Consider the following 427,208-nt stretch of genomic DNA (forward strand, 5'->3'; position numbering starts at 1 on the left):
GGTGCATGGGTGGCTCAGTTGGTTAAGCATCTGCCTTCAGCTCAGGTCATGATCCTGAGGTCCTGGGGTGGAGCCCCACATGGGACTCCCTGCTCAATGGGGAGTCGGCTTCTTTCTCTTCCTTTGCCCCCTACTCGTGTGCTCTCTCAAATAAATAAATAAAATCTTTACAAAAAAATCTTGTATTTCTAAATGAAGAAAAAAAAAACACTTGAAGATTCAAGGATATAAGCAGCTTCACTGAATACAAAGTATGTATTTTAAGCTAGTGACTTCAAAGTTACTCTCAAGACCAATTGTAAGAACTGCCTATTTAATCCATCCTCATCCTAAAAACTGACTCATCACTGATCCATATACTTGACCCATACTCACAACCATTCTCCATTTTTTGAGTTAATATTCATCTTTGTTATACAACGGATGGCATAAATATCAGCCCTATGAAAAGACTTTTACTAAAAAAGTTGTTTTCCATTAAATGATAAAAAAAAAAAAAACAAAATTAAAAACTTCTGAAAATAGTGAAGAAAAAAATCCTCTGTCAAGGAGTCACTATAAAATCTCAACCATCTGCCACCTTGATCCATCATGCTTTACGGCTGACATTGTGCCAAAGAAGGAAGCACCATATACATTGATTTGCTTCCACCTCCCAAATTTAAATCAGAGCAAAACACCAAAAGATGTATCTTATTGAGAATTACCTATAAAATCTCAAATTAAATCAATATGGCTATACCTTGAAAAGATACTAGTCTTGAAACAATCATATATGTTCAATTAGTTTCTACCTATCACTGTCCTTGAGGAAAAAAATACAGTAATCAACAATAGGTTATTTAGAAATAATTTTAAAATTAGAACTGGAGTCATATCAGGTGAGGAAAAAAATCTATGATGATTTTAAAACAATTTGAGTCTTTGATAGATCATGAAACATAAGAAAATACAAAAGCACTGAATTGTATAAAAATACTATGTGGAATCCACAAAATAAAACAGAAAGGAACATTTGTATGTGTTAAAATAATTTAATTCTCCCTGTACATTTCTGTCCACGTGAGCCAACAGAAATCAAGAATGCGTACTTTTACAGCATTTACCTGTTTTGAGACATTCAAGTCAATTCAGATGGCAAAGTAGAATTCAATCACTAATGAAATGTTTAAAAAATATATATTAAACAAAAAAAATGTTTTTACAAGATAAAAAATAATCTTCCACAATGCAATAAATTGCAGATCACCGAAATTTTAACTCTTTAGATGATTTCAGTTCAGTTTTTGGTTTCAAAATCTAGAGACAATCAAAAAGAAAAAGTGTTGGCAGAATTTCTATCTGTTTTTACGTTTCTCTTTCTTGCTTCGACTACTTGTTACGCCGCCTAAAGAACATGATGAAGGTGCTCTTGCATGACCTGTGGCTTTCAGATGGTCGAAAAGTTTATTCCGGGATGGAAATTCACTATGGCAGGTTGTACAGCTGATAAGAACATCACTCTGAAGAGGGGAAAAAAAATCATAAATAAAAGTAAATGTTATTACCTGAGGGCAGTCATTTATGTTTTGATGTTGAGATTACTTATCAAATAATTCAAAATAAAGACCTTTTAACAAAATGACAGCCACTAAAACAGGCTCCAAAGAGGTAGCTGTTCTTAAAAGTTAGGTCCCAGCAGCAACCAATACCATCAGCTTTAAGAGTCCAGAGACATTCAACAGTGTGTACCGTATGCACTAGACCAAGGTTTTAGATCCCAAAGTAATGGAAAACAGAACATAACTGTCCTGTCACAGTCTGGTGGTCCCAATGTGCCTTTTACTTTAAAGACAAACAATGACAGTAACACAGATATAGTAAATCCTACACTCGTCAAGAATAACTCTGGAAGGATCCACACCTACACAGCAGGTGCAGAAGGGCTCCTCACATACTTACATCTTTAGAATTAAGAGTTAGATTATATTGCTTAAGCAATGTCCACTGAAAACATGTCAATATGATTTTGACCTACCACTGTCTGTGGTTCAGCAGGTACTTTGACAGATTTTTTCGTATCTTTGGCTTTCTTTCCTTTGGGTTTAGGAGCACTGGAAAATAAATTAAAGAAGTCTTACAATCCAATAACATGGAAAATAAATTATAGAAGTCTTACAATCCAATAACATGGATGTAATCCAATAACATGACATGTCCCTTTTAATTATTATTTTACTCCTAAGAAGACTTGAAGCAGTGACATGCACTTTAAAGGCTAATTCATTAATTTTAATGGCCAATCTTATAAATTCTCCATCTCAAATGAACAGCTTTAAAGAGCAACTTTAAAGACCACAGTGGATGTCAAATTTGACACCAAAACCAAGGAATTTACTTAAAACAGTTGAAACACAAGCTATAAGACTTCAGGGGATTGTGTGGTTCCTTGTCTTCCTTCTCCTAGAGCTGCAGGCCTACCTCCCTTGAGGTCTGTTCCCCTCACTGCCGCCACCACCTCAATGGCTACATCCCCAGGTGCACTGTCCCACCCCTTCGCTGGTCCCCAATGGTAAGCACTGAAGACTCAGGTTCCTACTTTACTCTGTCATTTGAACTCTTTCTCATGGTCCTAGGCAGGGACCTGAGGCTACTTACTGTTCAGGTCTCTGCTCAAGGAGTAAGAAATTCTTCTCTGCTCCAGAGGAACAGAGGAGGCTTGAGACAAGAAAGTACAATAAGGCAGGAAGAGGAGGATCAGGAATGCTCTCTCCCAAGAAAGACCTTCCTCTGGCCAGCCACCGTGACCTGGTGCGGCACCAACACTGCGGGGCTCCTGCCAGCAGGAAGGCCTCAGACTGTGCAGACAGATCCTGATGACCTGCACTGCGGGGCCCCACACAGGAGGAACACCATGAGCATGGACACATGCTTCATGATGCTCCAACGAGTGGGGTGCAGCCTCATCGGGAGACTCGTTCTCATGTGTGTATCAAGGATTACTGATCTAGCATAAAACAAGGACCTCAATATGATAAAAGACTAGATCAAAGTGACTTTCTTATTTGGGCCACATTGCTGAAATGTCCATGAGCACATTCCATTAGTGTCCTCTTTCTAACATCCTTCATCTGTGTGCAGGTGGGATGTCTGTCTGGATAAATGTATGTCACTGATATACCTACCTGATTGGCTTCATCAATCATGGGAAAGGTGTTATTTGATATATGAGAAGATATCCTTTTTTTTTTAAGATGTTACCTATTTGAAAGTGAGAGAGATAGAGAGCGCACAAACAGGGGGAGTGGCAGAAGGAAAGGCAGGCTCCCCACTGAGCAGGGAGCTTGATGCAGGGCTTGATCCCAGAATCCTGGGATCATGACCTGAGCCAAAGGCAGACACTTAACCTACAGAGCCACCCAGGCACCCCAATATATGAAAAGATAGTCTTACTACCAACATTAATTAGAAAACACCATCAAATTGACTTACTTCTTAGCTTCACTTTTTGGATCATCACAGAGTTGGACAGTCTCTGTGACACTGCTATTTGCTTGGGGACTACCTTCCAGTTCTTTGGCACAGTCTTGATTTAAATTGGTATCTTCTGATTCAACCTTTACTCCTTCTTCAGTTCCATTTTCATTAAAATTATCATCATAATTCTAGGTAACAAAACACATATGCATTACAAAATAAATACAGTAATTCCAGGTTTATATGATACCAAATAATCATCCTAAACAATTATAATGTTCCATACACTCTGGAGGAGTATATCTTTAAGAAGTAAAAAGAAAAAGTGATAAAAATTTAAAAACATGAATGTTCATTGCAGAAAGATTATATTAGGGAAAAATTGGAAACAATCCATATGTTCATTAAGTGAATGGTTGACTGTATGAAAGGAATTATGAAACTCTTAAAAATCATATTTGCAAAGGTACTGATTCAATTTTGTGGAACAGTATTTACAACATATTAGCTAAAATATAAAAAGAAAATTATACGTATAATGTCTGATTACAATTCAATAGTAAGTAGTATCTGTAGGCCAAATTAGGGGTGATATCTCTAGTTCTCTGTATTTTCCAAATGATCTGCAATGAGCACCTATTTCTTTTATAGTTAGAGAAAAAAAACAGCAAATAAGCATTATAAAAAAGACAAAGCTTCGCAAACATACCTTCACTAAATGAACAGTGTTGTTGGTTTGCCACATTTGCTTTCCCTCCCCTTCCTCCCTCCTCTCTGTACACGCGCGCACACACACCCTGCCCCACACCCTGAAGGATGAAAGTAAGCTATAGGCGGATATCATGACACTTCCCATGTGTCTCCTAAGAACAAAAACATGCTCCTATATACCTACAATACCCTCTTCATACTCAAGAATTTAACACTGATATGATCGGTTTCATAATCCATATTCATAATCCAGTAATGTCCTCTCCTTGCGAGCCCTAACAGGGGCGACAACCAAGGACCATATATTGTTATGTAGTGGTCATGTCCCTTGAATTTCCTTTATTCTAGAACCACAGCCCTACTTTCCCTTTCATCATATTGATAATCTGCTGGCTGTTCTGTCCCACAGTTTGGCTTTGTCTAATTGTTTCTTTATGACTAGACTGTTACACATTTCTAGCAAAAATATTAGCACCAAAATATCTACTAAGTTCAAGATTTATTTTTTTGCAGGTAATTTTGTCTTTAGAATGTGTCCCATGGAGGATATTCAGAGTGCTATGCTCAAAAGTTACTTGGATTCCTCCTTTCTGTCAGCCAGGGTCATTTGTTTACATTCAATTTCAGTTTTCTGGAAACTGAATATAATTCAATTACATTCATCCTGGTGGCTTATTCAGATTTCTTTTTCTGACCATACAGAACCTCTCCCAGTCTGAAGTTCCCTGATTCTCTGTATTTGCTGCCTCCTGCTCTTCAATCTACCAGTTCATGTCTCCACACTACCTTCCCTTCAAAAAGAACCGAGAAAACATCAGGAAAAGTGCTACATAAAACGAGGTCTGAACTGGGGCTTTCTTCCTGATAGAAGCAGAAATTATCAACAAGAGTTATTAATATAAAGGAATAAAGCTTTGGAGCGGGAAAAATGATGTAGCAAACAAAGCATTTTCATTAGTAAGAAAACACAAATACATGTGTTCATTACTGTAATCTACAGGACCTACCCTTTCCGACTCAAGACAAGACAGGTTTGGGTGAGGTATAAATCTGTCTTATCTTGTCTTTATTCTAGCGGTCCTGGCACACACAAAAGAGAGGAAATGTTCTAAGCTAATGACTATAGCGTCTTCGAGTGGAAGACAGGATGAGTCATTTTATAAAGGAACATATAACTTGCTATGTGGTTTTATAATTGAAGCAAAAGTTCCAAGTCACAGATTTTAACAGTGACAAATTCCTGTGTCATTTATCATTTTTGGAATATGAAACAGATAAAAAATTTTCAAATATATAACCACTTGGATAAGCCAAATCTAAAGTTTTATGAAAATTATTCATGTGTTACCTAAATTTTAAAAAAATTTTCTTAAAAATTATTGTTAACTAAATTTTCTCAAAAAGAACTATAACATTTAATACTAATATAAGCTAATGTAAGTAGATTATGTTAAAATAGCACAGAAATCAACTCCATTCCTTTTAGAACCACCAAATACCCTTAGTAAAAATGAACAAACTCATTGTGTTTTTATACAACTACAGGACTGTTATGCATATATAACAACATAATAATTTTTTATTTAAAAATATTCTTAAGAGAGATGGGATTTAGAGACCAGGTTTGAAATATACTACTTACTTACATTTCTGAGTAATATTAAGAAACATTGTTTTTAAGTTTCACAATCACTACACATTTCTAATTAACTTTTCCTTTTGCAAATTTCATTTATGTTGTTGCCAAAAGAAACTCAGATATACAATAATCAACCCTCAAATTTTCACATATTTCTGATTTTAACTGTTGTCCTGATTTAAATACCCAGTCATCCTATGTGTCCAGATATTTTAATATTATCACTCAGCTACATAGTATCAGGGAACTAATTACACTTGTAAAATTTTAAGACATACCAACAACAGTAATTAAGTAAATCAGCAACATACATATTAATAGGGGAAAAGTGTTGAAAAAAGAAAATGTTTTTAACTCCCTTCAATCTGTTTTATAATCAATATAAAATTATAGAGTGAAAACCCCTCTCCTTAATACAAGCTATACTGAAAAGACAAAAGCAGTCCCACTTTATATTTGATATTTAGTGTTAATGAAACTTTTTTAACACACCTGTGCTGGTTTCTGTTTCTTTTTCTTCTGCTTTTTAGAAAGCCTAAGAATAAATAGAAATCAAAATGTCAAATATTTAACTGTGACCAAGTGAAAAAAAAATTAAAACACTATTGATAGAGAAGTAAAAATTTAAAAGTATTTAATAACATAGGTATTAAAAAGAAAATATTCACATCATTAAAAAATTAGAACAGTGGTTCCATTGATGGCAATTAGCATATCAATTACCTAGGTATAAAAGTTCTTTTAATACAGTCATAATGTATTCTGTAAAAATTGTATTTGACATCATACTTTTACCCCTTTCAAAACTGTAAGTTCCCTTAAGTAGAAAAAAAATATGTGGAAAGTATTAGCATAACAGAGCAACTTCTTTCAGCTAAAATAGCATTTAAATGAAATCTCATCTCTAACGTGGTAAGTACATCTAGGAGCATCTTTAGAAGTACTTTTGTTTTGGTGCATCTTCTATTTCTTCCTCAGAATTGGCATTCAATGGATTTTCGTCAGTTTGAGGTCCTGAAAAATTTTCTTCCTCCTCCTCCAACTGTTGTTTTAACAAAGCAACCATTTCCCGATGCTTCTTTGATTTTTCATGATTCCTCATACTGAAAGAACAATCTGATGTTAGTAACTGCAACAGGAGTCATATATGCCCAAATATGTGGCCTGTATTAAGTGCAACCACATAAAAATTCATTTTTCCCAGTAAGGAAGCAAAATGTTGGCGATCTTATAAAGAGCAACAGAGAAACCCTGTCAGGGCCAGCCCGAGACTGTGCTCTTCCCTCCCTGTCTCTCAGCATTCTCCCTACCTTCTGTCCTTTTATCTACATATCCTCTTCCAATTTTTTGGGTCAAATTTTCTATTATTTTTGTTTTCCAATTCTTAAAATTCAGATCTTCCCCACTGTTTCCTCTTAACCACTGAGTATTAGCCAAGTGTGTACACGTTCCAGGTTATACTGGGGCTTTGAAAGATCCGGAGAAATTACAAGACAACATTCCAGCTTGGAGAGAAGACCACTTGGGTTATGATGTGAAGGCCTCAAGTATCAGAGTAGTTTACCTCCTTTTGCTTCTTTCAGTAACTGCCTTTCACCTTTAATAACTGTCTTTCCCTTCTCATTCCCACTATCCTCAAAGTGAGTTCAGATACATCTCCACCTTCTGCCTAAATATCAATGAGCCATGTCTCTTCCAGTGCATCTATGGGCCACGAAGTAACATTCCACAAAACAGGGTTGACAACACTTAAGTATCAGAGTTATTAGATGAATAAGAAAGTAGGAAACTTATGTCAATACATTAACTTTATCTCAACTGTTCAGATTCTGGTTTTCTAGTTTCAGTTGGTACTCTTCCTTTCCACTAAAATTCTTTGTACCATGGTTTCTTAGAGAAAATGGAACGTCTTGTGCCAGAAAGTAAGTGCTCAAAAAATGACTGGGATATGTCAAAAGGATGTAGGAGTCACCTTGCAGGAACCCACACTAATCATATCTGGAAAAGTCTGAGCATGAGAAGCACAGTAATAAATTATAAAATGCTGAAAAACTTCACAAATTCATACTGATAACAGACAGATAGATGGAGGAAAGGCAGACTCTTTTATTACAGTAGAAGGCCTGATGAGGATTAATAATGTACAAGGAGCACTGGGACCAGAAAAGCTCCCTTTTGGAACCATTATGATGACAAGTGGTACCAACTGAAATCATAAATGAATGCCAAATCTAGGATATTTGATGAGGAGCAAGATATCTGCCTAACTTTAAAGTGTCTCTCCACAGATTAAACACACTAAAATCAGTTGCAAGGGAAAAAGTATCAACTCTACAGTAGAAGAGTTAGACAGTGCCCTGGCTGGAAGGGCAGACAGACATTGTAGGATTCCAGAAATAAAGCTCTGAGAGCAGCACTATATGTTGATGCACTGTTCCAGCTGGATACAGAACTTGAATCTAATCATGAGGAGATGGACAAACTGAAGATGATAAATACTCTAGTAAAAAAAAAAATATGTTAAAAGGGCCCGTATTCTGAAGTGACAACAGCACAGACAAGGGAACTGGTCCAGATTAAACAAGACTAAATAAATGAATGCAATGTAAGATCCTAGACTGGACCCTGATCAGAGTGGAAGAGACACCATACAGGACATCAACACAAGTGGAATATGGGCAGTAAGGAGATGAAAGGACCACATCAATGTTATAAAGTTCCTGAAGCTCCCAGCTGTACTGTGATCAGCTAACAGAGTATTCTTATTCTTACTCTTAAGGAATATATATTGAAGTACTTAGAGGTAGAGGAGTATTATGTATGTAACCTACTCTCAAAATATTCAGAGAAAAACTGTGTATGTGGAGCAGACAGGTGGGGGAGAGAGAAATGGGGTGCGCACAACTGGGGCAAAACATTAGCAACAGGTGAATCGGGCGCTTGCAACTTCTACCCTTGCAACTTCTCTGCAGGTCTGACGTTATTTCCAATAAAAAATAAAATTTCACATCTCCTTCACAGTTGCTTTTGTTTTCTTGTTTGTTTCTAACTCTTCCGCTCTTGTCACTTCTCTCACCACTCCACAATTTTTCCCTTTGGGGGTTTACGTCAATACCATTTACGACTCTCACACCCCCACTGTCATCCTTCCATCTCCTTTCTCCTTCACTGTGTTTCATCTCTTTGTCCCTGGCTGACTCTACTTCCATTTTCTGCCCTAATCTTTTCCCTCTCTTTATAATAGTATCCTTTTAAATACTTCTCTATTCCTCATTGTTTCCAAAAGGTGAAGTCCTTCTGCTTCAGCGAGTATAATTTAGGCAGGACACGTTTAAATCTCGTAGGGTGGCAGCACTGGCCTGCACGGGCGTGTGATGGCTGGAAGTGAGTTTGCCACCAACAACAGAGACCAGCTTTGGTCTAGCCCCTTGTCTGTGTGACCGTGCCTTCTTTGTTGCAACAAGCAACATTTCTTTCTAGAGACGCACCTATGTTTTAAAAAGCAGCTATCACATAGGAATACTGGCATGAATGAGAATCAGAACAACATGCTTAACCACCAGTACAAATCCTTCTTCCTCCTCTGCTGGACAGAAATTCCCCAAAAGGACAGGTAGGAGGGTTGGTGACCAATTGCTAAGAGAACTTTCCTTTTAGGACTTTTAGTGTTCTATTTCACCTCGGAAGAAAAGAAAAGATCTTCAAAGATCTTAAACTTACGCCTTTTCAGTCTTGAAAGATTTGTCACATGCTGGGCAGTAAAGGTCATTGTATAGCTCAGCATCCTCAGCTTCATCACTGTCTTTACCTATGAGAGAGAGGCCAACACTAACTATCTTGTTTGAGTAGAATCCAAATTTTAATCATGTTAACAAATTACTGTCTTTAGTAATGATCTAACATTACACACAAATTAGAAATTGTATTTCCTTACATAAAAACAATAACATTACTAGGATTTGAGCTGACCTTTTAAAAGCAGCCCTGGATTATAAGGAGAGGCTTTCAAATCAACCACTTTTCTTTCCAATTCTTCTCTTAAGTTTACTGAGAAGACTCAAAGTCTCTCAAAGTTCTCAGTGTGAGCTAAATTCAGAAAATCAAACGCCACTCTCATAGCTCTACTACAAAGCAGTTTCTTCAACAAAGGTTTTTCAGTTTACCTCTTAAGCAAGATTTGATGTGAACATATTTGTAACTGTAATCCACTCTTAAATGCTTAAATAAACTTAGCTTATAACACTCATCCTTATTTGACAGGCTGGTCATAAAACAACATTTTATATGTAAACTTTAACATGTCTTTACACCGTTGTTTTGGGCTTTATTACAACGAAATAGTTACTATCAATATAGTCTGCAAAATCTAAGCAACTAAAATGTTGAACTGAAAGTCTCTGCAAAATCCCATAATCTACTTAAGAAATAAACAAGTAAATTGATTGCCATTGAGATCAATATATGGGATCATGCAAGGAGATCAATAAAGATCCCAGGGTCTCTCTCCTATGGTCTACGTTTTTGTTCTTTATAAATAAGGGATATTTATACGATTCTGAAGGACATTCTCATCGAATCCATAGGTGATTAAAAGTTATCCTACCTCGTATTGTTTAATAATTGGTATTATTGTGCAATTACCTGTACCCTTTCAATATACTATATAAATGATTCATCAAAGAGTTAATAAAGAATGTTGGATTTGAAGTCAAAATCTGGATCTAAAAATGGTCATATTTAGGCCTACATGCCAGCTTCTCAGAATCTTATTTTTCTTTTCAGTAAAACAGACATCATTCTATGAGCAAAACTTTCATTTAAGGGGTATTGTGTGAGGATCAAGCAAACTCTTGCATGTGAAAGCACTTCATAAATTTTACATAAAACTTTAATTATGCCACCTCACATTTATAGAATGCATTGTAATTTTCAAAAGATTTTCACACATACTACGTCTAAGTCATTAACAAAAAGTTTCATTTCATCATCATTTGGAGTAAATAAAAGTCCATCATTTTATCACTTAGCTGCTAGTCTAAAACAACACATTTGTAGATACGGTCAAACTGACCCAGATCTGTGCTTAGATCTTTCCACGTTATTCCTCACGGAATAACTAGGGACACCGCGAAAAGTCAGGTATTCTCAACAACGCCTAATCCTCGCCTTTTCAGGTGGTCTCATGCCTGTGCTCTAACAAGAGGTGCAGAAAGGACACTTTTCAGCACACCAAGAGGAGCCCCTAAACAAAGTGAGAAATGAGAGGAAGATTTGTACACACCATGTAGACTCCTGTACAGTTATCAGTTTTTCTGGAAAGAGTTGCTATTAAAACTTGACCTACCGAGCTTCATTGCGGTTTCCTAAGTAATCAGCAGTCACACCTGTCAATATGCTCATCTGCGAAATTATTCATGCAGCCAGAAGCACACAGACTATTTGTATGGCCAGAAGAGTTTATTAATCAAATAAACTCTGGTAGTCTAGGAAATTAGACAGCTTCAATGGACTACCTTTGCGTGGCCTATACAATACAGTTTTCCATTTTAATTGCCACATTTAAAAATCAGAAGAGGTCATATAAAAATCCAGATTTCTGGGTCTGCTTAAAAAGCACACGAGGGGCAGCCCAGGTGGCTCAAGCGGTTTAGCACCACCTTCAGCCCAGGGTGTGATCCTGGAAACCCAGGACCGAGTCCCAGATCGGGCTCCCTGTATGGAGCCTGCTTCTCCCTCTGCCTGTGTCTCTGTCTCTCTCTCTCACTCTCTGTCTCTCATGAATAAATAAAATCTTAAAAAAAAAAAAAAAAAGCACACGAACACGAATACGAAAACCTTAGCAACACTGGTTCTGGCAGCAGCTGAGTCTGCAGCCACTCCCCCACCCCCCTTCCTACACCTGGGCCCCTTGATCAGCCCCTGCACACACATCTGCACACAGAAACATTTATTTTTCCCACGTTTCCTAATGAATGAAGTTACCTTCGTGCCCATCTTTGAGTTCAGATTCCTCCATTTCATCTTCATCTGATCCATCTCCAAACTCCTTCTCATAGCGCGCCTCCATCTCCTTGAGCTCCTTCTCCAGGTCGGCCATGGTCATCCAGCTCTGCTCTCTGTACTGCTCTGCCAGCCTAGACGCACAGCACAGCCTCGCTTACTCAGAGAAGCAGGTCTCCACATTGGTCCCACTTACCATGCAGGCTTAAAACCCACCCTCCTGGAGAGAGAAGGCTCCTTCCCCCTACACTGTCAGTGTCTACAAAGTTTTAAAATCTGCGCTTCATTCAAATGAGAGCAAAGTCACTCATCTGTTGTGTGGTTGGTTTTAACTACTATACTAGACGATGGGTTTGGGAAACTCTAACTCTTCGCAAGTTATTAAAAGCCTTGAGGTGGTTTTAAATCCGAAGTGTCAAGTAAAGTGCTAATTTTCCAAAAATGAGGGATGGGGCAGGAAGAATTTATATAAGAAGTGAATAATCTTTAAAAGAATGCTACAATGCTCTGGACACAATGCTTTTACGCTATCTCCAAGTAACAAAGCTTTAAAGGCACAGAAACGAATTAAGAATCTGGAGCGTACAAAGACACAGGGCTACAAGGTGGGGCCAAGCGAGGGCACTGCACTGACGTCTCACGTCCAGTGCCTGCCACTGTGATTGCCTTGCTATGTGATCTTGGACCCATCTGCCTCGCCTCCTCAAAAAGATGAGGAGAAAAGCCAGGCCTTGCTTTGCAGAAGTGCTGTGTAAAAAGCGCTTAGAACAGGGCCTTGTGCAGAGGAAGAGATCAACTGACAGTCATTACTATTACATCTCACGAGAGTCTGGTAACGGATCTCAAGTATAAAGGGCCTCTGAAGGAAAACATGCAGTGCAAAAGAAAAACATTTTCCTGGAGGCTAATGAAGCCAGGATGATGATGTGGCCCCCCACAGAAGTGCCCCATCAGGCCTGGCCCCATACCTCTACTGAGCAAGGGGCCCGGCCACACATCCCATACTTTGCCTGCTTCAGCTTCTGCTGCCGCCTCATCTCCTCTGCCTTCCTCGCCTTCTCAGCGTTCTGTTCCTCCACAAGCTTACGATGCGCCTGCACTCTCCTGTCTCTTTTCCGGATGAACGCGACCAGCTGACGGACAAGCTCATTCTTCTCCTTCCTTGCTTTGTCACGAATCTTTTTGTTTTCTTTTTCCATGGCTCGTTTCTCCCAGCGGTTTGAAGCTTGTCGTGTATCATATTCTTCCTTCCAAGCAAAGCTCTTCTGAGTGCAGAAACTCTGCCAATAGGCATAGAAAGGATGGACTACCTAGAGACAAAGAAAACAAGTAAAATGCTGAGGTTTAAGAATTTTTTTCTTCAGTGAGGCAGCAAGTTATCATTGATGCAACACATCTTTTTTCATATACATAACATCACTACTAATCAATGGAGAAAACAGTCCTTTCAGGGCTTCATAGAATAAAGCACTCTCTAAAACAAATGAATAAGGCGATTAATGGGATGGGACCACATTCAATAAACAGCAAAAAGTAAAGGAGGACACTGTGAGGGAGCTGAAAGCCCCTCCAGGAAGGGAGACAGAGGAAGAGGCTTACGGCATAGCACCAGTATCCATTCTTCTTAAATAAAGAAATGGGGATAAAGAAAAAACAGAAAGACCGTGCAAACAGTAAATATAATTTAGCCCTAATAATAAGTCCTTCCATAACTGATTTGACGTGTATATATATATATATATATATACACTATATATATATATACACACTATATATATACATAATTTATGTACATAAACTATTTATATATATTAAAAAAACTGTATATATAGCTTTTTCTAAAAATAAAATGTATGTTCCGTCAGGGTTTCCCCTTTGTGGATATCCAGATTGAGTGCTCAGGTGATGCACCAAGGCTCAGTGGAAAGCCTGCAGTTTCTACTCCAGTAGATAGTTCTCACATACCCTGATTATCAGCTCTCACCCAGATCTCTCTGCTTTTCCCTCATTGTTTTTCTTTGTTTTGTACACTCCTCACCTACTTATGGCATTTGTGATGGGAGAGGTCCCTTTAAAAGATTCTGTCCTGGGGATCCCTGGGTAGCTCAGCAGTTTAGCGCCTGCCTTTGGCCCAGGGCGTGATCCTGGAGTCCCGGGATGGAGTCCTGCATCGGGCTCTCTGCATGGAGCCTGCTTCTCCCTCTGCCTGTGTCTCTGCATCTTTCTCTCTCTGTGTGTGTCTATCATGAATAAATAAATAAAAATCTTAAAAAAAAATAAAAGATTCTGTCCTTGTTTGCTGACTGAATATCTGTGACTTTATTTTTAACAGATAAAAATCTGGATAATGCTGCAGATAAACGCTAGTTATAAACTAGCAATTTGGGCAGCCCAGGTGGTTCAGCGGTTTAGCGCCGCCTTCAGCCCAGGGCCTGATCCTGGCGACCAGGATCAAGTCCCGTGTCAGGCTCCTTGCATGGAGCCTGCTTCTCCCTCTGCTTGTGTCTCTGCCTCTGTGTGTGTGTGTGTGTGTGTGCCTCTCATGAATAAATAAATAAAATCTTTAAATAAATAAAATAAGATAAAATAAAATAAACTGGCAATGCAATTTTCTTTTACCGTATCATAGTCACTCTGGGAGTCTCCAAAAGTGGGGAAATCTTCCATCTCCTCTTCTAACACAGATTCTAGTTCTTCCTTCGCAATCATTTCAAAAACATTACGATAGACTGTATAAAAGCCCTAAAAAACAGTGGCAGGAACACAAATTTTTAATAGTTTTGTAGTCTAATCACAGAATACGATTTTAAAATGTAACATGAAAAATTTTAATGTTAAAGAATTACAGGCTCAAGCTCTGTCACTGCAAGAACATTTAGGTTTCAACTGGAGGTTTCCATATGCTGATAATTTAAGTATGAAGGCAAATGTTTTTTCAGTTTTCAAAATGAACACCATTTCACTTTTCTATTATAAAACAGTTTTAAGAACTCTTTTTGTGTTGAAAGTCTTGTGCTTAATAGGAAATTAAGAGTGAGTTCATTTATCTTACCTTTTCATCATCTCCATAACCAGAGTAACAGGTCACAGTGAAATAGTGAAGCAAATCTAAGCTGTCGTCTTGATATTCCCCATCAAGCCCACCTTTAAGCAGAGCTTCTCTATGATTATCATACCTAAACAAAGCAAATTAGTATTATCAGTGAACACTGAATAAATAAGAATTCACTGGCTGCTTTACTCTGAAACAGCCAAAATATTATTATTTACATTTTAATGTGTCCAATCCATACTCAAATTTTTTTAAAATATCAACATGAAAAGATTTAATAATCTTTCACAGAACTGATTAAAATTCTGACTGCAACTTCTAATATGCTGTAGGCAAGTACTGTATAATACAATAACAAGTACATTGTTCATACAGTAATATAAACAATGGAATTTAATTAGCCAGAGAATTTCCATGACTCCCCCCAAAAAAGTAGCTGCATTTCTACAGAAGAAATATTACTAAATAGGTCAGGCACTGGACATAATCTGCTCCACAGACTGATTATGTATTTGTGATCAGATTTACCAACACAGACCAGAACAAGACTCTTCTTAGATTTATGTAAACAGTCCAGGAGTTTCACACATACACAATTACTCCGTATAATAACTCTGTCCCCAAAGATGTAACAGGAAATCGAAGCTCAGCAATACTAAATACCTTGTCCATAATCACAAACCCAATAAGCAGCAAAGCTAGAATTCCAGACCAGGTCTCCTACATTAGAAGGACCATGTTCCTGGTAATTGTGCAGTCTGGCCTGCAGGTAACAGGAGAGTTAATTAATAGCAGGGGCTTCAGATAAATGATAAGAGAGTCCTTAGCATAGGATGGCCACCTGAGATCTGGAGAAGAGGACAGAACCAAGGAAGTCAGCAAAGAAGCAAGAAAGCAAAGAAAGAAGTTCCTAAAGAAAGGCAAAATCAAAAAAATAAAAAATAAAAAAAAAATAAAAAAAAAGAAAGGCAAAAGCATTTCTAAGGCCAGATCTCTGAAGTTTTCAGGAGGAAAAAAAAAATGTAGAATTCTCTCTCTGATTATCATATAAGACAAATTTTAAAGTCAGCTGTGTTATTTAACACACAAGACTCACAGAGCAGCACTGAACACCCCCCTGCTCTTTGTAACAGCAGGCTCCGGCACATAAGTTACGTAAGGGCTTAAAACTTATTCTTTCATAGCAAAAAGTTCATCAAAAAATCTGAAAACGCAAACTTTAAACAGAGAAATTTTTGTCTGGAATGGTATTAACTTTTCAGGTCATCCTAAGTAAAAGTATCTGTCACAGATGTAGAAGCTTAACTCTGTTTCTTCATATAAAGTAGTTCTTGGGGGAAATACTGCAATTGTTGCTCTGAAACACTCTTATGACTCTTATGTGTTTTAAGGACAAGTCAACATTTCTTGTGTAACACCAGTAAACTGGTTATACACCAGAGACATCCCATTTAAGGAGAAGTTACTTCACAAGTATCAAAGTTAAATCTATTTAATGTTGTCAAGCTTTGTTCCACCACCTATAAAGTAATTGGAGTAATCACCTCTAAGGTTCCTTCTGACCCTAATACTGCATTTTATATAATGAAGATGAGAGATGACTCAGAACACACCAAAACATTTGACAAATATACATTTTTCGAATCTCCTATTGATAATTCCTCCCAAGAGAACATGTTAAGATAGGAGGGACAGCGTGATGCTCACCATGCTCTCTCCTGAGGGTCACTCAACACGTCATACGCTGCTTGGATTAATTTAAATTGTTCAGCGGCTTCTGCAGCATTATCCAGATTTTTATCTGTTAAAAATAAAGTCACAGATATTCAGTCAGCAAACAAGGACAGAATCTTTTATTTTTTTTTAAGATTTTTATTTATTTATTCATGATAGACACACACAGAGAGAGAAAGATGCAGAGACACAGGCAGAGGGAGAAGCAGGCTCCATGCAGAGAGCCCGATGCAGGACTCCATCCCGGGACTCCAGGATCACGCCCTGGGCCAAAGGCAGGCGCTAAACTGCTGAGCTACCCAGGGATCCCCAGGACAGAATCTTTTAAAGGGACCTCTCCCATCACAAATGCCATAAGTAGGTGAGGAGTGTACAAAACAAAGAAAAACAATGAGGGAAAAGCAGAGAGATCTGGGTGAGAGCTGATAATCAGGGTATGTGAGAACTATCTACTGGAGTAGAAACTGCAGGCTTTCCACTGAGCCTTGGTGCATCACCTGAGCACTCAATCTGGATATCCACAAAGGGGAAACCCTGACGGAACATACATTTTATTTTTAGAAAAAGCTATATATACAGTTTTTTTAATATATATAAATAGTTTATGTACATAAATTATGTATATATATAGTGTGTATATATATATATAGTGTATATATATATATATATATATACACGTCAAATCAGTTATGGAAGGACTTATTATTAGGGCTAAATTATATTTACTGTTTGCACGGTCTTTCTGTTTTTTCTTTATCACCATAGAGCAAAATAAATCTCATAAAGCTTTAAAAATATATACCAATTATTCTTCCCTTGGCTGTGCTTCCTTAACTCTGAATTCAGAGTCTCTCTGTCTCAGGCAGGTAGGCAGCTCCCAAGGTGGCCCCCAAGGACCCGCATCCATCTCCTAAGAGCCACACCCTGTGCAGCCCCCTCACAGGTCACCAGGGTTGCTCTGGGGGACCAACAGCAGGCAGCAGAAATGAGGATGCCACAGTAAGTTACTTCTGAGACTAGTCTGTAAAAGACGGCAGCTTCCACCTGGGTCCTCGCTGTCTCGGATCGCCCTGGGAGGAGCCAGCTGCCACGGCATGAAGACGCGGGGAGAACAGGCCTCTGGCCCAAGGCAAGCAAGCAGATAAGGCCTGCCAAGACCACGCGGTGAGACCGAGACGTGGACTTTCCCAATGAGGATACCACTCATGAGAAACCTGAGCCAAACCACCCAGCTAAGCCGCTCCCAGATCTGATCCTCAGACACTCGGTCCCTATGTTTTGCGGTGTTTAAAACCCAAAGCTTTTGGTAATTTGTTATGGAGCAATAGATAATAATACAGTCAGAAACTAAAATATTTTGAATCTACTCGGGACCATACCAAAATTGTAGAAGCTGCAACTTAATACTTGCCCCGAAGAGGCCGGAGGTAACACGGGACAGAAACATATTCCCCGTGCATAATCTTGCAGCCTCAGAACGAGACCCAAGGGCATCCTGCCTCCCCGTCCGAAGTACCCGGCGTCCAGCCCTTCAGGTGGTTTCCTGCTCTACCACTGGCACTGACAGTACCTTCTCAGGGCCAGCTCGCTTTGCTAAGATGCTTTAACATAAAAAGCTCTCAATGTTATTTTAGAATCACGGTAATTCTAACTTGAATGGAAAACAATCTCCCTCCCCGCAGCCCGGGTGTAAGTGGCAAGTACTACGGCGCAAGTCTGAACCCCCTCCCTCGGCGCAGCGCATGTGAAGCAGCGACGGCCACCTGCGGTCCCCCTTCTCCTGGACTACACACTCCCATCTCCCACCGCACACCACAGTCCTCTACTTCAAACGCAGTAAAGACAGGCGCCAATGATCAAAGAGCCATTCATCACTCCCTTCTCTTCACATTCTACTTTTAATCACTACAGCTCATAATGTTAGCTTCTAGCAACAGCATCACATGACCTCATTGTGAATTTACGGCCTGCTGCAATCAGGTTTTAGGTAACGCAGGACAGTCAGTGGTCTATTGCCATTATTTTAAGTTTTGATTACCACTCTATGAAAGATACTACTACTAGAGCTGCCTACCTAGTACCTAGTCTCACAGTACCCGTGAACACGGTTTTGTTCACAGTGGTAATGTACCTAGTTAAAAAATTCACCTCCCCAGATGTTCTGGAGGTTGGGGAGATTAGGTGACCCAGTTTTAGCCAATGAAATATAAACACATGGCAACCAACTAAAACTTTCCAGGAAAGATTTTATTTTCCATATGAAAGGGATGGGCTTTGGTAGCACTCACCTTACACCCTTAACCCAGTCCAAAGTCAGTCTAAGGCCTACAGGTGATTATGAGGATTGAGGCAGAGACTGCTCCTTTATTCCCTTCTTCCAGTAACAGTGAACCCTGATTTTGTGGCGGGTACAGGGTCCCATGATAAAAACTCCATTTCTCAGTCTCCTTTGAAGCGTGGCATGACTGTGACTACATTCCAATCACTACCACCATAAAAGTGTTATACGACAGCTTTTAGGGACTTCCTTAAAAGGCAACCAGCACACACGCTGTCCCTGCTCTACCCTTTCCTCCTCCCTTCTGCTCCCTGGGACCGCCAATGACCACCCTGGACAGTAAGTGAGGGCCCATCTGAAAGGAGCTAAGCAGAGTCCACAGACCTCGAGGAGGAGAACTGCTCCACCGCAGCTCACCTGCTGGTCTCTGTCTGCACCTGGACACGAGAGAGCAAGAAACTTCTAGCTTTGAGGCTTAACTGTTGATACTCGGTGCAAGCACTCAAGCCTTAGAGTCAGGACAATGGAGCAGGTCTCTGACCGTTTCATCATCAAGAGCTGGAGCTACCAAGATGGGCCCTCTCTGGATTTCTTGCTAAGGTTGAGAAAAACAAAACTATTTAGTTTAGTTACTGTAGCCATCTTCCTGTCACATGCAGCTCAACAGTCCAGACATGCTTTAAGGTGAAAGTCATGATTTCTACATCTTTCATGATTCAAAAATACTCATGATTTCTACATCTTCACCAAATCATTCATAAACTTTTTGTCATAAATAAAAAAGCACAGTCCCAATTAAAGCAGAATGGCAGAAAATGCCAGCAAATAAATCTTCCCACATAAAACAAAAAAGGTGACTGGGGGAGGTATGTGGGTGGTTCTTCTTCACCTTTTAATCAGTACTGTACTCTGTTGTCCTGCTTCTTCCCACTCCCTTCCTTCCTCCCCCAAAGAAGTTTGGAGAAAGCTCAAGCTTTCAAACACAGAAAGTCCATCAATGTATCAGCTGAAAATAAGACCTAACTTCTTACTGAAGCATCTTTCTTAAACAATTTTTTCCCAGCCTGTCATATGGCTCTTTATTTCACTCAAACAAACCTGAACTGGTTGACTATAATGTTAAAGTGAGATCTAAAAGCATAAATGCAGTAAGTTAAAAAGCAACAATAAAGAAACAAAAAGCCCACATTTATTATTAGCCACATGCAAAGGCCACAGGTATTGCAAATCCAGTCATCCAAATTTAAAAAGCATTTTCACACTATTCTTTGTACTTTTCTCTGGATCCACTATGCACACTCTTCTATTCCCTCCCAAACTTTTTTAAGGTGCCTTTTGGAAAATTCCATGGATTGAGCCTTTTAAGTTCTGTCTTGAGGGAAGCCAGGCTTCCTGAGAATACCACTTCCCTGCAGGGCTTCCTCCTGGGGCTCCTTAAGCCACAGCCCTCATACGGCAGGTCTGGTGCTGGAGCTGGCTTCCTCCTGGCTGCTGGCCCTTCACTCACCTCCGAGGGCAAACTACATTCCTTCCAGATTCAAACCACTGGCCACCTTCTTCCCCTTCTCACTGTCCACACATCACTCAACCAATCCCCCTTAACTCACTGAGAATTCTAGCACTTGGCTCAGTTTCCATCTGCAGATACTATGATCACCATGGGTGACCTCAATGTACTCTGACCTCCTGGTCTCCCTACTCCCAGTCTTGCTCGCTCCAATCCACTCTCCACAATAGCCAGAGGTACCTGAAAAATAAATATCTTTTTCTCCTGCTTCCAACTTCTCAGTGGCTTCCCAATGCCCTTAGGTTAAAATCCAATGTACCTAATCCAGTTTACCCCAACCTCCATGACCTGGCTGCTGCTTCCCGGGCCATGCTCACCACTTGCCCTTCCTGCATTCTGCTATGCTTTGTCTTGCCTCCCTCCACCTGTATTAACTGCTTTCTGCCTTTAGTCTTGCCTTAGAGGTCACTTCTCTGGGGATGCACATCTCTCCCACCTACACACAAACCCAGTCCAGGTCATATGTGCTCATAAGCATCTTCTATTTGCCTTCATACCACCCTGATGTCACCAGACTGCAACTGCCTGTTTTCCTGTGACTCTCTAATGACTTTATGTGCCAGCAGGGAAGGGACTGTCCCTGTCTCATTCACACAGCAAAGTGCTCGTGGCATCAAATAAAAGCCTTCCCTTCACAAGGAGTGATCTCACTGGAAGTAATGTTGACCCTACTGAAGATTATGTTCGGTTGCTCAACAAAAAACAAATACCTTTAACAATAAAAAATGAGCAGCCTTTGTTTTGAAGTACAAATTCTTTTTGGAGCAAACCCCATATGTTAACCTCAGAAACATCTAACACAGAACTCTGCACACAGGATGAATTAAACATTTGCTGACTGACGGACGTAACAAATTAACAAGCCAGCGCAGCAAAATATACCATAATACTGTGTTGCCTGGAGAGGATGTATCCTTTAAGTGTACAGGCATCTTCACACCAAAAGATATTTAGGATGTTATGTTTTATGATGACATTCAGAGAAGACATGCACATTTCATTTCTAACCAGTGAGGTTTCAAAACAGTTAGTGATGTTTTAATAATGTTTGCATACTTCTTCCTTCCTTCCTTGCACTGATTTCCAATCAATCACCAAATCTGGTAATTTTTCCTTTACAGCATCTTTTCAACCTGGCCTGGCCCTTCCTTCCCACTGACCCCCAGCCTGGTGTGGGCCCTTCCATAGTGGAACCTACCTGACTTCTGTCTCTGTCCCTCTGCAGTCCACTCACGGGCCCTCACAGTTACCACCTCAAGACAGCTTAATAAAACCAGCCATTATTAGAAAAACAAATTCGACAGTCCTTAGCCTAACATTCAAGACCCTTTACAATCTGATCTTAAAACTACACTTAAAAAAATCTTAATATTATCATCAAAATTATATATGCATTTGGTCACAAGCATCAATCACATTTTTCCAGCCAGAAGAGGCAAGGAATTTCTAACTTCCTTCTAATTCCTACTCAATTTCTGATGAACACCCTTATTACTCTAAGAATATGGTTCAATACTCTTTTTAGAATTATTCATTTTGGATTTAATTAATTTTGACTTCCTGCTCTGATGAATGTTTAGCTTGCTTACTTTCTTCCTTTCCAATATATATTTAAGTTCCTCCGTTGGTAATCATTACTCTAAGTAACAAATCCATACCTTTATTTCTTGCTCAACCCCAGACATTACCCTTTGACCATTTGGGTCCCAAGCCCCTCCTTCAGCTCTTCTCTCAACACATATTTTCAGATTTCCAATAAATACTGTCCTCAAACTGCCCCTGGACCATCTCTGGTCCAGCATGATGCTGTTGCCTCTACTTTTAAGCTTACTTTTCCCAGTTGCATTCCTCTAGGATCCAGCATAAATCCAGGCTCCTCTGCCAAGGGGAAGCCTCACTGCCTCTCAGGGCACAGGGAAAAAACTTCGTCCCCAGAATGCCTGGGGCATTTATTAGTTGTTCTACGAATCCAACTACCAATTGTGTGTGTTGTGCTGTTTTGTTTGCGCTTGTATTTAAGATTCCACGGCTTAGGTACAGCATGTTTTCCCAGCAGGACTCTTGGGATCTCTAAGCACTTCAGAATCTTCCTTTGGTGCCTTGTATATACTGGAGGTTCTAGCGCTAATACGGAAACCTCTCAGAAGCCTCAGAAAGCTGAGATTCAACTACAGCCCTTAGTTTCCCGGCCCGAAAGATCAGATAAACTTCACCGAACTCCCAGCAGCCCGACCTACCACCAAATACAACCCCCAAAGGAAGCATACTTCTAAGCCCCCGGGCCAGCTTCACGAGGGAAGCCACCCCTAGAAGTCTCGGTCTGCAGGACACCCGCAGGGGAGTGCCGGGTCTGAGTTTCAACAGCTTACGGGGGGGGCGGGGGGGGGCACAGCTACTTAAAGACCGCCTGGATGTCAGCACCGGGCCAGGCTTCACGCCCGGGCAGCCGGGATTCGGCGATGAAGCTAAGGGCAGCTAAGGGCAGCCAGGCGGCAGGGGCCCCGGGCCCCGGGAGGAGCGGGGACGGCGCTAGAAGGCGTCCCTCCCGCCGAGTGGCACTGCGGGCAGCGGGCGCGGGGCGGCCGGGGCGGCCGGGAGGGGCCGGGAGGGGCCGCGGGCGCGGGGGCGGGCGCGGGGGCGGGCGCGGGGGCTCGGGGCAGCCGGGCGGAGGCTGCGCCCGCCGGCGGGCGGCGGCAAGGGCTCTGCGCAGCGGCACCGGCCCGAGCCCGCGGGAGGTCGCGGCCGCCCAGGGCCCCGCAGTTATCCGGGGGTGCGAGGGCGGCGAGGGCGGGGGGCGGGGGCCCGGCTCGTAGTTACCCGGGTGCCATTTCAGGGCCAGCTTCCGATAGGCCTTCTTGAGCTCCTCCTCGCTGGCGTCGCGCCGCACCCCCAGCGCTTCGTAGTGACACTTCATCGCCCGGCCGGGCAGGGCGCCGGGGCCGGGGCCGGGGCCCGGGGCGGGGCGGGCGCCCGGGCCCGGGCCGAAGGGGCGGCGGCGGCGGCGGCGGCGGCGCTGCTGGGCCTCCTCGGCAGCGGGAGCCCAGCGCCCGCACCGGGCCAGCCAGCGAGCGCGGCGGCGGCGGCGGCAGCGGCGCGGGGCGGCGGAGGCGCGCGACGGCCACAGGCGGCGCGGGCTGCGGCAGGCGGGCGCGCGGAGGGGGCGGCGCCGGCGGCCGCGGCTCCGCATGGGCTGGGGGCGGGCGCGGCTCCCGGAAGGCTGCGCGAGGCGGAGGCGGGGCCCGGACAGGTGGGAGGCGGGGCCTGGACAGGCGGGAGGCGGGGCCTGGATATGTGGGGGCGGGGCCTGGACGGGCGGGGGCGGGGCCGCGGCGGGCGTCATTGTGAGGGGCACAGTGGGCCGTCTGTGTAGGGAGCGCCGAGTGGGCAGCCCGCCCGAGGCTGATGGGGAGTCTGATGGGAGATTCTGGAAAACACCTTGTTTTCTGAAGACAATTTCTCAGTGGAGCCCCGTTTTTTTTTTTTTTTTAATTTTTTTTGAATTTATTTATGATAGTCACAGAGAGAGAGAGGAAGAGACACAGGCAGAGGGAGAAGCAGGCTCCACGCACCGGGAGCCCGACGTGGGATTCGAACCCGGGTCTCCAGGATCGCGCCCTGGGCCAAAGGCAGGCGCCAAACCGCTGCGCCACCCAGGGATCCCTGGAGCCCCGTTTTTAGAGGAGGCAACTCGGACTCCAAGTAGTCGAGTGGTTCGTTCAGGCCTCCCCAGCTGCTCAATGGCAGGATTCAGGTGGACCCGATACCCGGTTTAACTCTTCAGTTCTCTCCAGCCGCCACTCATCGAGATCTCTAATACTGCTCAATCTGACCAATATGCAGAGAAATAACGGTAAATATGATGCCCTAAATTGGAAGTGTGAGACAGCATCAACACATTTTTTAAAACATACCAAATGTTTTACCTCTGATATGGGTAAAATTGTGCTAACCCATCCATCCATTCCTCTCTGATCCTAACTTTCTGGTTTCTAATCCTACATTTCCTAGTATTTAACCATTTTTTCCTTGATCTAACTGATAGAGTATTACAGGATGGGATATCCCTACAACTGTTCCAAACAATTTGATAAGGTATCAAAATAGTATTCTAATTATCATTTAAATATGGTGAAATATGTACACCAGTGTATTTCATTATAATGTGGAATGTTTACATACATCAGTTGTTAGGTGTAGGTTTTGTCAACCACGCATAAAGAGGTTTGGCTCTATTGCTAACATCTATTGTACAAGGTGGTCCCTAGTTTCTCTAATACTCTGCCCTATCAATCAAAACCAACCAGGGATCCCTGGGTGGCACAGCGGTTTGGCGCCTGCCTTTGGCCCAGGGCACGATCCTGGAGGCCCGGGATCGAATCCCACGTCGGGCTCCCAGTGCATGGAGCCTGCTTCTCCCTCTGCCTGTGTCTCTGCCCCTCTCTCTCTCTCTGTGTGACTATCATAAATAAATAAAAATTAAAAAAAAAAAAAACCAACCAACCCTAAACCTCATCAAGTTTTTCCACACCACTGTTCAACCAACTCATACTCAAAATTCATACACCTGCCTCCTTTTCAAAGAAGGAAGATACCACACCACCTTAGTTTGCAAATCAGCAATGGATAATTGAGTTTGAATACAGGGCAAAATAGAAACTCTCCCCATTTGAGAATGGCTTTGCAGTAGGAATAAAACGTGACTAAGAAAATAACTTTTTTCCTCCAACTACATCTGGTTTTGCTTAGGACTTGTGAGTCAACTGCCTTTTTCCTCCTGAGAGAAGAGGGAACTCTTTTTGCCTGTAACATTGTACAGCAATGTAAAGACAATTACACTGGATATAAATCTGTTTAAAGAATTACCTTTGTTAAACAAGTTGGCTTCTAAATGAACATGGACTATAAAGATGATGAATTCTCATTCAAATGAGGTACTCCTATAAATGACTGTAAAAGGGAAGTAATTTGGGACAGGAAAATATGTAGAAACTGATAATCAAAATTGTAAAAAAAAAAAAAAAATCCATGAAAACTCTACAACACACACCTCAGAATATGTTAAAAGTTTGGGTCTTCACTCAAACTCACAACTTGTTGAGCCAGTTTATTTTATAACCTATAATTAACTTCTTGAGATGTGAGTATTTAAATTCAAATCCTGAATTACAGCTTTTCATCCCGGGCTATATTCAATTGCTGAAATAAATCAGCTTTTTCTCCCCCCTGCACTTAACCAGATTTGGTCTTCATTACCAGACACTAGTATTTAAAGTGAACCTCTTAAAAAAAAAAAAAAAAAAAAAGTGAACCTCTGAACTGACCTACCTGCTTAATATGGATTGCAAGATAAGTAGCCTAACTTAGACTATTTCAAAATAAAGTGGCCTCATTGTACAATCAAGGCCTTTCTTTGAAAAAAATTAAGAAAAAATGAAATATAATAGAAAATCAATTGTTCTGTCTACAGATTTAGAGAAAATTAAAATACAAGTGAGGAACTGGGAAAGATGTATAGAATAACTCAGCCATAGAAGAGCTCTTACAAATTAGTAAAAGAGAACTACAAAAACAAGATTAGTCACAAAAGAAAAACTATTATCTTCCCCAGAAAGGTATTTTTTTAACTTACCAAACTGACAATGATTATTTCACTGTTGTCAAGTGTCATTATTTCACTGTTGTAAATATATGAACTCTGAACTCTGGTGAAATACAAAATGTCTTAACATTTGTATCTTTTGACTTGAGTTCCACTTATACGAAACCACAAGGGTGATATAAAATAATTTACGTCAAGAAATGTTTGCTATAAGCACCCATAAGTTAATAACTGAAATATCCCACAACAGGGGATAGATTGTATAGTTACGGCATAGAGTGGAATGCTATGCAATTATTAGTCATGTTCTATAATAAAGACATGGGGAAATGATTAATATGAAATAAGTGGGTCACAGAATACACACATGATCCAATCCTGTTATGGATATGTGTATATAAATCAGCCTGCCTCTTCAGCAGCTACCTACCTGTCCATGGCCACTAACACCCAGAATCTTGTCTTTCCCTCTTACTAACTGACCTCCAGGATATAAGCTTCCTGCTTTCTGCCTCAAACAGTTCTTTCATCAGGAGAGAAACTCAAATGTTCCAGTACCCTCTAACTACTGTTCCATTTTCCTTCCTCTTAATTATTAACTCAAGCAATTTATACCCACTGCTTCTAAATTAAATTTGTAATCTACAAAATACTTTCAACACATATATTAAATCCTTTGATTCTCTAAACCTAAGAATTTTTATTGTACTCTTTCTTGAGGTGAGAAAAAAAGATCAGGGATTGGCTTTTCCAAGGCCTCTTGCATTGGTGACTCAGGGACTCCAATCTCAGTAAGATGTTTTTTCTTTCTACCAGTCTATCTGCATGTTACCGTCGAAAACTATGCTCTCAAAGTGCCTAAAATTCGTTGTTTTACAAGTAGCAATGACCCAGTAAATCTGTTTCAATTTCAGCTTTGCTAAACCCAAAATTTAAATCCAAGAAATCAAGGCTAAACCTGAAGTATGCTGAATTTTAAGTAATATCAAACTAGCTTTGAAAAGAAAAACAAATTAATTGATGAGTTCTGGTAATATTTAGAAAAACATACACAACACTGAAGCCACGGAGTTTAATTTGGTTTTTCTGTCTTAAATGCCACACTAATGAGATGTAAGGTAGTCCTGGATAATAAAACTGTATTTACACACTGAATACAAAATAAATATAAAATTACTGAAAAGTTAGTTATCCACTGATTCATTTTGCATTGCCACTGTTCATCTTCTGTTTCATTTTTCTTTGCCTTTTGTAAATCCTTTTCTTTCTTGCCTTCAAATCCACTTTTGGCTCTGGTTTTACCCACTGTATTTCTATCGGCTTTTCATCAGCTGGTATAACAAAAACATCAGCAGTGGGATCATGTGGAAGAATAGTCTTTGGTTCTTTCTTTTTCATTTTCTGTGCATCTTTCACTTGTTGTTTCTCTTTGTATTTTGCAGCTGTGATGGATCTTATGATACGCCGATGCTAAAAATCAAAAAAATATCAGATGCATTCCAAATATATGGTGAGGACATTCACTTACACATCTTTTCCCCCTTCACTCTTGTCATTAAAAAAAGTAGTAATTTGCAAAAATGTGTGCAGAAAACAACAACAACAACAAATTTAGTTTCATACTTAACAGAAATCGCTTGACAGAATCATTCTGGCCAGAGAGTTCTGGGCATTGAGGGACCACCAAACAGCAAAGATAGCTTACCATGTTTGGTGACTGGTAGTGAGGATTTTCATATAAAGTTGGTCCTCCAAAACTTCCCTGGAAAATCTTTATGAGATTTAAGACAAAACGAGGTCCTATTTCTACAAGAGCAGCATCTTCTTCAATGATCTTTAATAAAAAGGAAACATTTCATTTTGGTTTGGATATATTGTTCCTCAAAGATACACTGGCTATAACCTCATCACAACTATGCCCCAAAGAAGTGAGAACCAATTAAATTAAGGTGGAAGTGAAACCTGACAAGTGCCAAATTCTCACTATTTTCTGAAATAAATTACTAGTTAACAGATAATTGTCACGGGAAAATTACTGTTTTTCTCAGTGTTTCTTTTCAAATTGAGTAATTCCAATTTGGCCCTTATCTTGCTTCTTACAGTGCACATATTCTTGAAAAACTGTGGTTAAATGAATTTTTAAAACTGCGACCACTGTAACAAAATGTATTAAAGTACCCTGTGGAGAACCTTTTTAAAATTTAAGTCAACCCCTAAATTGTGTTTATACATCTAATTCAAATTATGTTAAAAGGTATATAAAAGGATATCTGGCCCAATTTATTTGTGAATTTAAAGGCAATTTCTGAATTCAAAATACTAGCAATGTTGGTTCATGTATGCCTGCCCTCAGAGGCTAAGAGGATATGTTCAACTCACACTGCAGGGTGTCCAATATACCACCATGTGCAGGAATGAGCCCAGATTACTTCATATGCTGTCTGAAACTGTCTTGCTGTTCTTTCCACTTCTCTACCTTTCTGATTTATTATCCTGCCAAACTCCTGCTTCAAGATTTCCAGAATCACCTCTCCTCCTAAATGAGTCACCGTATGACTCATCTTAGAATTCTCAGTAAATGCATTCTATAGGGATCATGTTTTTCTAAGTCCTAACAATGTCCACTCCCAGATTCCCACCTCTTTGGAGAAACTTTTATTTAGCTAAACATATATAGTTGCTTTTTCTTTTTAAGACTTTTTTTTTAAATTCATGACAGACATGAGAGAGAGAGAGGCAGAGACACAGGCAGAGGGAGAAGCAGGCTCCACGCACCGGGAGCCCGACGTGGGATTCGATCCCGGGACTCCAGGATCGTGCCCTAGGCCAAAGGCAGGCGCTAAACCACTGAGCCACCCAGGGATCCCAATATAGTTGCTTTTTAGAAAACCCTTACTCCATACCAATGGATAGCCTAGAAATAAGTAGAGAAATAGGTAAAGTATGAGACAGTTGTTAATTGCTGTAAGTCTATGGGGGCAAAAAGCTATTTAAAACAAAAGAAATAAATAGGGGGATCCCTGGGTTGCTCAGCCGTTTAGTGCCTGCCTTTGGCCCAGAGCACGATCCTGGAGTACCGGGATTGAGTCCCACATCAGGCTCCTCGTAGGGAGCCTGCTTCTCCCTCTGCCCGTGTCTCTGCCTCTCTCTCTGGGTCTCTCATGAATAAATAAATAAAATCTTTAACAATCAATCAATCAATAAATAAATAAATACAAATTCTATATAATACTTCATTTCAAAGTGTAATTAAAAATTAATTAAAGCTAACCTGAAAGTTCCGAAACCATATCCTATTATCCAAAATGGTGAAAGTAAACACATGGTCCACAAATGGTTGGCTTTTGGGATGATACCGTGGTGTACTAAAGATCTAGTTAAAAAAAAAAAAAAAGATATGTTAATTTCTTATTCTACCACATATCATGTATGTTTCAGATAGCTAACGAAAAGTCCAGAGATACTCCTGTTATTAAAAATACTTTCTATAAAAGATATTTACCTGAATTAAGAGTTCTTTTAACAAAGCATAATGTGGTAATTCATCAAAAGCCTACAAAAATAAAGTGAACATATTATTTGACAAGTGTTTTAAAATCGTATTTTTAAATTTTAACTAATTGAACTACACAAGCATGTCCACTAAACAACTATGCAGAGTAAGAAAATTAGACCTCACACACTAAATGAGAAACTTACTGGGTCAAATGACAAAAGGGGCCGAGAACCTTTCAAACAGTTTCCAGTCATCTTTAGCTCAGCTAGGGTATGAACTAGAAAAAAATATAACAAAAGTAGCTATACCTTTGGCACAATTATCCCAAAAGCATGATTTTCAATTTTGTCATAAAAAATTTTTAAACTAAAAAAAAAAAAAATTAAATTGAGTCAACTTACTGTTTTGAACAAGGAATTTAGCAGATGGTCCATGAGGTGAATTTGAAAGCCTGAGAAAAATGAAATTGTTCAACTAAATAGAATTTATAATATAGTAAACTACTTCACAGTTTAAAAGACATTATGCCGTGCTTATAACATCCATATATTAAATTTTCTTTAAAGGTTTCAACTTTTGCAAATCAAATGACTTTGCTTCATCCCCTGGCCCAATCTTTTTACATAGAAGACTGAAAGCAGTCTACAACCTAAGAGATACAAATAAGTCCATTTACAAGAACAGTTCCACCTAAGTCTCAATACATTCTCTTACCACATATAGAGATCCTGTTTTTTCTTAGCTTCAAAATAGATACATTTATTGCAGTTTTTCATTTCACAAACCTAAACAAAGTATAGAAACAAGAAATAGATAATAAAAATGAGAACCAAAGCATTAATATCTAGATTCCCCCAAAAATACTTAAGTAAGTTAATAGGCTACAAAGGTCTAAATTTAGGTAAATTCACAAAAAGAAACATTTAAAATCCCTCTTCGGTATTCTAAGGCAAACTAGACACTCTGGCCTTTCTTCTGTTCACTGGGAACCCTATCTCCCACCATACTCCCATGTACAACCTACAAAGAGTAAAAAAGGATGCCTTAGGAATAAAGCACACTACAATTAGCCAATCTTAGGACACACAGTCCTTCAAGAATCAACTACATCCATTATAATGGTTATTTTTATTTCTAACTCTTTAGTGTTCTGATTTTTAAGCTTAAGAAATTTAAGATTTTTCTTCCTAATCTATACTATCATTTCTTGATTTCAGTTCTGTGAAATCACTAAGGGACTGGTGAAAGGCAAAAGTTAGAAAACCTATTTTAAGTTGAATTAAACTTCTACATCTTGACAGTTTATATTACTGTAATATTCCTAAAGTAATATAGCATTCATCAACTCTCAACTACTTGAGACTTTAAACCTAACAACTTAAAAAAACTCTTAGGTCCACTGCTTTTGTTTCTTATTGGATTTAGAACAACCAACACTTATTGGTTGTTTTCTAGTTTAGCCTCAGTTGCTGGAAACTCAGACCCTGTGTTTTTCACTTATCTTCACTTGAAATCATACTTGTTTGCGGACTAAATCCCCCATTAGAATATAAGCCCGACCGGACGACAGGGGCATTGTTCTGTTAAAACAGTTTTCACAGCCTTGAAGTAAGGCCATATATAGCACGGGCTCAAAAATTCAAGCTAAATGAATAAAAGAAGCCTTTCTAATAGTGAAAGAAAATGATCTAAAAATACAATTCCTCTACATTTTTAAAATTTTACTTTAAAATACAAGTTTAGGGGCACCTGGATGGCACAGTTGGTTGAGTGTCTGCCTTTGGGTCAGGTCATGATCAGGTCCTGGGGTGGAGCCCCACATATTGGGTTCCCTGCTCAGCAGGAGCCTGCTTTTCCCTCTCCCTCTTCTCCTCCCCTGCTGTGCTCTATCTCAAATAAATAAAATCTTAAAAAATAGTAAGAAATAAAAGTTTAGTATCCTCAACAATACTTTAAAAATTAAGAGCAAATACTATGTATATCACTTTTAATACTGGCAAAAACATTTCTAAAATGTGTAGTTTTAAAAATATTTAATGGAGGGATCCCTGGGTGGCGCAGCGGTTTGGCGCCTGCCTTTGGCCCAGGGCGCGATCCTGGAGACCCGGGATCAAATCCCACGTCGGGCTCCCGGTGCATGGAGCCTGCTTTTCCCTCTGCCTGTGTCTCTGCCTCTCTCTCTCTCTCTCTCTGTGACTATCATAAATAAAAAAAAATAAAAATAAAAATAAAAATATTTAATGGACTTTTAATTTATTTTGTACATGTTGGTAGTTTTTAAAATAAGTACCCACTATAAATTTAGCACTGTATTGTACCTGATGAGAAAAAAATAAATAAAAGAGAAACTTTGTCCTTTAGAAACGTCAATGTTTGGTGAGGTAAGACAAATATAAGAATGACCAAGAAATAATTTATACTGAATCACTAAACTGTGAGAGATAGTGAGTATATAAAAATTTATAAGCAAATCATTGAAGAGTTAATAAAATATGTCTGAGCTATCTTTTACAAAACAATTTAAAAGTCATTGAATAACTTATTGTATAATGAACATCTTTAGCGTCCCCAAATATTTTTATTCCTAAATAGTGTTCCTATATTTTACTTGAACTACTATCTAAAATTACCTCATTAATGACAAACAATTTGTCTTTACGATCCATTTTTGTATCTAAAAAGAAAAAAAAGAAAGAGATTTCAAAGCTACTTCAAACAAATCACACATGCTTTCTAAAAAAGTACTGTTTTTACAATCAATTTAAGAGATTTTATTAATTTTCAAAATTATTAGGCCTAAAAACACATGACCTCTTTAAAAATCTTGTTACCTTTTTTTAATAAAAATGACTGAATAGAAAACAGTCCCACAACGGGCTCCCTGCATGGAGCCTGCTTCTCCCTCTGCCTGTGTCTCTGCCTCTCTCTCTGTCTCTCTCTCATGAATAAATAAAATCTTAATTAAAAAAGTCCTCAATTGAAAAGTCCTTAATTGAAAACAGTCCTCAAGAATCATAAACTATATTCTAAGCAGTGGTCTCCTGTCAACTTTACATGTTCTATAAGTCCCTTTCAAATATGGAAACACTCTTACAAACAGAACACTATGTTCTAGGATGGCAGTTTAAGGAACACTCACTGAAGAAAACTAAAATTTGAACTGAAGAAAATTTATTTCAATTTTGAATCACAGTTGTCAGGAAAATGGATTAAAAAATGGTTTTAGATCACAGAAAAAAAAACAATATAAATTAAATCTCTTAGTTTTAGAGATACGAAGATGTAACAACAGACTCCAGTTTGAGAAACAGTGGTCTAAGAAACAAAATTATTATCTAGAATTAAAGCCAAAAGCTCGGGATCCCTGGGTGGCGCAGCGGTTTAGCGCCTGCCTTTAGCCCAGGGCGCAATCCTGGAGACCCAGGATCGAGTCCCACGTCGGGCTCCTGGTGCATGGAGCCTGCTTCTCCCTCTGCCTGTGTCTCTGCCTCTCTCTCTCTGTGTGTGTGTGTGTGTGTGTGTGTGTGTGTGTGTGTGTGACTATCATAAATAAATAAAATAAAATAAAATAAAAATAAAAAGTTAAAAAAAAAAAAGCCAAAAGCTCCCCTCAACAAAGGCACAAAAACAGCCGTATGATGGTACTGCCACAGTTCTAACTTAAAACTTCATTTGCCTGAAAGATACACCATCACTAAAAAGAATATTTTGGTATTTAGAAGTAGGCTGAGCCCCAACTTAAAGGTGCTTCAAATCCCACTATGGTCCATTAACTTTTAAATAAGAACAAGTTTTTGTTTTTTTTAATGCAGATAGTGGGGGACCTGGATGGTTCAGTGATTAATAAGAGTATGACTGTCCATCTCCGCATTGTGTGTGAGTTCAAGCCCTGCATTGGGCTTGGGCTCCACCGAGTATGGAGCCAACCTTAAAAAAAATAAATAAATAAGCAGATAGCAATTCATGGCAGTCACCAATTACTTGGAAGGACAAACCAGCTTATCACCTCTGAGAGCACTACAATGAAGGCATTCCTGGACCTTCAAGAAATGTTTTGATAATAGTAGGATACCTGAGAAAGTGAAGGGAATGTTAATGAATTTTGCAAAGAATTTCTAACAAAATGTGAATTGGAAAAACCTTATCACTGTTCTGAGGCAATAGAGTTCTTTACCTGATAAGGCTGAATAAATGACAAGGTTAAACAACAATTCAAAATGAGAATATATAGTCAAGTTTATAAATAAGAACTTTTAAAGTGTATGATATAAAGGCACCTGCTTTAGAATGAGGCATCAACATTCTCAAATCTTGCATTAAATGTCTTGTTCTGAAATTTATTCCTCTGGAAGAAAAGATGAGAATCCGTTCCTTATTTTTCCACTTGCCCTAAAGAAAAAGAAAATGTTGAAATTTTTAAAGCTCATACTGAACCTACCTTGGTTTTTTAAAGATAGTTTAAAAGTATCTAGTTTTTAAATACTCCATCATCCTCTAATGTATCAAGACTATATCCTTAATTCTGCCTCTCTCTCATGTGTATAATTCAGGAAACTGAGATGTTTAACTATATATACAATCTTTCCATTTTTTTTAATAAAGATTTTATTTATTCATGAGAGAAACAGAGAGAGAGACAAAGGCAGAGACACAGGCAGAGGGAGAAGCAGACTCCACGCAGGGAGCCCGACGTGGGACTGGAGCCCAGGTCTCCAGGATCAGGCCCTGGGCTGAAGGCGACGCTAAAGCTCTGAGCCACCCGGACTACCCTCCACTCCTGATTTCAAACAAACTCCTTAGTAAAAATTCCTTTCACAAGAAAACTTTAATATTAATTTAATATTTACTAGATTTCTATCAGGAGTCAGGCACTGTTCTCATATGGGAAAACAGAAAACAAGCAAGCAATAAAAAAGACATGGAGGTGGGATGCCTGGGTGGCTCAGTGTTGAGCACCTGCCTTCAGCTCAGGTCATGATCCTGGGGTTCCGGGATACAGTGAGTCCGCATCAGGCTCCCCTCAAAAAGCCTGCTTCTCCCTCTGTGTCTTTCATGGATAAATAAATTAAAACAAAACACAATAAAACAAAACAACAAGGAGGCAAGAATAGTGTGAAACCCTTATTTCAATGCTTTGCCATTTTCATTTTGTCTATTGTATATGACAGATAACCACAACATGGCAAACCATCATGTGATGATGCAAAAAAGCAAACTCTATTGAAATAAAGTCTTATAGATGAAATTATATCTATAATTTTATCTTATAGATGAAATTTAGATCCCCTACCTAAAAAAGCAAGCTAAAATAGCCCTTGGTTCCAATAAAATAACACAGCCAATGGAAAAGTTAACTCCTTGTATATAAGGTAAGTAGAGACAAATTAATAATCATAAAAAGCTTCCAGGTAGCAGGACAAACAATCCTGACAATCGCTCAGTGGTATTCACTGACCATGACTGCCTCCCAGAAATGCTTTCCTTGTCTTTCTTCACTTTTGGTTTTCCTTCTTCCATCTCTCCAAAACCTCCCCTGATGCTATAAAGATATTTCCTGGGCAGCTCCGGTGGTGCAGCGGATTAGCGCTGTCTGCAGCCTGGGGTGTGATCCTGGAGACCCGGGATCGAGTCCCATGTCAGGCTTCCTGCATGGAGCCTACTTCTCCCTCTGCCTGTGTCTCTGCCTCTCTCTCTCTCTCTGAATAAATAAAAAATCTTTAAAAAAATAAAAATAAAGATATTTCCTAGCCTTCTCTTGGTTTCTTCTTCTCTCCAGAAGTGAGTTCTCATAATCATTCCATAGCTTCAACTGTCAAATGTATAGAAATGTAAAGAACTCTCACCACTTCTAATAATCCAAGTATTTGACTTAATACTACCTCAAATTCAACTCTAGAATACTAAACCTTAAACATAGTAAATTTCCTGTTTATTTTTCTAACGATGCAACCATCATTTCCATCCCCCAGGTTTTGAATCATCTATTTGCCCTATTCTCCTGTATCATAAGCACTACCAAATGCTGTCAATTTCTTTCTCAAAAGAACTCTTACTTCATTCCCCTTTCACAGTGCCTGAATTCAGATCCTTATCATCTCAAATCTCCTAAATGGCTAGCCTTCCCAGACAGGAGTTTCTCCAATTAAGTTTGGCCAACTAGCACCAGCTTAATTTTTTTTAAAGCACTGTTTCAATCATATCCTTAGCCTCCCAGGATTTTCTAAACAAACTCCAAAGAACATAGCTTTAACAGTAGATCCTAAAATACATCTCTATTCTTCCCTCACTATTGCCCTAAATCAACCCTACCTTTGAGCTAACCTGGCTCGTTTTTTTCAGATTTTCAGCATTTTTCCTCCGCTTCAATGCTTTTGATCATTTTTTCTTCTTTGCCACTGTATTGTTCCATCTCATTTTTGAAAACTGAATTCTGAAATTGTGCGCTTACTTTGAGATCCAGCGCCAGGGCTAAATCCTTCAGGATCCCTTACCTGACTTGTCTTAGGGTAAGAGTAACCTCTATCTTCTGTACTTCCACAGAATTTCTCATTTTATGACTCAGGTCACATATACTATCATATTTCCTTCCAGGTTAAGGGAAGAGTAGCAGCACTAACAATTTACTGAAAATCTTCTAGAAGTCCAGCTTATTCTTCACAAAAATTAAATCACATTTTCTTCCTCTCAGTTTGCAGATGACAGAGGAGCTCAAAATATGGACGTTAATTAATGGCAGGGCTAGAATTTAAACTCGCCTTTCATTCCTCAAAGCTAACTCCTTTCCTAGTGCTTTCCACCATACACTGTCACTTATCACCTACTACCTGCCAGAGTACTAACTAGGCTAAGGGCCAGGAAAGTTGAAAGAGAACCAAAACAGAAATAAACCAAAGACCATTTTTTGCCTCCACAGTATCCAATCAAGGGTAAGGAATGGAAGGACGGCCCAACAACTTGGGTTCGCCTTCTTCTGAATACAAACCATAAACTTAACATGAATTCTTAGTTTCCTTCTAAACTCCCAACACTATCGGAAATCACATTCTGGTTTAGCAATCCCAAAGCCAGAGGAGGCCTGACTGCGTACAGCGCTTGACATATTGCAGAAGTGTGAATACAAGGAAAGTTCATTCCATCTAGTCTAGCTTTCAACATCCCTTAAGAGTTAAAAACCTGATCAGGCCAGTCAAAATCATTGTCCCTAGGACAGCAAGACTTTAAAGGACCGCTTAACCAGCTTAACAGTAGCTGACGATAGCGGAAGAGCAAGATAGATAGATTAGATAGACGGGTGGGTGGGTGGATGGATAGATGGTGAGCAACTCTTTAAAGGACGCTTCACAAGCTTCAGGATCCCCGACTGACAGTAGCTGACTAGATACTGGAAGATTTATACCCGATAGCGAGAAATAACTTTAAAAGGAAAAGTAAGTAACACCCCCAAGAAGAAGAAAAAAATGAAGTAGACGACACACCACGGGACGGAACACCCCAAACCCCCAAGGCCGCCTCCCTGCGAACCCCGCAAGAGCTCCGAGGCCCGCGCGCTTCCTCGGCCGCGGCCTCCGCGAGGGCGGCCACGTGCACGAGAACCAGCTGTAAGCACCGTGGTCCGTCTGACCGGGAAGGAGAGCCGAGGCCGAGCTCTGGCAACAGACAGGCAACTCCGAAATCAGCAAAGCTCTCACGAGGTTGGCGGCCCCAGGGAAGGCGCCAGAGCCGCGGGCGCTGGTGCAACGCGGAGGTTACCCCTCTCTACCTTGCACACGGGGCCTGGGATACGGCCTCTCTCCTCTTCCTCCGCCTCTTCTGCCACGTCGCCCAGCTTGGCTGGCTGCTTGGAATCTTCTTGGTTCTTTCTCGGTCTCTTGGCCTGAACCGCCAGGCCTCCACGCCGCTTCCTCTTGGCCGCCGCCATCTTGCCCGGTCGCCTTCGGTCTCGGCTTTCCTTCCGGCGCGGCCGCTCGCTCCCCTTTCCGATCTCTATGGTCCTTTGCGCCGGGCCCCGCAGTCCCCCGGCTCGGTGGTACGCTCTTCCGGTCTCTGGTAGGGCAGGCGCGGCGCTCTAGGCCGCCTCCAGCTCTGTGGTGACGGTGGCCGAGGTGGCCGTCGGGTCTGAAAAGAGCGGCGGGAGCCGAGCGTTTCCTCCCCGGCTGCCCGGGAGGCGCGGCGGGCGGGCCTGCCGGGTGGCCCGGCTGCGGAGGGCTCCCTGGCGCCCGGATCCCGCCCCAAAGGTGAGGTTTCCGCGTCCCGGGATCCCGGGACTAGTAAAGATGCCGCGTGTGTGCAGGCTGGGGAACGGGGTTGCCGGGGCCCGCGCGCCATCCCTGTTCCGTTAGGGGCCGAGTCGGCGGGGCGGGGCGGGGAGTCCCGGTTTGGCGCGGAAACTGGTCCCGCGGGGAACTACGGTGCTCACAGCCTGCCCTGTGGTGCTGGCCCCTTACTAGAGGCGGGGAAATCGTAGCGTGGAGGAGTCCTTCTCCCCCCAAAGTCACGAAGAGCCGAAGTGGCAGATGTGGGGCTCAGCCCTTGCCCGGCGGAGTTGGGGGCCCGGGCCGCCTCCGCCCGCCTCGGCGCAGGTGGGCGTCGCGGGCCTCGCCGGCCCTGACCCAGAGTCTTGCGGTCCTCAGGGGTTCGCCGACCCGCAGCAGCGCGTGTGGCCGCCGGGAGCATCCCCCGGGGCCGCAGGAGCCGAGGGCGATGCCCCTCCTGACCCCACAGACCCAAGGGGACAGCGACTACAGCCTGGTGGCCAGCCTTGACAACGTCAGGAATCTCTCCACGGTCCTGAAGGCTATTCATTTCCGAGAACATGCGACGTGTTTCGCCACTAAAAACGGAATCAAGGTTACGGTGGAAAATGCAAAGTGTGTGCAAGCAAATGCTTTTATTCAGGTATGGAAATAGGCGTCTCTTTTTTTTTTTTTTTTTTTTTTTATTCGTAAGAGACACAGAGAGAGAGAGAGGCAGGCTCCATGCCGGACGTGGGACTCGATCCCGGGTCTCCAGGGTTACGCCCTGGGCTGAAAGCAGCGCTGAACTGCTGGGCCACCCGGGCTGCCCGAAATAGGCGTCTTTTTTTTTTTTTTTTTTTTTTTTAAGATTTATTTATTTACTTATTCATGATAGACATAGAGAGAGAGAGAGAGGCAGAGACAGAGGTAGAGGGAGAAGCAGGCTCCATGCCGGGAGCCCGATGCGGGGCTCGATCCCGGCTCTCCAGGATCGTGCCCTGGGCTGAAGGCAGGCGCCAAACCGCTGAGCCACCCAGGGATCCCCGAAATAGGCGTATTTTTTTTAAATTAATTTTTGCCTGTTTCTTATAACTTTTTTTTTTTAAGATTTTATTTATTTATGAGACACACAGGGTGAGAGAGAGAGAGGCAGAGATACAGGCAGAGGGAGAAGCAGGCTCCATGCAGGGAGCCCCACGTGGGACTTGACCCGGGACCCCAGGATCATGCCCTGGGGTGAAGGCGGCTAAACCGCTGAGCCACCCAGGCTGCCCCAAATAGGCGTCTTTTAAGTGATTTGCCAACAGTCCTACAGATGGCAGGTAGCCACGTTGGGATGAGAACCCAAACATTTGTTTCCAGAGTATATGGTTTTGGCGACTACTTCCCTTTTCCCTTTTATTGGTTATAATCCCTCCTTACAAAGTGATATATGTATGGTTCACATAGGATTTCAAATTTAATCCAACATTTTTTTTTTTAACACTTAAGTGCATAGTGTAACCTCAGATATAGAGGGATAGATAAGACGTGGTTCTTGTCCTCAAAAGAAATTGAAAATCGGTATCACTGATGCTTTATCAGATTGTTTGGCTGTTTTCCAAAGGACTTGAGCCCTACTGATGTCCGCAGAAATGAGACAAGGGGAAGTCGCGTGGGACAATAGTTTAGATCCAAGAACCTAGATGAAGGACCTTTCCTGAAGTTTTGCATGGTACTGAAATCAGTTACGCCTTAACTACCGAGTAGTAGTATTCTAACTAATAATAGTTGAAAAAAGTCTTTAAGATGTTTTGATCGGTAATCAGAAATTATTTTCATAGGGTTAGTGTAACATTGTTATTTTTGAAACATATAAAGTGAAATCTAGAAACTTTTATGTGAGTTTTCATTAATATGTATACATTTTTATGTTTACTTTTTTTCACAGGCTGGAATATTTCAAGAGTTTATAGTTCAAGAAGAGTCTGTTACTTTTCGAATAAATTTAACTATCCTTTTAGACTGTTTATCTATTTTTGGATCAAGTCCTATGCCAGGTGAACCATTCTATTATCATTATAATGACACAAAAGCATTATACAAATGGTCAGAAAAATACAGGAGAAGTTATTAGAAGTAATAAACAATATCTTAGAAATTGCAAATTTATCATTGGTCGTGATCATGGATTTCAATTTCTCACATTAATAGGAAGAATGCTATGTTCTTTTCATATTTACAAAAGTGTTTATAATTTTTTTAATTTACAAAGTTTTAGGGACTTCTTTTTTTAGATTTTTTAAATTTATTCATGAGAGGCAGAGGGAAATGCGGGCTCCCTGTAGGGAGCCGGATGTGGGACTCTATCCCAGGATCCCGGGATCACGCCCTGAGTCAAAGGCAGACACTCAACCGCTGAGCCAGCCAGGACCTCCAGTTTTAGGGGTTTTAAATTTGAACTGACCAAGAGAAGACTTTGAATGTGTATTATCTTTAACATTGTAAAATATGTATTAAATGGTGTTTTCCCCTAACTTGTTCAGAATTATACAGTTTAGTGGCAGAGAAAAACAGAAACTAATTCTCACACCTAGTTTACTGTGTTAAAAAAGTGTTTGCTTTTATTTCTTTAAGTCCTATTTGTAAATTGTCTATTTCCTGAAATGTTTAATTTTAAAATATTTACATATTTTATTTTTTTTAGGAATAGTGAATTCGGTTGCTATGGATATAAAACTACAAGGAATCCCCAGAAGAACGATTTTATTTCACAGGAAAGGAATATGGAGATTAGCTAGGGAAAATTCAGTTGTGGTTCTTTAGAAAATATATTTTAATTTTGTACTGACAATTCCGTTATTGTTAAGTATACATTTTTCTAATGCAGCATTCCCTAGCTGGTTTTTCATAAAAGCACCTGCCTTCCCCTATTCCTCTTCACTGTAGCTCTCCATCTAGTAAGAGGAAGGAGCTAGAATGTCCCATCATATTCCTCCTCCTCCGCTAGTGATTTGTAGTGTTAAAACCCACATTACCATTAACCACCTTCTCTTTTTCTCTCAATTTGATCTTAAAGTTTGAGGAAATGTAAATAGTATCTCCCAATAGAAAAGCTTGGAAGGGTCCTTACACAGTAGATACACTGACATTATCAAAGCAGTCTACTGTTGTGCACATTGTACCATTGAGAAAGAGCATAGTTTATTCTGCAGTAATTCTGTTACTTGCAATATTGGTCCATGTAAATTCTTCATTCTGAAAATTGTAGATATATAAAATCAATAAGCTATTTCTGAGGTGTTTTTGGCAAACTGGAAAATGATTTCAAAGAGTTAAATTTTGTTCTGGTTCTTAGTTTTGTTATTATTTGAATTGTCTACATATGTCATCAGGGAAAATATGATCCCTTCTTATAAGGAGATAAAGATATGTATATATAGATATATGCTAGAAATTGGGCAGAATAGAATAATCTTCAAGAGTTGTAATAATCTTAAGAAGCTGAGCATACATCATAAAGCTAAGCCCAACATATGATTTATTTCCTTGCAGGGACTTTAACTGCACTTCGGATGTGTTACCAAGGTTATGGCTACCCTTTGATGCTATTTCTAGAAGAAGGAGGAGTGGTGACAGTCTGCAAAATCAATACTCAGGAGCCGGAGGAGACTCTGGATTTTGATTTCTGCAGCACCAATGTTATTAATAAAATTATTCTGCAGTCAGAGGGGCTCCGTGAAGCATTTTCTGAATTGGATATGACGAGTGAGGTCCTACAGATCACCATGTCTCCCGACAAGCCTTATTTCAGGTACTTGAACACAGAGGGCAATTATAGTTAATATTGTAGTCTGCTCTTTCTCTGCTTACACATTTGCTCAGGATGCAGAATTTTTATCATCCCAGCTCGTAGAATTTTCAGATCTTTAGAGAGCTTTTACTCTACATAGTTTTATAAATCAGGAAACCTAAGGTCCAGGAAGATGAACTCAGTATTTAAAGCTTCATACTTTTGGTTTGTAGGTAAGTAGCCCAGCCTCCTACTTTATAAACTAGAGGTCTTTTCATTGTACTACTTACTGGTATAGATCAAGTTACATCACAAGGAAAATTTGGTCTTAAACGTTTAGAAAAGATGTTTGTATCATATGGTATCTCTTTCAAGTTAGTACAGGATACAGAAGGAAGCAGATGTTTTCTGTACATGGTTCATTCACTGAGTATCTATTAGTCACCTCCTGTGTGCATATCTACCTTTTAAAGCCCCTAGGAAAGGAACAGCTTAAAATCATGATGAGGAGAAGATATATATGACACAGCATAAAAGGAGCAGAATTGCATGCCACTAAGTACCAAAATAATTAACAGAGACGCCTAGGGAACAGTACTTGAGTACTTAGGGGGTATTGATCAAGGTAAGCTCCTAAGGGAGGGCAATTTTCAGCAGAAATACAATGTCAAAAACTATCAAGCTGTTCCTGGTATTTTGAGCCAAGAAATTATGAAATTTTCAGGATTAGAATCCATTTGGAGAGAAGATATAAATAGTTCTTCTGTTTTGAAATACATCAGAATATTAAAGTGTAAAGGAGGAAAAAATATGAAAGAAATGTTCTTTTTACATCTACTCTAGAAGCTGTGGGCCCTTATGACATTCGGCAGTTACAAATTTGGATCAAGGTTGGTTACATTGTTAACCAAAATGGTAATCAATGAAACCCTACTTAAACAGTGATATGAATTAAAATTCTGAGCACTTAAACAGCATATTTTAGAGGATCCTCACCTAAGTGATGCCTGTGCTGACACAGGTAACTAGATGGATCATGGTATCTTTCATCTCCAGTATGAGAAGTGATTGGGTCATGTGGAACTGGGAGTTGAAATTTTTCTCTGGATTTGTTAAATTTGAGCTGTCTGTAACACTAGGGAGTAGTTTAACATACAGAGTTCAGGGGATAGGTCTAGACTGGAAATTTATTTTTTTAAAGATTTTATTTATTCACAAGAGACACAGAGAGAGGCAGACATAGGCAGAGGGAGAAGCAGGATCCCAGGGATCACGCCCTGAGCCAAAAGCAGACGCTCAACCGCTGAGCCACCCAGGCGTCCCTAGACTGGAAATTTAGATTTGGGAGTCATCATCATGGCTGGGCATGGATGAGATGGCTCAGAGAAAGGCTACATTAGAGGAGAGAAAAGGTGGCACCTGAGGAAGACCAGCAGCCACTGTGCTCACAGTACTTACCAGTGTGTTAACCCCACAGCAAATAATCAATACATTCTTGCAGATTAAACCTTTACATTTACAAATTGTCTACACACAACCTGCTAATACTGCCAAGCAAGGAAAACCATGAAACAGCCTGAAGAGAGGTCTAAGATACAGAAAAGCCAGGATTCCTGGGTGTGGCGGTAAGGATGGGGAATAGGACTCCAGGCTTGCCAATGAGTTAGCTCAGGGTCTTCCATCACTCCTCAGCTCTCTCCTTTTGTATTATTTCTGATTTAAGGATGGGGAAAGGTATCAGAATAGAATTAAGGTAATGAAATTGAGGCAGACAACCCTGGTGGATTCCTTAGGTGATTCATTTTTCCAAAGCTGTTTATTAGTTGCTAGATCTTCTGACCTCCCACTGCACCCTGCAGGAATCTTTATTACTGTAATTGGTATAGTGTATTGTCAGTATTTGTTTACGTATCTTGTTTCATTCACCAGAATGAGCTTCTTAAGGAAGTGTCTTCTTTACTGAGATCCTAATGGGACTTACTGTTGGACCAATGGATAAATGAATCGCTCATTTTTTTTTTTTTACTGTAGGTTATCTACTTTTGGAAATGCAGGAAGCTCCCATCTTGATTATCCCAAAGATTCTGATTTGATGGAATCATTTCAGTGTAACCAAACCCAGGTCAACAGGTCAGTTCTTAATATATTGGTGATGATGGTGAATATCGCATATGTATTAAATAAATGTAAAACTTTGAATCTTGCTAAAGGTATAATATCTAAATAAGTAGTAGAGTGCTGGGTTTACCTGGGGATTTGGAGTTGTGATAGTGGATGAAATTGTAAAAATGAAAAATATTAGCAAATTGGACAAATATTTTATATTTGTTACTTGGTAGTTCTTGGCTAATTTTTGTCCTTTACTTGGAGTTATGAGCACTGCTTCAAGCATGTCCAAATAACAACTGCTTTTTATTTACTCCTCTACAGATACAAGATTTCTTTACTGAAACCCTCTACAAAGGCCTTAGTCCTGTCGTGTAAGGTATCTATCCGAACAGATAACCGAGGGTTTCTCTCATTACAGTATATGATTAGGAATGAGGATGGACAGATATGTTTTGTGGAATATTACTGCTGCCCTGATGAAGAAGTTTCTGAATCAGAATCTTAAGTATGGCATTCACTGTGATCTCTACCTGAAATAGGTCACATTCTCATTCTGGGTTTAGTATCTCCATGATATTGGATTTTTCTAAAGGGAAGAAGCTGGAGGAGATGGGAACAAGGTCCACGTATCCTAATAGTTGCTGTGTATTTTGTAAGTAAATGTTTTCATGGAGTCACACATTACCCACTACTGGACTATGCTGTGGTTCCGTCTTTTGAACTCATGGGAATCATTATGAGCCAAGATGAATAATCTATTTAAGTCAGACATTTCAAGAGTCTAAAAACTTTACATTTGATGAATCCATACCTGAAATGTTCTTTTATTTATTTACTATTAGAAAAGGCAGCGGTGTGTAAGTATTGCTTATTAGTTTGAATTGCGAAGAATATATCTTAACGCAGTGGGTCTTCAAAGTGTGGCACCTAAACCAACAGCATTGGCATTACCTGGAATCTTGTTAGAGACTCTGGAAGTGAGCCAACAGTCTGTAGCATAGAAAAATTTCCCCTAGGAAATTCTGATGCCTGCTAAAGTTTGAGAACCACTGTTTTGAAGGATACTTTTTTTTGTTTTAATGCATTTAATTGCACGGAAATTATTGCTTTTACATGTGATTTCTTTCCAAATGTTCTGAAGTTTAGGCTTTGCGAACAAGTCTGAGTAATTAAATGATTTATATTTTTTTATTTTTTAAAATGATTTATTTTTAAAGTATGTATTTTAAAGAAAGCTATGAACAAGATACAAAGCAGACCAGAGTTACAGAATTTCTTCTTGTTCTCTGCCACTGTTCAGTGCAGTAAGTACTTTAGTAAGTACATATTATATACCTGCTATTCACCCATAAGAGTTTCTCATCCAAACAAGATGTAGAAAACCAGCAATTAAGTGGTTTTGCACTTTCTTGGGTAATTTTCAGTCAATTCTTATGGTGTGTAGATATCTAATAAAATGCAATACTAAGATTATCTGGCTTGTTTTCTAGTAGAAAAAAATATATAACTAAAATAAATTCCAATGAGCTGTGTGGTAACAGCTCGTTGGGTGGGCAATGTTGGCCTTTGTGGGGGAGACAGTTTTTCATGGGGGAAAAAACTCATCCCATTGCAGGATTCATTGGGCCTCCCTGGCCTCTACCTACTAATGCTAGTCTTTGTCTTTGTGACCTGTGACCCGCCCCCCCCAAAACCCTGGTATTTGTGGTAAAGAACAGTTGAGTAATATTAATATCAGAAACATTCATCAGAAGGGTGTATTTGGAATCCTGCCTTAAAACAGGCCACATGGCATTAGAGGAGTTTGGAGAGTAGTTCAAACAAAGCACTTCAGGAAAACGCTCCCCCAGAACAGCTGTGGGCACTGCTCCCGAGTCCATGGGCAGGCTGGGTGTCTAGCCCAGAGTCACTACCTGATAACTACTAAGTCCCCCAGGCAATCTCAGGATGCCAGCTGGCACAAAAAGAGTTGGAGTTTGGTCAAGTGTAGTACACATTTAAGAAGGAAATGAATGAATCTACTAAATGTTGTACAAATACTTTTTTAGATAAACATCAAGAACAGAAGAAACCTAAAACATAATTATGAGAATATTTAATCAGTCAGAATTTCAAGGACTATAATTCTCCTTTAAAATAGGGCAGTTCTTTTTGGCTTTTGTTCACTGGTATGTCCTATACCTAGAACAGTGCCTAATATATAACATGTTCAATAAATATTTGTTAGATGAGAGAACCTCCATTCAGGTTATCTTTTAGCATCTTATTAGTCACTATTTAATTTCAATTATTGAGCTCTGAATTGATTTCAATCTAAGGTATTTTTTAAAAGTTGGACCTGTGAAGAATTTAAAATATATATTGGTTTAATAGGGAGAGACTGACTTTTGCACACTTAAGACAATCATTTTAGCTGCACATATCGTTAGCTATTTATGCTTCATAAGCTAACGAGTGTAATTGTTTCTACATCACACTAACTTCACGGTACTGATTTAACAGAATTTCCTATTTAGTGTGTTCTCTTTGACCTAGGAATTTACTAGTTTAACTTTGCTTAAATTCCTATGAAAGTCCGCTAGGGGGAGTGCTTTCTCAGGCCGACCCGGAGGCATGGAGACTACAGATTCACGTGTCACACACAGAAAAATAGAATCTTATTTTTTTAGACCTTTAGTTTTGCTGTTTTTGAAGTTTATCTCATTTTCTTATTAAATTTTGCTCACTACAGGAATAGGTAGTTAATTTCTCTGTTTTTAATGTTTTTCCGTGTTTGATGATGGTATGCCTCCACCTGGAATTGATGAAATGATTCAAAATAAAAAATAAGAGGATTTTTAAAATTCTGCTTTTGTAATAAAAAGTCTTGTAACACAATCACTTTTTTGTCAGATTTTATTTATTTATGAGAGACGCACAGAGAGAGAGAGAGAGAGGGGCAGAGACACAGGTAGAGAGAGAAGCAGGCTCCATGCAGGGAGCCCGACATGGGACTTGATCCCAGGTCTCCAGGGTCACGCCCTGGGCTGAAGGCGGCCCTAAACCGCTGAGCCACCAGGGCTGCCCCATAATCACTTTTATAAGAAACCACAGAATTTCTGTGGTGTATCAAGTAGTCCTGGTACGAATTTGTTACAATTGCTAAAAGGGCATCATGTGGCGTTCTTAACAGTTTAGACTGGGGGATTTTTCAGAACAACATACTCCCTTCTTACTTTCCCTGTCTTCACACTGACTTCCCCTTGTCCCCACCTGAAGCAAAATCTACTGAGTCCTGAGAAATTGAGGAAATTCTATAGTAGTTTTTCTTTTCCTAATTCTATCATAGGTACTGTTTTCACACACAAGTCGGGTTACATGCACCCAGAGCAGCTGGCAGCTCTAACATAGATTTCCCGCTCCAGGAGTGGACAGCTGGTGCCCTAATCAGAGGTGACTTGGGCAGCTGCTCCAGGCATTTGTGTTATCCCTCTCAGTTACCACCAGAGATTCTTTTTTTTTTTTTTTTTTTTAAGATTTTATTTATTCATTCATGAGAGACACAGAGAGAGAGAGAGAGAGAGAGAGGCAGAGACACAGGCAGAGGGAGAAGCAGGCTCCATGCAGGGAGCCCGACATGGGACTTGATCCTGGGACTCCAGGATCACACCCTGGGCTAAAGGCAGTGCTAAACTGCTGAGCCACCGGGCTGCCCACCACCAGAGATTCTGATAATTAGTAGATTAAATGTTTAAAGTAGGTTTTACTTTTGAAATTAATAGCTTGTTGATCAATATGATAGATAATAATAGTGGCTCTCATGGGCAAAACTAGAGGTATTCAGGATGTGTGAGATGATTAAATTACGTCAGAGTAGTTCCCTATGCCTGCATGGGAAGGACATGAGAATCTAGTGAGGCTTGTAACCTGTACAGTTAGGCGTGGTGCCTAGGCTTGACCCCTAAATGGTCTTGCTTCCTGCCATTTTGTCCAAGGACTTCTGGTTGCTTGTTGCTGACTGGATTAGGACAATCTCACTTCTGGAATATTGTGAAGTTTGCCTTAAGTAGACCTTTCGTGGTTACTGGTGTGTGAGCTACCAAAACAGAGAAATAGGACTTCACTGACCTAAAGGAACAGGTTACATAAACTATGCTTGCTGAAAAATGTTTATTAAAATCTGTGGGGGATCCCTGGGTGGCTCAGCGGGTTAGCCCCTGCCTTCAGCCCAGGGCCCAGGTGATCCTGGAGTCCCAGGATCGAGTCCTGCGTCGGGCTCCCTGCATGGAGCCTGCTTCTGCCTCTTCCTGTGTCTCTGCCTCTCTCTCTCTCTCTGTATCTCATGAACAAATGAATAGAATCTTTGAAAAATAAAGTAAAATAAAATAAAATCTGTGGGACAGTTTGATCTGGGCTTGATTGTTTTTTTTTTCTTTTCTAATTTGGTACAGAGATTGTAGGAAAATAGCTAACCCTTATCCACCTCAAAACTTTCAGTGCCTGTTAGTTACTTTAAAAAGAATCTGAAAGTTGTGAATGACCTTATTGACTCCGATCTGTTAGATTGGGGTGGATTATCCAGATTGCTGGTTTCCATTGAATGAATTTAGTTCTCATCCACAGTTTTCCAAGAGAGAATGCAACTTTATGTTCGGTTTTATACTGAGTTGGCTATTTCCAAGGTGGTTTCTTAAAACTTGAGAATTTCACAAGATACCAAACTTTTAAAACTTTTAGAACCAACAAAAGTAACAACTTGTTATTTTGTCAGCTATGAAGATATTAAAACTAGCCACCATTCATTATCACAACCATTTCATTAAACATTTTAACATCAAAATCTCACAAAATGGACTATTAGCAACTTTGCATTGATGGTAAACACAGGAAATATTTAAATATTTAAAACCTATTTCAAATGCAAAAATGGAATTACACCATAACATTTTATTTTAATGTTACACTCATGCTTTTTCTTCATTGATACACGTTTGTCAGTCTAGAGATTTTAAGACTTTTGGAATTTTGGGGTCTCCCAAAATAGGAAATTTAAAAAATTTTAGTGTCCTGTCCAGTACTTTTGTTTTTTTATTTATCACAGTCGTTGTTGAAAATCCATTTTCATCTGGATATGTGAAAATGGAAGCAATGCTTCTGAGGCTCGTTTAGTCAGTTCAGAATATTCTGGATAAGAAGAGCAGCCCCATCTCCAGAGAGGGCTAAATTAGCAATGACAGACTGGGCAACCAGTTCACAAGCCTGCAGAAAAGGTCAGTGGGATATAGCTGCTTTCAGCCAGGGCTGCAACCTGGGACCCTGGCCCTGAGTCCCAGACTGAACATACTCTGGGAATTAGCTAAGGGGGAACACACCTGCAGGAGGAAGACTACTGGTCTACAGACAAGCCAGGGGTTAATTGGTATATATGTACTTAGGCCACAGCAGCACACTACTCCCCACTACACCTTGCTTGGGTACTGGTTGCTCATTAGGTTGTACAGACTGAACAAAGGACTGAAATTATTTTTTTGAATGAAGAACCAAAATGTGGTTCTTACAAGCACAAAGTAGAGTTGTTGTTAGAAGGCACTTGGATGCCCAAAGAGACAGTCTTGGAGCTCCATTAATTCTGCTGATGTAATTGAGAATCGATGAAGAGAGAAAAGAAAAGTTTATATTGTAAACTCACAGGAATCTAATTTCTCTTTTCTCCCTGGGTACATGAAGACAGTAAGGGACATGATTGGAGATTGCCAACATTTTTTCCTAGATACACATTTGTTTGGGGTTGCAGGAGGGGGAAGGTCAGGATTTCTTTTTAAAACAACCTTGGTGAACATTCCTGCCATAACAAGTATCTCTAATCCACTTTGAGGCTGGGGGCAGCATAGTGAGATGGGAACTAATCATCTGTGATTCAGAAAATCAGCTTCATAATCACCAGGCTGACCTTGAACAAATCAATCTATCTTGTCCCTAGCTCCTTCATTTATAGTAAGAATCAAAAAGTCCTTTCTGACTCTTAACATGGCATGAGACCAGGGCAAATGTTTTCAGAAGATCAAGTGTTTCTTCACAAGGCAGTTTTAGTGACCTGAAACAGGTTATGACTAAAAGTACTTCCAAATATTATATTAAAATATTCACCAGTAAACTACTTAGATATTGCAGAGTCTTTTAAAAGCCAGAACTGGAAAAAAAATGAAATTTGAGTTATAAAAGGGAATTAAGCAAGGTATTGGAGTCCCAGCCACTAAGAAACTAAAAGCGTTTGTCTAAAGATTTCTAACCTCCCTCCTCACCCTAAGTTATAGATCAGGATTCCTACTTTCTAAGGAGCCTTGAGTATTTTACCTGTAATGCTGATAAGTAGACTTTTTTCCCCCCTCCTATAGTCCTTAGTTCTGCTTTTGATCTCCCATGGCTATCAAAGTTGATAAATATGTCTTGTGATCCAAAATTTTTGTTATCAACAGGTCGACTTTATTGTTGGCTATCTTGTGTGGAGGTTTTCAATTTACTGGTAATGGAAGACCTAAAGGAAAGCAGAAAACCATTTGTGCATTTGTCTTCGTTCTTGCCTTCTCGGCCAGCTCCAAATCACTGCTTTGTTAAGCTAGCTGGCTGAACTCAGTCTGAGGGCAACTGTTTGACCATGTGCCCACACCCCAAAAATGCTGACTCTTCTAATAGGCCTCTAAAATGATTCTAGAGTCGTAGTTTTTCTCCCTGAAGAGCAGGGAGCAATTCCTTTGATTCAGATGGCAGCCAAGGATGTCTTAGATACCTGGATTGCCTGTAATCACAGCTGAAAAAACTGCTTTTAATCACAGCTGAAAAATTTAGGGTCTCTTACGTTGTTCATAGTTTTCAGGTGATCTCATGAACGCACAGATTTTAGAGCCCGGAGGCCCTGTTAAGTGCTACAAAGAGGATATATCTTCCCCATTTCCAGCCATTAAGATTCCCATACTCTGATTTTCTAATACTGGAGAAGTTGAGCTGGAGTTAGAAGTAATCTGGTCCAAAAGAAATCTGGTCCAGAAACCTGGTTTCTATTAAGTGTTCTTCAGTCATCTCCTATTTAGACCTCAAGCCTGCAAAGTGTGGTTTTCATAGCCCCTATTTGCCTGAAAAAAAGTATTTGTTCCACAGAAACATGAGACCCAAAATTTTACAAGACTTTTTTTTTATATGCAAGTTCCATCTAAAGACTAATTCATTCTCTGTCTACTACTGACTGCATAAAATACAGAAAGCTATCTGGCACTTTAACCTCCTTCTCAGTAAACCAAGAGATAATGTGGTTTCAAATCTGAAGAAGAAATAGGCACAAATTAAGTCAATCGCCCAGGGTCTCATAAAATCAGATGTGGGCAAAAATCTGAAGGACCTCTGCTAGGGAGTAGAAATCTGCCCGGGGCCTACTATCCTCCCGCCACAAGGTGGCAGGATTCCCCTTGCCTGAAATCTCCAGGTCACTGAAAGGACACTGATTTCCAGCCACAGCGTGTACATCATCATCTTTGGGCTTAAGGCATTGTGTCACACTGTCTGTTTCCAAGCGCTGATAAGCTCCAGCTCACTTTTGAGATGTTAACCAGCAAAATGTTTTCCACACCAGCCTGGTGGTAGCTTTTCAGCAACAATAGTTACCAACCTCCTTTTGCTTTGTGCACCCATGTTGTAACTAGAAAGTAAGAAACTCAAAGCCCCAGCTTCAGGAAAAATAAAAATAGCTGCTATTTGTCAAATGATTGCTACGGGGCCGGGCACCCTGCTGACGACTTTCCAGACATTTTATTTTCACAGCAACACTAAGGGACAGGTACTATTCTCCTCTCCATTCTGTCGATGAGGACACAGGGTAACATGCAGCTAGAAAGTGGCGGTAATGGAGTCTGAACCCAGATTTGTCTGTCTCCAGAGCTAGCTCTCAGCCGCCATGAATCATAAAGAAAAATTAGTTCACAGGGATGTATTGAAGTCATGTTTCTGTGATCAGATAAAATAGTTCATTGGTGAGATAGTCGTGTTCACAGACTTTATTATGTCCTGAAGTGGGGCCCAGATTCTTTACCAAACTATAAAAGCATTCTCGTACCCTCAGTTCAAGCAGGCGCTGCAGTACCCCTTGCTTTAAAATAAAACCAAATCTTTCTTAGTTTTTCTACTGTGGTTTTAAAGACTCTTTAATTTGCCAAAATTTAAATCACTGGCCATTTCAAAAAGAATTCAGGTGTATAGGAATACAGTCTTTTTTAAAAAAAATTAATTTGTTTTCAACATGCCAATGGGGGAGTTTAGTATATTGAAAGTTCTGAGAAGCCCAGGAAATGAACGTGTGTCACTTTATTTATCCTACTTTATTTTTCCCTAAACCAATCTGCCCAGAGCCTTTCTCCCTCCTCCATGTAGGCAGTGCAACATCCCTTGCAATCAGCAACCCTTGCAATACCCTCCAGAAAATGCTACTGTGTACGGCAGCCATAAAGAACTTACCATTGCTTCAATACGCTGTCCTCTGTCATACCTCAGGGCCTTTGCATATACAGTTCCTTCTTCCTGGAATGGTTTCTCTTCTCCACCTGGATGAACTGTTACTTGCCCTTCAAAAAACAACTCAGATGTAACCCTCTCAGTGAAGTCTTTTTCCAGCTTTCTTAGACTGTCTCTCCTTCCCACCTGCACTGCACTGAGATTTCTACTACAGGACTCATTCATCTTTTCATCATTTCTTCTTAGTTGCCTCTCCTACTTGATTGTCGTCTTAAGAGTCATGACCAAGTTTAACTTTATTAGCGCCCACATCTTGAACCGCACCCAGCATTTAGTAGGTGCTCACAAAGATAATTGTTGAAGAAATGAGTGAAGATGAGGAAACAATGTGTAGGCGACCAAGGGTCATGTAGCTATTTCATGGCGGAGTCGGGCCTCACACATGAGGTGCCTCCACTCAAAGTACACTGCTCGTGTCGCTATGCCCAAATAGCAGATCTATGGCAGTGGCTCAGCCTTCCCCCCCACCCAGACTCCATGACAATACGAATAAATCAGCTCCACGAAGCCCTTGATGCCCTGGAACGTCAAGCAAGCATCTCTCTAGGAAACCACTAATAGAGTGGGCCCACGAGATGAAAACTGTCTGCTCTCCTTGCCTGTTCCACACTGTATCCTCCTATCAATCCATTTTTGTGGACATGACAGAGGCTGTAGATTGTAGAACCCCTGACCTGGCACCAGGACACAAGAGCAGAGTTGCCTCTCACAACTCATACACCGAGGTTTGCCCGAATATTCTCCCCTCTGGTTCTGTAGAGGCAGCGTTGGAATATTCACTGATAAGTGATAGGAAAAGAACAGGAGGGCCGCATCCGGAAAACCAGCCGGCAGAGCATAATTTCATCACTGAGGTCCTGCCCAAGGCTGGCCTGGCTGACCGCGCACCTCATCTACCCTCTCCCTTGATGCACTCCTCTCGGGCCAGAATTGCTCCCAATCCTACGTCCCTTGGCTTTCGCCCCCCACCCCCCAGCACCCCCTCGGCCCAGAAGAGGCTGTTCTGTCTTCACATGACTGAGGGGACAGCGGATCACTAATCAATGGGCATTCCTTCTCCCCGCTCTTGGGAAGAGAAAAGGATGGTTTTCCTTGCTGCTCCTGCTGGCTTCTATATCTGAAGACCCATCAAAAGAAATAACCGAAATAGCTCTTTGGCAAGTGGCTGTCCTAGAAATGTTTAAAAATAACAAAAATGAAGTTGATGCACCATACTCTCATACTTCCAATATGTCTGGATGACTAGCTCGAGTTGTAAAACTAGCTAGTATTTATTGAATATTTATTTATTGAGCTAGTGTTTATTGACCATAAGCCAGACACTGTGCTAAGGGCATTATGTAAAAGGCTCATTTGTTCTTCATTATGTTTCCATATTATAAATACTATTCTGGTCCTCACTGGAGGAAATTGAGGCTTAGGATAACTTGCCTCGTGACACACAGAAAATGGCAGAGCCTGGATTCCAACACAAGTCAGTCTGACTCTAACATCCATGACCTTGACTCTTATACACCTTCTAACAATTAGAACTGTCCAGTATAGGAAAGGGCCACTTCGACAGGTGATGAGTGAGTTCCTGATTTGGGGAGGTGTTTAATTAGGTGCCGGATTATTGGGGTAATCTCAAAAATCTGCTCTACCAATACAGCTTGCTTGAATGTCAGTGGCGATTCTCTATTTGCCAGCACATTGGCTTCTTAGTAGTCCTCGTCCTCCTATCATCATCAGCGTCATCATCAGCACCACCTCTAAGTAGCACATAGGCCTCTATCAGGCCTCTTTCTGAGCAGTTTTACTTCCATTAATTTAGTCACATTTTATAGATTTTTTTACAGATAAGGAAACTGAGGAGTAAAGTGACTTGTTCGAGGTCAGATAGCTAATAAATAAGAGCTGGTATCTGACTATAGTCCATTCTCTTAACACTACATTACACTGTCTCTTAATATTTGACACACATGCCATACTCTTTAAAAATTTATCTTTTTTATTATTACAGATATAATACATATTTATTATGTAAAAAAGTCAACAGCACAAATATATAACATAGAAGTTGAAAGCCCTCCACAATCTTATGTCCCAGAGATAGTTACTGTTACCTTTACAAACTACATATCTATATATATTTATGGGTTATACTATATATGATACTAATATGTACTTTTCATGTTTTTACCGCTAATAATATATCTGCAATATATCTAACTCTTCAAAGCTCTACTTCATGCTTTCGAATGACCGTATATACGATTATAAACACGAACTCGTTATATTGACCATAAACGTGTACTGGTGCTCCTACTGGTGGACATTTGAGTTTTTTCTACTGTTTTGTTATTATTTAAAAAATTCTAAGGGTTGCCTGAGTGGCTCAGTCAGTTAAGCCTCTGACTCTTGATTTCAGCTCAGGTCATGATCTCAGGTTCATAAGATGGAGCCCTGCATTGGGCTCCCAGCTCAGCACGGAGTCTGCTGGTCCCTCTCTCTGCTTGTCCCCCCTCTTTCCCATACTCTATAAATAAATAAATAAATTTTTAAAAATAAAATCTACAAGGAAGACAGAAATGTCTGCATGACTCCCAAATAACACAATAATAGGAATTAACAGCAATTAACAGCTACAGAAGCTTACGAGTGCCATATATTAAGTAAAGCAATGAAAATACAATTCTTATTATTCACATTTTTAAGATTATTTTAAAAAATTTTTAAGTATCCACATCCAACATGGGACTCAAACTCACAACCCCTAAATCAAGAGTCATATACTCTACTAACTGAGCCAGTCAGGTGCCCCTTCACACTTTTTTAGATGAAGGAAGGAAGACATAAGAAGTCTCACAGCAAATGAGAAAGCTTAAATTTGAGCCCTGTTTTTATTCCAAATAATATTGCATATATTATCTCTAAAATAAGTATAAATGTTTTCTCCTAAGCCTTTCATTTCATATATACATATTCCATGGGTTTTTTATCCATTCCCCTCACTTCAGAATCTATGTCCTTGAGCTCCTGAACCATTGAGCCTACTAGACATTGTCTAGTGTATGCATTGTGGGTACCTCAAACTTAACACATCCAAGATAGAAATCATCATCTTCCTCATACCCTCTAGACATCCTCCAGGATGATCTCCACTTGTCAACACTATTTCATTTAGTAGCACTACCATTCACCCAAATGTCCAAGCTAGAAACTTCAAAATCTCCTATGACTCCTGCCTCTATTACATCTCACATCTAATTGGCTCTAAGGTCTTATTAGAATAGATCACAAATTGTTTCTCAATCCATCCTCTCCACTTTCCTCCTATTATGGCTTTAGATAATTAGGGCTCCCAACACTTCCACCTTGGACTGTTGTATCTGCCTCCTAACTGATCTCCCTGCTTCTAATCTAAAATCACCCTACGTCCCATCTATCCTTTCACTGCTGTCAGTTAATGTCGTAAAGCCAATAATCTATCATGTTGTATCTTGTTAAAATCCTTCTGTCTACTAAGTTCTAAACTCCTTAGCATGGCACATAAAATAGCCCATAATCTCACCCTAATTTATCTTTCCAAACTCATGTCCAGCATGTTCTTACTCATGTACCTTGTGTTTCCTCAGAAATATCAACTCTCTCCATGCCACTGTGCTTTTTGTTCATGCTACTTGAAATGCCCTCCTCTGGCTTTTCTGCTTCCTGCTGATATCTTACTTTTCTCTGAAGACTCAGCGACCTGCCCCCAGTGTATACACAGTTTCCACCCATATTTCTAGTCTCCCAATTTATTACTTGTCCTCTTTGTTCACATTTCTATTAATGCTTTACTACACTAGTCATCTGGTCATGTGTGTTTGCTTTTCTGAAAGGACTCTATCTTAAAAATATTAGTATTTAGTACTTAGAAGGAGCCTGATATGTAAGTAATTAAAACTGAAGTACATTTGTGATTTAGGTACAAGTTTACTCCAAAATCTGAGATTTTCTGTGCCTTTTCAATACACTAAAATCTGACTTGAGGGTTGCAACTATCATCTAACCTTACAATCAACTCCTATTTCAAGGGGCCATTTCTGCTTTCACTTCTTTGCAGAGGCTTTAAAAGCCAAGAATTGGGGCTCCTGGCAATGAATGTCCAGTGATGTTGTCACTGGGTTTCCATAGGAGGTGGGGTAAAAAGCACAAGAGCTCATTGGAAAACTCGCCGAGTTCCAGGACATCTGGGATTGATCATTCCAGTGAGATGCTCAAGCAAAGAGAACAATTCTTGTACTGGTTTTTAAATATTTTTTTTTTTTTTTACATCTGGGCTTTGGCAGCTACTCCTATGGCTTTGCTCAGCACTTCTTGAGGAATGAGATATGGGCTTGTTTTGGTGGAAGAAAAACCTCTACTGACTCAACTTCTCCTGCAGCAGAGTCCTCCAAAAGACTGTTCCTCTTTATCTCGATTTTCTTGGCAGGTCCTGGGCTCATTGTCATTTACAGAGAGAATTAGTCTCCACGTGCCTAAAGAAATTCATACTACCTGGGGTCTGAATTAGGTTATACCAGCCCCTCCTAATTTCTGCTCTTCCTCTGATTCTTTTCAAACCACGGACAAGAAACAAGGAACGGTGAAAGACGGGGAAGGAAAACCTCAGGCTACCAAGGAAGTACATTCACTCCAGCTGCTCCCTAATTTCTCTTTTTAAATACAAGCTGAGTAGAACTTTAGCTCCAGGTTTGAGGGAGAAGGGGGAGTGAAGGCTCTGTTGCAAACACTGAGCGAGCACACAGTCTTCCAGGCTTGGTCCTGTGCATGTCCTAGACATTATTTTATTTAAAACCCACAACAACTTTATGTGGTATACTATTATCTATTTTAATGATGGAGAAACCAAAGTTCAGGATGGTTAAATGATTTTCCCAAGGCCACATACTTAGTAAGTGACAGAGGCAGGTGAAGCCAACAGGGATGAATCCAGTTATGTATGCTCTTTACTCATTACTTGTAAAATAAAATAATAATAGTTGCATGCTACACAAAAGCTTCTCATTTAAACATTCAGACCTATTACCTCCAGCATCTCAGAAAGATTAACATTATCATCATTATGATTATTCCAACATTCACCGAGCATTCAAGACCTGCTAGGACTTGATCTAGGCATGCTGTATTATATATAATCTTATTCTCAGAAAACCTACCTTTTGAGCAAGGTACTGTTATTTTCTTAAACAAATAAAGGCCAAGAAAGGTTCGCCTACATCAGGGAACTGAGATTGGAACCTGAGTTTTAAATTCAGATAGTCTGCCTTCAGAGTGTGGGCTACACTGCCTACAAAGACCACATCTGGAGTTAGAAAGACCTAGTTTCAAATCCCAGCTCCGCCTCTTTCTGTGTAAATATCAGCCCTCAGTGCCTCCATATGTAAAATGCACCTCCAGAGGCTCCCCTGCTAAGCGGGTGTCTCCATATGTATTCTCAAATTCATCAAAGTGAGAATCCCCATTCCATAGTAAAAAAGAAGTGCATTTTTGAAATATGATAGATGTGGGTTCAAGTCTCACTATACTTACCAGCTAGGTGATTTAAAACAAGATATTCGAACTTTCTGATTCTCAGTTTTATCACTTGCACATGGGAGATAAAAACACCTCCCTAATAGGATTATTTGTGGGTTAGAAATAGTATATGTATTTTATAGTGCAATATTATTATACAATTACACAATATTATTAATATTGTTATGGGGGCACCTGGGTGGCTCAATAGGTTAAGCACCTGACCCGTGATTTCAGCTTAGGTCATGATCTCAGGGGAGTGAGATCAAGCCCCAACTCAGGCTCTGTGCTGGGTGTGGATCCCACTTGGGATTCTCTCTCTCCCTCTCCCTTTGTCCCTTCCCCCTCTTTTTTTTTTTTTAATTTTATTTATTAATCATGAGAGACAGAGAGAGAGAGAGAGAGGCAGAGACACAGAGGGAGAAGCAGGCTCTATGCAGGAAGTCTGATGTGGGATTTGATCCTAGGACTCCAGGATCACACCTTGGATTTAAGGCAGGCGCTAAACTGCTAAGCCACCCAGGGGTCCCTATATATAGTTCTTGACCAGGAAAATATACTTTCATACACATTAGCAGGTAGGGGGAAAAGTTCCCTGTACACCATCCTCACATGGGCTTTACTAGAGAGGCTAGAGAACCTCCTTCTGGATACTGATGAAGCAGGAGAATTAGAGGCTTATTAGAGGCTTTAAGGAGAAAAGCACATGGCCTTGAGAGTCATACTTGCTTGGGCCACCACTTACTCCAAGATGAAGTATATTTAGGCAAGTTCCTTTGCAAAACATTGGACTCCCTTCCATCAAATGAGAGCTATCGTACTGGAGATTTTTGAGGATTAAATACTTCACAGCTAGGACCTAGCTCAGTCATAGGTGCTTAGTATAACCCAACAAATTTTAATTCTCTTCTTTCTTAGAAGAGAATATTTCAAGGTCAACATGATTCTGAGATGAACAAAAAGCAACAATATGCCAAAGATAAATAAGGGGCAAGTCTGTGCAAAACACTCTTTTATTACTAACTTTGGAGATTAAATCCTGTCCCCCACCCCAAAATCTTGCCTTATATTGAAGGACCAAGATTGTGTATATGCAGCAAGAAAAAACAAGTTTAACATATTAATTTACTTTATAGAAATCCATATTGGATCTGTCACAGGCTGTCAGCTGAGAAACTCTCTTGTAGGATTTGGTTCCAATGTTCAGCATTGAAAGAGATATGATAAATAGTAAATATTATTGCAGAAGCCCCTCAGAACATTGGTTTCTGAGACACTACTAGAAATCAATTAGTTACCACCACAGGATTTGGCCAAAACCATAGCAGAGGTTGGCATTCTGCCTTAATAGCAAGAATAACAGAGGTAATCACCCCTAGCTGAAAGAATCTGGGCAAGGCCATGCTATCCACATACCCACACAGATGACCTGGTTGATGACCAGAGCCAGAACTCACCTCTGCAACAAGGTAAGGAGGTCTTTTGTGTCTCTGCTTTTACTGTGCTCACTTCCATATAAAAATATTTGAATCATCAGACACTGTAGGTAAGTTGAAAAACATAAGTTAAAGAGAATCAGATAGCAAGCCCCATCATTATAAACCAAACTCAGGAGAACACTAGTGGAATTGAGATATCATGAGTTTACATTTCAAATTTCTTAATCTCCTCCTGGTTCCCAACCAAGAAGGAAAAGGAGCCTGAATTTTTTTTAAGGATTTTATTTATTTATTCATGAGAGACACAGAGAGAGGCAGACACATAGGCAGAGGGAGAAGCAGACTTCCTGTGGGGAGCCCAATGTGGGACCTGATCCCAGTACCCCAGGATCATGACCTGAGCCAAAAGCAGATGCTCAACCATTGAGCCACCCAGGTGCCCAAAGGAGCCTGAATTGAAGGCTTTGGACACCCCCCATGGGTCTATGTGTATCATTCCATTTCATTGCACCTACCACTGCTGTATATGGCTATGGATCACCCAAGTAGCAGGGCCAAAACATAGCTGCAGGAGTGACTGCCATGAGGATTTTCCAAATAGCTATGACAGAAGAAGAAGAAAGAAGAAAGAAGAAGAAGAAAGAAGAAGAAGAAAGAAGAAAGAAGAAGAAGAAGAAGAAGAAGAAGAAGAAGAAGAAGAAGGGGAGGGGGAGGGGAGAAGGAAGGAAGGAAGGAAGGAAGGAAGGAAGGAAGGAAGGAAGGAAGGAAAGAAAACCCATAATATATGTAACAATCTTTAAGACGCTGAACATCAGCCAACAAAGAGCAGTGTCCCTGAGAGAGGGCAACAAGTGATATAAATCCTATGACTGCCCCCAGATTATTGCTTTAGGAGCATTTCCAGGCCATGATGTAGGGAAAGGAACAACTTGAAGCTCAGCAGACTCACTGAATTGAGGAAAAAGAGCTGAGAGTCCCAGGAGATTCTCAGAGCAGAGTAAAAGAGAGGAGACAGCTGCACAGAAAAAGATCCAGAAATATCTGCAGTGGGTCTCCTTTAATTATTCAGCAGAGTACTAATTAGCACATCTGTGTGAGAAAACTGCCCAAAGCTGGGGAAAGCATCAACTGAAGGGGCTGGCAGGAACAGGACTGGGCACTTACACAGGGCTAGGTACAGTGCCTGTTCCAACCAGCTAATCTAGAAAGCCTCATTGTGGGTGGTGTACTCAGAAGGCTTTTTGCCTCAGTAATCAAGGATCATTAGCCCTTGACTAAATGCTGCTCTAGTCTCATCTACTGAGTCTTAAAAGGCAAGACCTAAAAGGACCAAACTGTAACTGACATCCAGAACAAAGTTCAAAAATACTTATAGGAATACAAAAATATCCAACACCCAATAACATAAAATATACAATGTCTAGCATCCAAAGATTGCCAGGCATGTAAAGAAGAAAAGTATGATCCATATGAGAAAAGTATGATCCATATGAGATAAATCAATAAAAACCAACCCCAAACTGGTTTGATGTTAGAATTAGCAGAAAAACATATTAAGACCATTACTGTAACTTTATTTCATGTGCTTAAAAAATTAAGTGAGGATGTGAAAAACATTTTTTTTAAAGATCCAAATCACATTTCTGGAGATGAAAATATCTGAAGGAAGAATACACTAGATGGGGTTAAGAGATTGACATTGGAGAAAAAAAAAATCAATGAACTTGAAAGCACAGGGATAGGAATTATAGACCCCAAAAAATCATGGATTGAAGTGTCTGGGTGGCTCAGTGGTTGAGCATCTGCCTTTGACTCAGGTCATGATCCCAGGGTCCCAGGATCAAGTCCCACATCGGGCTCCCTGCAGGGAGCCTACTTCTTCCTCTGCCTATGTCTCTGCCTCTCTCTGTGTCTCTCATGAATAAATAAATAAAATCTTAAAAATCATGGATTATAGCAGTAGGTACAGAAAAATAATTTTTATAATATCCAAAACCCAATTTTATAAAATCTAACAACTATTCCTGATTTAAAAGCAACAATAACTCCTTAGCAAACCAGGAGTAAAAGGGAATCTCCTCAACCTAAGAAAGCATCTATTAAAAAATCTATAGCTGGGCAGCCCTGGTGGCGCAGCGGTTTAGCACTGCCTGCAGCCTGGGGTGTGATCCTGGAGACCCGGGATCGAGTCCCATGTCGGGCTCCCTGCATGGAGCCTGCTTCTCCCTCTGCCTGTGTCTCTATGAATAAATAAAAAAAATCTTTTTAAAAAAATCTACAGCTAACATCAAACTTAATTGATGAAAGACTAAATTATTTCCCCCTGAAAACAGGAATTAGACAAGGTTGCCTGTTCTCACTAATTCTATTCAACATTGTACTAGATGTTCTAGCCAATGTGACAAGAAATAAAAGGCATCCAAATCAGAATGAAAGAAGTAAAACTTTATTTGCAGATGACAAGATCATCTATGTAGAAAATCTGATGAATCTATGAACAGCTACTAGAACAAGTGAGTTTAGTAAAGTTATGGACACAAAATTATTATATTAATAAATCCCTTGTATTTCTATACTAGCATCAATAATCAGAAATTGAAATCCATATATGATACATTTAAAATAGCATAAAAAATATGAAATCAGTATGAATAAAACTAAGAAAAGATGCAGAAGATCTGTACATTGAAAACTATAAAATATATTGGGAGAAATTAGATGATCTATAAATGGAAGAACACCATGTGTTTATGAGTAAAAAGCTCAAGACTGTTAAAATGTTAATTCTTCCCAAGCTGATCTATACATTCAGTGGAATTCAATCCAAATCCCAACCTGTGTTTTTGGAGAAATTGACATGGCGATTCTAAAATTCCTATGGAAATGCAAAGAACCTAGAATACTCAGAATAACACTAAAAAAGAAGAAACAAGTTGGAAAACTAACACTACCTAATTTCAGGACCTGTTTTAAAGCTACAATAATCAAGACAGCAAGGTATTGGCATCAAGATAGAAAAACAGGGGGTGCCTGGCTGCCTCAGTTGGTAGAGCATGCATCTCTTGAACTCAGGGTCATGAGTTCAAGCCCTATGTTGGATGTGGAGCCTACTTTAAAAAAAAAAATAATCAGTGGGATAGAAAACAGTCCATAAATAAATCCACATATACATACACACACACAGATTTTTTTAAGACTTTATATTATTTTATTTTATTTTATATTCATGAGAGACATAGAGAATCAGAGACATAGGCAGAGGGGAAAAGCAGGCTCCCTCCTGGGAGCCTGATGTGGGACTCTATCCCACAACTCCCAGATCATGATTTGAGCCAAAGGCAGACGCTCAACCACTGAGCCACCCATGTGCCCCACAAACTGATTTTTGACAAAGGTAAAAAGATAATAAAGTAGAGAAAAGAATGTCTTTTCAATAAAAATAATGCTAGAACCAGATATCTATATGCAAAATTAATTAATTAATTTCACTGAGATCCAGTCCTAGTACCATAGAGGAAAACTGACTCAAGTGGATCATAGTCCTAAATATTAAACCTAAAACTATAAAAAAATCTAAAAGAAAACAAAGAAGAAAAATCTTTGTGACTTTTTTAGGCAAAGATTTCCTACATAAAACATCAAAAGCATAACCCATAAAAGAACAAAATGATAAACTGAACTTCATTAAATTTTAAAATTTATGCTCTTCAAAAGACATTTGTTAAGCAAATGAAAAGACAAACTGTAGACTGAGAGAAAATATTTCCAAATCATATCTGATAAAGAACTTGTACCTAGAATATATGAAGAACTCTAATTTTTTTCGCTTTATATTATCATTTAGGACTTGAACTAGGAACATGTGTTCATATAAACACACAAAAATTGTACATCAGCATCTTTACAATATTAAAAGAGTCATATATAAGTCCACAGGCATTGGACACAGCATGGTTAGGGTATATGAAGAACTTTTAAAAGTCAATCATAAGAAAGCAAAGAACTAATGAAAAATGAGAAGATTTAGATCAACACTTCACCCAAGAAGATAAAATTAGAAATAAATACAAGGAAAGATACACAAGATAAACACAAAACCACAATGAGGGGCGCCTGAGTGGCACAGTAGGTTAAATATCCAACTTGTGATTTTGGCTCAGGTCTTGATCTCATGGATCATGAGACTGAGTTCCGTGTGGGCTCTGCACTCAGCACAGAGTCTGCTTGGGATTCTCTCTCTTCCTCTGTCTCTCTCCCGACTTGTGCTCTTGCTCACTCTCTCTCAAATAAATAAATAAATACCTTAAAAAATACCTTAAAAAACACAATCAGACACCACTCCATATTTATTAGGGTGACTACAATTAAAAGCACTGGCCACGTCAATTCTTGGCAAAGATGTGAAGAAACTGAATTCTCAGGCCCTGCTGGGGGGAATACATGATGCAACTATTTTCCAAAATTTTGGCAGTTTTGTGTAAAGGTAAACATACACCCATCATATTACTTAGCCATTGTACTCCTAAGGACTGAGCCAAGAGAAGAAAGTGTATCTCCATACAAACATTTGTACATGAATATTCACAGTTTTATCCATAATAAATTCAAACTGGAAACAGTCAAATGTTCATCATCAGATGAATGGATAAAAAAAAAAAAATCATGTTGTCCACATAATGTAGTACTCAGCAGTAAGAGTAAACCATGGATACACACAATAATATGGATAAGTCTCAAAATAATTATGGTGAAAGAATGATTTAACTATAGGATTCTACTTATATAAAATCGTAGAAAATGCTAATGTGTCTACAGTGACAAAGCAAACCAGCTATTGTCTGGGGGTGGCTTTGGGGGAGGGGTGGAGCTGAATAATTAGAAAGGGACATGGAGAAATTTTGGGGGGTGACTGATATATTCATGATCTTGATTGTGGTAATAGTTTCACAGGTCAAGATGTCAAAACTGATCAAACTGTACACTTCAAAATATGTATAGTTTATGGTATGCAAATAAAAATTATTCCATCACAAGATTATAATTTTTAAGGTTTGTCTTTTCTCTTCTCACCTCCACCCTACTACATTTAACTTCGATTCCTTTTAACATAAAACATGAACTGCCCAAGAAAAAAGTTAGCCAAAAGTGTCACCCTCTTTATGCTCTATTCTATCTGCCAAAGGAGTTTCCTCACAGCATCAATTTTTGGTGAGATTTCTTGCCTTCTTTTTAGCTCCGGGAGTAGTTTCCAATCCCCAGAACAGCATCTATTAACTTAGGCTAATTCAGAAACTTCCAGCATCCCACTGATGGATACCCAGCATGAGGAAGGTGTTCCAACCTCAAAACAACAGCCTGACTGTCAGCATGCCCTTCTAGTTCCCACCTCCTTTCTGGGCTGGGACATTGATGTGTCTAAAGCCCTAAGGATAAAAGCTGATAGCAAAGCTGCAGCCCCTACCTACCTTACAGAATCCTAAATCCCCAAGTTGAATCACTATTCCAAATGGAGGATGTAGCTGTGCCATCAGACATCCATGGCCAGGTAAAATCTAGATTGGGCTTGCTTTTCATCTTGTGTACAATACGTATGCTGGGTTGGTTTTGTTGTGGTTGTTGTTGTTTTTCATTTCAGAAAAGTTGCTCTCAATGACTTCTTTGATTACTGTTTCTATTCCAAGTATTCTAGTTCTTTTTCAGGAATATACACAATTCTTCAGGTAAATCTCTATTTTGCCTCCCTCTTTCCCTTCTCTCTGCATTGCAGGACAGCTTTTCAAGTCTGCATTATCAATCTCTGATTCTTTAAACTGACAGGATATTGTATCTCTAGAAGTATTAAAAACACAGATTCTAAACACACCTCTTAGAACTTGTGATATAATGGTCTGAGGTGAGGCTCAGGAATCTGATTTTGTTAGTCTGTTTCATTTCTGTTTTGATTTTTATTGACTCTGTTGCAATTTTAGATTTGGGAGATGTGCTCACCATCACTGTGACACATTAAGACAGTCTTCCCTATTTTCCACGTAGCTTTGAATTCTATTGGATTTGTTGTTTCTCTGAAATCCCTTATTTCACTCTTGAATCTCATCTCATCTTTTGGACTCAGATGGTCATTCTTTCACTGTAAAGTTTTCTGTCCTTATAGGTTTTTCTGCTCCCATCCCTATGTTCATGCTTCCCTTGAAGACATTCTTCTGATCCCTGTAACTAATTTCATAAGGTTTTCTTTTTCTCAGAATCTTCAAAATAAGGCCCCCTTTCTCCCATTATTTACTATCTTCATACTTATTTCCTGATTACATTTAGTTAACCTGAAATGAGATAAAATCTCTCCAGACCTGTCGTTTGCCAATGTACACATGTGGATTGCTTTCGACTCCTCCCTCTGCTCACATGAGTATTGGTTGAGCTTCACCAACTTTTTCTCTGACATTGAATAAACTTAGATTTTATGTAGAGACATCCCTACCTATCTGACCTTGTCTTTAGCCTTGGTCTGTCAGAATACTGACTAGCTGAACCGTGGTTTGGTCTCACCTCTTGCCAGATCCTACCACAGGATGTGAACGTCCAGGGTTGTCTGAGCCCCCTGGGAAGGTATCAGTATTTGGGCAAGAATGGTTTACACAAGGTGTTCTTGACCGCCCAACGTTGGGTGCTTTCATACTCCGCCACTGCCATACCTAGATTCCAACACTGCGATGTTATTACTCTTTTAAGAGGCTGGCCCAGCATGGACACAACAAAAGTCTCTGTATCATGTTCTCCCTCAGCACATCTAAGAAATGGAATTTTTGCTTTACTTAAAAAATCAAAAGGAATAGTAAAGTAAGGAAAAAGCGAAGGAAGGAAAGAAGGAGAGGGAAGCAAAAGGGAGGGGAGGGGAGGAGAGAGGATGGGAGGAAAGGGACGGGAAGAGAGGGGAGAGGGAGGGGAGAGGAGGGAAAGAAAGGGAAAATAATCCCCCCACACCACACGTATTACTCTTCACATTGTGCTTACAGGCCCAGGAGAACATGTAAAAGGCTGCCAGCATTCACCTTCTGTAACAGCTGAATGGCCTTTCTGAGCTCTCCTTTGGCAAAGCAGATCCTGCCCATGTTGTAAAAAGTTTCGGCCACTTTTTCACTGCAGTCACCATAGCTGATGACCTGAGACTTCAGTGCAGCCTTTAGCAGTCTGTAAGCCTCCTAGGGAATGAATTAAAGAAAAGTGTTTTAAAATCATTCTGGCAATTCTGAAGGAGCATGTCAGTTTTATTCCATTATTCTATGGAGGAGATGTTCTACATCACACTGACGCAACCCACCAGGGTCAGGCAGTTGTGATGTGTCACCTAAGTAATGTGTTTCTGTGAAGAGTAAAATTCTAAGCTTAAGTTCAATAATGAGAGTTATTCATATATATATATATATATGATAATTAATGATAGTTAATGTATAATAATGAATATATATATATTCATTGAATATATATATATATATATATATATATATATATATATATATATATTCATTGCCTGTTCTCATTGCAGGTCTCATAAGGAATCTCAAAAAGTCTGAGATATAATTTGATGGTATCAGTTTCATCAGTTGATGAAAGGTATGGATTTTTCTGTAGGAAAATAAAGCCATGTCTGAACAGTCATAATATAAATTATATATATATATATATACATATATTACATATATATATATTTACATATATAAATGAACACTATGAAGGCTAAGGATCTTGCCAAATATCACACTGCCTCTTGTTGATTTACCTGTTCACATTTACCTGTTTTTCGCCATTTTGGACAAGCCATTTGCAAAATTCTTCAATGGTTGTCAGTGTTGCATAATCTGCTGGGCCCAATGTTGCTTGATATGCACTGATACTCTTTATAAAATATATCTCAACAGCATCTGCAAAAAAAAGGGAACATTTAAGGCAGGCTGCTAGTCTCTACAAGTAGCTAATATCAGCTTCGGCTCAATTAAGACATTTCATACTTAAATTCATTGCCTGTTCTATTGCAGGTCTCATAAGGACCCTCAAAAAGTCTGAGATATAATTTGGTGGCATGGCATCAGCTGATGTAATGTTATTCTGTTGATGGATTTTTCTGTAGGAAAAGAAAGTCACATCTGAACAGCCTTATCCTAAGACCCAAAATAGCTACCATATTAAATTCCCAAGTGCAATAAAAGAGTATATATTTAGCTAAATTACACTCTGATAGAGTATTGTTTACTGGGATTCCTGCTAGGTGTGTGTGTGTGGGGGGGTGTCTATGTGTGTCAAGGGAGAGTTTTTGCTTCAAAAGTATTTTAAATATAGTTGTTATTGTTTAAAAATTTACTTTTAATGTTGTCTTTTATTCCAACCATAATAGATGTTTAGGTAATCAGTCTAGAAAATGCAATAGAAGCAAAAAGAAAATGAAAATTGTCTCCATTCACACTACTCAGAAACAGGCACTGTTAACATTTTTTACCACTGTATTAAGGTATAATTGGCATACCACACATTCAACCATGCAATTACACAGTCTGATGAAGTTTTAGTAAATTTACAGTTATGTAATCACGATCAAAATCCAGTTTTAGAAGATATCCATCAACCCCAAAATGTTTCTCCATGGCTGGTGGCAATCAATGCCTGCTCTCACCCTGTCTCAGGTAATGACTGACCTTCGTTTGATCTCTATGTCTTTGCCTCTTCTAGAAATTTCATATAATTGGATTCATACAACATAGGAGTCTTTTGTGATTCTTTCATGCATCATGCTGTTTTTGAGGCTCATCTATGTGCATGAAATTAGTACTTCATTCTTCCTTCTGAGTAGATACATATTGTTGATCCATTTACAAGTTGATGCATATTTGTGTATATAGTCCATTATACCTATCCTCAGTTCCAATTTTCTTCAATCTTTTCTGTGGATGAGTGTCTGTGTTCTCCCATTTTCTTTCAGCCTAAGGGCTTTCTTTAGTATTTATTTTAGGTCAGGACTACTACCAACAAATCTTGTCTGTCAGGGAATGTCTATCTCACCTTCATTTTCTTTTCTTTTTTAAAAAGTATTCCTCATTTAGGCAATCTCTACACCTTACATAGGGCTCAAACTCACAACTCTGAGATCAAGAGTAACATGCTCTTCTGCCTGAGCCAGTTAGGTGCCCCTCACCCTCATTTTCAAAGGACAGTTCTCCTGAATATAAATTCTTAGTAAAAAATAAATTTAAATTCTTATTAAAAAATAAATTTAAAAAAAATTCTTAGTTGAATTTTATTCCATTTTGAATATGTTTTTCCACTACCTTCTAGCCTCCATTGTTCTGATAAAAAACCAGCCATTAATCATATTGTTCCCCTCTACAGAGTTGTTTTTCCATTGCTGCTTTCAAGATTCTCTTTTTGTCATTCAGCAATTTGACTGTGCCTAGTTGTGGTTCTCCTTGTGCTTATCTTATTTGGCACTGAGAATTTTGGATTTGTAGATAATAAACGTGGGAAGTTTGGGGCCATTATTTCTTTAGATAATTTGCTGCTTCATTCTGCCTTCTGCCCTTCTGGAGCTCCTGTTGCAGGTATGTTGGTACACCAGCTGTTGTCCCACAGATCTCTTACGCTTTGTTCATTTTCCTTCAATACCTTTCTCTTTTGTTCTTTGGTCTGGATCATTTCTAGTGCCCTGTGAGCTACCTCATTCCCTCCTCTGTCATCTCAAATCTGATGTTGAGACCACTTGATGAATTTTCATTCAGTTACTGTATATTACAACTCTACAATTTCCATTTGGTTGTTTTTTTTCTTAAATAGTTTATATTTCTCTATGGAGACTTCCTATTTGCTAGGCAATTTTAATTGTATTTTCTTTTAACTCTTTGGTCGGTTTCCTTTAATTCTTTGAACATATTTATGATAGCTGCTTTGAAGTCTTTGCTGAATCCAACATCTATCCCGCTTAGAGGCAATATCTATTAACTACTCTGAGTATTTTATTTGTATGTTTCTCTTTTGTTGAAAACTACATTTAAAAAAAGGAAACTGTACATTTTAGATATTATATAGTAGCAACTATAGATTCTGATATATTTTTGTGGGTTTTTGTTTTGTTTTAGTGTATTGCCTAGACTTAAACTACAGAATCTGTCTCCTCTATGGTGTTTGAATGTTAATGTCTTTGCTCAGGTGTTTGGTTTCTTTAAAATAGATTTTATTTTTTAAAGCAATCACTCAGAAAAATTCAGTGGAAGGTACAGACATTTCCCACATAACCTGGCCTACAGAAAGCATGTGTGATGGTTAATTTTAAGGGTCAACTAGACTGAGCTAAGGGATGCCCAGATAGGTGATAAAACAATTCTGGGTGTGTCTGCAAAGGTGTTTCTGGAAGAAATGAACAATTGAATCAATATACTGAGTAAAGAAGATATGTCTTCACCAAGTTCACCAAAAACAAAAACAAAAACAAAAACAAAAACAAAAACAAAAACAAAAAAAAAGGAAAGGAAGGATGGAATTTCTCTCTCTCTTCTTGAGCTGGAAATCCATCTTCTGCCCTCAAATATTGAAGTTCTTGGTTCTTGGGTCTTTGAACTCTGAGACTTATACCAGTGCCCCCTCACTTCTATTGGTTATTAACTCTCTGGAAAACCCTGACTGATACGGATTTTGATGCCAGGAGTGAGCACAACAGGACTTTTACTTGCCAAAGCCATGGCTGAGTACCCAGTCAGCCAGCAGCCGATAGCAATACTGAGCCCCTGACATGGTACCATTACCTGGGGTGATTAGCCAGCTACCTGGTAGCAAGCTGATTACATTGAACTATTTACTTTATGGAAAGAGCAGCATTTTGTTTTTATTTTTATTTATTTTTTCAAGGATTTTATTTATTTATTCATGAGAGACAGAGAGAGAGAGACAGAGAGAGAGAGAGGCAGAAACACAGGCAGAGGGAGAAGCAGGCTCCATTTAGGGAGCCCGATGTGGGACTTGATCCAGTACTCCAGGATCAGGCCTTGGGCTGAAGGCGGCGCTAAACCGCTGAGCCACCGGGGCTGCCCAAGAGCAGCATTTTGTCCTTAAGTGGAATAGATTTCTACTCTGGATAAATCTGCCTTCCCTTCATGCAATGCTTCTGACAAAACTACCATCCATAAACTTACAGAATGCCTCATCCACCATTATGGTATTCCACACACCATTGCTTTGGATCAAGGAACTCACTTCATAGCAAAAGAAGTGCAGGAATAGGCCCACACTGGTGGAATTCACTGGTCTTACCATGTTCCCTACCATACTGAAGCAGCTGGCTTGACAGAATGGTGGAATGGTCTTTTGAAGATAGATAGTTACAGTGCCAGCTGGCGGGCAATACTTTGCAAGGCTTGAGTTCTCCAGAAGGCTGTATGTACTCTAGATCAGCATCCAACATATGGTGCTATTTCTCCAATAGCCAGGATTCCCAGGTCTAGAAATCAAGGGGTGGAAATATAAGTAGTATCTGAAAGTGAAGACTGTCACCTGGCCCCTTTGGGCTCCTCATGCCCCAAATCAAGGAAAGGAGTTCCTATGCTACCTAGGGTGACTCAGCCTGAATACTAAGGGAAACTGAACCACTACTCCTCAGTGGAGGTAAGAAAGCACCTTTCTGGAATAGGAGATTCCATCCAGTAGTTCTTAGACAGCATCTCATAGTATTACTGTGTTCTGTGATTAAGGTCACTGGAACACTACAACATCCCAATCTAGGCAGGGTTAGTAATGGCCCAGAACCCTCAGGAATGAAGGTTTCAGTCAACCCAGTAGGTAAAGAACCAGTATCAGGTGACGTGCTTGTTGAAGGCAAAGGGAATACAGAATGGTACTAGGAAAAGATAGTTATACCAGTTACAACCACGAGATGAGTTACACAAATGAGAACTGTAACTGTCATGCGTATTTCCTCATTGTGCTATGAATATGCTTGTGTGCACATATGCATATATTAAGCAAATATCTTATTTTTCTTCTTTTATTCCCTTTTCATGGAACAGAAGATGTACTGATGTTATATCAGTATTTAAGTATTGTTAATTTTACATCGTAGTTTTCAAGTTATGGAATATCAGAAGAGTAAACATCATTGAAGGACTTTATCTCTTCTGGGAAAGGGATTAGTACATTTTCAGTTGTATTCAGGGTAGTTATACCATATTAGGCATAATTATGTCTTTATTTGGAGATTAAGTAGGTTTGAGGAGATGCATGTAAGATCAAGTTGACGAGGAGTGGACTTGTCATGCTTAATTTTGTGTCAACTTGACCATGCAAAAGGGATGCCCAAACAGCTGATAAAACATTATTTCTGGAGTGCATCTGTGAGGGTGTCTCCAAGAGAAGTTAGCATCTAAATAAGTAGATGAAGTAAAGATGATCTGCCCTCACCAGTGTGAGTGGGCCTCATTCAATCTATTGAAGACTCAAATAGAATTTAAAAAAAAAGGTAGTGGAAGAGTGAAGTCGCTATTGCTCATCTTGAGCTGGGATGTCTATCTCTTGCCCTTGGACATCACATAGTTGTTTTAAATTCCCAGTCTGATGATTCATATATCTGAGTCTGGTTCTGATGCTTGTTGTGTCTCTTTAAACTGTGTAGTTTTTAGTTTTTTTTTGTTTTGTTTTGTTTTGGGGTTTTTGTTTTATCTTTGCCTTTTACTATGCCTTTTAATTGTTCTTGATAGGTGGACATGATGTACTGGGTAAAACTAACTGTTCTAAATAGGCCTCTAGTAATTGGTGGTAAGATGTGGAGAAAGCATCCTATAGTTCCATGATTAGCAGCCTTTCAGTGAGCCTGTGCCACTGAACCATGAACTTCACGAGTGCTTCTCTTTCTCTGTCCCCTTCTCCCTTAGGTGGCATAGGATGGCTAGAGTGGGCTGAAGTTGGATATTTCCTTCCCCCAGGCTGGTTAGGCTCTGAAAACAAAACAAAACAAAACAAAACAAAACAAAACAAAACAAAACAAAACAAAACAAAAATAGTTTGGGCTCTGGTAAAATTGTTTCTCTTGAGGATAGGCCTTGTTTAGCAAAAAGCTCTGACATACTTTAATTGGTTACTTCTCTCCTCTCCCTTCAGGAAGCAAGGGGGCATTTTTCTCCAATATTTACTTTGAGAACCTGGCCAAGCTCCTGGAGGTAAATCTGACAAAAGTGTAGAACCCCCTGCCCCCCCAACCATGGTACTTGGAATTTAATTTTTAATTCCCAGTTTTGTCCACACTGAGCTTCTAGAAATTTATCAGCTGCAGGTCAGGCATTCCTACCCCGGTATGGGTTCCTGTAGAGATAGGTATCTGCTCAAATTGTGGTTCCCTGTCTCCCTAATTTCAGAGGCATCGGTTTGCCCTGTGATCTCACTTCTCTGACAGATCTAAGAGCTATTGATTTTCCAGTTTGTTCAGATTTTTTACTTGTTGTTAGGATAGAGCAGTTATTCCTGAGCTCCTACATGCTAGAGACCTAAAGTCTTTGCTTGTGTTTTAAGGCTTATTTTTTTTTTAATTTTGGTCTGGATTCATGGGGTTTCCCCTGTGCCTGCAGAACCTAGCGTTGACCCAACTAACTGACTTGGAAAGAGACTGTGCTCAAAACCTTTACAGTGTATGTCTTCCATCTTCTCTTGATTGATCTGTATGTAGACTGAGGCATGCATTCAAAGTTCTGCTGCATTTCAAGCCTCCTTTGCTTATGATTTTCTGTATCTTCCCTGTACATGTATGTGGTTTTTCAGTGGGCTAGGGGTGTTGGGAGAGCTTACCTGGCCTTCTCTTGGCTCTCTCATTTCCAGGTTCTTCCTGTACAGTTCTCAGTGGCCCCAAACTCATACAAACCAGGACAGCAACTTCAGGCTACCACATATGCAGGTTTTCTTTCCTTTCATGTCTTCTGACTTGGTCACCTTTACCTGATGAATCCGGGGGTGGGGGGGGGTTTGCCCCTTGCTCTCTGAATTGAGTCCCATGCCTCTGTCACAAAGTTGCTGGTTCTTTCGGCCACCCCCCTTCTGATAAAACTGCTATTCTCAGATGGACTGAGGTGGGTAGGAGCTGCCTCAGGCAAAAAGGCCAAGAAGACTCTCTCTTTTACCCAAAGCTCTAGCAGTTCTCTGAGGATGCTTTCAATTTGTTGTCTGCTTATTTCCAGTGCCTTCAAATGGTTGTTTTTGGCCATTTTATTCAATTTATGCATGTGTGTGTGCTGAGAGGATGCACAGACCTCTTCACAAAGGCAGGGCTGGAAGTCTCTACCTTTGTTTACATCGTGATGTACATTTTAATGCAATTTTACTTACTCTGCAGTTCATTTTTCATGTTTTTATATATATAAATGTGTGTAATTATAAACAATAGTATTATGTCCTAAAAATGCAAGGTATTTTCTCCTTAATACTGTTATTTTTTATTTTTTTAATACTGTTATTTTTTAATACTGTTGTTAACTACTTTATTTATAAAGTCTTACCCTTTCAAAGACTACAAATTCCAGCTAATACTAAATATTCCTTTCACTAATTGATAAACATGTAGGTTAAAAAATAAAATAAAATAAAAATAAACATGTAGGTTGTTTTATAATTTTTTTATAATTACAAATAGTGCCACAGTGAACCTCCTTATGCCTGTTTCCTTTTGATTTTACTAGGTAGTATCAAGTTATTTTCAAAATTTCATATCAATTTATACTATCACTCCCACCATCTATGAATGAGCAGACCTGTTTTCTCACAATCTGGCAAGTGCTAGAGATTTTCATATTTAAAAAATTTGGACACGGGATGGGTGAAAACTTGACTTTAAAGGTATGTATAGTTTAAGATGTGTAATATTCTTCCAAATTATACTTCAGAGAGTTTGTGTCGATCCTAAATATCATTTTTTGAAATGATGACAATTTGATAGAAACTTGATCTTTGCTGTTTTATATTTCTGCATTATTACTATGATTGAAACTTTTCCATGTGATTATTGGCTATTTGCTTTAGGTAATGCTCAGTCTTATTTTTCTATTGTAAAGTAGATGTAAATTTTAGCTCTTACATTTAGGACAATTATCCATTTTGAATTAATGTTTGTGTATGTTTATGAAAGTGAGTTTTTTTTCTTTTTCCTTTTGACATGTGAATACATGGTTCCAACTGTTCCAATTCCATTGTTGAAAAGACTGTTCTTTCCACCTTGAACTATCTTAGGATCTTTATCAAAAATTAATTGGCCTTACTCATACAGGTCTATTGTGTTCCAGACTCTGATCTCTGTTCCTGCATCAGTAGCAAACTCTCTTGATTACTGCTGCTTTATAATGAATCTTAAATCAGGTAGTATGATTGCTCTAATTGTATTATTTTTCAAAATAGTTTCAGCTGTTCCAATTTCTTTGCCTTTACATATAAGTTTTAGAGTCAGCTTGTCTACATTAACAACAATTGCTGAGACTTTGTTAATTTGTGTTAAATCAAGATATCAATTTCTGTAGAAGTGACTTTACTGTATGTCTTCCAATCTATGAATATATTATGTCTCCATTTATTTGAGTCATCTCTCATTTCTGTTATTGGGGTTTTGTAGTTTTCAGCACACAGATACTGTACACATTTTGTTAGATTCATACCTAAGTGTTTCATCTGGGAGGAGGTGGAGGAAAGCAGTATTTCTATAAATTTCAGTTTCCAGTTGTGCATTGCTAATATACAGAAATATGATGGAGTTTGCATGTTGACCTTATATTCTGTGATTTTGCAAAGCTTAAACTCAGTGACTAGTTCTAGGAGTTTTTTAGATTCCTTAAAATTTTCAACAGAGACAGCTGTATTGTTGCAAATACAGTATTTTATTTCTTTTAAGCTAAAATGTCCTGTAGGAGCCTGTGTGGCTCAGTCAGTAGAGCATGTGACTCTTGATCTTGGGGTCATGAATTCAAGCTCCATGTGGGACATCAAGATAACCTGAAAAGAAAATCAATCAGGCTCTGTGTCTTTTTCTTGCCTATTGCACTGGCTAGGACTTCCAGTATTGTTGAATAAAAGAAGTGAGAATTAACATCCTTACCTTGTTCCTGATCTTAAGGGCAAAAACTCACACTCTTTTCACCATTAAGTATGATGTTAGCTATACTGTTTTTGCACATGCCTTTTATTAGATTGAGGAAGTTCCCCTTCCATTATTAAAGGATGTTGGATTTTGTCACATGCTTCTTCTGCATCAGTTAAGGTTATGTGCTTTTCATCCTTGGATTGTTAATATAGTAGAGTACATTCATTCAGGCTTAAATACTGAACCAGCCTGACATTCTCAAGAAAAAAGCTCCCCTTGATCTTGGTACACTATTCTTTTGTATACATTACTATATATTTTCTTGAGGATTTTTTGCCTTTATGTGCATGAAAGGTCTTATTTTAGAGTTGTATTTTGTTTTGTTTTTTTCTTGTAATGTCTTTGTCCAGTTTTGGTATCAGGGTAATGCTAGGCTCATAAAATGATTTGGGAAATGTTCCCTCCTCTTCAATTTTCTGGAAAAGATTATGTAGGGTGGGTGTTAATTCTTTAAGTGTGAAGTAGAATTACCCATTGAAATTGTATGGATGTCAATATTTTTCTCAATAGGTTAACTACAAATTCTTTTTTTTTTTTTTTAATAAATAAGGGCCTATTCGAGTTATCTGGTCATCCTGGATTATGTTTCATTTTATTTGTGGTAGTTTGTGACAGACACAAGTTTTAGATATTCTTATAATTAACTCTATCAACCTCTTTTTCTGTTTATCTTAATGCTCAGAAAGTTCTTCCTCCAATTTTTAGCGTTAGAAGTTTTGTTTCCAGTGCTATGTTTCCTTCTGAATATTTATATATTCAGTTTTGATGTTGAAATGTGATCCATTTGGAATTTAGTGAATGATAGAAGGTAAAGATCTAAATCTTCTTTAAAGTTAAAAATTAGAATATAAGAAAAGAATAAGATGGCCTTAGAATCTCCCAAATCTAGAAGCATAAAACTTTCTCACTTGAACAAAACTTTTACATATTCACAAATAGACTAAATGTGTTTTAACCATGATGACTATTTTTAAAAACTCAAATACGAATCCTGTTAGTACACACAAGAAATTTTTTTTTAAAGAAGATGATTAGCTAGAAAACACAGAATCAGGAAATCTTTGATGAATATGCTCAATAAAACAATAATCAAAATACTAAAATAACTTCTGAAAACTGAACAAAATTGTTTAATGACATGGGGAAATGCAACAGTAGAAAACAGTAGGATGTAATACTTTCCCTACAATTCTTTCTCTCTTCCTCTTCCTCTCTTTCATATATGACTGGAAAATAATGGGCACCTAAATGGATTCCTTTTATAAGCAGAGAAAATCAACATTTTAAAATGTTTAAATCATATTCTTTACAAATCCCCACTTCCTCTTGATGGGCCACTGAATCCATTAGCATCCTTTAATCTGATCCAGCCAGCTGAAGAGGGCACGCTGTCCTTCCTCACCAGTTCTTTTGTGTCTCTCTCAAAGCTACTCACTTTCCAAAGGGTGACCTTGCCTGAGAAAGGACTACTGCTGATGGGTGAATTCATTTCTTGGCTTTCCTCCAAAACCCCCAGTACCTCACATTTGAATATAGGTCATGAAAATTCTAGCTGCTATAAACATTCTCTCTTGTCAGCCAGAGGAAAATAGTCAAAGAGATTGAGAATGGAAGAGGAAGTGAGGAGGAGCCAATGGTTTTGTCTTTTATCACTGGATATCCTCAACCGATACAATCACAGGTCACACTCATAGTGTGTATGATCTCTCTACTTTTTATGCAGGTGAATTCTGCTGAGATTCTACGGGAATAAAGGAAATAGAAATCAGATGACTTTATTGGTCATCTTTGAAGTATTGGTCATACTTTGCAGAGATATTATTGTGCCTAAATTAATATTTAAATGATTTTGTACAAAATGGTGTCCAGTCCAATTTTTCCACCACAGTCATGAATAGCTGATTATAATCTGTCCATATTGATAGATAGACCATTGCCAGTGTGCTTCCCTCCCATGGGAAATGATGATAACTGCAAGCTACCCCCTCCACCTACCCCTGTGTTGCGCCTCTCCAGACATGGCATGAGCCTTGGCTAGTAACGCGCTTGCCTCTGCAGTTTGGGGGCTGACTTCAGTGAACAAAGAAACACAGATAGAATAGGCCTGGAATAGAGAAAATCATGATCAAATAAGTACCCAAATGATAGTGTTTCACTGAGGATTTTCTAAGAGCTCTCATGAAATTGCTAGCTGAGAGCTGTATATATCTAATCATGGAGTTAAAAGAGAGATGAGTTTGAGTCCCATCTACTCCTAGCCATGAGTCTTGAGCAAGTAACTTCACCTTCACATGTAGAATATATATAGCTTCCATCAATCAGGGTTTGGAAAAGATTTAACGAGATGGTACATGCAAAGCACTGGGCATAGTACCATCACATGGTAAGTCCTCAATAAATATTAGCTATTATTATTTTTTCTTTGGTTTCATAGCAAAATTACAGTTACAACTTTAGCTCAGCCTCTCAAAGATCTGCCATCAAAGGAAGTCCAGGGGAGCTGAGCATGGATCATAAAGCCATATCACCTGGGTTCCTATCTAGCTCAGCCACTTATGACACAAGGCAATCACTAACTTCTTCAAATATAAAATGGAAATTTCAGAAATTATTGTTGCAAACAGTTACTGTAAAGATTAAATGAATTAACATATGTGTTTAGAATACCACCTGGAATGTCGTAAGCATGAGAGAAGTGGAGATTTTATTATTATTATCACTTGCACTAAAATGGAAGGAGAAAGAAGAGACAAAACATCTGGTCCACACCCACCAACAAGAAAAAAAACCACCCATGCTTCACAGTTCACAGGTCAAACATCATGAGGTATTTCAAGGAGCTCCGAAGATTATTAAGATAACTCTATGGAGCTAAGACATAGTTCAGAGCTAAGACAGGCTCTGGGAGCTCAAATTTTCTAAGTTCAAACCTCTGCTCTCCTACGTGTTAGCTACACAACTTCAGCTGAATTAGCTTTTATGTTCTTTATACTTCAGTTTCCTCACTCTCAAATTAAATAAAATAATAATAATGCCTCCACGGCATAGGGTTATTTCATGGATTAAATGAACACATCCTCAAGCGCACATAGTAAAAACATTCCATAAATGTTAACTATTATTTCTGTTGTTGGGAAACAGTGATTATACATTGTTATATCTATTCTGATCGGACCACTGCTTACAGAAAGTCTTGTACACAAAAACCAGACCCCTTTCTCTGTAAGCAGTGGACTCCCTGCTTACAGAGCAGCATTCCCTAACATTTCTCCATTGTATGAATACCAATAACTTTGGATTGTGAGATTACCTGCAATGCCTTTACTACAGTAGCAGACTATCTTCACATATACCATTGAATTGCATTGTGCATTTTCTATGATATAGAAAATCAGATATTTTGATCTACTTTTGGCTTTGGGAGATACCTGAAGCCACAAGCAAGGTTCTCATTCAAGGAGAGAAAAGGTGAATTTAACAAGCAGTTTCAAGGGAAATTTCAGGTATATGATAGGTAAAAATATCCTACACTGGTTTTCATTATAATAGACTCAACAGTCCTTCCAGTTTTGTTTTGTTTTCCCCTGGGCATTTGTCAAATTAGTTACCTCCAAGTGAAACACTCTCTTGTCAGTTTAAGTTTTGACTTGTTATTACGACCAGCTACACTAGCCTAGAGGACAAATGCCAGTGTTATACCAAAATGTCACCATTTTTTTCACTTAAGAAAGCCCTTTGTGTTCGCTAAAGACTTAAGTTTGGTTGTCCCTATGGTTTTTTTCCCCTGGAGTAGACTCACTTGGTGACCTCTTCCTAACACCCACAGAGATGAGGGAGGCCCAGGAGGGGGAATTTGGTTTCAGATCAGGTCAAAGAGCAGATACATATACCATGAGTCAGTGTTCTCTGCCCATGTTGTTTACGGTTGAAGAAGGGCTTTTGTCTGGATCTGGCAGGAAATCCATCCCACCCCACCTCGTTCTTCTGAAAAGCTCAAACTGCCCTGGCCCTGGGAATAGGACCTGGGGCCAAACAAGGCCTCTAGGCTGGGGCTTCCTCCAACTCACCAACCTGCTCCAAATACTGGATGGCCTGATCATGGTTCCTCCTCAGCTGCTCGATCTGAGCGATTTCCTCATATAGACTAACCAGATCCAATGTCCTATCACCCTTAGCAGCAATAACATTGTCAATTGCCTTTTCAAAGTATGCCAGAGCGAGGTTCAATCTGTGGATGGCCAAGGAAGCTCTATAAGAACAGGGATAAAGATGCAGTCAGACCCCTTACTTGTGCAGACATAAAAGGAACTGATCCTAAGAACAAAACACTTTGGCCTTCATAGGCTCATCATGAGTGGCTAGCTAACAATCCATTCTTGGTATGAACAAGCTCCTATCAACTTGCATTTTACCTACCAGATTCCACTGACTACCATTCACTTACATTAATATTGCATGCTATAGTGTATTTTATAAAAAAAAGCAAAAGGAAAAAAATGGCTTCCAGCAATTCACAAGGTGGGATGATTTACCCATAAACACAGACTTTCTAGAATCAAAATAAAATTTTATTACTTCTGGCCCCCTCTCTTTCAGACCAATGCAAATTTATTGCTTTGTCTTGTTTGATTTAGTTTAATTTATTCTTCCTCAGTTAAAAATGAGAGAGGACAGAGAAAACAATGTAAATATCCCCTCCAAAAGGCAGTGGTTAAATAAATTGTAACACATCATATAATATTTCAGACTTTAAAAATCATGCTTCCTTTTTAGGCTTAATAATACGGGGAAAAATTAAAAGTGTGCTAAGTTAAAAAAAAAAAAGTGGTATGACTATACTTAAAATTGACCCTGACCTACCTTTCTTTTCTTTTTTCTATCTATCTTCTATCTATCTATCTATCTATCACTAATATCTAACTATAATGCCCATATAGCAGTTATGTTTGGGTGGTGAAATAGAACTTTTATTTTCTTCTTCATATCTGTATTTTCAAATCTTCCAAAACAAAATACAGTTTTTAAAAATGAGAATAAAATAACATTTCATTCAGTTTATCCTTCCAGGGACAGAAAGACACCTGGAGAACATGATAGTTAAAGCTGGTTTTCACAGATACTGGCTTTATAGTCAAAATCCAGTGGCTGGTATTTCCTTCCAAATAAAACAAGGCTAAGAATACTTAAATTGGTTGTTGTGAAGATTAGATTAAAATTTATACATGAAATCACTTAATATATGGTAGATACACAATCAATATTACTTCCCCTCACCCCTTGCTTCCATCTTTGTATTCCCAAATTGAAAAAAAAAGTGTGTGTATAAAATCATTTTATATAAGGCATTCTGCAAATTATAATTTATTTTAAGCTGAAAGGCTTATCCTTCCCTGAAGGTTAGGATTAATAATCAAAAGAGTACTGGCCTGTTATCTGATAATTCTTTACCAAAAAAATTTGATCATCAGACCATTATTTCCGTTGATCATAAGTTACAGAATGAAAATGCCTCTCATCATGGGGCACCTGGGTGGCTCAGTTGATTAAGTGTCTGCTTTCAACTCAGGTCATGATATCAAGGTCCTGGGATTGAGCCCCTCATCAAGCCCCGCATCGAGCTCTACATTCTGCCCTGCATCAGGCTCCCTGCTCAGTGGGGAGCCTGCTTCTCCCTCTCCTGCCCTCCTGCTTTGCACTCTCTCTCTGTCAAAGGAATAAAATCTTTAAAAAGAAAATGCCTCTCATCAAGAGCTTGTCAGGAGATATTAGCCAAGTTGTCTGGCCTAAATAATCATACTTTATTGCTCCCACCTTTAAAACAAAAGAAGGGATTTGCGCTTACTAGATATTTATTCAATATAAAATATAACTTGATATGGTACAGAAGGTGAGCTATGGATTCAGATGACTTGTCTACAGTGCTGGCTCCTCTACTTATTAATTCTGTCACCTTGAGTTACTCTTCTGTGTCTTAATTTTCTTATCTGTGAAATGAAAATAAAAATATCTTCCTACCTCAGAGGCTTATAGTAGAGGATTGAATTAAATAAGTTATGTAAAGCACTTAGACTAGTGTCTTGGATATAGCTATACTTAGTAAATGTTCTAACACTTAGAACAGTGCACATACAATATAGATACTAAGTAAATATTGCACAACGAATGAATGAATGAATGAAATATGCACTAGAATTTATTCTGAAAAAGGAGGAAGGCTATCTTTCACATAAGGCACAAAAACCTTAGCCACTGACCCATGTGACAGCAGCAGACGTTCACTAGATTCTAATTTATGGCCCTCTGAACTTATATCCATAGTTTAATTTAGCTCTGGGCATTCCAACACCATCCCACCATTTCCCATTTGATTTCTAGACTCATGGTTAGAGCAGACATGACTCATGTACTTCACTTACCATTCAGTCACCATCCCTACCATGCCAAGTGCTTACAGTTTTGGAAACAGATTGCCTTCAAGGATGCAAAGATATTTTTAAAAATCTAGGTAATAGTAAACCTTTTATTTATTTTTTCTTCTAAAAATCTGATGGGCCCACTTTTGTATGTAACTATCATGATTCTCTTGGAGGATATCTAACTCAACTGTGAAACAGCTGAGTCTTGTTCTGGCTTGAACAAATCCCATGTACTTGGTTTCCATATGGAACAGAACTTTCCTTAAAAATGCATGTGCTACACATAGCTTTAATGGGTCTCCAATAAACGGTCTTCATGAAGTGTTCTTTCCTCGTCTTTTAAGATATCCTACTTAATGACAAAGTGGGTTGGCAATTCAGAAAAAGACATAATTTGAGATTAAGTCTGAGAGGTAGTCTAAGGGTGAGGAGTGCGTGAGTTCAGACCACGGATCCAACACTAAAAGCTTGTCACCACGGACAGTTTGTTTAATCTCATTTTGTTTTCCCTGCCCTCTGTCTAATGAGATCATGACTGCACCGGCCACCTCAATGGTGGTTAAGGATTAAATGGGTACCACACACAAAGCTCAGACCATGAGGTGTGCATTTGGGAAACACAAGCCTCTTTTACTGTCATTTGAGGCTCTGGGGTTTTTTTGCCCTCTGTATTTTTCTTCCCTTATGCGGAGAGCACACGGAACAATCAATTCCAGGCCTTATTCACAAAAGCCTAACCTTCCCACAGCCCAGATCTTACCTGCCCAAAGCAACTGTCAGGTCTTTCTCTGAGACTTGTAATTTGCGAACACCTCCCTTATATAATTCTTTCAGCTCCTTCATGTTTCTCTCTGCCTTCTGCAGGTTGAAATAAGCCTCTCTGCCAGTGAAACAGTCAAGGACAAGGCCAGGCACACAAACTCCCCCATTGCCCAGGGACAGTATTTGATAAGCAAATAAAAGGGCCCTTTGGGAAAACGAAGCAGAATTTGAAAATAGGCACTTTACTACATTATTTTCCATATGTGTATGTTGTCAAGAATTCTTTCGGAAACAAACAGAGCCCTGGGTTTCCCATGTCCATAGCCTGAATCCAGGGCTGGGGTGGGTGGTGAGATGTGGAGGCGTGAATAGAAACTGTACCCTAGGCTACATTTCCTGTGGAGGCGTCCACTGCATGACAACAGCCATGCAGTTTTCCCAAGTTGGTTCCTATGAATGGTAAAAGAGAGGAACTAAGTCTGCTGAAAGGGACTTTCTGGATCATTTAGAAAGTTCAAGCAAAGCAGGTTTTTGGCAAGAAGCAAACAGCAGGAAAGAAAATCCCCTTAAGTCCCAAACATCCTTCTATTTCCCACATTTTCAATAGCTCCTTCTAAGGGTGTGACAGTGGAGGGCCACAGATCAGTTTTTGCAAGCTGAGTATGAAGACCAAAAAAGTAGAGGGGGATATGTAAAGAGGAGAGACTGGGGGCACATGGTCTCAAAAATGACTCATGATTAATTTTTTTAATACGCAATGCTTTACAAATGTGCGTGTCATCCTTGTGCGGGGGCCGTGCTAATCTCTGTAGTGTTCCAACTGTAGTGTATGATCATTCATGAATGTGAAACGCCCTTAACAGTTTTCAAGCAGAGATGGTACCAAAAGGCTGTCAAAATAACAAGCTTCCTGCAGAGTAAGTTTCCTCCTGGTGAGAGAGAGAACGAATTCTTTTGTCTATTTTGCTTGGCCTCTAGCTTCATGGGTAGTATTCTCAATAGTATTTCAGAAAAACAAAAATGATTAAGAGTCCATTAAATCAGAGGTTTCTGGCTGCATATTACAATCACCTGGGGGGACTTTAAAAAAATCTCAATAAACAGATGACCCTGCCCCCCCCCCCCCCCCCCCCGGACCTACTAAATCAAAATCTCTAGGGTGGGACCCAAATAGCAGTAATTCTTAAAAGATCCCCAGGAGATGATGCAGCCTCATTCAACAAACATTGCTTCAAATTCCCACCCATTCGTCCTCTTCTTAACATCACTCCCACTGCTGTCACCTAGGTCCTCACTGCTAACATGGATCTTCTTTGGTGCTCGATGAAGGGCAGGACAGATGCTGAGGTTTTCAACTGGTTAAGAGATGTGTCACCAGTGAGATCCCTCCCGTGGCTCAGCTCAGATATCATATGAATAGACACAGGAAGAACATGCCTATCTTTCTAGATGGAGATGAGAGGCCTGTAGGGGGAAGCCTGGGCCAATCTCCCTGGCTCCTGAGTGAGACAACCCCTCTGGCACCTGTGGCCCCTGGCCCCAATCTTCAGACCCAGCTAGGAAAGGAAGGATATTGGTTCTGCAGGAGCCAGGCCACCCCCAGGGTGTAGTACAGCATGACCAGAGCTTCCAGGATTTCCTTTTTCTCCTTGTTTGAGGCTGTGCTTCCCTTCCAGGTCAGCAGCGTGTTCTTGGCGGACTCAGCATGTTTCTTGGCCTGAGCTGGAAGGCCTGGGGGAAATTTGAGGGTGGGTGGCAGGATGAAAAACATTAGAAAAAAAGGCATGTTTCAGTCAAAGACATCTCTGGGAGGAAAGAGGTGGGTAGTGTGGTTGTCAAATGGTCTATAGTATTTGTTTCCCAAGCTGGCTGTACATCAGAATGATCTGGAATGCCTGTAGAGAATAGAGATGCCTGGTCCCACCCCGGATCTACTGAGTTGGAATCTCTAGAGAAATGGAGTCCAAGAATCTACATTTTTAATTAATTCCACAAGCGCTTCTTATGCAGCCGTAACTGCATTAATCCGTGGGCCTCTGTTTGGAAATCACTGATAGAGACAGGAGGGGAAGCTGAGTATCCTGCTCCCAATTCTGGCACTAATGCCACGTGATCTTTTCAACCCACACAGCTTCTTCATTCTCCAAATGTAAAATGACAATAATCATAGAAGCTGCCCTTTTACCAAATACCTGGAGACTGTCCAAGAACAAGCAAGGCTATGCCACAGAGTGCTATGCTTTGAGCTCTCTGGAAAAGCATTCTAAAAATACAAGGGCTTATGCATACAATTACTTCCATCTGGGGATTTTTTTCAATCCAAGATGAGGCTAGTTAAATTAATTGGTCTCTCTCTCTCTCTCTCTCTCTCTCTCTCACACACACACACACACACACACACACACACACATACACACAAAATCTGATTCCTAAGTACCATGAGGCCCCTGCACTAAAATGACAAAGGGAATGCCAAACAAACTCCAGCCAGACAGAACTCATGTTTCCCCTTGTTTTCTAACAAAAGTCTGGAGTTGCTGGGTACCCACTTGAACTGCTATCTGTCCAGTTAATTAACAGAGGTAGACTTGGCAACATTCAATTTCTAGAGCTCATTCTTCATCTTTCAACCTAGTTCATGTCTAGTGATCCCTGATGGACAAGAGAAGCCCCAGAGAAAACAGAAAGGTCGTCAGAGAGCTCGTTACCCTAGGAGTCCTCCACTCTCCTAGAGACAGTCATGGCTGGTGTTCTGGTCAGCTCTTCCCTCTGCAGGTGGGTAAACATATTTACCCCTCAGGTAGGCCAGCTGTGCCCCTAATTCTCACGTCACACCTCCAGTCCTCAGTCTGTTCCACCTTTGGTCCTTGGAGCCTAGTTTCACAGTACAGGTATAGTCAGTGACCATAAAGATGACTTGAAGACTTGAGGACTGCAGCCCTCATACATTCCAGATGTGCAGGACCTCCTTAATGAGCTGCCACAAGGGCAGGGAGCAGGGAGCAGGGAGAGAGGAGAACAGAGCTTCTCTGGGAGAGGCCTACAAGTGACCTAGGAGCCAGGAATTCTTTGTCGAACACTCAGAGATGCCTGTCCTACAGGTCTCAACTCAAGAGAAAAATAGGAGTCTGTGGCAAAAGAGGGATGTGTCTCAAGTTAGCAGGTAACAGAGCCCTGAGACTGCACTGTGCATCATAAACAACCTATTAAAATGCAGATTCCTGGGCCCTGCTCCCAGGAGTTGTGGTTCACAGGTTCTGAGGTGAGAACAGAGGATTCACATCCATAACCACCAACCTAGGTGATGACTTGATGCAGGCTGAGGACGACACTTGGTGAAGCATTTAGCAAAATCTTTATACAAGTGATAGGACTCATTTTTGAAGAGTAGGTAGTTTGATAGAGAAGAATGAGGAAGGGTTTCCACTTGGGGTAAACAACCTGAGGCCATAAAGACAAAATAAGCAATAAACATGTGTGTGCGTGTATATGCATGTGAATGTGTGTGTGCACACACTGGTGGTGGGATGCGGTGGCAGTATATAGGAGTGTCGAGGCAGTAAGGAGGCCAGCCCGACTGCAGGGGAGGTTTAAATGTAGACACATAAGGTGCGAATTGGATAAGTAAAATGAAGTCTTGGGGGGGCACGTGGGTGGCTCAGTGGGTTAACCGTCTGCCTTCAGCTCAGGTCGTGATCTTGGGATCCTGGGATGGAGCCCCACGTGAGGCTCCTTGCTCAGCAGAGTCTGCTTCTCCCTCTGCCCCTCCCCCCAATGCTCGCTCTCTCTATGAATAAAATATTTTAAAACAACATGAAATAAAATAAATGGAGTCTTGGATGCAAAGGTGAGGAGGGAGGATTTGATCTGTTAGGTACTGGGGAGTCTTTATAGATTTTGAGGAAGGGAATAGAAACAGAAAGTCTGCCAAGGACACTAGACCAAGAAAATAAAACAAGAACTGAGAAAGTCTTTTTATCAAATAGGCTGTTTCCTACAACCAGGTGGGCCCTTGGGAGTGTGTCAATAAGTGTGGGAACTCAATCTAGATGCTTCCTTTGGTCTGTTGGAAGGAGAACAGTGAAACTGGCTGAGCCACCTAAAACCAACCCAGAATCAGCTCAACGCTGCTTCTGGGCTTCCTGAATGGAGGACAGACGAGAAAGTTGTTCTGAGACTTTGCCTGTCTGCCCTGCCACTCACCCCCAAATGCCCAGTGCTGACTGTGAAACCCCCAGAGGAATATTCTTCCTCTAAGCTCAACAGATAATTAATTATGTGGTTTTTCATCTCCACTTTATCATGCCCTGCATTGCGGTCCTTCTGGTGAAAAAGCTGAGCTGGTGGCCATTGGGCCTGAGCAAACGGAACTAGGATCTCAACTGAAAATGGTTCATTAAACTTTAAAATCAGCCCTAAAGGAAAAAAGTCATTTCCTTATGGTTCCCAGAATCCACTCTGGTCTCCAAAGTGGGGTGCATATAGCCCTACAGTATGCAAGATGCCATAATGGCATAGGGCAAAAAAAGACAATTGCGCTATTTTTAAAATTTTTGTTTCTATTTTATGAGTATTTATATTACATAATATGTTAATACCATTATACGTAATTTATAATAAATACACATATATGGAGTTTGCTCACATTTTTTGAAGTGATAAGGGTGCTAATTCTCAAGTGTTTAGAGATCACTGCTCTAGATAATGTTTTCCAACCTTTTCAAGTATGAGTTCTTTTTTTTTTTTAAGATTTTATTTATTTATTCATGAAAGACAGAGAGAGGGGTAGTGACATAGACAGAGGGAGAAGCAGGCTCCTCCCAGGGAGCCCTCCCAGGACCTCGGAATCATACCCTGAACCGAAGGCAGATATTCAACAGCTGAGCCACCCAGGTGTTGCCGGGAGAGCTCTTTTTATGTTTTAAAAAACCCTTCACTTTGTGATATTTTTTATGGCATTTCTTGACAAAAATTCATGATGTCAGAAAGTACGATTATGAATCAGGATCAGTAATCATTTGAAATAGATGTGCATTTTGTGAATCTCAAGCACACTCTTTCGTGTCAAAATAATACCTCGGATGTGTACAGATAGGAGTCTCAAGTCAACTCCTCCTAGAGGCAGCTCACAGACCCGTGATCTGGTTCCCTAACTCCAAGTCCCACTTCCCCAGTTCCAGTGGCCATTCTGAGAAACCCAGTCATTTTCCTTTACTTGCTCTTCTCCCAAGCCACAGACACCATGCTTCCCCTTGCATCGACAGGGCAGCAATCATAGACGTAAAAATCAGGCCCTCTCCTGGAGCCTGAGATTGAGAAATTACAGGGAGCTACTGATGAGCTGGAATATGGGCCTGGCATTGTCCACCAAACATATCAAATCATTTTGCTTTTGTCAGGGATGTGATTCCATCACTGACATCTGTTACTCTGACTCAGGCCATTGAGGATCAGCTCAGAGACACCCGGGCTCTGGAGTTGCTGCTGTCACCTTGATCATTAACTATACTTAAGTTCCTGTGGACAGTGATTAAGAGCAGGGCCTGGAGCCAGGCTTCCCAGACACCGATCTTGCCTCGGCCACTCCCTACTATCCCTGTGGTCTTGAACAAGTTACTTCCTCTATCTGTGCCACCGTTTACTCACCTGTAAAATGGTAATGAAAATACGTTCCACCCTGTGGGAATCTGTTGTAAGGATTAAGTTAGTTAATTCATGAAAAAGAGCACCTGGCACACAGGGTAGATGTGAGTTTGAATAAATGTTAGCCATCATCATTATCACTACTGCTCCTACTACCACCAGAGTCTGTTCTCTTAAGCAGTTTATTGTATTTGCCCTTTCTTTGGACATTTGTCATAGAGCTGCTTACAGAACCTCTGTAAAAGGCTGCGTTCTCAAATGCAACCTCATTGCAGGCAGGCATTAGGTTTCCTGCAGGTCAGATCACCTGGTTTTTCTCTTCTGTTATCCCTGTACCAGTTTTTTTTTTTTTCTTCTTTTAACCAACTAGACAGAGAAGGTAGGGTTCATGACTTATGCTTCTTTTTTCTGTATTTTGCAATACTTAGAGATGAGGATACGTAGAAAGTTCCCAATAATAACAGGCTGATTAATTTATGCTTCACTGGGATGCCTGGGTGGCTCAGCGGTTGAGCATCTGCCTTCGGCTCAGGGTGTGATCCCAGGGTCCCAGGGCGGAGTCCCACATTGGGATCCTTGCATGGAGTCTGCTTCTCCCTCTGCCTATGTCTCTGCCTCTTTCTGTGTCTCTTGGGAATAAATAAAATCCTTTAAAAATTTACTGTTTCATTAACAGCAAGCAAAATATCAGGAAGCTGCTTGTCCATGTCACTATATTCTCCTTCTTGAACTCTGGGACACCAGTTAACCACTAGGTGACAAAGCACCCTGTAGTTCTGGGCCTGCCCTTGCTTAGCCGTGGAATCGCTGGGTTCGTTGGGCCCACCACCAGGTCCACTGGCTCTAGTCCCATTTGCAGTCCCTTCCTCTAGTTTTGTCAAACCAGCAGCCCTTTCACCTGCTTTGCAAAGGCTTCCTGTTCTCTCCTGTTATTGACTCCTGAACCCCATTCCATCAATTGCTCTATTTCTTAAAACCTCCAAACGTTCTAAGGGGCTCCTTCCTCACTGCCAAAACCGTCTTCTTCTCTTCTAAAATCATCCTCACAGGACTTTTCTGCCTTCTCTAGCTACCCTGCTTTCCCTCATTCCTTTCAATATGTAGTAGGTACCACATGGTAGTTTGGCCTGCGGGCGCCTTCCCCTCCTTCGTGCCTGGGATCTGGCTTCTGCTCAAACCACTCTGCAGAAACCCTTCTCCCAAAGACCTCCTCCTAAATAAATCCAGTCACGGTTTCTCAGTCAGACGCTCTTAGCTGCTTGGCTTCTCCTCTTGGCCCCTACGACACTGCACCAACTCAGTTCTCCTTTATAAACCTTCTCTCGTTGCTTCTTTGCTTACTCTTTCCAAAGACCCTTTGTTTCCTTCTCCAAGGGTCTTTAGGTTTCTTCCTTTTCTTCTTTCTTTCTTTCTGCCTTAGAAGTTTTAACAATCCCTAGCACTTCCTTCCACCTTGGCCTCCATGCTTATAATTTTCCATTCCCCTCTCGAGTTCTGCTCTTAAATTTTCCTCCAAGCTTACAATTCTCCACCTGCCCTCCCAAGTTCTAGTCCCAAATTTCCCGCACCAAGTCAAAATGTGCTAGTGGATTTCTCTACTGCAATTCAAAATCACCGGGACCTGGATCTGCCATTCCTCTCCCCTTTCCTGACTGATGTCTTTCTGTAAGTGGAGTCTGCAGGGGCCTGACCTTCATGATCGTTAGACCTCATTTCTCCTCAATCCCAAATTAGACATCAGGTCCTGCCAATTCTTCCTTCACAGTATTTCTTCCTTTTTCTAAAGGTTATTGGTGAATAGGTAATATAGTTCCATGGTTCGAAAGTTAAAATTAGGGGCACCTGGGTGGCTCAGTGGTTGAGCATCTGCCTTTGGCTCAGGGTGTGATCCCAGGGTTCGGAGATCGAGTCCTACATCAGGCTCCACAGGGGTAGCCTGTTTCTCCCTCTGCCTGTGTCTCTGCCTCTCTGTGTCTTTCATGAATAAATAAATAAAATCGTTTAAAAAAAAAAGTTTAAATTATATGACAGTTGAGTGGTCTCACTCCCACTCTTGTCCTCTTTCAATGCAAGCCCCCACTAGGTAACCTATTTCTGCCTCTGTCTTGTGTATCCTTCAGTGTTTCTTTATGTAAATAGAAGCACAGATTCTCTCTCCCCTCATTTTGTTCTCACACAAAATGAGGCATCTTAAACACCATACTGTATTGTACATTCTCTTTTGGGTGAAGATGCATCCAGGAGCTTTTTCCCTGGTAGTAGAAGGCGCTTCCTCATGCCCTTTTAAAAGCTGCATATAATCTGCTGTGGGTATGCATCCTCTGAGGGCCTGATGGGGACACTGGGTGTAAATAATCCTGCAAAGAATGATCTTATCCATGTTATCTTATAAATGTGTACTTTAGAAAAAATCCCAGAAAGGTAAAAGATGAATGTATCTGTCCTTCAGAGACTCCTAAATCCTTACCTTCTCACTCATTCCACTTGTCACCAGCACAGTGTTACATCTAGATTACTGGATAGCTTCCCTTCCGGTTATCATTGCTAGCTTAGCCTTTCCAAAAGCACACTTTGATGTATTCATCTACCTGCTGGAAAATCTCCATTCTCCTCACCTACCACATAAATCACAAACTCCTTAGCCTGTATATAAAACACACCATGGCTTGCCAACGTACCCTCCTTTCCGGATTCATCCTAAAAGTCCTCCCCATGTCTAGACAGCCTGCCCCCTGCTTTCCAGATACATGTTATGATCTTATTCCTTCCAGGTCTTGTTCTTCACCAGAAACGCCCGCCCCTTCTGTCTACCCAAACCCTGCTCATTCTTTAAGGGCCTTCTCGAATGGCATACCCCCCTGAGTCTATTACTCACCATCTCAGCCAGAAATGATTCCACCCAACTTCCCCTGAAGCCCTGTATTTTTTTTAAGCCCTGTATTTAAATCAATTACATGGCATTCGCCTTATGGTGCCTTCTGTCACAACTACATCTGCATGCAGCTCACCTTTCACACGAGGTTGTGACTTCTTTGAAGGCAAAGACTCTGCCTCCTGGACCTTGTATTTCCCAAAGTTCTCTTTATGGTACTTCAAATATATAAGTCCTGCAGTAAATACTCACTGGAAGACAGTTTATTGAGAGAAATCAGCCTTTTGGCTTGACCTCCACCCCCTGGTGCTGGAAAAGGCTCACAGGGAAATGAGGCAAGGAGGTTTGATGGCTATAAAACACATACACATGCAGCGAGGCATGAACACGCACAGATGCATACATTCCGCCTACACAGAAGGCTGGCTCATGAATTCTGCCCATTTTGAAGCAATTGAGGATTAATAACATCAGAACTAAGTGGAGCTTGGCAAGCACTTCATCCCTCTTGATGGTCTGTGATTTTTCAAAGCTTTGGTTGTTTTATTCCATGGACCACAGACTTTAAAAGAAGTTACAGTGAAGGGACTGGGCAAGTCCTATAACTGAAATAAGAGGTTATTCTCAAGAAAAGGTCATCAGCATAGTCTATTCTGGAAAAACTCTAGGTTAGGTTTCAGAAAGTCTGGTTTCCGGACTGGACACTGTTCTATTGTGTAGCACCTTACCTAATCAGAATGTTGTTTTTCCCATCTAGAAAAAACAAACACATCTTCCTATAAAAGGAAAACTTGTTTTCCCCTCCACCATGCCACCCCAAATGTGGTTCTCCATTCACATGACAGGAAGAACTGAGAATCAGAGAAAAAAGGATGGTATTCTCACCATCTTCTGTGTTATGACCTGTTCACCTATCTTGACTCAACTTGGAATCTAATTGGAAAAGTAAAACCCAGAGTCCATGTGTGACTGTTCAGGGAACAAGCTGATTTCAGAAGATGAGGACCAACTTCTTCCCACAGACCCACCTGATAATCTCTCCCAACACCAGGAGGCAGCCTCGGACCCGGCCCAGGTTCAGGCAGATGTCCCCCTAAATACTGGTGGTGCCCTCTGCTCCAGTTCAAGCTGCCATCACTGCAAGGCTCAAGTTCAGCAAAAATCTCGTAGATAGCCTCGCTGAATGTGGGTGTACTAATCACAGGCCCTTGCCAAACCCAGGGCCTTGTGATTAGCCAACTGCCATATCCATGGGTCTTTTTGGCCTTCACATCCTCCTACCTCTGTGGGTCCTGAAACTGCTGGAATCACACTGCACTTCTTTCTGAAACCCTTTCTCTCCCCTTGGCTTCCCTGACCTGGCCCCTCCTGATCCTTCTACTTCCTTTGCTGGCTCTGCTTCCACAGCCTTCCTGATGCTCTCCTCCCATTTTCTCTCCTCTGCCCTCTTTCCCTCTCTTTATGCTTTTTCTGATTAAGCTCATCCACTCTTAGGGCCTTATCCTGCCCCTGTGTGTTAATCCCAACCAAACTGACATCCTTCCCGAGCGCTGGCTCTACTCTTCAGTTGTCTACTCAACATTTCACCATGACGTTCCATGGCTACCTGACACTGGGGACGATCCAGCCTGTCTGAAACCAAACTCAGGAGCTTCTCCTCCCTTCCCCCATCAGCCGGGTCTTCCTCTTTAGCTCCCTATTTCAGCGACCCTGAAAACCAGGTCATGCACTATTCAACTCAGCTCTTCCCTCAGCTCCCCATCTCATATGTAAGTAACTGCCCACTAAATGTCACCACTTCTGCATGTTGTTTCTTCTACATTCCAACTGCCATGGCCACTACCTACAGCGACTCTTGTCTGGGCTGCATTATGGCCTAACTGCTCTGCACCCTACTTTTTCTATTGGTCCAACTTACCCCCCAGAGCCTTTCATTTCACAACATAAACTTGATTATGTCACCACCTCACTCAAAATCTTTTAATAAATCCCTAAATTCCCTGATACCTGGGCCCAAATTAACCTTCCAGTCCCATTACCAGGCAAGACCTGTCTGTCCCCAGGTGTCTTCTGTTCTACCCTAACCTCTTGGGTCCAGAGAAACCACAGTGTTCTGTGTAAGGAGTTTCAAAGAGAATAAAACCCCCTCTCACCTCCCACTCCTCAGATCAACACATATGGAGGGCCAACTCAGTTCTCTACTGCTCCCCTTGAAATCTACATGGTAAACCTGTTCTCCTTCGAAGACAAGACAAATGTCACCTTCTCTCTGCAGCCTTCCCCAACCAGTGGCAGAACTCCTGATCTGCCTCATGTGTGTCCCCAGAGCTATGTTCCTGTCTCACGAGGGCAGGGACCAGCAGTATACATTCATATGTCGCTAGGGCCTAGCACACTGCCACCAGACTTCTCACAGGAGCTCTCAAGCCTTAAAATGGCACAAAGCTAAATTTGATTCTTATCGTGAGGGCAGCAAGTTTAGGAGGAGATGAGCCTGAATGAAAGAGAGAAATTGCAAATGAAGAATCATGTGGGTCCACCAGAAGATTTCCTTTTGCTGAAGGCTTTCCTGATGTCCCTTAAATCTCACAGACAAGTGGTTGCTTGTTCTGCCAGAAGTGAGGACCCCCTCCTCTCCTTAGCCCTCGCAGCCTTCTCTCAGAACACAACAGATGTGTTCTTAAGGCCGGCAAGAGCCTCACTGTGACCTCACTGTGGCCTCACTGTGACCCACTGCTTATCCCCGAAGTCAACCACTCACAGGCTTGCCGCATCCACAGCCAAATGGATCTGAAGTTTCATTGAAAACATGAGCTTAAGGGGGCCCAAAAAGCCCTAAGAAGGAACACGTGTTCTGAGCTTAACAGAATTAATTATGGAGGCTAATAATAAATTGAATTCTATTTTAACCTTTTCAAAAGCTCTGATTTCTGATAGCTAGGCTCCTTATGGTCCAGGTATTTTGGTTCCCTTCCCCTGTAGCCCTCAAACTAACTTCTCAAGCCCTTAAACCATTTACTTGTTACCTAAGCGAGTCCCCACCTGAAGACTCAGGTCCACAGGGAACTTGGCTCAGTTCTACAAAGCGATAACATCTGCTGATCCAGACTGTATACCGGAGACTGTATTAGGTTCTAGGAAGACCTAGTCTCTACTCTCAGGGAGCTTCTGTTTCAGAGACAGAGGTATTTGAACAAAGCACATGTGAGTTTGTACAGAGACCCCTGGTAGAAGTGCAGGCAGTCCGTGCAGGACACGGCTGGTGGGCTGACCATGTCCTTGGTTCCAGGGACATGTGTCTCAATCAGTCTGAACAAATATTTACTGAGCCTCTACTGCACAGTTCCTGCCCTTATGGATCTTACATTTTGAGTTTCTTACTTTTTTTCTTTTTTTTCTTACATTTGAGTTTTTTTTTTTTTTTCTGATTTTATTTCAGAGAGAGAGAGAGAGAGAGAGAGCAGGATCGGGGTTGGGGGCAGGGATGGAGGGGCAGAAGGGGAAGCAGACTCCCCACTAAGTAGGGAGCCCGATACGAGACTCGACCCCAGGACCCTGGGATCAGACCTGAGCCAAAGGCAGACACTTCACCAGTGAGCCACTGAAGTGCCCCAGGATTTCAGTTTTAGCAAATGCAGCTCTATCTTGTTCTTCTGTACAGAGTACCTTCCAGAAGCAGCGTTTCTCTAGAATGAGGGCTCTGTCGTTTCCTCAGCTAGACCTTCTAGGAACTTGAATTCCGCCCACAGAATTCAGGTCCTATTACTGGGACACTCACCCTGATGCTGAATGTACATCCCTGCCTGTCCTTTCCCTGTGGACCTGTAGCTGGAACTTGTGATATTGTCCTTTGCCCACTGTGCCTTAGTGCCCTCATCTGTAAACTATGGATAACAATAGTATCTCTCTCCAGGGGATATTATGGGGACTAAATGAGACAAGCTTAGCACATGCTAAGTACTCAATGAATCAACTATCATCATTATCTTGATTTCTAAGATGCCTGCCACACTGCCTGTCTCATCCATGGAGTTTCCCACCTCTTGGTGAGGTGGGTGAGGTGTGAGTTGGGGGCAGGAAGGGCCCGCCCTCAGGCATCCCCACCCCCACCACTGCCATGCTTGTGGGTTGGCTTAGATTGGCTCGCATGGGCTGGCCCACCCAGACCCAGTCGGGGACCAGGTACCTCTCAGTGTCAGGTAGCCATAGGCTAGGCTGGCCAAAGCCTGTGCACACTTCCAGTGTTCTTCCCCAAAAATAATCCGAGAAAGCATGACACAGCGAATCAGCTCCTTATTTGCTTGGGTATTCTGCAGAGAGCAAAGAAGCATTACGCTTTTTGGAAAGGAAGAAAGCTCCATCCAGCCCATACTCTTCTCACGGGAATGTAGGACTGAATTCTCCCGCTGTCTTTTTCTCTTTTCTTCCCTTCTCTTCCCATCCCACTACCAACCCAGTAAGATCTGATGGCTGTCCTTTCTTCGTAAGTCCTTGAACTACGCTCTTGTCACTTCTGCCCTGAGTACCTGGTTCAAACCACCCTCATCTTTCACCTGGCTGACCACGACAGCCACTCCTAACTGCTTCCACTCTTGCCTCCCTTCCCCCAGTCTACTCTCAACATCATAACCAGAGTGACTTCTTTTAACCTTTTATCATGAAAAACTTTAGCAATATACAAAGATAGCACTGAGAAGGGCTCACTTCATTTCATGAGGTATCTGCTCATGGTCAATCTTGTTTCCTATCTATCCTCCTCATCCACCCAACCTATTATTTTGAGGAAAATCAGGTATTAAATCATTTCATAAGTATCTCCTAAAGATCCGGAATTAGATATATAATCAGAAAAACACTCTCACCAAAACATTAACAATAATTCTGTAATGTTAAATATCTAGTCTCATAAATCTAATAATTACCTCATAAATCTAATATTTTTAAAGATTTTATTTATTTATTTGACAGAGAGAGAACAAGCAAGGAGGAGCAGGAGAGGCAGACTCCCCATTGAGCAGGGAGACTGATTCAGGGAGACTGCTTAAGGGCTTGGGGATCATGACCTGAGCTAAAGGAAGCTGCTTAACTGACTGGGCCACCCAGGTGCCCCATAAATCTAATTTTTTCTTTACAGTCTTCCTGTCCATACACTGAGATCAGTCTCCTGAGTCTCTTTTCACTTATAGGTTCTGTTCCCATGTCTATCTAGTTCCTTTTATTGCAAATTATTTGTTGAAGAAATTGGGTCTTTTGGATTCCAGTGTTTCCCAAACATGTACATTTTGTTTATTGCATTCTTATGGTGTCACTCAACATGTCCCTCCATTCTCTGTTCTGCTTTTACATTGGGAGCTGGATTTAGAAATTGGGCTAACTTTAGTCCTGTTCTTTTTTTTTTTTTTTTAAGCCAAACTGCTTCATGGGTTTGCATATGTTCTTCCACCAGAAGACACCTAATGTCTGACTGACTGTCTCCTTTTCTGATTATTGACACAACTACATGGATTCATTCATAAAAGTTTATAAAATGCTGATAGCCTCTTTCTATCATTGTTCCTTCGTGTGTTAGCTGGCATAATTCTATAAAGAAAACTCTCCCCTCATCTACTTTTTGGTTACCCAGTAGTACAGTTTGTAACAGGAGGACAAGATACACGACTTATTTTCTTCCTATTTGCTAGCTTTCAAAATAATGAGTGCAGTCACTTGCATCCTCCAGTGGTGACCAAATAGCTTGTTTTTATTATTATTATAAACATGGGTTTTAAAACAGACCAGATATTCCTGAACAGTGCAAACTAATTTGACTCGGCCTTTGCACCTACTATTTCCCATCTTGGGACACTCGAACATGTCATTCACTCTCTTGTTTCATCATTTTGTTCACTTCAGAGAGGTCTTTCTTGGCATCTTATCGAAAATAGTCTTGCACCCCATCACTTACTATCCCATTCCCTATTTTATTTTTTTCTTCCTGGCACTTACCTCTCTCTGATACTGCACTGTTATATTTTGTTTGTCTATTATGTCTCCCCACATAGAAGTTCCTTGAGAACAGAAGTTCATTCCTCATGTTCACTACTGTTTTCCCAGTGCACAGAGGATGTACTCATTCCATACCTGCTGAATGAATCATCTCTCTATTGGCTAGGATAAGGACGGGGTGGGGAAGAGCTCCCTGCTGCTCTAGGGCTCATAGGCAGAGTTCTCTAAGAGATCACAGAATTGTGTCTTCAAGTTATAGATTTCATTGACTTGACAAGACATATCAATTGGCTGCACAAATTGATAAAAATCAAGCACTGACTTTCTAGTAAGGTGAAACTAGCACTTCAAAGCCTCAAAAGCTTAGAGTTTGGGCTCTGGTTCTAATGTTTATGGACTGCAGTGCTTTGGGTAAGATCACCCTGAGATCTGGCTTCCTTTTCTCTTTGGAAACCCATACCATCCACCTCAGGGAGTGATTGGTAGGAAAATGAGTCATCATCAAAGGGGTCCAAATGTGTTAAGTGCTATCTCAGTGTGACCCTACGGGGTCGTAAACAGATACAGCATTGGAAGACTGCTCCCCTGTCTCCTTCCTAACCTGCTAGCTCATAGGCACACATGCAGAGTGTTACAGGGCATTCCCTCAATGCTTTGCAAATGCCCATTCTGTCAGAAGTGCTGAGTGTTCTCCATGGGCTAACCACCGAATTTACTAAGTTTCACTTGAAGAAGAAACATACTACCATGAAAAATCCCTGGAATGGAAGTACAAGGGCTTAAGTTCTGTCCTGGCTCTAGACATTCTGTATTTACCCATCCTCAAGCTTCCTGCTCTGGTGAAACTGAGGAAACAATATGGACTCTAGAAGTCTCCTGCTACTTCCAATCCTCCTGCCCTTCAGGTCTGTGAGCACTAGGCTAGGCTAGATTTAACTCCTAAGTCTAAATCTTTGTCATTATCCAAACTGGCCAAGGAGTTGTCACGCCTTAAAAACTCACACTTGTACTCTATGACAGATGGTACTTGTCTGTTTCTAAGAGCGAAGGTTCTAGCCTGGGTCTGTAAAATGCTAATGGGTACAGGCCGAGATTACTGTCCTGTTTTGCAAGTCCTCTGGATGATTTACAGAGGTAAATTTGTAGATATATTCAACTAGGCGTATCAGCTTCTATCACCTGCCTGTGAGGTATCTCTTGGCCTTTCCTAAAGCCATCTACAGACCTTTTCTCCACACATGATTTTAAGCCCATGTTTCCTGTGGCCAGGGGAGGCCAGGAAGTCAGTGGATGAATTCCTTAGTTGATAAATCATGCTCTGGGAGCATGCCAGTGCCTGCATTCCAATAACGGAGGTCACTATCATCTTGGCTTGGCTTCCTGGATTTTGCACATTCTATTAATAACACTTGCTCTGACTAGTTATCAAGTCTGCCTCACTCTGAAAAATGCACACCTAGACCCTGACCTCTGCTGCTACCTCCCGTTTCTGGTGCTTTAGTCTGCTCATGAGTCCACTGAACTGGCATCTGAGCCAGGACCTCAGCCTGGCTACCTTTGTTCTCAGTCTCCTGCCTCTTATCCTGGCCTCTTGTTACCCAAGAGATATCATTCTGAAACCTTTCAGGAGAAATAAAAAAACAGGTTTTTAATTAAAGGTAATCAAACATCAACACAAAGAATGAAATGTTCACTTTCCATTTAAAGCTAAGAGTACAAATACTCCATGGAAGAATGCACAGTGACCCAGGTCTGGAACCTCAAGGCAAGATTGCTACCCGACCATGCTCTGCTTTGTTTTCTTCCACTTGTAAAAAAAATAGAACTTCCTCTGCCTCGAGTGCTTCAGTATCCCATGAAGGCAGAGCTTCTGTAATCACGGACATATTTTTACAGGGAAACTAAAACCTAGTGAGCTTTTTGTTTTACCATTTTTTTCTTAATAAGCTGAGTTATCTTCTTCTGGGAATGGGCCAACTTCTCTTTAGGAAGAGCCATGTAGCCTACGGCCTTTTCCTCCTTGGCTTTGATGTCTTCTTCACTCTCTCCAGACCCACTAGAGTAATACAACTCATCCCTTTTCTGGTATGCTGGGACCTTGGCTTGCTGTGACCTGTAAATACCAGAGAGGGGCATGGATTCAGATGTGACCTATGCATATCTCAAACCAGCTAAAATTGAAGGACAGAGTGCTTCCAATGGGGGATAGGAATATGCACTTTAATATAAACTTGAAGGAATAAAGTCTGGGGGATAAGCTCATGTCACCCTTGAAGCCCAGAATCAAGACAGCAATGTGGTGATTCAAATGAAAGAGATTTGGTAAACTACCCACCTGTATCAGAGTCCTAGCTCTGCTACTTACTAACCATATGATCCTAAGCGAGTTATTAATTTGCTTCTTTGTAAAATGAGGTCAATCAGATGAGTTGACTAAATTAAATCATATAATACTTATCAATCTTAGCATGGTGATTACCTGCTATTTAGTAAGTACTATTTTAACATAAGCTATTATTATTTTATTAGCTCCATGACTTGGTTTCTTCAACAACAAAATGAAGGTGTTGAATTGGAAGATTTCAAAGATCTTTTATATTCTAAAATTCTGATTCAAACCAGGAAAGATTAAAAAAAAAAAAAAAAAAAACGGGAAAGATATAATGAAATAATGGGAAGAGAATAACAGTTTGAATCTAGACTTCACTGTTCTCTTTCATGTTTCTTTTTTAAAATGTTTTTAAAGATTATTTAGTTATTTATTTATTCATGAGAGCAACAGAGAGAGAGAGAGGCAGAGAAGCAGGCAGAGGGAGAAGCAGGCTTCCTGCAGGGAGCCCTATGTGGGATTCGAGCCCAGAACCCCAGGATCATGCCCTGAGCCAAAGGCAGATGCTCAACCACTGAGCCACCCAGGCATCCCCTTCATTCATATTTCTTAAAGGTAGTGGCCAACTAACTAAAGAGGATGCGGCCCCACCAAGGAGAAGGGAGGGAACCCTACACAGTCAAGAGCAGATGCAGAAGCAAAATGACCTTCTCAGTTGTATTACAAATAAATGTGTTGAAAAGAGCTGAATGGGTTGAAAATCTGCCCTCTCTCTCCTCACTTCTCTCCTTCCCACCCTCCCTTTCTCCCTCCTGCCTGCCTCCTCTCTCACATGCAAAATGTAATCTGTCATCAATGCTGAACATAATTATGAATGAGTAATTGGAAATGGTAAAGATAAAAGTCAAAGGAGTTAATCTTACACAAAAAAGAATAACCACATCTTAACATCACTAGAAAAATCAAAGTGATCCAGAAAAAAACAGAATTCTGAAATCTTAATAGCAACAACAGAATGTTTAATTATAAACAAGTCCCCCAAAGGAGTTACCTTTGTATATACAATAGCTTTTAAAAGTTCAATGACTACATAGTTTTAAGAATAAATTTATCTTCTTTTTCCACTGATTAGATAAGTAATGTTTACTGTAAAGAGAGAGAGAGAGAGAGAGAGAGAGAGAAAGAAAAGAAAAAAGAAAAGAAAAGAATAGAAAAGAAAAGAAAGAAAGAAAGATAGATAGATAGATAGATAGATAGATAGATAGATAGATAGATGTCAAGTATAATCTTTTACACTAGATTTGAAAAACACCGTGTTAATATCCATCCAGATTTCCTGTTCTAAATAATCCACCCAGGGGCACACGAATGAACCAGGCCACATGGACAGGAGAGCAACATTTCTTCTGGCCCAGGCCCTGGCAAAATCACTTTCTGCCCACAAACAAAAGTGAGCTTTTGTTTCCACATTGCCAACCCAGTAGAAAAGCCAGAGAACATGGCTGATGAAAGTTGATCAGAAGGTAGGTGCTAAGCTTGCCTCCTCTCTGCCTGGGTGAATTCCATGCTCCTCCTTCAAACCCAATTCAGATGTCACCTCTGCTGGAGTCTTGCACTAGAGTAGCAAGTAGAGACAGCCTTTAAACGGCTTGCAAAAATTTCCTCCAAACTTCTACTGTAGTGTGAAACACACTATAGTCTCATTTTCAAAATCTGTCTGTTTTGTTTCCGAGTTGTCTTTGCCTTCTAGCAAATATACACCAGGCACAGGGCTGAATCTCATTTGTTTCTGAAACCCTGATACTTGGCTTACAGTAAAGACAAATAATGGCTTGTTAAATGATGCACAAATGAATGAAACAAGAAAACATGGCCTTTAGTATACCTGAAAAATAGTGAAGATGGAGGGAATCTGTGGCAAAAGTTCATAAGTCAAGAAACGAACAGAAAATTTAGTCCCTCAATAGAAGATTTTGCTTAGGCTGCACATTGCACAGACCTGGAGCTTAAGTTCAATCTATCGAGATTGCCAAAGAGATTGCCAATTATGGATCTTAAAAATTAGAAGTCCTAAATATTTTAAGTTCAGCCTTCGATAAAATTGAGCTGACACCAAAGGTAGCAAGCTTCAACAGAAAGCACCTTAAAGGAAGGAGAAATGTTGAGGTTTTGACAAATGACTTGAGAATGCAAAGCCCTAACCTAGCTTTGCATCTAAACATCTTCAATAAGAAAGAGGACTGGAGAATACTGACCAGATATCTTGAAAGATAAAATAACAGAATAAAAAGAATATGCAGGTTGAATGAAAGGTCTGTCTTGCCAGGTTTATGGCTTATTCTATACGTTGCCATCATAGATATGAATTCAGACTAGTAATAATAAATATGAATTATCTGATTACTTCCAGGATACTTTACTGTAAACTCTACATCTTAACTTCAACTTTTATATTTATATAGTCCTTAACCTCAGGATATTTTATGAAGTGGTACAAAATTACTAAGATGTTAATAAACACTAGTCACATAGTGGCTATTAAGCACATGAAACGTGGCTAATCTGAATTGAGATGTGCTGTAAGTATAAAATACACACTGAATTTCAAAGACAGTATGAAGAAAAAATATAAAATATTTCATGAGTTATTTTATAAAATACTCCTACATGAAGATACAGTATTAAAATTCAGTTTACCTATTTCCTTTTTATTTTTTAACATGACTACTGAAAAACTTTATTTTTTTATTTTTTATTTTTTTAAATTTTTATTTATTTATGATAGTCACACACAGAGAGAGAGAGAGAGGCAGAGACATAGGCAGATGGAGAAGCAGGCTCCATGCACCGGGAGCCCGACGTGGGATTCGATCCCGGGTCTCCAGGATCGCGCCCCCAGCCAAAGGCCGGCGCTAAACCGCCGCGCCACCCAGGGATCCCCTGAAAAACTTTAAATTACACATGTGGCTGGCATTTGTGACTTGTGTTATATTTCTATTTGGCAGCACTGGTATAAAGCAACAGTTCTCAACCAAGGGTGACATTGCCCCAAGGGGATATTTGGCGATGTCTGGAGACACTGTGGTTTGTCATTACTGGGACAGTGCTACTGGCATCTACTGGGTAGAGACCAGGAATGCTTCTAAACAACCCATAATGCATAGGCCAGGCTTCCACAACAAAGAGTTATCCAACCTAAAATGTCAATAGTGCCAAAGTTGGGAACCCCTGGTATAGAAAAATGGTTAGAGAACTGACTCTGCAATCCAGCTGCCAAATCTGAATCACAGCTGTATAATTTGGGGCCAATTACCTAACCTTTTTTGGACTCACACTCCTTAGCTATAAAATTATAATAGTTTAATAGTATACCTGGTACAGAGATCTTGGGGCAATGAGATGACTTAATACATGTAAATAAGTACTTAGAACAGTGCCTAGCACATAATATTTGCTCAGTAAGTATGAGCTATTATGATGTAAAAGTTTTAATTTACTTATCGTCTATTTCATAAGACAATTTTAATTTGCTCACTGTTATATTTAATTCTCTTTGACTTTATCAATCTTGTGATAACTAGCTATAAAAAAAATTTCCCTTCAGTTAGGAAAAACCAATTATTTTCCTTCTTACATAGGTTGCACAAGTACAAATGGATCATATAGCAGAACTGTTATTAAAACACCACAGGGATGCCTGTGTGTCTCAAAGGTTGAGTGTCTGCCTTCAGCTCAGGGCGTGATCCTGGAGTCCCAGGATCGAGTCCCACGTCGGGCTCCCTGCACGGAGCCTGCTTCTCCCTCTGCCTGTGTCTCTACCTCTCTTTCTGTGTGTCTTTCATGAATAAATAAATAAAATCTTAAAAAAAAAGCATCACAGAAGCTCAATCTTCTCTTCTATATAATATGCACGCAAAGCTCAGCACCCCAGGTTTGCCTTAAGTGGGAGGTCCCAGTGTTCCAGGCCAGTGAGTGTGATGTCAAGGTTCTGTGGTACTTACAGGTGGAAGCAGAAGTCCCAGTCCGTGTCATTGCTGACAGTTGGAATATGGATGGGGCTAGCCTGCATCTTCTTCCTACCAAGAATCACAAGTCAGGTTGGCTTTGGGGGTAAAAAAAAAAAAAAAAAAAAAAAAAGACTTTGAAGTCTACTCTATTTTCCCTGTTGGATGCTATACTGAAACTGCCCAGATACATAACCCATCTGAAATCCACAAATCCAATATACACACTAATGTATAGAGATACCTGTAAAGCAGAAATGGCATTTGCCAAATTAAACCTCTGAATTAAATCTTTCCCCTAATTCCCACTCCATAGTGCCTCCAAAATCCCTGATTTTTTTTTTTAACCTCCCTAAAGCCAGTATATTTACAGCTCCTGAATCATCAAAACTAGGTTCTCCTACTCAAGTCAGATACTGTTTTTGCCAGATGGAGCCAAGCAAAGCAACCAGTTGTAAGCATTAAATGAGTATGGCCAATGCACTGGTGAACTCTCCTTGCCTCTAGGGCTACCCCGCTAATTTAATAGGAAGGCCCCAGTCAAGGAACACACACGCGTCCGTTTGGGTATTGTCCTTAGTTGATGGGGGAAACGGCTGAAACCTCATAACAAAAATCTTATTTACAATTATCTGTGAAATTCAATTCTCATGGCTCTCCCTGTTGCCTAGATCAAATGGGAATCGAGGGCAGCCCCGGTGGCCCAGCGGTTAGCGCCGCCTGCAGCCCAGGGCGTGACCCTGGAGACCCGGGATCGGGATCGAGTCCCACGTCGGGCTCCCTGCATGGAGCCTGCTTCTCCCTCCGCCTGTGTCTCTGCTTCTCTGTCTGTGTCTCTCATTAATAAATAAATAAAATCTTAAAAAAAAGAAAAGAAAATCAAATCGGAATCGAAAGCCGCCCCTCATCTCACCCTGCAGAATGTCACTCATTCCCACCTGAGGAGCCTGAACATCCACAGTCTAAACACCAGAAAGAGCTTAATTTCGCTTTCTAATCTCTGCTTCCAACACCATAGCCCCGAGGGCGGGGGGGAGGAGCTTTGAGTTCTCAGACTCCGAAACTGCGCTCCAGGAGGTTCCACAAGGCCCCACCGGAGCCTCGGAGGCCGCTTCCCCGCGGGTGCTGGAGGCGGCGGCGGGGGCGGGGCCGCGCACCTGGGGGGGGCGGGGAAGCCACGCCCCGGAACGAGCCTGGCCGCTCCCTCAGCCCGCGAGCTCCGCTCCCTCCGACGGCGTCGGCGTCGGCGCACCCGCCTCAGGGCGCTTCAGGGATGCCCGGCGGAAGCGAGGCCCTCGGCTCGGTCGGCGCGGCGCGCGCGAAGCCCGGGTTCCGGCGCGCGGACGACGGGGTTGCCACGGGAACGGAACGCCGCCGACCGCGCCGCGAGCGGCGTCGGCGTCGGTCGCCATGGCGACGCGGGGCACTTCCGGCGCCGGAAAGCCGGTGGCCGCTGCGCGGGAGCCCCTCCCGGACCCTGGGCTTTCCCGTCTCCACCGGTGCTGCGGCCGCTTCGTCACCTGCTTCTTTTTTGTTTGTTTAAAGATTTTATTTATTTATTCATGAGAGATACAGAGAGAGAGAAAGAGGCAGAGACACAGGCAGAGGGAGAAGCAGGCTCCACGCAAGGAGCCCGACGCGGGACTCGATCCGGGGTCTCCAGGGTCACATCCTGGGCTGAAGGCGACGCTAAACAGCTGAGCCAGCCGGGCTGCCCTTCGTCACCTGTAGTTTCTCCGAAAGGGACTCTAGCTCCCGGGCGTGACGGGAAGCCCCGTCGCGGGCTGGGAGGGAGCAGCCGCCGTTCCGGCTGTCGGGGCGCTCTCCCGGCCCCCGAGGAAGGGCTCAGGTGTGGCCGTGCGGCCCGTCCCGGTAAGGTTTGAGCTGCGCTTGATCACGAAAGCCGAGCGCAGGGAGGGAGTAGTTTAAGGAATAGGCCGGTACTTCTGCTCCTGACTCTGTCTTGGAGAGGTGGGGCGCGTTTGGCAAACCCCGCGTCGCCCCCACTTAGGCAGCAGGTATTCTGATGCCACTCCTCTTCAGGGGCCCGAACACACGGGGGTAAGGGTAATTCAGACCCGACAGGTGCAGGGGCAGCTGGGGCCAGCTGGGGGTAAGGGTGTCATCACGAGCCCGACAATGAGCCAGGGGCCTAGGACAAGTCAAGTTGATGCTATGTCCTTGTTTTCTTTTCTTTTTTTAAAGATTTTATTTATTCATGATAGAGAGAGAGAGAGAGGCAGACACAGGCAAGAGGGAGAAGCAGGCTCCACGCAGAGAGCCCGACGCGGGACTGGATTCCCGGTCTCCAGGGTCAGGCCCTGGGGTGAAGGCAGGCGCTAAACCCCTGGGCCACCCAGGGATCCCCCACGTCCTTGTCTTCAACACACAGAGGCACACGCACCACCACCACCACCAAAACAGACTTGGTAGAGAGAGAAGGAAAATATTTACCAAGAACTTGAAAGGTGGTATTTGCATTTGGTGTTTGTTCTTTCCAGTTCCAGGTTGAAGTTTAATTGCTGTTGACCCAAGACTGCCAAGATAGCCTTTCTGCAGTTAGGCTGGAGGAGCTATATAAATGAATTTGCTTAAATATCTCTGAGGTAAAACCTAGACACCCTTTTAGGGTTTAAATCCATACCCGTAAAGTCATGAGCCAAAATTTTAGAAAGATCCCACCCCCTTTATACGCTTTCCTAGCAGAACAAGGATGAGAGCAATGAACTCCGCTTCAAGGTTTCAGGGCTCGAGTTTGGACTCTCGTGTGGCCTGGGGCAAATCACAGCCCCTGAGTCTCAGTTTTCTTACCCTTACAATGAGCATATTTGTGACCACTGGCTTTCTAAAACCCCTCCCAGTCCCCAGGATTCTTTGATGGCAAGCTGCAGAGTTTTGTGACTCTCTGAACAATATTTAACACAAAGGGGGGATAAGAAAGAACTAGTTTTCTGTTCTCTAACACTGATTTCCCTTACCCTTGGTAAGTTGGTCTTCATCCAGTTGAAAAGTTTTATAATGTTTCGTTCTAGGAGTTGACTCTAAGTAGATGAAATGTAACTTCTCTTTCTTGAACTCCGTTTCCTGCCCATTATTGTGAAGTGAGGTACCAGAACAGGCACTGAATTCCCATTCTAAAAATGATAGTCTGGTTCCACTTCCATTTAATTAGCTTTGACCAAAAGCCATGCACCTGTAAAATCAGAAATCAAATTAAAAACAAAAAATGGGGCAGCCCAGGTGGCTCAGCAGTTTAGCGCCTGCCTTCAGTCCAGGGCGTGATCCTGGAGACTGGGAATCGAGTCCCACGTCGGGCTCCCTGCATGGAGCCTGCTTCTCCCTCGGCCTGTGTCTCTGCCTCTCTCTTTCTCTCTCTCAATCCCTCTCTCTCTCTGTCTCTCATGAATAAAATCTTTAAAAAAAAAATTTTTTTTTAAATGTTAAACTCTCAGAGTTCCAAAACTGTGTGCTGTTTTTTTTCTTTCTTTGCCATCTTCACCCTGACCCCAAATATAAACCTTAGTTACATCTTGACACTCACAATCACATTGGTACTCTCTGTGAGTTTCTTGCACTCCCCATGCATTTGTCCATCCAACCAGAAGAAAAATACATATTGAGGAATATCTGCTATGTGCCCAATACTGTTTTAAGCATTAAGGAAGCAGTAGTGAAAAAATAGACAATGATTTTGCTCTTCTGGAGCTTCTACTAGAATAAGAAAAACAGGGCTATTAGTAAATAATCTGATGTCTCTGCAAGTTAGAAAAAGTGACAGGGCCAGGGAAATAGGCAACAACTTTGTGTGAATTAGAAAAGGGAAAAAAAAGAAGCTTCTTCCTCCAGCCAGACTCAGGCCCCTCCTAAGCAGTAAAGCTTTGGGAACAGAGGTTGGACTGGATTTTAGGACTCCTTTCCTCCCTCAGCTGGGTGAACCACCTTACATGGAAGTGACAAATTATATGGGGGAAAAGTACAGCCAGATAAAGGATCTAGAAAGTGATGTGGACATGTAGGGTATGTTAGTTTATAGAGTGTGGTTGAGGAGGGCCTCTCTGACAAGGTCGTTGAGCAGAAGAAATAAAGGAGCCATCAAACAAACGACAAGTTGAAGAGCATTCTAAGATAACAGCAAGTACAAAGGCCCTGAGACAGGAGCAAGTTTGGTGGGTTCAAGGAAGAGCAAAAGGGCAAGAATGAGAAGGAGGGGGCACCTGGGTGGCTCAGTGGTTGAGCATCTGGCTTCTGCTCAGGGCATGATCCTGGGGGCCTGGGATCAAGTCCCACATCAGGGGAGCCTGTTTCTCCCTCTGCTTATGGCTCTGCCTCTCTTTCTGGGTCACTCATGAATAAATCTTTTTTAAAAAATGAGAAGGAGGGGTGTCTGGGTGGCTCAGTGGGTTAAGCGTCTGCCTTGGCTCAGGTTGTGATTCCAGGGTCCTGGGATGGAGCCCTGTGCTGAAACTCCCTGCTCAGAGGGGTGTCTGCTTCTCCTCCCTCTGCCCTTCCGCCATTTCATGCTCGCTCTCTTGCTCTCTCTCTCTCTCAAATAAAATCTTTAAAACAAAAGAATGAGAAGGAGACAGAAGAATGGGCCAGCAAAAGAGTAAAGCCTGCAGGGCCCTATAGGCAATCCATTCATCTAAATATCCACCCACCCACCCACCCATGAGTACTCTACCCACTGGGTGGTAGGCCCTGCGCTATCCCTGGTGAGCTCCTTGTGGGCGGGAGCTGTTAGGTTCACCATCCAGCCTTTAGTGTTCAACACAGTGTCTAGTTTATTATTAGTGTTCAGTGACATTTAGGAAACTCCGAACCATCTCCGGGAACTCTCCGGTAGCAAAGATTCTGGCTCCTTAGTATGTGTATCAGTTCCCTGTTGCTGCAGTAACAAATCACAAACAACACAAGTTTATTATGACATCATTCTGGAGGTCGGAAGTCTGCGATGGCTGTCACTGGGCTAGAGACAAGGTGTGGGAAAGGCTGATTTTTCTAGGGGCTCTCCAGGAGAATTTTGTTTTCTTGTCTTTTCCAGCTTCAAGAGCCCACCTGCGTTCCTTGGTTTGTGGCCTGTTCTTCCATCTTCAGAGCCAGTTGTGCAGCATCTTTGTCTTTGACATTTTTCAAGATTTATTTGAATGAGAGGGAGAGAGAAAGAGAGCATGTGCAGGGGGAGGGGCAGAGGAAGAGGAAGACTCTCCGCTGAGCAGGGAGATTGACTGATGTGGGGCTCAATCCCAGGACCCCGGGATCATGACCTGAGCTGAAGGCAGACACTTAACCCACTGAGCCACCCAGGTGCCCCTAAATCTTTTCCTTCCATTTTAATAGAACCTTCTGATTAAATGAGATGCACTAGATAACCCAGGATAAGCTTATTTAAGGTCAGCTGATTAGCAATCTTAATTCTATCTGCCAACTTAACTTTCCTTTGCCACTTAAGATATTCAGAGTCCAGGGATCAGGACATGGACCTCTTCCTGGGGGTGGGGGGGGGGGCTTGGAGGAGGGAGCATTATTCTGCCTCTCAGTGTGTTTTAACTTGACTTAATTTGCATAGGTTTAAAAACATCCAGAAGTGACATTGGGAACACGTACTACTGATCTTTCTCCTGTTAAAAGCTTACATTATTTGGCGGTGTCTTGCTCCCTTCTCTTCCCTGTGCATCTCCCATTTATAATCTGGTACATCCAGTACCAGTACACAGTATTTGAATATACTGTTTCTTCCCATTTTAGGGCTTGGTTTATAATGAATGTGCAGTAGTGTCTTCCCTTACACTGACTTTTTTTTTTTTTTTTTTTTTTTAAGATTTTACTTATTTGACAAAGAGCAGGGTGAGTGGTAGGGAGAGGGAAAAGGAAGCCTGATGTGGAGCTTGATTCCAGGACCCTGAGAGCATGAATTGAGCTGAAGGCAGATGCTTAACCAACTGAGCCACCCAGGTGCCCCCCTCCCCTCACCTCTTTCTCTTAGAGATTTACTCTTCAGAGGAGGCTTTCCATCTGCTGGAACCCATACTAATTGCCATACTAATTGCCTCAACCTTTGGGCTCCTATGGCCTACTTATGGCAACCACCATAGTTGAGCACTTGTCCTCTGATTGTTTCACAAATATACAACTCTCATGCTTGAGTTCTTTGCCCTGAGCTGAACAGAAATTACCACTCTGTGAATGCTTTGGTCTGTTGCTTTGCTCAGCCCCCTCTTTGCCTTGCAGCCTGCCTTTTAACTTTGCTCACAAAGCATCACCCCCGTCTTTGCTGGATGGTGTTTCTGCTGCTGTCAGCATCCAGCGTTCCAGTTAAGCCACGTTGCACAGGGTTGTGCTTTGACACATTCTGGGAGCATTTCCCCCACACAACATGTCATGTGTTTATCTGAAGTTGGGTGAGTTTAATTATTAAAGGCTTTGCAGTCTGTCTTCAAGTTTATGTGAGGAAAACAAATTGATGAGTCTTATTCAACCAGTGTGAAGAAAAAGGCCATTCTTTCTCACACACTGTGATGACGCATATACTAGTCTACTTTTTTTGCATTCTTGTATCACATGATGGATCCTATTGCATAAATGGACAATTTGAAAATTATTCAAGTAGCGCTCATGTGAGCATAAAGACATTTATACATAGGACAGTCATCCCATCATTTTAGGGCTGTGAAATACTGGAAGCATCGATAAGGAACTAATAAAACAGCACAATCATACTATGAAATATTATGCAACAGTTAAAAGGAATTAGGTGTGCCGACAGAGAACAATCTCTCTCCAAGATACTTTAATTTTTAAAGTAAGCTCTCCCTGCAACATGGGGCTTGAACTCACAAGAGTCGCATGCTCTACCATCCGAGCCAGCCCAGTACCTCTTAAGTATAAAGTATGGTCCAGAAGAGTGTATAAAGTACACTTCTATATTTAAAGGGGAAAACAAAATACATGCCTACAGGTATATACAGACATAGAATGTCTCAGCTCATCCAAGGAACTTAATAGCTGTTGCCTCTGGAGAGGTGAACTAAGGATTGGGAGGAGAGAGATTTATTTTCAGTTTAATTTCAGTTGACATCTAGTCCTCAAAGCTTGGAAGTTTCTTTTCATACCCCAGCTCTGGCATGAAGCATTTCTTTCCATCTAAGAAGCCTGGTTTGGATGTAGCTTGGTTAACTGCCCAGCCGAGTGTGGTGTTTCTCCAAGAAATCAACTTCTGAGTTGAACTGTTGGCCTCCATTGAAGTAAGTTCTGCTCACAGGGTGGATGCACTTGATAATTTAAAATAGTTAATAAATTCATATACCATTTGCATTATTTTCATTAACTTGTCTTTTGTCTTCAGGGTAGGGGAGGAAATTAAAGGTCCAATTAAGCATGTATGGTGTGTAGTGATGAAAGCTGAGTAGAGGCAGGAGAACCAAGTTGAGTAAAGGAAGACGGCCCATTGTATTATGATAAAGAATGTTACTTACTTAAATAACTGCAACCATTTTATTGTCATTTGGTGTTTTTTTTTTTTTTTTTAAGATTTACTCATTCATTTTTAGAGGAGGAGGGAAGTGCAGAGGGAGAGAATCTCTCCAGCAGACTTCCCACCAAGCAAGGAACCAGATGTGGGGTTCCATCCCACAACCCATGAGATTATGAGCTGAGCCCAAACCAAGAATCAGATGCTTAACTGATTGAGCCACCCATGGACCCTGACATTTGGTGTTTTAATTATGATTCAGCCTGTGAAAATTCACCCTAATGAGTTTTTTTTTTAAAGGAATGAATTATCCTTATAATGTGATAAGAAAAGGTATTTGATTTTTTTTTTTTTAAAGCATGGGCATGTATTACCTTTTTAAAAAAGGAAAAGGAAAGAGAAAAAAAAATCTAATGGAAGATTTTAAGTACTTAAGAAGACTGCAGACAACCGAGAGGCAGTTTTGAATTGAAGAGCCATGATGCAGCTGCCCACTAGGTGACAATGCTTGGGGTTCAGTTGCTAATCAGCTGACTTTAAACAAAGATTCTTCTGGGTTATCTGGGTGGGTATGATGTAATCAGAGGGGTCTTCTAAAGTGGAAGCAAGAGTCAGAGTCTGAGATTAAAGATGCTAGGAGGTGGCAAGGAGGTACAGGTAGCAAGAGACTGTGGACCATTGCCTGCCACTGAGTTTGACTGGGACGAAAAACACCCTCACACCCAAGTGCTCCTGACCTGATCCTCAGAAGCCATAGACATATGCTCTGAACGCACCAAAAACCAACCACAGAGATGCAAAATGAAACAGAAGTTTATTTTCTGCAATACCTTCTGTAAATTACAAAGGCAAAATGCTATAAACTACAGCATATAACTTTTCAATATTTAACCAGAGTACTTATAATAATAAATATGCATCCTGAAACAAGATAAAAGGCTACACTTTGCCAGGCATCCTACAAAAATGTCTCAAGTTTTATACTCTGCAGCATTTCTGCGCGGGGGCAGGAGGGGGGGGGCGGCTGCTTGTATTAAGTGCTGTGACAAAAAGTCCTTTCACATTTCTTTGGAGCATTTTCGAAATTGCTGAACTATAAACAACTTAAGAAAAGTAACACCAAGCTTGAAAGCCATTTTTGCTTTGCTGTCCTTGGTCCTCAGCCAAGGCAGATGAACACATCCTCCGATACAGCCAAGCACCCTGTGCACCCAGGCAGCCCTGCGGTACGTGGGTGCGGTCAGAGCAGGCCTGCACTTTTAGTTATATACTCCGGAGATGTCTGCATTCGGCTGGCATCCCTCAGTAAGGACAATGCCGTAAGGAAGCTGCAAGCAAGTTCAAATATTTTTTAACCTGAAAGTAAAGTGAACAGAAATATCTTCCCCCACGACTTTTGCTATGCACCATCACATGTACCATATTAGGATTTCAGCGTCAACGGTGGAAAAGCGGTACCAACAGTCCTTCCAGAGAGAATTGTTGGGCGCCGGTAGAGCTGGGGTATTCCCAAATACTTCGTGGGTAAAAGGACGATTTAGTATCTTCAGTTCTAAGGACACAATGGCAGAGGGTCTAGGAGTACTGGTGGCAGCTCATGTTGAGTTTGGAATAGGAATACCTAACTACCCTTGGCTATAGCTGAAAACTCTGAAGAAAAAGTTAATGCTTTAAAAAAGTCGCAAGCACGGTTACCTAAAAATACTCTGTTAATAGAGTCTAATGTAAATTTCACTTATTTAGGGGTTTAGCTATGAAAACATCTTTAAGAGCCAATAAAAAATATTGTAGAGAGAAAAAAAAAACATTTCTAAAAAAATTGAGGTTAAGAACTATGAGGCATTTCTTTTGGCTGTAAACGCACAGTCTACCGTCCCTTGTTGAAACACAAACGTCCAGATTCCTGAGCTTCGCCCATAACAGCAGGAGGCCAGTTTGCATAGAAAATTTGCACTCTGTCAACAATTTGCTTCAAAAGAACTCCTAAGGACAATTTGCTTTTGTTTTCCCACTTTGTAGTTTAGTGAAGAGCCCTCCCCAGACTGTGGGACTGGCAAGCAGGGGCGATGAGCTATCTAAGGCAGATGGGGGGCAGGATGGAATCAAGAGTTTGAAAATCCACAGGATATCACGATCAAGGCTCTTAAGCGGGCACCACCTAACGAGCGCCATCCTAATTTGGTCATGTTTTGGGACTGGAAGCCGAAGGCAAATACAGCCCCCCGGTGCTGAATGGCACAGCCTGAGTGGAGGGACAAAAGCAACATGGAGCCGGGGAACCCCCTCAGCTACCAAGGAGGGTACCCAGCCGCCAGCACCAGGACCAGCCCCTGGGTGTGGCTGACCCACGCTCCGGGATCTGAAGGGATAATAGGGAGTGTCACCTCTGCTGATCTGAAGTCCCTAAGCGGTTGTGAGGAGGACAGCCTTCTCCAGGGCCCAGTCCTCAGAAAGCTGCCTTTGGAAAGGAAAAAGCTCTGCTAGGCCACGGTGTGTACCACGGGGGAGCACAATGGCAGTGGTTGCTGACAACTCCAGATCTACCACGAAGATGGACAACAAGGGGGGCAGTGTCCTGCTGAGGGAGCCATTTTACTTTTTCTGGGACTGGTTTTTACACATGGTAAGGATTTGCTTCAGTACTTTCTGGACGTCTTCATCCATCTGGCCCTAGGGAATTCAAACAAAAGACAATCAGTAGAACCTAAGTTGAGTGCTGGCCGTCTCCCCAAGGGAATGACCTGGCTGGGATGAAGCCCTTGGCTTTCCCCCCCAGATCTTCCAATGGAATGTTAGTCCTACGGATTCCCACATTTCTACGAGGGGCTGAGAGAGATGGCCCTGCTCTTTTCCCTCTGGAGGATGATGAGGCTGGGTCTACTAGGGTCGCCAGCAAAGGGTTTCTGGGTCTCAGCTGCCAGTGTGAGCCCAGCTGGCCAAGCCACCAACAGTCATGGGGTGAGAATGTGCTGATGCCTCCGAGAATATGGGCATGCCTGAAAATAAAGTCTGGGCTGCTCCTCCTAGTGGGGGTAGCAGCCACATCCTCCTCCATTTCTCAACAAGTGATGAGGCTGCTCTCCATAAATGATGTAAAAAGGCATTTTAAAGCTTCTCAAAGAGATTCTCCTTGAATTCTCATTTGTTCTGCTAGTTTAAGGATGGGAGTTTGGGTGACATCTGATGTAGTATTTCTTCAGGACACCCAGGTACTCCACAGGCTGTTAGCATACCTGCACAGCATACAGAAGATGCATTCTGTAAACAGATATGACCTCCTGGTGTTGTTTCTTGCATTCCTGGAAAGAGACGATTTGACACTGTTAAGAGCTTAGGAGACCTTCAAGGAACAAAACCTCAAAACTGTAAGAAAGCTGTCACCAAATGCTACCCAAGTGATTCCCTCCACCAAATCCTAGCATATGAGGCTTTCACAATCGTTGTGGGCTCACTGAGTTGTATATTTCTGAACACTTGTCACTATTCCTAGGGAAACATCTGCCAGTATTCTTAGGGGAAAAGCATCTACCTAGTTCCTATTTTGGTATGTCAACTCTAGAAGAAAATTCATGTAAAAAAAGTAGTTATTATATAATCCTACCTTCGTTTAAAAGTGTATGTATACATAATTATGCAAATATACAGATACATTCACACAAAGTAAATAGTGTAAAGAAACATATCGAATGCAAAAAGACCATCTCAGAGTGGTTGGCATATGGACAATTCTTATTTATAGAAGCTTTTCCAGAGTCTTCTGTATTTTCCAACTTCCATACAATAACCAAATATTTATTAATTTTTAAAATCTATTCTTTTAAAAGGAGTTACTGGTGTCTCATTCTATAGCTAGTCATATAGTCCCCAGGGAGTTCAATTATTCAACTCTCAGTGTACCCAGGAGATACACAGAAGGTGGTGGCACCAATCTCAACTGGTTCCTCAGGACCACGGTTTGTGCTTTTATTTCTCCTTGTTGAGCTATTATTCCAATTCCTCTTGGTAACTATTTCAAGAACCTTCACTCAGCTCCAAACCCTTCTAAGAAGATGGTTTTCCTCCTACTTCATGATGAAAATTGAGACTATCATATATAGACCACTTCAAAAGTCTACAAAAGTCCATCAATACCCCTCTCACCTGCTTCCTATGAATGTCAGAACATGAGGTATCCTTCCTATTCAAGGACAACCTTTGAACTTCAGTCCTTTGAAGGTCACGCTATCTGAAAGTGTGCTTAGGACCTCCCTCCGTGTTGTTTCCTCCCACCTTTGGGACATCTCCACTCAGTCATTTAAAATTTCATCTCTGATCAATGTCCTCCTTTCCATCCCTGTTTCTGTCATCACTTAGATGACTGCAATATACACATGCATGAGCCACTAACGCCTCAGTCTCACAGTTCCCCAGTGTTCACCTCCCTGACTTGCTGGCCTCCTTTTGGCCATGCACTCTCACGGTCACAGCCCTGCCTCTGTCATTACCTCTGAAATCTCATAAGAAAGCACCTCACTGGGGTAAGCCCAGGTGGCTCAGCAGTTTAGCGCTTGCCTTCAGCCCAGGGCATGATCCTGGAGACCTGGGATCGAGTCCCACATCGTGCTCCCTGCATGGAGCCTGCTTCTCCCTCTGCCTGTGTCTCTGCCTTTCTTTCTCTCTGTGTCTCTTATGAATAAATAAATAAAAATCTTTATTAAAAAAAAAGAAAGCACCTCACCCTCTGGTCACCAGCTCCTACCTGTCCAGCAAATCTGCTTTAGGCTTCCCCCACCTTCTGCTGTGGTCCTTCAGCCTCCGCGGATACCTGGCTACTCGGTCACTTCTCTAGGGCAGCCTACTGCAATCCAGGTTCCACCCCACCACTCCATTGGGACTGTCTTTGCGAAGACTGCCAAGGGGCACCTAAATGCCCCATCTCAGGCCTTGCTGCCTCCTGTCTATCCCTTCGAGATTTGGCACAAGCATAAGCATCACCTCCACCAGTGGATGCTTACCACATCGAGAATATGGAAAGGCACGGAGTATAAATTTACTGTAGGCAGGGACTGTGTCTTATTCCTGATATAATATTCATTAAACGTGTTGAAAATGGTAAAAGTGATTATATAAACCATTAGCACTTCGTATCCTTCCTATTCAAGTCCGTGATAACTGCTTCATCAGAAAAATGACCTGCAGAACACACCAGAGACCATCTTCTCATCCCTGATCATTCCTTCACTGCTAGAACTGATAACACAAAATAGCTGGTTGTGTACTCTGTGGTCAGCCAGAGTAAACCTGAGTTCACTAGGATCATGTGTGTACTGAAGAATTCATACAATCCACCTGTTGGTAAATGGAAACTAGAGTGTCTAGGACAGGCTAACCCTTGGCTTCACATGGAAAATGCAACATACCTGTGTCAACTAAAACCTTAACAAACATTGTGGTAGGTGAAATAATGGCCCTGCAAAGATGTCTACACTCCAGTCCCAAGAGCCTGTGGAATGTTACCTATTTGGTGAAAGGGACCTTGTAGTTGGATTCAGTAATCCCTTAAATGTAATCACAAGGGTCCTTCTAAGAGAGAAGCAAGGTCAATGGTAGAAGGAGGAGATGGGAGGACAGAACCAGAGGCGGAGTGGTATGAAGGTGGAGGTAGGGTCCATAAGCCAAGGGATTCAGGTGGCCTCTGAAGGCTAGAGAAGGCAAGGAAACGGATTCTCCTCTAGAGCTTCTAGAAGGAACCAGCCTGGCTGACATCTTGACTTTAGTGAAACTGATTTCATATTCATTATCTCCAGAAATTTTTTAAAAAAGATTTTTATTCATTTATTTGAGAGAGCATGTGCATGTAAGTGAGCACAACAGGGATGGTGGGGGTAGAGGGGGAGGAGGAGCAGAGGGGGAGGGGAGAAGGGCAAGTAGACTCTGCGCGCTGAGTGCGAGCCCCACGTAGCTCTATCCGAGGATCCTGAGATCACTACCTGAGCCGAAAACCAAGAGCCGGATCCTTCACTGACTGAGCCACCCAGGCGCCCCAATCTCCAGAATTTTAAAAGCACAGATTCTTGTTTCAAACCAAGTTTATGTCGATCTGTCACAATAGCCATAGGAAATGAAAGGACTTTCCCAGGTAAAATAAGGAGAGGGGCCAAGGAGCAACTCAGATGCACAGATGCACACCTAATCAGAGATCCCTGCCCCTAATAAGAAAAAAATTCTTGCCACTGCCAGAGACGGTAAAGACTGTGATATAAAAACGGAGAGGAGGTGAAAAGTTAGTGGATGAGTAAGCACGAAGCCTGCACCACTGTCCTGCCAACTCCTCCCTTCTCAGAGATGCAGGTGACCCCCCTCGTTGTCGGTGATGCCCGGGAACGCCACCACTTCTTCCTCCTGCCCTCCCCCAAGGTGGCTTCAGTCAACTGCCCTGCAGAGCGCCACTCCGACAGGCTGGGACTCTTCTCACCCCTACCCGCACCCCCTCCCAGCTGAGCTGGTGTGGAATCGGCCTCGCCCACCCCATCCCCACCCACAGCCGGCAGCGGAAAGAAGCCCACTCACAGCCAGCTGGTTCTGGAGCTGCTTGACCTGCTGCTGCAGCACTTCCAGCTGCTGACTCTGCCTCTTGGATGAGCTCGCGGAGTATGAGAGCTGTGACAGGCTGTTCAGAGCCTCCTTCAACTTGGTGACTTCCTTCGACATCTCACTGATCTGGCAAGAGAGAAAAACTATCAGCGGGAGAAACAGTGAAGCAAAATTCCAGAGTTCGAAGCCTCCAACACAGCCTCTGGGACTCGAGACTTTGGAACAATTTCTTTTTTTTAAAAAACCCCATAATATGAAATAGGTAACAAACCCACATGGCCCTCTAAGGCCATTACACTCAAATGAGGGCCCCGGATTCAATCTTGTGCTTTGATGCATGAAGGTAACAAAAGCTATGACACGGATTTTCTTTTTTACTCTGAAAGGGGGTATTGCTGAAAAATATAAAGCTGAACCAGGCTATCAGGCATTCTTTATCTGGAGACAGCTATGTCTCATTCAGTAGTGCTGACATGGGCAATCGGGAGTAAGTTCTAGGAGCCCTGATTCCTAGACATCAGGACATCTTGCTTTAAAGTAAACACAACCCTCCCTGCAACCTGGCCTCTGCCTTCCCACGTCCTGCCCCCCTCTTGGCTTTGGAAGCTCTTTTTGTAATTTTCATTATATTAAAGGAATAAATGATAAACAGTGGTCTGATCTGTGCCATTCAGAACACCTGCCCTAGGGGACCAGGGATGCGGAGTGGATTCAGGCCAGGACCTATTCTCTGAGCCTCCCTTAGTTTTCCTCCTCCCTCCAAGCCACACCCAGCCCATCTCTCATCACCTGCTCCCACCGCCCTCCCCCATACCGCCAGGGAGGGCGGTTCTCACAGTGACTCAGGGCAAAACTCATGGAGCTCAGGGAAGCAGGATTAAGTCTAGGAGTATCTGAGTTTCCATATAATGGAAGAATCTGCCTGGATCCCATGAGTTCAAGTTCAAGATGGGTCACAGAGGCCTCTCAGTTTTTGGGTTCACTTCTGATCCCTGCCACTTGGCAGAGCTTCTGTAAAAGCATTTTAAAAGGGAAAACAGGGGCAGCCCCTGTGGCTCAGTGGTATAGCGCCTGCCTTTAGTCCAAGGTATGATCCTGGAGACCCAGGATCAAGTCCTGCGTAGGGCTTCCCACATAGAGCCTGCTTCTCCCTCTGCCTGTGCCTCTCTCTCTCTCTCATGAATGAATGAATGAATGAATGAATGAATAAATAAATAAATGGGAAAACATGTGCCACATATGTGAAAATGCTTTAATATAAGGGGACTGATAGAAGATCAATTTTTTTAATTTTTAATATTTTTTAAATATTTTATTTATTTATTCATGAGAGACACAAAGAGAGGCAGAGACACAGGCAGAGGGAGAAGCAGGCTCCACGCAGGAAGCCTGACGTGAGACTCGATCCCCGGACTCCAGGATCACGCCCTGGGCCAAAGGCAGCCCTAAACCACTGAGCCACCCAGGCTGCCCCTCGATTTTTTTTTTAGAACATGAATGTCCAACCTACTAATCTTAACGTGGCCGTGGGGACAGATGGAGTCACGTGCAGAGCTTCTGCGCCTTCACAACAGGCCAGTGCTAACCAGCACTGGACACGTTAACGGTGGTAAGGGTGCTAGCTGGAAACACGACGGCAATGGAATCTCACCAACCTTCTTGTCTTTATCCTCCTCCAGTCTGGACGAGCTCTCCGACTGTCTCTTCAGCTCGGCCAGCTCTTCCTGAGCGTGCTGGAATTGCTGCCGGAATTCATGGGCTTCCTGCTCTTTGGCTTTGAAGAGAGCCTGAATATTCTCCTTTTCCCTTTTCATCTGGGAGACCTCACTTCTCATCTGGGCAACCTCCGAATGGGCCTTCTCTTTCTCTTTCACCGAATCCTTCAATTTGGAGGCCAACACGCTCACTTCGCTTTCTAACGACGACTGGAGCTTTGCGTAGGCAGACCTGGGCACCATGGCGTCGGTCATCGCGGCCTTCTCTTCCTGGAGCTGCTTCTCCAGCTTTGCCACTTCTCCTTCCTTGCTTGCGAGGTGTTCTTTGAGACCGCTTATCGTTTCCTCCATCTCTTTGGCAGTAGCCCGCAGCGTGGTTATCACTTGCAAATGTTCTGTGATGGAGACAGAGTTCTCTTTCTGTGCGTCCACCAGCTGTTTGAGCTGGGTCAACTCATTCAACACCTTTGAGTACTGAGACTTCATTTCGGACAGGGCCTCTTCTGCCTTAGCTCTGGATACGTTCGTCACTTGCATCAGTTTCTCATGCTCTGCTTTATGGATATAGTCGGCCGTTATGTCTTCTAGAGATTTCCTCTTCCTATAATCCTCCAGCTCGGCCTGTGCTTCCTTGTACAGCTGGGACAGCTCGCTCACCTGTTTGTTGAGTTCATCTATCATCCTGTTCATGGCCTCTTTCATGTCCTCGGCTTCGTCGCCGGCCTCCTGTGTCATCTGACTCTTGAGGGCATCTTTTAATTTCATGATTTCTTCTTGGGCCTCTTGGTACTTCTCAAACAAAAATGCTTTCTCCTTATTCATGTTCTCAATAACAGAGCAATATGAACTTTTCATTTCCTCGTACTCTTCCACGGGAGGCTTAATCACTATACCTTTCTCCCTCTCTAGAAGTTTTTCTTCTAGCTCTCTCACTTTTTCTTTATTTCTCTCACTTTCTTCTACTGCGTTCTGGAGGTCCTGCTTTAGCACATCTATTTCCTCCTCGGTGATCCTTAGCTCCTGGAGACGCGAATAACTGTCCACACTTTCAGGCGAGACGAGGCCCAGTTTCATCTGCTTCTGCACGTTGAGGACTTCTTTCATTGCCTCCTCATACTTGCTCTGGGTTTCTTTCAGTTTCTGGCTGAGGTCAGAGCCGTTCTCGGAAATCTCTGCACTGTTTACATACACTGGTTCCTCCCTTCTGGACTGGAGCTCAGCCTGGAGCTGCTGCTTCTCTGCTTCGGAGCTCTCCAGTCTTTTCTGCAGGTCTTGCAAAATCTCGTGTAGTTGCTGAATTCGGCCCTCACTGTCGAGAGTGGATTTACTCACGGAATGTGTTAAGACAGATGGAGATGATTTGGAGTCTGGAGAAGTTTCATTAGGTTTGCCCAGGGGTGGAGCCAAGTCAGTTTGAGTGGAATGGTAGGAATCAAAGCTCAGGTCTGCTTCAGCCTCCTTGGGTGATTTGGCCTGGGGAAAAGGCAAGAATGAAATGGCACCAAAGATGTGGTCAGGTGAGCAAGCACTGGAAGGAGAGAACAAATCCAGAGCTTACGTGTGGGAGAGCTGCAGGGTCACTTTATGTGTACTCTTGCCCCACAACAAAATATGGCCTGATACATGAGGGTTAGATTAATGACACTAAGCTTATTCTGTGCTCTATCAGGACAGCTGATTTGTGCCACTTTAAAAACACAAGATTTGTTTGGACTCCAAAGCCTCTGACTTAAAATTTTTCCTTTGCTTCTCCTATCATTCCAGTTGCCAAAAGGGGCAATGGGCTTTATACAGCTAGCTACTTATTTAAATTCTTAAATCTGCTGAATGATCAGCTTTACTAAATGAATGGCTGATTATACGCATACACACACACGTCATATATAATATACACTAAGTATATAATTATATATAATTTATCAATTTACAGAAATCAAATTAATAAATACCTCTCTCAACAAACAGATAATCTGAAACTATGAAATGCTTATGGCTAACTATATTTAAAAAAGAAGAAATTAATGGAGATGTTTGTAACAAAATATCATCTGACTAACCTGAAAAAAATCCAATAGTCTGACCCTACAGAAGAGTCTGTGGTCACAATCTCTATACCCACCTGTAATTTATCTTGTAATTCCTTATTGTGTAAGGTAAGAGAAGCGACTTTTGCTTGCAACAAGACAAGAAGATCTTGTTGGTCAGCTTCAGAACTTACATCCAACAAGCTATCAGCACCTTGGAAAAGAGAAAAGCAATTTAAAATAATGTTTAAAAAACCAGTATTTCTCTGACCTTTAACTAAGTCACTTTCTAACCAGTCCAATGCTTCTTCCTGGTCCTGACTATGAATGAAAGCCCCTAGCAGCTGGGAGATGAACAGTAATTCTCAGGTCCTGGAGTTTCCTTACTACGGTCCACAGGACTAGATGCCTGGATGTATATAAGCTCATCTGAAAACTGATGGATCTGGGGCGCATGGGTGCCTGGCTCAGTTGGTTAAGGATCTGCCTTTGGCTCAAGTCATGATCCTGGGGTCCTGGGATCGAGCCTCACATCGGGCTCCCTGCTCATCAGGGAGTCTGCTTGGGATTCTCCCTCTCTCTCCATCCCTCCCCCAACTCATGCTCCCTCTCTCTTCTAATAAATTAAAAAAAAATCGTTAAAAAAAACTGATGGATTTGCTCATATGTCTTCCATTCACCTGATTAAGTGTCATATCTTAGTTGCTTTTTGTTCCTCCCATGCCTAATAAGTCCCATTTCTGTGAGTGCTTTTAGAAATATGCTGGTTCACTTCTTATCCCTATCACCATGACTCTAGTTCAAACTTTATCACCTAGCTTGGAAACCCTACAAATAGCCCTGTAACAAAGCTCTCTCTCTCTCTTCTCTGTAGTAAAAATATAGCCTTGCCCCATACTGTTAGGCTAATCTTCCTAAAACATGCTTTGATAGGGTCATTCCTGTGGTTCAAGTGCTTTAATCACTCTCTCTCCAAAATTAATCTCCAGATTCTTTACTTTGGGTTAAGGCCACCATAATCTGGTGCCAATGTACTTTTTAGGTGTATGATCCATGATCTCTAGTTGATCACATCTTCCTCTATATTCTCAACACAGGGCTGCTGCTTTAATTCTTCATGTATACGACTGCCTTCATAGCATCTCTTTGGTTAAGTCACTTGTGCATCTTTCAGGACCCACATCAAACTTTGCTTCCTCCTTACAGCATTTGATGACCCGATGACCACCCCACCATGAAACAGTCTCCTCTGAATCCCACAATCCTGCTGCTGGCAAGCCATAACTTTTTGACATCCTACTGATTATCATGCTAAAATAACATCTAAAGCAATGATACTCAAAGTGCTTACTGAGACAAGAACCTTGCTCCAGAATGTTATTCAGCACACTGCTGCCTTCATGCAGTGTTCCTATGGGAGCAGTGGGGGTGGGGGGAGGGCGGGAGGGGTCTGCTGGACAAAACAGTGTGCCCAGCAATATAGCTGGATGACTTTCTGGTGCAAACTCCTTATTTCATATAGACTGGCAACAGTTTGCAGACCACAATCTGAATAGCACTGATCTACATATTTTAATGTTATTTTATTACTATAGAGCTATAGTGGCTGAGTTGGTTAAGCGACCAACTCTTGGTTTTGGCTCAGGTTGATCTCAGGGTTGTGGGATCGAGCCCCAAGATTCTCTCCCTCTGCCTCTCCCTCTACTTGTGCATGCATGCACTCTCTAAAATAAATAAATAAATCTTTAGAATAAAATAAAATGAATAAAAGAGAATACGTAGGCTACAGTAATTTAAAAGCTGATTTTGTAGTACAATACATCAAAAAACAAGAATTTGGCAGCAGGTCTAATAATTGCTGTATTTCTGGAAGAGAGACTGTAAATGGTATTTCAAGATACCTGCAATAATAGGAGACATAGGTGACATGACATTATCTGTGAATTCTCTTGTTGGCAAAGTCACTGGTCTGCTGATATCACTGGGGGGTTATTTGTCTATATTTAAAATTGAGGGAAGTGCTAACATTTAGTTAGGGACAAATGAAAACAGAGATATATTTTTTCACGCCCATGCTTAGAGACTCCTTAAAATCCAGGTGAAAGCCTCTGGGAGTACAGGAAGTGTCAGCCTGTGTAGTACTGGCAGCTCTGGGGTGGCAGGCATCCCAGGGTTCTCCAACCCCCCTACACTCCCTCCCAGCTTGGCCTTTGCTCTCTTTAAATGGGCATGAACTACAGACCTGTCAAAGGAACACAAAAAGGTGCCCCTTCATCTTACCTGTGGTGCTGTCACTTAGTCTGTCTTTGTTTTCTTGTATAGAACTGATCTCAGCCTGTAGAAACACAAAAATGACTTCAAAGAATATTCTTGACTATAACAGTCCATAAAAGCAGCAAGCAAATTTTCCTCCCTGAGTTGACACAGAACAGTTATCCTTCTAGAAAAAGTTAGAAAATCCCCAGGAAAGAAAGTATTTTAAAATATAAGTGTATAAAAGTGAAAATTATCTACTAACATATAACCTCTAAAACATCAGGTTCCAGAGCATATAATCTCAAGTGTTTTTCAGAAATTTCATTTAATCAGTATAATACAAATATCTTTAAGTATTAAAATAATTTTATATCTATGTCCTAAAACTTGAGATGGCAAATAATACTTTCATAATGAAGTCAAATACAAGTTTCACCTGTCTGGATAATACATTGATTAAAATAAATAGAAGTACTCTTTAGCTTTACTATTTTATAAATTAACTGTTATTAATACATTATTATTATTTTTAAGAGAAGTTGTAGTAAATAGACGTGTCAGGGATGTTATAGGTAATTTTACAAGGGAATAAAAAGTTTTATGGTCATGGATTGACAATCCCCTGAAGATTTCCTCTGAACCTTTGTCCCTGAATATCTGTCTGCAAATACATTGTAAACATTCTTGCAACTTCAAAGCCAGATTTTCATTTCAAAACAAAATACAACAAGTTGCCAGAAATTGCTGTGTTTCATCCAGATGAGCCATAGACCTGATAAAAAAGATAAGTTTTCAGTAAAGGGACTTTTGTGAAAGCCCAAAATGCTAAAAATAAAGTGGCTCATTTTTGGCAAGTGCTTATCTTCACAAAAAGCTGTCTTTTCACTTTATAAAAATAGATGTTTATTTTTATTTTTCAACTGTTTTTTTTTTCAACTGAATTTTTCAATGATACCACTGCAATTTTAAGGTACAATAAACAGCATCCATTTAAAGTTGACGGTGTAAGGAGTTCTGGTAGATACATACCCATGGAACCACCACTATAATCAAGACACAGCATGTTTCCATTAACTCTACAAGGTTTCTCATGCTTCAACACAGCCAATCCCTGCCCACCTTATCCCCAGGCAACTGCCACTCTCCTTTCTGCATTATCTAGAATTCCTATAAATTGAGTGTCACGGGTATGAATTTGTCAGGCTTCTTTCACTCAGCATGATCTTTAGATTGATCTACGATGCTGCTTGGACAGCTCTGCATCCTTTTTTATGGGTACCTAATAAAAACTGTATGGACATATGTCAATATCCTTATCCATTCACTTGCCGACAGACATTTGGATTGTCTCTAGTTTTGGGATACTCAAATAAAGCTGCTACAAACATTTGTATATACAATTTTTGGAGACATACATTTTAATTTCTCTTGGATAAACATCAGTGAGTGGACGGCTAGATATGTCAAATGTATAATGAACTTTTAAAGAAACTCAGTTTTTCAAGTAGTCATGCTTCTTTACATTCCTACCAACAGAGTACAGCAATTCTAGTTTTTCCACGTTATCACCCTAGCCATTCTAAATAGCGTCCCTTTTAATCTTTGTATGGGTGTGTGTGTGTGTGTGTGTGTGTGTGTGTGTGGTGGGGGAGTGGTTAAAGAAATGAAAGTCTTTTCACACTATTTCTGAAAATTGTAATTTGTGATATCATTCTTTGGAATGCATTGTGTCCTTTGAGTCATAATCGTATTAGAAGATATTAGGGTACTCACTGTAAGAGCATAACTTTCTTTCCTTTCAAAGGTATTCATCTTAAGAATTTATTAATAAAATCAAGTTAAAGTGGTAGAAATGTTAGGTTGGCAGAATCTTTCAGATCCCTGGGCATACAAGTTAAAAGAGAATTTATCTTCAGTAATTCTTAAATGGAGGAAACAAAAAATATACAATGATACCACTGCAATTTTTATTTTAACAATTAAAAATTTTATGTTCTCTCCAAGCATAATTTCCTAGTGATGGTTAGGTAAACAGATAGTAAATTGAAATATACTCCCATTTCTTAAAATACTTTCCAACAACAAATCTAAAGAATCAGAATGGATTTTCTAAAATCAATGCATACTAGTTGAAAAAAAAGTTAAATTAAAATCTACAATTGTTTGTCAGTAAGACATCAGAGAATAATCAACATTTCTTTCTTTCTTGAGTGGCATTATATCAACTCCATTTAGTAAGAAGACTGGCTGTCAGGAAAGTTTTTGTCCCTTTTTGTAAAAGGAAGAGAATTAGTTATTACTTAATTATGTTATTTATTCATTCTACTCTTTTTGTGTGGAGTCCTTGCTGGGAGAAATGGCTGAAGAGTGCTTCATGATGAAAAGGTTGTGAACCAATCACTGGAAAATCTGTTCTGTTTCGTCCTATGTTCACATCTATTATGTATCTTAAGATTCAAAATAAACACAGAAAGGAAATACCTTGAAGGGTGGTTCGGCAAAAAACACAGATTCCTTTCCCGAAAGTGGTGTTGAAGTTATTGATCTTGGGGAAGACACGTCACTCAACTTAAAAGACAAAATGAAAATCACAGATAAAGAGTGCTTCTTCAAAGTCTTTTCTTCTCCAGGGCCAAAGAATTCACCTACTTATTGCTACAAATAAATCTAATGGCAACCTTCCTTAGTCTCAATTCAAGGGTATTTTCAACATAGTGTGGACCCTCAAATACTGACAGTTCACAGAGTGTAATTAAGTAACTCTGCTCCTATATTCACTAGAAGCAACTCTCAAAACCTATAAAGCTTCTGTGGCATGGTGAGAATATTATCAGTGAATATGCTCATGTAGTTGAGATATTCCTCTCAACTATCTGAGACATTTCACAGACATCCAAGCTTCCTCGTTTAGGCAGTCGTCACTATACACTCAGAAATGAAAGCTACTTTTACTATTAGCCAACCTTCAATGTAATTACAGAGGCAAATCTATTTTAGCAGTGTTTTAAGAAACCAACTAAAATTCATTTTCAATTAACTGCTTCACCAGCCACCCATTCTCCCTGCCTCTACTTGAGGTGTTGATGTGAGGTACTAAAAATTGACTTGAGTTTCACTTAAGGAAGAAGTTTCTGTCATAAGACTTTGAGAAATTTTCCTGAGGCTTTTATTTATTTTTCCTTGAGCCTTTTAAAAAGATATTGTTCAATTCCTCAGCCTTGCAATAAATAAGAATCAACATGATTTCCGTACTAATCAGTAAAACCCTTCACACCACTATCTGTAAATTTAAAACCAGTAAAGAGAATTTGAAAGGTGCATTTAAGGGTCAATTCAAAAACATTTCTATTTGGCCAGACACACAAAATGACAAAATCATGGCTTGTCGTCTTTGTCGTCGTATGATTGTTCACTGCTGGTTGGCTTTTTTCTTTACCTGAGTAGGACTGACAGGAGGTGGTGGAGCTTTGCGTTTTTTTGGAGTTCCACTTCTTTCTGAGCTTAGTTTAGAGACTTGATCATGCTGGAAGTTAGCACAGTCCAAAGAATGGAGGTGGGTTAGTTCGGTTAGTAAAGTCTGAACAGCTTCATCAAACAAATGAGAAACACTGCAACAGTTCGTGCATTTCTTACTTTATCAAGATCTGACATCTGCTACTGACATAAAAATAAGTAATATGCATGCTCCAAGTTTTCTTCCAGCAGCCCATGCTTTAATAGCAAGAAAATATAAAACACAAGACAAAACCAGATTAAGTTGGTGTAAGGAACTGGGTAAGTGGAGGATGGGGAGCTGCCTGCCCCAATTTAGAACCCAGGATACATTTCTAGTCTAGCTTCCATCTTAATGCAAAATAGTGGTATATCCACCACCTGTGCTTTACTTCCACTCCTTAAAGAATGTCAGTATGGGGGCAGGAAACATCATCTCGGAAGGTTATAAAAAAGTAACATAGTTTGTACTTAATAAATTCAGTATTGACCATTTCCAATTTATGATAATTTTTCAAGATCCTTGATGTATAACTAAATAAATGCAGGAGCTAACTATACACCTCACCAAAAAAGTAAAGAACATTGATGATGTCTTTAGGAAAAAATTCCAAAATAACATGGCAGTCTTCTCAGTTTCTGGAATTTTAATGACAGCTTAGAAAAGTTCCAATTAAAATGAAAGGACAAGCTGAACCTCTTATGTTCATTAAATATCTAACACTGCCATGGATACAGGTGTATAATCCGTGGGACACACAAGCATTTAAAATGTTGTTTGTTCACAGAGTTAACCATTTTCACACCAACAGAAAATATTAGTACATTTCAGGAAAAGATGAATATATAAGTAGCAGGTTTTAAAGTTACATGCTTTGGAAACAGGGTAAACCACTAAGAAAATATTTACCACCTTCTAACAATGAATATTTATTCTAAAGATTTTTCATTCCTTAGTGTTTTCAACATAGTTTTTATTACTTTTCTAGTGGACCACAGAGTAGTTGAATCAGGATATTTTCAAAGTCCCACAAGCTACAATGATAAAAAAATTCTCAAATAAATACCTGCTTTGGTTTTGTTGGTGTCTTTAAATCTATAGAGGAAAAAAAGAGTGAAAAAAAAAAAAAGAACTGTAAGAACCATGACTCACATCCACTTTGGGTGGGGGATACACACACACACACACACACACACACACACACACTCTCTCACACCCATACACACAACAAACACAATATTTAACACTTCATTTTTCTTCAAGAATATGTTTAAAAGAATAATAAAATAGATCATATTGCGCACATTCCTTTACCCTTTGGGGAAAATGGAGTGGATAAATTTAAAACAACACTGGCTATTTTCTTTCACATACCAGAATCCTGAGAGATTTTTGATAATAGAAGGCTTTGAATTCCTGCATTTTCTGAGAGTTTGGAATAATGTAAGGCATTGTGTCCGAGAGAATCTACAAGGTTTAGGTCTGCACCCTTTTTAATTAAGGCTTCCACGATATTAGAGCTGCTGATCTCACAAGCCAGCATGAGAGCAGTTCTAAAGAAAAAAGGAGACACCAGATTAGTACTAACAAAACGGGAAAACGCTTTCTTGGAAAATTATTTACTTTAGAATACAAGGGAAAGAAGATTAAGTGTACTTAAACATACACACTTAATCTTCTGGGGAATTTGAAATGTCATGCTAGCGAGATGAAATTAGGTATTTTTTTTTTTAACTTCAGATTATATCAAAACATTAAACCATATTAGGTCAAATAACTTAGACATAATCTTCTAAATATAATCTAAATATGATGGGATTTAATGTGATTGGCACAAATCATGTCCTCCTTTCACCTCAAGCATTTTAAAGTACCTATACATTATAATGACTATTTTTAAGAGCAGCCAATATGTTTACTTTTATTTAATTTTGCCTAAAAAGCCATTGGAAATGGCCTCGACACTTTAGTATTCAATAATCTCATCACGGACTCAGTATGTTCCCAAAGGTCTGAGGGAAAATTTTTTAAGTCACAACAGACTCTGGATTATCAAAAGAGGCAGAAGGAGTGCCTAGCTGGCTCAGTCAGTAGAGCACACGACTTTTGATCTCAGGGTCATGAGTTTGAGCCCCATGTTGGGTACAGAGTTTACTTAAAAAAAAAAAAAAAAAGGCAAAAAATGAAAAATTAAGACCACTTTATAACAAATGATCCAAAAGACTGCTGTGTTATTTTGAGCCTCCCAGAATGTAGTTATCACTAAAATCCCATGATTTCTATTTCTGTGGTACCTTCCACTTTTGTCCCTGGAATTTACATCTGCTCCATGGTCCAGCAAAAAGCGACAGACCTCACTGTGGCCATTTTGTACTGCCAGCAGCAGTGGTATATTCCCATCCTAGGAGACAAATTCAGATTGATTTTAACTCAGACACCAAATGCCAGAATTGCGAAGGCCCTTGTTCTTTGTATATTCATTCCTGAGCTGTCCTGCCGCCATGACAGTTTGGGTCCCAATAGGGCTGCCATTACATCTCAGCACAGCTCTTCTTACGGAGTTGTACCAACTGTTAGCTTTTACTCAGGAACCTCAGTCTCCTGGGCTACTTGTTCCCTCGGACCATCACTCAGTCTGGTGATGGTGTGTGAGAGAGTATAGAACATCAAGTATGAAAAGGCTCAAGGCAAGCGTATCATGTTTATTGAGGGATGACTCTGGAGAAATGAAGGACTTGTTTCCATAGGGCAGCTTCTTCCAAGTGAACTACATGCGTCCTACCATTCATTCCACTCTTCCCTTCTCAGAGAGTGCATGCTTTCGTAACCTTAAAGGTACCAAAACAAAACATAAATTCAGAGTGTTTGTACCTGATACCTGACAAGATAAAAGATCAATGGAAAGAATGATTTTGTATGACAACTGGCATTCCTTTAAAAAAAGAAAATGCTGATGAAGCACTATATTATATATCTGAAACTAATGTAACACTGTATGTTAACTACACTGGAATTAAATTTTTTAAAAATAAAAATTTAAAAGGCAAAAAGAAAAAAGAAAGAAAATGAGATCCCAACTCACAAATCACATGAGGAAACTAAGAATTTAAACACTGTTTGTAGCAGAAAAACAAAAAATACTAGAAGAATATATAGGTGACTATTTCTACAATCTTAGAGTGAAGGGGTCTTAACTCAAATAATGCAAACCAAAAGAGAAGCTTCTGTTCTGCTTTTTTCTTGAACATACCTCACAAATGAGGTTGATAGTAATTTTTAAGGTAGATGGATTCAAACAGACAAAGGAAAACATAAATTGCAGTATAGCCAGTGATTTTTACATGAGGATTTAAAAATATATAATTGGGGCTTAAAGATTGAGTCTCCATTTAAAATAGAATTTCAGGGCAGTCCCGGTGGCTCAGCGGTTTAGGGCCACCTTCAGCCCAGGGTGTGATCCTGGGAACCCGGGATCGAGTCCCACATCGGGCTCCCTGCATGGAGCCTGCTTCTCCCTCTGCCTGTGTCTCTGCCTCTCTCTCTCCCTCTCTGTGTCTCTCATGAATAAATAAAATAAAATCTTAAAAAAATAAAATAAAATAAAATAAAATAGAATTTCAGACACAGTTCTACAAAGTTATCTCTGGGAAATTATAATACTTCCTGGTTATAAAGTACTGAGATTCAGGGAATGGGAATTTATCTACAGATTCTATATAACCACTTAGCAATATCCCCATCAGGCATAATGCATGCATGTCAATTCCCATGCTATGGCAGGAAATTTAACCTTGTAACCAGGAGTGACTGGCATGTAAACTTCCTCTCATCCTTGCACAGGGGCCACAGTAACTTTCTCTGTATCGTTCCAATTTTAGTATATGTGCTGCTGCAGAGAGCACATAAATTTACTCTAGAAATAGCCCAGCAAGGTCAAAATAGGCTAGAAGCAATCTTCAAAGGTGGGAAACCCTACCCAAGAGGACCCAAGATGCTATATGTGAAATAACAGCAGTACTAAAACTTCTAGTTAGACTTCCTTCTTATTTCTAAAAATCAAGAAATTAAGCCTTATTAATATTTAGGTTGATGGCAGATGACCTTAGAAACAGATACACCAGGAAGTGCATGTGACAAAATGTTTTACTGATGGTTCAAGGGACCAATGTGGATAATACTGAATCCAATTTGCAGAAGAGGATCCAGGTTGAAAAACACCAGCCTTGCTAAATGCTTAGGTCTCTAAATGTCCTAGTGGCTCTTGGAAGTAGCTCACTGCGCTCTAGAAACCAGTGTCCATCTCCACCTCTAGTAGCCGCCAGATACTCACCAAATCCTTGAGGTTTATAGGGCTTTTGTGCTCACAAAGAACCTGCACAGCTTGAAGGCAGCCCTGAGCCGCTGGGGAGAGGAAACACATCACAGCATGTCACAAAGCTGCTCACACAAGCAGGGGCATCAAACACGTCTAAGACAGAAAAGCTCGTGTCCCACCCACTTTGCCTAGGTTATTCTACTTGCACCGAAGAGAAATGGTATCAGGAAAGTTAAGTAAGCTGTGGCCTAAAGCCAGTGGCTACCAGTTGCCCCACGCAAATACTTGGTTTAGCATTTTATAGGACTTAGCTTGTCTGCAACCAGCACTCAGAAATGTATAAATCTCATCGTTCCTGAATTTGGTTTTGTTACTTGGAGCCGTGTGACAGATAACGACAGACAGTAAAACAAAACACTGATACATAAAATTGGGGTTTCTTTTGATCCCACATCAAAAAAAAATCTGTATCACACATTACATGAAATCTACAAATGCTTATAATTATCTCTCAGTTTAAACAAGAACCTTATGTTAATTAAAATATAGTAACCATGACAGTGTTTACTGATTGTTTGGCAGGGAACTGATGAATCCTAGATGCGTTCTTTGATAAAACTCTACATGTTTTGCAAACGGAGGGAAATGGAAATTCTAGGAATGATGACAAGACGACAGCAACAGAAATAAAATGGTAAAGATAATGGCTTGAATGAGGAAAAGGAAAATTTAGTATTTCTTGTGGCAGAAGATAAATAAGAGACTGAAAGTCACCTGCATAATGTAAAGCTGTTTTCCCAGAGCTGTCAACACTTTCGGCTGGGCATTTAGACTAGAAGACAAAAATAAATACACATAATGAAATTCAGTTCTGTTTAGTTCATCCTTTTCCTGCAAGGTTATGATGCGTCTTATTAGGACGTGTATAAATATGAATAAGCCCTGATGGCTACGCTCCAGGGCCCACAGGCTCTTGTGGGGAGGGGACTTGCTTCCAAATAATTGTGACCCAGGCAAAAGGTCACCTCTTTGTTGCTTTGGCCACCCTGTCCTCTCTCTCACACTAGCATTCCATCACCAGCAGATCATCCCCACCAGCTAACAAATTCTAGGAGGTCTCATCTTGCTCCCATCTTTCCCCTCATTTCCTGCTCTATTTCTCTAGTCCTCTTCACAAAAGCAACCTTCTGTCAAGAACTGCCCACATGCAATCAATGCTTCCTCGCTTCCCATTCACTTCCAAAGCCAGTGCAGTTGCGTGTTGTCCTCCAGACTCCACAGAGATGGCTCTGGTCAAAGTCGCCAACAACCTTCATGTTTCCTGTGACAACAAACATCTGTGTGTTCCTCTTACCACAGTCTATCCCCTACTCCAAACGTTGCTTCCGCTCAGCTCCCAGAGCCCACACTAGCCTGGTTTCCCCACCCCTGCTCCGGCCACTCCCCCTCCATTAGCCAAACATGACCTTGGGGTTCCCTAGTGCTCTCTTCCTTGGTAATCTCATCCACACTCAGAGCTTGAGATATACCACCTACGGCTAATGACTCAAAAAATGTGTAGCTTATCAATAACCACCACAATACTGCATAGTAGCTATCGCGTGCCAGGCACCCTTCAAAGAATTGTTTTAAGACTCCTAACAACCCTAGGTAGATACTATTATCACTCCCATCTTCATTTGAGGAAACTGAGACACGGCGAAGTTAATAATTTGCTCATGTCACAGGAAGTGGCAGAGCCAGGATTCAAACCCAGACGTGCTGGGCTAGAGCCTTGGTTCTTATCTGTACACAGCAGACATCATCTCGGATTGCCAGGCTTGATAACCCACTGCCTATTTCACATGCCCACTCGGATGAAAGCACCTCAAACGCAGCCCAGCCTAAACTTCTGGTTTCCTCTCCCTGACACTTCCCTATCTTTGTCAACAGCACCACCACCTAACTAGCCAACGAGCCAGAGACCACTGGGTCATCTCTGATTTCTTCTCCTCCTCCTCTTCCCCCATCTACCACCAGCTCGTCCTGTCAATTCTGTGTCCTAAATACACCCGCTCTACTCTCTTTCCCATGGGCACCACCTTGGCTGAGCCAGCACCTTCTCGCTCGGACAAGCTGTGGCCGCCTCCTGGGAGTCTCCACAGCTCTGCTGTTGCCCTGATTCTCTATATGACTAAAGTGATCTTTTAAAACTGTGAGCATCAGTCCTTCCTCAAAAGGCCTCCACAGTTCCACACCGTGTGTAGATGAGTTACAATCCACCTGTCCTAACACACGGGCTGGCACCCCGTGTCCTTCTTTCTCCTCACTCATTTAACTCCAGGCTTTCTTTCCTCCCTGACTAGAGCTTTTCCTCCCCGAGGCCCTCTGAACTTGCTCTTTGTCTCCTTGAGATGCTCTCCCTTGGCTCTTTCCATCGTTTTCAGTTTAAATATCACCTCCTCCATGAGGCCTTCCCTAAACCTCTACCCCACATTCCTCTCTCTCAGCACTCTGTCAGTTTTCTTCATGATGTTGTGCAATCTGTAATGTGCATTGGGGATTTGTTTACAAGATGGCCAGCTCCATCAGGATAGGGGATGGAGATCACTAGAGTCCCATCACAGAGGGCAGGGGATGCCGAGACAGAAGTGGAGAATTGGCCAGAGAGGCCCAGGATCCAAGGAAAACAACCCATTAGTAGGACACCAAAGCTTCTGATTTGAAAAACTATTCAGAAAGAAGAACAGCAAGTCTACAAGTCAGAGGCAAGAACAGGCAACATTAGAGTGAAATGTCTGTCCGCCCTTCAGTGGTAAGAAGAATGGAGATCAAGTTACGACTTACCATGCTTTGGCCTAATTTTAGAATAGCACAAGGAAGTGTTTAAAGGCTTCAAAGATTCCAGAGAAAAACCAATCCATTTGCATAACCAGATATAAAATTACATTAGAGGCTAGAATATCTGGTCCCTGCCCATGAGGATTTCCAGCTTGTCAAGTTCATTCTTCCTGAAAATCAGAGCCAGATGCAAAGTCTGGATAGCCAAGCCAGAATGGGAATGGAGATTTAAAATGTAAATAAGTTAAAAAAAAATTAAGGGACAACCAAAGGTATGGAGGCAGGGCACTTAGGCAAGTCAGTGATTCGTCATTCATCCAGAGTGCCGGGTCACAGAGAAGGCAGGTAAGTTCTATTTTCACTGTTTTCAGAGAGATGCCTCATAATTTAAAAAAATAATAACAACAATAATCACAGACGTTGATCTAGTTTTCTTGAATTTCACTTCAAAGACCTGTTAAGGTTATGCATTCCTGGCATTGGTGGTGGCTTGCATCATGTAATGCAAGACAAGAAGCTGTGTGATCAACAGAGCACGACAAGTGGAAGAATGTGACCACATTTCTGCATTAGACTTGCAAAGCCAAATGAAAGCAAGCTGCCAGGTCCCACACGGTGCTCGTGAAGGCCGAGACGACAGCGCAACAGAACAGACAGTGCTCCGAGCCCAGATCGTACTGCCCTGTGCTTTCCTGAAAACCACCAGCTTGCATTTTGACTGACAAGAGCTGGATGTTACGGTATGGACTGCTATTGGGAGTTCATTAAATATTCATCTTCAAAGATTTACCGATGTCGTGCCCCCTAAGCGATCATTATAAACGGGCAAGGTTAGCAAAGCGGGGAGCTGGCTTAGAATGATGAAGAAGAATAAAACCGAGAACTTAGCCAAAACTAAGAACGAAAAGCTCATTAAAAGTTACACACGGGGATCCCTGGGTGGCTCAGCGGTTTAGTGCCTGCCTTTGACCCAGGGCGCGGTCCTGGAGTCCCAGGATCGAGTCCCACATCGCTCCCAGCATGGAGCCTGCTTCTCCCTCTGCCTGTGTCTCGGCCTCTCTCTCTCTCTCTCTATCATGAATAAATAAATAAAATCTTAAAAATAAATAAATAAATAAAAAATAAAAGTTACACAGGAGGAGATAACAGTTGAAATTTTGTTTCTCACAAAGAGCTACTTTCTACCAAGGACCGAAACAGAGAACACTAGGAAATCGCAGATGCTGCATTGCAAGGACCTCCAATAGCACGGAGAAAGGGTTTTAAGTTGATGATGTGAAGGACACCGGTCTTTCAGAAAAGAAAATAAGGAGCTGAATGAAGGAGAGAGAAAGGCTGGATCCCAGGAGGACCCTCCAAACTCCCATCAGGAGCCTCTTCTTTACCAGGGTAATTGCTAGGAAAATCATCTTTTCCTTGTCATTTAAATAATGACGCCTCTTAGGAAACACGGATTCTTGGGATGGTATTTAAAGGAGTGTAGTGTGTGTGTTGGTTCTTTCACAGATAAAGTTACTTTTAAATTTAAAAAATGACATAATTTTAAGAAGTTAGAACTGTAAGTGGTTCCATTTTACCTGAAGGAGCTTCCTGATGCATTCGTGGTGGCTGTTCTTGGCTGCCAGGTGCAAAGCACTGTGTCCTAAATGGATTAAAAAAAATTTTTTTTTGAAAGAAAGGCCACACATTTTAAATCCCTTTCTTATCTCTGCAACGAGGGCAACTATGAGGAAATAAACTTCTCCAACAAAGATGGAATTGTTACTCTCGAGGGTACGGCCTCAGCTTCTTATCTGTAAAGTTCACTGACACAGAGCATCCTGCCCACGGGATAATATTCAGGGTCTACTTCAGGTGTCGTTCTCTTGGGGTGCCATTAACCTCTGGGCTAGAAGCTTGCGGGCGACTCACCATATGCAGCTCAGCTCTGCTTTCAGCTGTCAGCATGTATGCCAAATGTCCCGCGTCCACATCAGCCACACCGGGCTACAACTACCACAGGCCTAGGAACCCAAGAGAGGCCGCCTGTACGCCAGCCGAGAACATTCTAAACACCCACACACTTAAATCCCTATTTTTGACCTTTTATTTCCCTCTCCTCCAAATGTCTTCCAGTCCCTGCACGGAAATTACCTGGAGTTTTCAGATACTCAAAATCCTTACGTGGAAGAAGGAAAAGAGTTGTAAAAACAGTGATACGCTATCAAAGGAGTATTTCTTCACGTTCCCTTCAAAGAACAGGACTCCAATATGAAGTACTCTGCTGTCTCAAGGGTCAGCTTTAGGAAATCCTCATGCCATACTCAACTCTCTCCACTGTCCACTGGGCTTCGGGAATTTCTGTGGAAGAGGGGCTTGGGGCCAGCCTCCGGGCAGAGGGTAGGCTCCTTCCCAAGCCCCTTCACAGCTGCTCTGCCCGGAGCCTGGACTCTTCCTCCAGGATCACCACCTGCCTTACTCTCACCTCAGATGCTGCTGACAGGGCGCTTTTGAATGAGGTCTTCCCTGACCTCTCCTTTTAAAATTCCCGTTCCTCCGCCAACCTTTTAATCATGACTCCCTGCTTCATTCCTGCTCTTCCTAGCACTGAGCACTTCTCGAACCCCCTTCCCTCCCCTCTACACACACACACACATTTATGGTGTGCACTATTTTTCTCTCCCCACTAGAATACGAGCTCATGGAGGACAGAAGTTCTGCTTCGTGCCCTGCTGTGTCTCTAGTTCAGCACTGATGACACATAGTAGGTTCTTAATACACATCCGTTAATTTGAATTGAAAGAGTATGCTCATCCCAAATGTCTGAGGAGAACGTTCTGGGGGGAAGAAACCAAAGTTACCACTGCTAGCCAACCCAGCACACATAGTAAACTCTCAAATCCTCCATTTCCCAAACTTTTTGGCCAAGATATATCCAATGTAACATCTGTAAACAACCCATACTTTGGGACATGCTTCAAGCATGGTTTCTCTGCCTCAGCGCTATTGATATTTTAAGCTGTGTTGAGGGGAGGGGGGGTTGTCCTATGCATTTTAGGGTGTTAAGCAGTACCTCTGACCACCACCCATTATATGTCCATTTGTGACGATCAGATGTCTCCAGACATTGCCAGATATCCGCTGGGGGCAAAATCACCCCCAGTGAGAACGACTGGCTTACAGAAAACAATTTCCTTTACATGGTGGTCCAGTCTCCAAATATCATTTCTCCTTTTTGAAATAGTCTTCACTCTGTAACACTGACTGGAAATCTTTTTTTTTTTAAAGATTTTATTTATTTGAGAGAGTGTGTGCGTACTAGTAGTGAGGAGGGGTGGAGGGAGAGGGAGAAGCAGACTCCCCGCTGAGCAGGGAGCCTGAGCATGGTTCCATACCAGCCCCTGGAGATCATGACCTGAGCCAAAGGCAGTTGCTTAACCAACTGAGCCACCCAGGCAATCCCTGACTGGAAATCTTTAATTATTAGAGAATCACACTGCTAGGAAAATACATATTTAAAAATTAGAGGGTTTTAGGATGCCAGTGAGCTGCACAAAAGCACATGTGAGGTCAGAAGATAAGATTCTTTCTTTTCTGAGACCAGCTGTACTGCAAGATTTTAAGGGCATGCCTGAGGAGGGGTTGTTTAGGTGGAGCAGAATGCTGAGAGGCAGGAATCCCTCCAACCCCTCCCAAACAGATGAGGATGAGGAAGGAACTGACACCCTTGGAAGTAGGAAGACAAACATCTTCTCCTCCTCTTCCTCCTTTTACTGCATGAGGCCCCCACCTGCCAGGATGTATACTGCCGTCGTAGTAGGAGTTCCGTTACAGCACGCATTAAATACTGTGGCTAGCCTGGCCCCCAACCATCTGTACCCGCGTTTCTAAGGACAAACACATTCTGAATCTTAAACAAATGCCTTACAGATGAACTTTTGGAAGCCATCCTGATTGTAAGTAGAAGACTGTTTATGTCATGCATGCAGTGCATTAACTTTTGTCTATGTCATGGACCATCTAAGCTGTTCTACATAAAGAGCACCCATTGGAAAAAGACACAATTCTCCAGAGACAAGATGGTAGGGAGGTTTAAACAACTCAGCGTAAAATAAACAACAAAGCTTCATTTCACTTCAAGTGTTCTAGTCATACCTGGAAGTAAGTGCTGTGCTTCTAAAGAAACACAATTCTTTTATTCCTTGGCCCTGTGCTACGTTTTCCTAAACTGGGAGCACAACGGTATTTTCAATTAAAATAGTCTCAAAGTCCAAATAATACATCATTCCCTGGACATTACACTGAAGCGAGATGTCTCTCACTGCTAAGGTTAAAACAAAATTCTCTTCCCAAATGTAAAATATGCTGGAGAAAATACATTATATTAATGTCAGAATCCCAGTGTAATGAGACAGTGTATAAGTCTGGCCCCCATTCACTGCAGATCTGTCTGGAATATCAGGAAACAATTTCCCAAAAGTGAATAACATGGCAACCTTAATTCAAGTGCATTCCAGCAGAACTTTGTAAGTAAAAAGACCAGTGTTATTTATAGAGTTGTGGGATATTACAGTTAGTATAATAATCCTATTAATGAAAGGTAGTCTAAAAACGGATGGCCCAGGGGCACCTGGCTAGCTCAGTCGGTAGAGCGGGCAACTCTTGATCTTGGGGTCATGAGTTTCAAGTCCCACGCTGGATGGAGAGATGACTTTAAAAAAAAAAAAAAAAGTAAAAAGGATGGCCCAGCCATTCTAGCCTTGGAACACTTTCTCCCCAACTACCTCAGACAATAACCATTTATTCAATTCTTTAAGATCACTGGAGAAAATGGAGAAGAATTAATTAATAGCAAAATTGTTGATGTACTCTTCAAGTATATGTGAAAAATGTTGAAACTAATGAAGTCAGAAGATACAGATAGGGCTAAGAAATACCAAAGGCCAAAGTCTGAAAACTCACAGTTTTAGATAATACAGAAACATTTAGAAAAATAAAGAGAATATTCAGCTAGGTAAGATTTAAAATATTCTTAGAGGGATCCCTGGGTGGCTCAGCAGTTTAGAGCTTGCCTTGGCCCAGTGCGTGATCCTGGAATCCTGGGATTGAGTCCCACATCAGGCTCCCTGCATGGAGCCTGCTTCTCCCTCTGCCTGTGTCTCTGCCTCTCTCTCTCTGTGTCTCTCATGAATAAATAAATAAATAAATCTTTAAAAATAAATAAATAAAATATTTTCTTAGAAATCAGTTTCAGAATGCTGACTATATTTAAACAATAAAAGTATAATTTGGTTCTTATTTACAATTTTAAATATATTCAAACATCATTATTCTTAGTAATCCTCATCTTGTCATCAAATTTTCATCACTAAAGCACAAGGCTGTTGACTTTGTTATATCCCCAGTATCTGAGGATCTGAGTATGAAAAACGTATTTATAACCACTATTTTTACTATTAGTTATGGAATTACCCCTTAATCTCCCCAGTGTAGATGTGTATTGTGCTCTATACAGAATTAAAAGAGTTTGCGTGTGAAGTATTTCATGGCCAGGTTATGCCAATGGTTGTATATGGTCGACCCTCTGACTGCTCATACACAAGGCAATAGCAGGTAAAGTTTCACAAATCATACAATTGTTGTTTTTCTTTATCCCAAATGAAAATATGAAATACACTTTATTGGCTATACTTTGCAGTTACAGTTTAAATGACCTATTCTCTAACATGCCTGAGTTTTAAGGTGAATATTACCTTTTGTGTCTTTACATGGTATCAAATTTGAGTGGGATTAGGGGGCATAATGGCATGAAGTCCACCTGGAAATTAAAACAAAAACTAAAAAAAAAATTTTTTTTAATTAATTTAAAAAAATAAAACAAAAACGAAACCAGCCTTTGGAAACCCTACAGAAAAGTAAGGGTTCTCAAGCATCCTGCCTTCTGAGAACTATGCATTCTGATGTCTCCATACCTCACTCAATTCTCACTCTCTTAAGTTTCCCTTCTTCTAGGAGAACAGATGTTTTATTTTGAAGGTTAAGTATGCAAAGGGATCAGAGAAAATTTAAGATATGGGTATAAGATACAGAGTACACATTATCATCCAATCTCTGTCTCTACCTCATTGTGTAACAAAACCTTCGATATTTTTCAGTGGACAAATTGCTGCCCAGAACTCCCAGCTTCCCATAAAGCCAAGTGTGGCCACAGATAACACCCTGTCCAGTGAGATCTGTGTGTCATTCATGGGCTGTGCTTGCCCTGTCCCTTGCTGCTGGGGGGATGCAGTGTCAGGGAAAGACATCTTGGGCTACCAGGACCACAGCAACACCCCGGATGACAGAGCAACAGGGGTCTGAATCCCTCATGGGGTGGAGCCGAGCTGCCATACCAACTGAGACTTTCAACTGAAAGAGAGAAAATTCTATTTGTTTAAGCCACTCTTACTTCTATATCCTGTCACAGTGCATCAGATGTATATGCTCACTAAGAAAGGATGTCTGAAAGCTAATGCTTCAGAGAAGCACTGATAACAAACAAGATTCTTTGGTCTTCAATCTCCTGTTCATGCTTCTGTTCAATCCCATCTCATAATCCAGGGTGCTAAATGCAGGCACCACCTCTCCCCACCCTCAAAAAAACTCTAGGAGTCAACATTATTATTTATCTGGGAAAAGTTTTTTCTAAAGAAACAGAGCGACGCCTGGGTGGCTCAGTGGTTGAGTGTTTGCCTTCGGCTAAGGGCGTCATCCCAGAGTCCTGGAATCGAGTCCCACAACAGGATCCCTGCATGGAGCCTGCTTCTCCCTCTGCCTGTGTCTCTGCCTCTTTGTGTGTCTCTCATGAATAAATAAATAAAATCTTGAAAAAAAAAAAAAAAGAAACAGAAATGCCGATCCTGACATCAGTGAAGAACAAGAGCAAACAAAATAAAAGATGATAGAAAAATAATGGAGGTCTAGTTCCAAGCTGGTGCAGTGAGCTTAGGAGTTGACTTGCTCACGTGACCACTACATACCTGTGTGGCGGTAACTAGCAAACAAGCAAGTAAAGAATAGGGGGCAACCCCCAAAACCAAAACTGTAAGTCATAAGCTTCTACCAGTCTTTGGGTTTTCTTTTTCTGAATTGTACAATGAGAGCTGGCTTGGCTATTATAAATCAATCAATCAATCAATCAATCAATCCTTTTCAAAAGCCTCATGTGTAAAAGATAATAAAGGTGATAAGGGTGAAGTAGCAATAATCATGATCATCTAGGAGCCAAACACAGGGATCCCTCATGGTACCCTGGGCACTGAGGTGCCCATACTGACCATCTCAGTGAAACCTCAAAGGCCAATCACCTAAAATGATGTGACTGCTGTTATATTGGAACCATATTCGAGGCCTTATGCTTCTTTTTTTTGAGGCCTTATGCTTCTGACAGTGCTTTGCTCACAAGATCGCTTGCAGAGCATCCATAAAAATTCTCTGGTCAGACTTCCAAACATTTAATGTGGAAAGACAATTGTTAAAAAAAAAAAATAGACGCTAAAAACCCTTTGCTTCTTAAAACTCCTTTTTATATCTAGTCACCAGTTTAAAAAGTAGGAAATTATACCAGTTTGACCATCCCATAGTCTTGATGGGTAAAACTAATAAAAAGGGCCAGTGTAGTCTATTTTGAAAGCAAGTTTTTTCCTAGACATTCTACAGGGCAGTATGATTTATGGTAACAGATTTCTGTACCAGTTCTCAGTGGGTGTTTCGATTGAAGATGGCCATTTCTAGGTAATAACGTGGCAATATTTAAGTAGGTTCACTGAAAAGACAATACCTCTAAAAGCTGAGCCATTTAATTCATCCCTGAATCACCATAAAAGGGACTAATGATAGTCACCCAGGCACTGTGACTAATGGGTTGTGCTGTGTCTTCTTGAGAGAGAAAGATGGGGGTTGGTGATACAGCAACAGGAAGGACACAGACCTGGGCAGTAAAAGCCATCATGTTTACCTTATTTGCTGTGAACAAAGTTTGAGAAGTGTTGTTCTAGATAACAGAACCAACATTTCATTTCCATGCACGTTTTCCTTGAGACTTTTTCCTTCTTTTGTTCCTACATTCTGTCTGTATGTTTTCAAGAAATCACAAGAAGTCAGTGCCTCATTCAGACAAAAGTAAAACAACAGGCCCAAAGACTGATTCGCCACCCTCACTCCTAACAATGTTAGGGGAGGGGGAAGTGACTGGCAGCTCTGAGACATTTTTACCTTATCGAATGTTTGGACAATGTTCTGGGCCCAAGTGCTGTGGAGTCCACCAATTTCAATCAGGGTTTAAAAAAAAAACAACAACAAAAAACAGACTGAGCAGTTCCCACTGACTGGCACAGAGAAGCAGCCAGGATGAGTCTGCAGTGGTTCCTCTGGTGCTGCTTCTTGGAGCACAGTGTCATCTCAGTCGGCCAGGCAGTGGGTGCTACACTGGGGTGTCCAGGTCTCAAGGTCCCACACTTCATCAGGCTCTTAAAAACTGAATTAGGCTCTGATAGGAAATACAGACTACCCAATGTGCTATATGGCACAAAAATCTTAAGAGTTATAAGTGTTGGAAACAATACTGGTGGAATGTTTTTTTAAAAAAAGCAGCATGTAGAGTTTATTATATAATGTGAACTTGATTATGTAAAAATGTGCCAGGAAAAGTTTGGCAGGAACTAGAGCAAAATAGTAAAACTTTCCTCTTCTTTTTTTTTTTTTTTTTTTAATAATTTTTTTAATGATTTTATTTATTTATTCATGATAGACATAGGGGGAGAGAGAGGCAGAGACACAGGCAGAGGGAGAAGCAGGCTCCATGCAGGGAGCCCGATGTGGGACTCGATCCCGGGACTCCAGGATCGCGCCCTGGGCCAAAGGCAGGCGCTAAACCGCTGAGCCACCCAGGGATCCCCAAACTTTCCTCTTCTTGTTAAGAGTAGAGGCACTGGTAGGGGCACCTGGGTGGCTCAGTTGGTTAAGCACCTGACTCTTGGTTTCAACTCAGGTCCTGATTTCAGGGTCCTAGGACTGAGCCCCATAGTGGGCTCCACACTCAGTAAGGAAATCTGTTTGAGGATTTTCTCCCTCTCCCTCTGCCCCTCCCTGTGCTTGCAGTCTAAAATAAATAAATAAAATCTTAAAAAAAAAAGAGCAGAAGCACTGGTTAACTTCTTTATAGTTTTCTGTATTTCACTCATTTTCTACAATGAGCATGAGGGAAATAGTTTTCCCTACAATAAAAAGAGGGGAAGAAATGTTTGATTATGATAGATAACTGGACTCCTGACTAATCTACTTATTATTTTAAAGATTTGTTTATTTATTTGAGAGTGAGCGAGTGCAGGTGCGACAGTGGGAGGGGGAGGAGGGAGTGTACAGAGGGAGGAGGAGAATCTTAAGCAGACTCTGTACTGAGTGTAGAGCCCAATATGGGGCTTGATCTCACAATCCCGAGGTCACAACCTGAGCTGAAACCAAGATCTGTACGCTTAGCTGACTCTACCACCAGCGCGCCCCAGACTAATCTATTTCTTAACATTAAAGGCAATGAAATAGAGATGCCTGGGTGGCTCAGCAGCTGAGCATCTTCCTTTGGCTCAGGGTACAATCCCAATCCAAGGATGGAGTCCCGCATTGGGCTCCCTACAGGGAGCCTGCTTCTCCCTCTATGTCTCTGACTCTCTTTGACTCTCTCATGAATAAGTAAAATCTTACAAAAAAAAGCAAAGGCAATGAAATAAATCTGTATTATAGCTCTAATTTATTCACTCTAAACTAATTCCTTTAGCTTAGGATTTCTTAGAAAACTCCATCTACTTAGACGACACACTTCTCATCAAGGGTACTTTAGCCAATCGTCCTGCCCTTGCATATAGGTGGCATGACTTGTAAGGTAATAACAGTAAACTTTAAAAACAAACAAAACAACTAGGTCTTGGATGAGCTTAACCAGTGCAACATAAATTATTTCCCTTAAGGTGGTCACTTCAGGAAACCATTCATTCTTCCACTGGTATTGACATTTCTCAAAGTATTTTTTTTTGGAGCTTTCTATGGTGCCGCTCAGGAAAAGCATTCTGTTACTTCAATCATTCCCTATTTTTGACCAAAAATGGTTTTTACCAGTTTGATACCTCACTTACCTGACTTGACTTCAAGTGGCTTTTAGCCTGTCCTAAAAAACAAATCTATTCTCAAAAGATAAAGATCCCCCTAATACTGAGATTAAAAAAAATGCCCACAGACTTTTTGAAAATAACTCTGAAACAAAGTCTTCCTATCATTTTTTGAGTAATAAGAGCATTCTCATAATACCTAACTGACCTGCCCCCCTGCCCCCACGATGACTACCCTGAGGTGGCCAGAAAGCCTAGATAGTCTATGGAAATAGACTGATTTCATATTCCAGTAAAAACGAACAAAAGCCATTAGAAGGCATAGGTTTTTCAGTACAACAGAGAAATGAAAAGCCATCAGTAGTTGCTTTGGTCTGGCCAGCAGGAGCAGAGCCCGAGGCTGGAGACCCCAGGGGCTCTTTCCTGTAGAACAATGTTCCTAAGAGATATAACTACACTTTCTTCAATCTCCATTTGCCTTGTTCATCATTTAGCAACACTGGCTTCACATTAGAATCACCCGGGGAGCTTTATAAAAAAATACCAGGTGGCTGGCAACCTGCAGACAATGGAATCTGAATCTCAGAAGATAGATTGTGGGTATATATGTGTGGGTTGTATGTGTGTATAACGTTCATTCTTTTCCTTCCATTGCCCTCTCTCCTGGTTCCCTCTCCCTCCCTGCCCTCCCCCAGGTTCCCAAGTGACTCAGATGCACTGATGCACAATAAAGGGTAGGAACCATGGGCAGCTGGTCCAGATGAAGATCAAGGCTTCTGTCTATGGAGCACGTCTCAGCTAGCTGACAAAGCAACTCACTGCATTTCATCACTTCATACTATGATTCGTAAAAACAAAAATTAAGCACCATTGCTTGGTCCACACATACAGTCCTAGACAATAACATTTTAAAATGGGCAATAAGAAACATACAGTTTCTAATTGACCACATACAAGGTGAAAACACTGGTAAAGGCACAAGTGATAAAACCATGTCTGAACCTAGTCATTAGAGGTGATTCTAGGTTCTTCTTTTGGCGTATCTGTAGATGGGAAATTTTCCACAGTGAGTATGTCTCACCTTTGTGATACCTACTCTTGTGTTGGCCTCTTGACTTGAGATAAAGACCACATACCGGCAGTATCTTGGGCAGTCACATCCACGCCATGTGTCACCATGACCCTGAGGCATTCCACGTGCCCTTTTGTAGCAGCAAGATGAAAGCTGAAAAAGAGGTAAACACAATCGCCTTAAGCTTTATACTCTTTGGAGTTCATCTTTGTACACTTTCTCTCTCCTGAGCTCCACAACCACCCAGTGAGGAGGTAGTAATAGTAGTAACCTCATTTTAAAAATGAGGAAACTGAGGCTCCAAGTGGATCTGATAATTTGCTCATTGACACTTTTTATTAAGTAATGGAGCAGGAGATAGATCTTAGGTTTTCTTTTAAGATTTTATTTATTCCTGAGAGACACAGAGAGAGGCAGAGACATAGACAGAAGGAGAAGCAGGCTTCCTAGGAGAGCCCGATGTGGGACTCAATCCCGGCACCCTGGGATCATGACCTGAGCTAAAGGCAGACACTCAACCACTGAGCCACCCAGGTGCCCCAGATCTTGGGTTTTCCAACCTACTGATCAGGCTTGGAAAAGATTCAACTACATTATTCATCTCTTTAAGAAACAAAGAGAATCCAGGCAGCCTGGGTGGCTCAGTGGTTTTGCGAACCCTTCAGTCCAGGTGGTGATCCTGGAGACCCGGGATCGGGTCCGGCGGGCTCCCTGCGTGGAGCCTGCTTCTCCCTCTCCCTGTGTCTCTGCCTCTCTCTTTTTGTCTCTCATGAGTAAATAAATAAAATCTTAAAAACAAAAACAAGAGAATCCAAATTAGATTCAATTCCTAAATAATAAGTAATTTATCAACTTTTTTCTGTTGTCTAGTGCTTTCACCAAAACCATTATTTTTAAGTAACATACTCTATAAAGAGAAATCTTTATAGATATAAATCAATATTGATTTTTAAAAATATTTTATTTATTCATGAGAGACACAGACAGAGACAGAGACACAGGCAGAGGGAGAAGCAGGCTCCATGCAGGGAGCCCAACATGGGACTTGATCCTTGGTCTCCAGGATCACGCCCTGGGCTGAAGGCGGCGCTAAACCGCTGAGCCACCCAGGCTGCCCTCAATATTGATTTTTGATATAAATCAAAAATGGCCATGGTTCTTGGACAACATCAGTGTCAAATCCGCTGTTGTGTTGTAGCTAAATAATGGTAGTTGTACACAACTTTTGTTAGTGGCTAGTGTGTGCCAAACGTCCTATTACTTTTACACATTGTCTCTTTTCATTCTCATAGCAGCTCTTTGAGGTGAGTGCAACACTGTGTCCATTAGATGGCAGGTGTCTACTGCACACAGTTAGGTGTAAATAGCATTAAGGAAAGCCCACAATTAGACTCCAGTATTCACTGACACTTAGGAGTTCAAACTATGCTCAGCATGTATATAGACTTGCCATTAAGTGAAGGGATAACATCCAAATGCCATACCAATCATCCCTGCAGAACCCAAGGGTGAAGGGCACTTCTATAGGAAGAAGCAAAGCACAATTCCACCGGGCATTCAGGCCCAGAGGCTGAGAAGGCCAAAACCTTGGGAAGGTCTCCTTCCTATAGAGATAGGTTAATGAGCCTTGCACTTCTTCTCCTGCCTCTCTTCTATTTTGGGGAGTTACTTTCTCAGGCTATTTGCCATGTGCCATCTTAACCGTGAGCTAACACCCAGCTTGTACTTTTTCACAGGACAGGACCTATAACTGGGGGTCAGGGTCACACCCAAATAGCAAATCCAAGACCTATACCAATTCAAACCCAAGTCCTCTTGACCCCACACCTCCGCTCTGAACAACGAGGCTGAGTGAAGGCAGCCAGATCAGCAAATGAGGACACGTCAGGTCCAGCTGCAAATCAGCCATACCACAGCTATGCATCTTTGGGAAGTAAATTTAATTCTCTGAGCCTGAATTTCCTTCATTGCAAAGTGTGGGGATTGCGTCAGATGATATCTGATGTTTCCTCCAGCTCTAACAACCTTCTATTATTTTGGCTTAATTGGCTCTAATCACACCAACTATTTCTGCACTTGTGCAGCAATTTATATGTCATGTTTCCTTACAGCCAAATCTACTTTGTGGGTGATTTTGCATTACAGCCAAACTTTGATCATATGGAGTGACTTGGGAACATGGTAACTTGTTAGCTCATAACCAGGAATTCCTGGTTAAATATAACCCAACTAAAAGAACTTCCCTAAAAGACGGTATGGTAATACCTCTGCTTTCAGCTTTGTTGGGCTAACCTAATTTCAAGTAAGTCAAGTTCACCTTTTAGCAGCAAATAGTTTAACTGATCTGGCTGGAAGGTTTCTAAAATTTTTTCAGCATTAGTAACAGTGTAAGTTACATAATTTAATTGCCCTTGAGGACATGAAGTCACCAGTTAGAGCCTCAAATATTGATATCTGCCTTCAAGACTATTAATCTAAATGCTCCAGTTTATTTTTTTTAAATGCTCCAGTTTATTAAGCCCTAATATTCATTAATATTTATCTTCTTTTCTTAATGTCTGTGTGTTTCCTCCTAGGATGTTCACTCTGCCATTTCCTATGACCAGGAGAGAGCTAAATCAAAACTATCTGGACAGCCATGTCCTATGCTAAAGATAAAAGTACCAGGATTAGTAAGTAGTGCATGCATGTGCACATGTGCACACACACACAAACATATACATGCGTATAGATATGTGACTTGTGATTAAAGTACAATACATGTAAAGAAAACTTCAGATACCACAATTATATAGCCTGCTAAATTTTCACAAATGGAACATATCCATTTTATTTTCACATAAGAACATGGCCAGAGACCCAAAAGACCTCCTTCTATCACCTGCACACACTCCAGAAAGCTCTCCATGGGTCCCTTCTAGTTACTAACCACCCCAGTGTATGTGTTATCTGTATTTTTCCTACTCTGAGGCTTCTTTGAGTGTATCTGGATTGCACACTCTATTTATAGGGGGTTGAAATTGTAGACATAGATAAGGAAGCATTATTATAAGTTACAACTGTGCATTGATAGGTGGAGTCTGATGAATGCAGCATCCTAATCTATGGATATAGGGTTTCAGGATCATTCTTTAGAAGGTTAATAAGAATTGTAGCAATAATTATAACAAGGAGGTATTAGGAAATTGGGCTCAAAATCCAATCATATGATAGAAACTTTCTTAGACATTTCTTTTTAAAATAAAAGCCTTTATGTCAACCCAAATCAACCCATCTTTGATGGCTGTAACACATTTTATTGAGGGATCTGTTAATTATGGTTTCACCGCATGCTTTTTTAAAATTTTTATTTATTTATGATAGTCACAGAGAGAGAGAGAGAGAGAGAGACAGAGACAGAGACACAGGCAGAGGGAGAAGCAGGCTCCATGCACCGGGAGCCCGACGTGGGATTTGATCCCGGGTCTCCAGGATCGCGCCCTGGGCCAAAGGCAGGCGCCAAACCGTTGCACCACCCAGGGATCCCTTTTTTTTTTTTAATTTTTTTTTATGCATATGCTTTAATAAATCGTGTGTTTGTGGCTTCATTTTACCCTCTCATTACAGTTTAGATCAGGGAGTAACTTTTCCCCTCTATTCTGGGAACTTTCCATCTATTCTCCTGCAGAATATTGTGTCCTACTGAGAAAATGGAACAATGAGAGTCCTTTCACAATTTTATCCTATATATTTGACCTAACATTTTAGCACTCACCACTCTTACAGGTAAAATGAACAAAGTGCAAATAATTAGAAGTAGATTATATGACGACAAATACTCATGCTTGTAATTTTATACTGCATAATGTTTTTAGCTAGTAAAATCATTCTTAATTGATGCAATTCAGATAAATATATCATGATTTCAAGGTGTTTTATCAAAGAAAAGGGAGGAGCATGAAAAGCAGACAAGGGAAGAGTTGATCATTTTAACCAGAAATTTCTAATTCATTTTTCCAGACAGATGAGGAATTCCACTATGTATCATCATTCCAAGTATGTATTTCCAGGAAATGCAAGTGAAGCCAAGAAACACGACATGTAAGTTTGCTTTCAGGGAATATTTACTAATGCTGTGCATTATCTGTTTGCCCCTCCAGATTTTCCCTCCACCTTTATCCCCTGGGTCAGTGCCCCTGGAAGCAAACCTTTTATGGACTACATCCAATGGGCTGCTTTATCCTCTGGCTTCTGGCTGAGTTCCACCAATGGGAGAGAATTACAAGACACAGGAGGATGAGAAGAAAGAGATCAGGGCATCATCCCCTCTACTCCTTCCCTGCTAGGCCACACACTGGCTGTCTCAGCCTTCCTCTACTTCCTCTATGAAGTTCACAGCTCTGGGGGCCAGTACCGCCAAAGCTATAGCTGCAGCTCTCTCTAGGTTTTGGTAACTGCACTCTCTGTATGTCCCTTCAGGTTGTGGGGGTGCAGGAAGAAGGGGACAGAATGTTGAAACAGATTCCCACTGTTGCTAGCCCAGGCCTGCTTGCCTAATCCTGCTGGTTTAGTTCTGACCACAGATTTGTAAATAGTTCCTCTCTTAAAGGGTCACCGATGATCCTATCTGAGGGTGCTGGTTCCTGCTGGGACCTTGTATGACACCAGTGACAAACAGGGTATTATTCTGTGTGTGATCATCCACAGGATGAACTGCTAGGGTCCTGTGGGTATTATTTAAGTATTTATTTATAAGGGCAAATTTGGGCTTTTAAAAAAAAATTCTCCCCACATGTAATTGAGTTAACCACTTAAGATATTTGGGCGCTTTGGCTAAAATGTTTTGATGAGAGAATATGCCAAATCACTTTAATTATACAGAATATGGTATGAGACTTCAAATTAGTTTTATGATATACTGTTAGGCCAAAGTAGGAGTCGGTGTAAAAAGGTTCAAGGTTACACCCCTCAAAGCATCAGAAAAACAATGGTCCTACATGAAAGCTGCATGTAGTCTAGAATACCCCACAGTGCAATGAAGGAATGCTAAAATTCAGATTTTAAATGGGATTTGGTCTTGGAATAGGTTCTTCGGTAGAGAACTGGAAGTAAAAGAACGTTTAGTAAAATCTTCAATACCATATGCTATATTCTATATTCTATATAGGTGTATAGCATACATACTATACATTACTCTATACAACATATACTAACGATATACACTATTAAAAAATAATCTGTAGGTTATTAGATCTTAGAAAGAGGAAATATAACCATCAAGACATGTAAGGGACGTCTGGGTGGCTCAGTGGTTGAGCATCTGCCTTTGGCTCAGGTCATGATCCTGGGGTCGTGGGATCGGGTCCCACATCGGGATCCCTGCATGGAGCCTGCTTCTCCCTCTGCCTACAGTAAATAAATTAAATCTTAAAAAAAAAAAAAAAAAAGACATGTAGTTATTTTGGTATCTACTGACCACTCTGATTAGTTCCTTAAAATAACCTATCTTTTATCTAATAACATATCATTGCCATAGAATTTGTCAGAAAATCATTTTGCTAACCAACTTGGGACATAGGATCTATAGCCTGAGTTTGCTAAACCAATTACTACATAAAGAAAACCCAAATGGTCAGTGTACTATTTATTTTTTTGAAGATTTTATTTATTTATTCATGAGAGAGAGAGAGGCAGAGACACGGGCAGAAGGAGAAGCAGGCTCCATGCAGGGAGCCCGATGTGGGACTCGATCCTGGAACCCCAGGATCATGCCCTGGGCTGAAGGCAGGGGCCAAACCGCTGAGCTACCCCAAGGATCCCCAGTCAGTGTACTATTTAGCTTTTTTTTTTTAATTTTTAATTTTTATTAGTATTCCCTATGCCCTACACAGGGCTCAAACTCCTGGCCTTCACCAAGATCAAGAGTCACTTGCTCTACCAACTATGCTAGCCACGTGCCCTAGCTTTGTTTTGTTTTTATGCAAGCTGTACAAATGTGAAAGAAATAAGGCACAGATCAGACAATGACATGATTCTGGCAGCAACTCCCCAACAACCCATCTCTTTTATATACACAGTACCACTAAGAACTAGTTGCCGTACACTTGAACGGCCACCAACTACCAACAGAAAGAGCTGCGTCATTGTGTTAATCCTCCTCAAAGAGAAAGAGGCTGGAAGATAGAGCCTGTCTTCTTTCTCTCATTCCCCCATCCCTAGAAAGAACTTCTTAATCAGGAGTGGAGTAAACGTCATTGTACAGCAGGGCAAGATGGGAAAATGACTTTGTTGTTATTGGTGTGTGTGTGTGTGTGTGTGTATTTAATTTGGACAACCAGTCATTTTAAGGTTTTAACTTCAGAAATTCCTAGTAGCTATAATTTTGAAAATTAAAACATCTGACATTATAGCTTTACTAAAGCTTAGAGGAACAATAAATATATGGAGTCAGATGAGAAAGTCTAACAAGAAATGTGATATTGGGGAGGGAAGACCTGTAATATTTAAGGGCTCAGACTGGATTTCAATCTGTGCTTTGCCATTTATTAGTGTGTGATCTTGCGCAAGAGATCTCCGTATCTCCATTTTCACATCTGTAAAATGGGCTCTGAGGAATAAGTCACTTATATTTAAGAGCACTTAGCAAAATGTGAAGCACATGGTAAATAGACCCCCCATCTCCCCCCAAAGCCACCAATTGTTACAGATTTACCATCAGAAGGCAGGGCTGAGTCCAGGATGTGTTGCTCAATAAAAGGATTTGTTTCAATGTTCAGAAAAGATAGGCTAGAAGAAGTTAAATCAGAACCATCGCTGCTTAGGAAATGAAGAAGGAAAGGGAAAGAATATTACTACATGCATCTCCACTGAATGGAAACTAAGAACAAAGTTGGGGATGACAAAAAAGCCATCCAAGACCAGCTTTGTCTGAAGCTCACATTTGAGCTGCTAACATTCTGGCACCTTTCACGGAAGTGATAATCCTCAAAGCAGGATTTGGCAGCAGCGAGTCATTAGCATTTAGCCTCTGAATGTGAACAAAAAGCAGGGCCAACTTTTAATAAGATACTCAAGTGGGAAGTTGGGTTCAGTTGGGTGGAAAAACAAGATTAGTCACTGGCAGATCCTGGATTTGTAAATGACAGTGAATAGGTTTTTTTTCTTATCCAGTGGGGTGTCCTCAGTAGTGGCCATCCAAGTGACTGGCGGGTTGGGGGTCATCCCATCTGGATTGCAGGTGGGCATCTAGGGGTTACTACCACAGGCTTAGGGAGCAGATGGTGCCCCTGGTCAACACACCACTAACAAAGAACATGACTGGTGGCTCTAATGTCCTGTGTCCCGGATGGCTGGCAAAGGAAAACACCTCTAAAAAGAGTTGGCAGATCTGGGTGAGAATAGGTGAAGTCATATAGGTTGATTAACACCATCTTCTCACCTCAAAACAGTCTTGACAATGTTTACTCTAGGGCACTAAAGCTAACCCAAGTATGGGATAGTTTTCCTATTTCTATAGTTGTATATTTTTGTAAGTATTGCTATAGCTAAATATATCAATTTGCTCATATATTTATACTACGATACCAGAGTATTTACGTGCCAGACACTGTTCTAAGCCCTGAGAAACAATGAAACAAAGCCCTCCTAGATATTGGCTTTAGTAGGAAGTCTAAAGCTAAACCAGTGGTTCTTAACTAGGGGTGCTTTTGCCCCACCGAAGGGGCATTGGGCAATAGCTGGAGATATTTTCGATTGTTCATGGGGCAGGGGGTAGATATGGGCAGATTCTACTAGCATCTAATGTGTAAAGAGGCCAGAGATGCTACTAAACATCCTACAGGGCACAGGACAGTTCCCCAAGATGATCATCTAGTCCAAAATGTCTATACTGTCATGTCAAAATGTCCATAGTGCTCAGGTTGAGAAACTCCGATTAACCATTAAAAATGAATGTATAATGCTAAAATATAAAACTCTATTAAAACAAATTAAAAGACTGAGAAAACATGAGATTTTAATCTTTTTATTGAATTATCATTCATATGCCATGAAATTCACCATTTTAGAATGTACAATTCAGTTCTTTTCAGTATATTCACAAAGTTGTGCAACCAACAGCACTATCTAATTCCAGAACATTTCCACTGCCCTAAAAAAATCCATTCGGAGTCAGTTACTTCCTATTCCCATGTCCCCCCCCACCTAGCCATCACTAACCTACTCTCTGGCTTTATGGATTTGCCTATTCTGGACATTTCACAAAGACAGCGTCATATACGATATGTGGTCTTTTGTGTCTAGCTTCTTTCATTTGACATGTTTTCAAGGTTCATCCATTGTAGCATTAATTTGTCCTTCATTCCTTCCTTAAAAATATTCCATTATATGGATAGATCACATTTTCTTTATTCGTTAATTATGGACATTTGGGTTTTTTATATTTTTTGTTTACCATGAATCATGCTGCTAGAACATTCATGTGCAAGTGTTTGTGTGGACATCAGCTTTTAATTCTAGTGGGTATATACCTAGGAGTGGAACTGCTGGGTCAGTGGCACCCACGCCGAACTCTCCGAGGAGCCCCTGAGCTAGCTTCTACAGCAGCAGCCCCATTTCACCATGCCAGCATTAATACATGAGGGCTCCAATCTTCCCACGTTCTAGCCAAGACTTGCTATTGCCTGGCAAATTTTAATTTAAGAGATGAGAATTTAATTACAACCTAAATTTTCCAGGGAAGCGACATTTAAATCTTTCTCAATGAACCCTTTGAAGTAGTTTTTTCCGTTAATTATCAGCTGAAATTTCCCCTTAGAGGAATATAAAAGAGTGAATGCAAAACAAATTTGGGTTATCCTTTGGCTTTGTCTCCACGTGACCTTTCCTTTTAAAGACAAGAGATGTCATTCAAGAGTCTATACAGCAGTGAGTCTTTGTTGGCCTGTTTCTTTTCAGACCAGTCAGGAATTCAGGGGAGGAGGGCAGGACATAAAGGTCCTTCACCCACTCCTCTGACCCCCAGCCCGGTGACAGGCACACTCATCTCCGGCCGGGGATGCAGCAGGGGAGGCTCACCAGATTCCGGTGCAGCTGAAGTGACAGCTCTTCAAGAGCCCAAGCCTGGGGACACAAGCCTTCGGTCCCCGCCCCACACCTACTGAATCCGAAGCTGTGTTGTACAAGGTCCCTGATGCAGGTGCACATGCAGCCCTGCTGTCAGCGGAGGACAAGGTCAGAACCTCACGCCATCGCTTTTGCCAACGCGCCCACTGTTTCAAAGTTCTTGCAAAGACCTTGGCTTCGAGAACGATCTCGTGGACACGTTCCACAAAATAAGGCATCTACGCCTTTTCTAAGTTTCAGTATCATAGGGAATGTTTAGCTTTGCTTATAAAAACTCAGCTGGGCCCTTCCACAGGCAAGTAACTAAACAGGAGCACAAACAGAGCAGCCTGAAGGCTGACATCATGCGACTTTGATCCCTTTGCTGCTTATTGATATTAGGGGTTTCTCTGCTTTTGTCACTTGGAAAGCACCCAAGGTTTCTGTGCAGAAGAGCTTGGTGACTCCCGCATCTCCTGCCCTATCCCTCGGGCGCCTGCCCCTCCCCACGAGCTGGGCTTTAAAGCTACAGCCCCGCCCGCCTGCAGCAGGAGTAACTGTCACCATCCCCACTTTCCCGAGAAGAAGGAAACTGAGGCAGGGCGGAGTGTGGGGACTTGCCCAAAGTCCCAGGACCAACGCCTCAAGGCACTCGGCCAGCACAGCCGGCCCTGTCACCGCGCTGAGAAGTTGCACTATTTGTTTAGTCACCTGCAAACCGGGAAACGCGATGGAGCCTACTGGCTGTGCTTTTTGACAAAGCCATTTTTTTTTTAATGGAAGTATTTGGCCCCAAACGCAAATATAGGCTTCTCAGTGGGGCAGATCTGGGCTGCCAGGGCTCCCCGAGGGCTAGGAATGTGAGCTCAGGCTGAAGCAGACACAGCCCGCAACAAAGGTCCCTGGCCTGCGAACCTTCCCGAAATAAACGCCTCGGGAGGAGGCTGGAATAGTTCTCAAGGCTCTTAACCCAAAGGGGATTGGAGCTGTTGCTATTCCGAAGCCCGTGAGTGATGGCCTGGAAAGTTCCTTCTATCTTTCAGAGTAATAAACAATTCTGGTTTCTGCCAGCTGAAACATATATTTTGGAGGAAATACAAACTCACAAGGCTCCTTTGAGAAAGATTTTTTTTTTTTCCAGCATATTCATTCACAGAAAATTTCTCCCAAACCAAACTGCTGCCCTTCCCTAAATCCCAGCGCTCAATCCCAAAGGGGCTGGCAGGGGGAGGTCAAGAATGCAACAGGCTGGCCACCTCAATCGGACCTCCCATTCCTCCCACAGCTTCTGCAACCAATTTTCACTCCTCAAATCAAGCAAACCACCATGCCCACACAAAGAAATGACCACACATCAAACCTTACCAGCACTAGCCACACCCAAAGTCCCAGAGTGTTGGAAGGTTCCAGAAGAATAGGCCGATCCAATGTCCTCATTTCACAGATGAAGACACTGAAGCTCAGACAGGTTAGTAAATATGTAAAAGAGCAGGACTCGAATTCACTGCCTTGGCTCTAAGAGCAGTTTCTCCCAAACAAATCCATATCCCTTCTTTTCTTTTAAAACCCTTTATTTCCCAGAGAGGATGGGTCACTATGGTCAGTGAGATTCCAAAATATTTCACGATAATAATAACCAACTTTCCGTAATCCCTGGAGAGCGTCAGCATCTCCCTAACACCTCAAATCACCTATCCTTTAATTGCATTCTTTTGGTAAGACCTATTTCTGGAAGGGGAAAAAATGGATACTAAATCATATTAAATGAAGGAAGCTAGGTATTCAGAATTAGGATTTCAACCCAAGTCCTTCCCATGACCCACCAGGCTTTGCATGAAGAGGCCTGGTTTCCATTTTGAGATCACCTTGTAGCTCTCTCCCTATTCCCTGGGTATATCAAACACCTTCCCAACTCAGGGCTTCACCTTGCTGTTCCCTCCCCCAGGATGATAGTTCCAGAAAAGTACATGGCTTAACCTCTCATTCCATTCAGCAACCTCCTCCAATGAAGGGGTCTGCTCGGAGAGACCCTCCTTTCCCAAGTTTACTCAAAAGTGGCCTCTGGCCTCTTCATTCTCTTCAACGCACTTGACATTATATTAAAGAAGCATGTGTTGTCTGCCTCAGTTGACCACACTTTCTACAAAAGCAGAGATTTTGTCTTGCCTGTTGCAATTTTCCTGGCACGTAGACATGATTTTTTTTTTTTTGTTAATGTAAATCTTTAGTTTTGAATTTGCCTTTCAGTCTGAAGTTTCTGAGTTTCCTTAAACCAAGACACACACATAAACTGGCATGACCACATTTTCTTAAAACTTACATTAATAGAAGCTTGGTTTTACTCCCTAACATCGTATCGTACCATAATTCTCAAAGCATGGTCCCCAGAACAATGGCAGCCACATCACCCAGATATATTTGTTAGAAATACAAATTCTTAGGATCCTGTTCAGACTCTGGGGTGGAGTCAGCAATGTGTTGTACCAACCTCCTTCCAGGTGATTCTGATACATATTCCATTTTTAGGATATTTGCATGGTGGGAAGAAGTATGGACTAAAAAGTCCATATTCTGGGTCTCCACTCTGCGATCCCCCGGGTATGGTGCAACAGACTGTCTCAAATTGATTGGGCTCAGTTTACTCATCTGGTTCATAGGATCAAACGAGGCTTAGCTCACACTAGATACTATGGTGGGATAATCCTTAATCCTCCAAGATCTGGATTTCCATTTCAGATTATAATCTGAGGGTCAGGAAAGCAGTACTGTCTCATAGCTTCTAGTTATAAAAGCCTTGAAAACCGGAATTCTACTCTAACCCAGAGACCAACTCTATGGGCTCAGAGACAAATCCCCACAAGCAGAGGAGTGCGGTGGTTGCGTGGCTCCCAGCCATTTCAGAAGCAGCTCTCACGGGGACTCTGCTCACTGCTTCTGTTAGGAGCTGATGTAGCAGAAAGTCTGAGGAATGCAAACACTGGTTGCCTTCTCCTGCTCGATGTTTCACATAGACGTAATGAAAGGTGATTTGGCATAAAGAAAACAGAGGGTGTAAAAATAGGATTACTGTCCTTTGAGAGCCTACGATGTGCTAACGGAATCAGCAATGCGGCTTTGGGGACAGAGCTCTCCTGGGGCCTGGGGAGGAGGAAACACTGAAATGAAAGACCACATACTCCGAGCTAAGAAACCCCATGACACTGAAGCTGAGTATTGGCTCTTTTTCTTCAAGATTGTTTGGTTTCATAAATGCAGTCTAGAAATAGCCCTTGGGCCTGATGAAATCTCCATTGGGGCAAGGATTTGTTTCTTGTATTCATGAAAGACCCCCAGGACTCTAGAACCTAGGGCCTAGAATGGGGGGTTATTTGCACTAAATTCCTGAAGCTTCCTGACCCACACTTTCTGCTCATAAATTATTCCAGGGTGACTGAGAGCATCATAGGAGAAAAACCTATGGGAAACTGACATGGTCTTTAAAATGGGTGAAAGAATGAGCTGTACGCTGAATGAATGACACGTATAACAGCCCCTAGTCCAGTGGTGGGTCACTCAATATTTACATGATTAATAGCAACTCCTTTCTTATTAATTGGGTAAGACTGGGCTCTAACCTTGATAGTCGAATAACAGGGATAAGAGAAGTACCTACATAACCAAGACCCAACAAATCCTGGTGGTTTAAGAGAAGCAACATCAAGAGCAAGCTCAGCCACTTTGGAAATTAGGAAAGGCTTCATAAGCCTGGGCCTTGAGTGGTACCAAGACTTGGTGGATGAGTGGTGGTGGTGGAAGGTGTGAATTTTAGCCCCCCCGCCCCGCCCCGAGAAAGCACGGGTGTTTCTGAAGAATGGGCACATGAGAAGTGATCTTATAGGCCTCATGCTTAAGCTGCCTGGCTGCTGTCCATCTGAGAACCTCCTGCTTCAGGTGCTCGCTCTCGTGGGTTCAGGATGGGTGGAGGTCACTGCATGTGCTGACATCCATGCCCATTGGCCCTTGCTCACAGAGAACTGCATTTCCCAGGCCTCTCCTGACCTCTGTGCGTGGGGAGTCCAGTCGGCGGAGGACATGGACAGCCTGCTTCAAACCTGAGCCACAGTGACCCATTTGCATGTCTGAGGTCCTTTCAATCTCAATATACTTAATGTAGCTTTGAAAAGTTCTAAACTGAAAAATCCTGTGATCCCATCAATACTTCATCAATGTTGGTTTTTTTTTAAAAGGTTTTATTTATTTATTCATGAGAGACACCCAGAGAGAGGCAGAGGAGAAGCAGGCTCCCTGTGGGGCACCTGATGCAGGACTCAATCCTAGGACCCTGGGATCATGACCTGAGCCAAAGGCAGACTCAACCACCATCCCTGGCTTTGTTTGTTGGTTTTTTTGTTTTAAGATTTTTAAGTAACGTCTACACCCAACGTGGGACTTGACCTCAAAACTCTGTCATCAAGAGTCACATGCTCTACCAATTGAGCCAGCCAGGTGCCCCTACTGATGTAGTTTTTAATTTCCAAATCTGTTCTCATCAATTTGCACTACTGTGGTTTCAAGTCTTCCTTCTAAAGCACAATTTTGCCATAAGATCTGTTCAGCTTTAACATACAACACTATTTCTCTTTAAAGACCCTGGTCTTATGTTACTTTAACATAATTTACCATAAGTCCAAATTTGCCATTTTATTTTGTGCACAAGTATTATGTATACGTGCATGTACATGTGTGCATGCTGGGGGGAGAAATCAATCACCATTGGTTCCCCAGGCCTTCCTCAGCCCACCTGGAACCTATCACTGGGTAAAGCCTGTTGGGAAGCTGGGAGCTAAGGAAACTGGGGTCTCACAGCGGAGTGTCAAACACAGGAGTTCTCAGTTTGGTTGACCATTCAAATCATGTGGGTGCTTTAAAAAAAAACAACATACCTACCCTGCACCCCACGCCAATCACCAACCACCCCACACCCCACATGCTCACATCTCTGAGCGTGACAACACCAGTATTTTCAAAGCTGTCCGGGTGATTCTAATGGGACTGCAGTTGAGAAGCACCGACCTAGCATCAGGTGGGGACCTGACCTGGACCTCCAGTGATAAGCATTTGGAGAAGGGAAGGAAACCATAATCGTGGCGTCATCACCTTTCTTTTCAATTTGGGGTAGGCTCTATCCATGCTGTGATCAACACCTGCGCTGCCCCTCCTTGCCCCCATACCCACCCCAATATCCGCCCAATTCATTTTTCAAGACCACCTTCCGGTAGGAATCTTTTCTTGGCTCCTCCAGTGATCCATCATCTCTCCCCAGCTGGAACTTCTTACGGTTAGTATTGTATAGTTCCACACTTAATTACCCTCCAGTGCTTTCACTGGTCTTGTCTGTTTGGCTAGATGCTATGCATTTTGTGGGCTAAGGCCGCATTCCTCTTTCTTTTATATGTGCTTACCGGAGTTTGGAACATTATAAATGCAGGGAAGGGAGTACCTCCAAACTGGAAGATTAATTAAGCAATCATTTGGGCACTTTCGCAAAATAGGAACAGAAGTTTTATCACCTTCAAAAATCTACATGACCCAGAGCAAGCGCATATGTAACAGAGCAATTATATCCTTCAGTTTATCCCTCTGTCAAATACCAACAGGTTTTGCCAGACGTAGGGTGATTTTGCCTGGAAGGTAATTTCCCAGGGAAGGAGGCTGCGATTACACATCAAGTATGTAGTACTTTTAGGTAAATGAGTTTGGCAGCCCTCTGTGCGATCCGGAGAAAGCGGCCCAGACGGCATGACTTGATTTCGAAGACTGAACTGCTATATCCCTCCTCTGAGAAAACAAGAAAAGAGTGGAGCCAGCCACCAGACAGAGAAACCCTTTATTGTACTGATTGTGCAGAATTCAAGGACTACTTCCCCTATTTTTTTAAAAAAAGATTTTAATTTATTCATTCATGAGAGACACAGAGGCAGAGACACAGGCAGAGGGAGAAGCAGGCTCCATGCAGGGAGCTCGACGTGAGACTCGATCCTGGGTCCCCTGGGTCACGCCCTGGGCCAAAGGCAGATGCTCCACTGCTGAGCCACCCAGGCGTCCCTACTTCCCCTATTTTATATTTAAGCTCCATGGAGTCATCTAAAAATACTAGCACAAGTTTTTGCTTTCAAAACAGAAAGATCAGGTTTCTGAAATGTGGACTATGTATGCACACCATACATATATATATGTCTGTAGTCTGTACGCACATGCCTGGGTGGTATTTCTTCAAATACTACAGTCCCAGCAGTGATTTTATTTAGTCTGGTTGTTCCTAAGGCAAACATACATAACTTTAATTAAATGCACATCTAAATGTAGGGGAAAGCATCTTGAAACAATTAGACTATTCTATGGTAAGAAGTTTGAGGGCAATGATAGCCTCCCACATCCTCACCTCCACCGCGCAAAGAGAACAGAGGGGTCGAGGGAAGCCAAGCCTGACCCCATAAACACAGGCTGCGGCTACAGCTCTCTGCTCTGCTCTATTTTGTTCTCTTCTGACCCAAGACAGCACCCTTCTTTTACTTGTTCCTAAATGAATTCCAGTCATTCAATTGCCTTTTACTTTTTTAAGCCCTCTTTGATCAGTTTTAGAGGGACAACATTTTCAGACAAAGTTTCTCATCTTTCCCTGGAGGGAATATGCCAGAAAGAAACTGAAATTCTGAAGAATTACCAAACCACACTTCCAGTTATTGACCTTGGGTTATGGAGGCTTCTGCACAATGTCCACCAAGATGGCTGCCCTTGCCACCTCGTTTTGGGATTTTTCTGGGCCATCTGGTTCTTTAGGTAGTCAAGGCTGAGTATTTCTCTCTTTAAGTTGCACTGGAAGAAGTGGCAGGTTGTGATGTTCATCAGGGCTGTTCTTTTTCTCTTGAACCCAAAGTCAATCCACACCTAATTAATTTATCCATGAGCTATCACTAACAAAGAGTATTTTCCCCATAAGGATCATGATGAAAAGGCACATCTACAAACACTGACTGAATGCCTCTTCTCTGCCTGGAACTACGGGAGACACCAACACAACAATAAAAATCACGCGATCCTCGTCTTCAGGGAGATAACTGCATTGTAAGGGTCTCAAGCCTTTCAAAAAACAAAGGTATTTTTAAGCTGCCAAGACTTTTCTGTCCTTGTTCTTTCAATACAATATGTCAAGTTGTAGATCAAGATTCCAGTATTTCAAAGAGAAGATAAAAAATTTAAAAGGACTGAGAACACCAGAGAGGAGGCACCCTGGACTGGACACAGAACCTGGGCAAACATAAGGGGAGGGGAGGGGGCCAACAGCCCCCCCTCCAGGAGAGGGCAGGGGCAAGAGAACATTTGGGGAAGTAATGGCAGGGCTGGTGGGAGGGCCCCAAGAGCCCAAATCGGCACCAGAGGTTGCACAATAGGGAAACGTTGTACATTATCGAACAAAATTATAAAATGGGATATTATTAAAGTTCTTAAATGACAGGGATGTGTGTAAGTCAAAGAGGAAACCCAAACAAGTAGGCAGAGACTGAGGCAAGGACCTAACTTTCAAGTGTGTGATCTGGCCTTACCCTTTAGAGACAACTGCAAACCACTCTGTACACGTCCACAGATCCTGGCCCTGCAAGCTCCATGGGGCTGGAGTTGCCAAGAGCTTCAGCAGAGGGGACGCACTACCTTGGTCTGTCATGGACTAAGAACTGCTCCTAGGAAGTTACTCATTGGCACGCTACCAAACCAATGCATGTGGAGAGAATGGGACAGGACAAAGGAAAAGTCTCCGCAGCCTGAGAAAAATCTTCAAGCGTGAAGGAGATGCACATACACTTGGGCAGGAAGGCACAGATTAGACTATCCCATATATGGAAGTGTAGACCTCCATAGGGGAGAGGACAGAAGCCAAAGGGACAACACTGCTTGGGGCTCCTGTTACAAAAGAGTCTGGGCCTTGTATGATTCCATGATACCAAAGGGGCAGGAGGCATGGTTCCCAACCCCACAGCACCCCCTCCTTCCGAATACCAAAACCACTAGCTTTGAATGACAGTATGAAGCCAGATAGGTTTGACTCTGGTACCTCTAATTAAACTCTTATAGTTAGCACTTAATAACTTTATTTTTTAAGATTATTTATTTATTAGAGACAGAAAGAGAGAGAGAGAGAGAGAGAGAGAGAGAGAGAGGGTCAGAGGGAGAAGCAGGCTCCATGCAGGGAGCCCAACGTGGGACTCGATCCCGGGTCTCCAGGATCACACCCCGAGCTGAAGGCGGCACCAAACCGCTAAGCCACCAGGGCTGCCCAGGACTTAATAACTTTAATCATCATAAGGAATATTCCAAGCAGAAGTTATTGTTAACAGGTGATTATTTATGAAAAATCTTACACTGAAAAAATGACCTTCCCTCTCTTTTTGTTTTTAAACAGTTCTTCTAACTTTCTACATAGGTGTCATGAAAGCAAAATAATGGTGGACTTGTAAGTACAGTGGCAAAGGTAGACTGCTTCTGGAGTTAACTCAGGGAGAGCTCTATCACATGAGCCTTGGTTTTACCATCTGCAAAATGGAGGGGGTGATTTTTGTAGACTGTCGAATGCATTTCTCCCATTAACAGATAACAGAATGAAGAACTGATGTGTGTGCTACAGTCAAGGATGAACTTTGAAAACATTACACTCAGTGAAAAAAATAAAAAATAAAAAAACACAGACAAGGGGCCCAGTGGTATGATTCCATTTATATTAAATATCCAGAATAAGCAAATTCAGACACAGCAGATTAGTGGTTGTGGGGGGCAGGGGCGGTTAGGTAGGCTGAGGGGTGTCACTGCTTAAGGAGTACAAGGTTTCCTCTTGGGATGATGAGAAATTTCTGGAACTAACTGATGATGCTTGCATAACACTGTGAATGTACTTAGAGTCAATGAAATGTGTACTTCAGAATGGGTAAAATGGTAAAGTTTATGTTACGTATATTTTCCCAAAAGAAAGAGAGAAATTAACTGGTTGGCCATCTACTCTACACATAATAAATGTCTTATTTTAAGAAGGTACATATGGGGACGCCTGGGTGGCTCAGTGGTTGAGCATCTGCCTTTAGCTCAGGGCATGATCCCAGGTCTGGGGATCAAGTTCTGCCATCAGGCTCCCCACATGGAGCCTGCTTCTCCCTCTGCCTGTGTCTCTACCTTTCTCTGAGTCTCTCATGAATAAATAAATAGAATCTTAAAAAAAAAAAGGTGCAAATATATTAAAGTGATCACAATTGTGACTAAGCCGCTAACCTAAATTGTCTATCTTCTTTTTCGTGAGTATTGTCTTGAAAAAAACTATCAGAAACATCTATCTCCCATCTCTCTGGGATGGCTATCAAAGGTGGTTTGTGTAGGTACCTGCAAAGCTAAACTGGAAGCAGCAGGAGCCCAGGAAGCTATGGAGTGGGACAAGAAGTTGTCTACCACCAAAAATCTCATGACTAGATTTTAGAAGTGTGGCCTCTGCCACTTGGCTCAGAAAGCACGGACTCCAAATGTGGCATCCTGGGAAAAGGGTAATTAATGCATTTGACAAATATTTGTTGAGTATTTACAAGCTGAGCAGTGGGCTAAATGATATAATCATAGGGATCAACGGCAAAGTAACAGCCCCCTTTTGTCGAGGAAATTACAATCTATTTTTTTTATGATTTTATTTATTTATTCATGAAAGACACAGAGAGAGGGGCAGAGACACAGGCAGAGGGAGAAGCAGGCTCCATGCAGGGAGCCTGACATGGGACTCGATCCCGGGATTCCAGGATCACGCCCTGGGCCAAAGGCAGGTGCTAAACCGCTGAGCCACCCAGGGATTCCCGGAAATTACAATCTAGACTGCAAGAGGGTTAAGAACTAAAAATTATATAAGGTTAAGCAGCCAACTCGTCCAATACAGTGTTAGCCAACAACTAAAGCCCACCTGCTATTAGAAGTCCTGCCTACCAAGTCAGAACCTACCAGAATACGGCCCTGGGCCCCACATCTGAGAGACAGGCCTCTGCAAAGTTGGGAAGTCAAATTGAGGCTGATGGTAGGGAGCACAACCTAGGGCTTTGGCAGAGGGGCAGGCCCAGCTCCTAGAGGACCAGACTCTAACCTGAGAACACCTCCCTCTTCCCCTTGCACATCGACTAGCCTGCTACCTAGAGTCCAACTCCATAAGCTATCTTGTGGCTCCCCAAACAATCGAACTGGGGTCTATGCTATGAGATTTGATGAGTTCCAGGAAGAGGGTCTCATCAGCAAAATTTGCTAAAATGTGATACTCAAACTCCTGCAAATTTGCCTTTTATTCTCACACTCTATCAATCAATCTAGTATCAATCTAGTTTTTAAATGATGATTCTCTCTGGTTGAACCTACATGGATACTTTTTAAAATATTCATTCTGAAAAAAAAAAATCATTCCTGGGCCCCTTCATGGACAAAATGTTTCTGAACATCTGGAGTGTGCATGGCATCGATACTTTTTTTTAAAGCACCCCAGGTAATTCTAAAGCACCCCAGGTGATTGCCAGGATTGAGAACCACTCATCTAGGATAAGAAGGAAAGGGAACTGGCTTTATCAAGCACCTACTGTGGGTCACTGCTAGTTCTTTACATATGGTATCTATAGCTATAGGTGCTACTCATAACCCTTTTCATAACCTCCTCGACTTGTTCTGCCCATGAGCACCCTGGGCCTTAAGGGCAGCACTTAATCTTGGAAGGACAAGTGGTTAGGAATACATACCCCAGTTTCCTTACCCCTTGGGCAGGATAACTCTGAGATGTACCTTAAGCCTGGGGTAAGGAAACTAGCTCTGCAAAGGGCCAGAGAGTTACTATATTAGGATTTGTAAGCCATAGTCTTTGCCTTCACTATTCAAATCTGCCTTTGCAGTAAGGAAGCAGCCATGGTCAATGCTAAATCAATGGATTTGGCTACATCCCACTAAAACTTTACAAAGATAGTTGGCCAACCCCTACTCTGAGTCTAAAGAGACTCCCAGAGGTCTTAGCAGGACTGGGTTCCAGTTGCCAATAGCAGTAACCTGTCAGTGACAAACCATGTCAGTTTCGGGCCTTTCCTGTGTGCTCTTGGGAGAACTGGCTACAGAAACAGCTTATACTCAAATCTTTGTCTCAGAACCTGCTTCTGGAGGCCCCTAACCAAAGTCAGTATCTTGTTTTATATTTGTAACTATCCTAGTGGTTATTTTTTTTTTAAGATTTTATTTATTTACTCATGAGAGACACAGAGAGACGCAGAGACACAGGCAGAGGGAGAAGCAGGCTCCATGCAGGAAGCCTGATGTGGGACACAATCCCAGGACTCCAGGATCACACCCAGGGCCAAAGGCAGGCACTAAACTGCTGAGCCACCCAGAGATCCCACCACCCTAGTGGTTAAATACTGTCATCTCCAATTTAAATTAAATAATATTCAATGACTACACAATTCATAAGTGATGAAGTCCAGATTAGAAGTCTATTTAGCCACAAAGTCAATGATCTCTCTCTACAATATGACCAGAGTAAGGATGCTTACAAATAAACACACACACACACACACACACACACAAATACTTAATCAAATATATAATTTTAATTATGGTGGGCTAGAGTACCACCAATGACAAATTACAATGCAAAATTCATACTACTCATGTAATTACTGATCTACATTAAGGAAAGGGTTTTAAAAGAAATAATGATATAAATAGTAAAGCCTGAGGGTTATGAAAAAAAAATACCCTCTTTTATGTTGTTTCTAATGTACGATTCCTTTACTACCTATTGATTGGTTGCAATCTCGGTGCTATTTCTTTTCTAGTGTAATTTTTGGTTATACCTAAAAACAAATATAGCCACCCAAGGTAAAGCCCAACGTGCAGTTTGGAACTTGAAGAGACAGGAACCAAATCAGAATATCCTCTTACATATTTTAACATGAGGGGTAGGAGTGGGGGAGGACAGTACTTTGACAAAGTCTCCTTAAAGGCATTTGTGAAGTTCCCCCATGGATTCCAAGGATTCCAGAGAACACTCTGAGAACCCAGAACCACTACAGTTAGAAACCAATTTTTTTTAGCTTACGCAGTCTTGCCCTCGCTGTCCTGCTTGGTGGCACTGGCTCCCTTCTTGCCCAGCAGGGAGGCCACCTTCTCCGCATCTCCATTCTCCACAGCCTGTAGCAGCCGGTCATCATTCTTGTTCCACTCGTTGGTCTGGGGAGCAAAGGAGAGACACAGAGCTAGTGAACAAGAGTGGCCACGGTCATGCTGACCAGCAGGACTCCGGTCCCTCCGGTCCCCACCCTCTCATCACTAAAATCAAAACCTGCCCCCAAATCAGATAGATACCTTCCCCTTCACTGTGGAGACACTCAAGAAGACCGGTTTCCCAAAGGAAAACATCAACAGTTCAATAAAACAGCAGCTGGGCAGCAAACTCTGAAATAAAGTCACTTCTTTCCCCTGACGCTGGGAAAATGAAGCCACTTGAAAAGACCTCAGGGCCAGTTTACACATTAGCTCATTTCTAGCTAAACTCTGACAGCTGGCTCCTCAGGATACGGGCCTTTGACCTAGGCCACAGCTCACTGGGCCCACAGTGTTACAGAACCAAACTGGCCAACGGCTCAAGGTTACTCGAGGGTTTATTTACACAAAACTCTTCGTCCGCTTTCATTGCCACTCTTTCTGGCCTGATCACTGGGCCCTCTGATTTTTGAGCTGTATAATGATTTTTAAGGAGTTTTCCAGGCTACCAACTCAACAAAGTATCACCAGAAACAAAACTTCTCCCTGAGCAAGCTATTAAACATCAAACAGCTTTGAGCAAAGCCTCCACCACTGCCAACGGAATCGTTCTATGAACCGCAGTAACAGTAAAGCTTTCGTGGGCATAAAAACTGGTTTTTTACTCCTACAAAGGAAAAGTGATGATCTCCATACAAGAACATACAAGAACAAAACCAAGAAGTTTCATGTGTGAAAAGGCAGCAATGAGCCACTGAAGGTTTGGGAGCAGAGGAGAGAATAAAATTAATGACTGAAGAAGAGTCATGGAGAGGTATATGAGGTGTACAGGATTAATGTAGGGAGAAGAGATCCAAGCCCCTGAGTCACTCTGTAGGCTCCCCTGCCTTCCAGACCTCTCCTAGCTAAGCCAACTTTCTGGTTGTGGATACCAACAACCTTAGAAAGATTTCTTCTCCTTCCCTAAAACTTTCTGCAGGGCTACTTTCTTGTGACCTCTGAAGATTAAAAACTGCCAGGCATTTCATTTTAAAGGCTTTGCCATGGACCACTGTACAGAAGCCAATAGAGGAGACCCTGGAAATTTAACAGCTAAAGAGAGGGAATTTTACAGGACTACAAGCATCCATGGCCCTAGGCCCTAGAAGTGTGTTCCCAATGTCTCTGCACCGATGGAACTGGGAAACCCAAATGGGCTCCATCTTCTGAGATAGCAAAGGTGGATCTACAAGATGTCCCAGGCAGCCCTCTGACCCCAGCCTAGAGGCGGGGCCTTAGAGAAAGCCACAGGCCACGAGGAGTAAAACAGTTATGTGCAGGGTTTAGGTAAGGAATTTGCTTGGAGTCTCAGGACTGTCCCAGTCCCATTTCTCAGGACTTCTTCCTCCCACTGAGTGCAAGAATAGAGGAATGAGGAAATCGGTTTAAATGAAAATCAGAAGTCTGTTCTCTAGGCTGCATGAAATCTAACACTCTAGATTGATACTTGCATGCTATAGACCTTAAGTCACCCAAAAACCTCTCAGTGCTTCAGTTTACCATGGTTTTGAACCAGATGACTATTCTGATTCCCCTAAAGCTCAAAATGCTTAAATTATAAAATGCCCCCCAACCAAACTTTGCTGGAGATTATTTTAGAACAGTACTGTCTTTGTTAATAGAAATGTTTTATATCTACAATGGACAAACTAGGCAAAGTATCCACACCCAGGGATGATTTTGTTTCTCAGGGGGCATTTGGCAATATCTGCAGATATTTTTGATTGTTCTGACATCTAGTCAATGGGGCCAGTCCCCTACCTCCACCAGGAATTATCTGGCCCAAAAGGTCAGTATCACATTAGCCACACATGGCTACTGAGCACTGGAAATGTGGCTCGTGTGACTAAGGAATTGAATTTTTAATTTTAGACTTCAAGCACCCATAGCTAGAGGCTATCCTATAGAACAGTGCAGCTCTCCATGGCAGCTCTCCATGACAGCTCTCTAAACATTTTTATAACTTAAGAATGCGTCTAGGCCAATGTCATCCACACTTCTACAACTATCAATACACTCACACTGCCAACATTAGATTTTATCTTCAATGACAAGTCAGGCTTCCTATTGCAAAAGAAAGAACACAATAAATACACTGCTTCAAGCATAAGCATTTGTTGGTAGAATAGGATAGCTTTACTTAAGAATGAAATGTAGCAAACACTAAGAAACAGATTGAAGTTTATTTCCCCCAGGCAGCATTTTGCAAGCCAAAACAAAACAAAACAATTCATCAAAGAACATTCAGGACCAGTGGTTCCTATCTACATTATCCCAGAGCCACATTATTAGTGATGTCATTAAATCCTTCCCTAATTTAAACAGACCAAATTAAAACTGGATTGGGAAGATCAAAAGGATATTAAAGCTCAGAGGCTATGATTGAAAGTCCTTAAGCAAAGAAAGGCCACATGAAAGGATTTTCCTTTTCAGTGCTGCTAAGGCACTCAACTCGGGTAGAGGAAAATCTGGTTGTAGGGATTCCCTAAAATTAGTTACATGTGGGTATTTAGGGAGTTCAGTTTCTAGAGGACACAGCAAAAAAGATGCCCCCCCTCCCTCCCCCACCCCGCCATCCCACCCTCTGGAGGACAAGGTTAATGGCTCATCCCTTGGGATCTAAAATTCTCTCTTATCTAGTTTCTCCTCATTGCAGGCCAGAAGTTACTTTTCTGTTAGAACAGATGAGGCGGAGAGAACAAGCTACCCACACACAAAGATTTAATAAATAATCCACACCACCATTCAACCTGTATGCACCGCAGATAGGATTCAGAGTAAGCAGCAGGAAGGAAACGGATGGGTGCTATAGGTTTTGGCCCTAGTGTCTGAGCCAAGAGAACAGTTCAGAACAAATTGGGAAGGCAGGAGCAAACCTGAGGGTGATTAGACCATTGGCAGGGAAATGAGAGAGATAGTTTACCCTTAATATTCTCCCAAGTATGCTAAAAGTGGAGGCAAGAAGGATCCCAGTTTGTCCTCTCTCTAACCTGGGAAAGCCAGATCCTGAGATGACATTCCCCAGACCAGCACTCACAAGGAGGTAACGTTAATGTGACAAAGCTCTCTAGTCCTGGGCAGGGCAGCTGGTTATCCTTGTGAATAGTTCTGATGTGCACGAAGGGCCGTACTAGGTTTCTTCCAGAAAGCATGGCTTTCAAGGTGCTATCACCTTCCTCTCCTAAACCTGTCCACGGAGACACTCCCTGTATCTTCTATAAAACCCTTCTATGCAGTGCTACATTCCACAGTCACCCATGAGATGAGATAAAATAGATATCATTGCTCTGTGAGAATCTAGAAGCAAATTCTTCTCATCCACCTCTATCCCTCTGCTGAGTGGTACTAAATTGAAACCAAGCATTAAAAGGGATCTTAAAAAGTTATCTTGGCCAATCTACTGACAGTAGGGCTGGTCAGATAAATATGTTGTGATATTGTGATATGAGAATGATAGATTCAGTTCTGTTGTCCCTGGTTCTCAGCACTAGAGCTTCTAAGATCCATGAATTTTCTCAGTGATAGGGATGAAGTATATCTTTTGTTATTCATAATAAGCCCCTTTACATGAGTTAATGTTATAGGACATAACTGGTGATGGGAAACACCTAGATAGCTTCAGGATGGGGGCTGGTTATTAGAGGGTAAGAACTTTGAGCCCTAACTCCACCTCTGGGGAGGAGAGAGGGTTAGAGATTGAGTCAATTAGCAATGGCCAATGGTTTAATCCATGATGTCAATATAATGGAACCTCCACAAAAAGCCCTAACCCTCTCTGAGACCACAGGGTCCAGAGAGCTTTCAGGCTGGTGAACACATTGAGGTGCTGGGTGGATTATGTTGGAGAGGGAGTAGAAGCTTTGCAGGTCCGCACACACAAACCCTATCTTGCCCTATGCATTTCCTCTATTTGGTTGTTCTTGATTTGTATTCTTTAGTGGTAATAGTAAAGTACCTTCCTGAGTTCTGTGAGCCATTCTCACAAATGATCAAATCTGAGGTTTGGGCTGTGGGAACTCTGTGACGTTAGAGCTAGCTGGCCAGATGTACAGTTGGCCCAGGACTGGCAGATGGCATCTGAGGTGGGAGCAGTCTTGTGGGATTGAGCCCTTAACTGTGGGATTTGACGATACCTCAAGATCACTAGTGTCAGAACTGAAATGCATCCGCCTTGTTGGCACCGGAAGAGTTGGAGGATTGGTTGTGGATATAAAGAAAACCATTTTGTGTCAGACATGTTTTGTGTAAGAAGTGGATCACATGATAGGTGAAGTCTGAAATTTTGCCATAACAACTCAAAGTAACTCATTTACACTCTAGAATCAGGGAAGGCTTCTAGAGACCATCACCACACAAAAAATATCCCGTCCCCCCTCCCCACTTTCCACGGAAATTGCCTCCTCTAAATGGCACTCCTTCCATAGGGTGGCTTAGCTCCACCCCCACACCGGGTTCCTGGGCCCCTCAGAGTGGTGCTGTCACTCGCCAGCAGGTTCATCCAACATTTACAGAAACGAATTAGGAAAAAAAATAGCAAACATCAGACTCGTCCTATTTGATAAAGTTAAATGTTTTATGAAACTTGATTATGTATGTGTCCTGGATGGTGATATAAAATATATATTTTTACTGGGCAATCAAAAGAAAAAAATATTGGATGCCACTGCTATAGAATGGTCCATCATCCAATCCGCCTATGAAAAGGCTTCCTTCTAAAGCCTACCCCAAGCCCTGCAGCATCTTCAGGGTGACCTTTTTCGTGGTGACCTCTCTGCTTCTCTCCTCCATGGTGTCCCAGAGGGCCTCCTACTCATCTGACTAAAGCCCACAGTCTAGACTTGGTGAAATACTGTGTCCTGGCTCTTGCTCCAGAGCCTCGGTGTCTGCTTGTTTTGTTGCCGTCTTTCAGCTTCCTGAAAGCACTGACAACAGCCTTTCTTTCTTACCTCTGTGGTGCCTAACATGCTCAGTTATCTGTTGTTGATTTTAGCAGGAGTCTCCTCCTCTTGATTAACTTAAATCTCTCTTGACTTAGAAAAAAATTTTTTTCCAGTTATAAAACTTTCATTCTTTTGCAAACTATTTAATCATGTTTCCAGATTCTTTTTTAAATAGGCTAAATACATCCAACTCCCTTTTTAACTCCCTTAAATATTCTAAGGCAAATTTTCCAATATTTTAATCATGGGGACACTGTCTCCAAATCTCTTCATCAACTAAGGAGCCCTGTCTTATCAATTCATTGGGGGAGAACCCAGTGTCTCCCAGTCATGAGAATCCTTTGTTAAATATGCAGACTCCCATGCCTCATCTTGGAGACTCTGACCCCCTCCCTCCCCCGATATCTCAGGCAGACCCTGAACTCGGGTTCAAGTGCTCTCTTTCATTCTTATTTCAAGTTTGCGGACCATGGAAGCTACACAAAGGCTACCCACAGAAGCATTAAGGAAGGAGGTGGGAGAAGAAAAGAATTCCTTAGGGCGCCTGAGTGGTTCAGTGGGTTAAATGTCTGCCTTCAGCTCACCTCCTGATCTCAGAGTCCTGGGATCGAATCCAGAACTGGGCTCCCTGCTCAGCCAAGAGCCTGCTTCTCCCTCTCCCGCTTCCCCTGCTTGTGCTGTCAAACAAGTAAATAAAATCTTTTAAAAATAGATTGTTAAAGCTTTAAAAAAAAAATAGAAGAATTATTCACTTTTTCCTTGTGGTACTAAGTATTGTGTCTCCCACAAAAGCTTAATATATATTGTGCTTTCCCTAAGAGTTGCATGTGCAACTTGTTTAAAAGATGTGTAGGAGAATGTTAACAAAGGCATTGCCTGTAATAGGCAAAAAAAAAAAAAAAAAAAAAAAAATCATGTCCAATAACAAAAGATAAATTACAATATATCAAGCAATGGCATGAACAAACTACAACCACACGCCACAATATGGATAGATACTAAAGACAACATTGCTGAAAGAACAAGACAACAAAAAACACAGATATATGAAGACAAAAACAGGGAAGATGGATCCGTATCGTCTAGGGATGCACGCCTTGTTGGTTGGACAAGTTTACCCTAAAAGTCAAAATAGTGGTTGGAAGGGAGGGCATGCCATTTGTCGCGGGAGGGACACCTGAGAGTATCCTAGGGGCACGTGCTCTAGTTCGTGACCTGTTTAGTGGCTCCACAGAGGTTCACTTGTTAACTATTACATTCTTGTTTTGTGCACTTTTCTCGATATGTGATTTATTACACACGCACAGACAGTGTTCAAAAAGAAGGCTTGCGGTTCACTTTCTGGTCAAATCAACAGTGCGCCAAGTGCCTTTGGACAGTTTTGTGTTCTCACTTGCTATTTCCTCATGTCTAAAATGAAGGCAGCCTGGTGCCAAGATCTGCTTCTGTAAGAGGTCTCACAAATCCCTTTGAGAATCTGCTAAAGTTATGGACTCTCCTCAGAATGATGCACAAACACACAAGAGCTTGCATACAACTCATAGCAGTCTGTGGCTTAAGCCCCTACCCCTAGTTCATCCATAAGCCAAAGCCAAGATCTCCTGGTGTCGAAAGAGAGCTGGCTTCAGAGGTTAGTGCTCTTGAGTTGGAATTCTGGGTTACCACCTCCCACCAAAGTGGTCTTGAGCAGATTATGGGCATTTCCTTCTCTGTAAAACGGGAGGGGGGGTGGTCTCACCGCCTTGCAAATTACCCTGAGGATTCAAAGTAACATACGTGAAGGGCCTGGCACACATTAGGCACTCAAAAAAATTAGACCTTCTGTACTGTTCCTTCATGGCTCGTGCTCTATGAATCTCTGAACATTCAGTTTAGGACTGATGGTCCATTACCTTTTCAGAGGCAGGTAAGGCCTTCATGCATATTTAAATTTATAAATTTTCTACTATAGTCCCTAAGAATAACATTCTAAAGGGCTCCAGAGAAAACATTCACAGACATGAAATTAACTATTTTATTGAACATGGCTCAGTTTTCCAGGAGACTGTTTAAACAGATGCTATTTCAACAGAGCATATTTAGGCCACATTTGCAAGTTCAGGAAGCCATATGTTATGCTCCGGAGACATGTGTAATGTGTCAGCTATGAAGGGCAGCACGTGGGAAAGGCAGGCCTTACCTTTCGATGAAGCTCCAAACACTCCTGTTAATTTATCACAAATGAGATTTTTCAATGGCTGGCCTATAAGTTTCTTATTCATTAAATCATTCCCAAATGACACTGCTTGCTTATGATTTTTCCCTTGAAGCTTGGCCTTTGGAAAGACTTGCATGCCTCCTGCATGGTAGCAGACGCCATGTCAACCGCGTGATGAACGCACTGGGGCTTTGGCAACTGGCAGTGTCTGCTGTCGACCAGACATGGCATCACCTTCTTTTATTTTGGTTTAATCATTGGGAACTGAAAAACCAGTGGAAACTCAGTGGTCACAGACATCTGGCTAGTAGGCAGGTCTGAGTTTTGGAATATATCAGCCCAACCAAAATAATCCAGTGGCATAGAGCAATCTAGGAAGAGTTTCTTTGACTTTATTTAGGAAAGACACTAAAACCCTAATCATCACCAATTAGCATAGTTCCTGTTGTACGGATCTGCTTCAGCGGCCATCTGGAGAAGGCTATTTGAGAGATTATCTTTGGAAATGCTGCATTTCTCCCTTTAGTTTATGAAGTGCAGACTGTTTTGCCAATATAATCAGTCTATGATGAAAGTTACACAAAGTAGACAGTGTTTTCACTGGAAAGTTTTCAAATTAGTACCATCCAGAAAAAAAGAGCACATATATCATATTTTAAGACAGAGGACAAGAAGCCAGCAAGCTTCAGGCCCAAATGATATTTCCCCATTGACTATACAGAAAACTCCATAGCTGTTACAATCATTCTTTCACCGGACAACTATTTATTTTGTGCTTTTTACATAGTTGGCATAGTCTTTCCTGAATTTTCCATATTGTTTGCATAGAGATAAACTAAAGCAGTATGCGAAATATGCCAATGATACAAAACAGGATATGAAGATGATAAAGTGAGCCACATGGTGAACCAGCACAACAGAAGGGAGGGTCAATTTTCTCTTAGGCAGATAGGAAAGGTTTCTGGACTGGATAATGAACAAGGCTTGCAATGAGTAACATTTAGGTAAATGGAGAGAAGATAAGACACAATGATTGAAAAACATGCAATATATTTACTAAACAGTGAGTTCATCTAAAAGAATTTGCTCTCTTCCGCCATCTTTATTTCAGATTATTCACACATGCAGGTTACATGGTCTCTACTATCCACCCCAAAATCCATTCCTTAATGGACTGTGTCAGTGATTCCTGAGGCCTTTCCATATAAACATGAAATTCTGTGTCATGGACATAATATATAATCATACCAGAAACAGACTGGTCTCTGCCCTTCTCCCTTCACCAAGGTACCCTATGCATTTTCCCCTAGCTCTCCCCAGCCACCTGGACCAGGTCAGTCCCCTTGTTAATTTCTCTCATGCTTCTCTTCCATAGCACTTGGCACAACTGTAATTAAATAGTATTTCTGAACTACCTCTAAAGGTCTGTGGACCTCCCACCAGACAAGGAGTTCCAGGGCATGGCCAACAGCCAGCATCTGTCTTGTTCACCACTAAACCCCTGGCCTCCTGCCCACTGCCTGCCAGATGGTAGGGGCTCAATTCAAAGCTGGTCGTTGAACAGCTTTGTTTTCTTCCTACTTCTTGGGAGCCACTATTGATTAAACCCTTCTCCACTGATGCCTTTGTCTCAGTCTATAGAATGTACTTAAAGTCTCCATAATCGTACCAAATTCATGTCTTCGACTATGCTGACCAATATTAAAACCTTATGTTTAAAAATTATGTCATAAGGAGTAAAAGCAGTCTCATTGGGGGTGGAGGTAAGTCTGGGAATAGGTCAAACCACCTCTACCCTTCAGGGAAAAAAAATGATCCCAATCAAGTCAATGGAATTGAAGCATTCATTTATGTAGTGTTTGGGGAGGGTGAGGGGCCAGATACTCTGTGAAGTCCTAAGCTTAAAAAGATGGATACAGCCCTTAAGGAATTCACAACTGTTTTTTGTTAAGACTTTATTAGTTTGAGAGAGACAGTATGAGCAGGGGCTGGGAGAGGGAAGGAGCAGGGAGGAAGAAGCAGACTTCTCACTGAACAGGGAGCCAAATGTGGGGCTTAATCCCAGGACCCTCAGATCCTGACCTGAGCTGAAGGCAGATGCTTAACCAACAGAGCCACCCATGTGCCTCAGGAGCTCACAACTTCTGAGAGCATAAACATATCCAATAAGTTCTTATATAAATACTTGTCAGTGCTAAACCAGTGGGGTGAACTAGGTCCTATGAAAGCCCAGTGAGGATACTTATACTACTAAAAAATAGCTAAAAATGTACAGTCCTAGAAACTGTAGGTACTACATAATAGTTTAATCATAAACAATAATCCTATGAGGTAGGTACTATTAGCCCATCTTACAGATGAGGAAAGTGAAGCACAGAGAGGTTAGGAAACATATATAATACACAGTATAGCTGATTCTCTCAGGAAGAGATAGCTAAAGCAGTTCAATTTAAAGAAAAATGAAGGAACTTTTTAGGATGAGCAAGATTTCAGTGTTTATGGTCTGAGGCATGTAAAGGAGACAGCAGAGACTGGATGAGGAAAATCAGGGGTGACAAGTGGAACTAAGGATTCAACTAGACAGAAGACTAATGTTGGTAAATGAGTCATGTTCTGTCTCTGAGATAGTAAAAGAGGAAGAGGAGGATGAGCAGCCAATACTATGGGAGAGAGGAAGTCAGTGTGTCTTCCGACTTCTGTTTCCTTGGGGAAGCAAGAGGAGAAGCAGCTTGAACAATGTTTCCAACAGCTCCATGGGGAAATGAGAAAGGAAACCCACTTGAAATGAATAAAGGGGTTTCCAAGCAGTCCTGGAAGTGTAGCCAAGAGTAGGAATCATTAACTCCATACATAAACCAATTGATCGCGTTGTGTAATTTTTCATTGGAGGCACCAGGAAGGGCCGGAATAAGGGGTAGTTAGCTTGATCACCGAAGACTGGAAGACAGGTGAAGTAGACATTCTAGAATCAAGAGCATGGGAAGTGCTAATGAGCAGGTATTCGAAATAAATGTGGGGATCAGGGATAAGAATGAGGTCTAGGACACAATCCTATATATCAGAGGCAAGTTGTCAGGGGAGCCATTTATTTGTATGAATGTCAGAGTTTCCAGAAGGATGGAAGAAAGCAAAAATTAGAGCTGTGAACCAAAATCCTGGAGAAATATCGAGACGCAATCCAGAGGTTCCAAAAAATTGGCAAAGGAAGTGAGATGAAGGCAACCCAGGATAACCAAAAACCAGTGACTGTCAACTGAGAAAGGAATCATGAGGTGGGAGAGCAAATGGGTCATGCCTTATAAATGACTTCTTGCGATGTGTGGAGTTTCTACTATGTGCTCATCCCTTCCAGGCTCCATAAAGAACTGATTTAAGTCACTATAATCACCTAACTGGGTTGATCGTGTCCTATACTTGTGTCCTCCCTAAACTTCAGAACATAACCTTATTTTGAAATAGAGTCTTTGCACATGTAATCAAGTTAAGATGAGGTCATAGTGAGTTAGGGTGGGCCCCAAGTCTGGTGAAAGGTGTCCTGATAAGGAAAGAGAGGGATGAAAACAGGGAGGAAGTCCAAGTGATGACAGAGGCACAAATCAGAGTTTGCTGCCATGAAGCAAGGACTGCTGGCAACTACCAGGGGCTAGAAGAGACAAGGAAGGAGTCTTCTCTGTACCTTTAGAGGGAGTATGGCCCTGTCACCATCATGATTTTAGACTTCCAGCCTCCAGATCTTTCTCGGAATTATTTTAAGCAGCTCAGTTTGTGGCAATTTGTTACAGCAGCCCTAAGACATTAATAAACTGCCCCAGGAGATAGGTTATTATCCTCACTTAACCGACAAGGAAACCGAGGCTCAGAAAATATAAGAATGTCACCCAAAATTATAAGGGCAGAAAGTAGAAGAATCAAAATTCAAACCCCAGACCTTCTGTGTCTTTCTACTTTAGGTCTCCACCATCAACCCCTCCTTACCCCGCCACAGATGCCCATCATACGGAGGAAGACCAAGCAGACCACAGACCTCAGTGTAGTGGGCCACATGGGCCAGAGGGCAAACTGCAGTCTGGTGACAATGAGACCAGAACTATGGGCTCCAAGTCCCTTTTAATGCAGGAACCACACCTCAAGTAGACTCATTATTTTACATGAAATTTGTAGTCCAACAAAAGCATTTAAAGCATGATTATTTACTTTGCAAGCACGTTCACAGGAAGGCTTCTTGAACAGTAAGCTCTTTTATAATTTTAATGTAGTATATTATACAATTTTATATAGATGTACATATATATGGGTAAATGTATACGTATTATACACACAACACACACACACACACATAAATGGGATTTGATTTACTGAAAGAAGTGTTCACTGCTTAAAGGGAGGTACGTGTGTAACAGTGACCAACTCAGGGCCTGAGCAAGGCTTTCCTTGCACATGGGCTGCTTGGAGACATGCGTGGCTAGAATTCAAGCAAACATTGTTAAGTACTTTTGGCATTCGAGCTTGATAAACAGGCACAACCCCTGAGTTTTGCTCTTCATCCAAGTGAAACATGACAGATTTCACAGATAAAATGATTTCATCCACAAAGTCTTAAGTCAGATGTTCAAGTGCACTTTAGGGGTCTGAACAGTGATATTAGAAGACCAGTGTGGTCTCTGGCCCTGATCGTGCCCAGGCGTCATGTTTACATGGCTGCCCATTGGACTCATCCAAGTCTCTTCGAAAAAACATGAATGTGAACCTTAAAAACACTCTATGAGGGGCACCTGGGTGGCTCAGTTGGTTAAGTGCCTTCAGCTTGGGTCATGATCCCAGGGTCCTGGGATGGAGCCCCACGTAGGGCTCCCTGCTCAGTGGGGAGCCGGCTTCCTCCTGTCCCCTCCTGCCATTCCCCCTGCTTGTGCTTGCTTGCTTGCTCTCTCTCTCTCCATCAAATAAATAAATAAAATTTTAAAAATTAATTAATTAAAAAATAAAAACACTCTATGTGATTCCATTCAGCCGGGATTATTCTTCCCTTGACGACAATAAAGATGACAAACCAGCCTGATGTTAACCAAGCTGGTAACTGTTACAACGCTGAACCAGGTAAGAGAGTGAATCAACATTCATACCTTTCTGCACAGCAAGACTTAATAAACATCAACAGGCAATCAAGATGCCCCCCTAGAGCCAAACAGGCCTGAGCCAACCTCCCTGCACCCTCCTTCAGATGAGCCCTTCATATGATGCCCCTGCCTTGGTTGGTGGTGCAGTCACCCAAGCCATAGGCCCCAGCTCTTCTCCTTTCCCTCCACCTCTCCAGTCAACCAGCTGTTGGGGCTGCCTCACTGGTTGCCTTGCACTGACCTGCTTTCCATTCATATGGCCAATGCCTTTATTCAGTCTAGTTCAGGTGAATACCCTTTGGGTTCCTACTTTTGCTAGACATCATGGTAGATACTTTGGATGGCGCTCTCCTCTTTACCACGCTCCTGGGGCACACTGACAGGTACAGATACTCTATACAGGTACAGAGCACCAGGAGAGAGGCTCTGACATTAATCATTGTTTAGCAGAGACACTTCAATAGCCTTTTCTTTTTCCTTTCCTTTACGGCTATTCATAAGCCAGTTCTGAAGAGTATCCTACTGCTGAGGTGGTCTCCCACACTGAGTTAATAGAAAATACTGGATCAAAGTTTGAGATCAAGAGTAAAGCCCGGTCACTACTGAAAATGTTCCCAGCAGAATACTATAAAAAGAAAATGAACACTTTTGAGTAGTCACAAATTCTTTAGATTTCAGTTTAGAAACATTAGCTATTGGTGTTTTTAATAAATCATTTGTCTAACTGGAGTTATTAAAATAAATGTTTACATTTGAATTTAAGATAATCACTGATGCCAATCCTTTAAGGTGATACCTATGTCCCATCTCCTTGTCTCTGGGCTGACTTTCTTGTAATAGAATATAGCTAAGATGATGCTCTTTGACTCTCAGTGATAGGTCAGAAAAGGCCATACAACCTCCATGTAGCTTTCTGGGAACTGACATTCTCTATGCCGAGGCAAAGCCAAGTGCAAAGCCACATGCAGGTGTCCCAGGTTGAGTGCACCATCTGACCATCTCAGCCATATATGTGAGTAGAGAAGTGTCCATTCAGATGACCTCAGTCCCCAAGCTGCAAGTCACCCTCAGGCTTCAGGTCTTCCATCTGAGTCCCTGACATTTTAAGTGCAGACAACCCCGCTGCCGTTCCTACGGCATCCTGTCCAAATGCCTGACCCATCAGCTATGAGCATAACACAAAGAATATTTTAAGCCACCAATTTTCAGGTCATTTATGACACAGCAATAGTAACTGACCATCTTTGTCTAATATCCCTTCAATTCAAGTAGAAGGTGGCCATCCAAACTATGTTGTACGAAAACTGTGGTTTCATGCATAAGACACCTTCTGGACTCTTGTCCTGGTTCTTTCATTCTTTTTTAGGCTCTAAGCTTCACTACACTTCTGTGCCTGAAAGCTGGATGATGTATAATAGGTCTTTTTCTTCCATCTGAGATATTTGGCTAAGAATCTGGTCTCCCACACTCTTTTCTATGTAGAAAGCAGGCCGACAAACATGACTTTCGAAGTTGCTGATTATTAGAACCCTGTGCCAGTGCAAAAGCCGCCTCAGAGTTTTTATAAACAGGACAAAGTTCTCCAAAATCAGGAAGCTGGCTCACGGGAGCCAGGTCCACATGTGATTTGCACTGCTCTTTTTTTTCAGATCAAAGCCTATTTCTGTAGATGACGGCAGATTCACATTACACATTCATTTTGACATGTTTAAATGAAGAAACTATTTGGTGCCCAGAGCAACTGCAAAGTTAATAAGCATCAAGAAGAGAGAAGTGATGCATTAGAAGGAACAGAGGTGGTGTGGCTCAGTATTTCCAGCTCTTCCTCCTTCCTGTAGTAATTTACTACCAAAAAAAATGCTGTGTGTGGTGGAAGCTTTCACTATGTGATTGCATGCAAGCCAGCTCACCATGCTGGACTCAATATTAACTGTTGCTGTGTTTAACCTGATGGAATATGAGAGTAAACTATATTTTGTTTTGGTTTTATTTTTGACTTAAAAAAATGTATACCCTCCACTATGCTGAGTAAAATAAGTCAATCGGAGAAAGACAATTATATGGTTTCACTCATATGTGGAATACAAAAAGTAGTGAAAGGGACTGTAAGGGAAAGGGGGAGGAAACAGTGGGGGAAAATTAAGAGAGGAAGACAAACCATGAGAGACTCCTAATTCAGGGAAACAAACAAAGGATTGCAGGAAAGGAGGTAGCTGGGGGGACAGTGTGACTGGGTGATGGACATCAAAAAGGGCACATTCAGCCCAGGTGGCTCAGCGGTTTAGCGCTGCCTTCAGCCCAGAGCCTGATCCTGGAGACCCAGGATCGAGTCCCACATTGGGCTCCCTGCATGAAGCCTACTTCTCCCTCTGCCTGTGTCTCTCATGAATAAATAAAATCTTTAAAAAATAAAAAAAATAATAATAAAAAGGGCACACTATGAGATGAGCACTGGGTGTAATACTATACACTGGCAAATTGAATTTAAGTAAAAATAAAACAAAACAAAACAAAACAATGCATACTCTACTCACTGGGGCTGGGAGAAATGCGTGAAGGGGGATCCATTTTTTTAAATAGAAAATCAATAACCTCTTAACTGGCCTTTCTGCTTCCAGTTACCCCCGCTTCCTTTCTCCTGTCCCAACTTCCCTGCTGCATCAAGACTCTTGCCTAGCACTCAAGCTCACTTTCCAACACAAAATCATCTATGGCTGTCCATGGCCAACAAGAGAACCCATGTTTTTTAGCACCCCTCTTCGCTCCCCGCCAATCAAAGTCTTAATTCAGTTTCAAATCTTAAATTCTACTCTGCCCAGCTCTCCCTCTGGCCCCTGCCACACCCCACACTAAAGCTTGGAGCTCTAGCCAACCTCCTGGCTCCAGAATCCAAGATATTCTTTCTTCCTCCAACATTGTAACCACTCAAGTAATTTTTCCCCTCTCATTTTTATCTTGCCATCTCTCTGCTAACAAGGCCGAACCTTCGTCCCTGCCCAATCATTTTAGCCAAGTTTTAACACTAGCTTCCACATAAATGGTTTTCCCATTTTTTTGTCTTGCTACAGAGAGGCAATATGGCACAGGGGGAAGAGCTTGCGTTCTGAGTTTCTGGATCCAAATCCTGGCCCTCCAATTTACTAGCTGTGCGACCCTAAAGAAGTTATTTAACTTTGTACAACTCATTTGTAAAACAGGAGGGAACAGTACATTTAAAATTGTTGGACTCCTCCAGACAGATTGTACTTCATGGTAGAAATCTTCATCTTCTCCCAAAATGACCCCCCTAATAAATCTCTGGATGTTTTTAAATGACTCAATACATTAAAATAGAACTTTCTTCCAATTGGAGGAAACCATCCAGTATTCCAATTTATCATTACTATTCCAAATTTCTAAAGCAACTTAAATAATCAAAATACTATACACATCTAAGCAGACTGTCTAATGTTATCAGAGGTTAATTTTAAGTAGTCTGGATATTTTAATATATTTGAGGCAAGAGACACCACTGATTTATTTATGCCAAAACTCATAGTTCTCAAGAAAGGGCATATCTGTTATAGCCTTTCTACACTCCAATAATAGCAAACCCAAAATAAACTCTAATATCCACCCACAGGGGAAAAAATCTGGTTCCAAGAAATTATTTCTTCCTGACATCTAAAGGCAGAGGGCAGCGTTTTTTAAGAGCATAAGAGGAGAGGCTCTGATGTTTATCATCAGTCTGATTTTGCTGAGGCATCACACGAGTGTGTGTATAGATGGCCATCTTGCACTGTTGTCTCCCCAATCCCCAGCAGACATAGGGCTCCCAATGAAAGCCCAAGAACGCTTAACTCTGGAACTGCAGATTTCTTAGTTAAGAGCAAGAGAAAAGCCAAGACTAAGGACACTAGCAAATATAGAAAACTTTGGAAAACTCAATATTTCTATTTGTGAAACCTCATTCATTACCCTTTGGATCCTATAAGGGATTCTTCCAAAATGTCTTGCCTTAAAATTTTATGGGTGAGCTAGATGCCAAATGAACACACAGAAAAATCACCGAAAGGAAGAAATTTTAATCAAGCAATATTGGAACTCTAATGTGTCTTCTTGGGCTATGGATTTTGACTTTAACATGTAGTCAGGAATCTGCCATTTGAACACTTGCTGAAAGTAAATTAGTCCATTTATTATTAAGACAATGAAATAATAATAAAAACATGGATGCTTTTGAAATTTTGAAGCTTTATTTTCCAGGATATGTTACATACAACTTGAAATAATTTCTACTAAAAGGCACTCGGTGAACATCTACTGGTGCCCCCCTGACTATGAGTTCAAGGGCAGGGACCATGGCCTTTAGATCTGTATCCCAGGCACCTAGCACAAGGGCTGGTGTGCTAGTGATGAATAAGTATTTGTAAAGTGAATGAATGTTTGCCTGAGTAAGAGATACCAGCAAAGCACGGAGCTTTTTCAAAGATGATGTTGATGATACTAAAGAAGTAGCCAGCCCTCGTGGTTCCCTCAAGATGGTCCTTCCTCTTCTCCACTGCAACAATTTGAATGTTATCTTGATATTTTCATCTTGACACCTCCCTACACTGCAAGGCATCAGTTGGCTCCCTTCTATCTATTCTAACAAATCCAAACCCCTTACCCTATGAGCTCTCCAGTCTCAGTCCCACTTGTTGAAATGCAGGATAATACAGTGCTTTAATGCACGGATCCAGAAGCCAGGCTGCCTGCATTCACAGCCCACTTTCACCACTGAGAGCTTGGGCAAGTGACTTAGCCCCTCTGCGCCTCAATTGTAAGATAAGAAATCATAAGAGTAACCTCTATCATAGAGTTGTTGTATGAGTTGAATGAATCGAATATTTGCTAAATATTTAGAACGGTGTCTGGCACATGGCAAGCATTCGGGAAGTGTTAGCTAATGTGCTTATCATTCACACTCCTAAGGGAATGCTCATTCTGTTATTTTCAATAGTGGTTCTTTTCCTCTACGATTGGCTGATGCTCACGTTCACAACATACACCCGTGGCCAAACCCAGATTTACTGACTGGCTACAGCACAGATGAGAGCCACTGCAGACTGTATGCAAGTCCAGGAGTTCCAGCTGCAGTTATACTCTAAGCCAAGCTACTAAAGTGGTCTGGACGCTGAGAAAATTCATCAATGCCTCAAGTATCTTGAATGATTTAGTGTCCCACTAAAATGAACTGCAGCCTATAAAATTAAAGGAAAGCTTGTATTTCTGCACAGGAAACCATGGAAAGATGACATCCACAAGCCAGAAACTTCAGGGAATTAGTTTTAGGCAAACAAGACAAGTCTGGACCAATGATAATGATGAACTGCCGACTTGCTCTCCAGGAAAATGCCCAGAACACATTCCAGAAAAACTATTCGTGGTGCCTAACTCAGAGGGATCAAGGGTGAGGGTGAGTGGCCATGAGTGTACCACATGCCACAGGACACTGAAAAAACACAAGAGACCAGCAGTGCAGCATGTGCGGCCAGCACCCAAGGAAGGCAACGGCACCTAGCCAAGGAGACACTGCCCAGGTGAATTCCAAGCTGCTGCCACTGCTGGTAAACTCTGGCACAGACAGCTTCCTGCTGCAATCACCTGATTCGTACCCTCCTCAGGCTGCCAGACTTCTGAAATGGCAAAAGGTAGACTGACAACTTCAGGTTTCTTTTTTTTTTTTTTTACAGAAATATTTGAATAACAATCTTAAAATATCTGATAGAGCCCATCTCTTCCCTCAGTTCCAGATGATCACAGCCCTCACTCTATAAATATTAGCTGAGAGAAACAGCACAGACCCTAAGAAAAGCTCCTGCAGCCCAGAGAGAAGAGAATGTCTTTGAGAATCAGAGCACATTTATTCCTGTAACAGAGTTAGTCTTCAAGAAACCAGAGAGGTTTCCTAATGTGTGCGTGCAACTTGATTCTGGAGAAAAACAGACCTAAGAAACTTCCCTATAGAACAATCTGGAATCAAAAAACACTACACAGAGATGCCAAATTTAAAATGTGTTGGAAACAGTGAAGAGAAGACAGAGGAATCTAGGAAATTTGAAATTAAAGACAAACTTAATTTGAAGGAAAAAAAATTTTTTTTTTTTTACAAAAAAGGATCCAGGCAATATAATGCAGAAATCTGAACAAAGTTAAGAAATAAGAGAATAAAAGCATACTACCCTGAGCTAGAGAAAAGTTTATCTATAAAATTAAATGAGTCTCCAAGTAGTAGCTAGAATTACTGAGAGGGGAGGGTAAGAGGGGAAGGTGGGAGGGAAGAGACTAGGATCTCAAGACACATTTTATGGACATTTTTTTTTTTAATTTGGAGGATAGAGAAAAAACTCTATTGGTATCCAGATAGAAAACAGCTTATTTTCCAAAGTCTCCCCAAATCAGGCTGGCTCAGATTTCTCCAGAACTCTGAACACCAGAAGACAATGGACCACCACCACCAGAGCTCTGAGAGTAATCGAGTATCATGGAGCAACCTTGCCTAACCGTCAGTCCTTCAGCTGTGTGGAAAACAGAAACACATTCTCAAACATGCAGAGACCAAGTATACCCTTACTTAAATGCTCCTGTAAAACTTTTCTAGGACATGGTCCAATTAACCAAGACATGAACAAAGTAAGAACACAAAACTCTAGAAATTTTGGTTGTGATAAATGTCATATAACAAAGAAAAAGGTTGTTAATATGGCTATCAAACAAAGAAGATGTAAATATACTCGAAACTTGAAAGCAAGAATGCAAATTTGATTGCCATCATCTTTACTAGACTTTTAGAGCTGAAGTTTAAAAATGTAAAACCACCAGATGTTCCTCCAATACTCTCTCCTTACATAAAAAGCATTCCGCTGGAAGGTGGTGATCTTCTTGGAATGACTGACAGGTATTAATTCAGATAACCCCATGATTTCCCCCATAGTATTTATAAAAGCCAAACTATTCTCAGGACTTGCCTCTATAATTTTGGGCTAGTACTACTTTCCTTAAGTTGTCAAAACCCCTTCCAGCGCAGCTAGAATACCACTACATCTACCCCCAGCACATCCTGCACTATATTAGAATGATTTGCAGGCTTATCCTACTTCTGAATTGTTCTATTTGTATCCCAACTGCATCAATTACAATACTTAGAATATATATGATATTCTATAGATTTTATATGGTAAAGTAAAATGTGACAAACATGAAAAAAATTCTTAGAGAGGGGGAAAGATAAAGAAAAGAGAGGGAAATAAGCCATAAGAGACCCTTAACTATAGAGAGCAAACAGAGGGTTGAAGGAGGGCCTGGGTGGGGATGGGCTAGATGGGGCTCTAAGGAGGGCACTTGTGATGAGCACTGGGTATTATACGTAAGTGATAAATCACTGAATTCTACTCCAGAAACCAATACTGCACCATGTGTTAACTAAAATTTAAATTAAAAAAATATAAAATCTTTAACATACCAACTAAAAAAAATTCTTTGAAAATGTTTCACTAAGGAACTTCTGTGCCTCTTATCGCTGCTATCTCAATTTCTTCAAACCCACACTATACACAGGCTTTTATGAAAATACTCTAACCTGAATTTCAACCTACTTGATCAAAGAGCTTTCCAAGGTGAGTCCAGAACTATGGAATTTTAGGCCAGCTTGGCAACAAAAATATTTAAATCTCTCACCCGTTACTGTGCCTATTCCAGCTCTGTCCCTGTTCCTTCAGGAGAGGTTAAAAACCACCCATTCCAAAGAGCCATTGTGTGGGTAAACAAAATAATGCACGAAACACACATATAATATGCCTTGCAGATATTAAGTGCTAAGTAAATGTTTGCTGCCATCAATGATAGCCTGTAGCATGCACCCTGTTTTGCACTAGGCCTGGAGGTATCACAGGAAATTAGACCCCAAGGTAGGTTCCTAATCTACAGAGCTCTTAAGTTGATATTCAACTGTCTAGACCAAGAGATACAGATCTGTGATGCGACTATTTCTCTGCCTGCTAGAACTCCAATCTGATTTATGAAGCCGTAGGCACTTCAACCCTGTGGAAATATTTTCCCTGAAACACTTTAGTGATTCCATTAAATTACAAAATAGTCAGGATATAAGACAGATAGCATTTGGAGGCTCCTGCTACACATTAAGAGTATTCACATTTTCTAGTCTTCAAACTGAAGGTTGTAACAGCATTTTTAAAGTTACTTGGAAGATTTATATTGTAATAAAGGCATTTTTCCAAATTACCACATGCATTTATAAATGCCAAATAATATTTAGGACGTTCAGTTGTTGAAATATAAGCCAGATTGTGGAATGAAGTATTACTTACCAGGCCAAGGGAAAAAAAAAACTCAAAGCTTTATGTTTGGAAACTGAAATGTTGAAAAATGATCAGTAATTAAGGACGTAGGACACCTAAAAGATGGAAGAGCTGACACTATATACTCAAGTATATATTCTAACTTTCCATTAATTGTACAATTCCTTTAAAAAATATTTTTACAGGGGAGCCTGGGTGGCGCAGTCCATTGAGTCCAACTCTTGGTTTCAGCTAAAGGTCATGGGATTTAGCTCCATGTTGGGCTCCTTGCTCAGCATGGAGTCTGCTTGAATTTTCTCTCTCCCTCTCCCTTGCCTCCCTGCCCCCGGTAGGCTCAAGGTCCATTGCTCTCTCAAATGAATAAATAAGTCTTTAAAAAAATATTTTTTACATGTGTTAAAAAGATTCCTTATTTAAAAAGTTCAAAAAACAGAGAAAATGAAAAATTAAATAGAATTGCTTTCTGTTAATTTTTTTGTTTGCCCCCCCCCCTTTTTTTTCTATGCATAGAGCAAATGTTGTGCTCTATAAACTACTTTTCTCATCAGGTAATAGATGCTGAACTTTTCAGTAAAGAGCTCCATCAAAAGTTTTTACAGCTAAAATAGTTATGAGCATCTAGGCTGTTACCAGGTTTACATGGTTATAAACAGCTCTGTCTTGAACATCTTTGGACATTCATGTCCCTATAGTGTAGTGATTTCAAGCATAAATGAGATAATACACAAACACCACTGGAATATTCCTAGCCTGACAGTTAATCTCCCCAATTCATAAGACTATATTTTTTTTAACCCTTCAGACCTCTTTATGATATAACTCAATAGATACACTTTTCCATCTGCTAAAATGCCTTTGATAAAATCTTAGTATAATTTCTCCCACTGCCTCGGCATTGGAAACCAAAGCCCACCGCTGAGACACAGAACCACTAAGTGACCCAATTTCTACTAAAATTGGGGTCCTATACTTCCTCCAAGGTAATAAAGCCAGCCCTGTTAATATCACCTTCCTGGTCTCTATTAGAGGGGAGGGGAGAGGAAGAGTCCCTTTAAGGAAAGGGCAGTGCTTTTTCTTTCAGGCTCCACAGCTTTTCCAGCTCACTCCTCTGCCCACCAATGGGCGGGGGTATCAAGTGAATCACACAGAGACACTGGGGGTGTCTGGAAGAACCAACATTCTTTCACTGGTTGCCATTTACTAAGGCAATGGATTGCCTGATTTCCCCTGTGTCCTTCAGAGCAGAAGAGAAGGGAACTGAAGAGAAAGGAGAGAAAGTAGGAGGAGAGGGAGGTGACACTGCAGAAAAGCCAATACATCCAGTTCAGAAAGGCAAGGTCAAGTGACTTTCCTGGAACTCAAATGAATATCATGTTATGAAGCCTGACTTGAGGTATCTTGCTGATACCTAACCAAGATGACTGCCATGGGGTAAGAAGTCCCCATTAGTGAGTGAGAGAGAGGGGTTAGGAAAGGTCCAGCCAGAGGCAGAGGCTGAGTCAGGGACCAGAGACCTGGGATGTGCTGAGCCAGTGGCTAGCCAGAGACACAGCTTCAACCAGCATGAAGAGGACAGCATCTGCACACAGCGAAGTGTAGAGATGGTTCGCCTTCCCTGCCTTACCCCCGATGCTTCTTTTGTCTCCCCAGTGTGGGGAGGGGGTACGAGACCCCAGATAAGCAAAGGGAAGAAAAAGTGAAAGGGCAAGATATCCCAACTCTCCCTTCACTTTGAGGGCTGTGAGTCAGGCTCAGGTTGCACTGGGGAAAAGAGAGAAGATTCAAATCAATTTTAAATTGATTTTTCAGACTGGATTCATCTCTGAAAGTTGATGGAAGTTGCACATTGTGAAGGGACAGATATGGGAGATTCAGCCTGGCATGGTTGAAGGGGGAAAGACTGAAGAAAAATCCCTCTCAGTTCTACCCAATGGACCTGAGATAGTTCAAAAGCTCAGTTACATCCTGAATGCGGTTAAATGCATGTGTTCAATAGGAGCATTATGGTGCTGAGTTGGGCCTGGGCTCAGAATCTGGCTTGGCCCAGTCATTCGTTCACTCAGTAGGTATTTACTGAGCGCCTTCTGTGCCCCGGACAGAGCTATGAATGAGAGTGACAAATGCCCTGTGCTCTGGAAAGTTAAATTCTGGGCACCTATGTGATTCCGGAAAACTTCCTTCACCTTCTTAGGCCTCAGATCCCTCATGGTATCTTGTTCTAATATTCTCTCCCCACCCCCCACCCACTCCACCAACTGATTTCTAAGAAGCCTGGAAATTTTTTTTTTTAAAGATTTTATTTATTTATTCATGAAAGAGAGAGAGGCAGAGGGAGAAGTGGGCTCCCTGCAGGGAGCCCGACTCAGGACTCGATTCCCGGGTCCCCAAGATCATGCCCTGGGCTGAAGGCGGCGCTAAACCGCTGAGCCACTGGGGCTGCCCAGAAGCCTGGAAATTAAGTATAACAGAACAATCAGTGTTGGTGCTATTGTGGTGTTTTGTGTTTTCTTTTTTTTTTTTTTTTTTTTTGAGCAACATACACTTCAGACAACTAAACAGAGATGAACAGCTTGTGTTTCAGAAATGCAAGCACAAACCACATGGAAGCTTCCTAACACAGAGGAGCCAGTCCAGGTTCTAAAATAGTGACTGCGGTGTTAGTCAGTAGTGGCTTGGCCTGGGTGTCAAGTACAGCCTTGTTATCACTGTTTTTGGGTATCAGGGAGAAAAATCTTCTAAGTACCAAAAAAGGCTAAATTAGTGACTTTCAAATATCAAACTGGGCAAATATTTTTGCAAGATTAATGGTGCTCGTACTTTGTAAGGGGAGAGAGACCCAGAAGAACTGTCTCAGTAAAGTCAGCGATAGTAATTCAACACACCCAGTACTACTGCTGTATCTACGCATATTATCAAATCCATGGGCCAAATTTTTCTGGTTACTTGTAGAGAGCAAGACATCAGTCTATGGGCAATAGCTTAGCATCACTGCAGAGCAGAGAGCAGACCCACCCCATGCCCAAGTGCCACCTTCCTTGACGGCAGGCCTCTGGGACAATCCCTGGAAGGCTGCCGGTCCCTAAGCACAGTGCTGGAGCTGCACTTTTTTTTTTTAACCAAGGCATCCCCAGGAGCCACCTCCACTTTGGGGCCAGTGATTGTCAGCCTGCCACAAATTTAAGAGACAGAAATGGGGAACTGTGAGGTACTTGCTCCATTACTCACCCAGCCCCACCTCCACCTTTAGGCCTTTAGAGCAACATGCCACCCTGGCCACATCTGGACTTCTGGAAGGTCAGGTCATTTGTCACTTGGGTTAATCTTCAACTTTCCTACTTTGAATCCCTGCAAACTTCACCCAGCCCATGGGATCCCAGTGCTTTCCACTGCCTTCGGTCCACACAGGAGATGACAAAGATCACAGAGAATGGTTACCAGAGAATCTGCAAGTTAACTAATTGCTTCCTTAACTTTGTTTTCCCAAACTATTTGTTAAGATGTTGCTTGCTCCTTTTTTTTCTTTCTTCCTTTTTCTTTTTGGTACTGTAAAAGGGAAGCACTTAGGTAGTTCAGTGCCAAGAAAGTGGAAAACGGAAAGGCAGTATGTTAAGACAACTCTGTCAGTGGTCTGCACGTAGCCAGGTCAGAAAATGCACAACCTCCCACAGGTCAAAAGCACCAAGGCTACTTTCTCTAGCTTATTCCAAAAGAATTAAGTAAATGTATAAATATGCAAATAAAGAAATCTCATACAAAAGTTCATCTAGAGCATCTAACTGCAAAAATAATTGCAAAAATATAAAAATATAAAAAAATATAAAATAACCCTCACCCAAATATTACTTTGTTAAATAAAGTATCTTTGTTTTAGGTGAAGATAAATAAGGTAGTGGCTGTATTTTCTCAATTTGCAACATTATATATTTTTCTGTTTAAGATTTTAAAAACAAAATATAACCACAAAACAGACAACTATAAAGAGAGAGACAAGAGGAATATCCACCTCCAAAATTTGATATTCTCTAAAAACAAAGTTGAACATTTTGCTTTATTTCCTTTTGGTCTTTTCCTAAGTATTTCTTTTCTAGCATAACTGGCTTTTGTCCTGCTTTCTTCCACTCTGACAATATTAAAAGCAACCAGGGCACCGGGCTGACTCAGTTGGAGAAGCATGCGACTCTTGATCTGAGGGTCGGGAGTTCAAGCCCCATGTTGGGGGTAGAGATTATTTAAATTAAAAAAAAAAAAAAGCTTAAAAAATGAAAAAAGCAAACTTGTAGGGCAATAAATTGTTATTTTATAGGATATGTAAAATTACATAAATAAACATTTTGAAAAAGTTAACACTCTTTTGTTGTCTAGCATTTAGGTTATTTTCAGGAAAGGAACATAAAGCTCACAGCCAGAAACATATCTGTGCATCTGGTTTTCAAAGATATCTTCGATAAAACTGTGTCCCATAAAGGACACTAGAAAAGTGCAAGAGCACTAAATACGGTCACTGCAATGTTCACAATGATAGAACAATGGGCAAAACCTACCAGGTTTATTTTTTTTAATGTTAATATTTAAACATATCTAAGAGGAAAGAAACTTACCATCCTCTTCAGTGACTACTAATTGGTGGCTGTCTCCCTTCACTTATACTCTTTTTAAATAACTCCCTCCCCGGATCATCTGTGGTAAATCCCAGACCACATAGCATGGCTTCAAGAAATACTTCAGCATGTCTCTACACAGTAACTTTTTTTTTAAGAACATATGCACAATACCGTATCTTAAAAAATTACAACAATGCCTAAATATATCAACTATTCAATGTTCAAATTCTCCCTACTGTCTCAAAATTTTTTTGGTTTTTTGGAATCAGAATACCAAGTTTCTTGTATTGTAAATGGCAGTTCTGTATCTCCAGTCTCTTAATCTGTAGGTTCCCCTCCCTTCCCACCCTGGGTACCCCCACAACCTGTTTCTCTTTACTTATTGAAGAAACAAGGTCACTGGCCTACAGAGTTATGCTGACTGAATCTCATAAGAATATTTAAAATATTCCTTCCTCTATGTCCTGAGTTCCTATACATTCAATTTTGGGGCAAAAATAAATACTTCATGGGAGGTGAACTATACTTCCATCAGAAAGCACAAAATATCTAGTTGCCTCTTTTTTTGAAGTTAGTGGGGTCTTTGGGTTTTGTGGGGGGGTTGTATTTTTAACTTTTTATTATAAAAAACTACAAACATGTTTTAAAAATTCAAACCAAAAAAGAGAAAAGAATGTAATGAATCCCCATGTAAACATCAGCCAGCTTTACCAAATATCAACTCGCTTCCCTCCCCCTAGTTTTATTTTATCCATGCCTTTACTCATTTCCCTTCCTTCCCAACCTAAACCATTTTGAAGCAAATTCCAGACACTGTATAATTCCATCTCTCAATGTTTCAGCATGTATCTCTAAAAGGTGGCAATTTCTTGGGGGCACCTGGGTGGCCCAGTAGGTTGGTTTTGGCTCAGGTCGTGATCTCAGGGTCTTGGGATCAAGCCCTGTGGTGGGCTCAGCGTGGAGTCTGCTTAGGACTCTCTCCCCCTCTGCCCCTCCCCCTCCCACCAAGTTCTCTTTCTCTCTTAAATAAAGTCTTTAAACAAAAAAAGATTTTTTTTTGGAATACCATCATTACACCTAAGACTTTTTTTTTTTTAAGATTTTATTTATTTGAGAGAGAGGGGAGCATACACAGGAGGAGGGGAGGGTGGTGGATGGGGGTGAGGTAGAGAGAGAAGCAGGCTCCCTGATGCACAGAAAGCCCAACATGGAGATCCTGGGGATCTAGACCCTGGGATCATGACCTGAGCTGAAGGCAGACGCTTATCCAACTGAGCCACCCAGGTGCCCCTACACCTAAGACTTTTGAGAATAATTTAACATCATCATATATCTGATCAGTTCTCACATTTCTCTGACCACTGATTAAAATATATTTGGCATCTGATTTTAATTTGCAGGGTCTGATTATCGGCAAGTGAGAACACTATTCCATGTGGTCAGCTACTGGCTGCAAATTGTCTTGTGGCGTCCTCGGCTTGTTTTGAATTGAGTTGATGGGTTGACAATAATAAAGACTGATATTTTCTGGGTCTGTTATTTGCCTGCTGATAGGAGGTGAGGAGGGGCTGTGTGCCCTCCTATCCATCTAATAACAGGAGAATTAAAGCTAATTTAAGTATACTTTGTGATTCTTTCTATTGCTTCTGCGCTCAGAATGCCTTCCTTCTTTCAAGGATATGTTGAATATTCAATTCCAATTTTTTCTAGTTTCTCTAAATAATCTGCGTCAAGTACATTCAAAGTCTTATATCCTTAGAAAGCTATTTGGTTTTTATAAACCCAGAATTTACTTCCATGATCCTTAAATCACAGACACTGGGATAAAAACAAAGGGTTTCGGAAAAGTGGTGTATTTCTAAATGATTTGAATCCTTTTGCAAACTATCCATAAATATATTTTCACTTGCTCCTAAAGAAAAATGTCAACCCCTTCTTGAGAAAGGGGAGCCCCGTAACCTGGTTTTAAAGCACTCTAAATAATTAGGGTGTTAATTAGCTTTATGCAAGAATGAAAAGTAGGGATTGATTTAAATCACAATGAAGATGGTGGGGGAGGGGTGGGTTAATGGTTTCTTCTTTAACAGTTACCAACACATTTTAAACAGACCCAGGCCCTTTTAAGGAGGGCATTCTTGCCGCCCAAGTTTGGTTCCCTAGGAGACCCCACCCTTCCATTCTACTGGAGCCTGCAGCCTCAGAAAGGCAGCTTAAATTTAATAGACGGCTACTTTTTCTAAGCTTCAATCGAATGGACAGTCGAAGTAACAGAACTAAAATTCAAACATTACCTCAATTACAGGCCTAGATTTTTAAGCAGGAATTCCCACGAGAGCAAAGTAGAATGATGATGCAAAATCCGGCCTTCTTCCCTCCAAAAAATACTAAGCTATAGGTTTCATCGGTTTTCTATATTCTGCTTAAGATACCAAGACCAAGTGACTTATAAAACAAGCATAGCCAAGTGTTGACATTTTGAAGCACCGTGTAAATGCAACGTAGTCCACACACAACACCACATTTAATGCTTTGCATGATCAATAGAAATGCAGCCGTAATGAGTATACTACAGCTGAATGTATGGTCAGGTCACTCCTATGTTAAAACAAAGGGTTGGTTGAAAAAAGATCGAGTGAGGCTATACGTGCAAAAGCATATCACTATTAATAGCACCATTTGAAAGCGAGCTTTTATTAAATCACCTTCTGAAATCCCACTTTTCTTACAAAGTAAGCCAGGCTACCACATTTGCATTAATGCCACGTGAAGGTTAACTTTATGTGTCAACTTAGCTAGGCAGGTATCTGTTCAAACACCACTCAAGATGTTGAAGGTATTTTTTGGATGTGATCAAAGTTTAAATCAGTAGACTATGAATGAAGCAGATTATTCTCTATATATGGGTGGGCCTTATCCAATCAGTTGAAGACCATAAAAGACAAGACTGGGATACCCCTCCCCCCAAAAGGAATTCTAACATCAGAGTTGAAAATGTAATATCAACTCCTCCTTGGATCTCCAGCCTGCTGGTGTGCCCCACAGATTTTGGACTCCCCAGCCCTATAATGACCTTAGAATCCAGATAGGCAGACAGAGAGGAAGAGGTATTATCCATTCTGGTTCTCTAGAGTCCTGACTACTATAGACCATCACTACCACTGGACAGCTATACTATAAAATTAAGTTTGTATTTATCTGGCTGCTTCCACAGTACATTAACATGGCTTTACAAATTTTCATTAAACTTTGAGGGTATGTTCACTAAAGCTGCCGCAAATACCATTGACTGGGTGGCTTAAACAACAGAAACGTTCTCACAGTTCTGGAAGCTGGAAAGTCCAAGATCAAGGAGGAGCCAGCAGCTTTGGTTGCTCCTGAGGCCTCCCTCCTTGGCTGGCAGATGGCCACCTTTTCCCAGTGTTCTCCATGGTCTCTTCTATATGCCTGTGTACCCCTAGTTTCTTTTGGTGTGTCCATATTTCTGAAACCAGTCAGGCTAGGTTAGGACCCACACTAAAGGTTTCATTTAAGTCACCTTTTCAAAGGCCCGATCTAATAGTCACATTCAGAACCACTAGGAGTTAGGCTCCCATATATGAATTGGCAGGACAAGTGGAAAACTTAACCCGTAACAGAGCATCTATTTGGAAAAATCTGATTTAATACATCCGCTACATGGCATACATGAAATTCACTGTGGGGAGGAGGTACCTAAGGGACAGCTTTCCTCTAGAGCAGCCAAAAGTAGCCAGTCAAGAAAAACTCACAAATAAACACTGATGGGCAGAGAAAATATGAGATGACTTAAATAGTAGCCCTAAAACCAAGGTAGAAAGACAGACATTTTAAACTGGTGGCACTGATGTGTCACATGGACAGTATTTTGCGTCCTGCTCAGGTGTGGCAAGCAGCAGGGACTTACTCCAGCCTGCCTAATGAAGCTCCCCACAGGCTGGCTAGTAATCGTGAACTCAGCTGCCAAACCCCTCTCGAAGCCCAGACCTGGGCATGATGTAAAATCCTTGTAAACAGAGATTAAAGATGTAATGTCGACCACAAGCTGTTCAGTTTCCAGATCTGACAGGCAATTACCTGCAGGCACCCAAGGGACGCTGCTGTGAGCCTCAGAAAAGACAGAGAAAGAAGAAAAGGCAAGGCAGTGGGAAGACAAAGAAGAAAATAGAAAAGTAGTGAGAGAGGGGATGGAAAGAGGAAAAAAGCCCAAGAAGTAGAAAAGGAAAGGCTGGGAAGGCGGGTCTCTGTCCCCTTTCTCAGGCACCACATCAGAGTCCCACCGCCTGTAACAAAACTTAGGCCTGCGTGACACGTGTACACTTCCAAAGCCTCTTCATCTCTGTTATCCCTCATCCACCCCAAACAGCTTGGTGAGACCTCATGGAAGTAATATTATTTTTATTTGACAGATTAAAAATCTGAGACAGCCATTAAAAGGGGATTTGCAGAGTCTGGAAGCAACTGACCATTTTATGGGCTAACCCTAGTCCACAGAAATGATAAACGAGGACAGCTTCTTTTCATCTCACCACCCTCCCGTCAACATTCTGGTTCATACATAGTCAAACTATGGGACATATATGTATTTTTAAAATTCTGTGTTCCCGCTTCCTCTACAAAATTTCTTTTTTGGCTTATACTCCTAATAAGTTTGTTTAGCCATAAGAATATTTCACTTCAGGGACGCCTGGGTGGATCAGTCTGCCTTTGGCTCAGGCCCTGATCCTGGGACCCTGGGATCGAGTCCTGCATCAGGCTCCCCGGAGGGAGCCTGCTTCTCCCTCAGCCTGTGTCTCTGCCTCTGTGTCTCTCATGAATAAATAAATAAAACCATAAAAAAAAAAAATCTCACTTCAAACAACTCAGGCAGACGTTGTGGAGAAATGATTATTTACTGGGAAAAATGAGCATGATAATATCAGAAGAACTCAGATCCCAGAGAAGTCCGTTGTTCTCCAGAGGTGACCTTCCAAACACTACAACTTTTTGAGAACAATCAGAATTAAAAATAAACTTTGGGGAAAAAATGTAATTGAATTTTTATTAATGGGTAATAGGGCAAAGGTATGTGTGGTATAGGTAACACAGCTCTTGTCATAAAATATGGTTATGGCACTAGAAGGAAAGAGTCTGTCCTTGGCTTCCTGTGTGTATCCTGCATCTCTGAGTCCATTGACAACCAGACATTTCAGTGAAACGAAATGAGTGATACTCAGGCTCAAATTCAAAGCTGGGAAGTGAAACCTGTCCTGGAACACAGTTCAAAGTCCTATATTCCAGGCCTTTAGGTTAAGGTCTTGGCTTTTGCTAAGTGTACCGGCTGGCATGCTACTATAGTAACCAAAAGAACACTAGTACTAGAACCTTCTAGAAGCTCCTCTGCCTATAAAATTAGACTGCTCATATGCTGCAACATATTATATTTTCAAAAAATGGCACTTAGGAAGATTTCTGGTCCCATCTGCTCTTCCAGAACTTTGCCTTCTGCATCAAGAGGCAGAGTCTAGGACACCTGGGTGGCTCAGCGGTTGAGCGTCTGCCTTTGGCTCAGGGCATGATCCCAGGGTCAGGGGATCGAGTCTCTCTCTCTCTCTCTCTCTCTCTGTCTCTCATGAATAAATAAATAAAGTCTTATTAAAAAAAAAAAACAACGAGGCAGAGCCTATTTCTCCTCCCCTTGAATCTGGGCAGGACTTTGTGATAGTTTCAACCAATAGAATGTGGGAGAAGTAACACCATGTAACTCCCAGGGTTAGGTCACAAAGGATGACAGGGTTTCTGTCTGGTTCTCTCTCAGGATGCTTCTCTTGGAACCCAGCTACCACATGTGAGGAAGCCCAGGCCACGTGAAGGGATACTAATGTTCTGGCCAAAAGCCTCAGCTTAAGGTCTCAGATGAGAAGGAGCATCAACTGCTAGGCAAAGAGTGATTGAGCCGCTGGTGATGCCCACCCATGTACCCTGTCCAGAGAAACTGTGAGTGTAATAAATATTTGTGTCATGCCACTAAAATCGGTTGCCACTCATTACAACAGACCAAATAACTGGAATGCACAACACAGCTCAAAGTTAATACCCAGAGGCAGAAAAAAATTATGTGATTTTAGCCACTTCTGGCCTTGGATCTGTCCTGGGAATAGGGAAGCATAGGCAGGAGGGGAAACAAATACTCAAGGGCCATCCTCCCTGTATTCCGGCAGCCTGTGAGGCACCAGAAAACTTCAAAACTTCAATTCTTCCAAAAACCTGTGAGGTTTAAGTGTGATGTCCATTTAAAGATGGGGAAGCAGGGACATAGGAAGTTTTAGTAACTTATCCAGGAATCATACGGAAAGTGGTAGAGCTGGAAGTCTAAACCTGTCGTCATCTGTCTGACTCAAACCTTTCTACTCTCCTGGTAGAGCTCCACCTGGGGGCTTTGGCCCCAGTATGGGAGGGAGAGAGGGGTTTGTTCAATTGGGTGAGGAGAGAGACAAATCCCATTAATCCATGAGCTCTAGTCAGTGTGTGTAATATGCCCCCTGCCACACACAATTTTCAAGTACAGTAAATTCCATGATTACAATTCAAATGCATCTCACATATTACTGATCTTGGTTTTGATTATGATCTTGATTATACATCTTCTCAACCAACAGATAATAAAATAGTTGCTAGAAGTTAAAGGTTCATGAACTGTCTATATATATTAGAAGAGGGTTTTCACGCCTAAAAGTGTTGGGAACCACCAACTACATACCTAGTGTGTGATCACCATTCATGCCTGGTAAAGTGGATAACTGTGTTACCACAGGAAAACAGTTGTGAATGACCAACATTCCATCTGTGTTTATTTAATAAAGGTGGTTACCAAGGGATCACTCCTAAATAGTAGGCTTTGAGAGGAGAGGTCCCCTCAGCCATAACTCATTAATTTGCTAATTGCTCTTCCCGGTGAGCATGGGCCAGCATTCATCTTTAGCTAATGGTGATGTGTGCGCCTTTCCACTTTGCACCCATGGCAGCAAGTGACAGGAATGGCGGGCAGAGAAGAATGAGCCTTTCTGTCTGCTCCCTGCCCTGCTTCTGTCCTTCAGGATATCCTACTAGGCCAGCATTCACTTCCTGCAGTGTTGGAAGGAGGTGGTGATGGGAACAACGTCATTAGCCATCAGGAATGTAGAGCCAGTTCACTGCCCTCCCTGAGAAACGGGAGCCAGCTCTGTTCAGATCTGTGCTGAAGAGACAAGAACGCTGGTACTTAAGGTTCCTTAGAAAAACCTCCTTCAACAAAAGATGCACAACTCTCCCAGAGTCCTCTGCTCTCACATTCGCAGGCAGCCTAGTAAAATGCACCAGGCCACTCATGGCCTGACTCGAGGGGCATGCCTGGGTTCAGGGGGGCTGGGGTGGAGGGGGAATAAGCTCCCTTCCCAGGGCTGCTCCTCAGTGGCACTTACCAGAGTTCACACCCTTAAGAAAACCTGGCTGGGGATGCAAGTCCTACCCCTAGGATCCTCTCCTGACACCACTGAGCTCTGAAATCACTGCATTCCACAAGGACTTTTTTTTTTTTTTCCCTCCAAATAGGGGAGTAAAAGGAGGGGAATTAAAATATCTACTGAAGTTGGTTTGTGGCAAAACAATGAAGAAATCCCAACTCATAAAACAACATTAAAATTGCACCTAGATTTTTTAAGTCTCTGTGCCAATATTCTAAAACCCATGATTTCTACTTGCAAGGTTGTTTGGCTCTGGGTAAATGGGAAAAGAAAAAAATAAGAAATGTGCTTTTAAAGCTCTTAAATCTTCTAAATTTTAGGCACATACACAATAAAGATACTCTTTTGGGTAACTCTAAAATATATAGTCTAAAACATGACCCACCAAGTAACCCCTGTTTAATTCATAAGTGAAGGAAATGTCTTTCATCTTATTAAGTGCACGAGTGGAATCCATTACACAGCCACACAATAAATGTACAACTTTAAAGAGTCACACATTGGCCACAGCCAGTCAGAGAACAATTTTCCCGACCCTGGAGAGGAAGCATTGCACCAATTACAAGAAATATGTGGTTGGGCACAGGAGAAGGAGGAAGCTCCCCCTCTTGTTCCCTAGAACTTTACCAACCTCTCAGCCATGGAGAAAGGCTGAAGAGAGCAACTCTCATGGATGACATCTGGTCCAACTGGGCTTTCTCTCTTTCCTTTTAAAGAAAAGGGGCCCAGAAAGCAGGAGGAGGAAGTAGAAGGGTAGAAAAAGTGGGCGAGTAGATATTATAAGAAATTAACCCCAAATTTATAATTAGCTGTCCACAGGAGAAAGACTGCTGACCTTCCTCAGTCTTCCCTGAATGGCAGCAGAAATGCTAACCCAAGGAGGTACAAGGGGGTGGCCCCAGTGGAACCAGTAATGGCCAAGGAGTCTCTGCCTCACCTGAGTTATCGTCCAAATTCCCACTTCTCTCAAAAGATGGGGGCAAGTGAATCCACCCATGCTTATCCTTTAATACCTATGCCTTTCTAGGGTGCCTGGGTGGCTCACTGGGTTATGCATCTGACTCTTGATTCTAGCTCAGGTCATGATCTCAGGGTCAGGAGTCTGGGTTGCACTGAGCAGAGCCCACAGGCAATTCTCCATGTCCCTCCCCTTCTCCCCTACCCGTGGGGCACTGATGCAGTCGCTCAAAAGCAAAACAAAACACAAAACAAACACACTATGCCTTTCCTGTAATACAGAATAGCTGCCTATTTGTCTCATCCTTTGCCACAAACAACTCCAGATGTATGTTATCAGGCCTTTCCAAGGTCAGAGTTCTTTATGGATTTCAAATTCCTAGAGGACAGGAAATACGGTTGTTTTTCTTGTACTGAACTGCAACTATCTAAATGCTGCATATAAATACATAAATTTCTACCAGGAAGTCCCTTTAAATTAAAAAAAAAAAAAGTCTTCATTTTCTTTACAGTGTTTGGCCTCATAAGAATTCTGGGGAGATTGATAAAAAAGATCCTAATTTATTAACTGAGGTAATAAACTCACCCATTTAGTCACTGATTCAACAAAGATTTATTGAGCACCTCTTATGTGCCAGGCTGGGGATTCGGGCAGTGAACTAGCCAAAGTCTAGGTCCTCAAAGGGCTGCTGCTCTGGGGGAAGAAACAGGTCATAAACACATAGATGTATCACAAATAAACAAATATTATGTCAACGGTAATACACGTTTAATAAGTTAAAGTGAGGATAAGAAGTGACAATTTTATACGGGGAAGTGGGAGCATCAAGGAAGACATCACTAAGGTCTGAGGCAAGGGAGCCCTGAAGATGTCCGGAAACAGCATTCCGGGCTAGAAACAGCAAGGAAATGCAAATGAGTGTGTTCACCTGGCAAACACACCACAGGGGGTGCTGAGCAGGTGGGGGCTGAGCAGGGGTGGGGGTGCTTGTGGACCTGGGAGGGGAAGCCACTGAAGGACTCTGGACACCATAGTGACCAAAAGGATCACTTAAGCCACTGGGAGCAAGAGGAGAAGCAGGGAGGCTCAATCCTGGTAAGACAGGGGCATTGCCTGGCCCAGGTGCTAAGAGGACAACCAGGGACAGTTTGTGGACCTATTCCGAAGATAAAACTCCTAGGCTTTGATGATGGGACAGACCTTAGGCAGTGGACACAGACAGGCCTGGTGTTGAATCCCAACTCCGCCACCTTGGGGGAAAGCGTCAACTTCTTTGGGTCTTAGTCTTCTGTAAAATGGGGACAATACCACTGTCACCCCACAGGTTTAGACGTGCTATAGAGAAGCACCTCTTGCAATATCTAGATACTACTTTTTTGGGGATAAAAAAAATCCTCTTTTATGTCTGGCTAACTCAAATAACCCCTGACCCCTATGACACAACCTTCTTGCAGGGACATGTCAAGAGAGTCTTCGGGGTCCTAAGGTCCCCTGATTTACTGATTTACTCTTTCTTTGATGGCCAGAGCTGACTTTCATTACATGTTTATCCTTCCAGCCCAGCAGTTGTTTTCAGGGTTGGGTTATTGCACTTCTAATCTTAATAGAATCAGCAACCGCCGTCCATGCCCCTTATCAGAGAGTTGGACAGAAGCGGTAAGGGAAAACCAGAATCCTGGGGCTAAGAATTTCTGACAATGCCAGGAAGGTATTTGGAATAGTATTTCTCACTGCATATTCAAGACTTCTGCTCTTGTACTCAACACGAGGGCTAATTATCATTATATATGACTAGGTCTTAAAGCTGGGAGTTCTTGCCTCCTTTCCTGTCCAATAATTATAGTTAGGCTGATATTTCTAACTTATGTCTACATATGAGCAAGATCATATGACCTTGAGTCTAGCAAGAAGTGAAACCACTCAGCCCTGAAAACTCAAAGAGTAAATCACTCTCTCTTCTTGGCTCGAATGCCCAGTAGACAGTACATACACTTAATGGTATTCTCTCCACTTCCCCATCCCAATGAACCCAACGCCACATTTACATTGTTTCCTCCCTAAAAATCTGAAATTATTTTGCCAATCTCATCTGTGTGTAATGTGACTTAACAGCAGCTCTAAAGTACAATGGGTGGAGGAATAGAAACCATTAAGTAGAGGCTTAAAATGACATTAATGGATGCTTTAAAATGATAGAGAAATCTGATAATAGAGCCTTTAGAGTTGAAACTTAGAAATCTAGTTGAAGAATTCAAACACAGTTTTAATAGAACTATAACTCATTACTCAAAAAGAAAACTCAAATAGAGCAAAATAGATCAGAATAGTAGGATCATCTCAGGATATTACACCAAGAGAAAACATCTAAACTTTCCCATTAAACAGACCCTTGATGAAAAAAGAAGTCAAGCCTGAGGGTCTTCCTTTTTTAAAGTTTTATGTTTGGGAAGTGCCTTGGTGGCTCAGTTGGTTAAAGTACCTGACTCTTGGTTTCAGCTCAGTTCATGATCTCAGGGTCGTGGGATCGAGCCCTGCATCAGGCTTCAAACTAAACATGGGAGTCTGCTTGTACCTCTTCCTCTGCTGCACACCCCCCCTTTCACATTTGTGCTCTTTCATATAAATAAAGTCTTTTAAAAAAAAGTTTTATTTAAACACTGGTATTAGAAAATACTTCTTTGCAGTGTCTTTGTGTATGATATTTTCAGAAAACAATGCATTCACATAAGCCCTCTGCTCTTATGAATAGAAATAGAACAGCCAGAGTTCACAACGCACCAAAATACACCCATCACGTCCTTTATCCTCATGATGACCCAAAAGGCAGGCACAGAGATGTGAAGTCACAAAGTCAACTTTACTACAGTACTTGTGGCCAAAACCCATTAGCTCCAATTGCTACTCTCACTGCCCCTTCCTTAAGGCATGAACCATAGGTCAAACCCGATCCTGCCACCCCTTACTTACCAAAAGAATCAACTTTTCCTCCTCTTGCCTCTTATTACCATTTGCCTCTATTTGATAGAATGGAACTATCCATTATCTTTTCACTCTTTCCCACATGGATGTCCAAAGGGTTTCCAAGTCTACTTCGAACACGCCTCTTTAATCTACCTGGGCCTTTCTGTCCACATGTGGCCTTCTTTTCCCTTAGTCGTTTATCCCTTCTCACCTAAATAACCACCTGCTAACCCATTCTCCCAGGGGCCAGACCTACTAGCCATCCCTCCTCACCTACACTACACACATTAAATTTTCTAAAGGCAAGAGCCCAGACACATTACTTAAAAGCCTTTTATGACTTCCTAAAAAACTAAATACAATCCCTTCATTCCAGGACTCACAGAGCTAGATGCCCCCAAGTCATTTTCTCCCCCAGTTGTCCCACAAGACCACCTCCCTACAGACAGACTGGACCACAGGGGACACATCTTGTGCGTTCCACCTCCACACCCCTTTGGGAAGGCTAGAGTTGATTCTGTCAAGAATGATCTCAGTCCTGCCTCTCTGGGAATTCTCCCCATCTGGCAAGATCCTTCCATTAGTGAGTCTGTCCTTCACCTTCCCAACCCCTCCATGTCACCCTTCTCGTGTATGGATCCAGGACCTTGCATCCAAGGTACTAAATATGTATTCTTACAAGATTTATGTGATCTCCCCCAATAAAGCTGCATTTCTCCAGGTTCTGTTCCTCAAGGTACATACCTCATGGTTTTACAGTAAAAATACTATCCCACCCACCCACCCACCCACACCTTTCCCTCCACATACAACCTTCCCTTCTTAATCACAATATACACTAACACCTCAAAGGGGACTGAATCATGCTATAATAAACCTAAACCTTTTTTAAACTTGAAACAAGGAAACTTTTCTTGCTTATAAATCTGTTAACATCCAGCAGGCCCGCTTGGAGAAATCAACCTAAAGCAGCTGAAGCAACATCCTATGCATAACTAAGTGCCCAGTAAATAACATATGTAAGATATTTTATAGTTTATATCTTACAGTATACTTTTGACACATTATTACAACTGAGCTCCCTTAATACACAGACTCCTAAGTAGGAAAATATAAAGAATGGAAAATTTCACTATCTTGCTTTCCTCCAATTCCCTCTACTTCTCACTCAACATTCCTTCATTCATGCATGAAATCAGGTGAAAACTCCTCTTTTTCAGTTAGTGTGAGACACGAGGCATACAAAGTGACTCAATGTATTCTTCCCACAAAGGGACTTGTTCCACCCTCTTGGAACTGAAAGGGTCATTGGGGGAAGGAAGGTGGGTTTTAGGGTCAGGAAATCTATCTTGAAGACACAGAGAAATTAGGTCACTTGAATAATAAGAGTTTAGCTTTAAGGAAACTCAAAGTTCCAAACTTAGAGCTATATCAATAAGGATTAGGTCTGACCTCATATGAAAGAAAACCTCAAATGACAGTGGCTTAAACAAGACAAGTATAAACTGAGTATAAATGTACAAACAGAGTCTGAGAAGAGCCCAGGGCTGACATGATAGGCCCAAGGACTCCTGAGATTAAGGCTCCTTCTATCTGTTCCATCAACCTAATACAAGGTTTCCATCTTTAAGATCACCTCAGGGCCCAAGATGGCAGCTGGAATGCTAACCATCAAGTACTCATCCCAAAGAGAAGAAGAAAAAGACGATGGAATAGGCCAAAAAAAAAAAAAAAAAAAAAAATGTGTAGCTTTCAGCAGTGTGGTAAGATCCCTTTCTAGAGCCATTCTCCAGTCCTCCATGTCATTCTCATTGACCAGGACCCAGTGACACAGCCAAAACCAGTTCAAAGAAGTTTGAGAAATACGGTCTTTTAGCTGAGCATGGCTGCATCTCCTTTTTTTTAAAATGGAATTCTATTACTAAGAAGGAACAGGAGACAAGATATCGGATAGTCTACTAGAAATCTCTGCCATAAGGGAAAAGATGTTCAATCCTACTACCTTCAAATGCTAATCAGAAGTCATTTAGCCCCGTGTTTCTCAAGCCCACTCACTGATAAGAATCACTCACAGGGGATGGGTGGTGAAGGGGTGGGAGAGGAGATCCTCATTGAAATATGGATTCCCAGGCTCCACCCAGACCTACTGAACCAGAATCTCCAGGGAGAGGATTTGGGGATCTCTGTTTTTAGCAAGCACTCTAGGTGATTTTTATCATCAAGCAGGTATGGGAAACAATGAAATCTAATCTTCCAGCCAATTTGGCAGTCTCAGCAAATTCCTGAGCCTTGGGGCCTTGGAGACAGTCCGTCCATCCTTGAGCAGCAAGAGACAGGGAAGTTCTTTCTCATACTGAGGCAACTTCTATCAGAGGGCCTACCCCATGGGAAGAGACCAAGGGTGCCTCACCATAAAGGAATTACAAAAGCAATCAAGAATCAAGCAACCAAGTGCTTTAATGAGCCAGTGCTGTCTGTCACATGAATAAATCTGCTCATGTAAAATCAGCCCATTTCCTTACAAAAGCTTTAGGATGACTGTTTTCTAATTTTTTCACCTTATTTTACCAACTAGGACAAGAGTTTGAGAAATAATAGGGTCTCTCAGGCTCCTTAGACATACCGTACCCCATGGTACATCAGGGAGCATTCCAACAGGGCTGCCTGAGGTTGGCTGAAGGCCTTTAGCCTGTGGGTAGAAGGGTTTCTCTCTGAGGATTAAAGTTTAAAGCTATAGATGAAAGGTACAGTGCCCTTGGTAACATTTAGAAGCCAACTGTGTTGTACTATTTTGCTGTCCATTGCGATGTCTTTCCTCCAAACAAAGGTGCTGAGGACATGTTAGTTATTGTATTCCAACCATCCTACCAGCTCTGAAACCCAGGGGGATCTAAGGACAAATGTGATGGATCAACTCTAGGACTGTAAGGGATTTTGATTTCATTTTTTTTCTCACCCAGGCTAATGCTGAGAAAATCGGTGGTTGGGGGAGGGCTTAATTATATCAGAAACTTGCTTATATCTGGCATGACCTTTCCATGGGAGATTCCAAACTTATTTTTTGATGTTTATGAGTGAAGAATTAAACCCTCAGGAGGTCATGAATTAAAGATGAAACATATTAAAGGGAGATTCTTTTTCACCAACTGGTGTTATATTTTGAATTATGTTCTCCAAAAAAGATGAGAAGTCCTAAACTCCAAGACCTCAGAAAGTGATCTTATATGGAAGTAGGGTCTTTGCAGGGGAAGTTAAAACAAGGTGAGTAGGGTAGGTGTTATTCTAATGACTGGTGTCCTTAAAAGGAAAATCTGGACAAAGACAGGCACAGGTAGATGGAGGACTGGAGTGAGGCGTCTACACAACAGACTGCTGAGATCGCTGCTCACTACCAGAAGCCAGGAGAACTTGAGGAAAACAGGTTTCAGAGGGAACACAGCCCTGCCCACATCTTGATTTCAGACTTCTAGCCTCCAGAAGTTGGTTAGTGGGGATGCCTTTCCTTGCCAAGGTCAAATTTGATATCCCTGGTTTAAGACTGAAGTTATTTGCCTACACAACTCTGCATGCAGAACAAAAGAACTGCAAATGCAAGACCACTTGAAAATAATTTTAGCACAGGCTTTAAATGTGCATTTACTTTCTCAAAGATGGTCTGAAACCCAGGGTCCTCCACTTATTATCAATGGGGCGGTTGGTATTCTGATGTCTCCCAGATCAGGAGTATCAATACTGCTTCCTTACTACATGACTGCTTGTTATCCAAGATTGGTGGTTCTAAACACCTTCTGCTCAGGACAGTCTTCAAAGGAGCCTTAAAAATACTCAGACCTTGGATTCAGTTGGTTTGGGGCTGGGTGCGATGAAGAGCAGTAACGGGGTTTCATTTTGTTTTTGTTTTTTTAACTCCCCAGGTAATTTTAACACGCAAAGGGACTTAAGAACAACCGCCCAAGACTATATTGGTAAAAGTCTTTTTTTTGTTCTGTTTTTTGTTTTTTAAGCAAACAATAGAGGGGAGGGCTAACCCTCTAACTCAGAAATACTAGGGAAACCCATCGTCTGTGAAACTGACATTAAGTAGCCATTGACTTTGAAAGCTGACTTTAGAAATCAAATTTCTATATGACTAATTGTTCCATCACTATTTGATGGGGAATGTTTTAACTTTATAAATGACTCCACACAGGCTCTCAGGCATCTAGTTTTATCTGTGGCATAACAGTCATTTATATTCAATCTTACCCCTCCATAGTTTTAACAGAATGTAAAATCTTGTTTAAAAAAAAAAAACAAACACAAAAACAGCTACTGATATTTTCACTATCGTAACTTGGTGAAAAATCCAAACAGCTGCACCCAAAGATACCCACTACCAATGAATACGTTCTAAATAAATTTCAGACAAGTTTTTCTGTTTTGGTAAAAAGGGCAAGATAATTACTTGATGTTCAACAGCTGACATGATTATATGGTCAGAACTCTGCAGACTTCTTAAAAACACTGGCATTTCTTTCTTAGCCATTTCATCACTTTAAATATGGTTCTAAAGAATATATTAAATTACATCTTTGGGACACCTGGGTGGTTCAGCGGTTGAGGTTGAGCGTCTGCCTTCTGCTCAGGGTGTGATCCCAGGTCTTGGGATCAAGTCCCACATCAGGTTCCCTGCAGGGAGCCTGTTTCTCCCCCTACCTATGCCTCTCTTCTGTGTCTCTCATGAATAAATAAATCAAGTTTTTAAAAAATAAAAATAATAAATTATATCTTCAATTATATGTAGGTAAAACTCAAAAGGCAGCTTTTTTTATACCACCTAATTTCGTGACAAGCTAACTTTTCCTTTCTCCACTTCAGAAACCAAACAAATTCGTCAATACAGTAGACAAAAAAGACATCAAGGGCCTTTTGCTTCCTTCCTTTCTCTTTCTCTCTTCCTGCCTCTACCTCAATCTCTCTTCTCTTGACATTTGTTCAAAGCTCTGATTTTTCCCCTTGGACAGAAGGTCAGAGACAGAGATTTCCTGTCTACTACAGCTCTGCTTTGGGCTTAAGGAAACTTAAAAAAAGACCTGCATATTTCAGAGAAGGTCATTAGAACCACTATATACAATAGGATCACGTTCTTTCCTCCCTGTTTGTCCTTCATCAGTAGAGATTACAAGAAATGTCATGGGCAAGAGGAAGGCTACACTTTGACTAGGTACCAAGGGAGCCTTGAACAGACTCCAATTAAGAAGTGTATTCTTTTTTCCAGATGCCCGTGGGACTTTGCACAACTCCAGTAAAAATAAATATACTGCTTTCGGACTCCATTACAGAAGCAATTACCAGTGGACACAGAGACAGATGGGAGCAGAGGGGGTTAGAAAGAGACCTGGACAGGAAATACAGAACTTTAAAGCTTAATGAGACTTTGGAGAGCATCTTATTTTACCCATGTGGAAACCCAGGGAAGGACACTGATTTGCAGGAGCCTCACACATGTCTTGGCAGAGCAAAGATCAGTAAACGTGGCCACAGAACCGCCTGCCAAGTCTTGACGCCATCCGGAAGAAATCATAAGACGTTGAGCCAGCCTCTTTGCCTCTCTGGCCTCATGTTTTACATATTTATCATGTCTTAATACGCTGTAATGGATGGGGGGTGGTGAAAGCTGGAGGTCCTGATTGAGTTACTGCCTCTTGTTAAAAAGATGAGAAGTTTTCCTGGAGTGAAAACAGGATAGTTCTCACGAAATGCAATCCACAGCACAGAGTTCAAGGTCAAAGAACCACATGTGGCAGATCCAGAGGGACACAAGCATTAACCTCTGCGCCTGTAAGATGGCACAGATAACCTGGCCTTTCAAGCTGAGAAAAACACTCCTGATATAAAAGGAGCCAGCAAGAGTACACGACACGGATCAGGAATAAAGAGCTTAACAGTACTCTGTGATACAGCATCATGGACAATAGGCCCAACACCAACGCAACGATATTCTGAAATGAAAAATTCCTTCCATGAATCTAGAACTCCATGCCTCAAGTATCATCTTTAAAATGTCAACATAGTGTCTAAATACCAGCCTCAAACCCATTACTCAGCCAGAGATATTTTGAGTAACGGCCCATCAAATATGGGCAAAGTCCTATAAAGGCAGAAAAAAAATCCTTAAGTGACATTGTATTTATGTTTACTTTATCAGAAATCTCATTGTGTCCAGTTTAATGAGTAACTTTTAATATGGGAAGATATATACATTCCATGGGTCCCATAAAACCAAGGCTGCTGAAGTGGGCAATTTAACATTTCAAGGAAAAGTATGAATTATGTGAAGGTCAAGTCCCGTTTTTAAGTATATTAGGAGGCATAACAAAAATAAGGAAGTGGTTATAAATCTGAGTTCCAAGAATGGTAACTCCCTTGTATGGACAGAGAAAAACAGTGGAACAGAACAATGACATTCCTCTGCTACAAGAACACTTAAGCAGAAAAAAAACACACAAAGGCCAGAATCACAACATTAAAAAAATGCATGTCATTGAGATGCTCCATATTGAAATGAGTGTTGTTCAACCAGCAGCTACAGTTCAAACTCCCCTTAAGTTCAGATGGCAAATGGTAGGATATCACTTATTTAAATACAGAGGTTGTTTGCACACATCGCAAGAAACAAAGGAAAGTGGCTATATGGACTGGTGCACAGGGCAGGCTCTACACGGGCTGGTCAGCATGAAGACAAGGACCCAGTAGTGCTGAGGCAAAGCAATAACTTAGATGACCAGTCTCAGTTCACTTCCAGCCTTACAGGTGTGAGTCAATTTTCTGTTTTCTTGTCAGGGTCTAATACAGTGCTCTCCAACAGAAACAGAATGTTAGCCACATTTTATATTTTTTGATAGCCACATTTTTAAAAAGTAAAACAGATGAAATTAGCCACATTCGATAGAACCCAGTAAAACCAAAGTACTATCATTTCAGCATGAAATCAACGTGAAAGCTATTAACAGAATAGTTTACATTCTTTTTTTCATGCCACGCCATCAAAATCTTGCACATTCATAGGAAGTACATCTCAATTCCATTGCTACATTTTTATCAGAAATACTTGACATGCATTTACAGTTCATGAAATTTACACTCAAACCAAATTCACATACTCCAGTTGTGCCAATCATAATTAAGTTTTCCAATATCAAAGAAAACCCACAAGTTTTCCAATATCTGAATTGAGTACTCTAAAACTTAAATTTATTAAAATAAATAAAATTGGGGGCTCCTGGGTGGCTCAGTACATTAAGTGTCTGCCTTCCACTCAGGTCATGATCCCAGGGTCCTGGGATCCAGCCCCGCATGGGGCTCCCTTGCTCAGTGAGGAGCCTGGTTCTCTCTCTGCCTGCCGCTCCCCTTGCTTATGCTCTCTGTCAAATAAATAAATACAATCTTTAAAATAAATAAAATTAAAAATTTGCTTTGTTAGTCAGGCAAGCTACATTTCAAGTGGTTAACAGGCACATGTGTAGGTAGCACAAGTGTGTGTGTAGCACAAGTGGGTAGCACAAGTGTGTGTGTCCCACTGTCAGAGGAGTCATTTGTTTCCAACTTCCCACGAAAGAGAAGTCAGGCAGTCAAACAAACTCAGTCAGTCCATAGGAAGATAAACATAATTTCCTCATGATCTCTAGCTTATGGAATATAGAAAAGGAAGAAATGTTATCTCTTTAAAAATTAGATAGAGGAAATCTGTAACTGAGGACAGAAAGTATTTGGGAATTGGAAGGGAGTATCTTGTGTATCTTTGTCCTATTTATTCTTCACAGTGCCCTAGGAGGGAGGTATTTTTCTAAAATTCCCATTTTTACTAAATAGAAAACAGTGGGGCACACAGAATTTGAGCTTAACTAATGAATGAAACGAACTCTTAGGATAAGACACTTTCTGGATTTTGTTCACAAAACCCAGCCCAGCCGTCAAGTAATTCTGAATGCTGTCTCCCTACAGGAAGTCAGAAAACAGACAAAGCACATCACTGTGAGTATGCACCTACACACCTCTCTGTTTTTATTGAAAGTGTCATAATCTATAAATCCTTCACTTGAAGTGGTCATACAATGTTCTCTCATAGGACAAAGAACCTAGAGATGGATCCTAGTGATAAGCAGTTACAAAAGCTTTCCAGGCGACTGTCCTGTATAGTGAAGTTAATAAGTACAGAGCCAGATTAGACCTAATCTCCAGTTGGCAGCAGAATCTCCCCACAAGGGCTAGGGAGGGCTTGGCTGGGCCCTACTCCTATTTTTTTTTTTTTTAAGATTTTATTTATTTATTCATGAGAGACAGAGAGAGAGAGAGAGAGAGAGAGGTAGAGGGAGAAGCAGGTTCCATGCAGGGAGCCCGATGTGGGACTCAATCCCCGGTCTCCAGGATCACACCTGGGCTGAAGGTAGTGCCAAACCACTGAGCCACCTGGGCTGCCCCTGGGCCCTACTCCTAGAATAACTAGGTTGGTAGATCCAGGGTGAACCTAAGAATGTGCATTTCTAACAAGGTCCACAGGATCGCTGATGGTCTCAGCATCACACTTGGAGAACGACAGAACTATAGGAAAGATCCAGGTACTTAAATGAAAAGAACTACCACAAAGTCTCTTAAGAACCTTCTTGGGTTAGGGCAATTTACTAGGCTTGTGACTAGATGCTAGGGGCCTACAGAGTCACTGCTGGGATGTGAGATGTGCTGGATGCCACAGGCAGTAGCCTCCTCTTACTTTCAGCTCAGAAGATGCAAAAACGTAGAGCTAGAGCCTTTTTACCCAAGCTACTGATACTGAAACCCCTTCACGTGTATGGGTTCTTCCAAGGCCTTGAAATATGCTCACACACTTACACACAATCTCTTGGCACTTTTTTTAAAACAAGGACTGTCATAGATTTTATATAAACTGCAGGCTCCCCAAAACTTGCATCTGCCCTTGGAGATCTCTTATCCCTGTTCATATCCTCCAGATTTCTTTTTCTAGGGAGAGAAAAACATTAAAATTTTTAAACATCACAAATAGGTTTAGCACTTGCTTTTATCCTTTAATAAGAACATATGAAACCGCTTTAGTAGATTTCTGCAACTTTTTAATGGCTTTGTATTATGTACTCTAAAAATACACTCACCCAGTTGTTTTATTATAATACATAAGTGATTTCCAGTTTTTATAGATGTAAAAGCATTGCCCTGGTGAATATCCTCAAAGCTAAATATTTTTGCCCTTCTCTATTTCCTCAATATCCCTCTAAGTAGAAGTGTTGATACGTACCATATGCATTTGTTTTTCCTTTGTTGTAATTATAATGTCATATAATTTTGTAACTCAAATCTCTCTCCACTTAATTTATCATATGCACTTTCCCAGTTGCTACATAATTTAAGCTTAACACTTTTAAAGACTCTAGGACATTCCTCTTCATTGATGTAAAGTAATGTATTTGCCTACTCCTGCAAAATACGGGTTACTCTCCATTTTTTCCTTAATATAAATAACACTACCAAAATACTTCCAACTCAACATTTTAGAAGACTTCCTTCACATAGTTTCCCTTCAGCAGGCCAAAAATTGTAACAAGGACTAACGCAATGGTATCGTTTACAAAACACAGGTTTGTGGTAGAAAAGTGAAATGTGTAAGCAGAGTTCACAATGGGCCTGAAAGTACCAGAAACTCAAAGATAAGGAACAGTCACTACATTCTACTTGGGGTCAAAATAGGAGACCTGTGTCTGTCTCGAGGGCTTACTTGACCCTTTCTGAAGAATTCTTTCAAAGCTAGGAGTAAGCCTGCCCAGAATCTTTTTTGACAAATGTTAGCAAAGTGACTCCAAAATTGAGTCACTGGCCCATAAAATTGAATAATAATCCCAGCATCTTTTAAATGAAGTCGAAATAGCTGCCCCATCATAACCAGGGCCCAAGCACTGTTTTATTTCTGGTAACAAGTAGCCCTGTTCTCAAGAATACTCGAGCTCTCTAGTGACCAAAGAGACACAGATGCCAGTCAGGAAATTGGGTTTAAATTGGGGTAATTTCTGCCTGTGCAACACAGGCTAGCTAATTAGCCTGTGCCCAAGCTCATGACTGGTCTCGTTAGTGTGGCTCTCAAAGCACTGGAGCTAATGAGCTCCGGCTACAAAATCATTTCATAGTTTAGGTACCAAACAGGTACACGAATGTGTCGTATAGAGCAAGCCAGGTCCTCCGATGATCCTTGTTAACATCAAATAATACAGCCAAAGTAGTGGAGAGGACATTCAGACCATACTAGAGGGAACCCATCCAGAAAAATCCTCCTGCCCTTTTGTTTCTGGTCCATGACGTGCAGAGAGTAGCAAATACTGAGCGAAGTGGGGCCAGAGGCATGAGCAGTGACGATGAACTGTATCTTATTTTCATGTTGCTCTTAATCATTCATTCGACACAGTGCCTGGTTACCTAGAACCGGGTCACATGCTGCAGACCAAGCAGGGACCATGATCTCATCCTAGCATGACCCTGACTGCCACCTGCCACTCAGATCCACAGGTTCACCGTGGGCGAAGGGCAGAGGTGGCTTTACACTTGAGAAGGCAGGAATCTACAGCACCAGGCTCCCACTCCGGTGGGACTTAACTCCCTGAGTGCTCGCTCACCAGAGCTTACAAAACCACCCCCTTCCCACTATCAGCAGAGCACCATCCGGGCCCCAACACCCGTCCCAGTGCCCAAGCCACCACTCGGGACAACTATGCCCCAGACCTTCCCAAGCACTACCAACCTGGTCTGAGTCATGTCCTTTGCTATTTTCCCACCAGAAAACAGTACAAACATCCCTTAAGTCTCAGAGTCCAATTTGCATTTGAGGTCCTCCCCTCCCCGCCTCCCCCCCCCCCCCACCAGAACAGGTCTAACCACTTCGCTTTCCACGTTCTCCACCCAGCTCTTATCTCTGGCACCGAAGGCTTTCAAACTAATCCCGTGCATCTGGCTAGCTGGCTTCACTGGGACGTGTTTTGGTCAAAGTTTACCCATGATTATCGCCTGTCAGTTGCCACTGGAAAATTGTAAAGGAGAATCTGAAATGCAACCACAGGCCTTCACTTGGCTGCCTGGAATCGTGGTTTGGTTTTCATCTCTGGCGGCCACACCTGCACACAGCAGGGGCAGCAACCTGAGACACAGGTGCAGGTGTGGCTCCTGTGGGCCGGCGTCCCCCCTCCTCCCCAGCAAAGCACGTCCGGGCTCCTACTTTCCCCTCTGTGATGTGGACAGAGGTGTTAGGAACTGAATCACTGGCACCCCTCACAACTGTTTGGAAGCAGGGTCCTGGCAGACATCAGTAGTTAGGGGGAAGTCATTCTGGAGGAAGGTGGGCCCCTAACCCAACAGGACTGCTGTCCTTACAAAGGGCGGACAGGCGGACAGAGAGAACCACACAGGGAGCACTCCACGGGATGCTGAAGGCACAGGCAAGCCAAGGAACACCAGCAAGACATCAGGGGCGTGCACAGGGGCCCGGAATGGATTCTCCTGCGTGCCTCCCACCTTGAGCTCAGCTGTCCATCCCCCAGAACTGTGCAAACAATGCATCTGGATTGCTTAAAACACTCCAGCTGTACAACTTTGGTAACACAGGGCTAGCAAGCTCGAGCAGCACTTTACGATGTCACGGTTGTCTTTTCTCTAAAATGAGGCTAAGCATGGTTGTTCTCTAATAAAGAGGAATAAATCACAATCGGTTAAGTTGCTTAGATAATGCCTGACATGGAAGTGGATTTTAATGTTAAGTAAACAGTCCCCATTTTTTCTAAATCAAGTAGGGTTTTTTTTTTTTGTGAAGTTTCCTTCACCATCTCTTTTCACCAAACAGAATCGTGAAATGCAAGTACAGCACTAAGCCCACACCAGATCTCTCAGGAGATGCGGGGCACTTGTATCTGGCTGGCAGGCCCAGAACAGGGTGTGGCGCTGGCGCGAGAGCAGGAACCCAGATTTCCTCCCTGCTCCTCGCGGACACCCACACAAAGCACCACATCCCGCCCCGCCCCCGCAGCACCCCCACCCCAGCCTTGGCCCCAGCCCTGACCCTCTTCTCCAGTTGGTCTCTCAAAACCTCCACCATCCTTCTACCCAAAAATGCAATCTTCCCCCAAAATGCAACCTTCGTTTAGTCTCAGCCTTCAGTTTCACACCTGCCCATCCCGCCCCACCCCAACTCCCAGCTTTCACGGCCATCGATCCCTCCTGTCATCTGAGTATCAGATGACTTTATTTCCCATTCTTTCTTTTTAAGATTTTATTTATTTATTCATGAAAGACACACAGAGAGAGGCAGAGACACAGGCAGAGGCAGATGCAGGCTTCCTGTGGGGAACCCGATGCAGGTCTTGATCCCAGGACGGGTCCTGGGATCATGACCTGAGCCAAAGGCAGATGCTCAACCACTGAGCCATCCAGGGGCCCCTATTTCCCATTCTTCATCCACATTCATCTCCTTCTTCAGTTAGCACCCCATCCCCACCAGACTGCTTTCCTCTGGTAATCCTACATAGTCAAGAATCCCAACCCCAAATTCACCTCCTCTATGAGACTCCTGTGGCATTTACCACTTGCACTCCTGATACCGCATTGAACAACACAAGCCTCACACAGCTCTATCTGTTTCACACACGAGTCCTAGCAGCTTCTGGAGAGTCAACTTCTGAGACTATTTATTCATCACATACTACGGAACACCTACTGATACCAGGCACTGGGTATATTGTTATCAGCAATCATTTATTGGGAATTTACTATGTGCCAGATTTTATCTTAACCCTCATGATGATGCTAAGGGAGGTGCTGGCATCACCCTGGTTTACAGATAAGAAAGCCAAAGATCAGAGAAATTACTTAACTTGCCCAATACCACAGAGGCAGTAAGAAACACAACTGGGACAAAACAGAAAATAGGATTGAGAAACAACATGACAGGTCAGCTATAACCAGACACACAAAACATGGATTAGGGCATTATCCATTTGGAAGGATGTCAATAGTTATTACACAGATATATAGCACTGTGTATATCTGTGTACACACATACACACACACATCCAAATGGACAAGGACAATGCCTTAATCCATATTATTTGGGATCTGGTTCTATAGATATATAAAAAATATATATCCATATAGATCTGGATCTTTGAAGGCAGAGCTATCCAATACTTTAATGAATTAGAGGCATGTCTACCAAGTTTGCAGATTATGTGATTATAAGAATGTGTGATTTATGTGAAGAATGTGTGAACTCAGTGTGGTTATAAGGATCAGAATTTAAAATGATGCAAAAACTAGAGCAACAGATTTACCAAACAATATAAAATTTAACTGGGATAAATATAGTGCCCTGAACTTGGGTTCATATCCAAGAGAACAAGCACACAAAGAGAAAGAAATGGCTTTGCAAGCAAAAGTAGAAAAGAATAAAAAAAAAAAGAAAAAAGAAAAAAAGATAGGAATCAAGAGGGGAATGTGGCTGCAGAAAAAAATATGATCTTAGGTCATATCAAGAAAGTTCTATGTCTGCAAAATAGAAATGCCACTATTTTGAGTTCTTGTGGAACAAATCTCAAGTTCTGCTCAGAATTCTAAGCCCCACAGTTTGAGATTCAAAGTGGCATATATGGTGAGAGGAAATTAATCAGTACAAGAATCCTCAGATTTTCAGTTTCATAAACTGCATGTTCACTGAATACAGACATTCAGTGTAACCTAAATTTAGGTTTATAATGTGTAATTATAGGCTGACATCATTCCAAACTTTCCTATGAAGGTGTGGATCAGGTCTTGACAGTTCCCATCCATGTAAGTAATCCCAAAATGATGGTTATAAAATAGTATACTTGATCAGGCCTCTGTTAATCCCCTATCTTATCAAGGTTGGTCACCCAACATATTAATAGACCCAAAAGAAAAAAATCTGATTGATAAACTAATGTCATTAGCTGGTAACACTCATGGCAGTTTTCTTTTCTACATGGAAAAGGCATTTGATTTCCCTGAAACGGCATGTTGCAATAGTCTTGCACCAACAGGACAATGGGGGAATTGGTCAGTAGCAACCACTAGTCCCTTCCGGGGTGAGAATAATCAAAACTCAGAACGTTTGGCACACTTCTATCATTCAACTCCCAAACAAGGTTCACCATGGAAATCACCTGCAGCTAAGTATCTTAGTTTTCTGGGGCTGCCACCAAAAGGTACCCCAAACAGGATGGCTTCAATGACGAGTTTATTGTCTTCTGTTCTGGAGGCTGGAGGGCAAGGTGTCAGCAGGGTTGGCTCCTTCTGAGGGCTGTAAAGGTCAATCTGTTCATGCCTCACTCCTCACTTCGGGTGGTTTGCTGGCAATCTTTGGCATTCCTTGCCTTTTCAGTGCATCTTCCACATCTCTGCCTTCACAGTCACATGCACCCTCCCTAGGTCCTTCAGTTTTCCCTCTGTACATGTCTGTGTTCAAATTTCTGCTTTTGATAAGGACGCCAGTCATACTATACTGGATTATAGCCTACCTCAATGACCTCATTTTTAAAATAATTTGATTACCTCTCTGAAGATCCTATTTCCAAATAAGGTCACACTCTGAGATATTGGAGGTTAGGACTTCAGTGTTTTTTGTTGTTGTTTTTGTTTTGTTTTGTTTTTGTTTGTTTGTTTTGTTTCTTTGGTGAGAGGGGAGGTGGAAGGCAGGCAACTCAACCATAGCACTGAGTTCATTTTCTCCAGTGTCCGTTCCCCTCACCTCTCTGGATTTAGCTGGTTTTGTAGCTGCCAACTAGACTTCATGTCCCTTGCCTCCCTTGCAGCTAGGTAGGGGCATGTGACTATGCCCTAGTGAGTTCCACATGAAGGCAATGATTTGTGCACCTTTAGGGTTACAGCCTTTAAAAAGGAAAATGCTTATGCTCCATCCTCACTCTATTCAAGTCTTACAGAGCCAGAAAAATATGCAACATGAGCAACACCCTAGACCAGCACTATCCAAAAAAAATTATAATACAAGACTTTAAAGTTTCCAGGAGCCATATTTAGAAAATAAAAAAGAACAGATGAAATGGATTTTAATATATTTAATCCAATATGCCCAGAATATTGGCACATTAGTTGTATAATTATGGAAAAATAATTATTAAGGAGCTATTTTACATTCTTTCTCTGGTACTAAGCCTTTTAAGTCTGGTGTGTATTTTACATGCGCAGAATAGCTCAATTTGGACTAGCCACATCTCAAATGGTTAAGAGCCACATGTGGCAAATGGCTACTGTAATGCACAGCGTAGCTCTGGAGGGTAGCAAAAGGACGTCGTCAAAAGACCTGGGTCCTTAGATGAGTCTATGGAGCAGAGCTATCCTGCTGGCCCTGGAGTACTTGTAACTTTAACTTAAGAAAACAGCCTCTAAAAAAAAGAAAGAAAGAAAGAAAACAACCTCTAGCTCATTTGATTTCAGAGTATTTTGCTGTAACAGCTTATCCCACATCATAATAAATGTCCACTGGACCTCACAGAAGGACCCTGGAGCTTCTCAGTTATGAAACAACCCGCCAAAGAATGGACAGCTCCATGAATTCACATGGACTCCTATGAAAAACCCACCAAAAAAGTAGCCCCAGTTCCAAAAGTCACCATAGCAACATCCTCAGCATTTGGGAAATACATCTCAGAATAAACCCATCCAAGGAGAACATGTGGTTTCTTCAGACATTTTCTTGTTCAAGTCCCACATTATAAATCCTTTCATCTCCCAGCTTATAAGACAGCCCAGGGGAAAAAGCTGGAGGGAGAGATCATCAGATCATTTGGCCTCCCAAGAAAATAAAAATGAAACCCTTTCAGACAGTACTTTCCAAAAAGTTAAAATAGTTTTCATTAATGGAATAAAAACTACCCTAATAATTGGACAATCAAGTTGATCACAACATGCTGACTTTCCTTGTTTAAGAGGAGGTAGGGACTCAAGCAAAAGCAAAAGCAAAGTCAAGTCTAATGGCCTCATCTTTATAGATATGCTGGGCCTTTAGCTAATGCGGACCCCAAGTGTCACATAAATGAAAATAACCCCCTCTATACAGCAAAGATCTTTGGATGGAAACTCAACTGAAAAGCACCACAGGGTGAATCCAGAAGCAATTCCTATTTCACTCCCCAGGAGAAGTTACATACAAGAATTTGTCACACACAAAAAAATCAAGGTCATCAAGAGTTCCAAATGATTAGGTAATTAATTCAGAATACAGTGATAAGGAGTAATAACCTAGATGATTCACTGCTTATGTAGACACTCAGATTTCCCCAAGTTTAGGGGCCAGGTTCTGAGTTTCATGTTCATCTCCAGCCGCATCTGGAATGGATCAGGTTTAACCAAGAGTTCCTGGAGCTCTAGTCTGGGGTAGCTAGAATGAAGCTGTGATCCAGGTAGGCAGCAATGAGGCTCTATTTAGAAACAGATGGGTTTTGTTTTTAGAGATAGACATTTTTATCGGCTCCAGTAGAAGAGCAGAACTAGCATCAGTTTGCTCTTGCTTTAGAAGTTAAGGCCGAAGTGTATTTGCCTCTCAGGAAACAACCCAAGATTTTCCCAGATCCTCCTCTGCCACGGGAAGGACACCAATGTTGGTGAGCTCTGTCACTATAGAGCACGTTCGTATCACGCAGGACCATTGCCTGGGCCTTTGTGCTGAGGGCAACAGAGCAGAAAGTATCTTGTGCGGTTTAAAGCTTTGGAATTTAGGAACGAGAATGCCCTGTGTCAGCAAGTATGTGCAGGGGTCGACAGTGCAAGCTTTGGTGGCAAAAAAAAAAAAAAAACAACCACCCAGGATTCAGATCTCTCTGCCCTTCATCAAATGTGGGACTTTGGGCAAGCTACTTAACTTCCCTTGCCCTTAACTTCTTCCTCTGTAAAATGTTTTTAGAACAACTGGAGTTTGGGAAGCATTACATGATACAGAGCAAGTGGGAGGCTTGGTACAGTGCCTGGCACAGAGCATCATTCAATAAATGAGAACTTATTTCTGCTGCAGTAGGTCAGTGGCCAATGTTTAGTGTCTTGCTCTTCATATTATATGTTAGGTTTAAAAATTGTGATACTCTGGCCTTCCTCTATCAGACAGTGAAAATCGTCCACAAGAAATAATGGTACTAAGATCATGAGTGTGCATGCTTTGGGAGCTGGGGTGGGGGGGGGGGGCAGCAAAGCTTCAGAGAAACTTCTCTCAGATGGAAAAGCAAGGAGGTATGCTTTGGGTTGATTCGTGTTCCACTGCCCCCACTTCCCCAATCCCCCACCTGATCCTGGTTAGTTAAAGTCTGAAGCATCTCAGAATATGACCCAATCCGGAGATGGGGTCTTTACAGAGGTGGGTAATCAAGTCAAAATGAGATCATTAGGGTGGGCCCTAATCCAAAAGAATCCTGTCCTTATAAAAAAAGAGGAAATTTGGACACAGACATACATACAGGGAGACTGCCAGGTGAAGGAGAAGGCGGAGATCAGGCGATGCATCTATCAGCCAGTGAGTGCCAGAAAACCAGGAGAAGCCAGGAGAAGCTTGGAGGGCTTTGCCCCTTCACAGCCCTCTCAGGAACCAGCCCTGCAGACACCTTGAGCTCAAACTTGTAACCTCCAGAAGTGAGAGGCTATACATTTCACTTGTTCAAGCCACTGGGTCTGTGTTCATGGCCACCCCAGGAAACTAATACAAGGAGAAATCAGACAGTGGGCAGATTCCCCATTCAGGAGGGCTGACAAGACCTGCAAAATATGGAGGAGGACACAAACCTGACCGAATTTCTCTCCAGAAGTTTACAAGAGTCTCATACCTCCACCCAAAAAGGTCATCTCTGATGTACTTTGACATTATGTGTACTAAAAAAAAGAGGCTTAGCTTTACAATAGATTTGGCCAAGATTCTTCTGTCAACAGAGAGACTTGGATTTTAAATATTCCCTGTATGTGTGTGTGTGTGTGTTGGGGGGCAGGGGGGAAGGAGACTTGGGCATCTGTAAAAAACTTATTATAAATGACCAAAAACTCCTTGGAAAAAAAAATACCTTGGCAGAGATGTGGATTATCGACTTTCCCAAGAGTAGTTCTCTCAATGGGCAACAAATTCAAACTCCTGTCTGAGCAGGATGTGTCTGGTTCCTCAAGATTCACAGGGTGTGTACATTTCTTTGGCTGAAAGCTACAATCCTTAGTAGCCGCTACCTAAAAAAATACCACCAATTGAATATTTCATGGAACCAGCCATTTTGAACTGGCTGCCTTGATTTTTTTTTTTTTTTAATGGAACGTCCGCTGCTTCCCTAGTACAATGAAAAACATAATTGGGAACAAATCTTTCATAAAATTAAACACACACCCACAATGTAAACTCTGAAGGCCTCAATCATGTTTGAGAGGCATTTCTCAAGATTTGTTACAAAGATCTTTCAACCCCATTTCCCATCCCTCAGCCTCCACCCATTCCACTCAAGGCACTAAAAATTGGCATTTACAAAGAAATTCCAGAAGTCTGAGCGTTTTATTAACAAAGGGAAATCCCAACCTTCTTGGCCTCATTTCTCATGATGACAGCTCATTTTTCCATTTGGAACCATGTACTGGTTGCCGCAAATATTTAAAGAGGTAGAGAAGCCACTTTCAAACTATGGTCATAAAAGATATAAATACTGAGGATTTAAAACTCTGTCCTCATTTTATAAGCATAAAAGTCAAGTATATCCATTTTTAAAACCAGGATGAAAATTTATAGTGTTTTTTATTAAAAGACTCAGCCATGCCATCCATGGGCTCTCTCCTGGGCTCTTAAGTATTACCATTTTGCATGTCAAGGGCAAGTTTCTGAAACTGAGACTCCCCGCTGTGCTACATGGCTGGCTCCAGAGCATCATCCTCTCCTGCTTTCCCAACCAGGGATCCAAATCCTCAAGGCCTGGGAAGAAGCACCACCTATGGAAAGCTCCCCCAATGTCTCCCATTTCCAGCGACTCAACCCCTCTGAAAATCAGCATCATTTATCATCTAAACCCTGCAATTTAACAACTGTTTGTACCATCATTGTGGAAGGCCCCCTTTACCCTCTGTATTATACATGATTTGTGTTTTACCTTGGTTATTTCCTGTGCCCAGTTTTTCTCCTCCCGTCTTGGTTTGTGAGCTTGTTAGACAAGAACTACACCTCACATTTCTCCTATATGCTCTCTGGTAGCTAACCCAAGTTTAAGGATGCCCCAAATAAAGTTATACATGTGAACTGAAAAATGTCATCCACTGAAGGGCAAGTGTTTAGCCCCATAATTCTCCCCAGCCTTTGTGGGTTATTGCAGGCTCCCAAGTATGGATGGGGATTCAAGGAACTGGACAATGGATGGGGATTCAAGCAACTACACAAGGATAGTATCTAACCACAGCCCACAGAACTGGGCTCGTCCCCCTGTTATACTCACATAAATCTGCCCTTGACTTGGTAGTCATCTGGGTCAAGTGGTCCAGGAAGGACACTCGGATTAGATCTCTATCCGCATCATGGTCCTGGAGTAGCACAGTGACCTTAAGGCCACCCACGGGGGCCTCCTTGGGGCCACTCTTGTCCTTTTTCACTGCTGGGTTTGCACTCAATGGCCTCAAACTGATCTGGCTGCAGACCTCCCAGGAACAGGCTGGCTGAAATGTGATCATACCAGCAGGTCACCTGCCTCCTCTTTATGAAAGCACGAACATGATCTGCTGTCCCTCTTCTTTCCTACCTCCCAGAAATACAAAGAACCTTTTCTTCCCTCTTCTCCCTTCAGCCTCACACAAAAAGAAGCAGGAAAATTTGATGGCGGGTGGTTTAGGATCATTATTTGAGACCACTCACTTCAGGTAAAGAAGATTCCAGTTTGGCTCACGTAACTAAATATAAACAGTTTAAAATTTGTTTCTCATGTACTAAGTGACATGTACGTACATGTACATACACCAAAAAATTCAAACCAAAAGACACACATTGAAAAGCAAGCCTATCTCCTCCATCCACCCCAGTTTCCTTCCTCAGAGGCAGCAACTGGTACCAGCTTATTCTGCTCTCCTGACCACAGACACTTTTCAAATCCTAGCTTTTATCATGGGTTTCTGATTAAGAGAAAGGAAGAAATATTTACCAAGCATCTCCTGAATGCCAGGCCCTAAGATGTGTATTTTACACCCATCAGCACACTTAGCCTCTACAACAACTTTGTAAGGCTAACATTATTTCCTCCGCTTTTCAGGTGAGGAGCCAGACAGTCAGGAAGGTAAGAGAATTGCACAAGGTCACCAACCCAGATCCAAAGTCACTTTTTCAAGCTACCGCCTGGATTATACGGTTTCCAAAGTCAAATCTACATCCAAAATCTCGTTTTTGGAAACCTATGCTCTGGAATTGGGCTGCCACAACAGGAAAACAGATTATACAAAGTAGAGCTCTGAGGATCCAGACAAGTTACCATACCTCCCTCGGTCTCAGTTTCTCCATCTGTAAAATGAGTCTAATGGTAATACCTACAACACAAGGTTTATGGCAAGAGTCCATGAATGTCACACAGTGGGCTTTGCACAGAACCTGATGTAGAATAACTACTGCCCCATGGTTAGTTATCAGCACATGGCTGATGACAAACTGACAAACAGACCCAAAATCAGGTATTTTGATCAAATATCACAAGTTATTTGATACAGTCTGGCCCCATTATAACAATTCCCTTTGCTCCATGCACCCAAGCTATCCCTCTAACAACATTTCTTCTCTTAGCACTAACTTCCAAATGCACAGTCTTCCTGCTGCCAAATCCCAGAAGCTTTTAATAGTATTATCAAGGTTTTTTAATCATGGAAATAGTCCCCCCCCTTTTTTTTTTAATTTAAAACCTAGATTCCAGCAACTCTCCCTACTGCGGCCAGTTTTTAATTTTTAAGCCAAAAGTTTGTGTCTCTCTCATTTCCCCCTGCCCCTGTTCAGATATCAAGGAACTCTACACTGATTCAATTTTGCTAAAATAATCTCAGCTTGTATAAATGGAAGCTACCCAAATTCCCTCAGAATGGAAAAGGCATTTGTTACCCTGGTCACACGACATACAAACCCACATCCGTTCCCCATCTACTCGACTTTTCGTTCTTCGCTCATAGCCACATGAGATCTGCTGGCTGTGGTACCACAGGGCCAGCAGAGGAGGCAGCAGAAGGGGGCTCCTCAGGGGAGGAACAGGGGCAAGGGGCTAAGGAAGTCAGACAACCAAGGCTCTCAGTGGCCAAAGGCAAACTGGGTGCCTCTGGCCAAGTCACTTCACATTCTCTGAGTTCCACTTAACTTACCTCAAGAATGAAAAGGTGAAACTCAACTTTTTCCTAAAATCCTTCTGTAGCTCTCATGTCTAAGCGAGACAAAAACTTGCAACCATCGCACAAGCATCACGACTAGTCTGGGCCTTATCAGGGCAGTAAGTTACACGTCATGATGCAGCCTCAAGAGATAAGCTCCAGCCAAAAGGAGGTGTGTGCATACCACACATGAGCCATAAAAGACGCAGCCTCCATTTATTTTAAAAATGTGGTTGTGCCAACCTGTCATATAATTCATGGCAAAACAATAAAACCCGGGTTCACCTTTCCATGAATTTCTCCCATTCAACAATTCTGCCCAAAGCATCTGGAGTGCAGCTAGTACAAGACTGGAATCCTAGCAGGGTTTAGGAGGTGACCTTGTATTTAGATACCATGTGTATAATCCTGTTATGCTATTTTTCTCCAGTTTCTCCTCTGAGAGACTTTGTTTCAGGACCCTGACATCATAACTGGTTCCTCCAATCCAAAATCTTGTACGATGGATAACAAGTGAGTAAGAACCCCAGGAATTCAGGGGGAGTCAAGGTGCAGGCAGCAATGGATACTGTTTTCACCACAAAAGCTTTAACAGAGAGTTAAAAACAGTTTCCAAAAGCCAAAGATGAACCAAGCTAATACGTAACTCCCTAACTACTCTCATGAGACAAGCTTCCTCCAAAAATGACATTCTGAATCAGATTTGGGGGACTTCAGAAAGGCTGACGTTTTTACTGAATCTCTTCTGGAAGCTGTGCAATTTGACTGTTTCTCTGCGAGGCACCGACCCCGGGAATAAGGAGGTCATTTTCAAGAGCTATTCACACAAACAGCAAGGAACCTAGAACATGCCATTCACAAAAGCCCGAGCAGAGGCCCTGAGTGTTTCTGGTCCTGGTGATAAACCCAGGGCCTTATCAAGGTGGGAGCGAGGGCTGTCCTGCAGCCCCGGGAGAGGGAGAGTGGAGTAGACAGACGGTGAGTCACCGAGGACTTACGTCGCTCTTCCTGAACTTGGCTTTCAAGCTCTTCATGTTTAGTCCATTCAGCTTTCCAAAGCTCTAGAAATTTTTTCAACACCTAAGCACAGAATGAAAAAAAAAAGAGAGAGAGAGAGAGAGAGAAATTTAATATTTAAGTTTCCAAATAAACCCAACAGATAATCCCTCCCGGTGAGATTACAACTTTGGGGCCATGGGCCATTAGGGCTGAGTTAGGAAGGTGTTCAGAACTGAACAAGCTGAGAAGTAGTAAAGAACGTGTTATTTCCACTCATGATACAGTCCCTGGGAACCTTCTGATATTTTCAAGTTAACCTAAACTTTAAACTTTTCCAACTTTCCAAACATTAAAAGTAGAACAAGGCTAACGGTCACTGTACAAACCAGAGTATCTGTGTGCTACACCGATTCCTGTATGTGCCATTCGTGTCATACCATCCGCCTCCTTTCGAAGGGCCACGATAGTAAAGAATGATGAGGAAAACAGTTCATATTCCAGATGCCATTCATTCCCTATTTATTTTTCTCAGTGAGGTTTCTTTTTTTTCCTCCCTAAATGCGCACACAGGGCAGTTAGTAAAAAATGCCAGGAACAACAAAACCTCCCTCTTCAAATACCTCATTCTGCAGGAAGCCACTCTAAACAATAAAAAAGGCTCTATTCCCCCACCCTGCAGGTCCTTGTGGGAGCCAGCAATTCCAAGTCAGAGCTGGCAAAAATCTTAAGAGATCACCTCATTTAGGAGGTCTGTGGTCCCCTGGAATGCAAATGTAATTTAAATATATATATATATGCGTGTGTGTGTGTGTGTGTGTGTGTGTGTGTACTTTTCTTTCAGGAAAGATAGTTCCTAGTTTTCATCGGATTCAGCAAGGGGTTGTCACCCTTCAGAAGTTAGGGCTATCTGGTCCAGGCTAAGTCCCTCATGTTCCAGGGGTAGCAATGGAACCTCAGAGATGTGAGGAAACCTGCCCTCCGTTGAAGGCCTGCTTATGATGGAATTCAGAACCAGGTGGGTAGTTGAAGGACTTTCCCGCCGCCCCCCTACAGCAGACTCCCGGGCTAACACATGGTACAAGTCATCCTCTTCCACCGTTACCCCTGGAAAATGACAGAGTGCGGAACCTTTGCATCTAGATCAAGGGGCAAGAACACCCAGATGCAACGTCCCAGCACACAGTAAGCGCTCCATAAATGTGACTTCAAGCCTCACCTGACCAAGTGGGAGCGATGACCTTTAACAGCACGATCCATTTGCGCACTAAGCAACAGCACACGCCAATGTTTACCGAAGCTGGCCTTTCAAGGTCATCTCCTGTCCTTCCACCACCCTCGTTCTGGACTAAACTGATTTAAGGGGCAGCCCCGGTGGCTCAGCAGTTTAGTGCCACCTTCAGCCAAGGGCGTGATCCTGGAGACCCGGGATCAAGTCCCACATCCGCTCCCTACATGGAGCCTGCTTCTCCCTCTGCCTGTGTCTCTGCCTCTCTCTATCTCTCATGAATAAATAAATAAAATCTTCAAGAAATAAATAAACTGATTTAAGGCAATAAAGGAGGGAAAATACAAGTAACTGAATGGCTATACTCATCCCTCCTCATGTCCTCATCACTGCCTCCAGAAGTCGTCCAGCGACTTTCTGGCTTCTAACGCTGTTTGCTTTCATTCTTGCTGCTGTCATTACACAGGGCAGGTGCAAAAACCCAGTCAATCATAAAGCACTTCGATGACCTTAAGTGGGAGGCCACACCACCACTACAGCCTCACGGTGGTCCCTTTCAATCCTCCAGGCCCGGGCGGGAGTGACCGCGTTACCTTGGAAACCATCCGCTTTAATTACACCTTGTAAATGGCCAAGTATTTAACCACAGGCTGGGCTGGTACCCGAACAGGGACGTGCAAACTCCAGGACAGTGTTTCCCACCACTGGCCGCCAGGTTAATCTGAATCAGAAGGACCTGGGGGGCAGTTTGCTAAATGCAAAATCTTAGTCCACATCCTATAGAAATGGAGCCTCAGGGACCAGGGCCCAGGCATCTCCTTGGTTGAATCTTTCGCACGCTGAAGTTCGAGAATCTTGAAGTGAGGTAGATGAGGCAGGGAATAATACAATGGTCAAAGTTGTGCTGGCTTATAGAACAGCCCTTCTTTCATGTCAAAGCAAACCACCTTTTGATGAATCCAAGTAGAACTAATGGTAACCAGATACTCCCAAACTGCCACTGGCTCCTGAGGGTTCTCCCCGAGAAAAGCAATCATCCTTGGAGTGGAGTTCTTTCCACCTTTGGGTGAAGTGCCAATAACCAAGGAAAAAAGCCCAATCCATGTAACAGGAAAGGGAGAAAAGAGAAGCCAAGGCTTTCATAGTCCACAAATTGTGTATCCCACTAAGGAGGAACCACCCAACGCATTCCTTCAGTTGTAGAACACAATGTCTTGGGCGATGGTGGGTATGAATTTTATTGGAGGTCAGGGGAGGTTTTGTGGGTGTTGCACTTTTTCTTGGGTGCTTGTCTGTGGCTTTTTTTTTTAAAGTATGGTAGTGAGAACATACAAACTCTTATTTGAAGAAGATTAAGTAAATAAAGCACTTAATTCCAAAAATTCCCAGGAGCAGATATTAGCTGTAAAATGAAGTCCTGGAGTCATGAGTCTGGGTGTGTGATAGCTGGGTGGTCCATGGGTACAACTCCCAGATGATAAAGAGGTCCTGGAAACCCACAGAATAGTTATTTTAGAAACAAGAACTGTAGCTAGGGGGTAATTAAAGTTAGCGATGGGTCACTGTTTTCCTGGTATTGACAAAAGGACCTAATACCTGGAAGTCATGACAAATGGGAAATAAGCTGCCGCTGACATGAAGCTGGGTTGTTCTGTGGGCCCTAGCATCTTCTCTCCCTGAATAAATCAGGGACTTGCCTTCCTTGGGACAGCTGTAATCTTACAGCTCCAATTCCCAATCCAAACTTCCAAAGCCCAGATTGGGCTACAGCTTGAGTATAAGCGACATCTATCTAGGCTACACTGATAGCAGTCCTTGGACAAGTCACCTAAGACGACTTAGTTCAAAAGAGCTGCAGTAAAGGTGTATTAGTAGTGCACCAGCCTAAACTGGATAGCACAAAAGAGTGTGAAGTGTTACTCTTATACATATAAGTTGTAAGAATAAAGCACATCTACCCAGTGAGCAGAAATATTAGTTTAGTAATATTTGCCTGCTGAATCCAAAATATGTTACTGGGGGCGGCTGCGTGGCTAAGTTAGTTGGGCGCATCCAACTCTGGATTTCAGGTCAGCTCACGATCCCTTGGTTGTGAGATCGAGCCCGACACTGGGCTCCATACTCAGTCGGGAGACTGAAGATTCTCTCCCTCCGCCCCTCCCTCTCCTGTGTTCTCTCAAAGACTCAGTGATACCAGACCTGTAATTGAGACTTTCTCTAGAAACATCATACAAGTGGGTTCAATAGATCATCACCTTCAAACATCAGATGTGTTTGAATCTTTCACAACACTGGGATATGCAGCAATGGGGGTGGGGTGGGGGTGGGAAGGGAGCCCACTACACTCAAAATTCTAGGAGAGCAACTAGCTGGTTCCCCATGGTCATTCAGGAGCAATATTAACTCACAAAGGCAAATGGCAGCTGTACACACATGTACATTTTCCTAAATCATAAGAGTACATTAGTGTCTAAGACACTATACCACAGGATTCAAGGGCAGTGGTTTAAAATCATTCCCTCTGAATCACTGCAGCAATTAGAGGAGCAGAATAAGAAACAACGTCCTCTAATTAATCTTTCCATCATGGAATGTGGAAATACTTCTATAGCAACACTGCCACACTAATGCACACTCCAGATAGGCTTCCGGGTTTGGGGTTTTTTGTTTGTTTGTTTGTTTTTTAAAATCAGACTTAAAATCCAGAGCACTGAATGAGACCTTGAACAAATGTAAGGAACTAAAATTAAAATACTTCTCTCCTTGCCCGCACCTACCTCTTCTCCCTTAAGTACTTGTTTCCTCAGACGATAATCTCTCTGCAACAAAGATGGAATTTTAACCAAAAGCTGTATAAACACTCAATTCTCTTAATCTGGCAAAACAAATACATTCTGTCAAAGGTCTCCCCGGGTCAACTTTCCCCATAAGCTGTCCCTGACAACACAGCACCTCATGCCATCCACTGCTCCCAGGGTCAGAAGCTGCTTGAAGTCTTTGCCTGTGCCTACGACCATGTTGTGGCTTTTGGGGGGGAAAAAAAAAGACATCAAATGGGAACCAGAAACCAAAAAATACTGGTTCTCCTCACCTGATTTTGTCCACGGCAGTTATGTGCTTATCTCAGGGACACGGAATTTTAAACACACACGTAGATTATGAGAACTGCTGAGAGCAGACCAGAAGATTCAAAACCAACCAGGGGGAGGACATCTAATAATCAGGTGCCAAATACTGCAGGAACTCAAAGAGTGGAGATCTCTAAGGGCTGGGAAAAATTAAAGAAGTCTTCATAACAGGGTTTAGGGGGTAATGGCCTTAAAGGAAACTCAAGATTTGGACAAGCTGATGAGGAAAGGGCGTCTGGTCCAAGCTGTCCCATAAGATGGGGCATGTCCATCTTAGATTTGCAAGTCAGACACTGGTCCAATCTCTTTAAGCAGTCCTATATGCTTCTCTCAGGGGGTTGAGCAGACGTGGTGGGAATCATTCTGTGGTTCCTTCCAAAGAAAGATCATCCTCCAATCTCCACACACTCTGACTCTTTTACAACCGGGACATGACTGTGGGGTCCCGGAGTCCCATTGCCAGTTTTCAGCAAATTTAAAAATGTGCATCTCAGGCTGCACATTACTTTGGGATGGAGGATTTTCAGGGTAGGATTTTCATTTTGCTTATACTCAGTCACTGGCCATCAACATACAATCAATGAATGTTTCTAGAATGTGTAGAACAAAGATATGGGTTAGGAGCCTGAATAACCATTACTTCACCTTTGACCTCAGCAAAGCCCTCTCTGGTCCTAAATGCACTGGGTTAGCTGCACTGGGATGTGAGTAAAGGCACGATGATTAGATTTCACCACGTACACACCAAAGCACTTAACAAGGAGGGGAGGAGGAAGGGGGGAAGCTGGGGAGGGGGGAAGGAGGACGGAAGGACAAAAAACAACCCCATTTGGGCGATGGAGTCTTACCAGCTTGTCCCTTTTTTAAAGCGTCCGGCCTGCCCTCTTCTCCGGGCTCTACTCTCAGGCAGCAGCTCCCCAACCACAGGCTGAGCTAGGCCAAGAGAACCACCCATTCTGAATAACGGAATCTCAGAGTCTAAAGAGAACGAGGACCGTCAGATAGAACCCCGGGGCAAGTTCTCAGGATAGCCAGCCTGACAGGGGAGCTCCAGGTGCGGGCCAAGGATTCCCCCCAAATCAACGTTATGAACTTCTACCACTTGTAGTCAAGGAACCATTCAATAAGGAAAAAAATCCATCCTCAACCCATCCAACCCTTCAACTCCAAGGTCGGCCAAGACTTGCCATAGTCAACACTCAAAAGTCCCCTCTGGCTGAGCAAATGAATGGAGAGTGGAGAGTGGGTGTATGTGTACTCAGCCCTAAATTGAAGACACAAAGATACAAAGATACTTCACTCCAAAGTAAGTGCCAGTGGGAGATGTAGATTTTCAAAGGATTTAGCTCAAAACTGGTAACAGTGAACCTCTTGCTCACATTGAGAGTCTAACAGTGTCAGAGTGTGTGGAGACTGGGGAGGACCCCCTCCCTCCTGACAACCCCACCCCCAGCTTTATCACTGCAGCCCTGGCAGGAGCACCAGCCCCAACAACTAGATGAGGCAGCAGGATGCCAGGACAAAGTGAGGAAAGAGGGAGCGTCTTACTCACTCACTCATTTATTTAAAGATTTTATTTACTCATGAGAGAACAGAGAGAGAGGCAGAGACACAGGAGGGAGAAGCAGACTCCTTGCGGGGAGCCCAATGGGGGACTTGATCCCGCAACCCTGGGATCATGTCCTGAGTCAAAGGCAGACGCTCCACCCCTCAGCCACCCAGGCCTCCTGAGATCTTTTCTTTAAAAAACATACTAGGACTTTGTATTTTTACTTAAATTGGGCATCTTAAGTTCTAAATTAAGAGTATTAGCAGGGGTGAAGGTGATCAAAAGGTCAAACTTTCCAGTTCCAAAAGAAGTGGTGAGGATGTAAGGTACAGCAAGTGACTCTAGTTAATGACGCTGTACTGCGTATCCCAAAGTCGCTAAGAAAGTAGATCTTGAAAGTTCTCATCACAAGAAAAAAACATCCTGTAACTATGCATGGTGATGGATGCTAACTAGACTTAGAGTTGTGACCATTTTGCAAGGTATACAAATATCAATCAGCTGTTATTACGATGTACATCAATTACACCTCAACAACAACAAAAAGGGGGATTTAGCGATTGAAACTGCAGAATTTTTTTTAACTTTAGTCTTAGATTTCATCTAGAGGCAGGGGACATACTAACCTCAATGAATAAAATTTAGCGTGGGGCATTAAAGAAAGCTGCTCTGATTACATTTTAGGAGGCTTTTTCAGCAAGCCAAATATATAGGAATAAATAAATGAGTGCATAAACAAGCAAATTGTACTAGGCATTAATTATGGCTGGGTGCTTCCACATATGCCCTTTTTTATGAAGTAAGGTGTAGGCTTGTTAAAAGATCACTGAGATGAAAGAAAGGGAAAAGTTTAGGGGGGAAAAAGGCATAAGCAAGAGTTTCATTTTGGCAGTGAATCCTTTCTAAAATATTCTAATATCTCACTTTTTTCCCCCAAGAAAATAAATGACCACATTCTTTTTCAACTGTAAATGTCATTCACATACTATATCATAATAGTCTTGTGGCAAAACTCTCCTGAGAGCATTAATCTCCCTCAATATATTCACAACTTGCCTTTATCCAGAGGATGACATTTCTCTTGAGAAACAAATAAATCATTCTTTAAAAATAAAACCTACCATCCACCAGAACTGATCTAGGTGCATGAATCAGCCAGGGCCAGCAGCACTGATACAAAATTGGCCAAGGCTCTGCTAACATTACTGTCTGGTTTGTCAAATCGGCTACTCACATGCTCCAATAAGCCTACCCAAGAAAAGCCCCAAGGTTACCTCATGCCCTAAATCCATCCAATTTAAAAAGCATGGGCTTAATCAAGACAAACTACTTCTGGAATACAAAAATCATTCTAGGACTAAGAAACTCCATGTGATTATCCCTCATGGTAAGATTATTTTTAGATCTTTAGGGTGCCTGGGTGGCTCAATCGGTTAAACATCTGCCTTCAGCTCAGGTCATGATCCCAGGGTCCTAGGGTCGAGCTCCCCCCCCCCCCCCATCAGGCTCCTTGCTCAGTGGGGCCTCCCCTCTTCCGCACTCATGCTCTCTCAAATAAATAAGTAAAATCTTCTTAAAAAGTTTTAAAAAGATTTTTAGCTCTCTAAAATGCCCTTCCTATTCTACATTCCTAAATCTTTGATGTTGATGTCCACAGTACCATCTAGACATACCACTGTGCTCATCTTTCTAGAGAAAAAGCTGCCCTGCACATAGCTAATAATCAGCTTCAAGTGTCAAGGCATGTGTGCTATGTCCCTTGGCTTCTTCCCGGTCCATTCCTTAGGCTTCACCCATCCTGAAACCCAAAAGAACCAATCAAGTTTAAAACTACGGGTCCAGTCCTCAAACATTACTGGTGAAAACATAAAACGTGGAAAGCAAAAAGTCACTGTGGAAAGCAGTTTGGCAGTTTCTTACAAAGTTAAATATAAATTTATCATACAACCTAGCAATTCCACTCTGACTGATCCCGCCAAGAGAAATGAAAACATATGTCCACACAAAGATTTGTACACAAATGTTGATAGCAGCAGTATTTCATACTTGCAAAAAAGTGGGAACTAGCGAAATAGCCACCAGTTAGGTAAACAAAATGTGACATTCCAACAGTATGGAACAGTATCCAGTACTAAAAAGGAATGAAGTATCAGTACACAGTACACGTTGCAACATGGATGAAACTCAAAACCTTTGTGTTAAGGGAAGGTCAGACATAAAAGATCACATGTTAAGATTCCATTTGTAGGACATGTCTAAAAAAGGCAACTTTATAGAGACAAAGTAGATTAGTGGTTGTCTAGGACTGGAAGTGGTAACCGAGATTGCAAATGGGCATGAGGGATCTCTTTGGGAGGAGGGAAATGGTTTAAAACTGGATTGTGGTGATGACTACACAACCATAAATTTCTAAAACTTACTAACTGTGGACTAAAGCTGGTAAATTTTATGAAATATACTCATGCCCCAATGAAGAGGTCTTTTAAGATACCAAATACAAACAGTTGAAAGGATGACTATCTGCAAACTTAGTGGAAACTGTCCTCAGAGGAAGTAGGTTCCAGTTACGGTTGTATTTAATTCATGTTTTTACCCTAAAAAAACTTACTTGTCAAATATTGGGTTACCGCCTACTTCACTGGTTCTTTGACTCAGTTTCAAAATGAGAACGACTCGGACACTCCACATTCTGGAACGTTGAAAATGTCATTACAATAATCACAATGGCTCTGTCTGGCCTGCTGAATTTCTTTACCCATATATCCACTGCCTCAGATACTTTTCAAAATAAGAGGAGAATATATTAATAACTAATTCCATGAATTCTGATGGTCTCGCAGCAGGAGTAGATGGTAGCTGGAGAGTGCAAAATTATTTCTGCTGCCCCAACTGCCATGTTTGGACATTGCCTGAACATCACGCATTCAAAGAATCATGTTTCGGCAGCTCTTTCTGCCCATGTGTCCCATCCCCGTGCTTTCATAAAACCACCTTTTGCACCAAAACGCATGTTTTCATCTCTGGTCCAATAGAGAGGGGGCATCTGCTCACATGAAGGCAGGCTCTTCATTTCCTCTGACATAACAGTGTTACCTTCCACGTTGCAGTGCCCAGCCTTCTTCTGATAACTGCACCCCACTTCCTTTAGAAAAACTGGCCCTCCAACCAGGCTATATTCTGATCCCAGCTGTTCCCTGAGAGATGTCAATAGTACCATCTAGACACACCACTGTGCTCATCTTTCTAGAGAAAAAGCTGCCCTGCACATAGCTAATAATCAGCCTCAGGCTTCAGCAAGACTAATGGGAGACTCCCCCTGGGATTTTCAGTAGGATGGAGGACAAAGGGGAGGTAGAAAAGAGGGAAGAAAAGCAAGGGGTAGGGAAGGGAATAGAAGGGGGATGGGGTGAGGGAGAGAAGGAAGGAAAGACCTTCCTCTCTGGTGGATAAATGGGGAAATGTGAGCCTGGCAGCTGCCCTAACCCTATGCAGGGAGCTGGCTGGAGAGAAGGAACCAAGGAGGCCCTGCAGGGGCCACACCCTTTTGGCACAGGATTCGGGGGTCACCTGAGCCGAGACACACTCCTTCTAGCCTGAGTTGGGTGTCTGCCACTTGTTGTCTAAGAGAACCAACAAATCCTTCTTACCTACTGGATCTTGCTCAGGCTGTCATCTCAGATGCCACAGTAAGAGAGAGCCTAGAACTTCAACAGCATGGAGGGTGGTGACCTGCACTTTCGTCTGACTAGCTCATTCTGAAGTCAGGAGCTAAATTCACTTCAGGGACCTACAGAAGTGAAATACACTCTTCTGGAGTCTAATTGGGCCAAACACAACAGATGACCTACAATGTCCCTCCCCACACACACCCCTTGAACCCCTTGGTAAGGAAGAGCATTTCTGTCTCTCATTTGGCTATCTGCTGCTCCTGGTCTCTTCTGCCCCAGGCAGCAGGCCCTGGCCCACTCCCTCACCCCCACCCCACTAGTCACCTTGAACGCAGCAGCCACCCCCTTGAAGACCTCTGCAGCAAGCCCAGTGTGGGTTTTCTGGGCTATTTCCATTCTGAAAGCATGTGCTGCTCGTTGACTCCCCTAAAGGAACCAGCCAACAGTGAAAAGCAGCAGAATTAACTCGAAATGAATAGCATTAAACTATTTTAAAATCCTCTTGAAGTAAAAAGCGACTATAACAGCCGCGTCCATGAGGGGCACCGTGCTGCCAAAGAGGTGGGCCTTACCTCCTCTGCTCCCCAGGGGACTTGGCTCCACAAGGAAGCTGCTCACAGAGCTGAGGCTAAGGATGAATAAGAACCTTCAGGATAGGAGGAAACAAGGGGAGAGGAGCAGACAGTGGGGAAGCTGCCCTGGGGAAGGGGCGCGGGGCTAGGGCTCAGCTGGACCAGGAGGCCTCAAGGCCCAAGATAATCCCTGGTGCAGTTAATCCTCGAATACTGCTGAAGATATGAGCTGCAAACATGCTGTCCCTCACCCTAATTTATTCCAGACAAGACACCCCACCCCAGGGGCTGTGCAGCCTGGATTTGCCACAGTACTGCGCTGGCAGTGCACACGGAAAAGCTTTTCCAATCTCCTTCCATTAGAAACCCCAGCCTGCTCCATGCCTGTGCCATATGGGAGCCCCAGAACCACCTGCCTGGTTACGACAAACTCCTATTAACTGAATGTGATACCCTGGACCTTTTATCTTTCAATTTCCAACCAGTTTCTGTGTTTAAGCATAAGAAGCAAATAGCATTAACATGAGATCCGGGAATGCTTCCATTAAGAGTAACAAAGATTAAACGCGTTCCTCCCATGCCCCACACATCCACAAACCCACATACCTTGTACATAATGCTGGGAGGGTTTACAGAGTAAAAATATCATGGTTATGCAAGAACTTGCAATTTAAGGAGAAAAGTAAGAAACCTATACTGTCTTATTTACTAAAATGCCCTGAATAGCAACTATGGGCCAAGTACACAGGAGATGTAGAAATGTGGCTCATACACAATCCTGCCTACAAGAGGAAAAAAAAGGTCTATGTCGTCGATCAATGCACTTGCATAAAAGCAAAGAGATAGATTTGTAAACCCAAAACACACACTTCCATATATCATGTGCAGTTTTTGATAAAGCTATTATATTTCTCTAAAGAAATGCTCAAAACTAAGGATAAAATCCCAAGTAACCAGGTAAAGACACAGGGAAGCATAAATGTGTTTACTGAGGGTATTCCAGGTGTCAAATGGCCTTAGGGTCACTAGGATCCACAAAATGACCTATCGTTTAGACCAGTGCCATCCAATATATGTGGCTACTGAGCATCTGTAACGTGTCTAATACAAACCGTTGTGCACCCTAAGTGCAAAACGCACAACAGATTTCAAAGACTTAGTGTGAAAAAAAGAATGTCAACTAGATCATTAAGAATTTTATATTGAATACATGTTGATAATATTCTGGGTATACTAGGTAAAACAGAATAGATCATTACAATTCATTTCATTTGCTTCTTTTGCTATGAGAAAACTTAGGATTTGTATTTGTGGCTTACTCATATTTCTATTAGGCAGTGAGGATTCCGATTTGCCCTTTAAAGACTGGGATGACAGCATACATTTTAACTGCACCTTAGCCCTACTACACATAGGCAGGCAGGTAAATGTATGTTACCATGTCATCATGTTTAATGTTTGCTTAATATCATAAAATCATACAACTCAGATCCAGGTTAATGATAAAGTTGTGATTTAGGGACGCCTGGGTGGCTCAGTGGTTGAGCATCTGCCATCGGCTCAGGGCGTGATCCCAGAGTCCCAGGATCGAGTCCCCAACTGGGCTCCCTGCATGGAGCCTGCTTCTCCCTCTGCCTGTGTCTCTGTCTCTATGTGTCTCTCATGAATAAATAAATAAAATCTTAAAAAAAAAAAAAAGTTGTGATTTAAAAGATTCACTCTGCCACATGCAGAAGGAAGAAAGATGAATCATTGACAATTCCATGTCACCCAAGACTGACGGACTTTTAGGCATACTCAACTCCTCCTCTGCTCCCTACGGTTCAGCAAAGAGATCCAGACTTCTCTAGCAATAGCTGGACAATTTTCCAGAGCATTCACCAGGGGATGTAACTTGCTCATCAATTCATTCGAGTGCCACCAACTCTGTTTAAACCACAATTCTCCAGCTCTGTGCCTGGGTTAGAACTGACACCACACAAGCTCTCTGGAGAGACCAAGGCACTTGTGAATACAATTTGGAATAGGACTGGTCACTACCAAAGGAAAAATATTTTCCCACTGCCCACATTACCTGGTAATAGAATAATAGAAGGACTAAGTGAAGGAGTGAGGATACAGGGAAAAAATCGTAAATGAAACAGAAGATGCCAGGCAGGGAGCACTTGGGTGGCTCAGCAGTTGATCGTCTGCCTTCAGCTCAGGGCGTGATCCCGGGGTCCTAGGATCGAGTCTCGTATCAGGCCCCCTGCAGGGAGCCTGCTTCTCCCTCTGTCTTGTTCATGAATAAATAAAATCTTAAAAAAAAAAAAAAAAGATGCTAGGCAGATGTGTCGCTATGACAGACAAGGCAACCCGTCTTTATAGCCATGGATTACAAGGGCAGTTAGAACCATACTGGTCAATCTGTCAGCACTTCTTTAAAGGTAGGCTGATAGGTCACATGGTAACACTAGCGAGTAGAGGAACAGCCCCAATAACTTTCATTTACCTCAATGATTATTTGGCAAGATTTTCTTTTCTCTTGCAATTTTATTTTATTTTATTTTATTTATTTATTTTTTTACTATTTCATTATAAATGAGTATCGTCTGATTTAACACTTACACCACTTCAGAATTCGATGCTATTGTCATTATTGCCAGTTCCCAGATTAGGAAACTGCAGCCCGGAAAGTTTATTTGACTAACGTGGCACGGTTTATAAATGGAGGAGGCTGGATTTAAACTCAGCTTTGAGCCCAAAACATGACAGTGGGCTGCCTATTAAATGGAACACTAGTAATAACAATTAAAAAAAAAAAAAAAAGTCTGGCCAACAGACAACCTTTTTAATACTTAAAAATTTAGTTGCTTTTATAAAGATGGAACAGTTCTCAGATCTGCTGCTGGCACACACAAAGCTCCTTCTAAGAAGTCTGAATGGACCAACTTGAAAAAGGCATTCTTCTGGCTTTTCGCCCTCACTCACATGCCCCTGCCTCATTCCAGGGGAGGGTAGCATTTTTTTACTTCTTTGTCCTTTTCATGTGTGGAGCATATGCGTGACAAATAAATTTAAGGAACTCACCAGTCAAAAAAATCCTTTTCCATATAGCTTTGCTAAAGATACCAAGTCAGTCACAGAGAAAACGTAAAAATGATTACAGACCAGCAAAGTGGCTATTTTTATACTCAGCTGAGCTAGTAAACTACAGATTTGGGTGGAGGTTTCCATGTTTTGGCAACATTTTGGAAAAGCAGAACTTCTAAATACTTAGATGCTTCCCTATGATTAGCTCTGTTTCTGCTCCTTAAGAAATTATTCTAACATCCTGTATAACAGCTCTTGCCAAGCTATAAAAAGTGAAATATTGCAATTCTTCAGAATTAAAAGCACCAATATTATAATAAAAGTGGAATCCTAAAACACATCACCCAACCAGACAGGAACCAGACAGGGAGTACAGGTGATATTTGTTCTGAAAGCCACAACTAGAAACATCCCGGCTGCCGGCAGGCTGTCACCTACGCCAGAGGCAGATATCACCAGGATAGGGTCAGCCTCTCTTTCTGTTTTCCTTTGCCACCTTGGATATAAACACCCACTTGCCATGTAATGAGAATCAAACGCGCTTTGTTCCACGGGGTATGCACGTAAAATAATCAGGGGTTGTTTAAAAAAGAGGACGAAAGCAAGTTTGTTGCCAAACCAGACACAAACAGTCACACAGTTGTCAACAGATTGGCCAGGGACAGGCGGGGATAGGAGTCACTTTGAGGAAATCTCTCTTGCTGGCTTTTGGAGGCTCTGGAGGAAAAGAAGAGAAAAAGTAAACAAACGACACACCAAATGTGGTATAACACAGAAAGAACCTAATTATGGAGGATGTGGTCAAGATAGCTGAATGGATGTATATATAATGTTAATAGCAGAAATGAGTTTTTCTTTTACAAGAACTCCTAGGAAGTCCTGAATGGTATTCAGATATTGGTCATAATGTCTCTGCCTATATTTTAAAGATTTTTTTTTCCAATTTAAAAAAAGCCCATAGGAAAGAAACATGAAACTTTCTTTTTTTTTAAATCAGAAGAGGGAAAAAGATAGAGTTTCTTGCCCCCACCCAAAATCTGAGTTTACAAACACAAAGATCCAAGAAGGTTCTGAGAGCATTCGAAGCAACTTGCTCCCATGATGAAAGTGGACTGGGTGGGCCAGAAATAAGATTCAACTGGAGAGATGGTAGGCTACTCACCACACCCAGCCCTGTGTGAGGATCTTTTAACAAGGCTCACGCAGGACCTCGGATCCCTAGGAGGGCCCTCGCTGGTATTTTAATTTTGGTTGCCTTCTTAAGGAGAGAAAGGGAAAAAAAAAAAAAAAAAAGAAGCAACCCACTGTCCATGAGCCTCTGGCTCACAAATTCCCACATCCTTTGGGTGGCTGGGAAGAGGGCACTCCAGGCAGTGAAATGACTGTAGGTCATAATCATACATGGCAAGTTAGTGCTCTTTCCTTTTTGAAAAACAGCCACCAACGTGTCAACTTTCATAGGAGATGGTCAAATTACATGAACAGTCGTGTCCAATTATGAGAGTCAGCACAGAAATGAACTCACTGACAAACCTTGACAAATATTTGTCCATGTGATTCTTGCTCAGCAGTATGCTAAGGGACTGGGTTCTGGTACCTTCTGACCTTCATGTCCCTGCTCAATGCCATCTGCCTGGCCTGGGATTCCCCACTGGTCTCCATCCCAGCTTGTTCAAGTCTATACTGGTCTTCTTTGTGGACATCAACTGGAATTAGCTACATATAGGACTCCCAAGGTCACTGTCTACAAGGGGGGAAAAGACTGAAAAGGACAACATTTAGAAGCCCTGTGCTGTAAGCAGTGAGACTTGAAGTCTATCTAGCTCTGCCTCTTACTAGGTCACTTTCTAAGGGGTCATTTCACTTCCTTAGGCCTCAATCCAGCTGTAAAACGAGTTCCCGCAGCACTTTATCCCAACCATTAACAGTCAGCTTTATGCTATAATAGACTGCAAATGTGTCAACCTGGTTAAAACTGTAAGCTCCACGAAGGCAGCTATCATCATTCACCTATGGATCTCCTAACCTCTTTCCATCAACATGGGTTGCTTACAAGAAATATGACAATGACTAAGACCAGCCTGGACCTCCAGAAGCGGACAAAGGAGCTCAATTCAATTAAACGGACTTGTAGAGCTTGCATCAGGAGCCCTGCTATAGGCAGGTACATATCCCTTTTGGCCCAATTTTTGACTGAAGAGATTAAGGATGTCACCTAAGGTGAACAGTGACAGAATGAGCTCCATGTATGTGGCTAACAATGGCAGTACCTCCTCCCAGTGTCTACTACCTCCCACAGAAGGATGATTTTCTTTGGAAGAGGGAAATCAGATGAGGGTCAGCTCCCCAAGCAGGAAAAGTGGCCCGGTCTCCTTCAGGTTTCCTAGAGGCAGCCCCAATAGGCTAGGAGGCCAAGATGAGTAGAACAAAGAGTGTGTTGGGACGCCTGGGTGGCTCAGTGGTTGAGCATCTGCCTTCAGCTCAGGGCATGATCCCGGAGTCCCAGGATCGAGTCCCGCATCAGGCTCCCTGCATGGAGTCTGCTTCTCCTCCCTCTGCCTATGTCTCTCTCATGAATAAATAAATAATCTTAAAAAAAAAAAGAACAGAGTGTGTTGGGAATATTTCCTCCACTGGACTGAGCAAAGAGCTTAGGAGGATTGTTAGGTAGGGCCCAGGGACAGTTCAGTTCCCTACCACATCAGCAGGTAAGGAGACTGCTGCCACCTGAAAAGCAGATTGTGGAGGCCCAAGAAATAGGTTGTCCTTGGGGTGAGAAACTCAAGACCTGTCCTTGGAATTCATCAGGTCTCTGTGGAAAAAAAAAAAAAAATCATGCTATCCATCCACTCATTATTTCTGAACAGGATTCTATTGCATCCAGTAGAAACAGTTCCTAAGAATGGTCAGTGGTATGTCAACTGGTTGGCATAGCAACAAATGACCGCTTTTCCAATTGAGGGCATAATTCTTTTCACCCATGTATGACAGGTTATCAGGTCGGGGATAGTGGCACCGGATAAAAAATAGGCTCCTTGTAATTGTACTGTTGATCCTTAAGAGGTAGCTATTAAAGGTAAACAGCATAAATTTGATAAGGTTTTCAGGTCCCTTCAATAGATCTTAGGCTTTTAATCTGGGGAGTCCTAAGAGATTCATAAATGGGCTTAACACATAAACTGACAAAGATTATGAATGTATATAGCATCACTGCATATGAGAATTTCTCCCTAGTAAAAACGGTCCAAAACCTGTTTCAGGTTTGCAAGTATCCACCTTTGATTCAAAAACATTCAGAAATCCCTGCTAAATGGCCTTCCCTGGTTTGCGAAATGGACTCCTCTTGGAGGACACTTTACTCCGTGCTGCCCTAGAGCAAAAGGAAGCTGCTCAGCCTTCTATTCCTCACCAATGAGCTCTGCCAGAGTTTCTTTTTCTGGCTGAGTTTCTATCACTGCAGCCAGCAAAAAGAACTGGACAGATGTAGTGAACAGAGTCTAGCAGATTGCTGCTGTGGCTGGGTTTTTTGTCAGCACTTTAAAAAAGAAAAACAAAACATTCTCGATTAAACTGAATTCATCTAGAAATCATAAACCAAAAAGCAAAGAGAAGACGGATTTTGCTCCTTGCCAACCGCAATACCTCACAGGGATAAGAAAAGCTGAGCTGCAGTATAAAAAAGTAATATAAATGATTGTGAGGGAAATTGATAGAGGATGAACTGCTTAGGTTAGGTTACTGGATAATAAACTTTGGCATTCACTAACCTGTCAACTTAAGGAAAAAAGGAAAAGTCTACGTTTTTCTCCCACAGTACAAGTAAACTTCTTGGACTACAAGCAATTTTTCTCACAATCAGATTCATTCATTAGAAGGAGAGATGAACAAATCATGAGGAACTCTGAAGGTTTCCCCTTGCCCAGGAGTGACCGATGGTCATGGTATGGATACAGCAAGACACTGTATGCCCATGAACACTACAGAAGCAGGTCCAGGTAGATGAAATGACCCGCCACACACATAACCACTGAGTAGCAGTCAAAACACAATGCACAGGCTTCTCTGAAGGGTGGTCATGTTTCTCAAATACAGCAGACGGATCTAAGGCTTAGAAAAGTGAAGTGGCTTTGTCTGGGGAGAGAAGAGACCTACAACGTCTTCTAAACTTCAACCTACCTTGGCTCCTCTCCTCTGCCTTTTGATCATTAAATTCTAGACTAGCACAGCTAAATATCTGATAACCTCCACGGGAGGCTTTGTGACCCATGTGCATGTAATTCAAGCAACAGTAAGCACTTCATATGTGACAGATACTCTACTGGACACGTGGAATACAAAGCTGAAGGAGGCAGACTGCCTTCATCCAAATAGAAGAATTTGTTCTGAAACACACAGTGAAGGGTGTTAAATAGAGACTGGAGAGGTGCCTGGGTGACAGTCAGCTGGGCGTGGGACTTAGTTTCTGCTCAGATCCTGAGATCCAGCCCAGACTGAGCCCTGCATTCGGTATGGAGTCTGCTTGGGTTTCTCTCACCCTCAGCCCCTCCATGCACTTGCTTGCTCACTCTCTCTCTGAAATAAATCTCAAAAATAAAATAAAATAAAACCACAACTAAATTTACTGATACTCAACAGTGAATCTAATGTCCAAGACTCGTTTTTTGCTCACTCTAGACGGCTGGGGTTGGGAAATTGATGGTTACTAACAATCCTTCTCTTTCATTAAACCACCTGCACTTTTCAGGGGTACGGATAAACCAAAAAGAAGTCTCTAGATCATGTAAGCATACAATTTTTTATTAAGATGCTACAGTTTTCAGCTTGAAGTTTAACCCTTTCTGGGCTCATAATAAACTGATTTCTTTCAATATAATTTTATTACAGAGGATACAAAGGTTGTACTTTGATACATTAGTGATTTTTTTAAAGGATGCCATCAGTATCATAAGGAGTCTACGGTTTTTTTCCTATCACCCACTTAAAACATACCCCAGAGGCCTTTGATATATTTAGCTTTGTCAACTCCTATACTCATCATGCAAGTAGAGAAAATTCCATTGGCTTCTAGCAAAATAACGCAAGACACTGTAACAGTGAATGTTTTTAGGAACATTAGCCATGGATTTCATGATGTGACAATTTTTAAATTATTTCTAGGTACCCTACTATATACTGGTTGCTTTTGTATCTTCAGATTAAAGGTCCTCTTCCCTCCTCCAACCCCCCAAAAACACCTCACCACAAATAGACAGTCAGCAAAAATGAGTATACCCTCTGCAAATGATTCAGAAAAATACACTTTCTAGTCTCAGAAATTCGGTGTGGTTGGCGTTACTTGAGACTACAGCTAGGCTGTCTGTGCAGATGCTGTGTGGAAAGGCAGTCTTCCACATTTAAAATGCTGGAAAGCTAAGTTATCGAGAAAAGGAAAGATGGGTGTGCTTCCAAGCATCGTGTTACTTATGCTTTCTTCTGAATTCAGCTTTAAGCAAATGTTGGCAGAAAAAAATAGGAAGACAAGTACTTTGTAGGATAAATTATATTTAAAGAGAGGGCTTTCTTTAGATGTTATGTTTCTTACTTATATCCTGATGGAACCTGTAAATAGGACCTCTTGGGAGACTCGGTTACAGCTGTGGAGGCACCAGCACCATTGAGGATATCCAAAATGTACTAAACGAGATATTCTAGGTAGAAAAAACACACAAAGAGCATTATACTCATTCATTTATACATTTGAGTACTACTGTTTGTCAACATTGTTCCAGGCACTAGCAGTACAGCAGTGAACAAGAGACAAAATTCCTGTCTTCGCTGAGTTTCTATTCTAATAATTAGAATAATATAGCTCAAAATACATGGTGAGCTAGACGGTGTTAAGTGCTGTGAAGAAAAAAAAAAAACAGAGGGGCAGGGTGTACTGAAAGGGGTAGCTGATGTGATGGACACCCGAGTAGAGGCCTGGTGTCCCGAGAAGCACAGCCACAGAGATGATCTAGGGGAAGAGTGGTCCAGATAGTGGCACAGCAAATGCAAGGGCCAAGGCAGGAATGTGCCTGGCAATTTGAAGGAATAATGAGGAAGCCAAGTGTTTAAATGCCTTAAATTGCTTCCAGATTAAGGGGTTACAATTTGGGGCAAAATGTCAACACGTTTTCATAAACTCTTTGGGTATGCATTTACAAAAGCATTTTCCTACTCTAACTACTTAATCCTACCAAGCTTGAAGAAATGAGGAAGAGAAGGTAGAGTGGGTGATCCGAGGTTACAGTGAGGCCTGAGGAAAAAGACTCTGGAAGAAGTATCCCAAACTCAGCACCACAGTTTGCTTCATGCTTCAACTTTGGACTTCATATGTGACAGATACTCTACTGGACACATGGAATACAAAGCTTTGTATACAAAGAGGCACTTTTCTTACTCCAAACAATAGGAATTGTAAAAACAAAATAATGCAACTAACAATCTTAGAGCTTAAAAAAAAAAAAGGATCAAATTCACTTTTTTCATTCAATAGGTAAGCAAGAGAGACCCTAAGTACACCCTAAATTTCTGTTGAGGAATGAAACAATAAATGCAGCATGACCTAGACCCCCATTTCCCAGCAATGGATGGGTATATAACAAAAACAGGTCTCTGATGCTTGCAATTACACTGTTATTAAAAAAAAAAAAAAAACTCTGCTAAAGTGTGTAACAGTGAAAAATTGGAAATATTCTAATTTTCTCTCGGCAAGAGAATTAGGATACTATGATTTATTCATATACTGGAATTTTCTGCAGCAGCTGAAGAGCTACATGTGCCTTAAAACTATAGTGACAAATTTTAAAATGCAAGCAGTCTATACAAAAAAATGCTTTTTATGTACAATATTAAATACACAAGCTCACAGATACTGCTTCTGGATATATATTGAAGTACCAAAACGTTTCTGGAAACTATGTACACTAACTTCATCTAAGTGATCACCTGAAGATGGAGGAGGAGGAGGGATGGATAAAACCCAACAGTTGCGGTTTATTTTTATTGGGGGAGACACAAAGCCAATATGGAGATATTAGCAACTTTTTTTTTTTAGCAACTCTTAAACACAAGTAGTGTCTATTAAGTATGTGTGAAATATTTCATACTTTTTATTCTGAAATGAAAAGTTTCCTCCGTCATATTCCACTAACTGCAAGCCAAGTTTCCTTAACCTCCAAACCTCAGTTTCTTCATCTTTGAAAGATGGGTGATGCAAGGCGTACCTGCTTCAAAAATGCTTTGGTGAGTGGCAGCCTGAAGACAGAGCTTCAATCCCAGAGACACCATCACACCCCCACACCCCCATGAGTCTTCATGCCCCAGCATCCACTCATTCTATTCAATTTCACAGTAAGACTTTTCACAACAGGGTCACAACCACCACCACCCAAAAGGAAAAAAAAAAAAGCCATAAAACAAGTCTAGTCTAAGGCGTGTAAATGCTACAATAAATTAAAGAAACAGATTTCAACGAATGGAGATGAAAACCTCAGGATACTCCAGCACAGGACCACCTCTCCCAATCCAGGTTATGCAAGCATTGGTTAAAAACCATAAGAACTGGATAAATTAAGGTCTACTCTCTTAACAAAAAGCTCAAGGGGGTGAAAAAAAAAAGTGACACTGGTTAGGCATCTTTTAAGAAAAGAGGATCAGATCTCCCTCTGTCATGTCTCTGCCCCTCTCTCTCTCTCTCTCTCTGTGACTATCATAAATAAATAAAAAAGAAATAAAAAAAAAAAAAAGAAAAGAAAAGAAAAGACGATCAGATTACATCCACCGGTAATGAAACTCCCAGGCTACACCTGTGCCCAGGTGCGGGCCAGAGCAATCAAAACCCAGCCTCCCCGGGCTGCACTAGCTCTTCCCCAACTTTGCTCAGACCACAAGGTGAGGCTCTCCTCTCCCGGACGAGCTTCTGCTGAGTCCCACTGATGGGCAAGCCGGTTCCTCCTCCCGCCAGCCCCCTACAGCCCGGAGAGCACGTTCTCCTCTCCGGGATGGAAAAGGGAGACCCATCCCGCTCACCTGGGAGCCTGCGGGCGGCGCGGGTCGCGGAGGGCGGCCCTGACCCCAGATGTGCCCCCACCGCTGGAAACCAAGTGGCGCAGGGCAGGGCTCCTCGGAGCGGCGGAAGCGGACGGCCGGCCCCGGCCCCGGCCCCGGCCCCGACCCCAGCCCCGGAGAGGCCCCATAACCCCTCCGCTTCTGCGGTCCCCATCTGCCCAGTGCGCCGCCTCCCTGGGCTCCGAGGGCCCCCGACACAAAGGGGAGCGCGTGTCCCGGGGGGCGGCGGGCGCACCCTGGGCGCTGCAGGAGTAAAGCCCGGGCGCGGGGTCCACAGGGCGCCCACCCCCTGGGCGGACGGGCGCGGGGTCCACAGGGCGCCCCTCCCAGCTCCAGCACCCGCCCCCCGCCCCTCCTCGGGGCTGCGGCGCGGCGAAGGGCGCGAAGGGCGGGGGCGAGCCTGCACCCCTGCGCCGGCGAGGGGCTCCCGACCGCCGAGCAGAACAATAGCAGCCCCCGCGCCGCCCGGCCCCCGCTTGCGCCCCGCTCCCCGGCTCCTCCAAGTTTGCGCGCGGCGAGCAGCCGGGGCGGGCGCGGGGCGGGCCAGGCAGGTGGGACCGGCGGCCGCCCCCGGGTCGCCCCCAGGTGGCCCCGGTCGCCCCGCCCCGCGGGCCATTCATTCCCGCCCGCGCCCCCTCCGCGCCCCGAGCGCCCCGAGCGCCCCCGCAGGAGGGGAGCGCGCGCCCGACTCGGCCCGGCCGCCCCATCCGCATCCTCGGCGCCCGCGGCGGACAGGGGCGCGGTGGCGGGACCCCCCGGCCCAAGGCGGCGGCGCGCGCGGGGCCCCCGCTCCGGAGCCTCCCGGGCCGCGGCGCGCCGCACTCACCCCATCGGGCGGCGGCTCCCGGGCCCGCGGGCTCCGCTCCACCCGCCGCTTCCCCAGGAAAACGCGGCGGCCGGGCTCGCTTCCTGCTCGGCTTCCTGCGCCGCGGTCCCTCCTCCTCCCCCGCCGCGGGGGGCAGTGGGCGCCGCGGCTCCCGGGCTGCGCCGGCGGGCGGGGGCGGGGCGGGCGGGCGGGCGGGGAGGGGGCGGGGGCGGCGGCACCACCACGTGGCCGCGCGGCGCCGGCCCCCGCCGACCGGGTCCCGCGGGCCGGGGGGGAGGTGCTCGCCCGCCCCGCCCCGCCCCGCCCCGCCCCGCCCCGCCCCCGCGGGCCCGAACTCCGCGGGTCGGGACCGGGCCCCGCCGCCCTGGCCCCGCCGCCCTGGCCCCGCCGCCCTGGCCCGCCCGGGCCCACCCTCGTCCGGCGGCGCTGCCCGGCGCTCTGCGGGTCAGGGCGGGCGAGGCCCCGGGCGCTCTGCACTTCTGGGCAACTTCCAAGCTCGCCCGTGGTCGAGGGGGGCTCGAAGTCCCCGGCCGAGCCAGTCAGGTCGGCTCAGTCCTCCAGGGTCCTGGGACAGAAAGTGAAGGCGGATCCGCTCCTCGTGTGCACCCCGGAGCCGGGCGCTTGCAGCGGCTGCCGACGCTCATCAGGTGGCAAGAGGAGCCGCTGCGCGGAGCGTGGCTCGGCTCAGGACTTACAAAGGACAAACCTGCCCCTGCTCCCAGGGGCCCGGCCGCGGACGCCCCCAAACCGCGTCTGGGACGCGCGGAGGGCGCCCCCCACCCCCCGCCCGGGCCCCCCGCGGCGTCTCCGCCTGCTCCAGCCCGCGGAAACCCGCCTTTCAATCATCACAGGCTCCTCCCTGATTCCCAGGGTTTCCAAGCCCCCCACCTACTCCTTGAGTCTGGGGCTGCTTTCCTATTCATTCTGGTCCCGCCAACCAGCTCTGGCTTAGAAAAAGTCTAGGTTCACCAAGGCCCCCTTCCTCCTCTGGGTTAGCTCTGCAGCCTTACGCAGGGCAGGAGGCTTTCTAGAATAAACGACACGAGTCCTTTGTGGTGGGATCCACTGGAAGTCATTTGAACTTTAAAACAAAAAAAAGAAATCAGTTCCAACGAAAGTGAAATTCACCCAAACAGTTCAATTTAAAAGGGTGCATCTTGGCTGCGACTGGATGGTCTCCCCGTTAGAGTGTATCTGCCTCTTCCGCTCCCCCAAGGCAACAGGCTGTGTTCGCTGTAACGGGTAACTTGTCAAACAGGGAGCAAAAGCTGTGGAACTGGGAACTGGCAAGTGACTGTGCTGCATGGTCTTCCGAAATCACACATCAGAGATTCTTTTGGAAAGTGATGAATAGCCCGTTTAAAGCGAGCCATGCGCTCCTCTTCCCGTCCTGTATCCCTTGGGAATAAAACGATGCTCCGAGATGTGAACCGGCAAGCTGCTTGTTCGTTTGATGCTGGCCATTTCCATGATACAGTTTTTCATTATGGTTCGTATCAATGGGCAAATACGTGTGTGCTTTCTGTTCTGCCTTTAGCAGGTCAGTCTGCAAGCAAGGGCAGCTGGCAAGGTGGGATTCGGAGCATGGTATGTGGGTATATGGGACCACCTTCGAAAGCGAACATGTGCATATTCTGTAGGAACAGTTGGCAAGCTGAAGTTTTCTATCAGACAGCATTAAACATTCTTGGGACGCCTGGGTGGCTCAGCAGTTGAGCATCTGCCTTCGGCTCAGGGCATGATCCTGGGGTCCTGGAATCGAGTCCCGCATCGGGCTCCCTGTGAGGCGCCTGCTTCTCCCTCTGCCTATGTCTCTGCCTCTCTCTGTGTGTCCCTCATGAATAAATAAAATAAAATCTTAAAAAAAAAATCATTCTTACAGTGCCCTGTCCCAGGCACTTACCTCTGAGCCCCACTGCCTATGGCAGCTCGATGGCTCCTGTTGGTAGTTTGTGTGCTTATTCTCCTTAATTTATAATCCTCCCTCCCCCAAACATCAGCAAGCCCAGCTTTGGGTGTGGAGTTGCTGTGGAGGGAAGGACTCTTGTAGTTAGGCTGATATGCCAAGATTCTTTTCCAGATGCCTCCTCCCCTGAAACTCAAACAACTGTTCAGACCACAGCTGAAGTTGTGCCACCTGCAGAAGAATTGATGGTCAAGTACACAGTCTTCGGACACAGTCTTCTCATTGGTTTGGTTTGGTTTTTTTTTTTTTCCCCAGGCCTTTGAGAACTGCTAACTCATTCAGGATACATTGAACACGCCCTTTAATGGAAACCGGGCCCATGTGCCAAGGTTTCAGAGAAGGGAGCAAGGATAAAGTGATCATCTAAACTGCCTAGAAAGTTGTTAAAACACTTTTTGGGTGGAACAGCATATTGTGTTTTAATAGATGAATTACCGTCAAAAAAGGTAACAGATGTAATATATAGTCCTAGCAGTAGTAAGAACAAAGCTACCATGTTTCCTGCTCCCTCTTTTACTAACCTGCCTTTTGAAGTTCACCGAGTGTTTAAACTTCTCCTGGTCCCACTTTCCTAATCAGTAAAAAAGAACATTGAACTACATGGCCTCTGAGAATTTTTTCAGCTTTAAAGTCCTAACTAAACCCATTGTCTTAATTTGAGGAGCCATCACAAACGGTATTGTCTTTACATTCTATGGCGAAGCATCATTCTCTAATTGTTCTAGCAGGTCAATCTTCTCATACCTACAAGATTATAAATTCCTAAGAGTGTTGCCATCCAGGATTTAGCAGGGTCCATGAAAGGAGCTGATTGGTAAAGCCAAATTTTCATTTTTGAAATTAAAAAATATCACATCCCTTCTTTCTTGCTCCATCTTTTATCAATTTTCTCTTTCCTCCACATTAGGAACTTTTTAAGTCCGGGCAACCAAGGCTAAGACTAGTTGGAATAACAAGAAACTGTCCCTAATAGAGGAAATAGAGGTAGGTATCACACCAGGGCCAAAAAGTAACCCTTTGCTTTATTTGGCTTTGGGTCAGGATCTGGCTGCACTTCTGGGTCTCGTTAGAAGCAACGTGATTTACAGGAATGTGACGATATTGGCCCCACTCCAGTGAATGGAACAAAAACACAATCAGAACGTTGGAGATGATCTACGGGGAAAAAAAAAACCCCAAATATTCATAGGAAAACCACTTTTTTTGGTATTTTCTTTGGGATATTTCCAAATAGGAAATTGTGACATAGGAGAAATTAATAAAACAACTTTAGCATAGCAGCTTAATCATTTAATCAGACCATAGTAATAGACTAGAAACCATGAGCACTTGAAATGTCATCAGTCCAAACTGAGATGTGCTGTACATGCAAAATATACACCAGATTTCAAAGATGTAGGATGGAGGAAAAAAAAGTATCTCATTAACAATTTTTATGTTAATTCCATATTGAAATGATGTATTAGGCTAAATATATTAAGACTAAGTTCACTCATTTCTTTCCTTTTTTTTTAAGGTTTTATTTTTAAGCAATCTCCACACCCAAAGCAGGGCTCGAACTCACAACCCTGAGATCAAGAGTAACACGCTCTACCAACTGAGCCAGCCAGATGCCCCTTCTTTTACTTTTTAAAATGTGGTTAACTAGAAAATTAAAAATTACCATGTGGCTTGCGTTATATTTCTATCGGATAGAACTGCTGAAGAGTTTAATGTTAGCAGCTAAGACACATTCAGCATCTACTCTATACAATGCATTTTTCTAAGTGGTATTTACATAACTACAATGGCCATGTACTTAATTATTCAACCTGGGACATTTTTGACACTTTTGAGAATGAAGGGGACCAGGCAAATTCAAAACCAGGATACTAGGACAAAAAGCATTAACTGGAACTGTCCTGAACAAACTGAGTCAGTAGGCTGCCCTAATGTTAGATCATCTAATCTTTATGTTGGGGAGAAAGAATCTCCTCTGCCCTTCAAGATCTTTCTAGCTAGACTAAAAATCAAATTGAAATGAGACGGATTAACAGGTGAAAATCACACTTAATTTTGCATGTATAAAGATTCCAAACAGACATAAAATTCCAAGATGGCCAGGCAGCACAAGGCTTTTGTGAGCTAAGGAGAGGGGTAGGGGTCCGAGGACACAAAAGAAAGGAAGACTGCTGGCAGGAAGGTGAGAGGAGACATTTTGAAAACAAGGTGCCCTCTTATGCAGGTAAGTCTCTTAGGTAAAGAAGAATCTCTGTTAATATCCTCTAATTGGTACAAACAGGCAATTGACAGGGAGGTAAAGAGTTTTCCTGAATCTGCTGGGTTTTTATTATTTTTAACTCAAAATAATCTTCACGCCAAAGTGACCCATCTTAGGACTGTCCTTGGCCCCTATGGTGATACCAACCCCATTAGTACCACTATTTTCCCTACTTAAGGGAACTGGGGCACAGAGGGATTAAGTAACTTGCCTAAAGTCACACAGCTAGTGGCAATGTTGAGATAAATTAGGGCAGTCTGGCTCTAGAGCCTTCAATTTTGACTCCTGTGCAATACTGCCTGTTGAAGATCTAATATAGATGAAGAATTTAGTATCTATTAAAGTTTTTCTTAATACAGCAACTTGGATGGAGTATTATCCTATTTTTACAGGTGAGGAAACTGAGTTTCAAGCAGATCCAGTAACTTGCCAATATCATCGAGCCAGAAAAAAGTGGCACCAAGAATTGTAGTTCAGGATGCCCGACTCCAGACCCATCCTCCTAACCACCACTCCATATTGTCTTCAGGCCACATGGATTTATAACCACTTAGGTATTGATCTCATGCCTTCTCCCAGTTCTGGCAGAGGCCTGGTTAAGAGGACTGGAACCCAGGTGAGACCAACTTTAGAACAGGCAACAGACACCAAAAGCTCAGTCTTGGTCCTCTCCTTTCTGAGAAGAAACATTTTATGGTAATCCAAATAGCCATCCATGCCATCAGGTTGGTTGCTCTGCCATGTGCATGTCAGAAATTCCAGAAAGTTCTCTCCCATTAAGGCAGTGGAGGAGGGCATCGTGAGGAATTCAAGAACATTGAAAAGGCAGTTACTTGGTTAGCAGAAGACTAAGAGAAAAAATATTCACAAAGCTCCACAGGCACAAGCAACGATACGGGATGTAAATCCATGGGTGTGCCAGTCACATCTTTTCTTCTGTCCTCTGCAGTGGGTCATCATCTTGGCAGCCCCTTTAGAATCACCTGCCTGTAAAAATCACCAATTGCCTCAGCCCCATACCCTAGGATACTGATTAAAGTGGTCTGGTGTGGGCATTAGTATATTTTTAAAGATTTGTTTGTTTGTTTGTTTGTTTGTTTTGAGAGAGGGAGCACAACAGGAGGGGCAGAGGGAGGAGAGAGAATTTCAAGCTGACTCTATGCTGAGCTCACAGAACCCAGAGCCCGACACGGGGCTCCATCTTACAACCCTGAGATAAGGACCTGAGCCAAAACCAAGAGTCAGATGCTTAACCGACTGTACCACCCAGGCACCCCCAGGCATTGGTATTTTATACTCTTTCCCTAGATCACCATAAAGTGGGGCCAGGCTTTATTGACTGTCGCAGCCGTGTCTGGAGCACCCACTTCTTGCTTTAGCATTGCCAACAAAAATGAGATTAGGTGGAGAGGATGGGGTGGCTCTTGCAATGGGCCTTGTAAAAAAGTCAATGCTCCAGAAGGATTTCTTGACAGAGTGATTCTAAACCAAACCACTATTTTTCTTGGCTTGGGACACTTGTTTTCTGTTACGGCATTAAACCTGAGCTCCACGATTTTTGTCTTGTTCATTGAGATCAACGTCTGCCTACCAGACATTTTAATTCATGTTTCTTCCTTATCCGAATAGCGCACCCATAATAAGTCTGGGGACTACATTTGCTGATGAGTTATTTTGCATCTGTTAGGGCTTCTTGCTTCTGTTTTTCCAAGGCGTTGTGGCCATTTAGCTTCTGTTATTCATTTTCACTTTTCCATTTGTGTTTGTTCTCTTTAAAATCCTTAGTAGACGACATAAAGTAGATTGCTTGTTGTTCTCAAAATTGGTCTTTCAACTATGCAAGTGAACACATTTTTAAAATTCATTTTCCACAGCAGACTGTTAGTGCTTAAGATATACGACTACAGTTCTGTGAAGATATTTAACAGAATTCCACAAGTCCTTTGTTTGTTTTGCCTGGATACAAATTCCTCCACTCTCCAAATAATGCGCCTTGAGCAGGTTTCTCACATTCAGGATGGAGGTTCTTTTAAGGTAAACTTATCATTCTTCCTTTGCCTTCTTTTTTCAAAGACAGCCCTACAATTTATTGTTCTTGACTTCCTGTTTGAGTTTCAGAAGATTCAGACCATGGAAATGTTTTGCACGGTCCTGTGATATGCCAGAGGAGAGGAGGGGGACAGAATTGGGGGAGCCAGAAAGATCACTGTGTAAATATTCCCTCAACAGGGATGAAGTAGGACAGGGAAGGTCCACAGAAGCCAGCAAAAGCAGGAAAAAGGCTATGGTGGCTTCCTCCCATGGATTCCTAGAACCCTGAGAGCACAAATGCCAAGGAGACAAATTGGCTTCACAATAATAAACCAATAGAAGGGAGGACGGCAGAGTTCCAGTGTTAACGATATCGAGGTCACTGCTGGCCAATCAGAGGGGAGTTTGTTATTTAGAATTATATAAAAAGGAAGGGATTTTTGGAGGCTACTGGAAAGAACCAGAAGACTAAGTTGGCTCTGAATTAGTCTGGGAAATTTGCCATCAAAAGACCCAGGACTCAGAGACAAAGAGAGGGAGGTAGAGGTCTGAGTGGGTCTCATATTTGCTCTGTGGGCTTCTGGGAAGTATTTTAAAACACTTTTATTTAAACTGTGGCCTTAAGAGGACTCTCCATTCACATCCAACATAACTCGCTCATATTAAGAAATAGAAATTGTGAGAACATTCAGTGTGTTTCTTCTCATCTTGATTCTCCCTCCCTGACCACACTGCCTTCTGCTCCAGGTCTGGGCATTCTTACTTTACTTGCATGCTTGATTTGGAGGGGAGGGAAATGATTCCAGGCTAGAGGTGCACCTTGGAGAAATTTTATAGTACTGAGCATGAGGCCAGCTCTACAGAAGAACCAGTGAGAACAGAGGAGCTGTATCGGGGCAGGTGTCCTCCCAGGGTGGCCTGGAGAATAGGCTTGTCCAGCCAAGAGCAACTGGCAGCCAGCACGAAGCATTCATGATTGAACTTTTATTTTTCTCTTTATTTTCTCTTTATTTCTCAAGGAATAAAAATGCTAATTGAAAGCATTTTTGAAAACAGAAACAAGAAGAAATAACTCTGTCAGGTCGTGGCTTGGAACCCTGGCTTCTCTACTTTCAAGCAGTGCAATTTGGGGCAGATCACTTCATTTCTCTTGGCCTCAGTTTCTTCATCTGCCAACTGGGGATAATGTTAGTACCAGCCTCTTGGATTATCTTGCAGATTAAACAAGTAACACATGTGAAGCATGTACAATAGTACCTGGCACAGAGCAAGAGCTAAATAAATAATATCTATAATTGTTATTAATGTAGAGAAGCATACAAGATTCATAGAAACCAGAGGAAAATAAAATAGTGACGTATATCAAAATCAATTAAACCATTATTAAAAATGTCATCGCCTTGGGGCACCTGGGTGGCTCAGTGTTTGAGCGTCTGCCTTTGGCTCAGGGCATGACCCCAGAATCCTGGGATCGAGTCCTACATCGAGCTCCCCGCAGGGAGCCTGCTTCTCCCTCTGCCATGTCTCTGCCTTTCTTTCTGCGTCTCTCATGAATAAATAAATACAATCTTCAAAAAAATATCATCGCCTATAGTTTAAACATTTCTGGGCACTAATTGCTAAGTCTTATATGAAAACTCTGTCGATTAATCTGTAAGATATAGTATTGAACACACATAGAAAGGAAAAATATGAGATGCTTTCTACCTTCAAGGAGCTTCCAACCTATTTGGAGAGATGGTCTACAGACATACAAGGACAAAGAGTCACCAAAAGAAGACAAACAGATGAGTTCATGTTGCTTTCTAGTTCTTCGATGCTCTTCTGTGGCTCTGCCAAGGCATGTTGCCCAGTAAGCAGAACCCCTGAAAATGCGAGGCTTTCTATTATGCTGAAATATTAGGTAGTAGTGTGCTATGGGAACCAAAATATAAGTAACTCATCCCTACCCAGAGATTCCTATTATAACGTGCAGCCAGGGCTGACACTGACTGTGCTATGCAGCTTCCATGATAGTAAATAATGTGATTGAAACACCATTGGCGCTGGAATCAGCTTCCTGTTCCAGTGATAATGATGCCTATTAGCAGATAACGGTGGCCTTAACACAATGGGAACTTGTTTCCCTCATATTCTGAAAAGTTACTTGCCTTTAGATCAGTGGCTCAAGGTGATCAGGTCTGAGGTCTTTGATTTCTATATTTTCCCTCATTAGAAGACAGCTTGCTCACTTACATCATCCATTCTGTGGTCAGGCAGGAAGAAGGGGAAAAGAAGACAGCTGGTATAGTCCACTCAATGGGGAGATTTTCTGAAAGCCCCACCCAACATCTCAATTTTATTGACCAAATTGTATCTCACATGATCACCGACATCTGAAAGATAGAGAAATATAAAATAGAGAGATATCTATTTTTAGCTAGGTGCATTGTACATCAAATGAAATTGGGGTTTTACTAATAGGAAAATGGGAAGAATGGATATTGAATCTATCTATTGATGTAAAACAAACAGTCTCAAAACTTAGTGTCTTAAAACAACAACAATATAATATAATTTATTGTTTCTCATGTTTCTGCGGGTTGACCATGTGGTATAGATATATGGTATAGGCTGGGGTACCAGGATGGCCAAAAGGCATAATGTGGCCTCCTTCCTACAGCATAATGTTGGTCCCTGGCTAGAGTTCAGGTAGGGATTGGCTAAGACCTCAGTTCTCAGGGTTCCTTGGGCTTCCTCATGGACTGGTGGCTTCGTTCCAAGAAGGAGTGGCCCAAGACATGAGCCTCAATGTACAAGTGCCTATCAAGCCTCTACTTACACTGTGCTTGCCAAAGCTGATCATCACATGGCCAAGTCCAGAGTCTAAGTGGGAAGGAACTACACAAAAGCATACATGCTTAGGAGTCACAGTTTATTGGGAACCTCCAAAGTACCAGATCACCACAGGATAGGCATCTCTGCCAAAGCATCTTTTGATAATATGTTAAAATTATTCAGGGCTCATTTAACAGCAAACGTAGAGCCAAATGAGCATCAACTCTGAAAAATCTCACAACAACTTCATGGGGTAGATACTCTTATTTCCATTGAGAGATGAGGAAATAGATTAGGAAAGGTTAAGGAGCTTGCCCAAGGTTACAAAGTAAGAAAACTCCAGGGCTGGAGCTTCAAGCCAACCTGAATGCTCGGTTTGGACAGTTTGGGAGCACATTCTGGTTGCACATCTGATAGAAAATCGAGTGACAGGGCTATAATAAAGTAGCTATTTTAAAAGGGTTTTTCTTCATGTTTTTAAATACTATTCTCTTTCTTCCCTTTAGCAAATACAGAGAGAAAAGTGTGATGTCCCTGCCCATCAGAGTCAAGGTCAAGGCAGAAGGACTGTATCAAGAGGGAGCTCATTCACTTCTTTGTCAGGTGATCTAACGTGTGCTGGGACCATCTCCATGAAGCATACATAACCTGAGGTGGAGGTTAGGACACACATTAGGCAGGAGGAGTTGGATGGCTACAGTTGCCCTTGGGAAAACCTGAGGAAAAAGTTTGACATGGAGGAGACTTGTTTAAGGAATCCTTCAAGGGGGTTTCTGAAAGGAAAATAAAAAGTTTACTGGACTTACACCTGGACAAGTGCGTCAAAGGTGGATCTCCCTAACATGCTAAAAACATCTCCACTTTATGTAAAACATAGTGTAGACACTATACTTTGTTTAAAAGTGTGTTTTCTCGAAGTGTGGTTTATGGATTCATGCCCAGAAATAATGACTCACTATCTCCAGTAGGTGGGTCAGAAAACTCTGCATGTCTAAGGAACATCCCAAGGAATTCTTATATACAATAAACTAGAAAATTATTGATTTAAAGTGTTCTTTTAGAGGTGTACCTGGGTGGCTCAGTTGGTTAACATCTGCCTTCAGCTCAGGTCAGAATCCCAGGGTCCTGGGATAGAGCCCCATGTCCGGCTCCCTGCTTAATGGGGAGCCTGCTTCCCCCCTCTCCCTCTGCCTGCCTTTCCCCCTGCTTGTGCTCTCTCACGCTGTCAAATAAATAAATAAATATAATCTTTAAGAAAATAAAACCTAAGTGTTCTTTTTTTTTTTTTTTCTAAGTGTTCTTTCAGTATGATGGTTTTAAAATCATGCTTTTCAAGCTTTAATGTACATGTGAATACCTGGGATCTGTTGAAAAAGCAGATTCTAATTCAGTAGGTTGAAGAAAGGCTTGAGATTCCGCATTTCTAGCAAGTTCCCATTGATGCTCCTGGTCTGAGGAACCATGCTGACCAAGGAGCAAAGCTTTAAAACACTGAAGGAAAGAACAAACTCTTTGGGGAAGGAAAGTTTGCAGGCAGATAGAAACAGTGGGAGTCACGGTAGGAGTATCCACTGCCATCCACAGAATGTCACTGCTCTTTCCAAAAGACAGGTCACTAATAGAAGACGGATATGGCAGTAATAGAAGGAGCTTAGCAATGTTCAGAGGGGCTTCCCAGGTCAAGGTAAGATACACGGGCAGGTGCAACAGGGAACAGTTATCAAGGCATTTTTTTTTTTTTTAAGATTTTATTTATTTATTCACAAGAGACACACAGAGAGAGAGGCAGAGATATAGGCAGAGGGAGAAGCAGGTTCCATGCAGGGAGCCTGATGCAAGACTCCATCCCGGGACTCCATCCCGGGACTCCAGGACCACGCCCTGGGCCGAAGGCAGCCCTCAAGGTGTTTTTCTAATGAATCTGGTCTTGAGTATTTTAGGTGCTATGAACAGAGCTCAAAGAATCTCAAAGAGTGAAATAAATTGGAGTAAATGAACACAAATGTTTAGAGGAGTTGAACACCTAAGGTGCAATGATACACAATTTGTATTCAAGAGTTTGTGTTCTTTCAACTCTTGCTTTTTACTTGGTATTGCATTGTTTACAAGTGGAAGGAAGAGACTGGTGTTATACATTATGTACTAGTATATTTTTAAGAAGTGTATTTTTAGTCTTTGCAAACGAGTCTTGATTCTTAATTAGGCAGATGCCACCCCAGGAGCTGCACATCGGAACACAATGCATCCTCCTTCAGAAGGTGAGCTTGCTACTGTACTTTCACTAAGAGTGGCTTGCATTGATATCGCTCTTCAGAGTTAACAGAGGATTTTTATATTCACTTATCCCATTTTACCTCCCGATTACAAAAAACAATTAAGGCAAAAATGCTATCCTATTTGCAGATTTTTTAAAAACCAAGTTACAGAGAGTTTAAGGGACTTGTCTAAGGGGCAGGGCCAAAATGAGAACCCTGGTGTTCTGAGTCCCAGCCGCATGACTGCTTGCTACCATGCAATTGCTTATGGCAAACAATACAGTATGTCTATAGATTATTGGAGTCTCGGTCAGATACACAAAGGAAAAGAGGCTCTCTGTTCCACTAAACTGAAGCAAGAGCCTAACTGCCTCACATGCAGTTAGGCCAGAGGTTGCAGAAGGCCCAGCCTGCAGAGCCTGGGAATGCATTTCTCCCTCTAGCAACAGAGCTGGCTGGAAATTCTGAAAAATATTCCCCTACAAACACATAAAAACACTAGATAATACCAAACATTTGGTTAAAAGCACAGTTAAACTTCTAAGAAAGCAAATGAGATTCATAGGAGGCAAGATAAAGGAAACCAGAGTAGTTAGCAAACCCTGAAGCAGAGGGCTGCTTTGGGGGGCATTGGCTGATCCTGGGAGCTTGGTTTTCCATGGGGGACCTAAAGTCCTGTGGGAGTGAGAACCCAGATCCTGAGAAAAAGCTAGGGATCTCAAACATCCCTACGCTCCAGGAAAAAGTCGGGTTAGGAAAAAAAATCCATCCTTTGGCAAAAGAAAAACAACAAGGTAAGGGGTTTTTCCCACTTTCCCAGGCCTTGGTCAAAGGGATAAAAAACAGAAACAAACACAAGTCTTTGCTGAGAATTTATAATTCCAAGCCTGTCCTCAAGGAGGTTAAGTGTTTATTCTACTTACATGGTTTGGGAAATCCCAGCTAGAAAAATTATCTTGAAAGACTGCCAGTTCATGACTCCTCAAGGCACCAGGTATAGAGAGGGATGCACTTTTATAGATTCTTCAGGCTTCCTACATTTAAGAGGAGACTTAAACAAATAAAAAATAAAAAAAAATTAGGGCTATCTGGGTGGCTCAGTCAGTTAAATGTCCGACTCTTGGTTTTGGCTCACGTCATGAACTCATAGTCATGGGATTGAGTCCTGCCTGGGGCTCTGCTCTCTGCACTGAATCTGCGCCAGATTCTTTCTCCCTTTCCCTCCTCCTCTGCTCCTCCCCAGTGGCTTGGGAGCTCTCTCTCTCTCAAATAAATAAATAAAATCTTTAAAAATTTTTTTAAAAATCAGAAACACATGAGAAATTAAGCCACCACAAATTGAGCTCAGCAGAAACAATAAAGGATAGACTTATACTGTAGTAACCTTGGGCATAGTATCATCTAACAAAGGATGTGAAATAAGTATGCTTAAAATATTTATGAAGAAATAGAGAACTTAGACATAAGAAGTTAATAAAAGACCATCAAGAATAAATAGACAGGTTTGAAAACAACCAAACATAATTTCTAGAAATGTAAACTGTAATAATAGAGATTTAAAATGCAAAGGATGGGTTAAATGAAAGATGAGCCACAAGTAAAGAGTGAATTAATAAATTGGAAAAAAGATTGAAGAATCACCTTATAATGCTGTACAGAGAGATGAAAGTATGGAAGCTATGAAATTGAGAAAAAGAGATATGGAGGAAGATGCAGATATTCAAAATATATTTTATTAGAGCTCCAGAGGGAGAGAATAGACAGAGGGAAGTAAAGGCAATATTCAAAGCAAAAATTAAAAATATGAATTGGTCGGGATCCCTGGGTGGCGCAGTGGTTTAGCGCCTGCCTTTGGCCCAGGGCGCGATCCTGGAGACCCGGGATCAAATCCCACGTCGGGCTCCTGGTGTATGGAGCCTGCTTCTCCCTCTGCCTGTGTCTCTGCCTCTCTCTCTCTCTCACTGTGTGCCTATCATAAATAAGTAAAATAAAAGTTTAAAAAAATATATGAATTGGTCAAAGACATGGTTTTTCAGATTGGAGAAGTACATCAAATCCCAAGCAAGATAAATAAAAATAAATTCATTACTACAAACATTATAATGAAACTTCAGAAAGCTAAAGACAGAAGATCATAAAAAGCACCAGGGAGAAAGGAGAGCAATTAGCTCTAATCTAAAAAGGAGCAGCAATTACCTACCAGTCTTCTTAACAGCAACAAGAGAATCCAGAATCCAGAAAAACATTTCAAGATGCTGAGAGAAAATAAATCATTGGAATTGTATACCCTGCAAAACTATCATCCAAGACAAGGAACAAAATAAAGGCATTTTCAATAGAACATGGGAAGATATCCTCATACTGTGGAATTGTAAGCCTCTTGAGGGGATCCTCCGTGCCTGTCTCTATAATGAACAGATCTCCATGGTCATAAAACTTATAGAAAGTGCTTTAGTCATTTAGGTTGTTTACATGTCTTGGCTATTGTGAATAATGCTGCAGTGAATGTGGGAGTGCAGATATCTTTTCAAGATTCTATTTTCATTAAAAAAAAAAAGATTTGATTTTCATTTCCTTTGGGTATGTGCCCACGTGGGATTGCTGGTAGTGATATGGTAGTTCTGTTTTTTATTTTCTGAGGAGCCTCGATACCTCTATACTGTTTTCTATAGTGGCTGCACCAGTTTAGAGTCCTACCAACAGTGCACAAGGGTTCTCATTTTCTCCCCATCTTTGCCAACACTTATTTTGAGAATAGCCATTCTAACAGGTGTTCGGCAGTATCTCATTATTGTTTTGATCTATATTTCCCTGATGATTAGTGATACTAGTGAGCATTTGTTCATATACCGGTTGGCCATGTGAATTTTTTTAATTGAGGTTTTCATTTTAGCATGTTAGCAGCATTTTAAAAAGTATTCAGGTGCATAGGTTCCTGGAAAGGAAAACTCAGATTGGATGACACTGTGTGCTTAACTCTGGAATCAAGCTGTACATTTTGCACCCTCACTTTTTGGCATGTTTTGTGAACATACATCAATCTCTCTTTCACACACTTACACACACACACACACACACACACACACACACACAGAGAGTTTGGGAGGAGATGCCGGAGGAGATTTTGTAAAGGGCAAGAAGTTCAGGCAGTCATACTGGAAATTCATTGTTGATGTGAACAGAGTGGGGAGTTTCAAGTTTTCTAACATGTGCTAAAAATCCATGTTATGGGCTGAATTTTATCCCACCGTATTTATACGTTGATACCCTAACCTCCAGTACCTCAAAATATGACTGTTTTTGGAGACAGGACTTTAAAATTACTTACTTAAAGATAAGTAGGTTACAATGAGGTCACCAGGGTGGACCCTAATCCAATCTGACTACTATCCTTATAATAAGAGAGTTGGGATGCATGGGGAAACACCAGGGTTTTGCACACACAGAGAGAAACCATGTGCAGATGCAGACTACTTCCATGCTAAGGAGGGAGGCCTCAGCAGGAACCAATTCTGCCAACACCTGGATCTCGGACTTGCAGCTTCCAAAACTGAGAAAAGAAATGTCTGTGGTTTAAGCCACTTGGTCTATGGTATTTTGTTATGACAGCCCTAGTACACTAAGACAGCCCACTTTTCTCCTTTTGGTATAGCCTTTCCCTACATTGGCAATACTTATCAAAAGGCTCTGCTATTTGTAATTGAATATGAAGATTTCACTTTTCTGGGTCAAAATTAATCTTCCAGATTACTGATACAACATGGTCTAAATAGAGTGATGTTCCCCCTTCTGAGTCCTCTAGAATGCCCATAGTTAAACTCTTTGCATTAGCAACTGCATCAGTCACATGGGCTGGCTGAAAGTAACCAAGTTCAATCCTGGGCCTGAGTGAGACCACTGAAGATCTCCCCCCTCTCTTTCTATAGAATCCCTCCTTGAACTCTTTTTCTAACTCCGGAATCCCATGGAGCAGAAGATTGATTATCCCCAGCTGTGTCATGATCTCTGCCTCCTGCACCATCCATACCACAGATGCTCACTTTTTTTTGGTTCTGGGGGCTTGCAATGATTCCTAGGAGTGAGATGAATAAGATGTTGAAAGCCCAGGCTAGACAGTTCCCCACCCCAGATATGGAAACTTTGGGAGACAAACATTTCTTACGCTGTACACCAGAGGCATGCTGCAGTATGTGAAGGAATGCAGAGCACCCCCACTGCTGCTAGACACAGGAAGAGCTGTTTTAGCCTTGAGAGTTATAGACAAATGTAAAGCAACTCAAAAAGTTCTAAATTCCTGAGTATTGTTTTGATATTATTTGCTGGACGATTTTGGTCTCAATAGAGTTTTAAATGTTAATAACAGCTCTAATAGAATATTGTAGCCTATGTCAAATCCCAGGATTTCTTTCTTTAAACAATGGTACTTGGGAGTCTGTGGTTTTTCAAAGCATCTCAGGGGCTGAGACTCTCAGGAAAGGGGCCCCTCATTCTTGCTCTAATTCCTGTGGACCCAATTCTACCTGGGATTAAAATCTGTGGTCCTAATCCTAACCCACTACTTTTCTTGTTAATTCAAGTATTTCAAGAATAATTATAGCTAGTTATAAAGTTCCCACAAATATTCATTGCCTGCTCCTGTGGGAAGATTACATATCCTCCCCCTGATGAACTAAGATGTGGCCATAGCCTTGCTTTGGGAAATGGAATATGAATGCAATGGCCTGTGTCATTTCCAGGTGGAAACCTTAAAATCCTATATATGATTCAGTATGTTCTTCTCACTCCATATCCCTATCTCCAACTTAGAAATCATAGAAGTAGAGTAGAGATGAGCCTCCATCAGCCTTGGGTTCTCGAGTGACTACAATGTGTAGAGCCCCTGCCAACCTCCATGGGCAATGTAATGTGAGTGGGAGATAAGCTTGGTTGTTTTAAATTGTTGAGGCTTTCAGATTATTAACTGTCATACCGCCTGGCCTATCTTGATTAATGCAATAAATAGTCTTTAGGCATTGCACTTTAAACAATTTTAAAACCATTTTTTATTTAAAATTGTATTCTGAAAGATGGCACATATTAATAAAAGGGGACAAAGATTTATTAATAACAAGGAGGCATTACCTCCTTCATCCCCAATAGCTTGCCAATTGGCATCCAATAGTCCCAGTTCAACTCTCCCAGGGCAAATCTAGGTGGGGGTCAGCAAACTCTGTAAAGAACCAGGTTGTAAGTATGTTTAGATCGTGGTCCCTACTGCAACTACTCAATTCTGCCATTGGAGCCCAAATGTGGCTGTAAACAATGAGTGAACTAATGGGTGTGAGTGTGTCGCAATACAATTTTATTTATTGAAATGAGCAGCTGGCCTCTAGTTTGCCCACCCTTGACCTGGGGCGTAGAGACCAGCCTGTGACCCTTCAGATCTCCAAACCCCTGCCAATCACTCTTTTCTCAAGCTTTATTGGAATATAATTGATACAAAACTTTATGTAAGTTTAAGGGGTACAACACGGTGATTTGATGTACTTACATATTGCAGAATGATTATCACTGTAGCATTAGCCAACACCTCTATCATGTCGTATAATTACCACTTCTTCTTTTGTGGTGAGAACATACAAGATCTACTCATAGAAACCCTCTAGGATATAATACAGTAGTATTAACTATAATCACCACACTATATATTAGACTCTAGAACTTATTCATCTTATAACTTATACTCTTTTTAACATAAAAAAAAAGATTTTACTTATTTATTTATTTGATAGAGAGAGAGAGTACAAGATGGGAGTGGGGCAGAGGCAGCCCAGTGCAGGGCTGGATCCTAGCACCCTAAATCCATGACCTGAGCCACAGTCAAATGCTCAATCGACTGAGCCACTCAAGCGCCCCTAACTTAAACCCTTTGACCAACATCTCCTCATTCTACCAACTTCCCACCCCTGGCTAACACTCCACTACTCCATTTCTATGAGTTTGGCTTTTTAAGATTCCTTAAGTAAGTGATATCATACAGTAATTGTCTTACTCTGACTCATTTCACTTAGCATAATGGCCTTGAGGTTTATCCATATTGTTGCAAACAACAGGATTTCCGTCTTTCTCACGGCTGAATAATATTCCACTGCATAAAAAGGCCATATCTTCTCTACCCATTTATCTCTTGATGGACATTTAGGTTGTTTACATGTCTTGGCTATTGTGAATAATGCTGCAGTGAATGTGGGAGTGCAGATATCTTTTCAAGATTCTATTTTCATTAAAAAAAAAAAAAGATTTGATTTTCATTTCCTTTGGGTATGTGCCCACGTGGGATTGCTGGTAGTGATATGGTAGTTCTGTTTTTTATTTTCTGAGGAGCCTCGATACCTCTATACTGTTTTCTATAGTGGCTGCACCAGTTTAGAGTCCTACCAACAGTGCACAAGGGTTCTCATTTTCTCCCCATCTTTGCCAACACTTATTTTGAGAATAGCCATTCTAACAGGTGTTCGGCAGTATCTCATTATTGTTTTGATCTATATTTCCCTGATGATTAGTGATACTAGTGAGCATTTGTTCATATACCGGTTGGCCATGTGAATTTTTTTTAATTGAGGTATAATTGACATATGGCCTTCTATTAACTTCAGATGTATGACATAATGATTCAATACATGTCTACAGGTTCCTTTGTCCATTTTTTAAAAATCGGGTTGTTTGGGGTTTTTTGGTGGTGAGTTGTTGCATGTGTTCTTTATATATTTTGGAAATTAATCCCTTATAGATATGTAGTTTGCAAATATTTCCTTTCATTCAGTAGGTTGTTTTTTAATTTTGTTGACTGTTTATCTTACTGTGCAGAAGCTTTTTAGTTTGATGTAGTCCCACTTGTTGATTTTTGCTTTTGACTTTTTTCTCTTCTTTTGGTGTTTCATCCAAAAAAAGATATTACCAAGACCAATGTCAGGAGGCTTTTTCCCTGGTTTTGGTTTTTTTTTTTTTTTTTTTCTAGTTTTATAGTTTTGGGTCTTGCAATGACTTAAGTCTTTAATTCATTTTTGAGTTATTTTATGTGAGGGGTATACAACAGGGGCCCAATTCCAGTCTTCTCAATGTTACTCAGTTTTCCTTAAACTTGTTATTTTTTAATCATTTTTTTAAATTTCTAAAAAGATTTTATTTATTTATTCATGAGAGACACAGAGAGAGAGGCAGAGACCTAAGCAGAAAGAAAAGCAGGCTCCCCGCAGGGATCTTGATACAGGAGTTGATCCTAGGATCCTGGGATCATGATGTAAGTCAAAGGCAAGAGTCTCAATCACTGAGCCACCCAGGTGCCCCTTCCCTAAGTTTATTTAATTGAAGAGACTGTCCTTATCCCCATGGAATATTCTTGGTCCCCTTGTCAAATACTAGCTGCCTGTATCTGTCCTCTCAATCACTCCTCAGGAGCTAAATCAAGTGGCCAAATACATTCATTTACTCAGTCACTCAGTCACTCACTCCCTCAACCGTGGTACTCTGATAACCATCCATGTCCTAGCCAATGTGTCAGGCTCTGCGGACAGAGTAGAAAAGAAAATTGAGAAGATCTTAGGACTTAGAGGGAAGTGCAGGGTAACCTACCATAGAGAAATAAACAAGGTAATTTACAGTAACAGGAAGGGCTACCAGTAAAACAAAGTGGCTAACCTGACAGCCCACCAACATTAGATCCAGCGTCACAGAAGGGCTCCCTGAAGAGGTGACATTTGAGCTGAGGTGTCCAGGCCCAGCTACATAAGCAGAACTGGGGTGATTCCCGGCTCCCCTTCTTCCTCCTACAACATGCTTAGTGGTATCTGAAACTCCGTTCCTCAACTGAAAGAAACAGCCTTCAAGTGCCAAAGCACGCAGAGTTCCATTTTAGTGTGAATGGGCTTTGCGTGAGCCGTTATTGGCCAACCCATTCAAAGGTGTGAATGACTGGTCATCATACCCTATTTTGACTGGCCTGGTGGGGGTAGGAGCAGAGTGACGGAAGCTGTGCAAATGCTGGCTGGAAGCAGAGCCCATCAGTGGGGTCCAGATCCTCTTTGCATTCGCAGCTCCTGGCCAGGGCTGCAGGGAACCACACATGCCCGCTGAGTGAGAGAGAAAGTGCAGAGGATTTGAGGGAGGCTATTTCTCAAGGAGCAGGGAAAGCCCCCCAAAGAGTTGGCAAGAGAGGAACAGCTTCACAATTCTCCATCCCTTTAACATTTTCTCCTATCCTTAGGCAGCCTTGCTTCCACAGTTTTTACAGAAATTTTGTTTTCATCTTTGCTTTTACCATGTTCAATTCCCAGGGGTCTGTTAATTAAGACCTTACTGCCCTTATTTTCTATCCCACACAGCAAGGCATTTAGTAAATGCTCAATAAATGCATGCCACTTGATTGCTTTCCTTGGTAATTATGTTCTAGGAATAGAAATAGTGGATTACTGAGCTGTATTATCATTTCCTTCCCTACCACAGGCTTTTATGCCTCACAAACATTTATGGCTAACCAAAGAAAAGGAGAATCTAATGTCATTTTTGGGTTTTCTGTAAATGTATTTTTAGAGTCTGTTTAAATGTATGAGAAAAAAGATATTTGATTGAAGTGTTTTGCTTGGAAGATGGGGAGAGAATCCTTTCCTCGGGATCTCACTCCCTTTCCATGGTCTGACTGCTCTGAACCATGGGAAGAAAGAGTGGCAATTGATGGTTCCGTCAGCCGCTAAGGAGAGACCAAGGTTGGGATGGAGAATCCCTGCCTCCTCTCCAAATCCTTGTGAGCTGGGATAAGGAGGCTTACTCTTTATTTATGGGACAAAAGGGGTTTTGGAGGTCTGAGCTTTTCCTCAGACAGGATGCCTCTGATGTTTTAGGTTGGCCATTCTGGGAAATGTGGACCGTTTCTATGTGCTGAGGAGAACATTCAACATACTATTCATTTTTAAGTGTTGTAAATGAAGTACCACAGAGCGTCTCTCACTAATGAGATCCTTTCCCAACCGCCCCTCAATACATATCATGTTATCTTTTGCTTTGGAAAAAACTGTTTTTAGGGAATCATAGTAAGTAGTCGGAGCCAAAGTAGCATAGGTGATGACAAGGATGAAGTCTGGAGCCAGGCTCTGTGGCTTTGAATCCCAGAGCTACCGCCTGCTGGCTGCAGGACTCAGATCGAGCCTTGGCCTCTGAGCCTCGGTTTCTCATCTACACAATGGGGCCAGTAAGAGCGCCTGCCTCACTGGAGATTTTATGAAGATTAAATAAAATCCAAGTAAAGCGCTCATACTCCAGCGTCTGGCACATAGGCAGCCCTCTGTGACTGTCAGCAGCGGTTCAATCATTACTGCTCCACCTCTGATGATGTATTCCTAGGAAGAGGATCATTTCCCCCCTTTTCTTTCTAAAACACAAGAGAGTCACTGAACACTAACCACTGTGGCTGAAGGGCAATTTTGGAATGAAGCAATTCTCTAGACCTCATCGTTCTAAACCTCTAGGTTTTGTCATAGTGTTCGGAAACCACTTTTAAATCGTTCAGTGTTTCAGCTATGGTATCATGTGCAGTATTTTAAAAAGCAGAGTTTTCAGATGGGGGATTAGGTTACATATTTACATGTAATGTACAGAAAGAAACTCTATTCTTTTTTAGGGGTTTGGTTCTGTTCCTGGTTTTTACATCAATTTCCTCTTCCTGTTCAAACCCAGACAGTTCACATTCCTGCACAACTTTATGGTTATTGGTGTTTCTGTGGAAACAACCACCTAGGAAGTGGTATTTCCCAGGCTAAGAGCCTTGCATTAAGTTTTCTTGGCAAGATGAGAGAAGGGTGTTTCAGATCCATAAAACCCATAATTTTAGCATGATCGTCAGATAATAAGGATAATAATAGAGTCGTAGAGCTTTAGAACTAGAAGAACATCAGATCCCATCTAGACCAACCCCCTCATTTTACAGATGAGTAAGTACCTTATGCTTGAACCATATTTTTCACACAGATTATGTCATTTGCCTTCCCAGTGACTCCTCAGAGGTAGTCAGAGGTAGGTATTACTTATCTCCAGTTTGTAAATGAAGAAACTGAGGATTTGGGAACTTTGCCCAAGTGATGGAAGGAGTCTGTCAATGGACACATATATGACCCAAGCTTTGGACTGTCCTGTTCATGCCTTTCTCACTGTGGCTTAATGTCTCTCAGGACTTTATTAGAAGCATCTAGACTTCAGTTCTCCCATGCTTGATACTTTCGGACTTTTTTCTCTCTTTTTTAAAGATTATTTATTTATTTATTCATGAGAGACACACAGAGAGAAGCAGAACCATAGGCAGAGGGAGAAGCTGACTTCCGATCCCAGGACCCTGGGATCAGGACCTGAGCCAAAGGCAGACACTCAACCACTGAGCCACCCTGTTGCGCTGATAACTTTTAGACTTTGAAACCCTGTTGTGTGCAGAACAAATTCTAAGCCCATCAACATGATGCATGAGGCCCTCATGCCTGTCCTTTGTCCATCTCTTTAGTCTCACCCTCTTGCTATGCCAGGTTTCTACTTTTTGCTCTAGCAATTTTTTTTAAAGATTTTATTTATTTATTCATGAGAGACACACAGAGAGAGAGGGGCAGAGGCAGAGGCAGAGGCAGAGACAGAGGCAGAGGGAGAAGCAGGCTCCCTACAGGGAGGCCGGAGTGGGACTTGATCCCAGGACCCTGGGATCATGCCCTGAGCCAAAGGCAGACACTCAACCACTGAGCCACCCAGGTGTCCCTGCTCTAGCAATTCTAAAATAGGTACCACTGTTTGGGATGTCTTTCCAACTTACTTTTCTTACCCTAACTTTTTTAAAGACTGAGGCTGAGGTGCTCATCATTTTTCTCCCACCCCTATGCCCCCTTCTTGAAAATCTACCCTCGTCATAGTTCTAGAAAGGAGGATCTACACTCAATATGAATTTACTTGAACCTGATTTTACTAGAGATGGCCATGAAATCTGGAGAGAGAAGAAGGAAAAGATATGCAGATCTAAGAAGAGATAAGAGGCCACGTGGCTCTGGAGAGACTGAGGAATATATAAAAAGAAGTTATCTTTGTTCTTACTAACTTTGCATTACATGGCTCCAAACTCTTTGCTTCCATGAGATACTCTTGTATAATTCACAGATTTTCCCTTTGACAGTGGTGTCCCGGTAAACCAGCTCTTCAAACAAACAGACAAACAAACAACAAAGCCCTGAGTATAAATACTCCCACCCTGGCCTATTGCAAGGTATCATGATGTTACTGAACACAGAGGAGGGGAAACAGGCACATACAGTGGCCCTTCATGAGCTTGTATGAGCTGACTCTAGCTCACCACTCTGTTGGGTTTAAGCTAAGTGAATGGGTTCCTGCTCCTTGCAACCAAACAGTGTATTATACTATGAAAGTTTATATATTCTAAAATGTTATTTTTTTATTATAAAAGAGTTATTAATCCTGAGTTTTCATTAAAATATTTCTTTATAAATAGATTGAATAAAATATACCTACCTAATTTTTTTAAAAAGACACTATTGATTAGCTACTTCATCGCAATAAAGGAAAGAACACTACTTTTTAAACTATACCATAATGCGGGACGCCTGGGTGGCTCAGTGGTTGAGCGTCTGTTTGCCTTTGGCTCAGGGTGTGATCCCACGGTCTAGGATCGAGTCCCACATCAGGCTCCCTGCATGGAGCCTGTGTCTCTGCCTCTCTCTCTCTCTCTGTCTCTCATGAATAAATAAATAAAAAAACTTTTTAAAACCTATACCATAATGCTTTAAGGAGAGTCCTCTGCCATGGTAAATCAGTACCAATAGCCTCTGCTCCTTTGACACTTTCTGGAATCTACTCTTTTGGGCTTAGCAACTTATCCTGCCTTTAGCTGTGTTGCTAAGTGTGTGGTAGGCAATTCTTTCTTTGGTATCTTAGCAACAAAATGTAACAGCTTCCTTTGCTCCTGGGTATCTTCTTGAACCTCAGAAAATACTTGCTACTTTGTGAGGAAATACAGAGCTGTGGACATCCTCGTAATGATAGGTATCTGCTTTCTTAATGCCAACGTATGGTCTTTCACTCTGATCCCACACTTTTCTGTGTAGACAATAACTTTTTGCTTTAACAATAAATCATGGGTAATTTCTTGAAGACATTTTAAACAGCAATTAAACTCCACATTAAACATTAAAAATAGCTCGAATGAACTGATGTCAAAATGGGCAAGTAATGACAATGTCATAGTAGCTTGCCTGGCTCATAGCTACTATGTCTCTATGGATTATAAGACAAATCCTAGTTTCAGAGATGTTGCAATGTAGAAAAGAGTGCACTTTAGAATCAGTGAAATACAGTAAACTCTACTACAGAAAGTAATTTGGCTTAGCTATCACCTCCTCCGGGAAATCTTTCCTAGCTATCATTCACTCTTCCTTTGGAGTTGGGCTAAGCCCCCCTCCTGCTGGTATTCCTATAGCACCCGGTGCATATCATCATGACGTCACTGAATGCAGAATAGGGAAGATGTGCGGTGTCCTAACTATCTACTTACACAAGGTATGTTATCTTTGATAACTCTTTGGGTCCACAGAACATAGTACAGTGTCTGGCACATAGTAGTCCTTAGTAAGTACTTAATGATTGATTTGTGAATCCTAGGAGAGGGTTTATCAGGTCAGCACTGTGCAAAGTTCTGAGTGGGACAACCCCTGTCTGTCCCAGATCCTCTCCTGCAGCAAAACCACTCTCTGACCATCCATTTTGATATGAGTACATATCAAAATGTCAGAACTCACTGTCCTTCCTGCTTACATTCTACACCCCCTCCCTTGATATTACAGATCAAGTCACATTAAAATTCGACTGAGTAATAATGGCATCACGTTTACTCATCTCTGATAGCTTGTGACTTTTTATAAGGAAGTAGGAAGGAACTAACTCACAGAAGAGGATCTTGAAAAGAATTTTGGGCTGATGTGAGGATGGACATTCTTGAACCAGGCTGCTTTTCAGAGTCCCTAAAGTCATACCATTTGAATGATTGTCTGAGTTCACTTTCTATCCTAATTTGGGGTCATCATGCACTAATTTAAATTGTGTGTGTCATCTTTGGGCTCTAATCCCCTTTGGGAGTCTTCTTGCTATACTTAAGGGATTAGGTTGGGACCAGCATAGCTGATCCATCCCAACCTGTAGGAGAGGCATGACCTACTCGCTCTGAACTAACTCACCCGTGTTTTATGATCTCACATCCAAGTCATAAAATGCAACTCAAGACACTGTGATATCTTGTTTTCTTAAATGAGAAAAATCCTCAACCTCTTCCAGATCTTAATTCCCGCTCTCCTTCGTGAGTACCTCTTATTTCTCTCCTCTACTTATTTCCAAAACTTCCAAAAATAAGTCAGTGAGACCTATTTGGTTTTCTCACAATACTCTTCTCCACACACTGCTTTATCTTTCAAGGACTATGCTATATTAGGAAAGTCAAAGAAAGAGATAGTAGGTATAGATACCAATCAAATAAACAATAGCAATTCACAAAATTACAATAGGTTTTCCTGGTTTTGGTGTCTTGCACACTGGGATATTGGAAGAATATCAAAGGCTGGGAAAATGGGACCCAGTTCAACTTGAAGTACTGTGATTTAATGTTCAGACAGAGGTGGGTGGGGGACCTCTCCCCTGCTTCCAAAAGGCAAAAAAATCAGTCTCTAGTAACTCTTCTTCTATACGGAGACTCTGTGTATAAGAAACCTCAAGAATGAAACACTTAATTACAACCAAACATGGAGTGAATGAAGGTATGAGGGCTGTTTTATGTGAATCCTGCCTACAAAGGAAGGCAAATTCTTCCAAATTTTGCAAGAGATCAGCAACAAGTGGAAATTTTTTATTTCTGGGTGCAGCGAGAAATTAATTTAAAGAACCATCCTCGCTCATGTTTTAAAAGCAAATGGGTACAGGTTCTCACCACCCTGGTGAGCTTTAGGGCTGCTGAATACTCTTGGAGCTTTTGTATGGATTTAATTTCATGATGGCGGGAAAATATTTCAGTCATTTCCCTAACTTTAATAGTTTCCATCCATAGCCTCAAAAGGGTAGGTAAAAGCAACGAATGGATGTGATGAGGGTGTTGCTGGTGAGTCTCTGTCAATGCGGAGTAGTGGCAGTAACAGGAGACATGGACACATGTGCCCACTCATTGGCTCCCACTGCAGCCTCTTTGGTTAACCATTTGTCTTGGCAGTCACCAGCAGCCTCTTCCAGATGCATGTGGCCAGATGATGCAGCTTTCAGGAAATTGTCAGGAAGAGGGTATTCCTGGGGTGGAGTCTTTGGGTTGCAGTTGAGAGCACAGTGGACTGAAACAGGGTAAGTGTTTCAGTGCAGTGCAGGCTGCTGGCTCCCAAGGAGTCCTTCCCCTCCATTTCCATTGTTACTTGGGCCTCTGTAGGCACGCTCCACCAGTCTCTTTGCCTCTCTTCTCTTCCCTGCGATCACCTCTCCTGTCCAACCACCAGAGCCAAAGTAATCTTTGAATGCCATAAAGCAATTTCCTGCTTCAGACATTTCAATAGTTCCCATCATGCTCAGAATCGCACTCAAACGCCTTATCTCAGCCTGCAAGGCCCTGTAACATCTGGCCACTCACTTCCCCTCCACCTCATGTCACACCAGTCTCTTCCTAGTTCACTGGGCTCCAGCCAGTGGCCTCTCTCTCTCTTTTCCCTCCTCAGGGCCTGGCACTTCCTCTGCCCTCTGCCAGGATTAGCACCAACCACGTCATCACTATTGTCATCCCTCGGTCCCAGCCCGCGGCCCACGGCCCTTCCCAGACCACCCAGTCAGATGTGTCAACCCTTCCCCAATCATTCTCTGCCATGTTTGCAAGTTTTTCGTTGATTTATTTTTCCTGCCTTATTGTTCTATTTTCCTTAACAGAATGTAAGGACATGGGGATAAGGACTTTATTTTGAACAGAATAGCGTCCTTAGCATGAAGCTGGCACATAGTACTTAGTCAATAAATACTTGATGAGCAACTGGGTCCCTTAAATTATATGGCCCTTTGTCTTTCAGGCCTTGGCAAAGCTTGCTCTTCTCCTTCAGGATCTGACTCTAAATCCATGCCTCCTGGGAAGTCCTCCCACTTCCAGACCCATTATTTATGACTCTCTTCTATAATTTGTACCAGTTCTTTTTTTTTTTTTTTTTTTTTTGAGAGGGGTGTATTCTAAACAGGGTCTAATATATTACGAGAACTTCTAAGTGTCAAACGATAAATGTGAAACAATGGAAAATTTTATTGCTGTGGAGGATTGCCCTTTTGTAAGTCCAGTTGCAGCATCCATATGTTATTGCTCAGCCAAGTTACTAGCAGCAACACGTATTCTGGATCTCCCTTCACAGTGTGTGTGTGTGCACGCGTGTTTTTCAGATAATTGACTCCAAGTGTGCTTCAAGTTCACTATTCTTTCTCTGGCTTCTCTTGTGGTTCTTAAAACAGGATATTACATAAACCTAGGATTCCAAAATATGTTCTTCTGATACTTATTATTAGAAACACGAGGTTCTAGAAATACAGTTCACCTTAAGGGGAATTTAAATTGCTTTTACACACATGGTGCTATTGCAATCATCAAACAAGACTCTGCCCTCCTCTTTGTACATATATTTACAGTTTGCAAAACACATTTGAATTATTGATCTCATTTAACCCTCACAACCTGTGGAGCTGTTGGTAAAGATCAGACCCCCATTCTATAGAGAAGGAAACTGGCTCAGAGTGGTTGGGCATCCCAAACTATGTCCCTGTTGACCAGATATTTGAGGTGAAGCCCTTACCTCATCACCATCACAATATAGTTTTCATAGTGAAATTGAGTAACTCTGTAAAACGTGATCATCAGAAGGCTTGACTGTGGTAAGTTACATATGTGTGAGTACAAGTCACAGTCTGCCGAACAATCAAGTTCCTTTCATCAAGAACTGGTTTCTGAGGTTTTCCTCACAATGATCTCGGTTCTTTTTTTTTTTTTTTTTCTATGTGAGTTCCCCAGACAGGGAGGGTCCAAAGCCAATCAGTTTTTGATCCTCTTTAGATAACTAGCATTTTTACGTGGGATTTTTTAGATTCTAGTCAAAAGCAGTAGAGATTCGTGGTTCAATTCACTTGCATAGGCTCATCATCAGCATTTGTTTGTCCTACAGGTTTCAAAATGTTGAGAAGGCCCCCTCCTCTGGTCACCACATTGGTGACCCAGGGATAATGTGTGCATAGAGTCTGAGCATGTGATATACAGGTCTATACTGGAGAAATATATCTGTGAAAATTACGCCAAGGATAAATTAAGTCATATCTCAAGGCCATCTTCAAAGCCTTCTTTTGCAATGCCGTTGGAAGTATAAAACATTGCTTAAAATAAATGAGCTACACAACTGTGGGCAGGCCATCTTTCCTCTAACCCATGATTTATTATAATGATCATTAAAGTGGAGGGGTTAGTAGGTTTGTCCAATTCAAAGCACAGTCATATACCTTTGGCAGAAAGATACAAGCAATATTTTCCTTTTTAAAGAAACATTTTGTACACAGTGAGCCTAGATCCAGGAAAGCAAATTATTTCCTTCAAAAGAATACAGGATATGTATTTAGTATCTGATCAGCTCCCTTTTGTTACATATCACAACGGTAATAACTCACTAATAATTATGATGCATGTATAATCTTTTTTAAAAAAACGTTTTTACAAATTCTTTATATTACTTTATTTTATTCTCCCATCATTCTCGGGGCATCATTGCTGACAATTGAGGAGACCAAGACCCAGAACAATCCAGTAGCTTTTTTGGGGTCACCGAGCACCTCGATAACAGAAGAACTCAAACTGATTTCAGACTCTGCAATGCCTGCTTTCCACCACTGCCACGCGTTATGAGAGCCTTTTAGTAGTTTTCTGGAATATTCAAGGTGGAGGAAGAGAAAATGCTAATTACATATCACTTTTGAGCCCTAATTACCACTAAATTCCTGGTAACAAATTTCTAATTAACTTGATAATGAATTGGCCAAGATAATCCTCCTATTAGACAAAAGCTACTAAATAATTAGAAGTTAGATGCTTTTATTTCAAGGATGTGTGAAACCTATGCATGGCTATTATTCTAGGAGGGAAAAGGAAACTGATTTGATAGTTGTGAGGTTTTTCTTGCCTTCCTGTCTCCCTGCATTTGAACAGACACCCTCTGGAATGATGTAGCCATTATTACAACATGAGGATACAGAATTTGGTCCTCGGATATTAGAATATAAATTATGTTAGCTTGACAGTAATCTTAGCTCTCTTTTATTTATTTATTCATGAGAGACACACAGAGAGAGGCAGAGACACAGGCAGAGGGAGAAGCAGGCTCCCTGCAGGGAGCCCGATGTGGGACTCCATCCCTGGACCCCGGGATCATGCCCTGGGCTGAAGCAGATGCTCAACCACTGAGCCACCCAGGCGTCCCCATCTTGGCTCTCTTTAAATGCCTTTGTTTCTGGGTCCCATTTTCAGAGTCAAGAAAAAACTAACTTGCCCACACTTTGCAAATGAACAGAATTAACAAGAAATAGAAAGGAGGCTGGTACCAGGACAGCTTCTTGGGTGTGTGACCTGAGTGTGGCCCAGGGTCCCTGTGTTCATTCAGCAAGGCCTGCTCTTGCTTAATGCTTTATAGCTGCCATCTTGAAATCCTTAGGTTTTGAGTAAGGGCCTCTTTATTTTCATTTTGCACTTAGCCCTTCAGATTATGTAGCTGGTCCTGCTTGGTGCCACAGGTGATTAGACTCAGAGATAGTGATCCCACCAGATCAGAGTGCTGCCAAGATTTTAGGTCTCTCCAGAGAACTCGGGGATAGGCCAACATACTGTTGACAGGTCCAAAAAAGAGTGAGGTCAGGACTATGTGGGGGCCACAGAGCCTCCAGTCCTATGCAAGGGCAGAGGGCACTGCCCAGCACCCAGCAGGAGGTTCCAGCCTAGTTGAAGTCAATGAAGTGCAGGCCTGGTGCTCTTACCCCAAGTGTCAAGAAAATATGAAGTGTCTCCAGTAATATAATACTGGTCTCTTGTTTGGAGCCCTTTCCCACATATCTACTTAACCTATTTAACAGAGTGTCAGGTATGGTCAGATGGGAAACAGGTTCAATAACCAATAGGCTACAAGCTTTTAGATTTTTAAAAATCATTTTAATTCTTAAAATCATAACATTTTTACTTATTATAAAACAATATTCATTGAGAAACACATTTCATTACTGATGTCAGAAAAAAAATGTAAAAAATCACCCATAGTCCCACTTGAAAGACATGATTATTATTAACATTTTAATACACATATATACATATATATATAGTTAAAAAAAACATTTAAAAACTGTATATGGAATCATGCAGTTGCGGTTTTTTTCATTTAATATTTTGAGAACATCTGGGACACCTGGGTGGCTCAGTGGTTGAGTGTCTGCCTTTGGCCCAGGGTGTGATCCCAGAGTCCCGGGATTGAGTCCTGCTTCGGGTACCCCGCGGGGAGCCTGCTCCTCCCTTTGCCTGTGTCTCTGCCTCTCTCTGTATCTCTTATGAATAAGTAATAAAATCTTTAAAAAATATATTTTGAGAACATGATCCCATGCCATTAAATATTATACTACTGCGTCACATTAAATCTACCATGATTTACAGTTTGTTTATTGAGCTAACCTCTATGGCCTGATATTTAGATTGATTCTCATTTCTTGCTATTTTAAACAGTGCTGTGATGAACAGGTGTGTAGCTAAATTTTTGCAATCATCCATGCCTACTGTTTTAGAATAATTTTCTGAAAGCGAGTTATCTGAGTAAAAGACATGAACATATTGAGAGATACTTGTCCAATTGCCTTCCAGGACTGTTGTACCAATCTCCATTCCCATCAGCAGTATCTATGAGTTTGGGAAGTGTTTTAGAGTCCTACAGAGACCCAGTTTTGTGACTGGGTGGGAGGTGGTGATTCACACCTAACAAATCTCCTTCTGGACTCTCATGGAATTTCTAGAATTGCAAAGGGTCAACAGGATGGGGATGTAAATGGTAGTTGATTTTATGATTTGTAGTCTAGGCAACTAGTGTGGGGTGAAAATCCTAAAGAGATTACTGCCAAGAGGTTGCCCAGATATTTTATTTGCCTATAACTGTACCTTCTCATTATATATAACAGTATGATCACATGGTGCTGAATCAAAGATTTATAAAAATTGTACTAAACCCATGTTCCGTGATTTGGAGAACAAAACACAACAAGCCTTTGTTTTTTGTTCCTTATTCAATCATTAGTACTTGTTGGTTAGTTTGGATTCCCTGCCCTCTCCTTCCAGCTACCCTTGAGACTTTTCTTTTTTGTCCTTTGGAGAAGCAGAGATTTGTGGTAGTTCTGACCATTCAAAAATGAGTTCCCTAAACTTCAGCCTCCTTTGTAAGTAAAAATTCCGGCTCAAATCTCTTTCATGTTTATAAACACTGGGCCTCCTAATCCCCAAGTCTCTTTTAGTATCAGATTTCTCTTTAGGGAATCCATATATAATCCTTCTCCACAAAGCAGGCCTGCATCTGGGCTTCTGGAAAAAATCAATATGAGGGAAACACAAGTAAATCTACCAGAAGTGAAGCTGGAATTTAGAGGTTCAGTCAATCATAAGAGCCCTAATATTTATTTATTTATTTATTTATTTATTTATTTATTTATTATCAACCAAGATTTTATTATTGTACTGTAGTACTAACAGAGATAGAAGAGAATCTGAATTATTAAAAATTATAGATCACACAGGGTCTTCCTAGTATGTGGATGTGTGATGTACAGCATCATTTAAAGATAAACTCCCCTGTGGGTTATGAATGATACTCCTGGAATATACTCTAACGTCAGGAGAACCAATATGCTAGGCAGTCTTTTCCAGTGATGAGTGGTTTGGGTCTGTGGTTTGGTTACTTTCCTACACAAAAATGCAATGGATTTTATAGCCTCTAGAGTGGGCAGTCTTAGAATTTCCATGATACAATGTTGTATTCTTTTTTAAATGCATTAAATATGAAGTGACCATTTATCATTAATAATACCATACGTTATTTTCTTGATCCCATCTCTCCTTTCTTTCTCCTGCACATATCCTATTTTCTGTTTCCAGCTGCTCGCCTCCATTAATTTTCTTTGCTTTTAGAGCTTACTCACACATCTCCTTTTAGTTTTCTTTGTAACATCTCCAACACATTTCTTTTTACATTTGTGATTTTTGCTTAGCTTTCCTCCCTTGTTTTTTCCACCAAACCCTGTTTATTTTCATTTTCTTCCCAATGCTCTGATTTCTCTCCATGCTTGTCACATTTACTTGAGGTTTGCTGCATGATTAAGATGAAGAAAGTCTTTTCTTCTCATGCTCAAAAAGGAAAGCGCTGCTATATAGTTTCAGCTTATCCTAGATTACTACCTGTCTTGAATGAGATCTCCAGTTCCATCCCTTATAAACCAACCAAAGTACAGCTGTGTGCTCTGTGTAGAACACACCAGGGCTATGCAGGTTCAAAATTTGTTGTTCTGAATTTCCACTGCTGTTTTCTTAAACATGATGGAGCATCCTTATCACCAGCTTCCCTCATTTCTGTCTCTCACTGCTCCTGCTATTGACAGATGTTTTGAGCTAGAATTCACTCTTTTTTTCAAAGGGGAAATTGGTAGCCCCCAAGCTCACTAATTGGAACTCCCAAAATGTTTAAAGAGGTATTAAACTCAAATGATCACCCTGAGAGGCTCTCTCATTTGTGGAATAAAAAGAACTTGAAGGGACATTGAAAAATAATTCTGGAATTATTAGGAAATATAGTTTGCATGGGGAAGCATTTGCTCTGCTTGCATGTCCTTGTCACTGGATATGTTTCTGTCTTTTGGAGACTCTTTGGAAGATAGGTATCTATGTGAGGGGACCATAATATTCTTTCCTGAGGTCTTACTCCAGTCCATTTTTAAATTGGTATGTGTGTGTGTGTGTGTGTGTGTGGAGGGATAATGTGAATTCTCAAATATAGAGTATCTCAGACTCTCCACTGAGTCATTTCCTTGTTCTCATTAATTGGCTTAGACCCAGCTACAGAGTGGAAAGCTATTTTTATGCATTTGCTCACAACTGAGAGATCTAACACAAGATTTAGACAACACAGCTTGGCAGTTTAAAAAAGAGGAAAAGATGCCTTACTATATTCCATGAAATGAGGGCAACAACATGCTTCACATTTTGAGATCATCTTTGCTGTCTGAAGCATTCATGGATAAGTTAATAATTTGAGGATGAAACAGAGCTTGGAGATAAAGATGATATTCTATCATTTTCCTTCTATTGTGTCTTCCTGGGGATATTTTTTTCTTTGTATTTGACTTTTTCACTGGTGGGATGGACTGAAGCTCTATTAGACATAAGCGCTCTGCAATAAAATATGACTCACCTCTCCACTCTATTGTAAAAGTCGTAAAGGCAGTAACTCAAGTGTGTGGCTGACTCAGTAATTGCCCAGCATCATCTTTATTGAAATTATCCAGCAATCTAGAAATTAGAAGTGAAATAACCCATGAAGTCATCCTGACCCAGCTATTCTGAGCCAAGGTAAGAATCTTTCTTAGGCCATTTTTCTATTACTCTTTCAATTTAGTTTTATAATCACTAGTCATACAACTCTGATCATTAATTTGGTGAATTTCTGTTCCAACTAGATACAGTTAAAACTACAGAACATATCACTAAGAGGCACAGAACATATCCTAAGATGAAGTAGCATTTATTTTTCAAAGAAAGAACAGATTGGAGGCCAGTCTGTGAAAGTCAGGAAAACCCACCAGAAGGTTTCGGGTGGTTACGAAATCTGATCTTGTTGGTGTCAGCGATGGAGTAGTAAGGTTTACATGGGACAGAATTTGTCTAGGCATTTTGCCTGGAGCAGTGGAGAAAGGTCTATGTGTATGAAGGAAAGGACTGCCCACTGAGCCTTCTTCTCCCTTCTTGCTGTCAGCGCTGGGCATGGCATGACAAGAAGATGGGAAAGGTGGCATTGGGGGTGGATTGTGGGTGGGGGTGGGGAGCGTAGCTTGGATCAAATGTTTTCTAAGAAAATGCCATGAACCAAATACAAATAGATCTTCTAACTGTTAAGGGTCCATAGATTCAGCATGAAGGAAAACTAGAAACCATTTAGTCCAACATCCCACTGCAAGAGGTTAAATCCTTTCTAGGGCATTATTGACATGTGAGCAGCTGGCTTGCATTTGAATACCCCAGGGGCACTAGCTCACCAGGGAGCCCATTCATTTTAGTCTCAGATGGCTATGTTTGTTTTTCATGATCTAACATAATTTACTTCTTTGAAGCCTTCATCTGAATTAAGTCCTCAGTAAAATTTAGCATTTACTGTGGTTACTGTCATTGGCTTTTTTGCTTCATGAAAAACACCTAAAGGTTATCAAGGCTTTCATTTCCTCTCACGGCTAATTTCTTCAATTGCTTAAACTCATGACTTGGTTCCCAATTCCCTTGCTGTCCTGGCTCCTCTCTCTTTTGGTTGCCACGTGGTTCACTACCCACCACACAGTGACCAGTGCTTCCTGTGATCAATTCTCTTTGACATTTCCTGGCTCAAGTCATTCTGTCTTCAGGCCTCCTTTCATCTCTCTGCTCTGTGCTTATCAGAGACAAATGCCTAAAGTAGACTAAGGTGGTGATCGGTTGAGGTGGATGAAAACTATATATAGGTCCATAAAGAAGAGCAAAATCTCCCATAGTGTCTATTTGTTGAAGAAGAGCTGGGATAGGGAAAGTGATTTTAAACAAGTAATCAGGGACATAGCAAGCTCATATTTAGAAAGGCTTTGTTAATATTAAATAGAAATTATAGAAGATAGCAAGCTTTTTGTATTATTTATTTACACATAGCTGTTTTTTCATCAAAAACCAAATCAAAATAATCATCATTTTTGGAAGCAAAGCCATGTCTAGGTCAAATAGCTGAACTGTAAAAGAATAAGAGACTCATGGAAGATTAAAAATAGTGTGTTTTTCATTGCACGTATTAGATTTTTAAGTTGTCCTTGGACAGTCTGGGGGAAAAACCGAGCAGAACCAGATTCTTCTTTCTTGATGCAGGCAATACAAGAATGAAACTGACAAAGTAGAAAGCTCTTCTAAGCTTAATTAAATTACCAACAGTAAAGGAATAGTTTCTGAATGGTATGGATACCTGCCCTATGTTAAGCAACACAAGTAGAGGATTCCCATCCCATCATTGCATGACATAGTTTTCAAGTTATTTTATTTTCTTTTTTTTTTTTTAAGGTTTTATTTATTTATTTGACAGAGTGAGAGAGAGCATGAGCAAAGGGGAGAGGCCTCTCTCTAGAGAGGGAGAAGCAGACACCCCACAGAGCAGGGAGCCTGATGCAGAGCTTGATCCTGGGACTCTGGGATTATGGCCCGAGCCAAGGGCAAATGCTTAACCCACCGAGCTACCAAGGTGCCTTATTTTCTTAATATTGGTGATGAATTTGTCCTAAGTGATCCCCATTCTCTTGACCAGTTCCTCTTGTTCTCAGTGTTTGCCAAATGGCTAGCTAGAGAGAGGTTTGTTACAACTTCTACATGCAACTGAGATCTGGATTGCTAGTTTCATAGAAGACGCTGGTTGTGTCAAAAAGACAAAGTGAAGATTGTGGTTGGGGTCATGGATATAGGGTAGAGAAGGTATAAACTGGAAAAGATTGCTCACTCCAAGTGAGTGAGCCGAGGGAAAATGATAGTTATTAATAGGGCTCTTTTTTGCAGGTACAAAGATTAGTTTTACTTGGTGCTCCTAGATGAGCCATCGCCAGGGTCTATAGTTGTGCTTGAAATTCAGGAACATAGTCCATGGGAAGCAAATGGGCAAACTATTGCAGCAGACATTGTTGGTTTCCATTTATCCCCTTCTCTGTCCTCAGAGGACTCTGATTTTGTGCAACTATCTCCCTTTTTAAAAAACAACCCCCTGCTCCCGGGGAGGCTGGCCCCAGCCCCAGGTCATGAACTGTGATTGACTCAAGTAAATCACGGCAGTCTCTTTCCTTTGCAGGTGAGCACTGACACAGAGATTATGGCTAGTGAGAAAAAAAGAGAGACATCTATACTGGGTCCTTTTGAAAAGAATTATACAGAGACACACATAGGGAAAGATAATTTGTCATTGTACTAGGCATTATCACATCTGGATGTGATGGCTGGAACTGCAACCACCATTGTACAACCTGAAGGAATCTAGCTTGAGGATACAACCCACCTGTTGAGTACCACCAAGCAGACAGGTGGCAACACCTGGGGTCTGAGGCAACTGAAACCCTGAATGAACCAACCACAGAGCTACCTGTTAGGGAGTAAAAAGTCTCCAAAATTTGTAGGTTGAAGCCTTAATCCCCAATACTCTAAAATACAACTGTATTGGGAAATAGGGCCTTAAAAGAGGTAATTGAGGTCTAATCAGGTCAAATGAGGAGAGGTCTCACACAGGTCTGTGTGAGAAGAGGAGATTGGGACATATAGAAGAAACACCAGCAAGTGCAAATAGAAGGGACCCATGTGCAAGCCAAACAGAGAAGCCCCAGAAGAAACCACACCTTCCACACCTTGATCTCAGACTTCCAGCCTCCAAGACTGGGGAAAAAAAAAAAAAAAAAAAAAAGAAAAGAAAGAAAAAATCTGTTATTTAAGCCACCCAGTCTGTGGTGTTTCGTTATGGCAGTCCTTGTAAACTGAGGCATGCCTTTCCTTTGGTCTTTGGCCATACAATTTTTCTGTTTGTTTGAGCAGGGTTTTCTGTTCTAACAGAGTTGTTAAAAATACACAAGAAAGATACCGAAGCAATATTTTTCTATTGCAAGTGGAAGCAAGTCTGAAGATAGGAGAGAGAGCTATAACATCTAACACCGAAGGCCAGAACCCCGAAGATCATCCCAATTTACTGCTATAAACACAAGGACTGACAGGTCATTCGCTAAATGATCAAGAGGAAGCTAAAGAAGTCAGGGGCGTGGTGGTATTTTGATTTTTTTTTTTTTCAAATGCCAGGGTAGGGCTTTGGTCTTTGCTCTCTCCCAAACTTGCCATAACTGGATCTGATGATGGAGCCTCACGAGGATATGGTTAGTGGTCAAGGGACAGAATGAAGCTGACTGTCCGTGTGGGGGTTTAGACTGACGACTATGACCTCAGCTAACCAATCAAATTAACTAGCAACAGATGAAAAACAAATGTTGACCAGCTTCAGGGAATGAGAATTTATAACATCCTACGTAGTAGTTAAATAGGATGGCATAAACCTACTCCATCTTATGGATCTCCCCCTACTAATTTAGGTTACCCCAAGTTCTAGCTTCAAAGCAGGAAGTTGGGCAACCACTGGATAAAGACAGATCAGCTGCCAGCATGTAAGTATTATATAGCTTACATACACCCAGGCTTAGCTCTGACCTATGAAATAAATGTTTTTCTCATGACTAATGCAGAGTTGTATTGGTTGAACCAACTTTATTTTTCTAGATAATAGTCGTCAGGTAGGCCAGAGCCACATTATATCAAACTCTCAATGCTTTGATTCAAATAGCTCCTCTTTGGTCTTCCTGCTTCCAGAATATTCCCTTCTAACCCATTCTACTCCCTGTGAAACTTCCTAAGATCACTTTGTGTTTTTCCTCACCACCAAAACATTCACGTGGCTCTAAAACTATTGAAAACAACCTTTAGGATATCTGTTCAGGCTGCAGTCCTATATTCTTCTCTGAAAGTTCCTTTATCCCAGATGTGGGCCCCAAGACTCATGTTAATTCAGTGAGTTCTCCCATTGTACAAGGAATAGACATGCAGATTCTCTTTCACAGAAATTTGGAATTGGAAGTCAAAGATGCTGGTAGCTTCTGCTGTTGTTTGAGCGGAGATGTAAACTTGGGAGATGTGGGGTGGATTGTCTTATATATTCATGGGGAACAAAAATCGGTTTTGCAGAGGCGAAAGGATAAGACACAGAGAGAAGCCAAGGTGAAGAAAGGACATGACTGGGTTGGAGCTGAGGGCTCCCAACTAGGAAGCCTGTGGCACTAGCTCCTGAGAGCTTCTCATTCCTGGTTCTAGCCCTTGGGCTGACCCAGTTGCTCACTCTACCATCGGGTTCCTCTGGTCCCTTTGTTTTTGGGTGAACTCATTCCCTTGGGCTTACATTACTCTGTGTAGTTTTCTGTTGTTTGTATCCAAAACCATTTGGGTCAAGGTAAAGGTAAAGTTATAAACTTTTGGCTTGATATTCAACACTATCCACAATTTAGCCATTCGATATGATTTTCATCTTTGTATCTTTCTGCCGCCTGACATAGAACTTCATTCATATCAGTCTACTTTTTTTCCTTCTCTCACACCTTATACATTTCTGGCTTGTTTCACATCATTTCTTCCACCTAAAATTCCTTCTTCTTGGACCACTTGGACCCTACATATTTTTATTTATTTTTTTTCTATTTTTTTAAAGATTTTATTTATTCATGAGAGACACAGGGAGAGACAGAGACACAGGCAAAGGGAGAAGCAGGCTCCCCACAAGGAGCCCGATGTGAGACTCCATCCTGGACCCCGGGATCACACCCTGAGCCAAAGGCAAACCCTTAACCACTGAGCCACCTAGGCATCCCAAACCCTACACATTTTTTTTTTTTAAGATTTTATTTATTTACTCATGAGACACACAGAGAGAAAGAGAGGCAGAGACACAGGCAGAGGGAGAAGCAGGCCCCCTGCAGAGAGCCCGTCGTGGGACTCGATCCCGGGTCTCCAGGATCACGCCCTGGGAGGAAGGCAGCGCTAAACCGCTGAGCCACCGGGGCTGCCCAAACCCTACACATTTTTAAAGGTCAATTCAAATTTGCCTTTCTATGGAAAGTCTTGTACAAGCTTCCCTGCTCACAACAATTTCTCCTTCTTTTAAACTTCCTTAGTGCTTGTTATTTCTATTTTCATGTGACAATAGCTTATGGTAATGAAGAAAAATATGATGAAACACTTTGATGACAGAAACCCTAATATTCAATTTTGGAAACAATAGAGGAGACCAAGGACTGTACCCCTGGATGTCAGAACAAGAGAGTAGTGGCAAAAATATGTTTAAGTATTGTCATTAATAAAATAATATCCAATCTGTTGGAAAACATGAAATGTGCATGTTCATATGACCTTGTTTAGCTTAATCAACAATACCCTACATTGAGTATGAAAGAAACCAATTAGATTAAGAGGTAGAGATGGAAAAACAAGAGGATATGAAGGAGAAGATGGATACTGAGCTATTGAAGAAGATGGAGATTGTAGGCATAGGTGTTGATAGCACAAGGAGGAGGGAAAAGAGGTAAATGATGTTGAGGGCCTTTCTTCCTTCTCTTCACCTTACAGAGAAAATAAACTTTAACCCTGACTCTGTCACTAGCTCCCCTCTCAGAAAGGGAGGGGGAAGAAAAGTTAAGACTGGAAAGTAGGGATCCCTGGGTGGCTCAGCGGTTGAGGTTGAGCATCTGCCTTCGGCTCAGGGCGTGATCCCTGGGATCCAGGATCGAGTCCCCCATTGGGCTCCCTGCAGGGAGCCTGCTTCTCCCTCTGTCTGTGTCTCTGCCTCTCTCTCTGTGTCTCTCACGACTAAATAAATAAAATCTTAAAAAAAAAAAAAAAAAAAAAAACACAAGGATGGGAAAGTAAAGAACAGAAGGAGGACAAGAACCACTGCCTCCCCCAGGGAAGGCAGACTGAGAATCCCTAGCCTCCAACACAGGGTGGGATATTCCAGTCTTTATGACAAGAATTAACCTGTAGTGACAGACTAGCATTTTTAATTATGAAGATATGAATTCTTACAGCCCTGCCTACTCAACAACATTCACTCAAAAAATATTTATTGCACTCTTTATTATCAGATGGTTTGTTAATATATGAAGTATCACACTCATCTCTCATTGCATACTACAGAGACCCACAGCCACCGCCCGGTAACTTTGACAATAAACAGCAGTTAGCACAGCCATGTTGATGAGGCTGCCTTTTTGAGTCATCATTGACCTTTTGTCCGTGAGAGCTACCCCACCCCTGTCTGTCTCTGGGGTTTCCCAAGGCTGTTGCTCCCTGATTGGTAGCCGGGCTTGGGTCCTTTTTCCTCCAGGACCTGCTCTCCCAAAAGTTGTTTAAGATAACCAACTGCAGGAGCTTGCTTAAACCTATCTCCTGGTTGCCATCTAGAGACAGCACTGTAGGCTTTGAAGCCCAGAATATATCATGCTCTGTGCCTTTGAGCTCTCCTCTAACACCTTTATTCATTTATAGCAGAATATCCAAGACATTCTGAAGGGGAAAAGATGTTACATACTGGTGCCAGTCCTGTTTCCAGAAAGGTGAAAAGATCACTGCGTTACATTATTTCTTCCAGTCTAAACCCATATGGAGACCAACCCTGTATCAAGCATTGACCTTGAGTAACCCACAGCCTAATGAGAAAACCACCTGGAGAATTTATAAATCATATAGATTAATACTAACTTTTTTGTCTTTAGAATGACTTAGACAAATAGAAAGCTACCTTCTTGGGGCAACTGGGTGGCTCAGTGGTTGAGTGTCTGCCTTATGCTCAGGTTGTGATCCTGGGGTCCTAGGATCAAGTCTCACAGCGGGCTCCCTGCAGGGAGCCTGCTTCTCCCTCTGCCCGTGTCTCTGCCTCTCTCATGAATAAATAAATAAAATCTTAAAAAAAAAAAAAAAAAAAAGCTACCTTCTCTATCAGCTCTCCGTGTGCCACTCCCTATATTTTCCTCAATTCTCTTACTTCATTGGATCTTAGAGAAGACTTTAATTCATGTTGTAAAGGAGGGCACATTGGCTCTGTGTGCATGTGCGTGTTACTTGCACACGCAAGTGTTCTGATTTAATGGTTCGTTTTTAAGCAAGTAAAGCCTGTCTCTTACCACAAAGCTATGCTCCTAGATTCTGCTCCATTGAATCCCTTTAGACTCCAGCCAGACATACAAGACCCGTTTCTTAGCCTTTCTTCCCTCACCTGAGATGTGAGCATGTGCTGACTGCTGCCCGTTGTTTGGGAGGCGTATTTCATTCAGGCTTGTGGGATGAACAAAGAACGTTTCCCAGGTTTGCACACATTAGTACGCTACTATCAGGGTGTCCTGTAAGCTCTCCTGCCTTGCCCGATGCCTAGCAGAGTTATTATTTTCCTTAAGTGGATACATTTATGTTCTGCATTTACTCCACCCTCTGTCAAGGTCACAGCACCCTAGTGGGTGCAAACTGTTCTCTCCAGGAAATAAGACTTCTGGGTGCTTCTTTTTTTCTATTTTCAGTTTTGTAGAATTGGGATGCTGAACAAGTTAAGCATCATACCTCAAGTCATACCAAATTTGGTATGGTGTTCCTGCACTTTAAAATCCTTTAATTGGAGGATTTTAGTGGCCAGTTCATCTTGTTGAGTTTCTATGATTCACTGTCGAAATCCAAGTCACAGTTCCGTGATGAAATAAGAGACTAATTTTTTCCCCCCAAGACTCAGATACCGCAGATATGACTGAAAGGTTCATGGCAAGGGCAGTTCCATCCTGTCACGTGTTGATCAACTCAGCCTGGAACTGCAGAGCTGGGAATTTGAGGTTCAAAAGGTATTGGCACAGCATCTAATGCATACGAGCTCTTTGGCAAATATTTATTGATTGATTAATACAGTCTCAACACCAGAGATCACCTTTTAAGAGTCTCATTTTCCTCTCCATAGATGTTGGTGAATCCATGTTTTATACCCCCCACTCCCCAAAAATTGTCAACTACAGAGTGCCATCAATGATCTGAAAAATAAAGTGAGCCCTCCCTCACGGACTGGCTACATAATTTGTGGAAGCCAGTACAAAAGTGGGGAGCCTGCTTCTCCCTCTCCCTCTGCCCCCCCCCAACTCAGGCGCTCTCTCTCTCTCTCGTTCTCAAATAAATAAAATCTTAAAAAAAAAAAAAAGAATTTCAAGATTCTACAGAGCTTTAAACAGATGTGGGGTCCCTTCAATGTATAGATTGGAGCCTGTGAAGCTGGCACCAGACCCTCAACTGCTTAACATGCATGAGTGCCTATAGTTACCAGACAGTAGGCCTCTCTTTGTCATATACATCATCTTCTCACAGAAACTGTGAGCTTCTGGGAGGTTCCTTAACTTGCTCAAGATCATATGCAAAAGATTATATATAATCCCACTTTTTCCCCCCACTGGACAGAATGTAGGTCAATTCTGAACAATATTTTCACATATATAGTCTCGTGTGATTTTTCCTTGTCTAGTTATGTGGATAATAATCACTAATATGAACTGAGTACTTACAATGTATCAGGCAATGTTCTAGTTTTTACATGTTTTTACACATTTAATACATGCATTCACGCTCCGTTTGTGAGGATTTGGCAGAAAGTGGAAAGCACAGCTCAAAAGATTAACTAAAAGAGATTTTAATGAAGGGACTACTTTCAGAGGTGTAGATAGGGTCTTCAAGGAATATAGATACATCTGGAACCAGCAAGAACAGGAAATGTTAATGTCCCTGGCTGGAATGAGGGAGGAGAAAGGACAGAGTCACCAGAACTGGGTGACATCATTAGCCATGGCAGACAGGTGCTATGGCCATGGTCAAGGAAGACAGCTCCTGTCCAAATCCTGATAAGAAGGGATGGCATGGAGGATAAATATTCCAACCTTCTTTCTTGTTGTCCTTAAATCTCTTGCCCAGGGCCTCCCTATGGCCTAACCCAAGGGAGCCTCGGGACTGAAGTCTCTAAAGGTCAGCCTCTCAGGACACAGAGCAGATACAGAATGGTAAAGGCAACTGGAGAAAGAAACAGATTATTATCCCCATTTTACAGATGATGAAAGGAGGCAGAAAGGCTAAGTAACTTGCTCCACATCACACATGTAATAAGTAGCAAAGCGAAGATTCAAATATAGTAGGTTTCAGTGCAGAACTGAAGCACTCAATGTTCTTGTTCTAGAACAGGTCCTCACATGGCACAGAAGCCCAGCATGTAGCAATACATGGTTTGCTACCAAACTTGTGAATTTGGAACATCATAGTCGTGGAAAACCAGCCTGAATAAATAAAAGTGAACTTTAATTGTTATAAATGTGTGCAATCAGATTACCTTCAAGATGAAGAATAATTGGGATTAGGGCTGCAAAGCATTGCCTGGGTAACGGTTGTGGGGGATTTGGTCTTAAGAAGGGAGAAAAGTGATTTGCCATTAACTGCATCAATTTCAAAGCAAATAAGTAATTCTGAAACAGAGTCAAAAGCATTTGAAAAGTTCAATTTCTTGAATAGGGTGCATGCTCTTCCCCAGATTATAGTCTGTAGCTGGTTTAGATCATGCATTAATTCAATGAGTAGGTTATCAAGAGCCTCTTGTGTCAGGTGTTGTGCCAGGTGCTAGGACACAGCTATGGACACAACAGATAAAATCTCTACTCTCAAGGCACTTAAACTCTAGTGGCAGGAGACAGACGACAAACAAATAACGAATAGATACATGATAGTGCTAGGAGGGAAAACCAAACAGAGTAAGGACAGAGAGTGATGGGAGGGGGAGGCAGACACTACCTAATACAGAATTATCACAAAAACTCTCTCAGACAAGGAGACATTTGAGCAGAGAACTGAAGGAAACCTCAGTGACCTCAGTGGTATAGTTGTGAACCTTAGCCCAGTGACACTGAAGAGAATTTTAGATCTGGAAGGGACCACAGGGATGCCCAGGGTGAAGCCCTTTATTCAGAGCCATATGGTAAATAATTATCAATGAAACTTGCACTAAAAATCACATATTGGGATTCTCATTTTGTCATTCAACAATATTACTGGGCCCCTTTATGAGCCAGGACCCTAGTCTCATGCTTTTTGCCCTGAATCCTCTTGTTTGCTAATTCAAAATCAACTCCAAATACATGAGTTTTTGTTGTGATTTAAGTTTTAGCTCCCTTCAAGTATGGGTTCCCTTTGCATGGTGTGTGCAGATGCCCTGGAAGAGAAATGAAGTTCTAGTAGTTGTGGCTGGCAGACTGTGACTTATAAACTGGACTCTATGTCTTCTTTCAATTGATTTATTTTCTTTTTTATAATTTGAAAATCAGACTCTGGGGCTCAAGTGAACTGGTTAAAAATCATACTCTCTCCTTCATATTTTTTTTTATTTTTTTTCTCCTTCATATTTTTAATCTATATTTCTAAAAAGTGCTTAACGGCAGAGTTAAGCCTCCTAGTGTAGAGAGCTAGACAAGGGAAGGAGAATTCAGGCAGGAAGACAGGATATTCAAGCTCAAATCAGAGGGTGAAGTCGGGGCCTCAAGGGAGAAGCAGTGTTGGGATGTGACACAAGATACTCTCAGGGCAATACACCAAATGGGGGGTACAAACATAGGAATAGGGTCAATGGCCAGAATGAGGGGCTGGAGAGCTAGACAGAGCCTGGGGGACGTAGCTGTAGGTGAAAAGGGAGACAAGAGGTCTGGCCAGGCCAGGTGTCAGGGACCAGAACAAAAAAAGCGAGAGTCCCCGGGCCAGAGGTGATTCTTAAAGATGCTTTTCTCCGAAAGCTACATTCAAGGTCCAGATTTTACCTCTTGGAGGGTTAGCAATTATGTTTAATATAAATTCATTTAAAATAGCATCTTAAACTTTGAGAATCTTTCACACATACACACACACTCTCTAATCAATAAGGTAATGAATAAAGGTATTATTTCATCCATATATTTTAAAATATTTTATTTATTTATTTGATGTAGAGAAAGAGAGCAAGCAAGTGAGAGAGTGCACACAAGCAGGAAAGGGAGGGGGAGAGGGAAAGGAAGAGGCAGACTCCCCATTGAGCAGGGAGTCCCATGTGGGGCATGGTCCCAGGATCCTGGGATCATGACCTGAGCCGAAGGCAGACACTCAAGTGACTGAGCCACCTAGGTGCCCTGATTTTATTCATATTTTATGGATAGGAGAATTAAGATCCAGACAGGCTGAGAAATACACTATGTGATAATGAGTTCATGACAGAGCAGGGTCTAGAACTCAGGTCTTCCGACCTCCATCTCTTGTATAGTTTTGACCCAGACTCCACAGCTGTGGTGATGGGAAGGAGCTAACATCACTAACAAGGATAGGAACTTTAGACCGAAGCTGTGGGACTTATCCTGTAGCGGGAATTCATGTTTCTTAGCAAACAATAATTCGCCCATGTAATCTCTCTCTCTTCTTCTCTGGGAACCAGTCACTTTAGTTGCAAAGGAAGATAACGTTGTAGCCTTAACTTGAAGCTTTCAATCTAATTGAAGCTGAAGACTGCCAAGGATTGTCGTTCCCGGGGCTCCATCGTGGAAGCCCAGCATTAGTTTTTATGGTCTGAATGAGGATCCCGAAGGAGAGAATTTACCACTTGCTGCTCACTTTGGTCGATGTTATTCTACACACTTTAGAACCTCCCATTTAGGCTTCAATATGACCTTATGTAGGAAATACTATTATTATCCTCAGATAAGGGAGGTACTGGGATGTTAAGTAACTTGATCAAAATCAGACAGGCCATTCCTGCCCCACCCATAACCTCCCAGCATTCATGGTTCCCATTTGCAATAGCAGCTTCCTACTAGAAACTCTGGGATTCTCTACCTGATGCCTTTCTCTGGCCACAGGAGCAGGCTTGGCTCAGGCACCAGGGCAGGTTGGGAGTTCCAGGGTAGTACTACCCCTCAGGTAGAGCTCAACCAATGAAACTGGTGGTTAAAGACCCCAGCAAACTTTCCCCTTGAGTAGACATTCTGTAGCATGCTCTCTCCGTATGGTGTCTGAGGTCCCCCCTGGGATTGAGCTGCATCTGCCCACAATGTTAAAAAGCTCCTTAACACACTTTGTACTTGCTGTCTTCTATTCCATCTATCACTCTCGAACTGATGCTTCCTGATGTCATCTCGCACATAAAATATTTCCACTCAAATATTTGTCTTGGAATCTGTTTCTGGAGACTCAAACCAAGACGGTTCAATGAACTGGAAGTGGTCTTAGAAAACGGCCCCACAAATGGATTTGGAACCTGATAGTTCACTGGCAGGAAGGTAACAAGAATCCTTTGTTGGTAGTAAGTGAAGTGATGAAAACTGTTGGTGGTGGAGCATTATAGACTCTCACCTGTGAAAGATTTACATGGTGTACCAGTAGAAAGGGATACTCCAGCTAATGGGACAGTTCTAGCCCTTAAGAGAGTTGGGGACAACAGTAACTACAAAGACTAGGGATTTGGTTGTCTATTGTTGACTCTGAAGAAGGAAGATAACAGATTCATATTCCTGGAGAACGAGAAGGTAAAGTGTCCTCTATGCTGGCGTGTAGAGAGACTCACAATCGTCTACAGCTAGAGGGGAGGCTGCTGTAATTTGATTGTGAGAGTGACAGGGATGGAAGTAACAGCACAGGATCCCTCTCACCAAGGCGTCTCTCGCCCCTGCTGCACCTCAGTGACTGACCTGACCTATTAATGACAGTGCTGGTGCTGAGCCCTGGTTTGTTCCATCCTATAAAGAGTCAACTTACTGCTGGTGGGCCCGTCTCCCTCAGAAGGAGACAGAGACTTACGCACACTGAGGACAGGTTTACCTTCCTTGTCTGCAGTGCCTCCCTCAGTACCTTTATCCAAGGACTCACAGACTATCTAGTTTACCAGCATGGGAACCCACATAATATCACCTCACACCACAGGAGCCACTTTACAGTGAAGTCAAGACAGTGGTTACACAGCCACTGGATCTACCGATGCTACCACACAGCACATCATCTGGAGGCCGCTGGCTTGGTAGAATTTTGGAATGGCCTCATGAATACTTAGCTAAGACGCTAGCTGGGGATGACATGCCATAGGCTTGGGACGCTGGTCTTCCAGATGCTATCCAGCACCATGTCCTTGGTGGGTAGAGTACACAGATCCAGGAAATAAAAGTAGTGAGTGGCCCTCTCACCACCATTCCTAGTGACCTCCTTGGGGAGTCTGTGCTTCTTGATTTCACAACTTTAGTTTCTACTGGACTAAAGATGTTGGTTCCTAACAGTGAGTGGGAGGTGGGAGGAATGTCGGAACAGAGGAACATAATCAGAGTTTCACTAAATAAAATCTCAGGTTATGTCTGTCATCTGGTGATTTTAAACTTTTTGGGTCAGTGGTCCAGAAAGCCAAAGAATAAAAATAAAAATATTTTATTTATTTACTTATTTGAGAGAGAGAGAGAGAGAGAGAGAGAGAGAGAGAAACCATGAGCGGGGGAGGGGGTGGTGAGGAGAAGGAGAAGCAGATTCCTCACTGAGCAGGGAGCCTGACTAGGGGCTCCATCCCAGGACCCTGGGATCATGGCCTGAGCTGAAGACAGATGCTTAACCGGCAGAGCCAACAAAGCACTCCCCCAGCAAGCCAAAAAACTTAAAAAGTTTCTATACTGGCAGGGATAATTGACCCTGATGATCCCAAGGAAGCAGGCTTACTTCTGCATGGTGGGAACAGGAAGAAATATGTCTGGAACTCAGAGGGCATCCTGGTTCCTCCCTTTGATGCTTCCATATCATGAACGGGCAACTGCAGCAACCGCAGCCTGATGAGGACATGGAAACCTGGCCTTTAGACCCGTTGGGGTGAAGGTCTAGCTTATCTGATTGGGCACAAAACCTAAACCAGCAAAAGGACTGGCTGAGGGATAGGAGAACCCAAGGCAGGGAGGAGAGGAGCCAGATAATGAAAGCAGAATTAAAGCTTAGGTCTTTATTGCAATAGAAGGGACTGTAGCTTATCTCACTCATATGCCTGTTATAATTTTTTTTTTCTTGAAAATTGTGACCAGCCACCTTAAAAACTCAATGACAAGAAAGATGCATGCATGGATCTGAGTAGTGACAGGGGTGGACTACTGCAGATGCTGCTGGTTCTCCGCTCACAGCCTCTTCATTCCCACTGGTCCCAGGCAGGCAAGCACATCCCCGGTTGTGCCTGAGGGTTTCTCTGGCCAGAAATTCCAGGGAGTTCACAGGCCAGAGGGCAGCCCTCAACTAATAGAGGATGGGAGTTGGTAGAGAAATGCCCAGCTTCCTTGCCTCCGAAGCATGTCCTCTTAGAACCTCAGACACTTCCTAGGGGTGTGTGCTCCCTAAGCACACTGCATGGCCCACTCCCCTTTCCTGCATCACCCCCCCCTACACACTCCCTCACTGATGCTTCCTGATGTTAGCTCTCAAATAAGCCACTTATGCCCAAATCATGACATGACTTCATGTCAGCTTCCAGACAAACTCAAACTCCGAGGGGCTGAGCCAGAATGCGAATCCTGGCCTCAGAGTCCTTGCCTTTAACAATTACATGTGAATTAAAGAATTGGCCCATAAATATAAAGATGCCAGAGAGGAGGAAAAGAATCCAGGGATCCATAAAAGCAGCCCCCAAATCAGATAATTCCACCTTCACAAACTCTTACGGCCGAGTGCTAATTATTTACAGAATAGTACTTCATTTGGTATAAATCTCTGTGGGAGAGTTGGCAGGCACTCATCTGGACGTCTTCTCTTTTCTTGCTTTGTTTTCTCTTCTTTTCCAGTGAGATGTGAACCTACCCATTTAACATTTTATTTTTTTCACATTTGAGAAGCCTGTGATTGCATGACACTCAAAGTAGACCTCCCTACTCCTTCAAAAAAAAAAAAAAATTAAAAAGTAGATGTGGAAAGCAAAATCGCTTTATTCTTTAATGGTTTCTACCAAACAAATGAAATGTTGCCTCCCATATGGAACAAAAGTCTTGATTTCCTCCACACCCAAAGCATCATTAGGATCTTTGTGGATTATCTTCATCCTCAGAGAAAGGAAAAGAGATTATGAATAAACAAGAAAGGCTCACATGTCCTATCTCCTTGCAATAGGCCTAGGGAGGCTGTGGCAATCTCCTTCTCTGTCCTCCCTCTGTCTTCTGTCTACTTCTTCCAAAGCCTTGCAGTCCCATTTGGAGTCTGAACTGGGCTAAACACAAACCACTTGGACAGGAGGTGGTTCGGCCTGGGCACTGCAGTGGGGATTCAGGCTGGCATGTCTGTCGGCTATGACATGGCTGGCACTTTCTGTTCGTGTTAAAGGCCACTTCTTCAGAGGCCACCACTCGCAGGTGGCTGGAGGCAGTGGGGTCCATCGTGCCAGTAGTAGTGTGCACATGAAACCCCTGTATAGATAGCTTCCCCAGCTAATCAGATCCCAGGTGACCTGGGCTGAGTTCTTCAGTGGACCATGTGGTTCTGGATTCCCTGGCATTTGAACACCCACTCAGATGCTGCACTGGGTCACTTTCCATGTCCAGATCCTTCCCAATGAGCAGATGAAGAACTGGGTGTCGTTCCAGGTGACAAAACCTGAAGGCACAGACTTAGCTCTTCACAAGAGTCATGTGAGAATTTCAAGCAACTATGGACTTCAGATTGTTCATTAAACTTGTAAATTAAAGAGTTTTGGCCAGCAAGGAGGAACAGCAACACCAAAACTCTGAATTGACAATGGCTTGGGAAGAGGTTTGTAATTTTCTTGGAGTAAGAGGCAGTTGCCAGTGAGTCACTACATCCAGAATCTGAGCTATGTGGCCTGGAGCATGGAGAAGAGGACAGCCTGATTTGGGGACATGGCCTGGTAGGGTGTCTATGTTGTACAAGGCTGCAATCATGAGTCCGCCACTGGATCACCTCTTGGGTATCTCATAAACTGCATTGGTAGGAAAATGTATAAACAATTCAGAGATCAGGTTGTCTGGGGTCCTGGTTTGAGTCCCAGCTCCACTATTTCTTGGTAATACTTAAATTCTCTGGCACCCAGTGCCATCATCTGTAAAAGAGGGACAATAATTCTATCAGTCTGGGTCCCAGCAAGAAACAGATTCATTCTCAAATTGAGGAGTTTATTAAAGAGACTACTTGCCAAAGTGGGCAGGACTAGGGAAAACCAGCAAGGGGTAGTGAAGCACCCCAGACCTGGCAACTCCAGGGAGCCAATGCTGTCCCTGGGCCATGGGGTGTTACCAGAATGGCGAGTAAGTACAGATTTGCCTGTAGGGGATTTTCAGTGGAGGAACATTGCCACTGTCATTACATAGGCCTGATGCTATTATGCCCATTCATGGGTGTTGGTGCCTCCTGCTGGAGTCCCCAGTGGCTGAACCCAAATGGAATCCAGAGCGCAAGGGAGCCAGACTGAAGCCATCCATAAAAGCTAGCTTCTGGGGTACAAAGCAGAGTACAGAAAGGCAGAGAATGGCAGATGGGTAGACAGGGACTATCCAGCTCAACAATAGTAGCTCCCTGATAGAGCTGTTGTGAGGATTAAAGAGGTTTTTGTGTTGAAATTCTTAGAGCAATGCAGGCACATAGTAAGCACTGTGGAATAATCTGTTGCTACCATTATATCCCTAATATTTCTCTGTGCCTCTTAGCATCCAGGTTGTTGCAGAATCAATGGAGCCATTCCTTATGGGTCAAGTGCCAGCCTAGCTGCTGCTTCCTGGAGAATCTCTCTGCCAAGGCCAAATGTCTGCTCCTCATCTCTGGATCATTGCTCTTACGTGACAATGTTGAGTTCTGCATGTGGGTCCTGCATTATCTCTGAGGCAAGGAGCACAGGGCCTCTGCTTTTTTGGTCCCATCTGGACAAGCTTTCCTTCTCACCTTATAAAGGAAATCTTCTCCAGACAGGTAAACAAAGCCCCCTTGGCTGATCAGACCGTAAACGTGCACGTGCTTCCTCTCTCCTTGTCAGTGATGGAGGGTCAAAGGTCTCCTACTGTGATCCTACTCACTTCCAGAATTGAATCTTGCCACCTACTTGCTCCAGAGCCTCAATAGTAATTGAAATTGCTACCCATCTATTGGATATCTAATTATAGGCCAAACAGTATGTAAGAAGCCTTACATATTTTATGACATTCAGTACTTTTAGTAACTCTGCGTCCCCATTTTGCAGGTAACGAAGCTGAGACTCGGAGGTTTCAACTACACAGTGAGGAGACGGCAGCATCGAGTTTGTCTGACTCGGAAGGCCTTTCCACCACACAGATGGTGTCAATGGATCTGCTTAAATCATGCATTTTCTTCTAAGCTTTTTCTAGCCACAAAATGCACGTAAGCAGAGGAAATGGACTTCCTGTCCTTGAGAAGCTTATCGTATTAGTCGAAGACAGGATTCACACAAATGGGGCAGTTTGAAAATGCTTCATAGGTATGTTGAATCCGGTGCTAAACTCAGCACTACAAACCTTACATATTGGCAGAGCTTCGAGAAAGGGAAGAATATGAGAAAGAAGTCATTGAGCAGTGGGCTTTTGGGGGGGGGAGGAGTGCTCTGAAGAGAGAGGTAAGAGATGGTGTTGGAGAGGAGGTCAAGGGAGGAAGAGGAGGTAGACAGAGAGAAGGCCAGCCCGTGGAAGAGAAAATCAATCTAACCCAAGGAGAGTGGTCTAGGAAGTAGTCAATAGTGGTAGCGTGGTAGCGGATCGTGAGGCGGTTGAGGAGGAATGAGGAAGTCTTGAGAGCTATGAAGAGGAATCTATACTCTGTGGAAACAAAGGACCTCATGGTAGTTGTGGAGGGCACCGGCAAACGAAAGAAGAGTGTTGGGAAGGGGGAGACATCAGGAAGAAAGGAAAGGACTCAAGAGAAGAGAGCTGTTAAAACATGCTTGTGCAAAATACCAAGGACTGAGATGAGAGAGAGAGCGAGCTGGAGCCACCCTTCCAAAGAAGGACTGGCCAGACGTGGTGAGTAAATTGAGCAGATGAGAGAAGGATGACTTCATTTGTTTCCATCATGTTCAATAAAGGGGAGGGGGCACAGATGCGGAGCATCATCTGTACCTCCTGTGCATTTAAACAACCTGAAGAGAGGTTCCCTAAAAGGAGTAAAAACTGCCCCTCTGATCAGAGAAGCAAAATTCACCTCTTCTTTTGCTGGGGGAGGGGGATATTAGGTTCTACCCAAAAGCTCCTATATCTCCTCTTCTGATAGTTCAGAGAAGGCTTTGAGTAAATGTCTCCCAACTTAGAGGCTCCCTCTGTATGTCCTGAGCTGTGTGTGACTTCAGGTTGAGGGTTCAGGAGTCTGGGAATTAGTAGAAGGAGCCCCCACCCATCCTTTCCAGAGGGGAGGGTGTCAAAGTGTTCTTCCGTCGTCCAAAGGAGAAATCTAAACAAGTCTAATTTGTTGTCTTGTTAAATCTTGAGGAATTTAAAATACATCCTCATTAGTCAACCAGTCAAACACTATTTACTCATTGAGCAAAAGTCTTGATCCCCTTTGACCCTGGAAAGGATTTGTACTCATAGCTTCCCTTGGCCTAGGTTCATTAAAATACACACTTTCATTTTTGTTAAGATGTCTAAAGAATCCCTTCCAGTAAACTGTTGCCACCAGGAAATTGTGAATGCCATGATCTTTCCATGAAGATCTTATATTTCCTTGACATCTGGTCCTTTTGTTAATTTAGGTGCCTCTTTGCAAAATAAATAATTAAGCAAATGAATAAAATAAAATAATCAGTTTTGCTTCTCTGAATGGGGGGCGGGGAGCAGTTTTCATTTCCTTTTGGGGAAGCCTCAATTCAAGTTGTTAAAGGCACATGATTTATAAATAACTCTTCTCCCCACCTATCCCCCTCTTCCTTATTTGTTGAGCACCAGATGAGAGCTGGATTTATTTGTTCTTACAAGCCCTTTAAATATTTCTCTCTATTTTATACAAATTAAGAGAAACTGTTATTCTGCTTTGAAAGCAAACAACATACTTTAGTTTGAAGTATGCCTCATGTTGTGTGACATTTATTCCAAAGTATTTTGGTGTGAGTGTGTGTGTGTGTGTGTGTGTGCACACTCGTGGGTTGGCGATGAGTGGGGGTGGCATAGCAGGGTTGGGCAGAGGTAGGGGAGGGGGATGTAAAGTTTTCTCAGAACCTGATGTGGTGGTTCCAAGACATCAGCCCTTAAAGAGATAACAAGTGCTCACTTTAAAATGATTGCTCCCATGTAGTCTCTATCAAACTTTTGAAGAGGCTTTACAAGACCAGACATAAAGAGGCATTTCCTGATTAGCTGTCAGGAATACTATGTGTCTACAGACATGAATCACATCCCCTGTTTGTACATTCCATTTCACAACAGGAACATGAGAAGCACCCGCCCAGGCCTTACCAGCTTCAGGGAGAAGGGGGAGCTTACTAGCCTCCCTCTTGTGGGATGTTGACCTGAACGCCATGCACATCTGGGCTGAGACAGAGCCTGGTACCAAAGACCAGAGGAGATTGGAATCTAGTCGGTTGGATGGCATAAATAGCCCGGCCAAGAAACTCAGCTCAGTTTTGAAAGCATCTGAGTCACTGGACTCAAGGAACGTGACCAGTGCTCTAAATCTTCTGTCAGAATTAGCCATCTGTACTCCCCCTAGCTCCTTTGCCAAACAGATGCTGCCATTTTCCTTTCTTCCTTATTTCCGACTGAAGCATAATGTACAGGGTTACATTAGTTTCAGACGTACAGCGTAGTGATTGACAAGTCCATACGTTATGCTGTGCTCACGACAAGAACAGCTACCGTCTATCACCCTACAACACTATTACAATACCATTGACCGTATTCCTATGTTCTACCTTTCACCCCTGTGACTTACTATTTGCCTTTCTTATTTTGCATGCATGATGGATGGTGGAACAGCTTCCTATCTCCACAGGAAGGGAATAAAGAGCTCCTAAGCAGACTGCGAACTTATCTCAGTTTCATGCTCACTTTATGGTTCTTTCATTTGTATGGCTTTGCACTGTTTTCCATGCAAATTCTGGGTCTTCTGCTTCCTAGCAACAAGCAGCTATTATGTGCACCTTCACCCCTGACTTACTGCTTTGGATTTCTGATCCACCATTTTGGCAGGATCTCTGGGACAGTGTGCTTCCTACTGCTACTTGCCTACCTGTTTCTCTTTCCAAGGATCCTGGGACTAGTAGCAGAGTTGTGCCCATCCCTAAGATCAAAGGGACAGGGGACAGAGGGGTTCCCGGAATCTGGAAGGGAAGTCAGTATTATAGAGCAGGCCACCTGGAGAGGAGTAACGATGTTTTGTTGAGGAGAGGAGAGACCTTCTCTTCTCTTCCCTTCTCATTTGCTGGTGTTCCCATTGGCCAAACCCAAAACGAAGTCCAAGGGCATAGGAATCCTGTCAGTGTGGTAACATTTGACATTTTGGAGACAAGAAACTCAGTTTAGGTTACTTTTCCAATTTATGTAGCTGGAAGCTGAATCTAGACACATGTGACTCCAAACCCGTATTTGTTAACCAATATACTAGACTCTTTATCTTTAACCTTCAAATCTGATATTTTAACTTCTTGCCCACCTACCTCATTACAGAGTCCAATTTGCTTAGAACCTCAGAACCTTCTACATCTGGCAACTACGTCTTGTTATCTGGGTTCTGCCCCCCAATGTTACCTTGATTCTCCTTGTCCTATCAACTAAGTATCTGTGAACACCACTTGTATTACTAATATTTCCTATGGGAACAGGACAGTTCTTTTTGGAATCAAGGGTGTGGTACACACAAGTCTTAGGGTTCCCAAGTAACCAACCAAATGCCATAACATGAAAGTGTTGTCCTGCCAGATGCTAGGTGTATGTTGGCTAAAACCAGCAGGTAGAATGATTAACCTTATGAAAGAATTCCAAAGATGAATAAGAAGGTGTTTGTTGCTACATTATTACAATGGTGAAGCATTCGAAGCAGCCGCAAGCACCCAACAGCAAGGGATACTCCTACCCCCCACTGGTATTTAAATACCAGTAGGGAGAGCTTTAAACTCTGATAATGCTTTAGGACACATTTCTTTCTTTCTTTTTAAAAATGAGCTCCATGCCCAGAATGAAGTCCAATGAGGGGCTTGAACTCATGACCCCGAGATCAAGATCTGAGCTGAGATCAAGAGTCAGATGCTTAACCAATTGAGCCACCAGGTGCCACTCTCTGCCCCGCCCCCCACTTTTTTTGGTAGGCTTCATGCTGATAAAGCTTTAGGGCACATTTCTGGACAAAGCTCACAGCTTTGTCCATTTGGGGTAAGAGGGAACAGTTAAAAACTCTTATTCATCCTTTTGGCCTTAGGTGGAGAGGGGAGAGATTAGGCAAGTTGAGAGCTATTTCCTCTTAGAAGGATTCCCTGCTGGGAAAACCTAGCCAGACCAAACTGCAGCCTAGGGGAAGGAGTAAGTGGTTTGGGAGACTCTCCTGTGGGGCTGAAGGACAAAGTCTTTTCTCAGGGTTATCTTTAGTTGCTTCTTTTCACCATCAGGTTGGTAAGACCTGGAGCCTTGAGAAAAGGATGTGACCCATGGGAAAGTAGGCAAGGATAACTTGGTTCTTTTTTTAGTATAGCATGGGATAGAGGATTAAAAGTCTGTGACTCACAGATGTCCAGCTCAGTTTACTCCAGATAGGGGTCTGAGGCCAACACAGAGTATTAAGTATTCCTTTGCCCAGAGTGGTTCATCTCAACACTTTCCTAAGGCAGCAATTCTCAAGGCGTGATCCACAGACCTTGGGGGTCTCTGGGACCATTTCAGGAGATTTGCAAGCACAAACCACCTTTATAATAATAGTACGATGTTACTTGCATTTTTAATTGAACGGTGCAAAAGCAAAGTGAACTAAGGTGCTGGCATGAATTAAAGAATTGGTTTTATGCTTTAATACAGTGTGGTATTAAAATCATATATATTATTAGTATATAGTCATAATTTAAAAAAAGAGCTTCACAAAAAAAAAAACATCTTTTTAATATGATGCAATGGGCATAAAGCATTTCTGCTGCAGACCTAAGTACACTGGTTGTCATTAAAAAAAAAAAGGACATTGCAATTGTTTGAGTTACAAGCTGAACTAACAACATTTTTCATGGAACACCATTTTTATTTGACAGAATGACTGACAAACTATGATTATTCAAGTTAGAGTATTTGGCAGATATTTTTTCAAAAGTTAATCAAGTGAGTCTCTTATTTCAAGGAAACCAACTAATACCATGTATTGCTAATAATAACATCTAAGCTTTTAAGCAAAAGATAAATTTTGGGGAAGCTTATGCTCACATTATGAGCTTGAAAGCTTCCTACCATTTAAAGACTTTTCTGATAAGTCAGTAGTGATATGAACAAATGTGATTTTTTAAATACTTTAAAATAAAACGTGTCAATATTAAGAAGCTCTGTGTATCTCCCTGAACAGGTATCTTCCAAGTGACCAATGCATGATATTTCAAAATTGCATGAATATAGGATTCATTCTAAGTGCAAGATAGACAAATGGATTTTAATGTAACAGATATGAAAAGTTCATTGATATTGTTTCAGATTCCACATTGCAACTAATCTTTAATGAACTCCCACTTGTCAAGTTTTGAGTAACAAACAACATCTGCAATTATTTGGAAAGGCTAATAAAATAGTCCTCTCTTTTTCCTATTCCACATCTGTCTGTAGGCTAGATTTTCTTCATATACTGCAACCAAAGCAACATATCACAACAGATTGAATGCAGAAGTTATGAGAGTCCAGATGTCTTTTATTAAGCCAGACTTTAAAGAAAGTTGCAAAAAATGCAAAACGATGCCAGTTTCGTCACTAAATTTTCTTTTGTTTTGGACGGCCTAGTCACTTTTCATAAAAAATACATTATTTGATGAAATTGTTACTATTGTCTTTAATAGATATAAATAAGCATCTTAAAGATATAGATATAAATCTATAAGCATTTTAAAGAGGTCACAGTTTCAATTTCTAAGTCAGTACAGATTGATACGTATAACCCACGCAAACAAAGTTTCTCTGAGGTCCTTCAACATGTTTAATAGTGTGAAGAGGTCACAACACCCAAGGATTGTAAACCACAGAGCTACAGCACTTGGTGAGCATGAGCTGGGGTGGCCTGGGTAGCAATGCCTGGCTGCTTGATGTTTTAGAAATTCTCTCCTATCTTCTCTCATCTCATATCTTTTAATGCATATAACGCAGGCATTGATAATAACTAGCCTTATGAAGTTTTAAACATATTCTTTTACCAAGAAAATTTTTTACGAGTGTTGAACACAAAGAAAAAATTTTAAAGCGGAATGAAACCCTGTGTGTAGGATGTGACTATCACGACCATCAGGTACGTACGTACCTACAGGCAAGGACTGGACTTTGAAAACTGAGAAGCATAATGTCAGGACGGTGGAATTACGCTGGATACATTTTCTTTGATGTTATTATGATACTATTTTAACAATTTTTGAAAGTCTGATTAAAAACACTCCTATACACAACAGCAGCAATCACTTTTCTGGGAGACTTGGAAAGTAATTCTTTAGGTTTTCCCCCTGTTGGTCGTAAAATCAAACCGTTAACGTGATGGCCCCTGGGAAAGTCTCCACACTGTGTCACAAGAGGGAAAATTTCAGTTCTTAGACTGTCCCAAAGGCAATGGCCATGGGGACTGTATTTCTCTCCCTTGTCTCCTGCAGGTCGTGTGTAGTCTGCACAGAGGACTCTGGGGACCGAGGGTTGAGCTGTCTTTGAGTGTAGCTACCGAGCAGGAAGCAGTTAGCACCTGGCCTTGTTTACAGTACCCTGACCCCGGGTCACTGGGGCCCAGAAGAGGCCTGGACCACTTCCACCAGTGACCCTGAGCAGTTACACGAAGCGGCCTGCGAATGACACTTCCAGGGGCTGCAGGCTGTGTACACCGAGTACAGAGCAGGAAGGACAGCTACACTGCAGGCTGGCAGCAGCACCCCCAGGAGCAGGGCCCTGCGATCGCAAACCCCCTTCCCAGCTGCTGGGAGCGCTGCTGCGATGGCTCTGTGGGTCTCCTTGGGAGACCAGGGGCCCTATGATGCTTGCTGCCAGATAGGACATGCTGCTTCTTTGGCTTCAGCTATTTCATCCATCCTTCATTCAACAAACTGAGTGCTCACTATGGGGTATCTGTTGTAGGGTCTAGGAATACAGGAGGGAAGGGGGCAGGCAATCTCACCCTCATGGAGTTCACATCCTCGCAGAGACAGAAAATCACAATAGTCAAGTAAAAAGATAGTATATTGATTGGATGGTAAGAGAGTCACAGAGAGCAATGGGTGGGGGGTGCGGGTGGGGGGGGGGTGAGGGTGTTAGGGAGGCCCCGCCCAGAAGGTGGAATTGGAGCCAAGACCTTTCCAAGGTTAGGGTAGGAATTAACCATCAAGGTATCAGAGGACAACAGAAAGTACCTACTCTTCCATTTCCACTTTGCTATTTTGTTGGCATCCACGTGCACGGTTTTCTCTACACGAGTGAGCATTTCACCCAGGTAGACGTGTGCTCGCGTGCAGGGAGGGGGCTCCTATCCCCTCCCGTGGAGGAGCACCCCAAGCCATACCCCTCCCTTCACCACTCACAGGAGATGGGGGAGGGTTTCTCATCACGGGGAGGGGGGGCTCGCCCCAGTTCCACCACTTAGGGGGGGCTCTCTGGGTCACACGTGTGAGGCAGGATGTCTTGAACCCGAGGGGATTCGATGTGATCTGATGCAGGATCGATTTTGCGAGTGGAGTTGTCAGTGGTGGTTGTGTGACTGCGGGATTGCCGCTGGGTTGGGGCACAGGGGTGCTGTTATTTGGATGGGGCGGGCTGGGAGCACCCATCTGGCAGGGGTGGGGTGGGCTGGGGAGGGGTGGGGGGGCAGGGCCATTACTAGCTTTGGGCCACATTAACTCGATTCTCATGACCCTCCCTTCTCCATGCCATCACTTGGATCTAGACCTCATCCCTTTACAACCAGGCTCTGGCCACACTGTGCCCAGAGGTCCCCCTGCTTCCAGAAGCCCCCCTTCAATCGCTGGCCTTCCCCCAAACCCCTCCTGTGGCCCTCCCTTCCCTCTCTCCAGTCCTCCCATCTACCCCTCCTCCTCTGGCCCCTAAGTCCCGCTCACCCTCAGGGCGACACCCAAGTAGCACCTTCTACCAAAAGCTCTCTCCTTTCTGAGTTTTGATACAGATTACATGCATCCCTCATTGGGTTTTTAGTCTGTTCCTCACTTTTTCTTTTAAAAGTGTGCTATTTTTCTTCTGCTGTCCCCTGAGCCCATGCTGACAGGACCGTAAAGGCGAGGAAAGCATCGGGCAGTGCAGCTGGAGCATTTGGGGACTTGGGTGAGGCGGGGTGGGGATTCGGGGGGCTCCTAGGGGATGAGAAACACAAGGGCAACACTCCACGCGCCCCCTGGGAGCTCAGGGCTGGCTCTGCCCAGCACCCAATTGATGCCAAATTCCACTCAGAATGTCAGGCCCATTTCCAAGGGACTAACATCATCTAGGGCTTTTTCATTGCTGGTGATAATTGGAAACCACGTCCCCTGGTGTGTCACTGCCCAGAGTTGGAGGCCGCCGAGCAGCAGCCTTGGAGACCACTGGCTACCTGTCCTCGTTTCCCACTGGCCTTGCCCTGGCCTCAGTCAGATCCTGCGGCAGAACAGACGCAGACCCACCCCTGCGGAGCTCATTTTAGGCCATCCCTCTGCCTTCATATAGGACTCCAGCTGCTATTTTTGCTTTTCTGGTGGCCCACCCCTGTGTGCTGGTAAATTGATATTGTTCATCCCCCTGGGCCTAACCAAATGTCTCCCCGTGGGCCTGAAGTTATTTGTCTCTTTTTGGGGGTCAAACTAAGTATTAAGATTATGCATGCCATTGCTCAAATGGCTTTATTGTATTAACCAGTTAGGCATGGAGCAGGTCCTGGGGGCCCTCCTCCCCTTTCTCCCCTTCTCCCACTCGATTTGCTTACAGGTGCATCTCAGCTCCTTGGGCTCCTCAGCAGAGCACCAGCTTCCCCACTGCCCCTACCATAGCCTGAAACCCCAGAATTTGGAATGTGACTTTATATGGCCAAAGCAGTTATGCAGAGGTGAATAAATAAAAGATTTTGAGATGAAGAATTATCCTGGATTATCCTGGTGGGCCCTAAATGTAATCTGTAAGTGTCCTTATAGGAAGGAGGCAGAGGGGAATTTAATAAAGAAGAGGAGGGGGACAAAGTGACCACAGAGACAGAGGCAGGGACGATGAGGCTACATGATGAGGCAAGGATAGCTGGCGGCCACCAGAAGGAGGAAAAGGCAAAAATCGGAGTCTCTCCCACAGCCCTCAGGCACCTTGATCTTGGCCCCATAAGACTGAGTTCAAACTTCTGGTATCCAGAGCTATAAGAGAATAAATCTGTGTTGTATTAAGCCCCTCCATTTGTAGTCAGTAGTTTTAACAGCTGTAGGAAATAAATACAGCTCCCCAGCCCACCCCGATTCTGGGTCCTCCAAGGAAACTCGTGTTACTTAGGGGCCCGGCATCACTCAGGACATGGCCCTAAGAGTGCTTGCCCTCAGTGTGGACACCCCTTGGCCCAACAAAGACCTTTGCTCTAGCACGGATTTATTTTCCCAGAGGACGCCAGCCAGTGCAAAATGGAACCTGGGGGAGTGAGCCTGGAGCCTGATTTGTCCCAGGAGGACTTTGGCTTATACCCTTACGTCTGAGATGGCCATTTCCTCGCTTGAGCTCCCTCTTCATCCCTTGAGAACTTCCCAGAAAACAGACGGCTGGCCAGAGCTGACTGCATCATTTGTGGGATCCAGTACAAAATGAAAATACAGAGCCCCATCTTCCAGACTTATTCAGATTTTAAGATGGTGGCAGCCTTGCATGGTCCAAGCATGGGGCCTTCTGAGGGGTCCCCCATGAGCCCCTGAAGGCGTTCTCTCCTGCCTTGGGCCTCTGTTGTATTCTTAGGTGAACTTCCACCTTTGACAGCATTTCTTTTCTTTCTGTAAACGTTTTTAGAAAAGCCATTTCTTTCTGACTTCTTTTCTCTTTCATGAAGAGGCTCTGCTCTCTAACTTGCCAGGCCAAAAATAGGGCCTACTGGAATAGTGAAACAAAACTCTTTCAGGATCCTGCTGATAACTACGATGTTTTCAAAACAAACAAGAACAGCTATAAAGATAGTTTATGGACCTATTAACAATCCCCAACCCCAGCATCGGCCCTGGGACAGGGAGCATCATTTTAGAGAAACTCTGAAATACCCAAGGGTGAACCTGGCCTTCCTCAGTGACCTGGTGGCCCAGGGGCTTCAGGCAGCCCTGGGATGTTTCTCAGAGTATGCAGGGAAATGGGTGTTCCCCAGGGGCTCTTGTGGAGAAAGGGGAGTCATGGGGGTAACTGTGCAACAATAGGACATGTAAGTTTAGGAGGCTTTTGAGGGGAAAATAATTCTGCAGTGGCTGGCTCTGAGCCTGCTCCTCCAGCTTTCTCTCCAAATCTCATGCTGGAGAATAAAGAGAAGCAGGCCCCAGCCTAAGAACTTGTCCTCCACAAGAACTTTCCAGATCAACCTGATTTTTATCTAGCTGGTCCTTTGTGCACTGGTTCCTGAGCTCCCATGGACTCAGGACTCCAGTACCTGGCACTTGCCTTTATATAAATAGTTCTACATCCCTGACTCTGATTTCCCAGACTGTGTGCCTGATGGGCAGGGCGCTGAGCTTTTATTTTTTACTCTTTTGGTAAGAGCCACCAGTCAATAGAGGAGATTCTCAAAATCTATGAACCTATTGGCTGATCAATGGTCCCGGGAAATAATTCCTTAGAGGTGACAGCTTAACTGGCCAATTTTACTTTTAGCTGTGATGGGAGGTGGCCCACAATGATCCTGGCTAGCTTACCTTAAGAAATCCAGCGATTCCTAGAACATTATAGCTGAAAAGACCTCTTGTTCATAATGAGCAAAGGTTCTAGATGGTGGCAAGGATTTTCCCAACCTGGGGAGATGAAGGCTCTCTCCCCCACCCTCCCTCCCCACCCCCTCTTGCTTCTTCCCCTCTGTGAAGCTATGATGTCAGCCACTGGGGCTCATGCTAACCTGTTCCAGGTACAGGACTTACTTCCTCTCCCAGCAAAGCCTCGCTTTCATTACGGCAAGTGGGGCACCAGCGTGAAAGCGGTCCCCGCCCTGAAGGTATGTGCTGTCAGAGACGCCAGAAATTCTGAGAGGCAGGGAAGAAGCCTTGACTGCAGGATGAGCTCAGGAGCAGCACCTTGTGGACGAAGTCCTGGCCAGGCTGCCTGCCAAGGACGCATCCCCCTGTGACCATCTGGCGTCATAACAACATGACGTTCGTTGCAGATCCATTGGTGGGGACTTGGATTCTCTTTTGAAAGTACAAGTCTCCATCAGTCGCAGGGTGGAGGCAAGAGGTGGATCTCCTTTTGTCCTCCTGGAGCAGGGGAGTCCTGCGGGGGTTGGGGAGCACGTTTGAAGGTGGGAAGCTTTCATGCTGTAGGACCCGTGTCCCTGGGTGTCTTATTAAAGTTCTTATGACAGCTGGACAGTGGCTAAGAAATGAATGGGTGAGAAATAAAGGTATTCATCTACTTCGGAAGTTGATGTTGGCTGGCCCAGCTCTCAGGCAAGGAAGAGGAAGCTCCTCATACTGGAGTATTGGAGTCATTATTTAGCCACTTTGACTGCACTTTCTTGTCCCTTCAATGTCTCCTTGCTGTTGTACGGCCCTATGTGGTACTTTGTGTCACTTCTTTGCTCAAGAACGTGCAATGACTTCCCATTATCAGCTGAACCAAGTCCATTATCCTGATTAGGTTATAAAATCATCTGGCTGACTTAGCTTGCATTTTGGACCCCATGGGCTACGATCTGAAAGTCAAGGTAAACTTCACCCAGTATGTTACACACTATAAACGTGAGAGCCCTAGGGAAGGAATCATGTTCCCAAGGAACTTAAGCTGAGCTTTGGTGCCTCGAAACTTTAACTGCTGTAGGTGAATCATTTAAAAATTTTGGAGACCACTGGCTTTCAGAATGAGTGCCAAGCATGAAAAGCGTGTTTTTAAAAAATATAAAAAGTGTAATCCATTTGGGTAGAAAAATTGTACTTTCCTACATACTTTCTTTTTCACCTCCATCATTTCTTCACAGCATCATAATATGGTAGATATTCTCCTTTTCTTGCAAATGAGGCTGAGGCTTGCTGAGGCCTCCCAACACGTAGGGACGAGAAAGGGAGCTCATTGCCTAGACTCTGATCAATGTTCTTGCTACTGTTTGTACGACCATGCAACAGTCAGTGGCTTTGTCTGTCTGTCTCTGAAAGGTCTAGCTCCGTAATTAAAACATGAGATGAAAAGTCAGATCTGCTGGTCCTCAGGCAATAGCTCACTTCTGTCCAAGGCAGCACTGACTCTGGGGAGTGTCAGGATCCCAGGACACCAGGCCTCACTCTCAGAAATGGGGCTGGCCTCCAGCCCCAGAGCACACGAGAGCTTCTCTGGTATTTCTGTCTCCTGACTTTTCATACAGGTGTCCCTGTTCATGGAGTCCAGGCCTAGATGTCTTTTGAAAACTCATTTTTTTAAAAAAGATTTTATTTATTTATTCATGAGAGACACACAGAGAGAGGCAGAGACACAGGCAGAGGGAGAAGCAGGCTCCACGCAGGGAGCCCGATGCAAGACTCAATCCCAGGACCCCAGGATTGCGCCCTGAGCTGAAGGCAGATGCTCAACCACTGAGCCACTCAGGTCCTTCGAAAACTCACTTCTTTTATGAAGCAAAAACTAACCCCCAGTGAAGGCAACCCTTTCAGGAAAGTCCCTAAGCTGCAAGCCAGAAGAGAGTCAGTGAAGGGAGCAGAGGAAAGAGATGGAGCGGAGGGGGGAACAAGCAAGCAAGGAGGGAACCAAGATCTAGGACCGTTGTTTTAAGGCCAGGGAGCCTCTTCAAGAACTATAGCCCTGGGAGCCAGAGGCGCCTTTTTGATGACCCAGCCACTTTTTGACCATACAAGCAATAATACCTTTGTGTGCATTAACTTTTTGTTTTAAGATTTTATTTATTCATTTGAGAGAGAGAGAGAGAGTGAGAGAAAACACAGAGGGAGAGGGATTAACACGGGGCCCGATCCCAGGACCCTGAGATCATGACCTGAGCCAGAGGCAGACGCTTAACCCACTGAGCCACCCGGGAGCCCCTGTGCTTTAACTTTTTTTCTCTGGTAGGGTGTCCTCTAGGAAGTCAGTGGTCCAGTGAACTCACGCTGCTGAAAGTTCGTTGAAAGGCCTCCCACAAGTGCTTTTTGCAGGATGGTGCATTGCGGGGCAGTTAGGGAGTGTGACTCACGAGAACTCCGTGGCTGGCTTAAGCAGACCCAGGCCTCTCAGCCTAGCAGGGGGCTGCCCAGAAGAGCATATGGACAAGTAGCTGGCCTCTGCCCTCTGATGAACCCACGGCCTGCTGTTCCACCGGCACAGCTTCATCTTTCCACACTTAGAAAGCGTTTTTTGGTACTTTAGAGCACCAAGAGAACATTCCCTCAGTTCTGGGAGGTATGGCATTTTACATGCTTAATCAAGCAATGCCTATACTTTTAGTTTGTGTTTTAGGAACGGTTGCCAGAAAAGGGTTACCCTAATCAGGGTAGTGTCTGGGGTTGGGGGAATTAGGAGCCCCCAAAAGAAGGACAGATCAGGATGAGAGAAGAAAGAAAGATGTGCTGTGGATGGGCCAGAGGACCTGGCATGAGGCCTTCTCCTAGAGGGTCCTTAAATGTATTTGTGCCGTGGAATCCTTGGCAGCCTGGTGAAGGCTGTGGTCCCTTTGTCAGAATAAGATTCTTAAATGCATAAAATAAAAATCATGGGATGACAATGCAGGCCACTATTATATCAAAATAGTTATCTCAATGCTTAAAAAACAGGTTTGTGATATAATAGCATAGATCCTCTTTGCCAATGCATTAAATAAGATCTAGTGATGGGTCTATTAATTACCTTATTTTAGAGGTCGCGATGTTAGTAAATGCGATTGCAACAGCTATTGTACGTTGTGAAAATATCTTGGATTCAACGGGCAAAAAAGTTCTAGGGATTACTGTGAGTTCCGTGGCTTGTTGCCAATTATAATTTCCTTATAACTGAAAGAAGTGCTAAATATCCATTTGAGGTTAGTGAGAATAAAGTTGCAATTTTTCCCATCCAACTGCATGGAAATGCTGAATTATCTCTGTGGAACACTTGTGATTCTGTAGGCCTCTTGAGAAAGAGCTTCTCTGCAGAGGTTCCGGAATTACTTGGGCAAACCCGGTGGGGAGAAGGAGGATCCGGTCCTCAGATCCTGTAAATCACACAGGCGAGCTTGGCTGATGGTTGCTAAGTGCTGTAAATGAAAAGCTTGGGCAGAGGTTTCTCATTTAATTTCTCATGCTAGCTTTATAGAAACCATTATTTGAAATTCATTAAAATGTGCCCATAGCTCACAAATTGCATGCAGCTGAATTCACTAGAAGGGTTACTATTAAGAAGCTGCCAAAGAAGAGGCATGAGGGTCGGTGATGCATCTGCACGGTGTTCGGGAGAAGAGCTGTCGGTCCGTGAGTGGTTCACTTTGAGCTCATCTCCAGCTGCCTTGGAGACGGATGTTTGGATGCTGGCAGCCTTCCGAGAGAGAGTTTCATTAGGACACTGCTTTCCTGTGCATGTGGAGGGAGGTGGGAGCCAAACAACCACAGAGGGCAAAAGGCTCCAAATGGGGCAGTGTTCTTCCCACACTGTTTTTGCTCCCCTGTTTTGGGTTCTCCCAACCCTTTAAACAAGAATTCCTCAGGACAGCTCTGCAAACCATCTGACTCCACGGGCCTCTAAATGGTACCAGGGAAGGGAGTGGAGCCAGGTGGAGCTCTGATGGCTACAAGAAGTCTGGAAGTTGACAGCCTTTGCTCCAAAGTTGCCAAAGCAACTTGCTCCTGCTGAGCATGCTGCTGGCAGTGAAGGGGACAGAGAGAGGAGATCCGCTGCCTCCCTTTAAGAAAACTCCTGTTGAGGGGTGCCTGGGGGGCTCAGTCACTTAAGCATCTGCCTTGGGCTCAAATCATGATCTCGGGGTCCTGGGATCGAGCCCCACATGTCAGGCTCCCTGCTTAGCAGGGAGTCTGCTTGTCCCTCTCTCTGCTCCCCCCATCCCTGCTTGTGCACATGCTTGGTCTCTCTCTCTAATAAATAAAATCTTTAAAAAAAAAAAAAAACACCTCCTATTGAGAACCTATTGAACTGTAAGTTCCTAATACATTTTGGATATTACCCTTTTATCAGATAGATGGTTTGCAAATATTTTCTCCTATTCTGTAGGTTGCCTTTTCCTGTTGTCGACTATTTCTGCTGCTGTGCAGAAGGTTTTTAGTTCTAGGTAGTCCCACTTTTTGATTTTTGCTTTTGTTGCTGTGCTCTTGGCATCCTATTCAAAGAATCATTGCCAAGACCAATATCAAGGAAACTTTTTCCTAGGAGATCTATGGTTTCAGTTCTTACATTTAAGTCTTTAATCCATTTCAAATTAATCACAAGTGGTATAAGATGGAAGTCTGGTCTCATTCTTTTGTGTGTGAATATCCAATTTTCCCAGCACCATTTATTGAAGAGACTATCTTTTCTCCTTTGAGTATTCTTGGCTCCCTTGTCAAATACTAGTTAAACATATATGTGAGGTTTATTTCTGGGCTCTTGATTCTGTTATACTGGTCTATTTGTTTTTATATCATTGTTTTGATTATCATAGCTTTGTAATATAGTTTGAAAAAAGGAAATGTGATTCTTCCAGCTTTGTTCTTTCTCAGGATTGCTCTGCCTATTTGGAGTCTTTTGTGGTTTGATATGAATTGTATAGACAGTGCACCACAGCCACTGATTCCGTGACCTACAATAAAAGCTAACACTTGATTACCCACTAATAAAAGTCAAGCACTGCTGTTTTATATATTGCTTTATTGAACTCTTTAATATCTAAGAAGTGGATATTATTACTCATATTTTATAAAGGAAAATAAGCATAACTGCCAAAGTAAAGGAGCTGGAACTTATACCTATGCGGACAGGCTTAGTGTATTACGGAAGCATTATTATATTTACACAACAATTCTCCTTTTTTTAAAATAAAGAGCAGTGTCTCTCATACTTTTAAAAGCTAATTTATAGATCATGAACAATTAGAAAGGCTAAATATAAAGGAATGTAAAGTTAGGATAAGAAGGATTCATCCTCAAATCTAGAAGGGTTTCCTGGAAAGACAACTGATGTTCAAAATCATTTACATCTGGACTTTTCAAGAGAGCCCTGTGATGCAAAATCAGGTAAGGTGATTAACAGTCCCTTTTCCCACTACCAGGTGCACTCAGCATTCAGTGGTTTATTTAACAAAACAGCCACTTTTTATTAAGTAACAGATGAGCAGCCAAGTTCAGTGTGAAATCTAGTTTTTAAGTTTTCTCAGTGATTCCCAAACCACTTTTGAAATCCAGAGCAGACATAAATCAAGGCACGACACCATCTTCATTGTCTGTTATCTTGTCATTATCAGGAGACGCAGTGTTCCTGCAGCCTGTGACGCTCCTCCTTTTACACAGCTGTTTGGTCAATTGGCCCAGGGTGTGATCACTTAAGTCATTTGCTGCATCAGGCAAAGAACACTGGTTTTGAGACCTGGATCTGCTGGGTGACCTTGGAGAAATCACTTATTAACCTCTTTGGCTCTCATTTTTCACCAGTTTTGAAATGAAATTGGCATTGCCTGCTTCGTGAGGTCATTGTGGGACTTGCTCGAGATGTCTATGAGGAAGCATTTGACAGATGGTGGCGTTCTGCACAAATGTCCCATGTTGTTCGAGTATCCTCATGAAGCCTGAAGAGTATCACTCCCTGTAAAAGAAGCTCTGGGGAGTTCTGTCTCCAAAGGAGTCAAGCTATGACTGTCTTCCTTCTCAATTGCCAGCTGAGCCGTCCACCACTCAGCACAAGCATATACACATTCTAATGGCTCTTGACCTTGTCAAAGTCTCCCCTGTGAGTTGGCAAGTATCTTTGGGGCAGAAGTTTTGCCTGCGTCATTTTTCGTCCCTAGTGCCTCTCTGTGGCCCCTACAAGCAAAAAGCACTCAGAAAAATATAGGCAGCTGGTAACATTTATTGAACAAGAACCAGGTGCCTGGAAGTGGTCCAAGCACTCCACACTGATTAATGAATGTGATCTTCACAACCAGTCTTTGAAGTCAGGACTGTTATTACCCCCATTTTTCAAGGTGAGGAGTCAGGTAAAGAAAGGGAAAAAACAAGGTGTGAGGCGGGGCTGACGAGAGCACGAGGATGCTGATACTGAGAATGAGAGTCTAAAATCACTCTGCTTTTTCTGTACCTGTTCCAGAGGAGCTCCCACAGGTGGGAATGAAGAGGGCTTCTGCAGTCCTCCTACCAGGCCTACAGCCCTTTCCCTTCTTGGCTAGGCTGAAACAGTGCCCTCACCCCCCCAATTCATGTACCCAGAACCTCAGAATAGAAATAGGGTGTACATTGCAGGTATGTCAAGGATTGATAGTAAACCACCAGAACCTAGGAGAGAGGCATAGAACGACTTCTCTCCCAGAGCCCCCAGAAGGAACCAATCTCGCTGACATTGTGATTTCAGACTGCTGGCCTGCAGAACCAGACAAATACATTTCCATTGTTTTAAGCCACTCAGTCTGTAATATTTTGTCACAGCAGCCCTAGGAAACCAATACACTTTCTTTCTCTTGCTCTGCTTTCCAGTGAGGTAAAGGAAAATATTGCACGGATGACTCAAAAACCCAAGAATTTGAGGCTTTGGGGGGTTTCATTTTGCATTAGCTCATTTCCTTTTTCTCTGATTAAACCTCATAGAAAACCAGCCCACTCAGATTAAGGAACAGTGAGATTGTCTTGTGGGCCATCATCTCTTGGTAAAGTAAAACCAGTCCCCAAAGGTGGATGGTTTGAACAGCCCATCTTCTTCATTAATCAGCCAATAATGCTGCAAAGTATAAATATGCACTTCCTTCTGCCTCTTTGTTGGGGTGGGGGGTGGTTGGAGAGAGGTCATTCCAGCCCAGGAATTTGAAGTGGTCTGTGAAAGAAAAGAGAAAACTATAATTTCAAATGTCTGCTCTGATGCTGAGAGGTGGAGTCGTGGATCCAAAGCCTTGTTCACCTGACCATTAGCGAAGTTATGTGCTGCAGTTTAGGCTTAGGAAAAGACTGGAGGTTGCTCAATTTCTTGGCTTGACCAAGAATAAGACATTTCACTTAGAGATGTTAAGGAGCAGGGAGAGAGAAAGGCTACTCTGCAGAGATTCTTGGTTGGTGGGCTTGACCAAAGTTTTTTTTTTTTTTTTTTTTTTAAGAGAAGAGGCATGCCTGGTATTTATTCAGTTTTAGGTCATGCTGTGTGACGTAAAGGCCCATTCTGGTTGCTTTGAACCTTCAGGAAAAGTTTCCTGGATACACAACCCTGTATTAGCTGTCCTTTATGGGAAAGGAGAGGTCCTCCAGGAACACAATGGGAGATGTTGCCCAGAGGAGAAATGCCCCAGACAGGAAGCCTGTAAGAGGGAGTGGAGTGCAGAGTAACCAGGAGCCATCAGCCATTCCTACATCTTCACCTTCCCGCATTGCTTCCCACCATTTGTAAGCTTGGAGGTTAAGTCCACCTTGAATGAATCCTAAAGGTAGGGGTCTTGAAGGGCTACTATCAGGCTACTGATACCCAGGTCTCACCTGTACAGAGAGCCAGCTATAGGAAAGGTGCACTGGGGACACAGAGGCTTATGGCACCTCTGAGTTTCCAATACTGAGAGGCAAAAACGAAGCTAACCATAATAGGAATGCCTTAACAGAATAAATAAGGGGCTTCATGACTTCAGAAAGAAGAAAGAGAAAGAGAAGAAAGAGAGCACTCTGGCCAGAGTTATCGAGGGAGTAAAGGGAAATATATAAGCTAAAATTCCAATAGGTAGAATAGAGGTGTATGTGTGTGTGTGTTGTATGGTCTTCCAGGCAGGCTACAGAGGGCACCGTTCACATGGGCTGTAATGTGAGTGGTGCCCTCTGGAGTTGTGCCGTGGGCAGTTCTCCTCCAGGTGCAGGTGCAGGTGCAGGGTGTACAAATCAAAAGGCAGGGAGGGAGCTAGCTGAGGGAGCTTATGTTTTGCAGTTCTGCTCTTCTCAGTAAAACAGTGAATGAGCAAAGAAGTAGTAGGCTGGTAACTCGACAAGCATGGGAAGTATTTGTAAAAAAAAAAAAAAAGATGAGGATAATAAAAATAAAATAGTATATAAAGCAACCCAGGATGTGGGGGCTATAGGAGGAGCTCCAACAGACCTGCAGTGGGGAGAAAATGATTAAGATTTGAGCATCTCCTCCAGGCGTCCTTAGGGTCTGTACTAGTTTCCTATGGATGTTCTAACAAATTAGCACAATTTATATTTTTGCTGCTCTGGAGGCCAGAAGTCTGAAATCAGTTTCACTGGGCCAAAAATCAATGTGTTGACAGGATCTGAGCTCTAAGGGGTGACCTATTCCTTGCCTCTTCTGACTTTGGATGGCTACCAGCATCCCCTGGCTTGTGAACACATTAGTCTAGTCTCTGCTTCTATGGTCACATTGCCTTCTTCTCTTCTGTCTGTGTGTATATAAAATCTCCCTCTCTCCCTCTTAGATAGATATTTGTGATTGCATTACAGGCTCACCCAGATAATAAAAAATAGTATCCCCACCTCAACATCCTGAACTTAATGACACCTGCAAAGATATTTGCCATGCATGTTAACATTCACAGTTTCCAGGGATTGGGACATGATATCTTTGGAAGCCACTATTAGGCCTACTACAGGGTCCTTTGGGTCAGGGAGAGCAGGAAATTGAAAGCCACAGAAAGGAGCTGGAGAAGGGCACTTGGACTGTAGCTGGGCTGATGGGAAGCCCCTAGAAACAAAACCTTTACCAAGGCAGCACATGGGGGTGGGGGCGGTGCGGATTGAGGTGAGGTAGGCAATACTGCATAGGCCAGACTCCTGGGCACTTGGAATTGTGGTCATTTCTCTTTTTCAAATTCCTGGAAGAGCCATTGTCTTTAAATTCCTGGCCAGTTTCACAAGACACACTACCCAAAGTGGAGAGGAAGATGCAGAAAAAGCAGCGCTCTTTGGTCATGAATTTGAAAGGCTTAGCTACAAATGTAGTGTGAAATTGTCTGAAATTCCTGGCAGCAGACATGACTCACATATTACTGTCTGACATTTACAGAACATTCTTCACAGCAATTTCTAGAGTTTGTTAAGAGAGAGATACTGAATTTGTTGGATGACAGAATCAGTACCCAAAGGCCTTTTTGTTAGAGCAATGGGTCAAATCCAAGAGGATGAAATGTTACAGTCATAAATAAAGGCCCTGTACTTGGCCCACAGAGCCAACTGCACAAATTCTACAAGAATGAGGAGATTTAGTTGAATAGCAGCACACAGAAACACTTGTTATCAATAATAAGCTTACACTGAATCAAGAAATGTAATGAAGGGGTCTTAAAAAATGTAGTGCATAAAAAGCTGGGTGATCTTGGGCTGTATTAATAGAAAAATAGAATCTGAAACAGGGAAGGTGATTCCAAAATTGCCAAAGGGAGAATAAAGTAACTGAGAGTAGAAATCCACCACTTTTGGATAAGGTTCACAAATCTGGGGTTAACATTGTTTCTGGAAACACATATGGGATCTTCTGGTGGCTTTGCGAGTTGGCTTTGAAGAAGAAAGATATTGATGGGAAATTGAGAAAGAAATTTAAGATATGGGTAGATTCAGGGGAGATTGGGGAAGAAAATACATGAAAGAGGAGAATATCTTGTAGTGATCTTTCAAAGCTCACCAGAATTTTTAAAGTATTTTTACAGTGGGGTACTTGGGTGACTCAGTGGTTGAGTGTCTGCCTTTGGCTCAGGTCATGATCCTGGGATCCTAGGATCGAGTCCCACATAAGTCCCCCTGTGGAGAGCTTGCTTTTCCCTCTGCCTATATCTCTGCTTCTGTCTCTCTTTGTCTCTCATGAATAAATAAAATCTTTTTCAAAATAAATTATTTTATGGTAAATCTACATTACTGGTGTAACTAGTACTAGAGTATCTTAAATGAAAAAAAAAAAAAAAGGAAGCAATAGTTGGGTTCTACGCTATACTGATTAAACCATGTTAGAAACAGGAATGTGTGAGTACCAAGCAGAAAAATCAGAGGATGTCTGTAGAATGGATAATATTGTACAAGTTTTCAAAACCATATGATGAAGACTGGAGAAAGGATTGGGTATGTATAACTTGGGAGAAAAAATTTTTAGAATATTGGAATGGCCACTTTTTGGAAAAGAAAGCCCATTGTTCTCGATGACCCAAGAAACACAGAAAATATGTTTAGAATTAAATTATAAAGAATAATTTAAAGAGGAAACTGTCTAATAATTTCTTGGAATATAGTGTCCCCATTTATTTAAGTAAAGCATTGAAACTGATCATTGGAAAGGGGGTTAGATAACATTGACTTTGAAGTGATTTTGCATCCTAAGGAACTATGATAGGTACTGTTAAGTGCCTACACTTCTTTAGGCAGCATGTTCCTGAGAGAAAGGCCCATCTGCCAACTTGGCATTGGGGGGTCCCCAGGTGGTAGGGTTGTGGGAGGAGGATACACCTAGATTGGTATCCGTCAAGTATGTGTTCCTAATTTCCTTTACCTATGATTGGTTTAGTATCAGCATATGGCAAGTTAAGCCATAAGACATGTAGGGCAATCCAGTGGATAATTCCTGAGGATTTTGCTCCCTAATAAAGAGAGGGAGGGTAAGGAGGCCTGACTCTTTTTGTGATCTTTAATGTGATTATGCAAGAATATGCCACTTAGAAGTCCAACAGCTGTCTCACTACCATGTAGACCAAAGCCAGTGTCTGTGATGGACATTGTTAGGCCCCTCATCAAACAAAGATCACCCATCTCTGATTAGACATCTCATTTTCTGAAATTATTGAAGAGCCATGAGTGGGAAATATCAGAAAGGGAGACAGAACACAAGAGACTCCTTACTCTGGGAAACGAACAAGGGGTGGTGGAAAGGGAGGTGGGTGGGGGGGTGGGGGTGCCTGGGTGACGGGCACTGAGGGGGGCACTTGATGGGATGAGCACTGGGTGTTATGCTATATGTTGGCAAATTGAACTCCAATAAAAAATAAATTAAAAAATTAAAAATAAATAAAAAATTTAAAAATGATATGAAGATCCTTATTTCACAAGCCACAGTTAGCTGGGAATTCTATCACTGCAGCCCGTGCACACTAACCCAAGCAAACCCTATGAGTCCAAGAAAATCTCTCAGTATGGGGTAGCATGATATATTTACTATAGCAAACATCTTCCTGAAAAGATAGGTGTAAATTAAGTTACTGTAAGTTGAATATTATTTTAAATGCATGCATGGAATTATTATGCAGATAGCACCTTGAATGTTGGGGTCCATTCTTTCCCTACCTTTAAAGAGGAAAAGGAAAGTCTCCTGGAGGAAAACAACCAGAATGATGGGGAATCTGGAACTTATGTGAAGCGGGGACCAGGAAATAAGCTGGGGAGCCTGATGAGAAAATGGGGTGCCAGGGAGTGGTCAAGCAGAAGCGGGCTGCCGTGTCGTTCAAGGGGAATCCCTGCCCTCAGTTGGCATTGAACTAAGTGATTCGGAAAAGCGCTTACAAATAGGGTGCTCTTCATTAGCACCGTTTTACAAAGGAGATGATGAAGGTGTAGTGAGGGCAGGTGACCTGTCCAGGCTCTCACAGCCAGCGGGAAGCTGAGGTGGGGCTGGCGCGTGGGTGAGGTGCAGGCCTAATAGAATGATGTCCTGAAACCTTGAGGATGCAGGGCTCGCTCTCTGGGCACGTGGGGGACTTTGGACTTTGAATTTTGCAGGACCCGGGCATTTTATTTCAGACACCAGAGATGCCCGGACTCCTGAGCTCTGTAGATGTGGGATGGCCATTCAGGAAGCCGCCCCTGAAAGGCTTAGGCTGTCATAAAGAAAGATGCTGAAGCTCTGAGAAACAGGGTGATGGCCAAGCATGACACCACTGGCACGGATCGATGAAAGGAACTCTGGCCTAGGCATTGTCCCAGCCCCTGAATCGGCCCTGCCAAGGTCTTGTGGAACCAGAAGGGGAAAAAAAGTCCTTCTGGTGCTGCTTGTAGGATGCTTCCTCACCCTCGCTGGAGGCGAGCCTGCTGCAGAGACGGTTGAGAGAGGCTCCAGGTGGTCACATTCATGCAGCTTGGAGACTCCAAGAAATCGACCCGAGCCTCTGAACTAAGAGGTTTTTTGGAGAGTGCTTTGGGGAAAGAAAGCTGCTGTTGTGGGGTGAGAGGCCAGATGGGCAAAGGGGTAAGCTGAGCGGGATGCAGTCGGCCTGAGCTGGTCCTAACCGGGGCTCTAGGGCTGGTCCTGCAGAGCCTCCCCAGCTGGACCAGTTGTTGGATGCAAGCTGCCCCCACAAGAGAGACTGAATCCTTTGGCAGAAGGCAGTTCCTGAAGAGGCACTCGGCCGTGAGCTGTCAGGAGCCAGCAGTCTGTGCGGTTGGGGGAATGGGTGCACGGGGCCTGAAGGAGGCAGCCGGCAGCCGCCACGGTGATGCCAGAGAGCCACTCCCCTCTCCCTGCTGAACGCTGTGGCAGGCTGCCAGGCAAAACACTTCCACTTCCTCCGGGGGGAACGCTTCTGGCATATGATGAGGTCCCTGTGGCTAAATTAATGCTCCAAAGCACAAACTCTATCTGGGGGAGGAAGCGGACACCCGAGGGGGCATCTGGCAGGACCAGCCTCTTTCCCCCACCCTCTGAACGGCTCTGCTGGCGCCCAAGCAGAGCCCCGCCGGGGAGGTGAACACGGGGAGGGGACTCCTTCGTCCAAGGTGACCTCAAAGGAGCACCAGGCAGGTGGTGGTTGCTGGGGTGGGGGGTGGCAAGGAGGATGGGGGACATTTTCAGAAGGAAACACCCGTGTGTTATCAAGGCTGGTCAAGGTTTGAGTCATGGTTTTTGAAAATTTGGTAATCCCCAGCCAAAAGACGTGCGTCACATCTAGTGACCTGACACGGCCAGGATCAACATCCTGTGGGACAGAAGAACCCTAATCAGGATACTCTCGGTTTCCTTGACTAGGTGAGATGCGTCATGGCCAGGATGTGGCCTGTAGGCCACTTTGGGCGTCACGGAGCCTCTTTCTCAGGCAACTCCAGGCCTGACACAATTTAGCACCGAAGTGCACGTGGCCTTGTAATGTCTCTTAACCGGATTGTTGGAAACCGTGTTGTGTTCCCTTCTCACTGTCCGGTCCAGGCTAGCCAAGGTGTACATCGTGCTTCTTTGCCTCTGCCCAGCACCTAACACACCGAGAGATGGACTTCAAACTCTGTTCGTAAGTTTTCTGTCTCCGGATCGCCTCCCTCCCACGCAGGGAGGCTAGTATTAGCTGGAAGGAGACCGACTCTGTAAGTAGAGGGACGCGGAAGCAAGCAGGGTCCCTCCAACACTTTGCAGAGGTCGGAGAGGTGGGGGGAAGTGGAGGGTCCTGTCCTCGAGGCCCGTGACTCGTTTTGGGGGGAGAGGCTGTGCTTCGTCAGCCTTCCATGCTCCCCCTGGACCTCGGACACCAGGGCAGGGATAAGGCCCAGAGGCCTCACCCGCCTCATCCACCGCTGCGTGGTGTCCACTGTGTCCTGCATGCAGCTCTGTGACCTAGAGACTGTGAGTCTCTTTATTTTATAGCCCAGAAAAGTGAGGCACAGAGAAATTGAGGTTGTCCAGCTGCTGAGGGGTGGAGCCGGGGTTGCCTCACCAGCCCCCCATCTGGATGCAGAGCCACTGCCTGCACCAAAGATTGAGACCGCTGGCCCTGAGCGACGGAGCACTGGGTGTATCTCCTGGGCTGTCACCGCTGGGTGTAGCACCTGGGCTGTCACCGTTGGGTGTAGCTCCTGGGCTATCACCGCTGGGTGTAGCTCATGGACTGTCACCACTGGTGTAGCCCCTGGGCTGTCACTGCTGGTGTAGCTTCTGAGCTGTCACCGCTGGTACAGCTCCTGGGCTGTCACTGCTGGTGTAGCTCCTGGGCTGTCACCGCTGGGTGTACTCCTGGGCTGTCACCGGCAGAGACACAACAGTAAGGGTGGTGGCAAGAAGGCACCGACTCTTCTAGTGCGTATCCCTTGGAGTAAGTACAACTAGTTTATTAAATGGGCACAACTGAAAGGGAACAAGAAGGACTTTCGCCCTCCTTCAGAAACTTGAATAGTGTGTGCCCTACCTCTGGTGGAAGTCTCAGGCCGTGTTCATTGCTTTTCCAGAAAATCCTAGGTAACCCAAAGTGAAACCCACGGTAGTATCTGAACTCTGAATTTCACCTGGTTTTGATCACCCTCTCTTTTCCTGGTGTATAGTGTCCCTGCCTGCTGTAACACATGACCACTAATTCGGTGGCTTCAAACAACAGAAGTTTATTTTCTCACATTTCTGGAGATGAGAAGTCTGAAATCAGGTGTCAGCTGGAAGGCTCTGGGGGAGGATCTTTCTTTGCTTCTTCCACCTGCTGGTGGCTCTTGATGCTCTTGGCTTGTGGCTGCTTGGCTCCGTTCTGTCTCCATATTCATTTGGCCTTTTCTCCTTCCCCTGTGTCTCTGCTCTGTGTGCCTGTCATAAAGACACTTATCATCAGATTTGGGGCATGCCCAGGTCCTGCAGGATTTTTAATTACCTATGCAAAGACCCTTTTTCTTTCTTTCTTTCTTTCTTTCTTTCTTTCTTTCTTTCTTTCTTTCTTTCTTCTTTCTTTCTTTCTTTCTTTCTTCTTTCTTTCTTTCTTTCTTTTTCTTTCTTTCTTTCTTTTTCTTTCTTTCTTCTCTCTCTTTTCTTTTTTCTTTTTTTAATGGGAAAAGTTTCCTTTATTTGAAAGGGACATGGAAAGTCAATCATGATGATGATACTTTCTGTTCATGGAGCTACAGCCCCAGTCCCAGAGCCAGATCCTGAACCACCTCAAGAGCTAGCCCCAGCTCCCACTGTGGTGCCTGCTGCAGCTTCAGAGCCCGAGCTGGCCAAACCCATCATGAGGTTGGAGTTCAGCAATTAGAAAGGGCAGTGATGCCTCCTGCCATGTCAGAGCCAGTGCAAGGGGTAGTCATTGCTCTGACTCACTGTCATCAGCTGGAAGAGCCACCTGCACCTCTGAGTGTAGGTACAGGCTCAAGCCCCAGTTATCAAGGTCTGAGCAACCACCTGCCTCAGTGGAGCAACCAGCCTTGACCCCTAAGCAGCAGCTCATACAGGCTGCAGCCCCAAAAGATGGCTTCCGCATCCCTGTCATTGCATTCTTTGTAATTTTTGTGTTTTTTATATACCCATATAATGGCTTAATATATTTCGGATTTCTTTTTCTTTTTTTTTTTCTTCTTTAAATTAGCCAACATATAGTACTCATTAGCTTCAGATGTAGTTTTCAATAATTCCTCAGTTGCATATCACACCCAGTGCTCATTCCATCACCTACCCTCCTTCATGCCCATTACCCAGTTATCCGATCCTCTCACCCCCCACTTCCACCTCTAGCACTTTGTTTTCAGCGTTAAGAGTCTCTCATGGTTTGTCTCTTTTGATTTCTTCCCATTTGGTTTTCCTTTTTTTCTAAATAAAGTCACTCACATTCATGGATTCTGGGGGTCAGGATGTGGATGTGTTTTGGGGGGCACCATTCAATCCAGTACCCCCAGTTTGGGCTACTTTTAGTTGGAAGGCTGCCATAGAAGGGGTATGCACCTGTGTTGGGGGGGAGATTGGTGAATTTCATCTTTCTTTTCTCTCCCCAGCTCTCTCCTCGCTGCCAGCCCAGCTTGTAGCTCCTGCATGGCCTGACGCAGGACGAAGGTGAGAGAAAGGGGGTGGGCAGGCTGGGGTGGACGGACTACTACCTGTGCATTCTGTGGCTGGTCGCTTTGCACACAGCAGATGTTGAAGGTGGACCTTTTTTTTGTGGGGTACTTTTGTGGATTATTATCCTCCAAAACCACTCCCTACACCCTCCTACTCCATAGGTTCAATTGCTGCCCTATGGGAAATACACATGCATCCTTGGCCCACATCATTCTGGAGGTGTAGCCACCTCCAGTCACTGTGCCCAATGACAGGAACACCACTGGATACCACCTATAGATTCTCTAGATAAGAATCAGATTTCCATGCTCATGTCCTCCAAAAACCAAGGAATGGCTGTCAGGATTTGTGAAGGTTTCTCCTAAAGCTCCTCCCTGCCCCCCGCAACACACCTTTAGGTATACAGGAAGTATTCCTGTCCTCCATGGGGGAAGAAAATGTACAGCTTCAGCAACAATAGTCTTCTTCTCTACTGGCTCTTCACAGCTTCAGCAACAGTCTTCTTCTCTACTGGCTCTTTAGCCTCTGAAAAAAAAGTCTTTATTGTCTCTCTTCTGACCTGGAAATGTTTGCTGAATGTCATGATGTTGGCAGATTTGGCCTCATAATTGTTGCTCAGCGTGTCCTGCATTCATGGTCCAACAGCTCCCTTTAAGATGTGGGCGTGCTTGGCACCTGGTTGATTGTTCTCAGCCATTGGAAACCACTGCCTCAAACTCCCAGGCATCATAAAGGTCTTATTTTCCCATTATGTTCTGGAGGTTAATAGGAGCTATTTCCCCTGGCCTCATACTAGTTTTACATAAAGGATAAATAATATGACAAATCACTTAGGTACAATGAAGTGGCACACATATTTCTGCCTTGGTTACTGTATTAGTCGGCTTGGCTGCTATAACCAACTACCATAAACCAGGTGGCTTAGACAACAGACCTTTATTTGTCACTGTTCTGGGGACTGAAGACCCAGTTCAAAGCATCAGCAGGTTCTGCTTCTGGTGAGACCCTCTTTCTGGCTTGTAGACAGCCATCTTTTAGGGAGAGAGAGTAGAGGCAGAACACTCTGGTCTCTCTTCCTCTTCCTTTAAAAGGCACTAATCCCACGATGGGGCCCCCACCTTGTGACCATATCTAAACCTAATTACCTCCCAAAGGCCCCACCTCCAAGTGCCTATCACATTGGGGGTTAAGGCTTCAACATATGAGTTTGGGGGGTTGGGGAGGACACAAATGTTCAGTCCACAAGAGTAACTTTATATTTTAAGGTAGTTATTGACAACTATGAGGACAGCAGTAATACGAGAGATGGAGATTTATGCAGCAATGCTGTCGCCACACCTGACTTCCCTGTCCTCACTTTTGTCATCTCTGAGAATCCACGATTAGAAGTTTGTCCTGACATTAAAGGCTTTGTGTGGCCTAGGTGGCAGTGCCTGTAGCCCAGGGACAGGATCAGCATGGCCGAGCTTCTCCGGGCAGCCAAGCCTCCTGCAGGGGCCACATGAAGGTGTGTGTCTGCTCCATGCCACCCCCTTGCCCCCTGCCTTAGTTGAGTTTCACACCTGTATGATCTTCAGCAAGGATGACTGAGAAACATAACCTCAATGACCTCCTCACCACCACCTCATGCTGCCAGCCTTAGTTTTGCAGCCAGGGTAATCTGTCCATCTCTGGGAGGGCCCCAGAAGGAATAAGAATCCCACTCAGTGGGTTCAATGGAAGGACCTTCATGAAGGAAGTATTTATGGAAGTGGAATCAGGGCCCGGGGCACGCACAGGGGTGTGGGCACAGAGATTAGCTTGAAGGGAAACCTTTCTTAGGCTTAAAGGGCAAGGATGGGAAGAAGGGAGGCCCTAACGCTGCAGGGGAGGGCTTGGCCCAGCTGCAGAGGCATGGATGGAGCGCTCCGTGTCCCTGTCACACCCCCTCCCTGCTATTTCAGCTGCAGCTGTGGCCTCCTCCTGACAGCTTGCCACCAGAATGGAAGCAAGTGTCCCTCTGATTTATTTCTAGGGGTCTTCTGTGCAGCTGCACCTGCTTGCCTTGCTTGAAGTGCAGCTGGAAGGCATGGGGGAGCCGATGGGGCAGGGGCACCCAGCAGACTGGGCTGGCACAGCAGCTCCTGGATGCATACCAAAGCCCCCTGCCCCCCTGACAGGAACCTCCAGAGGCATTCTGTACCTCTCAGAGGTCTCCAGGGAGCCTCACCGCCATTATGCACAGCTGTAATCCCAGCCATACTCGGTTTATTTGACTCTCCCCTGTTTGGCCTTCCCTGCTCATTCAGTTCTGGAATCAGCTTCCAAAGAAATCTCTGGAACCCGTGTTCTTGCCTCAGTCTCTGCTTCCCGGGAAGCCCATCCAAGATGTGGAGAGTCATAGCCATGACCAGATCACCTGCCCTGCATGGAAGAAATACCCCAACCTCTCTCTTCTTTTGCGCTGCAAACTCCTGTTTGTACCATCCGCTGGCTCAATCAGCAAGAAGCCAGCAGGCAAAAGAGCCTGGGAGTGTAGTCTTTGGGGGCTTGCCTCCCAGGACAGAGCAGGGCATAGAAAGAAAGACAATGGATTTGGTGGGGCAAGCAGAGAATAACCACTAGATTTTCTAGAACACAAAGCCTGCCATGTCACTCCTTTAATTATGATAATAATAATAATAATGCAGGATCCCACTGATGGCTCAGTGTTTTAGTGCCTGCCTTTGGCCCAGGGTGTGATCCTGGAGACCTGGGATCAAGTCCGGCATCGGGCTCCCTGCATGGAGCCTGCTCCTCCCTCTGCCTGTGTCTCTGCCTGTCTCTCCCTCTCTCTGTGTCTCTCATGAATGAATAAATAAAATCTTAAAAAAAAATAATAACAATAATGCTAATGGATGGCACTTCTTAATAACAATAATGCTAATGGATGCACTATATATAGACTTTGCACTGGAGATCTCATGCAATGTACACAGCTGCCCTATTAGGTAGATAGATCATAATTCTCATTGCACAGCAAGGAGATTGAAGCATCATGAAGATAATTTGTCTGTTTTTGTCTGTGGCCATGCCACCAGGATGACTGGCTGAGCAGTCTGATTGGACTCCCTGACTTTCACAGTTAATTTCAATTTTTTACTATAGGACTTCGGGATTTACCTTTAGCCTATGACTTATTTTCTCTCAGACTCCTACATTTAGAACAATTCTTAGCCCCTCAAAACAACCTGATGTTTTCTAACTGACCTAGATCACCTTTGCCCCCATTAGCCTGCCTCAGTGGGCCTTCAAGTCTTAACTCAAGTACCACCTCTTGCTGGATACTTCCATCTTCTGCTCCCCCCTCCCCAATCTCTGATTCTTCTGTACCCATCTGTCTTCTTTGTACTTCCAGAGCTCTCAGGACCCAGCCCAGGTGGCATTCGTGGAACTGAGCAGAGATTTATTTGTTAGTGAGCTCTCACCACTGTGAGCTCTTAGAAAAAAATTGCATCTCAATCTGTTCTTATTTCTAGTCACAGTACCTAGCCCAGTGCTTGGCATGTTGTAAGCCTTCACAAGCATTGGTAAAAGGGGGGCAGAGAAGAGGGACAGTTCTGGAACATGGAGAATTGCCAGCAAGACCATCTGAGTAGGGTGTCTAGATCTTGAGCAGCTGGGAGCAGCATCTGGAAAGGCCAAGGTTGCAAGCATTCAGATCCCACTTCCTTCTCACAGAATGTCAAGGTCTTGACCCACATGTTCACACACTGGGATTCTTCCTGCAGGGCAGGGAGATTGTAGTGGACACAGGGCTTGGGTTTTGTTTCTGGTATGAACAGGGGTGTAAATAGTACAGCCTACCTAGCCTGTCTTGGAGGGTTGATGTGAAGGTCAATGGAGACTGATGGGTGAAAGCTCTGACTGTCTAAAGCACTGAGAGCTTTCTAGTTGTAAGCACTGCTGAGGGAGGGGCCTAGGGTACAACTCTTTCTCAGAAGGTGGGCTCCTCTAGTTGCTGTACTCACTCTACAGGTCTTACCTTCCAAGTAGTGTTTTGAGCCAAATAGGGATTTAAATATGTATACATATATCTCAATGAAATATTCATGAGATTCAAGGCTTTATAAGTATTCTTTTGAGGTTGCTGTCTCCTATCACAGTTTATTTGCTTTTACCACCCCATACTTACTGACTTAAGTTTAAAGATGAATGAAATTCATTTTCTTACATTCTTTTTTAAAAAGAATTTTATTTATTTGAGGGAGAGAGAATGAGCAGAGGGAGGGGCAGAGGAAGACGGAGAAGCAGACTCCTGGCTGAGCAGGAAGCTTGACACCGGGCTCCATCCCAAGGACCCTGAGATTATGACCTGAGTTGAAAGCAGACACTTAACCAACTGAGCCACCCAGGTCCCCCATTTTTCTTACCTTCTTAAAAATGTTCCATGTCTTTTGTCATTTTTGAGACTATAGGATAGGATTTTTGATACTATAGGAAGTGCAAAATCAGATTTTGCATACTTTGTTGCAGATTTTGTGGACTGTGATTAGGCAATCATGTAAAGCATTACATTGACCTTCCTTTGGCTTTCATTTGGAAGAAACAGGGAATGGGTTTCCCGTGGTACATTTGATTGAGGTGCAAACTTCTCCCTCAGGCCACCAAGAAATCAGTGCACTGTGTTACTGCTTCTACCTCTCCTTGGATTACCATCCAACCGTGACATGTTGATGGATTTGCCTAGTATCTCAGAAATCATTGAGTGCATTTTCTCTCTTCATTTGACATTGAAAGGTCAGATGAGCAGAGAAGGTAAGAAGGTTGCCCAAGGTCTTATGACCAGTAAATAACCATGCTGGGGCTAGAAGCCAGTTCTTATGATTCCTCATCTAGTTGGTTCTACCATTCCTCATTTAATTTCTCGTGTCATGGGGCACCTGGGTGGCTCAGTAGGTTGAGTGTTTGACTCTTGGTTTTGGTTCAGGTCATGATCTCAGGGGTTGTGAGATTGAGCCCTGCATTAGTCTCTGTGTTCAGCAGGGAGTCGGCTTGAAGATTTTCTCTTTCCCCCTCTTCTCCATTCCCTTCTCTCTAAAATACATAAATAAATTCTTTAAAAATAATTTCTTATTTCATTACCCATTATGCTGTCACCCCAAGACCTCCTATTACCAGTTACTTCTGTTTTGAGGGAATTGTGTTCCCATCAAATTCATATGTTGAAGTTCTAACCTCCAATACCTCAGAATATGACTATGTTTGCACATGGAGTCTTTAAAGAGATACTTAAGTTAAAATAAGGTCATTAGAACAGGCTCAAATTCAATATGGCTGATGCTCTTTTAACACAAGGGGGACCTAGATGGCTCAGTGAGTTGCATGCCTACCTTCAGCTTAGGTCATGATCTCAGGGTCCTGGGATCGAGTCTCACATCAGGGCTCTCCACTCAGTGGCAAGTCTGCTTCTCCCTCTCCTTGATCTCTCTTTCTCAAATAAATAAAATATTTAAAGAAGAAGAAGAAGAAGAAGAAGAAGAAGAAGAAGAAGAAGAAGAAAAGAAGAAGAAAAGAAGAAGAAGAAGAAGAAGAAGAAGAAGAAGAAGAAGAAGAAGAAGAAGAAGAAGAAGAAATAAGGACACACACACACACCACACACACACAGGGAAGAACATGTGAGATGATAGCCCCCAAAGGACCACCAAACCAAAGGGAGAAGCATTAGAAGAAACCAATCCTGCTGACATCTTGATCTTGGACTCCTGGCTTCCAGAACTCTGAGAAGAGAACTTTCTGTTGTTTAAGCTAACAGAAACAGAGTCCCTGTGGTACTTTGTTATGACAGCTCTAACAAACTAATACAATTCCTTATAAAGATTAATTGGGGGGGGGAATGGAAAAATAAAAACAAAGATAAAAAATACTTCAGCTCTTTCATCTTATGAACTCTACCCATTGAGCTAACACACAAATAAAATTAGAATATTACGTTTCAGGGTACCTGGCTGGCTCAGTCAGTGGAGTGTATGTGTGACTCTTAGTCTTGGAGTTGTGAGTTTGAGCCCCACATTGGATATAGAGATTACTTAAAAATAAAATGTTAAAAAAAGAGAGATATGTTTCTTTGATTTCAAAGCACATTTCTCCCATGGGTGCAAAAGATGTACTAGGATGTGGAAAGGAGTGGAAGTTGGTACAGTGAATATTTTTTTAAAAACTTGCAGTAGGAAGGGGAGAAATTAACAATGAATAATTTTTGGCATTCCTAACATTAGATATTTTTTTGATGAATGTAGGCATCTTGCTTCTTTAGTGAGAAATACCATTTATTAACTACTCTGTAGGAAACTGCCTTCTTATCCCAGACAAAGAAATAGTCCCTCCCTGCTTCTTAAAAATGTGACCTTTAGCTGAGCTGATAACTTTCCAAAAATCTTTTTTAACTGTCCTAACCCTGACTTCTTTGGAAAGAAACCCAAAAGGTTCTTGTCAAAAAAAAAACCCAAAAAAACCCAGAAAAGTATGTTGTTGTTAACACAAAAAGGAGGATGAAGTTTATTGGGAAATCTCTCCTCTCAGGAATGGGAAGTTTCTGGGCGAGCACCCAAGCACAGCAGTGCCTATAACCAGGGGTTGTTTTATTTTCAGAGACATCACACATCAGAATTTCCATGTTAGAGATGCAGTCTTTGTCATTGTTACATTCATTACAGTCGATTCCACCAGGTGAGAGTGCTCCAGAGACCACTCAAGAGAGAAGGGCACCTTAAGATTTATGACAACCAGTTCACATAAAGCATTTGGAGCAGAAGATGACATCATTGAGCTCTTAGCATGAAGTTTACAAAATCCAGAAGATGCCCTTGAACCCACAGAAAAATGAGTCTAATCTACAAGTCATTACTTACTTTTTTTTTTTTTCCAACTTCTCTCTTCCCTCTCTCTCTCTTCCCTTCCTCTTCTCTGGGCTTCTGGGAAGAGGGCAGGTGACCCAAAAGGACACCTAACATTTGAATCAGAGACACCAGGTCTGAAGCGTTGGATTCCCACCATTCTGGATGATGGTCCCCTGGCCTGTGTCTGCTGGCCAAGGTGAATGGAAGGCTGGAAAAGTGTGTAAAGGGAGGGGAAGAAGAGGAGTGGTGTGGAGGTGCTATCTCACTGCCAGGCTGGCAGCTGGGAGAGTATGGGAGAAGGAGCGCTCTCTCTCCAGTGCCCCGGGGACTGCCTCCAGACCTCACCTTTGGTAGGGCCTTGGCAGTTCCTGAGTCCTGGCTTTTGCTTGTGCTATGGGTCTCCTGACAGAAGAGCTGTGTTGTTGGGGAAGAAGCAGCTGCTGAGGTAGACAGACATGTAGACACAGTGCACACCAGTGGAGTGAATGACCTAAGAATCACCCGCATTTGTCCTTTCTCCCCTTCCCCTCCCACACCTCTCATTTCTTTCTTTTTTTTAATTTTATTTATTTATTTTTTATTTTTATTTTTTATGATAGTCACACACACACAGAGAGAGAGAGAGAGAGAGAGAGAGAGGCAGAGACACAGGCAGAAGGAGAAGCAGGCTCCATGCACTGGGAACCCGATGTGGGATTCGATCCCGGGTCTCCAGGATCGTGCCCTGGGCCAAAGGCAGGCGCCAAACCGCTGCGCCACCCAGGGATCCCCCCTCATTTATTTCTTGTTCTGGTATCTTGGGTGCAGCTCTGGCCCAGAAGTCCCATCAGAGTCTGGGTTGAGTCTCAGTTTTGAGACTTCCTGGCTCACTTCGTCTCTCTGATCCTAACTTCAACTAACTCAAAAGGGAAAGAAGCCCATATTGCCCGCTTCAGAAGGCATTTTTAGGGATAAACTGAGATAACATAGTGAATGAGGTCATATATTTTTTAATGCTTTGTAAGCTGAGGGATCCCTGGGTGGCTCAGCGGTTTGGTGCCTGCCTTCAGCCCAAGATATGATCCTGGGGTCCCGGGATCGAATCCCACATCAAGCTCCCTGTGTGGAGCCTGCTTTCTCTCCCTCTCTCTCTCTATGTCTTTCATGAGTGAATAAATAAAATCTTTAAAAAAAATGCTTTGTAAGCTGAAAAGTGCTGTAGAGGTTTAGGTATTGGACTCCTCCTCAGATCAAGGTTAGTTCCAGCCTGTGCCAGCCATAAGAGGTTTGTTCTCACATTCAGGGCTTGCAGACCTCTCAAATGGCAGCCAATGTGTCCTAGTCTACATGGAGCCTGCTCGATGCCTGCCATGCCATCAATAGGGAATTGTAGCTTTGATAGTAAAATAGTGCTTCTCAGGATACTATTAAGGGAAAACCTTTCTTGAGGGTGGGGTGGGTGATTGTCAGGAACAGGCCTTCAGGAGGGCATATAATTTGTTGAGCTGTTAAGGGATGTTGCACAAGTTTCTTTTTCTGTGGAACTCCTTGGAACCATTAACAGGCTAAATCGTGTCATCTAAAGAAGGGGATTTAGTCTTCGGTGTTTCTCAAAATTATGTGATGAGCGGCCCCATTAATACTTTTCGTAATTAGGAATACCTTTCAGAATTCCTATTGGGGTGAAATACAGGTTTGGGATTTGTTGCTTTTATTCGTTGATTAGATAATTTTTAAAGCATTGGGAAGCTGAGGACACTAAACCAAGATAGGAGGACAGACAGACAGTATCTATTGAAGGGGTAGTTCGTTGATAGGGTGAGACAGATGAGCCCTGGCCGGGCCTGCCTGACTCTGGGAAAGCCTGGGAACCCTCAGGGTCTGCAGGAGGGCTCTGTGGGACAAGCCTGGAGTTGTGGAGGGAAGAAAAGACACCAGGAGTGGTGATTTCCTTACACCATTTCATTTCACTTTCTTGACCACTTTCTGAAGAAGACACTATTCTGGTCATGTTTTCGATCAGGAAACAGAGATTGAAAGGGTTCTATTAGTTGCTCAGTTGCCCATAGTTACAGAGTTTGTCAGTGGTGGAATGGGATTTGAATCCAGGTCAGCCTGCTCCAAAGCCCAGTCTCCTTCCAGAATAATACCCAGCCCCTCCAAGATGTGGGAAGGTGAAGCAGACAAACTTTGCTTACCTTACAAATACGCCCTAATAACTGTGCAGAAGCAGCTGTCATGATCACTGATGGCTGCAGTCAGGTTCAGAAAAATATGGGCCTGCAAATTCCTCTTGGGGGGAAAAAAAATCCTCTTACTCTGGTGTGTGCAGTGTAAACTCAGGAAAAGCCAAAAGGGATCTGGGTGGGGTTGACTCCATAAAAATCACTACCTTTATGGTTAAAGATTTATTAAGTGACCACAATGTGCTGGGCATAAAAATAGACTTGACTCTTGCCTTTAGGGAACCCAGAGTAAATACATGAGATTTATAGCCAGAGTGTTTCATGGCAGACTGGATGTTTTAGGACTGTACACATTCCAGGATCCTACCCAACAGAGCTAAAAAACGTGAGCTCGAAGGAAGTTTGAAATGGAAGATGTGTATGTTTGCTAGCTGTGTGAGGTAGGCAAGTTTCTTAACTTCTCTGAGCCTCAGCTTCCTTTTCCACCAAAGGAAGATGATCATACTTGCCTCCTAGAATCAATATGAAAGTGTAAATCAAATAATGTGTGCAAAATGTCAGGCACACGATAGGTGCTGAATAAATGGTAGCTATGGTGTTAAAGTTTCCCACCTGTCTGCGGGATGGTGTCCAAGCTCTGCTCCCTGGTATTTAAGGCCTTACACATTTTGGCAACTACTTACCTCTCCAGCCTCTCTGCTTTTGCTTCTGTCTCCTCATGACGTGGCATTTATTTCACGATGACTTGTCGAAGCTTCACCTTCCTTCACGGTTTTTTAGGGGGTTTATTGTTTTGTTTTTTAAGTAGGCTCCATGCCCAGTGTAGGGTCTGAACTCGCAACTCTGAGATCAACACCTGAGCTAAGAACAAAGTCGGACACTTAACTGACAGAACCACCCAGGGGCCCCTTTCTTCATGGCTTAAAGCAGTTCTCAGAGTATGTTTATTGCCCCCCAGGGGGTCCCTAAGACCCTTCCAGAGCATCAAAATTATTTTCATAATAATGCTGAGATACTGATTGTCTTTTTCATTAACCCTGATGGTGCAAAAACACTGGTGAGTAAAAATGAAAAAGAGCCAGAAATCATTGTGTATATTGTCACCACCCACTTGTAGGAAAAAAAAAAATTCACGTAAGAATGTTCTGAAGGAAACAAAAATTATTAATTTTATTTAATCTTGACCTTTGAGTACACTTAATATTCTGTGTGATAAGATGGGAAATATGCAGAAAGCATTTCTGCTGCTTATTGATATTCAGTGATTGTATAGTGGGAAAATATTCGTGCAAATGAATTATGAGCTGAGTTACCACTTTTTTTCACAGAACAGCATTTTTATTTGAAAGAATAACTGGTAGACAGATTCTGGTTACCCAGATCTGGATATTCGGCTAACATTTTCTCAAAAATGAACTAAATCGGTCACTTCAAGGAAAACAACTGGCAATATATGTTGCTAAAGATAAAATTGGAGCTTTCAAGCAAAAATTAGAATTTAGAAAACTGATTACCAGTATTGCAAACTTGACAGATTCCTTTTTTTTTTTTTTTTTTTGACAGATTCCTAATAACTGAAGACTTCTATGGTAATTTTTTAAAAACATGATTTTTTGATACTATATAATAAAATGTGTCAAGGTTTAGAAGATAAAAATTTTCTGAATGGCCAGGGCATGGTGTAAAAGATCACGCATGGGTAAAAGATCCATTTAAACTACATGTAGACCAATGGGTTTTAATATCACACGGGATAAGCCTTATTGATGTGGTTTCAGATTCCACCTTGCAACTTATCTTTAAGAAACTACTACTTGTGGAGACTTGGTATCTTATCAAAGGAAAAAAATACCATAATTATTCTGAAAAAGGCTATACTCCTTCTTTCTCCAACTGCATATCTATCTGTATGAGGCTGGATTGTATTTATGTATTTCAACCCAAACAAACATGTCCCAACATATTGAATAAAGAAACAAATATGAGGATCCACCTGTCTTTTATTAAGCCAGGCATTAAGGAGGGTTGCAAAATGTAAAACGATACCATTATTCTCACTAGTTTTTCTTTTGTTATAGAAGATAATTATTTTTCATAAAAATATGTTACTTATGCTACCATTTAATTAGGCTTAATATTGCTATTTTAAAATTATTCAATAACTGAATTTTTTTAAATTTCTGTTTTAGTTTCTAATTAGGTATATATATATATATATATATATATATATATATATAACCTACACAAATAAGAGCTCTTTGATGTCTTCGATAATTCTCAAGAGTATAAAGAATTTCTGAAGCCAAAAAGTGAACACTGCTGGCTTTTGAGAGCAAAAATTCCCCCAAATTCAGGAAAATGTACAATCATTCCACTGGAGTGAGCAATCTTTTCTTAAATTCCTATAGACTTTAAGTATGCATCACTCATCTGTCACTTGGCATTATCTTGTCATTCTCTGTTCTAAAATATCTTTTTAAAAATTTATAATGTGTCCTGCAAGCTTCTTTCTAGCCAGAATTCTGTCTTGGGACCTTTGGGCGTAAACATGGCCATATTCACAGTATACGGCCATTGTGGCAGGATATAGTGAAGCTCCCCTCCCTATTTTATTTGTATCATTTGCTCTGATACGCTGTTGCAAATAGGAAGGGACCTCACTATCTCATAAATACTGGTGGGGCAGTAGTGTGAATTAGTGAAAAATCAGAATTCCAATCATATTTATATATTTTATATTTTTAATACTTTTCCTTAAGACTAATGCACACTCGTTGCAGAAAATTTTAAATTACATAAAAGTAAATAAAATGTGTCTGCAAAATAAATAGTACCTAGTTGTTTTCTAACCTTTAATTTTTTTTTTAAATACCTGCAGTCTTACAATGTGGCGATAACGGTGACCAGTATTTTGCTCTATCACCTTCAAGGACATACATCATCCAGATAAAGCAAGAGTTTTACAGAAAATTGGGATCCTACTTTATATAAAGTTCTGTATCCACTTTATGACCTCAACTGCTCTTTGAAAACATTCTTTTTGGTAGATCTGCTGTGTGTCAATAATGCACCTTTGGGTTGTTTCTAATAGTTTTATCAATAACACCGTGATGAAGGTGCTTAAAGGGAAAAGATCACTGATTTGTTTGGGACTGAGCGCTGGAAGGAGGATTACTGGATCGGCAAGATTTCCACAATGCAACTTGGTTAATTTAAAATTATGTAACTTGCAGTGTGATGATATGTTAGGGCCAAGCAACAGTGAGGGTGTGGAAGTAGAAGGCTGGAGGGAGCCTCCACTGCAGAGGCCCCAGCTTCTTACACACTGCAGATCCCTTGCCCTTGCTTGGGTGCTCTCAGGTGTTTGCGGTGGGGATGCTGTAGATCCACTCTGAGGGAACATAGCTGTCAGGGAGTTTAATACAGGCCCCCAGAAACCAAGCCTGAATACAGCATAATAAAATATTGGGCCACTCTCTGAATTCTCAGAAGCACCAGAGAGCTAGGCTAGGGGCCATGAGGCCAACTTCCCAGATCATGGCAGATCTGGGCCTAGGGAGACTCCACTGCTTGCACCACATTGTCGGTGTGACAGTCCTTGGAGTTCACCATCACGGCTGCCTCCGTGGGGATTACAATGGATGCCAGGGCTGACTGTTCCTGCTCCTAAACCAGCCCAGCAAGGATGCTTGTGGTTGCTAGGGCCTTGTCATTGGCCTCATTTAAGCTGCAAGGGAAGCTAAGAAATTATGACTCTGGTGTTGGAAACAGCTTCGTATCAAGACATAATAAGAGCGGAAGCCCCTGATATTAAAGACTAGTTCAGAAGCTGAGCTGCCAAAAAAAGAATAACAGATGCTTACCATAGACAGGAACAATGATTGTTGAGCTTCGGAACCTAAGAGCTGTTCTAGGATGTATGAGGCTGATGAACCTTTCTGTTCATTACAGGGGAGCAGCCAGGTCTGATTTTCATCATAGTCTAGCACTTAGGGTAGAGGAGGTATACAATAAACATTTATTGGATGAGTGAATGAATGAATGAATGAATGAGTGAGTGAATGTTCACCATGGAGGATGCAGGAACTGTATTCCACTCTGGTGTGGTGGATGCTGTCACTGGTCGTGGAATAGAGATGGTAAGCATCTGTTATTCTTTTTTTGGCAGCTCAGCTTCTGAACTAGTCTTTAATATCAGGGGCTTCCGCTCTTATTATGTCTTGATACGAAGCTGTTTCCAACACCATTTTGACACCCACTGTTCCATGGTCTTCACCTTCTCTCCCTCCCATTTTTTGGAGATGCTAAAAGATAAATGGAGGTATATTAATTAAAAATTCTTTAAGAGTTTATTTGAGCAAACGTGAATTCCAATTCGTGGTGCCAAACTGGAAGTGTTTGGGGGCTCTCCACCCACTGGAGCAAAGGGCAAGACTTTTACATAGAAGACTCGGAAGCAAATCAAGGAAATTATTTGATTGACTATAGCTTAAGCAGCTGCCTTATTGGGGAAAGCCTAGTTGGCTGCTTGTGATCAGTCATCTTTAGGTTTTGACTTCTTAACATTGAGGCATTGACAGACTTAGGTCTGGGTTTGCTTGCATTGGCTGCCAAGACATTAGAGTCACCTCAGTCTAATGGCCTCCTGGTTTAGCTAATTTAATAGGAGAAATTATCTGGGCCACACTGTCTCTCTGTCTTTTTAATTCTCCAAAAGTTTAGAGAGCATTGGTTTTTATTTTTTTTGTATTTTATTTATTTATTTATTTATTTATTATAGTCACAGAGAGAGAGAGAGAGAGAGGCAGAGACACAGGCAGAGGGAGAAGCAGGCTCCATGCACCAGGAGCCCGACGTGGGACTCGATCCCGGGTCTCCAGGATCACGCCCTGGGCCAAAGGCAGGCGCCAAACCGCTGCGCCACCCAGGGATCCCAAGAGCATTGGTTTTTAAGTACATTCTCTCCCATGATAAGAACAGTAATTTCCAGATAAAAAAAAAAAAAAAAGCCAACAGGTCTGAACACTCAAGACACCTCCATAGAAATAGGAAGCTCTTATAAAGAATGCTGCTTGGGCAGAGAGGTTGCAGATGAGAGCAAAAGCACTGCGGATTTATGTTTCTGGCTATATTCCCCCCCAATTTTAATTTTAGAAATAAAATAATTTTTAAGGTTGAAGAATTGGTTTGTAAGTGTATAGATGAGAGGAGAGTTTAAATACATAACTGATTCTGAGTGATTTTGACTTTCCAATCTGATTTCCATTATTAGAAAAGGGGAACTCATAACAGATGATGTCATCTATTGAAACCACCAAAGCCTGAGGACAGTAGAGCCGCTGCCTTGCTTCATAACCGCTTTTGCCAAGCTTCGAAGTGGAACTGCGGAGATGGATGGCTCGGGATCATTTCTGGCAAGGCACCTGAAAGTCAGAGCTTGTTTCTAGAACCCTGAAGGCTTTCCCTGTTAAAAGCCACCCAGGTCTTTATCCTATTCTGCATCTGTTTTGTTTTTGTTTTTGCTTTTTTTCTTTCCCAAATAGATAACTTCTAGCTGTAGATATCACAAATACACGGTACAGTCCGTTCACACATCGCAGATGCCGTATGCTAACGCACAGCAATACTTGAAGTAAAAAAAAAAAAAAAGCAGGGAAGTAAAAATCTTCCTTCCCCCGGTTCACCGTGCCGCCCACTGAATCTCACCCAGCAGGACTGTTTAGAATGAAGAGCTTGCCTGCTACAGACGCTTCTCCAATCCCATATGGAGTTGACATTTTGTCAAGGCGTGCCATCTCTCACTACGCTGCGGATATTAACTGCTCTGCCTTCCCCCAGATTTTCCAAGTAATTGGTTGCTGGCTGCCAGCAAACCCATCCACTTTGGAGATGCAACACGCCTCATCCTCCTTAGTCAATCTTGTAGGGTTTGAGTTGATGCCAGTTACGCTCCTCCTGGGAGCTGGCGCATAGGTCATGTCTCTTTTGGGTGATGAAGATGTAGATGCTCAGAGCCCGGAGTTAAATAGCCAACAAGTAATAAAATTGGACAAGACCTCCTAGGTCTCTTCCAGACCTAATTTTCCCTGTGTTCCTCCGAGGGTCTAGCACATAGCCCCAGCCATGGAGAGCACGTAGTATGAGTAACCACATGTGCTCACATGCTCAGATACATGTGTTGATGTATCTGAACACAGGAACAATGGTGACCATTTGCTGAGTGTGTACCATGTGTCAGGCCCCATCCTGATTCACACCCTAAATGTGTGATCTCGGTTCTCACAGCAGCACCACGAGGCAAGGAATATCGCCACTCCTCTTTTAGATGGGGAAACTGAGGCACCAGCTGGATTAAGTAACTTGCCCAAGGTGGCATTTAGCATGAGCCATGGCTGTCCCACTTCAAAAGCCCACATTCCTCAGAATAATAATGACGACAGCAAATACTGTTACAGGATGCCAGGCAGCAGCCTGAGGAGTCTCTGTAAATCAACTCCTGGGATTTTTCACAATAGCAGGAAGATGCTTTTACAGATGAGGAAACTGAGACAGAGATATTAAGGAACTCACTCAAGGTCGCACAGCTCATACGTGGCCGAGCTGGGTTTGAACCTAGGCTTCAGAGTATCCACTATTAACCACATACTGTTTGGGGAACGCTTCCCAGGATTTATTTATAGACCATAATAAAGCTACGCCTCCTCACCCAGGGCAGGAAGGAGAATGCAGCTTCCTTTCTAGAGTTCTTTTGGTCTGATTCTGTCCACCACGGCTCTGGGTAACAGTATCAGCACCTGCATGGACGTTTCTGCTCCTCCCACACACAGATGGCTTTCCTGGGTGGTCCAAGTGGTCTGAACCATTTCCTGCATATTTCTGAGAAAGTAAGAGGAGTGTGGTTTATCTCTAAATGGAGGTTCTTTCAGAGGGAGGATCAATGGTCCCAAGTCCAAGAGTTCTGTGGGGGAGAGTAGACGGGCCGCTGGAGTCTACAGTGCTGGCGAGTCTAGGAGTTGATAGAGCATGAGTTCCCTGGGACTGCAGCACACCCCCTCTCATGGTCTTCCTGATGACCACACGGAGTGTGTGTGACCCTCCCCAGGGATAGTCCTGATAGAAAACCAGCCCATTTTTGTCTCTGGGTGCCCAGAGCCATTAGGAGTGGCCTGAAGCCAAGCTCCCTGCATGTGGGTGGAAGAGAATGATGCTGGCAACAGAACAGGCAGGCAGAGAGAGGCGCCTGGAGGGGCCTGGAGGGGCCTGGAGGGGCTTGGAGGGGCCTGGTGGGGCCTGGAGGCCTCTACCACTTTCCTGTCCCTCCTGGTTGTGGGAGACGATACCTCATTCCTTCTCTGATTTCTGTGAAGTTGGGTTTGCCCTTGTAATTGACTGGAAGCCATCTGAGAGGACTTAATTACTTAATCTTTGAAAAGGTTCATTGGCTTTGAATCCTGCAGCTCTTTCCACTTGTAGGCCAGCTCAATGGTGCACACTAACCCTGAGGACAGTTTAGTCGTGATGCTGCAGTGGCCTCACTTAAGTGGCCACGCCTGCAACACGCCACCGATCTGCCATTTACCAGGTGTCCTAGAGTCCTGAGGCTGCCATAACGAGGTAGCACAAACTGAGTGACTCAAAAAACAGAAATTTATTCTCACAGTTCTGGAAGCTAGTAGTCTAACATCCAGTTGGTTCCCTCTGAGGGCTGTGGAATGAATCTGTTCCATGCCTTTCTCTGGCTTCTTTCTGGCAGTCGGCCCACAATCTTTTGTGTTTCTTGGCATGTAGATGCACCACCCCAATCTCTGCCTTTTTCCTCGCATGACATCCTGCCTGTGTCCATCTGTCTCCAAAGTTCCTTTTATAAGGACACCCATTATACTGAAGTAGGGCTCACCTTAGTGACTTCATCTTACATAGTTGGATCTGCAATCACCCAGTTTTCAAATAAGGCCTGAGGGGTTAGGACTCCAACATATGAATGGGGGGGGGGGTGCTCAACTCAACCCATACCACTAAGGAATCAAGCAGGGGGCTAAAGAACACAGTGCTGCTTCCTAGTCACCCAGTTGGGGACTGTGGGAAGTAGGTACACAGGGAGCACTGCCCCTGGAATCATTTCAGTTGCATGAGTTATTCTAGCTGGGTGGCCTTGGGCAAGTCATTTAACCTTTCTGGGTTTGATTGATAAGCAGAGTGGGTTATATTGGTGGTTTTGAAAACCATGTTTCATGGAGCCACTGGGGTTTGTTTTATTTGGGGGCTTGGGGGTGAACTTTGCAGCTTGTTGACACCCCACACACCCTTCACCCAGTGGTAGGCCAGCTGGTCCTCCTTGGCAGACAGTAGTATTCTAGTGCTGGTGTTGTTTAGAATCATCAGGGCATAAAGACCACACAATACAGGCTGACTTGAATTGACTTTGTTGTCCAATTCCCCCAAAATAGTGCGCTCTTCTATTGCCTATCTCTTGGGTGGACAACTGAGGCCGACTGGTCCACTGATTTCCACCTTCGTACACACTGCTTTGCCCATTGTGGTTCTGTCTTTATCTGCTTCCATCTCTTTTGTGTATAAGGATCCAAGAAAAATTTGGAGTAGAAATTTGCTTAAATAGAGGGTTCTGTTAAAAAAAATATCATTTTTAGCCCAAAAAACAATGAAAGGACCTCTCAGTTTCCTTTCACCTCTAAGAGTCTACACGTATCTAGAAAAGCGGTTTCAGGGATGCCTGGGTTGCTCAGTGGTTGAGCTTCTGCCTTCAGCTCAGGTCCTGGGATCTAGACCTGCATCGGTTTCCCCGTGAAGAGCCCACTTCTCCCTCTGCCTGTGTTTCTGCCTCTCTCTCTGCATCTCTATGAATAAATAAAGAAAATCTTTAAAAGGAACAAAAAACAGTTTCAATCTGTTTAATAATTCCCCTTCGCTACCTGTCAGGAAGTTGCTTTTATTAATTATGCAGGAAATACTGCATAGAAGGTTGTTTCATTTCTGGCAAGCATTTTCAGTTTCCCCAGAGACTGGGCTCTAGACGGAAGAGTCATGACTTGCAGAGTGGATCCCACATCTTTTTTTTTTTTTTTTTCTTGATGCCACATCTTAATGGACATGAGACAGGAGAATGGCTGGCTCCATGGGGGAGTGATTTCAATCTGCGTATTCTCTTAACTCTCTCATGTTCGTGACCTGCAATGTGTTCCATATGTCATGGCTGCTGAGGAGGAAGACCTTTTCCATATGCCTCTGCCTGAACTGGTGGTTTTTGTCAGCCAGCAAAGACATCGGGGGGTGCATATCATCGAGTCCTGCACAGTGGGGGTCTCAGCCCGGTTTGTTGGCAGGCTAGTGGCCCCTCACCTGGTGCCCCCTGAAGGTTCACCCCACACTGAGGGCAGTAGCAATCCCCTTTCCTCCTCTTGCCCTAGCATCCCTAGGATGCCCCTTCCTACAGTGTAGAACCTCCACCTGCTGAGACTCTCTCACCTACTGTTGTCATTTTAGAAAAGAATAACAATATCCTGATATGTTAAAAAACAATCGCTAATGCTTATTAAGCACTCATCCTGTTCCAGGCACTGTTCCAAGTGCTGTGCCCACAAGCACCCATCTCAGCCTCCTGACAGACCTGTGAGGGAGCTACCATCATCTCCCCCACTTACCAGCGAGGAAAGAGGCACAGAGAGGGCCAGTGACTGGCTTACCTGGGAGAGTGGCACAGCGAGGATCTGAATGCAGACAGCCTGGGCTGTGAACCACCGTGAGATGCCCACGGTTATTTGAATTGCTTACCTTCTCCTGCCATGGAAGCGATCTCGACAGGGCTAGAAAGGCATCACAATGGTGCTTAGAAAGCAACGAAATCGTGCCTGCCTAGTCATCTCGGACAGAACTTAACCCACTGGTCCTTTGGGGAGCAGGAGTTAAAATTCAGCATGCGAGTGACACTGTCTACCCTTCCTGCAATGTGGTGGTAAATATGTCCTCTGTTTCCCTCCTGCCCTGTGGGGGAAGAGGGGGTTCCCTGGGTTCTCTCCCACGGCAGCAAGGGCACATCCAGAAACAAGGGAAAGGATGTCATGAGTGAAGAGGGGCTTTCCAGGGCAGAGCTTCAGCAGTGGATGGGAGGGAATAATTCCTTTAAAGGAAAAAAAAAATTCTTTTTTTTTTTTTTTTGGAAAAAAAGAATTCTTGTTCCAACTTTGGAGTTTGCCTACATTTAATTTGTTTTTATTTTTTAAAAATTTTTTTAATTTTATTTATTCATGAGAGACACACAGAGAGAGGCAGAGACACAGGCAGAGGGAGAAATAGGCTCTTCACAGGAAGCCCGATGAGGGACTCGATCCCTGGACCCCGGGATCACGCCCTGAGCCATCCAGGTGCCCCTTAATTTCTGTTTTTATTTTGCAACTTCTGTGACCAAGTTATCAGTTATTAGTGTACATAAAAGCTTTTTTTTTAAGTTAGCATAACAAATGTTTATTCAGCTTCATATAAATAGAAATAATATGGGTTGTAGAACATTCTAGAAGGTAGGGGTTATGCCATCCTCCTTGCTATTCCTTTGATCACCACCATAGTTCAAGGCCTGTACTGCATTAACTTTATAACCCATTTCTTTACTTCTAGCCACTTCCTTCTCCAATTCATTCTCTGTGCTGCTGCCTATATTATGCATCTACAAATACGGGTCTGACTGTTTCCCCACATACAAATACCTTCCCCTTGTCTAGGAACAGAACCAGCCTATCTCTCCAGCTGGACAGATCATCTTAGGTCCTTTCCTCACTTTCCTGCTGCTCAAAATCTCTCCCATTCTTTAAGACGTCTTTCATGCCCTACCATACCGCAGGGCCCCTCCAGAGGCTCCAGATAGAACACACTTCCTCCTCCAGCTCTTCCTGGGTATATCCATCTTTCTATTGCTCCTCCTCTGCCAAGAGCACCATCCTGCAGGCCCCCAAGATGTTTTGGGTCACAATTTCAAGTTCATTAGGTTTATAACCTTTAAGCACCTGGGCCCAGCTGGATGGTTAAAAGAGAAAAAAATTTCCATCCTTTTTACTTTCATCCTGATGGTTATCCAGCATTTTCTCCCCATCATCTATAGATGCCATTTCAGAAATGACAATCTGCTGAACAGTGGCATTCTATTATAGGTAGCTGGAAGTGTTGCATTGTGGTCAGATGGTTCTCAGTTGGTTTTAAGTTCTTTTGAGGCATTTTAATTACGACCACATGGATGTCGGTTCAATTTAAGGGTAGGCTGATTTTTTTCCCCCTGGAATTAAGGGCTAAAATCCAGTGTTTCTTTGTCTTTAGAAAACAATCTAGGGCACCCCTGGTGGCCCGGTTTAGCGCCACCTTTGGCCTGGAGTATGACCCTGGAGACCTGGGATGGAGTCCCACGTCAGGCTCCCTGCATGGAGCCTGCTTCTCCTTCTGCCTGTGTCTCTGTCTCTGTCTCTCTCTCTCTCTCTCTCTCTGCATCTCTCATGAATAAATAAATAAAATGTTTTAAAAAAATCTAAAAAAAAAATTGTAAAACAAACTAACAACAAAGCAAAACAAATCTATAAAACTATAAAAATATTGTAATTACCAAATGCCCTTCCCTTTTCCTTAGGGAATTGTCATTGAAGAGTTTTGTTTTGTTTTGTTTGAGCAGACCAAACAAGACTGAGCTAATTTACCAGCCACTTTCCTGGAGTTCATTAGTATTTGCTAGCTATTTCCTACCATACCTCCCCTAATCTACTATGGTTTTTAAAATATTTTATATTTCATCTTTCTTATAATAGTTGCTAACTTTGTACAATAGTTTTCTCAAAAGCTATGAGGGTAAAAGCTAAAACACACTGTTGTTCTATCCAGAAGATGTCTGGCGATGTGATTGGGATAAAGATTAAATGGTGTCATTTAAATGTTTTTTACACGGTCCATTTATATAACTAGTTTAATAAGGTATTTTCATTGCAGAAAAAAAGAGAGAGAGAGAGAGAGAAACAGCCCTTGCCCTTGCAAAACAAAAGCGATAATGAGATCAGCAGAAGCTGGAGGCTTTAAAAGCACTGCTGCTTTCTTCTCGCCGACAGAATGGGCAGTAGGCCTCGTGGCTATACCCTGACTGTGGGGTCCCAGCTACAGTGCCCCCCCGATCCCGAAGCTGGGCAAGTCACATCGGGGCAGCCGTCTGCACAAACCTGGTGGGGCCCCCTAGATTCATCAAGTTATATAACCGGCTTCAGTTTGGTAGATGCTAGTGACTAGGAACCTCCCAGGTTATAAGGGTGACTAAAATGTGTTAGGACTTTTTTTTTTTTTTTTTTTAATAAATGACACATCAGTCTTATTTGGGGAGTAAAGAATAAGGATTATACTTCCTCTTTCACATTTGAGTTTTTGCTCTTAAGAAAGTGGGAATGGATGGTACGTATGACATTAGGGTTTCATGCCCTGTCTCAGCAAAATTGCAAGAACTTCCCCTTTAACCCTACCGTGCGATTGCTTCTTGGCCTTTGGGCTAAGGTCAAGTGTGTAAACCTACTGTGCGTGTTCAATGCTACAGGATAGTCAGTGCTTGAACCTCTGAGGCAGAACCTGCCACCGACCCCCACCCATTCCAATTCCTATAGGATCCTCCTTGAATGATCCTATAGGAACCTCCTATAGGACCTCCTCCTTCTCCTCCCTTGTCTGCTCCTTCCCTAAATCAACTCCTCCGTCTCTGGGCTCCCAAAGCTCTTTTAAAAACACCCTTTCAAAGGACTACTAGGGCATTATGGTTTCCTGTAGGTTCGTTCCCTTACCTCTCAGGTTAGCCTGCGGAGGGCCCCTGGGGGCAGTTGGTTGTATTTGTAGCTGTCTCCTTTGTTAGGCGGTGAATCCCCAGAGCAGGCCTCATCTGTTCATCACCCTCTCACCAGCATGAGCCTATGAGGGTGCCGTGAAAAAAATCCATCGTAGAGTGTCTGGGGAAAATATCCTCTAACGTTAGACCCCCAAAATAAGCCGACTCTGTCAGGATCCGTCTATGGCTGGTCACTGCTTGAGTTGCTGTTACTTGCCCAAAAAGAATCGAATGGTCTCTGCCAGGTGTCTGCAGGCTAATTTCCAAGGCCCAATGATGGGTTTTGATCAGGTAATAGGCCTGGCCCTGTTCTAGATTGCTCGGGCTACCATAACGAAGTACCACAAATTGAGTGTTGAACAGGGCAGATTATTTATGTTCTCGTGGGTTCTGAAGCCTGAAGCCTGAGATCAGGGTGTCAGCAGGTCCCATTGCCCCTGGGGCCTCTCCCCTGGGCTTACAGGTGGCCACCTTCTCGAAGTGTCCTCACATGGCCTTTTCTCTCTGCCTGGGCATCTCTGGCATCTCTATCTTACAAAGACACCAGTAATATTGGATTAGGACCATGCAAAAGGCCTCATTTTAACTTAATCACCTCTTTGTAGGCCCCGTCTTCAAACACAGTCACTTTATGAGGTCCTGGCAAGTTGGGACTTTGACAAATGTGCATGGGGGAGGCACAGTTCAGCCCATAATAGGCCCTGATGTATGTTTTCCAATTTATTATCCATAAGCACGTTTACAAAGGTCCCAAGGCTAATGTAAATACAGAGGTCTATTTGCCTTTGAAATCCTTCTGAGCCTCCTCCCGAGGACTTTTTTGAGTGGCTCTTGATTCACACTTTGAGATTCACAAGTGTAGGGCCCCAGGAAGGTGTCAGGGAGGGCCAGAGCTCAGGCTGACTGCAGAGGCAGGTGGGATGTTTGAGAAGCAAGACCTGTTGGGATGAAGACTTTTAATGAAAACTTTGTGTTCATTGGAAAACTATGCACTGTTTCTAGAGCAAGGATTGGCAAACTTGCTGTAAAGAGCAGGACAGTAAATATTTTAATCTTTGCTGGCTGTATAGTTTCTGTGTACTCGAGGATGCTATTGTAACTGGAAGGTAGCCAGGGGTCATGCCTAAATAAATGGGTGTGGTGTGTTCCAATAAAACTTTATTTACAAAGACAGGTGACTGGCTGGATTGAGCCTGCAGGCCTTAGGTTGTCCTGGTCTGGAGCACACCCTTCCCAAGTTATATGATTTTGATTTTACATGGATTGTGAACCTACTGGTTGAGCTATTTTACAACTTAGTAAGTTATTGACAAATAGTAACAATGCAAAATAATTCTTGACTCTAGAGATGTAAATTTTTTATCTTAGGAGTCTCAACTGATTTCCCTCCCCCACATTGGAAGACACTGGTCTTGGTTAAATTTGCACATTTCTTTCAATATTTCTGCTCTATAAATATACCTATTCTTTGTATTCTCCATTTCTATTCCCTCATTAATAATGAATCACATAAGATCTTTAACATGCATTCACTTTATATGTATGTGAAAGTTATGATTCTTTCTTTCTCTCTTTTTTTCCTTCTCTCTTTCTTCCTTCCTTTCAGCACTGTTTGCAGAGGACTTGGAAACTCTGCTAAGAGCATTAGGCTTTTGCTCTCTGGGACAATGGTGTTTAAACTTCTTGGTCTCATACCTTTATCAGCAAATATTTTTTAGCCACCTTTCCTTGATATATGAATATAAGATACTGTAGATATATATATATATATATATATATATATATATATATATATATATATATACATACACAAAAACCAGAATTTTTAATAGTGTTTTTTTTTCATATTTTAGGGGATCCTCTTCCCAACATCTTTGGAGATCACTTTTTTGGGCAATAGGGAACCAAAAATATTAACCAACTGGAAAAAATGAGATCTGAGTTAACCCCAAGAATATTCCAACCAAGCATGTTGTAAAAGCTAACTGTAGCTTGAGTTGACTGGCTCCAGGGGATGACAGAATTTTTCTTAAGGGGAGAACTGCTCCTTGGTTTTAGAAAACAGTATAAAGGAAATGATTGGTTATAAAAGGTAAGCCTAGGCGGTTGTAGCAATGGAAGCAGCTCCAACATGATGAGTTCAGTTATTTGTCTATTAAACATCAGGATTGTGGCATTGTCTGCTAGAGCTTGGGGTGGGGGGATGGGGGCCATGAGGACTGTGGCAGAGAAGATGGGAATCAGGTCTGCTCTAAAGAGGGAAGATCCTGAGCAACATGGCAGTGCAAGGTATGGCTTTGATCAGATCATGGCCACTGAGATGCAGAAAATGCCCAATAAGTATAAACAACAGTGTTGATGATCCATGCACCTGTGCCATTAGTATCCTCTATCACTTACAGGGGCTCAGTTAAAAATCTTGTTTTTGCCTAGCAGGATGGAACACAAGAAAGCAAATTATAATTCCAAAATTCCTTAGGGTGACTAGAGACAAAGAGAGCCAAGAACTGAGCCTGATCTATAGGGAAACAAGGAGCTAGAGTGGGGAAAGGAGCAGAGAAGGAGCTGGTTGCAAGATGAATGAACTCATGCTCTAGACCAGGGGACTGAGACCCTTAACGGTGTGTTGGGGAGAGACTAGTCAGGCCTGAAAAATGTCACTTCATATTTAAGGAAAGATGACCCTCAACACTGGATTACTGGAGAATTTTCAGGAAAAGCATATTTGGCTACCTGTTTTTTTTTTTTTTAAATGCTTTGGTGATGGAGTGGACAGAAAAGACCTTAGAAATAGGAAACCAGTTAAGGAATTTCTGGAAACCAGGCAAGAATTTTGAGAACAGAATGAGAGCATAGGGAGTGCTCACCCTGGAGACATTTTAGAGGTAGGATCAATATGACTGCGTGATGATTTACTGTAGGGGAGTGAGAAAAGAGAGGTGTCAATGGGAAATAGCATTTATGTAGCTTGGGCAGTTGGGTGGCTGGTGCCGTGCCATTCACTGAATCAGGAAACATATGAGGTTTTTAGGAGAGACAATGGGTTCATTATGGGATGTGTTGAATTCGAGATGCCTATGAAACCTCCTGGTGGAGATGTCCTGGAAAGAGTTGAGGATACAGGTGGATATCTCAGAAGACAGATCAGAGCTAAAGACATATCTCTGAGAACTACCCTCTAGCAGGTGCCATGGTTTTTGCTTATTGCGCTTTGATGAATATTAGGAAAGCAATACTCTTTCACTTCATTTATTCATTCATTCAAAAGTATTTACCACATACTAGATTCTGGAGATAAATGATTAGTATGATCCTCTAGAAGCTCATAGTCTTTTAGCAGAGGATTTGGCCATGGACTGAAAATAGAGATGCAGGTGTGGGGACCCACTTAGAACCCCAGAGCTGGAATAAAGATTACTTTAAGCTAAAGACATTTGAGATTCAACAGATGCAGAAAGAAGCCTTCTCAGAGCTTCCTGTATCGGACTAAAAGCAGAACTTCTAAGAAATGACAATTGCTTTAAATTCTTTGTTTTGGGTGGGTCTGCTCCCAGGAGAGAGCAAGAGTAAACCTACCACAAATGCCCCTCTGGGGGGAATTTTGGCTCTGAAGAAGCTATATAGACTACTCAAACCTGTATGGACAAACATTATCACAAACTTTGTTATCTCCCATTTGTCTCCTAAAAAATCTATTTGTATTTCCCAAAGAAACCTATTTGTTCTTCCCATAGGATTCTTTTCTGCCCCCTCCTGTTCCTCTACTAGGTTAGGTAGGTAAACCCCAATTCCAACCACCCCTTTGGGTTATTCATCACAGTATTCCCATATGTATGTATGTTGCACATACATAAGTAAATAAAATTTCCTCCTGCTAATCTGTCTTTTGTTAGTTTAATTCACAAGCCCCAGGTACTGAAGATAAGAGAGACCAGGAAAAATTCTTCCTCTCCTATACAATGATGAGAGAAATTTCCATTCTGAACAGCTAGGATAATGAAAGTGACACTAAATAAAATGAGCAACATAAAAAGATGATCAGATCTGCACGAAAATGGCAGAGGCAACTCATTCCATTTTGGACATTTTCATGTACGTAAAGTAGTGAGGGAGTTAGTTTCTCTTCTGATTTCTTTCATTCAGTCTTCTCATACACTGTGCACCTCTCACTCCTAGTTTTTTTCTCCTTCCATCCTAGACTCTCATACTCTTTCTGACAGTATTTCCTCCAAGCACAGGCAGGAAGCAAAGATACAGTGGTTAAGACACAGGACCCGGCTCTCTGCCATGGTTAATAACCCACATTGGCTTCCCTTCCGACTTTCCCATTGGCTTTAGAGTCCTGGGGGCTTTCAGACCTTGGAACAGACCAAATATATCCAAAAAACGAGTAGTGGGTCTCTCACTCTTTTCCACTTGATCATTTCCCAAACTGTCCTTGGGATAAGTTATATTTAGATTTTGCTCCTTTCAGAACAAAGTTGCCTACATTAGCAGAAACCTCCCAAGCCCTACCAAACATCAAGGACCATTTCAAGGACTTCATCTCTAATTAATACTTTTTTGCCAATTACCTTCCCTGATTTTTCCATTATTCACTGCCTACCAGGTTCAATGGCTGCAATGTGCCTCTGATTGTGGACCCTTGCTTTGTTCTCTAATTATCTCATATATTTAATATTTGCCTCTCTGACCCTCTGAGAAAAAAAATGATTTCATGTAGTTTTCTTGTAGTTTCTCAACTTAATTTAGCACTGGGAGCAAAATAGGGACTCAGTTAATAGTACTTGTTAGAATCAAATTAGATGGAATCACATGGATTTCTACTTTTGATCAAGTAGTTTTTAAATTCAAACTGTAAATCCAAAGTTGCCATCTTCATATTTTCTTGTGTGTGTTTTAAAAAATAAACTCTTTCATACTCTTTGCTCAGAGAGAAACCATGGGTACATGAAAAAGAATGGAGGCTCTGATGCCACAATGTGATTTTTGTTGTTGGCGATGACTCTGGAAATCAGGAATGTTCAGAAAATACACATTCCAGAATTCCAGGCCTACACATCCTGGCTTGGTTCCAGCATGTTGACTCTATTAATGGCTCCTTGACATATACACCTCTTTCGATTCTTTATGCAATTGTCTCAGGGTAGAATTTTCTGTTCTCTTCCCACTGGAATCCCAGTGTTGCTTCAGCTCCCAATGTGGACATATGGGTTGCTTTGTAAAACAGAGGGCTCTGGTATCTCCTGAGCTTTGACCATTTGGGTCCTCCAGGACTCGGTTCTTTGCCTGAGTCTCTGAGAGGGCAGACGTGCATGGTGAGGCAGGAAAAGTAAGGTGGAAGGTTTTCATGTTTACAAAGGAGAAGAAGATCTCAATCATGTAGTAAATATAAATATATGTATGTGGGAGCTCCTGGGACAGACCTTGGGTTTCATTTCAAGGCAAATTGTGGGGCTTATCTCTATCCAAAGAATCCTGAGGTTTTACAGCCCATTCTGGAGGCCAGGGACAAGCTGATGACTTCATACTGAAATCATGCAAACCCATGAGCTCCTGGGCTGGAAGACAAAATGGGATGAGAGCAGCATGACTTCGAGTGGGGTTGCAAAAAGCCTGTATCACACCAACCCAAGGAGGCGAAAGTGGGTAAACCGGGCTGTTGGAATGTGAAGACTTTCTTGCAGGGACTTGTAGTGAAATGAAACCACTTGGTTTCACTCAAGCCCGGGCAAGACTCTCAGAGAAACTAGAGGAGCAGAACTTGAAAGGCAAGGGACACTTTCTGTTTGCTTTTTTGCTCTCTGTGACCTCAGTGAGTGCGTCCTCAACACACGACAGGGTCACCGCCGGCAGGCCTGCCTCTGTCAATGGCCCAGACCTCTCTCTGTATGCAGTCCCCATGGCTCACGCTCAGCTGTGCTGTGCAGAATCATCCATTTGTCAGCTCCCTGGTCTGACAGAGCAGGCCCCGGGGTGCTGCTGGACTTGGCCAGGATAAGAAGCCTGGGCTGGAGGGTGGGGTCACAGGGTGTTGTGACCCTAGCTCAGATGACACTGGGGAGGACCTGAGACATGATGCTCAGGAGCACAACATCCAAGTCAGAGAGATGGACGGAGCAGAGGTATTGGTCTGAAGGAAGAGTCAGACAGGTAGAAGCAAGCATAAGACAAAAACTGAGAAAACCTTACCAAAGGGAGCAAGTGTGATAGAGCAACAGGGCCCCAGAGAGTAGCCCAGGCGGGGGTTTCCTAAGATACCAGGATCCTGCTTACAGAGGGGAGGCTGTTAAGTGCCCTGGATGGGTCAGCTGCATAGAATAGAACCCATCTAGTTGTTTCACACAGGAAGGATTTATTTTAGGGACTTATGTGGCTTAAGGACTGTTGAGAGGGCTAAAGGAGCAGACTCATAATGAAGGTTTCAAGAACAACTCCTAACAACTCCCAACTCCCTAACAATTCCCTAACCAAAGAAGCAGGCCACCCAGGGAGCTGTGGTTTCTTCTGCAATTGGAGGCTGCTTTCTGAGTTAGGGAGCTGGCTCTGGAGTCCCCTGCCACTGATAAGAGGCTGAATGGGGGGGCTGTGGCTACCCCCAACCCTCGCTGGGCCTGCTGCAATCAGCACCACCCAATCGATGCAAAGCACCTGTTCTGATGCTCCGGGATCCAGTGATGGAAATCTGGGGCCTCTGCTCGCACCACCACAGGACAACAGATGCCCCCATGAGCGGCGGCCTGCCCAGAGAAGCAGCAAAGATAGCTGAAGTAGAGAAGCCTCATTTTCCCTAGACCTAGCTCTAACACACACACACACAGAGCTGCACAAAAGTACAAACGGAGGCCCCTCCCCATATACATGAAATGCTGTAAGTTACAAATCAAATATATTCTACAAATATACTCTGTTGTATGTATCCCGCAAACACATTCTACCCTCCTCCTCCGACAAATACACCCTTATAACAATGTGGACATTCAGAGTCAAATTTAGATTCTTGAACTCCTCTGAAGAATGTGCCAGAATGTGGCAGTGTGGGAGAGCTAGCCCCTCCCCCCGTCTCCTGCCACCATCGGCTTGTGGCTTGTCCTATGCTGCCAAGGGCTTGGTGCCCACGTGTAGATGCCCTGGCTCACGTATCCAAGCTCTGCTCAGACTGCAAACCCCCCTCTGCCACCCACGAGCCACCCCTCGTGAAGCTGGCCTTGCTTTAGTGACTTTACTTTCAGCATCTAGCCCCCTGTTCTCTGTCCTACCCAAGCAACAGATTTCAAGGTTTTGGGGAAGTAGGAAATGCTTCTGCTTATGAAGAATTGAAAGCCTATGTTGGTCTCCAGTCTAGGAGCCAGTAGAGCAAGGGGGGGGAGTATGTGGGCTTTGGCAGTATTAGATCGTATCTGGCAAGTTATCTAGGTTCTCAGAGCCTCAGTTCCTTCATCTCTGAAAAGGGACTAATAGGATGCTGTTTAAGAAAATACATGCAGGGGCGCCTGGGTGCCCCAGTTGCTTGGGTGTTTGCCTTTGGCTCGGGTCTTGGTCCCGGGGTCCTGGGATGGAGTCCCATGTCGGGCTCCCCACTCAGCAGAGTCTGCTTCTCCCTCTCCCTCTTCCCACATACCCCTGCTCCCTGAACCTGCTCATGCTCTCCTCACTATCTCTCAAATAAAAACAAAATATTTTAAAAAAGAAAATACATGTCAAGTGCTTGCTCCAGTGCCCAGGCACATAGGAAGTGCTCCCAAAAAGCCATTATGACTGCTGTTGTGATTACAAAAGAATAGGTAAGACTGACTATATGGGAACAGTCAGATTTTTCGGGTCTTTCTTGGGTCTTTTTTAAATTTAATTTTATTTATTTTTCTGTGAGAGACACACACAGAGAGAGGCAGAGACATAGACAGAGGGAGAAGCAGGCCCCCTGCAGTAAGTCCAATGCGGGACTTGATCCCAGGACCCCAGGATCACAACTGAGCCAAAGGCAGACGCTCAACCAATGAGCCACCCAGGTGCCCCTCTTTTTGGGTCTTGAATCAGATTTCAAATCAGATGAATTCTAACCCTCTCCATTCAGTCTCCGTGCCCTGAGCCAGCCATAGCTACTGCCTAGACCAGGCTGGAGAAGAGCAGCCTTCCTCTGGCTTGTCTGTTTGGGCCGATCAAGGCTGCAGGGGGAACTCTGCTGGGGAGGAGGCTGCACCCGAATCTGGGCACAACACTGTGATTGATTAATGATGTCTGCCCCGGGTATGGGAGTAGATGGGGCTGTAAGTGTGCCAGGTATTTGGCATTCTTGGCCTAGACCTCATTTCTGAGCAGCAGAAAAGAAAACAGACTTGCAGAGAAACACCAGGATTGAGTCCCACGTCTCCTGGCCCCCGGCTCTGTGCGCAGGGCCAGCCTCTCAACCGGCTCTTGTTCAGATGCTTCGTCCGTGCAAGGAGGACAGCCAGGTTTACTCTGCCGACCTTATAGAGTGATTTGTGAGAGCCAAATGAGATAATGCTTATAAAAATGCCGTCAGTTATGAGGTGTTGCCTACATGCAAGGTGTTTGTTAGCAGTGGGTGGTATTTTTGGCCGGTTTGTACTTGACAAAGAGGAAGAGCCGAGTCAGGGATAGTTCTGGCCTGCCTCTGCCTGGATCACCTCGGCCTGCCTCTGCCTCCTCTGTTAGTTTTCCGAGTGCTGACCCACTGGGAGGGAGCCTGGAAGGGCAGAGGGAACTAGGAAACCGGGTGCCACCTCACTTATTGACTATGTGCTTCAGGCCAAGTTTTGTGGCCTGCGTAAGCCTTGGCTTCCTCATCTGCGACATGGAGATCAGATAAAGATGACAGGGACATCTGTTCTGAGTGTCCCGGGATGAAGACAAGAGTGCTGGGGAGAGCCAAAGAGGTTATGATCCCTCATGGTGATCTAAGCCACGTGCAGCCTCGCTCTGGTCGCTTCTCTGGTAACGATGCGAACCAAGGTGGTTGGATGAAGATGAAGAATGAAGTAGAACAAAACAGCAGAATCTGCTTTTGCTCAATTGAAAACCAGAGGAGTAGTCATGCCACGTAGACTATTTCCTCACATTCTGCTGGGAGAGAGCAAAGGGCTTTCAATCCTGTATCCTCAGAGCTTAGAACAGGCCTGGCATGGAGGAGACGCTCAGCTTGGCAAATGTTTGTTGAACTGGTGATGAACAAAAGACGCTCGGCCCGCACCAGCAGCCGTCTGAGGTTCATCCTCTGGTCCCCAAGACTGCCTGGCCTGGAGAAAAGAGACCTGAGATGGTTGAGCTTAGGCTCCCTTTCTCCTGTATGGTCTCTCCTGTGAGGGCTGGGTGTTATCAGGAGTGCAGTGAAGAGGGGATCCCTGGGTGGCTCAGAGGTTTAACACCTGCCTTTGGCCCAGGGCATGATCCTGGAGTCCTGGGATCGAGTCCTGCATCGGACTCCCTGCATGGAACCTGCTTCTCCTTCTGCCTATATCTCTGTTTCTCTCTCTGTGTCCCTCATGAATAAATAAATTTAATTTAATTTAATTAAATTAAAAAAAAAATGCAGTGAAGAGCTGCAGGCGGGGGTCTCAGAGGGCCGGGAACTTCCTTAGCGGTGTCCTGGCCACCACTCAGTGATCTCAGCCCACCCCCTCAGGACCCTGTCCTGAAGCAAATCTTGAGACCTGAGCTGAGCTTCACGTTTCTAAGCTGTGACGAACTCCTGTCCCTTACCAGGGCTTGCGCACGGACGTCCCCCTCACCTAGCAGCACCATCAAGCTGCAAGTGCCCCAGTCACTGTGGAGCCCTGCTTCTTTGTTCCCGGAGGAGGAAACTGAGGTCACAGGTGGAGTGATGTGACTGAGGTCACATGGCCAGCACCCTGACTCCTCCTTCATCCTCAGCCCTGCCTTCTGTGGCTGATTCTTAGTAAAGAATGCGTCAGATGTAGGGATCCCTCTGAATGCGTGTGTTAGGCAGGAGGGTACTATACTCTCGTTCAAATGCTCACATTTCCCCAGAGTGTGAGGCCAACAGTGGTGATTTGGGGCATTTGGCTGGTGGTGAAGGACACTGGTTCACACACAGTCTGCTACCTGGCTGATGATCTGTTTCACCCACAGGGAGGCTGGCTTTCTATCCGGAGTCCCTTACATCAACTCTCCCACCATCCAGAGACAAGAGAGCCCTTGTGGAAAGCCAGGCCATGGCCCAATCCTGACCTCATATGGGGCTGCCCTTTCTTGTTTCCCAACCCTTCCTTTGCCCCAGCCAGTTTTGCTGAGGCTGAACAATGCTCCAGTCTACAGGCAGGTGAGCTCATGACCTGTTACAGGTGTTTTCTTTTGTACAATGACCAGGCCAAAGAAGGACGTGTCACCCTTAGAGCTCTTTATAGTTTACAGTGTCCTAAGAGAAAGCTGATGGAAGCCCAACAGCTGCCTTGGGCTTCCCTGGCACCGTGCCAGCCCCACTGATGCTATCATGATAGCCCCTTATTGTTTATTGTGTGCCAGGTTTACTTGCAGTGGTACCTTCCCTGGAAAGCTCAATATGTATTTGTAAAACCTGAATTACTGGTAAGAAGCCAAGTTTAATAAGGAAAAACTGACCAACCAAAATGGAAGGGAAGGGTAAAAGCTCCCCTTAGGATCACCAGATATAACAAAAATACAGGATGCTTGGTTCAATTTAAGTTTCAGGTGAACAATGAAAAAATTTTTAGTATCAGTATGACTGTGCCAACTTGGGACATATTCCTACTAAAAATGATTTATGGTTCATCGGTATCTGAAATTCAAATTCCACGGGGTGCCCTGTGTTTTATCTGACAGCCCTAGTTCTTGGGGAATTCCAGGGTCAGGATATCTTAGGAAACACACCTTGACTCTTGACTGTTGGAATGACATCTGGGACTCCTCCAGTCCTGACAGTAGCAGATCTGCTGGATTTGTTACTGTTCACAAGCACCAGACCAGGGACTCGGGAAGTTGCACAGGAAGGGCTTGTGCCTGGTCCCCGGTGCCGGGAATTCCCTATAGATGGAGGTGCAGAGCCAATGTATGGACAGTGCAAATGTAGCTGAAGTCAGCACACTTTTACATAGACAGCCTAATTACAAAGCTCAACATCCTTGAATAGGGTCAGGCACATGTTATCACTTCTGCTTCAGATGACAAAACACTCAGGTACCATTGGTCACATAATGCCTGGTGAGCAAAGACCTTCGGAGAGTCACCCTGGCTGTCAGGCTCTAAGACCAAATGCACTTTTCCTCTCTTTATTGGAAAATATTGCTTTAGTATCACAGTCAAATATGTTTTTCCAAAAACCATTGCAATATTTTTTTCTCTTTATAAATGTAACATTCAAGTGTTGCAGCAAATTTGGGAATGCAAATAAGAAAGAAAGAACATCAAGAAAGCAAGCAGTTCCACCTGTGGCTGACATGCAGGTGTATGATCCTGGTCCTCCATTCTCTGTCCTCCTTATATGTATTAATATATTATGTCTCAGTCAGCTTGGGCCACAGAAACAAAATACCATAGACTGGATGGCTTAAACAATAGACATTTATTTCTTATAATTCTGAACACTGGGAAGTCAAGATCAAGGTGTTGGCAAACTCAGTTTAAAAAAAAAAACCTCAGTTTTTTGATAGATGGCCTCTTCCTGGCTTGCAGATGGCCACCTTCTTCCTGTGTCCTCACATAGTAGAGAGAGGAAGCTCTGGAGTCTCTTCTTCTAAGGGAACTAATTCCATTATGGGAACTTCGCCCTCATGACCTCACCGAGACATAATTATCTCCCAAAGGCTCCACCGCTTAACACCATCATATTAGGGACTAAGGCATCAACATATGATCTTGGGGGAGTATACAAACATTCTGTCCATAATGTATTCCTACTTTCAGAAAAAGGCCATGTCATTTTATTCACATGCATGCACATGTGAGTGAGGTAAATATAAATGTGTAAATAGTAACATATGTGAAGCTAATCATATGTATACCTGCATAAACATATCTCTATAGAATATGAATATAGCTGATTTGAAATTAGATGATTCCCTTTGGGCATTAACCAGGACTTAAGACTAAGCACAGAAAGAGGATGGAAAATACCACGTAAGCCCCAGATAAAGAATCAAGAATGGGTGCTGAAGGACATAGGGCGATGTCCTTCACCATGAAGGGTGAAGCTACCTGTCCTGCATGTTGAATTGTTCCTAGCCAAGAATGAGGGCTTGGTGGGTAAAGAGGCTGCAGTTAAAAAAAAAAAAAATCTGTCTCTAAAGCTTTTCCTTTGAAATGGTGATTTACACTCACGATTATACCCCAATAATGGTTTCCTCTTTGGATACAGGCAGTGGTAAAACACAAGACAGAGTTGATGTTATTGTGACTTCAGTGCACTCAGGACTCAGCTGTAACATGTCTGTAATCAAGGTATTCATAAATAAGTCATGCTTCTATATAATCTCCGGACAACTTGTTGTTTTAGGGTTTGGAGGCCTTTCTTCATGTGGAAGGGTCAATACTATAAAACTGGAACTCTTTATCTTAGATGGCAGCTAAAATGGTTGATTTTTTTTTGCAAAGAGTCAGAAACAGTGACTTAGAATAAGTCTGATGATGGCCTGGGGCCCGGATCAGAGGCACATGTTGAGAGCAATGCTCCTAGGGTCTTGAGACAAGAGTGACCCACAACTAACATTCAATTCACTGGTCTTGCTGCAGGGCCAGTCACATAAAATGGCCATTTATCATGTTTTCCCATCATACGACGTGCTAGTTCTCAGAGAAACTCCTCTCTTCCTACAAAATAAACCTCAAAACACCCAGTTCCCCCAGATAAGTGTGCTATTCAGATCTTCGCAACCCACTCTCTACTATTGCAACAGATCCTGCCAAAAAATTACAGGAGAGATCTGAAGATGATTCCCCATCTCATTCAAAGGATCCATCTGACCTTCTGGGTCTCCACTGGATGTCCTGCCTTAGTAAGAAACACTGGCATAAGCCACTCAAGTAACAGATGCTTGTGGAAATCTGTATCAATGCAGGCACCATATTTGGTTATTTTTAGTTGTATGCATATATATAAACACCAAATACATAGGGTTCTTCGTCTTTAGAACAAACCTTTTATAAAGGGATCCTATTCAAATTCCTTATAACTCTTACTGGGCAAAATCAGAGTCTTAAAAGCATTAAATTGAAAGAGAACCTACAAAAGAAGCATCTATCAAAATATAGTAGCATCATATACCATTGTGATCTAACATGGTTTCTTCTGTGTTAATAATCCTACTTGGAAAAGAAAATGCTGAAAAGCTTTGTTTAAACCTACCAGGGAAAAAACAAACAAACAAACGAACAAACAAACAAACAAAAAAACAAAAAAACAACAACAAAAATAAACCTACCAAGGAAGAAATACAAACCTACAAAACAGAACCCCAAATGGCCAATTGTTTCAGAGCTGAGACCTTGTTCTACTCCTTTGTTTGTAAGATGTTTTTCCTGGGACATGATTTCTAGTTATTTCTAAGTTTTTAAGGAGAACAAAAGAGGAGTACTGTGTAAGTGTAAATTCCTAAACCATGGAAGGAAACACACCGGTGACTTCAACAACAGTTAACTGTTTGGGCCATGATTTTGGATAATGGTAATGAGCGCTGATGCATTTTTGCAATTTTGCATTGAATATTGAACTGCATCCAAAGCAGAATTTGAACTTAGAATTCACTAGTGCCAGGTGGACTGATGAGGCACTCCTGGAAAGCAGATTACTGTTCTGCGATGTCCTCAGTCATTCTGAACTTGTGAATGCCACCTAGTGGCAAACATTGACTTCACTGACAGGGAGGAGGAGTCCTGCAGCCCACTTGGCCCAAAGCTTAGGAAGATAGCTTCATCCTCTGCTAATGCTGACCTCAATTCCCTTTTCCCTTCTCTTTTGTATTGTATTCCCCTTCAGTTCTGTTGTTTAGTTAATGAAAAGTCATCCATTTACTTTCTGTAATATCAAACATCTCCCTTCATTTCTCCATGCTACCAGTCCAAAAGAGCCCAAGCACCCACCTGCAAACCCTCCTCCATATCCAAAATACTTCTGCTCTATCCCTTTATATTTCATGTCATGGGATGCAAAGGTTCCTCAGAGAAAAGCCCCTGAAAGATGGCTTGGTAAGGGTAACCGAAGGGCTGAGAACACTAGCACACCCATTGCTTAATTAAGGAATTAGTTAAGTAATTCTATTACCATGACTTCCAAGGTTCGGAAAAACAATAATGCAGAGGGTATTATGCTAATTGAAATAGGTCAGACTGAGAGACAAATACCATATGATTCCACTTATATGTGGAATCTAAAAAACAAAATAAATGAACAAAACAAACAGACTCATAAATATAGAGAACAAACTGGTGGTTCCCAGAAGGGAGGGAGGGGTGAGGGATGGGAGAAATAGGTGATGGCAATTAAGAGGTATAAACTTCCAGTTATAAAATAAGTTAAGTCACAGAGATTAAAAGTACAGTGGAGAGAACACAGTCAATACTATTGCAATAACGTATGGTGACAGAGGGTAACTACACTCACCGGGGTGAGCATTGCACACTGTATAGAACTGTCAAATCACCATGTTACGCACTTGAAGCCAATAAAACATTGTATGTCAACTCTACTTCAATAATAAATAAAAAATAAATTCTGATGATAGCAACTGTGGTGCAAAAACATATGGAAAAAATCTAAAAAAATTTTTCCCCTATTTTCAGTTAAGGAGGGATATATGTATATCTTTATGCTATGGGAGGAAACAAACCAACCAATATAGTTGACTCGATACAAAACAAATATAAGGATACAGGATGACAAAGCAGTGGTGAAGAGAGACGGCATATAGCAAAATAAGAAACGCTCATGGTAAAAGATTTTAGAAGATTGTACTAATATCCACTCCCTCCAGCAAGTCATACCCCCGGAAGTGTAACCTAGACCAGCTTTCAACCTAACCTCTAATCCAGCATCATCAAGGTGTCCAGGGGATCCTTGAGAAAGCCCTCAGCCCAGACACCTTAAGACACCAGTCATGCCTTATCAGGCATCAGCAACACCAGCCAGGTAATATCCATAATATCATCTTGCATTTCCAAAGAGGTAACAGGACACGAGTATCCAACTGTATTCTTTTGCTATTTTAGGAGGCAGGGACATGACCATCTACTTGGTTTCTCTAAGCCATTGCTCAACACAAAGTGCCCAGCTTCTGTAGTTGAATAAACATTTGCCAAGTTGAATTGACCTAAAAGAAGAAAGCTGTTAGAAAGAAGAAAGCCGGTTAGGTGAGCCACGTGAAGCGTTGGTGTCTTCCCTATGATGGGAAATATTTAAAGAGAGACGTGGGGACCACTGGTTCACGAACCAGACCCATAAAGGAAAAGTGTGCAAGAACTGACCTGAATCTGTGGAGCACAGACTAGTGGGCTCTGGAATAAGGATTAGCCTTCGAGTGGGGGTGATGACTGCAAGGGTGACAGCTGGGACTTCCGCGTTCTGGTCATGTTCTTTCTCATTCTGGGTGCTGCTTCTATGGGTGTGTTCAATTTGTGAAAGTTTATAGAGTCATATACTTCTGTGTATTTTTCTATACATACATTAGACAAGAAAAGAATTTATATAATAGCAATCTTTATAGGCAATCTGTTTTCAAATAAAAGAACCTCTGAAGCAAATTGCCTGAAGCAGTGTTTACCCTTGAACACTAATTAATTAATTAAGAGTCTGGGCTTCGGACCAACTGGCTCAGAATGCAATTCTAATTCCGTCACTCACTAACTGGGAGATCTGGGCCGTGTTACGTAATACCTCTAAGATTCCATTTTCTCATCAGTAAAGTGGGCAAATAATAATACGAACGTGACTTGAGGTGTTGAGAAGACTACTCAAGACAGCTCATGGACAGGCTCTGGCACATAGTCCACTTCCAGCGAATGACTGCTAGCCCTTTTATAATTGTTGCAGTGCATCCAAATCTCAGCTGTGTGTGCCAGAAAGTCACCTTTCCTCCTGCTTCTATACTTGGCCTTATTTAATTTTTTAAGTCCTGATCCCTTTGGGTAGAAGAAAATCTCTGTCCTTTCAGATTTCCTACTCTCACCCTGGGATTATATCTGCATTTCAGGTTGGCCCATACATTGCTCTACACCGTGTCTGCCTCCTTCTTCTTACTCCCATGAGACCTTGAGTGGCCACCCACAGAGATTCTAACTGCCAGGTTCCTTGGCATCCCCTCAGCTACTCCTGGGCTCCTCTGGGGAACATGGCATTACTGCATGGCCCCTGCTCCCTGCTGGGGTGAGGGTGCTCTGGGAGGCTGTTTCAGGCCATCTGTCTAGATGTGTGCACACCTTCTACTCGGGGGTAATATTGACCAGCAGCACTACATCTGAGAGAGTGGTTTGTCTTCCTCCCAGCCCTGCTCTCTGCCCATCCTGCTCCAGCCAGTGGAAGGAGCAGGTCAGAGGGACGCCTGCATTACTCAGCACAACAACTATAACACAGGGACTCTGGAAAATCAGAGAGAAGTTTATTTCTGTCTTACATAGTTATCTGGTGTGTCTGCGCTGGAGGACAACCTGCTTCACGAGGTCATTCAGGGAGTCAGGTTTCCTCTCTTTTATTTGTCCACCATCCTTAGAGTCTTTCCTCTTCACGGTCAAAGTCAGACTGAGGCACACTCATGTTCCAGATCACAGGTAGGCGAAAAAAGAATAAAACCAGGCAAGTCGTTCCCTTAAATAGGTGAGGCTGAAGTTACTCAAAACCTTACGACTCTCAATCTTTTGATGAGAACTTATCACGTGAGCTCATCACCGACTGATCCAAGCACTCCCTCCAGCAATGTTCAGGACCCTCCTCTGGTAAAAACCAGCTTCTCCATCATCCCCATGGTGTTTATTTTCCACTTCAGTAGTGTCCATGGGGAACTTCCTCCTTGCTCACCCTTTATCTGGCTTTGAGAGTGAAGGGACAATGGAAACTATGGAAGTAGAATCGACAGGACTTGACAACTGATTATAGTTGATGACTATTTTAGATTCCACGTATAAGGGAGATTGTGCAGTATTCGTCTGTGTCTGACTTACGTCACCTAGATTATATCCCCCATATTTGTCCATGTTGCAAAATGGCTTTTCTTCTTTTTAAAGGCTGAATAATATTCCATCGTGTATGCACATGCTGCATTATATTTATCCATTCACCCATCGATGGACATTTAGGTTGTTTCCACATTTTGGCTATTATGAGCTAAAAGAGTCAAACTCATAGAAAAGAGTAGAATGGTGGTTGCCAGGGGCTGAGGGGAGAGGGAAATGGGGAGATATTGGTCAAAGGGTACAAAGTTTCAGCTACGAAAGATGAATAAATTCTAGAGATACTAATCTATAGAGGTGTGACTATAGTTAACAACACTGTGTTGTATACTTTGTATCAATTATATCTCAATAAAGCCAGGAAAAAAAAGTAAAATAGAAAGGAATTGAAGTTTTTCTTTCTTTGTTTTTTTTTAATGTTTAAATGTGGTGCCCGGGTGACTAGTCAGTTAAGCATCTGCCTTCAGCTCAGGTCATGAACCCAGGGTCCTCAGATTGAGCCTCACATTGGGCTCCCTGCTCAGTGGGGAGTCTGCTGCTCCCTTTCACTCTCCCACTGTGCTCTCCCTCAATCTCTCTCTCTCAAATAAATATTTTTTAAAAATGTTAAGCCTAGGGTGATAAGAGCTGACATGGGATATACTAGAAAAGGGAACCAATTTAATGAGAATTTAAAAAATATAATGAAAATAATAGCAAGACCCGCCTTTTAGGCATACTGAGAACTTTGTATGACTTCATCTGATCTTCAAAATGACACTAATTTATTCTTGTTTTCCTTTTTTCTTTAAAATTTTATTTATTTATTTATTTATTTATTTATTTATTTATTTATTTATTTATGACACAGAGAGAGGCAGAGACATAGGCAGAAGAGAGGCAGGCTCCCTGCGGGGTACCTGGTGTGGGACTCCATCCCGGGACTCGGGGGGCAGGGGTCATGACCTCTCTGTGTGAGCTTCCTCATGGCATGTCAGCTTTAGACCAAGTGGATATCCTACATAATTGCTTATGGAAGAAGTGTTTAATGCAACTTCTGTCTAACTAGCATTCTGCATGGAAGCTGCTTCACTTTTTATGACTTCTGTTGACAGATATGGTAAAAATCCCCAAAATGCTACCAAATGACTCATGTTGGGCAAATCGTTAGGTTGATCTTCTACAGTAATATGTATAATCTATGGTGGAAATAATATTATCTGTTTTTTATTTAATCTCTGAAGGAAACACCGAAGCTTAGAAACATTAACATGGTGCTCATTCCACCATCCAGACTTCATATAATTCAAGCAACTTGCTTTAAATTCCACTCTTCAGTTCCCCCATAAACATAGATCTGTGATTGTACACAATCCCATCTACTAACGTATTTTATCTTATTCTCATCTCAACAAATTTGGACACGACAATTCTTAAATGATGACAATAGAAGGCTTTGCTTCAGTGACTGAGACCAGAATTGTGATGTTTTCAGTTCTTAGGTCTGTCCTCTTGTCATTTAGGGCTAAAGCTGTAAGCACATCTGTATTCACCCGAGTGTTGCAGTTCTGTCGTGGTAAGTCTAGCTGGGGCTGCGCTGGCACTGGTTCAGGGCCAGCTTCTCAGAGTCTCGTGGCTTTTCTTCTATGCTATTGCATCACTGTTCCTCGATGGCTCTTGCAGCTACAGACATTGTGTCCCTTCAAGGTAGAGGGGAAGGGGAAGTGGTGATGGCCTCAAGTTTATGCCTCTTACTGGGAAAAGCCAAAGGCTTCCCACAGCCCCCAGCAGATTTCCCCTGATGACTCATCTGCCAGGACGGTGTATGTGGCCACTCGTGCCCACAGGCTGGGTTAGGACAGGGGTGCCTGCATGGGCCTAGACCCATGGCCTCCCAGAACAGAGTTGAGGCTCTGCTAGCAGAAACGAAGGAGGGGGAATGGGTATGAGGGAGGAGTGTGGTAGTTGGTGTCACAAAGGGGTTAACTTTACTCTCTTTCCTCGATGTTTGGGAGGATCAAATATATATGAAATGTGCAAAGGGGCCCTTTGCAAAATGAAAGCATGCAGCTTCCTTCCATGATCATTCTACATCATATGCCTGTTTTGTTAAAGACAGATCCTCCTCCTCCTCCTCCTCCTCCTCCTCCTCCTCCTCCTCCTCCTTCTTCTTCTTCTTTTTAAGATTTCATTTATTTATTCATGAGAGATACCAGAGAGAGAGAGAGAGAGAGGCAGAGACATAGGCAGAGGGAGAAGCAGGCTCAATGCAGGGATCCCGACATGGGACTCCATCCTGGGTCTCCAGGATCACACCCTGGGCTGCAGGTGGCGTTAAACCGCTGCGCCACCGGGCCACCGGGGCTGCCCCTTCTTCTTCTATCTTACCCTGAGAGCCACCTAACAAAACTGCTTATGGCCCGACTCTGCCCACCTCCTAACCTCGTCTCTGCCCACCTCCTAACCTCGTCTCTACGACAGCCACCCCTCTGCCGCTCACCACCTTCCTCTGACAGCAGCCACTTCCTTCAGAGACCCGTGAATTCACTAAGGCTTTTCTCACTCAAGGGTCCTTGCTTTTGCCATTTTCCTTGCTTGGAACAGACCCCGCTTTCTGTTACCTCTTCAGAGAAGTCCAGGCCAACTCCCAACATGTGTGAAAAATCCATCCTGCACCCTTCCCCCTGCAACCAATGCTCTTCCTGAGCATAGAGCACACTCTTCATTCCTATAAAGTCTACTGATTTATCTTTATCTGCTGACGAGGCAGCCTGGTGTAAGATTTCCAGGTGCTAGAGCCAGACCACCCAGATATAAGTCCTTTCTAGCTGTGTGGTCTTAAGCAGGTTACTCTAATATTCTGGTGCCTTGATTTCCTCATCTGTAAAACAGGGATATTAATATTTCCTACCTCATGGGATTGTGAGGAGGATTAAATGCGTCAATATTTGTAAGATGCCTAGAACCAAGGCCTGTACATACGAGGGACTGTGGGAGTGTTAAGTAAATAAAAGAAATAGCATACCTTTCCTCAGCCATTCGACACACTCCATGAGGACAGTGGCCACATCTGCTCTCAGGCTACAGTGGCTAGCACGATGCCAGACCATGCCGTCATTGGTGTGATGATTGCTGTCGTCTTACCTCTAGTGGGCGTTAAATATTTGTAGAATGAATAAGCGCATAAATGAATAATGGAGTGATGTTCTATGTGGGGGAGGAGAGGAGTGGAATAACCTGGTTACCAAAACTAGTGCATTACAAGAGCACAGGTTTCCAGAAAATACTGAGCAGAAGTCCCTGACACAGCAGGGAGTTAAAACCCGTCCCTGTAGTCTGTTAGAACAAATCATCCACAACAGAGTGAGGCTGCCGCATGGACCACCCCCCAGAATTGGCCTCCACTTGCTTCCCGGCTACAGAGGCTGCTAGGTCTAGGATAGCCCCAGAAATGGAAATGAGCTTCTGGGTGGGAGCCAGGTGCATCCTCCCACCCAGTCGGAAAGCTGTAGCATGGATTAGGTGTCTTGCCTGCTGACCCCACCACCCTGGGGACAGCTGCTTCCCGGGCTGGCCTGAGCTCTGGCCCCATCACCACTTGGGACCGTTCTGACTCCCTCTGAAGAGGATTTTTCCAGATCCCAAACTCCGGCAGCTTTGTGGGCCAGCTGCCCTCTGTTCCCTTTCGGAGGCAAGCAAGGCTCTTAAATCATGAACGTGCATCCAAGTTGTGCTGTGGGGTCTCAAGCCACTGGCTGCTCTACTAATGCTTGTCCAACCTGGGTGTCCCAGGAGCCAGCAGGGCCCAGTAACATAGGCCTGGGTGGCTCTGGCTGCTTCCAGGGCCGGATCTTGGCCTGTCTGCCACCGCCACTGAGGAGGCCTCCAGGCTGCACAGTGAAGACCGTCAGGCCGGGCCTCCCCATCCACAGGCAACCGCGAGTTTGTCTGCTTCCCCTTGCTGCAAGGCCGCAGGGTTTCCCCTTTCCTGCTCGGCCCAGCTGGAAGCCTCTTTATGAATGGTTTGTTTGCAAGTTCTTGGTGGTCTGGGAACTGGTCTGAAATTTCCTGGAAGGGGAACATTCTGTCCGTCTCTCTCCTCCGATAATCGTCGCACTGCCATCGTCCCTCCCTCCTTCGGCCCACACACTGCACACCTTAGAACACTCCAGAGTCTCCAAGAACAGAAAACACTTCCACCCCTGAAAAAGTGAAACGTGGGGATGCCTGGGTGACTCAGTCGGCCAAGCATCAGCCTAGGGCTCCTGTCCTGATCCCAGGGTCCTGGGATGGAGCCCCACATCTGGCTCCCTGCTCCGTGGGGAGCCCGCTTCTCCCTCTCCCCCTGCTGCACCCCCTGCTTGTGCTGTCTCTCTCTCTGCGTCAAATAAATAAATAAAATCTTAAGAAAAAAAAAGTTTAACATGTGACGGTACGCATTATGTAGGGGATGTCACCTTCCATGAGGCTCTTTAAGGATAGTTTTGAGGGCAAATTCTAGGGCAACTGTTTAGAAGCTGTTTGCGGTTTGTCTCTTTATTAAAGACAATTTCTGGCCCCAGTTGGTTGTGAGAACCAGGCCACAAGCTGAGGAACAGGGAGAGGAGTGACAATGACCGACATTTGCTTTGGCGCAAATGCCTCCAATGGAGTCTATTCCTGCCCGTAAGGCCTGGCAGTCACTCGGAGGTCTTCCCCTGACACCACCCCAGAGCCAGGTAGCCTGCTCTCCAGATTCGCTCTCCATTCAGCTCCTTTGGTCATCTCTCCCTTCTCAGGAGAGTAGCATCCATGTCTCACAGCCAGCCCCTCCTGAGAAAGAAAGAACCAGACTTGGCTTCCTGCCTCTTTGGTGGGTCTTGGCTGGAAGCAGGAGTGGTTTAGACCCTCACTTTCAGCCAAATCTCATATAAGTTATCAACAAGTCCTTACACTCTCATAAGGCTAATGGGATGAAACAAACCTTGAACTGTTAATAGCTTTTTGACTTGGAAGGGAACTCAGAAATGATCCAGTTCACTGGTGTTCAGGCTTTTTTTTTTTTTTAGCCACAGCAAACCCCCTTCCAGTGAGATCCTACTGAGAAGCCCAGGAGGCTGACTGTGAAGTGATGAAGAGCTCAGACCCCACAGACTCATCTCCTTAGCTTCTTGGTAGTCCCTGAGACCCTCACTCTATGTCTAGGACTCTCTGGAAACTACCTTGAAAGTAATTCATTACCATGGAGCGAAGTGTGGCCCAGAGAACCCAACCGGGTAGTCCAAAGTAGCAATTACTTGGAGGCCTGGACACAACTGAAACCCAAGTTCCCTGGGGTCAGATTCATATGCTTACAAACATTCTGACAGCCTGTAGCATATCACCCACATTTGTGGTTAACTCAGCCGTTTAATGAAATGGCTCAACCCATTTCCTTTTTCATTAATTTTAGTGATCTCCATTGTGTACTATTTTTTCTAGGGCTACCATAACAAAGTACCACCCACTAGGTGTCTTAAACAATCGAAATTAATTTCCTCACAATCCTGGTAGTTAGAAGTCCAAGGTTGAGGTGTCTTCAGGGTTGGTTCCTTCTGAGGTCTCCCTCCTTGGCTTATACACAACCCTTATTTCCCCTGTGTCTTCACACGGTCTTTTCTCTGTGCCTATGTCCAAATTTCCTCCTCTTATAAGGACACCAGTCATACTGAATTAGTGTCCAGTCTAGTGATCTCATTTTAACTTAGTTACCTCTTGAAAGACCCTGTCTCCAAATCTAGTCACACTCTGAGGTTTTGGGTTTAAGGACTTAAACATATGAATAATTGGCGGTGGAGAGGGACACAGGTCAGCCCATAAAAGTTGGCCAACCTTCACCTTGGAAGGGTTCATTCAAAGACAGCATGTATAAATGAAATAAATCAATCAGAGAAAGCAATTATGATTTCACTCATATGTGGAATTTAAGAAACAAAACAGATGAACACAAGGGAAGAGAGGAAAAAATAAAATAGGACAAAATCAGAGAGGGAGACAAACTATAAGAGATTCTTAACTGTAGGAAAAAACTGAGGGTTGCTGGAGGAGAGGAGAGGAGGGTGGAGTAACTGGGTGATGGGTATTAAGGAGGGCACCTGATATAATGAGTACTGGGTGTTATATGCAATTAATGAATCAGTAAATTCTACCTCTGAAACTAAAAATGCACTATATGCTAATTAATTGATTTTAAATAATAAAAAAATAAAAAGAAAGAGAAGCCATAGTCTGTGACTTCTTATACATTTAAAAACATTTTTCCATAGTCTTATTTTTAGGTCACTTTTTTTTTCTAATTAAAACTTGGAAGACATTGCTCTACTGACTTCTGGCCTTGCAAATCATTATGGAGAAAGTTCGAGGCAAGTGGAATTTCTTTTTCCAGTTCCAACTGCCAGACACACGAGGAAGGGCATTTTGGACTTGCCCCGGCCAAACAACAGGACGACTTCTGCCTCACGAGAGTGACCCCAAGTGAGGCCACCAAGGGGTGCCAGGTGAACCCCAGAACCTTTAGCAGATAAATAGTTGTAACCACTACACTGGGGGACGATGTGTTGCCCAGCGATCCATATCTGGCACATGGGGCCAGCAGGAATTCTTTTTGAGTCCCAGTACAGTTCAAGATCCAAGGTTATGTGGGTGGTGAGGAGTTTAGGCTTCGCCTCTCTTAGGCCATCAGGTACCTGCCACAGCAGGGCTGCTCATGATGCCATGCCGAAATGCCTGCCTCGCCAGCAGACTGCCTCCTACGAATGGGGGGAGTCTGAGCACGTCCTCTGTCAACCTCTTGTAGGAGCCAAGCTTGGCTCTGCTGACTCTGGCGCCCACCACCTCTCCGGGTGTCCCCCAGCATTCCTGTTTGAATTGCAGTGGATTTGGCAGCTGTGCTCCAGATATAGCGCCTTGGATCTGGTGGGGTCACAGATAGAGCCTGGTGTCATGGCAGATGGAGTTGCTGTTCCCGATTTTGTATGTGTGTGTGTGTGTGTGTGCATTAGAGGGGGTGATTTCCTATAGTAGGAGGCAGTTACATATTCACTCAACTATTTAGATTTACAAATATTAGAATAATATTTTACAAATATTAGAATAATAAAATTTAAAAACAAATATGGGTAATATGGGTAACTAACACAGGATTGTCAACTTTTTTTTTTTTTTTTTAGGATTTTACTTATTTATTCATGAGAGACACATAGAGAGAGAGAGAGAGGCAGAGACACAGGCAGAGGGAGAAGCAGGCTCCATGCAGGGAGCCCGATGTGGGACTAGATCAGGCCCTGGGCTGAAGGTGGCGCTAAACCGCTGAGCCACCCGGGCTGCCCAAAATTGTCAACTTTTTAATCACCTTAGAGTATCTTCAAAAGAGCAGGTTATTCTTTATTATCATCATCCGCTCACCAAAGAAATTCATTACAGCGCCTAACTAAATTGCAAAGCACAGAAACTCAGAGAAAAGGATCATCCTCCTTAAGAGAGAATTAACGTGTGATGTACATCTTTATGTATATGGATAATACTAACTTTTGGAGACGCAGAAAAGCTGCAGCTTAAAATCAGATTTTGCACAAGTTTCCTTTAAGTGGCCCGTTCTCCTTACAATGAGCTTCCAGAATGTAAAGGAACATTCACCTGCCTGTTGAGATGGAAGTTTATCTCCCTCCCTTCCTGGGCAGAGTATTATGACCTCGAAGTCACGCCAATTATTTAAGTGCTGCATTAGGTTACATGCTTCCTTATCGTGAAACAGTAAACCTTATTAGTCGCCCCAGATCAGACATTTCTGGGTCTAGCCTTTGTTGGCACTTCAGATAAACTTCGTTTCATATGGGGGCATCCCACAGAGTTGGGGGGGGGCATTTTGAAGGTAGGGGAAGGGCTTGGCAGCAGAATGAAGTCCCCCAGGACCCCGCCGACTTTATCAGTCTGTGGAATAAGAGATGAACGGGCCACTGCAGGCCCACGGGAGTGTCCAGGCCGTGTGCAGCGATGCCGCCCGGCTGCCCCGGCCCAGGGTGGGGTTGACCTCACTGGCCTGGCCAGGGGCCCAGCCAGGACACACAGAGCCCCCAGAGGTGGACACTGATAGGGGGGCAGTTAAGTGCACTCTTTCTTCTTTTCAGAGAAAGGGAATGAAGAGTCACTTAGAAACCCAAGGAGAAGGTCCGGGGGGGGCTTGCAGAAGAACGGCGGGAGCCTGAGGACTGCCTCTGCGGAGACCCCGCCTCTCACGGGAGCCCGGGACTCCCCATGGTATCCTTCATGCGGTGGGGTCCTCGCCCCGCCCCACCCTCCCGCCCCAAAGCCCAGAGGGAGGCCAGGCCGGCCCTCCTGGGTGGGCCTCAGGGCCGCCCTGCAACCACTGGCCCACCGGGAAGGCGCAGATGCCTTGAAACCAAGCCTGTATCTGAGAAGAGGAAGGCGAACGGCCTGTGGGGCAACGGGCCGCTCCCTGGAGCCCCTCCAGGAAGCCGGGCCTGGGCCCAGCGGGCGGCTCCCGGGCTGCTGTCTCCTTGCTGCCCTGTCCCTTTGTTTCTGGCTCCATTCACCTGCCACCACTTTGCCCCACTTGAAATCGGACCCCGAGGAGATTGTTGTCAAATCCCACAGCCCCGGTGCTTGCAAGGGCAACAGAACCGCGGGCTCTGAAGGCTCTGAAGGCTCTGAAGGCCCTGAAGGCTCTGAAGGCTCTGAAGGTTTGGCTTCAGTGTCAGCCCGGCCTCTCGCTGCCTGTGTAACGACAGGCAAGCCCGGAAGCTCCTTGCCTATTAGGTTTCCTCATCTGTAAAAGGCAACGAATGCTAGTCCCTGGCTCCTTCCCCGAAAGGAGGTCGTGGCCCGAATGAGTCAACAGGAGGAAGGAACCACGATTAGTAATGGGGATAACGGGGTGCTAGTTGTGCCTCCGCTCCTCTCGCCTGAGCTCACCTTAATTACTGGCAGTCAGAAGGGGACATTCGGGGAAGAGGGGAGGAAGGGGGAAGAGCAAAGCAGGGGGTCATTCCAGGATGCTTGAAATAGTTTCAACCTCTACAAAAAAAAAAAACAAACTGTACAGTTTCAACCATTGTAAACATGACATAGCAATGGGGGCAATGAGGGTTGAGCGTCTGCCTCTGGCCCAGGCCATGATCTCAGGGTCCTGGGACCAAGCCCCCCATCGGGCTCCCTGCTCAGTGGGAAGTCTGCTTCTCCCTCTCCCTCTGCTGCTCCCCCCATTTGTTCTCTCTGTCTCTCAAATAAAATCTTTTAAAAAATGCCATAGCAACAAAAAAGACTAGAAAAAAAAGATATTAGGGAGTGAAAGTTATTTCTAAGTGCAAGGTTTATAATTTTTACTTTCTGCTCTTATAACAAAAAATACATGTGAAGATGTCCCCTTCCTCTCCCCCACCCCCCGCCACCTCATGGCTCCCTGTGCCAAGTGTGCCCATCATACCTGGTCACAATTTCATAGGGAGCATGGGACGGGGTGGAAGATGTCTTGGGTCTTGATTTCATAGACAGGTCAGGAGGAGAGAACTCAGATGAGACACATAAAAGCAGGAAAAGTGGCGGCAACCAGATGGCTCAGTCTGGTGGAGCACAGACAAGGAGGATGTCCAGGGAGCAGGCACTGCTGGCCCAGAGTGATCTTGGGGAGCCCTGGTAGGGAGTGAAAAGTGAGGAGAAAATGGGGCCACTGGCGATACCTGAATGAGGTGACAGGACACCTGCCAAAGAGGCTTGGGCCCCGAGGGCCAACCTTAGTATGGAAGTAAAGTGACAGTGGTAGGGAAACTGAGGCAAAGCTCTCTTCTGTGATGAGCAAGGGCAGAAACCCTTGCATCCCCATGGCATCCGGGGTTCGTTCCCTGCACGCAGACTCCTAGAGCTGACCTGCGATGTCATTTCAGGTCCACCTAACCCAAGGCCTGGATGCTGGGTTTTTTTCTGCTGCTTCCATGATAAACTCAGAAAATGAGCACGGCTGAGCCTGCGGGTACCCATGACAGGGTGTTTCCTGCCAATCTCAGCCTCCAGGTAGTGCTGCTCTGGTCTAGGAACACCCAGGGGTGTGCGGGGGCCCTTACCCCTGTGAGGGCCTCCACAGACCTTTCCCCCGCCAAGCAGAGCCAGTGTTGGGGCTGGAGGGCACTTGCGGTTCTTATTACGATTGCAAGACACACCTCACAGCAACCATCCGGGAACTCTAAAAAGGCCAGGTTTACTACTCACAAATCCTGGATGATGCACAGCACGCCTAGGGCCACACAGTGAGATTTTGGGGAGAAACAGAGAGAGAGAGAAAGCACAAACCTCCGTTCTGCCTTTATGGGGGTCAAGGGTGGGATGCCTAAGGTTTCAGTCTTTCTTGGTGAATTTAAAATGTAACAGCAGAAATCAGGACACTAGCCAGGAAAAGCAGGGTCACTCAAGTGGTCAGTTATCTGGGTTCCCCAGAGCTTTCTACAAGGGGAACCTCATGGTGGGACACCTACCTGCTGGTTGTACTCAAGTGGCGGTATGGTTACTCAAGGTGGAGGCCGTTGAAGTGGAGGCCTCAGCAACACAAAGCTTAATGCCAGGCGCTGGCCCTACACCTGGACTCTGAGGAGCTGACACAGCAGATTCCCCAGCTTAGGATGGTGCCCATCTGATTGCTAGGATGGTGGAGACACGGTGCTTCAGAGCTGTCTTCCCTGATGGTCTTCAGGTAGCCAGTTGGCTCAACAGGACGTTTTCATGATCGCATACGGGGTGGTTCCACTGTCAAGGAGATGTGAGGGGGGCCAAGTGAAGGAAATCCGTCCCTCCTGACAGTACAAAAGAATAACATTTCTTCAGACCTAATTAACACAAAGGATTTATCAACAGTCAAGAGCCGAAAATGTCGTGAAATACATTTTCTTTTAAAGACTTTCTAGTAAGAAGTACATGCTTACTGCAAGAGTGAAAAAAAAATGTCTAAAATAGCATAAAGAATAAAACAGCATCAGCAAAGGGTCATCACCCAGAGAGAAGACACAGGTCACTTAAGCGTATTTTTTTCAGTTTATTTTCTATTGAAAAGAAAAATCTCAAAAGCACTATTGAGAACACTTAAGTCTCTGCTAAATTTATATAGATTATATAAATATTACCTGACACATATTTTCCTATATCTTGAAGAGGTCTTTTACTGGTGGCAAAAGTATTTTATTGAAAGAATCTATGAATTTAGGCATGCCCTTACTATTAGACAATAAATGGGTTTCTAATGGGGTTTTTTGCTATTATAAATAATGAGGGGGAAAAAATCTAAGTATTCATTTCTCTGTTAATAGCTCTGATCATTTTTGTACAATAAATTCCTAGAAGCGCTATTACCAGGTGTCTGACACCTTTTCTACAATTTCTCCGGGTAGCTCAGTGATTCCATCACCTTACTCTCCTGCCAAACTCAGTTTCTGAAACAAAAACAGACTTTGCTAATAGCCAAAAATAGTATTGGCATAATTCTCCTCGAAGGGGTAATACAGTCAAAATGCCAGACATTTTGGCAGGCAGGTACAATACCTCAGATGTCACAAATGAAAATCCTGGAGATAAAACCTGGCATTTAAGTCACCAGACAGAATGACTGGAGTAGGTCATGGAGGTGAGGTAACTTAACACCGGTGGTGAAGAGTAATGCGAATCCAAAAAGCTTGCCATCTTAGGTCAGAATAACAGAAGCATGGAGTCCAGAACTGGAGGGTGGTGTCCTCCGCCGTGTGTGGCCAGATCCAGCCTCAGGAGTTGATGCCACAGTGCAAAGGGACAGCACAAGTGGTCCTTGTTGGAGGAGAGATCAGAATAAGGGAACTGGAGCCCGCTTCTCTGGGGTGCGACTCAGCAGCCACCACTGCGTTAGGTGACACAAGTCCCCTGCCCAGGGCTGACTGGCGCAGGGGTGGGTGCTCAGGGTCTCTGCAGGAAGATGACACCTGGAACCGAGAGACCCAGAAAGGGGAGTCACCCATCTGCACCGCAGGCCTCGTCGTAGGAGAACCAGGGCCCCTCGCCCCGAATCGCAGCCGCTGGCTGCACTGATCCTGCGGGGCCTCTCAGGGAACGCTGCCCAGAGTCGGTTCTGGAACCTGCAACAGAAAAGGAAGAGCCCTAACTTAGTGCACAGCCCCCGCTAATTCGCGAAGTGTTGGAACACCTGCGGGGTTCATTCTGGGCGAGACGCGAGAGCTGTGGGTGAACCTGTGCGGTCCGGGCCGCGGAGCAGGGGGCTCAGACTGGGTCCCGGGGGCGTCGAGGGGAGGGGCTAGAGGATGCAAGCCCGCCCCGCACCCCGGGGAGTCGGTGTTGAGCGAGTGCAAACGTCCGCTCGTTTTTTGTTTTTTGTGTTTTTTTTTTTTTGTGCAACCAGGGGACGGGACTGCAGGACGGGGGGCCCAGCCCTGGACGCGGCTGCTTCCAGAGCCGCGCTCCGATCTGGCCCGTGGTTCTTCTTGCCCACCTGCAGCCCACCTGCAGCCCACCTGCAGCCCCCCGCGTCCATCCTCCCGGGGGTCAAAGCCACCTAAGGGCTCTTGGAGGGCAGCTCCTCCTGGGATTTGCGCGCCCCCTAGTGGACAAGGATGAGAACTTGACATACTCTCCAAGGTCGCACGTCCCTTCTAAGCTTCTGGAAGCATGAAATAAGATGCAAACTATTAGGAATAAATAAAATAAATAAGACAGTGCTTTCACGAATTTTGGAGCGCTTCGCATTGTCTGCTTAACGTTTTGATTCTCTTAGCAGTGTCGTGGCAGGGACGGTCACAGAACTGCTTGCCTCCCCCCTCGCTCCTGTCCGCGTCTCCACGGTTAGATACGCACCCTCTCCACTTAGAGGAGTCTGTTCCCAAGAGTGGATCTGAACCGCATCTCATGAAAGGACAGTCCTACACCAGCTCCACATCCCATGTGGTGCTCATGGTAAAAAAAAAAAAAAAAAAAAAAAAAAAAAGATAGTGCCACCTGTTAGACGAGGACTCTCAGGTTTATCTATTCTACTTTCTTATTCCTGCTCTTGGGTAATAACTTCATCCTTAAGACAATCCATCGCAGAACCTGAATGACATCATCTGAATCCCCACTGACATTCTCTTAGAATCTGGAGAATTTCATGTTCTCCCTCCAAGAGGGATGGGCCTTCTGGGACAGATGGCTTTTAATAGAACTGATTTCTTTGAAAATGACTTATTCTTCAGATTTACAGAGGCCACTCTTCCATTGGTCAGCCTTTGGAGCATTTTGAGAGGACTCTGAGGTTTTTTGAATGGGGCATCATTTAAAAACAAAACAAAATATGGGACGCCTGGTGACTCAGCGGTATGGCGCCTGCCTTTGGCCCAGGGCGTGATACTGGAGTCCCAGGATCAAGTCCCACATCAGGCTCCCTGCATGGAGCCTGCTTCTCCTTCCACCTATGTCTCTGCTTCTCTCTCTTTCTGTGCCTCTCATGAATAAATAAATAAAATCTTTAAAAAAATTTTTAAAATAAAAACAAAATAAAACTACAATCTCATTTAGAGCATCTTGAAGGAATACAAAACAGACCCAACGTCAGTAGTTTACTTTAACCCATGTGCTTCCCAAAACTCCAGGAAGAAAGACTGAGTGTGGTGGGAACCTTGCTGACTATAGAGCTATTCCCTGAATGTAACCAACCAATAACGTTGGGGAGGGGGGGCATAAATGGGCCTCTCACCTTCAGCAGTTGCCTGCTAACAGGTTGATGGATTATCCTTGGTGTTGTGCTATAGCCCTGGAACTGGTAACTGACTGAGGAACTCAGTCACTTAGAAAAGAACTAGTATGTGTCTGATGTGGTATAAACTGGAACCGTTTCAAAGCTACAAACAAAATAAATAATTGGAAGTGTAAGGGTGACATTCTCTTGCAGAGTTTGTGTATGTATTTGGGAAGATTCACTGAAGGGGCTTACAGGCCTATAACGATGCCCAATTCACAATAAGATCTCAAAAATATTTGTAGAGTTTATAAAGGTGGGGCGGGGGGCCAGGAGAAGAGGCAGGGAACAGACCCTCGGACTTTGGAGGCGTCTTAAGGAACATCTAGCCCTCGGTTTCAGAGTGCTTTCTGAACCCAGAAGGTTTTTTTTTTTTTAATTTATTTTTTTAATTTTTTTTTTTATTTATTTTTGATAGTCACAGAGAGAGAGAGAGAGGCAGAGACACAGGCGGAAGGAGAAGCAGGCTCCATGCACCGGGAGCCTGATGTGGGATTCGATCCCGGGTCTCCAGGATCGCGCCCTGGGCCAAAGGCAGGCGCCAAACCGCTGCGCCACCCAGGGATCCCCTGAACCCAGAAGGTTTTAAAGAACTGTTCCAATGTTTTATTCCAACTTCACTTTAGAAATATATTTAACTTGTCATTAATAGTGCTACGAAAATGCATATTCAAAATTACTGATGCACTCAAATGCATGAGCTTCTACTGCCTGGTGAGCTGGTTTTGGGGTTTGGTTTGTCTCGATGACCTCAGATTAGAATCTGCTCTGCCCTGGTTAAGGACTAACCTGAGTAGATCGGGCAATTATTGAAAACAAAACAAGGCAAAAGAGAGAAGAAAAAGAAAAAGAAAAAGAAAGAAAGAAAGAGAGAGAGACTAGGATGTGCAAACACTTAATGTGCACCAGTCAGGATCTTTGAGATAAAGTGCAACCAAAATAAACACACAGATAGCCTGTCTAACTCTTCTGTATTAATCTAGTGAATATTTGGAGTTATTTATGTACACGAATTTATACTGTATTTTTACATCTGTGGTTTTTTTAAGCAGGTGAATTTTTTTAATTTTTATAAATTTATTTTTTATTAGTGTTCAACTTGCCAACATATAGTACATCTGTGTTTTTTATTTCATTTCAATTTAATTAACATATAGTGTATTATTAGTCTCAGAGGTAGAATTTAGTGATTCATCATTCGCCTATAACACCCAGTGCTCACTCCATCAAGTGCCCTCCTTCATGCCCATCACCCAGGTACCCATCTCCGCAGTCCCCTCCCACCCAGTGACCCTCAGTCTGTTTCCTATGATTAAGAGTCTCTTATGGCTTGTCTCCCTCTCTGTTTTCATCTTATTTTTCCTTCCCCTCCCCTATGTTCATCTGTTTTGTTTCTTAAATTCCACATGAGCAAATACCTGTTTTTTTTTATACTAGAGTTCTGAGGGCAAGAATGGGCATTGCTCACAAGTAATTATAAAAGCCCCTTGGTCAAGCCCCTCATTTTACAGAAAAGGGAACTGAGTCACAGGATAGTGATGAGCCCCATTATCACCACTATCAGAGGCCAAGCTCAGCACTTGAACCAAAGTTTTACTTCCTCACGTGAATCATCCTGATTTTTTTTTTTCCCTGTTAAATTTAGTTGAGTTTTTTGTATCAGTCCTCTTGCTGGCAAATGAACTCAGTTATCTAGCATGAATCTTCTTTTGTTCGGGGCAGGAAAAATGTTACCAAACAGCCTAGAGTGTGTTTTTGAATTAACCCGTAGAAGCTCAAAGAAGAACAATGGTTATGAACACAAAGCCTCTGACTCATGGCAAAGTTGGGAAAGAGGTTGACAGCTGCGGCGAAACAGCGTCTATTGTCTGGCCTCCGAGCCCCTGCAGAGGGAAGGCCTCACCGGTGGATGTGCTGAAAGCCTCTTTGTATGTTCCCAGCGTGTCAGTTGGGTTTTGCTGGGCGCTCTCTGCCAGGATGATGGAAGGACCTGCAAGAACGTGTACCCGACCTCAAGCCGGCCCCCGGCCCACTCCTTCCTTCCCTCAGAATCCCCCCTGGGTTAGGATCACAGAGGCGGGGAGAAGAGGGGTTCCCCAGCTCACAGAGGCAGCTGTGGGCGAGCCAGGGCTGAGCAGCAGATGGCCGGCCTTTCCAGAGTCACATGGGGCCTCGACAAATGATCTCAAGTGGCCTCTCAGAAATGGGGTAAAGGATGGCAGCCTGTGGGAAGCTCGTTAAGTTCCAAATGGGCTACAGCGGTTTCTATAGGAACAGAACCCAGGTTTTTAATGGAAGGTAACAGCAAGTTAGACTTTCCTTTGTGTCCTGTCCTATTCATTCTTCAGATTGTTACTGTGGCCAGGCCACTCTGGCTACTTTCTTTTTCTCCTTAACTCTCTCAAACCATTTAAACCCCACTGCTTTGCCCTCTCGGTCTCGAATCACATCTTGTTCTCACCATTTCATTCCACCCCAGTCCTTTCTCTACGCTCAGGTGACTCCCTACACTGACCTCCTCGCTGACCCTATTGGTTCCAGCTGATCCCATCTGCGTGTCACTGGCCATGATCCTAAGCTGTCACCATGAGCGATGCCTATGCACAGGGAGAAAGAGCCCCCGGGTCCTTATGAGGATAAAGAAAAGAGCCAACGTGCAAGCAACGCACTAATGTGCCTGCAACAGGGTGATTGCGTCCGTGCCCTGCTCAGAGCATAGTATCTGCTCACTCCCGGCTGCCTGGGCTTAGAGGCCTCCAATACTGGGCCCAACCTTTCCAAGCCCCTGTCTCACCAGATTCTCTACTTCTGTGCCCCTCACCCAATGTTATTGGGACAACTCCTGCTGTCTGCCATCATGGTGTCTTTGCTTCAAACTGTCCTGTTAGCGAAATCAAGAGGCCATTAGGCTGAGGTGGCTCTCATGCCTTCGCAGCCTAGGTGAGCAAACCCAAACCGAGGCCTGTAAATGCCTCAAGGTTAAGAAATGGAAACGTAAGCTCAACGGATCGTAAGCAGACAACCGAGGCTTGCCCACTTAAGGCACCACTTAAGCGATAGCCTATCGACAATCCCCTTGCGTTGCTTCCAGCATCTTCTCTATTGAAACCTGGCCCCACAAAAGACATGAACAGAAACTTCACAGAGGAAGACATAGACATGGCCAACAAGCACATGAGAAAATGCTCCGCATCACTGGCCATCGGGGAAATACAAACCAGAACCACAATGAGATCCCACCTCACACCAGTGAGAATGGGGAAAATTAACAAGGCAGGAAACAACAAATGTTGGAGAGGATGCGGAGAAAAGGGAACCCTCTTACACTGTTGGTAGGGATGTGAACTGGTGCAGCCACTCTGGAAAACTGTGTGGAGGTTCCTCAAAGAGTTACAAATAGACCTGCCCTACGACCCAGCAATTGCACTGTTGGGGATTTACCCCAAAGATACAGATGCAATGAAATGCTGGGACACCTGCACCCCGATGTATATAGCAGCAATGGCCACAATGGCCAAACTGTGGAAGGATCCTTGGTGTCCATCGAAAGATGATGGATAAAGAAGATGTGGTCTGTGTATACAATGGAATATTACTCAGCCATTAGAAACGACAAATACCCACCATTTGCTTCAACGTGGATGGACCTGGAGGGTATTATGCTGAGTGAAGTAAGTCAATCGGAGAAGGACAAACAGTGTATGTTCTCATTCATTTGGGGAATATAAAAAATAGTGAAAGGGAATAAAGGGGAAAGGAGAGAAAAAGAGTGAAAATATCAGTGAGGGTGACATAACATGAGACACACCTAAGTCTGGGGAACGAACAAGGGGTGGTGGAAGGGGAGGTGGGCAGAGGGATGGGGTGACTGGGTGATGGGCACTGAGGGGGGCACTTGGCGGGATGAGCACTGGGTGTTGTGCTATATGTTGGCAAATTGAATCCCAATTAAGAAAGAAAGAAAGAAAGAAAGAAAGAAAGAAAGAAAGAAAGAAAGAAACCTGGCCCCAGGTGGTGGAAGGCTTTTCTTCCTCATATCTGCTTGTCCACAATCTCCTGGACCCTCCTTCTCTGAAGACCTTGTGCCCCACTCGCGTGCACGTCGCATGGAGTCAGCGTCCGGGAGCGCGAGGGCCAGAGTGGCCACGACCTGGCGGCCACCCGTCCCCACACCAGGAGCCCAGTGCGGCTGCCAGGGCGTCCGGTGCCTCCTGTGCCATGTCGGGAGCCTCCTGTGTGCACCTTAGACGAGTTAACCCCCAGGGAGGGCTGAGGAAAGGGCTTAGCTCAATGACCTGCTTCATTAAATCGGCTGTTTTGGTTAAATGGGCAAAGAGGGTGGCCCCCTGCTTCTGTCCCTGTTCCTCAAAGCCACTTTGCAGACTCCTGGCGGCCTGCGCCTCTGAGGAAGTGCCAGGCAGGCCCCGGCGGATGGCTGGTTACCCTGAGAGAGCAGCGGGTCCAGTCCAAGTGTCAGGATCATGTAATCCTTGTGTATCTGTCCCGTGGTCAGAGCCCTAAAGGTCCGGCGACCAGAAGGTTCCCCGCGTCCTACGTGTCTGCAGCTGAGGAGCTGCTCGGGGCGGGACATGGCTGGCCTCCCTGGGTTACCACCGGTCACCCTGCCAGAGCTGCGTGTGGGGCCGTGGGCGGCGCTGCGGGCTGCCCGCACAAAGTACCACAGACTAGGGGGCTCACACGGCAGAAATCTCCCGCCCCCCAGTTCTGGAGGCCGAGTCCAAGATGAAGGTGCGGGGAGTCTGGCTTTTGTCCCAGGCCTCCCTCCTCGGCACAGGCCGCCTGCCCTCCCTCTGTGTCCTCACGTAGCCTTTCCTCTGTGTGCGTGCACCCCGGTGACTCTGCACATCCAGGTGTCCTCTCCTGGTCACCAGCCACGGGCCCCTGGGTGGCTCAGTCGGTTAAGCGTCTGCCTTCGGCTCAGGGCATGATCCTGGGGCCCTGGATGGAGCCTCGTGTGGGGCTCCCTGCTCAGGGAGGGCCTGCTTCTCCCTCTCCCTCTGCCTGCTGCTCCCCCTGCTTGTGCTCTCTCTCTCTCTCTCTCTCTCTCTCTCTCAAATAAATGGATAAAATCTTTTTTTCTTTTTTCTTTTTTTTTTAAAAGGACACGAGTCATATTGGATTCGGGCCTACCCTTAACGGCCTCATTTTAACTTAACGAGCCCTTCAAGGCTCTTATCTCCACATACAGTCCCATTCTAAGCCGGTTAGGGCTTCAACGTGAGCCTTTCAGAAGGACACAGTTCAGCTCACGACAGGCAGGAAGGAGAGATGGGGGAAAGAAAAGTCTTCCTTGCATGGACGGTTGTGTCGGGCTTTGGGGCCTCTGGGTGCAGCAGATGTCCAGACCGGCCTCTTGCTCTCATGGGCAGTGGTGTGGTCCTCACTGTCCTCACCTGATCCCCCACAGGACTTTCTACTAGAGATCCCCTGAAGCAGCCATCTCTCTGCCCTGGCTGGCTGCTTCCGACTCCCCTCTCAGTCCCCTGGGCTGTGGTCTGTCCCACTGTCGAGTCCAGGCAGGCCTTTCGGAGGAGTTCTGTTTTACAATCGCATCTGATCCCCCATGACTGCGTGTATGGCCCCGTCACTGGCGGGTGTGCAGCTTGCTCCCAGTGCAGCCAGTGCTCTCTCTCCTGCTGCTCCAACCAGGCCTGCAAGATCGATATCTCAGAAGGGTGTGACACTAAATCCGACAGGGACATATGCCAGGGACATATTCTCTGGTGACTTTCCCTCTCGGTCCTCCACATAAACATGCCAGACCTCGTCAACCTCCAGCCTCAGTGGATGTTTGCTAAGGTGAATTGAAACATGGTTTGTGCAAAGTTTCACTCTGCTACCTCTCTGCAGAAGCGGGATCAGTTCCTGGGATCGGTCACTTGCTGATAAATCTGGTCTGCAGAGTTGAGATTTGTTCATCCTTGCTGAGGAATGTCACAGAGGTGGCATACAGAGGGAAGGCGGCAAAGGAAGGCGTTTTTTAGGAAGGAGCAGCTTTTATTATCTTGATTTACTTTGGAAGTTATTTTAGGGACGCATATATTACCAGCTGGTTACGGAGCATGTTTAGTTGGTGCGGCAGGCTACTTACTTAGGGGTTGTAAGTTTATATTTATTTCTTCTATAGAAAATAGTGGGGTGGTGCTTCCTTGCTTAAGGAAGGTTTATCGCAGGTTGAAAGCAGGTGTTGCCCACAGACCAGCTCCTCTGAGATTTGTTTCCAAATGCCTGAATCCATTGAGGAGAAGGGACTTGAGAGAGAAAGGGCCTCTGAGGGAAGCCTGGAGGCGGGGGTGGGTTTCAAGCCCAGCCTAGGACAACCAGAGGTCCTGGGGTTCTGTGGATAGCAAATATTCATGCGCTGGTCCCTGACAGTGTCCTGGGGATGTGAAAGGAATTCAGAGGAATGAGTCCTGTGGGGCATCAGAGAGACTCATCCAGGCTCCTGGGTCCCCATCCTTCCAAAGCCACTGTCATTCCAAAGGTGGCACAAACAAGACAGTGGGTGGCCAAGTGGGGTCATGGGAACTGGAACAAAGGGCATCTCCGTGATCCTCAGTGTGGACAGATGACCAATGCCAGCCGGGGCACCCAGTGTGTTGGTGGAACCCAAAACCTTGGTCCTTTGCCCTCTTCTGGGGATGAGTAGAAGAGGGAGCAGCCCCAAGAATGAAGTTTAATTTTCCTTGGATCTTGAAGAAGCACATAGACTGAGTTATAGAAAATAAAGACATTTAGTATTTCTCACACCCCAGAGCTTGGGGACTGAGATTCACTCCTATTGCATTACTTCCTTAAAGAGATTTGGTCTTGAACTTTTCTCCAAAATACCCAGCTTGGTCCAGGAGCAAAGGATTTCTAGCAACATGGACACAGTCGCCATCTAGTGGTTATGCAACATATTAGAATCTGCTTACAGAACTAAGAGAAGCTCAATATTCTGTATCTTGCGCTTCTCTGGAGAAATTCAAAATAGTAGAAAGATGCTACATAAAATAAGGAAGGTGTGAAAGATTCCACAAACAGGGTTTCTAAAAAGGCTCAAATTGAAGAGGTAAAGCAATACAGTAGCTTTATAATTCTAGGGTCTCCCAGCCCCTCTAGAAACTGCAAGTATTTAAATCAATGTGTTAGTAAGCTATAGAGTAATGAAAAATATTTTTATAATGAAATCATCATAATCATAAAGCAATTGCCCAACCCCATTCCTATAAGCTCCAGGCAGGAATTGCGATAACTTTCACGGGAGTGAGCTGTGCAGCTTGCACAATAAACATTGGGTTAAAAGTTCATGCTTCTCTTCTGGTTTCCCAACACCCATTCCCCACTTCTTTAGAATGATTCCTCCGAATTTTTAGCTGTCAGATGAAATCACGGAATAAAGAATACATATAGAATTTCCCAGCCTTTTCTGCCAGTAGGATCCTATGACTCAATTCTACTTTTATTTGCAACCTTGTCTGAGTAGCTGGAATATGAGTGTGATGGCTGAAGCCCAAGGAACCGTTCTGAACAGAGAGCTGGAAGATTTTGCTGAAGATAGCAGAGCATCAAGACAGAAGTTTTCTGGGTTTTTGATCATTAATGAGCTGCCATGCCAACCCCATACTGTTTATCTCCAGACTTACTTTATTTTATTTTATTTTTTTTTAATTTTTATTTATTTATGATAGTCACAGAGAGAGAGAGAGGCAGAGACACAGGCAGAGGGAGAAGCAGGCTCCATGCACCGGGAGCCCGACGTGGGATTCGATCCCGGGTCTCCAGGATCGCGCCCTGGGCCAAAGGCAGGCGCCAAACCGCTGCGCCACCCAGGGATCCCCCAGACTTACTTTATATGAAAAAGAAGTACATTCCTATGTTGTTTAATACAGCATTTGACCCCTGGGAAGGGCTTTTTGCATGTTGTGGAGAGCTATATATTGATAATGGCTTATTGGAAGTGGTGAAGAAGAGGGCAGTGAGGATTCAGACACTGCGGACTGGAAACACGGGATCTTTGTTATGCAGCAGAACGTTGTTACCTGCTGCACTCTGAAAGGCTGTAGAGCAAACCAAGGCTCTAGTATCTCCCATTAAAAATTTTCTGCCAGACCATGAGAGCCACCCATTGTCAGAAATCAGCTGAAGGAAGTTGCCTTCCTACTTACACATGGCTATGATGTAGACCTCCGTTCAGTTAAGCCATTTTGAACTGTTTTCAGAATACAGAAGCCAGTAAATCAAAGACCATTAAAACAATTTCTAGAAGAGTTCTGATGGGTTTTTGGGTGACGGTGGCCGCATGAGTCTGAAGTCTCCACGTATCTTTCCCCCAAGCCATAAAATCAACATGGAATACAAACAAAATCACACGTGCCCCAAACCTGTAGCATCACTAGGAGACAAGTTTATCACAAACTCCAAATCATAAAAAGAGCAATAAGCACCCAATTACAACAGAGATAATTCAGGAAGGCCTGTGGGGAGAAGAGCTGGAAGAGGGAAATCCTGCCACTGTGGGGGAGGGGGACCTGGAAGACCTGGGACAGTGAGGGGACCAGAGCCTCAGAAGAGATGGCTTTAGGGAAAAAGAGATAGAGAAAGATATGTCAGAGAAGGGAAGGAAAACAATTAGAGGCATGAGGATTGTAAAAGAAGAAGTAAAACTGTCCTTTTGTGTAGCTGACATGATGATATACCTGGAAACTAAATAATCAATGCTTGTACCAACACAAAAAAATGAAAGAATCCAACAATGTGGCAGGATGTACCATAAGCCTGTGCCAAATCAACCACCAGGAAAGGTATGACACCTCTTGGGTATTTTTCCCCCAAACCTATAACCCCAGTCTGGTTTTGAGAAAAACAGTAGACAAACCCAAAAGGAAAAGCATCCTGCAAAATGCCTGACTAGTACTCTCCAAAACTGTCATGGTTGTGAACGACAAGGAAAGGTCAAAGAATTGTCACAGGCCAGAGGATACTAAAGAAACACGACTACTAAGTGGCCCACGGTATTCTGGGTGGGATCCCAGAACAGAAAAGGGACATTCAAGCTAGCAATGTACAAGTAAAGACTGATTTTGACAGCAGGGTAGAAATGGCACAAATTCTAAAGGAGTTTAATGGTGTCACTTTCTATTCTAGGGCCCTCATGACATCGCCCAAGCTACTCTGGGTTAGAATTTGCTGGCCAAGTAAGAAATGGAGGAAAATAACATCAAGTGAATATGAATAAGTTTGAAAAAAATTTTACAGTTTCCTAGTCCTGCCTCCTTTCACTTACTTATTCATTTTTAAATTAGAGTTCAGTTTCCCTGAGTCACAAAAAAGTGGGAAAACAGTTTCCATTTATGGACTTCAGATGAAGATGCTGAAGGGCAGCTATGGACTAACCCAACCACGAAAATGAACTGTGGCATATTGTCTGAAATGTTTAGGCAGGCTGTGGCCTCTCTCCTTGTGTTAGTCTTCACATCACCCCAGCAAGGAGACATCTGCACAGCATACTCCATGGGTGGCGGTCAGCGCTGATCCCTAGCAGTGCAGGGCCTGGGAAATCCTGAGGTTAAAGGGAAGTTTTAAGAGCAAGTCTTTCATAATACAGGCAGGGCACTTACACATTTCAGCAGAGTTTAGCTGAGTTTTGAGTTGGAGAATGGTTTCACTCAAAGAAATGGAACTTGGTCAGGCCAGGTTTGTGTAGCTCTTGAAGACATGTTATATCATGATGACGTATCAGAGAGCACTGTGAACCCTCCAGAAATGGCACCATGGAAGTGTTCTGAAAAAGGAATCTCTGACTCTTAGCAAGATTTTTTTTCCTGAAATGCTCATGCCCCTGTCATTGCTACCTACAGTTTTGATTTGAGGAAGCTTTCTAGAAGCATTTCCCTCTTTGGTCCACTGATATGTAGGATAGCTCCCTCCTTTCTTCCAGGCATGAAATATCTTTCCTACTGAGAGCCTCTGGCCAGACAACAAAGATTGGGTCATCATCTGAAGAAGGGGACCATTAGCGGTGTCTGGGTGGCTCAGTTGGCTAGGCGGCTGCCTTTGGCTCAGGTCATCATCTCAGGGTCCTGGACTAAGCACCATGTCCAGCTCCTTGGTCAGTGAGGAGTCTGTTTCTCCCTCTCCCTCTGCCCCTCCCTCTGCTCATGTGCTCTCTATATATAATAAATAATTTTTTTTTTAAAAAGAAGATGCCAATTAGTACCCTTGGAATGATAATGGGGTGGGGGGTTGGGGAAGCCTCTTTAATATTGTTTGTAACCATTAGTCCCTTAGCACAATGATCTTACAGAAGCCCAAGGCTTGGGACCACAGGGCTGAGAAGATACAGAGGTAGCAATATGGATGGAAGGAGGACAGGGAAGCGTCCTGGCTGGGAATCCCGAGCTGCCTGAGAATAACACCCTGAGGAAGGCAGGCTCTGAAGGGGATGGTGTGGCTGTCACCGGTGTTGGGTTAATAGGAGGGCACCCTGCAGACAAACACGCTGATAAATGCCTCGGAACAAACTACTGGCATTTTCTCCACCCGGACGTTAGTAGACAGCTCTTTCTTAAAAGGAGCCCTCAATGGAAACGCTGCCTGTTTTCCTTCGAGAAACCAACAGAGGACGCTGTTGCCCAACAAAGCCACTTTCAAGTCCCACGAAACCATTTTCCAGTTGTTGCGCGGCGGCTCCCACCCTGGTCTATGAAAATTCACCAATTTAGGCAATTCCAGACTGAATTTTTTTTTTTTTTTTTTTTGCAACTTCCAGCTCACCTGTGGTGGAGATGTTTGTTTACAACAGGACCGCCGATGAGCATATGCTCTATGAACTGGGTAATTCAACATTGTGGTTGAGCCCAAAGAAACACAGGACAGTTTAGGGCAGCATTATTTTGTGGCACAGAGAATGCAGGAGTTCTCATGTTTAGGAGGTTAAATATGCAAACACTTCAAAGACATAAAGGGAATTCGGATAGTGGGGGAAGTAGAAGTGTTAGGCTATGCATCCTAAGGAAACAAAAGAGGTCAGGTCGATGCTTGCACACACACACACACACACACACACACATCACTCACATAGGCGGGCACACACAGGGGATCTTCCATTTGGACACGATAGGCCGGGACTTCAGTTTGCCACTGCCTCCTCAGGGCCTGGCATCTTCGCCTGCCACATTGTGGAGCCTATAAATATCTTTGAATCATAACGGATATATTTAATATCAAAATGTGTGGAGTTCAGTCCACTGGCAGTTCATGCAGCTCTAAATAACGTTTAACTGTTTTAACTGGTTTTTACCTCAGCTCACTGAATCAGCTCTTTGTTTGGAAATCTCATAAATACAGGGATAGAGTCCATAAATACAGTGACCAAACACTGACTGCCCTTCCCCCTGAGCTTTCCTGAAAGCCTCCCATTCTCCGTATTTGACTTTCTTCCATGAGAGTGCCCTTGGAGCCTGGGTAAGGGGAGCCTCTCTCCAGTTGAGAAGAAGCCAGTGTTTCCCCTTGGGTTCCTGAGGGGAGGGTCCTACTCCCTGGGGGTCTCCATCTGCTCCTCTGATTAGTCCTCCCCATCTAGCCTCCCATCTCCAGGGCAGGTGGTCCCAAGGAGATGGTATCTCTCCCTCCTCTGCTTGGAGCATCTTAGAAGTCGTGAAGATTTATCTCAAGATATTTAGATAAATGGGTCCGTTAGAGATGGAGAGCAAAGACAAAATGAGACTGCAAACACAAGGGCACTGTTCAGATACTCACCTTTTATGAATTAAATGCTTACTGCATGAGAAGTACAACACAGCACAATGGCACCAAGTTAAAATTAAACTATTCATAAATGACTATTAACTCATAATGCAGAGGAGGCAGGTTTCAGAAGTTTCAGAAGTCTTTCATCTGAGCCCGTTCTGTTTGGTCCAGGAACACACACACTCAGTCATCTGTGAATGATGTAGTTTTGGAATGTAGGTGAGGTTTGGTGAGGAGAGGTCCGGAGCCGACCACCAAGAAAGAATTCTTGAGATGTCTTTGGTGCATACTGATGGTTTTATTAAAGCACAGGGACAGGACCCATGGGCAGAAAGAGCTGCTGCCCTGGGGTTGTGAGAGGTGGCTGATTATATATTTGGGAGTTGGGGAGAAGTAAGGAAAAAAGGGGTTTCAAAAGGATTTTTATGCTAGAGAGGACCTATGAGATATTTGAGGCCTTGCCATTGTCAAGTTGAGGTTGTTTTTCCCCTTAGCAGGGCGTTAACATTAAGAGCTTGGGAGCTTCCTGGAGGAATGTCACACATATCCCACCCAGGAGTGCATGGTGTGAAGTTGCAGGGTGTCAGCTTGTGCTTTGTCCTAAGATAGCCTTCTGGTCCCTCATCATTTCCCCCCTGAACAATTTTGACCCTTAAATCTTTAAGGTTGTTGAAGGTGGAAGGTCTCACCTTTTGTATTTTCTTCCTGCTGAGTAGTGACATAGAGATGTCCCTACCTATGGGCCATTAGTGAGTGGTCAGTTGGGGAACGTATTGTGGAGGCCGAGAAAAACTAAGGCCATTCCACCTCAAGTTTAGCATTAGCACAAGTACAGCCATCTTAGGCCCCTGGGAATAAGAGCTGAACTTTGCAGGAAAAACTGCAGATTGTCCTAGGCAGGGAATCCCATATCAGATCTTAAGAAACTTCCCCCACCCTTTCCCCCATATTGGAATGGAAAAGATTCCTCCACCCCTTCTGAAAATACCCTAGACCAGACCATAAAAAACCCGGCTATAACCCACTTTGGGGTCCAAGTCCCTGCTCCTCTGTGTCCGGTATACTTGGACCCAAGCTCGAGCTTGTAAATAAACCCTCGTGTACTTGGTAGTTTCTCGGATACGCAATCTTGGGCACAACACATAATGAGGGAGTTACAAAAAGGGGAGGCAGCTGAATCCAATGAGGACAATATATATGAATCTCCTTGAGTAGAAAGGATCATCTGTCAGCTCGAAGTCATGGCAGTAAAAGGGAGTCTTGGCGGTGGGGTGGGTAAATAGACACCAGAAATGTCAACAAAATAAGGTTAACATTATAATGAGAAAGAGAAGCCTGAATAAAAGACCTTTGATAGTTGACCTCCATAATTTTCCTCCAGTCCAGAAGTTTGAAGCATTCATTAAAGGAAAGAGAGATCATTTAAAGCATGAACCTGAGCATTTATGTCACTTAGAAATCCAGAAATATTTTTATGGTAATCTGGAACGTACACACAGTATTGTTTTTATGACAGTGCAAGATTTACTTTGTGCAACCGTTAAAACATTTAATGCCATTCTATTTTGTAAACCTGCTTCACGCATTTGTATTATTTTAGTATTTAACAGAAAAATGCTACTTTGAGTAACATTTAGGGCTTTGACTATGTACTTATTAAGAGGTGCCAGTTCCAAACAATATCCAGTTCCAATCCAGTCTCAAAGAGGGAACAAAGGTGGATATTAAGTGGTCATAAGGAAACACAAAACATGTCTTTTGTTGTTTTAAATTTGGAAGGTTGGCTGGTTTGGTAATAGTATTAATGTGTCCATGTATCCAGGCAAAACTCAGAGTAGAGCGGCCCATCCAGCCTGGGGGAGGCCATGCCCACAAGTTAGAGTGGCACAGCTGTTGGGTCCCATTAGAAGACAGTCATATAATTTTGGACATTCCTTAACTGGAGTTAAGAAATCAAAGGCTATTTGGCTTTCGAGGGCCACCTTTTGAATTTGTGGGTGACTGCCCATGTCATGCTTAAATAGTCACTGTATGCTTGGCTAAAGCCTCTACTTGTAATTTTACATTAATAGAGGTAGTTCCTGGGACAGAAATGACATTTAAGGAATAAAACCATCAAGAAGCCCTCTTTGTTTGAGATCCAGCCTTAACAATATCCTTATGACAAGGAATCACTGGCAAGTGGGAGAAAATTTGTCTTGAGAGATGAGGGCATCCTCAAGTGCATCATCCAGTCCAGTCACAGGGAATGTGAGATCATCCATTATCTCTACAAGTCCCTAGTTTGCCCCATGGAGTGTGGTATGCTCTGGCTTTTATGGGACAGATTTTATCATCCCAGGCAAACAGAATTGGTCAGAGTGCTAGCTGGGCTATACAATTGTTGGGGAATCAATCCCATTGTTTTTTAGCTGTTTAAATAATCATATGCCCATGAGGTCCTGTTATCCCCACAGAATAAGAAACAGGAAGAGTGTCCATACATGAGCTGTTCTATCCTGAGGTTCCTGCATCTGCCAGGAAGTGACATTCTTCACTCACCTGGTAAGGCTGCTGGGAACTCTGTAAGCAAGGTGTTAGGCCAACATTTCCAAGTAGCTTTATGGCTCTAGGTTTTAAAAAGTCAACCTTAGTTCCTTAAAGCTGTTTGGTCACATCTGTGTCTATGCATGGCTCTCAAATAGGACATTCCAGTCAAAACCTTGGTAAAATAACCAACATTTCCAATGATGTCCTGTTACAAGGAAAACAGATTCTTATTGACTTAAGCAAATGACTATGATTATCATGGAAGAAAGAATACTTAGTGAGAGACCTTTTGAATTTCAGTAGGTTCAGGTAGAGAGAAAAGTTAAATGCTTTAATTTGTTTTATTATTATTTCTATGTATCACTGATGTTTTAAGAGAAAGTTTCCTTAGTCTGGAAGAGGAAATATTAGAGAACCAGCAATTTTTCAACCAAGAGCTACAAAAAACAAAAAACCCTATAATAATTTTTCCCAATATGCTTAGTCCCATATTACTAATCCTTGTTCAGTTTGAATTTAGCTTTAGTTAGTTCTGGAAATCCTTATCCATTTCACTATAGGATTTTAAAGATATCAGAAACCTGTATTTTTCCTAAAAATCCTTTATATGAATCTTCTTGAAGATGAAATTCATTTTGCAAGAGAATAAGAACAATTCGAAATGACAAAAGACTCAAAAATGAACATGATTAAAAAATCTGAGGAGAGGTTACAACATAGCTGGCAAGGAAATCTATTTCTTTGTGACATTACCACTTCAATAATCAAAATATCAAGTGACAACCTTATATTAAGACATGAAAACTTTAGGAATTGCATGTAACCTCTAGAACAGTTATAGCATTTACCTAAATGTAACCTAAGGTTTATCATTTGCTTTACAGTGCTTTCAGAGTAACCTAGCACACCAAATAAAAAGGCCTAATGAGTCAAAGAGACTTCATTTTCAATTTAAATCTCGGGAAGTTTGTTAAAACCTTAGAAGTTATAGCACATGCCTAAATAGGATTACAGATTATTACAAAACTCATATTTAACCAAGAGAACAGTGAGATTCCAAAGGCAAATATGTAGAACTATATAGTTGCTAGCAAAACTTAGATCCTTTAATACCGAGAAGTTTTAACCACGTGATCAAAGACCTAATAAATGACAAATTTATGAATCCACTAAGCATGAAGAATGTTTACCAACAGACTCAAATATCTTCAGTTTCTCTGTCATCAGAAGTCAAAAGCACAAACCTACATCCAGTAATCAATGCTTTAGCATTTTATCCTACTTGGAAAAGACCTAGATGTCCAATGAATTTAATCCCACTCATCATCCAAGCAAAACTTTGAAAGCTATCTTAACAATTACCTGTGAACACTTCAAAACAGACAAGATTAACCATGATTTTAAGCATCTTTTTGCTAACAAATTGCAAACGAGGTAACGTGCATTTATTTGATCTTCAGTAAACCTAGGTAGAATAAAAGCTTCACATTTAATGCTAATAACTTTAAAGACATGTCTACCTTAAAACCAATGAACTTAAGTTAGTTTAAATGCTGAATTATTTTCCACCTGGATCCTCCCCATTGTCAATTTTTACCTGAAACACTGGGGAAATCTGAAGTGGGCAGAGTTAAGTCCAGGAGGTGCTCTTCTTTGCTCCTTGATAGAGAGGGTAGGAGGTTGAGCCAGTGGTGCTGGAGGCACCAAGGATGGTCTAGAAGCCAGTTATGCAGGCCGCACCCAAGGGGATGCAGAAACAAGAGAAGGGGCAGGGGGAGGCAGAAGAGGGTACTGCCCAAAAGGCAGAGAAAGGGTTCCTGGTTCTACAGCTCATCAGCTCCAACAGAGGAGCAGATGCCATGTTTTCCCACCAATAAGGGAGAATAGGCCGTCCTTGTCTGGCCAGAGAAGACAGAGAATTTCCCCCAAATGAAGGGAGTTTCGGCAGCTGTTTGGGAATATTCCTTAAAGTCCCTGTCCTGAGGTAGACTAATCACAGTTGGCTCCAATTATAGCCATTAACCTGGGAAATGAGTGAGGGAGAAACCTCACATCTATTAGGAGGAGGAGCAGTGAGAGAGGGAGTCCCCTTTGTCTGGCATGGCCTGTGTTTCCTCCAGCAACCTGGGTTTACTCGGAGGAGGCCTATCTAGATCATTGTCATCCAATATGTCAGGAGGGAGTTTACTAGCTGACATGTTCGGGCAAACATACTCTGCAAGAGGCCCTTAGGTCCTGGTGTAGAACAATGAAGCCATGAGTATGAGCAATGAAGATACACTAAGTCCATTTGCCCTATTTCCTGCAAAGAGATCTAACTGATCCCACTGAGGCCATGCAGGGGTACAGGAGCTCAGTCTTTTCTAAATTTTGTAATCCATTTCTTTCCAGTGGGTTAAAAGGAACCCCAAGGGAGAGTCCTTGGGGATTGAAGAAGCCTACTGAGGCCATGCTCCTGAAATAGTAGAGAAGGTCTACTACCAAAAAAACCCCCAAAAAACAAAAAAACAAACACCTCCCAGGTGGCGTCCCATGCACAGTGTCAAAGATTCCTGGTGTCAAAGCGACCTGAGGTGTCCCCTGAACAAAATCGTTATGATCACCACAGCCATTAAAGGACCCTGTATGAGGGAGGCCTTTGATCCCCTATGCCCCCTTCCCCCTCCTACCCTTCACACATGATGGGTACCGAAGTATGGACCAAAAAACCACACCTTGAAGGTCATGCTCTGAAGATCACACCTTATTTTAGCTTCCCTTGAAGAATCCGCCATTTTTAACCCATGGAGAACACTAGAACAGTTTTACAAGGGGAAATCACCCAATTTTGTAATTTAAGTAGTTAGTAGAGGATAGAAATCCATCATGGTCTGAGTGACCTTCCAACACATATGGTCTTTACAGCCAACTTCCTTAGGAATCGGTCCCCTGTTGGGTTTTAATTCAATCAGGTTCAGCTGGATCCCAGTGGAGGTCTTACAGCCAGAAACGGCTTGCCCAGGGATGTGAAGAGGATCGCATTAGACCAATGAGGAGGACACCTCACACAAGAGTCTTAAGATTGGCAGCTGCCCTGGTGACTTAGATGGCTGTCCCGTGCCCTAGACAACTTTGTATGGGAACAGGAATAAAGAGAGGGCATCAAGTTTCTGGGTCTTACTGCCATCCCGGGCAGGGTACTAACTTCCAGACAAAAGGCACACTTTCTCCTCTCTGTCGAGCAGCCACGAACTAGAGGATCGCAGCCTGATCAATCGACATGAAAGTGTTCCAATAAGACCGCACTCCTTGAAGGCTCCCTGAAAGGAGAGTAAAAGGGAGAGAGGAGAAAGTACTCACTGAGTTTGTACTGAAGCTCAAAGTCCAGATAAAAAGACTCGGAAGGCCCACTTTTGGGAGCCAAATGATGTAGTTTTAGAATGTAGGTGAAGTTTGGTGGGGTGAGGTCTGGAGCCAACCACCATGAAAGAATTCTTGAGATGTCTTTGATGCATATTGGTGGTTTTATTAAAGCACAGGGACAGGAGCCATGGGCAGAAAAGGCTGCTGCCCTGGGGTTGGAGGGGTGGCTGATTATACACTTGGGAATTGGGGGAGGTAAGGAAAAGGGGGGTTTCAAAAGGATTTTCATATGTTAAAGAGGACCTACAAGATATTGGAGGCCTTGCCATTGTCAAGTTGAGGTTGTTTTTCCCTCTAGGAAAGCATTAACATTAGGAGAGTTGGGAGCTTCCTAGAGGAATGTCACACATATCCTACAGGAATGTGGGGAGCAGGGGCTGCAGGGTGTCAGCTTGTGCTTTGTCCTCTGGTAGCCTTTTGGTCCCTCATCACTCCGCTACCTCAGAGGTCTAAATCCTCATCCCTTTGTCCTCCACTTGAGTAGGGAAGGCCATTTGGAAAGTGGACATGTGGGAAAGGCCTTCCAGGGACTGTGTGCAGTGAGGAGAGATAAAGATGGGGGATTTATTTGGAGATAATGGCAGCCATCTGGATCGAGGCCCTGAAATAAAGCCATAGAAATGGTGATGATGAGATGAAAAGGACTAACAAAGGTATTTTGAAGGGGGAATCTCCTTGTTTTTATTTTACCTATGTGAAATAACAGAAACAAGTAGAATTATAGAGGGATTTTTATCTATTCATTTATCTTTAATGAGCAAAAAGAATTAACCTACAGCTTCTGGAAATTTCCAGAAACTTCTAGAAACTGGTGCTTGTTTCAGGGTACTGTTTTCCTCTTCTCAAGAGAAGAGAGATTTTTACTTGGGCAGACAGCTTGCCACTGACTATTCCTCCAGGAATGCACATTTGTGTATTTTTTCCCCCTGATACATGTTTTTCCTCAAAATATCCGGGCAGGAGCCAGTGGGAGACAATGTGTCCCAGAGCCCCTGGTGTTGCCAACAAATGTCATTTTCTTTCTTGTGCTTTTCAGACCATGCTGAAGTAAGTCTTGTCTCACGAAATCGAAGAATAAATCTCACGGACAAAAGAGAGTGAGTAAAGCCATAGAAGTTTATTAAGCAAGGATTCAGAAAAAGTGAGTAGAGTCCTGACAGGGTTGCCACTGGGGGCTTGTAGGGTTGGTTTTTTATTGAAAGCCAATCAGGGAACCTAAATGCTTTTAACATCTCTGTTGAAATCACGATTTAGTAAGGACTAGTGATAACACCTTCAATGGCTTACTTCCTTTTAAGGATCTGGTATTCTTTGTTGGTCATAAGTAGCTGTTATAACAAGATCCCACCTCTGACACCTGAGACCCGTTTATTTATTTGTGGTTTCCTTTCATCTCCACAATTTTGGGATTTTTGTGAGCCTGTTTCCATGGCCCCCTACTTAACCCTGTCTGTCCCGTATTCAATGCTCTGGATGGTGGGAAGACTTGGAGGTGTCACAGCTGCAGTGCTTTCCATCATTCTTGTGTTGCATAGGAATAGGGATTGGTCTGGAAAAGGAAGGGAGAGTGGATCTCAGTTCTCAAAGTTTAAAGGTCATGTTGATGTGTCTTGGTAGTTGGCTCCAGACCTCACCCCATCAAGCCTCACCTATATTCCAAAACTACATCAGTCTGGAGCTGATGGCCAAGAAAGAACTCTTGAGATGTCTTTAGTGCAAAATGGTGGTTTTATTAAAGCATGGGGACAGGACCCATGGGCAGAAAAAGTTGCTCTGGGGTTGTGAAGAGCAATTGATTATATACTATGGGGTTGAGGGAGGTAAGGTAAAAGGGAGGTGTCCAAAAGAACTTTCATGCTAAAGAAGACCCTTTGGATACTGGAGGCCTTGCTACCATTGAGCTAAGTATTTTTTTCCCTCTATCAAAGTATTAACATTAAGATATTTGGATGTTTCCTAGAGGAATGTTGCATATATTGGGGGGGGGGGGTTGTGGGGTGTCAGATTGGGCTTTGTCCTCTCCCAGCCTTCTGCTCCCTCACCAGTGTGGCAGCAGGGGTAGAAGCTCTAATAGGGAGTTAGGACTCCTCAAAGGATGGCCAAGGGCCCTCCTCTCTGACAGAGCTTTGTTTCCCACCAGGGTAAGGGCCAGGCTGCTTAAATCCCACTTCAGCTGCTTCACCTCAAGAACCTCAGCATAACTAATTGGAAAAGTAATAGTAATGCACGAGGCTTATTGACAGATTTTGATTTTTTTCTGTGTGTTTTGCTTTGTTACCCATGTTTGCTTTACAAAAATAAGAAACAGGAGTTTTTTCTCTCCTGCATTCTAAGAGAGTAGTCAAGCCTTCCTTTTTGGAGTCAGGGAGGGATCCCCAGGGATCCCTTCTTCACAGTTTCTGTGTCTTAGAACTGAAGATAGACTTCTGGGCATCAGGGAGCAGCTGCCAGTCAGGCTTCAGTTTGAGGGGTTGGCCTATGAAGGGGTGTGGGGAAGAAGCAAAAGGGCTCAGGGAAGAGAAGACAGGACTCCCAGTAACTGCAGAGGGCACTTGGCTTTTGAGGGGTTTCTAAAAATGGTGGAGGCCTGTGCTCTGTTATCACAGAGCTTGCTAAGACACATGTAGGATTTCTACAGAGGTTGAGAATGTGCAGGGGAAGGAAACAATGAGCAGTGGTCTTGGAGACTGAGGGTAAACATCCCTACTTCACTTAGTTCAGAGGAAATGAAGCCACTCAACTATTCTGATTTTAAATGGGGCATACCGGGATCCCCAGGTGGCTCAGTGGTTTGGAGCCTGCCTTGGGCCCAGGGTGTGATCCTGGAGTCCTGGGATCAAGTCCCACATCAGGCTCCCTGCATGGAGCCTGCTTCTTCCTCTGCCTGGGTCTCTGCCTCTCTCTCTCTCTCTCTCTCTCTCTGTGTGTGTGTCTCTCATGAATAAATAAATAAAATCTTAAAAAAAAAAATGGGTCATGCCTTACTGGTGATTGGGAAGGTTTCATGTCTAGAGCTCCTGTTTTTCCAAATGTAGGCTCTTTGGATTCTTGTATGATCCCAGGAGAGGATAGAGATCACCAAAATATGACTGAGGTTGCATTTCCTGTCACCTTTAAACAAATAAGTGTAGAGGAGAGGGGAATTTCCTTTTCCCCCCATGGTTCTTCCAGCTGGCTTAAGAATTACTTTGCTATGAGACAGGAGAAGAAACTCCACAAAGTTTTACGTGCACACAGGGCCCCAATAGTGAAAATGAGACCCAAATAAATGACCAACGCAGGTAATTGTATGCATTGTAGAATAAATTTGTGAGGAATTGGCAAGATAAAGAACACAGGAGTTTGGAAGCGTTAATCTGTAAAAAACTTTAGGAATTCAGGCTGAGGTGATAAGAAAAAAAATAATAAGATTTGTTTCTATGGCTTTCTCATTGTTAAAATGTCTATCTCTGGTGATAAGGATATCTTTTTACTTCTTAGTACAGGGAGGGTATTTTTCAAATGAAAGATTTGTTTCTTGCTTTCAAGGGGACAGAGGATGCTCTGCTTTCAAGGGGACAGTGTTCTTGCTCCGGCTGTTTCCCAAGTAGCTTCAGTGACAAATAATCAGTATGCCATTGTGGTACATATTGGGATGGCCTGCCCAGTACCCTTATAGTTCCCTTCTCTGAAACTTCCCTGGAAGTTCTACATCCTAAAAGCTGAGATGGTGACAGTGGAAGGAGAAATCAAGTCAGTAAATGAGTGATAGGAAATCTGCAAAAGACAAAAAGAAGGTGAATTAGAATGAAGATGAATATTCCATTCTCACATTTCCTTACATCCCATGAAACCAGTCCCTCAACCCCAGAAATGGATCAGTCTAATATAATGTCCATGGTTTGTTTATCCGATGCAAAATACTAATTTTCTTTTAACAGATTTAAGTTAGGTATTACTTGTCCCATTAGGTTTACATAAAAGCAACATGTTTGCTGATTGCACAAGCTCCTTGCTGGGTGGATGGCCAGTGTATCTAGGGTACAATGATGTTAACTTCTGACTGGCATATTCTGAAAGTTTGTGATGTGGTTTTAAACTCTTGCTCCAGGGAAGCCTGGGTGGCTCAGTAGTTGAGTATCTGCATTTGGCTCAGGGCATGATCCCAGAGTCCTAGGATCGAGTCCCACATCAGGCTTCCTGCATGGAGCCTGCTTCTCCCTCTGCTATGTCTCTGCCTGTCTCTCTGTGTCTCTCAGGAATAAACAAACAAACAAAACAAACTTTTGTTCCATTACCATGGAGAGATTTAGGATTTCTATTTCTAATTCATAATCTCCAAGACTTGGGAATAAGAACCTTAATGCTGAATAGAACTTGGAATTATGATATGTTAGTGGATTTTCTAGGATATCTCAATAGTGTGTTTTTACAGCATAATTTTATGAACAAAGGACTACAAGTTTGTAATTTGGTTGGCATTTAGGGTGGAGTACTTAGTGACAGAAGGAGCTGGGTGTCCAAGTCCCCGTGGTCTTAACCATTTAGGTGGGAGCCCTGTATACACTTTATTGCCACATAAAATAAAAAGACCAATGTGGTTTATAGACAAAGGTTAGGTTGGAACCTACTATTTTCAAAGTGTGGAGCATTCCATGATTTTTGCCATTAATAAGGATCCATACATCTCCATATCTCACTTGGTCCCATCAGTCTATGAGAGTAGAATAGGCTGTAAAATAGCTTATTTAGGAGGCCTGTTGTTTCATTCTGGCAGCTGTAAAGCTTAGCTTTGTTAACTAGCCAAGTTAAGTCCAGAATTAGGATTTAAGGTAAGGAGCTAGGGTTGGGTTTTGAAGGAAGAAGCCTAGACCAGGAGCCCAGGAATACCAAAGATCTTCTGGAGGGTCGGGGACAGGGAGTTGGGGATAAAGAGAAGTGTAGTAAGGGGGATGGACTGATGTGAGATTTGGTTTTTGATTTGTGTTCTAGGCCTGACTTCTGTTCTTTCATTTTATTAAGGGGTTCTCTAAGGCTAGCCATTAAATTTTTGTATGTCTTCCTTTCAATTGCATCTTCCCGTAGTCATCAATAAAGCAGCTATTTGGAATGAGAGCTCTCTAAAAATGTTTTCAAATATAGAAGTTTTTTTTTTTAATTCAAAAATCCATCATCTGGCCATTGATGAATGGGATCACCCTTAGTATATGTATTCCAATAGTGAGTGAATCCAATAAGCTTCTTTATGGAAAGACCTGAAAACAACCTTCTAGGCTTAGGATAAAACTTCACCATGTACACAAGAGGTGTCCCTGGGGAGGACGTAAATGATGCAGCCCTGTGATCAAAAGTTTACTCCCAAGAAAAATGTGAGAAAGCAAAGACCTTCGTTGTACAGGCAGTATGAATGATGCGGTGACTATGCGTGTATCTCCAATCTCCCATAAACGTGAGATGATTCCAGTCACAGATCTGCTAATCTGTCACCAGGCAGACACTACTGGAATGGGACTTTCCAGCACTAACAGGCAAGGAAGGCTAAGGCAACAAAGGCCTCTTTCGGGGTAGGACCGCTTATGGCAAACTGTCCTGACAGCTGGCGTGGCCAGACAGAGTGTACTGTAACTGGGTGTCTCAGGTTCCCAGTCTATTTGACCAGCCACCAAGGTAGACCCTGGTAAGTGCACACTCCAGAAGGTGGAGACCAGAGCGAATGTTCTCACTGGTCACAAAGCCAAGCTCTTAGGACATAGAACAAGACAAAAGGAAAAACCACATCCTATCTTGACACGGGATGCCCAGCAACATTTGTCTAAATAGATGCTGATCTGATGAGAAAAGTGAACTCACCAGAAGTGCTCAAATAGTAGCTTATAGGGCCGATGCCGCAGTCTGCCTTATGGGTAATTCCCTTTTATGACAACACAAAAGACACAAAGGAAAATAAAAGACCATGTCCAGGAAGAAATGAAGTTGTCCCGGGCCACACTCCCTCCAGAAGCTCTAGGGGAGAATCCTTTCCTGGATTCTCTTCTGGCTTTGTTGGCAGGCCTTGGTGTTCTTGGTTTACAGCTGAACCTCTCCAGACTCTGCCTCCATGGTCACACCTGCCTCCTCCTTTTCTGTCTGTCTCCTCTGTGTGTCCCTTATAAGGACACTTGTCATTGGATTTCGGGTCCACCTGGATAATCCAGGATGATCTCATCTCAAGGTCTTTAACTTCATCACATCTGCAAAGACCCCTTTTCCAAATAAGGTAATGTTCATGGGTTCTGGGGGTCAGGACGCAGACACATCTTTTTGGACATCTTAACATTTTATTTTCATTAAATAACTGTCTGGCATACTTCTGAGTACTTTTTTCCTACAGTTTTTGGCTGTGTACTCTTTGATTGCCTTTCCATATGACAATAACTTTGTAATTCTATTTTCTGTAGCAAAAATAGAAATTCAATGTTTATTTCATCATGATTAATTTAAATGTGCATATTACGATTGATAGTTGGGATGCAGGAATATGTAATTCCATGCACTCGCTGCTTCTAGTACTGCCTTAGGTCTGTGCCCTAGCAACACAGTTCTGTTTCTTTTCTTTTTTATTTATTTATTTTATTTATTCATGAGAGACACAGATAGAGAGAGGCAAGGACATAGGCAGAGGGAGAAGCAGGTTCCCTGTAGGGATCCCAGTACTCTAGGATCATGCCCTGAGCCAAAGGCAGATGTGCTTAACCCCTGAGCCACCCAGGCGTCCCATCACAGTTCTGTTTCATGTGGTTCCTTATGAAGAAAGGAAAAGAAAAAGTAAGGTGCCATATTAGTTGCTTAGGGCTGTGACCCGGCTAGCTTGAAACAACAGAAATGCCTTCTCTCACAGTTCTGGTGGTTAGAAATTCAAAATCAAGGTGTCAGCAGGGCCATGCTTCGTCTGATACCCTGGATAGAATCCTTTCTTCACTTCTTCCCAGCTTCTGGTCCTGCCATCAGCCTTGGCATTCTTTGGCTTGTGGCTGCCTTATTCTAATTTCAGCCTCTGTCAACACATTGCTTCCTCTAGGTGTGTCTGTGTCCAAGCTTCCCTCTTCTTATAAGGCCATCAGTTGTTCAGTTAGGGCCTGTCTGACTTCAATAAGAGGAAGTATGTAAGTGTGACTTCCTCTTAAGTATATCCACAAAGACCCTATTTCTAAATAAAGTCACATTCATGGGTACGGGGGTTAGCACTTCAACCCGTCTTTTCGCGGGACACTATTGAGGCGCATTTATAAATGTATATGATGCATTATGCAGCATATACCAGAACAGAACCTTCACTTTGAACTATGCATCAGTGAGAACCAAATCATCCACTTAGAATTTTACCCACCTGATGGCTGTGCTAATTTCCTACTACCCAGTTTCTGTCTCTGGACATCTCAACCTGGTTTGTTATGGTTGTCATAATTTTCTGCAGGGATGGGCATGGATAATAAAATTCAGAAACCTCAAATGAAAACCCCCTAGAGGAGGACAAAAGAGAAGGCTGTGGTGTAGAAATGAATGTCAGGTGGACTAGTGTTGCCTCTTGATGGAGGACAGAGCGTGTCCTTTATTCTTGAAGATGCAGAGGAACATGATCTTCATAAGCCTTTACCTATTTCAGGGTTTTATAATGCTTTCAGCCTAAGGGGTTTTTCAGATTCCACATCTTTCTTCTTTTACTTTGTGTTTAGGGGTCTCAGACCAGCCAACAACTGCCCAGCATGCTTTGACCTTGAACCCTCCTATCTGCCAAGATGGGACAGGCCCAGACAGCCTAGTGTCTGAGCCTGGGCATCTGGCTGCAAGGGCTCCAGCTGCAGAATGATTTCATTTACATTGCTATTCAGAAACAAATGGCCTAGCTCAATGGAAAGTCTTTCATTCCTAACAAGCAAGCCAGTATGTGGCATTTTTCTTTTCCTTACTCTGCCTGGTAAAATGAACCTTGCAGATGTTCCTGTAATTCTAGAAGAATAAGATTCACAGACGAGCTGCCGAGAGTGGCTTGGCTCCCTACTGCGTTCTCCAGTTGCCATGTGGCCTGTGGTCAAGTCCGAGGAGCAGCTGGGAATTGCATTTGGGAGCTGACTTCACAGCGCTGGTCAGAAAGCCAGAAAGCCTGTTTGTATAGAGCTTTCCCTCACCAACTGTAGTGAGTACTTCCCTCCAAAACCAAGGCATGGAACAGAAGCGTTTAGATGGGAGCCTCTCTTGTCCCAATAAAGTGGTGGGGGGCCCTTGTGCTGGTGTGGTGATTGAACAGTGGTTGTCAGTGGTGGTGCTCACTGAGCAAACAATATGTATAAGTCACTGAGCCATCAAGAAGGCAGGACTACCTGCAGGACTCAAATAGGGGGTCCCAGGTAGATTAAAAAAATTATACAAAAAGTCATTCATGATGACCCTGGGAATAGCCATCACCTTAATAAGTAGAAACAGACAGATGCTGGGGATGTACACTTTGTGGCAGACCCATCTTACCTTGTGAGTGTAAAGGTCAAATGCCAAGAGTATACCCTTAAGGACAGTAATTAACTACCACATTCCAATTCCCACATCACTTTTAAGTAGAGTTCAGTTTGCAAATAACCATTCTACCTCTACACAGGAAAATCCTCCTCTCCTTGATGAGATTACAAAAGGCAAGCTGAGGGCCAAAGGCATACACAGGCTCCACAGACCATACCCCCAGAGGTGGGATATATGTGACATGCTTCAGGCACTCCTGACTGCCCAAGAACAAAGAAAGGAAAAACAAATGGTCCACTGATAAAGATCAGTTATTCATGACATAAAACTCCATCCGATTAAAAAAAAAAAAAAAACTCCATCCGTTTGTAACCATCTTAATGATTTATCAGAAAAGTACAATCTTAATAATAGCCAGTCCTCCAGGAACCTATAGACTCAATTTTCTGGAGGCCTAAGGTCACCCTCCCCTCCACAGGATAAACACACCCCTACATAATCAGTCACTCCTCACACTTATAATGCAGCTTTTTCTGCCTACGGGCCCTGTCCTCGAGTTTTAATCAAGCCACCTCAAGAATTCTTTCTTGACCCCTCACTCTCGGATCCAAACTTCAACTCACATCATTTTGGCGCCCAGTGTGGGGCTCAAGTCTTCCCATCCAGATTCTGAGCCTTGGTGCAAACTCGATGAGTACTTCCTCTTCTCTTCCTTCACTTTCATTTCAGGGGCTTCTCAAAGAGTGTGGTCTTATTGGAACACTTTCATGTCGATTGCTCAGGCTGTGAGCCTCTAGCCTGTGCCTATCCTACGAGGAGGACCAAAGCCTGCCTTTTGACTGGAAGTTAGCCGGAATGGTAATGAGACTTGGACACTTGATGTCCTCTCTTTATTCTTGTTTTTATACAAAGTTGTCTGTGTTGGGCACGGGACAGCCACTTAAGAGACTAGCACAGCCACTCATCTTAAGACTCCTATGTTTCCTCCTCATTGATCTAATGTGATCTTCACATTTCTGGTCTAGCCACTTCTGGCCCTGAAACCTATGCCCAGAGCTGGCCAAACCAGTGCTCCATTGAATTAAAACCCAATGGGGGACTGATTCCTAGGGAAGTCGGCTATAAGGACTATTTGCGTTGGGTGTGGCTTGGATCATGGTGGATTTATCTTTACTGTTTTTGTCAGTGTCTCCTACTAACTATTTAAATTACAGAATTGGGTAATTTCCCCTTGTAAAACTTTTCAAAATGTTTTCCATGAGCTAAAAATGGCAGGTTCTTCACAGGATAGCAAGGCATTTTGGTTCATTCACTAGCACCCTTTTATAGCCTTGTATACAATGGGGAAGCTGGAGGATCTCAGCATCCCTCCTGTGAGGCAAGGTGGGTTCATAGCGACTTCTTAGAGTGACACCTCTGGTCACTTTGACACCAGGAACCTCTAATATATCCTCCATGGAATGCCTCCTGAGAGTCAGGGTGGGAGGGATTTATTTTAGTAATGGATTTTCTCTATGCTTCTAGGAACATGGGCTCCCTTTCAGTCCCGAAGGATTCTTCCTGGGGATACTTTGTAACCCACTGGAATTAATTCAGATTGCACGATTTAAGAAAGAAAAAACAGATCTTCTTCTGTAACATTGTATAGCCTCAGTACTCCGTGGGAGATGAGGAAAAGTGGCCCATTAATGGAACATTAAGCTTTAATACAATCTATCAGTTAGATCTCTACTGTAAAAAAACAGGGCAAATGGACTGAGATATCCTATGTTCAGGCCTTCATGGCCCTAAATCAGGACCCAGAACTAAGAGCCTCTTGCAGAATGTGTCTAACCATCAACCAAGTTAATAAAGCCCTCTGGACTTTTTTTTTTTTCCAGTGACAGATTTTTTTTTATATTTAAAAACAAAATCAACCTCCCCCCAAATAACCCCCCAAAAAAACAAAAAATCAGATTAAAAAAAAATTAAAGTGAATATACCCAGCAAACATCTGTATGTACAATTAAATACTGTCTGTTACTGCGGCACGAACCTCAAACAAACAATATACAAGTGTTCTGGGAGGTGGGTGGGGAGGCCCAAGTATTAACTCTTTGGGGTTTGGGGAGACAAGATGGGGGAAGTGAGAGAAAGGGGAAATCAATTTTGCTTTTCTTAATTCTGTCCATATAAATATATTCATAAAGACCAGAAATGAAAAGGGAGCTTGGGATGGTAAGGGGATTGAATAGGGGAGTGTGAGACCCTCCCAATTCTATCTGACCAAAAATATGAAAAAAATTAATTTCATGGTGGGAGAAGAGATAAAAAATGACAGAAGAGGACGGGAAGGAGAGGGAATGGTGATTGCTAAATAGGCCCATTCTTCCTAATAAAACTGGGCTACTGGAGGAATCACTGGCCAGTCCGAACAAAGAGAATACTGGCTTGTTGCTACCCTCCTCTCTGGAAACCCCAGGACCCCTCTGCTCCCCAGCCCAGCTGAATATACCAGGAACAGAATTCCCTATCTTGCTGTGATTCTACCTAAGTCTAGATGGCATCTTCTTAGGGAGACCGATAATGGAGAAATGGGCACTATTAGAATCGATGTCCCATTCTCTATGGCAGACCCGACTCAGCTAAAACAGCAACTAGAACAATATTCCGAATACCTTTCTCAATTTATTGAGGGCTTCCAACAATTATCTATTATGTTTGATTTGACTCGGCAAGATATATATATATACAGTATATTAATTCATTATTGCACCTGGGAAAAGAACCATATCTGGGCAGGTGCTCAAGAATTTGCTGATGAGCAAGCTGCCAGAAATAGAGATCGTCATCAAGTAGAGGGAACTGCTATTCCCAATACTGACCCTCACTGGATTACAAAGAAGATAGACAAAGAGGGGAAAGACAAGACCATCTGATCACTTGTTTAATAGAAGGAATGAAAAAAGGATTCTTTAAACCTATAAACTTTGATGAAATTCAGGAAGTCACTCCTCAAGGAACTGACGAGAATCCAGCTCTATTTCAGAGTTATTGGATAGAAACCATCTGTAAAAAAAAAGAAAAGAAAAGAAAAGAAAGAAAGAGAGGAAGAAAGAAAAGAAAAGAAACCATCCGTAAATATGCAAGTCTGGACCCAATCTCACCTGAGGGAACAACTATACTAAACATGCATTTTATAAGTCAATCAGCACCTGACATCAGCTGAAAAGGGACTAAAATGGCTTTAGAACCTCAAACTCCCACCCAGCGCCTACTAGAGGTAGCTACTGGAGTCTTTAATTACAGAGCTATGGCCTTACAGCAGGAAGAGAACGAGAGAGTAAAATACAGGCTCAAATATTGGTTGCTTCTATTGCTGATTCTCCACACCAGAGTAATCAGGGGCCAATGAAAAGCCAGTGTCAGACAAAGGACCAGGGGACACCCCACACTAAGGATGTGGCCAAATTGGACTTTGGAGCAAAGAATGTCCAAACAAATGCTCTCCACCATGGCCATGTCCTGTCTGTAAGAAAAAAAGACATTGGAAGAAAGACTGTCCTCATCTCCAGAGAGAGAGGAAGATAGGAGCTAGTGAGTTCCACACCCAAGAGCAGGAATCAGAAGATCTGTCATGACTGAGGCGGGGGTGGGGTGTGTGTGTGTGTGTGTGTGTGTGTGTGTGGCCTGAGGCCCGTGCAGCACCTTGGACATCAAGACTGAGCCTCAGGTTACCCTGGATATATAAGGTAAGTTTATCAATTTTCTTATTGATACAAGAGCCACTTATTCTGTTCTCATTCAGCACTCAGGCCCTACTAGTCTTTTTAACCATAAATTTGTTGGCATAGTAGAGGGAGGTAGGGCAGCCCAGGTGGTTCAGCGGTTTAGCGTCGTCTTCAGCCCACAGCCTGATCCTGGAGACCCGGGATCAAGTCCCACGTCAGACTCCCTGCATGGAGCCTGCTTCTCCCTCTGCCTGTGTCTCTGCCTCTCTCTCTCTGTGTGTCTCTCATGAATAAATAAAATCTTAAGAAGAAGAAGAAGAAGAAGAAGAAGAAGAAGAAGAAGAAGAAGCAGCTAAAACATGTCACCAATGTCTTTCACCTGTAAGTGTAAAAGCCAATTGGTTAACCATTTTTTCTAGTCCTTCTATCTTGTTCCATTCCATTACTTAGATGAAATTTAATGTATGTACTAGGAAGCAGGTTTGCTTTTACTAAGGAAGAAAACAGCTGTTCTCTTTAACACCTGGAAATTAAAATCCTACCTGGTATCTCTTCTAATATCCAGAAGGAAGTAAATTCACAGGTCTGGGATTGTGATGGCCTGGGATGGGCCTCTAACGCCCAGCCAGTGAAAGTGACCTCACAGGATACAAGCACTACATGTCACAAAAGCAATATTCCTTAAAACCGGAGGCAAAAGCTGCATGACAAGCATTTATTGATAAGTTCATTAAATGTGGTATGTTAAAGCTTTGTCAACCTCCTTATAACCATCCAATTTTACCAGTAAAAAAAGCCAAATGGAGAATATTGGATGGTACAAGATTTAAGAGCTATAAGGGAGGCAGTGGTGGCTATTCATCCCACGGTGCCAAATCCATACACTATTCTTACCCAGGTCCCTGGTGACTCCAATTGGTTTATAGTACTTAATTAAAATTATGTGTTCTTTTGCATTCCTCTAAAGTGAGGAAACACAGCCACTACTTGCTTTTGAATGGGCCTCACCTTCAAGCCCACAGACTACTCAATTAACCTGGACAGTCTTGCTGCAGGGATTTAGAGACAGTCCTCACTCACTCAGGGTTGCATTTGTAAAGACCTCTGTGAGAGCTCCTTGCCTCAAGGAACTATAATTCAATATGTGGATGATCTTTTAATCTGTGTCCCACAAAAGAAGAGTCTGATAGTAATTCTATAACTTTACTTAATTTTTTGGCAGACAGAGGACATTGCATCTCCCCAAAGAAAAAGCACAAATATCTAAACAAAAGGTACAATATTTGGGATATGAATTAACACCAGGGCACCCTACCCTGTCCACTGATAGGCTGTATTAAATCTTAGACACACAGCTACAAGAAAACAACTCCATACTTTCCTAGGTATGGCAGATGTTTGCCGCCTGTGGATTCTGAGATTTGGGTTCTTAGCCAAACCATTGTATGGTTCAATTAAAGGCTCTGAGGAAGAACCTTTACTCTGAACCAAAGCCCAGCAAATGGTCTTTCTCTCTTTCTTTCTTTCTTTCTTTCTTTCTTTTTTTTTTTTTTTTTGATTTTATTTATTTATTCATGAGAGACACAGAGAGAAAGAGAGGCAGAGACAGGCAGAGGGAGGAGCAGGCCCCCTACAGGGAGCCCCATGCGCACTGGATCCTGAGTCTCCAGGGTCACGCCTGGGCTGAAGGCGGCGCTGAATCGCTGAGTCGCCCGGGCTGCCCGCAAATGGTCTTTCAATCATTAAAACCCAACCTTTTGTCAGCCCCAGCTTTGGCTTTGCCAAACTTAGGAAAAACTTTCACTTTATATGTAGTAGAAAAGCAGACGACCTTTGGGAGTTCTTACCCAAAAATGAGGAAATGAAACAAGACTAGTGGGCTATTTTTCAAAGTCACTTGATAATGCAACACAGGGGTGTCTAGCTTGTATTTGAGCAGTGATTACAACGACCCTCCTGGTAGAAGAAATTTCAAAACTTACTATGGGACAATCCTTGACAATGATGACTTCACATCGGGTCCAAAGTATCCTAGAGACCAAAGGTGACCAATGAATGACGGGAAGCTGACTTACTAAATACCAGGCTATGCTTTTAGACACACCTGAAATAATGCTTAAAACCTGTCAAACTTGCAACCCAGCTACCCTTATGCCTGGGCCTGACCATCATACTTCTATGCTAGAACATGAATGCTCAGAGATTTTCGATTCTGTTTATTCTAACAGATTAGGTTTAAAAGATTCCCCTATTGAAAATGCAGATGGAAATTGGTTACCGATGGCAGTAGCTTTATGGGCAAGTGAGAAAGAGAAGCTGGATATGTTAGAGTTAGTTTAACTAGACCATTGAAACAAAAGCCCTTCCAATAAATACTTCTGCTCAAAAGGCTGAATTAATAGCACTTACTCTTCAATTGGCAAAAGCCCTAAAGATTAATATTTATACTGACTCTAGATATGCTTTCCTGGTGCTACATGCCCATGGGGCAATTTGGAAAAAAGGAGAATTGTCGTCAGGCCATAACTCCCCAATAAAATATGGGCCTGAAATAATTACTCTTCTCAAGGCTATACACCTACCTAAGGAGGTAGCTATAATTCACCTCAGAGGATATCAAAAGGATGTGACCTTAGGGGATCTAAGGGAAGCAATTTGGCAGACTGTAGCCAAGAAGGCAGAGTGAAGTAAACAAATGTTAAGTCTTATACCAGTCTTAACTCCGATAAAGTCCATAACTCCAGTCTACTTAGACCAAGAAATTTCCATAGCCAGTCTTAACTCCGATAAAGTCCATAACTCCAGTCTACTTAGACCAAGAAATTTCCATAGCCAGGAACAAAGATATTCAAAAAAAAATGCACAGGACTGGCTTGTTAATGATGAGGGAAAAATCTTCATACCCAAAAATAATCAGCTGAAGATAGTACAGAGTTTTCACCTGGTCATTCATTTGTGTTTTCACCAGGCCACTCAAATGTTTTAGGACATTTAACTAAAAATATATTTAGAGTAAGTTTAACAACTACAATAAAACAGGTCTGCTGATCTTATATTGCTTGTGCACAAGTAGAATAAATCTGGAAGGTATGGCCTCCCCACCTCCCCAACTCTTATTTTATTTTTTATTTTTTATTTTGATTTTTTGAAATATTTTATTTATTTATTCGTGAGATACACACACACAGAGAGAGAGAGAGAGAGGCAGAGACACAGGCAGAGGGAGAAGCAGGCTCCATGCAGCGGGACTTGATCTCAGGTCTCGGGCTGAAGGCAGCGCTAAACCGCTGGGCCACTTGGGCTGCCCCCTCCCGAACTTTTAAAACCAGTCCAAAGGGGTGGAACATACCAAGAGAGGACTGGCAGCTTGATTTCACACGAATGCTTCCTTGCAAAGGCTAGAAGTTCCTACTAGTGTTTGTTAATACTTTTACCAGGTGGATAGGGGCCTTTCCAGGTAAAATTAAAAGAGCCACAGAGGTAATCAAAGCTTTGTTTTGAGAAATTATTCCTAAATTTGGCTTTCCATGATCCTTTCAAAGTGACAATGGTCCTTCTTTTACTGCACAGATAACTCAACAAATAGCACAGGCTTTAAAAATTACATATTTCCTACATTCAGCCTATAACCACAAACATCAGAAAGGTAGAGAAGCTAATTATACTTTAAAACAATACCTTACTGAGACGCCTGGGTGGCTCAGCAATTGAACACCTGCCTTCGGCTCAGGTCGTGATCCCGGGGTCCAGGGATCAAGTCCCACATCAGGCTCCCCACAGGGAACCTGCTTCACCCTCTGCCTTTGTCTCTGCCTCTCTTTCTGTGTCTCTCACGAATAAATATATAAAATCTTAAAACAAAAACAAAAACAATATCTTACTAAACTTAGTCTAGAGATCCAGGTAAATTAGGTTACTCTCTTAACAATAGGGCTTCTCAAAATAAGAACTGATCCAGAACAATCTCTAGGACTTAGCCCTTTTGAGTTATTATTTGGAAAACCATGGCTTACAGTGGAGCTGTTATTAGATGAAAGTCATAATGTTCTAAGTGATTCACTCAAGGCTGGTTTAATTCATAAGTTATTTAACAAATATGCTGATCACATGCACCCAAAACCAAACCTGATTTAACTATAACTGAAAGTCTACCCCATGTAAGCCTCAGAGATAATGGTTTATTTACATGGTTAGAAGTCAAATACAGCAGGGGACTTAAATCCAAAATGGAAAGGTCCATATCGTGGGGAACCAGCTGGGGAGCTTATCTGAGAACTGAATCTCGCAGTCGTGGGCACACTGATACTTGAGGTCCTGAGTCAGCACACGGACTCTTGACTGCATTGTCCTCCAAATACAGCACCTCTGCTCCCCTCCTTGAATTAATAGACTATTCTTTTACCCTTGGAAGCAAATATGTTTTTCTCTGCTTCCCAAAGTCAATCATTCCTATAGCTAATTGCTAGCTCTCTTAATAAAAGCTAGAGGAGACACAGCCTCGACTTCCAAGTCCAAGTTCAAGTCCAATTCTTGGTCCCCCTGTCTCCCAGATAAAATTCAGTGAGACTCCTAGTCTTTCTTCATATCGTCACCTCAGACTATCCCGGCTCCGTGGCAATATTGGGTAATATTATATATTTCCAGTGCAGTACAGTTAGAGGAACGCTCTTCACGGGCTCATATATCTAGAATAAAACCTTCATAGGAAACCCATGAACAAATTAATGTGCCTTTCTAGTCCTGTGAACCTGTAGAAGATCTCAAATTCCTCTTCAGATGATGAAGGTTGTATATTTTCTCTTTGTTTTCTGTTCACTAATTTTAGCAGACAATTCCTTTCTACAATTGGTACAACTCTACATTGAACTGCAAAATTCAATTGGAATGAATTGAATTTTGCCCATGTCAAGTATATACGCATTACCCATGTGGGTTTCCCCTTTACAAGGCACTGATTGGCACTCTGTAAATACTTATATTTCAGAAATAATATATAACCCTAATGGCACCGTGTTTCATGATAGATCTATCACTTATCAGGGTGTTTCTTCTTGACTCATGATCAATAGGACATGGAATTGACCAAGACATGACCAGACATTTTAATTCCCTCAAACTATTAAAATTTTTATTTATTTATTTTTTAAAGATTGTATTTATTCATGAAAGACCCAGAGAAAGAGAGGCAGAGACACAGGCAGAGGGAGAAGCAGGCTCCATGCTGGGAGCTGGACGTGGGACTCGATCCCGGGTCTCCAGGATTACACCCCGGGCTGAAGGTGGCACTAAACCGCTGAGCCACCCGGGTTGCCCAAACTATTAAAATATTAATTGACTTTGCAAGCCCACAAATTGATGCCCGTCAACAAGTGCTTAAATTACAAAACCCTTATTGTTGCTATATTGAGAATGGTATATATCAAATTTGGGATACATATTTGTGGTCCACACCCAGCATTGAGCAGCTCAGTCAAAAGGCAATTTAATGCTGGGAACAAAGAAATCATATGTATGATACCTGGGCAAATAACACTTGACATTTAGGTTGGCTAACATTAGGAACCTGTCTTCAAACCATTATACTGCAGGCTACTGACTGGTTTGCTACTAATTGGATAAGGTGAACTTGGAATCAGACGGCTAGCTCTAAATAGAGCCCGAAGGTTATGTGGAACTAATTTACACCCCTGGCTTCCTCCAGAGTGGATAGGTTCTAGCACCTTAGGTTTTTCTTGGATTCATGGGTGCATTATAAAACCCTCACAACTCCAAGTCATCTTCCCAGTTCAAAACAAAGATGGACACAATCTGTTTTTCAATGATATGACCATCTGGAGTCCAGTTTTGTTCCATCTGTAGGGTTAGAAAGTATAATCTGGCATATGGAAGCCCTTAATAAATATGCCCTGAAGGCATTCAGTGATTCACAAAGCAGCATCTCCTTACTTAATATGAGGTCACACAAATACACAAAGCAGTTCTACAAGATAGAATGGCTTTAGGTGTCCTAAGAGTATCACGAAGAGGTACTTGTGCCATTATTAAAACAGAACGATCATAAAAATGTCACAGGACTCCTAAGAGATATGAATATTCAAATTAAGACTACAAAATCTTTCCCTCTCTTCTAATGATTAGTTACGTTCCTGGCTCAGGGGAGGATTATGGTCAAGTATCGAGGGCTTCTTTGTTGGATTTCTCATTATGATACCTATTTTCCTTCTAATATGTTGCCTTTCTCAATGTTTTCCATTTGGTGCCAAGACTCCATCACTACAATAACTTCACATGGACACATGGTCCTTACCTCCCACAGAGATCCTTCTTTGCTGAGCAAATTGGACTCAGCTGCCTCCACCTTTAGAAGTTTCCCTATGGACTTCCCGACTGACCAATGTTGACCCATAGGTAGGGACAGCTCTATGTCCTAAATAAGTAAGAAGAAGCTACAGAAGATGAGACCTTCTGCCTTCAACAACCTAAAGATTTAAGGGTCAAAACTGTTCAGGAGGGGAAATGATGAGATAACAAAAGGCAAGCTGAGGGCAAAATGCACACAGATGCTCCACAGACCACACCCCCAGAGGTGGGATATATGTGACATGCTTCAGGCACTCCTGACTGCCCAAGAACAAAGAAAAACAAATGGTCCACTGATAAAGACCACAGTCATTCATGACATAAAACTCCATCCATTTGTAACTATCTTAATGATTTACAAGAAAAGTACAATTTTAATAATAGCCAGTCCTCCAGGAACCCATGGACTCAATTTCCTGAAGGCCTAAGGTCACCCTCCCCTCCACAGGATAAACACACCCCTACATAATCAGTCACTCCTCACACTTATAATGCAGCCTTTTCTGTCTACAAGTCCTGCCCTTGTGCCTTAATCAAACCACCTGTTTGCACTGAAAATGTCTCAAGGTTTCTTTCTTGACCCTTTGCTCTCTGACCCAAACTTTGAATCACATAATTCTCACAAGTGATATGATGTCAAAGATGGTTCTCCCTTTCAGAGATCTGTTCCCTTTCCTTATTTTTACCCTTGTTAAACTGTAAGGGACGACAAGAAAACCTCTTCTAACCTCTTAGGTTTTTCACCTGGGGCCCTGGAAATTAAACTGATAAAAGACAGATTAACAGGAGAAAACGGCATATGAAGTTTATTTGATATTAATAATTTTATGTGTACATGGAGTCTTAATGTAAAAGAAATGAAGACCCAAAGAAGTGGTTAGGCCTGAGAGCATGTATACCATGTTTACCAAAGAGCGATGAGTTGTGGTGATGTGATAGATGAGGGGAAAGGAGTTTGAGTTCCTAGAGGTGAGAAGCTGTGGGAAGATAAAGGTAGGTGGGAATCTTAACAGAAGACAAGGGCTGTTTGGTCAAGTGTGTCTACAGATTGCTGTGAGTGTGTCTCTGGATTGATAAGAATTTAGAGTCACCTCTGGTGATTATAAATGTGGCTCAGAGTCATTCTGTCCCTCCAGGCATGAGAGAGAGAAAGGTGACACCTCCACAAAGGGAAACTTACACCCTGCTTTGACACAAATAAGGGAAAAGGAGAGAGATTTTCTGGGTCTTGCTAGAATAAAATGAGAGCTGGACAATAGTTAGAGAAGTAAAACAAGTTTTATTCAGGACTATCGTAATGCGGGGAGAGAGAGCCTGGTACAGAACTGGGCTCAGTTCCAAACAGAGCACAGACAAGTGGGGATATATAGTAGAGGGTGAGGGTGGGGGTCGGTGGACATAAAAATTATGAAGAAAAAACATTAAGAGTAAGGGGGGGTGGGTGGCCAGACCAACCTAAGAGGACTCTTGCTGAAGGCAGGCCAGGATGCTCAGGTGCTACCTGGGAGATGATGGAGGATGAGGAGCCCAGTTAAGATATTGGGGGTGAACAGATATCAAAAATGAGGATTCCAATTCAACTGATGTATATTCTTGCTAAAACTGGGCAATATAGAGAGGATGGACACAGAAGTACAAAAGTTGAGCTGAATGCTCAGAGGAGCCCGACTAAAGTTTGATTAAGGAAAGACTCTCCATCCGCCTGCTGTTTCTTGGTTGCCTTTGATTCAAAATAATCCTTATGCCAAAGTGGCACATCTGAAGCTGCATATTCTGAAATCCCTGCAGGGATTTCATGGGACTCAGCCATGTACCAGAACCCCGCAGGCAGACATCACAGGAAAGCTAATGCCTGGGCTGTGTGGTAGACATTTTAAATAATTTCCTCAGCTACAGATTGTCATCGGGACCAGAACTCTTAAGTATAGAGATAAAAATCCACTACGATCAAAAGAATTCAATAAAAGAATGTATAGAAAGCACTGATGCACAGCCTCAATTTTCTTAAAAGTGTGTCTGCATATGCACGAGCATATATAATTATTTGAAATTGTATATTTGTTGATGACTAATATCTGTCTCCTTGCCAAAGTGTAAACTCCTTGAGTGCAGGGATAACGTTAGCTGGAGCCTGGAAGACAGGAGTGACTTTTTGACCAAATGAAAAAATGAAGAATTTCCAGCAACCGAATGTATTATGTTTCCATTTCCTTACCATGCCTTAGCTAAACGGCTTTCTCAAAAAAATGCTGACCTCTCAATCTGGATGATGCAATGCTTTGGAAATGTTTTAGATCTCATTATTTATCTCATATGTGACCAACAACTCAGCTGCTGGGCTCAGTAATCCATCATGAGGTTCCTATGGAGACCAGTCTTTCCACAGGCTGCTCCCAGCTGCCAGCTGAGCACAGCAAGGACGCTAGGCGGGCCTGCTTGTGGGATGGGTGACTCTGGTTCGAGGAGTGCCCATCAGTGTTGCCAGATGTTCCTGGAATTGTACTGGAGTCCCAAACTCTTCCAGGGCGCCTGGGTGGCTCAGGCGGTTAAGTGTTTGCCTTCAGTTCAGGTCATGATCCCAGGGTCCTGGGATCGAGCCCATGTTGGGCTCCCTGCTCAGCAGAGAGTCTGCTTCTCCCTCTGCTCCTCCCTCAACTCGTGCTCTCTCTGTCTCCCTCTCAATAAATAAAATAAAATCTTAAAACTCCCCAAACAAAACAAAACAAAACAAAAACCCCGATTCTTCCCACTCAACCTTCCTTTCTTCCCTCCTTCCTTCTGAGAGCAGAGAAATGCTGTCTAGACTTCTAGGGTGAAGACTTTGGAAGCAGCACGCTAAAAGAGAAAAACCAGTGACAGAGAGTAGCCATGGCTGTCGGTTTTGTCCCAGCAGCAGGGCTTGGCATCGTCCCCTCAGTCTCCTCTGGCCTCAGAGGGGCACAGAACACCCAAGTGACCAAGGACATAGGTCAGCTATAACCTTCTGGCAGAAACTCTCCCAAGAACTTAGCTGTCACCCTGGGGAAAAAAATAGACAAAGGCAGCCTCCTGAAACTGAAGATTTTCATACATGAAATGATTGAGTTATTAATAAATTAACCAACTATGTCTTTTACTAGCAGTATCTCTTCCAGTTCCAAGGTGAATGGCAGCTGAACATCCAAATTTGGTTTAGGTTTAGAACAAATTTAAAAAACAAAGATCTACAGATTAGTTTTGTGACTTTGAAAAATTTTAGACTGCAGAGGTGCTTATTGTATGAGTGCTTTATTCACTGAACATTTCTTTCTTAATACTTAATGTATGGTATCTTTCCATGTCGATTAAATGCTTCTCGTTTTCAGTGGCCGAGTAGTATGCTGTCCAACGGCTGCACCATCATTCCCCCAACCACTCCCTTTCCTTGCTGGCTGTCAGCTGGGAGTCATTCTCAGCCCCCAATCCACCTGCATTCCTGGGCAGGTTGCCTCCTCCATCTCCAAACCAGTGATAGTGTGTCCGGTGCTTTTCACACTTGGAATTTCTCTGGCTTCCCCTTCTGCCTCCCACCAGGGGAAAGGTCCTCCCTAACCTATGCCTGCAATCCAAATCACATCTACAAAGTCCTGTTTCCATGGAACATAGCATTTTCTCAGGTTCCAAAGATTAAGGCATGGACATCTTTGGAGGGCTTCCACCTGCCACTGTTCTTTGGACCAACTACACACACAGTTAGGTGCTTTATAAGTGTTAATTACTTCATTTTATGGCCATTCGGGTTCTTGTCACTCTTATTTCTGTAGATAACATTACAGTAAATCTCTTTGTTTTGTTCTACCTGGGTCACATATCTCACATATTCCATATCTCGGGTCAGCTTTGAGAAAAAGGAAAAGGCCACATCTGTAATCCCACTTACTTCTTCCTGTATACAAAAATGTAGAATACATTTCTGTGCATTAGAATAGAGAATTGAAGACCAAGAGAAATAAAGCACCTACACAAATCTTGTATCACTTAGGATTAGGCACAGCTCCCAATGACAGAAAAGTTAATCCTTAAAGAGTTCAAGTGTGTGGGGTGCCTAGATAGCTCAGTTGGCTAAGTGTCTGCCTTTGGATCAGGTCGTCATCCCAAAGTCCCGGGACTGAGCCCTGTATCCAGCTCCCTGCTCAGCGGGGAGTATGCTTCCCCCTCTCCCTCTGCCCCTCACGTGGCTCATGCTCTCTCTCTCTCTCTCTCAAATAGATAAATAAATAAAATATTTTTTTTTAAAAAAAGAGTTAAGGGGCTTAAACAAGATTGAAGTTTATTTGTCTCATATAAATGAAGTCCAGAATTGTATACTTAAGAGCTGGTACATTAGCTCCACAATAGCCATGGGCCCTGCCTCTTTTCACATAACTGCTTCACTTGGTCCTAATGGCTTCCACCTCATGGTACAGAATATCTGCCTGAGTTCCAGCTGTTACATTCCCGTAAGCAGAAAGGACAAAAAATGAAGATATAATAAGACCTCATATATTCCATCAGCCAGAAGTTAGTCACAAAGGCTGCCTTAGATGCAAGAGATCTTGGGAAATGTCATCGCTATTCTAAGTAGCCATTATGCCCAGTCAGTGATGCTCTTACTAAAGAATAGAGAAGAACAGATATTGGGAGGAAAGTAGCAGTGTGCCATCAACCTAAATCTAAAATCGTCTTCAGTTTTTCTTCTGAGTCTTCCACCTGCTGGTTGACAAAAGAGATTTCTGGCAAACTGTGTATATGCCCAGGAAGGTACAAAGAAACTACAGAAGGGCATTATATTGTCTAAATGTTCATTATTTAAGCCCTCGTACAAGAGGATAAGGGTACCGGTGAACTGACCACATGTAAAATTCACCATTTGTCCCTCACTCGGTGCTAGCCTCTGTCACTGCCCAATTGCTCAGAATTCTTCTTCAGTCTCTTCCAAAACTTTCAATGATGCAACAGAAGGCAAATGCCAGGCCATCTGATTGCAAAGTGACATTGCAAATATTACCGCAGGTCCAGGGGTTCATGAGGTCCATGAAATGACAAAAAGGAACCTCTTGTGTCACGGCAAAACCAATGACAGGCAAGTGCCTATGATAGCATGACTAAGCAGCAGTTAAAAGAGGAAACATAAAGTCACTTCAAAAGGAGATTATTTAATTCATTAAGGACTGAGAGAAGCACTAGATGAAATTTGTAAAAATCACTTCTTTTGGATTGTAACACACCAGAAGTAAAAATCCCAATCCTAGTCATTATTTGTTCACTTACATGATAGCCCATGTTCACAAGCACAGCATAAATTTAGTTCCACAAGAGATAATATCAACTTCTTTACAATTTTATATTTTCAAGAGAAAATTTTTTTTTGAAGATTTTATTTATTTATTCATGAAAGTCATAGAGAGGCAGAGACATAGGCAGATGGAGAAGCAGGCTCTCTGCGAGAAGCCTGATGGGGGGCTTGATCCCAGGACCCCAGGATCACGATGTGAGCTGAAGGCAGATGTTCAACCACTGAGCCACCCAGGTACCCCTCAAGAGAAAATATTAATTAAATCTTTTTAACACTTTTTACTCTGAATCTTTTGCTCTAAATATTTGTGATTTTTAAGGCATAAAGAGATAAGAGTTGTATTAATCACTTGCACATTAGCCTGCAAGGGTAAGATGCTGGACTGGGAAGAGAGATTCAATGGTGGAAGGACCTAGGGAATGGGGTCATTCAGGCCCACTGTGGGGACTGGGATGCCCTTGTGGTTCCAGAGGACAAACAGGTAGCTCCTCCAGTCAGAGGGTGTGTTAGGAGCAGTGGACAATGCAGACAGAAGCATGGGATCTGTATGGTGAGAGACACACAGGGATGGAGAAGTCCCCATGCTATGTGGTCAGTGCAGTGCTAGTGCCAGATGCAAGCTCACCGGGAGGGGCTCACATCCCAGTGCCTGGGACTGTGCCTGGTGGGTGTGTGGGAGGGACTCGACAAGTACTGTGGACTGAACTGGTTGAAAGAATGGGAGCTGCACAAAGGGGGATGACCAGCTGGCCAGCATAACGGAGTAGAAGATGACAGCTAGAGGAAGTGAGACCTGAGGCTGCAGCTCACTGGCGGATCAACATTGGTAGCATTTTTATGTCAAAGAGAGGGAAACTGAAAACCTTGAAGGAAGGAAGAGACCTGGTCAAGCTGAGATTTCTAGAACTGGAGCTTCTTCTGGTACTGAGGATGGTTACGGCCATCAGCAGGCTCAGACAGGGCAGGAGGCAGTGTCCAGAAGCTGTAGTCACTATGGATAGATCATGCAAGAACATATCCCTTCATTTAGCAACTCTTTGTTGAACATTTACTATGTGCCAGGCATTCATGGACAAAATTTCATCAGAGCCATTTATTTGGAGTTAAAAATAAAACTTAGGGTTTTTTTTTAACTTTTGAATTAAAAATTACCCTCTTTGAATACATAGCCATCATGAAAATGTTAATGTCCCAGTGCTTGGCTTATCCATGAACACCTTTCACATAGAGGAAGGAGTATCATGGGAACACCAGCCTTTCTGGGGAAGAGGGAAGAAGGGTCCAGTGGCCAGGGTAAATGTGAAGGAATATATGTCACTTGTTTGCTCAAAGCTAGCCCCATAGACAGTGATGTCATTGAAATGAGGGAGGAGCCTCTGTGGGCAAGCTGATATAGTTGCATTCTACACGCTGATCACATCTTTAGAAGGGTATGATTTGATGACACAACTAACCCTCTAATCTGACACTGAGGAAGGTGGTCACTCTCCATTATGTAATAATACCCCTCAGAGGCCCAGGAGTGATGGAGGACCAGAGCCCAGGGGCTGTGGTAGTTGTGGTGGACTTGGCACATGCTGGAGGCAGGAGCCTCGAGACATGAGCTGGACTCTTTTTATGAGCCATACATCTCTGAACTGTGTTCCCTCTAAATACATGCCTTAGGGTGTGACCATTTGGAGAAAGGGCCTTTAAAGAGGTACTTAAGTTAAAAAGAGACCTTTAGTGTGAGCCCCAATTTAATCTGACTGATGTCTTTATAACAAGAGGACACTTGGATGCACACAGACAACTGTGTAAGGACATACAAGAGAACAGCCATTGGCAAGCCAAGGAGAGAAACTTCCGGAGAAACCAAACCTGCTAACGCCTTGATCTGCCTGAGATTTCTAGCCTCCAGAGCTGGGAGAAAATAAATTTGTGTTGTTCAAGACACCCAGTCAGTGTCACTAGTTGTGGTGGCAGCCTGAGCATAGTATGTAGCCATTAAGAGGAGGGGACCTGCTTGGCATCCCCAACTTCTCCTCTGTTCTCCTGCACTTAGTTCAAATCTTTGCACTAACTTTTCATGTGATTGTAACTCCTTGTTCTCCCTTGTTCACCTCTTTCTCTTGACCATGGGTCCCTGGAGAGGAGGGACAGTTGGTCAACTTGTATTCTCAATGTCTAGCACTTTGATTCTGTTGTGAAGGTTTCAGGGAGGTACCATTGGGCACATCTTGCTGAAGCTACGATCATTCATTCACTTGTTCAGTCATTCAAAGTGTATTTCCTGAACACCTGCTTTATGATGATAATTATTCATTTATTGAAAGAGTAACACACAGTCACAATTACAACCTAAATTACAGTGATAGGCTTTATTCTAGAGAAACAAAATACCAGTGGGGTTCCTGACCTAAATGAACTTAGGAGTTCAGAGCAGTAAATACAAATATTACAATGCAGTATGATAATGCGTAATGAAGGACAGAACAAACTGCTGTGGCCAGTAGGTAAGCAGAGTGAATTGTGCCCATCTTCCACCCTGAAGAGGGTGAGAGAGAACTCTTATGTATGCCTTGAACGTCTTTTGTCAGATTAGTTGATAGAAATAGGACGGTTCACTGTGTCTCATGCTGAATGACGACAGACTGGAGGGTAGGACATTTGTGATTCCAACAGTGGGCTCTGAGAGTCTACTTTCTGCAAACACTGCCTAATCCTTTGAACTGGACCAACTCCTAGAGAAAGAGGAAGCTCAGAATTAGCTCACTGGTGACATTTCCATCTCCCCTTTGCACCAGTACAAGTAAGACAGCAAACCAAATCTCTCCTGCCTGCCTATCCTTTGTCTTACTTGGGCTTTGGCCTGGGTTGACTATCATATTTTGACAGAAATGACATTTCTCAGAGACCCCTGGAGTGTCTGAAAGTGTGCTGAGTAGCCACCCAATGATCCCTGGAAACAAAGTGTGATTAAGCATCAGACTTTGGCAGGAAATCCAGCAGGAAAACAGTTAAGCAGGTCTTCACTTCACTTCCCGCTCTCTCTCTCTCTCCTTTGCTCTACCCTCACCCTTTACCCCAAATCAGCAACTTTCAGTGGATGATGACAGAATCAGAATCCAAGAAAAGCATATGGTCTCTACTTCAGAGAAGATGGGCAAAGGTATTGGGGGGGGGGGGGATGGAAGTGGATCTAAAATGAAAAGAAACTTCATATGATACAGAGAGGAGATCCATATGATGGGAAAATAAATTTCGCTGAGTTTCCCATGAAAGCTCCTCCTCTGATGGGATGAGGACTGGTGTTGATGCTATATGTTGGCAAATTGAACTCCAATAAAATAAAAAAATATATAGAAAAAAAAAGAAAAAAGAAAGCTCCCCCTCACTGATACTCTTCTTCACCCTGTAAAGTGTCTGGAAACTCACAGCCTCACTCTTGAGCAGACTGAGCCCTCTTAGAGGACAAGCCTGGGAGATCCTCTTCTTCACATCGAGGATGGTCCAGGCTGGAGCTCAGGCAGCTGAGGAGCTGAGGGAGGCAAACTTCCCACCCAGAAAAACAACTTGGGGCTTCATCCCAAGACCATTTCCTAAAAACATCCACTAACACTGGCATATTTATGACAGGAAGCAAAGTGTTTACTCTGCTTGAGGAAATGTGGACTCTAGGAACTTGAATTACCTCCTGACTAACTTCAGAGACGGGGTTGCCTGTTATATATATATATATATATATATATATATATATATATATATATATATATATATATATATATATGAGAGAGAGAGAGAAAGAGATTTATTTTAAGAATTGAGTCATGAAATTATGGAGCTGTTACTGCAGGCTATCAGGCTAGAGACTTGGGAATAGTCATTTTGTGGCTCAAATTCAAAAATTGTCTGCTAAAAAAAAAAGAAAATTGACCACTGACAGAAATTCTGTTTTGCTCAGAGAGGTCAGTCTATTCTACTAAGACTTTCAACTGATTGGATGAGGCCCACCCACCTTATTGATCTGCTTTACTCAAATTTCACTGATTTAAACGTTAGACTGATCCAGAACACCTGGCTGGCTTAGTGGTTGAGTCTTAAGTCTTGATCCTGGAGACTCGGGATCCAGTCCCACATCAGGCTCCCTGCATGGAGCCTGCTTCTCCCTCTGCCTCTCTTTCTCTGGGTCTCTCATGAATAAATAAATAAAATCTTAAAAAAAAAATGTTAGACTGATCCAAAAAACACATTCACAGATATATCCAGAATAATGTTTGACCAAATATCTGGGCAAAGATATTTGACAACTTGACACATAAAATTCGCCATTCATCCAGCCCACAGCTTTCAACATTATTGTAGATGATTCCTATAGTTCAATCAAAAAGTCAGTGTTCTAGGGCTCTAAAAATCTCTGTGCCACTTCCTCAGCTTATCACTTGACATGAAGGTGAAATACTTTTTGAAGTATGATCTTTGGACAGATGCTTGTCACATGCCAATCAAGTGGATAGCAGGTAGTATGACAGTTTCAGTAGAAAATAACTTAGTGTACATAAATTTCACAAATTTTGAAATGTAAGATGATGTATTATCCCCAAAGTACCACAACATTCTTAATAAGTGTTGTGTTTTTTAAGGGAACTCACTGTCTAGGGGTGCCTGGGTGGCTCAGTTGGTTAAGTATCTGAATCTTGATTTTAGCTCAGGTCATGATCTCAGGGATATGAAATTGAACCCTGCATGGGTCTCTTTGCCTGGTATGGAGCCTGCTTAATATTTTCCCTCTGACCTTCTCTCTCATAGAAAAAAGATTTTTAGGGGATCCCTGGGTGGCGCAGCGGTTTGGCGCCTACCTTTGGCCCAGGGCACGATCCTGGAGACCCGGGATCGAATCCCACATCGGGCTCCCGGTGCATGGAGCCTGCTTCTCCCTCCGCCTGTGTCTCTGCCTCTCTCTCTCTCTCTATCATAAGTAAATTAAAAAAAAATTAAAAAAAAAAAAGAAAAAAGATTTTTAAAACAGGGAACTCAAGGTCTATATTGGTCAGCTGGGCTCTACTGGTAGTCAATTAAAAATGTGGTTGGAGTCTGCTGATACCATTAGTAGTTTGTTTGGTTTTTTTTTTAAGATTTTTAAAACTTACTCATTTGGCATAGAGAGAGAGAGAGAGAGAGAGAGAGAGAGAGAGAATGCACACATAAGCAGGGGGAGCTGCAGGCAGAGGGAGAGGGAGAAGCAGGGTCCCCGCTGAGCAGAAAGCCTGATGTCCCGATGTGAGGCTCCACCCCAGGACCCTAGGATCATGGCCTGTGCCAAAGGCAGACGCTTAACTGACTGAACTACCCACCATTAGTAGGTTTGCTTGTATTTATTAAAGTTGCCTTTTTTATTGTTACTTTTTTGGTCTGCATTATATCCCAACCCCCCCCCCCCCCCCAAAAAAAAAGTGCTTTAACTACCTGGACTGGCTCATTCAAATATAAAAGTCATGATACAAATTAACAAGTAAAATTCTACAATCCAGAATAATGTTAAAAACAGAAAAGGGTGAACCAGGACTCCAGGGCAAGTATTGGGTGTGTTCTGGGACAGGTAAAATCATGAATGTGATAAATACACCCACCAGGGACTATATGAGAAAATGCAAAGAGGATGTACCAAAATGAATAACCTAAAAGTGCATTTCATTGATTCTGTATTCATTCAGTCTCCCCTCTTTCCCTCTTCCCATGTGTTGTCTATTGTGAAACCATAAAATACTGGCTTGGGACTCATCAAAGCCTTACCAAATTTCCAATTAAAGTAAAAGATCTTTTCTGGTAAACTAATTAATTTTTTTGGAACAAGTATAAAATCATGCATTTCAGGGTAAAATGGATGGATGATGCCTCTAACTCGGAGAAGAGGTCCCTGAAATTCTAGTGACAATGACCAAGTTACAGGATACATCCCAGAGTAGCTTGTTACCTAGAACTGCAGTTATTTGAAAAGAATGAGCAGATTATGAGGGGTGGATGTCAGGGAGCAATGAACTCCATTATCTCAAGGCTGAGCAACTGTCCCTCAGCTGCTGCGTGTTTTAGAGTCGAAGACAGATGTATGCAGATTTCCCCTGCAAATTGGAAAATATGAGCTTTTCATGGGCATAACTGCCAGAGCATTGCATCTGTCTCTAGAGCTTCAGTTTATTAATAAAGCCTCCATGGCCTTAGAAGACAGATGCAGACCAACCAGTGCCCACAGGGATATAAATCCACGTCAGGGATTAATCTGCAGCCTCATGCTTCTTGCTGAGACTTGAAAATCCTTCCACAGCCAGGGAATGTGAGTCTGGTTGTGTTGACAATCTCCACTTCCCTCTCATGCCTCAGCCCTTAGGCATAGGCAACACACAGTAACAATACTCTGGTTAATCTAGAATCTACTCTTCACATATTCATCCTCATATATGAACTCAGTGTTTCACCCAGGGGTCAAATTTGGCCTTGAATTCTCTTTTGTGCCGATTGACTTTTGTCATTGTATTGGCTATCCAGCGTTTGTATCCAATCCATATGGCAAGAATTCCCCATAGTGTGTACTACCAGTGGGACTCAATTGCCCTACTGTCTACCCTAGGACTTGAAGTACAGAAATTTTCTTTCCTACCTACCTGTGCTAGCTACGGCCTAGGTGTGCAGTCTAGAATCAAGGAATCACATACTCCCACTCAGGACATGAATTAGGAATAAGTGATGAAGAACAAAGAGAGAGTTAAGATTTAGTCACAGTGCATTGGGAGTGTCCAGGAGTATGCGAGATCTGACTCCAGGATGGTGACATTAGAGCCAGATGGCTCCTACTGCTAGATAACAAAGTTCCCGTGTAGGACCCTCTATACTGCCTTTCCTATTTGTTTTCTAAGTCTGGCCCTCTGACTCCCAATTATGTGGGCATCTCACAACTTTCCAAGGCAGGCCTTTTCTGCCCATCACATCCAGTGACAATTTCAGTTTTTTAAGTCCACATCCCTAATGGATACACATACTTTTTGGTCTGTGTATGGTGGGGAAAAGTGATGGTGGTAATCAAAAAGGAGGAGGAGGAGAGAGAAGAGGAGAAGGCACAGGATGAAGGGGATAAGAAACACATCATGAAGATATAGACAAAAACAATAAGAAGATAAATGGGAAGGTGGGGATGTAGTCTTATATTGTCTTTGGCTGCTCTCAAGTGCAGTGGCACAAGGGAGTAGTCACAACAGATATTGTGCGTCCAGCAAAGCCTAACATGTTTACTCTAAGGCCCTTTACAGAAGAGGTTGTTGACTCCTGGAATAGGACATCTGAATCTCTGGGAACTGGGGTACAGAAATCTATTTCCCTCTTTTCATTCTTCACCTCTACTCACCACCCTCCACTCCCTTCCCAGCTACACTTTCCCCCGTGTTGAGGGTTAACACAGGGTCCTGCACCATTTCAGAGGCCTAGGATCCATTTTCCCAAAGAGAAACAAATCAGGGAGAGAAGGTAGAAGCCATTCAACTCTTCCTCCTCCCTCCCTGGAGGCCCTGCTCTGGAGGACTTAGAGACCCACTTCTGGAGGTAATGTGGGGAACTATAGTGCTCAAGGCCACAGGGCTATTTAGTAAATGACAGCTGACACCCAAAGCCAGGTCTTCCCATACTTGGCCTGGCACTCTCTCCACTGTCACTCCACTTCATCAGTGAAGTCTTACTGGAGGTGGTGGGGTTTGAGTCTGGCCTAGAATCCTGAGTGCAATCTAGACAAGCAGAGACCATTGGTAATCTCCTTCC

The 427,208-nt window shown here is 42.8% G+C and overlaps 5 protein-coding genes, 1 long non-coding RNA gene and 2 other non-coding genes across 21 annotated transcripts; 2 read left to right on the forward strand and 6 right to left on the reverse strand.

Annotated features, from left to right (window-relative positions):
• Positions 1-1,014: 1,014 nt before the first annotated feature.
• Positions 1,015-23,526, reverse strand: DNAJC21 (DnaJ heat shock protein family (Hsp40) member C21). Its single transcript, XM_072757113.1, has 12 exons — positions 23,255-23,526; positions 16,566-16,659; positions 14,859-14,982; positions 14,426-14,548; positions 12,812-13,116; positions 11,789-11,940; positions 9,527-9,614; positions 6,751-6,909; positions 6,299-6,341; positions 3,472-3,644; positions 2,018-2,093; positions 1,015-1,502 (listed from the first exon to the last, which is right to left on the reverse strand). Exons 1-12 carry the CDS (start codon positions 23,349-23,351, stop codon positions 1,338-1,340), a joined length of 1,599 nt encoding a protein of 532 aa, XP_072613214.1. The 5' UTR covers positions 23,352-23,526; the 3' UTR covers positions 1,015-1,337.
• A 3,568-nt stretch (positions 23,527-27,094) lies between these two features.
• BRIX1 (biogenesis of ribosomes BRX1) lies at positions 27,095-37,570 on the reverse strand. Its single transcript, XM_025984091.2, has 10 exons — positions 37,292-37,570; positions 33,810-33,921; positions 32,163-32,206; positions 30,247-30,317; positions 29,934-29,983; positions 29,736-29,809; positions 29,539-29,589; positions 29,308-29,409; positions 27,742-27,870; positions 27,095-27,506 (listed from the first exon to the last, which is right to left on the reverse strand). The coding sequence occupies exons 1-10, from the start codon at positions 37,448-37,450 to the stop codon at positions 27,237-27,239; spliced, it is 1,062 nt and encodes a 353-aa protein (XP_025839876.2). The 5' UTR covers positions 37,451-37,570; the 3' UTR covers positions 27,095-27,236.
• A 7-nt stretch (positions 37,571-37,577) lies between these two features.
• On the forward strand, positions 37,578-46,527 carry RAD1 (RAD1 checkpoint DNA exonuclease). Its single transcript, XM_025984092.2, has 6 exons — positions 37,578-37,766; positions 38,163-38,427; positions 39,697-39,805; positions 41,301-41,559; positions 43,570-43,668; positions 43,969-46,527. Exons 2-6 carry the CDS (start codon positions 38,233-38,235, stop codon positions 44,150-44,152), a joined length of 846 nt encoding a protein of 281 aa, XP_025839877.1. The 5' UTR covers positions 37,578-37,766; positions 38,163-38,232; the 3' UTR covers positions 44,153-46,527.
• A 1,722-nt stretch (positions 46,528-48,249) lies between these two features.
• TTC23L (tetratricopeptide repeat domain 23 like) lies at positions 48,250-104,651 on the reverse strand. 4 transcript variants are annotated; one of them, XM_025984081.2, is made up of 13 exons: positions 104,472-104,651; positions 103,312-103,386; positions 98,911-99,094; positions 95,183-95,306; positions 84,056-84,212; positions 82,480-82,605; positions 79,375-79,552; positions 77,299-77,407; positions 66,954-67,081; positions 66,212-66,361; positions 59,184-59,266; positions 52,129-52,235; positions 48,250-50,161 (listed from the first exon to the last, which is right to left on the reverse strand). In XM_025984081.2, exons 2-12 carry the CDS (start codon positions 103,377-103,379, stop codon positions 52,154-52,156), a joined length of 1,389 nt encoding a protein of 462 aa, XP_025839866.2. In that variant the 5' UTR covers positions 103,380-103,386; positions 104,472-104,651; the 3' UTR covers positions 48,250-50,161; positions 52,129-52,153. The 4 variants fall into 4 exon arrangements, with proteins under 4 accessions (XP_025839866.2, XP_025839864.2, XP_072613215.1 ...); XM_025984079.2 differs by having other exon boundaries at positions 104,253-104,602; XM_072757114.1 differs by lacking the exon at positions 104,472-104,651 and adding an exon at positions 104,228-104,328 and having other exon boundaries at positions 48,425-50,161.
• Positions 83,228-83,332, reverse strand: LOC112908625 (U6 spliceosomal RNA). The gene has a single exon (XR_003232957.1). It is a non-coding gene; the product is annotated as a U6 spliceosomal RNA (small nuclear RNA).
• A 6,926-nt stretch (positions 104,652-111,577) lies between the features above and the next one.
• On the reverse strand, positions 111,578-247,883 carry RAI14 (retinoic acid induced 14). 11 transcript variants are annotated; one of them, XM_025984083.2, is made up of 19 exons: positions 245,916-246,032; positions 244,367-244,472; positions 225,571-225,652; positions 166,374-166,504; positions 145,233-145,321; positions 135,556-135,620; positions 131,933-131,990; positions 131,174-131,244; positions 129,138-129,244; positions 128,218-128,396; positions 127,910-127,938; positions 126,787-126,873; positions 125,832-125,918; positions 123,375-123,429; positions 121,190-121,308; positions 119,011-120,543; positions 117,332-117,481; positions 114,016-114,081; positions 111,578-113,452 (listed from the first exon to the last, which is right to left on the reverse strand). In XM_025984083.2, the coding sequence occupies exons 3-19, from the start codon at positions 225,604-225,606 to the stop codon at positions 113,375-113,377; spliced, it is 2,940 nt and encodes a 979-aa protein (XP_025839868.2). In that variant the 5' UTR covers positions 225,607-225,652; positions 244,367-244,472; positions 245,916-246,032; the 3' UTR covers positions 111,578-113,374. The 11 variants fall into 11 exon arrangements, with proteins under 11 accessions (XP_025839868.2, XP_072613219.1, XP_025839871.2 ...); XM_072757118.1 differs by lacking the exons at positions 244,367-244,472; positions 245,916-246,032 and adding an exon at positions 247,703-247,883; XM_025984086.2 differs by lacking the exon at positions 126,787-126,873.
• Positions 130,638-130,745, reverse strand: LOC112908621 (U6 spliceosomal RNA). Its single transcript, XR_003232955.1, has one exon. It is a non-coding gene; the product is annotated as a U6 spliceosomal RNA (small nuclear RNA).
• Positions 247,884-322,448: 74,565 nt separating the features above from the next.
• On the forward strand, positions 322,449-327,991 carry LOC112908589 (uncharacterized). The gene is made up of 3 exons (XR_003232952.2): positions 322,449-322,629; positions 325,073-325,130; positions 327,151-327,991. It is a non-coding gene; the product is annotated as an uncharacterized lncRNA (long non-coding RNA).
• The last annotated feature ends 99,217 nt before the right edge of the window (positions 327,992-427,208 follow it).

Source organism: Vulpes vulpes, chromosome 4 (assembly GCF_048418805.1).
Source record: "Vulpes vulpes isolate BD-2025 chromosome 4, VulVul3, whole genome shotgun sequence".
NCBI lineage: Eukaryota > Metazoa > Chordata > Mammalia > Carnivora > Canidae > Vulpes > Vulpes vulpes.

What these genes read in the sequence shown, in the direction of transcription:
- DNAJC21 (XM_072757113.1), bottom strand. Translation starts at nt 23,351, where the DNA reads ATGAAGTGTCACTACGAAGCGCTGGGGGTGCGGCGCGACGCCAGCGAG. An exon ending in GACCCTCAGGAGAGAGCATG is followed by an intron (nt 14,983 to 16,565) that starts GTGAGCATCACG and finishes TGCTTTGTTTAG; the next exon opens with GTATGATAATCATAGAGAAG. An exon ending in GTTATGGAGATGATGAAAAG is followed by an intron (nt 14,549 to 14,858) that starts GTAAGATAAATG and finishes ACTGTTTTTTAG; the next exon opens with GGCTTTTATACAGTCTATCG.
- BRIX1 (XM_025984091.2), bottom strand. Translation starts at nt 37,450, where the DNA reads ATGGCGGCGGCCAAGAGGAAGCGGCGTGGAGGCCTGGCGGTTCAGGCC. An exon ending in AATTGTTTGTCATTAATGAG is followed by an intron (nt 30,318 to 32,162) that starts GTAATTTTAGAT and finishes TACTTTGTTTAG; the next exon opens with GTTTGTGAAATGAAAAACTG. An exon ending in TATGGTTTCGGAACTTTCAG is followed by an intron (nt 27,871 to 29,307) that starts GTTAGCTTTAAT and finishes TTTTTATTAAAG; the next exon opens with ATCATTGAAGAAGATGCTGC.
- RAD1 (XM_025984092.2), top strand. Translation starts at nt 38,233, where the DNA reads ATGCCCCTCCTGACCCCACAGACCCAAGGGGACAGCGACTACAGCCTG. An exon ending in AAGCAAATGCTTTTATTCAG is followed by an intron (nt 38,428 to 39,696) that starts GTATGGAAATAG and finishes TTTTTTTCACAG; the next exon opens with GCTGGAATATTTCAAGAGTT. An exon ending in TGGATCAAGTCCTATGCCAG is followed by an intron (nt 39,806 to 41,300) that starts GTGAACCATTCT and finishes ATTTCCTTGCAG; the next exon opens with GGACTTTAACTGCACTTCGG.
- TTC23L (XM_025984079.2), bottom strand. An exon ending in GCCTGGCTCCTGCAGAACCA is followed by an intron (nt 82,606 to 84,055) that starts ATATCCTTCCTT and finishes TGACTGTTTCAC; the next exon opens with TGGCAGAGAGGCTTATTTCA. An exon ending in CCATCCAGTATTTGGAGCAG is followed by an intron (nt 77,408 to 79,374) that starts GTTGGTGAGTTG and finishes TCTCTATTCCAG; the next exon opens with GCCTATTCTATCTGTGTTTC.
- RAI14 (XM_072757116.1), bottom strand. Translation starts at nt 166,807, where the DNA reads ATGTGTAAACTGGCCCTGAGGTCTTTTCAAGTGGCTTCATTTTCCCAG. An exon ending in GACAGCGAGGGCAAGACTGC is followed by an intron (nt 145,322 to 166,373) that starts GTAAGCTAAAAA and finishes CCTCTTTTTCAG; the next exon opens with CTTTCATCTTGCTGCTACAA. An exon ending in GCATCAGGAAGCTCCTTCAG is followed by an intron (nt 131,991 to 135,555) that starts GTAAAATGGAAC and finishes TTTGTCTTCTAG; the next exon opens with TCTAAATGCCCAGCCGAAAG.